Source organism: Pholcus phalangioides, unplaced genomic scaffold (genome assembly GCF_987345545.1).
Source record: "Pholcus phalangioides strain wild (caught in Gottingen) unplaced genomic scaffold, Ppha-v1.0 ptg000031l_1, whole genome shotgun sequence".
In the NCBI taxonomy this organism is placed as follows: domain Eukaryota; kingdom Metazoa; phylum Arthropoda; class Arachnida; order Araneae; family Pholcidae; genus Pholcus; species Pholcus phalangioides.
Genome location: NW_028301621.1, coordinates 2,291,916 through 2,760,940, shown reverse-complemented (window position 1 = coordinate 2,760,940; position 469,025 = coordinate 2,291,916). Strand labels below are relative to the sequence as shown.

The window sequence follows — 469,025 nt, the reverse complement described above, 5'->3', positions numbered from 1 at the left end:
CCTTCTTTTTGGATCCACACCTGTCTCAGGGAGTTCTAGCGGCCAACATTTTTTTAATATATATTTGTGCAATAAATTTCGCTTGGACTAAATTCAATTTAGTAAGGAGCAAGGGTTTCTCTTGGATGAGGGTAGAAGGTCCTGATGGGGGGGGGGCAGCACGAGAAGAAAATATGGTGCAAAGGGCCCCAAAGTAGTCGCCTGACGTCAAATATGATGTGAAAATTTGGTAATTTTCTCTGAATGACGTCAGTCAAAAAAATAATCACGTCATTTCAAAGTCATTTAATGACCATGAACAATAAAGGTCAGGAAATGACGTGATATTAAATATCGTAAATGATTTTGCGTCATAAAAATCACGAATTTCAAAAACAAAAATTCTGTTGAACAGAATTTTTGTTTTCTATTTTCATCCGGATCCGGATGAAAATAGCAAAATTATCCGAAATGTTTGTCAAGGAACCTTCAGAGGATGTTTCAAAATTAGCCTAGGCCTATTCGTTACTGGTTGTCACAAGATAAATGAAGTACTTTTAATTGTGATTTTGTTTGAATGGAAATGTAAAACTTTTCAATGAGAAATAGTTCATATAAATTTATCAACACGTTAAATTATAATTGTATCCATATCATGTTTTTTACGGAAGATCAAAGAATCTGAAAACTGTCAACAATTGGAAAAGATGCAACGAATTCTTTGACGAGTGCATTGAACTAAAAAAATTAATTTAAAAAAAAAATTCGATAACTGTAAATAACGCAAATAATTATGTTTATAATTTTATTACTATATTTTTCAAGGATAAAAATATAAAAGAAAACGAAAAAATAACTGCCATCGGCTAAACTCAGCAAGAGATTACTTAACGGAAATTGTAACATAACGAATCAATACTTTTAAAGTCTTCATAAAATAACGCCCGGCCGATGCTCCTACGATAGCGCGAGCGGTAGAGGCATGGCGTGAGATGCATAAGGACAAACCTCGAACGGACTGGGTTCGAACCAACCTGCACCAGATGGTCATACGTTTTTCCGTCTCTTCGAATAGCACCATCTATCTTCTGACAGTCGAACTATTTGCAAATGGTCATTTTTTTGACGTTTCCAAAATGAACATAATGACCATTTTATCACGTCATGTTTGAGACATTTTAGGACTTCCAAAAAACGTTTTTATTGACGTCGGGCGACAACTTAATCCATTGGCTAACATAAAATTTGACAACCACTGGACCATATATGATATTTTCTTTTAATTAATTTTTTTTTTTAAATTTATTCAATCATGATATAACGCTGTATAATTATACTAAGAACATCCATCAATGGATCATTAGTGGATTCGTTCTGATGAACACAAGGAACCGTGGTAACGAAAAAATTCATAAAAACTTCTTCGTTTATAATTTTTCCCGATCAGTTATTAGAAGATGATTTTCTCCAGATGGTGCGATGAAACGAAGGGAACGCAATGTTCTTCTTACGAAATTATTCAAATGCTTCTTACTAAATCCGTTTGCAGACACAGATTTATGGCTTTGTCACGTGCTGGCTATTCGAATTGCTCTGTCTTTTTTCACGATATAATTTATAGTTCCTTACCACGAATTACTAAAATTTGTGCCCCCTCCGAACTTGCTATCCCAGCCCGCTTAACACACCCTGTAGATACGGCACCAGGGCCGCAACTAAGGAGAAGCAGGCGGGACTGATGCTAGGGCTGTCTTAAGACTATCATGGGCCCACGGGCCAAGTGATTTTCCGGAGGCCGAACCTGGTAAATCCTAGAAAATTTCAACCGGATCTCATTTTTGGGAGGCCTCACTTCTCTTGAGGCCCCGGGCAGTGCCGTTTTAAGGCATGGGCCCACCCGGGCACGGCCCGGGGGGCCTCAAGCGAAGAAGGGCCTCACAAAAATGAGATCTAGTTGAAATTTTCGAGAAGTTGTTTGGTAGGGCCTCAGAAAAATCAATTGGTCCGGGGGTCCGTGATACTCTTAAGACGGCCCTGGCCCCGGGTAATCCCATGCGTTAAGACGGCACTGACTGATGCCCCGAACTCCAAGCCAGAGAGGTGCACAAATGTTATCCTTTCATCTCTCCTTCAATATTAAAAAGGAGTGCCAAAATGCGTGCTTGCTCCGGCTGACCACGCATGTCGTTGTGGCCCTGTACATCAGTATGCATGTTGCTAGGTTTAAGGTACATACAGGGCCGCAGCTGGATACTTTCTAACTGGAGCTAGCAAGCTTTTGGCATCCCCGTGTAAGGAAAGGTTAGAAGGAATGGTTAAAAGAGTAATTCGGCGCCCCCCCCCCCTAGTTCAGCACCCGGTACAATGAACCTGTTTTCCCTAGTTGCGGCTTTGCGTGTGTGTATATAAATCAAAAGCTGCTGGAAAAAAACGATATGTGCGAAAATTGTCTTAGAGCACTCTGATATTACCCGCATACAATGTTTTGTCTGGAATTTCTTCTTTCATTGCAAAAACAACAGATAGACGGGCACATACGATCCAAAAATAAATACCAAAAAGGTAGAATAATGAAAGCAAAACACAAACAATGCAGCTCTTAGGGACGTATTTCCTCCCCGGTACATACCTATGCTTTTAATAAATGTTTCAAAAGTTTGATATGAAATTTGCAAATATTAAAACTTCTTCCTTCAGATATCTAATTATTTTTACTTCTGATGATTTCTATGAATTTTTTAGAAATGGTTGGGCCTCCTGGCAATTTGTACTTTTTTGGATGAGTTACTAATTGGTTTTTTTGCTAAAACGTTATAATCGGGATCCAATGATGCATTTCATTCAAGTGTTTTAAAATATATATCTCGGTTTTAGCGTAATCACGTTACTTTATGAATGCATTATAACCGAGTTTTAATGTATGCTCTTGTAAGAAAGTTGTTTCATTTGGTCAGAAAAATTTAATTTTTTCTTCATCGGTTTTTTTCTATTGTTATCAGTGCAAGAGTGCCAAACAGAATTAGTTTCTGTCGAATGGAACTTCACCATTCAGTTCCTCGAATTTGTCTTTTCCCCTCATTTTTATGGCAACCTGAGAAGAAGAGCAATTCCTTTGTCCAGTGCATCCAAAATCTAATCACCCTCCTTGTCAAACCACTTAATAGACAATGGAAGACAGCGACCGCGAGTCCAGCCGAACCTTAATCAGGGTGTTCAAACCTTTTCAATAGATGATGGCAGCTTTCCGGTTACCCCAACCGTCCAAAAATTGTGGATTTTCTCGGATGAAAAAACCACCGTCAGTGGTTGCGGTTGTATCTGTGCGTTGACAGAATAAAACTATAGATGATGCCTTCCTCCCAACCTCAACCGGCTGCAATCGCGCCGCAGTCGGACCCGGCCAAAGGGAAAAAATCTTTCATGGTTCCACGTGGGAAGCCTCAAACACACACTTACACACCTCAAGGTGCCGTGAGATCGCACAATGGTGCTATAATAACAATTGAGAATAAACTTATGTTGAAAGCAGTTTTGAATCTTGTACGTGGGACCATGCCCCCTCCATAAAGGGGGGCTGACAGGGCTCTAGGTCTGGGGTCCGGTTCAGTTCTCATCATTCTTTGCTTTTTCACGCTATAAATTATCTACAGAACGGGCCCGTGAAAAGTCTGATCAGGAGACCCCCAAATGATCCCAGCCTAAAGGCCCCGCTCCAGGATGGGGGTCCATGCTTGGGACCTCAGGTGAAAACAAAAATTATGGAGCTCTCCATGCGCGGCGCCATTTTGACGTATGGGTAGGGTGACCATACATCCCGTATTTGCTGAGAGAGTCCCGGTTTTTTCTGTTTTTCTGGCTATCCCGACTTTTTTTGCAAATATGTCCCGGTTTTTCACGTATTTCCAACGAGGCCAACTTCACTTTTATTCTTCAAATCAACGAATAAAATCATCTTCCAAACTCAGAAATTACACTACGGTAGTTACTAGTATAGTAGTAATTTGTATACAAACAAGAATATTTATTTTATATATTTGTCATATTCTTTTTGATTCACTGCAATTTGTAGTGGCGCTTCATTTTTATCGATTGGCAACTTTTCTGTGATTTTCCTTAATTTAGCATCATTTTTGGGGATTATTGACAATGGCCCGGATTTTCCCGTATTTCGAAGCATAATTTCACATATTTTTCTGGAGCAAATATGGTCACACTACGTATGGGGCTTGTCTATCGAAGAGAAATATAAGATTTATCTATATTTCCCCTCTCTAAGGGCGGCAGCCTCAAGTGCAGAAGGGCGGGGGTGGGGCATCTAAGCGATTGAAGTATTCAACCTTCAAAACCTTTACGGCTCTTGTGGATCATACGCGGGATATGTAAGATGCAGGGCCACAGCTAGAAACGAAAAATTAATCTGTCGCCAGGAGGCAATATCAAATTCGGCACCCCCACCCCACAGTAACTTTGAACGGGAAAAGTATAAATTACATGTTCTTCCTCTGGTCCACCCAAGTTGTCACCTGACGTCAATAAAAACGTTTTTTGGAAGTCATAAAATGACTCAAACATGACGTGATAAAATGGTCATTATGTTCATTTTGGAAACGTAAAAAAAATGACCATTTGCTAATATTTCAACTTTCAAAAGATAGATGGCGCTATTCGGAAAGACGGAGGGCAAAAATTGTACAACGTAGTGGCATGGATTGGATCCGAGACCGTTCCTATGTATTTCACGCCATGCCTCTACCGATTGCGCTATCGTAGCGGTAACCAACCAGTGTTATTTAATGAAGACTTTAAAAGTATTGATTCGTTATGTTACAATTATCATTAAGTAATCTCTTGCTGAGTTTAGCCGATGGCAGTTATTTTTTCGTTTTCTTGAACAGAACAACACAAAACAATCATCCCAGACACCGTGGGGTGCGGACGCAGGACTTTTTGCTCCTAAGATGCTAGCCTAACCTTTAGCTCAACGGCCCGTACCCAGTCGGAGCCAAGACTCTAAATGTAACTTAAACTTAACTTTAACTTAATTCGTCAACTTTCAATTTAAAATAATATCTTAAGATGTCTAAGAAATTAAATCTACGCTGTTTTCTCCACGATATTGTACAGGACCCTCACAACTGGAGATGGAATGAAATCGTCCAGCTAAACAAGGACGCTACAGCAAACGTTTCACTGAAAGCTGATGCTGCCAGGAAATTTCTCAAATTTTCAGAAAAGCACTTGCACTCTTTCGTAAAGGTAAAGAAAAGTGCCAACCTCCACAAAATCTGCAGAGGTGAAGCTATCCTGCGCAAGATCTATGAATTCAGCCAAAGAAAGATCATAAGTTCAACTTCGCATTCAACACCCGATGACTTCAATGAACTTCAATGGGCCACTTTCCTGGAACTCCTTGAGGTTGACAGATGCGGATTAATTTTCGTAAAGTCTCAGATTCCCGAGGCTGATGCTCTAGCCTTTCAAGAGCTCCTGAATCTTCAAGCGAGAACTCCAGGAAAGAAAACACAGGAAAAACCGGACAAGGGAAAGCCAAGAGAAGTGCCAACATCTTCTCAAGAGAGCATTGCACTTCCCAAAGCAGTGCACCCAAGCGACCAATCGCAAAGCGTCGTCTCAAATAAGGCTCCTCCCACTCTGGCAGTCCGAGATGAGCACAGACCGGCGGTGGCTGGACGGGCAGGGGACGGCGACGAACGTCGGAGGCTACGGCGCGAGAACGGGGAAACCCAGATTGACTCCGCCCACACACTCCAGATGCTTCAAACCGACCACTCGCGACCGGCGTGCCCCGAGCTGGACTCGACCCGGGCTCCGGAGACCAGCGATGAGGGAGCAAAACGCTTCCCCGTCGAAATACGTAAAGATGGCGGCTGGTTTAACCTGGCACCCTCCATTGAACAAGTTTGCAAACGGGACTTCGAAGTCAAACATCTTTTGAACAGTTATAGAATTTTGTTGCAAAGTTCAAGTGATCACGACGCAGTCCTAAGCTTGTGCCGTAGGGAAAACATCGAGGTACTAAATTTTGCTAAAGATACCAAAAGTACAGCCAACTTTGTACTAAAGGGACTTGATGCCACCACAAGTGCAAAAGACATTCAGAACGAACTCGCTAAACTGGGTTTCGACATCTTGAACATAGTTCAAATAACGTCCAGACGACGTGGACTGTCTGACAAACGTCTAGCGCTGTGGAAAATCACGATTCCCAAAGATACAAAAAACAGCAAAATTGATGAAATTAGGCATCTACGCCATGTCATCATCAGTATCACGCCCTACAAAAAAAGGCCTAACAACGCTGAGCCAAAAAGGTGTACGCGGTGCCAAAGATGGTCACACAAGGTAACCGACTGCAATTTTCCCCCAAGGTGCATTAAATGCGTGAATTCACATCCCAACGCCCCGTGCGGGAATGTCACAGGAAAAGACCCCCCAGTGTGCGTGAACTGCGGGAAAAATCATCCGGCCTCTTATAGGAACTGTGACGCGTTCAAGGAAGCGGTGAAAACCTTAAGAGCTGGAAAAATTCACCCGGCCCCGAAGCGCAGACAAACAGCGCCTGAAGTTAATGTCCAAAGTTTAACTGTGACGAGATCGTCCAAAGAATACAGGACCACTACTTTCTTGCCTCGTGCAGTGGGGAAAAATTCAAGACGACCAAGAATTCAACATGTGCCAATGAAAAGAGCAAGTCCGGAAGCTCGAGTCCAACAAAAAAGACTGCTGAACGCACCATCGCCAAGAAAAACTCTCTGGTGAAAAGCCGCGAAAAAATCAAAGTCCAACTCTACGGACCTCAGCGACGAGCAGTCTACCGACTCTTGACCTTGACCTTGAAACAGTTAAATAGAGCGCCAGACCCATTTTTAATAATGGCCTACATCTCTTTCATCATTGTGACTACTAATGGCGTGGCCGGTTAAAGGACTTTGGGTAACATTTTTTTTTTTTTTTTTTTTGCATTTATAATTACTGCCGATTGCAGTTCCCCAGGAAACGCTTCATTTACTTTATCACTAATTCATACGCACTCAGCACTCAGTCATTGCCCGTAGGATCCATGTTAATCAACTCTTCGTTTTGTCTATCTTTATTTTAATTTCCAACTTTGGGTTTTCTTCCCAGATTTATCCGTGTATCATGGTTTATTTTCAAAATATTTCTGCTATTTTGTTCATATATCATTTACCTTCAAATTTTTTTCTCTCTCTTCTCTCTTTTTTTTTTTTTTTTTTTTTTAAATTGAAATACAAACATCTGCGACTATCTTCCAAATTACAAAAAATATATATTCTCACTTTAAATACTGATTATGCGATTATAATTATATATGTCAGTAATAATGATCTAATTTTTCTTTGTTAGATCTATTTAACCCTTTACCTGATAAATCTCTTAAGAGGTATCTTGACTATTTACAAAATGAATATAAAGTAATGACATTGGATTTTTTTTTTTTTTCATTTTTTCATTAATTCTAAACTTGTAATACATACATCTGCAATTATCTTCAAAATTACAAAAACTTAATATATATATTCTCACTATAATACTGATTATGCGACTATATGCGATTATAATTATATATGTCAATAATAATGATCTAATTTTTCTTTGTTAGATCTATTTAACCCTTTACCTGATAAATCTCTTAAGAGGTATCTTGACTATTTACAAAATGAATATAAAGTAATGACATTGGATTTTTTTTTTTTTTTCATTTTTTCATTAATTCTAAACTTGTAATACATACATCTGCAATTATCTTCAAAATTACAAAAACTTAATATATATATTCTCACTATAATACTGATTATGCGACTATATGCGATTATAATTATATATGTCAATAATAATGATCTAATTTTTCTTTGTTAGATCTATTTAACCCTTTACCTGATAAATCTCTTAAGAGGTATCTTGACTATTTACAAAATGAATATAAAGTAATGACACTGGATTTTTTTTTTTTTTTTCATCAACAATATAATACTATCATTACTTACCTATTTACCTGTATATGTCTCTATTAGACTTCCCTCTTCTTGTACATGTTTTCAAAACTCCTTTTTGTACTGAGTCCTCAGTACATTTTTTGGTCTTAAATGTCTCATTCTTTCTTCATTGTTGTATGTCACTAGTTCTTGGAAATGATTAATGTTTGAGTTTTCCAGCTTATTGAAGAAATTTTTTGCTGTTCTTTTCACATATTTGTACATTGATTCCACATTCAATTCTTTATGTAGATCTATTACCTTGAAATATTTCGGTGCTCCTGTGAACCTTCTCAGAACTTTATTCTGAAATACTTGTAGTACATAGATATTTCCCTTCGAGGCATAAGCCCATGCCGGAGCAGCATACAATAACGATGGTCTGATTACTTGTGTGTACATTAGTATTTTGTTCTTCATGCTTAAATTTGTTCTGGGGTTGCAGAATCTTAGAATTTGATCAATGTTTATCGTGGCATGTTTAATTCTGTTTGCCACATGCTTTTTGAAATTCAATCTATTGTCCATGTATACTCCTAGATATTTTATTCCTTCTGAAGGGAATATCATATGACCCATGATATTAACGAAAGTATTCATTGGTAGAACTCTAGAAGAAAACCATGCCATTTCACATTTTTCTGGGTTTAACTTCGCCTTGTTGAAATAATTCCATTGTTCTATTTTATATATTTCATCTTGAACTTGTTTTAATGCCTTTTGTGGTTCTTCGTCTGACGTCATTAGTATTACGTCATCTGCATACATTGCCAAAAGTCCATTGGTCATGATTGGGTAATCATCCATAAATATGTTATGAATATATGGACCCAAGTTGGACCCCTGATTAATTCCTGCTGTAATCTTTCCTACTTCTGACTTTTCTTCTCCAATTTGCACTTGAAAAATAGGATGATAAGAATTTGATAATAATTGGTGGATAACCTCTAGTTATCATTTTATGAAGTAGTCCTGCTTGCCATATACAATCAAAAGCCTTGCTATAGTCCAAAGCCACTGCTACTGTATACTCTTTCCTTATTTTAGCTCTTTGAACATATTCTATTACCCTTAGTAATTGATGACATGTTCCATGCATGGTCTTAAATCCAAATTGCTCCAGCCGTCCAAGTTTGAGTCGATTTGTTGTTTCCACAATTCTTGTAGTTATTGATTTTTCCAATAGCTTGGACAGATGAGGCAACAAAGCTATTGGCCTGTATGAACTTGCTTCTTCTTTGGGTTTTCCTGCTTTGTGTATTACTTTTATTATTGCTTTTTTCCACATGCCTGGAAAATGTGCTGTTTCCATGATTAAATTAAATGTATTTACTATTGATATAATTACATTCGGTGTTACTAATTTTATTGCTTTTGATGTAATGTTATCGTATCCAGGTGACTTCCTTGGCTTGATACTTGCCATATTTTCTTCTATTTCTTCTATTGTAATGGGTCTGAATACTGTATGGTCTATTGGGATATCATTTTCCAGAAATTCATTTATCTCTGATTCAATATTTCGAACGAAATTTTGATTTATAGTTCTATTTGGCGAAAACTGTTTTTCATAGATCTTAACAAATTCCTTTATTTTCTCTGCGTTACTATATACTAACACTCCTTCTGAATTTTTAATTGGTGGTAATTTATCTCTTTTATTTTTCATTCTATGATATACCTGGTATAATGTACCATCTTGTGGTGAAGCCTCTTCCAACCATTGTGAAAATCTCATGTTTGTATGTTCATCTATGTCTTTTTTAACTTGTTTTGCCTTTCTGTTGTATTGCCTTTTATATTCCCAATTCCATGTTCTCTGCCACATTTTACGTAATCTGTTTTTCTCCCTGATTTTTTCCTTTATCCACATTGGTAGCCCCAGAGGATTTGGATGTGCAATTTTTTCTTTAGTTGCATATTTTACTGAATCTAAAATTTGATTTGTTATTATCTCAATCATTTCCTCCGCTTCTTCTTTTGTATTTTGATTTGTTGTAAGGATTGGTGCCTGTTGGAGTTTTTCTTGAAATTTTTTCCAGTTAGTGATCCTATTTACTACTTTTTTGTGCATTATTGAAAAATCCATGATTATTTCAACTGGTAAATGGTCAGAATCCAGTTCATTTAACACTTTAGGTTCTACATAAATATTAAGTCTTTTTGATAGCATTATGTCAAGTATATCTGGCTGGTTTGCCATAATTCTTGGGTAATATGTTGGTTCTTCAGTTGTATGCACTCTTATTCTTTCTGTCTCACAAAACCTTTTGAGTTTTTTTCCTTGGCGATTGAAATTTTTACAACCAAAAGAAATCTCTTTACAGTTAAAATCACCCATTATTACACTTGTATGTCCATAATTTCTTTTAACAGCCCTAGATCTATCAAATTACCCGGTGGTTTGTAGATGGCAGTAACTCTTATCAGTTTTTTATCCTTATACTCGATATCCGCTGTTACTGTCTCTGTTGTTGAAGAAGCTGTAGTATTTATTTTTCCAAAATTAAAATTATTTTTGATATATATTGCCACACCTCCTTTACTTCCATCCACTCTGTCTTTCCTTACACAATTGTAATTTTGGATATTTGCCTGCCATCCTGGTTTTAAGTGTGTTTCGCTTATACAGCAAATATCCGTTTTCCTGTCTATGAGTAATTCTTTCAATTCTGCTATTTTATTAATTAGTCCATCTGCATTCCAGTGAATCACCTCCAAGGGTCTGTTCTCGTTGTTCATTGCAAAAGTGCTGTTGTGATCTGCTTAAATACCTCTGTTAGTATTTCTTTTTTTTCTGTTTTACTTTGTGCAGCCAGAAATTTCCATATATATTTCATGGTTATTTTAGTTATTTTTTCTATGATAGAGTTCAAATTACTTGAATTTTCCTCTTCGTCGTTTCTTTCATCCTCCCATTCTCGTCTATCTTTCCTTTTGACAAATGTTCTTGTTTCTGATGATTTTGTTTCCCTTTTTGCCATTTTATCTGTGTCTTGTTTTTCTTTCCTGTGTTCCCAAAAATTTTCTTCCCTATCTGTTGTTTTTTCAGCATTCTTTTCATTTTCTTGCTTTTTTTCCTGTCTTGTCCAAGGATTTTTTTCTTTTGCCAGTTTGGATTTATCCATACTTTATAATTTTTTGCATTTGCTATTTCCTTTCGATTCTTTTCACCTTGATTAAATTGTCTTTGTGCTTGAGGAATATTTATTTTTGGAACTGTCCATCCTGAAGCTTGATTAGTTCTTATTGGTATTTTTGTTACATTCTTTGGGAAACCTTTCTTATCATTTGTTGCATTGTTTTTTTCCCCTTGATCATTCCTTTATTTCTTGGATTCATTTTGCATCCTGACCAAGCACTGATCATTTAATTTGCCTCTCAGATTTATCCAATTTTCCAATTGGGTTAGATAAATATCTGGAGGCTTGTATTTCTTCTTTTCTGCTTTTTTTGTCCCTTTGTTAAGTATTGTTTGAAATCCAAGTTGTTCTTCATCACTCTCTGTATTTGGGTCACTTTCATCACTTAGTGATGATTCCCCTCCTTCTAACTTCTTGAATGAGAAACCAAATTTGGCACTATTTCTCGATTTTTTTACTATTTGACTATCATTTTCTTGAATTTCCTCATTACTGTGATTTTTTGCAACTTCGTTACTGTTTTCTTCAAAGTTATTCGCCCCAAATCCAGAGTCATATGATTGTACCTCTGTACTCCTCTCCTTTTGCTCTGTTGAAGTTTCCTTTACCTCTTTATTTGTCTTAGCTATCTCCAAACCGTTTTCATCGGCATATGCCGTGCAGCTTCCTATGTCGTGTATATTTTCCACTATTTTTTTCCCTTTTTCACTATTTGTGATACTTTCCCTGTTTCCATTACACTGGATATCAGTTACATTCTGATTTTTTTCTTCCGGGAGACACTCTTTGACTTTTTCATTGTTATTTTTTTGCACAATATTGTAAGAAAAACCCTTGGGGCTAAATATACCCTTTAACTTACCTGATTCTCCCTTCAACTTACCTGATTCTCCCTTCAACTTACCTGATTCTCCCTCAGAAAAATATTCTGAGCTCGAATAATTCACCTCTGAATAAACACTATCATCTTTGACTGCTTTAGATTTTTTTCTATCTTTCTTACCTGGGTTTTTGTGATCACAGTCATTTCGAAAAAAAGTTACTACTTTTTTAACCAGATCCCTTTGTTTTTTCAACATCCCTTTGCTGCTTTTAGATTCCATACACTTATAATAACAGTCTATCAACTTTCTGATCCTCTCGGGATCACTACATATAGAACTACCTATTGGCAGTTGTTCATCATACTGCCTGTTTAATTCTACTATCAGTGTCTGAAAACAGTCAAATACAATCTCGTGAAAATTATCAGCATCTTGATTTGCATACCTGGTTACAGTTATTAGTTTTGCCCAAGCTGCTTTGACATTTACCGACGGCGTATGACCGAGTGCGCATATGTACTCCCTTTCCATTTTTAAACAATTTCCCGCCAAAATAATATTGATCGTCGGGCGCTCTGAATAAATGCACACTTACCCTTTCGATGCTTGACACCCGTCAGCTCTTTTGATGACTCCCTATTTATATCTCCACTTTCGGACGACACTATATATTCCTTTCCCGGCGACGGCTTCCTTCTTTCCACGCCTCGTCCTATTACACTCACTTTAGCCTGCACGTCTCTAACTAAAGAGCCCGGCCTTCCGCCTGAGCTCTTTGACGATGGATCCGAGGATTTCTCACTTGGACTTAAATCAGCTTGAACTCAAGTAGGAGTAAAATTTTTTGCGACTTCTCAAGTCAACAAACTCGATGGGAATGACTACCGACTCTGAGCAACACTTAGAAAATTCAACGCCACAAGTTTCCCCGGGAAATTCAAAGTCCAACCCTACGGACTTCGGCGAACTGCCTACTGAGTTGCGCAAAAACTTTGAAAAATCCCAGGTGAAAGTGCCACGAAAAATTTCCAAGTCCAGCTCTACGGACTTGGGGGAAAACTTCAGGATTTCTTCGAAGCTGACGACCGCCAACAGCCTGACCAACGACGAGGCTGCAGAAGCATCTGCCGAGACCCCGACGGCAGCACCGGCAGACGACCTGACGGGAACTTCCGACTCTGACTCGGCGGTCAGTCACAACTCGACTTTTGAGATGTACGAGTTCGCTAAGTCATGCTTTGAGGACATCATGAAGATGAACTCTGGAAGGGACAGGAGAGCGATCATAGACAGATTTCTCGTAGAAGCCGGGAATATCTTAGTGAAAGATTGATCATGGCGAGCTCTCACTGATTCCCTCTTATTTTCTTTTTATTTCAGGATATTCGGAACTCTAAACTTTTCTTCAATTTCTTTTCACCCATCTTTTTCTATAAAAAATCGAAAAAACCACTCTTAAAAAAAACTTAAAAATTGTGTAAAAAAAAAAGTGTATTTTAATTTTTCTTTGACTTCTTTTTTTTTTCTGAACTTTAAAAAATAACATACTAATTTTATCTCTAAATTTTCTCTTCTTGTTACTAATCTACATCGATTACAGGTCCAGCCAACCAGGGATCGAGATCGTGCGAGCAGATAGCGCAGATACCTTGTCGCATCACCGTCTTCTTCACAGCAAAACATAATCGTAATAGAACTAACACAAGAAGGTTGCTGCCGGCATTTTGCCTGCAAAAATGTGTTTAAACTTAAATTTAATTTAAATTTAAACTGGATCATGATCATTTTATTCCCAACTTTGACAACTTTCTTCTTACACATGCACTTGAAACATACACATCCTCTCTTATCTTTCTCTTCATACGTGGCCCCCGGAGCCACAGTTTGTAAGCCCGCAGATGGTCCGTAAGGGCCAGGCCCGGGAAGATAAAATTTAATTCTGATCTGATTTCGTTTTCTTTTCTTTTTTTATCGTTGAAAAATATAGTAATATAATTATAAATATAATTATTTGCCTTATTTATAATTATCGAAAAAAAAAAGATTTTAAAAAATTAATTTTTTTAGTTCAATGCACACGTCAAAGAATTCATTGCATCTTTTTCAATTGTTGACAGATTTCACAGATCCTCTGATCTTCCGTAAAAAACATGATATGGATGCAATTATAATTTATATAACGTGTTGATAAATTAATATGAACAATTACCCAATTAAAAGTTTTACATATAATAGCAAATATGGAAGGATAGGGGAAAAAAATTTCCGATGGATTGCGAGGGAAAATCGAACACAATCTTCATCACCTTCGTTCGTGCTCTAAAGGCGGTAACAAGAGGAGGCAGGGGAGCAACTGCCCCAGGGCGGAAGTTTTAGGTGAGATCAAAGAACACTGTTATAGAATTATCGAATTTTAGAGTTATGGGGCGGCAAAAATCCTAATTAGGGCCATAGGCGTAAACTTATTGAAAATGTTGGGGGGGCTCCGGCTCTAATGAAACCTCGTTTATACGACGCGTCGTATAAATGCGAAAGCAGTACTGAAAAACGAACTTTTTCCGAAAATTACCCCCCCCCCCACCTTTTTTTTACAGACGTTTCCGAAAAAAAATTTTGTGGAAAATCTGTCGTTTTGATTCAAAATCTTATGCTTGAGAAGAAATATACTTATAATACTATCATAACATTACTGTTGCTAAAGTCTCACGCAATTTTACGGTATTCATTTCAAGATTTAACAAAAAAAAGTGTTATTTAAACGTTATGTAAAACGTCCTTTACTTGACAGAGAACACCGTTACAAAATTATCGAATGTGGGGGCGACAAAAATCCCAGTTACAGCCCTGGCTATCAGCATACCGTAGCCCGTTCAATAATTATTTCAGTACCTGTCAAAAGCCATTGAACACAGGGCCACAACTAGGGAGGAGCAGGCGGGTCTCGTGCCCCGGGCGCTAGACCGGATGGGGTGCAAATTTCATTCTAAAACCTCTCCTTCAACATTACAAGGGGGGCGTCAAAATGCGCGCTTGCCCCGGGTAACCAAGCATCTAGTTGCAGCCCTGATTGAACCAGTCAATCATCTTAAATTTTATTACTTTTTCAGTAAAAAATATGCATGAGAAACTACAGTCGATCCCGCTTAGTTTTTCCGCTTACAACGTTTCTTCATGATGGGTTTTTGAAAACCGTAAAACACTGTATTTCAGTGACACGTTTTCACCAATTGAAAAATTATGTGATTCGATTGATAGAAAAGGTGTTTTCCAAAGACTTGGGAGTTCGAATCGAAATGAAAACGTCGATTAATTGAAGTGTATACAGGCAGGGCCCTGGGTAAAGCAGGAATTAGGAGGCTCTTGCGACAAGAGTCAAAGATGTTAATTGGTCAGTGAATGTATGTTGTTTGAATTTCGGGGGCTTCATTTGCCCATGAAGAAATTAGGCCCTGTATACAGGGATAATGTATAGAAATGTATAGCAACTGAAGCAAAACCTCGTACAAATAAGTAAGGTCAGAAACGTAATAGGGAGATATGTACAAAGGGTTCCATTACAAATACAAATACAAAATACAAATACAAATACAACGCCACAACAGGCAAAATGCCCAACGAGGTGGCTGATAAAAAGATGCCCATAAAAATATGGTTGTCATATGTTTCAAAAATACAGCAACCCAATTAAAAATGCAATTATCACAAATTACAAACAATATATACACATGATAAAATATTATACAATGCCCATAAAGAATACTTATGGTTGTCTTATTCTAAGAATGGATAGCTTCTCGATTTACCACAACATGTTTATCGTATTTCTTTTTAAACGTGTCAATTGTGTTACAATTTACTACCTCCGGGGGTAAGCTATTCCATTTATTAACAACCCTATTGGAGAAAAATTCCCTGCGACACCATAACCTTGCATTGTCCCTCACCAATCGATACTAATGCCCCCTTGTAAAAGCAGTCGATTGGCGGTGTACTAAAAGTTCATGGTCCATCCTATCCATCCCATTGAAAATTTTGAACACTTCGATCATATCTCCTCGACACCTGCGTTCATCCAATGTAAACATATTCAAAAAATGAAGTCTTTCTTCATAACTCAAGCCATGTGTGCCAATAAGGACACGCGTAGCTCTTCTCTGCACCCCTTCAACCAAGTCTATGTCCCTCTGTAGGTATGGTCTCCAAAACCTTACAGCATACTCCAGTCCAGGACGAACTAAGCCTCGAAAAAGCGGAAGAATGACTTTAGGAGAACGCGAAGAGACCTTTTTGAAAATGAGACCAAGCATTCTATTCGCTTTTTTGACAACCGCTGAACAATGTTCAGAAAACTTAAGTCGCTCGTCAATGAGAATTCCCAAATCGGTGACTCTAGTTGCATCCGGGATAGTGACACCATTCAACTCGTAAGTTGAATGGTGTCACTATCCCGGATCTATCTGTATTTTCCTAAATACAGTAAAATCTCCACAAATGATCACCTGTACTCAAACACAAATATGCATCAGTGGTCGCCTCTATTCGGCGTAAAATTTCTATGGTGGAGCCCCGTACGCTCTCCTTATATTCATTTATCGAATTTACTGATTTATTTTCTTCGAGTGGGTGCGGAGCCCCCGGGAAGTGTACACGGAGCACCGGTTGAGAACCGCTGCTTCAGTGAAAAGTTTCCCAAACTTTTTGTGTTCCATAGCTCTTCTTTAAAAAAAATTTCTTTCTCATTTCTCCCAACTCAAGCCCACCCATAGGATCCTATACTAAACCCATAGCTTCTATCGACCCTTTGGACAACTGCATCGACCCCTTCCCCCAGGGGTCGATATTTCACACTTTGGAAAGCACAGCTTCAGTGGCCATTCTTGGTTATTATACAACTTAATTTAATGAAAGGTCACGGGAAATTGACCTTTTTATTTTTGATTGATTCATTTTTTTTTTTGCACTATTTATAAATTTGTTATGATTAGTCCTGTTTGTTGCATTTATATAAATTAACCTCTTTTTTAGCATTAATGTGTGTATAAATGTATGTAATTGAAGAATTTTCAGAATAAGTGCAAATTTTCAAGTTGTGCGGAAGATTAATTAAATTTTTGTAATTTTTCAAATTAATATTGCTCATAAATACAATAAAAGTTCGTTATAACAACAGCTCACAACCACAAGAAAAGTTTTCGCTGTAACGTAGTTCTCATTATAAACGAATTTTCACGTTTCGCTCTGTAAGAACATAAAATTATTGAAAATTGCTGCTTTATCTGCATTGGGACGTCTTTGAGATCATTTCGTTCTAATATTAACGATTGAACGGAACTCTAGTCATGTGAAATTGATTTTTGATCTCAAATCAGTTGATTCTCTAAGAGTATAAGACGTTTTCCATAGAATTTCGTATCATCAAAGCGGTTTAGATGACCAACTGAACAATTAAAAGTCTGAACTTATTACATTCATGCTCACTTCCATGGATTTATGGATCAGGAAAATCGTCTATCGAATCGGAAATTCGACATTTTCAAATAGTTTGGTTGCTCAACTCCAAGGACCTTCTAGCTACAATGGACCATACCCGAAGCCCGGGTGCTTTATTTGCTTGTCATTTCTTTTTTTTCAAGTAAAAAGAAGTAAAATCTCAGGAGAAAAATCCGCCTATTTTTGACATTATTCATGTTTTGTTACTTGTGTGCACGTGTAGTTTGCTTCTTTTTCGAGCAACTTTTTCTTTCTATTAGTGAGCAGCTACGGTACTAATAACTAGAAATTCCTAAATAAAATACATGTAGAAATCATTTGCATGAGAATGTTTTTGCAAATGAATATGCACCGAGATAAATAGAAAAGATGCATTTAAAAACGCATTTGCGTTTTTTGCTTGGTTATTTGTTCTTTAGCACATATTTTCTCAGTTTTAGTTCATATTTAGCCATTTTTTTTAAGTGGAAAATTCGGGCTCTAATTACAGGCGAATCCCGTTTCAACGAATACCGTTACAGCGAAAATATCGTTTTAACGAATGGTTTTCTAATCCCTCTAATAAGTATACATAGGAACAATGCAAACAATCTGAAATTTCTTTATAACGAAGTGTTTTCTCCGGTTTCTTGGACTTCGTTATAACAGGATATTCGACTGTATAACAATCATTTAATGTATTGTTACCAAAGTGAATGGGACAAGGGCGTAGCCAGAAATTTCGTTCGGCAGGGGGGACCAAAGTGACAGAACAATAGATTTGGTCATCTTTTTCCCTTTTTTCGGTCATTTTCTCACATTTCGGACGAGGGGACCAGACCGCCAAGTCTTCCTCTTCGCTACGCCCTTGGAATGGGACTACCCCTGAGCATGAGCGTACCCAAGAAAACCAATCTATTGGGGGGGGGGGGACGCGGAATTTCTTCCAGAGAATTTTTGAGTTGGTGCCAATTTTCCAAAAGCATTTAATTAACAAAAATTTATTTGATTGTTGGGGGCGTAGCCTTTGCCCTTGAGCCCCATTCTAGTTTGATCACGGTCCAAGTAAAAATATACTTTCATTCTCTCTCTCTCTCATTGAAACGAGCACAACTCCGGTCTATCGCCATAGGCAATTTATTCAGATCTAGTCATGCCGTAAATCTGAGTATATCCTGCCAGGATCCCCCAGATCTCATGAATCCCGAAATCCCCTGGGCGGGGTCATGAAAATGACTATATACAAAAAATATATTCAGAACAGTATATGCATCTTTATTTATTCCAGGGTTGGACAAACCCCAAGTGCCAGGTCACCATGGTGACTGGAAAATCTGTATTCGCGCCTAAAATTTTTTATATGTGATTGCTAAATCAGAATCTAGTGATGGCTCAAAATTTTCCGATTTCATAATTGTCTTCCAACATGGAAAGGAGCAGAGCCACAACTAGAGAAAGCAGGTAGGTCTGGTGCTCCGGACGCTGGACCAGAATGTGAGTCGAATTCACCCTTTAACTGCTTCTTCTACATGCAAGGGGTGCCAAAATTCCGAATTGCCCCAGATGACAAAGTATCTAGTTGCGGCCCTGGGAAGGGGTCATCAATTCCCAGAAAGGTTGAAAAAAGATTATTTAAGATACTTCTCTCGTGAAAAAACCATGCTTGGCTCTTACAAAATTTGGCTGGTGCCTAAATTTTTTAATGATTTTTGTCGAGCCCTGTATTTATTTATATTTTATGATACAGTGTATATTTCCCCCAAAATCAAATTACATGTCACTTATTTAAGATTTATTTTACTCTCATATATTGAGTCATATATCAGGTTTTAAATTAGAAAAATAATAATTTTTTTAGTTGCATAAATTTCTTATTAAAAACTCGATTCAAATATTGTCACTTTTACAAGTATGCAAGCCAAATGGAGTTTAAATTTTTCTTAAATAAATTTTAAATATGATTGAAAAAAATAAAACATGGTAAGTTTTATTAATTTATTGATATGTCTAACAGAAAAAAAAGTATTTTATACTACGCTTTATTGATTATAAGTATTAGAGGGCTGCAAAATCTAGATTGTTTTTGAAGATTTTGAATAAATTATCATTAAAGAAAATGTTTAAAATGCATGAATTTATCAAAAATGTGTAGCTATATTTAATATTGCTTACTTTTTCTGTCAGGAAACTGTGCGGAATCACGAGGAACTTTTCCGTTTTCTTGTAATACATGTTTTACTAACAGAAGGTTATACTGTACGTGCACAACCGAATGTGGTCCACACAAACCATAAAATACTGTGGAACTGTCTATCTCAACATTTGTGGGGGTTTTTTTTCAGGGGAAAAACAAGGAGTTTACTTCAAGTGGCTCCAAACACAGCTATTCTTATTTTGCGGAATCACAAACCTCGTCTAGATTTTTCTTCACCACCGTAATTTCTTTATATTCCAATTAGGATCATCTATGTCGGCGTCCTTCACGGATGGCCATCCATTAAGCACAAAAGCTTTTAAAGCCTTGACCGGCGGCGTCAAGAAGAATGTAGTTTTCAGGATCAGAAGGGGGGTCCCCATATGGACGGATGCCTCCAGGTGACATATTCCCCACATAAGCGACACGCTATACACTCCCTGTCCTTCTAATTAGGAAATGGTGATTGTATTCAGTAAACCTGCATTGAAGCAGCCGAAACTGAACCCTATTGAAATGCTCTTTGTCAGCTGCAGAAGGTGCGGCCCCTTGATCATGAAAAAAAAAAATACATGGAATAAAAAGCCTGCCAAAGATCCCAGGCTAGAAGCCCTTCTCCAGTATGTGGGAGTCCATGGCCGTGCTTATAGCTCGCTGAGTGCCCCCCCCCCCGGGAAACACGCCACTAGATGCCACGGACGGGCTGTAACTAGGAGTGAAGATCATTTTATTGTCGGGAAGGGGGGGGGGAAGCATCGAAATGCCTCCTTGAGATCGACTGTGATGCCGCAAGATATTTAAAATTTCTAACAGTGCTGCGAACGTAAACAGGGTATGTAAAACTCCCTCTTTGCGGTCACCGCCTGGACAAATAGAAATTCGTCCGTAAAAAAGAATTGATCGGGAAAGGAGGAACCCTATTAAAACCTTGAGAATAATTCTTCATTTTGAAATAAACACAATTTTTTGAATAACATAAGTAAGAAATACTACATCCTTTTTAGAAAAATTCCCCAATTTAATTTGCAATGGAACATAGAAAAAATTACAGTATTTTCCGATAAATAGAGGTCGCATCCTGTAAAATGGCCGGAATTTGTGGAAAAATCGCCACTTTTTTTTTTACATGTCTCAGCTTCGTGTAAGGCCGAAACTCACTGTACTGACGTGACGTGATTATTCCGAGTCTAGGTGTGGAAAACGTATCCATGCGATTTTTTTTTGGGGGAGAGGGGAAGATTGAGCCAGCTCTCCGAAATTAATAAGGGGGGGGGGGGAGTCTCGATCCCATTGGCTTAAAACAAGTTACGACAGGTAATACAAGTTACGACTTAATGCACTTAACATACGACTTAATACAAGTTACGCTTACGACAGGTCCAAGCACTTCCCTGTGAAAAATCGGGGTCCTCGCGAAAGATCTGTCCAAAAGCCCGGTCCAACGGAGACAGGATCATTTTAGTCGTGGAGGGAGGGAAGAGTATGTAATTTTTTCACCCTCTCCCCGAATCCTCCTCCGATCGAAATGATATTTTTCGTCTTCCACCCCCCCCCCCCACCCAGAATTAGCAGTCCCCACAAGAATTCCGCCTGTGAAAACTGCCTTCTTCCCTAGTTCCGGCCCTGGCTACCTAAGTGTTGGAGTACTGGAAACAGGGCTGGGGGGAGCGGTCAAATGTCTAGGGTGCCGGACCAGAGGGGGGGGGGACGCAAATTTCACCTTTTAACCTCTCTTCAACATTTATTGAAATACCGTATTTAAAATTTCTATATAAGAGTGCTGCTAACGTAGATAGTATGAGAATCCCTGATTTATAAGGAGGAAATTTCATATTCCTAGTATTAGAATGCAATAGTACCCGGCTCAGGGGGCTTTGAAATTTTCCATTCATTTCTTATTTTCTTTTTTTTTGTGTGTTAATTTTATTTTACTATTATTTATTTGATTCCCCTCAAAGGCACCGGAACCTAGGAGTGGAGGATATTTGAGCCCAAAAAATTTTGTAAGGTGGTTGAGCCCCCCCCCCCCCAATAGTTTTTAGAAGAACAATGCAGTGCGTCTCTCCCCACCCAATGTTAATTTCTTCATGTCAGCGCCTCTGTTGTGAAGAACTTGTTAATAAGCTTAATCATTGTTCACTTTACTTCCTCCCACTTTTTTTCTTTTTTGTGTTGCATCATGTCCCCATCCCCAAGGGTCACACTCAACAAAAGAAGGAAGAGATGCTCTTGAGTTTACCGACAGTGCAAGCAAGAGAAAGGTTCCCCCGCCCCCAAGTTATCTACACTGGTGCCTTCAGGCACCACTCTGGGAGGACGCAATTTAGGATGAATGGATGCTGGATTGATTCGGAGATAAGACTACTATTGTCACAGAACAAGTGCGTTGAGATTCTGAAGAAAAGTAAAAAAATAAAATTTCGAGCAGATGGATTTCTACTATTTAAAGAAATTTTTTGTCAAAAAGTTTTTTCTGAGCCAAGTGTGGGAAACATATCCACTCGAATTTTTGGGGGGGGGGGGGGCCGAGCCGGCTCTTCTAAAATGTTGGGGGGGGGGGAGCTCGGGCCCATGGGCCGGATACAAGTTTACGCCTATGTTCTACCCCCACCCCCAGTCAAATTTTGTTGTAAAGGGGCTTGAAAAATGTTTCGGCATCGGTCCTCAAGATCTGTTATGAATGGGCATTTAGAATGTGCTTTTTTCCCCAATATTTTTCAAAAAAACATTGAGGGGGGGGGGCCTAAAAGTTATTGGTCCTCCGCATATACGAGACTCAAGCGTGTACGAAGGGGAGGGAGAATGCATTGCACAATGGTTTTTTTCAGTAATTACTGGGAGGCTCAGTCCCCTTACAAAATTTATTGCGAGGGGGGAGGGCTCAAATGGCCTCAGCCTCTAGGTTCTGGCACCTATTCTTTATAGAGTGTAATTTATTTCGGTTTCAATATCATTGCTTCCCAATTTTCAACCTCCCCCCACCATGCATCTTTGGGCTTATTTTCATGTCGGCGCCATGGCCGTCCTCCGGTCGCAGTGAACAAAAGAAGAGACACTCCATCGAGAGACACTCAGTTTTTGCCACAGGCAAAGAAGAAAGAGCCCCCTCAACACCTCAAAGAATCTTCTTCTCAGCCGTGCCTTCTGGCAGTAAGGATTGGAACCGATGGAGGGTGCAATTGGGGATTGAACGGCAGGGAAGAAATGAGATAAACGTATTGTCATGGAACAAGAAAGCCAAAGACCATCCAGATTTTTTAAAAGAACTAAAATTTTGTGCAGATTGTTTCCATTAACTAATTCATAATTAGGACAACTTTTGGTTAAAAAAAAATTTTTCATCATTGCAAAATGAATAAGCATAATGAATAACCATATTCATACGAATTTTTGGGGGGGCTGAGCCGCGTCTTCAAAAATGTTGGGGGGGCTCAGGCCCATGGGCCCTATAGAAGTTTACGCTTATGATTGGGGTACGTGGAATGAAGACGTCTTCTCCTCCAGCACATCCAGTTAGAATCGTTGCTTCAATGATGTCATTGTGCAATTTCTTCACGCAGAGTCTGTTGCCATTGCAGAGTATCGGTATCTCCAAATTTGTTAAAATCATTATAGGTGCTCCGACTTTGAGGGTCAAATTGTGTGGTGGCACACCCGGAATATCCAAAGAGTTCAGAAATTCTACAGGATACAGAACTGTCTGCGATATGTGTCTGTGACAGTGTCAACCGATTTATAAGATGTGGAGTCTCCCGGAATAAGTTTTAGGATTTTTTTCGTTGATCTTGTTCACACTGTCATTTTTCGGTGCCATAATCGCTTTCTCACAAAGCCACTCGTGGTTTTGGTGATTTTGTTGAATGTTTGGGAAGACTTTGTCTGCAAGTTCTTGAACTGAGTTTATATATATAAAATAACTGGCAAAATCCATTTGGGAACGTTATCAATCCAGTGCTTGGGTCTACAGGAATTCTTCCATTGCCAAGTTTGATCAACTGATGTGAAAATGATAGCAGTGCTGAGTCATTTTGCAGTTGAACTCGCATGTTGGTGGATAATGATAATTTTTTAGCTTCGTGCCAGAGTGTTGATATCCTAACAAACTCGAGACGACCACCGATAGACAGCACCTTCACTTCCAACCCATCTCACTAATGGCAGTAAATTGCAATGCAGCGATATGGCCAGAGTTGGTGTTTGGTGAAGTAGAGTGCTGATGATTTGAGGCAAGCATTGAGTTCATCAGCTGGCGTTGAACAGTATTGTTCCCAGTTTTATCGCCGTAGTTGTTATTATCTGCTGTTAGTGACGCCATATGTCCAGCTTCTGCAGCGAATATTATTCAAACTCCTTTTAAGCACTTTTTAAATTGAAACTATACCTCAACGATGGGTGCTTGATGAGATAAAGGCCACATTAACACTTACAGGACACCCTGTATACATGTAAGGAAAAATATCTGGCGCTTCCCGGGTTTTTTTTAATTACTGGGAGGATTGGAAAAGTGACAAACCATTATAAAGGAATAAACTGTTATGATGGCAGCGTTAAAGATGTGACAAACTATTGTAAAGGCATATACATGTCTGAAATGCATTGTTGGGAACCACGGTAACCAAAGTAAACGTTCCGAAAGCGATTGTTGAGGCTCCAAAACCATTGTTGCCACACAGTTTTTCGCCCATTTCGGGCATTTGCCCAGCTCTGACGAAGTTTTAAAGTAGTCTACGGTTCAATCCCGGTCCTGTTTGGTATATATGCAAAATCTGGCGACGATCGGCCTAAAACTGTAGATTTGTATAAAGAGCATACATACATACATACTTTCACATCTTATATATAAATGTGAAAGTATGTATGTATGTATGTATGTATGTATGTATGTATGCTCTTTATACAAATCTACAGTTTTAGACCGATCGTCGCCAGATTTTGCATATATACCAAACAGGTCCGGGATTGAACCGTAGGCTACTTTAAAAGTTCGTCAGAGCTGGGCAAATGCCCGAAATGGGCAAAAAACTGTCGGGCAACAATGGTTTTGGGGGCCTCAACAATCACTTTCGGAACGTTTACTTTGGTTACCGTGGTTTCCAACAATGCGTTTCAGACGTGTATATATGCCTTTAGAATGGTTTGTCACGCCTTTAACGCTGCCATCATTACAGTTTATTCCTCTATAATGGTTTGGCTCTTTTCCAATACTCCCAGTAATTGAAGAAAACCCTGGAAGCGCCAGATATTTTTGCTTGCATGCATACAGGGTGTCCTGTATGCATATGTGGCCTTTATCTCATCAACCACCCATCGTTGAGATATAGTTTCAATTTAAAAAGTGCTTAAAAGGAGTTTGAACAATATTCGCTGCAGAAGCTGGACATCTGACGTCACTAACAACGGAGAACAACAACTACGACGATAAAACAGGGAATAAAAATGTTCAACGCCAGCTGATGAACTCAATGCTTGCCTCAAATCATCAGCACTCTACTTCACCAAACACCAACTCTGGCCATATTGCTACATTGCAATTTACTGCCATTAGTGAGATGGGTTGGAAGTGAAGGTTCTGTCTATCGGTGGTCGCCTCGAGTTTGTTAGGACATCAACACTCTGGCACGAAGCTAAAAAATTATTATTATCCACCAACATGCGAGTTCAACTGCAAAATGACTCAGCACTGCTATCGTTTTCACATCAGTTGATCAAACTTGGCAATGGAAGAATTCCCGTAGACCCAAGCACTGGACTGATAACGTTCCCAAATGGATTTTGCCAGTTCTTATATATATAAACTCAGTTCAAGAACTTGCAGACAAAGTCTTCCCAAACATTCAACAAAATCACCGAAACCATGAGTGGCTTTGTGAGAGTGCGATTCTGGCACCGAAAAATGAGTGTGAACAAGATCAACGGAAAAATCCTAAAAATTATTCCGGGAGACTCCACATCTTACAAATCGGTTAACACTGTCACAGACACAGCGCAGACAGTTCTGTATCCTGCAGAATTTTTGAACTCCTTTGGATATTCCGGGTGTGCCACCACACAATTTGACCCTCAAAGTCGGAGCACCTGTAATGCTTTTAAGAAATTTGGAGACACCGATACTCTGCAATGACAACAGACTCTGCGTGAAGAAATTGCACAATTACATCATTGAAGCAACGATTCTAACTGGATGTTACAAAGAAAAAGAAGTCTTCATTCCACGTATCCCACTCATCACCGAAGAAATGCCATTCACTTTCAAGCGGTTACAGTTCCCGATTCGTTTAGCTTTTGCCATGACAATAAACAAAGTGCAAGGCCAGTTGTTAGCAGTGGCAGGTATCAAGCTACTTGAGCCCTCGGACACCTTTTCGTCACCTGTTCGTGTGTTGGTAATAGCAAAAATTTGTACATCTACACACCAGATGGAAAAAGAAAAAATATTGTGTATCCACAAGCGATTGCCTGAAGATTTTAATTAAAATATTTAAAAATGAAAGTAATTTTTTCTTACTTGATGCAGAAATTTTTTTGATTAAGAAGTAATTAATAAGCTATACATATATAAATTTTTTACGGGGCGGGCAACGTCGCCGGGTATCAGCTAGTCTTATATATAAATGTGAAAGTATGTATGTATGTATGTATGTATGCTCTTTATACAAATCTACAGTTTTAGACCGATCGTCGCCAGATTTTGCATATATACCAAACAGGACCGGGATTGAACCGTAGGCTACTTTAAAACTTCGTCAGAGCTGGGCAAATGCCCGAAATGGGCAAAAAACTGTCGGGCAACAATGGTATTGGGGCCTCAACAATTACTTTCGGAACGTTTACTTTGGTTACCGTGGTTTCCAACAATGCGTTTCAGACTTGAATATATGCTTTTACAATGGTTTGTCACACCTTTAATTCTGTTATTTTAACAGTTTATTCCTTTATAACGGTTTGTCACTTTTCCAATCCTACCAGTAATTGAAAAAAACCCGGGAAGCGCCGGGTATTTCTGCTAGCCTATATACAGGGTGTCCTGTAAGTGATAATGTGGCCTTTACCTCATCAACCGCCCATCGTATAGGTATAGTTTCAATTTAAAAAATGCGTAAAAGGCGTTTGAATAATATTCGCAGCACAAGCTGGACGTATGACGTCGCTAACAACAGAGAACAACAACTACGCTGACAAAACTGGGAATAAAAATGTTCAACGCCAACTGATGAACTCAATGCTTGCCTCAAATCATCAACACTCTGGCACGAAGTTAAAAAATTATCATTATCCACCAACATGCGAGTTCAACTGCAAAATGATTCAGCACTGCTATCATTTTCACATCAGTTGAACAACCAGTAGACCCAAGCACTGGACCGATTACGTTCCCAAATGGATTTTGCAGTTGTTAAACTCAGTTCAAGAATTTGCAGACAAAGTCTTCCCAAACATTCAACAAAATGACCAAAACCACAAGTGGCTTTCTGAGAGCGATTCTGGCACCGAAAAACGACAGTGTGAACAAGATCAACGAAAAAATCCTAAAAATTATTCCAGGAGACTCCACATCTTACAAATCGGTTGACACTGTCACAGACACGGCAGAGACATTTAGCTCTGTATCCTGTAGAATTTCTGAACTCTGGTATCTTCTCTGAAGTCTTCATTCCACGTATCCCAATTATCACCGAAGAAATGCCATTCACTTTCAAGCGATTACAGTTCCCGATTCGTTTAGCTTTTGCCATGACAATCAACAAAGCTCAAGGCCAGTCGTTAGCAGTGGCAGGTATCAACTTACTTGAGCCCTGTTTTTCACACGGACACCTTTTCGTCACCTGTTCGCGTGTTGGTAATAGCAAAAATTTGTACATCTACACAACAGATGGAAAAAGAAAAAATATTGTGTACCCACAAGCGATTTCCTGAAGATTTTAATTAAAATATTTAAAAATGAAAGTAATTTTTTCTTACTTGATGCAGAAATTTTTTTGATTAAGAAATAATTAATAAGCTATACATATATAAATTTTTTACGGGGCGGGCAACGTCGCCGGGTATCAGCTAGTTTATATATAAGATTCATTCTAAATTTTGAATTTTCGTGAATTTTATATATTTTCATTAATTTTCATTAAAATTTTTATCCCTCCTAAATTTAACTTAATTTTTATCCATTTTCAATTTCGATTAATTAATGTAAGGTTTTCATTAATTTATGTACCTTTAGTTTTTTTAAGGAAAATTTCATCAGAAACATCTGAATTTTCAATAGTTTAATTATTCTCTAATTTTGAATTGTCATCAATCCTATTTTTTAATTATTTCTTTGTGTTCACGTTTTTATATACGGTATTTTAATGTATATTTCTCAGCGCATTCCCGTATTTTCTTTTTAATTAATGTTGTCTTCATTAATGTCAACTTTAATTACCAACAATCCAGGCTCCGGGAGCCTCCCAAATGACAAAGTTCCAGTCCTCCGAAATTGTTTCCTTTATAAAACGCTCGTGCACTGGGAACGCGTTCCAATATGCGCATCCCCTCGCTATGCGTGGGGCGTGTTGACATCATCGCACTCAGGTCCCGCCCACCCGCGAACGCGACTCAATTTGCGCTTAGCCTTAAATATTGAAGGTAAGCGCTCTCAAGCGCCAGGGGCATGAGACGGATGGAGAAATTGTCAAAATCAAGAAATTCACAACCTCACCAAGATGCTTCCGATGTCAATCGATGGAACATCACTCCGGAAAGTGCAGCAGTGTTGACCCCAGATGCGCGAGATGTGCGGAGAGGCATAGCACGGCCAGTTGCGAGAACGAGGTACGAAAATGCATCAATTGCCTCCTCAGCAACCAGATGAAAGGCACGAGGTATGATGTTGGACACAGCGCTTCGGCTCTCATCTGTCCAGTTTACAAAGCAGCAGCAACAGGGCCAAAAAAGGCGTCATGGAAGAGCAAGACTGGAGACAGAGGGACCTGGAAGGACCACAGGAGGAATAGACAACAGACATTCTACTCAAGGCAACAACAGGAAAGAGATGGACCTATTCACCCCAAATGGAAATGGAGGGACGAGAGGACGATCAACAAGGAGAGGGAATGGTACGGAACCACAGGACAGGGAGAAGACTTTGGATCCAGAGACCAACACCAACATGAGGGTTGCCCCAATGGATCAACAAGAAAGGTGACATGGAGGGGAGGTATCAAGGATGGAACACCAACAGTCACAGTGACTCGGGTTGAGGGCAGTGAAGAAAGGATAAGCAAACACCTAAGGAGCCCAATCCGCACAGTCACCTACAGGAATAGCTATCGGAGGTAGTGACTCCAGACACAGAAAGGAAAGGCGCTAAAATCTTATCGCAAACTCACAGCAAAGATGGAAACAACTGGCACTAAACAAGTGCCACAAAAATCTACAAAAAACATAGCAGGAAAAGTAGAAGGCAGATCCAATCAATCGGGGGAAAAAGCCACAAGAATCCTTCAATTCAATAGCAATAGATGCAAGGAGACAACATATATGATGATAAAATATATAGAGGAACAAAAAATTGACCTTATACTACTACAAGAGCCATGGGAATACAAAAAAGAACTGAAGGGAATCCCAAACAAATGGGCACAATGGAGCTCACTCAACAAGAAGGCGGCAATTATCATAATTAATGAACAGATACAGGGTGCTACCTTCTCGATCCAAGAGAATAGCGTGACTGTAAAAATCGGCCTCCACAATGGCGAGTTCCTTCTAACGTCGGCATATTCTTCTCCGTATGACAGGTTAAAAAATACAACGAAGGAACTACAAACCATTATCAAAAGAGCGGAGAGAACACCCTTGATCATTGGGGCAGATCTCAACGGATCGCACACATTGAGGGGTTACAAGGTAACCAGACCAAGAGGCAGAAAGCTCCTAGATTTTATCAGGTCTCAGAACCTTTCCTTGCTTAACAACGGGGAGACAACATACCATCATGATGGCAAGGAAGGAAGCCCTGATATAACTCTAATAAGCGAGTATACCCCAGCAGAACTAATAGAATGGCAAATAGATCAGGAAGAACAGCTCAGCGTCCACAAATGTCTTTTAATTACAATCTTGGATAGCCCAAAAGCGGAATCAGTCATAAAATATTCAAATTCAAGAAGACGGGTCGATAACTTCCTCAACCTGATAAAACGAGATGTTCCACACCTCACTGAGAGGTTTAATAAAGCATGCACAGAGGAAGAACTGGAGCAAGCAGTAAAAAAGACATTTGATATACTCCAAGCTGCGGGAAACAGGACACTAAGGACAAAAAAGCGAATGAACCCAGACCTCACACCATGGTGGAATCAAGAACTAGATATGATGAGGAAGAAATTTCGAGCGAAACGAAGGAGATACATGAAGGCAATCGAGGAAGAAAAGCTTCAAGCAAAAATGGCATTTAGAGAATATAGAAAGCTCTATTACAAGGCCATTAGTAAAACAAAACAAGATAGCTGGAGGAAGTTCTGTACGGAGGCAACGGACCCGTTCGGAGCAACGTACAGAGCGACGGTAAAAAGGAGGAAAAGAACCCCACAGCTCATGATGGAGGAGGGGGAAAATCTAAATGTCCTGGAAGCAGCGCAACGACAATTAGAAAGGCTCTTTCCAGTAGAGGAGGTCATTGGAAGCCAGGAGGAAGATATAACATCAGAAGATACACAAAGGGATCCAGAACGGGAAGAACCCCCTATAACGAATTCTGAGATTTCAAGAATTGTCAAGAACCTCAATGATAAAAAGGCGCCGGGGCATGATGGAATCAACAACCAGCTGCTCAAAGCTATACACAGAGCCTATCCCCACTTTTTGAGAACCATATACAATAAGTGCCTCCAACTCGGGATCTTCCCGCAGCACTTTAAGATAGGAAAAATTTTCCTCATCTTGAAGCCAAATAAAAACCCAGAGAACATTGAATCATACAGAGCTATCCATCTGCTTCCCACCATGGGAAAAGTCCTGGAGAAAATTATTGTGCAGAGGATAACGTATCATACAGAGACAAGCGGATGGTGGAACAACAACCAATATGGGTTCCGACAGGGACGATCAACTGAGCAGGCGCTGTTAATAATAAAAGAGGAGATCAACAGAGGAATACAGGCAAAGAATGACACGCTGTTGATATCGCTGGACATCAAGGGAGCGTTTGACGCAATCAAACACCATATTATAAAGGACCGGCTCAAGAATATGCCACTATCAGCCCAGCTATACAAAATAGCGTGTCACTCTCTTAAGGGAAGAAAGGCGGCCATGCAAACGACGAACGGATTGGCAAGACACGATCTGACAAGAGGATGTCCGCAGGGATCCTGCTCCGGTCCGATTTTTTGGAACGCGGTAGTAGATGATCTGCTGAAGATAAGGTGGTCAGGTGGAAGAGATGAAAGAATTAGAGTGCAAGCGTTTGCAGATGACATAGCCGTCTTGGTTACTTGCCAAACCGAAATAAGAGCAGAAGCACTGGCAAACGAGACTCTTATCAAGATACACGACTGGATGGAGGCACACGGCTTGAAGGTGGCGGCTGATAAGACAAGATATATGTGGTTCTCACCAAAGACACCTCCAAGGCTCTACATTGATGGTTCACCAATAGAGCGGACTCAACTACTGAAGTACTTGGGGATATATTTTGACCCAAAGCTAACCTTTCTTGAGCATGTCAAACATCAGGCAGATAAGGCCAACATGATGCTTCCTCAGATGCTTAGATGTGCGGGAGGAGGATGGGGGATCAACAGCAACATGCGCCGAACTCTGTATATCTCGGTGATCCAAAGGATGATTGCCTATGCTGCACCAGTGTGGGGATCGAAACTCACCATGGCCGTTAAGAAAAGACTCGACTCGGTCCAGAGAGGCTTCCTCCTATACATCACCAAGGCGTACTGCACAGCGCCGACAAACGCCCTTCAGGTGATTACGGGGCTAGTCCCCTTAGGGCTCTGGATCGAGTACGAAGCAAAAGTGGCATTGCTAACAAGGCTCAATAGATATGTGTATATCAACAATAGAGTCATTGGGCCGGAAAAAATTCAACAGAGGGAAATTGGGTGGACCACACATCCTGCCACAGAGGTGAAGGAAGGACAAATATGTCTATCTGAAGATCGCAACGCAACACCCACAACAATCTTCACGGATCGATCTAGGATGAAAGAGGGAACAGCGGCAGCATATGTTATAGCAGAGGGAGGAAACATCATCGAAAGATGGGCAAAGAAGCTGAACAGAGAGACATCGGTGTTCCAGGCGGAAACACAAGCCCTGATGGAGGCTACAAAGAGAGCGGAACAAATGGGCCTTCCCATCAAGATCTATACTGATTCTCTCTCGTCACTACATTCAGTGGCCAACCCGCTTTCCAAGACAGGAGCCTCAAGAGTCATAAGAAACGTCCTCCTCAAGAATCCGACCATCTCCATATCATGGGTCAAGGCTCATGAGGGGACATGGGGTAACGAGGAGGCGGACGCCCTTGCAAAAACTACGGCAAAGAAGACGAGGATCGACCAAAGAATTCCTTTCCCGAGATCATGGGTGAAGACCAAAGCCAAAAAAGATCTGGTGAAGCAGTGGCAACGCCAATGGGACAAGGACATCAAGACTGGAAGGAAGGTGCATCAGATACTGCCGAGAGTTCAACTCCAAGACCAGAAGTGGACGAGAGGGATGGTCCTCTTCTTCACGGAGCACGGACCATTCCCGTCGTACCTCAAGAGGTTCCATCTGAGGAGGACAGACGAATGCAGATGTGGTCAAGTGGGCAACCCACAGCACTATGCTACAGAATGTCAGCTGACCAAACATCTGCATTTCGGGACACCATCTGAAGAAAACCTGGCGCTTTGGAGAAAAGAACTGTTGAAAAGAAAAGACCGTAGGGAAAGGATTGGAAAATTAATGGCCCTCATCATGAAGGATGAAGATATGTTCACTCCAAAGAGAGCGCCGCCACGATCGAAACGGAGGAGACACTGCAGAGCATTATCAACAGAGGAGGAGTCCTCAGACCCCGAGGACTAGAAGGGTTTTCGGGGATGAGGACAAAAATCTCCTCAAGATACGGCCAGAATCCACTCTCACAACAACCGCGCCCAAGGTGCCAAATGTCGTGAATGCGGTTGTGGGAAAGGAATTAAATGTATATAATTGTATAAATTTTCTTTGAAACAAATAAACAGTTCTGGGGGATTCTTGGGGCCGGGTCTGGGGGGGGGGGGTTGGGTGGGGGCGCCCCGGGCCGCTGCTTGGGTCTGTGGGGTCCTCCCGGTGGTGGGGGGTTGCCTGGGTGGGGAGATGCTGTCGCAGGTAGAAGAACACCCTGAAGACCAAGCCTTGCGCTTGCAGCAAGGGTATTAGATAGAGGGTTGGGGGCGCCGGGGGGGGGACGCCTTTTGGATATTCTCTGGAGGGCGTCTTGGCCCGGTGCCCCTGACTCTCCCCAGCGCGACCCAACCCGCAAGGGTAAAAGGCTTATATCCCGGGAGGGACAGAGCCCGGGTCGTGACTGGTCTGTCAGGGGCATGAGACCCGCCTGCTCCCCCTAGTTGCGGCCCTGGCTAGAAATGTAGGGTTTGTAGGCCTTGGCTAAGAGATTATGTCTGTCCCGGCCACTAGATGGCAACAGCATACTATGAGTGAGTGGCCGTCGCAGCATGTTCACCAGACAAAATGTTCGAAAACCCGCATTCTGTTCCCTGATTGGGTGAATTTGTAGAGGTGGTCAGGCCTGGCTATTTATTGTTGGCGACAAAATAATATCGTTAGCAACACAACAAAAGAGAGGATTTTGAGACGAACGGTCGCACTTTTCGGAGCTCTTCGACGTCAGTATTATAACGTTCAACGAGGATCTACGGTGTTCTGGGTGTCCTGCTTGAATCTCATATAGACGATGTATCAGTTTGCTGTCAACGAAGATTTCTTTTGATGGCGATGCTTTCTCAACGGGAAACAGTGTGTACAAGTGTCAGTGCTACAGTACAGCCGTTTTGTGTTTTCCCTGTGATTCCCCCAGTGTTTACGTCTGCCCCTTTTCCCTTGTGTTATTTTTTTTCAGGTTTTCTTGTTGGATCCATCCAGGTGAGTTCTATTCTTGTAGTAAGTGCTCAATGGGTCTGATTTGTCCATTTGCAAATGTAGGGAACATTCATGTTGTCAGGGAATTGTGTTCTCTGGCAGAGGATTATCATGATTCCCCAGATAAGAAAGAGGAATTTGAAAAACTTGTATTTAATTGGTTGAAAATCAGTTACGAAGAGGGTAACTCCCTGAGTATCAATGATGAATGTGTTATAGCACGAAAGCTTGAGGATGTATTTTCTGTATATGTTGTCTTGTTGGAATCCTCTCCTGATGAGGAGGAAATTTTGCATGAAAAAGTATTAAAAATATCTCAGATTTTCTTTGAAGAGGTCAATGCAAGTACATGCATTCATAGTAGCAAGCTTAGATTTAAGTCGGTAATTCCTAAAGTTAGTGCAACCCCCACCCCCCCCCCCTCTTGTGAAATGAGGGCAAGGCGTAAGAAAGATAGGGGTAAAAAGAAAAATGGAAAAAAGAGGGATACTGAGGACAAAGTTTCCAAAAAGGGAGACAGTTCTGATATTTGTCATGATAAGGGGGATGCTCAACATTCTAAGATTAGCCCCTCCAAGAGGGCAGGTAAGAGCAAGAATAAGGTTTTACACAATAAAATAGAGTACGACTCTGTTACTTCGTCGTGCTCTAGCAATGATACATGTGATACCTGCTCATCTGGTTCTACGGACAGTAGTTCATCCACTGTATCATCAGATACACCCTCGCCTGAAAACACAAGCTTGCTCATGGGATCAATTGACCCTAGTGAGTATACGCTTCCCATTTTAGATATACAGAACAGTACATTAAATTTCTCGATGAATGACACAATAGCTATGTCAATTGATAACATGTCTGGTAATAATTCGGCTTTGTCTCCTTCTAAACTGTTGTTGGAGAATACTTCAGATGTTTCGGAGTCAAATGAAGTCTGTCAAGTGTTAGCTGAGCAATCGGACAGTGGTAATGACTCACACAGCACTCCAGTACAAACAAACTCAGATGTGATAATATGTAACACAGAAATGACAGATGTGATGAAATTGCTGACAGCAATGATGGTTTTTCGGTTGTTATTGGTAAAAAAAAGAAAAAATCAATAGATACCACACTGCACAATCCACAACACTTACAGAACTCTCAGGTTAGGGCTCCCATTCCAAATTCAGACTCTGATGGCTGTAATGATGATAATGAAAATTCATTACGGTAACAAAAAACAGGAAAAAGAGTAACATTCCCCCAATAATACTTTCTGATTGGGGAAACAATTGGTTACAGGATCTTAGTGAAATTAAAGCAAAATGTGAATTTCCCCCTCAACAGAAGCGCCCAGGTGACAACATGACCTTTCAGGTCTTTTCTGAGAAAGATCACAGAACAGTCACTAAAATTTTTGACGAAAAAAAATATAAATATCATACCTATCAAACTAAAGGTAATCGAACCATCAAATTTGTGATAAGAGGTCTGCCAGCGAATATTAAACCTCAGGATATATCTGATGACGTTTCTAAACAGGGGTATTCCACTGTGAAGGTAGTAAATATGAAGAATTATTCTTCTGGTCGAATACTACCGTTATTCTTAGTAGAAGTGACAATTGAAAATAAGAAGTTTGCAAATGTGAAAAACATAGGTGATATTCCGATCAGTATTGAACGTTATAGGGGTAACCAGGTGCCTCTCCAATGTAGGAACTGTATGCTGATGGGGCATAGTTCATATTTTTGCAAAAATCTTCCTGTATGTTCGTTCTGTTCAGGTAATCATGAGACTAGAAGTTGCGTTGTTAAAGGTGATAAGAAATATCTGAAATGCTTTTTCTGTGGAGGTAGCCATACGGCTAGATTTTCAGGTTGCAGTGCCAGACCTGGAGTTGCAAATAAAAACACACGTACTTTTTTGCCCCTAATACCAGCTGGTATTAAAACACCTATTCTTGATGATTTCCCAACGTTAGTTGGACAAGATGAAGACAATTTCAATATAGGGACTAATTCGCTTTTTGTAAGATCTAAACAAGGACTGGACACAAAACAACTTAGTATTCCCCTGTCCACACAAGTGAGTACAGAAGAGGAAAAACTGGAATTACATAGCGTTTTACATGAGGGCCCACACCCTCTGGGTATTGGGAAAATACCCAGATCTACTGACGAATGGAAGGAGGAGTTACAAAAAATCTTATATCGTGATGTAATGCATGATATCATCACTCACACTGAGGAACTTGACATGAGTGGTGTCGAAGTGGCAGAGGAAGAATGTATGCACAGTTCTGAGGAGAGTGTGAAAGTGCAGAATGAAAACAAACAAAAAACTGTTAACTATGGTGCTCAGGCATTAGAAGACAAGACTCAAAACACTGGTAACTCAGGTATCATGATCATAGATAAATTTGTGAATATACTTGAGTCAGCTAAAATCGACTCTGGGAAGGCTAAACTGATAATCACAATTCTGATTCAAATTCTCGAACAGCCTAACAATAGCTCAACTAATTAATGCCCCCCCCCCAGGCCATTAACTCTAATGGCCTGGAATGCAAATAGCTTAAGAGGAAGTACAAAAGAAATTTTCAAGCAAACTCTTTTCGATCATCAAATTGATATTGCATTGATAAATGAGACTTGGTTATTACCTAGTAATAAATACGAAATTAATGGATATCAATGCATAAGAAGGGATAGACTTCATAATAGGGGGGGAGGAGTCGCTTTGTTTGTGAGGAACAATATCCCTTTTCAGCAACATGTACTCTCTGACTCTTCCAATATTGAAGCAGTAGCTGCCACCATATATGTTAACAGAGTGGCGATGAGATTTTGTGCAATTTACAAGCCCCCGAATAACAACTTAGATATGGATCTCTTAAAAGAGATTTTTAACACTACTTTACCTGTCTTGGCCATTGGAGATTGGAACTGTAAATCCTCTCTTTTCCACTCCAGAACAACAAACAGACAGGGTAGATTATTGAGGAAATTCTGCTTGGATAATTTTTTGGAGGTAATATCATCACCGGAGCCTACACATCACCCCCCCCCCCCCAAAACATTGGGATTCCGGATGTCATAGATTTTGGAATTGCTAAGAACTTTTTACACAATATTCATATGCATGTCAAACCTTTGCTTTCATCACCACATAATCCACTCTTCCTCACAATTGATTTTTTGATTCCAAGGAAAAAGTTGATCAGGAATCAAATTGACTGGGCTCAGTACACCAATAAATTAGAGGAATTACCAGTCATTGAACTTAATGAACCAAGTGCTTTGGATATTGACCAAGCAGTTGATCATGTTACTACTGTAATTAACAATACAATAAAAGAAGTAACAACAGTTAAGCGGAATTCCAAAAACAATTTTGGATTACCAAAAGAAATTCTTGAAAAAATCCGACACAAAAATAGAGTTAGAAAGAAATGGCAAACATACAGGGGCAATTTGGATAAAATTATCCTAAATAGATTGCAGAAAGAAATCAAAAAAGAGGTTGCAAATTATGTCAATGAAAGGTTTTCGGACTTCATTGGCAATGCAACAGCAGAGAATGGAGGTCTCTGGAAGGCTTGGAGAATCTGTAAGCCTAAAAACACAAGACTCAATAAAATTCAGACTACGGCTGGGAACCTGGTTTTTACTGATCAAGAGATAGCAGACACTTTTGCAGAAGTGTATGAAAATCAGTTTTCCAGGAATTCCAATCAACCAGTAAACACTTACCAAAGACTGAGACACAAGGTGGCCTCTTATTTGTATAACGCTGCGAATTCACCGCAAAGGCACATGGAACTAACCACAATTAATGAAATCCGTGACATTATCAACCATCTGGATATTAAAAAAGCAGCTGGTATTGATGGAATTAGCAATAAAGCTTTAAAGTGCTTACCAGACAATACTGTAGAATCGATCAGGAATATATTTAATTCTGCTTAACAAAACAATTATTTTCCTTCCCCCTGGAAGAAATCAGTAATCAGGGCAATACATAAACCTAGTACAGATCCTATATTTGCAGGGAATTATAGACCAATTAGTCTTCTTAGTAATCTTGGCAAAGTATTCGAAAGAATTGTGGCCCCCAGGCTAATTCAGTATATTGACACAAACAACGTCATAAGACCTGAGCAGCATGGGTTCAGGTCCCAACATTCATGTGTTACTCAGCTTCTAAGAGTGTCGGAATTCATCACAGATGCCTTTAATAATTTTGACCATGTTGCATCGGCTTTCCTTGACATCTCAAAAGCCTTCGATCGTTGTGATCATGTCACACTACTTGCCAAGCTAATTGATCTTAACTTTCCATCATATTTTATCTATTTTTATATATCTTAATTTTTTTCTATAATTACCTTTTGGGTAGGACATTTCAGGTTAAGATACAAGATACTTTATCAGCTGTTAAAACCATTCGGGCTTCTGTACCACAGGGTAGTGTGTTGGGCCCGCAATTGTTCCTCTGAAACATCAATGATATACCAGCTCCACAGAATGGTTATAGGGGTTATTCGCGGATGATTGTGCGGTGTTGTGCAGTAGCAGAAGTGCATCACAAGCTGTGGAGAACTTACAGGATACTCTGGATCGCATCGAATACTGGTGTGATAAATCTGCTATTAAATTGAATTCTGCCAAGTGCAAATTCATGTGGTTTACTCGACGACGTAAACTTCCCAGACAACTAATCCAAATTAGTGACCAGATTTTAAGACCAGTGAACCAAGTGAAATATCTGGGCTGTACACTAAATAAAAATCTTTCATTCTCTGCACATATCGAATTTGTCAAAAATAAGACCAACAGAGTAATGGGCATGTTGAACAAAATCACGTTTCCACAGGCCAAATTGACATTGCATAACAAAATCATCCTCTTTAAATCAATACTCAGACCTACCCTACTTTATGCGTCCCCTGCTTGGGCCCATGCTTGCAAGATGAATGTTAAAAACTTACAAACTGCCCAAAATAAAATTCTTAGAAGATTCACCAATGCCCCATGGGTCATCAGAGGTGTGAATATTAGAAAAGACTTGGGTATTCCTCACATATTTGATTATATACAAACTTTAAACAAAGATCAGTTTGACAGAATGAGAGAGTCCACGTACCAACACCTTGCAGACATAGTGGACTATGATGTACAAGAAATAAGGAAATATAGGAGACCGCAGCAGATATTCCATTTGAGTTGGAATAATCTCTAGCTGCTTACTTGTATATATGAAAATGTTTGCACTTTATGTTGTATATAGCGGTAGTTGGGAGTTTTTTCTTGTGTTCATTAGAGGTATCAAATTTTTGTGATTTGTATATAATCTTTAATTTTTTGAGCACTTACTGAATAGAACTCTTAATGTATATATATATCTTACTGTATTTCTTTTTGAACTTGAACATTTTGAATATGAGTGGCATCTCTTGTAACGTGCCCATCTGGCTTTATGATCAGTATAATCTTTATTGAGTTCCAACTGATGATGGTGAAATACAAACTTACTGACAGTTTATCAATAGGGCTGTCATTAGCTGAAAGCCACCCTAATCTGCTTGTTTATTGATAATTACATCTTCAAATATGTATGTGAGGTTTTTGCGCTGCGACCCCCCATGCAGTGTTTTTTCCCCTCTTTTCCCCCTGTATAGAATGGATGGTTACGAATGGAGTTCTCTGATGGTGTTCTTGGTGATCTTTGCATAAGGACTGTTGGTTGTGGTGGCTTATAGAGAGAGAGAGAGAGAAAAAAAAATCTCTGGCTTAAATTTGTCTAGCCTGACCATTGATGACCAGCTGGCTGTTAAACATTCTTTTCCCTCTTCATAGGCCTTCCTGGCCATTTTGTATGCCGACAGTCGTCCATATAGGATGGGAATCGGCTAAAAATTCTATTCTGGTCTGGTTTTATATCGTTAGCAAACATCCTAGCGAAAATGCTGTTCTCTTCTTGAGATTATTTGAAGCGGAAAAAAAAATTGAAAAGAAAATACCCCATTTTTTTCCCTCTTCATTGGATTTTCAGTGATTTGAATATTAATTTCAAGAAATAATCAATCACTGGAGAGGAATTTTTTGTCAATTTTTTTTCATTTCACCATTTTTTTTATTGTAAAAAATGGCAAAAATACGTGGATACGCAGACGACTGAAAAGATGATGCAATACGGTTGAAAAATGCAAACGCGTAGCGTAATAAACGTTTCTGCCGACTGAAAATGGTCCTATTCGGTTCACACGGCGCAGAAAAACCTGCTCCTAGGAAAACCCGGCTTAAAAAATAAATGTTTACAAGATTCCTGTGATGGCTTTAGCAATTCGCTGCATATAATCAATTAAAAACATGAATTTATTCGTGTACATTATAGTTAAAAAATGAAAATTTCCGCAAAAAAATGCAGGATTCCCCCCCCCCTCCAAGTCGAGGGCGTCTATTAAATGTCTCCTTTGCCGGGGCCCTTTCTATTGTAAAGGTCAGACCCTGAGATCCTATATATATATGCGAATTGGTATCATCATCCCCACCAAGTCCTATGAGGGTGACCCATACAGGGCCGCAACTAGGGAGGAGCAGGCGGGTCTCGTGCCCCGGGCGCTAGACCCGAAGGGGCGCCAATTTTTTTCTGAAATCTCTCCTTCAACATTGCAAGGGGACGTCAAAATGTGCGCTTGCCCCGGTTGACCAAGCATCTAGTTGCGGCCCCGAACCCATGTATCTACCCACAAAGAGGAGTCTGACAGTCTACAGCTCAGGGGACGATTCTTTAACCTTGTTTTTTTTTTCAACAGTACAAATTTACTGTGAAGGAGTGGGGGGGGGGCCAAAGAGTCCAGTTGCAAGATGTGGGGTAACCTATAAATTTTTTGTGTCATACCGCAAATGATACCTTGAGTCATACCTTGAGTGATGTAGAACCGCACTGGGGGCCGCACTATGTCACATGTCACTCAAGGATCTCTAAATGTGTCACGGATCGCTTAAGTGTTCTGGGAATGCACCACGGGAGACTTAAACGATCTGTAAATGTGGCACTTAGTTCATTTTTACAAAGTTAGGTTTGAGGAGGGCAGGCCGCATCAGATAGCCCCCAGGCATAGGCATACGCAGAATTTTCTCAGAGGGGAAGGTTAAATTTTTTCCCCAACAACATTTCAACATTTGGCGCGGTGCAATCACACCGGGCGCCAAATGAGAAGGGCAAAAAATGGGAAAATGATTTCTACCCGCTCTAGGAGGAGCACCAAATCCAAGTTAAAAGGGCAGAAAAAAATTCGACATGATATGCTATGGCATAAAATATCGCTGTTCCTTTGAACGCATCAAAACGGAAAAGACTGAAACAAACGTTTTTTTAATTAGGGAAGTCATGGACGTAAAAATAGGTCCCGCTCGGGTAGAGATTTTGTCTCGAGCCGCCCCTAAGTACAACGTGTGTGTGTGCGTGGACTTGAAAATTGTAACAAACCGTACATACACAACTGAACATATTTTCGGAGTTTCATGGATCTTGTTTCAGATAGGGACTTTATACAAATACAACGCCACAACAGGCAAATTGCCCAACGAGGTGGCTGACTCAAGAACATCATGGATCCCCGAGCTATTTTTTGGAGGCCCTACCTACTACTGCTACACCACACATACACCCCCCCCCCCCGCGAAACCCCCAACGAATCGGTATATGCGGGAATGTGCGTGTACGTGTAGTGAAACCTGACGTGAAGTTTTTTTGTTTGTCTGTAATGCTTGTTATGTGTAGTGCTGCCATCTGCCACCAGTTTTTCTAACTATGAGTGAAGTGTTATGATTGAATGATTTATCGTTGTAGGACTGTTGCTCTCTGTGGCGAGACTTTTTAACGGGGAGATCGGCTCGCATTTGCGCCTTGAAGCTGGAAACCACAGAAAACCAACTTCAGCCGACCACCACTGTGGGGTTCGAACCCGGATCCTCGCATCGCGAGTCCGTCACTATAACCACTCGACCACCACAGCGGCAAAAAGGACATCTTTTTGCTTTCAAGAAACTAACGGGGAACGTATGTTGGAAGTTCAATTTGATTTTTTTAAACAGCTTTGTAAACCAGATTTCACAATCATGGACCCCCCACCCCCAATTCTGATTTTTAAACTAAAAAAAAGTGAGGTGCAAAATATATATTGCTTCATTCCATTGGGATCGTTGTCCCTAAAATATGTTTCACGGCATTGTTTTACACCTTGGTAAGGTACTAGGTGGAAGAGCAATGATATGTCTCACCAAATGGATTTATTAATTAGTGTGCCAGTTTATTTAAACATGCGATTTTTCCACTATGTTATATATTATTTGGGAATACGAATCATTGTGTGAACTTAATCAATCTAGCTGCCTGTAACTATAAGGTAAGCTATAATAAAATATAATATTATGATTTGAGGTACAGTGGGATTTTGAGGCACACGAGATTGGAAACATATTGGAAAACATTTGGATTGGCACCGCGAAACAAGAAAAAAAGAAGTTCAGGAACTAGAGTAATTTTCATGACCATGTTTTAGGAAATGGAAAGATAAAATCTGAATGAGAGAAATGCGCGAGATTTTCCAGGAGCAGATTGAGTGGTCTTTTGTTGTCATTAAAAGGAGATGTAGAAAGAACAGTTGGAAGTTACGATTAGCTGAGCAAATTCGAAATAATAGAACCATAGATTGAACTCCTTTTTCAGAACAGTTTGCTCTGCATAAGTGGAGAAGTCGACAGTAATAGTTTTCTTTCTTTCAAAAGTGGAGGAGGTTGATAAGCATCGATTTAGAACCAATACTATAGGAAGCTGGACACAGCTATGCGTGTCGAGTCAGAAGATAGGAATGTAAAACGATTATTTTCCCGTTTTTTATGACTTTTCATGCGGGGTCGGACCATTGATTGCTGTTCAAATCTAAAAAAACAATAGTGTATATACGTATCGCGAGAGACTGTTGACACTTCAAAATCTTGAGTCGGGGATGGGGGGGATAGCATTTTCAAGGGGATATTTTGGTGACAGCCCTGCTTTGGAGTGGTTGGTCAACCAATGAAGGATGCAGGAAGGTCGTAATCACAAATCAATGTCGAGATTGCTCGACAAGATATGCCAACCGACTTTCAAGGGCCAGAAAGCTCAATATAAATTCGATCGAAATGAAAACCTGGTGATCTTAGTAAAATTTTCGATTCTAATTTTTGTTATATTAGTTTTCTATAAGTTGCAAGACTTTTAATCATCTTAAAGAAAGTCGTTTTGAAGGTAAGTCATTTCTTTGTTTTCCCCCAGTCCTTGACGTTCATCTTAAATAAGAATTAAACAAAACCTATCGAATTTTGCTGCTTATAATCCGCAGATGCAAACTTCGCTAATGTGAGGGAAAAAAGGCACCATATATAACCCACATGAGAAAATTTCATTTATCAATATAAAATCGCTCTCAAGTAGGAGGGAAGTTGTTTAACACGGTTTTGTACAGAAAATGTCAATTTTGGTACTGGCATCTACCCATCTATAAATATTTAAAAAATATGTTTTTTTAAATAAATTTTTAACGTAATTATAACTAATGAAACCTTTCTCAGAAAAAAAAGTTGTAAATAAGATGTGCAGTGGTTTATCCACACTCCCTCTCTCTCTCTAAAGCCGCTTCAAAGTTAAAACTCTTCATGCAGCTTTGATCCACACTAAGAAATTTATTTTCGATGTTTTGTTTTTATTTCAACATAATTTTTTTTTAAACGTATAATCCACGGAGTATAAGCAGCAGAATAGGGTATGTTAATTGGGACTTCCACGGAAATCTTATATATAAATGTGAAAGTATGTATGTATGTATGTATGCTCTTTATACAAATCTACAGTTTTAGACCGATCGTCGCCAGATTTTGCACATATACCAAACAGGTCCGGGATTGAACCGTAGGCTACTTTAAAACTTCGTCAGAGCTGGGCAAATGCCCGAAATGGGCGAAAAACTGTCGGGCAACAATGGTTTTGGGGCCTCAACAATTACTTTCGGAACGTTTACTTTGGTTACCGTGGTTTCCAACAATGCGTTTCAGACGTGTATATGCCTTTACAATAGTTTGTCACATCTTTAACGCTGCCATCATAACAGTTTATTCCTTTATAATGGTTTGTCACTTTTCCAATCCTCCCAGTAATTAAAAAAAACCCGGGAAGCGCCAGATATTTTTCCTTACATGTATACAGGGTGTCCTGTAAGTGTTAATGTGGCCTTTATCTCATCAAGCACCCATCGTTGAGGTATAGTTTCAATTTAAAAAGTGCTTAAAAGGAGTTTGAATAATATTCGCTGCAGAAGCTGGACATATGGCGTCACTAACAGCAGATAATAACAACTACGGCGATAAAACTGGGAACAATACTGTTCAACGCCAGCTGATGAACTCAATGCTTGCCTCAAATCATCAGCACTCTACTTCACCAAACACCAACTCTGGCCATATCGCTACATTGCAATTTACTGCCATTAGTGAGATGGGTTGGAAGTGAAGGTGCTGTCTATCGGTGGTTGCCTCGAGTTTGTTAGGACATCAACACTCTGGCACGAAGCTAAAAAATTAATTAATATCCACCAACATGCGAGTTCAACTGCAAAATGACTCAGCACTGCTATCATTTTCACATCAAAAGTTGATCAAACTTGGCAATGGAAGAATTCCCGTAGACCCAAGCACTGGACTGATAACGTTCCCAAATGGATTTTGCCAGTTATTATATATATAAACTCAGTTCAAGAACTTGCAGACGACGTCTTCCCAAACATTCAACAAAATCACCGAAACGATGAGTGGCTTTGTGAGAGTGCGATTCTGGCACCGAAAAATGACAGTGTGAACAAGATCAACGGAAAAATCCTAAAAATTATTCCGCGAGACTCTACATCTTACAAATCGGTTGACACTGTTACAGACACAGCGCAGACAGTTCTGTATCCTGCAGAATTTCTGAACTCATTGGATATTCCGGGTGTGCCACCACATAACTTGACCCTCAAAGTCGGAGCAGACACCTTTTCGTCACCTGTTCGCGTGTTAGTAATCCTAAAAATTTTTACGTCTACACACCAGATGGACAAACAAAAATATTGTGTATCCACAAGCGATTGCCTGAAGTTTTTAATTAAAATATTTAAAAATTAAAGTAATTTTTTTTACTTAATGCAGAAATATTTGATTAAGAAATAATTAATAAGCTACATATATGTAAATTTTTTACAGGGCGGGCAACGTCGCCGGGTATCAGCTAGTCTATATATATAAAATTGATTTGTGTGTGTGTCTGTGTGTGTATGTTCTCTATACAAATTTACAATTTTAGATCGATCGTCGCCAAATTTTGCATATATACCAAATGGAACCCGACTTGAACGATAGGCTACTTTAAAATTTCGTCAGACTAGGGCAAATGCTCCAAATGGGCAAAAAACTGTCCGGCAACAATGGTTTTTGGGCCTCAACAATCACTTTCCGAACGTTTACTTTGGTTACCGTGGTTCCCTAGCGATGAGTTTCAGACGTGTTTATGTCTTTACAATGGTTTGTCACTTCTTTAATGCTGCCAGTTATGTATAATAGTTTATGCCTTTATAATGGTTTGCCACATTTTCAATACTCTCAGTAATGAGGCTTTTTGAATAGACGCTATAATCATCACCATCATCGCTTTGATGGTCAGGAAAAGGGTGATCCTCATAGAAATCAGTATTAAAATTGCCGATTTAACTGCATAAATACGGAAATTTATTGTGGGGGGGGGGAGTTTCTGCCACATCAATAATTTTAAAAATTAAATTGAATTCTCGATTTTTGAAATATTGAATTCGCTTGGAGATACGAAGCCCAGAAAATTAAGTATGAAGTAATTAGCCGGATCTACTTTTGAGTTGGATATCCATGCAATAACATTGATTTCAACTTTTTATTTCTTTCTTCTCAAGCATGAAAATTAATGTCTCCGTATTATCTTTTAATATTCAACTGCATAAATTCATACAGTTTAGGATGTTTTAAAATTAATTATGGGCCCGTAAAGTGCATCGAAAAAATTCCACAGCTTTAATTAAGCATTTTTGGAAGCTGAAACAGGCAGAAATAGATAACTTGAAGTTCAGGGGGAGGGAATCGAAATACCTAACACCCATAAAAAAAAGGTGGGGGGAGGGGGGACTATTCATTTCTACGTTTCTTTAAATTTAGATTTGTTTATTTCATGAGTCGCGCAGGACGTCGCCATATTGGTCAACTTAGACACGGTTTGCATGTCCCTCAAAGAAAGAGGGAGATATCGCATGATCCAAAAAGCCTCATTGAAGAAAACCCGGGCAGCGCCGGGTATTGTAGCTAATCTACATATATAAAATTGATTTTCTATCTGTCTGTGTGTATGTTCTCTATACAAATCTACAATTTTAGATCGATCGTCGCCAAATTTTGCATATATACCAAATGGAACCCGACTTGAACGATAGGCTACTTTAAAATTTCGTCAGCCCAGGGCAAACGCCCCAAACGGGCAAAAAACTGTCCGGCAACAATGATTTTTGGGCCTCAACAATCACTTTCCGAACGTTTACTTTGGTTACCGAGGTTCCCTAGCAATGCGTTTCAGACGTGTATATGCCTTTACAACGGTTTGTCACTTCTTTAATCCTGTTAGTATATGTATAATAGTTTATGCCTTTATAATGGTTTGCCACATTTTCAATATACTCTCAGTAATGAGGCTTTTTGAATAGACGTCATAATCATCATCAGCAACGCTTCGAGAGTCAGGAAAAGGGTGATCCTCATAGAAATCAGTGCTAAAATTGTCGATTTTACTGTAGAAATGCGGAAATTTGCCTGGGTTTTCCGCCCCATCAATAATTTTAAAAATTGTATTGAATTGTCGATTTTTGAAATATTCAGTTCGCTTAGAGATATACGAAGCCCAGGAGATTAAATATGAAGTAATCAGCCAAACCTATACTTTTGAGTTGGATATTCGAGCAATATCATTGATTTCATTTATATCTTCTCAAGTATGAAAATTAATGTCTCCATATTGTCTCTTTTGATATTTATTTGCATAAATTCATGTGGGTTAGGATATTTTAAAATTAGTTATGAGCCCGTGAAAAGTGCATCGAAAAAATTCCACAGCTTTAACTAAGGATTTTTGGAAGCTGGAACAGACAGATGGATAACTTGAAGTTCGGGGGGGGGGGGGTCAAAATACGTAGCGCCTCTTAAAACAGGAAAAAATATATATTCATTTCTACGTTTCTGTGTAAATCTAGATTTGTTTATTTCATGAATCGCGCAGGTCGCCATATTGGTTAACTTGGACACGGTTTGTATGTCCCTTAAGAAAAAGAGAGGGAGATAACACGTGATCCAAAAAAGCCTCATTGAAGAAAACCGGGCCGGGCCGGTTATTATAGCTAGTATAGAACTAAAGTAGTATCTCACATATATCTAAAATAAAGACGGAGGCAGCGGCAAATCCATTTCGAATAATTCGGATTATGTATTTATGTATATTTGATTTGAGGTTTTTTGAAGCTGATGAAATATAAGAGAAATGTTACGGTAAATGAGTTGAATCGGTAAAGCATATCAGTAATGCATAGTCACCAATCGTCTCGGTAAGTTTGATAAATTTCGCAAGATTTATCACTTTTACCGGCGATTATGCATAATCCTTTTAAACCCTGTATGCACAAACGTGCGGGTTGCTACTTTTGACTTTAGATTTCTTTTAACCTCAGGGATGTTCAGCCCAAACTTCAAGGATTGCGCGTTATCGTTGAGATTAAAGCCGAAGTCCCTGAGGTTAAAAAAAAATCTAGAGAGAAAAATAACCCCTTCTCAGTGCCGTTTTAACGCATGGGCTCACCCGGGATCCTCAAAACTAGAGGGGCCTCACGAAAATGAGATCAAGTCAAAATTTTTTAGAATTTATTAGGCAGGGCCTCAGAAAAACCACTTGGCCAGGGGGCCCATGATGCTCTTAAGATGGCCCTGCCCCTTCCCCAGGTCTGTAGCGTGCTTTCTCGGGGTCAGACTTTTCTTGAAATGGTTATGCTCAGAGATAGAGGACTAGGGAACATGTGAATATGTATCCCAATTTTTGGCAGTACCTACTCGTTTGCGAGCATTAGCTGCCCTCTAAACAGGCCCGCGGGGGGCCAGTGTGAAGGAAAAGGGCAAGGGAGCGAATGTATGTGTTTTGTGTAGTGCGTGTAAGTTGGTCAGAGTCCGGGGATTTAGTCAACGTTAATTAAATTTAATTAATTAACCAGGAAAAATTCAACATGTCTTTCCGAACTTGTTAGTCATATTACTTATTAATATTTTCGGCAGGAAAAGTGAACTGCTTCTGCGTCGCCATCTTGGATTCGTCGTGCCTCAACCTCATTGGACGGTTGAGTAGCTTGTCAGGGATTGGCTAAAAAAGAGAGAAATACACAAAAATGCAATTTATTAATTCAAAATTAGTTAGAAGGTGAAGAAAAAGAGGAATAGAATTAGTAATATTAAAAAAGATCGTAGTGGACAGGTGAAGAAGATATTTATGAATTTTTTCAGTTATTTCCAATATTTCTATTAGAAATCACATTTTATATTTTTTAGAAAATATTTTCGAGAAAGATGGGTAAAGGAAGGGAAGAAAAAGATAGATTTTGCAAACTCTTAAGTTTGCTCAGTTAATTTGGAGCTGTTCGCTGCTCCTAGGCCTTCATAGTCTATTTAGCGATTATATTGCCAGCTTCCTTCACAAATCGCTGAAGAATCGCTCTTTTGTCTTTTTTGGAGCTGCGCTGAACAATATCTTGCATGCATGCCCTTGCGAATTTGAACAAGTCCTGAGCTGAGGTAAGGCTAGCCGAAGATTCCGAGTCAGTGCAAGTCGACGAAGATGCCGACGACGACGTTTCTTCTTGCGTCATGTAACTGGACTCATGGTGTTCACTGCTTCCCTCATCCTCAGTGGCAGTGGCATTTGCGACGCCGGCACCTCCATCGGTTGGCTTCGGGGAGCAACTTTGCCTTGGTCCCTCGTTTCCGGGTCGGGACTGGGTCAGCTGTTTCTTGCGTTGACCTACCAAGTTGTCTGATCGCTTGGTTTGTTTACCTAAGTCCGTAGATTTGGACTTGTCTTTTTTTGGCTGGCGTTGCTCTTCTACCATGTCCGTAGACGGGCCTGCCTCGACACCTTCTGATACTTTCGACGTGCTCGAGGTCGGGTTGATCGCAATTTCTTGGTTTTTAAGTGTCTGGTAGTCCTGGAACTGCTTCCAGACTTTTTCCGGGATGTGTTTGGCAAAATTAAAGTTTTTCCCCGATTTCTTAAAAGTTGCGGGTGTTATGTTCAGAAAAAGGACGTAGCCGGTCAATTCGTCGCACTCAACTTGTCGCGCTCAACTCGTCGCGGTGTCAATTCGTCGCGACACAAGTTTGCCGCCGCGTCAATTCATCGTGACGTCAATTTATATATTACAGCACAGAATCAATTCGTCAAAGCGTCGATTCTTCACTGTACATGTTCCACGCGAGCTTGTATGTAGGTTTTTGTCTTACACGTGAAATAAAAACATGAGCAAAAGTGTACACGCAGTTAACTGAAAATAATTATTTTTTGTCAATGCGGAAAGGCTATGGAAATTAAAATATCAATTACATTTAAAAATTCAACTGCATATAAAAGTTTAATTATATTTGAAAATTCAGTTATAAAAATTTGAAATGTTAAATAATTGATTTTTGCTGATAAAAAAATCATGTGGAAAAATTTCGGTTTGTATGATATTCCCCAAATTACAGTGAGCCTATCTTTAACGGTAAATTTCTATCTGCCCCATGGGCTCGAGAGTTTCTCCCCCCCCCCCGAGAGTCACCAACATTTACCATTACAGTACTTCCATAAGAACCTGTAATATTTAATTAATTAATAATTCAATTAAATTAATATTTAATTTTCACCGTATAAGCCGCACTTCCCGCTTTTGTTGGGATTTCTATTTCTCACAGCGGAGGCAGTGGAGCCTGCGCTCCACTGCCTTCGCTGGCGATCAAGGGTAGAAATGTAGTGTGCTCATGAATGACGATTCGATGAAGTTTTCATATTGCCCATAGGATGAGCACCGACAAAGACTATGTAATCACCAATAAGAATAATATAATCACAAATTGAGACTATGGGTCAGTCGCATAGATATAATATAACCATTAATCTTATGTTTATAATCAGTCGCATATCTTTGGCTGGACTGTTTGAATATTTTCAAATAATTTTTATTAGCTTTTGGTACAAGGTTGGTGTACTTGGTCTACATATTTCTGTTGGCAAAAACATGGAATATTGCAAAACCGAACGTGGAAATGATACAGGGTGATCAGCGAATAAGCCCTTATTTCAAAATTAAATATCTCTACAACAAAGATCAATAGAATTATGCGGTAAACGGTACGTTTATTACCAAAACTGTAAGAATGTTGTACAGAAATTTCGAAAATTTGGTTTTTTTTTTTAATTTTTTAAATTTAAAAAAAAAAAAAAAAACTGGAGATTTTGGGGTTCCGAAAATCCTCATTTGTGTGATGAGAAACCACTGCATTCACCTAAAGTTACTGCATGGGCTGCGGTATGCGCCATGTGTGCTGACAAATTGTTCCAAAATTGTAACGTAACGTTCAGTAGTAATCGTTTCTCGCACGAAGGGGCCGATAATGCCTCTGGCGCATACCGCAGCCCATGCAGTAACTTTAGACAAATGCAGTGGTTTCTCTTCACACAAATGAGGATTTTCGGAACCCCAAAATCTCGTGGTTTTTTTTTTTAATTTTTAAAAATTAAAAAAAAAACTAAATTTTCGAAATTTCTGTACAACATTCTTACAGTTTTGCTAATAAACGTACCGTTTACCGCATAATTCTATTGATCTTTGTTGTAGAGATATTTAATTTTGAAATAAGGGCTTATTCGCTGATCACCCTGTATGTTGGTTTACGTGTGTGTTCAAAAGTTTTTCCCCCATAATTCATGTTCCGAAATTAGAAAAACTTTTAATGCGATTGAATGAATTAGCCTATTATTAATTTTCTTTATTTGAGTTTTTTGTTGTATCATAAAATAGATACAGATTATACGGATGACAAAAATTAATGTAGTACTTTTTAAATTGAATTGTTGAATTCAATTTAAATTGCAATAAATTGAAATCTTCTCCTACGTATCGTTAAAAAAAAAGAAAAAAATTATGATAGTTTAAAATAGCAATCACTAGTTATTCTATTAATCAGGCTTTTTATTGCGATATTCACGTTAGATAAGTGTTTAAATAAAACGTTACTCAAAAGCACTGAAAATAAAGGTTTAGATATTATGGAGTGTTTATGTGTACGATACGAATTGTTTTTAAAATTAAAATTATCATAATAAATGTAGGCTATAATCAGAGGCGGATTTATAGTTTTCCCACCTGTGGCTATTCAAACCTTGCCTCCCTTCTTCCTTTCTAATTCATGTTCTTGATCACCAATTACTTAATTTTGGTTACGTCCTTTCACTTGAACTTGTCATCGTGGGATAAAGCCCGCATACTCCTCCCCACCCAGGAAATATACCACTGAATATAATCTTACATTGTCTGTTAATGTTAATTCACTTGTATTGTAAGACGAAATTTGTACTTATTGTTGATTGGAGCCGTATGAGTGCCATGTACATGAAGTTACATACAATGGGCTAATTAAAAGTATGATTTCATTCTTTTTACTCGAGAGTTGTTACTTTAGAATTAAAAAATCAAAAATTGATTGGCATTTGCAGTGGTGACAGAGATGCTGTTGGTGCCCAGGGTACTTTATGGAATGGGTATGAGCACCCAGAGAAATGATTCAGAAATCAAAATTTCCTACTTCAAGATCAAGACAAGAACCCACAAGTTCCAAAACTTCCGGCATCCTTGGCCAGTCAAAGGTGCCGACATGAAGGAAACATTGAGGAGGGGGGCTGAAAATAGCCATTTATTCTGTTTATAAGGGACTCGAACCTGTACTCAGAAGGCGAAATGGTGCATTACATTGTATATTCATGAGTTATTGGAGTTGGGGGTGGGCTCAAATGGCATCAGCCCCCAGTTTCTGGCTCCTATGGTCGGAGTGTTTGAATATTATTTCGGTATGATAATACAAAGTGATTTGAAATGTACATTGCATTGCAAAAAAATAATTTTAAAATAAGACTTTTCGCAGCTGTTACACATAAAACTTACATACATTGTCATAAAAAAACTCCTTAAAGATATATTCTCCGCATGGATACATTTAATAGTGAATTACGGAAATAGTGCTGGGAGGGCCACATTGATCGCAATTTATTATCTTGATCTGCACCCCCAACGCCCCTCGCTGCAAGAAATGGAAATCCCTACAGAAAGCTTGAAGCGCGACCTATACGATTGAAATTAAATTTTAAAAATTTATTGGATCCCAATTTCAGGGGTGCAAGTGCCCCTCATCCATTTTGGAGCAGCAAATTTCATTTTTGGAGCAGAAATTTTGAAAATGGAGCAGAACTAAACACGAACTATATCTGCGATATAAGGAGTAATTTTTCTGTGAAATGCCCATAGTTTTGCCAAAAATGGTTGGAACAAATAATTCTAAATAAATTTCATTCACAAATTAAAATTCATTAAAATTTTTTCTGAATTATCTTATCTGTCACTAATAAAACCTACATTAGTGAAATGATGAATAAAAATTATTAGACTCAAATTAAGCAACATGCATACTGAAAACCTAGACAGCAAGAATTTCTGCAGCTTGAACACTAAAATCTTATTCATCCTGATATAGCAAAAAAAGTGTGTGCAGAATATAATAAGAGTTTCCGTGGAAAATTGGCTTCTCACAGAATTTAAAGGAATTATTAAATTTAAAAGCAAAATGCAGAAAACGAGAAAAATATACATACCTTATTTACCTAAACAATTTCTCAACCTAAAATAGCATGTAATAGATTACGAATCACGAGTCGCTTTCAGAAGTACAGTATCTCAATGACAATTTTTTATGCCCTTGAACATAAGATTGTGTATGTCTTATTCCATTAAAGCATTGGATGGACAGATTTTTCAATGTTTAAACAGACTTTCTTTATTTGTTAACAATGAACTCTTTTTCACTGTCTGTGTTACCATGTGCTGAAGATAAAAAAGTCTTCACCAAAACTGGCAAAATTTTGAACTTTGGGCTGCTTTCAAAGTTACAAAGTTTGAATATGTCTACCCAATATCTATCTTGTAGTGCAACCCATTCATCACACATAATCAATAGTTCTGTTGGTGATACAATGTTAAACAACATTCCAGCAATACATGAGGGAGTAATGTACCATCCCAGCAATGCACGAGAGGGAGTGCAAAAAACAAGAAAGGGTGCAAACATTTCATACTCTTCAACAACATGTTTTGGAAAGGTAGGACATTAATATATAATAGGTATCTCACAGAAGTTATGTAAAATGAGCATGCTCCTAATACAAACTCCTTCCTCTGACTATTGTTAAGAGCATGCCCCTCCCCCACCAATGCAGTGGCGGACCGTGCGGCCATATTGGGCGCCGCTCAAGGAAGGGTGCCCAATGGAGTTGAAAGGGTGGAAAAAGGTTTGTCGACCAAAAGAACGGGGTCAGTAGCGCCAAAAAAAAAGGTTCTGCATGGGTAGAAAAATTTTTCCCTCGAGCCGGCCCTGTTCACCAAATCCGGTTTTTCGCGATGTGAAATTGTTACGATCGGCAACCGCCGACGATAACCACACGACCTCATAGTGGCTAGATGACAAAACTATGAATATATTAGCTGGAGTTTTTACACATCCTATTTTTTCCCAAAGATCTCCGAAAAATTTCGGTAATTTAAACGAGTAAACCAATCCCCTTTTCGATGTATGCCGTCTTTAAACACCGGTTGGCAGCCGCGAAATTACTGTTATTTTCAGTATATAACCTATAACCAGCAGGAGAAAAAACGGTCTCCGAAATCGGAGAATTTGGCATATTCATTAAAGGACTTTGATAGCCCGCCGGTTATACCAATAACAGTACAGGACTTAATACTTCAAGGTAGTATAACTACTTTCCAAGGTCACGAGATAACGCGATTGTGGTAGATGGTGGGAAGTGAAAAAAAAGAAGTTTCTCCCGCCCCGTATCTTTTTCCGTGTCTCGGAAAGAACGCGTCCCGTGATCAAAATTTTCATGTTTCTTTTTCCTAAATTAAGGGTATTTGACGTACAACAGTGCATTAGCGGTACCTCCGCGAACCACAAACAAGAATTGGCGCAAATGCGCAGGGATTCGGCGCCATGGCGCACCGTGTAGCAAGAGAACCGTTTCGGCGCAGTTTGGCGCAGCTCTTGCATCCCTGCAATTTATTATCTTGGTGTACGTTCCAATGTCCCTCGATGACTTCAATGAATACTTTCCTTCATTTGTTAAAAATTAAAACAGAGATGGGAAGGGGGAACATTTCCAATAAATGAGAAAAAAAAATTAACATCCAACCAAGCGGTGTGCGGGGGGAGACGATCACCACACCAAGAGTCTGATAATATGGTAGAATGAATGACTAGCAAAAAATGCCTCCTCTGACACATCAATCATCTGGATTCACACCTGGCGGTGGGGGGGGGGGCGCCACCAGGTCTAAGACCGACCCTGTCCTACAGTATCACCAATGTCATAGTAAACTTTCCCCCGTCTTCTTATCGGTCATAGGTCCTCGACTATATTTTAGATTTAACTGCCAGGAACAATGCTAAATTTTATAACTTCCGATGCCGAGTTGGAAGAGTATGGAACAAATTACCACCAGATCTCGTATGTTCATCCACATATCACAGATTCTGTCACTCTCTCAACGCTTCTGATCTTTCAACATTTTTAATGTGCTATGCATTTTAGTTCATGTCGGGTTTTATTGGTGCATATATGCTTGTTTTATTTATATAACTTTTTTTTTTTCATCAGTTCTATTGATTATTTCAATTTTGAATTACATGTGATGATTTTTTATTTGTTTGTTTATTTTTTTTTTGTGTTTTTTTAAATATATATATATATACATGTATTTTATTCTGATTTATATATTGAATTTTATTGTGTAAACATGTTTATTTTATTGTTGTTTTGTGTTCGGGGATTTTTTTTTTTTTTTTTTTTTTATTGGCGTCATCTTTTATGCATTTTTCTCTTTGTATATATTCGTGTGTATGAATGTGTACTGATGTTCCCTGCCGTCTCTTTCCAATTTTATTGATTGTTTGAATAGTGCACCTGTGGAGTTAGAGCCTACTGGCCTTGCACAGGTTTGTATATAATAAATAAATAAAATAAATAAATAAATATTCGAAATAACTGGGTTCTAAACTCCCAAAAGAAGAAACAACACTTTATTTCCATTTATTATCCAACATCCCCAACGAAACCGCCATGTCTCTTTGGTACAAAATTTCACACTACTCCCACTTTTTCCAATGTCTCAATTCGTTCTCTTTTCTTTCTCTCGCGATTTCTGTTTCTCCCAGGCCTTGTTCCAACTCCTTTTCTCCTGAACCTTATAGTCATTGCCCGAAAAAATGGGAAAATTAGAATGTGCATTGACCCTAACAGTTTGAATAAGAATCTCAAAAGGGGACACCATCCCTTGAACACACTAGAGGAAATTGCTGTGAATATTAAACATTCCAAAAAGTTTTTATTGCTCAATTGTAATAAAGGGTTTTTGCATCTTAAAGTGACAGAACGCACAAGTAAATATCTAACCGTGCCAAAGCCTCGGGGTAGGTATTCCTACTTGCGGATGCCAATGGGACTGTCTTCTGCGCCGGAAGTATTTCACCAAATCATAGAGAAGCTTCTGGGACGTATGAAAGGGGTCGAGCGTGCCATGGATGACATCTTCATCCTTGCTGAAAGCAAATCAAAATTGGAAGAGTTAACAAACAAAGTAGTGGGGATATTGAGAGATGCTGGAATGATGCTGAACGAGAGCAAATGTCATTATAGTAAACAAGAAGTGAAGTTTTTAGGGAATGCTGTAACAGCAGTAGGACTGAAACCTAATCCTGCAAAATCAAAGCCATTCAAGCACTCAAGGTGCCTGAAGATGTTCGAGAGTTACTCAGATTCCTTGGAATGGTCACTTGCTTGGCAAAGTTCATACCCAACCTCTCTCAAAGTATCCCATCCTTTACCTGAGCTGTGTAAGAAAGACTCAGAATGGGTTTAGGACAGTCATCATCAACAGGCATTCGAGAAACTAAAGAACAAATTGTCATCATTGCCAACATTCCAGCACTTTGATGTAAATTCTCCTGTGACATTGTCTGTAGATGCTACTAAGCATACAGTAGGAGCAGTGCTGATAAAAGATGGTCGACCCTTGGCATATGCAACAAAAGCTCTAGACCAAGCACAACAGAATTACTCCCAAATGCAAAAGGAGGCTTTTGCTATCACAAGTTTGATTGCCTGAAATTCCACCAGTATGTCTGGGGATGCAAACACTTGACAGTCGAAACAGATCACAAAGTGTTCGTATCGAAAGAAAAGAAATCATTACAATGCACCTCCTAGACTTCAGAGGCTGATGTTAGATATCCTGGCATACCGACCAGAAATGGTCTTCAAGAAAGGAACTCAAATGTTCATGTTTGACACGCTAAGTAGAGACTGTGATACCAAAATCTGTGATGAATCATCACCGGACATGCACCTTGAGGTACACATCCTACTTCTGTTTACTACGTCCAGACTGACAGAGCTCATCGAGGCTGTGAAGCAAGATGAAAAGCTGATTAAGTTGGTCGAAATGGTTCAATAGATAAAGTACCACCTTGCCTTCGGAAGTATTAGACATTTCGGGATGAATTTGCATATTATAAAAATATCTTGTTCCAGGCAGAGTTATACCTCTGGCGTTTGAGTTATACTCAAATGCATTCATATGGGACAGTTAGGTATTCCACGCGCCCTGAGCAGAACCAGAGAGTCAACTGATATGGTATGGCTTAAGATATCCCAAAGTACGTCTAAAAGTGCAAAGGCTGTCAATACCACCAACGAGATAAGGTAGAAGTACCCATCATACTCAATGAGATACCTACAAGACCGTGGCAAGCGCTTTCACAATGGATATCTTCCATTTAAATGAATCCAATTTGGTGATTACCGACAGCTACTCAGGAATCTTCCATTTCAGTCTTCTTGGAAATTTGTCATCCTTCTCAGTCATCGAAGCCCTAAAGAAATGGTTCGCAGTTCATGGGATTCCTGGCAACATAAGATGTGATGAAGGAAGCCAGATGAGATTTCAAGAGAAACAAAATTTTGCTACAGAATGAAATTTTGTTATAGAAACATCTAGCCTCCATTACAAACATTTTAGTGGGTTAGCTAAGTTAGTTTTTTAGTTCAAGAAACAAAGAACTTGATAGTAAAGTATATTGTTGACAAGGCAGACATTTATTTAGCATTATTGAACAGAAGAAACTCTTGGTTTTGGCGCCCAAACACCACAGCGTGCGTAGAAAATGTACCAGCAGAGGAAGAAGTTGTTCCAGAATCTAATAATGATGATTCGGGTTTGGAAGATTTGACAGAGTCCACTGGTGAAAGAGCTAACCCTAGGGATGCAATCCTGCAAGAGTCCCCCAATCGGCCATACAAAACTCGTTATGGAAGAACAGTGAAAAAACTAGAAAAACTGGATTTGTGATGCGTCTTCTTGTAATTGCATATACAGGGTGTTCTGTTAATGGACAGACAAACTCAGAGGGTTGTTAGTAAACATCAAGAGGAACAAAAATTGCAATGAAACATGGTGTCGCAAATTACGTTGAGAGGGTGAAAATCACGAAAAACACATGCAGGTTTCAACGTCACGCTGGAAAGACAAAAAGTACAATAATAACTACAAAAACATTTATATATTAATTGTTACAAGTGTTGTTGGAAGTGGCGGCCGCTGACGTCATTGCAGTCTACAGCAACGTAAAAACAATTCCCGGACGTGCTTGAAGATACCAGGTATGCTTTAGATGTCTGCCACAGCGACGACAATCCGCGCAATGAGATCCTCCGGTGTATTCACAGGCGTGCACAAACGGCCATTGCCATCTGCGCGACCGTAAATCAGATGCATATCAGCGTATTCCCCGTTCATGTAGTCAGCCATCACGATTCTCATTGAAACAGACAATTAACTGCTACATGTGCTTATTAACCGCAATAGCGCTAATTTACGTTTTCTGCAGCGCGTGATCCTACCCCAGCGCATGCGTTTTGCGACGCTGCTTACGTTAGATATGGTGAGCAAACCCACGAACGCATTCAGCGATCAACTGACATCCACTTGTCGTCTCTTCTGGACTCAGATCCTGCATGCATTTTTCGCGATTTTCACCCTCTCAACGTGGTTTGCAACACAATGTTCACATTGCAACTTTTGTTCCTCTTGATGTCTACTAACAATCCTCTGAGTTTGTCGGTCCATTAACAGAACACCCTGTATAAGATCTGCGAAATAAATCCATATATGAACATTTTAATATACAGCGGAAATTTCATTTGAACAAGAATTAAAAAAAAAACACATAGAAATAAAAATGCACACATAAAATAAGTTTTGTTCTCTTTTCATTTATATAAATTTTACATCCTCAGATTGAGCCTAACTGCAAAAGTTTGTAAATACTGTATGTGCATTAGTTGAATGTTCTTTCTGGATGGACTTATTTTTGAGTAAAATCCCTTTGAATGCACAGCCTTTATTTTCACACAAGTATGCGTTGTTTACAATGCCCAGCATACAGCAATATCGAATACTAATTTAGGGATTTTGGCTTATTTCTTAGTCATCTTCACATATACAACTATTGACTATCTCTCTCAAGTTGGGATTTTCCATAGCTGCAGCAATACGTTCTTTGTCATTCAACTGCTTCGTCACTAAGCATAGAGAAAAATATAAACCTAATTTTTAATGAAAAAGTAATCAATGGTTGAAATACTAAACATTACCCTGATATGAAATGATAGGCTATTTTATATTTTAACATTCTATCAAAGCTTTATAAATTTCCAAATTTATCTAAAACGAATTCAATCATCACAAACAGAGATGTTTTTCTCCTTCAGAGCCTCACAACACATCAAAGAAAGTCACTTTCTGGCTAAGGCAAACTTTGGAAAGACTTCCCAGTGGAGGCCAACAAATGCTTCTTTCCGAAGTTTGCCACAAGCCACAACATATAATATCCAGAAAGGTTCTTTTCTTCTTTGAAGTGTTTTTCCATCGTTTCTCCATAGGAATAAATATGAATAATGATGAAAAGAAATTACAGTAAAACTTCGAGTAGCCGTCAGTTTCTGTTATCCGTCATCGTCTTAAAAGAAAAACATGGAAAAAAATAGCCCCAGGTTTTAAGGTAAAAAAAGGTAGCATTATAGGATCACTACCATTGTCTGTTGAATTGCCACAGGCAATCATATAATCATACCCCCTGCTTGTAATTGGTAAACCCAAAAAACCATGTGCTTTCAAAAGTTCAAATATAAACACATTGCCTGTGAATAAATATTGAACACATTATGCCCCCAAAAAAAGTGCTTGGACAGACCAAACAACCTGGGCTGCCCTTATATTGATCATTTACAAGAAGAAATAGTCTAAAAGGCTATAAAATGCATGAAAAAAGGGAAATGCAAAGAAGATTTTAATAGACATTGTTAAAGAAGCAAAAGAATTCGCCAGTGTGTTAGCTACTTTGTTCATAAATTGTCTCACAAAATCGGATGTGCCTGAAGATTGGAATAACACAATGATGGTTCTTCTTTACAAAAAGGGTGAAAAGGAGCATATCAAGAATTATCTACCATTTAGTCTTTTATCAGTAATTTTTAAAATCTTCACCAAAGTGCTGACATATAGGCTTGAATCCACATTGGATGAAGTCCAACCAAAAGAACAAGCAGAATTTTGAAGTGGATTTAGTATGATGGATTACGATGGATCACATCTCCAAATAATCAAGGAACTCATAGAGAGACACAAGAAATACGAATTATCATTGTGTGTGACCTTCATTGATTTTGAGAAAGTGTTTGACTCTGTCTTTAAACTGCTGTTGTTAAGGCTCTAGAAGTAACCGGGACAGAGAAAAGACATACATCAATATCATCAAGAAAATATATGACAAAGCAACTACAATCATTCGTTTGGATAAAGGAAAAGAAAAGATTAAACTTGGGAAAGGTGTCAGACAGGGTGATACTATCTCACCAAAACTCTTTATTGCTGTTTTAGAAGAAGTGTTTAGAAAACTGAGGAGTCGGACAAGAAAGGAATTAAAATAAATGGAGAATTATCACAAAAATTAGAAACTTTGCCTGGTTTTAATTTATACGAAAATTGCCACGTTTTCAAGACAAATAAATTCAATTGGTCGAATGGTTGACGCGTTTCGGCTCTTCAATGAACATTCAATAACGTTCACATTATTTTGATTTTGATAAAGCGTTTGTTTTTAAAAAAGCAACACACAATTCTGAATTGAATTTTCTCGAGGGATACTTCATCAGAACATGCCAGAATTTCCTCGTTAATGATGGAAGAAACACACCACCTATTTCGTCAGCTTGGACAGGCTTTATTAACCTCAGTCGTGGCAAAACTTTCAACAGTTTGTAACAGATGGCTCCCCAATTCGCATCCAAAGACCACTCAGACACAGCAAATACAAAGGCGAACTCTTCGGATGACCAGACATAAACATCACCCCTCCACGACTGATTCGTGTGAATTCTGACCACGAGGTCCTGATGACGGCTTTCCATTGAAGAGCCTAAACGCGTCGACCATTCGACCAATTGAATTTATTTGTCTTGAAAACGTGGCAATTTTTGTATAAAATAAGAAATGGAGAATTTCTCGCCCATTTGCGTTTTGCAGATGACATTATTATTAACAGCAGTAATCCAGATGAACTAGAATAAATGATACAAGAACTGGTGAAGGCAGGTATTGAGGCGGGTATTCAGTATATGCTCCTTTGCGTTGTAGAAGACGATCTTGCTCAACACCAGAGAGACAGAAGTAGAAAGCTATGTATACCTCAGACAAGAAATTACCATGGACAACAGAATCATTAATGAAATAAACAGAAGGATCAGGATTGGATGAAGCCCTTTTGGCAAAAACTAATTCTGAAGAGCCACATGTCATTATGCCTGAAGAGAAAAGTGTGCTCCCAGCACTGACTTATGGAGTTGAAACATGGACACTTACAAGCAAGATGATACAAAGGCTACAGACAACACAAAGGAGAATGGAAAGATGTATGTTAGGCATCACAAGAAGAGACAGAAAACAAATCACTTGGATAAGGAGCCACACAAAGGTGTATATCATATCATGGAAAGAATTAAACGTTTAAAATGAAAATTGGCTGGACATATTGCAAGAAGACAGGACAACAGATGGATCACAAGTAATCTAGGTTGGTACCCCTGTGGTGTTGAACGTCCGAGAAGGCATATCCACACAAGATGGATCAATGAGATCAGAAAAGTAGCTGGAGTCAACTGGATGGCTAAAGCATCAGACAGAATAACATGGAAAAATTTAGAAGAGACCTTCATCTATTAGTGCAGCGGTTCTCAGCCTTTTTTGACTCGCGCAGCCCTTTTCAATATATAATTTCTATGGCGGAGCACTGTTTGACTCGAAGGGCCCTTTTTTTGTATATAATTTTTATGGCGGACCCCCAGCAGACATCTTTTTTTTATTTATCTATCAAATTTACTGATTTATTTTATTTTCCTTGAGTCGGAGCCCTTCGTGGAGCACCGGTTGAGAACCGCTGTATATGTGGATTGAAAATGGTTGTTGTTGATGATAATGATCATTTTGTAAAATTAAATACAATATGTATGTATTATTCACATTTAAAGGATTTTATTTTCATTTTCATCCCAAGCCTGCAGTGAAATCATGTCACTGTACATATGTATTATAAGATTTCTGTTATCTGTCACAGCCTTGGTCTGGTTGGTGACAATTAATCAAAGTTTTACTGTACTCAAAAAATAAAGTAACTTACCTTCCACTACTGATGTGTGAGACCCTGCTTTGAGGCTGATATCCAACTGCAAGATGTACAGATAGAATTAATAAAGCGCCAAACATAGAAATCACCGAACAAAAGAGATGTGGTACAGTCAGTGGAGTAGCCATGGGCCCCCAATAAAAATTTTGGTCATTTCTAGGTCAATTCATCGCGCTCAACTTGTCGCAGGACAATTCGTTGCATTAAATTTGTCGCAACGGCAATTCGTCGTGCTACAAACTTGTTGAGGTACAAATTTATCGCATGCTCATTTCATTGCTGTACAAAGTTGTAACGAAGTCATTTTGTTGCGATGTCAATTTGTCGTGACAAATTTAAATTGCTTTAAAATTCATATGTTTGTTGTTATGTAGGGTAGTTGCTTTATGTGTGAAAAATGGAATTAATTTTTTTTTCTCATTTATTGGAAATGTTCCTCCTTCCCATCTCTGTTTTAATTTTTAACATTCATTGAAGTCATCGAGGGACATTAGAACGTACACCAAGATAATAAATTGGGATCCAATAAATTTTTTAAAATTTAATTTTCACCATATATTCTGACGGGATTTCCATTTCTTGCAGGAAGGGGTGTTGGGGAGCTCGCCATGAATAAATTGGGATCCAATAAATTTTTGAAATTTAATTTTCACCGTATAAGCTGCATTTCTGTCGGGATTTCCATTTCTCACAGTGAGGGAGGGGCGGTGGGAGCTCACCCAAATAATAAATTGAGATCAAATAAATTTTTAAAATTTAATTTCCACTGTTTAAGCCGCATTTCCCACTTTTTGTAGGGATTTCCATTTCTCTCAATGAGGGACGTTAGGGAGAAAGCACACCAAGATAATAAATTAGGATCAAATAAATTTTGAAAATTTAGTTTCCATCGTATAGGCAGCACTTCCCGCTTTCTGTAGGGATTTCCATTTCTTGCAGCGAGGGGCGTTGGGGGCGCACAGAGATAATAAATTGCGATCAATGTGACCCCCCCCCCCTCAGCACCATTTCCGTAACTCACTATTAAATGTATCCATACAGAGAATACATCTTTAAGGAATTTTTTATCGACAATGTATCTAAGTTTTATGTGTAACAGCTGCGAAAAGTCTTATTTTAAAATTGTTTTTTTGCAATGCAATGTACATTCAAATAACTTTGTATTATCACATCGAAATAATATTCAAACACTCCGACCATAGGCGCCAGAAACTGGGGGCTGATGACATTTGAGCCCCTCCTCACTCCAATAACTCATGAATATACAACGCAATGTACCATTTCGCCTTCTGAGTACGGGTCAGAGTCCCTTATATATGGAATGAATGGTGATTTTCAGCCCCCCCCTCCTCAATGTTTCCTTCATGTCGGCACTTTTGACTGGCCAAGGGTGCCGGAAGTGTTTGGAACTTGTGTGTTCTTGTCTTGATCTTGAAGTAGGAAATTTTGATTTCTGAATCATTTCTCTGGGTGCTCATACCCATTCCATAAAGTACCCTGGGCACCCACAGCATCCGTGTCTGTGACACCACTGCAAATGTCAATCAATCTTTTATTCAACTCTAAAATAACTACTCTCAAGTAAAAAGAATGAAATCAGAATTTTAATTAGACCATTGTATGTAACTTCATGTACATGCCACTCATACGACTCCAGTCAACGATTAGTAAAAATTTCTTCTTACAACACAAGCGAATTAACATTAACAGACAATATAGGATTATATTCAGAGGTATATTTCCCGGGTGGGGAGGGGGTATGCAGGCTTTATCCCAAGATGACAAGTTCAAGTGAAAGGGTGTAACCAAAACTGAGTAAGGGGCCATTCAAGTATTACGTAAGCAGATTTTCAGCCATTTTTGAACCCCCCCCCCCCCCCCGTCAGCAAAATTTCGTCAGCAGCTTAGAATATTTCATATCTTCAAAAAGGGGTGGTTGATGACGTAAGCAACCTTCAAACCCCCCTCCCCCCCCTTGTCATCAAATCCGAAACCCGATCCCCCCCCGATGCTGACGTAATACTTGAATGACCCCTAATTGGTTATCAAGAATATGAATTAGAAAAGGAGAAGGGAAGCAAGGTTTTTCAAGGTTAGGTCCCAACTTTGCAGATTTTCAATATATTCAAATGAAATTTCCACTAAAATGCTCACAAAAAAATGCAGATTATGAATAGACAAAATGTAAACCTTAGAGGAAAAAGTCATTTAAATTTAATTTTTTAATTTTTTTTATTTTTAACACAATTTTTTAAACACTTTTTTTTGGATGCACAGCATGAATTTTCAATTTTTTTTTTAATTTAATCCTATTAATATATTAAGAAGACTGTAGAAAAGTAAACATTATTTTGACAGTTAATACATTTGAGTAACAAAACACAATGTACTTATATGCCTACATTAATTATATTTGTACATTTTGACTTAATATGATTCATGCTTAGTAAAAAGAAATTTATATTTTATTTTTCATGTACGCTTATACATTTATTACAGTATTCACTAAATTAAGTTTCATGAGTAGTTAATGCAATAATTCAAAACAATTAATAAATTTTAAAATTCTAGGATTAAATGAATTCATGAAATAATTAGAAATGTTAATGTAATGTGTCAAATGAGAGTTGGTGAAAAAAAAAGGTTTTGGGTGAATAAAATAATTTTTCAATTTAAACCTTCATGTTCAGATTCTTAGAAGTGTTCAAATTCCAAATAATTAATTTCACTTTTAATTGATGTATAAATATTTCTTATGATGCAACAAAGATGAACTTTTGCAATCTGATATATTTTTGCATAAAGAATTATTTTGTATTTGATAAACCCAGATAATATTAATCATATATATAGATGTATTTTTGAAGTTTTTCAACATGCTTAATTATAAAGTTATTTTACCACAACAGTGTTAAATTTTTTTTAATTACTTTGATTTTTACAGCATATATTTTAATAAACATATATTTAATGTATATGATAAATATGAAATGGTTATACTTGTGTGAAAAAAAATCTACATTATAATATTTAACACAAGTCTATATATATTTTTCCCAAGAAATAATTTAAAATTGCTGATAAAAAGCCAGAATATGAGGCATTAAATCACAAAGAATGAAATAATTATCAGCTACAACCTAATTGCTGTAGCTGAGGCAGATGGAAGAGAGTAGAATTGAAAACCTAATGTATGTAATGCCTGGTGGTGATGTATAAGATGTGATGTTTCTTGTTGTGATGACGATTGTAAAAAATAATAGCTTCTGTGAAGATATAAACTATGGCACAATGGTTTTTGTCCTTCAGAGGGCAGCTGGTGTCTTATTTAATTATAAGACTTTTATCATCCCAGCAGGTGATAGAGTAATTGCTGCTGCTTCATTGGGAAGACTAAAACAAAAGTGTTAGAACTAAACTGCCTGCCCCCCCCCCTGGATCAAATGATGCAAGTTTCAATTATGATCTTGCTGAAGACAGAAAATGTGCTCCATAAAGTAGCCTACTCCAGGGTTAGCAAATTTTTCTTATAACACAATTTCCATTTGAGCTAAATATTTTATATGATCATTTTGGAATTCAAAGTAAAATGTCAGAAAAGACACTGAAATTTATAGTGTTGGGAAAAAAACTGGATCTGACTGTCATAAAAAGTGTTATGCAAAAGTGTAAAATCTGTTACCCATTACATCATTGGACCCATCAGACATCAATATTGAGGAGTGGAGCAAGTTCTGAACATTTATCTACTGTGTGTCATAGAGCTTTTTTCTCAAAGTATGAAATGTATCCGAAAGCATGCTTTAATCCTTTAAAATGTCATAAGAAAAAATAAAAAAAGGTTTAAGGATAGTAAACTTGTATTTTTCATGTATAAATGAAATAAATGGTTGTACAAAATCAATTCCAGGACTAAAAATATGCCATGCCTGTAGGAACAGTGAATATAAACAACAATAAATTAGGTGAAGAAACTGAATACTGTGAAGAGATGAACAGTGATAGTAATGTAGAGAAGTAACTTGAAAAAAGGTCAATTATTAAACAAGAAGCACTTGAAGAAATAAATTCATCTCTACAGAACATAGAAGAGTCACCAATTAAACTTCATAGAGTAGCTCCACAGTGCCAGTCAAACAATGCCAAAAGAAAAGTTGAATCTGCTTGCAACACATTAAAATCAAATGTTTGTAAAGTTTTAGAAGAATTACCAGAAAATGAATCTCAAAGCACACTTAATGAAGATATTAAACAGAAAGCAAATGATATGATTATTTTTATAAAGTTAATTAGAAATAGGACTCAATTTAACCATCACAACAAGGGGAAAACTGCAATTTTTAACTCTGGCCCTTGCTTTAAGAAAGGGGAACAAGGAAAAAAAATCTGAAGAGTTCAATGCCACTGAATATGCTGTGCAGGAGAGCTTTTGTAAATGAAAAAGCAAAGGGGAGCCATTGTGTTTTTATTATAAAAAGAATCAAAAATTAAATTTCACCGATTTTTTTGCAATCTAATTTTTTAATGCAAAGGTTAAAATTTTCTTTCCTAGTCATAATCTGCATTTTTTTGTGAGCATTTTAGTGGAAATTTCATTTGAAAATATTGAAAATCTGCAAAGCTATGATATATTTTCACAAATAATATTGCTTGAATGGGGTTAGCCTAAGAGACGTCATTCGTGAGGTTAGAAAACATTTTTTTTTCTCAAAAAGTTATTGAGATATGTACATGAAACTTTGCATGGTCAACAAGCATGGTAGAAGCAATTAATAAAAAATAATAATTGGAATCCGGGATGATGGGTTGCATTTCAGTATCTAGTTGAATGATTTGAAATCGGAACGATCCAGTCTTATTTCGATGAATTTTGCGTTGCGAGCCAGAATAAACATATTAACGGTCAAAAAACCATTATTTTTTTTCTCCAGTATTTTACTTCATATATTTAGGAGAAATTTAAAATAAAAGTTGTTTTGGTAACTGCTGTGCCTCTGGTCTAAAAATACGCTTGAAAAATTGTATTTTTTCTAACGAAAAATTCCACAAAAACAAAGTTTACATAATTTTTTTGCATGTAAATTTCAAATGTAAGTGTATGAATTATTTTTATTCGTATTCTGTATGCTTTTGTAAACACTTTAGTGAAAATTTCACATGAATATATTGAAAATTGAAAAAGTTATGATTTATTTTCTCAAACAATGCCGCTTAAAAATTGAGCCTCGGAAAAGTCATCTGCATCAGTTTTTGATAAATTTCAACATTTTTTTTCTCAAAAAAGTTTTAGAGATATGCAAATAATATTTCACACAGTTAATAAGGATGGTAAATTCAACAAATAAAAAAAAATCATTGAAATCTGAGACTATGGGTGTCATTTTGGCATTTTGCCGGGTGATTTGAAATGGAATGACCCCCCAGTCACCCTTTGCACATGTAATATATTATTACAGACAGACAAATGACCAATGACTGCCCATAGGAGACCATCTTGAGATGGTTTGCGCTGTTTCCCAAAGGGATGGACTGTCTCGGAGAGCATATGTTATTACAGGTCTTCCCTTCCTGATGAGAGCCAAGATACTAGCTTTGATAATTTTCAAATTTCACATTTTCTACAAAAAATTCATTGCTTCAATAATTTGCATTCAAATTCTATTTCTTGTCATCAATTTTGCTATCAGTTTTTTGCTTTTTCATTTTTTGCCATTTTTAATTTTAATTTGATATACATTAATTACACACACACAACACACATTTTTTACAATATTTATTTAATACACGACATATTTCAGCTGCCTATGGTGCTGGTATTGATGTGTGTTTCAACATTACTTAATTTTGCAACTACAACCTTTTGCTACATTTCACTCGCATATATATGTAATATAATATATATAATTGATTTTCTGTGTGTGTTTTCTCTATACAAATTTACAATTTTAAATCTATCGTACTTAAATTCTGCTTATATACTGAATGGGAATCGAATGATAGGATAATTCAAAAGTTCGTCAAAGCTAGGGCAAAAAACTTCTCGGGCAACAATGGTTCCTGGATCTCAACAATGACTTTATGGAATGTTTACTTTGGTTCCCTAACAGTGCATTTCAAACTGTGATATGATATATATATATCACAATGGTTTGTCACTTATCCTGCCAATATTATGCCTTCATAATGGTTTCTCACTCTTTTCAATCCTCCCAGTATTCGAAGAAAACCCAGGCAGCGCTGATTATTATAGCTAGTATATGTATATTTGCTGTACTCATCAAGCTGTAGTGAGGGAGAAAAAAAATGATGCTAAGGTAAAATAAAAGGGGAAAATTTTTTTTTTATTAAAAAGGATTACCAATGAAGAGTTTGGAAAAAAGGAAGAGAGAGCGCAAACATATTTCTTCCATTAATAAAGATGCAAGATATCTCATCATTGTACATTAAGGGGGTTAAATTGATATTACACTGGTGTATGAATCTTTTAGTTTTTTATAGGGTGAGAGTTTAATACTGAGCTTGGGTTTAATCGGCATTTAGGGAAACACCGAAGATTTTTATATTCAATTAGAGAGTGCACCACTTCAGACTTAGGAAAAACGTGACGGTCAAAAAAATTTCAAACCATTCTAAATGAAATTGTGGAAAGCTTAAAAAAAATTATCTTTGATTAACAAATCAAGTAAGCCTAATGAAGGAACCAACAGCGACCAACAGCTTTATTTAACATACTAAATTTGTAAAACATTTTTAATTAACAAACACCACCTACTTTGAATTTTCTATTCCATGAACGTTCTAGTTTTGTCCTGACACACAATCCTATAAACATTTAAAATTATTCATATCCACACACATTCACCAATACCATCATGAATGAAACAAAAATATAGCCAAACCTCTCTATCTCGAAACTGACGGGAACGAGAAAAATTTCGAGGTAGAGAGTTTTCAAGAAAGTTTTTTCATAAGAAAGAAAAATAACAAATTTTACTACATGCTGATGGAATCATTAGTTAAGTTACACAGTTCAGTTAGACTATATGCAAATATACAAAAATACATTCAATTCAATTTTTTTTGTTCCAATTCTAATTTTATTTACATACCATACCTTATTTAAAATAATAATTTGTAAGCTTAGGTTGATGCATATTTTTTGCTCTTTGAGCCTTCACAATGCCATCTATAATAGAAGAGCTGCAAATATTTTACACCCTATCTCCACTGTTTGCTTCAGAAAATGATGCAGTGTTTTTACAGAATGTTCGCTATTTTCACTGTTAATTTTCTTAGTTTCTGTGATTAATTTTCTCTTGTGTTTTCATTACCAGATTTAATAATTTAATAATTTAATAGATAATAATTTCGGTATCAGTCGAGGAGCCGCAAGTTTGTAGTGAACTACTCATTTCTACTAAACTGGAATTGAAATTTCTAGATTCAAGTTTTTCTTACTGATTTTCCAATGCTTTGGAATTTCATCTTTAGCATCATTCTGAGAATCGTCAAAATTCGAGTGAACCATCACTCATGGCTGATTTTTTGCCATGCTGAATAAGCTATCACATGGTATTCATCCCCCACCCCATCAATCATAGTATACACCTATGATTGAGAAGATACATCAACACAATGGCTTATAATCTAACCTTCTTACCACAGGGTGTATACCAAATACCAAAAGCAAAATTTGGTGACTTTTTGGTGACTTGAGCGGAGTTTTTTTTCTCTTTCGCCAAAGAAAATTCCATTGTTTTATACAATGGACCCATGAAAATTTTCAAGCCATTCTGACCAGCAGTTTTCATTCGTGTTTCAGAATCAGAACTTTCGAATTATAGTCACCCAGTATATAGCTGATTATTTGTCATAAATCACTTACCATTGGACATCCTAACCAAATGGTGACACAGTACATATTCCAAGGAATTTCTAACTGGAAATTATTTGGACAGGAATAACCAGCCACTTCACCAACTGACCAATTTTGGTCTTTTACTACTTTCTACAGTAGAAACTTGATTAATTGAGGGTAGTGTTGAAAATATGTAAAGAATAATAATTTAATATTAAGCCAATTTAATATTGGTGGCAATATACAGTATGCAATGTGCTGCTTCCTATGGAGAGAAAATGAAAATGTCTGTGAGGTAAATATAACTACTAGTACCCCGCTCTTTTTTGGATTATAAGACCACCTGCCCTTATAGCATGACAGTGAAGTCACCACTGTTGCTGCTTCTTTGTGAAGGGGGAAAAACCTGTGAGACACTACTACCACCAATGTGTGATGCAATCCTCATTCATGAATTTGCTTAAGATAGAGCATCAGAATGTAGTGGAAAGTTAGAAAATGCAGTAAGAGTGAGAAATTTTGATACTGTATATAATTTTCAGCAACTAAGATAGTTAAAATGAAAGAAAATTTGTAGTCAGGCCACTTTTATGAGATTTTTGAAAAAAAAAACCATATCATCTTACACCATTTAAAGATATACCATCAGAATGTATCCCAAGAATAGAAAATGTGGTAAGACTTAAACATTTTTGCTAATAATGAACCAGACTGATTTTTTTTTAAAAACCACTTGATTAAAACCAACATGGTTTAAACCAAACAACCCTGGTAGTAACCAACAAAATTTTGCACTATGGTCTCGCGTCCTGTAGTCTGTTTCGTCGTCAGGCCGGTCATGTCCACCGGAATTGTCTCTTAAACAACAGGCACACGGAAACGAGTCTGGGGATACATTAGGGGGAGATGAATGTCCTCTGGCCGTAAACCCTCTTGTCAAAAGCTTTCAAGAACTGTGGTTAAGGTGAATCAAACCTTTGTTCAAGCGAGCATTGACACTGGTGTGCAGATAGTTTTGTAATTAGTCTAGAACTAGCATGTAAAATCTGTCAGAATGAAAATGAAATAAAATCTTACTACGGAAAAGATTCTCAACTGCCTCCGGTGAGTTCTGCCAACCCGCAGGAGTCATCAAGGCTCCGGTCAAGACACTCAATAGTGTGGTTGATGTAGAGTAAGTAGATAGTGCTCACTGGAGCCCCATTTGATTTTACTGATAGGTAAGGATATTTTAGCTTCTGCTGAAATAATTTTAGATTTTAAACATAGTGAATTGAAAGGCAGTCTTCAATGATATTGTGGTAAAGTTTAAAGGGAAAAAATTGAAACATTAGTTGAAAATTCAGAATTTTCTTTTGAAAAAAAAAAAAAGAAAAAAAGAATTCAACAAATTGTTTCCAAAATTTGAGAACTTGCTTTGTGATAGGCCTGGTAAAATGCAGGTCATTGAATATAAAATTTGTACACAAGGTAATCCTGTATTTTTACCTCCATTTCCACCACCCCCCCCTCCCAGTGGAAGAAGCAGTTGGTGGAGGACCAGGTTAAACAGATGTTAGAGGATGACATTATAGAACCGGCCTCCACTGACTGGAGTCTGTTTTCTTATCAAGAAGAAAATGGGGGACTGGAGGTTTGAGGTTTACAAGAAAGTAAATAAGATTCCCACTCCGGATCAGTATCCGTTGCTTTGTATTGAACAAATTTTACAAAGAATTGCAGATTCTGCTTACATCTTCACTTTTGATCTTGTCTCTGGCTATTGGCAGGTGCCAGTCAAGCTCAAAGACCATGACAAGACTTCGTTCGTTGCGAGCTCAGGCATGTATAGGTTTAAAGTCATGCCTCTGAATAATACTCCTGCAATGTTTCAATGTATGATGACAATCATTCTTGGACAACTGGTAGGGAAATGTGCAGAGTTCTATCTTGATGATATAGTTGTTCATAATCCCATGTTTCATGATCATCTCAAAAATCTCAAATAAGTATTTACATGTTTAACCAAAGCAGGTTTGACATTGAAACCTGAGAAATGTAGTTTGTATAAAAAAAATTGGAATATTTAAGTTTGAATTTGTCAAAAAATGGTTGGCATGAGAAACCTTGTCAAACTGAGGTTGTGCTGTGATTTGCAAGGCCTTGTAATGTTGAACAATTACAAAGATTTCTTGGTTTGTGTAGCTGGTACAGACAATTTGTGCTCCATTTCAAGGCCATTGCACACCCGCTTTATCAGCTTACTAGGAAAAAATGTAAATATAATTTGGGCAGTGAACACCAAGATGCCTTTAAAAGATTAAAGGAAGCCTTAAATGGTCCACCAGTACTTACCACAAGAAAATCTAATTGTAACTTGAAAATATATACTGATGCACCTGACATAGGCTTGGGAGCTGTCCTCCAACAAGCGGAGCCAGACGGTGAGAAACCTTTGGCCTTTGCGAGCTGCTCCTTAAATTCTGCTGAAAAAAATTACTCTGCCTCAGAACAGGAGGATCTTGCAGATGTTTGGGCCTTTTCCAAATTTTGTGGCTTGTTTTCCGGGGATCCAGTAACTATGGTCACAGACCATGAGCCACACGGTTTTTTAATGTAAAACAGCTGAAGAGAAGCCTGCAAAAGAACTATTAGTCTTAGCCATCCGCTGTTCTACTTGGTGTTGATCGTCACCTCGGCTCTCACAGTTGGGCCTACAAATTTTTCTGCACCTACCTGCCACATGATGTATTGTGTCAGATCGTGACCGCGCTCGTTCCTTTCAAGGTCAACGATGTTACCGCCTGTATAGCTTGAGAATCCTTGCCAAGCTTTAAATACCTAATCATATTGTGATATTTCATCAGACTTGCATGGGGACTGGTATGAATTTTGAGAAGTTTTTTAATGCTAACTCGTTATTCCTAATCTAAATAACTCCCGTTGAAATTGTTATTAAATTTACTTTTGTTAAAATTCAAAACCTCTTTCCAATTGCTTGTCTCTCTCTTTCTGTGTGTACCACTTGCACCAATTCTCCGGACCAAAACCTGGGTCGAATGCAGGGATATTGCAAACCGTTTCAGCACAATTTGGCGTAGCTCTTGAATCCCTGAATTATAGAATTTTAAATTGGTGGAGTAGCAAAAATCCTAGTTACGGCTCTAAGTGGGGGTATGTATATCCTCTGAATAAACTACAGATGATATGTGTTTAGAGTGCATGTGCAGTTTAGTAGTCATCAACACCAGAGGAGTATACACCAGATTTTCTCAGGGTGGGGTGCAGTTCTTTCTTTTTAGAGGGGCAGGGCCGTATTTATGCTTTTTCCGCCTGTGAGCTATACAAATTTTGCCACCCCTCTCCCATTCCAGTCTAAACTTTTAACCCTCCCCTTTCCACCCCTCATATGCCATTACTAATAAATCATAAACAAACAAAAGACAAAAAAGTGGTATTGTATATAATTGCGTCTAAATTTTACTTTTCTGTCCTGTATTTGTATCCTATTCCAATCCATACTGATTGCCCTAAAACCGGTGGGGTGCTCAACCTTCGGCCCATAGACGTCTACACATCGATGAAAAACACTGTTAAATTTAATTCCACAATATATGGTGCATACTTGGTTATAGTCTAGCAACAAAATCAATAATGCATTACATAATATCTATACATATTATCTTTAACCACATGTCCTAAAGTGTATATTGAAATAATGAAACACTTGTTCGAAATTGTTTCATGGACTGATTAAAATTCTAGATGGGGCCCGCCAGTGGTTTGTGTCTTTTGTTTCACTTCGTAATTTTCTATTTGCATTCATATATATTTCATTGCGTAAATTTTCTATTGCGGTACATACAGTTTAATATAGTACTGTATTTCTTGCAATAATCATTACATGAACGTATGTGTCGCTGTTTCGGAAAAAAAACCCCATCACAATATATGACATTTTGTTTATAAACTTAACATAAGGCTCGCATCCACTGCACATTTCTGACATAAAATTTATTAAATGCTTACTTTTAATTTTGGAAATATTTGTTAAATGCTCATTAGTGTTTATCAAATGCTTGCCAATTCTAAAAATGCTACTAGGTTAATTAAGAGTTAAATATCATATGATGCAGTAGGCATGGCCCCCCCACATCCTGGAGCAGAGCCCCTAGGCTGCGACATTTTGCGGGCCCCTAGATCACACTTTCACAGGCCCCTTTATGATGAATTTATAACGTGAAGAAACAAAAATTGATGAAAATCGTCCTGGAGCCCTGTCAGACCCACCCTTGTGGGGAGCCATGGCAATAGGCCAATCTCTTGGAAATTGTGACTTTTTCCTAAAACGAAAATGAACATACGGGTCACACCACTCTCTAAAATCATGTTTTTAAAATGTAGACAACGCGATGCTTGTTCCATGAAATAAATAGATTAATATAACATAACAATCAAAATACTATGTATATGTAAAAGACACTATGTTAATTTTCGTCAATATTGAGATAATGCTATTAATTTGATGCATTTTCGTTACACTGTACACATAGGTATAAAACATCAAGTCCTATTTCAATAAATAACATAGATATTCACTTTGAAAACACTTTAAATGGCTCTGTTGTAAAATTTCCCTTTTGGCATATGGTGCCAATTATCTCCAAAATACAGAAATAGTTCAAACTGGAAATGTTGTTCACCTATCATGTTTGTTACTCATATGAAAAGACAGGACAATATAAAGATTGCAGAGAAAACAATTTAATTGTTGTCCCTGGTATTAAGACTAAAACGTGAGCCGAATTCATATGGTTTTATATCCAAAATGAAACTAAAATACAATAAACATTTTGCGCATGGTTTTATCCCCGATATATAAAAATATTTCAAACTGCAAATGTAAACTGTTCACCTGTCGTGTTTGTTACACATCTGAAAAGCAAGTAAGACAGGACAATATAAAGATTGCAGAGAAAACATGATTTAACTCTATTAAGACCAGGATGCGAGTCAATTTCATGAGGCTTTGCAAGCAAAATGAAACTGAAATACAATAAATATTCCTTTATACTTTAATTTCTTAAACGAGCATTAGCTCAAACTTTTTCAATTTATCGATGTATTGTATAAAAAATATGAGCCTTACACCTTATTGAATACAAGTATTACAGAGGACTCCAAATTACCTAAGACTGAATTGTGGTGATTATTAATAAATTATCATTAAAGAAAACTAACAAAATACAAAATGTATGAACATATCAGAAATGAGTATCTATATATTTTATATTAGCTTAGTTTGTTTTCATCAGGAAAGTGTAAAACATAGTTTTTCCAAACTTTCATCAGCCCCTCCGTCAGAAATTTTTTCTCTTATCGCCGCCAACTAAAGTGAACCCATAGGATCCTATGTTAAACAAGTAGCATTCATCGCCTCTCTGGACCATTCCATTGCCCACCAGGGGGCGATATTGCCTACTTTAGGAAACACTGGTGAAAAATGAAGAGGAACTTTTTTCCATTTTTTTGGTAATCCCACGTTTATAACCACGAATGTAATACTGTATAAAATATGGGCTCTGCTAAGCATTTGTTCCTTTTTTTGTTTTCAGGAACTCGTCACATGAGTAGAGCTGTCCTTATAGGACCAGTAAACGGAATCATATTTTTCCTAATGAACTTGAGGCAACCACCGATAGACGGTGCCCTCATTTCCAACCCATCTCATTAATGGCAGTAAATTGCAATATAGCGATATAGCCAGAGTTGGTGTTTGGTGAAGTAGTAAACAGAATCGTGTGACCCCGCCTACCATTATGTTCCATGATTTCTTTATATTCCAATTAGTGACTGCAACGGATGTTGTTCTAGAGATTGACCAGCTTCATCTCATTTCGGTTCCCAAACAAGTTTAAAAAAATTGTATTGTAATCGAATTCAACCATTTGATTTGTATCCACTTAACACTGTTTCTACACCCCCGATGGTCAACCATAGACTCTCACCAAAGCCCCGACCGGCGCCAATAAAAGCATCTTTGTTGCAGACGATTCTTTCTCATATGGCAGGCCGTCGTTAAAATTAGAGGAAATTTTTCCCCTTGTATTCAGAAAACCTGCCTGTAGAATGTTCTGTCTTTTTACTTTCAAAGAGAGCCGAAATTGAGCTATTGAAATGTTCTAAGCCGAAGTAGGAAGGCTAGACAATCATATATGTTTTTACTTCAACGGCAGTCTGTGTGAAACAAAACAAAAAATAAATAAAAATAAACAATATGGTTTAATAATTATATATTATTTAAGATAGAAATGACACATGGCACTTCCACAAGTTTACGAAATGTGAATTAAAAAAAAAGAAGTTTTTCTCTCCCCTCTTTCTATACTCCAAAATTTGCTCCCTTCCAAATTTGCCGCCCTGGCAGCAAGTCCACTTAGCCCCCCCCCCTGTAAATACACTACTGTGAAGGGTGTTTAGTTTTTCATCTAGGTTCATTTGCAAGCAAAAAACGGACAAGAAGTACCATTAACCCAGGTTTGGCAAAAACCAGGGGTTTTCCAGAAAAAAATCATCCTACTGAGTTTTTTGGGATTTCTTTAGGGGTTTTTCAAGACCAGGGCTGTGCATGGTTGGAAAAGTAAAGGTCAATTGTTTGACACTTTTGAATCAATACTTTTAGACACTCACAGCTACCTCTACTCGATGGGGTTAAGTTACATAGACATTAACCATCACTTTAGATATTTAATTTTTACCTTTAAAATGAACAATTTGAGTTTAAAATACAGTTTTCCCAATGATAGAAATTTTGTGACATGTCTATATAAATTTTTTTCCTCACATAGTTCTATTTAGTTTTTTTTTCTGAAATTTTGGAAAATGCATTGAGAGCTCCTGAAGATATTTTAGGTACAGGGTCCAAAACAATAAACAGTAAATGGCATACAAAAACAGCAAATCAGCACAGCTGGAAACAACCTTGACTAAAGTGTGGATCCGGGGTAGGGAGCGATCGCCCCTCCCAATAGCTGAATAATGTGGGAGAAACTCGTCTGTCCTGTGAAATACGGGATGATTCAATGCATCTACACAATAAGTCACTTCTATTACACATCACCCCAGATACCCCCCATTCGCAGCTGAACATATCTGCATCAGCTTCATTTGCAGCTGCAGATATCTGCTTCAGGTTCATTAGCACCTGAAGAGGTCTGCTACTGCTCTATACGCAGTTGAAAATGCCTGTCTCGGCTCATTCGCAGCTAAAGATGCCTGCCTTGGTGCATTCGTAGCTGAAGATGCATGCCCTTGATCCATTTGCAGCTGAAGATATATACCTCAGCTTCATTCACAGCTGAAGATGCTTGCCTTTGCTCAGGCACAGATTCAGAGAGGGGGACAATAGGAACAATCACCCCTCCCAAGAGCCAAATAATATGGGAAACTTTGTCCCAAGGAACTTGCAAAATTCGCCCCTACCCACACATTGTTCTAGATATGCACCTGCCTCGACTTGACATTTTGTTTAAAAAATTGCTGATCTGTTACCTTTATCCTAAAAAATAAAAATAAAAAATACCTGATTTAGAATTAATGACAGTTTTGTATAAAATTTTAGTTTTCTTAAAAGTATATTTAACTTATCTGATTTTTGGCATATATATAAATATATATATACTGTATATAAGCTTTACCAATACTTTATAATAGCTATTTCATTCTAATAAAGATACCTATGATTGCTGCTAATGAGCACTGAGGAACTGTTGGAGTAAGTTCAATGTGAATCACCATATGATGTTTGTTTTCATTTATAGAAATATCGCTTTCTTGAACCACCTCAAGTTCTTCTAATGTCTGCGGCTTTTCTGGATCTTTTATATTTTTGATGATATCTAAATTCAATAAAGAAAACAAAACCTGAATAAATTCATTAATACGTCTAAAATTATGAATTTGTACACTAAATTACATAAAAGTTTAAAACAAATTTGCATAGGCAATACAAGTAACCAGAGGTGCCAACATGAAGAAAACATTGGGGGCAATGAAGGGTTGTCAGAGGTCCCTTACATATGGGATTCAAGGGCATACACAGGGAGGAATGAAATTTGCAGTAGATTTTATTGAGTACAGGCAGCACAATCAATGAACAGTTCGGAGAAATTGCTATTTTTATCTCAATATAAAAGATATGGATTTTTTTAAATAAAGTTTTCATGTTCATCTCATGTTTGTTAGCAAGTTGTTCTTTTCAGATAAGAATTGTAATGCAACAGATGAATGCTGATTAATGTTCCATCAGGAACATGTGACCATTTTTAATCGAGTTTTTCCAGAATTATACATGAAGCACCATAGCTTATTCAGTTTTTAGTGTTTCAATTCTCTCAGTGATATATAATACTAAAACAAGTTCTAACATTTTCATTTATTTCTAATTTTATAACTCAAGGCCATAATGTGTAATCTGAGAGATGTAATGTGTCAATCTGAGAGATTATTTGCATCTAATAGCGAGGCAGCTTAAGCGAGGGCGCAAAGGGTGCAGTGAGTGGCAGGTTGTAAGGGGCAACATCCAAGGCTTTTGTTTAGATTTGTAAATGTTGCAATAATAAAAATTAATGAGACACCACACTGTCACTCTTTTGAGACATATTTGCGATAAGAAAACATGAGGGAACAGACAAGGCCTCGGACAGCAATACCAGAGAAAAAATAATAATAATAGACACATGGGGCAAGTGTGCAATTTGGTGCCCACACCCAGTAATTTTTAAGGAGTGGTCAAAAAAAGAGAATTTGGGTTCTCATTTATAAAGGGCCTGCTGCACCAGAACCTCCCTCTCGCTCCCTTAGTTTCTGCCCTGGGTGTAGCGATGTTGTTAAATTAGCTACATTCCCGTGATTCAAAGATCCAACAATTCAACAGGCAATAAATGAACTAGGCAAGTTCCAGATCATTTATTGTTACAAGTACTTAGAATAAGTTATACGTTAGCGTTCAAATGATTACATGTTAATTCTGAAATTGACAACGATACACAAAACGACAAGATTAGGTCTCACCCAAATACAACTGTGGATCAGCTCCTATTAACAGCCTGACATTGTTGATCAACTCGTATGTCCAACATCGAGATGAAGTGTCCTTTTTTTCAGGTGAGGCGGACAACGTTGACCTCTCGAGATAGTTCACCTCAGGAACCTATAGGGATCGGAGCAACACTTATAGACCTTGCTGAATCACAGCAGTCGGCGAAACATGCTATCGACTGCCGGCACCATGTTGAAGACTTATTTGTACATAAGTGTAGGTTGCTGAATCATTGTAGGGTTCACCCAGCTCTTTCTAGGAATCACATTCCATCTGACTAGAACGCACAGTAACTGTCTATTAATGACTAGAAGATTACGTTTGAACCAACTACCCGGACCAGCCGGAGTAGCCTAGCTTAGTAAATCATGTTTTTACGACATTAGTATTAACACAACAACATCTAATTGTTAGTAAAGATTACTAAGCCATCATCCCCACTGGGAGGAGTGAGAAGATCGTACTGCTCAGAGGTTAGGAGGTTGAATGCCAAGTTTCAGGTTTATCCAGCCTATTTATAATAGCCAAAAACAGGTTTGTTCTCGGTACACTGAGTGAACGAGTCTCTTCCACCGCATCAGGAAAACTATGACGTCATTCCTGTTGATCTGCATATCGTTCGATGCAGTAGTATATAGTTCGATAACTGTGAACGCAGCCGGCCGGACTTTACCCACGATATCAGAAAGGCTATTGAGGGTGAGACCAAGACAATGGATTGTACCAAATCAGCGGAAGTCTGCGGCCCTCCGCTAACTAAACAAGGTAATTGATAACAATATTTCTTTACAAAGAATAACAACTTATATTAAACATAATTATCAAAGGTCGTTGACACAACCAGATCCTCGACTGGGGGAAGACTTAGTGTTAACTAGTTAGCTAGGGGGAGGATTATCGGGACATCGATAACGCAACCCGTAACGGGAGACCCAAAAGGGCGACAAGTTACATGGGAACTTTGGAGCAGGTTTTTTGTCGTTAGCAAGGTTCATCTCTATGCTGGAGATTTGAGATTAATTATAAAATTCAACCTTAAAAGGAAGGAAGGAAAATATGATGGCTCATCAAACAAGAACGGTTAAGTGGAAAACTTATCTGGAATGATAAAAAACAGTTAATGAGGTGCAGTGATACTCTAGCTAACAAATGCCTCATACTTTAGTTTAGTTTTCTATAAAGTAAAACATACAACTTATTTAGACTTCTATGAAGGTACATATATTCGAGCCTTCAAAAATATATTGGTAAACGAAAATAAATCAACACCCCCGATCGTAACACCATGGCTAAAGTTCATTACGAGCAGGAATTTTAAGAAAATTCAAATAGACTAATCAGATAGCTCCATTTCACAAGCAGCCAATCAGGATGGTAGAGAAGACCTACACGCAGGCACTCAGATTCATTTTGATCACAACGTTTGACGTGACCAGATTATGTTTTTCGTTCCACTGAGCAACAGAGAGTTAAGGTTTGGTATTCAATCCAAGCGGGATCCTCGGTCATCGAGAGAGGTTATCCTCTGAAGAGCGACACCCATAGCGTGTCGAAATGCATAAGGAGTTTTCGTAATTTCCTTTATTTGCCTTTTTTGTTAGTGAATTTTCTGAGTGTTATTAGGCAAAGTTTATCTATTCTTCCAAATAGAAATTGTGCATCACATAAATGAAATATTCTAATGTTGAAAGGCATAGGGATGAATCGTGACCAAAGCCAAACGTCTCATAAATGTCAAAGACATGTATCATCATTTTCATCATTCTTTGGTGTCCCACGTGGGAAACACTTAGGCAGATTTTGCCCATTACTGTAACACTAAGTAGTGTAACATGAGTTGTGGGCCATGTGATTGAAAAGAAATGTAGTTCTGTGAATTTCAAGAAGTTTATAAATTGCATTGGGGTGAAAAGTACGGTGTCTGTTATCATTATATTGAACCCCTTAAGTGGGATACTACAGTAAAACTGCAGACCGGTATGGGCCATATCAAATAAATGAGGAAAAAGCTGTTTCTATCTGTGATACCCTTTTAAAGAAAAGGAGCAGAAGAGATCTCCTAGGGATATAGCCAGCAACTCAACATGAAGTTATTGAGAAATAACTCATGAGAGTTTGAATCAGAGTAAAGAATTGATACTCACCATGAGTTCAGAAGTTTAGTATAATTCAGAAAATTTACCAAGTTGTAAATGCTAGTTTCATTTACTACCACCTCAGTGTCACCTGATGGTCACCAAAGTGGTTCCTTCTCGGGATAGAGAAGGCAGGGCAAGGGCATGTAACTGAGACTCTTATAAATGGGGTCTTACTGAGGTGCAGATCTCCTTGCACACACACAGAATTTCATTTCAAAGGTGTTTTTGGTGCTTTGGAGACGCGATAATCCAAATTTTTCCTTTGCCTTTCTCATTTGACTGTTCTGGAAAAAGTACTAGGCGAGGGAACCAAAATGCATGCTTGCTTCTTGTGATAGAGCACTCTTCGATCATGTGACCCATAGCCACCCAGAGCACTGCTCAAGAGGAATGCTAAGTCTGAAGTGAATGGATGAAAAAATTTCAGTGAGTTGAAAAAAATCAAAGAATGATTTTTATTTGCTCTGGAGGGGTGCCGAATCCGAGATGAAAGGACGAAAAAAATTGAAAAAGTTTTTGTTAGGAATTGTTGAGACAAGTTGCGAGGGAGTGGCATGGCCTCCCCAAGGGTGGGGCTGAGGGCTTCAGCCCAGGATTATCCTTATAATTCTCCCCCCCACTATAAATTAATTGCAGAAGAGGCCACAAAATAGATATGTATATATGGCTTAGAAGCCCGCTAATGATTGCAGCCTAGGAGCATTGATGTAGGATGTGGGGGGACTATGGAAGGAATAGGCAAGAAGTGCAAAAAATAAGTGCAGCACAGGTAAAGATTCTGTCTTGAGCAGGGTTGGCAAAAATTATAGACTGGACGAATATTCAGCATTCAGCCCTTTTGCTGAATATTTGGTTTGGCTGAATAATGCTTAGGTATTTGGCTGAATATCTGCAAATCCAAACACAAATTAATTTTCAAAAATCATATTAATTAGAATTCTTTTCCCTATAAATTAAAAATTTATATATATTTATTATATTTTATTGATAGATGTACATGAAAGAGGTTATGTCAGGTGAGATAATTTCTAGGACAAGGAAAATATCAAACTGAAAGTGGGGCATATGCCTAAATGCCCCTATAACTTTGAGGACCCGAAATTGAAACAACATATTCACTGACCAATTAAACATACGCGGGTGAAATAAATTAAGAGAATTTGCATATTTTATCGAATTTCATGAAAATAACTGAACTAAATGTAAAACCACTGTTTCTAGACAAAAATGCAAATCTTGTACGTCAAATACATAAGCTTACACATGTATGTAGGCGGAGCCAGTAGAGAAACAGGCTTTATAAGCGCGCGTAAGTTAAGACTCATTTCGTTCGCTAGCACATCTTGGTGTTATTCTGCAGCAATCGGTTAATTTCAAATTGTAACAGTAAAAATGAGTAACCACCAACGTTTAGATGATGGAATGAGGTGGCGAATTGTGGGGGAGGCTAGAAGCAGGCCAATCTCAAGATTTGTAGAGAGTTCAATTTAACGTTCAGCATCGTGTGTAACTTATGGAAACAGTTCCAGGATACCGGATCCATCGAGAGAAAGTCTGGGCAAGGTCGCCCAAGAGCCCCGATGGCCAGAGAAGATTGCCATTTGTCGATTATAGTAAGGCGTAACAGGAGTGCTACAGCTTCTCAGCTCTCTCGTGACTTGTATGCAGCCACAGGAACCTGTGTATCAAGGGTGACTGTTTCCAAAAGACTTCATGAGAGAGGGTTGTTTGCAAGAAGACCTGCTGTTTACGTTCCGCTCACTTCTACGGATAGGAGAATCCGCTTATCATGGTGCAGAGACCATAGAGATTGGAGAATGGATCAATGGGCGACCGTTCTCTTCACTGATGAGTCCCGGTTCAGCCTAAGCGCAGATTCTCGCTGTACGTTCATATGGAGAGAACCAGGGACCCGCTACCTACCCTCCAATGTCCGCGAAATCGACCATTATGGCGGAGGAGGTTTAATGGTCTGGGCAGGCATCATATTGGATGGCTGCACACCTCTCCATGTCTTTGAAAGAGGCACTGTGACTCGTGTGAGGTATAGGGATGAGGTCTTGGAGCCCTATGTTTGTCTTTTCAGGGGTGCAGTTGGCCCTGAGTTCATTGCCATTTGATGGATGATAACTCGCGGCCACATAGAGCTCTTCTGCTCGACGATTTTCTAGAGAGTGAGGATACTCGCCGGATAGATTTGCCAGCCAGATCTCCAGACCTTAACTCTATAGAGCATGTCTGGGACGCTCTGAGGAGGGCAATTGCAACTCACAACCCCCCTCCGGGAACCATCCAGGGAATGAAAACAGCGTTGCTGAACGAGTGGGGCCAATTGCAGCAGGAAATGATAAACTGCCTTATTTCAAGTATGAAATCATGCTGCGAGACCATTGTATATCTGTAAGAGGGGACCATACCCCCTATTAACCCATTTTTTTGTTTATTCTGCAACCGCTGTTTCATACCTTCCGACTCTATTGAGTGTTACGCACGATCATGCGTATGTATTACAATTATTGAATGGTTATTTGTTTTGTATTGTATCAATGTATGTACATATCAAATTTCATTAAAATCGGTACAGTAGTTTTAGAGATAATCGGCCAAGTCTGCAAATTCTCTTAATTTCTTACACCAGTGTATATGACCCTTGTTGCAAGGCCTCCCGATTCCTGCTTTACCCAGGGACCCTTCATATTGGGGACAGACCATACCTGTATATACACTTCAATTATTTGACGTTTTCACTTCTACTTGAACTCTCAATCGATAAAATCCACGTGGTTTTTTAGTTGGTGAAAACATGGCAATGAAATAATTTCTCATGTATATTGCCACTGAAAAACCCATAAAATTTAAGATGCTTGACTGATTCAGGGGTGCAGTTGGCCCTGAGTTCATTTTAATGGATGATAACGCGAGGCCACATAGAGCTCTTCTGCTCTACGATTTTCTAGAGAGTGAGGATACTCGCCGGATGGATTGGCCAGCCAGATCTCCAGACCTTAACCCTATAGAGCATGTCTGGGACGCTCTGGGGAGGGCAATTGCTTGACTGATTCAATGGTTTCTGACTGAAACAATTATTCAGCCGGCTATGGTTGTTTTAGAGTGGGCATTTATGTGACACTTTAACTTTGCATTTATAGGGTGTTTCTGAGAAGTCACTAGGTGTAAAAAGCCGACACGATCTATAGCAGAAGGCCTCTGTGCAAAGCTTGTGATGAAACTGAAGAAATCCATTTCACCTTTAGCCATTGAATATAGCAGGCTGACGCATGTGATAGCTTTATTATTTTTTTTTGAAGTAGGCCTATATCTAATGACTAAAGGCCCGTTTACACGAGGCAAGCGCTTTAGTTAGTAACTTAATTTTTAGTTGCCAAGTACGATACAATGTATGCAGACGATAAGGGCCGTTTACACGGCTTAAGTTGACAAGTGCGCAAGTGCAGAAGTGATTTAGTTGGTAAGTCAGATAAGAACGGTTCTATTTTTTCGGGTTAAGTAGACGTATGCGCATGCGCCAGTGGGCGTGACCTGCCGCGCTGGAGGGGTCATTTTGCTCTCTCACAGAGGGGGTTTATTTTGATCTCAAGCGTGAACCTGTTCATACTCCGTCGTCTCCTGAAGTTTCGCTAGAATTCCGCGGAAATATTGGATGGTGAGGTGGCCAGAGGACACAAGTTTCAAGTTTGTTGAAAAATATCTTCGCCATGAATGTTTGTTGAACTATTGAAATGAAAATTACCTTAACAAACAAGCTAAAAATTATTCGATGATGGAAAAAGCTATGGAATATTCTGTTGACGTGATGTCAGGAGTGGAAAAAAATTGAAGATTCAAAAATATATATCGGGTGGGGAGGATTTATATATTAAAAACTGGAGGGGGGTTTCGAATATTTCTCTCGTCCAGAACGAATTTGCTGCCATCTGTTGTAAAAATACATGATCAAATATTTAACATAAAGATATCATCTCTATAGATCAAATTAAAAAATAATAATGATTTCGAAAATTTGGAAATAATTTTTGTTTAATGAATTTTTATTATTTAATTTTTAAACCTTAGAATTTCCTACGAATGCCAAGAATCTTCTCCCGTATTTTCGACTTCCATAATTCATAATTTATCTCCTCTTCAACTTCGATTAAAATATCATATAACCGATATTTACAACTTGGACGAGAAATAGAGAAATCTTATATTTCTTCTCGATGACTTACATAAGTTTATAATATGTTGTGTATTCTTTTTTCCCCTGTGGCGTCATCTCTCGCCCCCCTTACGTGGGTGCAGAGGCGAAAAAAGGGGACAAGCAAACTGTATCCCTTGCGTGACCTACTTCTTGCTCAGTGTGTTGCTCTCGTGCAAGTGAGAAAAAAGTTTCCCCTTTTTTATTCAATAAATTTATTTAAGTGAATAAATTTATATTCTTTAAAAAAAATATCATATAATGTGGCTCTGATCACAGTATTCTTAAGTTCTACCTGATCATCTTCATCCATCGTTACGAAAGCTATGAGCTTTAAAAAAAGCACCTCTCTGAATGCCAGATAAATAAAAAATTATTACTATTATACTCCCGGGCGTTGTGCGTCTGTCTCTCTCCGTGGATTTAAGTAGACTGAAGCGCGCATGCGCTAATTGCGCTCACCTCCGTAAAAATTATCCAATGAGCGCCTACTTGCCATTCATCGTGTGGACAGTTTCAAGAAGAATCGGTAAGTTAAAATTAAGTTGCCCACTAAAGCGCTTGCCTCGTGTAAACGGGCCTTAAGGTGAAATGAACTTCAGTAACGTCATGAGCTTTGAGGGGAGGCCTTCTGCTACAGATGGTGTTGGACAAACCCTAAAGAAAGAGATTAGAATTTTTAAAAATGCTGACATGTCATTTAATTTTTCCCAATGTGTCGACAATGTTATTCGTGAAAGGTAGGAAAGCGTATTGAAAGAAATTGAGGATATAGACGTAGGATCAACCAATTAATTGGAGGAGACAAAAAGTGCCTGGGGGAGCACAAAAAACTTTTCCCGAGAAATTTTGAGTTACCACCCTTCAACAAGCATTTAAATTAACAGAAATTGATTAATATAACATATCAAGTGTGTTTTCTTTTAATATTTCAATTTTTTCACTGAAATATTAAATTTTTTCCCTAAGTTTTGGTCAGCTTGGGAGGGGCTCACAGAGCCCCTGAGCACCCCCATGCCCCAAAGCAGAATGTTTTGCATTGTTCTGCAATGAGCCCTCGACTGACTGGAAATGTTCGGCAGTTCCCATAATAGTGTTTTCTACATTTTTCTTAAAATTCTTCCAGATTGTTCTGCAATAGCACTGATTGTTCTGCGACGTACGTCGCAGACTTCGGCATATTCTTTCTGCTTTGGGGCTCCCATTTATGCTCCTATTTCTTGGGTAGAGGTATGCTAATAGAAAACATGTACACACTATCAGTTCTTTAAGAAATTTTCAAGAAATGAATTTAATGCATTATCTACATTTTCCTTAGAAACCAAACAGCAAAGCAAACAAGGATAAGACATTTTAGAGGTTCAAATAACACTTTTTTTCTCTTTTGAGAGAAATAATGTATGAGGGCTTGAAACTTTAGCAATGATGATTTTACGACAATGTCAGTATGTCAGTATATACTATACGTTGAGTAATTTATAATATAATTTCAAATGATTAAATTTTTCTGACAATATTAATTTCTTTGAAGTGTGATTTTGAATCCAAACCACAATGAATTTTCGCAAAATTTTATTTGAAAAACATATATAAAAAGGAAGGTGGGGAGTGCCGTTTTCAAAAAAGTTTCAATTAAAAATTTAGTAAAAAGGTTCTATTGTATAAATGCGGCCTATACACATTTAGGCCTATACAATGTTTTCACTTGTTTTGAGCATCACAAAAACCCTGTTTATACAATGCGTCGTATAAATTGGGTTTTATATTGTACTAAAGTTTTAACCCCCCCCCCCCACCATTTCCAATAAGTTTACACCTATGGTAGGAAGTGAGCATTTATAAAACTTCAAATTATCTGGCTTTTCCGTTACCCGGCGAGCACTTCCGCCACATTAGGCTGGATAGTCCAGGAGTCTACAGTATATCATTTGTTAATACAGTGACACCTGTCTAAGACAGACACTGTATAAGATGGAAACTTGTCTGAAACTGAATAAAAATATAGTCTTGTTTTGGTCCTTTGGATGGGAGGAAAGTTGTCATTCTAATCCCCCCTTTTGTTGGACAAACTCTCACTTCTTGGAAAAACGATGAACACTTATTATCTATCTAAACTGGTTCTCTTTATAGGGGTCAGGCTTGAGAGGAAACAGATTTACTATTCAAAATTTAGTAAAAGCTTGTTTAGTATTTCATTTATGATGGAAATGGTGTGACTTCTGTTAGTAAACACTGTTTCTTGGAAAAAGTTTGATAATTTCAGGAAAGTATTACGTGAGGGAGACTGAATTATTGCTCACAATTTAGAGATACTGTGTTTTGGCTACTGAAAAGATTTTCATTTGGTGTAGAGATGGCCACCAGCAACACGAAATGGTTATTGAATTTGAACACAAAAATGTTACAGAAATATAGAATCTTTCTTTCACAACTTTATTGGTTGTTGATCTTATTGTCACTATTTTTATAAAGGTAAGCAGTTTCTCAATTTTTATTTTGAATACAGTGAAATCTGAAGCTTGTATATCCTGATTTACAAACATATTCATGTCTATTTCATTTTTTTTAAGTAAGAGCAATAAAAAGAAAATACACTAGCTACTAAGAATCACGTTTGGTTTACTTAATTTTAATTCTCATACAGTCGAAGATTTTTCTCTCACTCCTATGACAGGCCATTATTTATACAAGGCCATGTGAGTGATCAATCACATCATTCACTTAATTCATCATTTAACTAAATACAGTCAACGCTCGTTATAACGACCCTCATCGAAACGGACGGTATACTGAGCGGTCGTTATATCGAAAAGAAAAAATAAATACAGTTGGCCCCCCGTATTCGCGGGGGTTACGTTCCGGGAGTGACTGCGAATAACAGAAACCATAGGTTTTTTATTGTATATCTCGTTTATTGAATATCATGAAAAAGAGCAGGGTGACGCAGAGGTAGAAGGGAATGTAAAAGAGGATGCAGCGATTGTTGGTGATGTTTTCTGAAAGAATGTTGTTGTTGTTGTCATTTTTCTGTTTGCCGTGTCTTCTTCATATCATTAAGTATGTCGGAGTATATTGGCAAGGCTTCCTCTACTAATTTTTCTACATGTGAAGAACGTAAAATAGAGGGATTTATGTTATGAAAATAATCTATTGCTGATTTCAGCTTGCGAATCCCTTTCGCTATGTTACTTGTGGTGATCTTGTCTTTTACTTCTTTATCTGGTAATGCTTCAGTTTCAGTAACAGTTAGCTGCATTAACTCCTCCTCGGTCAACCCAATATCAAAAGAACTTTGAATAGCATGTATTCACTAACAAGATACCTCCTGACTTCCGAAACGAAAAACAGTTTAAACTAATCCAGGAAAAGTGTTTTCATAGTCCAAGCCTTTTTATTGTTCGTCCAAATACTGGGAGCTTTGGCTTATCCTTCCCTTCAACGCTCGCGAATTCGCAGATTTGGAAATGATGGTGGACTTTATCATGTACTCATATGCATTTGCGCAAAACAACATAGTAAGTCTATCTCTACTTGCCTTAAAACCACGAGCTCGCTTTCTTCCTGTTGCTTATCTTCTTCCAAAATAGTGTAGTTTCGTCAGCGTTAAACACCCGGTGAGGTGCATAACCCTTCTCTTTAATAGCTTTCTACAAATTTTTCGAAATTTTCTAGCCGACTCCTGGTCGGCAGAGGCTTGATCACCAGTGCTTTTTACATTGCACAATCCGAATCGTTTCTTAAACCTATGAAACAACCTTTACTTGCATAAGATTCTGATGAAATAGACGTTTCACCAGCCTTTTCCTTATGGAATAGTCAAATTTTTCGCATTTTCTGTTATAATATTACAATCAATTCAAATACTTTGTGTCAGTCTTGTACCCACAAAACACAGCATTTTCTGTGCGTGAAACCCCCCCCCCCCTCCCCACTAAAAAAATGAGCCATCCTAAACAAGCACAACTCAAATTTTGTAAATAAACACGTGAACGACGATTGCTGAGTATTTTAGGGAAAAATTCCAATAAAGGAAAAAACCGCGAATACGGGGGGCCGACTGTAGTTATTTTAGGGAAACATTTGAGAGTTATCCTACCTGTCGTTATAACGAGCGTCGACTGTATTAAGCTCTGTGGGCCAAAACTCCACTGCTTAATGAACGATCACGATATACCAGAACCGGATTACCATATATTTCGCCGATGACTTCACACATCACGATGCACCTGTAATTACTCTAATTAGTTTGTCAGATCAGCCTTCAAAGGATTGGAGGGTTTCAATCAACTCAGCTGTTAAGTAAATATGCACCTTATATGTATATATTTTCATCTCACAAGAACATTCAACACAAATGTCTAGAATATATTCTAGAATGCATTCAACACATCAGAATGCGCATGCGTGTAGATATCAAAACAGGTTGCTACATAAAATGACCATACATCCTGTATTTCCCGGGACAGTCCTGATTTTTCTGTTTTTTCGCTGTGCAAAAATGTCCCGGTTTTCATGTATTTCCAACGAAGCCAACTTAACTTCAAATTAAGGATTAAAATTATCGTTCCAAGTCAGAAATTCCATTACAACAATTACGACTACAAACAGGAATATTATCTCACACATTTGTCATGTTTTCTTTAATTCACTGCAAACTAGAGAGGACTTTGGATCTTAGAGGAGAAATAATTTTTATTTATTTTATTTCTCCTCGATGCTTTGGATTCAGGTGACTGCTTTCAAGGCGAACAGACGTGTTGAAAACACTGAGCTATAAGTAAACTTTACTTATAGCTCAGTGGTCCCCCCCCCCCAAAAAAAATGGAAATATCACGTGATCCAAAAAGGCTCTTGAATTTCAAGGAGGAAAGAATAACAAGAGTTGACATCGGGAACGAAAATTGACGTGTGTCTACAGCCTGCGGTAGACCTAAGACGCCTTCATATACGCGTGTATTAAGGAGTTCTAGGTAGACCTAAGACGCCTTCATATACGCGTGTATTAAGGAGTTCTAGGTAGACCTAAGACGTCTTCATATACGCGTGTATTAAGGAGTTCTAGGTAGACCTAAGACGCCTTCATATACGCGTGTATTAAGGAGTTCTAGGTAGACCTAAGACGTCTTCATATACGCGTGTATTAAGGAGTTCTAGGTCTACCTAGAACTCCTTAATGAAGGCGTCCTCCTTCAATCTTCAAATACTCCAATATTCATATTTACGGATTCCTAATCAGTCATCATGGCTCTTGATAATTTTTCTATTCATTCGTCTACGGTGACTCATCTCTTGTATGCTCAACTGGTTCATACTAGTTCATTGGTTAACAGCATATCACTGATTTGGGTTCCAAGTCATTCGGGCATTGCCATTAATGAGACAATTGACAATCATGTTCGAACTGTAGCTTCTTCCACTGTTGATCTTCTACCTTCTAGCATTTATGTGGAGGACATTCGTTCTCTTTACTCTCGCCATTTCAAGGAAAATATCCGTAATGCTCTTTTCTTATCTATTTCTGAGTTTAGCTCCTTCTATAACTGCTGCCAGAACTTCTCCCCCTTTTTTTTCGAATAGAATGTTGGAATGCTTGTTTCACAAACTCATTTGCAATAGAGCTCCCTTGAATGATTACCTCCATCGTATTAGGAAAATGACTAACCCTCTCTGTCTACGATTCAAGATTCCTGAAACTTCCTCTCACTTTTTGTTTTCTTGTATTAGGTTCTCCCAGGTTCGTTCCTCAACTTTTAGTTCTCTTTCTCCACCAGTTAGTTGTTGGTCTGAATTTTGTTCAGGCAGGCCTGAGAGCATTATCTGTAGCTTTGAGAGGTTTGTTACCCTCAGTCAACGCTTCTCGTGAGTTTTTTTTTTCCTCTTTCTTTCTCTCGTTTGATTTTTGTGTCTTTTTCTGCCTTGGTTGTTTGGTTTCATTTTTGTTACCACACGCTCATCCAGGGACACCATGTCATCATATAATTTTAAAGCGGCTTAGCCTCGTTATTTAAGCCTGAAGACTTCTTCTCCATCTCATGTGACATCATCTGCGTTTGTTTCGTCTGGTTAGTGTTTTTCTATTTGTTTTTTTTCTTTTCACCATACCCTTCTGAAGAAGAGGGAAGAATAGAAATTGTTGGAATTCCTATGTGTTCTGTGTTTGATGGTAACTCTTTCGTTAGTATAATCTTTATGACATGTTCTATGCTCTTGTGTAGGGTGACCATACGTCCCGTATTTCCCGGGACAGTCCCGGTATTTTCTCCTTTTTTGGCCGTCCCGACTTTTTGGCAAAAGTGTCCCGGTTTTTCCCGTATTTCACACGAAGCCTACTTGAATTTTTATTCTTTATTAAAGTCGAAGATTGAAATTATTTTTCAACTCAAATTATTTTATGATAGTTACAACTATATATGGGATATTAATCTCCCACATTTGCCTTGGTAAACGTTTTTTTTCTTGGAATACATTTTAATCCACTGCAATTTGCAGTAATGCATCATTTCCCGCCATTGTGATTTTTCCTTAATTTCAACAATATTTGGCAACTTTGTTTGGTTTTGGCGTCGCTTTTGGCGATAATTGGCGAAGTCCCGTATTTTCCCGTATTTGGAATCCCGATGTCCCGTATTTATTTCGAGGAAATATGGTCAGCCTACTCTTGTGGAATATTTTTCTCTAACGGGGGATGGTCCGAAGGCATAAAGCCCTGTATAATTGAAGAAGAAGCGCTTTGGTTTGCACGTGGTTCATGGTTGTTTATAGTTTTGGTAAATTTGTATTTCGATGGGGAAAACAAGGAGAGGGAATCGTTTAAGAAGCGAAGATGTGAGGTAGGCATGAGGTGGCCGCCTAGGGCGGCATATTTTATGGCATTTATTATCATGGTGTTTTCACTCGCGCGCAAATTTTTTTTTTCCCGGCGCCAAATATGTCCGACGGCCCGAGAAAAAGCCGCCAGACACTACGTGCGCCAGAAGAAAAAATCGCCAGCATAGAAAACAGTAAAAACAAATGGTATAAACAGAAATAAGCTCTGGATTGTTTAAAAAATAAAACTGGATAAAAATAAATGAATCGGGATTTAAATAAAACCCGGACCGTTGTGAATAATAAATCAATCAGGGTTTAAATAAAAGGGTTATTAATAAGCTGTTCCCCAGGTTCTTATAAATAAACAACGGTCCTGCATGTTGTATAAATAAATATGTTCTATGTATTATATAAATTAAAACCCGGAATCTGGGTTCTTATAAATAATCAACGGTATGAAATAAATAAATGAAATAAAAAGGATGCAGGGACATCCTGCATGTAGAAAAGAATAAAAGATAATTAATCCGACACACACACACTACATCATATATACGTAAGGAAGAGAAAATGCTTTGATCCCAATGGTTTTTCAAAAACGGTGCGGCTATAAGGTGACGTCATTTAGAAGAAAAAAAGAGAGAATAGAATGGAAAAAGAGAAAACCAGTTTGAAAATGGCAGTAAGACTCGTTTGAAAGACGTGCTAGGACGCTAAGAACACGGAAAAACGATAGCAACTTATTGCCGGAAAAAAATCGCCAATTTGGCGTGTCTCTTATACCAAAGCTGTTCCCTGATTCCTGACCACCACGTTTGACGTGAACTTTGTCCGCTGAGCAACCTAGAGTTAAGATTTGGTATTCACCCCAAGTGGGATCCTCGGTCAGCGTGATTAGTGGCTAAACATTTATTCCTCTGAAAACGACACCCACTGTGTCGAAATGCATTAGAAGTTTTTGTATTTTTCTGGTATTTGCCTTATTCGTTGGCGACTTCTTAATACCTTGATCTTAGCCAATAGGCCGAAGAGTGGGAGCCTGTCGGCTCCTACCCCCCACCTCAGAGTAAAAAACAATTTTGTACATAGGTTGCATTCGTCTGAAACAAAACATTCATGTCTGACGTCATTTGGCCAAAGCAAAGTTAGTGTGTGGCAATACCAAGTTTTCTATCTCAAACACTTGCACATGTTTAGTGTTAATAGTTAAGCGAAAGAGAGTTTGAAATTTTTTTGAAAAGAGCAATATCAATCGTGACAATTTCACATCGCGAAAACCCGGATTTGGTGAACAGGGCCGGCTCGAGGAAAAAAAATCTCTACCCATGCAGAACCTATTTTTTGTGCCACTGACCACGTTTTTTTTCAGTCAACAAAGCTTTTTTCACCCTTTCAACTCCATTTGGCACCCCTCCTTGAGCGGTGCCCAATATGGCCGCACGGTCCGCCCCTGCATTGGTGGGTGAGGGGCATGCTCTTAACAATAGTCAAAGGAAGGAATTTTTATACTAGGAGCATGCTCATTTTATACATAACTTCTGTGAGATACCTATTATATATAGGTACCTGTCCTACCTTTCCAAAACATGTTGGAGAGAATGAAATGTTTGCACTCTCTCGTTTTTCGCACTCCCTCTCATGTATTGCTGGGATGGTACAGTACTCCTATATTGCTGGGATGGTACAGTACTCCTATATTGCTGGGATGTTGCTTAACATTGTACCACCAACAGAACTATCAATTATGAGTGATGAATGGGTTGCACTACAATGCAAAGAATTACAAGAAGAGAAATCGGTTCAGAGAATAGATACATATTGGGCAGGCATATTCAAACTTTGTAGCCTTAAAAGCAGTCCAAAGTTCAAAATTTTTCCAGTTTTGGTGAAGGCTTTTTTTTTTATCTTTAGCATATGGTAATGCAGACAGTGACAGAGAGTTCAATGTTGACAAAAGTATGTTTGAACAGTGAAAAATCTGTCCATTCAATGCTTTTGGCAAAACTTTTGGCATTTCACAGAAAAATTACTTCTTATATTGCAGATATAGTTAGTTTTTAATTCTGCTCCATTTTCAAAATTTCTGCTCCAAAAATGAAAGCTTGCTGTTCCAAAATGGATGAGGGGCGCTTGCACCCCTGCTTTGGTGATAATGGCCAGGAAAATGCAGCGCATATATGTGCTGATGATGCAAATGGGTAATGCAAATTTTTTAATGTGTATTTTGGCAGTGAAATCATGGAAATGAAATTTTTCAGTTTTTTGAAGAGGTTTTACTGCATTTCCTTTTTGCAATCATGGAGAAAAAAGTAAATCAGCAAGGTAAACGTGTAAGGCAGCTTATATAGCAGGGCCGGATTAACCCATATTAAGGCCCTTAATCACTAAAGTGATTTTCATGCACCCCATTTTTGACTTCAACGCATGCTTCTCCCCGTGATAATTAGATTTGTTTACAATTTTCTAGTATATATAAGTATACAAATTTTGATAAGCAGATAGTTTATGGGGGTTCAAAATAATCATTTTGCCCAGAGCCTATGATGCCACTGCTGATGAGGAGCCTCTAGTGTCAGGAAGACCTTGTGACAATTTGATCTGGTTAAACTTTTGAAGAGAGTAAGTATGCAAATTGTGTGGTAGTGTAGTTGCATACAGGGTGTCCTTTAAGAGTTAGTACGGCCTTTGTCTCCTCAACCATCCATTGTCGAGATGATTTCAGTTTGAAAAATTCTCACAAAGGGCGTTCAAAAATTACCCTGTACCAGTTTTGAGAGTGAAAACACATTGTGCAACAAAATAAAAAAATTAAATTTTTAATGGCCTCCAGTCCTCTAACTTCTAATTATAAAGTGGCTGCACTGTATCTCCTGAGGCTAACAAAAAAATTCCAAGTTGACAAGTACAATGTTCACTGAGATATTTGAATTCAAAATTCGAAGGAAAGTTGGAAAGGACAGCATAAATGAGGGGAAGGAGCATTGTCGATTTTTTTGCTGTCCTTTCATAACTTTTTTTCTGTTGGCATCACAGGAGAGACAATGCAACAACTTTCTAATTGGAAGTTGGAGGACGGGAAATCGAAGAAAAATTTGGATTTCTTATTTTGTGACACGCTGTATTTTCCAAGGATGATATCACTTTCAGCTATCTATACGAAGGTTGCAATGGTTGGCTGATGCGAGATGAATTTAGGAAAGAAAAATTCAACTGCTCTTGCCAGGAATCGAACCCACGTTCTCGATCTTTCTGGGTGAGCGCACTAGACTACAAAGGCAACGAATATCTCAATTTTTCCTTGGAACTTGTGTGCGATGAACGGTGGACCTAACTCAGGCCAAAGTCTGGTGCCAGTTACACTGCCACCAGTCCATCTATGGTCCTGTTCAGCGCATACAAGCTCTAAGGAAAGATTGAGATATTCGTTGCCATTGCAGTCTAAGGTGCTAACTCGGCAAGTGAGAGGACGTGGGTTCGATTCCCCGCAAAGACAGTTGAATGTTCTTTCTTAAATTCATCTTCGCATCAGCTAATCGTTGAAAAAAACACTATTTCCACTCTCAAAATTGGTACATGGTAATCTTTGAATAATAGAAACTATACCTCTCAGACGGACGGCTGATAAGAAAAGGCAGCACTAGCACTGCCTTTAGCTAGATATAAAGCCTGCATAGTAGATAGGGGCCTCAGAAAAATTTGTTTTACCTGGGGGGATGATGCTGTTGAGGTAGCTCTGGGCTTACTTTATGGAAATATAGCAAAATCTCTCAATCCAAAAACAAAACTGAGTATTAACGTGAGTTCTTGTTCGAAAGTAACTTTCAGTTTCTCTGCTTTGTGTCAACCATAGGGCCGCAATTAGAAACAAAAATTTACTGTGGCATGTAGGTCTGTACTTGTATTATTATTTTATTGTATTTATGAGTATTTTGGTACCCCTCCACGTAATTTTTAACGAAAAAATAATAAGCTCCACTCCCTTACTGGTCCATCCCCCGGGAAACAGACCCTCCCCTGCCCTCTTTTAATTGTGGCCCTGGTCAACTTTTCGATAAAGATCTTCAACTGTGTAATCAAGTGCTCTTAAAATTTTAGAATTTCTTACCGGATGGTTGATGCTGAGAAAAACAATTGTGCATTTAAAAAAAATGTATCAACTCTATTTAGATGTTTTTTTTCCGAGTTCATCAACAGTTCTATTGCTTGGAAAATCGAAAGTAACTGGGGTTTCGTCCATATAACCGATTTGTGACAGTTCAAATCAGTCTTTTTCGCAGTTCAATTATGAACTTCTGGAAAGATTAAATTTTTTGCTTTCCAATTCTTCTGGGAGTTTTTGTGCGATATTTTTTCGCTGGCGTAAGCACAGGTCGAAACGGTTCATGAAACGAGTACACCAACCTGAGGATGCATAGAACTTTTCTGGCTTTGTGTCTTTGAATTTAACACTCTGAAATAATTTCGATGCTTTCAGACGAATGGCTGTCCTTGTCACGATTGTCCCTTTCAGTCTGAGGTGTAGCACCCATTCATTCAATTCCTTCTCAAGTTCAGGGAACACTGATACTTTTCCTCTAAGAGCCTTTTGTCTTTCGCACGGCTAAAATTTTCTCCTTCATTTTCATCAGCTATTCTCTCACTTGTTTCTTATTGACATATGTCCGAGCTGCAGCGCAGTTTGTTTTCTTCGACGAATTTGATAACTTTCAGTTTGAAAGATGCAGCATACGCAAATCCTTTTGCTTTCTCCATTTTTGATCGTTGATACTTACTGGTACAACACTAGATCAATGATTTTTCTGTGGGTGATCACGACTTGTACTGCCCGGGAAAAAAATTACCATGTGGATTTAACCTGAAAAGTACTAACACTACTAACACAACTGTCATCTATAGCTACAAAAATGACTATTGATTGCGGGGGTTGATATTTTCTCGTCAAAAACTGACCTGAGGATAAGCCGCCCCTCCACTTGAGGGACGAATTTTCCCAGAAAAAAACTCGGCTTATGCACGAGTATGTACGGTACTTACTAATCTTTTATCACATATTTTTCAATACAATGAAATAATATTCACAAATAAATATATATTCTCACAAATCTGATGACTCAACTGGGTCTTCTCCAGAGGAATAATTTACTGCTAGAGGTTTAGTAGTGACTTAAATATGATGATTAATGGAACAAAAGGGCGATATATGTTACATAACCGACCATGTATGTTATACCGCCAAATCAGTTTGTTTTGTTGCGAATCGATGTTTATACTCGTAGTAAGTGTGGATAAGGATGGTAAATGTTATGTAATGTTTACGTTTCTTTTTCATTTTAATTCATAATAGTTATTATGTTGATCGTACTGTACTCCAAACTCTGCTACACGTTGCGTTTGTACCCATAAGGATTTGTTCCCAATGACCTTTCATGTTACATAAACAGAATTTTGTTATTTTTTGCTTGTAGTTCCTTTGTTTATTGTTTAGTTTGTAGTTTATTCATTATTGCTGAATTAAATTTGAGAGATTATGAGAAAAAAGCAGGTGATATGAAAATATGCATTCTTAATGATTAACAAGATTTGTTTTAATTAATAAACAGTCAGTTAATTTTAATAAAAAACTGATGTTTCGAATTTTATCAAAAACACCTTGTTTTTTTGCATACCCTGATATGAAACGCTAATATGAAAAAAAAACTGACTTCAATCTTTGATCATTTTTGCCCAGATTTGGATATTTTCATCCTGTACTGATCTTTATCTGTCTACGATTGCTTAAGAAAACAAAGCATTGCATATCAAGGCTATGCAATATATAGTCCCTTGTTGAATATCCTCTTTTACTGTTTTTTTTATCACTACAGGGCTGTACTATCTACTCATGCTTATTTGGAATCCGATCCTTACCCACGCAGATTATGACAATATAAGTGCAATAGTATAAAACTTTCCCTTTTATAATCATTCAAGCATTCCCAGATTCCATTTTTATCTTTAAAGTCATCAAAGGAACTGATACAGTCATATTTCAAACTAAGGCATTTATTCAAATTCTCAAAAATAAACACAATTACAAAATTTTAGTAAAAAACATCTTGCTAACGTTATTGAATTTTTTTTATAATATTAAAAGACTAATATATCACAGAAAAGTTTCACATTTTGCTATTGCGCTTATCTGATAATAGGTCCAGAATTTCTGCATGTGACTAAAAGATTTCCACTGTCCGTGTGATTTCCAATATCCAAATGTTTGCCGATGGATGTCTTTGGAGTGGTCGAATCGACAGAGAGATTAGTTGGTAATATTCCCGCCGCTGTGGTGGTCATAGTGACGGACTCGCATCGCGAGGATCCGGGTTCAAACCCCACCACCGCCGCAGTGGTGATCGGCTGAAGTTGGTTTTCTGCAGTTCCCAACTTCAAGGTGCAAATTAGAGCTGATCTCCAGTTAAAGTCTCGCTGCAGAGAGCAACAGGCCTACAATGTTATAATTATTCATTCATTACACTTCACGCTCTATGAGTTGGACGAGGTGCATGTCTGGTTTAGTAGTAGTTTGTAGTATTCCCGATGTGGGTGTAGCTCACTGGATGTTGTATTACCACACACCAAAATTCTATATGGAATTAGCACAGCATCGGAGCCTGTAGAAATTCAATTAATGAATCCATTCGGGCAAGTGACGCAAGACCATCGGAGGCATCAACTCTTTCTGTTTTCCATCTTTCCCATTAAAAAAGGGGGAATAAAATATCTAGCCAATATATAGCCCCGCTAACCCCTTCAATTTTAATGTTACAGAATGTGAAAAAAAAACAAAAACAAATGTTCTCTGCACGTGCATAAAAAATAAATTTGCGTTGCCACCATTACTGAACAAAAGAATCCAGTAAATGTATAGTAGTAGTTGTATATCCCAAGCTTAATTTTAATTACTCAGTGGTCAATCGGCCAAAGGGAAAAATCACTTTTCCCTGTGTGGAAAGCAATTTCTTTTGGTTTTTCCTCTTTCGTGTCACGTGGATCTTAAGGAGTGAGCCTATGAATAATTCCTTAGTATCATTTTTTGGATTATTTTTAGTCATGCTTATAAACCTATGCTTATAATTTGGATGGGATGAGAATAAGCATGAGCAGATAGTACAACCCCTGGAGTCATATGTGCTTTCTATGAGAGCAAAAGACCTACAGAACTCTTTATACTTGAAATGCAGTGTTTCTTTTCAGATTTTCTCTTGTGTTTTATCTGTCAGGTTTTCACTTTCCTTAACATAGTCACTAAAATTAGTCCTATGAAAAAGGAAAGAGTGACTTATTTTTTTTACTTCAAGCTCATTGTATTGTTTTTCATTACAGTATTAGGATATGTAATTGGCGGGTTGACTTGTACAGTTTAGAATTTGAAACTGAAGGTTGTCTTTTCCTTTCTCCACTACATGTTAAAGGGGTTAACAGGGATATGTCCAGATGCTTTTTACAGTGTCCTGTTTTTGTAAAAAATTTCCCTTATTTTTGTAAAAATTTCCCTTATTTTTGTGAAAAGGATCATTAATTTTGTGAAAAATAAGTCATTTTGTTTTGAGCGAAGTAATCTAGTTAATCTGTCACAAAATAAATGAAATTACAAATTTATGGTTTCATCAATTTTTATTTTGGGAATAGTTTTTTATCTAAAATTTTGTGAAGGGTCCAGAACACTGACCAAATTTTGGATGGACAGCCCCTGGGTAAATTTTCAACAAATATTTATCATGTAATTGTAAAAAAAATTGTTTTAGTAATTGTATAGTAATAATAATAATAATAAAAAAATTGTATACATTGTATTACTGTGTGTGTCTCAACAGTAATTTTTCCCATTTTTTGAGAACTTTTCTTGGTATTTGAGGAACTGTAAATCACAAACATCCTTGTAACTCCTCTGTAAACATCCTCTGTAACTAGGAAACCCTGGTTACAGCTATTGTGAATACCAGTTAATACTGTACAAGTTAATAATCAGGCTTAAATTTTCCCTACTTGTATTAACCAAGTTTGACTGTAACTGTATGAATCATTATTTGTTTAATCAAATTAAAAAAGAATCATTATTTGATTTACATGTGGATACTCATTATTACTTATACATTATTATTTGTATATTTTCAGTGATAAGCACAATGTGCGGGAAATGAGTGGTGAAATTTTAAAAAACTTAAGGTGAGTTATCAGGAATACATTCAAAGGGGAAGACCATCAAATAAATTATGTCCTGCTTCCTCAATCAGCTGTAATTTCTGTTGAATTATGTTTTTAAATCTGGAGGGAATGAAATAAATTTCATTCAGAGACTGTCTTTGTCATTTACTCTTAAATATAGATAGTGTCAAAACTTTTTAGTTGGTTTTGGCTTCTTTAATTTTAATTCTTTCATTAACCCTTTAAGGGACCATTAGAAATAACTACATCCCTTATCAAATGCCATATCTTTTTTATAGACATAGGCTTTTTTCAGATGTTCAACAGGTGCAAACTAAGGGTATAGGGAAAAGTTTTTCTAAAGTTTTACAAAATATCAGCTTGTCGGCGTTAAAATAAGACTCTTATGTAAACAAGATATCTCGTCAATGTCGCTTAAAGGGTTAAGAGATTTGGGAAAATCTGTTTTTATGAAGACAAAAAAAATTACTTGCGTTTTTCTAATGTTATGTAAGTCATCCTTCTGATTTATAGCCTGATTAACTATTTCAATCTTTAACAAACATTTCAGAGAAATGTCCAAGGGTTCAAATGTTGTCATTGGTTTCAATGCAGTGCTTCGGTATCTTCAACAAAATCAGCTTGGTCTTGTCACTGTATCAGAGGGTATTAGCAGTACATTGTTTCAAGCTGTCAACTTGCTTTGTTCCCGCTTCAGAGTGCCACTGTTTTCATTCAGTACAGAGCAGCTTCAAACATTGGAATCCAAGGCTTCCAGAATCAGTGTAGTTGGGGTGAAGGTAAATTCAATCTTTTTTTAATTGCACAATAGGGTGAGTTTTGAAAAAAATAAATTTTATTTTTAAATTGCTATAGTGCGGAAAAGTTGCCTCCTTTAATAAGAAGAAAAATGACGTAAAAAATTAAAAAATCGTTTGATATCTTCCGTTTGCACATCTTACTTAAAGTTTAGAGAAATTGACAAAATTGAACATTTTTCTTAAATTTTTTATTATTACAGTGATCGACATGCTATAGTTTGTTATGCTTAATTTATAGTTCAATAACCTAAAAAAATTGAAACATTAATATTTAAATGTTCACTGGTCATGCAATGCGTTGCAAAAATTTGGTCAATTCCCATTTTTTCAAAGTTTCATTGCACAGTTTGCTCGGCAGTTCCTAGATTACCTCGTTCCTGCAATTTCCTGTCATGATGCAGCAGCGGTCAGTCAGGCACTGGCTCTGGTGCTGTATTGTTTACGGCACATGCATTTACTATTTTTGTATTGGTTACTGTGTGCACTTAATAAATTTGTTGTTGTTTAAAAAAATCTGACTTACCAAGAATAGTGTTCACTGTGTAATGTTTATCACTCACAACCTCATGTAATGATGGATGTGTCAAAGAAGAACTACTAGACAGGCATTTGGATGCCTCATATTTGGTCACCCGAGAGATTTTCTTCAGAGCAAACTACCAACGCATGAGTGTGTTTCTCCGATGCTGTTTTGAAGAGATTTTCAAGTTATCTATTGAGACAAATAACAAGAACGTAAGTTTTTATAAAATAGCCACAACAGTAGCAGAAAAAAATTAAACGTTTGTACAACAAAGCATCTATCCCTACGGTGTCCGAATACAGAACAGCAACTTAATGCTTACCGTGATTCCTATTATAAGATCAGAAAGTCATACAATCGTGATAAAAAGAAAACTCCATTTTAGCATAAGATTGAAGAGTTTAAACTGAGAGCTGCTTCACTTTTTGATGTCGCTACTTGTAAATGTGCTATTGCTGTAGACTGCACATGCAAAAAACCACTAGTTGCTTGTGAATGTGTGATTTCAATCAACTGCTCATGCGAAAAAGCAACAAAGATTCCTTTCCTTGAGTTGAGATTTATTTTTCTTCAAAGGAAATAGTTTGGGAAAAATTGGATCTTTGGACTTGAAAACGACAAACAAGTTATATGAAACTGTCAAGCAAAAGACTTGTGAGCTTCAGCGAGCACAGTGTAAACCCAAATTTTCTATCATTGTGGCTGAGGAATATATAAAACCTGAAGAGCACTATCCTTCTGATGTTTCGGATGATGAGGGTGGTGATTTAAACCAACTATACGTAAAAAAACCCATTGGCAGATGAGCGTTAAACTCTGATCGCGCGATTTGGAGTGTCTGATCGCACAACTGCTGCCAAAGCTTCAAGTGTACTGCAAGACATCAGAATGATAACGACACAGATTTTACCAATGTAGTTGATAAATGTTAAATCAGAAAAGTTATCAGGACTGATTTGAAGTTTACATCCACACCTAATGAACTTTCTGGCCTTTTCATAGATGGCAGAAAAGATGATACTTTATTTGTCGAAAAAGTAAATGCCAAGCATTTTTGCAGGAACGGAAAAGACCATTATTCTCTGCTTCAAGAATCTGAATCAACTTACATTGGACATGTTTCTCCTTCCTTGAGTACTTCAACCTACATAACTCAAAGCATTAGTTCTCATCTGTCTGAATATCACTTGAAAAGCTACAAGTGATTTGTGTGACTGTACCGTTACTAACACCGGCTGGAAAAATGGGGTTATCTGTCAGCTAGAACTGCACATTGGAAGACCACTGCAGTGGAGTGTGTCTACTTCACATCAACCAACTCCCTTTCCCTCATATTTTTCAGCATATAGATGGTGCAACCATAGGGCCAAAATCCTTTTTGGGCCTATTGGACAGAAGAAGCTTATTGAGTATGAAAAGCTACCTGTGGTGGAGTACGAATCTGTAGATTGTTTGATTCTAGAAGTAGCCGCTATGGTAGTCGAGTGGTCGTAGTGACGGACTCACATTGCGAGTACTCGGGTTCGAACCCCACAGTCGCCATGGTGGTCGGCTGAAGTTGGTTTTCTGTGGTTCCCAACTTCAAGGCGCGAATGCGAGCCGATCTCCCCTTTAAAAAGTCTTGCCACAGAGAGCAACAGACCTACAAACAGTACAAATGTAATTCAATCATAAAACATTACTCATTTCCCTTCTGAGATATAGATGGCAGCACTGAAAAATCAAATACAACACTACCAGGTTTACAAGTATGAAATGCGGATTTTTTTTTTTAAAAAAACACGTTAAATTCGGAAGAATGATAAAAAGTGCTTTATTCAAAGTATGCCCCATTTCCTGTTATACATTTCCCCCATCTTTCCCGAAATTTGTGAATATCACGCCAGTAAAAATCTTCCCCTTTTGCTGCGAACTATTCATCGAGCTATTTTTTCACACCTTCGTACGAACCAGAGTGCTGCTCAGAAAGTGCGTGACCCATCAATGCAAACAAGAGGTGATCGGAAGGAGCCAAGTCTGGTGAGTAAGCCGCATAGGGTAGAACTTCCAGCTGAGTGCTTCCAACGTGCCGCGAACCGCTTTTGCTGTATGTGATGGAGCATTGCACATTGACCATTGAACATTGTCAAGAAGCATTTCACATTGTCATGGGGCATTGCGATTGGAAACAGCTTGTTCACTAACGCCCAATTGCTCTGCGAGTTGTTTTTGTGTCTGTGTAGTATCATCTTCGTCCAACAACGCTCTTCCAATTCCGCATTTTTTTTTTTGGCGGTTTTCCATGTTCCTTGTCTGCAACATCGAAGTCGCCACTTTTGAAACACCGAAACCATCATTCACACGTATCTTGCGATGGAGCATGTTCACCACGAGCTTCTCGAAGTAATCGGTATGATTCAGTAGCAGTTTTCTTCAAATGAAAACAAAAAAATTAATTATCACAAAAATGAGAAACTTTGCCTGGTTTTAATTTATACAAAAATTGCCACGTTTTCAAAAAGCAACACACAATTCTGAATTGAATTTTCTCGAGGGATACTTCATCAGAACATACCAGAATTTCCTCATTAATGATGGAAGAAACACGCCACCTATTTCGTCAGCTTGGACAGGCTTTATTAACCTCAGTCGTGAAAAAACTTTCAACACTTTGCAACAGATGGCTCCCCAATTCGCATCCAAAGACCACTCGGACGCAGCAAATACAAAGGCGAACTCTTCGGACGACCAGACGTAAGCATCACCCCTCTACGACTCATTCGTGTGAATTCTGACCACAAGGTCCTGATGACGGGCGTCGACCATTCAACCAATTGAATTTATTTGCCTGAAAACGTGGCAATTTTTGTATAAAATAAAAAAAAAATTAATGCTGTCAGTGAATGCTCTTTGTTCAGTATAACTTTCGTCATATTGAACACAACAGTACAATACTATGCACACACTTTTCCAATTTATCACTCATGCGCATCTGACACTTGTTGATGACACAACAAAATGGCGCAGTGTCAAATCTTTATAGCACAAACTGCATTGGTGCACCATCTGTTTTCTGAAATCCGCATTTCATACTTGCACACCTGGTACATATGCACTCAGACTGTTAGGTACACACTGTTACATTTCTGGCACAACTCACTAGGTAGTAAATCACTCATAGATGGTGATAGACCCGAGTTGTGCTCAGTTTGAGAGAAAGAAATATTGTAGACGTAGACAGAGATGCTGAGCACACAAAGACCAGCAGTATTTGTTAGACATATCGAAAGCAATAAAGTCGTGGCATTGTCCAGAAGATTTGTTAATCCAAGATCCTGGTCCTCTATCACGTTCTAGATGGCTAATTGCAGTAAATAGTGCTTAGGTTGTACATAAGGTTCGTACGGTGCTTAAAAAGTTCTTAAAAAGTCATTAATTTTCATTTCCATTTTAAGGCCCCTTAAAAACTCCTTAAAATACTTCCAGCTGTTTCTAAAAAAAAGTAGACTTTTTCCCGCTCTCGATTTTGTCTCTGAAAATCGGATTGTGGTAACTGCAGCTCCTTATTCAAATTATCAGCCCCTCGTCAGGCTTTTCATTGTGAAACCCCGATCATATCCTTGATCGTACAGCTGAATATTGTTTACTCTAGTCCAGTGTTTCTCAACAACCTACTGCGGTTTCCGTTTTCAAAAAAAGAAAAAAGAGTCGCCACTGCAAGCAGCAGAAATTACTATGGTCAATCGTCATTGCATCAAATCCCGATGTTTCGTGGGGAAAAAAATTCATTTCATGAATAAGCTAGTCCGCCGAATTATGAGAGTTAATTTATAAATTTCGCCAAATAACGAGTGTTAAATCACCAATGTCACCAAGTAACATGCTAAATCTCCAAACATCGTGTTGAATGTCCTGAAATTTGCTCTCATTTTGCAACAATTTCTTTTTGAGTATAACTGAAAAACAAGAAGGAAAATTGAAAAACTTAATTTTAAAGAATTTGTGTGTGTTGATCCACTTTGAGCGAGAGGTGAATAAAGAGTTGCTGCAAATATATAATTTTGTAAGAAAAATCTTGGCAGCTGTGGATTTTTATTTTGAATAATTGGAGGAGGGGGACTGAATATCACTTTTAGAATTTTTATAATTTATGTGATGCTGTTATGAGTTATATTTTCGACCGAAACTTGAAAGTTTTAGAATACTTTGGTGGCAAGTGACGATACTTGTATGTATGTAGATTGATTATTTTATGAATTGATATGATGCTGGGTAACAAATCAAAAGTTGTAATTTCTGAACCACTTTTACATCTATATTTTTGAGAAGAGGGAAAATTTGTTTGGCCAATTAAAAATAAATTTGCATATGTGCCCTCCTCCTTGTTTTTGCTGTAAAACTTATAAGTTATGAAGTTTGCCACGACTCCTTAAAAACTGCTTGAAACTCCTTAAAAATTCCTTAATTTTTATTTAGGAAATTCTCTATGAACCCTGTATAAGTTTGCCCAATCCTTCTGAGAACTTGAAACAAATAGTTACTTTCATCTTGAAATTGTAAATGCCTGTGTGGTTCAACATAAAAAAAAGTTATTTTACTGACGGCCCTAAACATGTTTTTCAAGCAATTCCAACATAGCAGTATTTATCTGACAAACTACTTCAAGTTGTTAATACAGTAATTGAACGCAGTTTGTTCTTTGCACACCCTGAAAATATACTGTTGGCTATGATCGTTGATGACAGACAACACATTCGAGAGCTTGGATATAGGAGAATTTTGAAAGCAAGACAATCCGCCTCTAAAGGAAAATCTATCAGGTACTTCGTGACACTTAAGATAAATTTTGAAGCTTCTGGTTATACTGAAATACTTGCCAGCAGTATCTTCCCCCAATATTATGAGAAGTATGTGATGATATTGTAGCATCCCAGCAGAGAAGCCATTTTTTGTTTTAATATAGTTATATTTATTGAATATTTACTTTTTGCTCTTTGTGATGGGTCTTGATGATTGTGTTTTGGCAATCACACCGATTCTCATGCTGTTGCCAGATTCGAGTTGAGATTATTTACTCAAGCATAAAATTACATGTACATTTGAAGGAGTTATGAGCCTTTCCTGGCTCCTTGGGTATACTGGATATTTAATACAAAGACAAATTGACTAACGTAAAGTATAAATGATACACAATAGAATAATTATAGGAAATTAAGAGGGCAAAATAATTTTAAGAAAAAAAGGGGGGTTATGCATATAACTCAGAATATATATATATCATTAATCAGTGACAACCATGGTGGCGGTGCTTTGAGTAGTTAACATGGAGGGAAAAATTACAAGGTAAAAAAAAAGTGCTGAGGACATGTAAGCTCTAGGTGGAGAGAGAAAATATGTATACACATAAATAAATTCAGAGGAAAAAAAAACCCCAAAATAAATATATATACATCATTATTAAAAAAAAGTTCAAAAGTGTTTTTCTATGTTAGTCTCAGATAAGAGAGGATTTAATTAATTTTTTGCAGGTACACACACATTTGTATCGAAATTTAAAGGAAATGAATTATAAAACTTTAGAATAATATATGTTAAGTGTTTTCTAGCTATTGTTTTGTGAATTAGTAGTAGAGTGTGAGTACTATTTTTGAGGACGAGCAAGTGGTATTGAAGTTGAAGGAAAACTGATGTTAGTGAATAAGCAATAGTGATTTGTAAAAAATAAAGATTTCGAAGAGGTAATATTTGTAAGCGGTTATAAAAGGAAAATGTAGGCGAGTGATAATCATTAGTAATAAACCGTAAAATTCTATTTTGAATAGAAATGATTGGTTGAAGATTAGTAAGGCAGCTGCTGCCCCAAGCAAGAAGACAGTACATTAGATGGGAATGGAAAACAGCATAGTAAGGTGTTAATAGAAAGGTGTTAGTTGAACATTGTTTTAGGTAATAGAATTTGTAAAGCATAAATCTTAAGTTTATTTAATAAATATTTGACATGTGATTTCCATTTCACATCTTGGTCAATATGTGAACCTGAATATTTTATTTTGCTGACTTGCTCTAGATCTTGACAAGTGCAAGAAAAATCATTGTTGCAGTTGATGTCATGGAAAATAATGCTTATGCTAGATTGGTTAGTTAGATTTAAAGACAAATTTAAAAACTCTCTTGGTTTTAGTAACATTAATTTGGAGATCATTAGCACGGAACCAATTTTTTACTTTTGTTGTTGTTAGGAACTATCGAGTCGATTTCGACTCTTGGTGACTCTATAGATCATAGTTTTCCAACCTTTTCTGTCCCATCGCCCCCTTATTCACAAATTTGTTTCTCCCATTGCCCCCCCCCCAACGCAATGTAACCCATAGGATCCTATGTTATACCTGTAGCTTCTACCGCCCCCTGGGGGGCGTTAACGCCCACATTGGGAATCACTGCTATAGATCATGGCTCTCCAAGCTGGTCTGTCATTCACAGCAAGTCTCAGTTGTGCTAGCTTCAATCCAGTGCTTTGCAACACACCTTTTATCCATCTGGTGCTTGGTCTGCCTTTCCTTCTTGTTCCCTCCATTCTTCCAATCATTAACCTTTTTTCTAGTGAGCCTTCTGTGCTCACTAGAAAAAACTAGCATTACATGGTCAAAGTAAGGGAGTTTCTGTTTAATGACTTGCTTCTAGAGAATAGTCCACCTTGATGACTTCGATAACCGATTTGTTAGTCCTAACCGATTAGCTGTCCATGGAATTCTCAGCATCCTCCTCCAGCACCAAAGTTCGAAGGAATCAATTATTTTCTTATCTGCTTTCCGTAGTGTCCAGCTCTCACATCCATACATAAAAACAGGAAAGACCAACGCATTTCTAATTCTAATTTTTGTTTTCATTGATACATCTTCATTATTATATTAAATTTTTTTGTGGCTGTTTTACCTAGAACTACTAGTCTTTTTATTTGTTCTGTGCAAAGTCCTTCTTTTACAATTCTTGATCCTAGGAAATCAAATCTGTCCACAATCTCAAAACTTTCGCCATCTAGTTGAAAACTGTGAATATCTGCTGCAGTCATTATCTTTGTTTTTTTCGTATTTAGTCAGAGTCCAAGATTCTCACTTTCTGTTTTTACTCTTGATATAATGTTCTTCAGATTCTGCCATCAGAGTTGTGTCATCAGCATATCTAAGGTTGTTGATCACTCGTCCTCCAATTTTAACACCTGCCTCTAATTCTTCTAAATCAGATGCTCTCATTATATTCTCCATGAAGAGTAAATAAGTTTGGGGAAAGGATGCATCCTTGTCGAACCCCTTTTTCAATTTCAAACCATTCAGTTAAGGCATAGTTTGTTCTTACACTTGCCTCTTAGTTAATATATAAATTTCTGATCAAGCAGACGAGGTGATTAGGTTCTCCCATTGTTCCAAGAATATCTCAAAGCTTATCATGATCAACACAGTCAAAGGCCTTTGTATAATCGATGAAACAAAAATATAACTTCCTTTGACGTTATTTTGCTGCCTCCATTATCCATCTTATATTGGCAATTTGGTCTCTAGTTCCCTATTTCTTCTGAAATCTGCTTGCTCCTCTGCTAATTCCCTTTCTATAATGGTTTCGAGTCATTTCTGAATAATTTTTAGTATAATCTTGCTAGCATGTGGTATTAGGGAGATTGTTATGTAATAGGAGCATTCTCTAAGAGCACCTTTTTTTGTGAATGGGTGTGAATATAGATCTTTTCCAGTCTGTGGGCCACTCTATTTTCTCCCAGATTTGTTGGCAGAGTGATGTTAGTGCATCAATAATATTTTCCCCTGCTTTTTTCAGAAGCTTTGCTGGAATATTGTCAATACCTGGAGCTTTGAAATTCTTTAATTGATTTGTTGCCTATCTGACTTCGTCCTTTGTAACTGGTGGTTCATGATTTATTTCTATATTGCTATTTATTATCTTTCGATCTGATTTCTTATAAAGATTTTCTGTGTATTCTTTCCATCTGTTTACAATGTCTTTTTCAGAGTTCAAGACATTTCCATTTTTGTCTTTTATGATACCGAAACGTGGATTAAAATTGCCAGTGATTTCATTAATCCTCCTGTAGAGGTCTTTTGTTCACCCTAGTCTGTTGGCTCCTTCAATTTGTCTGCATTTTGAATTAAGGAAAGTCTCTTTATCTTTCCTTGCCTGTTTTTGAAATTGTGCATTAAATTTCTTGGTTTCATTTACTTTTCCAGCAGCCGTAGCTATTCTTTTTTTGGCAATTTCAAGAGCTTCTTATTTTTAGGAGACCATTATTAACAATATTTTGGAGAGATTGGTAATCAGAAGCAGAAAAGAGAACCGTGTCATCTGCTAATGCAATTATTTCACCTTCAATATCAAGTTTACAAAAATCATTAATGAAATTAGTAAAAAGTAGTGGGCCGAGTACTGAGCCCTGAGGAATACCCTTTATTACCTGTATGTTTATGGGTTCACTAATGCTTGTAATATATTTAACAGATTGTGTTCTATTGTGCAAATAAAGTTTAAAAAGATTACGGTAAAGTGCATTATTTCTCATACAGAGTTTTCCAAGTTTGTGAAGGATTTCATGATTTACGCTATCAAATGCTTTTCTCATATCTAGAAAAACTGCAAGAGTCTTTCTTGATGCATCAAGGTTATGCACAACATAGGAAGCTAATTTAAGGATGGCAGATTCAGTGTTTTTATTTGGGAGGAAACCATACTGATTTTTTCAGAGTATAAATTATGATTAGATAAAGAATGGACTCTAGTTTTTAATACAGTTTCAAAAATCTTGGAGATAGAAGACAGAATAGAGATTGGTCTAAAATTATTAATCATTTTTATCACCTGATTTAAATATTCACCTGATTAAATATATAAAACAGCAGATTTAAATGAATCTGGGGAAACACCATTTACAGTGCAATTGTTAATCAAGTCAGCCAGGAGCACAATAGTGTCACCCGGTAGACATCTTAGAATTTTAGAATTAATTAGGTCAGTACTCGAAACTTTGTTAGATAAATCATTTATGATCTTTACTACTTCATCAGGTGTAGTTGGGTAAAGAAAGATAGAATTGCTGTTATTAGAAGTATAGTTTTTGAAATCAACAGATGGTAGGCGAGATAGAGGAGAAATATTTATAAAATGTGCATTGAATTCATTTGATATTCGAATCATATTAGTACCTGGAGGCAATGGCACAAGGTTTTCATTTGTTCCTAATAGTTTATTAACAAATTTCCAATGTTTGGAAGGTGAATTGCAATTTAAGAACTGATTTTGAAAATAAGTACATTTGGCTAGTTTTATTTTTGATTTGACAAATGATGTAATACTACCGTAAGCTGTTTGTATCAGAATATCAAATTGTTATTTTTAGATTTTAAGTAAAGTTTTTCTTTGGTCTTAATATAGAACTTAAGTTCTGGTGAAATCCAAGGTTTAAAAGCAGCTTTCTGTTGTTTAGGCTTAGTTGTAATATATTTTGTGATGTTGTTGATTATATTCTCGAGATAATAAATTCATCAAACCGAGAATGTGCAAGATTATGATGAAGGGTAAATTTATAATTTTCTAAATAAGATGAAATGCCACTATAATAAAAAAAAAAGTTTTGCATTTTTTGTTAGAAAGATTGAGGGATGGTTTATTAGAATTATTTACAGTGTAAGAAAGTTTATATAAAATAGGATAATGATCAGTAATATCAGTTAAAAAAAACAGATGAATGAATAGGCGGTTAGAGTTGCTTAGAAAAATGCGATCGATAGAAGTATTAGATGGTGTTATATGAGAGATTGAAGATAAAAATCCATAATTTCTTAAAGTGCCAATATATTCGCAATTAGTATTATGTGTTGGAGCTAATAAGTCAATATTAATATCCCCAATGAGTAAGGTATATTTATATATAAATTTATGTAAAAATTGATTTAATTCATTGACAAAATAGTTGACTGTGAATGAATGAGATCTGTAGAGACAAATTATATTTAAATTTAATGAAAGATGATGAAAAACACAATTATCTTTCCTGACAGGGAGGATCCATAATTTAGTCTTAAAAATGAATGTGATTTATGAGAGTATATACCACACACCACCAGAGTTATTATATTCTCTACAACATGTGTAAATAAATCAAACTGAAAATCCAAATTTCAGACAGCACAAGTACATCTATAGATGATAAATTTTCATGTAAATGTTATTAATAAATCTGATACTTCTAGTATTAAAATGTACAACATTAATATCTGTGCTAGGTTGAGAATCGCTGTTCTGAGAATGGTTTAAGAAGCTACTGAACTCCTCCAGGGTACTAAGATGAAGTTTATTTTAATCTTCAATATGAGATAATTCATAATAGAAAAATGTAATAGAATAAGTATCCCGGACAGAAGCCCAGCAGTAGGCAATGGATGCTCAATAGCACTACAAATCTGATAATGAATAACGATTAAAAATATGGATACAGGTTTTCTGTTTATTTCAATTTCACGATTTAGGAAAAAATTTAAATTATCAAGAATTAAGTCATTACCACCATTTATAGTACTAAGAGTAGTTTGGTAGTTCATTCTCGAATAACAACAATAACCATTCTTGCATTCAGCAGGAAGGGGGGGGGGAAGAGGCCCCTTATAACCCCCAAATTTTGCTTTTGGTGAAAATCCGGCTTTTGAGGGCTGTTAAAAAGGGCTCAGACTCACGGAGCCCTTTTTAACTGACTGACAGTCCTGCACATATATGTATGTGTGAAGTTGATGACTTCGGTTGATGAAACGGTCGAACATCAAAGTTGATGAAATGGTCTAGGCCGTATTTTTACGTGTGAACTTTTCGACTTCCAAATGGTCTAGGCCGTATTTTTACGTGTGAACTTTTCGACTTCCAAATGGTCCTGGGCGTAAATATACTGCCTTGCTTTCCCCCCATAAAGAATCACTAAGCTGGCGTAGGATACACCCCCCTCTCCTTTCTCCACAAAATGACCATTGTATTCGCAACAGCGCTGGGCGTTGAAAAGGACAAAATGGCTTCTGCCTCTTCGGCGGGAGGGGACTGTTTTCAATTAACTTAGCAGATACAGACGTTTGACAAGCAGCTCTTGAATAGTCAGTTCAAAGAAGCCTTAATCATTTTGTAAACGAAGAGGAATTTTCAGAAAGTATAAAGAAGGCTGCTCTTCAGCAACAAATGTCCCACCTGAAAGGCACGTTTTTAGCTTATTATAGAACTTCTTATCGCTCGATTGTAGGATATGTACTGGCATTCACTTTTATTTTGGCATGAAAATTACATATTACATCTCATTGACTGCGAAACACTGAATGCAAGATAGAGATAAACAGGATCAACCCCCTCCTCCCCCCCCCCCCCGAATTGTGACATCCTTACTTTCCAGTGATTTTAATTTTTTACAGTATAGGCGAAATTTTTTAATTTTATTTTTACAAATACAAATACAACGCCACAACAGGCAAAATGCCCAACGAGGTGGCTGATTTGTTTATATTTACCTCTTTATCACTATTCAAGTACGATACGGCAGAACCTCAATTATCCGATGTGATTGGAAAGCCCTACATCAGAAAATCAAATACAGTATCATGTTTATTTACGCAGAGCATAACTGATACCAGTGTTTCTTAACTCCTTTACCTTCCCCCCCACTGTAACCCTCTTTGGACCATGTTTTCTTCTCACTTCTTTCTTGGCCCTGCCTTTGCCTGGCACCCCCAACCTCACCCAGCAGAGGAAACCATTTCTAAGTATACAAACTATTTTCTTTTTGAAAAAATTTATAGTGAAAGCGAAAGTTTTATAAACAAAGACTGCCATAGTGTCTGTCATGTCTAGAGTCCAGCGAGCTTCCCTCTTGTGAAGGTTATACGCTGGGCAGTGATTCCAAGATCATGCCAATCCACCCCCTCCCACGTGCAAAGTGATATTCGGGGGAGGGGGGGGCAGTATTTGGATGGAAGTAACAGCTTACATATTTACATACTTTCGAAAATTATAGTGTGCCAGAATTTTATCATGTAGGCCCCATGAAGACATTATACTCATTTGATCAGCCCATACTTGTGAACCAGAGTTGGGTGAACATACACAGAGTAAGCATATGGGAACGTATTCGCATCACATTTGTGGTACATAACATGTATGAAATTCTATTAGCTTTGCAAACTATGCGATGATAATGTTCAGTGAAATCGAGAATGCGGCTCATGCAATACCTAAATCCACGGATGTATTCAATCTCTGCAACATCTTGCTTCGCTGAGCAATGCTCTAAAAAATAAGGCAAGGGCACTTGTGTGACTTTTTTTAAAATTTAATTGGTTATAATAAGAATTTTAAAAAAAGTAGTTGGAAGTGGGAATAAATATAAGCATGTTATCACATTGTTGACCGGTCATGAGTAAATTCGTACTTTCAAGCAGGATAAACCTGTAACCCAGCGATTCTCAACCAGTGCTCCACGGATCCCTTGGAGCTCTGTGTACACTTCCCAGGGGCTCCACGGTGACTCGAAGGAAATAAAACAAATCAATAACTTTGATAGATAAATAAAAAGTAAGAGAACTACAAGGTTCTACCATAAAAATTGAATGAAAAAAGTGCTCCTCGAGTGAAACAGGGCTCCGCCATAGAAATTATATACTGAAAAGGGTGGACTTATATACTGCAATAGGACTCGCTCTGTGACTCCAAATTGCTGTAGCTGTTCAACAATGCTTTTATAAGTTGAAAAACCGCAGAAAACGAACTACAGTAGACCACCACTCTGCAACCAATGTGGTACAAACCTGGATGCTCGTGATGAGATCCCAGAATGATGTCCACACGACCACACAGTAGCTCTAGAATATACTAAGGGGCCACGGGTGAAAATCCAGTAAAAAAGTATTGTGCTGTAAAAGCTGAGCCACGGCTTATGATTAAGCATTCCGTACAAAAAAAAAATGTGCAGCTCATCTATCAATTCAAAAAGCTGGTGCCCCTCATGTTTTATGACATGCCGGCCAATGCGTGGAAATACGGTAAGTTTATTAAAGTTTTTAAGTAAAATAATTTGATAGTTGTTCAAATCAGCGCTCATGTAATCAGTTTCATTTTGCCGAGATCTTCACTTGAAAAGTAAAAAATACGTTGGCAGAGGAATGGGAAAAAAAGACGAGCCCACAAATAGCCAAGTATTGTACTTAGTTTGAATCCTTTTACGAGAGAGCACGTCTTTTCTTTTTCTCTCTTACAAAGAAGCATTCAGCAGTGGGCGGAGCAAAAATTTTAAACCACACAGCACTAAATCCGATATCCCGCTGTTTGTATGGGGGGAAGGAAAAATGGTTGGATTTTTTTCGAAGTAGTTTTGTGACAATTACCTGAACCTTTTTCAAGTCGATTTTCTCAAGACCCTCAAACCATGAGTGGGTTAATAAAAAATTTCTATAGCGGAGCCGCATGGGTATATTTATTTTTTTATTCGTCAAAGATAGATTTCTTTTTATGATTTAAAAATATTCATAATTTGTTTTTTAAATTTACTGGTTTTTTTATTTTCCTCGAGCGGCCACAGATCCCCTGGAGAGTGCACGTGGAGCCCCGGTTGAGAACTGCTGATCTACAGTATCTGTACAATTATTTGTGATTGAGGAGTGAGACATCTTGGTCCCTATGTAAGTTACATGCAGCACATTTCCATGAATTGGCTCGGGCTTTTGAGAATTTCGAAATGTCTTGTCAGTGAAGCCCACACAATAAAAGTGAAAAGGTGACTTACATTGCATACAAATTATTTTATCTTTCATCAACATGAAATGCTCCCCACATGGCAAAAAGCATTCTACAGCATCATCCATTGCACCATCCATTCTTATAGGACACCTCGAATTGATTAGATGAAAAAATAAAATACTCAAGATTGATAAAGTATTAAAAAAAAACTGCACAATTCAGAACAAGCATAGCAGAAAACGGTGGTTTAACTTTGTTTAACTGTTGTGTTATGCGAATTCAGGTGTTATTTCTTGAATCTGATCGAATCTGGTGACCCTGCAGGGTCGGGAAAATTTCCTTCAAATACTGGTTGCATGTTATCCTCTCGCTCTCACTCCTTGCTTTTTTTTGCAGCATGAATTAACTCAAAATAAAGGCACCTTGTGCATCTCCGCATTGATCGTGATGTCTTGAAGGACGAACAGCTGATGTTGTGACCTCTTTTCGGCCACTGCCTTTCACGGTGGAAGGTGAATTGTCCCCCCCCCCCCCCGGCTCTGTGGATATGATCATACCAGTGCCATATTTCATCGCCATTATTCCGATTTCTCAAGGGAAAGATCCTCATGCCTATTATGAGATGTGACGACTGGTTGAATCCGTGCTTGTGATAATCGGGTTTCCGTAACGTAGTCCTGTGTGAACTCTAGGTGTCGAGAATGGTGACGACTTTGTGTGCTTCAGTGTAGCCGTTACTGTATTTATAGTCATGCGGATATTTTTCCCTATTATCGTATTGGTGAGACAGATTTCAGTACTGACTGTGATATTTTGACTTTAAATCTTATTAATGTAAACATGTAATTTCCGCATCTTGATTATCATTTCTGAGAATTATCGATCAATTGTTGCTGTAATTGATAAAAAATTAATGTAATAAATGTTCATATAGAAATAATTAATGTCATTCCTTATTGTCACCTGCCAAATATTTATCTGGGAAAACAAAACACATGCTGTGTATGCAATGAAGAAACGTTGCAATATTACATCATTTATCAATTCCGACACTAACCTCATCAGAGACATGAAAAAGTATCCATGTCACACGCAGTTGAGAGATGTGTCAAACTTGTTACAGAGGCCTCAACTAAAGTATGTGGACATGAAGCTAGAGATGGCTACACCAGATCTATGCTGCTATCTAGATCAGTTGTCTGATTTCTCACTAAAGTCAGAATATAAGTGTATGCACTTAAAAAAGAATCACAAATGCGTAACAATAAACCACTGAATCCTAGAAATAAATTACCTTTTTTGGGTTAGATAATACAATTAAACGACCGATGTAATTGAACCCAAAATTGCAAAAGAACCACTGCTATACACGTTTCGGAACTATATGAGTTCCTTCATCAGTAGCAGAAACAAAGAAAAATATGAGAAAAAATATTAAAAATACTCCTTATAGCGGGAGTTACTCGCTATTACAGATAAAAGAGTCTTATTTAAAATGAACTGTCAACAAAAGAGCAGAGGAAGAGGACGGAAGAGAAAAATGGCAGAGGCAATCGAGAATTTGATAGTGATGCTGATGGAGAAGACATTTTTTCTTTTTCCGTCATCCTCTGCTCTTTTATTGACAGTTCATTTTGAATTCGACTTTTGTTTACAATAGCCGCTATAAGTAACTCCCGTTATAAGGAGTATTTTTAATATTTTTTTTCTGATATTTTTCTTTGTTTCCGCTACCGATGAAGGAACTTTATATAGTTCTGAAACGTGTATAGCCTTGTTTCTTTTGTAATTTTCGGTTCAACTACGCCGATCGTTCAATTGTATTATCACTGAATCCTAGTCAATTTTGGTAACTGGTTTTAAAATTTAATGTAAATTACACACGCACACCCCCTACTTTGGATTTTTGATTGGATGGGGTGTGGGGGGTGGAACTCGACGTGCACTACTTCCATGCACTCAGCACTCCTCATGGTGAGCTTTGATTTGTTTTGTTCTGACAAAATGAGCGAAGAGCTGCACAATGAAACTTGCAAAAATTTGATCAATTCCCATTTTTTAAACACATTGCGCAATCGGTGAACATTGAAATATTAACAATGTTTTTATTTATTTTATGTTATTGAACCATAAATTAAGCATAACAAACTATAGCATGTTGATCATGGATTTTTAAGTAATATTAAAAAATGTAAGAAAAATGTTCAATTTTGTCAATTTCTTATAAACTTCAAGTACGATGTGCGAATGGAAGATATCAAAACCGATTTTAAAATTTGTCGTTTTTCTTCTTATTAAAGGAGGCAACTTTTTCGCACTATATAATTTGAAAATAAATTTATTTTTTCAACCCACCCTATTGTACAACTTTCACCAGCTTTGATTTGAGTTTTTTTTATTTAACATGAACAAGGAATTTGTGTTGGTAGTGGAATTGGGTGTTGAAATTCTCTGAAATTTGATATGGCATATTTAAAATTGGTTTGCAGTTAATGTTATTTATTGCAGCAATGGAAAAGTTGACAAAGTTGTTTGGCTGCATACAAGGCTGTTGCAACAGGCATGGCCCCTACGAGGATGGGGAGGGCTGACGGCTCCAGCTCGGGAGGCCCGTGGGGCGGCCTTTCAATTTTTTTTCATTTTCAGATATGTCCCATAGGAAACCAGATGAGTCTTTAATCCATTAACGCCAGTTGGCAAGAGAGTTTACCAAAATGAGTATCGTGATGGCTGACTACACGAATGAAGAATATGCTGATATGCATCTGATTTAGTCGAGCAAATGGCAATGGGTGCTTAGCACAGCAGATGTACTCAACAGCAATATTTGATGAGGAGGCGTTTGCAGCCATAATCCTTTGCCATGATCGATCGAGTACTATTGGAGACGGGGGACCTTCCACCCATCCCGGCGTGATGCAGGGAGACTTCTCAATGTACGCACTTCTCAAATGGAAGAAGACATGCTGCAACGGTTTGCTGATTCCCCTCGATAGGCGGTTGCAGCTGGACTCAGAGCCTGCATGAATTTTTTTAGATGTTCACCCTTTCAACGTGGTTTGCGACATGTTCCATTGCAATTTTTGTTCCTCTTGATGTCTACTAACAACCCTCTGAGTTTGTCAGTCCATTAACAGAACACCCTGTAATGTATACATAGGTATAGAACATGAAATCCTTTTTCAATAAATAACAGTGATATCCACTTTGAAAACACTTCAAACGGCTCTCAGAAAATTTCTCTTTTGGCACATGGTTTTATCTCCGATATACAGAAATATTTCAAACTGCAAATGTAAAATGCAAACTGTTCACCTGTCGTGTTTGTTACACATCTGAAAAGCAAGTAAGATAGCAATATAAAGATTGCAGAGAAAACATGATTTAACTCTATTAAGACCAGGATGCTAGTCAATTTCATGAGGCATTGCAAGCAAAATGAAACTGAAATACAAGAAATATTCCTCTTTTACTTTGATCTAGTACTCTTTTAAGAAATTAAACTTTTTTCAATTATCGATGTATTGTATGAAAACACGTGTGTCTTACACCTTATTGAATACAAGCATTACAGAGGAATCCAAATTATTTAAGATTGAATTGTGGTGGTGGTGGTTCTTAAATTATCATTAAAGAAAACTCTCACAAAATGCATGAACCATGAACTTATCAGAAATGAGTAGCTATATTTGCTATTTGCTTACTTTGTGTTCGTCAGAAAAGTGTATAATGATGATGAGCTTTTACTGTTATTCTTGTTGGTAATCCTGAGTTTATAACCGAATGTAGTTTTGTAATGCTGTATACAATTCATAAAAATGTTGGTTCTGACAAGTTCCACATTTGTTCCCCCCTTTTTTGTTTTCAGGAAAACTTCACATGAGCAGAGCTGCCCCTTATCCTTATACGACCAGTAAACGGAATAACGTGACCCCGCCTACCATTCTATACCATGATTTCTTTATATTTCAATTAGAGACTGCAAACGGATGTTCTGAATTGACCAGCTTCTTCCTATTTCGGTTCCCAAACAAGTTAAAAAAAATTGTATTGTAATTGAATTCATCCATTCCATTTATAGCCACTTAACACTGTTTTATTGGTGCTTACCCCAGTCTGATTTCCCAGATGGTTAAAATCCAGATTATTATCTAGGTTTTTATCCCAACCCTTTCACCAAAGCCCCAACTGCCACCAATAAAAGAATCTTTGTTGCAGAAGATTTTTATTAAGATTGAGTAGAAAGGAAGAATCTTAATAATCATTCTACAGGACATTTTTTAGGACCAAAAATAAGATATTTTTTCCCTCGTATCCAGAAATCCTAAGGGGTGTTGAAAAAGTCCCCTTTTCTTTTTTCTTTCCACCACTGTATCAACACCCTCTAAAGAAGATACCTTCTCCTCCCTTCTTAGAGGATGTCGGCTGAACTATGTCTTTTTTCCAATACCTTCAGTAGGCTAATCTGATAACAGTGCTGTTTGCTTCACTGGATGCCTACTCACCCTCTCAGCACTACTTGTGACAATACTATTTGGAAAGTTGCATAGTTTGGGAAGTTACCTAATTTTTTTTGCAAAAAGAATCTCGTATTAAAGTGCAAAAAATCATGCTGTGTCGCAATAGCTGTGTTAAAAAAAAGCGGACTATTTATTTGACTTGTAGTCCACAGGTTGAATTTTCAGGTTCCAAACAGTGGGAATTTATCTGAGGTGTGAAGAATATCAGTGCAAACAGGGACATCAGAAGTGTTTCACACCTGTGGATGGTCATCTTGAGCTGTACGTAGGAAAATTTAATTTTTGAATAAAATGTGTGGTGGCTCGGACCCTTGCCATAATGCCGTGGGTGCTCAAGCACACTCTCGGCTCTGACACCACCACACGTAAAAACAATGAAACAAGGAAATGTTGAAATGTGAGTGAGTAATGTTTTGAAACTTTGTGGATGTGGCCAAAGCACAGATAATTTGAAAAATTAATGGTGATAACACAGCACAAATTTCAGTTGACTTAAACAAGGTTTAGACATCTTGGAGGTTTCTCCTATTGAATTTAGTATTATGTCAAACATGAGAATAATATTTGCCAAGTTATCAGGGTAGTCACTTATCGAGGTTCTGCTGCATTTATTTATTTTTAAACACAATATAATAAAAGGGCTAGGATTTCTAAAAATATTTTTGGAAAATGTAACAAGGAAATTGTTAGGTCTTTTTATTGTGCGTAGGTTTTTTAGGCCATAAATGCATTTGTTTTAGCAATTCCCAGGTCATAAAAACCCTTTTATAATGACCATAATATAATGATCTGACGCTTTTTTTTTTCACAACAAATTAATCACAAGCTCTCCCGATATAAACAGAACCTAATTCATTTATTAAATCATTAAAGCAAATCACATTTTTATGTTTTTAAGAAAAGTTCATAACGCTGCATACCCGGCTGGAAGCACGTGCTTTAGGCCCCTCTCCCTACAGGCTAGAATTTTTCATGGGCACCCATCAAAAGCAAATCCCACTTCATTAAGCCAAAAAATAAAAAATTCATATGTAAACAATGAAAAATAGCTACACTGCGATTGTTTATTATATGAAAAAAAATGCTACATACCTGACAAATTTACTTCTTTGCCTATTTCACTACAGGCTTTCTCAACAACATCCTTCCTTGAGTAACTGGGCCTTGTGTAATCATATAATTCTGGATGCCCCTCAACCAAACCGACGAATTTCAGATTGAAGACCTCCATTTTTTCCTGACGATTTGGGTGATTCAATTAGGATCGCATTTTTCACATCGCTTGAAACACCAATCACTCGCTCTGCAATCAAGATGCTTAAAATTGCCAAGCAATCACGCTGTTGGCAGTCGTCAACTCACTCCATGTAGGCTCTTACTCCGGGTAATCAAGGTTTGACTAATTTGTATTCAATTGACCAATTGGGACAAAGCTAGATATGAAAACGAATAAATACAGGCTTTATCCTCAACATTGCCCTACACCCAAAAATGGCCATTAACCTCTCCACCACTCCCAGGCAAGGGGTGTATCTATGGGGGGGGGGGGAAGTGAAATGTGATAATTAAATTTTCAGAACTTTTCTATATGATAATAAACTGAATAGCCATAAAAACTGGTACAGGCATGCATATGCAAATAAAGAAATGTGGAATCAATCAGAGTACGGCGCTGCGGTCGGCAACGCTTATATAACACAAGTGTCTGGCATAGTTGTTAGATCGGTTACTGCTGCTACAATGGCAGGTTATCGAGATTTAAGTGAGTTTGAACGTGGTGTTATAGTCGGCGCATGAGAGATGGGACAAAGCATCTCCGAGGTAGCGATGAAATTTGGATTTTCACATACGACCATTTCAGGAGTGTACCGTGAATATCGGGAATCCGGTAAAAAGTTAAATCTACGACATCGCTGCGGCCGGAGAAAGATCATGCAAGAACGGGACCAACGACGACTGACGAGAAACGTGACAGACGTGCAACCCTTCCGCAAATTGCTGCAGATTTCAATGCTGGGCCATTAACAAGTGTCAGCGTGCGAACCATTCAACGAAACATTATCGATATGGGCTTTCAGAGCCGAAGGCCCACTCGTGTACCCTTGATGACTGAACGACACAAAGCTTTATGCCTTGCCTGGGCGTGACAACACTGACATTGGACTGTTGAGGACTGGAAACACGTTGCCTGGTCTGACGAGTCTCGGTTCCAATTGCTTCGAGCTGATGGACGTGTACGGTCATGGAGACAACCTCATGAATCCAGGGACCCTACATGTCAACAGGGGACTGTTCAAGCTGGCGGAGGCTCTGTGATGGTATGGGGCGTGTGCAGTTGGCGTGATATGGGACCTCTGATACGTCTAGATACGACTCTGACAGTTACAGGTATGTAAGCATCCTGTCTGATCACCTGCACCCATTCATGTCCGTTGTTCATTCCGATGGACTTGGACAATTTCAGCAGGACAATGCGACACCCCACACATCCAGAATTGCTACAAAGTGGCTCCAGGAACACTCTTCTGATTTTAGACACTTCCGCTGGCCACCAAAATCCTCAGACATGCACATTATTGAACATATCTGGGATGCCTTGCAACGTGCTGTTCAGAAAAGATCTCCACCCCCTCTTACTCCTACGGATTTATGGACAGCCCTGCAGGATTCAAGGTGTCAATTACCTCCAGCACTACTTCAGACATTAGTCGAGTCCATGCCACGTTGTGTTGTGGCACTTCTGCGGGCTCACGGGGGGCCCTACACGATATTAGGCAGGTGTACCAGTTTTTTTTTGGCTCTTCAGTGTATATTGCAACAACAAATTCTAGAAAACTAAAAGACTGAAAAACGTGTAAAACTGGGACATTGTACAAAAAGGTCAAGATGGAGGGGAAAAAAACTGGACTATTGCATGGAAAATGCAGGACATATGGTCAATATGTTGAGACTGATTTCTTAGCGGTATGTAAAATCACCCATTCCAACCACACCCCAGTTTCCAGATCCGTCCCTGCTCCCAGGCCATACACAGCAGACATCCTTATAAGTCCTATAGAGATCTAATTTTAGTAGTAATGCCTGAGTGTTTAAATCCAATTAATCTGTGGTATGCAACTCAAATAACAGTCCTGGTTGAGTCGAGAGGTCAGTAATGATCTTGATTCTACCAAACCTGTGAAATTAAGCCTGGGAGTCAAGGGATTAATCAGAAGATCAGACCAAGTTAAAAAACTCTATTATGATGGTCAAATGGTGCAAAAATATTGTATTGTTCTTTACTTATAGCAGAAGTGAAAACCATGTATGCCTAAAAATATATCTTCTTTTGTAGAGAACGGTCATTGATGGTCATGAGTTGGAATGTGTATTGGGAGGTCTCAAAAAAAGAGTTCATTCATCTCTGAATGTGAATGTAATTGGAAGCAAGGGAGACAGCATTTTATATGAGGCAGAGGAGAAGAACTCAGTTGTTCTTGAAAGCTCAGTGAATAGTGATGTTGCCATATGCAAGCCATTTTTTATTGAAGAATTTCCTTACGTCAAGAAAAAATTGGTAATGGATTCAAATAAGAAGAAAAGTAACATGTTTATCCCATTCAGTATGACATCCCATCATAATGGTTTTCCAAGTTACAACATATTTTTATTAGATGAAATTCTGATAAATATTAAGAATTCTGTAGATTTGATTGATTTGGCAGAAATAGTAGAGTTCTGAAACTGTAATTTTAAAAATGTGACAATTATACAAAGTACCATGTTCATAATTTATTGTGTGTATTGCAACCAGACTCTGCCACAAAGCTGGGCTGGAAGAGATCTTGGCAACGGGATAAGTCCAGAGGCAAAGTTCTTGCGTTCATTGTGTATATTACAAACTTTATGCCACTTTAAAAAAAAAAATAGTAAAGGAGGTGTGATAGTGTTTCTATGAGCTGCTGGGTATATCACGCCATATGTCAGTAAGTTCTTTAAGGATCTGCTATAAATTTGCTGGGGGATTCAAAAAGGAATTCTAGCTCTTACCCCCACTCCCACCATGGCACAAACGTTGTCAATAGGCGAAGGTCTGGCCAAGTTATGTTTACATTATGGATCTGTATACACTGCAAAGGCACTCTTACAACTTTAAATATATAAGCATAATAAAAGGTTTTTTTCCTTCCTCTCATTCTAATTTCAGGTAAATCAACATTTGAAAATGCAGATAAAAAAATGAATCTCTGAAGAATTTTTGTTCTTTAAATAGTAATTTCTAATAAGCATTCAACAAATAAATTGTGATTATGATATCCCTCTATGGACATATGTTTGAAATAAAATGTTTTTGTATGACAAATCATGTGTGCGGACGGAAGTAATCGAGTATCCATATTTAAAGAATCACGACCATATTTCTATGGGCAGATACAGTAAATCCTTGGTAAGTCGTCGCCCTAATAAGTCGTCACTCCGGTTAAGTTGTCATTTTAGTTCGGTCTCGTCTGGTTTCCACAGATAAAAATGTTATTAAATCCTCGGTTACTCGCCACTAATTTCGGTCAACTCGTCATTATGGAAAAGTTTGAGAGAGAGGAATGGATGATTTCTATGGTTTCTTTTGAAGAAAAAAGTTTAATACAACACTATTATATGTTCGAAAGTGACCATAAAAGCCTTATATACCGAAATGGAACAGCTCCAACAAAAAAACCGAGGAAGTTTCATTTCCCAACTGAAAGGACAGAAGTTCTTGAAACGTTTGGGGGAACTATTCGAGCTAAACATAATTCTTGCGTGGGCCTCCATTAAAATGTAGGGCTTCAATTTAAACAAAATATCTTTGTTGATAAACCAGATATTTTTTTTCCAGTTGAGAAAGCTCTCTAATATGATTGCCCTGCCCAGGGACCCCTCAAGTCAAAATTTGGCCCTGTGTTCGAAATTATTTCATATTTGTACCATGAAAAACTACTTATAAAAAATTAAAATCACTGAAATTAAATGTATCATGCATATATAAAATCAATGTGCATTAAGCTGTGGTGTAGAGAAATGATAATTTTGCTCTGATTAGCGTAAATCAGGGCTCCCACTCGTCCTACTTTTCCTACTTTTTGGTAAAATGTCCTACTTTTGTCCTACTTTCTTGTTTTCGTCCTACTTTTCCTACTTTTTTTACCAAATCCTATCGACAAAATTTGTGTAATTGATTTTAATTGAGCAGGAAATTATTGATGTATCGCCAAATATTACAAATGTTGGAGAATGCAATTAATGATTCTGCCAAACCAGAAATTGTATCATTTTTAAGGTTATTTGAGGCAGGGAGGGGGGGGGGGGTGGATGTGGACCATTTCGTTTATTAATTTTTCATTTGCTTAGTTTGAAGATTCAACAAAGTAGAGTAGTCATTAAAAACTTCTGTCTGGATGGAAAAATAATTTTGCATTTATTACTTCATGCTCTTGGACTAACATTCATCATTCAAAATTATGGTGCAAATAAGTGAAACAACAGTTTGCATTTCAAAGCAATTGGATACATAGGCCTATTCTAGGTTTGGGTGATTCTGATGCTACCCAATAGCATTCAGTTGTCTTCTGAATTTTTAAGGCATGAAGAGGCATAAACAATACTTACTCAGCAAAGAGCTAGAAATGAAAGTGCTTCATTTGTCAAAAATGATTACACTTGCATTGAACAGTAAAATATGAACAAATCCCTTTAAAAATGATGGACAATGCAGTAAAACTATCTGGTTCACCTTGCCTTATCTACATTGGATCTTGTAATCTACACATTTTGCACTGTGCTTTTGGAAGTGATCTCGAAGGAGTGTCATTCTTAAAAAACATACGTCTTCAAAATTTGCTGTGCATTGTCGAAGAAAGTTGACAAGCTCTGCACTTTGGAAGACTCCAAAAAGAATGTAATATATGTAGGCCAATATGAGGAGAGACAGCAAAGAATTATCTGTGGTTGCTAGTGCACTGTTTTGGCCAAAAATTTGTTTTGTAAACAAGTCATTTGTCATTTTGCTTTAGCTTGAGTCAATCTTATAAGAAACTGAAATAGTGCTATGAAAAAAAAAAAGTTTATTCAAAATTAAAATTTTTTTTTAATTATTTGAATTTTGCAAAAAAAAAAATTTGTTTAGTGATTTTTTTTCATTATGCTATGAATATGTTGTCTAAGGGGGTTACCCTCCCCCATCCTACTTTTTAGTCCTGCGTTTTCCTACTTTTTCTCATTTTTTGAGTGGGAGCCCTGGTGTAAATATAAAAAAAATACTGGTATAAATCGTAAAAATTTACCTGTGTATTTAACTATTTTTCTGAATGCGGCGGGCTGCCAGTTCACTGATGTGCCGTTCAGAGCCGGTCAGCATTGCGATTCATGAATTTTCAAGGTGTGCGAAGTAAGTGTTTCGTTGAGAAAATTACGGGATATATTTTGCCTTTCTAGTTCTGCGGGCAAATACCTAGTTGCAGCGATGAGTTTGAATAGATGCTGTGTTCCATCTTTACAAGGATGAATTTTGATAGCAAACCAAGTTGGAGCGTAAAACTTGACGATATAAGTTGCTAGAATTATTAAATTTTTGAGAACGAGATTCTCTCCATCGAAACGTACAAACTTTGAATTCGATTAGCTCGAGTTAGCCATCGGGCATAAGACATTTTGTTTGGCGATATGTTTGCTAAATCCTTAGAAAACATGCCTGTTGAAACTGCTGAGACTATTCTGTATAAATATATTTGGTCTGTGCTAACACCTTGATAAAAGTCTTGGGTAACTCTTTTGAAATAACTTAAAACAAAAACAGCGGGGTTTTTTTTCCCACATATTTCTATATCTTTGCTGATTCTCCTCGATGTGCTGCCGTCAATATGTAAAAAAAAGTGTTGGAAGGGTAATTGTTCATATGCAGTAGACAGATCGGCTTATCTAACCTTTTTTTTCAAGCAGAAGTATGACACCTCCATATTTACCAACGTTCACATTAGTTCCACGTCACACTCAACTGCCACTAAAGACTCCATAGATATTTCTGATTCCAGGAAGAAATCGAAGATTGTGCTTGTTCCAAGCCTTTTTTTATATGTTAACTGGTGGGAATTTCGCTTCAGTAGCCCTTTTATTCAGTAACCTTCATTGCCCCACCAGTGAAGGTTAAAAATGACCACTGGTGGGGCAAAGCCTTTCTCTTGTTTTCCTGAAACAGCTTCAAACTCTACTAATATGAAGGGAGTCAAAGAAAAAAATTCACACAAAAAGATTAAAGATTTCGCCATTTGCGAGGCCGATTTTTTGACTGATCTTTTTTTTTTTTTCAAGAAGAAAAAGGAAAGTTCAACTGAAAGATAACTTTTGCGGGGACCGACTTCTCTGGAATAGGTCTTTTGCTCTCATGAAAAGTCAGACAAGAAACAGGTGGAGGATGGCCGAGGCGAAGGATATGACCTTTGACTGATTTTTTTTGATGCTCATTAAAGTGAAAACGATTTAGTTATATAACCCTGGCAGTAGAAGGGTCTAAAGTTGCTGGGTTGCCATCAGATGCTGGGGTCGGGTTAAAACATTCTATTTTAGAGCAATATAGATGGATCTACGACAAAACATCGCCGTCAAAATATCGCTGTGACAAAAACATCGCGGTCAAAAACATCGCCAAATACGTCAAAACATCGCCTGAACATGGCCCTGGAAAAAAGATCTCCTCATGAAAAATTTTTAAATTAAAAATTTAATGGATTAAAAATTGTAATGGAAATCACCTCATCCCTTTTTTTTGTTCAACTGGTAACCAAAGCTGCATTAAAAGTGCATTAAACTTTCAAGCGGCTTTGGTTGTGACAAAGCCAAACTGTCATGTGTTCGACTGTTTCCACACCTATCAGTTTTCTCTCAATCCTTCGAATTTGGCCTTTTTTTGAGTAATGGACAATGAACATGAACGCCCTAGACCAGCGGTTCTCAACTTTTTTTTGCTCGTGGCCCCCTTTCAACCATTTCTCATTCCTGTGGCCCCCTTGCGACCATGATCAATTTCCTAACCCCCCCCCCCCCACCCCCGTTTTCCCGTTAAATGACAATTGTTCATTGCAAACAATATTGTTTGCAGTATAAATATGTGTTTGAATTTAATTTATTTTTAATTTATGAAAATTGAAAAACACAGTAAAAAAAATATATAAGTTATTTTCAATCAATGTAAACATTGCGCTTGAAGACGGCATAATGTCATCAAGTTACTGTTCAGGATGAAGTTTGAATTATTTACAAATTAGTTTTTCTTGGGTAAATTTGAATTTCGGTGAATCAGAATTTCAAACAAATCGGGAAGTATAAATAATCAGATTTCAAAAAAGAAAATTATCGGTTTATTGATTATATAATAATTGAATATATAATTTCGATACGGTGAGATTTACATTCGTCGTGAAAATCTGATGTCTCGCTGAATGATAAGCTATCTCCAAGTGACTTTTTGGTTCATAATGTGACCTCTCTCCCACAGGCAAACGAAGCAACGTGTGAGTCTGTTATATGAAATAACACAATATTTCACATAACAGACACTACTGTATGTAATGTACAGAGAGCATAGGTAACAAGACGTATGGTATTTTGCTTTACTGGCAAACCGCGTTCACCCTACAGGAATACTTTCAATTAGGAAAAATATCCAAATAACGTGTAGTACTCAGATATGCCATTTATGTTGCAAGGGGGGGGGGGGGTGTATAGTTATTAAAATAAAAATGTTAACTTTTTATACGGACACGTGTGCTCAAAAACCCAATTACAATGTTGTTACCCCCGTCTCTTTTGACGCCAACAAAACCGTTTTATCCGCATTTAACGTTGTTTTTTGGTTGGTTGTCTTCAAATAAATGTTACTGTCAATCACTGTCAGTAAAGTGACACACTATGCATATATATGTACATTGATCTCGAAACCTTATAATTATTGATAACACAAGCTTATGATAAGGGCTTTGATTTTTATGACCTAAAGAAGAAACGTAGTAGCTAATAATTTATCAGCAACGACGTTTCATCTTTAGGTAAAAATCCGAGCCCTACTTATGAGAAATTGGTGACACACACAAAAAAACTCAACTTTGCAAGAAACGCAAAGTGAATTCCTGATATTCGAATTAACCAAGTTCGAACTAGCCAAGTTCACCTGTACCTTTATTATTTCTGTAATAAAATCTCAGAAAAATATGCGATAGTGTATAATCTTAAGGAATAAAGCAATAATAAAATAATGAAGCGCAATTAAAAATATCCGATGTCTTTTTGAAACTCAAAGCCGCTGATTATATGCAGGTATATAATATTACATATTATAATAGGTACATATATATTAATTTTCGGCGATGTTTTTGTCACGGCGATGATTTGACGCGATACCATGTACACTCATGTCCGTAAATTAAGGATAATGCCAGCTCCGGTAAATGAAGGTTCAGAAACAAAACAAACGTTACTTATTCATAAAGCCCATTTATTAAACAAGAGATAAAGAACAAAAACGATGGTGTATGTATGATACCATTCATAAAAACTACGATTTTTGCTCCCTGGAGCAATTGTAAAAAATATCTCCTTTACAAAAACTTACAATGTATTAACCATCATACAAACCATGTAATAGTATGTCTCCCATGTGATGAAATACAGCCCGTACAACGCCTAGGCATGCTGAGTATCAAATTATCGATCTGATCTTGGGAAAGATCACTCCACTCAGCAAGCAATGCTCTCCGAAGTTCCGGTACACATGTAGGAGGTGGTTGACGGCTGTAACTCGTCGGCCAAGCATGTCCCACACATGCTCTATCGGATTCAAATCAGGTGAGAATGCTCGCCATTCCATACGGATTATATCCTCAGATTCAAGGCATTCGTTTACGATGTTTGCTCGGTGAGGACGGGCGTTGTCATCCATAAACACAAATTCTGCGCCCATGGCACCCCTAAACAAACGTACATGTTGTTCCAGAATGATGTCCCGATAAATTTGGGCTTTCATGGTTCCGGTTTGAACATGCAGATCTGTTCTGGAACCCAGTATAATTCCACCCCAAACGAGCAATGCTGCACCACCGTAACGGTGTCGTTCAATGATGTTGTCTTGGTGGTAACGGGTATAGTCCACCGATCACGAGAAGAACACTGGCTACGTCACGTCAGACGATTCTATTATTTACTTTTAGGTAAAGCAACTGCCCATCGAGAATAGCGCATTAGCAACGGCGCTTTCCCGTTTGGCGTCTTTTGCGCTATTTTGGCCTCCTAGAAATTTCACTAAAAGCGCCACGGCAGTGCTCTCGATAACATCGTCATCGCAGTGTTTTTGTTGCGTAAACACCGGCTGTTCGACAATATCGTCTTGAGGCATTGTCGCATTAGATTCACAAAAATAAGATCTGGTTGAAATTTTCCAGAATTTACGTGGTAGGGCCTCAGAAAAATCACTTGGCCCGGGAAAGCCCGTGATGCTCTCAGGGGCGTAGCCAGAAATTTCGTTCGGGGCGGGGGACCAAAGTGACAGAACAATGGATTTGGCCATCTTTCCCCCTTTTTTCGGTCATTTTCTCACATTTCGGGGGGGGGGACCAGACCCCCAAGTCCCCCCCCCCCTGGCTACGCCGTTGGATGCTCTTAAGACGGCCCGGCTGCTCCAGCACTCACGGCGCATTATTTTAATACAAAAAATTTATTTTTTATTCCGCAGAAGGGATCGAAAACTCCAGCCTTTTTTTAATAATCAGCTCCATGCATAAAGCTGAAGCTGAACACTGTTCGTATAAAACATTTTCGACCATGGTCCCCAGATGGATGGGCTACTCCACCGCACACCAACTCCGGTCATATATCGCCATACGGCAATTTCCAACCAGTGGAGTTGAGTGGGAAATGAAGGCTCCGTTTATCGGTGGTCGACCTAGGCTCCGTAGGTAAAGAACTTGCTTCGCATGTCCTATGCCCGGATTCGAACCCATGGACCTTGATGGTAACCTTCATAGTGGCAGACGAGCTGAAGACGAAGGATGGGCTGACAAAATCCAGCCTATAGGAGAATTCGTATAGTGTTTTTTTTCCCACACTGTAAATTCAGAATAGACGGCCGGTGAGAGATCCCAGCCAGGATCCCTGCTGCAGCGAGGACCATTCTTCCGATGCCCTTAAGCATAGTTGCCACATCTTGCAGCCCGGCTCTCAGATTGGGATCTTCGACGGGTCACTCTAAAATGAATTTATAGTTGCAAAAAATGATTAGAATCATCCAGGGCTGGATCCCTGTCAGCCCTGCCCTTGGGGGAACATGCCCTTAAGGTGGCTACAGACGTAACTGCAAACTTGACAAGGGGGCATGCTCAATCTTTTTATTTGTCACTACTGCATTTGTCACCTGTTTAAAAAGCCCATATGAGTAGCTTCTGTGGAGAAAGTAAAAAACGAAAAAATACAAATACAACGCCGCAACAGGCAAATTGCCCAACGAGGTGGCTGACTTAAGAACATCATGGATCCCCGAGCCCCTACCTACTACTGCTACACCACACATGCACCCCCCCCCCCCCCGCGGAACCCCCCAACGAATCGGTACATGCGGGAATGTGCGTGTGCGTGTAGTGCAACCTGACGTAAAGTTTGTTTCTGTGTAATGCTTGTTATGTGTAGTGCTGTCATCTGCCCCCAGTTTTACAAACTATGAGTGAAGTGTTATGGTTGAATGATTTACCGTTGTAGGACTGTTGCTCTCTGTGGCGAGACTTTTTAACGGGGAGATCGGCTCGCATTTGCGCCTTGAAGTTGGGAACCACAGAAAACCAACTTCAGCCGACCACCACTGTGGGGTTCGAACCCGGATCCTCGCATCACGAGTCCGGCACTATAACCACTCGACCACCACAGCGGCGATGATATGGCTATAAAAGAAGGTAAATAGAAGAAGAATGGCTAATTGCTAGCAGGTGGCATTCTCTCGTTGCGGTATAGAAATTAAACCGAAGAAAATGCCATATAATTTACAGTAGTAATAAATTATTATTATTATATTAATAATACCCTCCTTTTGTATTAAATTATTAATTTTACTCCCTTCATTACTAAATGATCACTACTCCCTTCGAATTTTTTCTGTATCAAATATTTTAGTTAAAAATATTAAATTTAATAAAAATTCAAATTTTTTTAATTAAAAAATTTAATTTACTTCCAAAATTTATAACAATTTTCGAGAACATCTTTTAACAAACGCCAACACAAAAAGCTCAGCTCACTCAAGCGTGAAGACTGACGGAGTTCTCTGAAGCGTGAAGAATACACGCATAACACAGAGAGAACCGATTTGCGCCAAGACGGTCTTTACTGGCAACCCGGGAAAATTTTTATCCTTTCCCCGCGCCGAAATGGACCCTCTCCAGAGAGGGGGGGTTCGCGTAACTCTTCTCGTGATCTGAGAACTATACCTGGCGTTCCCCATATGAAAGTCCGACGTGAATCAGACTGCAAGCTAAACCCGGACTCGTCGGAAAACATCACACAAGCCCACTGTGACGATGTCCACATTGCATGTTCTCTACTCCAGGCTAATCGCTGCCGACAGTGAGTTGCCGTGAGCGGAACACATCTGACAGGCCTGCGAGCATATAGACCAATATCTCCCAAACCTCTGTACACGGTTTGCCTTGAAACTGTGGTACCCGTGGCTGCAGATAGCTGACGAGACAGGTCGGATGCTGTGCTCCGTCTGCTTCTTTTGGCAGTTACTGCCAAATACCGGTCTTCATTCGGCGTTGTAACTCGAGGGCGACCTGTACTGTAACGTCTACTGACATTTCCGTTATCTTGGAATCGTTGCCAAAGCCTAGAGATGACACTTTGAGCAATTCCAAGTTCGTCGGATACTTCCATCTGAGTACGCCCACATTCAAGGCGGCCGATAATTCTACCACGTAAAAAATCATCCGCATGCGTCCACTGTGTCATAACTATTCGCTTATGGCACTGAGCGCCTTAAGGGTCCTACACACGCTCAGTTATACCTGCACAGTTATGCCTGTACAGGCCAACTGCGCAGGTATAACTGACCGTGTGTATGGGCCATCAGGTATAACTGCGCAGTTATTTTTTCCCGCTTTCTTATATTCGCCCTTCTTTCTTCCCTCTTCTTTTTCACTGATAATGTAATAGAACAATAATAGCTGAATAACTTGTTTAGGAGAGGGATTGCATTTAATTAGAAGAAATTTTTCTAGTGGCGTAATTTTCACGATATTTTCTTACAATTTCATATCGAATAAAAAATCCGAAATAAAATTTTAGAAATATTTCGATCATCGTTAAAATTCGCAATTTTGTTTCTGAAAGCAGTCTTTTCAATAAATTTGCCCGAAATTATGCACCGAAACACACAAACTCTATATTCAAATAATGTGCTATGACTATTAATTGTTTATTGATTATTTAGAGAAGAGGAGGTTGACCAGGGTTCTTGGAGATTTTAGGGGCCCCGTGAGATCAGATTATTTTAGTATTCTTTCACATGTACTTCCTTTAGAAATCAAGATTCCTAGAAATCAAGCAGGTTTTTATACGAGTTAGTTAATGTTTGCAATTTCAAACGCAGGATTCCCACTCTTTTCTTGACCGAAAACCAGCAAGCATCAATAGGACAAAAATCACTAATTTATTATTTTCTTTTACATTTCATGAATCTCATTGAATTTGTTTTTTGGACACATCTCGTCAGATTGCAACGAATTTCAACTTTCAGCTCAAACATTGAAACAAAAAAAAATTCAGATGAAATTACGCTAGTTAAACGTAAGAAAACAATCGAAAAATTCTTTGAGAGAGATATACGATTGATAATATAATTATATCATTGAGTAATACTATTAATATACATACTATGCTTAATAATAAGTCAATTTCTAATTGAGTGGAATTAATCGTAAGAATTCTGGGTTGAAAATGCAGTTTTCTTTCAAGGAAAAAAACGACGTAAGTTACCGTAAAAATTTTCAAGTCAAAAAAATTATTTTTTTTAAATTGACGCTATCGCGAGAAAAAAATGCTATCATACGATGCTGAAGGAGCATGTATCCCCTATCTGTATATTCAGAGGAGAAACGATGCTTGTTTTCGAAGATACAGTCGACGCTCGTTATGACAACTTCATGTTATAGCGATCATTCACGTTATAGCGACAAAGACTGGTAGGGTAAGTCTCAAATGTTTTATGTTTTACTTATATAACGACCGTCCCAATCAGGCCCGACTAAAACCCCAAGTCTCCCCCTCGCTACGACCTTGCTCCAAATATAACGTCCATTCTCGATGGGACGAAGGGGTCGTTATATCGGGCGTCGATTGTAATACCAAAATTTCTCTTTTATTGCCTATACGTATTGTCATAATCACTGTAGATATGGATAGCATTCTTGATAAGCATGAGTAGGCAGTAGTGCCTTTTACTTAAGTCATTAAAATCGGTCATTATGAGAGGTTTTAGTAACATCAAAATACATTATTGTACTTATGGTGTAGATTCAACAAACATCTTCCGTTACAGCAGTCTTCCTCAAAGTGTGCGTCGCGGCTCTTGGGCGTCACCCCCCCCTGCCCCTCCCCACCAACATCCTGCCGCAGGGCACAGAGGTTATTCTCTTTGCCGAGCCGCAACTACAGTGAATTTTTTAACGTGGGAAAAAAGAATGATTGGAATCATCTCGGGCTCTGAAACCAGAATCCTGATCCCAATCCCATCTTTGTGGGGGTTTGGGTGAAATGGCTCGAATAATGACAATATTCATTAGTAAAACCAGCCCTCGGGGATGCAGGACCCCAGATGGTGTGGAGATCCGTGACAGTAGGCTTTACCGATCAATTTGCAGTTACAATACATCTGGAATGTACAGCGCACATTCAAAGGGAGAAAAAAAACACTTTAGCTCTGATGAAACAAGTACGAATTTCTGTGTGCAATATTAGTTTTTTTTCTCTTTCTTTTTTGTCTAAGGCCCATATTTACAAAGGCTTCCTTGGTAAAATCGTCTGAGTTTTCCTCTCGTCCCCCCATCACCCCCTTGTGTCCATTCATAGCCTGGATAGTCCTACTTTGGGAAACACCGATTTCGACATTCCACCAGAGTTTAGTTCAGAGTTCAGTTTAGTTTTCACGACTCGAGGTTTACAATGACGAGTGATCTTCGAAACGGGCAGCGCGAATGTTTGGAAGAATTCATTGAAATGTATAGGAATAAGAAATGCTTGTGGCAGGTGAAGATTATCATAACAAAATTAAGAAAGATGATAGTTATGAGAGATTGGTGTGGAAAATGAGAGAAATAGATCCTCTAGCGCAGTGGTTCTCAACCTTTTTTTGTCCATGGCCCCCTTTCATTTCTTATTCCTATGGCCCCCCTCTTGCGAACACGAATAATTTTCTATTCCCCCCCCCCCGTTTTTCCATTAGAAGATAGTTATTCAAAAATTGTCTGAAATATATAAATATGTTTGAATTTAATTTGATTAATTTTTAATTTATGAAAATAACCAAAGAGCAAAATAAACGTAATAGAATACAGTAAAAAAAAACAGAATAAATTATTTTCAATCAATGTAAATTCTGGCGCTTGAAGACGACACAATGTCATCAAGTTACTGTAAACACAACGCCACAACAAACGAAATGCCCAACGACGTGGCTGAGAAAAAGATGCCCATAAAAATATGGATGTCATATATTTCAAAAATACAGCAACCCAATTACAAATGCAATTAACAAAAATTATAAACAATATATACCCGTGATAAATATCATACAATGCCCATAAAGAATACTTATGGTTGTCTTATTCTAAGAATGGATAGCTTCTCGATTTACCCCAACATGTTTATCGTATTTTTTTTTAAACGTGTCAATTGTGTTACAATTTACTACCTCCGGGGGTAAGCTATTCCATTTATTAACAACCCTATTGGAGAAAAATTCCCTGCGACACCATAACCTTGCATTGTCCCTCACCAATCGATACTGGTGTCCCCTTGCAAAAGCAGTCGATTGGCGATGTACTAAAAGTTCATGGGCCATCCTATCCATCCCATTGAAAATTATGAATACTTCGATCATATCTCCTCGACACCTGCGTTCATCCAATGTAAACATATTCAAAAAATGAAGTCTCTCTTCATAACTCAAGCCCCGTGTCCCAATAAGGACACGCGTAGCTCTTCTCTGCACCCCTTCAACCAATCTATGTCCCTCTGTAGGTATGGTCCCCAAAACCTTACAGCATACTCCAGTCCAGGACGAACTAAGCCTCGGAAAAGCGGAAAAATGACTTTAGGAGAACGCGAAGAGACCTTTTTGAAAATGAAACCGAGCATTCTATTCCATTTTTTGACCACCGCTGAACAATGTTCAGAAAACCTAAGCCGCTCGTCAATGAGAATTCCCAAATCGGTGACCCTAGTTGCATCCGGGAACAGTGGGTTATTTGAACCAAAATGAGCGACCATGCACTTATCAACGCTAAACGTCATGCTCCATTCATTTGCCCATTCTGCAACCCTGTTTACGTTGATCTGGAGCAACTTCCTATCGCATTGATTTCCGATTACCCCCATTCCCCATTAGCTTTACAGCATCTGCGAATTTGCTAGTAATCTTATCGATAAAAATTGAAAAAGTATGGGGCTGTAATCTTATCGATAAAAATTGAAAAAAGTATAGGGCCAAGGACACTTCTTTGAGGAACTCCACTTGTGACGCCTGTCCAACCAGAGAATTCCCCGTTCACCATAACTCGTTGCGACCTATCTCTTAACCACGATTCTTCTATCCAATTCAGCGAGTTGCCCCCAATTCCAATCTCGTGTAAACACTTCAAGAGTTTACCATGTTGGACCCAATCGAATGCCTTTTGGAAATCAAGGTAAACAACATCTACATTTTTGCCCTTACATAAAGCTTTCGTCACGTGATCATAGAAGCAAAGGAGGTTAGTCACACCTGACTTCCCCTTCCTGAACCCATGCTGATTATCCGACAATACATTATTCTCGTCTATCCACTTCACAAACTGCCTTTTGATGATAATTTCCAAAATTTTCGAGATGGAGCTCGTCAAACTCACTGGACGATAATTGAACACCGCTTCTCTATTATCCTTCTTAAATATCGGAACAACGTTAGCAAGTTTCCAATCCCTTGGGACGATACCCTCAGCAACACTGCTCCTATATATCTGTGCGACTGGCCCCAACAATTTATTAGCACATTCCCTGAGGACCCTGGGATAGATATTTTCTGGTGCTTTGCTTGCACATACATTTCTTAGAAGATTTAGGACCTCCACGTCTTCTACTTGAATATCGTTGAGGGTTTTATTACCCCATGCAACACCCGTATATCGAATATCATTATCTCCATTAAAAACCGACGCGAAAAAGTCATTGAAAGCACTACACATGCCTACATTGCTCTCTAACCTAGAGCCTCCTATCGAGAGGGGGCCAACCGTCCCCTTACATCCATTATTGACGTATCGAAAAAATGATTTTGGGTCAAAGATAATGTTATCTGCCAACCTAGATTCAACTTCCTTTTTACTATCCCTTATCACTCTTCTTTTATCAGTAAACAATGATAGGTCACGTCATCCACTTTTATAAACTCTGAATGCTCTTTTCTTTTCAAGATAAAGGTTACGCTCGCTATCCGTGAACCATAGAGGGTGCGATGTACAAATACGCTTTTTTCGAACAAAGGGTATGACATCGTGCACAACAGAGGACAGCTTCGTACTAAATTCTTCCCATTGACTTACCACCCCTACTGATTCCAACCGGTCTTTGAAAACTTCCGCTAACCTTCTTCTCAAAACATCAAAGTTAGTTCTTCGGAAACAAGGAACCAGTCTTTTATTATCAACCTTACCTGAGGGTAAGGTTACAGTGAAGTTTGACGATACGATGATCATTGGAAGAAAACTCTTCCCCCACCGAAATATGTTCAACAAGATCCTCAGAACTAGTAAGAACTAAATCCAAAATAGAGCTTTACCCCTAGTGGCTTCTGATACATGGTGATACAAAAAAGTTTCGAGCACCAACTTAAGAAAGTCTCTTTCATACTGATCTCTAGATGAAAGGTTCACGCAATCAATACCTGGGTAATTGAAATCCCCTAGTATGTGAACCCTCTTACGCTTACACGTGTAGGAAAATTCATCATGGATGAAATTTGTATTATTTCAAATTAGTTTATTTTTGTGTAAATGATTATGGTTTCGTTGAGAAAATGTCAGTTGTAGCTTCCAAAATACGCATTCTTGTAGTGATAAAAATCACAAAAAGTGATATCAAGCAGTTTTATTAATTTTATTCTCTTCGTGCGGATAAAAGTAGTAATGAGAGAGTAGCCACACAAATGAATCACAATTGAAAAGTTCAACCTTTCACATCGTTTTCAACAATAATATATGTGTCAAGGATAAAGGTTCATGTTGTAGCCCTACTATAAAGTTAAAAAAATGAAGTAAAATACGTGTGAAAAAATATTTAAATATTTGTTTGAAACATTCATTCCAGAGAATTCATGTACGCAGTCACAGGGCCGGATTAACCATTAAGCAAAATGAGCACGTGCTTAGGGCATCAGTACTAAAGGGGCACCACCAAAAAGATATCATATGGTATTTTTTTAATGCGTGATTTTTTTTTCAACATCGATCATCCGATAGAAGATCCTAAAATTTTAAGAATACTTGATTGTATGGTTGAAGATCATTATCACAAGGGATGGCACAAAAGATGAGAAACTAATAAAACTAGACCACATTATGTTGCTGAGTTTTTTTATTAGGTTTTCACAGTTTTCATAAAGTACGCCCAGGGCTGTCTCTTAGCATTATCACACGCCCACATACAAAGCGATTTTTCTGAGAGAGGCACTACAACCTAGCTAAAAATTCCTACCTACCTATTTGCATATTTACTCTAGAAAATCGGAACCAGATCTAATTGTCACTTGGTTGTCAGAAGTGCTCAGGTGGGCCCATGCGGTAAACCAAGTTCTACACAATGAGGGCATGATTTTTGTGGGTCATTAGTGGATCAACTGTGTAGTTTGATCTATAGAAGTAAAAGAAATGCTACCAGGTGTAAATTACGAACTTGAGAATGTATCTAAAAATAAAAAATACCCAATATATAACGGTGATTCGTCAGAAATAAGATACAGACTGGCAGGGCCACAACTGGATACTTGGTTAGCCGGGGCAACCACTCATTTAGGCAACCACCTCCCGTAATGCTGAAGGATAGGTTGAATGGTTAAATCTGCGCCCCCTTTTTAATGCGCCCGGGGCACCAGACTCGCCTACTCCCCCTCCCCAACTACTTGCGGCCCTGCCTATTAGTAATATTATGGCATCCCTATCTTGGGACAAAGTGGGAGCCATGTTCTGGTTTGGTGGTGGTAATATTATGGCCATTCTAAGATTCAATGGTTTCTCCTTGGAGTGTTGTTACAGCCTTTATCTCATCAACCGTTCGTCGTAGTGGTATGGCTCTAATTTTAAAAATGCTCAAAATGTGACCAGAAGTTACCCTGTACGAGTTTTGAGGATGAAAATACAGTGCACACAAAATAAAAATGAAATTTTTAAATGATCCCCCCCCCCCGTCCTCTAACTTCCAATTAGACAGTTGTTGCTCTTTCTCTCCTGAGCCCAACAAACAAATTACATGTTTTTAACTGCATTATTCCCTGAAATATGCAAATTCAAAAATTGGAGACAGGTCCGGGCTTAGGAGAATTTTGCAGTCCAACGAAAAAACAATTTTCGGGGCTCCCTATGAAACTTTTTTATGTAGTTGCTCCCCGACTTACAAACTTTTCGAGTTACGGAAGTAAATCTTGAAGGGAAATTCTTTTTTTTCTATTACTCTCATTTTTTCATTATTTCAGGAACGCGTTGATAGTCTGGATCGTAATCAAACACGATATCCATTGAGAGGGAATGACATTTAAATTAATTTTGTAAAATTCATAGATTATTAATAATAATTAGCGCGTGGTCCACTTGCTGACACTTCATCGTGGCTCGAACCATATTGAACAGACATAAATTTTTGTCATCATCTCTTTATCAAATATACGTTGCAATTCGATAACTTTGATTATTTTTCGAATCTTTTATAGCTGATTTTGTTTAATTATTGTAAATTAATAGAAGTAAAGGAACCAAGTACTGGAATTCCATGACACCCCCCCCCCCCACAAGAGTGGGGCTGACAGGCAGGATCGTCGTAATAGCATCATAGGCCCCCGAGCCAAAGGATTTTTTTGGAGGCCCTACCTGAAAAATTCTCGAAAAATTCGTAAATTGAATCTGGTAACCCTATCTGAAGACCACATAATCCATGTTTTCGCTTATTTGTTCGATCATCCGTATTGTCCGAATGTTTTTGTGGAAAGAAATAATTATTTTTTCTACATAAAATCGATTATTGAAAATGCACGAATTTTGTTACCGAATTGATTTGTTATCGTCTCATAAAAAAATTTTATGCCAAAAAATAACAAAGACCTGACCTGACCTGCTATTTCTCTTTCATAATCTCATGAGTTGCGTGAAATTTCGAGATTAAATGGCAGCACCAACAGTATATAAATCTAGCCTCCGGAGAGAGTATGACGTCAGCGGTCTCCGCCTTAGCAGTGCTGAGAACTGTCCCCCCCCCAACATCTTTCGTCGGAACATCACGTGACTCGGCGAAAACAAACACGACCCCCCCCCCCGTTATTTTCTTATGGCATAAATAGGAGTTTAAAACAATAAATGAAAAAATAATTTCAGCTTGGACGAGATAATTCCAAAATTAATGAAAGTTATAATTTCAGCATTAAAGAAAGATAATGTCAGCATTAATGGAAGAAAATATACTAGAATTAATGTGAGAGATAATTACAGCATTGATAAAAGTGATAATTCCAAAATTAGTGAAAGAATTAATCAAAGATATAATAATGAAATTAATGAAAGATAATTTCAGAATGAAGGAAAGAGATAATTCCAAAATTAATGAAAGAGATAATTCCAAAATTAATGAAAGAGATAATTCCAAAATTAATGAAAGAGACAATTCCAGAATTAATGATATAATTTCAGAATCAATGACAGAAATAATTCCAGCAATAATAAAAGAAATAATTTCAGCATTAATGAAAGAAATAATTTCAGCATTAATGAAAGAAACAAATCCAGAATTGATGAAAGCTATTATTTCAGAAGTAATAAAAGAAATAAAATTAATAAAGGAAATAATTCCAGAATTAATGAAAGAAAATAATTCCAGAATTAATGAAAGAAAATAATTCCAGAATTAATGAAAGAAAATAATTCCAGAATTAATGAAAGAAAATAATTCCACAATTAATGAAAGAAAATTCAAGAAATAATGAAGGAAAATTCAAGAAATAATGAAGGAAAATTCAAGAAATAATGAAGGAAAATTCAAGAAATAATGAAAGAAATGATTCTCCAGTATTAATGAAATAAATAATTTAATCTTTTTTCACCTTTAGATGAGTTCTTCTCTCTATCCTTTTTTTAAATCTTAATCTTTTTTAAAAACCCAATATTTAGAGCCCGAACTGTAGATTTCTATGGAAAAATTGCCAGGCGGGAAGTTTGTTTTGACCGAGTGACGTGATGCATTTGATGTCGCTGCAGTCGCAGTGGCTGAAAGCTCCCTCCTGTAATATATAATCTCTGTCGTCTGCTTCTCTCCAGGTTACTTGTTTTGGGCGTCTCCTTGTGTCCTGAAAAAATAACTGAACTGGCAGCTCTAACTTCCAGTTCTGTTTGTGAGCTTAGCTTGTAGGGAACCGAACAAACCGACTTCTTCTCTGTCGTCTGCTCATTAAGAGGCTCTTTGTTTTGGACGCCTCCTTATGCTCAAATGAAATAGCCGAACTTTCAGTTTAAATTTCCAGTTCAGTTTAAGAGCTTTGTTTATAAGGAACTGAGCGGAATAAAGAATATAGTTTTTTTACTTTAAACTTCATCATCACCACATGAGTCGCTTTTAAATTTGACATTAGATGGCAGCACATTACTATAAAGTGGAGCGTGGAAAAAAATTCACTTTTTACGTGCAATATTCACCAAGATATTCGAAGAAAGTTGGGAAAAAAACATCATTAAATGAGAGGAAGCCATTTCACCCGCATTTAATGCTGTTTTTTTTCCCAAATTTCCTCATTTTTTCGAATTCGCATGTCTCGGTGAATATTGCTCTTAGAAACGTGAAATTATTTTATCATCGGAATTGACATCGGAATTATTTTTGTCATCGGAAAAGACAGAGCAACAACTTATTAATTGGGTTCTTTGGCAGACGGTATGGTATAAAAAGTTGTTTTTTAATTTTATAACTAGACAACCCCTTACAACATGAATGACATATCTGAGATGGACACGTGATTTGGATACTTTTTCTAGTTGGGTATGTCTCTAAGACTAACGGCTCGCCAGTAAAGTACCATACGCCCTGTTACCCATGCAGTCTGCATATGCACGTAAAAAAATAGTTTGAGACGAAATACAGTCGACTCCCGTTTTAACGAATACCGTTATAACGGAAAAAAATATTATACAAAGATAGGCATTGAGCCGGTTATGGACATTTCAAAGTGAAGACTTACGTGAGAATTTATAACACGTTTCTGAGAAATCAGCAGATGCAGTGAGTCTCAAATAAACGGATTTAAATTGCTTTAAATGTGGTCATACGCCATTTTAGATTTTTTTTTTCTAATGTCCACAACATTGTTCTTGCAGGATAGGAAAATTGCACTGAAATTATTTGAGATGTTGCAGGCCAGTTTTTCCTGTAGGCCCGCAGCAGGCTTACATAGTAGGACAGTTAATAGGAAGCATTACAGCATAGATTAAAAAAAAAGATGTGGTGTCAATCTTTAAAGATGAAGTCCCAATACATTATCTGCTTGGATTGCATATAGAAACCAATCAGCACAAACCAAATGACGTTAAGATCGTCTTAAATATGTTTAAAATCACGTTTTTCCTGTTAACTTGAAAAGAATGACATATAAACACTTGCGATTGAGCCACAACAGCAAATTTATGCAATTACAGTTTCTTAAGTTATACAGCAATGTAGTTTTAAAAAATTTAATTCCGCGGGTATTTTTCCTCATGTGTGATTTGGTCTCTTGGATGGAGTTCGTTATAACTGAATTCGACTTTATTTCTTTTCAGTGGAGGCAATGGGTGTTGGCACACCCCCTCCCCGAAAATTCATAAAAAAATACCCCAGAATAATCATTCTTTATTCGATTTTCATAAATATATTCCCCATCAGACCACTTATGTTTAGAGGTGCCGCGAGTTCGATACCCGGTTCGTCAGAAAACTTTCCTGACATAGGGGTACAATAAAAAAATGGCCACAGCGAAAAATTGCTACCGCAGGGAGTCCCCCATTGAGGGGGGTTAGCGCACCAACCTCTCGATGAGCATAAGAAACAAGCCTGCCGTTCGGAATCGGCAATAAATTGTAGGTCACGGCCTAATTAGCCCTCGTGTGCAGAGTGACTAAAAAAATTTAATTCCACAAACTTCTTCGTGGCCTCCGTATCAGTAGCCGTGGCTCCCCTTTTGCCAGATTTTCATCCGTGGCCCTCCTGGAATATCCTAGGGCCCCCCTGAGGCCATATGGCCCCCGGTTGAGAACCACTGCTCTAGCGAACAGAGACAGTGTTGTTAAAAAAATAAACAGTTTGCGAAGCAATTTCCGAAAGGAATTGAAAAAAAAAAAGCTTTGAGTAGGTATCTTGATCCATTCTGAGAAAATTATGCCGATCTTTTGGTGCAAATCTCAATTCCTGTAATAATTGAACGTGCGAATATTGTTGCCCTTTTTTTTTAAACCAATCTCTGCACCACGTTACCCGTTTTTTTTTTGAGTTGATAACTTTCAGTGTCATAACCCATCCAACTACACACAAAGCATCATCTGTGGAAATCATACTTGAAAATTCCGAACTTAATAGACTATGAAAAAATCCGAACTGATCAAAAGACCGCGAAGACAGAGATCGAAGAATGAAAATATCCCCACAGATTGCCTAGAACCGGTTCCAGAAGCTTCGCCTGCACAGGTATAACTGAATGGTGTGGATGCATCGAACCGTTCAGTTATGCCTGTACAGGTATAACTGTGCAGTAAATGAGTTCATAATTCTCCTTAACCTTCTTTTCGGCAGGAGCGCTTTTAGACGCTCAAATGTTCCATGTCATTTCTGGGCAGGAGCGTTTTAAGACGTCGAAATTTTCCATGTCAATTCTGGGCGAGAGCGCCTTTAGACGCTCGTGAAAGCTAGTTCCTTCCCCCAAAACCCTTTGTGTCGTGATTGACAAGCTGTAACTCCCCTTCTCATTCAGGTGTCCCTTTGGGGCTACTTCACAAAAGCAGAAAATTATACTCGAGGAAAGAGTGCGTATTTTATTGTTTTATTGTGTCCTTTCAACAAGACCGCCGTGCTTATGTTCAAGTACCGCAGACGACAGGCTATAGACATTCCCAAGCCATAAATACAATAAAATGGCTTCGGTAAAAAGAATATAATGGCTTCGGTAGACTGCTGCATACTTCGGCATCGTTCACGAGATGCCCAGTTTTGTTAATTGAGAACTACAATTGTAAGTTGTTTATTCATTCTAAAAATGGCGGGAAAAGGGTTTTGTACTTGTCTGTTTAGAGTTCATTTTTTTCCACACGCATAGGAACTAGCTATTTCCAAGAAATACAAGGGTGAAGCACAAATTACACACACACAATTCCCTACAAGGGGAAATGATTATTTAGAGCAGCTGAAGCCTCCCACATGCCGGGCTTCATTTTTTCTAGTTTTTCTTTTTCTCACTCAGATATTATCGACGAAATCGTTTTTTACTGTCATGATCCTACGACAATAATATATGTTTAAGACAACTAAATTATGGAGGAGGGGGGGGGGCAGAAATACAAATTCGGCCAATAATACGATCATTGTAGTGCTCTTAATTTTTTTTTTTATCCGACACCAGAGTCAAGACTATTTATGCATTGTAACATTTTAAATTTGGTACAACATATTATATTCACACCAAGACCAATATAAGAAAGTCCGAAAGTATGAAAAATATGTACAAAGGAACAGGAGGAACTATAGATGGCATACAGCACAAAAAAAGTACAATGGTGCCCCGAGTTGGGACTTTACATATAGTTTCATTGATTTCCCCCTCCCCTCAACGGTCCCCCTGACCCCCCCCCCCCAAATGACGAACCCCGATTTCCAGCCTAATTTACGTGGCAGCAAATGCGACCATTTTCATCAACCAAAAACCAAAGCTACGAATCACGAACGAAAAGCAAACGTAATGCAAGTACAACCGGTAAGGACTCATTTCTACAAACCAATGTCAATTTTAAAATAAATAATAATTAATTTTTTATGAGTATTTTCTGATTACTTATTCTCATTTACTACTTTTGTTTTAAATTGCCCACATGGCAGGGCCCCCAGGCTGGGATCTTTTACGGGCCCCCCGACCAGACTTTCACGGGGATTCCTTTATGATGAATTTATAACATGAAAAAAAAAAAAAAGATTAAAATCACCCCGGGCCCCAGGGCTGGAGCCTTGTCAGCCCACCCCTTGTGGGGGCCATACCCATACGTTAATGAGATTGAAGTCCAGGAAAATTTCTGGAATCGGATCACTTTGATTCTATATTTTTTGGGATTGGGAGAAAAACCCAGGAAACGAGAACCTTAGTTATGAAAGACCTGGATCTCGAAAAATTAAAAAAAAAAAAATCTCATTAAATCGTTATCGTTTTATTTTTACTATTTAAAAATATTTATAATTATTTATTTTTTTTATTTTCCTCGAGCGGCCGCGGAGCCCCTGAAGAGTGCACAAGGAGCACCGGTTGAGAACCGCTTACCTAGAGAGTGTCTGAGCATGGCAGTGATTGAAAAAGTGAGGGAGCTGGTCAGTGAGTTACCAAAACGGGGACCTAAAGAGTGAGGAACGATGTTGCGGAGCAACCGAAATTGCTTGCCATTGCTTCTATCAATTGGTACCGCCTATACTTCATAATGGCTTCCTAGTTGAAAACAAATTGAGAAAAAAATTAGTTTTGCTTTTCTGCCTCCATATACAATGTCGACTTGACGAAGGATGAAGGAAATTCTACTATTTTCATGTAGTTTCTTGTGTCGGTACTACAGTGATTCTTATCAGTTTTCAGAATCCATATAAAAGCTTCCTCACGAGCATATATATATATATATATATATATATATATTCTCATTCTCTCACTTCAGAAAGAAATACCCGGCACGCACCTGTTTTGATGGGTGCAGCTCTGTCTAGGTCCTAGTGAACAAATTGAGGCGTAGGATCTCTATTGTGGAATGGCCATTGAGCAAAGGGGAAAAAAACTACTTCTGATGTTCCGTCAGTCTTTGTTGTTGAAAATGAAGTAAAGAATGTCAACAGTTTATAAACGGCTTCTTTGGATATTTTCCCGCGCACACTTTTCCCTTATTCTGTTAATGGAACAAAACAATTGAAATTCTTTCAATAAACTGGCCAGTTTTGGCCAATCGTCGTGTAAAGCAATGGTTCTCACGGCCTGGTGGCACTGGGATACTTCAAGGGGGGCCACGGAAGAAAATTTAGAAGGGGGCCATGACAGGTGGTTTGGAGGGCTGCAGAGAGCTGAGAAGAAAAATTAAGGTGTAAAGAAATAAAGCTTTTATATTTAGTGACTATATACACTCACAGTCTCATGTCCATAAGTGAATCCCTTATGATATTTTGTATAGTACAATAAATTTTGTAAATAAGTAGGAAATATGTAGGCTCTTTATTTCCGGCTAAGTATAGGACTACCATAGCATCACTTTGCCTAGGGGGCACATGATGTTCAGACAGTCCTGAATAGAAGTCGGATTAGCAGGGAGCTCAATAAATTCTAGGCCAGTGGTCTGGAAGCCAATTTTATTTGCAAAATTTTCGTTCAGTATAAATTCACTGAAAAAATCAATTCAATACGTATAAAGAACCTTGCTTCTAGATGAGGATCGAAGACTCTGGGTAAGACAGAGGAGCCACAGGCAAAGAAAGGTTAAAAAACGCTGGTGTAAAAGAATGAATGCGTGAAAAATGATCAAATGACACCATCAAAGAACGGGAAGATGGGAAATAATTGTTTCTCGTATTCAGTGGCACTTATAAGCCAAAATAGATAGATGGAACAAATGGAAAAAAACGACCTCTTTCTCTTTTTACGGGCAGTTGAAATGACCGATTGAACAGAGGAAAAAAGGTGAACCATAGTTTGATTTTGCCATGCTACTCAGGAAAAAAGAGAGACGCAAGGCCATAAAATATAATACTCAAGACAGATGCGGACCCAGGACGATGTGACGGGAGGGGCGAATTGTGTAAGTTTGTTTCACCGTCCCATATTGATATGTTATGGGACAGACAAATATTCACGTTTTATTTGGCTCTTGGTAGGGGGGTGGTTGTTCCCATCGCCTCCTCGATCCCCGCCTGAGTGAAGACAGGCATCTTCAGCGGCTAATAAAGTCGAGGCAAATATCTTCAGCTTCGAATGGAATGGAGTCGGATGTCTTCAGCAACGGATGAAGCCGATGCAGATACAGTACAGCATCTCGATAATGGTCACCCATGGGACCAAAAATTTTGTCCGCTAACGAGACGCAGAGCAGCAGCAGGGACAAGCAATCATTTTGGCTCCCCCTTTTAATGTTGAAAGAGAGGTAAAAGTGTGAAATTTACGCCCCTTCTGGTCCAGCGCCCGGGGCAGCAGACTCACCTGCTCCCCCCTAGTTGCGGCCCTGACGGGAAGTGTTCGATTTATGGGAGGTACGATAAAAACAGTGGAATCTCATTTATACAACTTTCACATTTATTCGACGTTTAACTTCGGTCGCAATTGGTTTCTATACTAAATTTTAATGTTAAAAGGCCCTATAAATATTATAAATTAATTTCTAACCGTTTTATACAGTAAAAGTGAACACCTGTCAGTGGTTCCGACATATTTTAGAATAAAAATTTAATCAAGTTAACGTAAGCGTGAAGACGATAAAAACATCTATAAAACCTTTATCAGTCTTGTAGTGTTGGCTTTTTTCACGCCTATCAACATGTGCAAACAAAATCAACGTTGCTATTCGGAATCATCATCCTGGACCAGAGTTATGTTCAGTTAATCAAATAATTAATTGAAAGATTATCATACTTCCCAAAATATGAACTTGGATTCATACATAATCATTGTGAGTATTATAAATTGAGGCATCTTTTACACCGATGTACGCGTTATTTTGCAAACGACTATCAAGCTTTGACTCTTCGAGTTTCTTGATCAAATATACATTTTAATTTAATGCTCCCCATATACGTACAGTTTGCCATTATTTGGTCCTTTTCTTTTGATTTTATCATGTTCTTTTCGTTTTTTCCTGCTTTGTCTCCGCAATGTAAATGCAACTAGCCTTTTGTGGATGTAAATGAATAAATAAATCTGCAACTGTGAATTCGGGTCCAGTACGTATCCGGCTTTTTTGTGTAGGTGCATCGGATAATCCCGTATTTTACGGGACAGACAAATTTTCCCAATATTATTTGTCTCCCCTTCTGGACCCACGCTTGCCCTGGGAAGGGATTGCAGAGCTCACAGTTTACGTAATAATTGAGTGACCGCGTTGTTTATGAGAGAAACGGCATTTTTATTTCCCCTCACTATTATCAAAATTTAAAAATGGAAAATGTTTATTTTACCCAACGGTTTTTTACAGAACATGTTACATGTTGCAGATGTACGAGCGGTAGCGTGAGCAAGATTATTTAGGGGAGGGGGGGGACTTTTCTTCCCTCAAAGCGAGGGTTCGTTTTTACTGAAAAAATATATATATATATAAACTGGAGTGCGTCCGAAACTCCAAGAATTTTTATTATGAAATTTTTATCTGAAAGAAATGAAAAGTCAATAAATGAACAGAGAGAGAGAGAGAGAATTCTGAGTGCAAGTTCTTTTCAACCAGTGTTTGGAGTCAATGAGGAGACTTTCGTTTTTACCGCCTTTGAATGTGCCGTATTGCAAATACCGTAGGGGAAAGAAAATGTTTCGTACCGAAGAGGAAAAAAGTGTTACTGACTGGGCGGTACCGAAATGTCAATCTTTATTATCACCACACTGTCCGGGGTATTATATACCGTTTTTCGCAAGGGGGGTAGGCATCATGTTTTACTAGAAAAGCCTGCCCATTTTGGAACGATTTTGTGTTTTTGACGTGCCGTTTTCAGAACGATTCGACAAAAAACTCATGATCTTGGTTATTTGGCACGATTGTTAATTGACGCCAACATACTTGGCGACGTTTAATGATAGATATGCTTAATTTTACAGGTGTTTTATAACCGCAATTAGTACAGTGGTTAGAGCGTAAGGCCGGCGTTACCCTATAAAAGTTTGATAAATTTTCTTTTATAAAACTTGGCAGAGATCTTTTATAAATTTTGTATTCAATTTTTTTTTAAATTTATTTTATAAAGGAAATGGACCACATTACACTATATAAAAGATTTATATGAAATTGTTTTTGCAAAAGTTTTCGTCCGTTTGTCAGTCTTCGTTAGGCAAAATTCAGGCAATTAAAATTGGTAAAAATTCTTTCATAAAACTTGAAAAATGTAACCAATAAACACATCTGTTACATTCGAGCGAACTTAACTGATCCGCCTATTGGTTGCATTTTTGAAGTTTTATAAACGAACTTTTATCAAACTGTTATAGTGTAATCCCGGCCTTAGTCTTGTGCTGTTGCTGGTAGTAGTTATGGATAAAGAAATTTTTTTACCATTTGCTATAGGAAATTTATCATTTGCAACCTCTGTAATGGCCTCGGTTTTAAAAAACATGAAACTTATGTGTATGATTGTATTGGGTGGAGTAATTTGCGGAAGAAGCTAATTATTTTGATGCATTACATCTTTAGCTAGGAGCGCAACTTAATGAATAATGAATATGTCAGTTTATGAAGAAGTTGAGGAATACAACGCTCAGAGTAAAGGTTTAGCGACTAAATTGCCCGTGTTTCATCATATTAATATTGCGTCTTATATGTAACGGTAAAATCCCAAAGACTCGGGTTTTACCAAAGCAAGTTGGTGAAAGTCCAAAAAACGCTTGTAAACGTTTTCATTTCGGATTTTTACCAAGTCAAAGTCCGTCTTAAATGAATCAGTTGATCATCACGAACTTATTAGTTCCTGATGATGATTAGTTTATGAATGATAATTTATTAATTATGAACAAATAATGAATTAACAAACGAAATAACCACCATCATGAGTTTTGGATGCTATTTAAGTAATTGATGCTCATAATTAATTTACTCCTACCAGTTAAAGCCCGTTTTAATTAATTTAACATCATTAACTCAATCGTTCCCCCAACCATCTTGATTAATTAGTAATTGTTTAATAATTATAATTACTAGTGTGAATGATACTTATTGATGAATTAATAGTAATAAGTATTTAAATAAAACTTATTTCTTCATGAGATGGCACGCGGGGGTGCCGAGCATGGGCGGAGATACGGGGGGGGGGCATGGGGGGCCCCCAGCATCAAAGATGAAGTCGACTGATCTAATCCATATATGTATAGATGAATTGACACATCATCATCATCGTGCCCCCAGACTTCCAAGTCTATCTCCGCCTATGATGCAGAGTGCGCTTTGCCCACTGATCCGCCTCTCCACGCATTGAGCGCATGATGATCCCGCACCCCTCTGGAAATGTCGGGACCCTAACTAATGGCCTTGAATACAAGTGAACCTAAACCTGGATGAAATGAGTAATTTTGTGGGAAGCGAAATAATCTAGTTGATCTATAGCAAAAGAAATGAAATTTCAAATTTATGAATTCATTATTTTTTATTTCGTGAAGGGTTCGTTTTTAGGGTCCGGAAAGCGGACCCAAATTTTGGATGAACAGACCCCTAGTAAGTGTAAATTTTTGTGCGCCACATTCGGCTCGGAGCCCTGGGACAGTGCCCCGATTGCCTCAGCCTAGTTATAGATTCTTGCGGTTTCTTTTCAACAATAAATACGATAGAAAATCAAGTTTTTTTTTGTAATCCAAGAAATACACACGGAAAAGAATCTTTTTTTCTCCCCAGAGAAGGGAGTGGCAAGTGAGAGGAGAAGGTAACGTAGCAACAGGGCCGCAAATAGGGGGAGTAGGCGGGTCTGGTGCCCCGGGCGCTGAACCAGAAGGGGGTGCCGAATTCACCCTTTAACTGCTTCTACATTACAAGGGACGCCAAAATGCCGACTTGCCCCGGGTGACAAAATATCTAGTTGCGGCCCTGCGTAGAAATAACAGGTTTTTGAAGAGTTAATACGTCACAGTGCAGGATAGGAAGTGCATCAGCATAACTCTTTTATCAAACAGTGATGAGGAGGCAATATTTGATAAAAGATTTCCCACCTGATATTGGTTCACTGTCAACTATCTCAGATGATAATGAAATAAATGTATCATCTATATGAACCAACAAATCCAGTGATGTGTCAGTCGAGCCCGGATATCGAAGTGGTACGTGAAAAAAATTCGACAGATCCGATATTCGTGAATACCGATACAACGTAAATATTCGAGTTTAATGAAAACTGAGTCCTCCACCTATTCGCGATAATGGAAGAGGTGGTCCTCGAACAGACTTAAAAATTTTAAAAAAATTAAAATTAAAATTATTTACTTATGTATCACAAACATTAAAGATGTTCACGTAGCTTTTGAATAAAATATTAATACCCGTGTACTGCAAGTCAGTTGTTCTCAAAGTGTGAGTCGCAGCTTCTATGGGTGAGTCACCAGCCTTTATCAGAGCCAAGCTATCTATATTGATGAGTAACTGTTCAGTGATTTGAAGTAGTACTTCAAGTATTGAGAGAGCCGTGGGGGAACCGTTGACTGAGACAAGGGAGCCACGGAATCATGGCTGTAAGTGATCCATTGAATTGTTATCAATATTTCAATGGTTCTAACGTTTACAAAGACTTTCTTTCAAACCTAGTGAAACTCCGGTCTATCGTCATGGGCAAGTTACTACCGAATGAGTTGTGCCGGAAATGTGGGAGTGTACCTAACAGTCTGAGTGCCTATCTAGTGTTGTCTGATTTTCCAGTGCTGCCATCGATGTTTTAAATTGTGAGTGAAGCGTAATGATTGAATATTTGTACTGTTGTAGGACTGTTGCTCTCAGTGGCGCGATTTTTTAATGTGAGATCGACTAGCCTTCAGGGCTCAAAGTTGAAAATCAACCAACGCTGTGGCACATTGGCTTACTAAGAGTGGGGAACTCTGACACAAATCTGTAGTTACGTCGATCCTTCTTTGAGTGGTTATATGGGAATGAACAGAATCAGAGCGTTATCTAAAGCTAGAGATCGCCATCTAGCTATCGCGTTGACAAAACACACCCGACGTCGATTCTCGCAATAGTACGGTAGTGCTTCAGAGAGATATTCGGGCTTTTTTCTTGAAATACAACTTTCGATTTTATGGAACTTAATCCATTGAAAAAAAATCGATCCACCGGTGTGGCTCCCCAAAGTAAAACAACCCCGCCCCCTAAAATTTGCGGACTCGTAGATTGTCACCCACGACATGTAACCTTCATTGACCCATCCAACCCCAATCTTGCTATAACCCATGTCTGTAAAACTTAAGAGCATCATAAGGCCCCGGGCATGGCCCCCACATCCTGAAGCAGGGCCCCTAGGCTGGGATCCTTCACGTTCCCCTTTATGATGAATTTATAGTTGAAAAAACAAAAAAATGACGAAAATCCTCCCAGACCCCAGGGCTGGAGCTTTGTCAGCCCAGACCGAGTGATGTTATAAGGCTCCCACTACCTGATTGCAAGTACCAGAAGTATAGGGCCTAATTTACATAAATACTTTACTTTCGGAAATAATATACCATTTCATATTTTCTTACCCCTCTATTTCTCAAACAATCATTACTCGAACTCCTTCCCCCCCCCCCTTGTCATTAAAGTCAGGAAACGCGAACCCCCCCCCCCCCCCCTTCACCACCACCACCACGAGTGGTGACGTATTACTTGAAAATATGAGACCCCCTTGTATCCCTTAAATATAAATATGACCATCCGTTATAACGATATATTCAACATTATTTTAGTATTGCATTGCAGGTTCACTAGGACGGAATTGAATTCGTTATAACCGATAAGCATCCAACTGTTTGTTTCTGTTTTTGTAGGCTGATGTTCACATATACGGCATTAAGATATTTGTAGCTCCCACTGACTACCTTACAACTCATTTTCTAATTTCTTTATGAAATCATAAAGTATAGCCTATACGTAAACTTCAGCAATTGAAACTGCAGTGTAGAAAGCATCAGCATTAATCTTTTTTCAAATATAGGACGAGGAGGCTAACTTTGATAAAATAAAACTTGATAAAGAGCGACTTTTATCGAAGTTGCCCATTACACCATGAAATTTTTTGTCAAACGTATTTTATAAATGATCTTTGACAAAGAACTTTCATAGTGTAATACCGGTCTAAGACACGCATTGCGAAGGCTGTGGGTTCGAATCCCACTAACTCGACTGAGGTTTTTTGTTTTTCTCATTATTATCTTCGTTTTTTTAATGTATGATTAAATGTGATTCATTCATATCACCAGTATCCAATCGAAATAAGCATGCTTTTATAAATAAATGTTCTATTTATATTATGTCTGACATGATAGAATCAAAACAGGATGAATCTTACTTGTTCTTTTAAAAATCATATTAAGTTATTGTCAATAATGTACACAGCCCAAGAAATTTTAAGAATCAAACCCCTGTTAAAGCAGAAAAAATACAAATAGAAAAACATAAAACTTAATTCTTTCAATATTTAAATTGCAAAGGTGATTAATAAACTAAAAAAGTACGGGTTTTAACGCAGATTTCGCATGAATAGCTAATATGAAATGACTTATAAAATTTATTTTTTTGTTCCATAGATTTTTTTTTTAATTATAAGAAAATCCATGTTTATAATTTTTTTGAAGGAAAACTCATTTGTTCTTGATGATTATATCCTCGTAACAGAAATTTTATGTTAAGGTTACGTAACAGAATGCACTTCTTTCAAATGTTCTCTGTAATCACAAAATGTTCTAAACTTTGCACACAGAATAGTTCTCTTCAAAGCAAGAAATGGAACCTTCACATAAAATTTTGTGGACAATTCTCACGTGTTTCTTTAATAAGGGGTGGGGGGATTTACTTTTGAAATCCTTTTTTACAGACGCCACAAATTTCTCTCGCCAAAATGACATACAAGTCCTTTATATATTGAAGGATATATCTAGGACCTTTATCTAGGTGGTCGTGGGAAGGGAGGGGAATCCCCCTTTTTGGTGACGTCAAAATAATGCTTTTTGATTGGTTGCTGGTTTTGGGTCTACCGCAGGCTGCAGACGCACGTTCCTAGACTCTCCCCCACTCTACCCACCTAGAACTCCTTAATACCTTAATATGAAGGCGTCTTATACCCACCCATCTATCCCTCATCACACCTACAACGCGACGAATTATCTGTTTCTAGAAAGTAATGTCGAAACCCTAACTAAAACGTTTTGACCTGAAAAAAAAAATATCGATATCAATCCGGAGGCAGTTATACTTGTCAGAATAATAAAAGAAAATAACACGGGTTATTTTGAGACCATCTAGTTCAGTGCTAGTAGCCCTTCTTCAGTGGAAAAGGTCTCTTATCGATGAGCATTGGCTTCTATTAACGGCATGTTTTTGTTCAAGTGAGTGATCATGAGCTATAACAGACCTTTCTCACTGAAGAAGAGGCTATATCAGCGTCGAATGTTTCGACGTCTTTATTTTCATATTTTGAGATGCAATGATGCGTGTTTAAAAATCCACTCAGATAATCACAGAAAATAATAAGGCACTGTACAAGTTCTAAAACACTGAAGTTAACTGTACAGCGTGGGGAAAATGAAATGAATAAAGAGGAGTTTTTTTTTATCAAAGCTGACTTTTGACTAATCACATTCAGGACATCGTTTCCACTTTCCCAAAAGCCTGAAAATTGCAGTAAACACCAACGATACATCGGGGTTGGGGGAAGGTACAAAAAAATTTAAGAAAATGGCCAATGTAATGAAAAAAATCTGAAGCAGAATTTGGGTAAAGAAAAAAAATGGGTGTTAAGATTAGAGAGCTGTACTGTATAATATTATAACACGGTACAATTGAAATAATCTTTTTTTTTTTTAAATTGTTGCACTCTTTCAAGTAGGGAAAACATAATGCACATGAATATAGCTGTGCTTCTTGATGGCCAGGTCCTTGCATCAGTTAAACTGGGCCGTGAGTAATCCACCATGTCCTTTTAACCCCATTAATTTCTCATCAGCTATTTGCATAGCTAAGCCTTCCACTCACGAAAAGAAATCAACTGGGCTGCAGGCGTCTGAAGGTTGAGAACCATTGAAATACAGGTTTCAAATGTCTACTTTCTTGAGTTGGAGGCAGTATCATCGTATTGTAGAGTTTCAACTTGATTGCTCTAAATAGAAAGAATAAGTATTGTTAAAATAACAGTTTTGATTTTATAAAATATAATTGTAATTATCTGTCTATCTATCTATCTATATATACGGGGTGATTATAAAAAAACTATCCCGACATATGGGCTCCTAACTATCATACCATTCGCAGAAACTGAATGAAATTTTGGCATAAGGTATTTTGAGGTATGCGCTCAAGAATGATATGGAAAACAACAGTGTCACTCTAACAGTTACGGTTACAGTGAGAAAATTTCGAAAATATCAAATGGCAACACCAAGTTTTTTGTATTGGAATGTGATCTCCATTGTGGAAAACCCTAAATAGCGTTCGAACGGCAACTGTAGCATGAAAATCCCCGGAGCTAGGCAAGGAAAAAGTAAAAAGGACTTTGCCGTGCACCAGAGCATTAATGTTCGTTTTATTCGTCACACCGTTTGAGATCCCAGCCTGATTAGTCCTCCACAAGGTCATGTGAAAAATTTGTGAAACACAATAAAATGCTTTATTTTATGCTGCTTCTCTGTCCTTATTGGTTGTCCTCACTCTTAGCCTATCTACCGCCGGTGATTTTCATGCTACAGTTGCCGTTCGAACGCTATTTAGGGTTTTTCACAATGGAGATCACATTCCAATACAAAAAACTTGGTGTTGCCATTTGATATTTTCGAAATTTTCTCACTGTAACCGTAACTGTTAGAGTGACACTGTTGTTTTCCATATCATTCTTGAGCGCATACATCAAAATACCTTATGCCAAAATTTCATTCAGTTTCTGTGAATGGTATGATAGTTAGGGGCCCATATGTCGGGATAGTTTTTTTATAATCACCCTGTATATATATATATATATATACTTTACAGGAGACACAATTAAAAAAAGTTATTGTTGAAGAAGGAATTTTTTTTTGCCAGAGAGTAACATATACCGTTTTTCTGTCTGCGAAGGTAACTGAGATGCAATGGCAACATAGACTGTTGTTCCAGAGCTGATGATTGCAGTTGTTTAAAATGGTATTGCAACGAAATTTTATGGAACATTATTCAGTAAAAAAAACTGATATCGCAAAAATGTAACATAGACCATTATTCGTCTGAACCCTTCATATATACACTATATTGCCAAGAGTCTGTGTCCTTTTTGGAGTTGGGACATTTTCTTAAATCTCTAGAAAAATACTGAACACTGAAAAAATACTGTCACGAGTGCATTTAGGGCACCGACAAGAAACTAAATCAGAAAAAAGATTTTTGATCTACCCTGTATGATAAAAAACTGCAAATGATTTGTAACTTTCACAAAACATTGCACTAACTTTGTGTGATACTTGTGTGCATATTCTTGAGAATAGGCACGTATATTCCAATTTTCATCGTACCGTTTGCTTGCCATTATTGCTTGTATATTAGAGTTTTCAACAAATTTATATGAAATTGGAGAAAAATTGGCACTGCACATGATATACCCTGTGTAGGAATTTAGAATGTGACAATTCATTATTTGGTGAATTATTTAATGTAAATGATTTTTAATCGCGCATGCGCAATAAATACTTACTTTATTTTTTCATAATTAGATATGTTTTGCAACTTATAAAAGAATTCTAGTTATATGTCGGAAAAATTCAGAACGATATATGCAATATTGTAAGCTGTAATTTAAGTTACTAGCTGAGAGTACCTGCGTGTGTGTGTGGATAATAAGGGATTTTCCACAAATTCGTATTTCAATTATGTTTTTATGTTATTTGATTAATTTGATATTTTCGAAGCCAACTGCTATGTGTGAATGAGTGAAGACATGCGTGTGTCTGTGCTATATAAGAGAAATGCTTGAACACATAACACGTGTATGATGTCAAGATCAAATACAAATACGACGCCACAACAGGCAAATTGCCCAACGAGGTGGCTGACTTAAGAACATCATGGATCCCCGAGCCATTTTTTGGAGGCCCTACCTACTACTGCTACACCACACATGCACCCCGCCCACACCCCCTCCCCGCGGAACCCCCAACGAATCGGTACATGCGGGAATGTGCGTGTGCGTGTAGTGCAACCTGACGTAAAGTTTGTTTCTGTGTAATGCTTGTTATGTGTAGTGCTGTCATCTGCCCCCAGTTTTACAAACTATGAGTGAAGTGTTATGGTTGAATGATTTACCGTTGTAGGACTGTTGCTCTCTGTGGCGAGACTTTTTAACGGGGAGATCGGCTCGCATTTGCGCCTTGAAGTTGGGAACCACAGAAAACCAACTTCAGCCGACCACCACTGTGGGGTTCGAACCCGGATCCTCGCATCACGAGTCCGTCACTATAACCACTCGACCACCACAGCGGCACCACAAATGAAGAAGCTCAGCGAAAAAAATCAAATGATTAAATAATCGAAATACCAATTTGTGGGGGGAAAAATCCCTTATTATCCAGGTTAACCATCATAAATTAAAAAAATAATTTCTGAAAAACAATGCAATGCACCTTCTCTTTCCTGCGTACGCACTTGAGTCCCGTATATACGGGACAACCAGCAACTTTCAGCACTCCAATGTTTTCTTCAAGTCGGAACTCTAATTGGCCACCAATTAGAGTTGGCCTAAAGATATTGCCACCAATTCTTCATGCATTACGGTCTTTCTAATGACCAACATAAGAATCTCAAGTGTTCACTAATACTGATTGCGACTGTACTTGCATTGCATAATTTTATTACAGTTCTTCATTGATGAATGTTGTTAGCAATCTTAATCTAGTTAATTGTCACACTTCGGCAGAGTGTTTTTCATGTTATTAATGAGTTCAAAAAAAATAGCACGATAAATTCTAGGGTCCTTTTCGGTTAGAAGATATTTCTATTCAAGATTATTATCCATAGGGTGTGTTCAAAATAAAACACGTGCTGATTTCATTCACACCACCAAAAACAATATCACGTCTTTCCATAATTCATGGAATTTTAATTCAAATGCGGAAGCATCACAATTTCATTAAAATAAATTTCAAAAAAGCTGACACACTGAAATAAAAAAAAACGGCTTATTTGTCAGAATCTGACAACAATTTTGTGACGGATGTTGCCCATAAGGGACGGTAGATGGCGCTTGCGTATTATGATGACGTCATCTCGCGAAGAGGGATCTTTCTTAAATTACAGTTTGTAATTTTTTTAGGAATCTTTCCCAAATTATCGTTTGTTTTCTAACTCGAGGGATCTTTCTTAAATTATCGTTATAAGCAAATACGATACCATGATGGGGGAGGAAACTTTCCTAAATTAAACCTTTTTTATGTCATCTTTTGTAAGGTTATCTATACCCGTGACGTCACCCTTTCCCTAAGGAAGGTATCTCAAATTATCGTTTTTTCAAACTTTTTTTTCGAAGAGGTTTGATGAGGGCTTAAATTATTTTAAAATAAAAATTATCGTTTTTTTAGGCACTACGATGCAAGTCGTTCTAAATTAAATTTTTTTTATGTCTCATTCACATTAAATTATTGTTTTGGAAAATTTTTTTTTATCCCACGTGATGAAATTTTTTTCAGAGGGGGACCTTTCCTAAGTTATCATTTGGAATTTGCTTTTCTATCCCAAGTGATGAGATTTTTTTTCAAACAGGGGTCATTCCGAAATTATCGTTTGGAATTTTTTTTTATCCCCATGTTTAAATCTGACTTTTCACCCAAGTGATGCGATTTTCCACAAGAGTGGACTCGTTCATAAATCGGTTGATAAAAATGCATGTAAATCTTACTTTAAATATTACGCAACAAAAAATATTTGAATAGTAATATACAATTACTATACAATACGACCCCTGTGTAATACAATACACTTATATAATCACCACTTTATTTTCGTGTACGTCCTTCCAAAATTATCGTTTTCACTAATACCATGGCCCCCACATCCTGAAGCAGGGGCCCCTAGGCCAACACCCTATCTATAGGGAGGGGGGGGGGTATTGCTTAGGCTGGGATCTTTTACGGGTTCCCCGACCACGGAGGGCCCCTTTATGACGAATTTACAGCGTGAAAAAACAAAAAATGATTAAAATCCTCCCGGGCCCCAGGGCTAGAGCCTTGTCAGCCCACCCCTTGGGGGGGCCATGGTCACAACACTCCGTGATGGGATTTTTTTCAAAGAGGGGGTTGTATCGTTCGGGAAAACTTTTTTGTGAAATTTATCACAATTCTGACGTCACATCCTTCCCTAACGGGGCTAAGGCGACTAGATAAGGTTATTATTCTATAAATAATATATTATTCTATAATTATAGTGGCTATTTCTCGTTATCATGAAATAAAAAAAAAAAAAAAGGTAGAACCTTAGGGAGGCGGGGCTAACGAGACAGAGCTTTTCGTTAGCTCCGCCTCCCTATGGTTCTACCTTTTTTTTTTATTTCTTGCCCATGACGTCAAGTCGTTATTCTAAAAGATTTTTTTATTTTTTTCTCACAGGGGTCGTTTTTGAATTATCGTTTACATGTCATTAAATTACCGTTTGAAAAACTTTACATGCTGACATGTTTTTAAAATCCTGTATAACGTTTCTTGAAGTATGTTTTTCTACTTAACTAAGAGAATTTTCCGAGCTTTAAAATGAAAGAGCTACTGCAAATGAATTACAATTTTCCGCAACGTTACGATTTCCCACTAGAATTTTAGCGACGTCTTGAAAGTCAACGTCAAGGCATGATCGTAATATTTGTAATATGTTATCGCGCAACTTTAGGCATTCGTGCCTAGCTGATAGCCCATAGCGCATCCATGACAACTAAACATATTTTTTTCCCTACGAAATAACTTTTTTTAACTTCCGACTATAGTAATGTAGACTTTGTGTTCATCATATATCAGCTTGTTTTTTTTTTTTTAATTTTTTTTTCCCAATGTCGTCCTCTCTAATGTTCTGGTTACAGTACCATAAAGTTAGCTTTTGTTGGTAAAATTATAAATTGTGAGAGAAAAAGGAAAAGCTTCAATGCAATTCTTCTATTTACTCTAAACCGAGATATCACACTAAGAAAGATGGAAATAAACTTCGGTTTCATAGGTGAGTACACGTGGTTTTATATTAAAAGATGCATTCATTTTTATACTATAATTGTAAAATTAAACGCACTTAGTTCTCATTTCACGTTCAATTTCTGTTTAATGAGCATAACTCGAAATAACAAATTAATATCGCATGAATTTTAAACTTCAAAAATATTTTTTGAAATCGTGTAGAAATTGCTTATTACTGTTGGGGTTAGAATTTTTATTACAGGAATACTGACGAAATATGCTTCATATGCATTTATGTCCGAAAAAACTGATAATGCCTTAAAGAACTAAAATTATCCCGTGTAAATATCAAAGAAACAAATGACCTAAACTTTTCTATTTCTGGTAAAAATAATTTTGGAAAAATAATGTCTTTCCTGTCTTTATGTATGGATGTGAGAGCTGGACACTAGGGAAAGCAGATAAGAAAACAATTGATTCCTTCGAATTTTGGTGCTGGAGGAGGATGCTGAGAATTCCATGGACAGCTAAAGGGACTAACAAATCTGTTATCGAAGAAGTCAAGCTTGGCTGTTCTCTAGAAGCAACAGTCATTAAACAAAAACTCTCTTACTTTGGCCATGTAATGCGCACAGAAGGCTCACTAGAAAAAATGGTAATGCTTGGAAGAATGGAGGGAACGAGAGGGAGAGGCAGACCAAGCACCAGATGGATAGGAGAGGTGATGCAAAGCACTAGAATGAAGCTAGCACAACTGAGGCATGCTGTGAATGACTGAGGCTCTTGGAGAGCCATGTACAGTACATGGGCCTACTGTAGTAAGTTAATACGATATTTGTCTGAAATTCTGTACGAAATTACATTTTATGGGGTCTATAATCATATAATATTAGAATGTCCATAACAACTCACACTGGTTTATGGTTTATCCATTGTTGTCTCGTATAATAATGGAAAGGTATGCAAGGTAAGGACACACAACAATGTTTTAACACAGCAGACGCATTAAATTCTGGAGAACCTAAATGGGAGATGGTGACACCCGGATGCAAGCTTGTTCGAATAAAGTGTTTAGATAAAAAGGTTCCGATGGTTTTCCTAGGAGAAAGAATTCTTTTTTTATCGGCCGGCAAAAGGGTCTTTACGAAAGGGGTAAGAATAGTAGGTTCTTTCGATTGTTAAAAAATGTAGAGTGTCGGGTATATATCACTTTGAATAGGTTTATTGAAGCAGCTTTATTGGATCCCATGACCACCTGTAAACTATTACCAAGTTTGATAACATTTTGTCCAGTTTTCCTTTTATGCTATTTCAAAGCGGAACTTTAATTATAAAGACCCTGTATATTATATAAACTAAAGACGACGAAATGCTTGTTACTCTTTGTAAGACTGTACTAGTACTGCATAATTTTATTACAGTTCTTCGTTCATGAATGTTATTAGCAACAAAGCATAAATGTAGTTAATTGTCACACTTCGGCTGTGTTTGTCATTCTAGGACAGATTCTAGGTTCTTCCTATATCGGGTGTCTTTTTGAATAGAAGGTATTTCCATTATATATTTTTTACAAGAAAAATGTCCAGATTTTAATCCATAGGATGTTCAAGACAGGTTTCACAATAGAATATAATAGTACTGCTGATACTGTAGCACAGGAAAAATATCGTGTCTCTTCCATAATACACGGAATTTTAATTCAAATCTACCGAAGTACACATTTTCATTGAAATAAATTTCAAGAAAGCTGACTCACTAGAGACAAAAAGGAAACATTTTCGAAAAAAAAAGATAATTCGGTTTATGTATATATCTGTTGGAATCTGACAAAAATTTTGTGAAATTTTAACTTAACGAAAATCTAATATTTTTTTTCGCCCTCAACAGAGCCAAAGGGAAACGTTTGGGGGAAAAAAAAATGCCGAAAATTCTGTGAAATTTTAATTTGACGAAATTGTAATATTTTTACCGCCCCTCAACAGATTCTTTTTCACGAGAGCGAAAAGGAAATTTTTCTGGAGAAAAAAAAGTGTCATTCATCAGAAATCTATTAAAATTTATAATTCAACAAAAATCTCTTATTTTATTTGGTGCATTTGGCTTCCTGCGGCTTATATGATGAAAATTTTGTCAATGTTTGTTTTATAGATGAAGAATTTCATACTTTGCCTGATTGTGTCTAGGCAGCGGTTCTCAACCGGTGCACCGCGGAGCCATCCCTTGGAGCTTGTGCACTCTCCAGGGGCTCCGCGGCCGCTCGAGGAAAATAAAAAAAAAACAGTACAGTTTAAAAATAATTATAATTATAAATATTTTTAAATAGTAAAAATAAATCAGTAACTTTAATGGATAATTAAAAATGGGCCTCCGCCATAGAATTTCTTTTACTAAAGCGAGTCAAAAAAAGGTCAAAAGAATTCAAAAAAGTCAAAAAAGAATTTCTTTTACCAAAGCTCCGCGAGTCAAAAAAGGTTGAGAACCGCTGTTTCTAGGCATTCTATAGAATCACTAGCCATTCTATAGAATGCCTAGGCGAAGTATAGAAATAAAACCGGTATTTCATACTTTGCCTAAACCGGGCATTCTATAGAATGCCGGATTGCATACTTTGTTGGTAACATATATATATAAATGAAATATAAGGGAAGATGAGACGGATTCATTAAAGGAGCTTGCATTATGCCGTGTGGGCACGCCTTGACAGGCAGACCTTCAACTCGACACGTACATGCCGGGCCGTAACAAGGGAAACAGGATTTTTATGTTCCCATCCCGGTAAAATTTGCTTTTTTAACGGTCGTTCCCTAAAATTAGCTGCCTAAGGCAGTTGCCCCCTTCGCCCCCTCTCTAGTTCCAGCCCAGCTTACATGACATAAAATTGTTATTTGCCATTTTCACATCAAAATACGGAATACAGACAGCAGCACCAGTACAACACGAAATGGGAATACTCATTCAAATTAAGTATTCTAGGGCCGTATATTGAATATGTTGATTTCAATCCATGAACTGCTTAATTGAACTGTAGTTTGGTTCTTCGCATTGATATAAAATATTTATCTAGAGACTCTAAGTAATGGCAAAAAGGAACAGGGTTTGATTCCCAGTAGATGCAACTTTTTTTTCCAAGTTCGTTTCAGTATAACATGCACTATATATATACATAAGTCTAAATAAATAAGTCTTTCCTAAATACTTATTCTCTATTCACGTCATTGTACGATCTGTGAGGTGTATGATTTTTAGATTTCCTTTATCGTACTCAAAGTTTGTGTATTAAAAAAAAATAAAAAGTTGTGAAAAATCATTTTGTTTATCAAGAGGATTTTAAAAAATGAAAAATTTTTAGTAGCATATAAACATCTGTATTGAGGTGCATTCCTCTTTAAAACAAGATCTTACCATCGCTGTGGCGTTGTTAATATTCACTGCTGTTGCATTGTTAATGCAAAACAGACCAGCGTAGTCTGGAAATGGCATTGTCTGACTTGGTTGCACTGCATATGGATGGTGGGCAAAATGATCCAACGAATTATTACTATCACCATTGTCCCTCATTACATCAATCTGGAACACACACAAAAAAGATTTATTAATGAATTTGATGAATGTAAAGTTAATCTTCAATACAATTCTCAGGGCAAAGGGCCATTGTCAGTAAGACTTCAATTTTTCTGAATATTGGTAGTTGGCATAATCAGGAAGTGTCTGAGTTGCATTACTCTGTATCGGTACACAGAAAAAAAGGTGAGAGGAAATGAAATAATGTGTGCTAGAATTTTAGTATGTGCAAGAAAGGAATCTAGTATGTTTTGCATAACATAACACTGTACGATATATATATATATATTTATTTATTTCAACTTATTTTATTTTAACCCTTTTCTTAAAGTTTTATCCTACCATACGTAAAGACAAAACTAAACCCATCATAATACAGTTTAACAAAAAAAAAAAAAAAAAAAAAAAAAAAATTCGTGATGCTTTCCTGAAAACAGTGAAGAAAAGCGAGTTAGATTCTACGACCATTGATTCCCGAGTAAGGCTTAACTCGGCTTACTTCAATGAACATTTCTCGCCGTATGTTAAACAGGTACTTTTTGCAAGCAAACAGTTTAAATCAGATAATTATTATTAATTTTGCTGGACTCGTGATGTTGATGATCTTAATCAACTTATTATTGATATGATTGTGTAACTGTGCGTCTAAATATATTCTCTCTAAACTTGAGCCCGCAAATAAAATTTTCACCTGTCTTGATGCTTTGCAATGTACTTTTTTTTATATTTACTTCACAAATACAAACATTTAATACACAAATTTAGACATACACAATTAATTAGTGTTAATATTAATTAGTGTCGCACGAATAAAACATATAATAGACAAAAATACATACACGCACATATTACAAACAGTCACTTTGTAGCCTCAAGGGACTGAAAAATCCTTCCAGTCGGCCTAAAGGAATGAGCTATCGATATTTTTCTTTCTTTTGTAACAGCATTATTATATTTTTTAGGTATGTGTTCAAATGTATTTTCGTTTATGTATATATCTGAATAAATTTCAGTCAAATATTGTTGCTTTATACTCTTTCAATACATTCATCTAAATCATCCAGTCAGTCTCCCAAACTTTTTGTTCCCATCGCCCCCTTCTTCAAAATTTTTTTTCTCTCATCGCCCCGCAACTCAAATAAACCCATAGCATCCTATGTTAAATCAGCTGGTTCTATCGCCCCCTTGGACCATTCCATCGCCCACCGGGGCCAATATCGCCCACTTTGGGAAACACTGATCTAAAGGTTTCGTAATCTATGCGTTTGACGAAGTCAAAAATCACATGATTTATGTTTTTCTTATTATTAAATTGATTTTCAGTGTGAAAAATGTTTAATATCTTAGGGGCAATGAAGGAAAAGCACTTTTTATATAATTTTTTATTTGGTTTTGGCACTTGATAAACTCGATTATATCTATTTGTAGTTCTATTTTGATTTTTCGTTAAGTAATTTTCATTTAATTGTGAAAATTTGATAACTCTGTACAAAAAGTTGTCAAAATTAGAGTATAGCATTGCATTTTGGAACTATCGATTAATATTTGGGATCTTATTCTGTTATATATATTATCTAATTTCCGAATATGTTCTTGTAATATGCTCCTCTCCTTTCACTGATTGCATAATTGACAATTGCATATATTCCATGCATAGAATAAATCTTTTAAAAAATGTTCACCGATCAAGTTTTTCATTTTGTAAATAATCACTGCATATTTTCTAATCTTTTTCATTAAAATATCATACAGTGCGTGTTCCACATTTAAGATCATTCTGTATTGTGATACCCAAATAATTGTACTGCCGAACAATATCTATTTCTTGGCAATGACATTGATTGTTCTCCAGGCACTGACAATGATTATGTATTCTTAGATGTATGTTTGTGTTATAATTTATGCTTCTTGTCTTCATATAAATAAATTTTGTTTTTTGAGTGTTAAGTTTTAGTTTATGTTTAATTAACCAGATATTAATATTTGTTAGATCATATGCTTTTTTAATTAAATTTGCTGTATCAGTATCTTCTACATAAAGCACTGTATCATCGGCAAAGGTTATAATTTTTCCATTTAATCTCAAGTTACATAAATCATTTATACATATTAAAAATAATATAGGATCCAGAACAGAACCCTGAGGTGCCCTTTTTTCACTTCTTGAAAAGTACTAACATCTTTTTGAATAACAACTGCTTGTTTCCTGTTGCAATAGTATGATTTAAATCATTCAAGTATGTTTCCTCTCACTCCTATTTCAAATAGTATATTTGTTAAAATGTCCAAATCCACAAAATCGAACGCTTTTTCAAATCTAAGAACACAGTTATGGAACATTTATTATTGTTGAATTGTTTAAATAGTTACACCTAGTATCGCCATTTCTGTATTTTCATTTTTTTTGAAATCGATATTGGTTGGTTGAGAATTTTTTTTATCTATTTAGGAAATCAAGAAGCTGGTTTTTTATACATTTTACAATTATTTTTGAGAAGTTTGTCGGGTTCGACTCCCGACGGTAGATGGTAGCATTCTTGCCCGGTATGCAAGAGGGCCTGGGTTCGAGTCCCGGCGGAGACGTGATGACTTTTTTTCCGAGTTCGCCTCAGCATGATATCCAGAAAATAACCGTTCCTTGATATCTTGGGTTGAGAGAAAGCCATCTATCTCACTCTAAACCGTCCCACCCTGGGGCCATTTCCTGAAGTTAAGAGAGGCCTCTACTTCAGCGCTTCACGCCACAGTGCGTGAAATAAGGAAGGCAGGGTCATGTCTCCAGTGATGTAGATGGTAGCATTCTTGCCCGGTATGCAAGAGGGTCTGGGTTCGAGTCCCGGCGGAGACGTGATGACTTTTCTTTCCGAGTTCACTGGAAAATAACTGTTTCCTTGATATTTAAAACGTTTGACGGGAAATAAACTTTAACATCAACGATTCTGGTGACATTCTTGACTACACTACCGCTTTTTAACAGCGGAAACTATCCCTTCGACGAACATCTTGAAGCTACACACAAGCGAGCAGAGCTGCGAAAACAAAATATCTTGAATGCGCTGCTATTATCGCTTGTGGCGGAATTCCCGCTCTGCTGCGCCGCTGTACGCAGTCGCATTGGAATCAGCGTGTTTGATTTCGCTGCTCTGATCTCTTCTCTCATCGTTGCTTTACTTTCCGTCCCACTATGTGTTCAGCCTAAGGGCCCTTTCACACGGAGCGGATGCGGATGCGGGTCCGGAAGAAGTTTTAACAATTGGAATATACTGCGCCTTTCAGACGAGCCGAAAAATCTCCGCACCTAGGAAATGTTCATGCGGGTCCGGACGTCGTCCGCATGTGTCAAAACCTAAGTGCGGGCTCCGCATCCGCACATAGAAGTTTTGACAATAGGTTTATTCGGAGCTATTCACACGATGCGGATGCGGAGCGAATTCGTCCGCATCTTTGGCTACTTTTTGAAGGTGATTTTTCACGGAATTTTTTTTAATTATTTGCCATAATGATAAAATGACCATCATAAAACACCATATGATGGTCCCTGCTCATTAATATAATGTACCTACATACGTCTATCCCTTTGTTTCGTTCTGAGATTGAGATATAGCAACTTTAACTGCCTTTTGTCCATACTTTACAATTTTATACAATAAAACCTGCCAACAACGGCCACTGACGGAACAAAAATGATAAGCCGTTCTGTGCATTACGAATATTTAATTGACTAAATACTTTAATAACTTTTAAATTTAATTTAAAAATTTTAATTTTTTTCTTTTTAAATTTTTTAAATTATTTAAAAATATTAATATCTGAAATATTATTTTAAATATTTGTTATTTTTTTAAATTTTTAATCTGTTAATTTTTTTAAACTTTAAAAAAAATACTTTTATTAAACAACGTTATCCACGTACGGTGTTCACTCAGGGCCGGATTAAGACGTTTGAAGACCCTAGCACTTGAATATTTTTGGTGGTTCCCCCGATACCTACAAGTTTATTTTACACGATATTCAGTCTATAAACTTGAAAAAATGAAATTTTATATTTCAGAAATGACTAATCTAAGGATGGGATTTCACTATAAAAGGTTTATGAAAGTTATTTTATAAAACTTGAAAAAAGCAACTAATAAATTTATCGGTTGCATTTGCTCTAATGCAACCGATAAATTTATTAGTTGCTTTTTTTTAAATAATTGTTATAAAATTTTTATAGTGTAATCCGGCCGGGATTATACTATAAAGTTTTATAAAAGAACTTTTATGAAAGTTGAAAAATTCAACCAATAGGCGCATCGGTTGCATTCCAGAAAATGCAACCGGTGCATACACACACACACACGCACACACATTTTGCATTCAAAAAATTCAACCAATAAGATAATATTGGTTGAATTTTTCACGTTTTATCAAAGAGCTTTTACAAAACTTTTATAGTGTAATCCCGGCCTAAGGCTGGTATTACACTATAAAACTTGAAAAATGTAACCAATAAACACATCTGTTACATTCGAGCGAACTTAACTGATCGGCCTATCGGTTGCATTTTTCAAGTTTTATAAACTAACTTTTATAAAACTTTTATACTGTAATCCCGGCCTAAGACAGAATTGTGATGTGAATATTTCTAAGCACAGACATTTTGAACGTCCCCACCCCTCCCCTTTTTTTCTACTTGCAAATTCTTTGATATCTCCTGAATTTTTTTTTTAGGAACATATTAGTTTCGGATGTTTTTGGATTGGATTTTTCGAACATTGGATGTTTTTGGAATTTTTCTTTCATATTTTTCCGGAAAGACGGATTTTTTTTTTCAAAATGTTTTGAAAATATTTGAAGACATTTTCTCCCATCGACTACTTGTGAGGATCGGAATGAAGACATCTTTATTCCCATATTCTATGTGGCTCTAGACTAAACCACCAAAGAATACCTCTAGGCTGCATATGGGCACTGAATCAGGGGTGAAGGAGAAAAACAGTTACGAAAATTGCGAAAAAATAGTTTTTATGCACGAATTTCAACCTAAAGATGCGGGCGAAACACCCGCATCTTCAGTGCTCGTGTGAAAGGGTATGCGGACCCGCTTCCGCATCCGCATCCGCGTCCGCATCCGCATCCGCTCCGTGTGAAAGGGGCCTAAGGCGGAATCTATCGATTCCGTTTATGGAGTTACAACGTGCATGCAGCATATATTTTTGATGTAAATGAAACTGTAGTTACCATTCAGATATTCTTCCGGGAGGAAATATAAATCAAGATTTTTATACAAAGGGTGGAAATCCGAGTTATGTATTCGGTTAAGATAGATATTCACAAAATGATTCCCAGCATCGACGAGGATTCTGGAATTATTGACGGAGCAGAAGGAATTAAAGGTTAGTGATTGGGGAATTATTTCCGGTAATTTTTTTTCAAAAAAGTCGAAAAAACGACCTCCCCAGCCTATTTTTGAGTCACGCACGTTTTTAACAATCTTGTTTCGGACAACCCAAGAACTCTATCTAACCATTTTAATGTTCATTTTAGGATAGTAAAATGAAGGGGCAGGCGGCCAAATTCAAAGTAAATAATGTACAAAGGGACAGAACGAGGTAGCGAATAACATTTTTCGATGAATCTAAGAAACAATAAATCAAGACTGACACCCTCAAAATTCCATACTTCACATGCGAACAAGGCCGAAGAAAGTACACCAGCTTCCAAAAATTTGAGTTTATCTTTAACTCGTGAGGTGCCCGAAAGATTGTGAGCTACACAGTCTATTCGAACACGGGCACAGTTTATTGTTTTTTCGATGTGTTGAACGAAAAGACCGTTATAGAAGAATCTTATGCCTAGATAAACATATTAATTAACGATGTCAATCTCTCTGTTACAAAAAAAACCATTTATATATTTTTTGAGAGTTTAAAATCATTACGGAAAACAACAATTTTTGACTTAGAGAGATTAACAGACATTTTGTTAATCCCTACAAAGTTTTCCGATAATTTAATTTGTCTCTGCAAGCCAATCATTGAGTCAGAAAGCAAGACTATATCGTCTGAGTAAGACAAAATTTTGATCTCTTTATCAAGAATTTTAATCCCGGAAATTTCCGAGTTAGCTATATTGTGAATAAAATTATTAATAAAAATACTAAAAAGCATTGGGCTAATTATGCATCCTTGTTTTACGCCAGTATCTATGTGAAATGGCCCAGATAGACCTCTATCAGTGATAACTTTACCAAAGACTCCATCATATAGAGCGTATATTGCACTAACAACTTTTTATCTTACTCCAATTGAAAACAATTGATCTCTACTCACGGTATCAAAGGCCGATTTGAAATCGACAAAAAAGTGAATACCTTTCGGTGTTTTCTACTGAAAACTTTTTGGATCACGGTAGGATCACCTTAGGTGAGAAAGACTCACCCTGAAGTCTCTGGTTTCCGCTGGCTTTCCACCTCGGACTTTGATGAACCGGTCTTGTGTTCCTCGTGCTGTCACTAGGGATAGGTGTCTTCAGAGTCCTCTTTATATCATCGAACCTATCTAGTTTCTCTGATAGCTTACTTGGAGACACCATATCGCACCATTCGTCCAGATAGTGTTCTTTAAAATCTGCTGGGACGCGTTTTTTCATTTGATCGGTGATGATTAAATTTCTTAGTTGCTCAAACGTCGTGATCCTCAAAGCCGCCGTCCATCCATCAAAATAGGTACACAGTTCATGGTAGTAGTCTCTCCAGGTGCCCTTTTGATTTTTGTGGCGCGAAGAAAACATCTGCCGGAACTTCTATGGGGTGAGTTTGAATCTCCTCAATAATAATTCCTTAACTTTGTTATAGTCCTGTACTTGTTCTTCCGGCTCGCGTGCAATTAACCGGTTCATTTCGTAGGGAAGAAGTCCCAAGAGCTCAGTTAACCAATCTTCCCGAGCCAGGCCCACGCGACGAGCTTGCCGCTCGAACAGCACTAAGTACAGACTTGTCTTCTTCCATCCTGCATTTTTGCATCATGTTCTGAAAATCCCGGCTGGGGGTTCTGCCGCGCCCAGCCTGATTATCCTCCTCTCTTCTGGCTCCTGTCTCGATCCTCAATCTTTCGAGTTCATGTTCCATCTCCTTTTCTCTACGCCGCTCCCCCATCTCCATCTCTTCTCTCTCTTTCCTGTTGCCTATGATCGTTTTCAGCATCTCTCTGCATGTCGCTCCGTTGTACACTTCACTTTCCTGTATGGCACTCACTAATTGCATCAAGTTGAACTCTGGGTCGAACTTCCATCCCGAAGTTGGTGGCCATGGTCTCCAGATCTTCCTTGTTCCCTTTTGCCAAATACGCCATTTTTTTATCGTCTCGATACCGCCGCACAATACTTGCTTCTCTTCCCTAGGCAGGAATGCCCCTTTCAACACCGTAGTCGGATTGACTTCACGAAAAAAAACTGCGTGGGAGCTCGACGCTGCTGCTATCCTTCTATACGAACCGGGTGATTCCACCGTGGCTAGGACACTTCTTCTAATTCAGCTCACACTCTTGCGTCGTTGAAGCCGCGATCCTATCCTACAACGACTGTGCCAGTAAACTTTCCCCCGTCTTCTTCTTAATTGGTCGTAGTTCCTCGTCTGTACTTGTACTACGATTTCAGGACGAAATAACTGGGTTATAGACTCCCGAAAGAAGAAAACAACACTTCATTCCATTTATTATCCAACATCCCCAACCAACCGTCATGTCTCTTCGGTACAAACTTTTACCCCACTCCCTCTTTTTCGAATGTCTGACTCCTGTTTCTCCCAGGCCTTCTTTCCACTCTTTTCTCCTGAACCATGTAATACCATGTAAATACACCATGTAAATCGTGAATTTTTTCGAAAAACCATTCCATAACTCTCCGCGGAATATGTTATCACGTGTTTGAGCCTATCCCATCCAGCAACTTCGCTGTCAACATTGGGGAGAAGCAGATTTAAGTCTACCAATGTCTCTTTCTCTCCCCCCCCTCTCTCAGCCGCCTCTTCATTCCACAAATAACGCGGCCTCCGAGAAAATCTAGATCACCCCCTCCTTGTTCTCTGGAATAACTCTATAATAGTAATGGAAAATGATCAGATTCCAATAAATCGAGAACTCTAAAAGATTTTACCATGTGTTTGTTTTTCACATGAGCAATACCAAACTCAATAACAGAGGCCCCGTTGTTGCCGACATATGTAAAGTTGCCTCTCACATCACCGATCTCACGGTCAATCAGGATAACAAGGTTATTCGAGCAACAAAAATTTTTAAATTTCAGTCCCCGACCATTCATCACAGTATCCCGAGAGTTCCTGTTTGCCCATATTGTATCCAGATTTCTCAATTCTGACTCTTCCCCACAAATATTAATATTACCAATTCTTGAATTAGAATCCGTCAGAATAAAAAACTCCTATTTGAATCTTCAATAAACCTTGAGATACTCTCAAGAACTAGATCGAAATGGTCCGGGCTAAAATAAGAAAATAATACATTAAATTTAATTGCACTATGTTGGATTTCAACAGCAGTAAAAAATTTAAAACGGCACAAAATTTTATATGAACGATTGTTCCTTAAGAGTAAGAGCCAGCCACATCTATATCTGCCTCTTTTTGCAGTTTTAAAACTGGGTTCTAACTCTATATTTAAACCCTCAAACAGCTCATAAAAATCATCTTGTAATGCTGGTACCCAAGTTTCACATAAAAAAACAATATCATATAACATTAGATTACTCCAAATCTCGTGGAGCTTAAATTAAATAATCCAGAAACATTCCAAAATACACTGCTGGCCACCCAAATTGCAACACCAAGAAAGACAAGAGATATCGCAACAATATTTATTTTGTAGATAACATGTTGACCAAGCATCAAATGATTAAATTTATAGACTTCTGTGAAGTGTGGTTCCTGCCAAAATCAGTAGCCAGAGTAGCCGCCATTGTTGGAGATCACCGCTGCCACACGCCTCGGCATTGATTCAAAGAGACTTTGGATGTGTTCTTGGGGTACAGCAGACCAAGCAGCTTCCACGCGTTGCCAAAGTTGATCTGGTGTGGCAGCTGGGGATGCAATCTGGGTCAATCGTTGAGCAACCATGGACCACATGTTTTCTATCGGCGAAAGATCCGGAGAGCGAACTGGCCAGGGAAGCAATTCAATCTGGCGATTGACGAAGAACCTTTGGACAATGCGTGCCACGTGTGGTCACGCATTATCCTGTTGAAATATGGCTGTGGGCAAGCCCTGAAGGTAAGGAAGGACAACTGGCTCCAACACCTCGGAGCCTTTTTAAAGTACCGGCAATGCGTACTAGAGGAGTGCGAGAGTGATATCCAATACCGCCCCATACCATAATACCCGGTGCAGGACCAGTGTGGCGGTGCATAACGCAGCTGTTCAGCATCCTCTCTCCACGGTGTCTCCAGACTCGAATCCGACCATCGTGGTGTTGCAGACAGAAGCGTGACTCGTCGGTAAAGACAATTTCATTCCATTGTGCCGTCCACATCCTTCTTTCATCGCACCATTGGTGGCGGAGACGTCTGTGGTTCTGCGTCAAGGGTAGACGAAGCAATGGACGTCTTACGGACAGACCACTCTGCTGTAAACGGCGTCGAATGGTACGCGCAGACACTGGATGATGCGGTACAGACTGAATGTGCTGTGCTATGGTTCGTGATGTGGCTGAGCGATCCGTCACTGCCATACGCACAATACGCCTGTCATCACGTGAAGTGGTGCACTGAGGTGGATGCGATCGAACACGTCGGTCCGTCGTACCCTCCTGCATCCAACGATCACATATCCGCATTACAGTTGTTTGATTTCGTCCAACACGACTACCGATTTCCCTGAAAGATAATCCACAATCTCGGTAGGCCACTATCCTTCCTATGTCGAACTCGGATACTTGATCAAAAGATGATCGCTGTTTTCTACGAGGCATAATTGATCGTTTTTTTGAAAAAACCACAAGAAAAACACAATTGCCGTACTTCAAATCGTCGAAATCTCCAAGCCTTAAATAGCGCTTTGAAGTGGCGCCACAGGTGCGCGTGATGTGCGTCTGCACTGAAATTCTAATCATTTGCATATCTCACCTCCGCTAATGCATGTTGTAAATTTCATATTATTTGCATGCTTCCTTCAGGGTGTTGCATTTACGGTGGCCAGCAGTGTAGTAACTGAACCGGGCTCCGGTTTTTATGTTAAAAGTTCTCAACTTCCACAACTTTGTTAACGGAATGATCAAATACAAAACATTTGTTATTTACAAACAGTTTATCGAAATTAGTTTGTGTGAACCGAATTGCTCCATCTTGAGAACTATTTTTTCCGTACTCAATCAATTTCTTCGTAGCCTGTCGGACACGATAGGAATAATCGGCAGAGATAAAAAAGCTCGTACCCTTTAGTTTTGCAGAATACCGCCAGTCTCTTTGAGCATCCTTAAAGTTCAAAAATTTACAAATAATCGGTCTAGTCTTACCAGCACTCTTCCGCCCAGCACGATGGCACCACTCGATCACAAGGTCAGTCAAAGCAAGGTTATCGGCGCAGAACTTCAGCACCAGATCCTCAGTCTCCGACCAGTCATCTCTAGCAAGTTCTGTTATACCACTGAAAACCAGATTATTTCTCCGCATTCTATTCCCGAGATCCTCCGATTTATTAACCTGATTCGGTAAGTCCTGCCCTCAAGCTGCAGACACCTTTGCGGTAATGATGGAAACACCTCGTCTGTCACTGGGTTATTACATATTTCTGATGATGATTCGACCACCGTTAGACGGTCTTCGATGTTAGACACAGCTTCCTCGATATTTTTTATTCTCCAGACCAACCATGCCCCCCCCCCCCTGTCCTCCTAGGGGATATAAGCTGGTTCGTCTCAAGGGACGTGGTCCATGGTGGAAAATCCGACATCCAAGACCGGGCAAACCACCCGCAGCAGGCCGGACAGCTCCAAGCCAACCAACATCCTTCCACAATTCCCCCATTCACTGTACATAAAATGACATTAAATACATTTTCATTTTCATTTCATTCCGTGCACCGCCCAGGCTCTATCGACCATTGTCAATTTTAGCCATTGCCCGGATGAGGGGCTGGGCGCTGTCGGGTGCTTTATTATGCATATAAAATATAAAATACATGAACATTGAATATAAAAACACATTATTAAAAAAAAAAAAAGTATATACAGATTTAAATATTTCTATTATACAATATACAATTTATTTCGATGAGCTCTTCTGATGTCCTTTCCAGCTTTATTGAGCCCGAGCCCCCTGTTCCTCTCTGTGGCCAAGCGCCAGGTCCTGACATTAAATACAAAGATATGGGGGAACATGGGCAGGCACTCATCAGTAGTGTTAAGCCTTTGACATATATCTAACAGTTGTAACGTACGGGATAATGGCGCACTTTAGTAATACTGAGTTCACGCCTTTTATTCATGTGACGCAGATTTGCATACGGTTTCTTCTTATTCACGCTACATTTGCAATATGCATGATGTTAATTTTCTCCCGATAAATTTCAACAGAAATGCCGTCTTAATGTTTGCGGAGCGGCCGTTTCGAAACGCGCAAGCGTGTTTGCGTTTCATGTTTGACCATGCATTTTTTTAATGATAATTTTTTGTATTGGTGTGTACCATCACCTCTTAAACTTTTTCCCATCTTTTCTGAATCACCCTGTATAATCACGTTCACTTACACCATAATGTATTTTTTGACATACGAGCTAATCAATTCATTTTCAATCCTCCAGGGTTTATTAAACGGGATATTTTTTTTATAATATGCTTAAAAATTGCGAAATAAAACATTTCACACACACTTCATACTCCTAGAGGATTTTGAAACGTTTTTATATTTATCTATGGTTACCGATCATAAATCGATCCTATCAAAACTACTTTTTAATACATCAATGTAAGATAAAATTGTAATTTACTTTCCTAGATTCAATAATTAACGACATTGATGCCCTTGTTTTGTCTGAAGTATGGGCTTATAGGAAGTTTATCTTTACAAAATTTCAGGTTTTAACTTAATTTCTTGTTGCAGTGAATATATCTGGAGGTATTTTTATGCATACAAATGAATCCCACTCATTTTTTATTCACGATTCATTAACCATGCTGACTGTCGAAATGATTGTCTTTTCTTTAAGTTGAGGAATTAGATGCCATACAGTAGAACCTCTCGATAGCGGACACCCATGAGACAAAAACTTTTGTCCGCTAACGGGGGGTATGCGCTATTGCGGAGGTACAATATGCAGTGGAAACTCGGTTATACGACTTTCATATTTATACGACGTTTGGTTTCGGTCGCAATTGGTTCCTAAATGTTACTGAGTGTAAAAGTGTTACACTGATGGTTATGCATAATCATCAACCGTCTCGATAAAGAAAATTTGATTAAATTTCACTACATGATCACTTTCACCGGCGATAATTCATAATTCCCAAATAAAGTTGAAAAGTGTGATAAATATAGAAAAATTTATAACCGTCTTCTAAATCTCTTCATCAAACCAATTAATTATTTTTACCCGTACATGATACATGCACTACACATATTTTGCAATAAAAATAAAATAAAATAAGTGTGAAGAAAATAAACGTTCATAACAACATTATCGATCTTGTAATGTTGGCTTTCTTCACACGCACCAACATGTGCAAATGTGCATCCTGACCATAGTTATGTTCAATTAATCAAGTAATTAATTGACGGATTATCATATTTACCGATACGAGCTTAAATTTTCGATTTATGAACACAATTATTCACAAATTAGAATTTGAAAAAAAAAATCGAGTTCGCCTGATTTTACTGTCCGCTATTGAGAGTCTCCACTACGGGGAGTGAAATACAAAAAGTCCTATTCCACGGGACCGGGGATCAGAAAAGTGTCCCTTAACGAGAGGTGTCTTCTAACGGGGAGTGTCCGTTGAGGGAGGTTTCTCTGTATTAAGAAATGTTAAACTCAAAAAAGTTATTTTTCTTGGTGACTAACGTTGATTCATTTTGCTCAGATTATAGTGATATTCCATATTAAATTGATATGCAAGGTGATATTAAAGGTGATGATCAAGGTCTATCACCTTTAATTAATGTTGCAACCAGACCAATATCTCAATCCTGTTTGAATCACATTTTTATTCGTAACCCAGTTACGAAATGGAAATTGATTAATAAATTATCAGGTACTAAACAATTGAAATTGCCTTCTGAACCAAACCTCTCTCTACTAGCTAATAATTTTAATTCACATTTTATAAATATATCTCGCTCTAATTGTGTTACCCTTATGATTTCAAATTCTTTCTTTCACATAACCCAAACTCTATTTTTTTTTCTCTGTAACTAATCCTCGTGAAATCCTTCGAATTATTCGAAAATTACCTACTACTTCCTCTGTTATTCTAAACTCCTATACTTTAAAAATTCTTCCTTATTGTACAGTCTCCACAATGTCTAATCTTATCGATTCTTGCATTTCGGAAGGTGTTTTTCCGGATAGTTTGAAAACTGCATTAGTTATTCCAATTTATAAATCCGGTGATTCTATCGACCTCAATAATTACAGAGCTATTTCTATCCTTAATTCTGTTTCCAAGCTATTTGAAATGGCTTCTCTTCTTCTCTTCTCTTTTAGACATAAATCTAACTTTTTCTTCCCCAAACAACGGGGGGGGGGGGGGTACCAGCTACGTAACAAAAACACAGAATTTGTTCTTCTAGATTATACTTCTACTGTCTGTACTGATAAATCTTACAAAACAGTTGCTAGTTTCCTAGATATTACAAAAGATTACAAAAGCTTTCAATAGCGTCTCTCATGAAATCTTGATTGATAAACTTAGTTTCTGTGATATAAAAGGCATTCCTCTTAAACTTTTACTATCTTACCTTCATAATAGAAACCAATTTGATAAATGTGGTGATAAATATAGTAATATTATATGAAAATTATTATTAATGGTGTCCCCCAAGGCTCTGTTCTTGGCCCCTTATTATTTCTCATTTTCATCAACGACTTTTGCAACTTTAACGTTTAATGTTAACGTTTAAAGTGAAACTTTAACGTTACTGATGATACAATCATAATTTATAGCGCTAAAGATTACCAAACTTTGACTATTAGTCAAAACTGAACCAAGATTAACCAAGACAAATTAAAGTACCTAACTGGTTTTCAGCTTATAAATAAATATAAATTTACTATTAATGCACCCAAAACTAAATTTATCTATTTTTCGTAACTCCTCTACATAATATATTAATATTGTTTCCCATAATTATAACTGCTCCCTTAACAATTGTCTTTGGAATCCTCTTGAAAAAGTAAATTCTATCAAATTTCTAGGAGTTAATGTTGACTCTATCCTCAAATGGAGAATTCTCATATCACAATACTTCACAGCAAGCGAACTCCGTTATTTGTTGTAAAATTTTTTTTACCTCAAATTTTATGTCAATTCTCCTTTCCTTTTAGTTTTGTACTGCTCATTTTTGTCACTCTCAACTGCTCTATGGTTTAACCGCTTGGGGTAGTGACTACATTACTAACTCATATCCTTTGCATAAAAGAATAGTTAGACTGATAACTATCGATTATAGTACTTTCTCTCACTAGAATTTTTCCATTCTCTAAATATTTTACCACTTCGGCATCTCTGTTTCTTTAAATCAATAGTTATTTTATTTATAAAACAGCATTCTTTACCTCTGAACACCTTCCGTTCTTCTGCAAGAATCAATTTCTCCTATTTACTCCCTAGAATCTATAAAACGATTGGTAATAAAAACTTTTCATATCTTGTCCCAAAATTCTATAACTCTCTACCTAATCAGCTCCTTAACAATAATACTTAATTACTAGCCTTAAAAAAATTAAAATGCTACTCTTTTTCAATAAAAAAACTCTTGAACCTAAAGTAAATTTTCCCTCCTATGACTTCCTTTTTCTCCCTTACACATAGATCTACTTGACATTAAACATAAGTTTCCCCCTTTTTTTACGATCGGAATATCATCACCACATGCCTGCGGCCACCATGACATATTAACTCCTACTGTGCTTAGTTTTGTTTTTTTCTTTTCTGTATATACATGTTGTATTAATTTATTCACATCTTTTTATTTATTTATTTATTTGCTCACATGATTTGTACTACATTTTAATTTGTGATTGCCAGTGAAGGCCATTTGGCTTCTTGGTAATTTTTTCCCCCTTTCTTTGTTTTCCACATTTCTTACTAATAAAGTGTTGTATCTAAGTAATTATAAATACTATTGGAAGGATAATGTTGATAATCGATGCACAACATCAAATGTTTGCATTGATATTGTTACGAACTACAGGTGATAGATGGCGCAATTCTTTATCACAATCTTCTGTTGGTAACGAGACTTGATTTGATACCGGTTTCGGTTTATCGGAAAAAGATGCGATTGGTGGGAACATTGTAGAAGGTCCCGCCACTCAAAAGTAGTCCCGCACCTCCGAACAGTGGCGTCGCCAACTTGGAAACTATAAAGTAGAAGTTTGTAGAATGTTCCTTTTCTCGAAGTTTCGACAGACCTATAAATAGTAGGGAGTTGTGAGATTTGACGCCAGATGCCAGATTCCAAAAGAGAGATTCGATGAAAAGTCAGTTGTGATTGAACTTTGCGAGATAGTTGTTAGTTCTCTGATTAGCTTGTAAATACGTGTAAATTGCTGTTCTGTAAATAAATCTGTGTTTGTCCGTCGAACCACTTCTTGTTTTGCAATCTCGAAGTCTTGTGGAAAATTGTCCGGAACAATTTGGTGTCAGAAGTGGGATAATTCAAGACTTGAATGAAGACGAGAAGAATGGACATGGATGAAATGCGAGAACAGCTGAACCAACTGATGTCTGTGATGAGCCAGATAAAATTGGGCATTGTGGAAGAGATAAACAAATCTGCGGCCGCCGTCAACACCTCCATCGCCGCCGTAAATGACAGGATAGAGGCCACGAGCGCAGCAGTCAAGGAAGATGTCACCACCTCCATTGCCGCTGTCAATGCCTCCATCGCTGACGTAAAAGAGGATGTCACCGCCGTGAAGCAAGACATTTCCATCGCCATCACCAGTGTACAGAACGACATCGCCGCAGTTAAAAGTAGGATGAACGCTGTGAAAGGAGCTGTTACCGCAGTCGAGGAAAAGCTCTCAAAAAGAATACCGGAGATCGAGAAGAAAATCCAAGAGCCAACGTCTTCCGCGGATGTTCACTTGGTCTTGCCAGCCATGGCTGACGTCAGCCGGCCGAACATCAAGCCCTCGACGTATGACGGAGGGGCATCGTGGTCGATCTTCAGGACCCAGTTCAGAATTCATCTCCAGGACCCCCCGCAGCGAACGGATGGGACTGTGTATTCAAGGCCTTCCACCTCCGAGGTGAGGCCACCGAAGTTCTTCAGACGCTCGCCACCGATCCAGCTATGCAGCCCTGACGAATGCGCTTGAGCTAAGGTTTGGAGAAAACTACCTCAAGGACTTTCATCGGCTGCAACTGAAGACCAGGCAGCAGAGGGATGGAGAAACATTGCAAGAACTGGCCATGGAAATCGAGAGGCTCTCGAAGTTGGCATACCCCGATTGTCCACCGGACATCAGGGATGGACTGACCCCGCAGTGCTTCGTCGACTCTGTCAAGTACTCCGATATCCAGCAGACACTGCGTCTGGGCGAATACAAGGACGTGAGAAGTGCTCTTGTCTACGCCATAAAGTACGAGGCAGCCCGTCAAGGCTCTGTTGCGGAGGACGCTAGAGCGGAATTCATCAGAGAGCTGAAAGATCTCCAGAAGAGTGCCAAGAACGATCGTGGGACCCAGAGAGACAAGTCGTTGGGAAGCTGTAAACACCACGAAAAAGGCCACCCGCGGAGTTCATGCTCAGTCACAGCTACCGGTACGGAAGATGCACCATGCCGAGTGTACCACGTCTCACAGCTGCACGGAGGAGACCACGGACTCCACGTAAGAGGCGAGATTGATGGACTGCAGTGTAGGATGGTCATCGACACCGGAGCTAACGTGAGCATCGTCAAGACGGACCTGGCTCGAAAATTCCAGCAACGACTTCTCTACGTACCACCATCGCTGACGCTGCAGACAGTCACGGGAGAAAAAATGACTGTGCGCGGAAAGTGGGAAGTCTCAGTGAAGTTCACCATGGTCACCTATCAACAAGCCAACTTCGTGGCAGACATAAGGGATCCGTACATCATCGGAGTGGACTTCTTGAGGAAACACGGATTTTCCTTAGACATGAGGAATGACCAGTTGCATACTCCGAAGGAACGTATCGCCCTACTTGGATGTGGTCGTAACGAAGTACCTCCAAGGAATGTGATGGACATTCCAGAAGCAGAAAGGGAGTGCATCGCCGATGCAGAGAAGACCAATAGTAGGAACGGAACTGTTCTCTCACGAGAGTCAGATGGCATGAAGTGGACGATCCAGCCTCGTAAACAAAAATCTCGTGGAAATGCCAACGCCCTGACGAGAGAACCAGGTTCACGGAGCTGTCACCATTGCCTCAAGGCAGGAGAGAAGTGCGGACGGGTAAACCCTATAGTGAGACGGGCAACATCTCAAGTGTCAAGTGACTATCCTTGGAGAACACCTGGAAAGCCCAGCTAGAAGATCCCGACATACGACTGATCATGGACTTGAAGGAATCCACCGGGAGTAAACCAACATGGCAGGACATCGCCTCTTCCAGTCCGACGACCAATAGATACCGACTCCTCTAGGTTAGAGAGCAATGTAGGCATGTGTAGTGCTTTCAATGACTTTTTCGCGTCGGTTTTTAATGGAGATAATGATATTCGATATACGGGTCTTGCATGGGGTAATAAAACCCTCAACGATATTCAAGTAGAAGACGTGGAGGTCCTAAATCTTCTAAGAAATGTATGTGCAAGCAAAGCATCAGGACCAGGTGATATCTATCCCAGGGTCCTCAGGGAATGTGCTAATGAATTGTTGGGGCCAGTCGCACAGATATACAGGAGTAATGTTGCTGAGGGTATCGTCCCAAGGGATTGGAAACTTGCTAATGTTGTTCCGATATTTAAGAAGGGTAGTAGAGAAGCGGTGTCCAATTATCGTCCAGTGAGTTTGATGAGTTCTCTCTCGAAAATTTTGGAAATTATCATCAAAAGGCAGTTTGTGAAGTGGATAGACGAGAATAATGTATTGTCGGATAATCAGCATGGGTTCAGGTAGGGGAAGTCATGTGTAACTAATCTCCTTTGCTTCTATGATCACGTGACTAAGGCTTTGGGTAAGAGAAACAAAATGTAGACGTTGTTTACCTTGATTTCCAGTAGGCATTCGATCGTGTCCAACATGCTAAACTCTTGAAGCGTTTACACGAGATTGGAATTAGGGGCAACTTGCTGAATTGGATAGAATCGTGGTTAAAGATAGGTCGCAACGAGTTATGGTGAACGGGGAATTCTCTCGTTGGACAGACGTCACAAGTGGAGTTCCTCAAGGAAGTGTCCTTGGCCCCATACTTTTTTCACTTTTTATCGATAAACTCGATCAGGGTATCGATGGGATTACTAGCAAATTCACAGATGATGTGAAGCTAATGGGGGTAGTCGGGAATCAAAACGATTGGGAGGTGCTCCAGACCAACTTAAACAGGATTGCGGCATGGGCAAATGAATGGAGCATGACGTTTAGCGTTGATAAGTGCATGGTCTCTCATTTTGGTTCGAAAAACCCACTGTTCTCCTACGAGTTGAATGGTGTCACTATCCCGGATGCAACTAGGGTCACTGATTTGGGAATTCTCATTGACGAGCGGCTTAGCTTTTCTGAACATTGTTCAGCGGTGGTCAAAAAAGCGAATAGAATGCTTGGTCTCATGTTCAAAAAGGTCTCTTCGCGTTTTTTGGAGACCATACCTAAAAAGGGACATAGACTTGGTTGAAGGGGTGCAGAGAAGAGCTACGCGTGTGCACACGGGGCTTGAGTTATGAAGAGAGACTTCATTTTTTTGAATATTTTTACATTGGATGAACGCAGGTGTCGAGAAGATATGATCGAAGTGTTCAAAATTTTCAATGGGATGGATAGGATGGACCATGAACTTTTAGTACACCGCCAATCGACTGCTTTTGCAAGGGGACACCAGTATCGATTGGTGAGGGACAATGCAAGGCTATGGTGTCGCAGGGAATTTTTCTCTAATAGGGTTGTTAATAAGTGGAATAGCTTACCCCCGGAGGTAGTAAATTGTAACACAATTGACACGTTTAAAAAGAAATACGATAAACATGTTGGGGTAAATCGAGAAGCTATCCATACTTGGAATAAGACAACCATAAGTATTATTTATGGGCATTGTATAGTATTTTATCATGTGTATATATTGATTATAATTTTTGTTAATTGCATTTTTAATTGAGTTGCTATATTTTTGAAATATATGACATCCGTATTTTTATGGGCATCTTTTTCTCAGCCACCTCGTTGGGCATTTTGCCTGTTGTGGTGTTTTATTTGTGCCGGAATTGTAAGTGTGTGTACCTAACAGTCTGAATGCGTATCTAGTGTTGTGTACGATTTTTCAGTGCTGCCGTCTATATCTCAGAAGCGAAGTGAGTGATCTGTAGTGATTGAATATTTGTACTGTTTGTAGGCCTGTTGCTCTCTGTGGCGAGACTTTTTAACGGGGAGATCGGTTCGCATTTACGCCTTGACCTGGTGGTCGGCTCGAACCCGGGACCCCGCGATGCGAGTCCGTCACTATGACCACTCGACTATTTGTATTTATCACAAAGTTCATAAATACTTCATATGAACTTGCTGAGTGACTGAAACGGGCTGCTATTACTAATGTTTTCAAAGCTGGCGATAAAAATTATCTGTTGGATTATGGGCCAGTTATATTGTACCAGTTTTTTTTTCCACTCGTGTGCAAAATTAAAAGAATTAGCACATTATGTAAAATTTTTGAAAAACTAATGTTCAGATTTTAATGAAATTCGGTACGAATACACAGTTATAACAGAGAAAGAGAAGTACCATACAAAAGTCATAGTACGCACGCATGATTGTCAGTAAAGCTCATCATTGCAGGAATGTCCAAAATCCACGTTGCGAAATCGAACCGAAAATGAGTCTAATATGGGGTATGGTCTCTCACAGTCAGGCAGGTCACACAGCGCGACGGCATACTGGACACGAGGCAGTTGAGGAGTCCCTGTAGTCTGTCCCACTCCTGCAAAAACGCAGTTTTCAGTTCCGGGATGGTTCTCGGAGGGGGATGGCGAGATGCAATTGCCCTCCCAAGAGCGTCCCAGACACGTTCTATAAGGTTTAGGTCAGGAGGTTTGGCTGGCCAATCCATAAGCAGAATATCCTCACTTTCCAGATAATCGTTGACGAGATGAGCACGATGTGGACGAGCGTTGTCGTCCATGAACAGGAACCGAGGGCCAACTGCGCTCCTGAAAAGTCGAACATAGGGCTTTAAGATCTCCTCCCTATACCTCCTAGCAGTCATGGACCCTCTGCCAAACACATGGAGGGGTGTGCGGCCGTCCAACATGATGCCTGCCCAGACCATGACACCTCCACCACCATAGTGACCCATTTCCCTGATGTGGGAGGGATGGTATCGGGTACCAGGCTCTCTCCAGATGAGTGTACGTCGAGAATCAGTGTCCAGGCTGAATCTCGACTCATCTGTGAAGAGCACGGTGCTCCACTGAAGTCTGGTCCAAGGCTGATGTTGTCTGCACCATGCTAAACGCGCTCTCTTGTGTGCTGCAGTTAGCAGGACGCAAACAGCGGGTCTGCTGGCATAAAGCCCTCTCTCATGAAGCCTTCGGGCAACAGTAAACCGTGAAACTCGAGTTCCAGTGGCAGCATGCAGCTCGCATGAGATCTGTGATGCTGTAGCAGTCCTGTGGCGCCGCGCTGAAAGCGCCAAATAACGGTCTTCATTGGTAGTTGTGGCCCTTCGACGACCTTGTCCAGGTCTTCTCGATGTGGATCCCGTGTCCTGAAACTGTTTCCACAAATAGCGGGTGACACATCGAGCTCTGTAGCCACAGCCACCCGCACTTGTGATTGCCCTGCCTCCAATCTACCGACGATTCTCCATCTCATTCCGTCATCCATACGTTTGTGGCTTCTCATTTTACCTGATAGCTCTTATAAAATTTACCAAACACTTGGGAGAAACACAGTGAATGTCGCCAAGGAGTACAAGCACACGAATCGTGGAAAACGTCTCGTGCCCTTATCATACCTCCGTGGTCACAGTTCCACCCACACGCACGTGTACGCTTACGTATTCGACACTGAATATTTGCATACTTCTTCGGTGGCATTATTAGTACCTTTGGTTCAGTACTTTTTTGCGAAAATAGACATAATGTGCAAATTCTCTTAATTTTGCACGCGAGTGTCTAAACTTATTGAAAAGATTCTTTCAATTTTAGTCATGTCGTGGCGGGTTGGTAAATCATGAATCTCATGAAGTCAGAGATGGAAAGTGTTCAGGGGGGCCTAGGTTCAAATCCACTTGACAAGTTTAAAAAGAAATACGATAAGCATGTTGGATTTAAATAAGACAGCTATAAATATTTTTATGGGCATTGCATAATATTTTATCATGTATATATAGTTTTTAAAATTGCATTTTTAAAAGTTTGCTGTATTTTAGAAATATATGACATCCATATTTCTTACGGGCATCTTTTTCTCTCAGCCACCTCGTTGGACATTTTCCCTGTTGTGGCCTTGTATTATGTATTAGAATACATAATTTATTTGACATGAATGTCGCTCTCCACTTGTTAATACAAGATATACGGAAGACTGGATGTTGTGAAGATATTTATTATTTCAGATGTTTATTTTTTAAGGAAGGAAAATAATTTATTGTATTCTTCAAATTTTTTTTCGGAATACTAATTTGATTTTATAAAAGCAAGAAGTGCTGAAAATGCTCTTTTGGCCTTTTTGAAATTCATTTATAATGACAATGACAAGAGAAAACTAACTATTGCAATATTTTAAGATATTTCAAATGCTTTTGACAATGTAAACTTATTGTATTCTTATTCAAAAACTTGAGTGAGCTGGTATTCGAGATCACATTAAATTGGGTTCACTTCATATTTATCAAATTGAGAACAGAGAATCAAAATGCAGGATAATATGAGTAATTATATCCAAATTATAGAGGAGTCACACAAGGATGTATATTGGTCCTTTGATTTTTCTGATATTCATTAATGATCTATTTATTTTTAAATTTTACGGCTCCACCATCAATTATGCTGATGATTCTGCATTAATGTATTCATGTGATGATCTTGACAGTCTTAAAAATCGTATTAACCACGATTTGATAGTAACTCAAAAATGGTTCTATTTAAAATTGAATTTTTACAAAGAACAAAATAGGTTAATTTTAATATTACATGAACTGATTTACATCTTAATCTTAAATTTCACACCATCGCTTGGGATTTGCAACCTCATTATAATTGCGATTCGATTCGAGAAGTAAATAATATTTATTACTTGGGGTTAAATGTCGACAGCAATTTAAAATGGAAATCCCATGTTCATGAATTACTTAAAAAACTTTGTTTTGTTTTCTATAATTTTTATTATATAAGTAAGAAAGTTTCTGCTAATTTTTTAAAAGACCTATACTATGCATGGTTTTACTCACTTATTTATTTCACTAATTTATTGAATTTATTTTCAATCCAATAAAAAGTTTTCAAAATTTTTAGTCGTTGTCAGTCTCATTCTTTTGAAATTTTCAGAAAGCCTAATCCACTTTATTTGTGTACCATGATGTTCTTTTTCCTTAATATTCTTTTCTTAAACCGTAATAAAGGTTTATGCAATTTAAAAGATAATGTATTCGAGCGAAGACACCTTATATAATTTACTGTATTCCTACTTTTAGGAAAGAAAATTTTTGTAAACATTTTTACTATTTTAGCTCTGAAATTATATAATTCACTAGCTAGCTATAATACCCAGCGCTGCCCGGGTTTTCTTCGATGAGGCTTTTTGAATCACGTGATATCTCCTGCTTTCTTTGAAGAACATACAAACCGTGTCTAAGATAACCAATATGACGACTACCTGCATGACTCATGAAAGAAACAAATTTCGATTTAAAGAAACGTAGGAATGAATATTTTTTCTCCTTTTTTAAGGGGCGCTAAGTATCATTTCGATCTCCCCCTTGAACCCCAAGTTATCCATCTGCCTGTTTTAGCTTCCAAAAATGCTTAGTTAAAGCTGTGGAATTTTTTCGATGTATTTTTTACGGATCCATAATTAATTTCAAAATATCCTAACCCACATGAATTTATACAGTTGAATATTAAAAGACAATGCAGAGGCATTAATTTTCATGCTTGAGAAGATATAAATAAAATGTTGAAATAAATATTATTGCATGGATATCCAACTGAAAAGTAGGTCCGGCTAATTACTTCATATTTATTCTCCTGGGCTTCGTCTAAGCGAACTCAATATATTTGAAAAATCGAGAATTCAATACAATTTTTAAAGTTATTGATGTGAGAGAAAACCGCACCAAATTTCCGCATTTCTACATTAAAATCGGCAATTTTAACACTGATTTCTATGAGGATCATCCTTTTCCTGACCCTCAAAGCGATGCTGATGATGATTATGACGTCTATTCAAAAAGCCTCGTTACTGCGAGTATTGAAAATGTGGCAAACCCTTGTTGCCCTACAGTTTTTTGCCCATCTGGGGCATTTTCCCTGCTCTGACGAACTTTCAAAGTAGCCTTTCGTTCAAGTCGGGTCCCATTTGGTATATATGCAAAATTTGGTGACGATCGATCAAAAATTGTAGATTTGTATAGAGAACACACACACACAGACACACAGAAAATCTATTTTATATATATAGATTACCATTAAAAATAAAGAATATACTCACACATGTGGCATTTAAAAAAATCGTTATTCAAATTATTATTTTCAATAGATGATATAGAATCTTATTTCGACCTTTAGGAGGAGTAATAATATTTATCCACTATATCTTTGCTACTTTGATTATGAATATTTTTTAATTTAAAAAAATTTGCTCTTGTTGGTGTTGTCTATGTATGCGTGAGTTCCATTTTTCCCCCCATATGCTTTAAATTTGTAATGTTCATTTCACATTTCTCGTCATACATTAAGAATTTTGTTTTGTTTTGTGTGTTTATGTTTTTCGTTGTTGATTTTTATCATTGCGTTTTTTATTTGACAGTCGTAATTTTGTCTTGTTTATGTTGTGCATGTCTTTTTTTAATGTTTCTGTTCGTGTCGTATTTTTTATTTTATTGCTTAATTATCGTGTAAGTTTTCAATCATCCGTACAAGAATCATAGCCTCTAGATTAGTGATTCCCAACGTGGGCGTTAACGCCCCTTGGGGACGATAGAATGTTCCAGGGGGGCGGTAGAAACTACGAGTGTAACATAGGATTCTATAGGCTAGATTGCGTTGGGGGGGGGCGATGGGACAAAATAATTTCTGAAGAAGGGGGCAATGGGACAAAAAAGGTTGGGAAACTATACTCTAGATGGTAAATATGTTTTAAAAAATTATAATTTTAAATCTTTCGATAATTGTGAAAAAAATTAAATTTGATTTGTTTTGCAACGAATCCTCGGCTAATTGGAAGTGTTTTGGGGTAAAAATTCCCATAATAGTGTTTTCTACACTTTTCTTAAAATTCAGCCGGAGTGATGCATGTCGCAGATTTCGGCATATGATGTACTTAGTGTTTCTGTGCGCCGAAACATTTCAAGTGTGAGCAGCCATTTATGCATGGCTTGAAAAAAAGCAGTGCTACTTGATAAATCTTACCTGTGTTGTCCTCACATGAAATGGAAAATTCTTGTTTGCTGTGGCCGGTCTTGTTAGAATCTAAAAAAAATGTGTATAATTTATGAAAGAAAAATTGTTTCCCCTTTCAAAAGCATTTATTTATCTATACTGTATTTATATAGCAGCAAACACTATGAATTTAGTCAACTGAAAGAAACTGACCAAGTACTGAAAATACTTTTTAACAATTTTTACCTTTCATTTGCAATTGCCGACTTGGTGGAGGGGCCCTTCGACAAAGCATGAATTAGCATCTCCCCTCTCCCTGCGCACAGTGATCCATAGAGCGAATTTAGGAGGAAGAAAAATGTTTTCTCGAAAACTAAAGGCCCGTTTACACGAGGCAAGTGTTTAGTTGGCAACTTAATTTTAACTTACCGATTCTTCTTGAAAGTGTCCACAGCCGCTGTGGTGGTCGAGTGGTTATAGTGACGGACTCGCGATGCGAGGATCCGGGTTCGAACCCCACAGTGGTGGTCGGCTGAAGTTGGTTTTCTGTGGTTCCCAACTTCAAGGCGCAAATGCGAGCCGATCTCCCCGTTAAAAAGTCTCGCCACAGAGAGCAACAGTCCTAAAACGATAAATCATTCAATCATAACACTTCACTCATAGTTAGAAAAACTAGTGGCAGATGGCAGCACTACACATAACAAGCATTACAGAGAAACAACATTACTTCACGTCAGGTTTCACTACACGTACACGCACATTCCCGCATGTACCGATTCGTTGGGGGGTTCCGGGGGGGTGCATGTGTGGTGTAGCAGTAGTGGGTAGGGCTCGGGGATCCATGATGTTCTTAAGTCGGCCGCCTCGTTGGGCGGTTTGCCTGTTGTGGCATGGTATTTGTATTTGTATAAGTTGTAAGTAGACGCTCATTGGATAATTTTTACGGAGGTGAGCGCCGTTAGCGCATGCGCGCTTCAGTCTACTCAAATCCACGGAGAGAGAGAGAGAGACGCACAACGCGCGGGAGTATAATAGTAATAATTTTTTATTTATCTGGCATTCAGAGAGATGCTTTTTTTAAAGCTCATAGCTTTCGTAACGATGGATGAAAATGATCAGGTAGAACTTAAGAATACTGTGATCAGAGCCACATTATATGATATTTTTTTTTAAGAATATAAATGTATTCACTTTCACTTATCCAAGAGGGGTATAGTTATGTGGTACACATTGAGGACGATGTATATTCTGACTCCAATTGAAGAAGCGGTTGATAATATTTAAGTTCATTTAATTTTAAAAAACTATTTACATAGGTTAGCAATATTAATTCCACATAATAAAAAAGGAGAAACTTTTTTCTCACTTGCGCAAGAGCAACACACTGAGCAAGAAGCGTGTCCGGAAAATTCACCGCCAGCAATTCACCGACAACAATTCACCGCCGGAAAATTCACCGCTAGGAAAATTCACCGCCATGCAATTCACCACTAGGAAAATTCACCGACAACAGTTTTAGTGCGAGTCAGTTAGCTAGGGACTGAGCGATTGAGTTGCCGAGTGACTGAGTGACCCAGTCACAGTGAGTGACTGAGTGACCGAGTGAGTAAGTGATTGAGCGAGTGACCGAGTGAGTAAGTGATTGAGCGAGTGACCGAGTGAGTAAGTGATTGAGCGAGTGACCGAGTGAGTAAGTGATTGAGCGAGTGACCGAGTCAGTGATTAAGTGACCGAGTGAGTAAGTGATTGAGCGAGTGACGGAGTCAGTGATTGAGTGAGTCAGTGATTAAGTGACCGAGTGAGTAAGTGATTGATTGACCGAGTGAGTAAGTGATTGAGTGAGTAAGTGATTGAGTGACCGAGTGAGTAAGTGATTGAGTGACCGAGTGAGTAAGTGATTGAGTGAGTAAGTGATTGAGTGAGTGATTGAGCGAGTCAGTGATTGAGCGAGCGAGTAAATTGGTCAGTGAGTGAGGGAGTGAGTGAATTGGTAGTGAGGGAGTGAGAGAATGGTCAGTAAGTGAGTGAGGGAGTGAGTGAATGGTCAGTAAGTGAGTGAGGGAGTGAGTGAATAGTCAGTAAGTGAGTGAGGGAGTGAGTGAATTGGTTAGTTAGTTAATTTTTTTAACCTAGTAGTGTCGCAAATGATTAAAAAATCCGATTGTTCCGAAAACGTATTTATGATGAAGTGTAAAGATTATAAGGTAAAAAAGAATGTGTTATTGGCACAAGTGGAGGGTGTGGAGGTGGATATTTACCCCCCCCCCCTTTTCTCTTCACAACATATCTTGTTTATTTCGTCCCACTTCATCAGCGTGCTATGGAAAGGGACACGTGAAAGCACCAGCTTACTGAAGAAGCGAATTTTATAATAAGAAAACAACAAAAAACAAAGGGTCACTTGACGTCGGTATAGGGTCACTTGACAGCGATAATGTCACTTTCCGCCGCTAGATGGCGCCACCGGAAATGTTTTAAATTTTTTCGCGCGTTTTTGACCGACCTCCTTTTTTAGCCGGATTTCGCACCTTTCGAACCAGATTACCTGTCCGAAATATTTTCAGGATCTCGCACCTCTCGAACCAGACTACCTGTCGACCGTATTTATTTTCAAAATGGCAGTTGGTCTTATTTATTTGGAAAAAAAAACTATTTGAGTACCCTATCGGGATTCGATACGAACCCACGACAACTGATAAAGTCTTTTGTTCTCCAGGCTAATGTGCTAACCACTGAACCAAATAGACTTGCTAAACAAATGCCTTATGAAATAAGTATATAAAAATAATAAAACGTAGAACGTTTAAGGAAGTGTATCAAAAAACGTCGCTCCTAATTTTGATGTACCTATGATCGACGATTGTCCACGGAGTTATTGGTGAAAAGGGCGAATATTGTTTGATCATTTTTGTCGCACCACGGTCATTTTCTGCACACGAGGGCTAATTAGACCGGGACCTACAATTTATTGCCGATTCCGAACGGCAGGCTTGTTTTTTATACTCGTCGAGAGGTTGGTGCGCTAACCCCTCGATGGGGGACTCCCTGCGGTAGCAATTTTTTGCTGCGGTCAAGTCGCCGTTTTTTTGTTGTACCCCTGTGTCAGGAAAGTTTTCTGACAAGGACGAACCGGGTATCGAACTCGCGACACCTCTAAACATCCTTTGGTACCTTAGGCGAGTATGTTATCGACCTGGGCTACCGCGCCCGCGAATATTGTGAACCACATCTACTGTTTTTCAATTATTTTCCACAAACCTTTTTTTTAAATAAATTTTTAAACATTTTCTCAAGATGGTCGATCACGTGACCCACGTTGATGACGATACTAGATGGCAGCACTACCGATATTTAACTTCCGTGAAAATTACTCACTATGTCGTTATATAAAAATTTTTATCAAATGTCGTCTCGATTTTCTCTTTGGACATGAAGCTGTATTAGAAATGAATTTAAAAGAGAAAAAATTAAGTCACCAAATTACGGCGAAAATGTCAATTTTGGCACTAAACTAACCAAGATTTTTCTCTAGCTGTTTTCAATCCTCAAGTTTGAAAAGATATAGTTCGCTTGTGGTTGATGATGATGATGCTAATTAACCACTAGTGTTCAAATTATGCTCCTTCGAAAAGAACCTTTTTATAAAAAAAAAAATATCCAAATTAATCAAACATGATCCAAAAAAAAAAAACACGCTCACTTTCCAAGCGTTGTTATTTTTACCCATCGTCTTTGGATCTTTAAGAGATTAGATACCAAAAATATGTACAAAAAAACACACACAAGTATTCATTGTCAACATTTCTATATTCCCTTCCATAACGAAACGAGATTTGTAACTAAACCCTTAAAAAGCTTATTCTTTAGACATCACTTCTTATACCACATAAATAAGAAATATTTTATTTGCATCATATATGTAATCATTCGATTTTTATTTACTTAAAATTGTTTATTTTGTCGTTTGAAGATTTTACATTTCTTAAATAATATATATATTTTTTTAAATTAAAATGTCATGTGAATAAATTTCACGCGTAGTTCAAAAAGTGAGACAGACGACAAAAACGATATATAGATGAATAGTAATGATAAAAACATAAAGAAAATAAAATGTTGACACAAAGATAATAAAAATCAAATATAAGTATAGATAAACGATGAAACATTAAAAAATAAAATTTTGAATGATTGAAAAATAAACGAAATGAAAATAATATGATGACACTAAGATAATAAAAATCAAATAGATAAAATAAAGAAAAATTAAAATTTTTGAATAAAAGTTTGAATAATCAATAAAAGTGAAATATAGAATAAGTTGGAAAGGCTTGAATTAAAAAAAAATAATATCAATGAAAATAAAGTGAACTAAAACAAGTGAAATAAATAATTTTTAAGTGTTTGAAGTGAATAAAAAATAAAATTGTTAAAATAAAAGCATGAATAAAGTGTTATAATGAAAAACTAATAAATAAAGTGCGGGAAGACACAATATCTTTCTTATTTATGTGGTATAAGAAGTGATGTCTAAAGAATAAGCTTTTTAAGGGTTTAGTTACAAATCTCGTTTCGTTATGGAAGGGAATATAGAAATGTTGACAATGAAAACTTGTGTGTGTTTTTTTGTACATATTTTTGGTATCTAATCTCTTAAAGATCCAAAGACGATGGGTAAAAATAACAACGCTTGGAAAGTGAGCGTGTTTTTTTTTTGGATCATGTTTGATTAACTAGGATATTTTTTTTTTTTATAAAAAGGTTCTTTTCGAAGGAGCATAATTTGAACACTAGTGGTTAATTAGCATCATCATCATCAACCACAAGCGAACTATATCTTTTCAAACTTGAGGATTGAAAACAGCTAGAGAAAAATCTTGGTTAGTTTAGTGCCAAAATTGACATTTTCGCCGTAATTTGGTGACTTAATTTTTTCTCTTTTAAATTCATTTCTAATACAGCTTCATGTCCAAAGAGAAAATCGAGACGACATTTGATAAAAATTTTTATATAACGACATAGTGAGTAATTTTCACGGAAGTTAAATATCGGTAGTGCTGCCATCTAGTATCGTCATCAACGTGGGTCACGTGATCGACCATCTTGAGAAAATGTTTAAAAATTTATTTAAAAATGGTTTGTGGAAAATAATTGAAAAACAGTAGATATGGTTCACAATATTCGCCCTTTTCACCAATAACTCCGTGGACAATCGTCGATCATAGGTACATCAAAATTAGGAGCGACGTTTTTTGATACACTTCCTTAAACGTTCTACGTTTTATTATTTTTATATACTTATTTCATAAGGCATTTGTTTAGCAAGTCTATTTGGTTCAGTGGTTAGCACATTAGCCTGGAGAACAAAAGACTTTATCAGTTGTCGTGGGTTCGTATCGAATCCCGATAGGGTACTCAAATAGTTTTTTTTCCAAATAAATAAGACCAACTGCCATTTTGAAAATAAATACGGTCGACAGGTAGTCTGGTTCGAGAGGTGCGAGATCCTGAAAATATATCGGACAGGTAATCTGGTTCGAAAGGTGCGAAATCCGGCTAAAAAAGGAAGTCGGTCAAAAACGCGCGAAAAATCTAAAACATTTCCGATGGCACCATCTAGCGGCGTAAAGTGGCATTGTCGTGGTCAAGTGAACCCTATACTACTAAAGTGATTCATGAAGTAACCCCAGAAAACTTCCCCATGGGGGTCTCCAAACTCCAATTCGTTGAATTTTAGTGGGGCCCTGACTGGATTTATCTCGGGCTACCGATGTGCTGCAAATTTTACAATGTTAAACAACAAAAATCAATGAGATTCATCCAGGGACACCCGAAATGAAACCTGTCAACTTTTCCATGGGGCTCCGACCTGAAGGCTTGTCGGACATACCCCCTGTGAATGGCTACGAAAGTTTTTAATTTTTATCAATTTTAAAACGAATAAAATCCAGGGCGCACATCCAGTAACGGGGACCCAATACGCAGATTTTTAGTGGGGCACCCAGACACTGGATTTATCTCGGGCTTCTGCTGTTGACAATGCTAAACAACAGAAAAGAATGAGATTCATCCAGTGCCCCCCAAAATGAAACGGGACCCCTGACTCGGAAGCTAATCGGGCATGCCCCTGTGAGGGCCACTGCAAATATTCGTTTTACCAACGAATAAAATCCAGCCCCCTCTCACGCAATTACCCGTGACCGAATTCGCAAATTTTATGGGGCCTCAGACTGGATATACCTTGGGCTTCCGCTTTAACAAATTTGTCAATGTTAAACCAGCAAGAAAACAATGAGTTCCATCAAGGACCCCTGGAAATGAAACCTTTTAACTTCCCCCATGAAGGTATATGTGCAATCTCCCGGGTACCTCGACCCTGTATGTTGGGAGCACTGGTGATATATGTATATTTTACGTATACATACCTCTCGGCATGACTCCCACGAGGGCAGGGCTGACAGGGGCAGGAACGCTTCTTATCCTTTTTGATATTTTCACACTATAAATTAAGCACAGAGGGGCCCGTGAAAAAGCTGGTTTGGGGGGCCCGCCATCTATTTCAGCTTAGGGGACCTGCTGTAGGATGTGGGAACCTCTGGGTACATGCACATAACTTGGTCCCGATGGGTCAAATGGGTCCCGATATATGCAAGAGTTAAATGAAAACTTGACCCCAAAATCGTAACCGACTTCCGTAACACAAAAACGTAACAGATTTCCCTCACTCAAAAAATCGTCACCGACTCCCGTGATAAAAAAATCGTCCTAATTTCCGTTGCATAGGAAGTATATATATACGTATATAGTAAATATAGAGTACATATAGATACGCACTAAGGCGGGATTTTTGAAAGTTTATCACGTGAAATCGCGGGTAGCAGCTAGTTCAGCATAAAAAAAAGTCCATTGGTTACTGATGATCAGCGATGTTTTTTATAACATCAAAGTGATAACAGGAGATGATTTTAAGCATTTTTAGGGGGGTTGATTAATCGCGTATCCACTTACTTCATTATCTTTTAATTCTGTTATTACCCCTTTTAACATTTCATTAGAAGTTTCTGAGTAAAACCGAGTTAATGGAATTTTGTTGAATATACTATCTTGTATTGGGCAACAGCGATTTGTAATTTATACAAATACAAGGCCACAACAGGCAAAATGCCCAACGAGGTGGCTGAGAAAAAGATGCCCACAATAAATATGGATGTCATATATTTCAAAAATACAGCAACCCAAATCCGTATCATCTGAATTTCTTCTCATAAAGTCATTATTTAAACTTTTCCTTTAGGATATGGCACTTACTCACTCACTAGATCGCTCACTCATTTAGTAGCTCACTCACTCACTTACGGACTGACTTACTCGCTTATTGAATCAGTAACCCACTCGCTCACTGACCCACTGAATCACTTACTCACTGGGTCACTCACTCAGTAACTCAATCGCTCATTCCCTCGCTAACTGACTCGCATAGAACTGTCGTCGGTGAATTGCATGGCGGTGAATTGTTGGTCGGTGAATTTTCCTAGCGGTGAATTGCATGGCGGTGAATTGTTGTCGGTGAATTTTCCGTAAACCTGCAAGAAGTAGGTCACGCAAGGGAAATAGTTCGCGTGTCCTCTTTTTTCGCCTCTGCCACCCACGCATCAGGAGGCGCACGTAAGGGGGCGAGAGACGACGCCACAAGGGACAAAAGAATACACAACATATTATAAACTTATGTAAAGGCCCCTTTACACGTACGCTTTTGCGCACGCGATAGCTGTAAACAACTTCAGAACCGCCTTCAAGAGTGTGCGTGTAAAGGCGAAAAAAGTGTGCGGTTAGGAGTACGCGCAGGAACTGGTCATTCCAGTGTTCAATCGCGAACTCAAAATCGTACGTCTAAACGCAAACCCACCCTACGGGCAAAAACGGGGCGAATCCCTCCTTCATTATCGTTCTAAAAAAAGAGATGTATACAATGTAAATAATTTTTTTCAGCGATAATATTTATTGCAATTTTTTTTCCAGAGTCAATTTGACGATTTTTCTTCCTTTTTCCAACGAATTGTTTTTTTAAAGAAATGATAAATTAGTTTTTCAAATGCAGTAATTACATTTATTAGGTTATTGCAATAATTTTCGAACTTTGATTTGGTTCCATTATCTACAAACATTATTATATCAGATTTATAGATATGTTAAATTACTATTATTATTTTGATAACTTCACAAGCTTTCATTTACCCTCAGGGTGTGGGAAAAATTTAAAATAGTTTAACTACGGGTTCTTAACCCATAAGTTATATTTTTTCTTTTTAAAGAAAATAATTGCTTTTTTTAATAGAAAATAAATATTTTAAGGAAGATCAGTTTCAAAATTTGAAATTAACGATAGAAGTATGTACATAAATCCATAATTAATGCAAAATAATGCGAGAATTGATGAAAGAAATTATTCCAAAATTAATAAAAATCCAGAAGTGAAAAAAGAAATAATTTCAGAGTAGATGAAAGCCTTTCAATAATTTGGGGCCCCGTTTTGATTTGGCATTCTCGTTCCATTTCCGTTCACTCACCCGTTAAGACGCCTACCACTGGCTACAGAAATTTCGAAAAAAAAAACCCCATTTTATTATTTAGAAATTTATTCAATAAGCATATTTTTAAAATTGGAAATAGATCTGGGGAACACATAGTTGATGTTTTTAAGTCGCTGCTAAAAAAGTTAATAACATCTGATTTAAATTTGACAGTATAAATTTGACTTCAACACATTAGAAAAAAACTTTAAAAGGGATATAGGGTTGTGGAAAAAACTTTCATTATCTGAATGTCTGAAGGTTAACAATGATACTGTTTAAAAAGAAGCACCCTATTCACTAGATCCAGACAACCCTGCATTCATAGCAGGTGTTCAGTGGACAATGTGCTGTATTTTTTCATGATAAGATCACAAAAGATGTCCAAGGTCAAGTGATGTTCAAAATACCAAGTAAAAGGGATGTTTCATGTTATAAGATTATCGCCGATTTCATTTAAAACGAAAAACCATTAAATATCATGAATAATATCCAACTAAAAAAACGTATTGCTATTCACACTTTTAATTTTATTGGTCATAACATGACACACAACAGAATGTTTGACACGGGTAAGAATACGTGTATTTAAAGTTTTAAAAATTTGAAAAAAAAAATTATGCTTCAATTTATTTGTTATTTTTTGTATTGTTATTATGCTCGACAACATTAAACTGAAATGATTTTTTGAGGATATGAATACAACCGAGAGAAATTTATCAAGAATTTCTTAAAAATATCTGAAATAAAGCCCTACAAAATAACACCATAATTTCAAAAAAAGTGCAGTGAAACCTCGATATAACGATACTCAGCGGACCAAGAAAAAAATATTGTTGTAGAGGGATTATCGTTATATCGGGAGGCAGCAGTTTAACATTAGAATATAGACATTTCCAAAAAATTTTTAAGATATATCGTTGTAGAAGGACTTATCGTTATATCGAGAATCGTTGTAGGAGGATTTATCGTTATATCGAGAATCGTTGTAGGAGGATTTATCGTTATATCGAGAATCATTGTAGGAGGATTTATCGTTATATCGAGAATCGTTGTAGCGAAGTTTCAATGTAATAATTTTGTAATGCTTTTCATCTATTTTTCTGGCTGGTAGTATTAAAAAAAACATCGGCTGCACACCGAGTCAATAATTGTGTGTGTGAGATGGAAGAAAAAAAGCTGATTTTTTTCTCTTATTTCGGTAAAATTATAATATTAAGTACGTAAACAATTAAATTCAGAAAATGTAGTTAAGAGATAATTACAGCAATTAAAATCAAACGACAAATGAAAGTCGAATCGAATAAAAATTCGAAATTAACGATCACAGAAATTTTATTTCTGAATTTCTTATCAATTGCATAAAAAATTACCATAAATTTGTAACAGTAATTTCAATAAATAATTATTGAAATTATTTTTAAAAACGAATAATCCACGTAGTAACATATAATAAGCTTTTGAAATCTATTTTTTCCGCGCAAACGTCAGCCGATTTTGATCTGCCAACAGGGAAAAAACTTTGGCCAGGAACGTGGAGTTTTGTGCCTCCCCGAAAGTCCACAAGCCACGCAAAAGCGTATGAATTTCGCCACACGCTTCCCTTTACACACACAATTCTGAACGGGGCCGTCTTTCGTGCAGGAGAGAGCGCGCAAGAATGTGTCTCTTTTTAACAACGCGCTCTTGAACGCCGCGTTCCTAACCGCCCTCCAATCCTTCGCGCAAGAACGTCCCGCTCCGGGCGTGCGGGGAAGATTGTACGTGTAAAGGGGCCTTAAGTCATCGAGAAGAAATATAATATTTCTCTATTTCTCCTCTAAGTTGTAAATATCGATTATATGATATTTTAATCGAAGTTAAAGAGGAGATAAATTATATGAATTATGTAAGCCGAAAATACGGGAGAAGATTCTTGGCATTCGTAGAAAATTGTAAGGGTTAGAAATTAAATAATAAATATTCATTAAACGTAAAAATTATTTCCAAATTTTCGAAATTATTATTATATTTTAATTTAATCTAGAGAGATGCTATCTTTTTATGTTAAATATTTGATCGTGTATTTTTACAACAGATGGCAGCAAATTCGTTATGGACGAGAGAAATATTCGAACCCCCCCCCCCCCCTCATCGTCTGCATACATTGTATCGTACTTGGCAACTAAAAATTAAGTTACCAACTAAAGCACTTGCCTCGTGTAAACGGGCCTTTATGAATATTTTTGAAAAATTCTTTTTGCTTCAGATCAAAAATAGGCATCCACACAGGCTGAGAAGCATAATTGAATAATAATAACTTTTGGTAATTTTAAAACTACTTTGGCATGATTGCTACGTTTTCTACATTTTTGCAATTCTTTCCATTTCAATGAAATAGTTACTTATTTCCAATTAATCTTTCCAGCTTTTACTGATGTTTCTTACTTTTCTGATTGACTGTCTCTAAAATAATAATGCATCACTCGTATTTAGTACGAATAATACTTAAAAAATTATATTAAATACCAAATACCAATTATTATAACCAATTATAATACCAAGTATAATGTAATACCAAAGCATATTCTAAACAAAATATTTCTGTGAAAACTTGGGGGAACATTTAATTGAAGTTTAATGTGTAAAAAAATCAAGATTTTCACTCAAAAATAATAAATTATTCTCTTGTAACACAAAACATTAAAATAAACAGTGCAAATAAACAAAATCTATTATTTGTGGGCTTGATTACCGGTTGAACATTTAAAATCGCCTTGCTGAATTTTTGTAGAGGAAACGTGACAGGTTTTGTTACTTTATCTCCAATTTTTTGATAAGAAACTGATGAAACATTCAATTTTCAGACGAAACTTACTACTCTTGACTTCGACGCTATGTTCAAATTTTGACTTTTCATCAATATATTGGATTAACAGGTCTGCTGACTTTTTAAAAGGCAAGCTCAACCCACCATTAGCGCGAATAACGCCAAACAACTCTAGACGAGTCAGACATAAGGCCATTTCAAAAATTTCTTACGTAAAAAGGGGCGGCTAAGCATAATTCAAAACGTTCACCAACAATGTGTGGAACATCCGAAAAAACATTTCACGATTGGAACAAAGTTAAACTTTTTTATAACTCACTTTTTGTACTCAAAACTACTCAAAAATAAGCCAAACTTTAAGGACGAATTACGAAAATTATTTCCTCTACTCGGAGCTTGAAAAATAACGAACAGAAAAGGACAAAGAACTAAAAATGAATAGCAAAAAGAATTTCGCGGTTCCATTCAAACGCAACCGAGTAGCAACCTAAGAAAGTTAAGCTTTTTAAGCTTTTCATCACATTTCGGCGAGAACCCCGTCTGAGTGAGTCATTACCCTCCTTTGACCCCCGGGAACCCCCTCCCTCCCGATATAAACAAATATCACCCCAAGATGTGTGTGTGTGTGTGTGTACCAGACATTTCTCTATACACCCATATGGTTTTTTCTCCGAAGCAAGAAATTTTTTATTTTTTTCCCAGCTAATTTCCCGATTTGGACCATTGTGCTGCAATCCGAATGAAAGTTGTTTTGTTTAGACAGTGAATATATACAGGTACAATGGATCCCGCTTGAAACGATTTTCAAAAAACGTCATGAAAAAATGTTGTAAGGAGGAAATCACTTTAACAACTGTCCAATTAATTTATCCTTTTCCCTTTTTAGAAGTTTGAAGCTAATAAAATATATTTTTTGATTAAAATTGTTTTGTCAATACATTGAAACTGAGTTCATGATGTTCATAGCTGTGTTCCGGATAATGTCTCACAAGTCCTTGAAATGAGCAGAGGAGAGGATGAAATAATTTTCAGTACGTCACAGATTTATTCACTCGGAACAACTACAGGGTGGTCCGTAGAAACTTTAAAAAATAATAAAAACCGGAAAAATAAACAAAATAAAAATGGTTTCCAGGGTTAGCATCGCTAGGTCACGGGAATTTTTTGAAGACAGGGAAAAAAACTCAAAACAGCCGATAGGTGACGTTGACGTACATAAGTCAAAGAAAATATACGCAAACAACGAACAGAATGCCTCCCAAATCGTTTATTACAGCAGTATGTGTTCCACATGACCACCACCACAGGGGATAACACATTGCAGGCGAGTCACAAATCCAGCAACATCAGAGTGCAGCAGGTTCACGTACACGGTTTATAACGGCGAACTGGTTGTGGATTAAGAGCGCGCAAGTTCTTATAACCGTCTCATTTGCATATTTCCACCGAAGTCGCTCAAACCAGTGCCACCTGTCGGCTGTTTTTTGAGGTTTCCCCCGTCTTAAAAAAGTTCCTGTGACCTAGCGATGCTAACCCTGCAAACAGTTTTTTATTTCGTTTAATTTTCCGGTTTTTATTTATTTTTAAAGTTCCTGCAGACTCTTTTTTGCCCACCCTACTTTACATGTACACTCATTGCCATAAAAATTTGCGCACCCAGAAGAAGTCGTCAAAATGAAACGAAATTTTACACATGTAAGTACTACGTTGATATAAGTAAGTGATTAGAAAACCCAAGAAAAAGGATCATTTATTGCAGAAAAAAGTACAGATGAACAGAAGTTTTAGTACTCTGTTGGACCCCCCTCTAGCGCGAATGCACGATGCGATACGAGCGAGCATTGAGGCATACAAGTTCCGTATGATGTCCTGAGACATCTCGTTCCACAGTTGCTGTAAATGCGCCTCTAGTTCGACCAACCTCGTAGGGTGTCCAACTTGCCGTCCCAAATGATCCCAGATATGCTCGATTGGTGACAAATCTGGGGATAGAGCAGGCCAGGGAATGGTGGTAATGTGGTGGAGGCAGTCTTGTGACATCCTTGCTGTGTGTGGCCTAGCATTGTCTTGTTGAAAAATGGCTCCTGGGAACCCTGCCATGAGTGGCAACACATGTGGCTGAAGGATGTTATGGACGTACCGCTGGGCTGTCATTGTGCCATGGATCAATATTAGGGGTGACCGTGTATCGTAAGCAATGGCACCCCATACCATGACACCAGCTGTGGGAGCGGTGTATCGCTGTAAAGCGAAGGCAGGATTGAAGCGTTCACCACGGGGCCTCCACACACGAACACGATTGTCATCACTGCTCAAGTTGAATCTCGATTCGTCGCTGAAGATGACCTGGTTCCATTCCGTTGCAGTCCAATCACGTCGTGCTCGACACCACTCCAAACGGAGGTGTTGGTGGGTGGGTGCCATTGGCAGCACACGCAATGGGTGCCGCGATACCAGATGTCCTTCAGCCAGGCACCTTGCGATGGTTCGGGAAGACACAGGGGCCCGTAGTGAAGCTGCTGTCTGTGTCTGGATAGCGGCCAATGAGGCGGTTGGCTCTACGCGTGCGTTTCGGATGATGTGACGGTCTTCTCGACGACTGGTCTGTCGAGGGCGTCCTGAACCTGGTCGCCGTGTAAATGACGTCTCTTCTGTCCACTGGTCCCAACACCTCCTCACAGTAAAATCAGAACGGCCTAGGTGACGAGCTACTCGCCGAGCTGACCACCCAGCTTCCATCATCCCGATGATTCTTCCCCTATCGAACTCTGACAACTGCTCATATGGTCTTCGACGGCGGCGTAACGGCATGTCTACCTCATCATTTCCTTTGCAAACGATTAAATACACTCCAGCAAGCTCTGCTTACCTGTTTTATACTCCAAGGAGAACGAAGTTCAACGCCCTCTAGTGGCATTACGCAATGCGCAATCACGCTGCATTTCTAATCATTTGTATATCTGCCCGACATGTACCTTCAGGCCAACTTTCGTTTCGATCCCACAATTATTTCTTGGTGCGCAAATTTTTATGGCAATGAGTGTATTTACAGACGGCGATTTCACGAAATACGCTAACCAGAGAGTTAACTACAAATAGATTTCTCGTACAGAGTTCCAACCACTCGGACGACCGCTCTGTTATCCGTGGCATCGTAACGGCTGTCACGACCCCTGAAGTCGAATTTTAAAAAATGACTTCAAAAAATATTTCATTCAATAATAAATACTGTAAAATGCAAAAACTTTCATATCAGTCGGTTCATTTATTTTTTCATAATAAAAGAAAGAAATAATGAATTACAGTGTAAATATATGTTGCATATTTGTGTTTATAAACCTTAGGTGGCGCCACTGGAATTTTTGTATGTATATGTACAGTATATCCTGTGCAACCGTGTTGGGGCTCTTGCTTGTTTTTCAGTATGTCTTCCACGGTGACACTCGTGTGTGTTCGCGTGCCTGTACGTTTTAACTGCATTGTGATTAGTTTCTCATGTATTGATCGAGTGCTCCTTACCACCCAGTCACTACACTGGCGACGAGGATTATTTCAGTCGACGACAGTAAATTATGAAGTAAGATTTTCAATTCGTTATTTTTGTGAACATGACATTGGGAAGAGTTCAAGCTATTTGTCATGCATGTTCAAAAATCAGACATCTTGCCCGAATATGCCATTCGTCACAAAAATCAAATGCCAAGTCGAGAGTTGAGGGTTTGATCCGAAAAATAAAAATGATTCGGTGTTGCTAGTTTTTCAAATCAAACATATAGTTTATTCAAACTCTCAAACTTTAACGCTGCTGATTTGCGATTACCACAAGCTCCGCCCCAGCGCGTGTGATTCTTCGAGTTGAACAATGCGACCTTGTGAAATGGAAGTTGATACGGGAGCACCTTATGCTCTCTCATTTCACAATCTACCTTTGGGCGTTTCAAAACAATGCTCCCTCGTTTGTAAGATACAAACGTGGTTTTGAGATCATATACTACGCATGAAATTTCAGACGTGAATGTTACGTTTGGAAATATTTCGGCGAAACTTCCACTGTTAGTTTCGAGAAATGAAAATGTCAACTTGGCCGGTCGTAATTGGATTTATGCTCTTACTTTGCAATCAATATTGCGGAAATTTTACCATATGTTTTCTCCTGGCGTCGGTGCTATGCGGAATGTGAAAGTGAACTTGGTTTTGAAACCGAATGCAGTTCCTAAATTTTTCAAACCTCGTGTGGTGCTGATAGCGATCCGTGCTAATGTTGATGATGAATTAGATAGACTGTTACGCGTGAGGGCATTATTGAGCCTATTAAAATTTCTGAATGGGCTACGCCGGTGGTTCCAGTCCTTAAAACTAATGGTGCTGTACGACTTTGCGGCGATTTCAAGCTTAGTTAATTCTGCCACGGAGTTAGAACAGTACCCACTTCCGAATATTGAAAATATATTTTCTCAGTTGGCGGGAGGTCAAAAGTTTTCCAAGTTGGATCTAAAGGATGCATTGTGGTATGTTTTCATACAAAAGAATGCCATTCGGTATTGCATCTGCTCCAGCTATTTGTCAACGGGAAATGGACAAATTAATCCAAGGCTTGCATGGTGTTGCAGTCTATTTAGACGATTTAATTGTGACAAGTAGAAATGACATTGAACATTTGACCAATTTGGCCAAGGCTTTGTCTAGAGTGGATAGTGCTGGTCACTATTGCACAAAGCAAAATGTGAATTTTTCAAAGACTGTGGTGTATTTGAGTCATCATATTGACAAATTTGGTTTACACCCGGTGAGTAATAAATTGGATGCGATCGAAAAAGCTCCTCCTCCGTCTAATGTTGCGGAACTACGTTCTTTCTTAGGACTTATAACATATTACGTAAAGTTTCTCCCTCATATGGCAACTCTGTTAGCTCCTCTGTATGTTTTTTTACAGAAAAATCAAAAATGTAACTGGTCCGCTGTGCAGGAAATTGCATTTTTCAAAGCTAAAACTGTTTTGAAAACGTCTTCTTTGCTAGTGCAATTCGATAATAACAAAGAGGTTATTTTGTCGTGCGATGCTAGTCCGGTTGGATTGGGTGCGGTCCTTTCTCATCCAACGAATCTAGAAGATCGTCCCATTGCTTTTGCTTCGAGGTCACTCACTAAGGCTGAGAAAAATTATAGCTACTTAGAAAAAGAGGCCTTAGCGTTACTATTTGATTACAAGATTTAGAAATTATCTCTTGGGCAAAGAGTTTACTTTGGTAACGGACAGTCACCCCTTGTTGACATTATTGTCGGAAAAGAAGACAATTTCCACTGTAGCTGCTGCTAGAATTCAAAGGCGGGCTTTGACATTGTCTGCTCATGCATACAGGATTAAATTCAAGCCGGGAAAGTCAAATGCAAATGCAGACGTGTTGAGTAGGTTACCATTACCTAACTCTTGTTCTGATCCTCCTCAATTGGCAGAACTTAGAAGACCTAGATGACAGCCCGATTTCATTTCATACATTGAAGCAGTACTTAAGTGCTGACTCTACCTTGTATACAGTGAGGAAGTATATTCAAGAAGGTTGGCCTACAGAAGTAGCAGATGATATACGACCGTTTTGGTTACACCGAGATGAGCTTTCAGTTGAACAAGGTGTTATTTTGCGAGGTGTTAGAGTGTACATTCCTGAGAAATTTCGAGAATATGTCTTATCAGAGTTACATGATTGTTATCAGGGAATCACAGCCATGAAAGCCTTGGCAAGAGGTATAGTTTGGTGGCCTGGTATTGACGCAGATATCACACGTATAGTAAAATCCTGTTTTCCTTATCAAGAAAATGCATCACATTCTCCTTCAAATAGAGTATTTTGGCCAGAGTATTTCGACTTTGTCTTTTCCTAAGCGTTTACAGCAGTTCCTGATTACTCATACTGTGCTTAGCTTTGTTTTTTTCTTTTCTGTATATACATGTTGTATTAATTTATTCATCTTTTTATTTATTTATTTGCTTACACGATTTGTACCAAATTTCAATTTGTGATTGCCAATGAAAGGCCATTTGGCTTCTTGGTAATTTTTCCTCCTTTCTCTGTTTTCCTCATTTCTTACTAATAAAGTGTTGTATCTAAGTAATTATACATACTATTGGAAGGATAATGTTGATAATCGATGAGTAGGCTTAGTACGTGTCTCTACCTAGTGCTCTTTCTCTATTTGCATCTGAATGAAATATTTTTTGAAGTCATTTTTGAAAATTCGACTTCAGGGGTCGTGACAACACTTAAATTAAGTACACAGCGAATTTTCGAGAAATAGAAAGTTCCACTAAATTCCATTTCATAGTTCATAGTACTGAATTGATGGCGCCACTTTATTGGAAAAGAAGCGCAACAGAACATTCTAGACCAATCGCATGATCTCTTCTTTTTCCTCATGGCTTTGTGAACTTAAGGGGTTTTCAACAAATTGCGCTGAACATAATTTTCGTAACAGCTGTTTTTAAGATCATCAACGAAAGAAAGTGAAATAATTGAAGTAATTAATACTGTTGAGAAAGTTCGCTTATAACATAACCATAACATTCCTTTGGTGATTCGGGAAGTGTAGTTTTATAAGCAAGGTTTTAAAATGAGCTTATATAGCAGTCATATACATGCAGAAATTATATTATTGAGATTGCCGTAGACAAAATAAGCTTACGCGCACGTAATTAAATTTAATATAAATGAACATAAATTTTGGTTGATAGCTCCTGAGGAATTTTAAAAATTTATGTGGGTTTTTTGGTTATAAATTTCTTTTCTAGTCGGTAGATGGTGCTGCGGATCGCAGAAACATAAATGGAATTATGAATATGAAGGCATTAGTTTTGGCAACAGTGAGTTTTCGAGAGAAGTTGGCGGGAAAGGCCACGTTTTTTTATGCCTGTGATCGTTTTGTATTTTTATGTGCATTATAAATGTTTAGAGAATTGTTGCTGTTTTCTTTCTGTGAAGAGCCCACAGAGAAAATTGGGGTTCATTCGGGATGGACTTAAATTCGTGAGATTTGGACGTCATGATGAATCATCTGGTTTCGTCTTTATGTGAGCCACACAGGCTCGGAGGTTCGACGATTGCAGGAAGGTTTCATGTGAACCACCCATGCTCGGAGGTTCCAGGAGGTTGTAAAAATGTTTCGTCTTCGTGGGAGTCAGCCCGACTCTAGATCAGTTTCGTCTTCGTGGGAGTCAGCCCGACTCTAGATCGGTTTCGTCTTCACCGTGGGTCGTCCAGATTCGAAAAAGTGTTAGTCCGTGGTAAATGTGAATCGCGATTTCACGCCCGTGAGAAGAAAGAAAAAAAATTATTTCTGACCTAAAGTACATTGCAGTGTCATTTACGTGTAATTGACCCGAGTTTCGCTTATGGTGATGTTCCCAATTGCATTTTGATTATATACATATATTACTGCCTTTATTCATTTCGTAATTCATCCGCATATAGGCTACATCTTATTTGTCACGATACCACAGAGGACTTGAAGGCGCTTGCATGTGAATTAGGATTAGACAAGAAGAAATTTTATTTAGAAGGCCATTCTTGAAAGCAAAGAATATGATGAGGAGTTTGGCAAAGAGTTTCTGAAAACTATCATAGGCGATAAAAAGGAAGAGCAGAAGAGAAAAGCTGAGATCGAGAGGAGCAGCGGAGGAAAGATGAAATCATGGAGCAACGGAGGAAAGACGCGATGGAAGAGGAACGTATGAGACTGGAAGTAGAGAAAATGAAAATTGAGGTAGAATCCCGATCAAATGGAAGGACTCAATTTGAAAACGTTAAAACTCCAAGCAGAGAGATATAGATGGCTTTTTTCTCAGCCAGAGATATCAAGGAAACAGTTATTTTCCGGATATTATGCTGAGGTGAGCTCGGAAAGAAAAGTCATCACGTCTCCGCCGGGACTCGAACCCAGGCCCTCTTGCATACCGGGCAAGCATGCTACCATCTACACCACTGGAGACACATGAATCAGTCCCGGCGGAGACGTGATGACTTTTCTTTCCGAGCTCACCTCAGCATAATATCCGGAAAATAACTGTTTCCAAGCAGAGAGTTTCAAAATCTGATGCAACGGTTCCATATGAGTCTCTACCTAGTGCTCTTTAAGCGACAAGCTCTCCGGATATCGCTATAAAAGGAGGAATGGGCCACTCATCTTCTAGGTCTACTACTTTATGAGATAAATCAAGTGATTGCGCGAGAACCAAAGAGAATGTGGAGAACTATGACCTTGTTAGATAACTGTCGATGAAAAGATTTAAATTGACTTCGGGAAAAGTTTCGTCAGCTGTTTGTCTCACATCAGAAGTAGACCAGTACTTGGCGAGACTTTCATCATGAATTATGCGCATATTTTGATGGCTGGACATCAGCTTTAAAAATAACAACATTCGATCAGTTAAGGGATTAATCATCAAATTAAGCGAAGCCCAGTGGATTTCCGAGATTATCATTTAGACGAATGGAGTAATTTTGTCTCTCCTATCGAACTGTCGAAAAAGCTTGATAATTACGAAAGTTTTAAGAGACCTGTCAAGACATCACATGCTGGTGAGTGGGAACGACAAAATTTCCAGGACAAGTTCGACAGAAACAAAGAAGTGGAAGATGAAGATGTCGAAAGATGGACGTCTGGAAGCAGACGAACTGCAGAAAATGAGAGACAAAGTGAAGTACGATGTTATCGATGTGGTAATGTGGGCCACTTGAAGTTCCGATGTCCCGAATTACTCAGGAACGACTATTGCTCAACATCGTTCAACAAGAACAGCTAGAGAGAGGAAATGCCAGACACTCACTTTATAGGAATATCAATATGTGACAGTACCGAGGGAGGAAAGGTTCTTATTAAACAGATGAAATTCGAAAATTAAACAGGAAGTTGAACTGTACGGAAATAGTTTCACCCTTACGTAGCATGGCTGTACCCACAACACAACTGAACTTTGAAGCAGTTATTAGAATTGTAATCCGAAAACAGGCTTCATTACGTTTCGACGAAAAGGGAATCACTTTTCGCAAGAACGAGAAAAAAGTGTTGCTCGCGCAGAGTTGCACGCAGAGTTGAGATAAGAATACCAACCTGGCGTTGATCCCATTCCTAATGAAGAAATTAACGAGAAATTATGGGAAACAGTCTTGACACATAAGCCAGAAAACACATGTTTCGGGGAAAATCATTCTCAATGTCGAAAAGCCTATCTACTGGAGATTTCGACACCCATCTTCCCCTGAGAGACACGAATTTGTTTATCAGGATGCCAAAAGGCAGAGGAAAACGTTCATACACAAAACTCAGACTGATAATAGGCAGACTTATAGCAGGAAGAGTAAAAAATCACCCAATTATCAAATTGGTGATCTACGAGCTACACAAAGAATTGAGTTCGTTTCTGGACTGAAATTGTTCGGTCCGTATGAGGTAATGAAAATGAATCCTAAAGACAGACCCGAGTACAAAATGTCGGTAAACATTTGGGGTCTTATCACCATTACTGCCTCAACTGTTGTCATAAAGTATGTTTATAATGTCTCAATTGATAGAGTTATATTGTGTTTATTTGTTTTCATGCTTAATACGAATATTGTGTTTTGAATTTTTCCATGCTTATACAAATCTTGTGTTTCGAATTTTTCATGCTTGTACGAATATTGTGTTAATTTAAAGGTCACTGAATGAATGAATGAACTTTGCGACCGGAGAACTTGCCACGCCAGAACTTTGCCACTGGAGATTTAAAGGTCACTGAGGTTGGTCGCAGGATGGCCGAGCTGTGGGTTTTTTGGTTGTAACTTTCTTTTCTAATCGGCAGATGGCACTGCGGTGCTCAGAAAAATAAATAGGTTATGAAGATGAAGAGATTAAGATTGGCAACAGTGAGTTGTCGAGAGAGGTCGGCGGAAAAGGCCACGTTTTTTTCATATCTGTGATGGTCTTGTATTTTTTGTGCGTGTAATAAATGTTTAGAAAATTGTTGCTGTGTGCTTTTTATCTGTGAAGAGCCCATATTACAGTATATAATACACACATAATTAGATGTATAAATTTTATGCTTAATTTGATGTATTTCACTGACATTATTTATGTTTTTGCTAATAGTTTTACTTCAAAGTGGTCTCATCACACTTTGATCAATTTATAAAGAAGCAACTAATGTTCATAAATTTTGTTATCGATCAATTTTTGCGTTTCTTTTCATCAGATTTGATGCTTTTAAAACAGTGCAATTTCTGCTTTACATGATCACAACAATTGTTCTTTTATCACTGTCATCTACCAGTTAATCCAAAAGTATTTGAAAAGCAAACATTCGATGATTTGAAAAGCATCGACGATGTACATTTCTTTCAGAAATAGAGGAAAGGGTTCTTGTTAAATAACACTAGTAATTTCCCGGAGAATATAATGCGTACTAAGAGCCATGTTACCCCAGGCGCAGATTCAGAGTATTATGTTGGTGGGGGTGGGGGATTTAGTGGAAGCAGGGCGCACGGTAAATATGCGTCCCATATTTTATGATTGAAAACATTATTTTCAATTGCATTTCTGGCTCTTAGAAGCTATCTATTCTGGATCCAGAGATGATCACCCACCCGATTGATTAGTCATCTATCAGTAGCAAATATAATTATTTCGACTAAATTTTTCGTTATTAAAGAAATTTCCATGACTTTCTGTGAAAAATACTTCAAGATATCACCCGAATACAATGAATTAAATTAAATTTATTTATTTATTTATCTTTTTTGTATAAATAACGAAGAAAAACACACACACAACCACGGAGGTCTAAGATCCCATACTGGTTGTTACAAAAAAGTTGCAGAGTACAAAAAATTTTACAAAGTAATGTAAAATAAGACTATAAGAAAATTATGTATATAATAATATAATATATATATAACACTTGTTACAAGTAAATTAAATGTAAATGCGAAAAAAAATCCAATTAAATTGATAAGTAAACACACAAAGAAAAATAAACAAAATAAAAAGGGAAGAAAAAATAAAACAGTTAAAAAAATATACATATATGTAAAGAAAAGGTTATACAGTGCAATTGTGGAGGAAGGGGAATGCTCACAGAGAATGTTGCACAAACAAGCAAGGCCGTAGCGGGTGGGGGGAAATGTGAGAAAATGACCGAAAAAAAGGGAAAAAGATGGCCAAATCTATTGTTCTATCACTTTGGTCCTTCCCGAACGAAATTTCTGGAAACGGGCCTGCAAATAAGTCGCTTTTTGGCTTCATTTTTCTAGGTTTTTCTTTGCAATATGTTATATCCGAATAATTTTCTAGGTTAACAGACTGTTTCTGGTATGTTATATCCACAGTGTATGTTTTAAGCGGGGTATGTAATAACAGATAAATGCATGGAAATGGGCCAAAAATCGAGAGGATTTCAAAATGGTATATTATATATACACAGTCTATGTTATATCCAGGGTATGTAATAAGTGTCACCATCAACCATTTTCAATCTACTGCTGGATGAAGGTTTCTAATTTTTTTATTTTACTCTGTCTGACACTTTAGGCTTCCAGTTGACTCCACTTTTCTGATCTCGTTGATTAATCTTACGTGGGGACGCCTTCTCTGACGTTCAAAATCACGGGGGGTACCAATATGGAATAAAGTGATCCATCTATTGTTCTGTCTTCTTGCAATATGCCCAGCCATTTCCATTTTAAACGTTTAATTCTTTTCATGATATCCTATACCTTTGTGTGGCTTCTTATCCAAGTGATTCGTTTTCTGTCTCTCCTTGTGATGCCTACATCTTTCCATGCTCCTTTGGGATGTCTGTAGCCTTTGTATCGTCTTGCTTTGTATGAGTCTCTTGGTAGCACACACTGATTAAACCATTTTCTTTTTAGGCATAATGGCATGTGGCTCTTCAAAATTACACAGTTTTTGCCATAAGCGCTCCATCCACTCCTGATATTCTTCTGTTTTATTTCAGCAATGATTCCGTTGTCCCTTTTATATAATTTCTTGTCCCAGGTGTACATAGCTTTCTACTTCCATTCCTGTATTATTGAGCAGTATCCTCTTCTTCAAAGCAAAGGAGTTGAACATAACTTTAGTCTTTTGCAGATTAATTTTCATACCCATCTGACTATTTGCCTTCTCCAGTTCTTGCAGCATTTCTTCTAGTTCACCCGGATTACTGATGATAAATGTCGTCAGCAAAACGCCAATGGTAGAGAAATTATTCATTTATTTTAATTATTTTCTTCCCCCAATCCAGTTTTCTGAATACTTCTTCTAAAGCGGCGGTAAAGAGTTTTGATGACATAGTATGACCCTGTCGGACTCTTTTTCCAAGTTTAATCTTAACTTTTCTTTTATCCAAACGAATGGTTGTAGTTTCTTTATCATATAAATTTTCTTGATGATTTGAGAGAGATAGATGTAAGTCTTCTCTACCCCAATTACATCCAGAGCTTTAACAACAGCAGATGTGAAGACAGAGTCAAACGCTTTCTCAAAATAAATGAAGGTCATACGCAGTGGTAATTCTTATTCCTTACTAAATGTAATGGTGTATTAAATCCACTTCGAACACCTGTTTGTCCTTTTGGTTGGGCGTCGTCCAATGTGAATACAAGCCTATATGTCAGCACTTTGGTGAAGATTTTAAAAGTTACTGATAAGAGACTGATTGGTCGATAATTCTTTATATCCTCATTTCGCCATTTTTGTAAAGAAAACCCATCATCGCTTTATTTCAATCTTCTGGCACATCTGATTTTGTGAAACAATTTGTAAACAAAATAGCTCGAGCACTGGCGAATTCTCCTCCTGCTTCTTTAACAATGTCTATTGAAATCCCATCTTCACTTGGGCATTTCCCTTTTTCATACATCTTATAGCCTGGTAGACTTCTTTCATCACAGGTGCTACTTGTACAAATTCTGTCCCATTTTCTTTTCTTCCTGCTCCCTTTCCTCTTTTACTATCCCTTTCTTCATGCTGGTACAGTGTATAGTTCTCAGATGACGAGAAGAGTTACGCGAACCCCCCTCTCTGGACAGGGTCCATTTCGGCGCGGGGAAGGGATAAAAATTTTCCCGGGTTACCAGTAAAGGCCGTCTTGGCGCAAATCGTTTCTTTCTGTGTTATGCGGGGTATTCTTCACACTTCAGTGAGCTCAGCTTTTTGTGTTGGCGTTTGTTAAAAGATGTTCTCGAAAATTGTTATAAATTTTGGAAGTAAATTAAATTTTTTAATTAAAAAAATTTGAATTTTTATTAAATTTAATATTTTTAACTAAAATATTTGATACAGAAAAAATTCGAAGGGAGTAGTGATCATTTAGTAATGAAGGGAGTAAAATTAATAATTTAATACAAAAGGAGGGTATTATTAATATAATAATAATAATTTATTACTACTGTAAATTATATGGCATTTTCTTCGGTTTAATTTCTATACCGCAACGAGAGAATGCCACCTGCTAGCAATTAGCCATTCTTCTTCTGTTTACCTTCTCTTATAGCCATATCATCGTCTTTTTTCCTTTTTTACTTTCTCCACAGAAGCTACTCATATGGGCTTTTTAAATAGGTGACAAATGCAGTAGTGACAAATAAAAAGATTGATCATGCCTGCTTGTCAAGTTTGCAGTTACGTCTGTAGCCACCTTAAGGGCATGTTCCCCCAAGGTCAGGGCTGACAGGGATCCAGCCCTGGATGATTCTAATCATTTTTTGCAACTATAAATTCATTTTAGAGTGACCCGTCGAAGATCCCAATCTGAGAGCCCGGCTGCAACATGTGGCAACTATGCTTAAGGGCATCGGAAGAATGGTCCTCTCATGCTGCAGCAGGGATCCTGGCTGGGATCTCTCACCGGCCGTCTATTCTGAATTTACAGTGTGGGAAAAAAACACTATAAGAATTCTCCTATAGGCTGGATTTTGTCAGCCCATCCTTCGTCTTCAGCTCGTCTGCCACTATGAAGGTTACCATCAATGTCCATGGGGTCGAATCCGGGCATAGGACATTCGAAGCAAGTTCTTTACCTACGGAGCCTAGGGCGACCACCGATGGATGGAGCCTTCATTTCCCACTCAACTCCACTGGTTGGAAATTGCCGTATGGCGATATATGACCGGAGTTGGTGTGCGGTGTAGTGGCCCATCCATCTGGGGGCCATGGTCGAAAATGTTTTATACGAGCAGTGTTCAGCTTCAGCTTTATGCATAGAGCTGATTATTAAAAAAAGGCTGGAGTTTTCGATCCCTTCTGCGGAATAAAAAATAGATTTTTTGTATTAAAATAATGCGCCGTAAGTGCTCGAGCAGCCGGGCCGTCTTAAGAGCATCACAGGCTTTCCCGGGCCAAGTGATTTTTCTGAGGCCCTACCACGTAAATTCTGGAAAATTTCAACCAGATCTTATTTTTGTGAATCTAATGCGACAATGCCTCAAGACGATATTGTCGAACAGCCGGTGTTTACGCAACAAAAACACTGCGATGACGATGTTATCGAGAGCACTGCCGTGGCGCTTTTAGTGAAATTTCTAGGAGGCCAAAATAGCGCAAAAGACGCCAAACGGGAAATCGCCGTTGCTAATGCGCTATTCTCGATAGGCAGTTGCTTTACCTAAAAGTAAATAATAGAATCGTCCGACGTGACGTAGCCAGTGTTCTTCTCGTGATGGGTGGACTATAGTGTACGTATAAAGTACTCAACAATATTAATAATTTCTTTTCCATCTTTCCTTTTTAATGCAAACATTTCCTTTCTTCCAACACATAGTTTTCGTTTTGCTGATTTTAAGCTGTAATCCGCTTTCTTACGGTCTTATAAAGTTCTGCGATAAATATACTCGACTGTAATTAATTTTCCAAATTATGCAGAAAATCGGCATGTCGTCTTATTCCAGCGTAGTCACATGACTAGTTAAACGGGAAATCTCAATGAGTATTTGGAATTATTGAAAAACCATGAAAATAGGTCTTACTAAGTGGGGAAAACATTCCAAGTGGGAGCGTTATAAGCAGGATTCACTACTACTACTAAACCAGACATGCACCTCGTCCATATTCCTCTGCGGAACTTCTAACGAATTGGTACATGTTGGAATGCGTGTGTATGTATAGTGACCTTCCGTGAAGTTTGTTTCTGTGTAATGCTTGTTATGTGTAGTGCTGCCATCTGCAATAATTTTTTAAACTATGAGTTTGAAAAAACTCATAGTTGAGAAAAACTCACTTCACTCACTCGCGAGTGAAGTGTAATGAATGAATAATTGTGACGTTGCAGGCGCGTTGCTCTCTGCGACGAGACTTTTTTAACGGGGAGATGGGCTCGCATTCGCGCCTCGAAGTTGGGAACCGCAGAAAACCAACTTCAGTTGACCACCGCTGCAGAGACGGTGGAGTTTGAACCTATGACCTCGCGATGCGAGTCCGTCACTATGACCACTCGACCACCACCAGCAGGATCCAATACATAATGTTTAAATTTTTCCTCACATACCCATGTGGAAATCGGACCATGTTTTTATGGCATAAAAAGTTTATTGCGAACATAACACCACGCATCATAGCAGCCACTATTCCTATGATAACGGAACCTTGAGCGGAGTACAGAACGTTTTTTCAACAGATATACTTCTGGTTAATAGAGATGAATTTTAGGGGGGAAAAAAGTGTCCAATGCAACTTTCTGGTTTTTTGAAATGTTAAAAAAGGGGTAAATTCTGATAACTTGTAAACAAAATTTTTCCCATGTTGTGATTGGTATATGCACCTCTGATTCTTCACAAAAGTAATAATAATATTGCAAATTAATAACAAATCTGCGATTCATTGTTATACTTCAAAATTAAGTCTTATTTGTGGTGATCTTTAACCCGAATTGTCTCATACATTTTCCTCAAGACATTGCAAAGATTGCACTGAACAAAAAATATAAAAACTCGTCCCAAAAAAGAATAGACAATTTTAAACATGTGAAATATGAGATTAAAATACTGGGTAGTTATAAATTAGCTGGCCCTATTCAGACCCCTATAGAACCTGCTCTTCTCATCAGATTTTGACGGAGCTTGGGATATGTTACATGGATCATAATGAGTGATTTTCAATCTTAAAAAAAAGTTAATTTAGCTGTAATTTACCCTTAACTGGCATCGCGAAAATAATTCTGTGCGTAACTGCCATTTTGACTTTAGAAAGTATTAATGCACTGAAAACATCAACAAAAAGAGTTTATATAAAAGCAGTGGGTTTTTTGCAGGATTCCATCTATCCATTAAGTCACTAAATAATTTTTCAAACTACTTCAGTTGTTTTCACAAAATTATCTTTTACTAGACACACATTCGAAAGAAATGGAAGAATACATGACTTTTGAAAGTTTTTTTGAACTATGTATTAAATGTTTTGAACAGAATTTTCACGATTAAAAATTAACAGATATGATTAAAATATACTTTACAAAAATAAAATTTAATAATTTAAATAATATTTGGCATATTTCACAAGCACCAAAGTTAATCTTATCAGAAACACAGTACTTACAAACAACAACATGGCATGTTGATCACACAGATCTTATGCATGATTTCTAATTGCACTATCCTCATGCTCAATCTCGGTTATCCGATGTTATCGAGAAAACTGACGCTTTTCCCAGACACCATTTCGATCTGAACACTCCCGCCATCAGACAAAAACCTTACGCAAGTGGTGCGCTATAAATTTTTCAAACACAAGTAAACTAGCTTTATAGGTACTGTAAACAGGACGGTCCAGATGCATTTCTTTCTCAAGGTGTGGCAAGATGAGTAATGCGAGGGGTCTAGATGACCCCACCACACCAGTTAAGGGTTGAAATTTGAACTGGGTACTACAGAAAAAAAGATAAAATATCTGTCTGAATAATTAAACTTTATTCAATCACGGAATGTGTTTGTTCATCATGTGTTCTATTAATATCAACTTATCGAAAGTGCATTGTAGTGTGCTTAATGGTAGCAGGGAAAACAATTTTGAAGGATTTCAGCAACATGGTGTTTGATGCTGGTCCCTAACTATGACCCTGAATTGTAGGAAATCACAATTCCTTGTCTAAACACACGATCTAAAATGTCGGAACCACAAATGCAGTGCTATGCAGCTTCTACGCTGCACAAAATCTGGTTTTGGGGTGTGACTCTCCACGCAAGCTATTTTAATGGTTGATTTTGTGTAGCCGCCCCTATAAAACCGGTTTTGTGCAGCTCGGTATCATGTAACGCAGCAGAGGTGGGTCCAGCCTTGGGAATTCCACAACCACAAAATTATAGGAATTCATATCCCGTGAACGAAGAAGCCAGTTATCCAGAAAAGCTGCAGATATCGCACGATCCTCCTTAACCCCTTATATCTGACATTATGAAAAGTAAAATAAGAAAATTATAAAGAATTAAAAGTATAAATGTAATGAGAGAGAGACAATAATAAATAGCAGTAAATTATTTGGTAGGTTATTTTAGTTGTAATTAAAAAAAAAAAAAACCAAGGAAAAAAACAACCCAAAACAATCAAACAAAAACAAACCAATGTTCTCGAAACAATTAGTTCAAAACAATAGCTAATAGATAAATTATCTAGCCCGGTACTTCAAAGTACCGTCAGGATATAAAGGGTTATAGTGAGCACCAGGCAGTTGTTTGACTATTCGTTTAATGGGGGGGGGGGGACAAGTACTCACTAGTGTCCAAGCACAAGTTGTGCACGTTGTGCAAAGGGAAATGCCAAGTTTTGCAGTTGTCCAAGATGATCATGGTAAGATGATCGTCTACCACCATGAAGGTTTTCATCTAGTCTGCTTGGTCGATCCTCGGGAAACAACATGCATAACAAGTTTCCCCCCGACGAACCTGAGGTGACACCACTGTTAAACCACACATGCACCTCGTCCAAATTCCTCTGTGGAACTTCTAACGAATTGGTACAAGTTGTGAATCTAACATGCCTCTTGTTTCTATGTAATACTTGTTACAGTGCTGCCATCTGTCATCTGTTTTTCAAACTCCTGAAGTGGCACCGATAGATTGCGCCTTCATTTGGACCTAATTCTATTGGTAGTAAATTGCTGTATGGCGATATGACTTTAGTTGGTGTGCGGTAAAATAGTATAGTACTGGACATTTACGTCATAGCACCTTTTAGCGATCATTTCCAGTGAAAAATGGGTTCTAGAGCGGGCTCTGAACAAGATCAGTTTATTTATAACTACCCTTCTTATATATTTAAAAAAAACCTAAAAATGTAAAGTACAAATCTTACAAAGAATATGAAATGGGCTTTCAAAGAAATGAACAGCTCAACTCCATTCAACAATTTCTCACGCATCCATTTTGGCACAATGAAAGTTGAAATAAGGATAACAACTGGTGCTGAAAGAAACCTGACAACAAAAAATAAAGATTGCAATGTAAAATAAAATTTGGACTTGCATTTAAAACTAATAATCATCAATGCCATTGTGATAATACAATACGTTTTGTGATTTCTCATGGACCAAGAACTCAGGTCTATGGTATCTCATCTCGGATGTATATCATAGACAGTCTTGCAATTTGTTCCGACTGTCTGTAGACAGAATCTGTGATTTGTCTATCACCAGTCGCATGATTTTTAAAAAAAGTGCGTGACCTAGCTTTAGGTAAGGTGACTTATAACCGGACAGTCCCATCGTCTTCCATCTTTGAGTGGCAAAACCAGTCTTTTGTTCAAAGTGATGTCTAATCATTGAAAGAAAGCACGAGATAGGGTATAGTGATAGCCTATAGTGATAAAATACTGACGTCACACTTCACTCAGAGATGGCGGAAAAGTCAGCCTGTGGTGTGTCAAGGAGCCCTAGTTTTACGATATGCCCATGCACACACTTACAGACAAAATCATGCAATACATTATCTATAAACAGTCAAAGCCCTCTTAATAGCACTCGCCTCTGTTTACAATGTGGGTTTTACCAAAGCCTCCTAGAAGTACAAGCCGTAATGTATCACTCTGCCGAGGTTGCGACGTCACAATCCGGGTCCTTAGCGTGGCTATTTTGTATGTTTTTAAGGAAGCACGCCACGTGCATTTATCGTCATATTTAATTTAAATTCAAGTTTTTAATATTTATTTTACTATTTACTTATTGTTATTGCTTTTTTATTTGTTGTAACACATTAGCGGGAGAAATTTCGTTTAAATAATTGTAAAAAGGAGCCGAGAACTTCGATAATCATCTGACGACGGGCAAAAAAAAGGTATGTAGCTATTTGTACACAATTCAGTCAATACATCTGAAATATTTATTTTTTCTGACTTTGCGTAATTAATTTGAAAGTAGATATGTTCGCTGCTGTTTTGTGTTGAAATTTTATTTCCTCCTGCATTGAGAGCAGTTTTTATCCACTTGTTTAATCATTGGAGCACATTTTTCAGATCTAATATATATAAACTTTTTTTTTATATTGAGTAAATCCCATTTCTTAGGTCTGTAATTAAAAATACAAATATTAATGTGCTGAGTGATGTGAAATTTAATGAAGGAATAGGCTACTTTTTAAATAAATAATATAGTTTGCAAATTCAACTTGCATTTTAAACCATTAAATTTAAATGTGAGTCATTTCCCTGTGTAAGCATTCTTGCACTATTCAGAATATTTTATAATTCAATAATTTTGTTGCCTATATGCTGAATATTATAAATACTACACCTATGACATTTAAAATTTTCTTTTAGGTGTCTCGGTGCGGCTGTGTTTGCAGCGGTAGGTCAAACTGCAAGGCGAAGCGAAAAACTGAATGGAACCCTCGTCGTACTTAGAAAGGAACGACAAAGTTACCAATTAAAAGAAAGTCACCAGAGGAAAAATAATGAAATCAATGAAAAGCAATTCAAAGAGTGTCACTGCCTCGCTCGATAATCATCTTGTAGCTGAGTCTTCTTATGAGTGGTTCCTAGGAAAAAACTCAGAGTACTTCATGGTAAAATAAGTGAATTTATCCTTTCTGCATGAATAGTTGGAACTGAGTTTTATGAAAGCTGCCCGCTATTACTCAGAAATGATATTATGCACATCAATATTTTATTTCACCAATCTAGCTTCATATTGCTTTGTGAGGAATTCAAATAAACTGATACTACCTCATGCATATTACTTCAAGTATTGCTACAAAAAGTAGGTGTCCTAGCGTATGGCACAGAATTCAAACGTGAAACATCTAAACACGAAAAGTGCTGAAGTTGTGAACTTCTTGAAATTGAGAAGTTAGTTGGTTTGATAATGGCCAAAATTTGTGTAATTATTATTTTAAGCTTGGAACATTTTATAAGAAAGCTTCAATTAAAAGTTTCACATCAGTATAATATTCAAAGGTAAAATATTCAAGGTAAGTCTCTAATGATTGTATCAAAATAATATCTAAAGTATTCCTGAATAATTACATAAAAACTAAAAATGATAACTTTAACACCAAATCTTCAATTAAGGGGTCTCGTACCTTTTTTAATATTGTGGAAAACTATGCTCTAATAGAAATATCATTAAAAATACTATTTAACCATCGATTTATTCCAAATATTTTACACATGTTTTTGATTGTATGTGCTATCCTATGCTGGTATAAAATTTTACATATCTTGGATATTTAGTTTTTTGTGAATTTAAAAAAAAAAAGCATTAAAACAGCTTTCATGCGTGATAAAATACCATGCCATCAATGCAATTGATTAAAAATAAAGGAAACTGTTCAATTCATGAAATAAAGCAAAATGTTGAGATTTTATTGACTCAATCTTATTTAAAATTAAATTTTAACTAAAAATTTTTGGAATTTGAAATTTAAGTTTTAAAATTTAATTTTAAATAAGATTGAGTCCATGAAATCTCAACATTTTGCTTTATTTCATGAATCGAACAGTTTCCTTTATTAACGTTTCCTTATTTTTAATAAATTTTAATTCAATTGCATTGTTATATTTTATCATGCGCGCAAGCTGTTTTTAATGAATTTTTTTTTTTTTGAAAATTTACAAAAAATTAAGTATCTAAGATACGTAAAACTTTATACCAGCATAGGATAGCACATATAATCAAGAACGTGTGTAAAAAAATTAGAATAAATCAATGGTTAAATAGTATTTTTAATATTTCTACTAGAGTATAGTTTTCGCCATGGTTAAAGTAATGAAACCTCATAAAAGAACTCTTCGATTAAAAGAAACTTGCTTCTATAAAACAATTGTAATATTGCATTGAATAATTTATTTTTAAAATTTGGAGTATTTTCAAAAAAAAGTGTCTGTGCATTTTGAGTAGACAGGAAAAAAATGTTTTGCATTTTTCAGGAGATATCTTTTTAATTTTGAAACTTAACATTTAAGAAAAACATTGTCCCATGTTAACATTTTATTTTCGGAATTTTAGTTGAATATTTATTTCTAAGTGTTCACAATTCACCATTTAAAATTAGAAACTAAAATTTATTTTATGGAAATTTTATAAATGAGTGCGCGCACACACACAACAAGAGACTTTTCATAATGTGAAATCCCATCAGGGTTTTGAAATGTGTTTTCGAAGTTCCCCTCATAGATTAATAAATTTGAACATTTACAAAAATTTTATGTTTAGAGCAACAATTAATTTCCCTTTGAATTAGAATTGATAATATGAATGTAGCTCAGTGAATAAAAAATATTTTAATGACATTGTTGTTTTTATTTTTGTACATTACCTGTGTATCCTTTTATTTTAAATACAAATTCTAATGTCATATAAATAAAAAAAATGGAAAGTCAAATATATATTGCCTGATTTTTCAAAAATATTTGCTTGGGAGCAAAACAAAAAACAAAAACACCTAGAAATACGTGTTGGCAGAGAATTTGTGAAACCCCTATTTTTTTAATAATTGTTAAATTACCTCTTTTTATAATTTTATTATTCATTAATTTAACATGCAGTGTTTTCCGTATACCATACTAGGTAATAATTGCAATAAAAAAATCGTCAATTTTTCTTTCTAATTGCCAAAAAATACATGTTGGTAGCGTGTTTTAAATGCGAAGCGTGTACGCGGTAGGACCCGGGTTGTGACGTCACAAAAACATGTTTCAGGCTTGTAGTATCAGGCTTTGGTTTTACTCGGGGCCACTATTCTGATAAAAGCAACAATAGTTCTTAAACCAAGGACCATGTGTTTGGTTACAAGGCTAAGGTAGTTCAAAAAACCTTTTGGCTTATTCCATAACAAATCGACTAAAAAATAGAGGGTTTAGTTGCATGAGCGAGAAAATGGTTTTGCCCTTTTTCCTAACTATTTACAATGTACAATTATTAATACAATTCTAACAGAATAAAATGTAGGATACATATCAATATATTGGGAGAGCGTGAAAACCCATGCATCATATCCATGGAGTCTATTACTCCCAGGCAAGTATTGCGAATTTAGAAGGGGTAAAAAAAAGACTATATTGCAAAATTTACTCTCTGGTTACGAGTTGACACCATGTTTAAAGTTTTTTAGATGCTCTTGTGTTGCATATGATTGAAACACCCATGATTTGGTGCTGAAGAGAAGCAATTCTGTAGTAACACTTATGCAAGATCAACACCGTGTCATGTATAGAATACTCTTGTGTTGCACATAATTCAAACCCCCATGAACACACTGCATTCTTACCAGAAATAATTGCTTGATCTGAATAATTTTAATTTTTTTTCCAGATGAATTGCTGTTGGGGCATACAGTTTGGAGCAAAGAACTACATATCATTTATATTTGTGTCAGTAACTTGTCTGCAATAAAATTCCAAATTTCCTGATCTGTTATTAAAGATTTTTCTGTAATTCAAAATTTACTGGCTAAATCCTCTAAAGTAGGGTGGTATTTCATTATATGGTGTAGAAACGTGTGTGGTGTTACGAATATGATATTTGTAAAGTTTTGCTTTCATAAGTGATGTACATTAATTATGTGTGTGCATATTTTTTTTATTGAATAAATTTATTCACTCATTGAGCTCATCAATTGAAATTATTGAACCTGTGTCTGCTATTTAGCATGTGTGTGTAAGGGTGTTTACTGCATTATACTTCTGTGTACTGCACGGAAAGTAGCGATACAATTATTTCAACATTATCAGTGATAAAATAACGTATTACAAAATATCGATGTTATTAAACGAATTAATAAAAAAAATCTGGGGACGAGAGTTTTTAAAAATATGTTGACTTCGATTTTGAACGAGATATAAAAAAAATATTGTAGCGAATTTCAAAATGTCTTGAAAACATATCGCGAGATAGAGAGGTTTTCCAGTTAAATAATATTCTTATATTGAGATGAGTTTAACTTAAGAATAAAGGCATTCCCATGCAAGATTTGAAAAAAAAAATCGCTGTACATAGATTTATCTTAGTACCGAGTATATCATAATTTATTACGATTTATTACTATAAATAATTTTTCCAATCAGTATACGTAATTAGATAACATTTTAAACGATAATGCTGTCCCTGAATCATGTTACTAAATTAAGTAACGTAATTCAGAGCATTATTATTGATTATAATGAACTTCATAAATTAATAATAAATGAATAATTTTCAATTCTCTAATTTGTCTCCGTTGCTCTCGCCTTCATCGAAAAATGTACGCGCGAGCGGCCATGCTTAGTTCCGTAACGCGAGCTTAACGAGTGCTTTCCAGTCGCGTTATCTACCGCTTCGCATAGCGATGACAGTAGGGGCAAAAGGGGCCCCTACTGTCATCTTCTGCCCCACCGCAGCCGCAACCATCCCCCAAAGAGCAGCTGGAGCATCCGCAGCCGAGCAAACCTAGCGTATTGTCAGCCCGACCTTTGTGGGGCTATATTAAGATGACACACTTTTTGCTCGCTCGGGACATTATTTTCTCTCTAGAACAGCAGCAGTTTAAATGGGCTGAAAATTTTTTTTCTTCTTTAAATTAGTAATTTATTCAATGAAAAAAATCTTGAATTTTTATATTTTTATACTTTTGTGCACAGTAGTAGTTGGTGCCACCCATTTTCAAAATCGTGATGCGTGGATATTTTGAACTGAGTTTATATTTGTGTTATAGTTGATCAAAAAAAAAAAAAAGTTGCCATGGCAAAGGAATAGTGGACTGGAAAATGCGTAGGTGTCAAGCCGCACCTTAAAAAGTAATGGGGTCTATTCAGCACCAGGCCTCCGCAGTCTGCTTGTGACGTCAGTAAGTAGTACATTTTCCCTATGAATATTCAGGGGAAAAAAATCCCTGCTCGTGCCAGTATCATCGTTGTGAGGAAAAGAAATGATCGGGCTCGGAATTGGCGATTTCTATGCCCCACATCCAATCACTATGCGGTATCTGTGAGCCAATCAGGAAGATTCTATGCCAAAATAAGAAGAAACGAAATAGGATGCCGTGTTTCAAAATGTACCAAATTTGCTAGGTAGTCTGAATTACGTTTATGGCAAACAGCGCAGAGGCTTTCTGTCTATTACGCTGATATCGTTAAGCCCGCGTTTTAAACGTGTTTGGGGTCTGCGGTGCATTGTGGGATAGATTTACGTCACTATCGCTAAAGGTTGATTTTTCTCACAGCGTTACTAGCAATTTTCGTTATTGTGACCAGTAGGGGCAAAAGGGAGCTTCTGCCCCACCGCAGCCATCCCCCAAAGAGCAGCCGTAGCATCCGCAGCCGAGCAACCCTAGCGTAGTTGTAATTATTATTTATTTTATTATTTATTATTTATATTGTTAATTGTTTTATATTGTTTTCCTGTTAATTTTGACTTTCTTTCTAACAATATTGAATTAGTCTTTAATTACAAAAAGTTCCGTCCTCTCTTGTCTTGAAAATTTAGAAGAGTATAAAAAAAAGAATTATCGGTGGTGTCGGTTTTATCGGGTTGTTTAACCTGCATTTTACATATGCGTGAAAAATGATGTACACCCATCAAGCGGTTAAAATTATCCAACAGAGTTAGGATCGTTTTCGATTTTAAAGGTAAAAATAAGGAGTGTGTGATGTGCATCTCTCATTTATTAGCGATCTATATAACGTTATGAAAGTTTCTCGATGTGAACTTAAGGTTGTAGACTATCTTCAAATGACGAATTTTATGGAAATTTTTAGTCGTGGTTTTCAGGTGATACTAACTGCAATGAACTGTATATAAGTTTTAACAAGTTTTGTATAGACTGCTCTATTTTTAAAAGTGTCTCGAACGTAGTCAGTTGTAATAAACATAATATTCCTGACACATAATTCTTCAATTATTTGGTGAAATACGAAAATTTATACGAAAAATAAAATCGATGCTAAAAAATATTGTTTTCCTATTAGTATCAACATTTTAAACATACTATCGAAGTGCGACACGTCTTTTGATCGGCATGATTTATTCAATTTCACCGTCATAGTTTCACAAACTGTTTTGTGATCATAGGGGGGACAAAAAAAATAAATAAAACAAAACAAAAGTTCTTTTCTTCGGTTGTCTATATAAAGAATCCTCATCACTAAAATTGAAATTTTTTGTAGGAAAACTCAAAAATAGCAACCATCTCAAGTTCACCATCAAAGGCGACAACCCCGATATTATCAGATTCACAGCTGTATCCAGAACGTCTTACAAATGAGAATGGACACTTGTGGGCAAATCCAAATGGAGATCCACTAATGAATAATGGTGATGATAATGCTAAGTTGGGTGGAAGATGATATGATTCAAAGAAATTATCCAAAATAATCAATAAAAAATAAATATATGTTAAAAGTATTTCTCAAAGCATCTTGGTATTACTATCTTTTTGATTTTACTGTTTCTATAGCATCTTCTTCTTCGCTGTTATTTTTTCCCCGATGATGACAAATGCGTAAGTTTGCATGTAAAAGATTGAAGTTAGTACTAAACGATGTAAGCTAACTCTTTTGTATGCTCTCAATAAACGATGAATGAGTATCCACCTTGGTAAGTGATTCTCGACTCTTCGTTGAAAGATGACCTTTAATTTTTTTGTTACTTCAGGAAATCATATAAATTCGGATAAAATATTTTGTCTTATCACACTGTTTGACTATGAAATCATTAAAACGTCGTGGGGGTTTCTTCAAGATTAACAAATGCATGCGAAAAAAAACTATAGCGATCAAGAGTTTTTACGCTAGTTCGATTTCTCTTTGACCTCTTCTCGTACTAAGTGTGATATCTCGGTTTAGAGTAGATGGAACAATTGCACTGGAGCTTTCCCTCTTTCTTTCGCAATTTATAGTTTTTCCAACAAAAACTAACTTTATGTTGCTGTAACCAGAACATTAGAGAGGATGTCATTGGAAAAAGTAATAGAAGTTAGCGTAAAAGAAAAAGAAAATCAAGCTAAAGTGATCAACACAGGTTCTACATTACCGATGCTATAGTCGGAATTTAAAAAGAAGTTATGATTTTTTCGTAGGGGAAAAAAACATTTAGTTGTCGTGGATGCGCTATGGGCTATCAGCTGGGCACGAATGCCTACAGTTGCGTGATAACTTAGCATTATTACAAATATTACGATCATGCCTTGACATTTGATTGATTTTCATGACATCGCTGAAATTCTAGTGGAAAATCATAACGTCACGGAGAAATATTTGATTAACTATGAACATTTTAAATGTATGATAGAAGAAAATTATTTAAAATATTGAATAAATGAAAACTTGTGATTTGTAGAAAAGACTTTGTAATTCATTTGTAGTAACGCTTTCATTTTACAGCTCGGAAAATTCTCTCAGTTAGATAAACGACCTCGTATTTCAAGAGAAGTTACAGGATGGTAAAAACATGTCAGCATGAAAAGTTTTCCAAACGATAATTCAAGAACGACCCCTGTGAAAAAAAAAAAAAAAAAAACTTTCAGAATAACGATCTGACATCATGGGCATGAAATTAAAAAAAGAAAAAAGGTAGAAACTTAGGGAGGGATGTGAGGTCAGAGTTGTGACAAATTTCACAAAAAAAATTTCCGAACGATACAACCCCTCTTTGAAAGAAAAATCCCATCACGGAGTGTTGTGACGTCGTGGTATTGGTGAAAACGGTAATTTGGAAGGACGTATACAAAAATAAAGTGGTGATTATTACTATTCAAATATTTTTTTGCGTAAAGTCTTGTTACATGCATTTTTACTAGCTGGTTTATGAACGAGTCCCCTCTTGTGGAAAAATCGCATTACTTGGTTGAAAGTCAGATTTGAACATGGGGATAAAAAAAATTTCCAAATTTCCAAACGATAATTTAGGAATGGCACCCTCTTTGAAAAAAAATCTCATCACTTGAGATAGAAAAAAGAAATTCCAAAACGATAATTTAATGAGGAACCCTTTTAGAATAACAACTTGCAACCTTAGAAAATGTGACATAAAAAATTTAATTTAGGAACGACTTGCATCGTAGTGGCTAAAAAAACCGATAATTTTTTATTTCAAAATAATTTAAGCCCTCATCAAACCTCTTTGAAAAAAAGTTAGTTAAAAAAAACGTTAATTCAAAAGAAAGATCTTTCTAAATCCTATCACGGAGTGTTATGAAATCATCGCTGAGACTTGGGGAAAACGTTTTAGGGTGACATGAAAAAGTTTAATTCAAGATCGACACCACACGACTTGCAGTGGCTAAAAATAAAAACGATAATTTTGGGAAATTTTTATTTCAAAATAATTAAGCCCTCTTAGAATAACGACGGAAAAAAATGAAGTTAAGAAACGATAATTTGTGAAAAATCCCTAACGAGATGGTTGAAATAAAGTGGAAACGATAATTTAAGAACAACCCTCCTAGTAGAAATTTAAATATCTAGTTTGATAACCCCTTGAGGGTGACGTCATAGACTGAAAAAATCTCTTATCATTACAACTACGCTAGGGTTGCTCGGCTGCGGATGCTCCGGCTGCTCTTTGGGGGATGGCTGCGGTGGGGCAGAAGCCCCCTTTTGCCCCTACTGGTCACAATAACGAAAATTGCTAGTAACGCTGTGAGAAAAATCAACCTTTCGCGATAGTGACGTAAATCCATCCCACAATGCACCGCAGACCCCAAACACGTTTTTAGCCATTACGCGGGCTTAACGATATCAGCGTAATAGACAGAAAGCCTCTGCACTGTTTGCCATAAACGTAATTCAGACTACCTAGCAAATTTGGTACATTTTGAAACACGGCATCTTATTTCGTTTCTTCTTATTTTGGCATAGAATCTTCCTGATTGGCTCACAGATGCCGCATAGTGATTGGATGTGGGGCATAGAAATCGCCAATTCCGAGCCCGATCATTTCTTTTCCTCACAACGATGATACTCGCCCGAGCAGGGATTTTTTTCCCCTGAATATTCATAGGGAAAATGTACTACTTACTGACGTCACAAGCAGCGTGCGGAGTCCTGGTGCTGAATAGACCCCATTACTTTTTAAGGTGCGGCTTGACACCTACGCATTTTCCAATTATAGAAAATTTTCAGCCCATTTAAACTGCTGCTGTTCTAGAGAGAAAATAATGTCCCGAGCGAGCAAAAAGTGTGTCATCTTAATATGGCCCCACAAAGGTCGGGCTGACAATACCTGGAACAATTACCAGTATTTTTTGTTTTATCAGGCTAAATTCACTACGGAAGAGCCCCGCTCCAGGATGTGGGGTCATGCATCTTAAATAGACTGGTGTGAAAAATTCGTCTAAAAATACTGGCTGCTTTTTTTAATTTTTATTTTTCATTTTTGTTATCGATCCCAAATATTGTTGCTTAAATTCATTGTTTTGTTTCTTGTAACATTAATTTTGTTGCTCGAATTTACACATCCTTGCTCTATAACTTAATTTTGCTGCTTCAAATCCTATATTTTGCTGCTTCAAATCCTATATTTTGCTGCTTCAAATCCTATATTTTGCTGCTGCAAAATGGACTTCACCCCTTCCTACCCCTGTAATAGCTAATACAAACATAGCCGAAGAATTTTTAGAAACGTTTCTCTATTCACAAAACCACAACAAGAGAAGATATTATCCGTCTTCATTGCAAGCTGTATAAAATTATGCATTTAGGAAAAATATCAACTTCCTATGAACAAACTTGTAGCAGTGAGAAAGGTTTATGCGTTAGCAATGGCTGACAAGAATATAATTTTGCTTCAAGACTTACAGCGAAATTTTTAAACTGCAATCTTTCCATTGCATAATTTATCAGCAGGATCTTCCATGGAAAGAGGTTTGAAATAAGTGGCATTCTAAAGCCTTTGACGATCACTTTAAACTTCATCCGCTCCAGAGACCTTAAAGTTGCTAATGTGATCCGATTTCCCCGTTAAAAAGTCTCGCCACAGAGAGCAACAGGCCTACAACGATAAAACTATTCAGTCATTACACTTCAGTCATAGTGAGAAAAATTGGTGGCAGATGGGAGCACTACACATAGGTTCCGCAGAGGAATATGGACGAGGTGCATGTGTGGTTTAGTAGTAGTAGTAGCACTACACATAACAAGCATTACACAGAAACAAATTCTTATTGGTGATTACATTGCCTTTGTCGGTGTTTATCCTTTATCTGAAACCGACTATAGCTCAGGCCTACCACAATGAAGTGATTTTCTGCCCTTTACCCAATTGGGTGAGCTATAGCGGCGGTGTTTATCCTGTGGGCATTATGAAAACTTCATCAAATCGTCATTCATAATGGGCTGTACATTTCCATCCTTGAACTGCGCCCAACTCCCTTCGTTGTGAGAAATATAAATCCCAACAAAAGCGGGAAGTGCGGCTTATACGGTGAAAATTAAATATTAATTTAATTGAATTATTAATTAATTAAATATTTCAGGTTCTTATGGAGATACTGTAATGGTAAATGTTGGTGATTCTTGAAGGGGGGGGGGAAGGCGAGAGAAACTCGCGAGCCCATGGGGCAGATAGAAATTTACCGTTAAAGATAGGTTCACTGTAATTTGGGGAATATCATACAAACCGAATTTTTCCACATGATATTGAAATTTTATCACAGAAAAAATCAATTATTTAACATTTCAAATTTTTATAACCGAATTTTCAAATATAATTAAACTTTTATATGCAGTTAAATTTTTAAATGTAATTGATATTGTAATTTTAATTTCGATGACCTTTCTGCATTGACAAAAATTAATTATTTTCAGTTAACTGCGTGTACACTTTTGTTCATGTTTTTATTTCACGTGTAAGACAAAAACCTACATACAAGCTCGCGTGGAACATGTACAGTGAAGAATCGACGGTTCGACGAATTGATTCTGCGCTGTAATATATAAATTGACGTCAAGACGAATAGACACGGCGGCAAACTTGTACAGCTACGAATCGGAGCTGCGAAAAATTTGTACCGCGACGAATTGAAGTTGCGACGAATTGAAGTTGCGACAAATTTGTACCGCGACGAATTGATACTGCGACAAATTTGTTTTACGACGAATTGGCACTGCGACGAATTTGTACCGCGACAAATTGAGGCGCGACGAGTTGAGCGCGACAAGTTGAGTGCGACAAATTGACCGGCTACGCTCATTCACCAATGTTGAAGGTTCACGCTTTGCTTCTTTCCCAATTGAATCGTCGAACTTTATCTCATCTAGACGAATCTCTTGTCCTTCAAGTCCTCGTCCCTTACACGTGGTAGAACCCACATTGACGAACTTGTTCCCGCGAGACTGACTCATCACGCAGTTTATCTTTCAACATAACACTTGAAATGGTATCATCCTCACAGGATACTTCAATGTCTCTCGATCCCATGACGACCTCACTTACACAGCAATCAGTTGAAGGTCTCACTTCTTCATCTACTGCATAGTTTCCCAACCTTTTTTGTCCCATCACCCCGCAACGTAATTTAACCCATAGGATCCTATGTTATACCCGTAGCTTCTACCGTCTCCCTGGAACTTTCCATCGCCACCAAGGGGGTGTTAACGCCCAAGTTGGGAATCACTGATCTACTGGAACACCTAAATTCTAACGTAGCTCACCACGCACTAAAGAGTTTCTGACTTTGGGAGTTTCCTGCAGCTTCACCCGATTCTTCTAATTTTCTCATGCTCAGTTTATCCACAACGCTTGACGCACTGTCCTTCATCAAACGATGCGGGATCGACATTTTGTTAAAAGCAATGTTATATTCAAGTCTCTACAGATTTTCTTGGTGATAAACCTGCGGGAGCCATCGACTCTTCTCTACTGTTCACTTATCGGAGGAAAAAATACTCGTCTTGCCGTTGCTGGGGTTTTCTTCCCCATCCCCCTCCCGATACAAGCTTCGAATGACGTCACCTTTCGAGTTGGAATATAGCCACCAAACCACCCCTCTTCAAATCTCCTCTCTCATCTCCTGGTGCCACCTGGATTTCGCTATGGAAGTGAACGTTTCACCGCTTGTATATAATCATCGCCATACATGGACTATCACGATGCGGGATCACTTTGTTAAAAAAAATGTTATATTCAAGTATATTTCTACAGGTTAGTTCCTTTCATATTTTTATACTAAATTGCTATTTAATATTTTTTGTGTCGATCCCGCATCCGGCGTTTGAAATGTTTATGTACAGTGTGTAACTATTTTTTGCTCCACCATCAATTTTTTATTCAATATATATATAAGTATATGTTTCAAAGAAAAATCCTTTTAGCTCCAATACATGTAACCGCCATTCGAGTTTTTTCCATTCAGCACCTTTTTCTTTTACCCACTTGTCCCCTCTTGTCCTTTTTACCCACTTGGCTTGCTTGCTATTACTGGAGGGAGATATCGAATCCAACCCTGGTCCCAGAATCAACTCGCTCTCAAAATAGATCAAATCTTTCGTCTGAAACTCCCACTCCTTTTCGGATAATTCATCCATTCTCCGTAATATTCAAGACACCCAAGTAGCCATTCTTGACAAACTTACCCTCCTCACCCAGAAACAAGACTCATTCAGCTAAGTGGTCTATCCCAGCGTCTTAGTGCAGTTGAGGAGAAACTTTCTCCCGTTGAGAAACTTCAAAACCAAGTCTATGACCTCTCCTCAAATCTCTCTGAACTCCAATCTTCCCTCACCAATAAAGTTATCGATTTAGAGGACGGTTCCCGCCGGGACAACTTGATTTTCCGAAACATCCCTGAAGAATCTCACTTTGAGTCCCCCTCCATTCTCGAATCCAAAATCATTCAATGCTGTTCCGATCACATAGACATGAATATTTTACCTATCGAGATTGACAACTGTCACCGAATAGGTTCTAAAAGGACCCACTGATGCAGACTTTCCATAATGAAATTCAATAAATTTAAACTCAACAGCAACATTTTAAAAAATGCCTCCAAACTCAAAAACAGCAGCATATCTATCTCAGAAGATTTCCTTCGGCACACGCAAACTTCGTGGTCAAATCTGGAGGGCCAGTTAAAAATTCAGAGACGAAAGAATTAACGTAAAACTTATTCACAATTTTACACTCGTCAATTACACTAAATATGTCTGGGATCCCAATATTAACGACATTATCCCCATCTTCCCCGCTCACGCTTCTCCGAACCCTTCCTTGTCCTCCCTCTCCTCCCATATCCTTTCGGTGCCCCCTTTTAGCTACTCCCCCGAGCAACCCCTCCGTCCACACAACCTCCAAATTAAAAAATAATACCTTCCAATCGGGAACTATTAACACTCGCAGCCTAAAAAAATGAAAAAATGTAAAAATGAACTAAGCGGCACATTTACAGATCGCTTAAATGACCCGTGTCACAATTCCAGAGCATTTAAGTGGCCCGTGCCACATTTTCAGATCACTGAACTAGGCCCGTGGCACATTCAAAGATCACTTAAGTAACCCGCGACACCGTTCCAGAACATTTAAACGATCCGTGGCACATTTAGAGATCCCTTGAGTGACATGTGGCACAATTTTAGAGCACTTAAGCGGCCCCCGATGGGGTTCTACATCACTCAAGTTACCCGCGGAACATTTCATTTCTAGATTACTTAAGTGATCCGTGGCATAATTACGGATTACTTGAATGATGCGTAGCGCAGTTCCACAACACTTAAGCGGCCCGGACACATTTCGTGAGTACTTGGAGGATCCGTGAAACATTTAGAGACCGCTGAAGTGGCTCTGTAAGGAATTTATCATTAGGGAAAATGTTAGTTCAGGTGCCCACAAACTAGCTAAAGATCTTTCTCGTTTTTGGCGCACCGAGTAAGATGCCATGAAGAATATTTCATATATTCATGAAGGGTTGTTGATGACGTAAGCATCATCCAACCCCCCTTGTCATCAAAAGTCAGCAAATCGGAAACCCCTCCCCCATCGATGATGACGTAATATTTTAATGACCCCTTAGTTTAAATTTCTTATGACAATGAAGTGGTGCTGCAAAATTTTTTCTGCATCATTAATTAAATAAATATTAATTAACTTACCACAATGAATATAATAGAAACAGCCTGGTGTAAAAATTCGATTTTTCCGGATAATGGATGAGGGTGAAAATGGTGGCATATACAAACCAACTCCAACCTATTATTCGTAAACCAATCAACCCATAACCAGCAGGACTTTCATACAAGTATAACACTTTTCCTGGGTCAAAGAACTGGAAAAATATTGAGCATCACACATTATAATATGAACTTAATAAGAACTAAAAGAATCAGTGCTTTATTCAACTTCTATATCAAATTTAAATTTAACCTAATTTTCTTCAATCTTTATTATCCAATGTACGTAGTTTTCAAAATGATAAAACTGAAGGCATCAAATGAATTCAAACTACCACATGGAAGTAATAAAACTATACTATGTATGTTTGGTATACTGCTTGGTATTTTGCAATAAAACACTGGTGTGTTTTCGTAAACAATATTTATATTTATATATGGTTGAATATGTATATTCAAAAATATATATTCATTTTCGATTGTAAATTTCCTTCAACAGTCAGACCTCTCTTTCTCGAAACTCTATACCTCAAAGAATGTAAAAAAAATCCTTGCATTTAATGTACTAAATTCAGTGTATTTTTACCACAGACGGAGACGGACTCGAAAGTCTTGGGGGGAGGCAGGATGATATCAATTCATATATATGGATACACGCATTAGATCAGTCTTCCATTGTCCACCCTACTCCGTATCTCCACCCATCATTTTCACCTTTCTGTCTTGAAGTATTTTTTCACAAAACTCTCTCTCTATCTTTAAGGCCGAGCCATATAATTAGATAGTAAAAAGAAAACACTGAAATTCCTTTTCTTTCACAAAAATGTTTTGTTTTTTTTCCGGAACTGATAAGAAAGGATATTAGTGATATATTGTGTGGTTGGAGCTTGGAAGAGGCGAGGCAAAATGCCATAAATGCCTTTTTTTGCCTATTTTCAAACTTTTTTGAGATTTTTCTGCCATAAATGCCTGTTTCGACTTTGTTTTGTGTTTACAGGTATTCATAAATTTTAAAGGTCATTTTTTTTTCCCCGTAGAATTAGAAAATTTTGGCATTGAGAACTTAAAAAAAATTTCTCTTTCTATAACCTTCAACCCTTAGTATTGATTTTCATCAGAAAGTGGAAATGGTTTTTTTTTAATTGACTTTTTATCTGTGTAAATATAACTCGTTCTTTCATATGATCATTTGATTAAATATTAAATGCTATTGAAATTTAACTGATTCTTTCTTTTCATGAGTCATCGTTTAATTCTAAATGTATATTGGACCACTAGGAGCCTGGGTTAATCTAGATAATTACATATATATATTCTTCCAGTGGTTCGATATAACACGATGTAAATGGTGCTTGTGCTATAATACTGTTTAGGTAAAAGTTGTTCTCCCATGGCTTATGGGGTTGCAGGAAGAAATTTTAACGAATAAAAACAGTGCATGAAAAGGAAATCAAATCAGTGATACGAGTGGCGAATGTTTGATATTTTTTCTGTTTCGAAATGAGTGAAAAATTCCTCAAAAGGAAACAGAAAGAGAGAGTTTTCAATTGAAGAACATGCAGACGAAGCCGGAATCTTTTTCCAACTGTTGCTTAACAAAACTTTGACATTTAAAAAAGGCAAGTGCATCGGTAGCAAAAACTTCCAAGTAACGCTTGACTGCTTTGTTTTGCTGCAATATGAACAGAACCGAAAAAAGAAAAGTTTTAGTGATTGGCAAATCTGCAATAATGCCCAAAGAACGTGAAATCACTGCTTCGTGATTACAAATGAAGTCGAAGGGCGTGGATGACTAAAGGAATTTTTAATGAGTGGCTAGTTAAGTTTGATGGAGAAATGAAACGAAAAAAGGGAAAGATCCTGCTCCTTATTGACAATTGCATTGTACACAATGAACCTCCAAAGTTAGAGAGCATTTGCATCGAATTCATGCCTCCTAACTGCACGTCTGTTTGGCAACCACTTGACCAATGCGTAATAAGTAAGGCCATAAGGGAAATGGCCATAAAGTAGGGGTCTTCAACCCGTGGCCCACCAAAACATTTCTATCGATTGACGCAATATCATTCAAAAATAGACTTATAACTAGGCTGACCATATTTCCTCGAGAGAAATACGGGACATTGGGATTCCAAATACGGGGAAATACGGGACATCGCCAATTATCGCCAAAAACGACGCCAAAACCACACAAAGTTGCCAAATATTGTTGAAATTACGAATAAATCACAATGGTGGGAAATGATGCATTACTGCAAATTGCAGTGGATTAAAATGTATTCCACGAAAAAAAAAACGTTCACCAAGGCAAATGTGGGAGATTAGTATTCTCATATATAGATGTAATTATCATAAAATAATTTATGAGTTGAAAAATAATGTCAATCTTTGACTTCAATAAAGAATAAAAATTCAACTAGGCTTCGTGTAAAATACGGGAAAAACCGGGACACTTTTGCCGAAAAGTCGGGACGGCCAAAAAAACAGAAAATACCGGGACTGTCCCGGGAAATACGGGACGTATGGTCACCCTACTTATAACAAGTACAGACTGATCAGTGTACAATATTTAACTTCTTAACAAGGGCTTTAACGCAAAAGAAACCACACCATACAAATCTTCACCATAAATAACTTCGAGTACATCCCATTCTCGAGTGGGAGAAAGCAGAAATGAAAGGAATTTCCATGGTATCGTATTTCTCGGGTGCATGGTTGGGAAAGTAGCACGTGGATGTATGCATCTTGATTGATTGGAAGAAGGATTTCTACAATATTGGTACAGTTAGTTTACTTGTGTTTTTCGTCTTTCAAGCCTTTGATCAGAAGCCTTTCAGTCTTTAAATGAGTGCATGGGGGCGAACCGTGATAGTAAAAAAAAAGAAAGGTTGAATAAAAAGTGATACTTCCAGAAAAGTGGTTATCCCTTTATTTTTTCGTCGAACACAAGGGTAAAGCAGTTTTTTTCATTTGCAATGAGAGCGTAGCCATTATGAAAGAATACAATATTAAGAAACATTACGATACAAAGCATATCGCGAAATATTCTGGATTGCAGGGACATTTTCGAAGTGAAAAAGTCAATGAACTGAAATCGACGCTGAACTGCCAACAGTCATTATTCTTCGCAAGAAATGAACAGTCTGAAAATTGTGTTCGTGTTGGTTATATAATAGAAGAAAAAATTGCGAAACGTGGGAAGCCCTTCGTTGATGAAGAATTCGTTAAAGAATGCCCTCAGTCTGCAGTTGATGTGCTTTGCCCATCACAGGCTCAAGCTGTTTCGAACATTCAATTGTCTGGTATGACAGTAACAAGAAGTGTGGAGGATCTGTCAGAAGATGTATTCAAAACCTTCAGATCCAAATGTGAGGAATTTTTGTTTCACTCAGTAGCTATGGATGAATCGACGGATGCAACACAAGCAGCCTTTTTCATTTGTGGTATTGACAAAAACTTCAAAATTATTGAGGAGTTATCTAGTGTCGTTGCACTTACGGATACCGCACGGAGTTCGACTTATATTCAAGTTTGGCAGAAACATTGACCAAATGTGAGTTGGACTTGGGCAACATATCTGCCATAACTACAGATGGTGCTCCCTGTATGACCAAATACAAATACAAATACACATACAAATACAACGCCACAACAGGCAAATTGCCCAACGAGGTGGCTGACTTAAGAACATCATGGATCCCCGAGCCATTTTTTGGAGGCCCTACCTACTACTACTACTACACCCCCCCCCCGGAACCCCCCAACGAATCGGTACATGCGGGAATGTGCGTGTACGTGTAGTGAAACCTGACGTGAAGTTTTGTTGTTTCTCTGTAATGCTTGTTATGTGTAGTGCTGCCATCTGCAGTCAGAAGACAGGGGTAATCATTGACATTGATAAAGTCAGATGCCGAAAAATGCGGAAATACGAGGATGATGGCTTTCAATGATTTCTCTTTCAATTTTTTTAAAAGAATTTTTATCAAAGTTTTATAATAATTCTTTTAAAAAAAGCAACTAATAAATTTAAATAATAAGTTAAATAGAATGCCACCGATAAATTTATTAGTTGCTTTTTTCAAGTTTTATAAAATAACTTTCATAAACCATTTTTATAGTGAAATCCCATCCTTAGATTAGTCACTTCTGAAATATTAAATTCCATTTTTTTCAGTTTATAGACTAAATATCGAGTAAAATATACTTGTAGGTATCGAGGGAACCACCAAAAATATTCAAGCGCTAGGGTCTTCAAACGTCTTAATCCGGCCCTGAGTGAACACCGTACGTGGATAACATTGTTTAATAAAAATATTTTTTTTTAAGTTTAAAAAAATTAAAAGATTAAAAATTAAAGAAAATAATAAATATTTAAAATAATATTTCAAATATTTATAGTTTTTAAATAATTTTAAAAATTTAAAAAGAAAAAAATTAAAATTTTTAAATTAAATTTAAAAGTTATTAAAGTATTTAGTCAATTAAATATTCGCAATGAACAGAACGGCTTATAATTTTGGTCCCGTCAGTGGCCGTTGTTGGCAGGTTTTATTGTATAAAATTGTGAAATATGGACAAAAGGCTGTTAAAGTTGCTATATCTCCATCTCAGAAGGAAATCGGAGGGATAGACATATGTAGGTACATTATATTAATGAACAGGGACCTTCATATGGTGTTTTTAAGGGTATTTATGGCAAATAATTAAAAAAATTCCGTGCAAAATCCCCTTCAAAAAATAGCCAAAGATGCGGACGAATTCGCTCCGCATCCGCATCGCGTGAATAGCTCCGAATAACCCAATTGTCAAAACTTGTATGTGCGGATGCGGAGCCCGCACTTAGGTTTAGACACATGCGGACGACGTCCGGACCCGCATGAACATTTCCTATAGTCCGTTTCAGGTTAACTTTGCAGTGAAGAGGAAGCTACGAGGGAACCGCATCACTCGTTGCTATGACAACGAAAGCCTCTTAACCTGTGTATCGATGCGCGGCCTCGGTAAGGTATGGCTGATTCTCGCCAATCTCGCAGAAAAAAAAAAAAATTTTCGTATAACGTAATGCTTGTAGAAAAAATTGCAGTCAGTAACAATTAGCTAATGAAAAAAAAAAAACCATCCTCGATACTTTCAGAAATTAAAGTGCGGTTTTCGAAATTTTTTTTTTTTTTTATTGAAAAGTATCTTAGTAACTTCTATTAACCCGGTTTTCATGTTTGAATTTGGGAATAGTCCCAAATAATAATAATAAAAATGATAAGGCAAAATTTAGAATTCTTTTACTCACTTTTCTTGCCGAAATTTCCGTCGCTCACCCACCCGAACGCATATACGTCGATGCCACTTGTTATCACTACAGTTTTAGTCATTTTTTACGGATTCCCATTCTATGGAATCCTGACTTGAAGTTGTAGAACTATTGGATTCTCTATTACTTATTAATTGTTGTTGCTCCAACATGTGTTCCATCAGGCCATCTGCAATCCAAAATTCCTCTTCCTTTCAATAACGTGCTTTATGCATTATTGCCAAAAAGAACGGAGAACGTTTTAGCGTGTCTATCTCTGGTGAAAAGATACAACTGTCACAGAAGGAAAAAATACACTGCAAGCCTAAACCATTGTGGGTCTCTCTCTCTCTCTCTCTTGCTTATTTATATTTATCTGGAGAGACAGCCTCTGTGTGTGCTGTGGGGGAGAAGTTGGTGTGTACGCAAAAGAGACATTACTTATGTCAACACACTCCGCTATCGGCTATTGGAATCCAGAAACCACCCCTATCCTACGAACACGGCAAGAAATAGATAATTAAAAAAAAAGGGGGGGGGGGCGCCGTAATAAAGAGTGGAACCGTAACCTACACCCATAAAGAGAGCCTCTCACAACGGTATCGGCGCTGTCGTGAAAGAGGGACACTTCCTGTAATCTATGAGTGAATATCTGAATTCGTTGGAGGCTATTTTCGGGAGAAAAAAAAAACTGATTGAATATTCGTCTGGGTGTGTAGGCCTATAACTACATGCAAAACTGAATGAAAAATTCAACAAAATGACGATATAATATATATATATATAATTGTGCAACCAAAAAAAAAGCACGACAGTGATATTGGCGGGGAAAATTTCTTGGAAATCGCGCCAAAATGTTCTTGAGCTCGCCATGGATTTTTGATAATGGTAACCAATATTTTTTCTAATTTAAAAATTTTAAACAAATATACATTGGTTCAAAACGGTATTTTTCAGTATTTTTTTCGAAATCATAAAAAAAATTGAAATATTCTATATAAATGATCATCAGAAACCTCCGATGTATGGGAACTATATTTTGCGGCGAAGGAATACACTCTCTACCTTTCTCTTCACTGCAAAGTTAACCTGAAACAAACTATAGGTGCGGAGATATTTCGGCTCGTCTGAAAGGCTCAGTATATTCCAATTGTTAAAACTTCTTCCGGACCCGCATCCGCTCCATGTGAAAGGCCTCTAAAGGGAAAGTACCGTACGCAATTGCTGAGACCTATTCATCAGCACTCACCGACAACTGATTCACCAGCTTGATAATAAAGAAATCATGGAGAAGCCCGATGTCAAGCAAGCTATGGATTTGATAGCTGGAGCCTGGAAAGATATCACTCACAAACTTATTTGTAATGGGTGGAAGTAAACAAATTTAATAACAGCAGAGTTCTGTGAAACACTGATGAAAGTACACCCATCGATTTGCAGGCTTTGTGGGAACACATCGCAAAAGAAACATCCATTCCGAATTGAGTGACGCTGAACGATTTTTTTTTTTCCTCCGACGATGACGTCTTCACTTCGGAACCGTTAACGTTCGTATGATACAAGCAAACAGCAGTGATGAAGAAGAGTTTTCACAAAAATATGTGTTTCGGTACCTACAGCATCTGAAGCCTTAGCTAGTTTGGAAGCTCTAAAACGATATTTATCAGCTGAAGAGAATCTTCCAGACCATTTGCTTGAGCACGCGTATACTTTAGAGCAGCGGTTATCAACCCTTTTTGTCTCGAGGAGCCCTTTTTAGTAAAAAAATTCTATGGCGGAGCCCCGTAGGTCCATTTTTAATTATTCATAAAAGTTACTGATTTATTTTTACTATTTAAAAATATTTATTAAATTAAATATTTTTTTTAAATTTTAATGTTTTTTTATTTTTATTTTCCTGGAGAGTGCACCGGTTAAGAACCGCTGCTTTAGAGGAATTCGTTGTTTCCTCGGCTTCTGCAATATTTGTGCAAAAGAAAAATTACGGATTATTTGCCTCTAACATTTTAAGCTAAACTTACGGAAAAACTTCGATGTCTGATTGATTCAAGTTGCCTTGAGTTATTTTTAAAATTCAACTTCATTCTTTTTATTATCTACGAACTCAAATAAGTAATTTTTTTTCTTAGAACCAAATTCCGCTATAAAATTTTTTTTACTCATGTTGAAAACGGAAATTCCGTTATAACGAAATTTCGTTATAGCGAAGTGATTACTCCGGTCTCTTAGAGTTCGTTTTAACGGGATTCCACTATTCTTTTTCTGTGTTTTTTTGTGATATTTTGTTGAATTTCTTTGTCATTTTGTGTATCGCTTAAAGCTTCTACGGTATATCACGTAACTGGTACTGACAGTCTCACTCACCTTTTGGTCACTCACTTATCATCTCCTAGACCTTTATGTTTTATATATGGTGTATATAATCAAGATATTGCTGTATGCTTGTACGCGTTATTGATTTGTATCTAGTTTTTCTTTCCAGTGAATATATGTTTGTGCATACTGCTCCTTGTTGAAGGTGACGTGTCCATTTTAAGTTTATTTTCATATGAAAAGTAGTTCTAGTATGAATGTCACATTGTGGAGTTTATTTCTTTTAGGTTGGAAGTTTAGATTCTTGCTGCCAGATGTTGAAGTGTTGTTATCATGGTTTCAATTTTGTTTTTCAAGTTGTTGCTATATAGTTGAATGACGTTGAATTGTGGTGACTCACTCTTTCGTGCAAACAATGTGTAACGGTTTTTTTTTGTTTTGGAGCAGAGAATATGTATACATAGATGGACATTCCTAATATTGATTTATATCTTCATTGGAAACTACGGGGTACAAAGTTTGTCTTAAATTTTTTTTATATATATTTTATTTGGTATAACACTATGTTTATTATGTACAACACATACTAAACAAAACCACCATTTTTACGTAGCACTGTCATTTGATTCATATAGTACCACACTTGACACATAATTCTCTTTTTTTTTTACACAACTTATGATACTGTTGCAATATACTACTTTTGTTTTTCTCCCCGATACCTATAGTTATGCTCAGCTGTTTCACAAAGCCACGTTGTTTTGTAACGTGCATACATACATACACCATGTCAAATTTTCTTTGAAATTGAACTTTGTTGTTGGTATAACGCCGTGCACAATTTATATGAATCTTTGCACTTTTTGTTCATAAAAATATGCATAGCACTACATTTTTGTTTGTTTTGTTGTGCACCACATTATGCTTACCCGTGTTTACAATATTGTTATCATTTATGTTGATTCATATTATGAATCATCATTATCTATCATGCCATATGTAATTGGTCATTGGTCACTCACCATCTCATCTCTTATTCTCCCCCTTCCCGTCAGTAATATGTCATAATCGCACTCTCCCCCCCCCCCCATAGCGAAACCATACGCTTACACTCATCAGGAAAGCAATACGTTTGAGTTTTCTTCTCTCGCAGGAATTCTACGACGCATTTTTCTTGTATTGAAATACGCACAAGATTGCGCAACATGATCACATCACCTGAGACAGACAATAGGCAAAGTCACGTTTTTAAAAACGTGCCTCTGAGTCAATCAGCGCCCTTCTGGGTTGTCAGGCGATGATACTCAACCAATCAAGAGAGTTTTAAATCGATATAGAGTACTGACCACGTTTTCTGGCAGAGAGTGATGAGGGTTTCATGGGGTAAGTCGCGTGTTAAAATGAGAACACACTCTCTCTGGAATTTGTCTTGTCTTGTCTTACTTCACTTCACTTTATTTTATTCACGTCTCAACAGGCAAGGATTGCCCAATTACAGAGATGGACAAGAGAAGAAAAATACAAAAACGCAAATACAACATACTACAAAAAAACAAAAAACGAGTGGAACAATAGAAATACATACGGAAAAGCATAATAACATGTATATTCAATACTCACATATAACTTTTAAGAAATTCTCTTATAGTTGAATTGAACATATCGGGTTTCACATCGCACTGGTTATATGTATTGCACATCTCAAAAATAGGGGACCGTCGTAAAATATTTGTTCGGGGTTTAGGGAGGCGAAGAGTTCACCGAACAGGCCTATTTCCAATTGGCACAGAAAAATCAACAAGTTGAAGAAGGTAGTAGTCATCAATTATATTATTGACAATTTTATAAAAAAGCGAAGGTAACTTCTTCTTCTTCGGCATTCCAATGATTGGAAATGGAAAAAACGTCGCAGTTCGGTTGTACTTACGTCATTTATGTAGACGTGAAATTGCCTGTAAAACATGTAACGTAGAAATCTGTTCTGGACTCTTTCTAGTATCAATGAGTCTAGATTGTTGTGAGGACTCCATATAATAGTGCAGTACTATAGTTTCGGAGCACATAAGTATTGAAAAGTGTCGCGATTGTTGCGATTGATTTGAAATTATTGCTGCTCCTCACAACAAATCCTAGCAGTTTTAAGCATTTATTGGTAAGATCATGTATGTATATGATCGGTAAATGCAAGCTTGGAGTCAAAGAAAACCCCAAAGTCTTTGATTACGGAAACACGACTGATAGAGGCAGCATCAATGGTGTAGTCGAATTCGGCCGATGACAATTTTCTTGTATAGCTGATAACGTGGCATTTTCGAACATTGAGCTGGAAGAAATTAGCCCCACACCAATCATGGAGAGACTGTAGGTCTCTTTGTAGAGCCATGCAATCTTCCAGGCTCTCAACTTCGCGATACATTTTCACGTCATCAGCATACATTTTGATGCACTGAAGCACCGAGGAAGGTCATTCACGAATATTAAGAAAAGCAATGGTCCAAGATTTGAACCCTGGGGAACACCTGATCCACTGACATACTTTGTTGAAATTGCGTTATGAAATAAAACTTGGGATGTTCTCAAATTTAAGTAGCTGGTGAACCACATGATAGAGTTTTCGGACACTTTGAAAGATCGGAGTTTGTAAAGTAGTGTCTGGTGATTTATTTTGTCGAAAGCCTTAGCGAAATCCGTGTAAATGACATCTGTTTGCTTGCTGGCGTCGATTGACTTAGCAAGATCGTGAATGAGATGAAGAAGATTTGTTTCAGTAGAGCGATTCGGCAAAAACCCATGTTGAGATGGAGATAATTCTAGACGGATATGGTTGTGCAATTTCCTATATACGATGTGCTCGAAGAGTTTAGACACTGCGGATAAAATAGAAATGGGTCTATAGTTGGTGACTTCGGATACTAGACCGCTTTTTAAAACCGGAATGACATTTGCGAGCTTCCAAGAAGATGGGAAAACATTTTTACGCAAGGAGAGATTAAAGAGAATTACAAGAGGTTCTGAAAAAATATCTCCACATGCTTTGATTATGTAGGCTGGAATACCATCTGGGCCTATGGATTTGACAGATTTCATACGCCGTATAGCGCCGATAACATCACTTTCAGTTATTTCACTAATGTCAAAAATATCAAGTCTATTAGCTATCTGATGTTCACTACTGTAGTCTTCCCAAGATGTACTTTCAACCTGAGAAGAGAATACAGACTGGAAGTACTCGGCGAATTTGTTTGCAATTTCCTCATCCTCCGAAAAACTCATTCCTTCATAATTGAAGCTTCTCGGGGTAAGTTTTCGTCGTTGAGATTTCATAAAGTTCCAAAATGTAGAAGGGTCCGTATGAATATCATCTTCAATGCGACGATAATACGCGTCCCGTGAACTTCGGATCAAGGATTTAACGAGTCTACGTTGGTCACGAAAATTTTTAAGATTCAATTGACCATTACTAGATAGAAGTTTACTTCTAATTGAATTTTTCTTGCGTATTGCCTTGATTATATTAGTGTCGAACCAACGAGGATAAGATTTTTTGGAGTCACTTTTTCGAGGGACATCAGAGTCAAATGCAGCGAAGATTAAACTATAGAAGCAAGTAAGAGCATCGTCTACTTCATAGTGAGCTCGAAGTCTAGACCAGTCTGTTTGATCCCGAAGATTATATAATAAGAAGAAGTCCGCCTTACGAAAGTTGTATTCACTGCTGACGTACTTTGTAGCCACACCCCGAGAACTATTTTTCACACAAAAAATTTTAATCTCGAAACTGGGGTGATGTAGCTCTTCTCTAATTAATGGATCATCACATGTGGTCACTACAACATTGACACGAAGAAGCTTCGCAAGGCAAAGATCCAAGTAATGTCCATTAGAATTCGGCGAAGATATCAGTTGCTGAAAATCATGATAATTAAAAAATGATAAAAATTCAAGCTCAAGGTCTCGCAGACAGTTGTGTTGAGGTACGCCGCTGACCCAATTTAAAGACGGAAGATTAAAATCACCAACTATTATGCAGTCAGATTCAGAGAATTCGCGATTGTGGGCAATGAAAGAGAAACATGTCCGATACAATTCCACGGACGAGCCGGGAGGAATGTATACTACGCCGATGATAACACGGGAACTGACATTTTTAATTTCGACAAACACACACTCTTCAGGTGCCGCATCATGAATTATCCTTTTCGCAAATAGAGAATTTTTGACTGCAATAAGAGATCCTCCTCCTGTTCGTTTGTTTGTGAGCACAAGGTTTCTATCTTGCTTAAACACAATGTATCGATTGTCAAAAAGTTCCGAGTCAGAAATGTCGTCTTGAAGCCATGCAGATTATATCATAATTATTTGCTGCGGAATTAACCCATAAATCGCGAGATTTTGTTCGCAAACCACGTACGTTTTGATAGTAAACTGTATACAATGCCGTAGCTCCATATTTCAGTCATTGTGGACAGTGCTCACCTGGAGTCTCTTCAGATCCGCTCGTTGCTTCCGAATTGACAGCAGCTTCGTCATTCGGATTTTCCGTAGGATGTCTCACTTTATCTTTGACCCCCGTCGTATGCTGGGCCCCATTCATCTCTAGCGGGTAGCCAATAGCTACGCCAGTGGTAACGAGTGAAGGAAGATCACTCACCTTTGAAATTCTTGTCGAGGATTCTTTTCTATTGAAAATTGTGAATCTTGGTCTTGATTCGAAGAATCGACGGACCACAATTCCCTTTGGCCAGAATGCTGGGCTGGACAGCAGCTGTGCAGCCTTGTCAGCTGGGACAGTGATTCTGAAAGACGAGTATACGGCGGTTTCGGTGCTCAAACGTTTGCAGTCGGAGACGAAAATGTTTTCTGACAGCATGAAACTAACCACCGTCTCTTCAGTGGTGTTTTTATCGCATCGCCCTACGTAAATCACAGAGTCTTTAGGGATTACGGGACCCGCAGAAAGAGCACAGCCGTCTTCTCTAGAACCTTTTATCATGTGTCTCCTGCGGCGTTTTTTCACCACCTCTTTGAATGGAGCGTCATTATTGTCGTCCTGTAGCTCTCCATTGTGTTGAAGCTCTCCATTTCGAATAGCCGGGGGGCAGTCCACGACCAGTTCTGATGACGATGACGTCACTGCAAGAGGAGGAATTCTTGTACAGCGGTTCGGCAAATTGGCTGGCTGGTTTTCCGGAACATTCACTATTGGTGACAAAACGGCAGCTGAATAAGTTAACGAATTCATCTGCGGAGACAAAGAACTCGATGTGACGCTTGGCATTATATCGGTGATTATAAACTCCAACAGCTGCAGTGAACCTATCATTTCACTGGTGGCAGCCTTGGCATCATCACGGATGACTTTGTCCATATTATGCTTCGAACTAAGAGCACTGAGCACCAACTCTAACTTATTTTTGAACAGCGTTACGACGCACGGGTCCTTCTTGTTAGTAGCCATCTTGGCAATTTGTCCTTCCTGTCCATCCTGACGATGTCTTCCAGGGTTACCTTAGGGTACGGGCAGATCGCCAGTAAAAGGAGGTGATGGTGAGTTTACCAAAATTTCGTTATTGATTATTATGAGTGACCTTTTTCTGTATAAATTCCGTGTACCGCGAGATTGCCCTTATTCGTTTATATTCTACTAGCTACAATACCCGGCGCTGCCCGGGTTTTCTTCAATGAGGCTTTTTGGATCATGCGATATCTCCCTCTTTCTTTGAGGGACATGCAAACCGTGTCTAAGTTAACCAATATGGCGACGTCCTGCGCGACTCATGAAAGAAATAAATCTAAATTTAAAGAAACGTAGAAATGAATAGTCCCCCCCCCTTTTTTTGTATGGGTGTTAGGTATTTCGATTCCCTCCCCCTGAACTTCAAGTTATCTATTTCTGCCTGTTTCAGCTTCCAAAAATGCTTAATTAAAGCTGTGGAATTTTTTCGATGCACTTTACGGGGCCCATAACTAATTTTAAAAACATCCTAAACTATATGAATTTATGCAAATAAATATCAAAAGACAATACGGAGACATTAATTTTTCATGCTTGAGAAGATATAAATAAAAAGTTGAAATCAATGTTATTACATGGATATCAAACTCAAAAGTAGATCCGGCAAATTATTCATATTTTTAATTTTCTGGGCTTCGTATCTCCAAGTGAATTCCATATTTCAAAAATCGAGAATTCAATTTAATTTTTAAAATTATTGATGTGGCAGGGAATCCTCCCCCCCCACCCCACTAAATTTCCGTATTTATGCAGTTAAATCGGCAATTTTAATAGTGATTTCTATGAGGATCACCCTTTTCCTGACCCTCAAAGCGATGATGGTGATGATTATGACGTCTATTCAAAAAGCCTCATTACTGAGAGTATATTGAAAATGTGGCAAACCATTATAAAGGCATAAACTATTATACATAACTGGCAGCATTAAAGAAGTGACAAACCATTGTAAAGACATAAACACGTCTGAAACTCATCGCTAGGGAACCACGGTAACCAAAGTAAACGTTCGGAAAGTGATTGTTGAGGCCCAAAAACCATTGTTGCCGGACAGTTTTTTACCCATTTGGGGCATTTGCCCTGGTCTGACGAAATTTTAAAGTAGCCTATCGTTCAAGTCGGGTCCCATTTGGTATATATGCAAAATTTGGCGACGATCGATCTAAAATTGTAGATTTGTATAGAGAACATACACACACACACACACAGAAAATCAATTTTATATATATAGATAGATATTGAATGTTGTGTAATGCAACTACGATTAGGGATAACCATGAATAAAATTAACTTGTAATTTACTCCTCGTTGTGTCGCTGCACAAAACAGTGCATTTGTTTTCGACGCTCGCTCGTACCTCTCTCGCTCACATCTCCAGTATGTGTTCGGCCTGAGTGACAGTGAAGTATCATTATTTTCGCAATGTCCCTTCAATATTTCAGTGTTATATATGACGCGTGTAATTCTACGATAAAGCCATGCAAGTTCGTAACGTAGAGTACTGATATTTCATTATTATTAATATATGTCTTGATAAGCGCGCGACAAAATTTTTGCAGTTCAGCAGTAAAATCGGCTATGTATGGGAATAGGTATAGTATTTATCTTTTAATTTTTGTGCATTTAAAGCACGATAATCCCATACAGGTCTCCATTCTAAAGTACCTTTTTTGGAACCATATGAAGTGGTGATGTGTAATTACTACTCGAAGGTCTCAAATTCCCCAGTTGCATCATGTTATGATATTCAGATTTTACAATTTTCAATCTGTCCGGAGCTAACCTACGAGGTTTTGCCACTACAGGTGGTCACTGAATGTATATCCGTGGTTTTTACTTGGCCTATGGCCTGTAACTTGGTTTTCCAGGAACTGAGACATTTATGCTTCAGATCGGGTACCAATTTAAAATAATGGAGAAAATCTGCTCCAAGAATTGGTGTACTGACATTGGCAATTAGGAAGGTCCCAGTAAATTGTCTTATGTGGAAATCAAGAGAAAGGGTTCTGGCCGATCGGGAATCGTTTTATTTTGTTTTCTTCCTTTTTATCGATTATTCTCATTGTTATTGTTTGTAAGATGGCAATAGACAATTATTCTTATTATTACTGTTTGTAAGATGGCAACAGTGAGTTAAGTTCTAAACATCGTGGTAACAAGTCGCACATGTATGTAGTTCGCATGTTTTGTATTTGAAGGAATTAAATCTAGTTCTAAAATGCCGTCTCATAATTCCGAACAAGCGACCGCGAAGCAAGCCCCAAAGAAATCAGCAGGTGCATATTGTGAAGCACCAGGTTCTTTAATCATAAACATTGATGGTAGAAGAATTCACGGCAAAAAGCGTTTGCTGTGGAAAATTCCGTTTTTGAAAATTGTCAGCTGAAAGTAGAGACACGTCAGAGCCAGTATCGACCAGAAATGATGTTAGTTTTCCGATCTCTTATGAAAAGGCGACACGAAACTTGAGGCAAAGAATAAGTCGCCTCTATTCTCTGTTGCTCTCGTTTCCCTGCCAAGAGCATGGTTTACACATTTTTGTTCTCGACACTTGTTGCCGAAGCGTCGATGGTACTAGCAAATTTTTGTGAGTTTCTACAATTACTTCTATTTCATAGTGGCTTCAGTTTCTCCGAAAAGGTGATCGGCTACGTGAGAAAGAGAGTTCGTCGATTCTTTTATGCAGTTTCTCCATTTCCCGGAGAATTTTCTCGTCGCTAGATTGACTGGAAACAGCGAATTTCTCAATGGGAGTGGGTGAGACCTCAAGAATCCAATCCGAAATTTTTTTCCAGCTTTTTCCAACGTTAACGCGGACACTGCGGCCAAAATGGACTGAACAGACGCTGGTAGGCGCTGTAAAAACTGTTCCATCATCAGCTTTTCCGACACGTTTAATGACTCTGCACGGCGTTTCTTGCATCTCAATAATTCGGAGGGTTTGCGGGTCCTTAATTTTTTCCCCGATATCAGAAATTGGATCTCTGATTGGGATGATTCGCCCGAACGATTGATAAGCTTCGTTTTGAGCTTCCCGTACGGATCACTGGCGTCCGGTTTCATCAGCACATCCCTAACCACAGGTGCAATTTCAGGGGGTAGATGGAAGACTACACAGTTGTACTTGGTGAGGGGTTCAGTGATGGTTTTGGAGTTGCGAAAGCGAATATACTCTCGCACATTATGAATCATAGCGCTGGATCTGACCTGTTGTACGCAGGAATTTGGACCGCACTGACCTCTGACATGGTGCAAAATTCCAAAAAAAGTAATAAATAAGTAAAATTTGAGTGCTTATGAAAATTAAATTAAGAAATTAGATATTTACGAGTTATTTTATTAAATTCAGAATAAATTATTATTTTGATTAAACGCAAAATATACGCATTAAACATTTCACTTTTACTTTTTACGGTAATTAAAAAAAGTTTGGAAGCGGAAAAAAAAGGATCAATGAGAGTACTTATCTCTTTGTTGCTATTATGTCCTCCATCTATAGAAGTCAGAGATGTCCCCCTTGGCAACAGCTGAATTCTTTCTTCATCGTCATGTAGCTCTTTCTTGAAGGAAGGTTCATTTTTCGTGTTCCTTTTTTTTTTCGTTTCAGTCACCATCACCATTGAGGTCATATAGAGCCCCTTGTTGTTATTAACTTCTCAATCGAACACACATCGTTTGAATGCTAACCAATCACTTTTATTCAGTATAATTAAGTCAGTGTTGGGGTAGTTAATTGACAAGTACATATATATTCGTAAAAGACATCTTTACAGGTTTCTAGTGAGCGCGCGGTAGCTCAGGTCGATAAGATACTCGCCTAAAGTACCAAAGGATGTTTACAGGTGTCGTAAGTTCGATACTCGGTTCTCCCTTGTCAGAAAAATTTCCTGACACAGAGGTACAAAAAAATGGTGACATCACCGCAGGAAACAATTGCTACCGCAGGGAGTCCCCTCCCCCCCCCCCCCATCAAGAGGTTAGCGCACCAACCCCCTCGATGAGTTTAAAAGAAAACAAAAACAAGCCTGCCGTGTTCGGAATAGGCAATAAATTGTAGGTCCCGGTCAAATTAACCCTCGTGTGCGGATAAACCGTGGTGCGACTCAAATGATTAACATGTTTCTAAAGGGTTATTCACCTCGCTCTGATGCCTACCCACGCAAAGGGAAAAGATTCTCCCGTTCTCTCCAGGGTTGCCAAAGCAACTTTCTGTCGAGATTGCCATGGTGGTGAGTCTTCTGTGGCGATTCACCACAGGATGAAGAAAGACCTTAGCTAACATGGATGAGGTGCAAACAAAAACGATGTAGGCGCTGTCTGGCGTCACAAGAGATGAATTTTAAAAATGTTTTCAACAATGGAAGAAAAGACAAGTGTGGTGGCTTTATAAGAGAGTACTTCCAAGGGAACTGACGAATTTTTGTAAAAATATTAGTTGAGATGCAATTAACACAATCTTATTTGCATTTGGAAACCAATTCAATTGCACAATAATGCTTCACAAGTAGAAAAGGGGGTAAAAATTAATTTTTTCCTAATTCACAAAAACTGTCGAGCTATTTTTTCCGGGAGAGTTTTTAACCATGGTTTTTTCCACCTATGGTATAAACTCGCTCATCTACTCTATTATTTTAACAAAGGTTTTTGTTAAAAACTATAACTTTTGAGCCCTACATTTAATTAAACAAAAACGAAAAGCAAACTTACACCAAAATACAATAATCAATAAAACAAACTAAATTCAATATTTAGATCTCCCAAGGAATCCATATCCATCCAGGGCAGATCCATGAAAATTACTTTTTAGAATGCTATATATACTGCAATATACTCTATTATAACTTTGTTAATGGCAAAAACTGTACCTGCTGCTCATACAGGAAGAGGGACACATAAACAATGATATACACGCATAGGAAACATGCAATCTTTAGGACTGTCACTCTTTGTAAACGTGCTCTTGTGACAGTGTACCCCTTTGCTATTAATATCAGAAGTGCCAACAGAAGAAGGGTACTTATGGCTTCAAATCCTTTTCCTAAAAAAAAAAATTATAATATGTAGCATAAAATAGCATCCAACTGCATAACTATACTACATACATACATACTTTATTGATTTAGCTATAAGCCAATTTCAAAGTGGGTAGCAACATAAAACAATTTTTATATTTTTATACTTACAATAACAAAATTAACAGAAACAAACCTGAAAGAATTAGCAAGTATCTCAACATGGAAACAACTAATATCGTGGAACAAAATAGGGGAAAAAAATAAACAGATAAACAAGAAATACATATATTCAGGGGCTGTACTATCTACTCATGCTTATCAGGAATCCGCGCCGATTATGACAATATAAGAAGCATGGAAGGGAAATTTCCGTACTAGCGGCATTCTCCCTCCGAAAACAAGCATCGTATTTCTCCGAATATTCGGATGACGATAAGGATAGGGGAGACCCACTCCTTGAGCATCGGATCGTCGTATTTTCAACTCGCGATCGACGGTTTAGTTAAAAAAATTTATTTCTTGGACTTGGAAATTTATTACGATGAAGTGGTGTTTTTCCTTGAAAGAAAACTATGCAATTTCGTCGGCTTTTTACAATTGATTGGATTTAATTATAAATCTACTTTCTGAAATTGACGAAGTGTAGTATATACAGTAAAACCTCGCTACAACGGTACCCGATATAACTATAATTCTCTCTACAGCTATATATTTTTTCGAGTCTTGTTTGAAAATGCTGATACTCTAACTGTTGCCTCTCGATATAACAATAATCTCTCTAAAACAATATTTTTTTTTTCCTTGGTCTGCAGAGATTGTATCGAGATTATTTTTTTCACTGTATACCTCGATGATTTATATTATCCTAAAAGTATATATATATATATGTTACCGGCAAAGTATGAAATACCGGTTTTATTCTATACTTTGACTAGTCATTCTATAGAATGCCTAAAGACAATCCAGGCAAAGTATGAAATATCTTCTTCCACAACATCCACTAACAAAATTTTAATTATATAAGCCGCAGGATGCCAAATGCGCCTAACAAAATAAGAGATTCTTGTTGAACTATAAATTTTAATAGATTTCTGATGAATGACACGTTTTTTTTCCTCCATAAAAATTTCGTTTTCGTGAGAAAGGATCTCTTTAGGAGCGGTGTAAAATATTACAATTCCATCAAATTAAAATTTCACAGAATTTTCGCTATTTTTTCCCGGAAACGTTTCCCTTTCGCTCTCGTGAAAAGGTTGAGGGGCGGTATAAAATATTACAATTTCGTCAAATTAAAATTTCACAGAATTTCCGTCCGGAAACGAATTTTTTTCCGGAAACGTTTCCCTTTGGCTTTCGTGAAAAGGGATCTGTTGAGGGGTAAATATAATATTTACTGTAATAAAATATTACAATTTCACCAAATTACAATTTCATCATATTAAAATTTCACAGAATTTCAGTCATTTTTTCCCGGAAACGTTTCCCTTTCGCTGTCGTGAAAATGGATCTGTTGAGGGGCGGTATAAAATATTACAATTTCGTCAAATTAAAATTTCACAGAATTTTCATTTTTTCCTGGAAACGTTTCCCTTTAGCTTTCGTGAAAGAAACTGTTGAGAAGCGATATAAAATATTAAAATTTCACAGAATTTTCGCTATTTTTTCCCGGAAACGTTTCCCTTTCGCTCTCGTGAAAAGGTATCTGTTGAGGGGCGGTATAAAATATTACAATTTCGTCAAATTAAAATTTCACAGAATTTTCATTTTTTCCTGGAAACGTTTCCTTTTAGCTTTCGTGAAAGAAACTGTTGAGAAGCGATATAAAATATTAAAATTTCACAGAATTTTCGCTATTTTTTCCCGGAAACGTTTCCCTTTCGCTCTCGTGAAAAGGTATCTGTTGAGGGGCGGTATAAAATATTACAATTTCGTCAAATTAAAATTTCACAGAATTTTCATTTTTTCCTGGAAACGTTTCCTTTTAGCTTTCGTGAAAGAAACTGTTGAGAAGCGATATAAAATATTAAAATTTCACAGAATTTTCGCTATTTTTTCCCGGAAACGTTTCCCTTTCGCTCTCGTGAAAAGGTATCTGTTGAGGGGCGGTATAAAATATTACAATTTCGTCAAATTAAAATTTCACAGAATTTTCATTTTTTCCTGGAAACGTTTCCCTTTAGCTTTCGTGAAAGAAACTGTTGAGAAGCGATATAAAATATTAAAATTTCACAGAATTTTCGCTATTTTTTCCCGGAAACGTTTCCCTTTCGCTCTCGTGAAAAGGTATCTGTTGAGGGGCGGTATAAAATATTACAATTTCGTCAAATTAAAATTTCACAGAATTTTCATTTTTTCCTGGAAACGTTTCCCTTTAGCTTTCGTGAAAGAAACTGTTGAGAAGCGATATAAAATATTAAAATTTCACAGAATTTTCGCTATTTTTTCCCGGAAACGTTTCCCTTTCGCTCTCGTGAAAAGGTATCTGTTGAGGGGCGGTATAAAATATTACAATTTCGTCAAATTAAAATTTCACAGAATTTTCATTTTTTCCTGGAAACGTTTCCCTTTAGCTTTCGTGAAAGAAACTGTTGAGAAGCGATATAAAATATTAAAATTTCACAGAATTTTCGCTATTTTTTCCCGGAAACGTTTCCCTTTCGCTCTCGTGAAAAGGTATCTGTTGAGGGGAGGTATAAAATATTACAATTTCGTCAAATTAAAATTTCACAGAATTTTCATTTTTTCCTGGAAACGTTTCCTTTTAGCTTTCGTGAAAGAAACTGTTGAGAAGCGATATAAAATATTAAAATTTCACAGAATTTTCGCTATTTTTTCCCGGAAACGTTTCCCTTTCGCTCTCGTGAAAAGGTATCTGTTGAGGGGCGGTATAAAATATTACAATTTCGTCAAATTAAAATTTCACAGAATTTTCATTTTTTCCTGGAAACGTTTCCTTTTAGCTTTCGTGAAAGAAACTGTTGAGAAGCGATATAAAATATTAAAATTTCACAGAATTTTCGCTATTTTTTCCCGGAAACGTTTCCCTTTCGCTCTCGTGAAAAGGTATCTGTTGAGGGGAGGTATAAAATATTACAATTTCGTCAAATTAAAATTTCACAGAATTTTCATTTTTTCCTGGAAACGTTTCCCTTTAGCTTTCGTGAAAGAAACTGTTGAGAAGCGGTATAAAATATTAAAATTTCACAGAATTTTCGCTATTTTTCCCCGGAAACGTTTCCCTTTCGCTCTCGTGAAAAGGTATCTGTTGAGGGGCGGTATATAAAACATTACAATTTCATCGAATTAAAATTTCACAGAATTTTCATTTTTTCCTGGAAACGTTTCCCTTTTGCTTTCGTGAAAGGGGATCTGTTGAGGGGCGGTATAAAATATTACAATTTCGTCAAATTAGAATTTCACAGAATTTTCGTCATTTTTTCCCGGAAACGTTTCCCTTTGGCTTTCGTGAAAAGGGATCTGTTGAGGGGTAAATATAATATTTACTGTAATAAAATATTACAATTTCACCAAATTACAATTTCACAGAATTTCAGTCATTTTTTCCCGGAAACGTTTCCCTTTCGCTCTCGTGAAAAAGGATCTGTTGAGGGGGGAATAAAATATTACAACTTCGCCAATTTCGGAAATTAAAATTTCACAAAATTTCCGTCATTTTTTACCGGAAACGTTTCCGTTTCGCTCTCGTAAAAAAGTATCTGTTGAGGGGCGGTATAAAATATTACAATTTCATCGAATTAAAATTTCACAGAATTTTCGCCATTTCTTTCCGGAAACGTTTCGCTTTCGTGAAAAGGGGATCTGTTGAGGGGCGGTATAAAATATTAAAATTTCGTCAAATTAGAAATTCACAGAATTTTCGTAATTTTTTTCCGAAAACATGCATTGGCCAGCGAAGACTTCCAATCTTAGTGGTGTATAATCGCACCATTTGATCCACGATGTCGACTCCATATTTAATTTCGTTATTGTAGGCAACTGTTTCTGGGGTCTTTTTCACGTTTTCGTTGATAGTTACATCTGCATGAAGTGAACTCAGAACTAGAACATTTTTAATCTTTTTTCTCTGATAAGATGTCAGCGTGATATCAGTTCCAGTTTTGAATACTATCGACGAGTATAGATCCTGTGTTCCTGTTTTTGCAGTTGGAGGTACCTCACGACGGTCTTTTTGAAGGGTCCCAACCATAGACTTAAGATATAAATAGACCGCGCACGCTATTCATAAAACTTGTCGAACGTGAAGAAAAGATGAGCAGTATTGTCGGGGAAAGAACAGGTTCTGCGCTATTACATTTGGCGCGTTTTCGCAGAAGCTAGGATGTTGCTGTAACAAAATTTGACTCAATTCGATCAAGTTGATGAAAACTTTCCTTCATTTTTTCAATGAATTTCACTCATTTCTATGTGAAATATTTAGGGAGTATCAGATTTGAAAAAATAAATTCTATAAAATAAACAAATATTGGAAAACGGAACAACGTATATGTTGTAAATTCATTTATATTTTTAAATATTCTCTTCATTCACTTTGTCGCTTTTAATTTCGAAAATTTATTTATACTAGGGGTTATTAAAACAAAAATATATCTTTCCAGAACATTACAATTACTCTATATACTCATAATTAATGTATAATTAATTATAATGCATCATATTATGTTATGTAATGTAACACATTCACACTCATACCATATTCAGTCATGAAATAATATTCAAACAATAAGAAAAAGTTTCATTTCTAACATTCCTGAAAAACCTTTTATAACCTCATCACACAAAACTGTAAACACTTACATAATATTTCAGGATTAAAATAGATTTTACTCAAGAAAATTACAGAATCTCATCATCAATTTCTCTAAATTATAAGAATTAAAATTCCATGTAGAGTATATATGTAATAATTTAAAGTGTGTATATATATATATATAATATTTTAGGATATAATATTTCATATATATAATATAATATTTACACATGTCACATATATATATACATATGTGACATATGTAATCTCTTCGCTCCAAAAGTATGCATATGTTAATCTTAATTTAAGGTATTAAATCGTTTTTAGAATGATTCTTTTTCAAGATAACATCTGAGGTACACAATATACGACTTCAGGTCTTAGTACAGATATTGACTCAAAAAATCAATTGATTAATTAATTTTCTTGTTTGAAGCGGCAATTTCACATATAACAAACATAAATTAATGAATAAAAAAATTTCTTTTCTGTAATAGTTTTATCTCAGGTGTGAAGAGGGGTAAAAATACTATTATTTTTAGGTTGTTATGCATTTTTATGCAAAACTGCAATTGTCTAGAGGGGGGGGGGAAGTTTTCCTCACATTCTATTTAAATAGAATATTTTTCATAAATTTCTCCTTCTGAAAAGCATATTTTCTTCCAAGTTGAGCAAAACTCGAATGAACTCACTAGCTCGCCAAATCTCGCCAAATCTTGCGGAGACGTATATTTCAGTTAAAACTTCATAAAACTCACAATTTCAATCATTTATTGCCAAAAATTCTATTAAAACATTTAATAATGATTCATGACATTTGAATTTTACCAAAACTTGGGACTTTAATTGAATTAAATCCAAAATGGAGTCGTTAAAAACTGAGATTACGTCAGAAATCCATTGCATCGTCAATTTAATATTCCAATTTTTAATTTATAAGAAGAGGAATAAGCAAAAAAGTATTCCCTTGTGAAAGGATACTGGTCCCCCTTTCCTAAACCGCTCAGAACATCCGAAAGCTGCGCAAGTGTTGGCCATTCTAATCAAAAATAAGACAGCGCGTGTAGATCGTCATACGAGTAGCCATAAGGAAAGCATTGCCAGCGAGATTCCCTGACCAGCCTTTCGACCGGAGTCACGTGACTCCGGATCTTTGCTTCACATTGTAACCCCTCGCGCGCACTCTATAGTATTATTACTCTGTGGTCCCAACCAAGCTTGTCGACTTCAAAAATGCACATAATCTCAGTGATGTAAAATAATCATCTGTTGTTTTGTTTCGACGTTCTCCTAGATAAGGTTCGACTAATCGAATTACATGTTCATAGACAAGTTGATTTGCTGGTCTGGTGTTATCTGCCCCAGTGTAATCGAAACTGATTTTCTGTCCATTCAGATTATATTTGAAATCAACGCAGGCAAAAAGCCAGAATTTTATCCCAAATTTATCTGGCTTACTTGGGATATACTGTGTAAATAGGCATCTTGCTTTTCAGGATAGAAGTTGTTCGTCCACAGTTAGATTGAACCCTGGTTTGTAGCAAGTCGCACTGTATTCTATGAATGAAATCCATAGTGAACATGCAAGAGAAAATTGGTCAGTTTTTAATATTTCAGACCTTTCAGATTTCAGATCGAATCGCATGAATTTCAAAATTTTTTTTGAAACGATCTCTTGTCATTGTTTGGGGAAAAAATAGGGGACCCCCAAATCGACAACCACAATGAATTCAGTATGAAGTTTTTTGCACCTCTTGCATACATAATGGATATCGTTGCATCCAGTTCAAGCAAAGAAACTGACCAAGAAGTTTCATTCAGACGACGATGTGCTTCAGCTTCTGTATATGTCGAATCATTTTGTCGCAGAAAATAAGGCGTCACGAACTCAGAACACTTTCATTTATGTTTTTTGGACGCATAAAATGTGGGGCCTTGAGTTTCTCTCAATATATTTTGCGATCCTCGACATCCTAAAGCTGAGGAAGGTTATATGATTTTCCATATGCTCCCATCTGCTGCAGTTTCCTAGAGCATTTCTGTGGCTTCAACGAGTTATGACGAGTAACTTTTCTCACGATTTTACGTTTCTTGCTTCTCAATGGCGTTCTATTTTTCACCAACTGAGGCACCGTTGGAGAAATAATTTTGATCATTTTTGTCTTACCACGGTGATTTTCTGCACACGAGGGCTAATTAGATCTGGACCTACAATTTATTGCCGATTCCGAACGGCAAGCTTGTTTTTAGACCCATCGAGAGGTTGGTGCGCTAACCCCTCGATGGGGAATTTCCTGCGGTAGCAATTTTTTCTCCGGTCATGTTGCCGTGTCTGTTGTACCCCTGTGTCAGGAAAGTTTTCTGACAAGGACGAACCGGCTATCGAACTCGCGACACCTCTGAACATCCTTTGGTACTTTAGGCGAGTATCTTATCGACCTGGGCTACCGCGCCCGAGAAATAATTTTATGTTGATTTAAATCTTTATCATCAGAACCACTACTCTCTTCTCCACAGTTCGACGTAAAGTAGATCTATGATCTTCTGCACTTTCATCATCACTGCTTCCAGAGTTTCTCTCATCGAATCTCTGCATCTACTGGCGTATTTCTTCCTCAGTAAATATACGTTTTCTCGTCATTCTAAACTAATTGTTTGAAAAGATCACATGCACTCAAATTTTCAACGTCCCAGAATAAAATCTGTTTCAATATTAAGTGTCACAATACAAGATCTAATTGTTTATTTGCCATCAAATCATATAATACTAATATTGGTAATATAACAGATATAACAATACATTGGTAATATAACAGATATAACAATACATTGGTAATATAACAGATATAACAATACATTGGTAATATAACAGATATAACAATACATTGGTAATATAACAGATATAACAATACATTGGTAATAACAGATTTTCCGAATTTTATAATGCGCTTCCTCAACATCTGGATATTTTTCTGGATATTGTCTGTTACCGACTTTAGAAGATTTTTGCTATATGTTTCCGGGAAAAAATTACGAAAATTTTGTGAAATTTTAATTTGCGAAATTGGAAAAATTGTAATATTTTATACCGCCCCTCAACACATCCCTCTTCACGAGAGCCAAAAGGAAACGTTTCCGGGAAAAAATGACGAAAATTCTGTGAAATTTTAATTTTATGTAATATTTTATACCTCCCCTAAAGAGGTTTGTTGGAAGAAGATGTTTCATACTTTGCCTGGATTGTGTTTAGGCATTCTATAGAATGCCTAGGCAAAGTATAGAATAAAACCGGTATTTCATACTTTGCCGGTAACATATATATAAAATAAATGAAGTAAAGTAATAATCTCACCAACGTCCATCAAAATAGGCAATAAAGGACAACAATACATTTTTATTCCAATGTGATTTTGGTAGTTCATTAGGAAGTACGGCCTAGAAATAACTTCAATAAATTAATTAGAATGCTGAAATGCCCTTTGAATAATATTTACACGCTGAAAAGTATATTTTAATTATAGAAATAACCCTTCATGTACTTCTTTTGTTTTCCATACTTCCCGTTAAAAAAAATAAAAAAATCTAGCCGGTAGTCCCGCTAACACCTTAAATTTTAAACGTTAAAGAATGTGAAAAAAACAACAACAACAAATGTTCTGCACGTGCATTAAAAATGAATTGCGTTGCCCCCGTCGCTGAACAAAAAATTCAGTAAATGTATAGTAGTAGTTGTATACCCCAAGCTTAATTTTGATTGGCCAGTGGTCGATCGGCCAAAGGGAAAAAATCACTTTTCCCTGTGTAGAAAGCGATTTCTTTTGATTTTCCCTCTTTCGCGTCAAGTGACGTTAAGGAATGAGCCTAAGAATTTTTTCTTGGTATCATTTTTCGGATTATTCTTAAGGTCATGCTTATGAACCGATGCTTCTAATTCGGATTGGATGAGAATAAGCATGAGCAGATAGTACAGCCCCAGGGTGATTCAGAAAAGATGAGAAAAACTTTAAGAAGTGATAGTAAATACCAATATAAACAATTTTCATCAAAGAATGCACGGTCTAACATGAAACGCAAACGCTCTAGTGCGTTTCGAAACGGCCGACCCGCACACGTTAAAACGGCATTTTTTTTAATATATCGGGAGGAAAAGAACACTATATATGCATGCAAATGTAACCTGGGAAGAAGAAGAAGAAACTGTATGCAAATCTGCGTCACAGTGAATAAAAGGCGCGGATGCCATCCCGTACGTTACAACTGTTAGAACGGTTTTGTACGCTGGAATAATTTCACGGCTGGCGTCAGCGTCTTTTATTCACTGTGAATTGCATGCGGCTTCTTCTTCCCCAGGTTACATTTGCATGCATGGGGTTCTTTTTTTCCCGATAAATTTCAACACGAATGCGGAGCGGCCGTTTCGAAACGTATTAGCGCGTTTGCGTTTCATGTCAGACCGTGCATTTTTTTATGACAATTTTTTGTATTGGTGTAAATCACCTGTTAAAGTTTTACCAATCTTTTCTGAATCACCTTGTATATACAGAATCACTATATCCAATACTACACTTACAATTTCAAATCAATCGGGAAAAAAAGCTTATTTGTTGTATAATGCTGGCTACGTTAGTAAGGAAATCATATACATATTGAACATCGACGTTTCTCAATGTTAGTATTTGTTCGGGGGAAAGGGAGTAATATATATCTCTAAAATGTTTCCGTCTACAGACAAAAATCTCAAAAGTAGGGCAAAAAAACACATGATTTCACGTTTCCAGCTGATTTAAATTACAGTATGTATAATATAATTGCTATTGGAATTTATGATTAAAAAATTGTTATTTATCCTTATAGAATTGCTACTAAAACGTAATTGCATTAGTATTCTTTTGAATAAAATCTTCAATGTACTCAAGAGGTAGCCCTCCGTTCCATAAACATTTTTAATGGTGCGGTAAAAAGCAGAGCCATAGCATGTATGTAGGAATCGCATATCTAATTGAATAGCCTGTGTTATTAGCGTGACTTCTGAAAGAGACAGGAAACGTATTAGTGGTGGGCAAAGAACAAGCACCAAGAGAAAGCAAGTATTTGATAATTCTTTAACTCAAAATATTTCCAGCGAACCGGATGGAACCACAAATCTTTTAAACAACAAAAAGCCGTTGGAGAAGAAAATACGGCGAAACTCTAATAACAGACACATGAAAAGAAAAATACTTCCTGTGGATGCACTCAAAACGTCCAAAATGAGTGATGTTATCAAAGATCTGCAACAAACAGATCACCATCATACTTTGGTTTCACTTCAGCCTCTCCCTAAACCACAAAGAGTTCCCAAGAAGAAAGAGTTTAAAGCTACCACACGCGAAAAATCTTGCAAGAAAGGGGAAGCACTCCGAGGATTCCCTTAATAGGGAACTGTTTAATCAAAACCTCTCCTCTTGCACCACCCAAGAAATACACCGTGAATCAATGGCAAGTTGTGATGGAATAACTTCGGAAAACAATACAGAACGTTTTTCAAACACCCAAGAACTTCGGAACAACGTAGCTCAGAACACTACTAAGTTTTCTGCCACAGATCATTCTTCTACCAATCAAATTTCTGAAGATAATTTAGAACAAGATCTAGATCTATCAGAGATCGAAGATGACAGCTTCCAAGAGTTCCTAGATCACATCTATAAAATGAATCCAGCCCGTGTAGAATTAAGAACTCCCAATCTTAGATCCAATCATCGACTTTCAACTATCCAACAAATGCTGGACGGTATTCTAAATATAGTTAATTCAACTACAGGTTCAGATCCTCGCACTCAAAAATTTGAAATTCCAAGCGCCCCTCGAAGAGGAGCCAATACGTTACTTTTTGTAATCAAGGAATGGTTGGATAGCAGTGATACTGCAATGATGGATGCATATTCACAAACTACGCTGGAAGATAATTCTACCCGCCTCGATGTCAACAACCCCCGTGCGGTAACAATACCTCATACGTCTAGAAATTTAACATCAGAAAATTCAACCAATCATGATTGCACTACAAATACAGAGGAAATATATCCAAACGAAGTGAACAATTCGAACAAAAATATACAAAATGAAGACCAGTTTACGTTGGTTTCACGAAAAAAGAGAAGGAAAACCAGTAATAAATCTAATGTCAATACATGTAATGAAAATGCGACTGATCAGTCCTTTGATAATTCTACACTGTTTTAATTCTAAATGTACGGAGTACAATGTACTAATTCTACAATGTACGGAGTAAGACTTCAGCGGCTCTAGATAGAGATGATCAAAGACTGGGATTTTTATATAATTTCCAATCACAAATATATTTGATACGGAATATTCATAGGGGCATTGCTATCGATTGTATTGACACGAAAGCTAGACAAGACATTTTCAATTTCATGGTGCAGAATCAACTTGCTGGACAACAATTTTATGTCATCCGACCCACCAGAAGGAAATGGAATGGTCGAACTGTACAAGAACAGACTGTTCCTCCACATCGAACTGAAAAATCGGTTTTCCCAACGCAAATAAATGCCATACCGCAGAACTTGACAAGAAATTTTAATATATCATCGAACTATTCAAGAAATCATCTTGTAGATGCTCCACATGGATACTCAAGTTCAGGGAATAAGATCTTATTGCCCACACACACCGTACTATCATTCATATTTCAATCGAACACCTCCAACTAGAGTAAGAACGAGAGATTCGGGGAATCGAAGTGTCTCACATAGACAAGCAGAAGAGATCCGGCAGAATAATTCAACTATGCATAATCGTCGATCATATATCGATCGTCCGAAATGGAATCTCAAAGATCCCCGTTCTCCTACATATTCCAGCTACCGACTGAGATCTTCTAATGCATACGATGGGGATCTTACTCAACGAGATAACTCTTGGCAGACCAATATCCCTTTGAAATATAACGATCAAATACCCTTCTCTCAATCTGGAAGATCATCTGTGAAACTTTCGTCTAGTATTGACCAGCCAACTTGGACCCGCTCTGTAACTGTAACCAAAAAAAATAGAAATACTTTGGACACATTGGAATCAAGTCGCACGAACAACATTAGAGCACTTTTTGTCAGCAATCAAGAACCGAAATTCACCGTGGAAAATCTGGTACAACAACTTGAATGTGCCAGATTGACGAGCTTCATCGAACAAATTTTTAGAGATAATCTCGGAATCTCGATCATCTGTAATTCTACATCTGGACACCAATTTTTGACCAAAGAAATTTCCAGAAATTTTAAACTCAACCTTCATCTCTCTATCGTTGATTATCAATAACCACATAAAGATCATTTCAATCCCGCTCATCGACTTGGTATAATGTCAAATGTTTATGCAATGAATATAGAAAGTCAAAACAAATCTCACAATTCACGAAGAACTCCTGTCATCGTATCATCTTTCTCGACAAAGACAACCTGTGTCAATTCTGTAAATGAACACAGGACTCAAAACCAATTCGTCAGGTTGCTACAGTTCAACGCAGACAGTACCAGAGCGGCCATGACGCAACTGAAAGAATACGTTTTTGAGAACAAAACAGATATAATACTCTTGCAAGAACCGTATCTGAAAAGCACCACAACGAACGGACAATCGTCAAAAGAAATCGGAAGTGTCCCGCAACAATGGCTGAAATGGGAATCTAGGAATAAAAAAGCTGTTATTCTCGTACCAAATAGAAATCTGTCCCCTATGACATTTTTCATCGGTGAAAATCTGGTTGCAGTAAAAATCTCATTGCGAGAGGAAGACCTTGTCCTAACAAGTGCATATGCCTCCCCTAAGTCTAACATCAACTTACTGCTGACAGAGACTGACGCGTTGTGCAACAGCATCACCCGATCTAGTATGATTTTTGGAGGTGATCTCAACGGAAGCGTAAAAATATGGGGTTATCCAAACGACGACAGAAGAGGAGGGAAAATTCTCGAGTTCATCAATAATCACGATCTCCACCTCCTGAACCACAAGAACTCCATTCCGACATTCCAGACCATGCACGGGAAAGGTTGGCCGGATCTTACGATCACGAACTCCAACAGAACTGCCACTGAATCGGAATGAAAAGTGATAGACTCACCCTGAGTGGGCACCGATACATTCACATCGATATAAAAGGATCTATGAACACTCATCACAGATTGAGATATATCATCATACAACTACTCGAAAATAGCGAATCTTCTCCCGTAGAATACGCACAGTACTTGCATCTGCGACGACGGGTCTCAAAATCACAAAGAACTTCGAAGATTTTGAGCAAAAGGTGAATAACGTTATGACAGACATCGAAAACCATTGCAAAACGACATTCAAACAACATCAACCGCCCAATAGCCAAGCGAACCCGTGGTGGACGGACGTCTTATCAGCAGCTAGAAAAAAACTAAGGGCAATACAACGCACTCTCAACAATAGCAAGAGAAAAGAGGATATAGCACAATTGAAAACAGCATATAACAAACAGAAAGCAAACTACATTAGAGCCATCAACGATGCCAGAAAATCATCCTGGAAAGAAGTTTGTGAACAAGCAAAAGAGCCCTTTAGTAAGCCTTTCAAAGTTATCACGAACAAGAACCGCATTCAACCTCAAATCCTCGGAAACGGCAACCTGGGGGATATCACCATGCTTGAAGCAACACAGGCCCAACTAGATGCCATCTTTCCCCGAGACTCCGAATCCCACAGTCGATATGCTGATTTTCCAAGACTGAATGAAACATCCTCACGGCATCAGGATGAACCACCGTTCACTGCAAAAGAGATAAAGAGGGCGCTTCATTCGCTAAACAACAGCAAAGCACCTGGCCCCGATGGTATAAACAATCCTATACTGAAAACAATATACGAGACATCACAAGAATTCCTTCGAACTCTCTTCAACCTTTGCCTTCAGTTTCGCAGAATACCTTCGACTCTGAAGAATGGGCAGGTAATACTTCTACTAAAACCAGGAGGGGACCCTATGCGGACCAATTCGTACCGACCAGTAACTTTGCTGAACACAACCGGAAAGCTTTTAGATAAACTCATTACACAACGTGCCACATTCCATCGGGAGAGCACCAACTACATGAATCCCAACCAACACGGATTCCGGAAGGGCTATTCAGTTGACACAGCACTTTTGCAGGTCACCGACAATATAAAGAACAAAAGGAAATCAGAGCATAACATCGTACTTATATCGTTGGACATACGAGGGGCATTCAACAACATCAGGCACTCATCGAAACTCTACGAAAGGAAGCCCTCAGTAAAACCCCAACTCCATTGAACCTCCAACACCTCATATTCGACAATATTACCAACCGGCGGATCGCCCTGCACACGAACAACGGTGAAGTTTCAACGGTGCAAACAATGGGGTGCCCCCAAGGGTCATGCAGTGTCACCTTGCTGTGGAATCTCATTGCTAACGATCTGCTGAATCAGAGCTGGAATGAAAACATGGAATGCCAGGCATATGCTGACGACTTTCTCTTGATAATCAGCGGCATCACAATCACTGAAGTGACGAAACGATCACCTGCAGCAGCAGCGATCGTTGAAAAATGGCTTGATCACCACCATCTCTCAATAGAATTGGATAAAACAAAATACCTGTGGTTCTCAAAACACAAAAGTCGGCCATCCATAAGGATAAACAACAAGCCTATCAAACGGGTAAACCACTTGAAGTATCTAGGTGTCACCTTCGACAGCGAACTCAACTGGGCAGAGCACATTAGACTGATGAAAACAAAGGCAGACGCAAAATTGCTCAACCTAAAACGCATCGCAGGTAATAATTGGGGGTATTCCCAAAAATTCAGGAACATGCTCTACAAAGCGGTCGTTCTCAGATCTATAGCCCACGGCGCAGTTGCATGGTTTGACACACCAACAGTTCGGATGAAGAAGAAACTTGAGTCCATCCAGCGAAGATTTTTGCTATATGTAACAGGAGCCTACAATACCACAGCAAACAGTGCTCTTCATGTCATAACGGGTAATGCGCCCATTGACTTGCAACTCAAATATGAATTACAGTGCGTCAAGCTCAGGCGCAACAAGTTAGTAACCATAGGAGAGACCACGCTTAGCCCCAACATAGTTGAAAATAAAGCAATAGGGTGGACTCTTCATCCGGCTATCAATATTCTAGACAAACAGACCATCTTTAGGGAGACGAACAACTCGGGGACGTATACCATATTCACGGATAGTTCCAAAACGAATAAAGGGGTAGGTTCAGCTCTTGAGGTTTATAAAAATAACGAAGAAATGGAAACATGGAACAGCAAACTGCGGGACACAAATTCAGTCTTTCAGGCTGAGCTGAGAGCAGTTTGCAAGGCCATAGAAATCGCTCAATCACTAAAGTGCACGATAGTAATCAAGTCAGATAGCTTATCTTCCATCAAAGCAATCAACAATCCTCTTTCACCGCACCCAATGGCCAGAGAATCGAGACAGCAACTTCTTACGAACAGCCACATCAGTATAGAGTGGGTCAAGGCTCATAATAATAACGTCGGCAATGAAAGGGCCGACCGGCTTGCGAAGGAGGCCGCACGACTGCAACATGAGGATAGCTCCATTTTGCCGCCCAGGTCATGGGCCAAACGAATCCTCCAGCAAGACCTGCTCTCGACATGGCAGGAGAGATGGACACGTGCAATTACTGGAAGGTCCACCTTCGCTGTACGACAAAGGGTAAATCTCAAAAACCATCCGTGGAGACGAAGCAACACTTAGTTCGTAACTGAACATGGGCCTTTCAGGCGTACCTACACCGATTCCGCATTGTTCCCACTATAACGTGTGTATGTGGAAAAAAGGGGGATCTCAGATACTACATGACGGAGTGCGTGACTTCATCGTCCTATCACGTCAAAGTATGAACTGAAGATCGCTCAGGAAGTTGGAAGAAAGTACTTCTCAATAATCCCATTGAGTGCAACAAAATACATGATATGACTTTTTTAGAACAACACGACGACCTCCTCATCAGAAGGCAGAGGGACTCCCTTGAGGATTCCGAAGACCAGCCCTACGACGCCGAACCACGTCAAGCGAGATATTATACACGACTGCAACGAAGAAAGGAAGTGAAAATATTTCAAGCACCCGTGGTGGACAGTGATCTGTGCGGTGAATTTTCGCGCGCGTGTATATGTTGGTATACTGTGATGTAGCGCGCTGCTCTGGTGAATGCTGGCTGGATTCTGGTTCTGATTCAACTGAGTCTGACAATTTTTTTTTTCTCTTTTTTCCCCCAATCTCATTTTGCTTTGTGCATATGTTTTAATGTGTGCAATATCATAATATGTGTTTTGTGGCAATCGAAATTGTTTGCAAAAGGTACAGGTAATATACGCATACAATGTACATAAATTGGAATATAAGAATAGTAATATGTATTTATATCAACGTGTCAATATTTGAGAGTGTGTCGAGGTATGACGGGCTGGACTGATTTGCGCCAGTATTTTTCAGCCAGTGAATGTAATGCTGAAAAGTTGTGCAACATGTAGTTTTGTTGTTATTATTATTATTTTTCTTCATATGCAAGAATGTAAACCTCAAGGGCACTAAATGTCTGCTCGCGAAATGTTTTTTCCTCCTCCTCCTCTTCCACAATCGAGTCTGATATCAGGCTCTCCGAGACCATCCATCCCTTTGGGAAAGAGCGCAAACCATCCCAAGATGGTCTGTCTGTGTTATTAGCGTGTCAATTATAAATGGGAGATGTTGTTTGAGAACAATGGGATTTTCAACCATTTTGAGGTAGCTGAAGCCAGTATCATCAAAAATGTTATAGATAGAATTTAACCAGTTATTTTTAGAGTTTTTGAGTGAACTTAGAATGTAGTTCAAAAGTTTTGAGAAACATACCTCGGAAATCTTGAGCTATTCATAGATAAGATTCGTCCTTAAAAATTAATTAAAAGTTTTTTAGTTTAATTGCCACTGTGGTTGACCCAATTCAATAAGAATCATGTATCCGGGTGTATTTGGTGGTATTTGCAATATTTTTTTCACGAAAAAAGAAAAAATATGTTCCAGTTCATCAATATGGCTTGTCGACCAAACCGGTGCCCCGTATGTCAGCACGGACAGTGTTATTGAACAGAAAAGTTTGATAGCGACGTTTTATGGATGAAATCTTTACTTTTAAAAAATTGGACAAAGTTTTCAGATAGCCAATTTTATCTTTGGCACAAATCTAGTTTTTGCTAGGCTGAATGTGCCGGATGGAAAACGGGACACCCAAGTATGTATGATTATTTACTATTTCAAATGGGGAATTCCGTAAGCTCCACTACTCGGCATTTCCCAATTTACCACCGCGTCTGAATACTATGATTTTGCTTTTACCAACATTTATTTTTAACCGAAATTCTTCACGAAAGCTATCAAGTATATTTATTTTTCTTTGAAAATTTATTGGAGTCTCCCAAAATCACTAAATCATCAGCGAAATATAGAGAATGAATTGAAGTAGCTGAAATACACTGCTGGCCACCCAAATTGCAACACCAAGAAAGACAAGAGATATCGCAACAATATTTATTTTGTAGATAACATGTTGACCAAGCATCAAATGATTAAATTTATAGACTTCTGTGAAGTGTGGTTCCTGCCAAAATCAGTAGCCAGAGTAGCCGCCACACGCCTCGGCATTGATTCAAAGAGACTTTGGATGTGTTCTTGGGGTACAGCAGACCAAGCAGCTTCCACGCGTTGCCAAAGTTGATCTGGTGTGGCAGCTGGGGATGTAATCTGGGTCAATCGTTGAGCAACCATGGACCACATGTTTTCTATCGGCGAAAGATCCGGAGAGCGAGCTGGCCAGGGAAGCAATTCAATCTGGCGATTGACGAAGAACCTTTGGACAATGCGTGCCACGTGTGGTCGCGCATTATCCTGTTGAAATATGGCTGTGGGCAAGCCCTGAAAGTAAGGAAGGACAACTGGCTCCAACACCTCGGAGATGTAGCGCTGGCTTTTTAAAGTACCGGCAATGTGTACTAGAGGAGTGCGAGAGTGATATCCAATACCGCCCCATACCATAATACGCGGTGCAGGACCAGTGTGGCGGTGCATAACGCAGCTGTTCAGCATCCTCTCTCCACGGTGTCTCCAGACTCGAATCCGACCATCGTGGTGTTGCAGACAGAAGCGTGACTCGTCAGTAAAGACAATTTCATTCCATTGTGCCGTCCACATCCTTCTTTCATCGCACCATTGGCGGCGGAGACGTCTGTGGTTCTGCGTCAAGGGTAGACGAAGCAATGGACGTCTTGCGGGCGGACAGACCACTCTGCTGTAAACGGCGTCGAATGGTACGCGCAGACACTGGATGATGCGGTACAGACTGAATGTGCTGTGCTATGGTTCGTGATGTGGCTGAGCGATCCGTCACTGCCATACGCACAATACGCCTGTCATCACGTGAAGTGGTGCACTGAGGTGGATGCGATCGAACACGTCGGTCCGTCGTACCCTCCTGCATCCAACGATCACATATCCGCATTACAGTTGTTTGGTTTCGTCCAACACGACTACCGATTTCCCTGAAAGATAATCCACAATCTCGGTAGGCCACTATCCTTCCTCTGTCGAACTCGGATACTTGATCAAAAGATGATCGCTGTTTTCTACGAGGCATAATTGATCGTTTTTTGAAAAAACCACAAGAAAAACACAATTGCCGTACTTCAAATCGTCCAAATCTCCAAGCCTTAAATAGCGCTTTGAAGTGGCGCCACAGGCGCGCGTGATGTGCGTCTGCGCTGAAATTCTAATCATTGCATATCTCACCTCCGCTAATGCATGTTGTAAATTTCATATTATTTGCATGCTTCCTTCAGGGTGTTGCATTTACGGTGGCCAGCAGTGTAAGTTGAATAGGAGCAATATCAGAGTTATTTAGACGGTTCATAAGTTCAACAATGTACAAGGAAAATAAGGTTGGGCTCAAAATGTCTCCTCGCAAAAGGGGCCATATTACGTAAGCATATTTTCAGCCATTTTTGACCCCCCCCCCCGTTTTCAGCAAAAGTCAGCAAAACACTGACCCCCCCCCCCCCCCGTCAGCAAAATTTTGTCCAGCAGCTTAGAATATTTCATATTTTCAAAAAAAGATGGTTGATGACGTAAGAAACCTTCAAACCCCCCCCCCCTTGTCATCAAAAATCAGCAAATCTGAACCCCCCCCCCCCCCGATGCTGACGTAATACTTGAATGACCCCAAAGTCTTTTTTGAATAGAAATTTTATCGGTAGAGCCAAAGTCAGTGAAGAGAGGGGATGTACCACCTTCTGATTCTTAATAAGAATCCGCTTCTTAACTATGGATTTGATCTTTTTTGATCTTTAGTTAAGAATTAAGAGGGAATTTTGCTACCACATTCTTAACTAAGAATCGTTTTTGTTCCATAGTTAAGAATCGAGTTAAGAACCAAGGCTACCCACTTCTTAGCTTGATTCTTAGTAAACATTTTTTTTCTTCTATGCGAGATAGCTTAAATTCTTTCTTTAATAGAAGCTTTTTTATGATTCATATTTCAAAAAATGGAAAAAAAAAATTATCACTGCATTTTTATTTCCAAATAAGGAATTCGTCAGACTTTTTAAGTTATCTGAAGGTTGTGTGGGAGAGTTGAAAACAGTGTTAGAGTCTATATACAGCACATATATGTTGATAATAGTGATATAAAATATCGGATTATTTCAATAAAGTTTGATAAATTTTGCTACATTTATCACATTTACCAGTGATTATGCATATTTCTCAAATTTTCAATCCATAAATACCATGATCGATGAGTCGTAAATACAATTTTTTTTATATTATGGGAACTTGTAGATTTGAAATTTTTTATTAGTTTAAAACTTGAGAAAATTGAATTTCTCCCACAAAATATGTGAGATAAAGCTCTAATTGGCCGAAATATAATTGTACATAAATTAGAAATCATTATTAACCTGCTGCTGCGTTTGTTTTTTTCACATGCTTCGGTGTACGTGAAAAAGCAAACATTACAGAAGCGATGACCATTTTTAATATTGATGTATTATCTGATCACTATATTATTGTTATCTGACCACGAAGCAGCTATACAATACATGTACATTACCACGTTCAATTCACCATGACAATTAATTTAAAGATGAAGCATATTATAAAAATTATTGTTAGTCTTGTAATGTTAGCTTCAATTACATACATAATGTAAACACAACGATGACTCATTTATCGCATTAACCATGGTTTGACAATTATGCATAATTACCTACAAATGCGATAGATTCACGGCATATCAGCAAAGTTTATCAAACTTACAGAAATGGCCGGTGATTATTCATATAATAACAGCTCTTTATCACTTTCACCATAACATATATAGATAGCATAGCCCCTCTTCATGGAGGGTGGCAGGGATACATCCCAGTGAACGTGGGATGAATCTTTGATTCGAATCATATCGGATTATTAAGTATGGATATGTTTGTTTTTTACTGCAACATGTTAAAAATATTATGTATTATGTATTTATAATTTCTTCAAAACCATATTCACATTTGCTGAAATAATCTCCGCCATTTTTTCAGGCTAGCGTTGCTCTAAAATTTATTTCCCTCTCCATCTTGTCAACAACAAGTTGTTAATTTTTAGCTGGGCGCTGATTGGCCAATGGCGAAATTCAACAAAAAGAGAAATTTATCGGCCTGTCCATCGTCACGTGACCTTAAGAATAACTTTTAATTTTTGTATATTCAATTAATTGGTTTATGTATAAACTTTTAAAAAATCACACCGTGGTTGCATTCGGAGCTCGATTCTTAACGTGATTCTTACGAACCGATTCTTACGTATGGATGATTGGTTATTAAGAATCAGAAGGTGGTACACCCCCAGGTCTAGTCTTTATCCGTAAAAAGTTGTGATATCTGATGTAGAGACAAGTCAAATGCTGTTATTAACTGCGACACTTTGATTCACTAATCACTCCAAATTTTGATAGTGATTTCGCAACGTATATAATTAATAATGATTGTAACATGCATATGACAACCCGGCACGCAAATGCCACGGCCCTTAAGAAGACCTGTTTTGAGAGGTAAACTCACTACTTGATTTCGTTCGCCCCCCCCCCCCCCAAATGCTACGATGAGACTAAGTGGTCACGGTAACCACTCAATACAAAAATAAGATGTCAAGCGGCGGCAGGTTCAACACTGCCTTCGCGGATCGATGGAGAAATATCTGTTCGTAATGCTTGCAAAGCCCTCAAGGGGGCGTTAACTTCCTTAAAGGGAAGTACAGTATTTATATATGAAACAATCTGCACAAAATGTCATGGCTACACGCTGCATTCGCTACGCAGATGGCGAGGCTTGATGAAGGGGGTATGAACCGCTATTGCAGCGGGCTACGGGACCCCAAACTAATAGTTATGTTGTTGTTGTTGATATCTACTGTTTTTCAATTATTTTCACACTAATTTTCCACAAACCTTTTTTAAATAAATTTTTAAACATTTTCTCAAGATGGTCGATCACGTGACCCACGTTGATGACGATACTAGATGGCAGCACTACCGATATTTAACTTCCGTGAAAATTATTGACTATGTCGTTATATAAAAAATTTTATCAAATGTCGTCTCGATTTTCTCTTTGGACATGAAGCTGTATTAGAAATGAATTTAAAAGAGAAAAAATTAAGTCACCAAATTACGGCGAAAATGTCAATTTTGGCACTAAACTAACCAAGATTTTTCTCTAGCTGTTTTCAATCCTCAAGTTTGAAAAGATATAGTTCGTTTGTGGTTGATGATGATGATGCTAATTAACCACTAGTGTTCAAATTATGCTCCTTCGAAAAGAACCTTTTTATAAAAAAAAAAAATATCCAAGTTAATCAAACATGATCCAAAAAAAAAACGCTCACTTTCCAAGCGTTGTTATTTTTACCCATCGTCTTTGGATCTTTAAGAGATTAGATACCAAAAATATGTACAAAAAAACACACACAAGTTTTCATTGTCAACATTTCTATATTCCCTTCCATAACAAAACGAGATTTGTAACTAAACCCTTAAAAAGCTTATTCTTTAGACATCACTTCTTATACCACATAAATAAGAAAGATATTGTGTCTTCCCGCACTTTATTATTATATTTCTATATTCCATTCAGCCACTTAAAAATTATTTATTTCACTTGTTTTGTTTTCATTGATATTATTTTTTAAATTTAAATCTATTTTTAGTTTTCATCACGTCACTTTATTCATGGGTTTTATTTTATTTTATCACTTTTATTTATTTTTTTTTTATTCACTTCAAACACTTAAAAATTTATTTATTTCCCTTTATCCAACTTATTCTATATGTTTTACTTTTACTTACCTGAATCGCGGTAGCCGATTCACGTTCGGGTGATCGTCTGCCAGTACTGTGAGATGACCTTCGAGAACGAATTCGTCTTACAGAAGCACGTAGAGTTCCACAAGACGAAAGAAAAGGACGAAAACTGTAGACGCTCATCTTCAAAACTCTAAAAGTTTGAGATGTCTCAGAGATGTAGGCATGCTGTGGCCAAGACATCCCAACCTCAAGTACCGCCTAGAGTTTATCATGTCAGCACTTCGACCTTGCGACAACATTGCAGAAAAACCGATGATGCATATGCGTCGGAGAGGACATCCTCCGAAAAAGTTGCAGATTGATCTACCCACAAGTCATCGTAGTCGAGAGGAATGAATTTTTTTGTCTCATTTTATTGCCTTCCATTATTGAAATGTGTTCGTCAGATATTTGATTATTGTTTATATGCAACGTATTTTCATGATTGCATCACGAACCGCTTTGTTTATGTTTGAAGATTGTTCTTGGTTTCATACCGAGACGGTATATGAAACTAGAGGGGGATTCTATAACGGTTAGGGCCGACCACCCCCGTAAATGTAGGTGGTGCGCCTGAGATCCGCTCTCGTGGCAGTAATGTCCGAGAGTTGTTCGAACGAGGAAGTTGTTGTCATGGCGTCCAGGTCGTGCTGTTGTATTGTAGGCGCTGTTATCTTTCCAATGTAATTTGTGTTTTGCTTAAATAAATTACGTTCCAAACAGCGTGTGGCTACAACCTATAATTTTCGTTGTTCCCTTTCCTTTTTCCATTTGTGTTGTGTTTTTTTCAACGATACTTATTTGAATTTTTAATAATTTCTTAAGCCGTATTACTCACATAGCGTTTACATAATATAAATTATATTATGATAATTATGGCAAAAGTTATAAATATTCATTTCACCTATTTTTCAGGTTTAAAGTTTTTCTGAAATTTTAATTACGATCGATGATTGCTCCTACTTTTGACAATTTTTCTATGACTATTGGCGATGTCCTGTATTTTACGAATTATTATTTAAGATCCCAGCCTACTGTATTTTTCTTAATGATATACGGTCACCAGATTGTTTGAATTTTTTTTTTTCGTAAAATACTGTAATATTTATTAACGGCGATTTATAGCAGCTCTTCATTTCCGCACCCTTCAGCAATTTTAGCATTAATTAGGAAATTACATTTAAAGCAATAAATTGCAGTTTTTAGCAGAATTTAGTGATATCCTGTATCTAGATCGCAATTTACTGCATTCTCCTCGATGTATGATGAACTTAAGTATTAAGGTTTAATTTTATTTGAACCCATATATAAATATTACTATTATCATTTACAACGGGTAAGTCTGTCCAAGTCTGTCTGCGGACCACAGGTTGAGAAATGCTGTTCTAGTCATTAACGATATTCACCCAACACTTACCTTCCTGGAGTTTTTCTACAGAGTATATGTTATGTTTTTTATTTAGCTAGAATCCTTTCACAATATGCGATTCCCCATTTAAAAGGTTCACAGTAAGCATATTTTTTAACATATCGCCACAGAGAAGGACAGGACCAAGTAGTCTTTTCACGTTAACCAGAGTTTCATATTGAGCCGGCTCACATTAACGAGATTCGACTGTATATATGGTTTCGGTAAATACACATAACTTCGTCCCAATGAGTCAAATGGTTCCTGATATATTCAAGAGTAAATTAAAACTTGATAAACAAAATCGTAACCAATTTCTGTCTCACAAAAACATGACACTAAAAAACATGGCACTTTTCAAGTTTTTGATTTTATATTGCAGAGAAAGTAGAAAATAATTACAAAAACAAACGTATAGAGGTAAAAAATGCATGAAGAATTTATTTTTTAAATATTTACCAACTAGTTTTATTCTTGCAGGAACATGTCCTTCTTGGGAATAGATCGAATAATTAGCGCACAACACAGCCAACCCGATGCTTTCGAAGGTTACAGAAGTTATGTATAAGACGTATGTACGGTGTAGAAGATGCCTAGCTTTAAGGGCCACTGAAATAAAAAATATTAAGTCATCTCACTTGATATACAGGGTGTCCACTAATATAGTTGTCCAATGGCTATTTTCTTAACCGTTGGTTTTAGAGACAACTTTCAATTACAAAAAGTGTTTGAAATGGCCCATCATCTTAAATGCCGTTAAATTTTTATATGGTCCCCTTGTGCTCTTACTTCCAGTTAAAAAGTTGTTGCCCTGTCTTTCCTGAGACCAACAAAAACATTTCCATGTTTCCAAGTGCAACATTCGCTGAGATAAGTGCATTTGAAAAATAGAGGGAAAAAGGGAAAGAAAAGTGTGAATGAGGAAAAGAAGCTTTGTCCATCAGTTTATGCCATTGTTTCTTCTTTTTTATGATTTTTGAATTCAAATATTTCAGTGAATATACACGTGTGAATATACTTCAGTGAATAGCACTTAGAAACATGTAAATTTTTTGTTGGCCCCGGAAGAGGAAAAACAAACACCTTTTTAATTCGAAGTAGAGAAGGGGGGGAGGGCATACAAAAAATTTGAATTTTTAAGCTTTTATTAATGATTTGAACAGTATTTAAGAGATGATGGGCGACATCATTTAAAACATTTTTTCTGAGTGTGTGTGTGTGTGTAGTACGCTCTTTCTCTCTCGAGTACAGTAGAACCTCGTTTATCCGAACATTAATTTTCCGAACAACTCGGTCAACCGAACACCTTTTCAACCTAACTCATCTTCAGTTTTCTATAGCCAATGATGCTAAACAGTTGGTATTTTCTTGGAACTTGAATCCTCTTGTCTCCCAACTCGATAGCTTCGTTCCATTGTACAATAATCCACTTCCAAACAATTGTACATACCGTACCTGTGAGGTACATATGTAAGTAGGGGTGAATCCGGGTACAGTTTATGTAGTTATGAACGATTGACAAGCAAACAGACGTGTGAATAGGAGAGCAGCTTTATTGCCATCTTTTTTTTTGTCTGACGAATTCCTCTTAATGCTATGGGTATGCCTTGATGAGAGGGAGGAGTGCGTCTTCTTCACAACAAAACAGTTCTTATCACGGTTTTTGTCGGGGGGACAAAATTTGTTGATAAATTTCAATATAATCCTTTGCGTTTTCAAATTAGTTCCGAAATCGATTTTCCGAACTTTTCACTTTTCCGAACACCCTTCGCTCCCAATGTATTCGGATAATCGAGGTACTACTGTACTTACTTAAGAGAACTGTTAGAGCGGGAGGTAGGGCGATTTCCAACCGCTAATGTGAACAATACTTCTGTTTATTTATATATACATTAGTTTTATATAGTTGGTTGGGGTAAATCGAGAAGCTATCCATTCTTAGAATAAGACAACCATAAGTATTCTTTATGGGCATTGTATAATATTTTATCATGTGTATATATTGTTTGTAATTTGTGTTAATTGCATTTTTAATTGGGTTGCTGTATTTTTGAAACGTATGACAACCATATTTTTATGGGCATCTTTTTATCAGCCACCTCGTTGGGCATTTTGCCTGTTGTGGTGTTGTATTTGTATTTGTATTTGTATTTGTATTTATTAGTTGGTTTTTCTTTTCTTTTTTTTTCTCTAGCGCACGTTGGATTGCGAGATAAGTGGTTTTTTTTTATTATATTGCTCTCTTTTTTTTTTTAAATTTTCGTTGTGTATTTTCGATCGACTTAAATTTATTTTTCTCGTTCGCATTTCATTTTCATTGTTTTTTCGCCAGGTTTGTGTTTTCTCGCTTCTTTGATATAAATTCGTAGGTTTTTGGACGTTAGTGTTAGCAAACAGTGTATACTTTTTCCCGGGTACTCTCAATAACTTTGTTTTTCCTTCCACTTGGGCCTATTGTTGTAGTGTTAGTGGTTTGAGATAGTTAGCTAATTCTAATAAGTGTAAATTGTACTTTGTAGCTTAATACTTTTTTAGAGAGGGTGTTGTATTCTTTATAAACATATATATTTCCTTTTTCGTGATTTAGTGTTGAGCATTCTATTTTACGTAATTTTTCATACAATCTTCGTTTTTTCTCATTTTCCTATTTTTAATTATTATTATCATCTAGCTTTAGCAATAGTGTTAGTATGATGCCTCGACCTCGACTAGTGTTGTGTAGAGCTTGCGACGGGAGGTTTCCCTGGTCTAGGGGTATAGTAGCTGATAGTTTCAATTGTAAAGGATGCTTGGATAGGACAAGGCTGGAACTCGAGGTCAAAGCTTTACGGGAAAAAGTTAAGGTGCGAGAGTGCCCGGTTATAACGGAGCCTCTGTTCGTCGAGCCACCTGTTGAAGAAGAAGCAATCTCCACGAACAACGACCGTTTAGAGGGCGAATGGGTGGTCGTGGATGAGGTAGAGGGGGATAGTGATAGGGGTTTAATCATCGGCGATTCTATGGTTATGGAACTTGGGAACCGAATGTGTAGGGATTTTCGGGGTTTCGAGCGCTGTTGTCTTCCTAGGGGAAAGATTGGCAACGTTCGAGACGTTATTCATCGCCGAAAGTTGTCCTTGCGAGTGATTCTGTGGGTGGGAACGAATCCGTTTGGAGCGAATATTAGTGAGTCTCTGTCAGAATACCGGGATTCACTATTATCCGCTAGGGAGGGGGTTTAAGATGTGGCAAGGATTCCAGTGCTGCCAAGGGGTAGTAGGGGGTATAGGAGTAGGATCTACCAATTCAATACAGGCCTGAAGGACATTTGCTCCTCACTTGGGGTCACGTTCTTGGAGCTTCACGCATTTACCGATAGGTGGCTTCGTTCGGATGGGATCCATCTAAATCAGGAGGGCCACCAGCTAGTGCCGATGAGAGCTAGTGATGAGAGCTCAGGCACTGGTTTTGGTAATTTTCAAATTTAATATTCTGCTAAAAATTCATTGCTTCAGTAATTTCTATTTAATTCTATTTCTGTATATATATGTTACGGTAAAAGCCAGAAGAGTGGTAAAGCCTAGGTTTTACCAAGTCGAGTTGGTAAAAGCCCGAAATACGCTTGAAAACGTATACATTTCGGGCTTTTACTTTGGTACTGGCACTTTGGTAAAAGCTGACATTTAGTAACTTTCATGAAAATTACTAAAATTGCGAATTTTCTCATTTTCATAAATTTGAAAGCTTGTCATTTATCAATCACAACGATCCTGATGCTAATTAGTGTCAGCCCGCCTGGTCGGACGTTTGGTAATTGTAACTAAGTATTTAATCAATTATTAATTATCAAGATTCGATAAACATGTTTACATACATTGCGTTGTGTTAGATCTTTAAAAACAAAATTTTCGTAACCCAGGGATAAAACGCACGGAGGCAAGTTAAAGTATAAAAAAATTTCTTTAATTTATAAATATCAATTACAATCATTAATACGAATGATGTATCCTATATCAATTTACGAATAATATATATACCACTCCCGACAGGTGAGTCAAGGTATTACCTTATGCATCTGAGAACATGTAACATTCTAATTATTTACTGGACATTCAGGTCACAGGAAAAGTAGATAAGCGTAAGCACCCCGGTCATCGTTGGTGATTTCCTTAACATCCTAAGTTCTATATACCCTCTCATCATCGGGCCTCCTAATTTTACATCCTCTTCGGCTCCTCCCTAGAAACCAGGATTCGCTCCGTCTTGAAATTTTTCTTTTCGTGCTACATTTTAATTTGAGGCCTCCAGCAAAGGCAATTCGATTGGACTTTCACGTGACCATTCCGGAGAAGATCTCTGCTATTCATCCCTAATAAATTTCGCCCCTTCCTAAATACTTAGAACGCCTACGTGCACCGGTCACCTTCATATCAATACCTAAGGTGACCCCCACGTTACAATCAGAGCACAGGTCCTCTAATGGGCAATGCCGCTTTGTATATATATTCCCTCTCTTACATCCATTTCTAAGCGAGCAATATCCTAATTATTCATTAATTTTAACATTTCATTATTCTCGCTCTCCATAACGTCTCCACACCTACGAATCGAATCTCATTCAGTGACAGCTCCTATTCATGTATTTTAGAAAAACACCTTTCTCCTGTCACCAAGCCTTGAGCATGCCAGGTGACGGTTATACACCCGTGTGAAAGTCGCACCGACAGTTTGCTTAAGGGTAACCTATGCATGACGATTCGATCTCTTTCTAATATTCTCACTCTTCAATATCCTCTTTCTTTTCATGTTGCGTTCAAATTGCATCTTCTTTTCAGTGAAGGTCCCGAATCTATTGACATCCACTATTCAGGTATTTTCCATCTTACATTCTTATTTCGTAGCTTCATACCTTGCCAGATGAATTGTGCTTCATCGGCAGTTGGCCTAAAGCACGTTCTTTCTTTCTTACATAATCTTTTATCACTCGTGGCCGCACTGCACGTGTTCTTTACAAACTACCCAAAGTCAAGCCTCAATTAATACCACACCTGTTATCTAGTCACCTTTCAAATAATCTTTAAATCAAAATAATCCTTAAACAATAAATAAATTAACAATTTTTACAATTTTCACTAATTACCTTTTCATTCAAATAATTATGAGCGGAACAGACCCGCTCATATTAGCATCCGAATTAACTAATTAGACATTCAAATTCATGAAAATTACTAAAAATGCTAATTTTCTAATTTTCATAAATTTCAAAGCTTTCCATTTATTAATCACATCGATCATGATGCTAATTAAGATAATTAACTAATTAGTCATTCAAATTTGCGAAAATTACTAAAAATGCCAATTATGTACACTGCTGGCCACCGTAAATGCAACACCCTGAAGGAAGCATGCAAATAATATGAAATTTACAACATGCATTAGCGGAGGTGAGATATACAAATGATTAGAATTTCAGCGCAGGCGCACATCACGCGCGCCTGTGGCGCCACTTCAAAGCGCTATATAAGGCTTGGAGATTTCGACGATTTGAAGTACGGCAATTGTGTTTTTCTTGTGGTTTTTTCAAAAAAACGATCAATTATGCCTCGTAGAAAACAGCGATCATCTTTTGATCAAGTATCCGAGTTCGACAGAGGAAGGATAGTGGCCTACCGAGATTGTGGAGTATCTTTCAGGGAAATCGGTAGTCGTGTTGGACGAAACCAAACAACTGTAATGCGGATATGTGATCGTTGGATGCAGGAGGGTACGACGGACCGACGTGTTGGATCGCATCCACCTCAGTGCACCACTTCACGTGATGACAGGCGTATTGTGCGTATGGCAGTGACGGATCGCTCAGCCACATCACGAACCATAGCACAGCACATTCAGTCTGTACCTCATCATCCAGTGTCTGCGCGTACCATTCGACGCCGTTTACAGCAGAGTGGTCTGTCCGCAAGACGTCCATTGCTTCGTCTACCCTTGACGCAGAACCACAGACGTCTCCGCCGCAAATGGTGTGATGAAAGAAGGATGTGGACGGCACAATGGAATGAAATTGTCTTTACTGACGAGTCACGCTTCTGTCTGCAACACCACGATTGTCGAATTCGAGTCTGGAGACACCGTGGAGAGAGGATGCTGAACAGCTGCGTTATGCACCGCCACACTGGTCCTGCACCGGGTATTATGGTATGGGGCGGTATTGGATATCATTCTCGCATTCCTCTAGTACGCATTGCCGGTACTTTAAAAAGCCAGCGCTACATCTCCGAGGTGTTGGAGCCAGTTGTCCTTCCTTACCTTCAGGGCTTGCCCACAGCCATATTTCAACAGGATAATGCGCGACCACACGTGGCACGCATTGTCCAAAGGTTCTTCGTCAATCGCCAGATTGAATTGCTTCCCTGGCCAGCTCGCTCTCCGGATCTTTCGCCGATAGAAAACATGTGGTCGGTCCATGGTTGCTCAACGACTGACCCAGATTACATCCCCAGCTGCCACACCAGATCAACTTTGGCAACGCGTGGAAGCTGCTTGGTCTGCTGTACCCCAAGAACACATCCAAAGTCTCTTTGAATCAATGCTGAGGCGTGTGGCAGCGGTGATCTCCAACAATGGCGGCTACTCTGGCTACTGATTTTGGAAGGAACCACACTTCACAGAAGTCTATAAATTTAATCATTTGATGCTTGGTCAACATGTTATCTACAAAATAAATATTGTTGCGATATCTCTTGTCTTTCTTGGTGTTGCAATTTGGGTGGCCAGCAGTGTAATTTTCAAAAATTTGAAAGCATGTCATTTATCAATCACAACGATCTTGATGCTAATTAATATCATAATTAACTAATTAGTCATTCAAATTAATGAAAATCGGTAAAAATGCGAATTTTATAATTTTCAAAAATTTGAAAGCTTGTCATTTATCAATCACAAAGATCCTGATGCATTCTTTGGTGGTTTAATCTAGAGTTCCATAGAATATGGGTATAAAGATGCTTTCATTTTGATTCTCACAAGTAGTCGATGGGAGAAAAAATCTTAAAATATTTTCAAAAAATTTTGAAAAAAAAATCTGTCATGTCGGAAAAATATGAAAGAAAAATTCCAAAAACATATCCAATGTTCGAAAAATCCAATCCAGAGACATAAGAATATAAATAAAAAAAACCCATTCCAAAAGAAAAATATTCAGGAGATATCAAAGAATTTGCAAGTAGAAAAAAAGGGGAGGGGGGGGGGGGGTGGAGACTTTCAAAATGCCTGTGCTTAGAAATATTCCCATCACAATTCTGTATTAGGCCGGGATTACACTATAAAATATTGATAAAAGTTCGTTTATAAAACTTGAAAAATGCAACCAATAGGCGGATCAGTTAAGTTCGCTCGAATGTAGCATGTGTTTATTGATTACATTTTTCAAGTTTTATGAAAGAATTTTTAACCAAAGTTTTATAGGGTAATACCAGCCTTAGGCAGGGATTACACTATAAAAGTTTTATAAAAGCTCTTTGATAAAACGTGAAAAATTCAACCCATAAGATCACCGGTTGCATTTGCTTGAATGTAACCGATGCGCCTATTGGTTGATTTCTTAAACTTTTATAAAAGATCTTTTATAAAACTTTATAGTGTGATTCCGGCCTTAAGCCCAGATTACACTACAAAAATTTTATAATAATTCTTTTAAAAATGCAACCAATAAGCTAATCAGTTGCATTTGCTCGAATGCAATCGATAAATTTATTGGTTGCTCTTTTCAAGTTTTATAAAATAACTTTCATAAACCTTTTAGAGTGAAATCCCATCCTTAGATTAGTCACTTCTGAAATATAAAATTCCATTTTTTTCAGTTTATAGACTAAATATCGAGTAAAATATACTTGTAGGTATCGGGGGAACCACCAAAAATATTCAAGTGCTTAGGGCCTTCAAACAGTGATAACATTGTTTAATAAAAGTATTTTTTTTTAAGTTTAAAAAAATTAAAAAATTTAATATTTAAAAAAATAATAAATATTTAAAATAATTTTAAATATTTATATTTTCTAAACAATTTCAAATATTTAAAAAGAAAAAAAGTAAAATTTTTAAATTAAATTTAAAAGCTATTATAATTAAAAGTAGTAAATGTAAGTATGTAGTCAATTAAATATTCGTAATGAACAGAACGGCTTATAATTTTGGTACCGTCAGTGGCCGTTGTTGGCAGGTTTTATTGTATAAAATTGTAAAGTATGGAAAAAAGGCAGTTAAAGTTGCTATATCTCAATCTATGAACAGGGACCCTCATATGGTGTTTTTAAGGGTATTTATGGCAAAAATAATTAGAAAAAATTCCGTTAAAAACTAGCCAAAGATGCGGATGAATTCGCTCCGCATCCGCATCGTGTGAATAACTCCGAATAAACTTAATGTCAAAACTTCTATGTGCGGATGCGGAGCCCGTACTTGCGGTTTGACATATGCGGAGGACGTCCGGACCCGCATGAACGTGCAGAGATATTTCGGCTCGTCTGAAAGGCTCAGTATATTCCAATTGTTAACACTTCTTCCGGACCCGCGTCCGCATCCGCTCCGTGTGAAAGGCCTCTTATATTTAGCTAATATTCATAGTAGAAATGCATCACCAACAACTGAAAAGTCTGTCGTCATATATTTTTTACTAACTTTTGTGTATCCTTATTTATAAACTTATCACTTACTTGCTTCAAAAATTGATGCGGCTAATAGAAGGACATAAAGTATGAGAAATGCCACATCTGTCTGAAGAATATCTGTAAAAATACATAAAATTATATCGGAATGAATATTCAAAATTATGAAGTTTCACATTAATTTTTCGTCGTTCGTTTAAGTTTATACACAAACTTGAATTAGCCTGTCCTTAAGGGCATGCGGGAATCATCTATGTGAAATGGGATTCCAGTAAATAAATTTGGGAAGTGTATACATGAAAACAATAATAAAGGTGTGCAGGCATCCCCGTATGGGGCGTGGGGGACGCAAAACACTATGTTTCAAATACTGTATTAGAAAAACACCGTAGAAATAAAAATTGATAGTAAAATCTCATATACAAATACAAATACAAATACAACGCCACAACAGGCAAAATGCCCAACGAGGTGGCTGATAAAAAGATGCCCATAAAAATATGGTTGTCATATGTTTCAAAAATACAGCAACCCAATTAAAAATGCAATTAACACAAATTACAAACAATATATACACATGATAAAATATTATACAATGCCCATAAAGAATACTTATGGTTGTCTTATTCTAAGAATGGATAGCTTCTCGATTTACCCCAACATGTTTATCGTATTTCTTTTTAAACGTGTCAATTGTGTTACAATTTACTACCTCCGGGAGGTACCTCCGAAAGGAATAAGAAAATTCAACAAATAACAACAATGTCCAACAATGATTTTGGCGAGTGATAATTCATGCTGTTTATTGTGTGCTTTTATATGTGCTGATTAAAAAATTTAATCAGATTTTTTCGATCCCTCAAAATTTTTTTTTGTGATACAAAATCACTTTTCTTCAATTTGTTGACGAATCTGGAGGAAAACTTCTACGCCAAATCATACATTCCTGTAGGCGAAAATAATTTTTTTGAAAACTGCATGCTATGAAGAAAGTTAAAATTTTCAGAATTTTGCAGTTAAATTTTCAGACTACTGAGTGTGGCGTATCTCCTTGATGGATGCAAAGACTCAGGTTCGAACCCCGCTGGCAACATAGTAGTAGGCAGCTGGAGTTGGTTTTTTGTAGTTTTTTCAACTTCTTGGTGCGCATGTGCGTGAAAAGTCTCCATTTAAAAAATCTTTAAAAAGGGCTACAAGTTGAGACATAATTAACATTAGAATTAATGTGCTGCATCGGCAGCTCATCACTTAAGAAACACGTTGGCGAAGAAAAATTGTGTGTACATTTCAAAGGAACATGTGAGGAAATACCGTATATACTTGTATATAAGCCGACCCCCTCACTTCAGGACCACCAAAACCGCAAAAAAAACTTATAATTGCATGCAAAATGAATAGCTTACGGAAATGATGAAAATAGCAAACGATTCAAACTTTTTAAACCGTTTCTTGAGTCTCCAAGCTCATCGTAATCCATCAGATCATCATAGAGGGTACGGCATCGCCCCTATGATGGGTACGCTGTCATCGCCATTGTCACTATCAAAGAGGATATCATCTTCAGTTCCATCCATCGCATTGCTGATGCAACACTTTTTGAAGGATCGGATGATAATTTCGGTGGAGACAGAATTCCATGCCTCATGTACCCATTGGCACACTAGGCCAATGTCAGGTTTCTTCAAGGCACCACCTTTTGTGGTTTCTTTATCATCGGAACTCATCCATTCGATCCACAAATTCTTCAAACAGTCTTTGAAAGGCTTGTTGATGCTTTCATAAGGCTTTACAATCGACGTTAGCCCACCTGGTATCAAAGTGAATGATGTTTTCGATTTCTTTGCCTCGTCTTTGACATTTTCGGGGGTTTGAACATATCCCATACCAATAATGACGGTTTCTCGAACACTGCTACAAAAATGACTACTGATTGTGCGGGGTCGATATTTTCTCATCAAAAACTGACCCGAGTATAAGCCGACCCCCCCCCCCCCCTTGAGGAACGAATTTTTCCACAAAAAAACTTGGCTTACACACGAGTATATACGGTATTAAAATTTGAATGAGTACTAGAATTTGAATGACTTACATTGTCTTCACGTAGCAAGAACGAATTCTCAGTGCTTGAATCGGATCGGGAAGTCGTACATGCACAATTTAGTCAATTATTAATTGGTTGAGAAGAAATAGAATCAACACTAAAAAAAAGCTTCATCAACTCGTTCGCTCGCAATTTAAAAGGGATGTTTCACGTACAATGTGTCCCCTTTCAATTTCACCTTCTTTGATGAGGCGATTGATGATTGGGATTAGATTTGACCCTTTTTTACGCGAAATTGAATTGACCCCTCTGCACACACATTGGGAATGTAGAGGATTTATCAAACTACTTTTCTGTTTTATACAAAGTAGCAACAAACAAAAGCAGCTTCATATTTTAGTGGGGGGGGGGGTGGAAAGCAGACGGTACGAAATATCGGTGTACCCAAATCCCCTTAATAATAATAAAAAAACTAAAGTAGTATTGCCAATATAATAACTTACACATCTCATCTGCTGAAAAATGCATGAACCATACATTGTTCTCGTGGTTAGTCATCGTGATGCGATAGCTAAGGTACAGTCCCTGAAAAACAAATAAGTTCCATGTAAAAAAAAAATTCTAATTCAGATCTTAGAAATACAGTAAAACCTAACTTTAACGCAGCGGTTCTCAACCGGCAGCTCGAGGAAAGTAAAAAAGAAACAGTAAATTTGAAAAAAAAAATAGTTATAAGTATTTTAAATAACACAGTAACTTTGATGAATAAATGAAATATAGGCCTACAGGGCTCCGCCATAGAAATTATATACCAGAATGGACTCCACGAGTCAAAAAAGGTTGAGAACCGCTGCTTTAACAGAACCTGTAGTAAGCGGAAACCTGTTTTCAACGGAAAAAAAAATCGCGGTTTCGCCATTTCAATGCCAAAATAAACGTTTAAAAACCTGGGCTAAACGGAACCTGTCTAACGCGGAAACGGAAAGGAAAATTGCACCCTTTAAAGGGAAATTTCACACAAACACAGTGTTTGGCGACCAAAGTACATACAAAATGTTAAAGTGCTCCACCGAAATTTTTTTCGCAGTCTATGCTTGTAAATGTGAGTTCGTTTCTGTCCTTGATACTATGGTTGGGATAAGTCATATGTAGTAAAGCAGTTTCTTTCGAAAATTGTAAAAGTTTTTTTCGGAAAAGCAGGTTTTTCCACGGGAGAAATCAGTGTAAGGATTGAATTTCCAAATGATATATATAGCAAGACTAAAGACAAAATTGTACGCAACCTGTGCACATTCCGTGATCGTAAGGCTGAGCAGGGTTGGAATTAATTAGACAGGCAAAGAGCCACTGTCCCATGCCCGTCATTTGGGGGAAGGAGGGTCGGGGGCCATTGTGCCCTTCCCCCGGCTTTAGAAAATACACTAGAAATGGTGTGTATATATACACACACATACAAATTGAGTACATATTCTTTGCCTCCCCCCAGGAAAGTTGAAATGACGCCCTTGAACTGCCCTGCCGGCAAATTCAGGGGTGGAAAATTTTAGGTGGTGACAAAAACACTTATAAAATCATCGAATTTTGCAGTGGTAGAGGCGGCAAAAAAAAAAATGTTGCTCTCCCTTCTCACAAAATTCTTAGTTACGGCCCTGATGCTGAGGATTATATACACTGGTGTAAGAAATTAAGAGAATTTGCAGACCTGGTCGATTATCTCTAGAACTACTGTACCGATTTTGATGAAATTTGATATGTACATACATTGATACAATACAAAACAAATAATCATTCAATAATTGTAATACACACGCAGGATCGTGCGTAACACTCGTTGGAGTCGGAAGGTATGATACAGCGGTTGCAGAATAAACAAAAAGATGGGTTAATAGGGGGGTATGGTCCCCTCTTACAGATATACAGGTTTCGCAGTGTGATTTCATACTTGAAATAAGGCAGTATATCATTTCCTGTGGCAATTGGTCCCACTCGTTCAGCAACGCTGTTTTCATTCCCTGGATGGTTCCCGGAGGGGGGGTTTGCGAGTTGCAATTGCCCTCCCCAGAGCGTCCCAGACATGCTCTATAGGGTTAAGGTCTGGAGATCTGGCTAGCCAATCCATCCGGCGAATATCCTCACTCTCTAGAAAATCGTCGAGCAGAAGAGCTCTATGTGGCCTCGCGTTATCGTCCATTAAAATGAACTCAGGGCCAACTGCACCCCTGAAAAGGCGAACATAGGGCTCCAAGACCTCATCCCTATACCTCACACCAGTTACAGTGCCTCTTTCAAAGACATGGAGAGGTGTGCGGCCATCCAACGCGATGCCTGCCCAGACCATTAAACCTCCTCCGCCATAATGGTCGATTTCGCGGACATTGGAGGGTAGGTAGCGGGTCCCTGGTTCTCTCCATATGAACGTACGGCGAGAATCGGTGCTTAGGCTGAACCGGGACTCATCAGTGAAGAGAATGGTCGCCCATTGATCCATACTCCAATCTCTATGCACCATGATAAACGGATTCTCCTGTCCGTAGAAGTGAGCGGGACGCAAACGGCAGGTCTTCTTGCAAACAGCCCTCTCCCATGAAGTCTTTTGGAAACAGTCACCCTTGATACACGGGTTCCTATGGCTGCATACAAGTCACGAGAGAGCTGAGAAGCTGTAGCACTCCTGTTACGCCTCGCTATAATCGACAAATGGCGATCTTCTCTGGCCGTCGTGGCTCTTGGACGACCTTGCCCAGGCTTTCTCTCGGTGGATCCGGTATCCTGGAACTGTTTCCATAAGTTACACACGACGCTGGGCGTTAAATTGAACTCCCTACAAATCTGGACTTGAGATTGGCCTGCTTCTAGCCTCCCCACAATTCGCCACCTCATTCCATCATCTAAACGTTGGTGGTTACTCATTTTTACTGTTGCAATTTGAAATTAACCGATTGCTGCAAAATAACACCAAGAAATTCGCCGAGGTGTGCTAGCGAACGAAATGCGTCTTAACTTACGCGCGCTTATAAAGCCTGTTTTTCTACTGGCTCCGCCTACACACACGTGTACGCTTACGTATTTGACGTACAAGATTTGCACTTTTGTCTAGAAGCAGTGGTTTTACATTCAGTTCAGTTCTTTTCCTGAAATTCGATAAAATATGCAAATTCTCTTAATTTATTTCACTAGCGTACAAACCGAACCTTACACTGCAGATATTGGCACCCTAATTGAAAATTTTTGGGGAAGTTATAAAAAAAAATGTAATGACATTTTAGAAGAAAAGCAGCGAAGGTCGGAATTTTATGCAGATGCTGCCAAATCTAAATACAGTACTTAGTAATTATAAAACACTTTGCGACTAATAGTTTATTTAAATTATTTACTTCTATCTTTTCGATTAATTTACTTTTTATTTTATTTCAATCACACACGACATCGTTACAAAATTTCACTCGTTATATCAATTGAACCTTTATTAATTAAGCGGAAACTTATGTTCAACGGAAAAAAATCTCGGGCCCCTTGTGATTCTGTTACGGGTTTTACTGTAATATGTTCCGTAGTGGCTTAAAAACTGTTATCGCCTGCTCACTGGCTTTTTTTGTTATCGAGACCGATTCTTTCAAAATCGATATTTTTCTTCCTATATGCAGTTCCGGCCTTATAAGTGTGGTTTGTCATGGCATCCCAGGCCCCGGAGTGGCAGCGTTACCATGAGACACTGGTGTGGGGAGGGGGGACATTGATATTCTCTTGAGTGAAGATTTTAGTGGGGGTTTTTTCAGCAAAAAAATACTCCCCCTTTTCCCGGAATAAACTTCCCTTTGCACCGCATAGGCTCAAATCGTCTTAACATATTTTCAAGATACTATATTGCAGTGTTTGACAACCTGTGGTCTACCCTCGATACGCGAGTACTGCCAACCAAGGAGGTTGGAAATTCGAACCTCCTACTACCAACACTCCCAATAGACATCTCATCTATAGGAGTTGCTGGTACTGCACTTTAATTAGGTTTCCCAGGAACTAGAATTGAACAAGTTGAACTTTTATTGTTATTCACACTTGAGATAATTCTGCAATGCACAGTATTTCTGGAACGTCAAAACTTACGGTTAAAGTGAAATTCAACAGGAATACAGGTTTTTTTTACAGACGAATTTTTTTTGTCCCTCCTGTGTGCGCAATATTTACTGCGCTATATTTTTGTCATTTTTATGCATTACTGTTTTTGTAATTTTTCTGTGCAAATTTACAGGGCACATCACTTAAGAATTCTACTGCCTATTACGTATATTGGGCTACATACAAGTACAGGGTGATTATAAAAAAACTATCCCGACATATGGGCCCCTAACTATCATACCATTCACAGAAACTGAATGAAATTTTGGCATAAGGTATTTTGATGTATGCGCTCAAGAATGATATGGAAAACAACAGTGTCACTCTAACAGTTACGGTTACAGTGAGAAAATTTCGAAAATATCAAATGGCAACACCAAGTTTTTTGTATTGGAATGTGATCTCCATTGTGAAAACCCCTAAATAGCGTTCGAACGGCAACTGTAGCATGAAAATCACCGGCGGTAGATAGGCTAAGAGTGAGGACAACCAATAAGGACAGAGAAGCAGCATAAAATAAAGCATTTTATTGTGTTTCCACATGACCTTGTGGAGGACTAATCAGGCTGGGATCTCAGCCGAAGAAACGGTGTGACGAATGAAACGAACATTAATGCTCTGGTGCACGGCAAAGTCCTTTTTCCTTGCCTAGCTCCGGGGATTTTCGTGCTACAGGTGCCATTCCAACGCTATTTAGTGTTTTTCAGTATGGAGATCGCATTCCAATACAAAAACTTGGTGTTGCCATTTGATATTTTCGAAATTTTCTCACTGTAACCGTAACTGTTAGAGTGACTGTTGTTTTCCATATCATTCTTGAGCGCATACCTCAAAATACCTTATGCCAAAATTTCATTCAGTTTCTGCGAATGGTATGATAGTTAGGGGCCCATATGTCGGGATAGTTTTTTTATAATCACCCCGTATATACACAACTTAAAAGAAATTATATCTTACATTTGCAGATTTACAATTGCTAATCGCTATGAACCACCATCTTTCTCTTGCAGAACGAAAATGTCTCTTGTGATCACATTGTAGAACTGTCTCATTACTGGAACCGAAGCAGCCGGAACCAAAAGAGGTCTGATTCAAGAAAATTACTTGACCTTTTTCGATAGATAGAACCGCCTCCTTCTGCTCGCAGGTCTAAAAAAATATTACAGGAAAGTTTAAATATTTAACTTACGTAAAAAATTAATAATTTTTGATGGTGCGCCATATGTAGAGCTAAATGATTATGGTAATCGTCCACTGGTGAATCCAGTGCGCCCGCAATCTAGATACACGAATCTACCGAGGCCAACAAAGAAAAAGTAAAAACGAATTTGGCAACACACACACACACACACCATAGACCAGTGGTTACCTTTTTTTGCCCATGGCCCCTTTCAACCATTTTTGATTTCTGTGGCCCCCGTTGAGACCATGATTAATTTCCTACCCTCCCTATTTTTCCGTTAGAAGATAATTATTCAAACATTGTTTGAAGCATAAATATGCGTATGAATTTAATTTTTATTTATGAAAATGATAAAAAAGGCAAACACAATAATATGTATACAACACAGTAAAAAATACAATAAATTATCTTCAATTAATATAAACTTCGTGCTTGAAGACTGCACAATGCCATCAAGTTACAACATCAAGAACTACCATATACACTCGTGTATAAGCCGAGTTTTTTTGTAGAGAAATTCGTTCCTCAAGTGGAGGGGGGGGGATCGGCTTATACTCGTGTCAGTTTTTGATGAGAAAATATCGACCCCCGCAATCAGTAGTCATTTTTGTAGCAGTGTTCGAGAAACCGGCATTATTGGTATGGGATATGTTCAAACCCCCACAGAACCGATAATGTCAAAGCTGAGGCAAAGAAATCTAAAACATCATTGGCTTTGATACCATGTGGTCTAACGTCGATTGTAGATTGCTAAGCCTTTAGATGTGAGCATCGATAAGCCTCTCAAAGACTATTTGAGGGATTTGTGGATCGAATGGATGAGTTCCGATGATAAAGTGGTGACTTGAAGAAAACTGACATTGGCCTGGTGTGCCAATGGGTACATGAGGCGTGGAATTCTGTTTCCGCTGATCCTTCAAAAAGTGTTGCATCAGCAATGCGATGGACGGAACTGAAGATGATATCTATCCTGTTTGAAAGTGACAATGGCGATGAGACAGCCCAGATGAGGATAAAAACGAAGATGCCGCACCTTATGATGATCTGATGGATTACGATGAGCTTGGAGACTCAGAAGAGAAATGGTTTAAAAAGTTTGAATCATTTTCTATTGTAAATTTCCATAAGCTATTAATTTTGCATTAAAATATAAGAATTTTTTTCTCTGAAATGAACGGATTTTTTGGGGGGTCGGCTTATACACGGGTTTTCAATTTATTGCGGTTTTGGTGGTCCTGAAGTGAGGGGGTCGGCTTATACTCGAGTATATACGGTACATGAAATATGCAATATTTACAAATCAGTTTCTCTTGGGTAAATGCTTATATTTTCATTCAGAAATATCTGTTGCAGCTTCCAAAATACGCTATGATAAAAATCGCAAAAAGTGGTAGCAAGCAGTTTTATTACTTTTCGGAGTAACTGTTTTCATTAAAAACATTTATTTGGTACGACGACACATATCGGGATTAATATAACTAGAAAGCAAACATAGAAATTGTTTGTCCGCAATCATTATATCGAGGTTTCATTGCATTTAATTTAGCTATTGTTGATTTGTCTCAGTGTTACTAGTCATGCAGTATTTTGACAAAAATGTCTCGGCCCGGGCTCCCGAACTCGATAAGTGAAATATGGCTCTCGAAGTGTACTTGTTTCGGTTTCAATCATTTTATTAGCCTATTTTTTAACCTTTCATTCCTCCTGCATCGTCTGGAAGCCTCCTTTCCCAAATGTTACGTTGAAACAAAAGAGGAAGAGATGTTTCTGAATTTTCCGACAGCGGGAACAAGAAAGGGCCCAAAGCACCACCCTAATCGTCTCCAGATGCCATCCAGACAGGCATGTCTTCGGGCAGCTACGATTGGAACCAAGGGAATGATAATTGGAGTTCGAGTGTCGTTGTTGACCGTGAGAAAAATACTACAAATTGTTACAAAAAAGAAAATAACAAGTCGATTGCGATTTAAAAAAAAAGTATTAAAATAAAAAAAATTTTGGGGCAATTTTTTTAATCAAAAAATATGGGAAACGTGTCCACACGAATTTTTGGGGGGACTGAGCCTGTCTTTCAAAATTATTTGGGGGGGAGGGCTTGGGCCCGTGGGCCGGATACAAGTTTACGCATCTAGCCTACTAAAACGTTCCTCAAACTTCTGAAAGTTTCAATAATCTCTAAAATATTAGATGTTTCATGAATACTAGACGGTGGCACAGTGATCACAATCTCCGACGAAGAACGTTCATTTCCTACGATATGGGCTTCATTTCATTCCTCAGCACGAAAAACCACTCTCTCGGCTGCCTCTGTCATTTTCCTGTCGCAGACTCTTGTGAACAGGAAGCTCATTTCATCCAAATGCTTGTAGAACTCACCACCTTGCTTCCAGAAGGAGACAAAGGGCATTCGTCCGTCATCTCGATCTTAACTCAAACTGCTCCAGTATATGTGTATCAAAAACCACTTTAAGCTGCAATTGCAAGCTAGGCTTAGCTAAAAAGCAGAACAATTTACTCACAGTATCATATGTTCGTGAAATAAAAAAGACAATATTAGTTCGAAGTACAGTAAAACTTCGATTAACTGTCACTCGTTTAACCGTCAGTTTCTGCTATCTGTTTTCCATCTAGATTTCTGATATCCATCTATTCGATTATCCGTCACAATCCTGTTCCGAACGATGACGGTTAATCAAAGTTTTACTGTACATCATAATTTACTTCCCTACTCAAAAAATGAACGTGAAAGAACAAAAACAAAGGCAAAAGGTATATAAATTAATTAAAATTATAGCACTCAAGAACAAAAATAACACACGACTTGGCCTGACTAATAATTAACATAATAATCTCGATGCATATGCATTTTTATATAATGAATTAAAAACGGTCATTAGATATGAATTCTGTATTTGGTGGCGCTGTGCCAATTCATTATGTTATCAGTCTGGTCCGCGCTAAAGAAAATCACACTTATTTTCTTGCAATAGATACTTTTTACATTCTTTATACGCACCAAGTTTTTTCCATAAACTGCAGGCCACTGTTCTCTTTCATCATAATATAAGAGGATATTCTGAGTTTGGAAAACCTTGCACAAAAGTTTAAAAAAATTATATATTAGCGAACGCACACATAGTATTTTTTTTATTAACTAATTAGTAATTACTATTAGCTAAACAAACTACTTAAATGCAAAATTTTCGGCACTCTTGGCATTCCATGCGGTGATATTCACTTGGAAAAATTAAAACGCATGCTCATACACAGAAAGAAAAACACACACGGAAAGTAATACACTGAAATTATTTAGAATAAAACTCACTTTGGGATAGTGTATATCGTATTCAAACTTTCCAACTTCAGAGAGAAAACAAAATCGTGTTAGAAAGATCCAGTTCTGAAATAGAGTGATAAAACTGAAATAATTTTTGAAATCAATTATTTTTTTCTCACATTATAATATCAACTTACAGGCAGGCGTGAAAAATGAGCAAGTACAGTGGAACCTCGTTTATATGTCGCTGAGTTATACGATTTTCATATTTATGTGACGTTTGACTTCGGTCTGTAAAAATATATAGGCATTTTAATATGAAATACATTCATTCGACATAAAGCCTCAATTATTCGACGTTTTCACTCGAACTCTGAATCTTTTAGTAAAATAATTTTTTGTCATTTATATCCAAATGTGTGCAATATCTGTAGACAGTGAAAACGCGTTGCTGAAACAGTTCTTGAATATTATCACTACTAGGGTTTCTGGGCAGGAATTCGCATTTTCGGGAATTTTTTACTATTTTCCATCCCCGAAATACCGAGAAAAATTCCCGAGAATTCGAGACAAAAACTGTTGCAACACAGTAATACTTGCAATAGAGTATAAAACAATTTCAAAGAAATCAATGAGAAATATTCGTTGAAAAATTAATTTTCTCTAGCATTGCTTGGAAAAAAAATGAAGGAAAGAAAGGTATCGTTCTCTTTCTTATGGGGGGGGGGGGGGATTCCAGTTTCCAATTCTAAAAACCATACAAGTAACCTTGTGCCTACTATAAAATCCTAATACTGAGAGAACTATATGCAAAGAGCCTGAAGCGAAAAAAAGTCCCTTGTGTATACCAGAACTGTCCCTCGGTGAAACTGCGATTCGGCTGCGAGATCGTGATCTGGAACGGCGACGAAAGTTCTGTCGGTGAGGCTGGGTCTGAACTTCTAAGCCATAGTTTCCCAACCTTTTTTGTCCCATCGCCTCCTTCTTCAGAAATATTTTCTCCCATCGCCCCCCAACGCAATCTAACCCATAGGATCCTATGTTAAACCCGTAGCTTCTACCACCCCCCTGTTACATCCCATCGCCCCCCAAGGGGCGTTAACGCCCACGTTGGGAATCACTGTTCTAAGCGGTGCAAACGCGACGTGATTTGGTGCAGCATCTCCTTTAGCTGATAGTCAGACTTCTTGGACGGTAATGTAGTTGTCGGACGCCGCGACAATTCCATCGACCATGTCTGCTAGTTTGTCCAGCGTGTCGTCAATATCGCCAATATTTGCTGGACATGGGTTGGCAAGCGTTGCAGGAACAAAGTTTTTAGGAGGTCGTCTCCGATGTGAGCAGACGCTTTGCTCCGCATTTCGAGAAGTAACCAAGAAGGAATCAAGTCCTTGAGACGCTGAGCTTCGGTATCCGCGTACTGGGCCACGTCCGGGTCACCATTTATAGGTGGTGGATGGCAGGAAGGAGTGAATTGCGACTCGAGTTGCAGGAACCACACAGATGGATTTGAACGCCAGAACTGCGGGGGTTTGACAGCTACTCGATTGACATTACTCGGTTCCTGATCCATAGTGAGATTTGCGTAGAAAAAATATCAAATATATATATCGGTAGCGCAGTATAAAAAATATTTGAGACGCACGACTAGATCACGTCCGCTATAACCATTTATAGGTGGTGGATGGCAGGAAGAGTGACGACATCTTTTTATAAAAATATATTTTATTTAAAATATATATGGCAGGACTACATAGTAAATAAATATAAAAAAACTTTCCTCTCTCAACAACAAGCGCGGCCATTCCTCAGCGCGTTCGAAAACCAATTAACTCAGTCTCCTTGACGACCTTCCTCCTGTGGTCGGCTTTGAGCGATTCCCCACACCCTCTTCCATTTTATGGCCCTGTTTGGGGAACACCACATGAACACGAAGATAAGATCTGAAATGAAACATTGCGTTTTAAATAGAAAGAGTTAGGTAGATATTCTCCTAGAGAGCACATAGCAGGTTACGAATACTGCCTTTTGTGATTGCTTCCATTAATTTTACTTTTCCGTCTGCATAAATGACAGGCTATTTCGCAATTGTAAGTAGAGAGGCCAAAAATGTGAAGAAAAAAAAGGAGGATTCCCAGGGATATACATTATATAGCACTGATATAACACTGTTTTTTAGCAATCCTCAAGGTAGATAAAGATCAGTACGGGATGAAAATGTGCACAGCTGGACAATACACAACTGGACAAGGGTACGAAGCAACATCCCCACTTTAGGGAAGAGATAGTTATTCTGGTATTTTTCATTTACCTTTTTTTTAAAGTAGGGTGACACTAGTCGGCTTTTTAAATGCTGAAAACACCATTTAAGAATAATTAAGGAAGAATAATTTGTTCACAGTTGTATTACAACTCTCAAACGTTTGTAAAGTAAAGAGAAGATGGGAGGGAGGAAAAGGGTGCTGCCTGTCTTTGAGTGGATATTTTTGAGAGCGATAAATTTAAGGTTAGTCAATGTTCTTGAATGGTCACAAATCAACACCATCAATGTTTTTTATCACTACTTGTGATTGCATGGAAAAACAAGTCAACGCCTTTGAGGAGGAACCTAAATTGTCCAGGGGTAAATTTGATGCAAGGTGAAAACTGGGGACTTGAAGATTCAAAAACGAAATCTGCAGAAATTCTCTAATTGTTATTTTGTGCAAAAAACTTGTAAATAATTGTTTTTATCAAAGGGATGTGTAAAAATTTGATCAGCGTAGTTATGAAAATGTTGTAGAGGCAAGTATATGTGGAACTAAAGCTATAGGAAAGGTAAGATATACGTGTATCTTTTTCTCTTCTTTACTCAGTCTGAATTTCTGTATGCTAGAGTACCAGAGATAAAAGCACTATGTCACAAAAGGGAATTTACAGGAGAGCCTTCTAAAGATTATTTTTTTAATACAGTACGTTTCTCAATGGAGTTCGTTTGTTTTAATATAACGTTATTTATTAAAAAAGGATTTAGTGTCCCCATATCTATTGTTCCGGATAATTTCTCACAAGTCCTTGAAATGATTAGCAGAGGATGGAAACCCTTTGCAGAACGTTACAAATTTAGGAACAGGTGCAGTATAATCCAGACCGTCAAGGTGCCATAAGTCGCCAACGCCGTCGTAATGGCGTTGCCGTTTCTTCTCACTTTCTAGAAGCTTCCATTACCAATCTATATTATAGATGGCACTTGAAGCGCGGGCGATTCAAACGGATAACGGCGTTTTTTTCCATTTGTTCAGTAGTGTCGGTGTCTTGGATTATTCCCGATTAGGCCCCTTTCACACGGAGCGGATGCGGACACGGGTCCGCATACCCTTTCTCACGAGCACTAAAGATGCGGACGAAACACCCGCATCTTTAGTTTGAAATTCGTGCATAAAAACTATTTTTTCGCAATATTTTTGTAATTATTTTTCTCCTTCAACCTCGATTGAGTGCCCATAGGCAGCCTAGAGCCATTCTTCGGCGATTTAATCTAAAGCCCCATAGAATATGGGTATAAAGATAAAAGATGCCTTCATTCCGATCCTCACAAGTAGTCGATGGGAGAAAATATCTTAAAAACTTTTCAAAAGATTTTGAAAAAAAAATGTCTTTTCGGAAAAATATGAAAGAAAAATTCCAAAAACATCCAATGTTCGAAAAATCCAATCCAAAAGCATCGATGTTCCAAAAAAAAAAAAAAAAAAATAGGAAAAAAGGGGAGGGGTGGGGACTTTTTTTCAAAATGTCTGTGCTTAGAAATATTCACATCGCATCTCTGTCTTAGACCGGGTTTATACTATAAAAGTTTGGTAAAAGCTCTTTGATAAAACGTGAAAAATTCAACCAATAAGATCACCGGTTGCATTTGCTTGAATGCAACCGATGCTCCTATTGGTTGAATTTTTTAACTTTTACAAAAGATCTTTTATAAAAATTTACACTATAAAAATTTTATAATAATTCTTTTAAAAATGCAACTAATAACCAGATCGGCTGCATTTGCTCGAATGCAACCGATAAATTTATTAGTTGCTTTTTTCAAGTTTTATAAAATAACTTTCATAAACCATTTTTATAGTGAAATCCCATCCTTAGATTAGTCACTTCTGAAATATTAAATTCCATTTTTTTCAGTTTATAGACTGAATATCGAGTAAAATATACTTGTAGGTATCGGTGGGGGGAGAGAACCACCTAAACTATTCAAGTGCTTAAGGCCTTCAAACGTCTTAATCAGGCCCTGAATGAACACCGTACGTGGATAACGTTGTTTAATAAAAGTATTTTTTTTAAGTTGAAAAAAATTAAAAGATTGAAAATTTAAAAAAATATATATTTAAAATTTTAAATATTATTTTTAAATAATTTTAAATATTTAAAAAGAAAAAAATTAAAAATTTTTAATTAAATTTAAAAGTTATTAAAGTATTTAGTCAATTAATATTCGTAATGAATTACAGAACGGCTTATAATTTTGGTCTCGCCAGTGGCCTTTGTTGTTAGGTTTTACTGTCTAAAATTGTAAATTATGGACAAAAGGCAGTTAAAGTTGCTATATCTCCATCTCAAGGAAACGGAGGGATAGACACGTATGTGGGCACATCCTATTAATGAACAGGGACCTTCATATGGTGTTTTTAAGGGTATTTATATCAAATAATTAAAAAAATTCCGTGCAAAGTCTTTAAAAAGTAGCCAAAGATGCGGACGAATTCGCTCTGCATCGTGTGAATAGTTCCAAATAACCCAATTGTCAAAACTTCTATGTGCGGACGACGTCCGGACCCACATGAACATTTCGTACTAGGAACACTAGGTACGGGGAAATTTCGGCTCGTCTGAAAGGCTCAGTATATTCCAATTGTTAAAACTTCTTCCGGACACGCATCCGCTCCCCCTTTCACACGAATTTCAAGTGCTCGTTTGAAAGGGTATGCGGACCCGCGTCCGCTCCGTATGAACGGGGCCTTACCTTCCGCTAGTTGTTTTTAGAGGGTCTTTTCAAACGTTTCAACAGCCATTAAGTTTTTTCGTTCCGAGCGTTAGGATTACAGGAACCGGATTACATTTTCGTCGACCGTATCCTTTTTATTTGTTTTTCTTAATATCTGTTATTTTATTTAATTTCCGTTATTTATTTAAAAGAATCTGGGTACCCAGAAAAAGTCCGGGTTTTGATTTTTTTATACGTAGAATATGGTGCCACAGGAATTGCTCAAGCTAGGTTTCATGGAAAGTCCCCGATGTGCATTTTCTGCAACAAAGATAGTGGCACCACCCAACATCTTATATATCAATGCGAATATTGGGAAAGCCTTCACAAGCACTAACATTCCAATTACGGCACTGATTAAAAACCAAAAAACAAGAACCCTTCTTTCTGGTATAATGGACTTGGCAGTGCTAAGGTACTTAGGAACGGAGTGAAATGTTCCTAAGAGAAACAAATAGATTGAAAAGTGGTAATCGGGTCATCAAATTCCTGCTCGCGGGTTGTTAATGGTGTTGCCCGAGTTTTGTAAGGTGAATTGTTAACCTCGGACCAATGGTGCTCCGGGGACATAGAATGTATATATTTTTAACTTTTTTTTTTAATTGAGAAAATAGATGCTCCCTCCGGGAAACCGTAAGGCGAATGTTCGTCATACGGTAAAATAAGTGAATTTATCATTTGTGTGCATGAGTAGTTGGAACTGAGTTTTATCAAAGCTGCTCGCTAATCTCCGGAAATGATATTATGGACATCAGTATTTTATTTCACCAATTCAGCGTCATATCGCTTTGTGAGGAATTCAAATAAACTGATACTACCCCATGCATATTACTTCAAGTATTGCTGCAAAAAGTAGGTGTCCTAGCGTATCCTACAGAATTCAAACGTAAAACATCTAAACACGAAAAGTGCTGAAGTTGTGAACTTCTTGAAATTGAGAAGTTAGTTGGTTTGATAATGGCCAAAATTTATGTAATCATTATTTTAAGCTTGGAACATTTTATAAGAAAGCTTCAATTAAAAGTTTGACATTAATACATTCAAAGGTAAAATATTCAAGGTAAGTCTCTGTCATGACTATCAAAATAATATCTGGCGTATTCCTGAATAATTACATAAAAACTAAAAATGATAACTTTAACGCCAAATATTCAATTAAGGAAATCTCGTACCTTTCAACATGGCGAAAACTATGCTCTAATAGAAATATTATTTAAAATACTATTTAACCATCGATTTATTCCAAACAATTTACACGTGTTCTTGATTGTATGTGCTATCCTATGCTGGTATAAAATTTTACATATCTTGGATACTTAATTTTTTGTAAATTTTCAAAAAAAAAAAATTGCATTAAAGCAGCTTGCATGCATGATGAATTACCATGACATCAATGTAATTGAATAGAAATTGATTAAAAATTCCTTTATTTATATTAAAATTTTATTTAAAAAAAACTTTATTAAATTTAATTTTAAATAAGATTGCATCAATGAAATCTCAACTTTTCGCTTCATTTCATGAATTGAACAGTTTCCTTTATTTATATTCAATTACATTGATGTCATGGTAATTTATCATGCACGCAAGCTGTTTTAATGCATTTTTGTAATTCTGAAAATTCACAAAACATTAAGTATCTAAGATATGTAAAATTTTATACCAGCATAGGATAGCACATACAATCAAAAACATGTGTAGAAAAATTTAAATAAATCGATGGTTAAATAGTACTTTTGATGATATTTCTATTAGAGTATAGTTTTTCGCCATGTGAAAAGAACTCTTCATTTAAAAGAAACTTGTTTTATAGAAGCAATCTTAATTGCATCGAATAGTTTATTTTTTAAATTCGCAGTATTTTCAAAAAAGTAATAAAAGTGTGTGTGTGTGTGTCAAGGCGCAAATGCGAGCCGATCTCCCCGTTAAAAAGTCTCGCTACAGAGAGCAACAGTCCTACAACGATAAATCATTCAATCATAACACTTCACTCATAGTTAGAGAAACTAGTGGCAGATGGCAGCACTACACATAACAAGCATTACAGAGAAACAACAAAACTTCACGTCGGGTTTCACTGCACGTACACGCACATTCCCGCATGTACCGATTCGTTGGGGGGTTCCGCGGGGGCGGGGGGGGGGGGTGTGGTGTAGTAGTAGTAGTAGGTGGGGCCTCCAAAAAAAAATGGCTCGGGGATCCATGATGTTCTTAAGTCAGCCACCTCGTTGGGCAATTTGCCTGTTGTGGCGTTGTATTTGTATTTGTATTTGTGTGTGTGTGCGCGCGCATTTTGATTAGATATGCATGAAAAATTAGACGTATGAAAAAATGTTTGCATTTTTCAGGAGGTGTCTTTTTAATTTTGAAACTTAATATGGGATCAATTATTTTTTTTAAATATTAACATTTTATTTTCAGAATTTTAATTGAAAATATTTATTTCTAAGTGTTCATAATTGACCATTTAAAATTAAAAACTAAAATTTATTTTATAAATGAAATGAGTGCAACAAGAGTAAGACTTTTCATAATGTGAAATAAAATCAGAATTTTGAAATGTTGCGTTTTCGAAGTTCCTCTCATAGGTTAATAAATTTGAACATTTACAAAAATTTTATGTTTAGAGCAACTAATTTCCTCTTTAATTAGAATTGATAATATGAATGTAGTTCAGTGAATAAAAAATATTGTAATGGCATTGTTCTTTTTATTTTTGATACAAATTCTAATAAGTCATATATAAATAAAAAAATTAAAAGTCGCTGAACAGTCGAATATATTGCCTGATTTTTCAAAAATATTTGCTTGGGAACAAAAAGCATCTAGAAATACGTGTTGGCAGAGAATCTGTGAAACATCTTTTTTTATAATTATTAAATTACCTCTTTTTTATTATTCATGAATTTAACATTGTGTTCTCCGTATACCATACTAGGTAATAATTGTAATAAAAAAAATTTAAATTCGTCAATTTTTCCTTCCAATTATCAAAAAATACATGTTGGTTGCGAGTTTTAAATGCGAAGCGTATACGCGGTAGGACACGGGTTGTGACGTCACGAAAACATGTTTCAGACTTGTAGTATCTAGGAGGCTTTGTCTCTTGTCGGAAGGAATATTTCCCGCCATACCGCTGCCGGTCTTCTTTCCTTCCCCCGGTACAAACATAGTTTGCCGTAACCGTATCTGCTGGACCCAAGCCAGCAAACCTCCTCGTTTTCGAAGTGGGTCTTTCCCAAGGTTTCTAGATAGAAAGCCATCTTATTTGCAACTGAAACAAAAACAGTAGTATTTGCGACCGAAGCCACGGGGCGGCAAAGGGAGGGTAAGTTGAATTGTGATTTACAGCGCTTAACGTGTCAGAAGTATCTCAGGGAAAGGATTGCTCACTGAGTTTAACGGACTAGCAGCATATGAAGTACGAAAGCCTAGATAACCAAGCCGAGATCGAGATGTATATATATATATAGTTCGGAAAGAAAATTCATATTCTTCTGTGTGGAATCGAACCACCAATCTCTCACTCTCCGGGCGAGTGTTCTAACCATTGAACTACAGAGGACAGACATTTCCATTTCTTAGAGCATATGTATGAATGCTGAACGGGACTGCGCATGGACAGTCTAGCTCAGCTAATAGCTCTTACGACGTTAGCCCCCAGATGGCGACATATAGAGAGAAACGATGTCAAGATATAGATATCATATAGAGAGATGTCATCATATCATAAAGATATCATACAGAGAGAAACGACATATAGTTCGCATTTTCTAACTTATCTCAAAACAGCTTGTCATTGGACAGAAAAAATTTACGAGGGGGGGGGGCAGGTATCACCAGGGGCTGTACTACCTCCTCATGCTTATTCTCATCCGATCCGAATTATAAGCATCGGTTCATAAGCATGACGTGAAGAATAATCCGAAAAACGATACCAAGGAATTATTCGTAGGCTCACTCCTTAACGTCACGTGACGTGAAAGAGGGAAAATCAAAGAAATCGCTTTCTACATAGGGAAAAGCGATTTTTCCCTTTGGCCTATCGACCACTGGCCAATCAAAATTAAGCTTGGGGGTATACAACTACTACTCACTGAGCTATAAGTAAACTGGAGTGAAGACTTCCTATACAATAACACAGCCGTGCGCGAGCTGACGCGGAGGAATACAAAAGTGGGCGTGACGGAGCGAGACGGGCAAAACATTGCTATTTCAGCATGTAAACAATAGGGGAAGCTTCCATCTCGAGTATTTTTTTCAGTTGTTTTCATATTATTTCATTAATATAGTTGTCCATCTGCACATACACAAATGGTGATATTGTGTTCTGCCTATAATTGCTCCAACCGATGATGAAATTGAAGGAAGATGGAAATAAACTTGAGTTTTTCATAAGTAAGTGCACGTGGTTTTGTGTTAGAAGATGCATTCATTTTTATACTATAATTGTAAAATTAAACGCACGTAGTTCTCATTTCACGTTCAATTTCTGTTTAATGAGCATAACTCGAAATAACAAATTAATATCGCATGAATTTTAAACTTCAAAAATATTTTTTGAAATCGTGTAGAAATTGCTTATTACTGTTGGGGTTAGAATTTTTATTGCAGAAATACTGACGAAATATGCTTCATATGCATTTATGTCCGAAAAAACTGATAATGCCTTAAAGAACTAAAATTATCCCGTGTAAATATCAAAGAAACAAATGACCTAAACTTTTCTATTTCTGGTAAAAATAATTTTGGGGAAATAATGTGAGAATGAGGAGTAGTAAAATGCAATTAACACATTGCATTTTACTACTAATCACATCTAAGTATATTATTAGATTAATATAATTAGTTCACAATTATATTAATCTAATATTAACTAATAAAATAACAATTAACTTATATAATTAGTTCACATCTAATTATATTATTAACGTATTATAATTATCAAACAATTATCATTGTTAAGCTACTATTATGAACAATGATTGATTGATTCTATTGCTTTCTTGAAGCCTGGTAATGAATATACTTTTTTTTTAAATAAAGGGTCCCTCTTCGAAACCCAGAAGTTCTTAAACAATGGGTGGAAGCTGTGAAAGGAAGTTCTTGACGTCCTGCTAAAACATTTGTTCTTAGAATTTCGCAGCTGACAGCTATAAGTCCTCTTCTCAACGCTATTTGAAAGAACATGCTGTTTCTACTATATTCAATTTTCCACATCGCCCTCAACCTTTGCAGAAGCGACGCTGATGCCTTATTAAACGCCTTCCACTGGTAAGATATTAAGTTATTTTTCCTTGTTTAAGTGATTTCAAACTTTAAGTACAAGCGGCCCCACTTAAAGGGTTATCAACAGTTCTGGCACATAATATTGGATTAACCAGTGTATTCAATTATGTGGCGAACAATCAAATTGCCATTGTGCACCATAGTACACAGCTTTTATACTGCAATATGTATATATATATTATTATATATAGTTATAAATATATATCTATTTATATAATTTTCAAAATCTTTGGCAACTTCTGTTTTTCGCGTAAAAATTAGAAACAACTTTATTTGCAAACTCTATAATGGAAAATTACAGTAAAACCTCCTAACAGCGGCCACTAACAGGACCATCCAAAATAAATTAAGCCTTCTTTCCAGGGCATTTTTATATTCAGTCCGATAGCTGAAGACGTTCTTGTGAAAAGAAGATTGACAAGTCCCTCCCAAAAAATTTATGCCCTGGATATTTCTATTCATTTGCTATTTGCAAGGTCCATTTTTTGGATTGAACCATGCCTTGAAGTAGGGAATGCCACATAAACAAAGCGTTTCTAATAATTGGACAGCTTGTGTATTAGTGTTGACAGCATGTTTTCTGTTGTCCCCCTCTAATCTGTAAGATTTTTTTTCCCCTCTTCAACACCTATCTAACATTTATACCCAGAAATAGAAAGCATACACACACAGTCGTTCTTTTCATAGAATTTGGTGAAGTGGGGGGACTGCCTTGAAAATCAACTTGAATTTTGTTCAAACCTCGTTGGGCAATTTGCCTGTTGTGGCGTTGTATTTGTATTTTTAATTTTTCTCATTGTGCTAATTATATTTTTTCAACTCTGTGTCAAGTGTTCGTTCGGAAATAGTTGATCGGAGGTTACTTGTAATGTTAAGTCTGAGACAGAATAATTTGGTTTCAACAAAATATGGCAGTAGTTCGGAGGTGGCCATTAGAAGAGGTTTACTGTATATGAAATTAATATTTTAATTAGGTTTTTTTTTTTTGCAGGTTTTTAAAAGGCTGAAAACTGTTGTTCACAATCATGACAACGTGGCGAACACTGATGAATCAGATGTTCAAAATGAATTTGAAGCAGCTGCTACAGCATTATCCTTTGTCAACAGTCTACTGGCTACAGTCACTTTGTCAAGGGATGATTTCCCTAATTTTCCAGATCAGTTCTGAAGTGCCGAAGTCAGATATTCCCACCAAAGCTGAACTGAGGCGCAAAATAAAACTGCTCTATGTAAAGATTGAAATGAAGGGACAAAAAAATATCAGATCTTACGTCAATGTTAACAACGGTGCAATGTGGAATGCCCATGCAAACTGTTACCTTGTTAAAAGAAACTTTTGGAGTTGTCCCACTTGAACTCCTAGTATATCAGCTGAGAAATAAAAATGTGAAACCGAGTAGGAGACGATACACATCGTGTATGAAAGAATTTGTACTTACTTTATATTTTTATTCTCCTTGTTCATATAATTACTTATAAATTTGTGAAAAAAGTTCACCCTTCCCCACCCAGCGATGCTGAGATCATGGGTGAGCTCTACCGAATGTTACCCAGGTTTCATGAGCGAAACTTTCTCATATGTTGAAAATGTTACAGCACAAGGAAGCACTCTCCTGGATTATGCTCTAATAATTGACTGTCTATTAGGATAGGTCCTGTAAGATTTGATGTGTGACTTACATGTTCTTCCATGTCAACTCTCCAATTAATGAATACACAATGCCCTGCTTTCTTCATGTTGGCACCTCTGGTCCCTCCTTGAGCTTCGATTGCATAATTGTGAAAATGCCAATTTAATGCAGTTTTTTTGGATAGTTTCAAGTTCATTTAAATTCTAATGTATCGCCTGTGAAATATCTTTTATTGCAATTTTGGGCCACCACCTGGTCATCTTCCTTAATGTGTTGATTACTGCTGAGCTATGTAAGCAATAATTATTGCAAAGTCTTAATTAGAGGAAAAAGTGTTAGTTTCTGGTACCCTTGCAATGTGAGAAAACATGGCAGTTGTAGTCATGATGAAAATAAATCTAATGAAAATGTTAAATAATGTCGTCTTATATATGCTATGAATAATTGCATATGTTGGAGGGGGAAAAATCCCTTCAAATTTAGAGTTTGTCGGTGTAAAATACTAGACAAAGGTTTGCATTGTAACTAAGTAATTGTTTGATAGCAAACATACGAGTGCTCTTGTGAATTGTGATTTTAATATTCCAAATTATTCTCTGTGGACCTGTTTGTAAATTGTTTATTGGAAAAAACTTGTATGTGCACATTGTTGTATATATAATGTTTGAAAAAAAATATTAAACACTTTTTTTTCTCTCTAATTTTTATTTCATTTCTTGCATTGAAAGTTCTTTTTTCAGCAGTTAATTCGCGGAAATATTCACTGATACGAATTTTCGAAGTGGAAGTCTTCACCGAAATGAAAAACACATTATTAGAAATGTATGTTGTTTTTTTTATAAAAAAACAATTTTATACATTTTTTTGAAGATAAAGAATACATAATTATTGGCCGAGAAGTGAAAAAAAACGGAATGTCCCTGTCTCGTATTTGGAATTGCCCCATTGCATTAACATGGTCAGGAAATGTTTTGCCCGGTTCGCTCCAAAAGGGTGATGCGGTCGTGTAGGACGACGGCTCGCGCAGTTCTCACTCCACTTTACTTATAGCTCAGTGCTACTACTATAAATTTACTGAATTTTTTGTTCAACGACGGTGGCAACGCGATTCAGTTTTACTAATTCTTTCCGCCATGTAATGCACGTGCAGAACATTTGTTGTTGTTTTTTTCACATTCTTTAACGTTAAAAACGGAAGGTGTTAGCGGGGCTATCAGCTAGATACTTTTTTTTATTTTTTTTAAATGAGGAGGATGGAAAATAAGAGTATATGAAGAGTTATTTCTATAATTAAAATATATTTTTTAGCGTGTAAATATTATTCAGAAAGATATTTCAGCATTCTAATTAATTTATTGAAGTTCTTTTTAAGCCGTACTTCATAAGGAACTACCGAAATCACATTGGGATAATAATGTATTGTCCTCCATTGCCTATTTTGATGGACGTGGGTGATTATTACACTTTGCTTCATTTATTTTATATATATATGTGTATAATTTTAGGATAATATAATTATATCATCGAGAAATATACCGTGAAAAAAAATCTCGAAAAAATATAGCTGTAGAGGGAATTATAGTTATATCGAGCATCGTTGTAGCGAGGTTCCACTGTATACTACACTTCTAATTGATTTCTAATTGAATCCATCCAATCAATTGCAAAAAGCCGACGAAATTGCATAGTTTTCTTTCGAGGAAAAAAACCACTTAAGTCATCGTAATAAATTTCGAAGTCCAAGAAATAAATTTTAAATTTTTCGTATTTTCTACTCGCGATGGCGAGTAGAAAATACGATCATCCGATGCTTAAGAAGTGGGTCTCCTCTATCCTTATCGTCATCCGAATATTCGGAGAAATACGATGCTTGTTTTCGGAGGGAGAATGGCGCTAGTACGGAAATTTCCCTTTCATGCTTATATTGTCATAATCGGCGGGGATACGGATCGGATTCCCGATAAGCATGAAGAGATAGTACAGCCTCTGGAAGCCTAAAAATTTATGGAACACGTAGGAACATGGATATTTTTTTTTTGTTCTTTTTTCCGCCTATGGTTACCACCGAATTCAGAGGCTAGTGGAATAAAAAGGTTTGTGGAAAACTAGCTTGGAGCGAAGTCTATCCAGTCTTTCTTTTCAATTGTTTAGTTTTGGAGAAGTCTTTTGCGGCGACATTTCTCGGGTTCTCAATGACGGATGAGTAGTAAAAGAAAAGGCATATGTGTGTGTTCCCAGAGTACAACAATTTCGTTTCCCCCCCCCCATGGCCCCACATCCTGGAGCAGGGCCCCTAGGCTGAGATCTTTTGCGAGGCCCCCGACAAGACTTTCACGGGGCCTTTTATGATGAATTTATAGCGTGAAAAAGCAAAAAAAAAAAAGTGAAAATTGTCCCGGGCCCCGGGGCTGGCGCCTTGTCAGCCCATCCCTTGTGGGGGCCCATGTTCCCCCCCCCCCCATTATATTTTTTACGAAGAGAGTTGGCACCTCTTCCCCATAATCTGGGGTCCTTTCGTGGACGGTGCTCCGCGGAGCCCCAGGGGTTCAGCGGCGACTCGAGGAAAATAGTATAAATCAGTAAATTTGATAGATAAATATATAAAAGAGGCCTACAGGTTCTCTCTGGCATAAAAATTACGTACAAAGAAGGGCTCCTCGAGTCAAACAGGGCTCCGCCATAAAAATTATATACTGGATAGGTCTCCGCGAGTCAAAAAAGGTTGAGAACCGCTGCTGTGGGTTGAAATGCTGGTGAAAGTGGTGCCCGAAAAGAAAGTGGTCCCCCCCCCCCCGAACGAAATTTCTGGCTACGCCCCTGCTGTCATCCCTGCTCAAAAAACCCGTTGGGGATAAAGAGGGAGATAAATAGGCATTGGTCGTTTTGAATAGGAATGGTGGGCAAGATCTGCATTGAGAAACTTGTCTTTTTGCGGGCCAGTATACCAGCCAAAAGTAGCGGGTTTTTTCTACTTTTGTTAGTATATTTTTAGGGACAAAATTAATGTCAATTAAATTAGGATCTATATTTACAATTTAAAAAAAAATTTAATCATATTTGGAAGGGCACTTTAAAGTAGAAATTATCTATTGGCTAAATTTGAATGGTGTTGCTCGCGCAACACGAACAAATATCTTCCGGAGTCCCTGCGCTCCATTAGCTATATTAGTAAACTGAACAACAAATCGTGATGTTTCTCGCGAATCAATGAAAACAAACATAACTCATTATAGTTAAGGTTTTTTTTTTTTTGCGTACTCACTTCACTTGTCCTTATTTCTCCTTGAATGATTTTGCCTCTTGAGGCGATAACCTGTTCCGAAGCAATTAAAAGCGCAACATAGAGCATCTGCGATAACGACCAGCGGCTACTGATCGGGTCGGAAACCATCGCGAAACTGAGGGTCTCTGTTTTCTTTTGCCCCGTTACCATGGATTTGGCAACTGAGGCAATCGATATCTATGTGTTTCAGACACAACCTTTTAACGAAACTCGATTTTCCCTCTGTTTTACGAATGTTTAGTTTTTAGATTTTGACCAGAAAAAAATGTATGAACTGCCAAGTGACGCGTGTGTGTGTATAAAGCAGTGGTTCCCGCACCCACTTGGATAATATGTTTTTAAATTCTACATTACGTTTAGAAAATTCTGGTTTTTCTTCTGTAATTGATTCTGTTGACCAATAATTAATTTCTATGAATTCTTTTAATTATTTTTAATGTCTCTTCTGCTATGACTAATATTTGATTTTGGCTTCATTTTTTTTTTTTTTTTGAAAATTAATTCAAAAGCGAAACTAAGAAATCTTACTATTTTTCAACATCTTTTTGAGATTTGAAAAAAAAAGATTCATTGAAAAAAATAGTTCACTTATTAATTCCAGCCACATCAACTATAAATTAATGCTTCTTTGGTACTTGACTGAATGTTTTGGCGTTTTCCGGAGTCGTGTGATCATGACAGTGTTAAATCTAAGCACAACAAGCTGAACGAGGTTCCAACGTAAACAAACCACGAAATAGTGTGGGGAATGATCACTATAGAACACACTAATGGCCGTATTCACGGAGCGACTGTTAAACGGCCGGTCGAATAACATGTGGATGAATGCTATCGCGTATGTTAGAAAAAATCGGTATTCTCGTCTAACCAGTGAACAGTTGTGACAAGACCACGGCGTTTAACAAGTGATGATGATGATCTTGATGCTGATTCGTCAATAAAGATCACGTGTTTATTCTTTTTTCCTCTGCTGCTGCATGTGTTTTTGAAAACAAGATGAAGGACGATTGCGATGGCTATCGCCGCAAGATGTTATTTATTTTTGTTATTGGTAGTTTAATTTTATTGAATAAAGTAAGGAATTAGAGAAATTTCAAGAAATAGATGTTTAGGACGTTGGTACGTTTCGACCTCGTCACAAGAAACATGCTCGATCGCATTTCTGGGAGATGGAGGAATCTGATTATGATTCTCAAGCAGTTGATGAGGTATGTGTAAAACTTTATTTAACAGTTATTTATATTTCCTTTTATAAAATTATTATATAAACAAATTGAAGTATCCAAAGTGTGATATATAATGTTGCTGAGTGGTCCCTGATTATCCCTCAACCAAGGTCCCCACATCCTGAAGCCGGGCCCCATGCCAGGATTTCCTGTGGGCCCTTTGATGTAAATTTAGAATGTAAAAACAAAAAATTACGATCAACCCATCCCAGGGCTGAAGCTCTGTCAACATCTCCACCTCATTTTCCCATGTGACGACTAGTGCTTAAAATATCACAAATGCTGAAAAAATATTAATGTCCGATTTCACGAAAAAAAAAGAGTAGATTTCTATTTTTTCCATATAAAATTACAAATACTTTTCTATTCAAAAGCAGAGGTTTATGTATGTGTATTCGATTGAGCCATCAAAGAAATGCCAGTTTGTAAACAATAGTCTGCATTGTTTGTAAACAGTGCCAATGGGGATGGGAAGAGAATATGCTATTTAATTGTGAAACATCATTTGCAAGTGTATAATTACTATCAAAAATGTAGAAAAAATTACATTCCGAGAAAAATTTGTGCAACTTATTGATGACATGGTTAATTTAAAGCAATTGAAATCATTTGATAAATTCTACCCTTTATTTTATGACCCCGTGTCGAGCATACAAATACTGTAGTTTAATTTTCGTGAATGATTTTTGTTTCAATTTATGATTTTTATATGGGACTGAATTCCACAACTTTTAAAGAAAAGTGAGTGATACAGAATATTTAAGTGTATGTGCATTGAAGAAAACAGTTCTGTATCTTAGAATGAAGGTTATTATATAAGAATAGCTTCCTTTATCAATCAACTTTGGTTTAATTTCTTTTGTTGTGAACTTATTTCTGAAAATTTACCTAATTTTAAAATAATTGTTTATGTCAGGTTTTAATCTAAAGGTTTCTGAAATCTGTATAACCAAACTTTTAAAACCTCTCATCATGACCAGGGTTAATAGGGGGGTGATTATACCAAAAATTGTTTTGTTGTGATGTTTCAGGCAACTTATATTTCACAATATACACGAAATTAGTAAAAAAATGTAAATTATTTCAAAGAAAAATGAATATTCTCACCTCACATCTCTAATAAAATTATATGGAATAAAAAAATACGTTTAGAAAGAGTTTAACGTAAATAAGTGTTGTGCAAACCGAAAAAATAGGTTAAGAGTTTATGAGTATTAGATTATTTCTTATTTGTAGTTATTTTCATTGGTTTTGAGTTTTAAATAAGCTATAAAAATTGTATTCTACATTATTGTTTCACTGTCATTGTTCCATGTGTAAAGTAAAATTTCTGAAGTAGTATGAAATATAGTTGGTACTTCAAAAGTTGATACACATTAATTTCTGGCTACTGTACTTTATTACAGAATTCGATCAAATCAAGTAAACCTCTCAACTCCTAAGCAAGCAGTCTACAGGCAACAACACTCTTGGGGGTTCTGCACTTCTTTTCACAAAAGATAATTCGACAATTTGTCTGAGATGATCATACAACAAGACGGGCTCATGCAATTTTTTTTTCTGCCTTTTAATTATTGTATCAATACATTTATGAGTACAATAAATAGCAATTATAGTTTTGAAAGTTTGATTGACTTTTTTTCCGAAATTGTAAATTTTTTTTTTCAATTGATTTTTAAATATTATTTCAGAGTACAGTGTCTTTACAAAAACATGTTTTATATGTTCACCATTTTGCAGGAAAAATTTAAACGTCTCTATGTTCAAGGTATTCGAAAACATGCCGCCTCGTATGAGATTTGTGTGCTGAAAAAATCTTGGAAATCACAAAATATGGAAATACATTTTCTCATCTGTGCATTAGATTACTAATAACATTGGACTACGAACAGATTGTATCAAGAAGCACCATTTATCTTTGCATTGAGAAGCTGAGTTTGACAAAAAAAAAATTATATCAAGAGTTATGCTCAAAAAATGCTATATGAATGCACACTCATATTGAGCATCCAGAAGTACATAATTTATATAGTTACCCACATTTTGCAGTTATGCAAAATATATACTGCGCTGTGTAATATTCAAATACATAATGAAATTGCACAGTATAACTACAGTACACTGCTCCATCATGACATTATCAACAGAACAAAAAATTTGAAAAACACATGAGAAGTTATGTGCCATATGAAATTTATAATGTGGCTCTGAAAAAACAACTAGAAATTTTAATCAGTGTATGAACTTCGAATCATCAAAAATACAGGAAAAAAATTAGTGATCAATTCTTTTTCTTTCAATAGTTTAAAGCAGCGGTTCTCAACCGGTGCTCCGCGGAGCCCTTGTGCACTCCCTAGGGCTCCGCGGCTCGAGGAAAATAATAAAAAACAGTAAAATTTAAAAAAATGATTATAAATATTTTTAAATAGTAAAAATAAATTAGTTACTTTGATCAGTAATTACATTTTTCCACAGGGCTCCGCGAGTCAGAAAAGGGGGTTGAGAACCGATGGTTTAAAGTATATTTTTTTAAATTACCAAATGAACAGAAAAAATTGAATGCAGAGACAATGAAATAGAATTCGTTTCTAATATATATGTATGTACGAATATAGATGAGTCCAGAAAATGAAATTTAAATGTCTTCATTATTATTAATATTACATATACAGCCGATACGCTTATAACATCCCCACAATGTTTTCTCGATTATTAAGACTAATTATTTTCATGTCCCCACATCCTGCAGCAGGGCCCCTAGGCTGGGATCTGGCTGGTCCTTCTATAGTGCATTTATAGCGTGAAAAAATTATAGTAATTGTCCCGGGACAGGAGCCTTGTCAGCCCAGTCCTTGTGGAAACATGGGCGAGGAGGCATTCCTCTCCCCCCCCCCCAACGTCAAAGGTCTATATGAATTAACATCATCGTGTCGTCGTCCCCCCAGACTTCCAAGTCTATCTCCGCCTATGTGTGGGGGCCACGGTCCCAGTCATTCTCAACAATAAGATTTTCCGTTTAAAGCGTTTTCCCATGATGGTTTATGAAAAATGTTATATAGGCGGATCCAACTGTATAAATATATTTGGTAATTCAAACGTCCGTGAAATTTAACTTCGAATTGCCCAAAAGCGATATGCATTTCAGAGTTCATGAAACTATGAAGTACCCAAGAAAGAAACCGAGAAAAAGGAATTTGAATTCCGCAAAAGAAATTACCAAATAAAAAATTCAAGTCTGAAATTGTACAGTCGAATTCCGTTATAACGAACTCCAAGATACCGGAGAAATCACTTCGTTATAACGAAATTTCGTTATGAAGTTATTGCAGGTTTTAGCATTGCTCCTACGTAAACTTAGCTGGGGGATGAGAAAAGTGTTCATTAAAACGAGATTTTCGCTATAACGGTATTCGTTAAAACGGGATTCGACTGCATTAGAATTGTCAAAAATATTGGGAAAAAAAATTTTTTTTAGTCCGCAAAACCGACTTTGAATTACCAGGAGAAAGAAAGAAAAAACGAAACTTCAGAGCGCGAATAAAATTCGAATTTTCGAAAAATTCCCCAAAAAAATCGAAGTCCACGAAATAAACATTAAAGAAAAGTGGTGAAGTCCGAAAACACACTAATCGCGCATGCGTTAACATGCCTGTCATTTTTTAACAGCCCAAATAGCAGTGGCTACATTTTCACGAAAAAACCGACTGCTAACCGGTCTGTGAAGCGCGGAGAATACCGTTTTCCAAATAGCCATCGTTTTAGCAGGCGCTTGCATGTTAACAGCCGTCGGTGAATACGGCCATTAAATAGCCAGAAATTTTTTCTGCGGAAGAGAGAAATCTGCCCCCTTTCGACCCCCCCCCCCCCATTGACCTTGCTTTGACTACACCCAGCATAATGTTAATTCTTGAAATGGTTTCCAATTGGGTTGTTGAACAGCACTCTTGGATGCTAGCAAGCAACAGGCGAGATGAGTTTTAAATCATTAATCTATAGGGAAATTCAAAGGCATCTCGTTACAGCCTTCGCTCCTCTTGGACCATTTCATCACCCACTCAGAAGTTATTGGTTCACAAGGAGGAAAAAATTTGAAGTTTGGGGAAACTGGGCTGATCACTTCTCCATGGTGTCAGAAGTGTTTCAATCATGTGGGTGATTGTCTTGAGCTTCACATAGGAAATTTTTTATTTCTGAATCGATTCTGGAATTATTTATTCTAATAATTCAGGATTCTCATCAATTTCGGAATTATCTAGAATTATTTCTTTCATTTATTTTAGAATTATTTCTTTTATAAATTCCGAAATTACAGTATTTATTTCTTCTTGCATAAATTCTGAAATGACTTTTTTCGTTGATTTCGAAATTATTTCTACAATTAATTCTCTGGAATAAATCGTTTTTCAATGTTTTCAACTATTTTCAGAAAATGATCAGCGGGCCACACGTTGAAGACTCCTGGTATAACGGAAAGGCTATACAGTACTTACCATAGTGGTTTCATTGTTTGTCACATCTTTTACTCTAAAAACAACGGTTTTTCTCTCCTCGGCATTTCTGATCAATTTATAACAGTAATTACTAGGAAGATCCTCCATTGCGATCAATGTGATTTGGTCCTGAGAAGCGACTTTTGTTAAATTAATAAAATTAAACGTAAGATTAAAAATTTAAAAGATAAAAATCGAAAAGGGGAAAAATAAAGGGAGAAAATTTGCCGAGAGAAATATATAAAGAACGTGATGGTAACCTCTCCCAGCAAAATTTCCCTTTTGACTAAATTTTTTTCACGAACTCCAAAAAATGTGCTGCCATCTACCGGTGAAAATTAGTCAAGTATTTTACAATAGAAAAGTATTGCATTGCATTAATATTTTTTATTTTTTTCAAAAAATTATTTTCCTTGATGAACTCTCAAAATTCCCCACTTGGCCAAATTCTGGCCAATTTTCTACACGAATATGGGAAATTTCCCACGAGTTACCATCACTGATAAAGAATGACACGACATGGAAAGCGAAACTAGCCAAGCAAAGGGAAAGTAGCCAAACGGGCAGCGCTCCGGCAACCTTCGTTTCGCCCAATCAGGGAGCTGAATCTGGACTTTCGAACATTTTGTCTGTAGATATGGTGAACTTGCGTGGACCACCTATGTGTTGTTGTGGGAAATAAAGAAACAAATAACGCCCGGAATTCTGCTTTTAAAAGCGACGAGTATATATACTGCATTTATATTATTTTATTTCGGAAATATTCAACGGATTCTCAAAGTGTGAGCGCTCGTGACTCGTCACCACCCTTTTTTGATGGACGTCTCAACGCGTTGGTGTATTGATGCGTGCTCATTCAGTTCTTTGTAGTGGGTGTTTTTTTACATTAGGCTAGAGGATTCTCAAACTGTGCACCGCGACACCCTGGTGCTCCTTCAATCTTCGTCAAACGGTGACCCTGACAAAGGTGAAAAAACACTGGATTAATTGAAGGGGGTGTGTCATGAGTTAACAAACACACCGGGCCCCCCCCCCCATAACCTTTTCCGGGGAATAATTTCTCCGATCCGGCACACTGCTGTATATACATAATGGTAAAGCAGTGATTTATAGAAAAGAGGAAACTACACCATATGAAAAGACAATGTTTCTGAAAAAGTCTTATTACAACATAAAATTATGCATTATCATCGTATAATATAGTGCGATATATTATCGTACAAATAGAGAAGACTAATTTCCTCTCCCATTATCTACATATCAGAGCGCTATTGACCCAAGATTATAGATTTTTTATTTAGCCACCTTTAAAAAAACTTTTCCAGAACCCCCCCCCCCCCCTCCTTGTGCCCCAAAATCTTGGGTTTTTTAGGGCTCAAAAGCTCATGGCTGTCTTCCACCTTTCCCTAGAGGGTCATTCAAGTATTACGTCAGCATCGGGGGGGGGGGGGTTCGGATTTGCTGACTTTTGATGACAAGGGAGGGAGGGGGGTTTGAAGGTTGCTTACGTCATCAACCACTCCTTTTTGAAGATATATTCTAAGCTGCGCTGACGGGGTGAGAGGGGGTCAAAAATCTCTGAAAATCTGCTTACGTAATACTTGAATGGCCCCAGTCTTTGACACTGCCCTATACACAAGCTAGTAGCTCTTGCCAAGGCACCTGCAGATAACGTGGTATTTCACGGCACTATGAATATAGCTAGGTCCCCCATACATAAAGTGGTATTTCTAGGAGCTCAAGCTCTACCTAAGGCGCCCAAAGAAAAGGCGATACTTCTTGGAGCTTGAATCTTAGTCATTACTTCATAGGTTGTGGTCTGTCCACAATAGGTTCCCATGCCTAATTTCTTCAAAAGGCGCCTTAGTCAGTGCTCTTGGTGACCCTTCAGAACAGAATCAGTTTTCGTGAATACGAATACCTCATACCTAAGGTATTTCAAGGAGCTCGAGCTCCTCGAAATAGATTATGCTAAATAGATAGATGCTATTGATCGCGAGAAGGACCAATAGCAAAAGAAAAAGTTACAGCTAGAAGCGGGCAAGATTCTGCCATTTAATAAAGGTGGGGCAACAGAGGTTGATCTGAACATGCTTCCAGATGAAGAGTTTGACAGAAATTGTCAAAAATGGTAATGAAAACCTCCACTTTCTTTTTTTTCCTTCTTTTCTTAAGGATTAGTATAAACCCAATCACTGTGAAATTGCAAGAGGCGCAAATATAAATGTAGATTTTTTTCCCCTTACTCATCATTTTAGTCAGTGAAGGTAGAAAATGAAAAAGTCAGATCAAAAGTCATTTAGAAAAATAAGCGCCAATGTAGGCAAAATTTTTATTGGGGGAGCAATCGCTCCCTCTGCTCCCACCCTGGCTACGCCACTGATGGCAGCACTACACATAACAATCATTACACAGAAACAGACTTCACGTTAGGTCTGCAAAACGTACATGCACAGCTTCCAGCACGGCCCAGTTGTTCGCCCACCTGCTGAAATCTCTTCATAGAGACAGAGCGGCGGTCCATGATCTGTGGTTAGGAGGAGGAGGTATTTTCGTTACTGGACAGCTACAACAAACTGGAAATCGAGAATGCCAGAATAAAAAAAGGTAAAAGGTATTTGTAAAAGGTATTTGCATATGCAGTGTATACATACGTGGAGATTTTTTTTCTTCTGTGAATGGATGCATATGCACTAAGAAAAAGAAAAGATGCATTTTAAAATTACACCTGCTTTTTTTATGCATGGTGCCTATTTTCTCATTTCTTGTGCATATTTTGGAATTTTTAACATTTTTAGTACACATTCTGGATGTGGGGGGGGGGGGGTCATCGCATATTTTGGCACTTTTTAGTGCATATAATCCGGGCTCAAGTGATAATTCATGAGAATTGGTGAAAGAAATAATTTAGTAATTATATAGTGAAAATTTATGAAAAAATGATTGATAATGAAAAAATAATTCCAGAATTATCGGGAGGATTAATAAGAAATAAAAAAAATCTGAATCGGTGAAAGAAGTTATTTAATAAAATTTAATAAAAAGTAAATAGCAGTATTCAATAATTATACAGGGTGCGTAGGTAACAAAGCATATGGTATTTTATTAGCAAACCGTTGATCCTCGGGGCATACTTCCAATTAGAAAAAAATATCCAAACGAAAGTGTAGCACTCGGGTACGCCATTCATGTTGCAAGGGGTTGTATGGTTATTAAAATGAAAAAATATACTTTTTATACCCGCCCAGTGTACCCAAAAACCTAATTACAAAGTTGCTACCGTCTTCCCAGAGGCCAACAAAAAACATTCCACATTTCTAAGTGCAACACTCACCGAGATATTCGAATTCATTAAATGCGGGTAAAATGGTTTATCCTTACTTAACTGTTTTTCCCCAACTTTCCTTTGTTTTTCAAATATCTCAGCCAATATTGCACTTAGTTGTGGAATTTAGTTTTGTTGGCATCAGAAAAGACAGGGCAACAACTTTCTAATTGTATTATTGAGGTGTCTGTATAAAAAATTAACCTATTTATTTTAATAACCATACAACCCCTTGCAACATGAATGATATATCTGAGTTCTACGTCATTTGGATATTTTTTCTAATGGGAGAACATGCCTCTAGGATCAACTGTTTGCCGGCAAAATACCATATGCCCTGTTTGATAACTGGGAATACCAAGAATTGACTTGGTGGCCTGTGCGAGCTTCATGGAAAGTTTTAATTTGGCCTGCAATGGCTGAAAGGTTGGAGACCCCTGCTCAAAAGAATTGAATTGATTCATGCTGTAACTGCAGTCAATGCTCGTTAAGACGGCCATCTATTCTATCAAAAAAGAAAAACACGTGAAGGAATTAGTTGTAATACGTAAACATTTGAGACCTATTTGGCACCAGTTGCTATAACTCCTGATCTTTATACTGATCATCGACTGTATCTGTAGATACCAGGGTTGGATTTTTGACATGAAAAGCATCAAAAACTGGTTTAAACCATCAAAACCTAAATGAATGCCTTTTGATAATGTTTTGAACACAATAGGTATACAACATGATGAAAAACCTTTTTTGCATATTACAATGTTTTATTTTTAAACATTAATTTATTACAATAGCTAAAACAAAATATTAATTATAATTTGCAATTTTGAATTCTTAAACATAAGAGCCTAGAACATGTAAAATATAATTTTATGGTTTATTTATCTAAACTACTCATTACCTGTGTTCAATTTGCTAAGTGGAATAGAGCTGCTTAGTTTTTGACAGAGCAAGCAACTAGGATGTCCAATGTCGTACACTGAAAATGGCTCCCACATGCTACTCAATTCGCAACTGCACTCCATGCAAACAAGTGAGTTTGTTAGTTATCTTGAGGTATATCAAAAAACTAAATTTTTTGAGATAAGAATCCAGAGGACCTGTATTTATTAAGTCCATACTTAATGGGACATCTGACCCAAACACAGAGAAGGCGTTTATGTTATAAATAAATAATGATATTTAATCAATTGCTACGATCCAAAGAAAATCCTAGAAAATTATTTTCTAGTAATTCAATTCCAACCTGTTTATTTGGCACCCTGTGCAATTGCACAGGTCGCACCGCCCTAAGACCGCTACTGGACTGAATAAAGGCACTTGGAAACTAGGGCTGGCATACGGCAAAGTTGTCACGTTCAAATGATGAGCAGGGTAAGGGAGCAGCAGGGGTAAAAGTTTGAGAATCACTGATGTAAACTTATATCACCGTATATGTTTCACTGCATCAATCAACTTTTTATTTGCGACTCTGTGTACATGTGAGTAAGTAAAATATACAATTCATTCACCAATGTACCAAAAAGCAATCAAATAATCAAACACATCATATGTAAGAGGAAAAAGAAGTTTAATCAGAATTAATTCCCTCTCGAAATGATAGACAAAACAGAATACAATCATTGTATTAAACAGAACTCAATTCTCCCCCCCCCCACTTGACAAATTTTTGTTCCATTCCACATTATGACATCATATGCGAAAATTGCTGGTTGAAAAAAAAAAAGAAGATTTGATTCAATCTTTTCTTCCCTCTTCGATAAAAAATATGTGTCCATATCCATATTTACATATAATCTGTTAGGCTAGAACCAAAGAGTTTTCATATGTCGCACCACAAAATTTTAATTTCAAGTAGCTGAAAACTTTTTCAGTGATAGAAAATTGTCTTAAATTAATCCTAATTTTGAAGGGCAGAATTCACAACAGAACTTGAACAATAAAATAAATACAATGGAATCTCCCATAAGACACTTTTTGTGATTTACGTCAATAGGCTGCTTCAATGTAATTAACTGGCCATTAACAGACACTTCCTAATAGTGTACAAAATTTTATTTCAAAGGTGTCCTCCGTTATTGAGACGTTCCACTGCACATCAGGGTTTAAGCTAGTCGCATTTTTTGCAAAATGCGAAAGAAAATCTTAGAATGCAAAAGAAGTGGTAGCCACTTTTGCAAAAATGCGTACAGGAGGCCCCAAAGCAGAATGTTTTTTGATGTTCTGCAACGAGCCCTCAGCTGACTAAAATGTTCTGCGGTAAAAATTCACATATATATAATAGCGTTTTTCTACACTTTTCTTAAAATTCTTCCAGATTGTTCTGCAACAGCACTGGTTGTTCTGTGACATACATCGCACATTTCGGCATATTCTGCTTTGAGGACAGGAGGTATGGGGCCATTCAAGTATTACGTAAGATTTTCAGCCATTTGTGATCCCCCCCCCCACTCCGTCAGCAAAATTTCGTCAGCAGCTTAGAATATTTCATATCTTCAAAAAGGGTGGTTGACGTAAGCAACCTGCAAACCCCACCCTGGTCATCAAAAGTCAGCAAATCCGAAACCCCCCCCCCCCTGATGCTGACCTAATACTTGAATGACCCCTATGGAACGAGTAGAAATCCAACCATCAATCATTACATTAGCATTGTAACATTTTGCTAAAGCTTTTCTCCCCATTTTTGCGAAAGGAATTTTTTATTTAGCTTAAAACCTGCTGTACATACAATCAAGAAGCCAATAGAGACTCCTTGTATGGGGAGGGGGGAAAGAATCACTGAGAGTGAGCAACCAAACCTCAGATAAAGATGACGGGGCACCAAAAATATTTCATATCAACTGACTAGTTGATAGTCATCTGATGTGTTCATATTAAAATGAAGATATTACTAATATTCTTTCCAATATCATTTGAAAGAGCAGGTACAACGAAATCGATAAAATAGGCCAGAATTCTTTTGTCTTAGACAAGTTTGTTTTTCAAAGGTGATTATAAAATGAGCGTTACTTTCTATTGTTACGCATTTCCCAAATTTCAAGAATATGTCTTCGTACTTGTTGCAAAACCAAACATACATATTTGAAATTTTCCTGTTTTGTAATTAAAAATCAGTCCCACATATTGGCGAATTTTGAGACCTGGCATCAATGAGCTGTTTCCATAATGAACTCTGCAATTCGTTTGTTTCTGTTCAGTTTCATGATCTCAAATGAAATTGAACTTATCTAAATAGATGGATAAAACTGCTCGCAACACTGTAATGATGCAAATATTTTTCCCACTTGCACTTGTTAATTTTTGCTCAGTCATTATTAGAGCCCGGAAGTTTAGGCACTAAAAATGGCCAAAATAGGCAAAAAAGCACTAAAAATGCCTGAAATAGGCACTATAAAAATTTATAATTAATGGAAAAAAGGAAAAATAACTAAAAGATACGATACAAAGAGTTCGAATATTGGCTAAAAAAATTGGCTGCACTCATTGAATCTATTGTTTTAATAATAGATTATAATAACAACTGCATTATTAGCTGAGTTGTTGATTTAATAATCAACAGCTCAGCTAATAAAAAAGCCTAAAAAAGTGTCTGTGATCCTTCAAGATTAGGCCAGAGTTTGATTTAATCGAACACTTAATATGTGATTTTCTGACACGGAAAACAGCACTAGCTGTACTTGAACAATTATATCAAAACCATTTATAACATTTTCACACTGAATTATTTAAAAAGCATTTTCATAATATCGACATATTTTCTCAAAATTTTTACATACAGAGCTTTATATTTGATGGGTTTACATCAATTTTTAAAAAAAGATATCTCAAATTTTGGAGACCATTTTTGCATGTCTAAAATAACTTGTCATGGTTGTTTGCAGTGCATTTATGGTTCAGAAATATATAAAATCAAAACATATGGATCCTGTTAGCTCCTTACCTAGTCTGTGTGAGCCATGACCAATGAGACAGTCATTGGTTACATTATTTATCTATAATACTGTGCTGTGAGTGAGCAAGATATGTTATATGTGAATCATGTGGAGAAACAAACTTTTTTTAATTTAACCTCTACTTATCTTATACATGGGCTGCTTTCGTCCAGAACTCACAATCTTGATGCAAATTTGACGTTACGGTGATTGCTACTCAGGGCCGGTTCTGGATATTTTTCAAGTTTAAGTGAATAATATTTCGGTGATTAAAAAATCACTCCTTCAGTTGTCGTTCTAAAAAAAAAATCACACCCCCCCCCCCAATAAAGTGACTACACCTGATCAGATGTAATGGAATAGCAATGCATAAAATAATAATTGAAAGGGAAATTAAAATTTACGTACAGCTCTTTAATTCTCAGCCACCTCGTTGGGCATTTTGCCTGTTATGGCCTTGTATTTGTATAAAAAATGTCAGTCAATGAAATTTTACTAACATTTAATAAATTTGGGCAGTATACAAATTTAAATTTTTTACTGTAGGTCTCTCCGTTTGCAAGTCATTTAAGGCCGAAGGAATTTTCTATGCATATCCTGCACCATATGATTATTGAAAATCACATGACAATTTAAAAATATTCAAGATCAAGAAAGAGGTGCCCGGAACCTGTTTTCGCAACTTATTAAGAGGAAAGAAAAGGTTGAATTCGTAATGACATCGATAAACCTGCTACAATATAACTTTTGTTTGTTGTTCATTCAAGTGGAGCTAGAGCGAGAACTACTACTGCTTGAAGAGGATCTCTGTTTTTTCTTCCCGCTCTTTTTCTTGGACTGCTTATCACCAGATGAAGAACTTGATGACCGAGAGCTGCTTGCACTGCTGCTTGAGCGATTCTGCCGTCTCTTTCTCCTATGATCCATTTCTGACCTAGACCGCGATCTTGACCTTGAAGACCTACGGTTAGGCCTGATCCTCTCACTATCTCTCCCATATGGTCGACCATATTGACGATTGGGACTCTTATTACGTAAGCGAGGGTATCGAGAGAATCTTGACCTACCATCGTAAGAACGAGACCAAGAACGGCGATGATATCTCCTATCGGGAGAACGACTGTACCTTCTATAAACAGGAGACCTGCTTCTGGATCGGGATCTTCTACCGCTAACAGATCGAGACGAAGACCTTGATCTACGCCTAGGCGATTTGCTCTTCAAAATGGGTGACCTGGATTTTCGGTAGTCACGTCGAGGTGGTGATGGAGAGGGTGATCTTCTCCTGCCAATTGGGGATCGTCTTGACCGAACCGGTGATCTAGACTTGAGATCAATTGAACGGGACCTTCTGTCCGAAGGGGGTGAATCAGAAGGATGTCTCCGGGCAGACTTGTGTGATGAAGATGGAGAAGGTCTTCTGTAACGAGATGTAGAGGGCTTTTGTTCAACAGACAGAGTTTTGCTTGTTACATTCTTTACTTTGTGCTCTGCAGAACTCTGTGAACTACTTCTCATTGACGTCATTTTATCTGACTTTGACAATGGCTCTCCAACTGAAGAAAAATTAGTTCCCCTGAATTTAGAGTCCACATGTTCATCAGCATCAGTACTTTTTTCAGCACGTTTCAGCCTATCCTCGAATCCTGAAGACTTCTGACTGTTTTTTTCAAAATGTGACAGACTCAAAATTGAAGGAATCGTAACTGTATCCTCCTGCTGTTGCAAAATTTCTTTCTCTTCATCACTAAATGCTTTTAAGGCCCGAACCCTGATGGAGGAGACTTTTTTTTCCTTTGCTTGTGACCAACCTTCGTCATTTTTACGGAAGTCTTTACCAACTATAAACTCTTCTACCAGCAATGACGTTGTCTCTGCAGATGACGACAAACTACTTGAACGTGAGCTATTCTCAATGTTCTTAGGTGAAGTAATATCTCTCTTCCTAATGTATCCAGAAGACATCACCTTCACTATGGATTCTCTCGTTTCCATGCTAGAGAAGAGAAAATGATACAATATTAACAAGTCTTGTAAGAAAGAATTTTTCACTTATAAGTAGAGCCTGGATTACATATGCACTTGAATATTTCAGCTCCACCAGCATACAAATGCATAACATCAAAGAATTTTTCTAATTAGTGTATATTTTATCGCTGAATGTTAAATATTCTCAGCCACCTCGTTAGGCATTTTGCCTGTTGTGGCGTTATATTTGTATAGTTAAAGATCATGGCTGCATCATCTTCTGCACGCCAGAAGCATGAATGTGCAAATCTTCACTTCCTTTTTATCAGCTGGTTTGGATGCCAATTTTGCTACCAAAGTTTTGCCTGAAACACAAATTTGTATCTTTATCGTTACAAGCGCTACAAAAAAGTTTAGTACAATAACTTGGATAGAGTACATAAAGTAACATTGGGGGGGGGGGGGGGGGTAGAGTTAACATGTTATTTCCCACATTATTTTTCCTCCCAAGGAAATTGCACATTTGTGCTTCTGGCATGAGGGGAACGGTATCATATTTTATTCCAGTGAGGCAGTGATTCCCCAAGTTTTTGGACCCGCACGACCCTCTTTTGACAAGAATTGTATTGGCACCCCCTTCTCCCTACATAAAGTGACCATATGTCCTGATTTCCAAGACACTTGATTTTTTGTTAATGAATGTGCTTTAAATTCAATAATCAATGATGAATATGAAATCAAATAATTTTTTTAATATTTAGTTGACAAAAGTGTTTTATTATGAGATTTCACACTGCCCACATGTTTTTTACCTACGAACCCTGCGAGTTTTGCAAGTAAGGACAGAATCTGTTTCTTAAGCATCATAATAGTGCAGAGTGGATAACTTGCTAACTAAATGCAGGATCACTATCAGCAAATGTAGAGCCCAATGCAAAAATACTTTCTGGTTCCTTCGTAGGAAGACTAAATTGATTTTGTTATACTATTTTTAATATTCATAACATTTTCATGGTTGTGGCACAGCAACCTTTGTCCATTATACACAGTTATTTTTCAATTACAGTAGTATTTTCTATTATAGAGAGTACCCGGTGTAGTCCTTGCAATATATTTAACTGCCAACCCCCCTTCTTCCTGATATTTTAAGTACTCCCAATGTCTACAATAACTTCACTTCATCAAAAGAGCTTCATAAATTACACACTGGCATTATTAATTGCTCATAATCTAAAATGTAGACATTTCCCCTATTCATTCCCATATTACATCATACTGTTTTTTTAATTTTTAAAACAAAAATATTTCAAAATCAGATGATTTTTTCTGAATCCCTCTGAACTAACAAGGGGGATCACTTGATTATTGTACAGTGGAACTTTGGTTAATGAATGATTCAGTTAACGAGCAATTCTTACATAACAAGCAAAAATTTTACGCATTGTTTATTTAGTTTTATGTTATCATAACCGAGTTGATGGTTTTAGCTGACACGTGCTGTGGAATTGTGGGTAATATTCTCTTCTAGTCCCCTGTCAGTGTGCCTCACTTGAAAACGTGTGAGAGTGACTATGATACGAAATTAGATGTAGCATTTTACCCTAGCATATGTGTGCTTGAAGATTTTTTTAAAATTCTGTTTGGAGAAAACTGGGGGCTGATTGTATTATTGAATATGACTTTGAGATACAGTTGCATCATTTTAACCGGTTCCACCCACTTCAAGTAGTCAAAACTCAAACTTCAAAATTTTTTTCACTAATTCTTAAAAAGTACTTACATGATACTGCCTTAATAACTGAACTAAATTAATAACCAAAAAAATGAAATATGAATATTTGAATGAGTTAATTATATTTGAGTAAAGATTTAATGTCAAATTGAATTCAAGCCATAGAAAAAACATCCAAAATCAGGGTCGGTAAGATTTTGGTCATTATAGTAAAAACCAGAGTATACATATACAGGGCATCTCTGAACACATGGGCCAAACTTTAAGGGAATGTAAAATACATGTAAGGAAGCATTTTTTGTATTGCAATGTGGAGTCGGAAATGAAAAGTGTTGGTGGAAAAACACAAAATGCTGAGTAAATGAAAAAGCTTTTTATTTACATTATTAATTACAGTAAGTGCTCAAATGTGCCACCACTAACATCGATGCAGGCCTGGCAGACTCTAGCAAGTGATTAGTGTACCCTTTCAAAGATGCAAGGTGTTCCACAAAGAGTTGCAGCAGTGACTGAAGTTTTGCAATGAAGTATTCATTAAATGGAGTCACATGCTGTTGAAGCAAGAAGCTTGCAAATTTTTTCTTCCACGTTCTATATCGATGCGTCAAAGAGAATCTTTGATTGTCTGCACATTTCACTTAGCTCGACATTACTTGAAGGTTTTCTAGGAGGAATTGGCACTCATCATATGGTTATTTCACTGCAAGAAAATTGCATACTCTGAAGAAACGAACTGACCTCCATTATCAGAGACAATGACATCTGGAATACCTTGGGTTGCAAAGATCTCTTGAACATCAGTGGTTGCACCAGCCGATGTGGAATGCTTGTGATGCAATTCCACCCACTTTGAAAATGCACGACTATGATGAAGAACTGCTGTCCTTGGAATGGACCTGCAAAGTCCACATGCATACGAGACCCTGGTTTGCTTGGAATCTCCCATGGTTAAACAAGAGCTTTGGGAGGGGAATGATGAGTCTGTTGACAGATACTGCACGTTTTACGAAACAGTGTATGTCGTTATTGATTCCTTGCCACCATACATAGTAACGAGTGAGAGCTTTCATCCTCTCTATTCTTGGATGACAGAGATACAAGGTGTACAACACACTGGATCTCCCGGAGACTGATATGACTGATATGACAACGTGGTTGTCCCACAAAAGACAATTTCTATGGACAGATTCTTTTCGAAAAAAAATTCTGAAATTTAGAATCTGGTTTTTCATTCAGCGAACCCCTTAAGACCCAATTAAGTACTCTTGATAACACTGGATCACATAATGTCATTTCAAAAATTTCTTTAGCATGTAAAGGAGGGTCTTCTAATTTCTCAGTAAAAAGGACTTCTAATGGAGGAGGAACACTGAGATTTCAAATTTCTCTGGGTAATCTACTAAGGGAATCTGCATTTTGAATTTTTTTTCCTGGCCTATGAATAAGAGAAAAATTATATGCATTCAATAAAATACACCACCTTAGCATGCAAGGTAATATAATAACACTCTGGTAGATTTATTCTTTATGAAAATCCCTAATAGAGGTTGTTGATCGGTAATTATGAAACACTGCCGTCCATATAAAAAAATGATGAAATTTTTCAACTCCAAAAACTATTCCAAAAATGCTTTCCTATCAATCTCTGGCATAATTTTTCTCTGCAAGGTGAGAGTATTCTTGAAGCAAAGGCAATGGGAGCTTTATGACCATCAGGAAAAGCATGATTCAGTACAGCTCCGAAACCAAATGGAGAGGCATAGCTGCCAACTTTTGAAAACTAAAATTAGGGAGATTTTCTCGCAGACCCGTATTTTATGCTGAAACCACTCCCTAATAAATACAAAAGGGGTTTTTCGACACATAAAAGTTAAAGCACAGGGAATAAAATCCCTCTCAAAAAATTGAAGTTAAATAAAACAGGGATTTTACACACATGTGCAAGTTAAACCCAAGGGAATAAAATCCCTATGCAAAAAAACAAGTGAAATTGGAGGCCAAAACTTCAACAGTGATTTAAAAAAATATATTGTGTTCAATCAGAAACGATGTGAACATACATACTGAGCGAATGACCCCAAAATCATTGGAAAATAAAGGAAAAAAACGTCAATTTTTAAGATCACTGACTTTTTGTGACACTTGCTTGATGTTTTTTTCATTTCACATGGGTGATTATGTCAGTCTTTCCACCATGATAGATGTTTAATGGCTGTAACACAACTTGTACAAAAAGAAAAAGTCTGCCCTTTTCTGGGACATTTGATGGAAGGAAATTCATAGGGGAATAAGTATTTTAAAATTGATTAAATATTTTATTACTTATCAGTATTCATGTTTTGTTATCACGCGTACGTAACTTCAACAAAAGAGGAAGTTTTGACCACATGTGCATCGCTATAATCTTCAATTATTATCCAGGCTGCTAAGCTATTTCCTTGCACGATAAGAAACTTTTTGTTACCATCAGAGGGTTTGTAAAACTTCCTTAAAAAAGGAATTTCCCACTCTTCCCCCATTTACAACATGTGACGTCATTTCGAAAAGGGGGAAAAAAACATAGGCAAAAGACTTTTTGCGCCACAAGAAATTCCTTAGGGATTGTTTTCAGAAGCGGGGATTCTTTTCAAATGAAGTAGGGAATTTTTAGGGACAATTAGAGGGGTTTTTTTTTATGATTTTCATAAAAATTTAGGAGATTTAAGAACTTTTCGGGAGGTCGAGAGATGAAGCTAAAATTTGGGAGACTCCCGGAAAATTCGGGAGATTTGGCACTCATTATTTAGCGAAGATTGGCAATTCAAAACTCGTTATTTGGCCATATTAGCGACTTAACACGCTATTTGGCAACATTGGCAATTTAACACTTGTTATTCGGCAACATTGGTAATTTAACACTTATTATTCGGCTAAGTTGCTAAAGCAGCATTCGTAATTCTGCGGGCATGCTCTTTTACTCAGAATGAAAAATGTTTTCACAAAAACATATGGATTTGATGCAATGACGATCGACAACAGTAATTTCTGCTGCTTGCAGTGACAACTTTTTCTTTTTTTGAAAACAGAAACTGACTTGCATTTGCGCTTTAAAGCTGAAAGACCATTGCACACCATCTTCAGTTGCACGACCATAGATATTATTGGGGTTTCGCGTTGGAAACCAGATGAAGGACCAATAGTTTAAATAAAGGGCCGCAGTTATCCCAATCCAATTTTCGGGAACAAAGTCAAGCACAGATGCCAGGAAAATTCAAAAATTGATTCGGAAAAAAAAAATCCACATCCACTACCTTCTCTCTAATTTCGCACACTTTTCTGGACTTCCAGCAACTCTTACAATGAGAGAGACCAGATGTATTATCGGTTTGACATGCAGTAAAGTTGTGAAGGGTAAATAAAAATCAAATATTTTTTGATTGAAAATTTTTGTTCAAATGTAAAAAATATTTCTGTAGTGCTTACAAAGTGTGAAAAGCACACATGTTTAGCCCACAAATTTTCTTCCTAACACTGCACTCTACAGTGTAATCAAACTACTTTCCAATAGAGACCTCTACTTTTTCAAGGTCACCCGATAGCATGACTGAATGAATGAATACCAGAACTTTACCACTGGACTTATCCTGTTGCCGAGATCTCTTCCAGCCCAGCTTCGTGACAGAGTCTGGAGATAGCATGACTACAGAAGATGGGAGGAGGTGGTGGTGAAAAGTACAGAGGAATAAAACACGCTCTTCTTGGAAAGAAATTGTTTTGTGGCAAGCAGGAACGAAAAGTTTCTGCTGTCCTTTCTGAAATTCCGGGTATACTAAGGCAAAATTTGCCATTTTGGCTATTTGACACAGAAAAATAAGAGAATACACTATTGAAGCAGGATGGTGCAGTGCAGCACAAAGTTCCCACCCCTGCATTTATGTTTCGACAGGTCCTGAATTTGTTTCATGATGAGTTAAAACTAATCTTCTATTTTGAGCTCTGGCATAGCTTTTCCAAAAGATTAGTATTTGATGACAGAAGGACTCTAATTCTTACGGTGCTACTCGGACTGATATCCTTTACTATGCCACTTGGTCGAACTGAACCTGACAACCGTGCTTTATTGGGGGTTTTGACACTATCCCACCTTGCAAATAGCATCCGTTGGTGTGCTGGGAAACATCCTGTGGTCGGCGTCTTGTCTGTACTGTACTCCTATGTCACGATCCAGACTAAGGTCATCAGCTGGACTTCTACAAATTCTGATGCTATCCTTCCTCCAGATAGTCTCTCTTGATGTTTGGATATATGTTCAATGATCTACGCCCACATTGGTATTCCTACATCACAAAGTCAGGCCGAACCGGACAAATCTTGCCTTCTGAACTTCATTGTCTTGGTCACTCCTCTCTCAGAAGACATCAGGGCTTGAACATTGAAAATCATGGACCGTAGAAGAACTCGTCTAGATGTGTGCTGATACTCCAGACCCTCTAACAGATAAGTTCAATAGTTAACATGTGAATTTGTTCACTGTGATATATTTTATTTCAATATTCTAGTAAAATTTTCGTTAACGTTAGTAAAGTGTTATACTTAAAGATTTTGTAACAGTGGAATTGAGTATTGAATAAATGCCTTATTTTGAAACATTGACTGCGGGTCAGTTATTTTTGTTATTAAATAGGAGTGTATTGAATAATTGCACAGGCAGTTTTTTGTCAAAAGGAGCATGCACATTCTCTGATGTCACTTTATTTTTGGGTACTGGAAACACATGAATGGCTTCAACCTTAGATTTTTATGGATGGATAACATTTCCACCAATGCAATAACCAAGAAATTCAACCTCTCTAACACCAAAAAGACAATTGTTTTCATTAGCCCTCAATCCAGATTACCTCAACAGATCGAAAAATTGCTCTAATCTTTCTGCCAATTGCTTCTCCAAGCATGCTCTAACATTGAATCAAACATCATTGAAATAAGGGGTGACCCCCACCTCTAAATTTGAAAACAAATTTTCAATCAAATTTTTAAAAATTCCGGGGGCTACATTGATTCCAAATTGGAGACGCTTCACCTTGAACGCACCCTTATGTGCAATGATCGTTTGTGCCTCGGCTGACGCCTCATCCACAGGAAGCTGCAAATAAGCCTGGGCTAAGTCAATATTCAAATAATAACCCCCCTTTCAGATTTGAAAGCATCAGGAACTGGATAAGGGTGGGCGTTCATGGCTTTATTTAAGGTGACCTTGTAGCAGAAAAAATTATTTTCATAACAGCAAAAAAATTTTTCTAGTAGCATTTATCAGTTTTTTAACACATCAAAAGTTTGGCAGTAAATAAAATACACAGTTTTTATATACATATATGCAGTATAACATACACAGGATTTAAAAAAAAAAAAGTGTTATAAATCCTTGAGAGACTTTTTGATACTTATATATATATTTTTACATTTTCTGCAATATCAACAAATGAGAGGCTAACATATGGTATTTCAGATTTTAAAAATAATTTGGAACACCACTCAGGCAGTATACAATAAATATGTGTAAGTTTATGAGATGAGTGAATATAAAGCCCAGGATAAGAGCTTTTAATGACTGAACTGCCTATGTCACACTACACTCTAACTATATTACTCATGACATATACAAATCTACGAGTTTCCCCTCAGATAATTTTACTCATGCAGCTTATATGCCAGAGGGGCACCAAAATGACGCCTTGCACAGGTGAGCATTTTGTCTCAAGCCCTCCCTGCTTTTAATTCACATGATTACACACAGGGGCTATTATATATATATTTAATAAAGAGACTTGCAAAAAATTGTGACCTGTGTCCATAGAAAATAACGACCTAGGTAACCCCCATTCCCAAATGTGGAAGTCCCTAGCTGTCTGTATAACTGCTCTATCTCAAAGCACTATAGCCTGCGTGGGATGGCCATTAAAAAAAGGACAGGTCCAGGGCAATTTATTTCATAGGTTTGTTAGATCTTGTATTTTATGCACACACAGAGAACGAGAGAGAGAGAGAGAGAGAGACAGACTAATGTTTCTCATATTCAGATTTAAGAAGGGGCGATCACTGTCCTCTGCAACTGTATCTGTTTTGGAATCAACTATAAATTGTAGATCCCAATACAATTAGCCCTAGTATGCAGAATATGATAATGTGATAAAAATGGTCACTGTAGCTGCGAGGGATGCTAGCTTGTTACCATATTATTTTCCATTATCATAGTGTCTGCCACTCTGATAATGGAAAATAATATTTCCATCCAAAGAAAAGCTTTGTGAATTTTTGTTGACCTCTGCTTGTCTGCTTAAATAAGTTTTGCTGGCATCTTACAGCAAATACCTGTTGGGTATCACTTCTAGCAGTGGTGCCCATTGCACTAATGTGTTCCGAGACGACAAAGAAATTGCTATGTATCAATGGTCACAACTAGGTCACAGTTAATGAAGAACTAGCAACAAAATTTGGACATTTGCAGTCACCATCCTCATAAAAAAAATATACATACATTTCTAGGCACATAGAGTCGGGACCAGTCATAGAATATGACAAAGAAAATTTTTCTTTTAAATTTATCCAGCACCAGTCATTTTATTCCCAAAATGCACCAAACCAGAATTTACTGTTTATAGGTAAAAATGTGTAAATTACAAGATATCATGTAAATAAGTCAAGGTGAACAGGATGGTTTTATTGTGCTGTTCATCCCTGTTTTAAAGGGATTTGTTTACATTTCACTGTCCAATACAGGTGTGAATCGTTTTTGACAAATGAAGCCCTTTCATTTCCAGTTCTTTGATGAGCATTGTACATTAGGGTGGAACAAAAAAAAAAAATTTTCGAAATTGCCATTGTATAATAGAATTTAAAATAAGCCTTTATGTGAAGAAATGCCATCCCTAATTTTTTCCCCCAAAATTCAAACTTCTTGAGGTTCCTCATCGCCCCTAAAGTTTTAAGCATGTATGGAATTCTGTAACATGATACCGCAGAGGAGGCTTTTCTATTCCCCTGAACACGTGATTCGTTAAGTGACCTCGATATTATTCCCTTGTTTTCAGTACTATTCATTTGCAATCTTACCCCTTAACTGAGAGGGTGTATAGCAGTCAAAATGATGACCAGAAGCTTTTATCGTTCTGACATTTTAGGAAATACTAAAGAGTTGGATTCTCGGGTCTTGCCACCTATGGCGATGTTATGCTTTGTTATTTGCTGACTCAACGCAATATGAAGACACAACAATCAAGAAAAGATCCAGCTATTGCAGAAATTCTTGAAATTATCATGCCAAAGATAGAAAATATTTGGATAACTGCTTCAATTCCTACGGTTTCTCACCAACGGATATGCAAAATTTTCAAAGACTTTTACTGTAAATACAAGAATCTTCAGAAAAATATGAAAGCAAAGAAAGATTCTCAAACTTTCAAGTTGAACTTGAAATCTTTTCAGTGCAAAGCATGGAAATTGTTCGACATTACAGCATGCAAGTGTGATTTTGAAGACTAAGTGTGACAAGTTGAGAAAGGTCCCAAATTTAGAGCGAGATTTCTTGCAAGATCAAAGAAGTACACGCAAGATGGCCATTGGTCGAGTAGATGTTCTAACAACAAATAAATTGAAAAACAATGAACAAATGAAAATAAAAATGGTATACCGTTTGAAGTCATCTCAAGAAGAAATGGCAGAAACTGTGCATCAACCACTGAAAACAATCTATATCCAATAATTCTGAGGAAAGTGATCTATCTGAGCCAAAACACAGTTTGCCGTTGAAGTTAGCATTACCATGTACCAGTACCTGAAGCTGGTCTATCAATAAGTGCCGAAGCAAGGACTTCATTTGCTTTTGAAGTTCTACCATCATCCTCACAGATGAGAACTAAATTACCAAATGTTGCTCTTGCTTGTGATAGAACTGGTGTGTCTGATCGATTAGCTGCAACAATTGCGAATGCTGTGCTGGAAGATGTTGGGTTATTGACGAAAGAGAAGCCAAATATGACAATAGACCAGATGAAAATAAGGCGTGAAAGTGCATCACAGAGAGTTCTTTTGCAAGATAGAATTCCTAGAACAAAATGTGCGAGGAATATATTTCGATGGTCGAAAAGACAAAACCTTAGCTAATGTTAAAGAAGGTTATTCTTTCCATAGAAGAACCATATCTGAATAACGCATAATCATATTGCAAGAACCCGGGTCAATTTATCTCGGTCACACAACTCCAAGAGGCAGTAGAGCAAGGAATATAAAATCATCAATCCTAGACTTTTTGAAGTAAGATTTTCATACGAAAGAATTGATGGCGATCGAATGCGAAGGAACTGTTACCAATACTGGTTATAAAAATTGTGTTATCAGATTAACAGAGAAAGAAATAGGCCATTCCTTGCAATGGCTTATTTGTCTTTTTTACCTCAATGAGTTACCTCTAAGGCATCTTGTGAAGCATCTTGATGGATGTTCCATTAGTCCACACAGGCTTCAACGTGATACTGGACAAAGATTGGAAAATTGTGAAAGATTACTTATTGTAAAATTTAAACCAATCTCTAATAACCTTCCGATAATGGACAGTGACAACAGTGATTTAAGTGCAAATCAGATATATCTTATGGAAATAATACAGGCAGAGAACTGGGAATCAAGGGAATTCTGAAAATTAGAAATGAGGGATTATAAGAAGCAGAAATCCGTATATATTCCATGTCCCAAAAATAAACTTTTCTGCTAAGCACTATTCGGAACTAATTGCATGTGATCAAGTGCGAGTGACTGAACCACCTATTGTAAAAAATCAGGAACTAGACCCACAAAAATTATCTGAACCTGCTTTTCCATCTATATGAAATTTTCTGTGTCACACACACAAGCAGTTGAACGGTGAGTACGACTTGTAACTGAAGCATCTCTTGCTGTATCAACAACCGAGAGTCGTGAAGACTTCATTCAAGCCAGAATAAAATCAAGGAGAGCTCTTCCATCATTGGAAAAAAAGTTGACTATTTTGCAAAAAAGTGAAATGTAATAACAATGTTATAACAGAGGAAGCAATAGAGGCTTTCTCCTGACACCTATATCGTCAAACTGGTTTTTTTTTTTTTTTTTTTTTTTTATAATTTGGAACATGGTTATAGTTTTTCGAAAATTGTAGCAGAATGTAACAGACGTCGGAAATTGTAGCAGTTTGTAGCAATTGCAGCAGATTTTCAACCCCTGTTGTAATATGCCATCCAATGATTTCATTGCGGGCATAACAGGAGTCAACCATTTAGGATTTGAAATTTCCTTGACATCCCTATCTTTTAAGAGCTTATTTAGAGCATTTTCAATTTTGGCTTGTATTGCTAAAGGCACATTACGAGGTTTAAAGCGAATGGGTGGAAAATTTGGATTGAGAGGTAAAGAAACTGTAGGACCTATGTAGGTGCCTAGGTCTTCCTCAAGAACATCTTTGTACTTGAAAAGTACTTGATCAATTATTCTTCCTTTTATCTCATTAATGCCAGTGAAACAAATGCCCAACAAGTTAAACCACGAAAATCCCAAAATATTAGTGCAATGAAATTTTTAAACCAGCAATTCAAGTTTCACCCAGCAAAAACTATACTCAACTTCAACTTCACATTTTCCAATGAGGGAAATCCCTTTTTTTTTTTTTCAAAATCTCTCAACCTAATGGCTTTATCCTGACGCTGAATATAGTCAGAATCAGGGTTGGTAAAAAAAACGTTTTTTTTTAAAAAAACCAGGTTTTTTTGGTTTAAACCGGTTTTTTGTTTTAAATAGTATTAACATTAAAAACAATAAAATATCTGAAAAATCATTCAAACTTCCAATAATTAACTAAAATAAAATGTTTATTAATGTAATTAACACTATTCCCCTGCTAATTAATCAATAAATATTTATTACATTTTAACAAAAACCAACTTTTGCAATTTAATTATTTTTTGCTTAACTCAATGGATTACTTTGTGTGTTTTTGAAAATTCTTTTAATGTTATTATTAATCATATAATATATAAAGGTTTTTCTCCAGTTACTTTCAGTATACTTAATTAGGAAGCTATTTTGCAAAAAGTAATAAAAATTAGGTGAATATAATGTATTTAATGAAGCATAAATAATGATTAATTAGCAATGATTTACGATATACAGGGTGATTATAACTAAGGTTCTGATTGCAAAACACTGTAAAAAAAGAATGATTGTCAGAATGACTTGAAAATTGATATGAATATTCCTGAAAAAATGCAATTTTATTTGATAAAGGGGAAAAAATACTTAAAAATGTAAAATTAATGACATCATCCAACATGTGGGAAATTTGCTCGCAGAATGGAAACGATAGACAGTCATGGCAGAATGACACCTTAATTATAACATTTCACGATTTCATAATTCATGGAAACATCACAAAAAACGAAGTAATTGAACAAATAACTACAACTTACTTAAGAAATGTTAAATATGTTGTCCACCGCGTGTTCTGGCTATGAGGTTGAAAGCACAAAAATTCTTGTTCAACAACAGAATCGGAGTATGCCATGGTCATAATGTGGATGTGCTTGCAATTCAGCTTTATTAAACCACTTAATCTGACCACTGTTTATAACATTTTGAGGTACCCCCACAGCCAGAAGTTGCAAGGGTTAAGGTGCATTCTGTCAAAATGGGTCTTCAGCAGCTGGTATTGCAATGTGCATCTTGATAGAAGTTCTATCCACACACTGATGCTGTGGAAGTGCCGAAATGATGTGGTTGCACAAAATAGATTATACTGCTGGCCAAGTACAGCATCGTCTACTTGCATATTTTACACTTTTTTCTTTTGCGAAAGAAACTTCCATTGCTTCAGGAGTATCCATGCAAATTTGCAAGTCATTCTGACCAGTACTTATTGTATAGTTTTGGAATCAAAACTTAAATTATAATCACCCTGTATATAGCTGATTATTTTTCATAAATCTGTTACTACTATACAGTAGAACCTTGATTAACTGGGCTTAACAGTGTGTGTATGAAAGTATAAAAAAAACAACTATTGAATATTAAGACTGGGAGATATACAGTAGGAGATGTGTTACTTCTTATGGGAAAGAAAATGAAAATGCATGTGAAGGTAATGTAACAACTAGTACACTAGTCTTTGCCCTTTAAGGACAGCTGGTGTCTTTATTGGATTATAGGACCACCTGCCCCTAGCATGATGGTGTCACTACTGTAGCTGCTTCTTTGTGAAGGAAAAAAGAAACCCTGTGAGATAATACACCACTACATTTAGATGTGTGATGCAATCCTTATTCATGAATTTGCTAAAGATAGAGCATCAGAATTTAGCCAAAGGTTAGAAAATGTTGTAAGAATGAGAAATTTTGGCTTTTGTGTATAACTTTAAATAACTAAGATACTTCATATGAAAAATATATATATATTCTGGCCACTTTTATGAGACTTTTTGAAAAAAACCGCTTATAAAATCTTATGTCATTTAAAGATATACCATCAGAATGTACACCAAGGATATAAAATGTGGTAAAAATGAAACATTTTGGCTAATAATGAACCAATATGATATTTTCAAGGAAAAAAATTATATTTAGCAACTTTTATTTGATTTTTTGAAAATAACCACTAATGAATATATTTTGCTTGAAAGAAGAATCAGTTTTTTAATGAATTCACATACTCTCCCTGAATTTTTACTTCATTAGCATGAGGCAATCCCCTATTCCCATTTTCTCGGCATACTTTTTTTGTGTGACCTTTAATGCCATAGGAATGACATACCACTGTTCAGAATTTAAAATCCAATCGATTATGATTACCACCACAACCGAAACAAACCAATTTTGTTTTTTCAAACTTCTGGTCCTATTCTCGGATGAATTTTTTTAGCAACTATTTTTTCTTTGCAATTGCGTCTCACATGATCGACACACTCTGCAGCCTCGGATGAATTCTGAAAGTGAATATGCCTAAACTGAAAAGCAGAGGTTTCAGCTGCAACTGCGATAGAAGCGACAGTTTCTAGAGTCAATTTAGACTCTACTAAAAGTTTCTTTTGAACATCTCTGTCTTTCATGCCACAGACAAATTGGTCCCTCAAGTGTTTGGACAATGTGTTCCCAAAATTACACTCCTAAGCGAGTTTATGCAGTTCAGTAACATAGGCATTAACACTTTCATATTTACTCTGAACTCATTTATGAAAGTTAAAATGTCGTAAAATCTCAGATGATTCAGACAAAAATAATTGTGGAGCAAGCTTAAAATTTCATTGAAAGAGACATGGTATCCAAAAAATCCCAGGGAAGCACAGCAAAACGCATCGAAATTGTCAGTTCATCACCATCGAAACTTCGATGATCATCACAAACTAAATTACGAACTCCATGCACTTGAATGATCGCAGATCAACAAATCGCATTTGGATGACCTTGAGGAGACATTGATAACCATGAGCATTAGCAAGAACTTGAGTGAAAATCAGCATTTTCAACTGATGGTGCGAACAAAGATTTTCCTATGTTGTAGAAATTCCGTCGGTTTGATCACATTTTCTTCACCACAAATGTAGTGGGGGGAAAGATCGAAACACACCAAGACCATGCTGGCAACTGACTAGAATTTATTACATGATTAACATTAGATGAGAATGATAACAAATATATAGGTAGGCTACATAGTTTGATCATTTTTGTCGCACCACGGTCATTTTCTGCACACGAGGGCTAATTAGACCGGGACCTACAATTTATTGCCATTTCCGAACGGCAGGCTTGTTTTTCATACTCATCAAGAGGTTGGTGCGCTAACTCCTCGATGGGGGACTCCTTGCGGTAGCAATTTTTGCTGCGGTCATAGGCTACATAGTTAAGCAGAAGTAATAGTAGTAGTAATCACATTTGACTTGTGATAATATATATGCTTCAAGGTGGGCATGATACTAGCCGTGCAAGCTCGTTGTTGATATGCAAATTAGTTGGGAGTGTTGCCCGATCACAACATTTTCTAACTCCCCTAAAACTTTGCACGTTAAGTTTGGAATCACCCTGAATATAACAAACTCTTCTCTGCCTTAAATTGCAAAATTATCTAATTGACAGATTGGAGAGTAGTGAAGTCAGTGGTTAGTAGTATGCAGTAGCCCCCCGTTAAAACTGCTGTTAAACATTTAACATTAGAATCTAGTGGAAGTCTCAGTTTATATCATGCTTTTTCATTTCGATATCCACAATATAACAAAGGGCCATTTTGAATGAATTGCAGTAAGAAGTGTGAAATTCCTGAAATAATAAATGAAATAATAAACAATGTCATACCTTGGTATAAAGAGACCCCTTGTTTCTGAACCCATCTGTAAGAGAATTCAGAATGAAATATGACAACCAAGAAATTATAAAACGCAAGAGAAATCATTAAAAAAATCTGATGGATGGAAAAAAAGTTATAAATGCAATTCTTCTGAAATTTTGAAACTGGGCAATCCATCTAGATTTTGAAAATTTTTGAGAATAAATTCTTACTCTAGAACATTCAAGGAGCCTTAATTTTATGGGTAGGACTTTAATTTCTGTCTTCGCATATTTTTTATATCTTTTAGCATATTTCATATTTTCAAAATTTTGAAGCATATTTCGCATATTTCATAATTTTCAATTAAAAAGTAAATTTTTCCGTTATTCAAATTCTGTTTGACTGGTTTTTTCAGTTTTCGCTTCTGACCAGAGCTCTTAGGGCTAGGATTTTTATGCACTAAAAATTCATGTTTTTCTACCAATCAGCAATGGCATTAAATTTTTAGAGCATAAAAAGACTGGCTCTTCAACGCCACTAGTGTGTGGCTGCAAATAGATTAATCATCTGAATCTGTGATAGTAACTTGTAAGAAATGAATATGAAGCACTTTCATTTCTAGCTCTTTGCTGAGCATTGTAAATATTGTTTATACCTCTGCATGCCCTAAAAATACAGAAGACAACTGAACGCTATTGGATATCATTACAGAGTCACAAAACCTAGAATAGGCCTATGTACCCAACTGCTTTGTTATGCAAACTGCTGTTTCACCTATACACAAAATATGCACCATAATTTTGAATGATGAATGTCAGTTACTGTCCAAAACCAAAAAGTAGTAAATACAAAATTTTTTTTCAACCACAAAGGCAGAAATTTTTAATGACTACTCTATTTGTTTATACCCTTAAACTAAGCAAATGAAAATTAATAAACCAAATGGTTCACATACACCCCGAAATAACCTTAAAAAATATACAATTTTTGCTTTGGCAGAACCATTAATTGAGATCTACATTTGTATTATTTGGCATTATATTGATGATTCCCTCCTCAATTAAAATGAATTGTAGAAATTTTGTTGATAGGATTTGGTAGGAAAAGTAGGACAAAAACTAGAAAATAGAGCAAAACCAAGAAAGTAAAACCAAAGTAGAAAAAGTAGGAAGAGTGGGAGCCCTGGTTAACTGAAATTAGTGACAACTAAACAAGGGTTTAATAACATTGCTATCTGCGAAAGGTCAGTACTGAAGAAAAATGACGACTCAACCAGAGTGCTGCATTAACAAGGTTTTACTGAACATCTGTCAGCCAAACTAAAAAAAGATATTTTTTGCACATTCACGATTAAAAACCATTTACTAAAAATGCTCATATCTCATGAAATAATGAATTGCCACATTCTAAATTCTACACAGGGTGTCTCACGTGTAGTGCCAATTTATGTATACAAAATTGATTTTCCGTCTATGTGTGTATGTTCTCTATACAAATCTACAATTTTAGATCGATCGTCTCCAAATTTCGTATACATACGAAACAGGGCGCGACTTGAACGATAGGCTACTTTAAAAGTCTGTCAGATCTGGGCGAATACCCGAAATCGGCAAAAAACTGCCGGGCAATGATGGTTTTTGAGCCTCAACAATCACTTTCAGAATGTTTGCTTTGGTTGCCATGGTTCGCTAGCAATGCGTTTCCGACGTGCATATGCCTTTACAATGTGTGTGGTTTGTCACTTCTCTAATCCTCTTAGTATATGTATAATATTTTATGGCTTTGTAATGGTTTGTCACTTTTCAATCCTCCCAGTAATGAGGCTTTTTGAATAGATGCCATAATCATCGTCTGCATCACTTTGAGAGTCAGGCAAAGGATGATCCTATAGAAATCAGTGTTAAATTGCTGATTTTATTGTAGAAATGTGGAAATTTAGTAGAATTTTCTACCACATCAATAATTTTGAAAATTGAATTGAATTCTCGATTTTTGAAATACTGAGTTCGTAGAGATACGAAGCCCAGGAAATTAAATATAAAATAATTAGCCGACCTACTTTTGAGTTGGATATTCATGCAATAACATTGATTTTACAAGATCTACGGAAGACTGGATGTTGTGAAGATATTTATTATTTGAGATGTTAATTTTTTTTTAAGGAAGGAAAAACTCATCTCTGCCTCTACCGGGAGTCGAACCCAGGTCCCTCGATTGCCGGACGAGTGCTCTGACCACAAGCTACAGAGGGGAGATAAAGATTTTTTTCTTTCATATATATAGCCATCTGGTGGCTCGTCGTCCATGAGCTATTGGCTGATCGGTTCACCGTCCATTGCACGGTTCCATTCGGCACATATATTTACGCTCTAGCGAAGGAAAATCTCTATCTCCTCTATAGCTTAGTGGTCAGAGCACTCGTCCGGCAATCGAGGGACCCGGGTTCGACTCCCGGTAGAGGCAGAGATGAGTTTTTCCTTCCTTAAAAAAAATTATCATCTCAAATAATAAATAGCTTCACAACATCCAGTCTTCCGTATATCTTGTATTAACAAGTGAAGAGCAACATTCATGTCAACATTGATTTTAACCGTTTATTTACATCTTCTCAAGCATGAAAATTGATGTCTCAGTATTGTCTTTTAATATTCAACTGCATAAATTCATATAGTTTAGGATGTTTTAAAATTAGTTATGGGCCCGCAAAAAACATAGAAGAAATTCCACAGCTTTAATTAAGCATTTTTTGAAGCAGAAACAGGCAGATGGATAACTTGAAGTTGAAAAAAAATCTTAATACCTAGCCCCATCAAAAAGAAAAACCTATTAATTTCTATGTTTTTTTAATCTAGATTTGTTTATTTCATGAGTCATGCAGGAAGTCACAATATTGGTTAACTTGGATACTGTTTGTATGTTCCTCAAAGAAAGAGGGAGATATCACGTGATTCAAAAAGCCTCATTGAAGAAAATCCAGGCAATGCCAGGTATTATATCTAGTTTTTCTATAAATTTCATACAAATTGGTTGAAAACTTTGCATATTATAAGCAAAAAATGTGATAAAAATTGGAATTATTATAGAAAACATTCATATCTTCGTGAATATACAGTATACATGTTCTCACGAAAATGTACACAAATATTGAAGGAAGTTAGTGAAATGTTTTATTAAAGTTACAAATCATTTGTCGTTTTTTGTTATACAGGTTGATCAAAAACCTTTTTTTCTTATTTAATTTTTCAACAGTCCCCTATATAAATGCACTCATGACTAAATTCTCACTCAAAATGGTGAGTACCAACATGGGATATATATGGAATTTCAGAGCGATTCATTCAGTATTTTTCTAGAAATCTGAGAAAATGTCTAAACTCCAAAAAGGACAGACTTTTGGAAACATAGTGTATATTTTGCATCCTTAAAACCCTTTTCTTTTGACAATGTCCAACACTGGTATTGTTAATACAAGATTCATTGAGAAACTGGTTATTTGTGGAGATGAAGATTGGTCTCTCGCTTGTCGGGCGAGACGGCAAGCGAGAGACGGGGTTCGAGTCCCCGTGGGGGGCAGTGAAGAATTTTCTTCTTTGTAATCTTCATCTCCCCAAATAACCAGTTTCTCAATGAATCTTGTATTGACAAGTGGATAGGACATTTCTATATGCACTGGTATTGTTGTTTCCTTCTCGTGATATAACATGTTTTCTATTTCCCCACCAACCTGTCAGATGAATTGCGGGTGGGCAGAGTTAGCCTTTGTTCAAAGTTTGCTAACAGAAGGAGAGAGAGACAGTGTTTCTTCTTTCCCTTCAGGATAGTACAGAAATATGGGGGAGAAATAATAGGAAAAACATTAACAGAAAAGTATAGAGTATTTTCGTCTTTGTTATTATTATTATTGGTGTTGGGGTAGGGGAATACTTATCAGCCAGAGAATCAGAAAAAAATATTTTTCCAGCAAAAAAAAGGTGGCATTTTACAGAGACCATTTATTTCCACTAAGGCAATTTTAATGCAGTTCAAGGAAATTTTAAAAACTGTTTAAAGAGTTCAGAAATATTGAACCCGCCATAGCACACACACAAGAATAATGGAACTTTTGGTGAGACAGAAGTTATTTTGAAAAAGAACCTCAGAAACTACATTTTTAAGATTCTTAATTATTTTAATAAATTTTTATTTGAGGAATACTCATTATAATATTTGCCATGTCTGCATCATCACAGCGAGCAACATATACAGTCAAACCTCGTTAGTGCGTCACCCGGTTAACACGTCACTCCGCTTACAGGGTCACTTTTTGGAAGTTCGAATTGTCCTCGGGCAGGAATTGGCACAGCTATGTTTTACTCCGCTTAACGAGTCACTCCGCTTGCTAAGTCATATTTTTGCGCTCCCAAGAGTGACTCATTAACGAGGTTTGACTGTACATGGATATAGGAAAATAATTAATGAAATGCAAAAACAAGAGAAATTCACCAGCTACCTGTTCTGTGTCTGCTTGACTGGAAACAAATGGCACGGTTTCTTCAGGAAGTGGAATAACATCAAGTGGAATACAGGTGTAATCAACCTCTTTAGCCTTTTCCCCAATACACCCTGTCTCTTTGATGATGAGCTTGTCATTTTCAACAGAGCTAGTGACAAGGGCTTCATTTTCTTCAATAGGTGCTGATGACGACTCTGGAACTGCCAAAATTTCATCCGGCACAGAAATACGGTCAATTTCCATTGGTTGCACACAGATTCTTTCAGAACTGTCATGATCCACGTTTTGTATGATGTCTGAACTTCCAGGCAATTCTTCCACATTTGTTGTTGGTGATCCAAGAAACTTTGATTGAGATTCTGTACAATCAGCTTGGCTTTCTACCGCATCATCTCTTGAAGATTGTGCACAGATCTTCTCAGTTTCATTTACTGTCCCAAAAGCAGGATCTATTAACCTCTTATCACATTGAGTGTCCAAATTATCATTTTCAATTAGTGATGATGGCCTTTGGGTTATGCTGGCATCAAGAGACTCGGGTGAAGAATATTTTTCTGGTATTTCAGATTTTATTTCATCACTGGGAGTAGCAGAATTCTGAGTGCAGGAAATCTTTTTTTCAATATACTTTTGCTCGGACGAAGTCACTAATTCACTACTATTCCCAAACATCAATTTTTTATTGACAATTTCAGCATTCCTTTCATTGTTATCGTTTTCCGATTCGCTGGAAACTGATACGTCTCCAGCATATACAGCAAGTGTTTTCTTCAAAGAATTATTTATGCTTGTTTCACTTTCGCTGTTCTTTCTTATTTTGCTTTGCCCATCAGATTCATCATATTTGGGAACTGCTTCACATTCATTTTCACATCTAGGTGATTCTGCAGCGTTTTTCGAAGAGTCCTGGGATGGCTTATCACCTGAATATTGCTGAGAATTATGAGAATGTAGATGAGATCTATTGGAATCTCTTCCAGAAATGGTCATTTCTTTTCTTCTTCTTCTTTTTCTATCTACATCAGAGTCACTTGATAATGAGGATTTATGTTTTGAGGGGGGACTTCTTCTAGAAGAAGAGTGTTCATTTTTCCTCGGTGAACGTCTACTATTAGACTCTCTGTGTGAACGTCTGTCTTCTTTCTCACTCTCATGTTTGAATTTAACAGCACTGCTTTTGGTGGTAATTTCTTTTTGAAATCTCTCTTTTCTGCTGTTTCTTTCCAAATTTTGATTCCTTGATGTACGAATGTTGGCTAATTCATCCGAACGATTCTGCCAATGATCTGGACTCCGCTGTCTCTCTTTTCGAACCGGCGGAGATCGTCTTGACCTTCTATCTCTATCTCTTTCATCATTATGTGCACGTTTCTCTGTATCAGCTTTTACTACCATACTTCGAAATGAATGATGCTTAGATTTGCTTTCAGTACTAGTATCAGAGTCCTCTTCGTTGACAGAACGTCTGTCTCTCCTATAATCGGAAGAATGGTCATTTCTCCCTCGTGGGCTTTCCCACCTTTGCCTGTGAGTATAAACTTAATTTTAGTGATATATAAAATTATACATTCAAGTGCTTATGATCACGAAAGAAAAAAAATCAATAATAATAAATTTTGATCCTCGAATGTTTTCATTGGGATTTTTAGCTCTAAGTCGATGGTGGGGGAAAAGGCTATCAACCCTTTTTGAATTTTCAGTACCATTTGTGTCCATCATCAAATGAAGAGCACCTGTATAGCACTGCCTAGATCAGTGGTTCTTAACCAGGGATACTTGAGCTTGGATGAAAAAACAATTAAATTATTGTTTTTATATCATTATTTGCTAAATATTATTCTGCAATGGGGTCCCTGGCCTTCATCTTACTAGCAAAGAGTGGGTGGATTGAACTATCCGAGCAGAATGGAATGTCCCACCTTTTCTGTCATACAATCCTTGATTGATCAAACTTCTGAATGCACCTTTTGCGATATGATTTTATGCAACTTTCTATAATTGTTTATTATAGGTGCCCGTTGCACTTTGACTTTTACTTGATTCACAATTTTAATTATGATGCACTATATGTAGTCTTCAATGTATTAATAAATTGTGGTTGTGTTGGAGATGCCCAGGTTTCCCTCCCCCCAGGGCTGAAGTGCTTCTTGCAACAGAGCCTGGGTGACTCATGGTGTCTCCAGCAAAAAGGGGGAATCTCTGGCCTTAGTCTGATTGGTACAAAGGGTCAAAAATCCCTATCCAAGATGTACTCAAATAACATAGGGTGCTATATGAGCAATGAACTTTTAGAAAAGAAAAAAAATCCCTCAAAGCAAACCTTTCATTTCTGCCTCTTTGAACATTACTTGAGACACTTCTGAGACCATATTCATCTTCATCTGTTCTGCCATCACTGATTCGCCGTCTATCAATAAAATGCATCATGAAAATTTATATTTTAATACATATATATAAACTTATTATATCTTAAAATATATGTATATATATTTCTGAGTTTTTATTCTCAGTTTTTTTACAATAAGATAACTTTAATGTATTTATTCTCCAAAATTCACACAAATAACCATCAAGAGTTCTTAAAGATGAATGCTATTATCCCATGCAAGTGGTTAAAATTTATAAATGATAAATGTTATAATGACATGATAATGACATGTTATTTAAGGTGATATGGTAGTGAGTGATGAAGCTCACTAGATGTAAAACAAAGAAAAATATAATAAGAACAAATACAAACAAGGGCCACAACAGGCAAAATGCTCAACAAGGTGGCTGAAAAAAAAAGATGCTCATAAAAAATATGGATGTCAAATCAAACCAAAATACAGCAATCCAATATAAAAGCATATACCAAATAAGAAAAAACGAATAATTAGTACTAGGTAATACACTATATTATAGCCCATAAAAGAGATTATGGTTATCTTAATCTAAGTATAGATAGCTTCTTGATTTATCCCACTATGTTTATCATACTTCTTTTTGAATGTGTTAATTGCATAAGAATTCATGACCCCTGGAGGCAAGATTAGAATTCTCCCTTACTAAATGATACTGGTGTCTCCTTGTTGAAGCAGCTGATTGACGGTGTATTAATAATTCATGATCTATCCTGTTGAAAATTTTAAACACTTCAATTATATTTCCGCAACACCTGCATCCCTCCAATATAAACATATTCAAGAAATCCAGTCTTTCTTTGTAACTTAAGCCTTGTGTGCCCACAAGAGCACATGTGGCTCTTCTCTGAACCCCCTCAACCAATTCTATGTCCCTCTGTAGGTATGGTCTTCAAAACTTTACAGCATACTCCGGTCCAGGACAAACTAAGCCTCTGAAAAGTAGAAAAATGAGTTAAGGAGAATGAGAAGAAACCTTTTTGAAAATTAAACCGAATAATGTATTCGCTTTTTTTTTACCATCGCTGAACAATGTCCAGAAAACATAAGCCGCTCGTCAATGAGAATTCCTAAATCGGTGACCCTAGTTGCATCCGGGAAAATAAAACTATTCAACTCATAAGTGAAACATGGGTTGTTCGAACCAATATGTTGAACCAATATCAACACTAAAGGTCATGCTTCATTCATTAGCCCATGCAGCAATCATATTCAAGTTCGTCTGGAGCATCTGCCTATCGGTTGGATTATCCACTACCCCCACATTAGCTTTACGTCATCCGTGAATCTGCTAACAATTCAGGGTCAAGTTTTCGAAGTGACAAGGATCAAGGTTTCTGAACCATCAGAAACTGGTTTGAACTGTCAAAACTAGTTTAAACCATCAAAAACCTAAATGAATGTTTCTGGATGATGTTTTAATAGAATAGGTAGGCTATATTTTTTATAACATAATGATGAAAAACTTATTTTTTCGCATATTACAATGCTTTATTTTTAAACACTGATTTAAAACAATAATTAAAATCAAATATTAATTATAATTTGCAACTTTGCAAAAGGAAAGACAGAAAATTTATTGTTCATTTAACTTATAGTAAACTTAAATGTATCTATACTGTAATGTAGGGTGTTATACCCCCACATTACAATATAGATACACTTAAGTTTACTATTGTCGACTGTAGTTACTTAGTGCTGTCAACATTGTAAACTCTGACTTTCAAATTTTGGAATTGGACTGCTAAAGAGTCTTAAAAGAGTAATGACAGTTTCTATAGTGTATTAGTAGCCCTATAACACTATTAAAAAAAAGTGTTCTCGAGGATGTTTCAACTGTTTTAGGGAAAAATTTATGCTGCTGGATTTCAAAACTGGAGTTACTTTTGCAAGATTGTGGCTCTAGTTTTGGAAATAATGCATATTCTCCCTATTTCAATGTAGTCTGAAGCCACTAATTTTTACTTTTAATTTTCTATTTATATTCCTATTCGTCAGGGTTGTACAAAACCCAGGTTTTTTTAATAAAAAACCCAGCCCTTGTTGGGTTTTTTACGCAAAATGGGAAAAATTGAATTTCCTTTTTCCACATAACCTCAAAATATCTAATTTAAACATGTATGTACAAATTTATGTGTAAATCTTACATTATGTCTAAATATACATTTTTGGTGCATGTTAAACTATGTATTTGATCAATAAAATTGACCATACTATAAGTAAGGGAATAATTGTTCACACACAAACACACCAACTTCTGTGTAATTGTACCTGAACTTTGAGTTATATGCAGAATTGTAGCAAGAAGATTGTTTGTGGTAAAATAAATGAAAATTCTGAGAAATCAAAATGGTGCCTGAATTTTTTTTTCTCCAAATTTTTCAAACCCCGCAGAAAATGTATCCAAAAGTGTCCTGATACGTCAAAAATAAAACCTTTTAGCTATGTAACCCGAACCATAGTTTTTTTTTTAAATAGAACCCAAACTTTCAGGAGATAAAGTCTCATGCTTCTCTTTTTCTTAAATTCCTCACTGTTAAAGAATATCCCTACTTCATTAAATTAAATTCTGAAATATTTTTAAAGGAACAGTGATAATTAAAAATTGATCTGGCTAAGAGGAGGAGATAAGTCATTCTAAGGATTCATTACGCTGGAGGTGTTTTCCACTTGTCCAAATTAGCCATTTTTGGGAACTTAAAACTACAGAATAACTTGAATAATCATTAAATAATATTGAATAATATTCAACTTATCATTAAACATAAATGTCAATAACATTATATATTAATATCACTTTATGCAAGAAACCCGTCATGTATAACAACTGACCTACAGAATGCCTTCATCTGGCTGACGATTCTAACAGGCAAATTTTCTGAGTCTGGCTTATATTATGAGCATCTTGAAAAATCAAGCTAAGGCTTATTTTCTGCTTAGGTGTTATTTTCATAAGAAAAACTATGCTTTTTGTTCTGTTTCTCTTGAAGGTGTTCGTTATCAGTGTTCAATTCAAGAATCCCACAATTATTTTCTTTTCGTTATGAGATAATGTTATTTTTGTCTATGGATATTTCAATTATGAAAGTCTCATGCATCCGTATAAAATTTATAAGAAAGCAATGCAAACATGTAAATATTTTTTGAATGAAAAATCAGTTTACTTCTTCACAAAGGCTTCAATTTATTTATACAAGGGTTGGTGTGTGTGTGTGTGAAAAATACCCCACATTATACCAAGTAAGCAATAATTTCTCTGCATATGTTTATCACATAATACATATCTAAGTTCATGTGTGTGGTTATACAATTTCGTGTAACAGTTTAATATATGAATCTTGCAACTAAATGCTTACATAAAAAAGGTAGAAGAATTATAAAAATGTTTGTGATTACAAGAAATTATTTATCACATTTTTGCTCCCAAGAATTTTTTTAAAAATACTTCAAAATATACACCTAACATTGCTGCACTATGCAGTAATTTTTGGAATACATAAATTAATTTTCTTCGAAAACAAACAATTCCCTCCCCCAAAAAAAACCCAGCTTGTGGGGGGAGGGGAATGGATATCTATCCAGGGAGCAAATTTGACAACCATGATTCTACTCAATTTATTATTCCATTTGTATCATCAGACATCACTGGTTTATATATATTGATATTGAGTTTGTTATTGATTTACATTTTGCCCGGTTCGAATGTGATTTTTGTGCTGCTTATGTATTTTTTTTATCATTGAAATTTGATTTTCATTGCATATCACATGAGGCTTTGCAACGTACCTTTTGCATTTCCAGGTTCAGTTGTTATTTTTAAATCCAGTATTAATCATTGAACAGCTGACAACAATGAAACAAATCCGATCGTTCCTTATAAAATAAACCTTTGTTTTGTTAAGTATTAAAATTTGTAATCTCAGTATAGCATTTTTTTAACATTTAGTTATCACTAAAGCCCGGATCATATGCAAATGCATATTTTGATCTTTTTTTAGCATTAATGCATTTAAATGCATAAAATCAAAGAATTTTCAGAATAAATGCATATTTTTGAAGGTTTATTTCTCAATCTGTTTTTTCAAATAAATATCATATACTATTTCCATAATATCAGGGTTTTTCCTCCGCTGGTGGGATTTAGTGAATTCATAGAGATGTTTCCACTACAAACTTTGTAGCACTGCATTATTCAAATATCAATCGTTTTGTTGTAAGACTACTTCTAGAGATAGGTCAAAACTCTTAAAATTTTCAGAAATTGCATCGAAATTCTTCTATTACTGGCCAGGATTACACTAAAGTTTTGAAAAAAACAAACAATAATCCTATTGATAGCATTCGTTCAAATGTAACCCATGGGCTAATTGGTTGAATTTTGCAAATTTTATAACAGAACTTTAATAAAACTTTTATAGTCAGATCCCGGCCTAAATAGAACATATAGCATGCATATGTAGTAATATATAAAAATAACTTATATGTATGTATAAGTTATCTATATATGCATTATGCATATGTGGGAATATTTTTTGTGAATGAATGTGCACTAAGAAATAGAAATTATACATTTTAGAAACATATCTGCTTTTTTGCATGGTGATTTTTTTAATGCATATATCCCATTTTCGGTACATATTTTTGCATTTTTCAAATTTTCAGGATTTTTAGTGTATATTTTGAGAGTTTTATGTATATTTTGACATTTTTAGTACATATTTTATCAGTTTTAAGTGCATATTTTATCAGTTTTAAGTGCATATTTGCATGTTTTTAGAGCATATTTTGCCATTTTTTTTAGTGAATATAATCCGGGCTCTAGTTATCAGTTTTTTTCCTCAACATAACATTTAACTAGATCGATAATCGGCACAATCTCACCATTTGTTGAGATGACCAGGAATACACTATTTCGATCATGTCATTCGCATCACTAGACCAATATCAGCTAGAACTCAGTCAATTTGGAGGTAGTCCAGACTTTCTTATCAGTCGATTGGTTAGTCCTTTGCGTGTCTAACCATTGGAGAGATGCAGAACCAGGATAGTGTTGATTCACACCAAAAGGTATCCGGTCAAGCTACTGGTCAACCATAGAATAGAAAACAAAATCAGGATGACATCAAGGGAAGTCGAGAAGCAGCCAGTCAGGCTACCGGTCAATCCATGGAGTAACCACAGGTCAAACCTTAGAACGGATGACGAGACCTAAGCAGTGCAGAGGCACACCTTTCCACTTTCAGTATATCGCTATGATTGAGAGATCACCTGGAGCACGCCTCAATAGGGCAAAATGCCTTTATGATAAGACAACTGTTTCATAGGAGCTGGAATCAGTGATGCATCTCACTGTGTATCCGGTATTTATCTGAGCGCACTTCCATCATGCATCATGACAGGAACCAATCACCAAGATGAACCTGCAGCACTGAACTCAGCATCTAATTTACATATTATGGAAACAAAATAATAGTGCACAAAATAATATATCACAGAATCTGGAAACAACACAAATACTAAGAATTGGTGACCTGGCCAGGGGCCAAAATTTTAGGCCTATTGCCTTATGAGGAATTTCATGGAATTATTTTACTGCAAAATGGTTTGCGACCCACCAACGGCATGAAAGTAAATTATTGCACTTTTATGTATAACACTTTTGCAAGACACTATTATTTTATATTGCACAAATACATAACATTTTGCGAAACACTAATATTGTATATTGCACATATAATTCATTTCTCAATACAAATAATTCTGAGTTTGACGATGATCCCAGCGGAGCCTTGTTGGGCCTCCTCACGTTACAGCTTTAGTTATGAAAAAAGACTTCACTTTTTAAATATGTGCACATTGGGAGAATGCAGGTGTCAGGGATATGATCAAAGTGTTCAAAATTTTCAACGGGATGGATAGGATGGGCCATAAATCATTAATACACTGCCAATCGACTACTTTGACAAGAGGACACCAGCATCGATTGGTAATGGGCAATTCTAGCTTGTGTGGTGTCGCCAGAAATTTTCTCTAATAGGGTTGTTAATAAATGAAATAGCTTAACCCCTGGGGATAGTAATATCTAACATAGTTAGATATAGTTGACACATTTAAAAAGCAATAGGATAAACATGTTGGGATAAATCTAGAAGATATCCATATTCAGAATAAGACAATCATACACAGTGTTTATGGGCATTGTATGATATTTTATCATGTATATATAGTCTTCAGTTTTTATAATTGCATTTTCAATTGGATCACTGTATTTTAGAAATATATGTCATCCATATTTGTTAAGGGAATCTTTTTCTCAACTACCTCGTTGTCGTTGGGTATTTTACCTGTTGCGGCTTTGTATTGTATTAAAACTGGAGCCAATGTGATAAAACCAATTTCAAATTCAGATTCTGAAACACTGAAACATCTTTGGGAACAAAATCAGTGTTGAGCAGTGCAATCAAAGGAATGCATTTGTTTTCATGTCATATTTTGGTAAAATACAGGTTTTAGATAAGTTAGGGGCAGTTTTTTATGTTTTTACTGTTTTATTTTTTTTTCAACAAATTTGGATTTTGATAATTTAAGTACAGTTTTGTACAGTAAAATCCGTGTGTTCTGTTCAAAACCTGAACCAATACATATTGTAGAAAATTTTGTAGAGAAAAAAAAATTATTTTATAATCATATTAAATATTTATTCTTTATGTGTCATAGTCACTTTAAATATTACATGCAATCACACACAATGTGCGTATTTTCTATAGAAATTATTATATTGAAAAACAATATTTAAGGTTTTCAACATGACAGTCAGTGACGTAACTGATGGTGGTTTTTGACCCCTCCAACAATGTGACAAAAACCTGCCAACCCTATAACAATCCCACTGATACTATGATAGAGTTTATCGATAAAAGGTGAACAGAGAATAGGCTCTACAACACTTCCTTGAGGGACTCCACTCTTCACAACTGTCCTTGGAAAATTTCCCATTTACCATAACTCGTTGTGACCTATCTCTAAACCACAATTCTACCCAATTCAACAAGTTGTCCTCAATCCCAACCTCATGTGAACTTGATTAACTTTCAAGAGTCAATTATTTATGCCAGTGTTATACATTGGGTTTTGGACAGTTTTGTACAGTAAAACCCATATCTTAATCCAACACTTGAAAAAATTCACTCACAATCCTGCTATCATAGGTGCCAATTCATAAATTTGAAAAATCTGTAGTTTATCCCATGATGACACATTCCGCATCAAAGAAAACATGTCAAACAAATAAAAGAGAAAATTTGGACACTTTTTGAAATTTCAATGTGTGACCTTATATGTGTGTGACTAACATGTGTACTTATATATAAGTCCTGTTTTTCCAGGATGTATTTTTCCCTTTCCTGATTTTTTTTAGCAATAATTATCCAATTTGCTTACTTTAACCATCATATTTGGTAACAATTACAGATTTTTCTTATTTGGAATCCTGATTCCCCATATTTTTCCTGAGAAAACGGGGTCAGCCTGAAATTGCAAGGACTGAAAGAGTATTTTCTTTAGGGATTTTCCATTCAAACAAAGCTCAATTTGATGACTTTTAGGGATTTTTGTATGAAGATACGAAAAATCGGAAGAATTCGATTTCCGACAGGAAGATTTTAATAAGGCTGAAAAATTGGAAGCATTGGCTGTTATAAATGCACTAGTTACATCACTGGTCATTCATATTTAAAACAAAATATTTCATTAATAAAGAATATTTAATACAAATTTTTGAATTCATTTGATCATTTTTGTCGCACCATAGTCATTTTCTACACACCAGGACCTACAATTTATTGTTGATTCTGAACGGCAGCCTTTTTTTTATACTCACCAAAACGTTGGTGCGCTAACACCTCGATGTGAGCCTCCCCGTGGTAGCAATCTTTTTGTTGTGGGAATTTTTGAATTCAAAATAGTGCATGGGTTACGAAGTTGGTTTTGTTTTTGGTTTTTAGGTTGTGGCTAAAAAGGCTAAGAACTTATTTACATACTATTTTAAGGTAAACACTCTTCCACTTACCCAAGTCTTTGTCTTAATGGTATGCCATCTGCTTTTTGAGAAACTTCTTGTTCAAAATCATCTTGTGCTGAAGGAGTTACAGACCTGATAAAAAAAAAAATTATATGTATTAGGTTTATATATATAGGTATTTGAAATCATGATTTTGCATTAAAAAATGCATACACAGTTCCTAACTGAAAATTAAAATGATGCAGGAAAATATAATTATAATCTTGAAAATGAGGTGTATTTGTGCTACCTAGATCTATCTATCTGGCTAACTTTTTTGATGACTTTGTCAAGTGGCACCACTCTTGCCTGAGCCTGTCGCCAATGCGGTGGTGTCTCGCTACCAGAACGACTGCCAGAAGGAGATGGTGTTCTATATCGCTGTGAAAATTAAAAATTTCATAAGCATTTCAATACATGATTTTTATTTGTCACTATGAATACTTAAATCCAAAATCAAAGTTTTGAAGGGGGCACTTTTATATGGAAACTTTTGGAAGTTCACCAACAATTTTAAAAATTAGTGAGAGTAAATTCAAAATATAGATGCTATTTTTTTAAATTTTTTCAACCACCTACAGCAGCATTACTATCTTAATCAGAATCGACAAAATATAAGATTAGGTAACATACAATCAAAAGGACTTACCATTAGAAAAACTACTGATACTACTTTGATTAGTCTATAATTTTTTTTCTGAAGTAAATAAAATGAAATTAAGTTACAGTCCATCTCAAAAGTTTAGGCACTATAGATTTTTAACTGTACAGGATACAATTTCAAACTTTCGATTTAATTTTTTTTTACCTGTGATCAGAATGCAAAAACCTACTTTAAACTTCGGTCATTGTTGAGGGGAAAAGGTTTTGAATTTTTTTAAACTCAAAACTTTGAAAAATAGCTGCCTCAAAAGTTCAGAAAAACTTGTGATTATATGCAAATTTTGAAGATTGCATCTATATGACATGTCAGAGACATGATAGTATAAAAGTGAAAAGCTATCGGTTTGGTTTTTGTTTAAAAAAAAATTGCAGAAGTCGTCGCATATTGTGTACAATAAAATCCTTCGAGTACTTCATTTGAAAGCAAAACGAAAGGCTGTAAAAGGCATTGCTATTTCTTTGAGCAGGTCGAAATGAAGTGTCTATGTGTATTGATCCTATGTGCACCCCAAAAGCCAAAACCTGGTTGTGATAGGCAGCGCAGTAAAAGTTTATACGAAAACAAAACTGTTGGAAGATTGGCTTCAATATAACAAAATCACCCTGCATGAAATTATGAAAGATCTTGGAGTAAAAAGTTCTACAGATACTGTTCATAGACAGATCAAAGAAGCTTGAATTTGATTCATACAAGTAGTTAGGAAATCGCCTGTCACAAGGAGACATCTATGGTGAATTCTTTTTAAAGTTATTTAATAGAAGAAATAGAAGAGAGAGATTTTTAGTACATGCTTTTGGTTGACAGTTGGAGCCAAACTGAACTCCAATACAAGAAACTAGATAATGCCTAGCTAGTGAGTGGCATAAAAAACAATAAAAATTCCACAAAACAAGCAGCGCCGCAATACACCCCCCCCCCCCCCCACAGAGTCTGAAAGACAACATATGGCACAATGCGGAAAAATATGACAATATAGTTACAACGATATGACGATACTGTTACGGAAACTAATATAGTACTGACATGAAAAAAAAAAAAAATTCTTGAAAATTGCTAAAAATATGCTATACAAAAATTTTTTCAAAGGTAATGATCGAGCAAAAAATAAATTGCAAATGGCAAAAAAATTCATAAATGTAAGTATATGCAAAAATGATCATGTAGAATATATAATAGGCATAATATATACATATAAGAAAATTGAAGAATGAAAATTTTGCAAAACATAATATTAATCTTCAAAAAAGGTTGCAAAAAACAATATTATTAATTTCAAAAACTGCATGAATAAGAATAATATCAAGAAATTCTTATATGAACCGTACATCCTGATTGAGTTACATAAGGCTGTTTCAGTTCAGTGAACGGCGACTGCTCATTGAAAATGCAATCAAGCAAAAATGCTGTCAATCTGTCTATTGAAAACCTTGTTAGTTTACCTTTAATGTTCACTATATACACTTTCAGAGATGGTTCAATAACTTCATATGGACTCGAATATGGTTGTTGAAGAAACTTCCATACGGTGTCCAGCTGCACGAACACACGAAACAGTTTTTTAAGAACGAAAGCATTATGAGTCCCCTGCCTTGATGTTTGTATTGGACATAAATTGTTTATTTACGTGTCATAATTAAGTTTTCTGCAATTTCCACATAAACAACATTCTCCATTACGTTTAGAAACAATGTGTATCGAGCTTGCCCATAGACTTTTTGAAGGTCCCAGTATGCCCTGATCCATTAGTGTTTGAACTTCGTGTTTTGCAATGGCAAATTTTGAAGCCTGCCATTTTTTAGCAAAAATGGAAGCCTGCAGGCTTTGATAAAGACAGGAGAACCTTTAGTAGCAATTCAATGTGTAACAGTAGGTTTTAGAAATAACTCCAAGCATAGAAGGATTCCTAAGATTAGGAAATTTTCAAGTAGGGGGAATCTCCACAAATCGTCTTTAAGCCTAATGTAGTGCAACTGGTATTGCTACATTTGATTGAAAGTGAAGTCAAACTAGAATTTTTACGTCTACTAATAGACCATAATGTTATAAAAAATCAGCACCTAATATCAGGCGATTAACATCAGCTACAACAAAGGACCATCTAAACAGTCTGCATAATCCTAAATCCACTGTTAAAGATTTGCAACCATACGTAGAAATTTTAGTATTGTTAGCTGCGTATAGTGAAAAGTTTGTATCTGCTGCTTTATGTACCTGTGTATCTCGTGAGAAAACAATGCTAGCGCCTGTGTCCACTAAAAAAACCAGTACCAGATTTTTGATCATGAACAAAAAAGCGAACTAAATGCCGGCCATCACCTGCCGTCGCCACAACAGATGGGCCAGTTAGTTTTCCAACCAATCATAGGTTTAATGCATATTGATGCTTTTCTAACAAATTTGAAATTGTACCAACAAAAAGGTTTATGTTTGGATGTACCATCACTAGATGGCTCAACTCTCTCCAGACCGAGAATTTGGGCAAGCTCTTCCCTTCTTGCTAAATTTTTTTCTCTATAGCAGGAAAAGTGGTCAACAGCAGTAGTCGAAGTCAAAATTGGACTTTGAAGTGATTGCAAGCTGATGGGTTCGTTATGACTGACCTCAGAAATAGTCTGTGTGTGCCCAGTGACTTCTGTAATTTTATCTGTCATTTCTGCTAAATCTGGCAATGTATCCTTACTAACAAAAAGTACCTGCTGTGTATGGATGGACAATGCTGTAACCAAAGGGTTTTAAGCACTTCATCTGAAATTTTCTTGCTAGCTAATGTATGCATCTCATGCAACAACTGAGAGGGTCGCTTATCCCCAAGAGTTAGCTCTTGAAGTAGAACTTGTAAGCGGGAAGTTTCTGATAGTGAAAACTGTTGACAAAAAAATACATTTTAACTGGTTATAAGAATCATCTGTAACAGGATCTCTGATCAAATCACTAACATATGACAACGCTTCGACATCGAGAGCTGCCACAACACAGTGAAATTGCTATTTAGGATCAGCCATTCTGGCTATTTTAAAGTTTGATTCGATCTGAAGGAACCAAAGATCTACATCAGATTTCCAAATAAAAGGCGTGCGAAAGGAAACATGTGAAAGTTCTAATTCAGAAGACATACCTGTTTCAGCAGTGTTTAGCATATCCAAAAAAAGTTGAGCACAATCCATGAAGAGAATTGAGGAAATACCCCTCAGTCAGTCAGCAAAAGCACCACAGGCACAAAGAAAAAAAAGGAAGTCAGCAAGCGACAGTTCACATTATGAAGCGAGGAAGGGTAGTTGTTTATGTCTTTGAGCTCATGGCTCTCAAACATCTGCTAAATAAGGGTCACCAGTTCTATGGTGATGTGAGTGCTGGTGGATGTCTCATTATTTTGGAAACATACTGAGTGATGACTCCTTTTCTTTTTTTAAGTTATTTAATAGAAGAAATAGAAGAGAGATTTTTAGTACATGTTCGGTCGACAGTTAGAGCCAGACTGAACTCCAATACAAGAAGACACTGGATCAGTGTTTCCCAAAGTGAGCAATGGAATGGTCTGGGGGGGGGGGGGCGATAGAAGCTACGAGTATAACATAGGATCCTACGGGTTTGCTTAAGTTGGTGGTGATGAAAGGGAAAGAATTCTGAGAAAGGGGGTGATGGAACAAAAAGTTTGGGAAACTATGCACTAGATAATGCCTAGCTAGTGGGTGGCATAAAAAATATAATAAAAATGTAAAAACTGCAGATTACAAGTAACGGAACACACTAAAGAGAAGTGGAGAACCCAAAGCCAGGCTCTATCGGCTTCAGCCAATTTCAGTCATTGCCCATGTGAAGAGGCAGGATCGTGTCAGAAAGAGGAGAGACTGAAATGGGCACAAAATCATGTTTTATGGCGACAAATAGCTCGGTAGCATATTTAGTGGTGCAAACAAATCAAATTTGAATGTTCCAGATGAATGTTTTCAGTAGACAGTAAGGTGAAGCTTCGATAATGGTCAAGCTTCCTTAACTTTTGCAATTGGTCGTCCAAACACTGATTCTTAAAACGTTCACTGCAGGTGCCACCATGTGGGGGGGGGGGGGCATTACCATTGTCTTGCACCAGCTGGTAGGTGAGGCCAACGTGGTGACACAGTGAATGTGTTTTGCTATGTTACTAAAATGCTACTTCTAGCGATATAGCCTTGACATTGCAACCGCTGTGAACATTCATTCAGAAAAATTCTGAAAACAAATTAAGCCTTGCAGCAAAAGTGTTAAAAGAGATCTAAACAAAATAAAGTAAAACCTCGATAAGTCGTCACCTCAAATCATCGAAAAATTATGACGGCTTAAGCGGAGTGCCATCAGTTTCAATGTGCAATGTTGTGAAAATCGTATAAATTTAAAGTAATGTGAAATTTATTAAAGTATGAATCAAAATAACAATTTTAATAAAATTTATAGATTGCGAAAGAAAAAATAATAGCAATTTTTTATGTCTTATTACTTAAATTATTGTGGTGAAATGTACTGTACACTTTGATTTATACCAGTAATTTTTAATTTAGACTAACAGAGCAACTGTTTGAATAAGTAGCTCTTCTTCATAATAGAACTCTCTATTACACATTAATTTTACATAGACATCAAATTTAATTTTAGTATTTTAATTCTTCATCAGTAGTTCATGATACAACTACAAAGTAATCTCGAACACTTTTGACTTGGTGGAGGGGCCCTGGGCAGGGAAAAGTAGACATAAGACCTCAACTTGGGAAAGAATGTCTAATTTTTTTCAACAAAGATATTTTGTTTAAATTTCAAGCCCTAAATTAGTAGAGTCCATGCTTTCTATGATAATTAATTATCCGTAGCCACATTCGACTTTAACTTGATTAATTTGATTCTTTGATTTACATAATTTTTGATTTCCTTGCACTAAGTGTAATCTTTGACGGATCAATAAATTTTTGTTTTTCCGGAGATGCCCTGGAGGGCTGAAATGCTTACGTTGCTTCTTGCGACAGAGCCTGGGTGTCTTGCGGTTTCTCCATTAGCGCCCATACAGAAATGAGATCTAGCTTGAACAGTCCTCAACGTTCCAAAAAACCTTAGTTGACGAATGAACTTCCCCAGCGTAACTTTTGTTACTTAAACTGTTCCGTTTGGGTATATAGGATTTTATGGTGACTTTTAAGCATACGGCAATGCTGTTAACAAGCTCTTTTTTTAATGGGAGCCATAAAAATAGTGTGTTCCACTTTCTCAAATTTTTTCATAGTGACGAGTTAACCGAAATCAGCAACGAGTAAACGAGGGTTTAATAACATTGTTGTCTATGGAAGCTGGAAAAGCCTGAAGAAAAATTACGACTTAACCGGAGTGACAACTTATTAGGGTGACTGATGACTTAAGAGATTTTACTATATATATTATGCGACTTTATAAAATATTTAACCAATTAGTACATTAACAAGGCAGTTGCATAATCCAATTAAATTTATATTGACCCACTGGAAGGATTTGTATCTATTAGCTATTAAAAGCCTGTAATTTTCGTTAATTTGAATCTCCTCTAATCTTTTGAGATAGCCATTTTTTGTAGTTTCGATACTATAAATATTCTAAATGTTCTTTCATAGAATTAATAATTGCTTCTATAAATAGAAATGCCTTTATTATCTATTAAAAGATGCTAATTTTACTTGCCATATTTTTCTTGTTATTTTAAGAAAAGTGCATCTAAGCGTCTAAACTTTTGAGAAGGACTGTACTACAAGTTGAGTGTACATGGTTCGTACTCTTCTAATGAAAAAAAATTCAAGGACTATTCAAACACTTTTTAAGGTAAAACTTAAAAATTCAAGGACTTTTTTTACAAATGCATATTTTTCACCTGATAAAAGGCGCATATTTAATTTTTACTGAAACTTTCAGAAATTACATTTCTACATACTTTATTTCACATCATCTGTAATGTATATCATACAGTGAATTCATTGCATACTTATGCATCTTCAAATTTTCACATCAACATTGAAATATTAAAAAAAAAAATTTCAAACAAATAACGTGCATGTTTTTATCATAGGAAAAACCCACTGTGTGAATCATTAAAAAATCACTGAGCTTTATGACAAATTTCTTCCATGGAAAATGTTACAAATTACTCTAATTTCTTGCTGATAATTCAAAAATTATAAACTAAAAACACAATGAGTATTTATAATAATTCATGCTCTAATACATTTCTCAGAATGATTTATAGGCCACTGCATATTATCTACAGCTCCCCCCCCCCCAGGTTGTTTATATTGATTTGCAGGAATGATGGGTTTTTTATACATTGCAGTGTCCATATAATTTTTGCATTCACACCTTCATTTGTCAATAACTGACCCCCAATGAAATGTTTATTTTGTTTTCAACAATGTCACTTTCAGGCTTGATGGAATCATTCACAGCAGGAAGTTTCTTGAGCAATAAATTCGAAGATGAAGCCAGATTTTCACCAAATCGCAATGCTTTTCACTTTTCATACAGGATTTCAGCATCAAGCTTTTATTACTGGAGGGAGCATGGAGCTGCAGTGATGGCAGCAACAACGAATGCAAGGAAAACATATGACACATTGAATAACACAGTTCGTGCCTGTCAATTTCTTCATTGAAACGTAGTTTAGTCTCTAAATATTGCAATTAATTTTCTTTTAGATTAAAATAAAAGAACTCTTCTAAAGATAGAAAAAGATTAAATTATTTCTTTCATTAATTCTGAATTTATTTCATTAATGCTGAAAAAATTTATTTTTTTAATGTTAGAATAATGTGTTGCATTAAATCTGGAATTTTTTCATCAATTCTGGAATTATTTCTTTCATTACTTCTGGAATTATTTCTTTCATTACTTCTGGAATAACCTTCATTAATTTTGAATTATTGCTTCATTAATTTTGAATTATTGCTTCATTAATTTTGGAATTCTCTTTCATCAATGGTGAAAATGTCTTTTATTAATTCTTTAATTTTTTCTTTCATTAATTCTGTAATTTTTTCTTTCATTAATTCTGGAATTTTTTCTTTCATTAATTCTGGAATTATCTTTTTCATTAATGTTGGAATCATATCATCGATACTGAAATTATTTCTTTCATTTATTGTTTTAAACTCCTTTAAATGACTATGGATGCCATTAGAAAATAGCGGAGATTGCGCCGACATTCAACACATCACGTGATCTTCCAAGGAATTATAGCCACTATATAAGGGCTATAATTCCTTATACAGTCCCCTTAGAAGGAATGATGTAGACCACTGACGTCATACCAGTGCCGGAACTAGAGGGCGGAGGGCAACTTCCCCGGGTGGCAATTATTGAATTCCGAATTGGTGGGGGCATCAAAACAATACAAAAATCGCAGTTATGGCCCTGCGTCATACTTCCTCCAGTAATATAAGCTCAATGGATTTCAGCGGCGATTCACCCATTCAAGCGATATTGAAGCACAGCTTGCATTTGGGGGCATTTTTGTCTGGCACACTCGGAAACCAATCTTGATAGCAGGGATTTTTCAGCCACAAGTTATTAATAAAAAGTACATATATACACTTGCCACTCACTTTTTGTTTTCTTCCTTTAAAGAACCTTGTACAAGCGCTTCACATCATTCCTTAATTTTAAAAAATCATTACTTTCTTGACACTAATTAGAGGTAACTTCACTCACTTACGGACCAAAAGGCTGAAATTTCGGCAAAAATTTACGAAATTTTTCTTTTAAGATATTGATTTCTCAAGTCCTCCAGAAAAAATACCTAGTACAAAAGTTTAATGACTTGCAACAACTCCAAATACGTCTACATACGATCACAGGATACATGCTACCATAAAGCCGGGTTTTTCTAGAAGTGGGTTGTTGGGGGCCAGAGCGTGCCGACTGAGTTGAAGAAAAAAACAACCATAGGAAGTTCATTTTGAACTGTAGCGTTTATTCCATAAAAGTGGCAAGGAAAAGAAACAAGATCATTTATGATCATAAAAAAAAATAAATAAATAAAACGGCCAACAAATAACAACCAGCAATCTCTGGGAGAAAAAAACAATCCGACATACACGTGGAAAAAATCAGCCTACAATATAAAGCTGAGCTTGTGTGAGGGTGAGAGCACGCCGCCAGTGATTTAAATATTGTGTTGGGCCGAGCGGTTCCACGCACAGAGAATAAAAAGGCAAAAAGCATTTCAACATAGGTTTTTGGCACAGCATGAACCGAACTGGATTATTTAACGTCGACAGAAACGTGCTACATAACCACACTATACGTTTGTGTTTTCCTATCGTGGCGCATCAGCTCACGGCCCTGGCATCAGCTACTCTGTCGTCTGCATGGTCCAGTTTGAAGGGAAGCATCGAGCTCGATGAAGGGAAGTGAAAGAAAACAAAAATGAAGAGAAGATCAGTGAAACGCGTGGAGCACGACGCATTTGACTCCACTAGAAGCAGTCGGCCAATCACGCTCGACGTAAAACACTGCCGTGAGGCTTGTTGCGTTCTCTACACAAACAGTTGAACCTGTTTTTTTTTTTTTTCATAAGTGGACATCATGTCACGCTGGGTGATTCACTTTGCGAGCGGCACAGAAAACCTGCTCCTACGGAAACCCAGCTTAAGAATAATGGGAAAAAAATGTGCTTTAAATCCAATTATCCAGAGTTATTGGCTGCTAAGGCTTATTCCCTGTGCTTTGCACTTTTTATAAGGAGGTCACTTACTGAGTAAAAAAAAAGTGGAGAAACTATTTCAGAAAACACTGTTTTTTTTTCCAAGGACTTGTGGATTTTCAAGGACCGTACGAACCATGAGTGAGGAGTATAGCATAAGTATCAGCTTTCTAGAACTGATTTAACAGCAAAATAAAACAAAAAATAAGCAGCAAATACGGAGGGGGGGGGAGCTGAAATGAAATACCAATCAACTCTAAACTATGAACCAGACTAAAATTAACTAGTATACAGTTCGTTGATTTAGAATTAAAGATCATACATACCCAAGCACGAATTTGTACTTAGATCTGCATAGCTAGATGCACTGGCCATACATTCCCAGGTAGCAAAATTTGCTTTTAGTGCACACTTGAGATTAACTAGCGATATTTGTCTGTGAGTTTGTCTCACATACACCACATTTTAAATTGCCTTGAAACCCTGATTCATATTAGTTAAACACTTTTTCAATCAACCAAAGTTTCTAAGGCAATGTAATAATGTTTTTGCTTTAACAAGGTTTGTCTATGCTTACTTTAAAGCTAGAGATTTCATTACATTCTAGAGCATTTTAAACATTGTATGGTGATGCTAGTGCTGGTGGATGTGTCTGGTTGTTATTTCGGAAAACATACAGTCATGACTCCTTTCTTTTTTTAGTTATTTAATAGAAGAGAGAGAGACTTTTAGGACATGTTCGGTCGACAGTTGGAGCCAGACTGAACTCCAATACAAGAACACACTAGATAATGCCTAGCTAGTAAGTGGCATAAAAAATATAATAAAAATATAAAAATTGTAAAAGACAAGTAGCGCCACAATTGACTGTGTGCTTGTAAGCATCAAAATTATCAAATACACTGTACCTAATAAAAGTTATCATTGGACTGTGAGAAAATTTCTATAGGATCGGTCACACAAAAATAGAATCAGGAACCAAATAGTCACAAAAACTGCTGGACTAGATTGAGGCAGGGGAAATATGGTAGTAGTCAAGGATACTATACTCAGTTGCAACAATAAATTTACTTGTTATTTCCAGGTGGGGGAGGAGTAGGCCAAATAAAATTGATTCAGGAGAATGGGTATCATAAATGACACGAAAAGAGTCTTGCAGTGTGCCATCAATCTCATTTTATTTAAGAGCATGAGCAATTGCAGAGAAAATTGGAATACTGAATATTCTACTTTTTAATTTCAGAGGCTGGCAACAGTCAACAAAGTATAGAGCTTTGTATTTGCTTCTTAACAAACGAAAAAGAAGAGTATGGGTTAGGTATTGATAGTTGTTTTACTGATATAAAAGCACCAAATTAAACAAAGAAAAAAGATTTCCATTTTGATGCATTTGTTGTAAAAAAAAAATGTATTCCACAGTTACGAGGTAAACACAATAATTAATGAATTGAACAAATAGAAAGACTAGACTGTATCAACAAGAACAAAAAAAAGATCATGTGTGGGAAGACCAATTGATAGATTAATTAAAATGTTTTATAATTATTAAATGTTACAATAATAATTCACATTGATATATTATTCATATGTAATTTTTATAGCACCTCCACCCTGTTGCGTGTGAGAATATCCTTTATTATTTATATTACAATTTTAAACATATTTTATTTATTTTTTGTTAATTATACTATTTTTATTTGCAGCTTTCTTTTCTGTATTTTTTTCCCACCATATATCTGCAAATAATGTCACTGTACTGTATTTTATAAACCTATTCATTGTAACAACCAGTATGGGACATTTGTCTCCTTGATTGCCAATAATATTATATAACATGTACTCACACAAATTGTAAAATAAATTTGAAATTGAATTGAAAAAAAATTCAACATTTTAATTAAAATGTTAAAATAGAGATAAAATTTGGAAAAAAATAAAGCAAGGTTATTATGCTTCAGAAACACTGATAGTTAAAAACTAAAAAAAATTTAAATAAATTAAATTAAAATTTTAAAAATTCAAAAAATTCAATTTTTTTTAAACTGAAGAATTTTCACTTACCATTAGCCCACGTCCTTTAATTTTTCTACCAGAACGTGATAATGCTGGCTTCCGAGCAAAAACAAACCCACTTTGTCTGCCAGATGGCCTACTGAAATCACAAGACAATTTGAATGTCAGGATGATGGTTAAATAATTATAGAACAATAACTTCTTTGATTTTCAGCCATAGAATAACATGATTTTAAAAACATTATCCGGCAATAAATAGATAAAGTTCTCTTGCATAAAAAAATATTTACATAAATAAATACATTTCATAAACACACTGGCAGCTGTTATATGGTTAATTTGAATGGAGAAAAAATCTGGAACAGAGAGCTTGCTTGATAATGAAAGAAAAAAAAATAAACATATAAACTATTGAGAAAAATATATATACAGGGTGGTGCAAAATGAACGTTATGGTTTAAATGCTTTATAACTTTTTTTTTCTTGAATAAATTGTTAACATTATTTTGTCAAAATACAGCATATGAATGGAGAATATTGTTAACTTAAACGTGAAAAGGTATGTCTCACAGGTGTCGCCCATTTTTCGCTTCACAAAGTCGTGCTCTTTCCCAAACATGTTGCATGACTTTTCGCAAAATTTCAGGGGTTATGGCACAGATTTCATTGCGAATATTGTTTTTTCAGTTCAGGTATGGTCTGTGGCTTATTGATGTATAATCTCTCTTTCAAATAGCCCCAAAGAAAAAAGTCTGGAGCAGTCAAATCCGGCGAACACGGCGGCCAATTGAAATCACTCCTACATGAAATGTGTTCGCCGAAGATCTCCTGTAACAGAAATATTGTGTCCCTTGCAGTATGGGGCGATTTATTGTTGGCACTGAGGGTCCAGTCTGCACATGAAAATATCGACGAAATGCACTCTGCATCAGAATAACTGAGTTTCCGTTTGAAAAACTAAATTAAATGATTTTTGTTCGTTGTTCTATTGTGTACTGTTCCATTTCAAATTCCCCAAGCCTTCTTTACACAATTCTGAAGCAAAAGAAAAAAATGCAATATCAAATAAAAAAAGTTATAAAGCATATAAACCATAATGTTCATTTTGCACCACCCTGTATAAACTACACTGAGATAAAACTTTGCAATGGTACATCAAAATAAGAAGGCAAATTTCCATCAAAATCTATTGACGTTTAACTACCATAATTTACTGTATTTATTTCTACCCAGTGCTAAATCACTAACTTTTCTTTTGGTTGTTATTGTGAAATTATAATAGTTGCATCGTAATGTGGAAGAGGAATAGAGGAAGGGAGAAAGACCTGCAGATTTTCTTCATTCTTTATCAAGCTGACAGTATTTTGCTTATACAAATCTACTGTGCGTTGTCACACTGAATGAGATAACTGATTTGGAGGAGTAACTCACACCCCAGAGCACACTAATAAGCCTATTTCTTTCATTTATTGCCAATCGGTGGATCCAATTTGTCTTAACACCATACACAATGTGTTATAGAGAGAAACGATCACTCTCTGCTGTTCATACGAAGTACGAAAGCCTGAATCACCAAGCGGAGATCGAGATGTTGTTCAGAAAAAGAATTCACATTCCTCTGTGGGGAATCGAACCACCAATCTCTGTCCGGGCGAGTGTTCTAACCATTGAACTACAGAGGACAGACAGGCAGACATGACCGCTGACCACCCAGAGAGACCATCTTGGGATGGTTTGTGCTCTTACCCAAAGGAATACTACAGAGGACAGATATTTTCATTCCTTACAGCATATCTATGAATGCTGAATGGGACTGCGCATGGACAGCCTCCTAGCTCAGCTAATAGCTCTTACACAATGCGTATGTTGCAGTTTTCTGTCCTAATTTCCAAAATTATGATCAGCCTCTACTCCAAACTGGTTTTTGTCTAGTTCTAATTAGAGATGGGATGAATATTCGGCTGCTACTCAGTATTCTGCTCTTTTGCCAAATATTCGGTTCTGCCAAATAATACTGAAGTATTCGTCCAAATATGAGTAAATCTAAACAACAAACTAATTTAAGGAAATTATATTAATTGGAATTTTTTGCATAAATTAAAAATTTACTGATCATATATTTTATTTTGGTATATATACAGTGGATCCCGCTTATAATGTTTTCCCACTTAATGTGACTTATTTTCGTGGTCTCAACTCTAATACTGATAAAGATTTCCCGTTTCAAGCGTTTTCCTGTGTACAACGCTTTTCATGACGGTTTTTTGAAAAACTTTATAAGCGGGAGATCCACTGTATATCCCTTTCTGTGAAAGAATTTATGTCGGGTGAATTTCTAGGATAAGTAAAACATGAATCCGAAAATAGAATTCTACTGCAATGATGTGGAAATAAGCATGAATTAAACAAGTTCACTAATTGAAGGATGTACCTAGTCAAGATACGCAATGAGCTACTGAAAGAGGCAAAAAGGGCAAAGAACATGTAAGGAGGAAAAACAAGAAAACGAGTCTTAAATTTTATGATGCATCTAGTTGAGTAAATAATGGTTGTCATTTTCTTGATTAGATATAAAATTGTAACAAGCGTTGAAAAAGAAATTGATTCTGTAAGTAATTTTTAAATATCATCGTTAAATTTGATTGTCTCAGCATCATTTTAATAAAAATCTTTCAACCACCCGTTTTTTTTAAATAGTTATTTAAATAATATAAATTAAATAATTGAAATTCAATATCAATCATTTGAAATGATTAAAAATTTTATTTTCCCAATTAGAAACAATTTTACTTATAATTGATGAATTTTAGGAAAATTGGTATAAGGCCAAAACATTAGCCAAATACTCGGATATTCAGCCAAATCACTATTTGTCCCATCCCTAGTTCCAATCTATAAAGTCTATAGATTTGGCTTCAGAATGCAAAATTTACTTTCGATTTTCATCCCGAACTGGAGATCTCCTCATCAGGAAATTATTGGCAGGTACTTCAGGAATTTCATCAGGATCAACTGAGCAATCAAATGATTCTTCATATTTTAAAACTGAATCAACCCTAGAAAATTACACACATTTGTTAAAAAATATAAATAAATGAACAAAAATTACAAAATATCAAATGGGGAAGAAAAAAAAACTCACTAGTTTTAGATGAAGATTTTTTTATTTAATATATGTAAATTTTCATTATGAAATTTCAAAAATATTTTATTTACATTGCAAATTAAAACTCATTTATTCAAGAAACAACACTTTATGGAGGAAAAAACCCCACAGAAGTTCATTGATAAATCACTGCATACTGATTTATATGGAAATTACAATTACAGAAGCTGGCAAACCAAAAAAACAAGGGTCCAGATATTTCTCTAAATGTTGTTTCCAAGAATAGACTGATGTTTTGTGTAAAGTGCATCTCATAAAGGTTTTATAAGTAGTGTGACTAACTTTTTTCTACTTTGCTCTACTTGTTATCATGGAGACACAGTGTTACAGTTCCTTACTACAATCATAAAGGAAGTGACAGCATCTGCAGCTTAAATCCTTAGAGCTAAGAAAAAACCTTTTCCATGAGCTGGAATTCTGCTATTCACAAAAATGAGATCGGGAGTCATAATTTTCATTTACCGTACATACGCAAATATAAGCAGAGTATTTTTTTTTTAATTTGTTACTTATTTGAGGGCATCAGCTTATACACAGGTCAGTTTTTGAGGAGAAAACATCGACCATCCCCCTACCCACACTTTACCAAACCATATAGCTACATGGCCCCCATACAGCTAGATTGAAGATCTACAACATTATTGTACTACTTTAGATGGAGTCAATAACACTAGTCTGCATGATATCAGATGATTGAAAACTAATTACTGTCCTTAGCTCACTTTTTTATGCTGATTGCAGAACTGTTCTTAGTTTTCTTCTATCACGTACAGTTCGTTCTCAATTCGACCCGAGTCAATTTTGATGACTGTTACTTCTGCTTAATTAATGTACAGGGGTGCAATGTAAAAAATAAGAACAAAATTGTGTATCTAAGCATTCCTTCAACCATTAGGCCAGTTCCACATGGACAAGAATTGCCTGCCCTGTTCCTCCAGCTGCTTTACAGAACGTGGCAGACAATGTTGAATGTGAACATGCTGCAATCTCCAAAGATGATAGTGATGATGTCTATGAGCCTAAAGATGACATAATTCACAACGGTTCTACCAGAGGTGAACTTAATTACCTAGTACGTGATCTGAACTTGGCTAAGGAATCTGCAGAACTACTTGGCTCCCGGCTTAAAAGTAAGAATCTTCTGGCACCAGGAACATTTTTCTTGGTACAAACACATAGAAAAAGAACTACTGCCTTTATTCTCAAAGAAAGATTCATTGATTTACTGCAATAACTCTAACAAGTTGATGCACTTCTATGGTATTGAACATGATCCTACTGAGTGGTGACTTTTTATTGACTCCTCCGAGAGGAGTCTCAAATGTGTGTTACTGCATAATGGGAATGTGTATAGGTCCATTCCTGTGGCCCATTCAGTTCAAATGAAAGAGACATTCGAAAACATGAAGGAACTATTAAGAAATATTCAGTATGCATTGCACAAATGGCTCATCTGTGATGACTTCAAAGTTATAGGAATACTATTAGGACAACAAGCTGGGTACACAAAAATGCCTTGTTTTCTATGTGAGTGGGACAGTCGGGCAAAGCAAAAGCATTGGATTGTGGGAGTTTGGCGAGAGTGGAGAAATTTTTGTTCCTGGGATTGAAAATATTCTGCCCGAACCGCTCGTAGATCCCCAAAAAATCTCACTTATTGTTGGATGTTGAAGAGGTACAGAATTGATGACGGCGGATCTGCAAGAAAGTTAGCAATTAAAGAATAGTCATGAAATTATTAGGACAGTTCTTTACAGTATTTTTAAAGTGTGTAACCAAATACTTTGTATGAAAGTGTGATTGATTTTTGATTACATTAATTAAAATATTGAAAACATGACTTATTTTTTGTAAAAACCTGACGTGATAGACAAAAATGGAAGTCATTTCTGGAATCAGCATCAAAAATTTATTCAGGAACACTGACGTTTAAGACATCATCTGACAAAAATGCAGACTAGTGTAATCAGTAAAGTGATATTTGTAGTTATAGATGCCTACTAATCACTAGTGATTAGCAACACAATTTTTGTAGTTATGTTCAAACAGGACTGTCTCAAGAGCATTCTGAGCACAGGGCAAAGCCTAAAAAATATATTTTTAGGCCCTCTGCCTGGTGAGACTTTTATGTTCGCAATTTTTGACCAGATCTAATTTTCATGAGGCCCCCCCCCCCCCAAGCCATGAATGATTGGGCCCCCGCATTATGACGGCACTGTGTTCAAACCCCACAGAACAATGATGTTAAAGCCAAAGCATACAGAAATAAAAAACGTTGTCTTTAATACCAAGTGGATTAATGTAGATTTTGCAACCTTTTGCAATGTGAGAATCGAGCCATTTCAAGATTATTCAAGGAATTTATTGACCCAATTGATGAGTTCCAAAGATAAAGGAACAACAAAAAAGCAGTGCCTTAAAGAAACCCGATATTGGGCTAGTACGCCAGTGCATTCACAAGGCATGGAATTCTGTTTCCACCATCATCAAATTCTTTTGAAATGTAGTCAGGCCTAGAAGTGAACATTTGGGGAAAAAAGCAGGAAAAATAGGAACATCATTGACAAAAAAAGATAAAAAAAAATAAGAGGAAAAAAAATAGAATTCCCAAATTATCATAGTATTTAAAAAAATTTTGTTGTTCAGAATCATACCTTGAGTATTTTAATTGTAGTACTAAATGCTGTTTGTCAAAGAATGCTAAAAAAATGACAGAAACACAAATTTCCCATGTTTTGAACAGGAAGAAAATAGACATTGAAAAAAATTTCAGATTCTATCAATTAAAACGATGCAGACACAGCACAGAATTTCCTAAATTTCTTCATTCTTATAAAAAGGGAAAAAAAGAGCAAACTGAAGTTACAGCAAAATTTGAAAGCAAACTTATTGTAGGCTTGCATTTAATATGTCATACACCTTATCATTATTTTCTTTACTCATCTCTCTCAGATCTTTAAAATACCTGGGGCATGGCTTTTCTCTCTTTTCTTTTTTGCTCTTTTTCTCAAGCTTTCTGCTGTTCCTTTTCTTCTTCTTTGACCTAGATCTTTCATTCTCAGGGCTACTTGAACTTGACTCAGACTCACTTCTGACTTTCTTGGCTATATAAATAAACTTTATTATTATTATCATCACAATAAATTACATAAACAATAGAAAATATAAGTTTATATAAATAAGCTTTTTCAAATAATTCAAATTTCTAAATGTTACACTCACAATCACTGTTTTTCCTCAAATTCCCAGTTCCACATGACTCTCTGTGACCTATCCCCACAACCATAAAAATTCATCAATTCAACAAGCTCCCTCTCATCTCGATTTTATGTGAATGCTTCCCAAATGGCCATGATAAACCTGATTGGATATTTTTGGAAATCCAGCTAGACAACATACATTTTTGCTCTTACCTCAATCTTCAGTCACATGATTGTAGAAGGAAAGGTGCGTGGTTAAACCTGACTTTTCTTTCCTAAACCCATGCTTGTTATATAACAATATACCATTGTCCCCAACAACTCCACCATTTTCTCCTAAGGGGACAAAGGACTGTTGAATGATCAAAAAATCAATTTTTTTCTTCAAAAATTACAGATCTTCCTGAACATTTTGATACCTCACTTTTTGTTCCATGAGCAGTAGAAATCGAAATAGAATGAGCAGTAGAAATCGAAATAGAATGAGCAGTAGAAATCGAAATAGAATGAGCAGTAGAAATCGAAATAGAATGAGCAGTAGAAATTGAAATAGAATGAGCAGTAGAAATCGATCGGGAATATGTGTGATGAAAAATTCAAATAAAGAGTTTAAAAAATAGTTTAAAGAGACTTTGAACCATGTGGTCGTATGTTTTGCATCCACGTTCATTTGGCATTTCCCTTTCTCTTCATTGAGTTGAAGGAAAAAAACTGTTACATTTTTTTTTTTTACATATGAATTTTGTGCACGTGCATCAGCGAGTATATCATGTTATTTTGTGTTACATTACAACTTAGTTTATAATTATATCACAATTATTTTTTCATGAGTGGTTATTTGTTAGTGCAGTTTATTGTTCAGTGAAATCACTCTTTAATCATACTAAAACATGTATAAGTTACATGAACTTAGATTGTGTGGTGTGTTGTTGTATAGGAAAAATATGGAAGATGTGAAGGTATTGAACATACTAAAGCACTTCAAGTTATGTACTTGCAACAGTTCATATCTTCAGTGAATATTATCAGTGTGATTGCAATCTCAACAATGAATATAAAACCATTTTCATGAAATGGGGAAAATTCTATTTAAATATCACTGAAAACAACAGAGGAATAACGCAAAATTCATATTTACGTGTAGTGTTGGTGTGTGTGATTTTGTGACAGGGTTTAAGCTAGATAAAAAATTTCTTTAGCAAAACAGCAAAAATGGGGGAAAAGCTTTAGCAAAATGCTACAATGCTAATGGTTTATGATTGGATGTCTTTTTGTTTCGTACCTCCTGTACGCATTTTTGCAAAACTGGCTACTACTACTTTTGCATTCTCAGATTTTCTTTCGCATTTTGCGAAAAATTCGACCGCAGCTTAAACCCTGTTTTGTGGTGTTGGTTATCAGAAATAAGTTTACACCTAGTGAATGAGAAAAACTTGATTTTCAAGATTTTTCTTCCAATCATAATGTGCTATGCACTTGCATGTCTATGCAATGGGATTTGTTGCTGATGATTGTCGAAAACTTTTTGCTCTACTCAAACTTTTGCATATTTTGGACACTAGTGCTTATTTTCTAAAACAAAATTGCAATCATGTTTTTTGTATCACACTTACCACAAACTCTGCTAACTTCACTATATAGTTATACATAAAAAAAAAAAGAGACATTTTTTTTTTACCACGAAGTCAAAAATCAATGAGACCTCGACTATTATGTGAACTCATTTTTTTTTTGCCAGTTTTTTTTGGGTTAGTTGCTAATTCGTCTCAAATATTATTTGCAGCACAAATTAAATGTATAATACAGACTAAAATAAATTCAAGTGAATTTTTGCCTCATTTGTTCTCCAATCTGTGGCTTTTTTCAACTTGCTGTGTGTCGAGTGTTTGAAGCCGCAAGCATCTCAAGGCATTAAAATGGCAAATTAAAGTATGAAAGCAAGATGGCAATGTTAAAAAATGATTATATTATTGAACATTGAGGCTATTCTTATGAATCTATGGTATTGGGTTTCAGAAAAAAATACTTTCATAAAAATTTATACTTTGCAATCTTTACACACGTTTTTCTTAAAACATCAATTTTTGTTGTTGCACGCATGATATCTCATGAACTGTTTCCCATTTCCATGAAATTTGTCTGATATGTGTCCCTTGCCTAGGTGCATAAAATGAATTAGAATGGTAGACATCCATTGAAATTTAAAATTTTTCTTAAAATTTAAATTTTGAAAAATTTTATAAAATTTGAAATTTTAAAGTTTCTGAATTTTTAAAAATGCTTCCACTTTACATATCTTACAGAGGCTAGTTCATTGCATTAAACGAACATTTTAGGGCACGTGTATGATCATTTTAAAATTTTTTCAACTTTTGCTTGTAAACAAAAACAAACAAAAAATGTTTTGTAGACTTTCACGGGTCCTGTGCATCCCCTTAATAATTTCTGGAATTTCCAAGGGTGAGCTCATTAAATTGACTAGACAGTTCCAGATGGTCTCTCTGCTACACTTTTCGAAAACAAGGACCATGTTAGTAAGTTTCTGATCCCACAGGGTGATACTCTTAGCAGCTACTCCTGTAGTAGTTTGTAAAACTTCTGCAGAAATCATTTGTGAGATGATTGGAGTTTTTCTGGTATAATACTTTACTCTTTTTGATATAAAGTCTAAGACAGTGCACAGTGCGCATGCACAGATTTTGGGTACTTTTTAAATATTTACCCTATAGGAATCGATTGAATCAGCTTATTTGAACCCTATCTGTTCTTTACATTTCAGTCCTTTATTTTGCTACTGTAAATCTTCATTAACTAAAACTATCAGATATAGCTACATATATTCTTTCACATAGATTAGATGAGTTAAATAGAAAAATAAGTAAGTCGCAAAGTATTTTTGTATTCCTTGATCACCTGTGTAAGATTGGAAAATAAAAAATTAAAGAATTTCATAACAAAATGTAATGTCTGGATACAATAGTGATGCATATTTCTTTAATGTCAACATGCAAAAAGCAAAGTATCTGATATCTATATTTTGTACATGTATTAGGTTGACGATAGTTCGATTAAAGAAATAACTAAATGATCTATTTACTATAGTTAACAAATTCCTAGGCAAAACATATTCTCTAAAGTGAAAAACTATCATTTTCTTATTTATTCAGCACATGAAATAAATTGGTACCAGTTTTTTAAATGATGACATTTGAACACAATACACACATTACTTAAAGGTTCGGAATAATTAATTCTGACAGTATGGCAGTAAATTGCCCTCAGTGACGATAGAAACTGGGTTGTGTATGTTGAGTGCATTTTTTAAATATATTTTGTGATCCTTATTAAGCCTTGACTTTTCTCTGCATGCCAGGAAAAGACCATGCTCCAATGTTCACAAAAGCTGCTGCTCCCCCCCACCCCAAATTTTATGGCAAGAACGATAATGAAGGGTAATATGATATATTCATGCTATGTTAAATTTAATAATGATGCATACCTTCATTTTGACAGTGACAATCTCAATAATTTATTTTTGCATATATACAAGTGTTCATAAGTTTATTTCAAGCTTTTGCTTATAACAAACATCTCTGGAATCTCCTAAGGGATACGTTGTAAGCAAACTTTGCTGTATATGAAGAGAAAAATAAATATAAAGCTGTGGTCACCTTTCTGTTTCACTTTCAACACCAATTCTCCACAGTTTGCTATGACAACCTCTTTTAAAGGGCGTGAGTTGGTGGTTTTCTGATTTTCAATCTCCATAACTACCTGTTGGCCCGATATTACATGCCCAAACACTGTGTGCTTTCTGAAATTCATAAGCAAAAAAAAAAAAAAAAAATTAATATATAATACCAAAATTCAGCAACATTCAAAATTTACATTTCCAGCTAGAAATAAAGGCATAAAAAATTTAAACTGTCCTAAATAAAATTATTCAAACTGATAATAAAGCACTATAAACAAAAGTTGTTCTACAAGTTGAACTACAAAAAACTAAAGCTAAGAATCAGAACGGTCATACAAAATAATAAATGCAGTTTTTTATACCCAACATTGAGAAAAAAAAATCAATTTAAGTGTTTTCAAAAATTATAATTCTGCAAAACTAAATAATAGTAAAGAATACTAAGAAATAAAAATTTTGATCAGAAAATTTTACAATATTTATCACAAGACCAGAACTAAAGGAAGGCAAATATATAAGAAAACAAAGAAAATTTCACACTAGAGAAACTTAACAAAAGTTTCAGCACTTTTCACGATACTCTTAAAATGAACTGAAACAACAAATGGCTGACACTTACCCATCCAGATGTGGAGCAGGCTGTGTAGTTCTGCAAATTTAATTTAAAAAGTAAAAATCAGTCCCCAATACCATTTACCATAATTAGAGACAAAATTCATAATCTTTGAGTTAAAGTAATAAATAAAATGGCAAAAATATCATTGTCTTCCTGAAGGAAAAATCAAACTATCAACTAACTATCTCTCTCAAAACAAGGATAACACACTCAATGCTACATAGATTCTGTTTATTACAATATTTATATGAAGGATTGAATATGAATTGAATCCTGTATTGATCTAATGTAAACACAAATTCAATGAATCCAGGTGCAAGCAATCGGATCTCACTGAGCTGGCTGGATCTAATCCAATTTCGGCACCATGCAAAATGTTTGATACAATTGTTTTATTATTTATTATACATAATTATTCTATAAAAGACTTTTATTAATCAGACTCAAAATAGTTGGTTAACTATCAACACTAGCTAAATGAATATTGCAAATGCGATTCTCGAGGGCTCGCATCAGCTAAATTAATAATGAAGTTTCGTTCACAGGGACAGACACTTTTACTTTTAAACCGCGCACCACCCAACCCAGACTCTGTAGACATTCGTCAATTTCAGCCCTTGTTCCGGTTAAGGGGCTGGATAGTGTCAGGGAACTTTATTTTCAATGTAAATAGAATACATAGAAAATGTTAACAAAAGGAAAAAAAAGAACAGATAAAAGAAAATCCTAGATTAATTACAATATATACAAATTACGATGACAGATAAATAAAAGAAAAAGGTGGGGGGAGCCAGCTGTACAGTGAACGTTCACCGAGGGTCTTCAGCACAGGACTTGCTTGGGTCCAGCTTGATCAGGGGTCAGACCTAGTCTGTCTTCAACATATCGCTGATGTCTTCCTGCCTTGGGACAGACACTGCCTTGAACATGCTAACTTTATTCAACCAGAGCAATCATTATTTCTTTGAGCCTTCCTTTTTCTTTTAAAGGATTTCTAGAATCTCACTCAGAGCTTGCGTCAAGGAATATGACAGGGTAAAAACAGTCGTTTTTATCATCAGTTCAAATTTCACAGATTAAGATGTCAGAGTTTATTTGGCATCTCTGTACATGAAAATCCATCTTCCAAGAGTGGTGCATGCTTTGTGAATCCTTGAATTATTTATATGGAGGTGGAATGACATTTTTACAATAACATCTAATATTTCACACCAGTATTCATTTTCATACACCTTAACCTAGATTTTAATAGCACTTCAGTTACAATGTCTTAATTAAACTGCTTCTTGCATGTTGCCATAACTGGGTCTGTGATTACATACATAAAAAGTATTAAACTCCCATGCAGAAAAGCAAAAAAAAAATTTTATATGTAAAGAAATGAATTTTTTAATATATAATAAAAAAATAGGGTAAAAAAAATTCTATTGTACTCACATAAAAAATTGTGATCCATTTGTATCCTTCCCTTTATTAGCCATTGATAATAAGAATGGTTTGTCATGTTTGACTTCAAAATTTTCATCTGAAAACGAGCACTTAAACGATTAATGAACATATTTTCAGCTTAAGGAATTTCAAGCTGTTACATAAGATAAAAATATCTCAACATCTTTGAGAAATATCCAATACCATATATCTACGTCGTAGGTGCCAATTCATGGACTTGAAAAATCGATAGTTTATCACGTGATGACACATTCTGCATTAAAGAAAACATGTCAAACCAATAAAAGAAAATTTGGACACTTTTTGAAATTTAAAACGGGTGACCATGAGCAACAAATTGCCAACGGTGTAAATCCTGTTTTACTTGGACACATTTTTCGCTGCCCTCATTTTTTTAGCTATAATTAGCCACTTCGCTTGCTTTTGGTATCATATTTGCTGATCATATATACACTGCCTGGAACATGCTAACTTTATTCAACCAGAGCAATCATTATTTCTTTGAGCCTTCCTTTTTCTTTTAAAGGATTTCTAGAATCTCACTCAGAGCTTGCGTCAAGGAATGCTGATCATATTTGCTTATCATATTTACAGATTCTCGTACTTGAAACCCTGATTCCCCATATTTTCCCTGAGAAAACGGGGTTGAACTGAAAGAGTATTTTTTTAGGGATTTTCCATTCAAATAAAGCTCAATTTGATGACTTTAAGAGATTTTTCTACGAAGATACAAAAAATCGGAAGAATTAGATATTTGACCGGAAAATTTTAGGAAGCATTGGCACTTATGATCTACGTACACTCACTAGACCCCACTACAATAAATCGAATGCATTTCTAAAAAAGTTTTTTTTTTTTTGATTGAGCAATGTAAAAAACTTTGATTCAAAAAATACCTCTTGAGGATAAAAGTCATGTATGAAAATTGATACCTCCCAACTTTTAGTTAAACTATAGTAAAAAAAATCTTATAAAAAAAGGATAATTTGATATTTTAACTAGTTAAGACAGATTAGGTAAGATCTCTGACATCAGTCATGACTTGCCAATAATAAAAAGGTATCAATGCAAATATCTATATTTGCATGACATTGAAATGGAATGTACACAATAATCCAAGTATTTTACTTCCCAAGTTTATGAGAAGCAAAATATATTTTCCTTCAAGAGTATGGAGAAAAAAATATTTTTAGGGAAAAAAAATTCTAGAGATTCTAGTTTTTGCAACTTTTTACTGGGGATGGCTGAAAATTCAAATACATTCAGTCAAAAAAAAAATGTGCTTGAAGTTTATTCAAGTATTAAATCAGCACTTTGATGCATTAATTCTCCTACATGGAAGATGAAGGAACAATGAATCTCAATTCTCTAACTTTGTAATATACTTACTATTAAATTTAAACTGTCCTAAATAAAATTATTCAAACTGATAATAAAGCACTATAAACAAAAGTTGTTCTACAAGTTGAACTACAAAAAACTAAAGCTAAGAATCAGAACGGTCATACAAAATAATAAATGCAGTTTTTTATACCCAACATTGAGAAAAAAAAATCAATTTAAGTGTTTTCAAAAATTATAATTCTGCAAAACTAAATAATAGTAAAGAATACTAAGAAATAAAAATTTTGATCAGAAAATTTTACAATATTTATCACAAGACCAGAACTAAAGGAAGGCAAATATATAAGAAAACAAAGAAAATTTCCTGTCCTGTTCCTAAAAAAAATATTTTTAGGAAAAAAAATTCCAGAGATTCTAGTTTTTGCAACTTTTTACTGGGGATGGCTGAAAATTCAAATACATTCAGTCAAAAAAAAAATGTGCTTGAAGTTTATTCAAGTATTAAATCAGCACTTTGATGCATTAATTCTCCTACATGGAAGATGAAGGCACAATGAATCTCAATTCTCTAACTTTGTAATATACTTACTATAAAAACACTAATTGAGCAATTTTTTTCCACTAATGCAACATTCCGAAGGGATATAAAATTTACCTTTGAATGTACCACCATAAATTGACTCTCCTCCTGTTCCATTTCCTAAAAATGAAATTCATCATTTATTAAACATATTTTAAAGAATATAAATTTAATATCAAAAGATGAGGTTTCAAAGAGATACAGAATTGGGAGCTAATTAATCTTTCAAATTAAAGCTCTGCAATCGATTGAATGTCTCACCACCCATTATGTTAACCCTTGATTACTTTTTACAGAGTATCAAAGTAACACTGTACTGGAGCATTAAAATGGGATAACCCTTCACAATATGTTGTTAGAAAAACTGAATTTTTTTAATGCATCTACTCCATGAAGAACAAATCCACAATGAGTTTATGTTACCTGCAATCTGAAATAATTTGATAGACAGAAAAGTTCACCGCTTGCCTCCTCTGTAGTTTGTTTGTGGCGGTGCTGCTGTAGCAGCGAGAGAAAGGAGTCACAATGTTTTCCCGCCAATATAGAGAGTAGCTTGTGAGTTGCTGTAGCGTAATGGTAATGTTTTCCATGTCATCATGTTAATCTCTGTTTTATAATAAATTATTTCGTTAATTAATTGATGAGTATTTCATGCTTTAAAACGACATCTCTGCTAAATCTCCAACAATCTGGTTATAGGCCCAGGCAATGTAACCTGCTGCGCATCATTTTCAAAGTTGCCCGCATGTTCGCTGCTTAGTTTTCGCCTTTGTATCGTAGCAAGTCATGTACTGAGAGAGATGTAAGAGCTCATTAGCACAGAAGCTGAGTAAAGACAATTACGAGACATGGAAGCTACAAATTAAAGCGGTGCTTACCAAAAATTACCATTGGGACTTGGCAAATGAAAAGGAAACAAAGCCTTCAGAAGGTGTAATGGAAGCTGATGAAGAGAAGTTAAAGAAATAGATCCAGGCAGAGCAAACATAATTTTGTCCGTAAGCCCAAGTGAACTATGTCACGTGAAATACTGCAACTCAAGGATATATACAAGTCCAAGGGGCCGGTGAAAAAAGCAATTCTGTTGAAACAGCTGCTGTTTCGAAAGATGAAAAGACTCTGAAGGTATATCTGATCATCTGAATATTTTTTTCGATATCGTCTACAAGCTCCGTAAAATGAACATTATTATAGCTGACGACCTAATGTTGATTTTGTTGCTGTATAGTATCACCTCAAGTTTCAAAAACTTCTGATGTGCTATCGAGCCTCAACTCTGAATATTAATTTTTAAAAAATGAATACCACCACAATACAATATACATAGCTATCAACTTTTGAAATTGAAAATTAGGGACATTTTTGCACAGACCCGTATTTTATGCTAAAACCACTCCCTAATAAATACAAAAGGGACTTTTCCAAATGAAATAGGGATTTTTCCAAATGAAATAGGGACTTTCCACACATAAAAGTAGAAGCATAGAGAACAAAATCCCTACTCAAAAATTTAAGTCAAATAAAATAGGTATTTTACACACATGGAAGTTAAACCCTAGGGAATTAAATACCTATGCAAAAAACAAGTGAAATTGGAGTCCAAAACTTCAATGTTGATCTAAAAAAAATATTGTGTTCAATCTGAAACGATGTGAACAAGCATTCTACGCGAATGACCCCAAAATCATCGGAAGATGAAGGGAAAAAACCATCAATTTTTGAAGAACACTGACTTTTTATGATACTTGCTTGATGTTTTTTGATTTCACATGAGTGGTGATGTCAGTCTTTCCATCATGACCGATGTTTACGTCCTTAACACAACTTGTACAAAAATAAAAAGTCAGCCTTTTTCTGGAACGTTTGATGAAAAGAAATTCATTGGAATAAGTATCTTTATGCTTATCAGTATTCATGTTTTGTTATAGCACTTATGTAACTTCATCAAAAGAGAATGTTTTGACCACATGCGTGTCACTATAATCTTCAATTATTATCCAGGGCTATTGGCTGCTAAGCTACTTCCCTGCACGATAAGACAAACAACTTTTCTTGTTACCATGAAAAGGTTTATAAAACTTAAAAGGAATTTCCCACTATTCTCCCATTTACTACGTGTGACGTCATTTCGAAAGGGAGAAAAAGCAGAGGCAAAAGACATTTTGCCCCACAAGAAATTCCTTAGGAATTGTTTTCAGAAGAGGGGATTCTTTTTAAATGAAGTAAAAATTTTTAGGGACAATTAGGGATTTTTTGTGATTTTCGTAAAAATTTGGGAGATTGAGAGATAAAGTTAAAATTCGGGAGACTCCCGGAAAATTTGAGAGACTTGGCAGCTATGCAATGTATATTGCAAATATATATTTTCACGCATATAATGTAATATATACGCAAAAAAAAAAATTTCCGACTACTTTATTTGTAACTACACTTGTAGGCTGGACGTCGCTTTGCTCCTCCAGCCGTTAAAGGGGGCTCCTGCCCAGGACTGAAAATATCAACTCTGTTTTCACCACAACCAGAAACAGCAATATTATTTCACTAAGCGGGATTAAAGCCCTGGCAGACAGAGAAGGCAGTATAATCCAGTTGAAGCAGGCAAGCACAGGGTAAATAAAGCACTAGTTGGTAAAATTTAAAGAACTATAAAATAAACTGCAATTGGTGACTTTTAAATAGGTCTAAACTGCATGCTATCCGTGGCCGTCGGAGAATCTGCCGAAGTGACGGGAAAAGGAACCATACGCATCAAGGTGCCAGATGGATGCGGGACCAGAACAATTCATCTAAAAATGTTTTGCGTGTTCCGAACTGAAAAGCAATTTGCTGTCGACGTCCAAAGCACCTGCGAAAAACCAGTCCATAATCTTCATCGAGCGAGAGGCAAGAGCCATCCAGCCAGATGGATCTGTACTCATACGAGCGCAACGCCATGGAGACCTATACTATGTGCAATCAAACATCAGAATCACTGCAGTTGTCACCGATCTTCAGAAGTGGCATCAAAGACATTGTCATCTGAATGAGAGGGACCTCAAGAAGTTGAAAGCCAAACGAATGGTACAAGGTATGTCCTTCGGAAATTTCTATTCTTTGAGGGATGGCAAGATATACATCCAGTGCAAGCAAAAGGCTACACCATTCCCAAAAGAGTCGCGATATTGAAGCAAGAATTTGCTGGACGTTAAGATGTGTCTGGTGCCATGAAAGTCCCCTCATTAAGTTGTTCGAGATATTTCCTAACATTGATTGATAACAAATCTCATTATGTTCAAATATATTTTCTTAAAACAAAAGAAGTAGTGAAAGGTGCATTTGTGAAATTCAAGGACAAAATGGAAAATCAAATGGGGCAAAAAATTAAAACACTTCGCATTGACAATGGGCTGAAATATTATGGGTCTCAATCCACCCAATATTTGCAACAGCAAGAGATTCAGAGAGAAAACCCCGCTGCGTACACTCCTCAACAAAAGTGTCGCTGAGCATATGAATCACACAACTGTGAAAATGGCAAGATGTCTATTGATCCAGTCAAAGCTACCCGCAAGCTTCTGGGTGGAATCTGTAAATTGTGCCATGTACCTCCAAAATCGAGCACCTACGAGAGCTGTTGAAGAGATGACAACTCCATACAAAGTGTTTTTTGGCAACAAGCCAAGTATATCCTACTTCAAGGTTTTCAGACAAAAAGCGTACGTGTTGAACAAGCGATTAAAAGACAAATTTGAGCAAGATCGCACAAGCATATTTTTTTGGATATGTGTCTGAATTGAAAGCAATTGTGGGACAAGCAATCAAGAAAGGTGATTGCAAGCCATGACATAAAATTCATCGACGAGTTTGAAAATAATCTTCCTCCCGATGGTAAAGTCGAATGTATATTTCCAACCTAAACTCGCGAAAGCAATTGTGATAATAAAGGGGAAATCACGTTTCCTGTACATAGTCATGAAAACAAAAACACAGAAAGAGGCAACAATGATGTAAATCTGTCATAATAATCTGATTCTAGTGAGAACAAAATTTCTTCTTGTGAGGGGGACGGAGCTGAATCAGACAGCGACGAATCTCCTGCCCCCCCCCTCCATTTAAGCGCGAGCACCTGGTCATCCGAAGCTCATGAACATGGGGGAAAGAGGAAGACCCTGAAAAAAGTATCAAATGAAAATCATTCAAGATAATGAGGCCATGCAGCTGGTCAATGACACCGATAATAATCTTACTGTTTCTGAAACTTTACGTGGGCCACATCGAGCGCAATGGAAACAAGCCATGAGAGATGAATATGATGTCTTAACCCAAGAAAAAGATCTGGAAATCGTCAATAGACCAAGAAACAAAAAGGTGATTGGCTGCAAGTGGGTACTAAAATTGAAGTACAAGCCCCATGGAAGTGTGGAAAAATACAAAGCAAGGCTCGTCGCTAAAGGTTGCTCTCAAGTGTCCAGAGTGGACTTTGCAGAAAATTATTCTCCTGTGGCAAGATTGAGTTCAATCAGAACTGTAATTGCCTATGCAGTTGAGAATAATCTCACGGGTTATTAACTGGACTTTGTGATGGCATATGTGAATGGTGATTTAGATGAAAACTCTACATGGAGAGAAATCCCAGATGAATTCCAGGATGAATTGTATGCTGATAAAGTGTGTGTCTGTTAAAGAAATCACTGCATGGACTGAAACAATCTGGAAGACAGTGGTACAAGAAATTGGATGAAAAATTGAAATCTCTGAATTTCCATCCTCTAAATTCTGAGTGTGTGTACGTCAAGAAAACGTCTACCACAGAAACAATCATCATTGCATATGTTGATGATCTAATTGTGTTTACAAATTCCAAAGAGAACCACAAAATCATCAGGGATAATCTCGTAAATTCTTTCAAGATGAAGGATATTGGAAAGCTGCATTATTGTCTGGACATTGAGTTTGAACAAACCATGGACTATCAAAATGTGTCAAAAGAAGTACACTGAGGATATCCTGGAGAAGTTCAAGATACAAGACGCTAGGCCTGTATCAACACTGATGGAGAGTGGCATTAAGCTGACCAAATACATGTGTCCCAGAAATGATGTGAAAAAATCTGAAATGAAAGATGTTCCGTACCGATGTCTGATTGGTTCGCTGGCTGATGTATCTATCTAGATACAGCAACTAGACCTGACATCACACATGCTGAGAATTTTCTCAGCCAATTCAACAACAACCCCAGAAAATGTCACTGGGTTGCAGTGAAGAGAATCCTGAGGTACCTCAAGGGCACTATGGATCAAGGTCTTACATTCAAGCATTCGAGAAAGCCATTGACTGCATAAGTGGATGCAGACTGGGCTTCAGACATCAATGACAGAAGATCATACTCTGATTACGCGTTCACCTTCACTGGAGAAGCCGTGACCTGGGAATCCAGAAAATAACAAAGTGTTGCGTTATCATCGACTGAAGCGGAATACATGGCATTATCCGAAGCTGCGAAAGAGACTATATTTGAAGAATTTCATCTGTGAACTGTCTCCACGTTTATTAACTGCACAGGTGACTGTTTTGTGATAATCAATCAGCGGCAAAGCTTGTGCAAAATCCTGTGTTTCATGCTAGAAGCAAGCATACCATTTTGTTCGCGAAATTTATGAAAATGGTGTTATCGATGTAAAATATTTAGCTTCTTTGGATATGCCAGCTGACATGCTCACCAAAAGAGAGAGTAAGCATCAAAATTGCTGTAAGCTGCTGACATTGTATTCAGCATAATGCATATTATTTTATTCAAAATTTTATATTGCATTTCATGTCCATTGTAGTTGCATTATGTCACGAAAATTACATTGATCATTACATGTTTAAGAGGGGGTTTTGTATATGAATATATATATTGAATTTTGTGTGAAATTTGTTTTGCATATGCTGTAAAAAAAAAAACTACATTCAGAGGGGGATTAGTGACAAATATTTACTGTAATGTTTTCTTCACCCCTTACCTCTCTGAACTTTGTTTGTGGCGATGCTGCTGTAGCAGCAAGAGAAAACGGTCACGATGTTTTCCCGCCAATATAGAGAGTAGCTTGTGAGTTGCTGTAGCATGATGGTGGTGTTTTCTGTGTGATTAAGTTAATCTTTGTTTTATAATAAATTAGTTATTTCATTATTTAATTGATGAGCAGTTAATGCTTTAAAAAGGCATCTCTGCTAAATCCCTAACATTTATTTATAATAAGACATTCTAGATATCAACAGATATTATCTCATCAAAGAATTCTTATTTCATCATTAAAATATGGGGATAGAATGAACTGCAAGGCTCAATCAAACCTGTCATAAATGTTAAACATAAAATAAATAAGTGAGAGAAATTCACAGAGTTTTACAAAGCATTTCTTTATCCATGTAACACCCAAACATTAATTTTTTGGAATTTTTAAATTGTTTTTGCATTTTTCATACTCAAAAAAAGCATTAAAAACATAAATGTCAACAAATCTTTATTTTTTTCAAATATATTTTTAATGTTTTATTTATTTATTCATTTGTGAAAAAATGATTCACTTCATTCAAATTTTTTCAGCCCAGATGATGCAGAGTATATTGATCTTCACATACAATTTTTTTCCAGAATTTCATTGCTAAATCTTATGTAATAAATCACATTTTTTGGAGGCACTTTCTCCTGGAAGCCATCTTAAAACCCCCTGAAAGTTCAACTTCAAGTGCTGCCCTTTTGAGAAAGAATTATGGCGAATATGAACTTTGGAGGCTAACTCGAAACTTACACAATTCTTTGTGTAAGTCAGGGCTTAACTCCCTGAGGTCTAAAGAAAAAAATTCTACAGTGAAAAAAATCATGGCACCAGGGTCTGAAAGCGATATGCTGTTCTCAACAACCTGGCATTACAATCGCAAGTATAAAAATCACAATTGATAAAAGAATTCTATCAAAATCAAGCAACATGCATATTCCAAAAACTTCATAATGCAAATAATGATTTACAGATCAATAAATTTATTCTACAGTAAATCTCTCACCCGAAGTGAAATCCCCACTTTGAATTATAAAATTCTTCACAATTCTATGAAATGGAACACCCTTATAGTGCAAGGGTTTGTTAGTTGTCTTTCCAAGTCCTTTTTCACCTGTCATAGTAAAACAAAATATTCATTTGCTTCAAGATTGCACAGCTTAGGGTCATACAAAAATAATGCATACCTAAAAATAAAACACAAATATACCAAAATATAATTACCAGTGCACAGAGCTCGGAAGTTATCGCATGTTAAAGGACATATGTCAGCAAACAACTCAATTATAATACGTCCAGCTATAAAAATAAGAGAAAAAATTACTATTGGTAAAATTATGTCACAAATATAGTCTTGGCTAAAAATTATATTACTTCAATTACAAAAAATCCTTGATAGGGTATGTAAGATTTTTAAAAGAAAGTAAGTAGCCTATACCAGAAGTGCATGAAGAGATTTGATTCAAATTCAAATTTATTGCTCTAATCATAAAACCAATTGTAAAGGTGACAACACAATAAGGTACAATTAATAACAAATAAATATAAAATGATAACAAAATGGAAGACAGGTATGACGTAAAGGTAAGGTCATTATATGCCTGTTTTAAGACTAAATTTACATGTCGATTTGCAATATCACAGAGAGGGGCACAATTACGAAAACTAAAGGTGCACAACACTGTACAAAGGTAAATACAATAACACAACTTTATAAAGCGGCCGTAACGTTACAATGCAAACGTTTCCCGAAACATCGAGATGTCAGAAAGAAACCAGAATATTTTGTATATAAGACTGTCAGCATTTTTTATAAAATATGTGAAGGATTGGTTTATTGTATGGGCTTCTAAGTATTTTATTCTATTGTAACCTTTGCATCTCAGGATCACATGCTGCCATCTCTGGTTCCCTTTCATTACAATGGGTTCATACAAAATTTTCAAAATGAAAAGTAAGGAGTTTTTAAGGAGTCATGCCCATCATGGAAATTAAAAAAAAAAAAAAAACTGGAGATTTTGGGGTTCCGAAAATCCTCATTTGTGTGAAGAGAAACCACTGCATTCACCTAAAGTTACTGCATGGGCTGCGGCATGTACCATGTGTGCTGACAAATTGTTCCAAAATTGTAACGTAACGTTCGTAGTAATCGTTTCTTGCACGAAGAAGGGGCCGATAATGCCTCTAGCGCATACCGCAGCCCATGCAGTAACTTTAGGTGAATGCAGGGGTTTCTCTTCACACAAATGAGGATTTTCGGAACCCCAAAATCTCCAGTTTTGTTTTTTTTTTTTAATTTTAAAAAATTAAAAAAAAAACTAAATTTTCGAAATTTCTGTACAACATTCTTACAGTTTTGCTAATAAACGTACCGTTTACCGCATAATTCTATTGATCTTGGTTATAGAGATATTTAATTTTGAAATAAGGGCTTATTCGCTGATCACCCAGTATATATAAACCATTTTTAGTGTATTTTCAAAAGCCGGGGGGGGGGGGCTGCACCGCCTAAATGACAGGCCTGTCACATGATCTGCATTTGTGAGTCAGTCAAAAAAATTTTTTATCAAAAATTAAATATCAGGGAAAAGCTTATGAACATAGCCATACTGGGGGAGGGGGAAGCCTTCCTGCACCCTTCGGTGGCAACACCCTTTTTCTCTTCACGTCATATCTTGCTTATTTCGTTCCACTTTGTCAGAGTGATATGAGAATTGGCATGTGAAAGCACCAGCTTACTCAGGAATTTTACAATCCTAAAGCCACAAAAAAACCAATGAGATTCATCAAGCACTCTTACAAAATGTGCCAACTTCCCCCATGACGGTCCCCAGCCTGGAGTCCATGTTGTACCCCCCCCCCCCTGATGAGGACCACAAAAATTTTTTAATTCATATTCATTTTACCAACGACTAAAATTCAAGGGCTCCCAACCAAGGAGCGGGAAGCCAATATGCAGATTTTTTATGGGCCCAATATATGGATTTATAGCAAACTTTTACCGTTAATGCTACAAAAACAATGAGATTCATCCAGGGCCTCCGAAATGAAACCTGTCAACATCCCTATCAGCAAACCTGACCTGGAGCCATATCAACTCCCCCCCCCCCCCCCCCCCCGCCTTGTGAGGGTCACAAAAATTTCCCAACAAATGGATTCCAGAGCCACCTGACTGGATTTATCTCGGGCTTCCGTTGTTGCAAATTAAAAAAAAACTATGCGATTCATCCAGCCCCCCCCCCCACCCCCGGAAATGATTGGATTGTTAACGACCCTCCCACACACAAAACTAGGCCCGCCAACTTCTGAAAAAAAAAATCACACTCTATTCCTAAAAAGCGTAACACAGCCCGTTTTCAAATTCATATATAAAAAAGAGGTGGGTTGGGGGACCCCATACTAAAAATTGATTAGAACCAATTGTAAAGGTGATGAAATAATGATAATTATGAAATAATTACAAATAATTATAAGTTAAATAGGCCTGATTACAATTAGAAAAAGTAATTGCTGCATGAGAAAAGAAGGTATGGTTTAATTTTTTTTTTTTTTAAAAACGGAAAAATCGTTTGCTTGTGTCTATCTATCTTTTGTTCTACCATAATGTTTTATCTAAAATGAAATATAATTTCGCTCACTAGGACACAGTCCCCCGATCACATGAAAACATAAAAATTCTAATTCCAAAATTAGATGGATGCCAAAGGGTTGAAAATCAACTGATATTCATAACTCAAAATTAGACATTCTAGTCACCTGAGAATCTATATACACTGCTCAAAACAATTAGGGGAGCACATGGTTTTAACAAAATTACGCAAAGATGTATACCGATAAATAACATAAAATGAATCATCCATAATTTAAAGCCTAGCAGGAAACGGAAGAAGAAAACTTCATATGCAAATCAAAGTTCATGACATCAAAAACCAGAAAAAGGAGATAAGGGCAGAAATCGGGATGTTGCAGAAAAGTCTGTTTTACTGCCGTAACTGTGAAATTCGATTGCGCAGTATTTTTTTTTTGAGACAAGGTGACTTGAGGATGTCTCAACAACGTGATTTACCGAATCCATGGCATGGCGTGTTATACGCAGACTGGAATCCGGGCAAACACAACACAGTGTCGCGGACGCTGTTGGAGTCGCCAGAAGTGTTGTTGCAAGGCTGTGGAATCGATTCCAAGAAACAGGAAATGTTAGACATCGACCAGGGCAAGGTCGGCCACGCGCCACTACAGCAACTGATGACCGGTATATACGGTTAACAGCCCGTCGAAACAGAACATAGAATGCTACGCAGCTGCAAAGACTGTAACACGTTCCCACTGGCATGCGGTGGGCTACACTCGACTGTCCCATTGGGTGGGGTGGATCACACTTGACTGTTTGACCAGATGCTGCGTACCATCAAAAATATAGTTCGTTTAATAACTAAAAAGAATTGCTATATACTTGAAAATGTTAATAATGTAAATTTAATGTATTTTAATTGAAAAAAGTAGGATTTATTTTATTTAATCTCAATGTGATAAACATAACTTATAAAACAAAGATTCAGTAGTAAAAGCATAACAATTCAATATTATAAACTCAACACACACTATGTTACTGGATGAACAGTTGCACATGCAATGACTGAATATGCAATAATACTGCGCCGCCAGATGAAGTGAAGCATGAATTTGAGCACCGTCTCACAGCAAAAAACATGAAAATCGGCGCCAGCGTGAACATGTTAATGACTAAACTGCCTATGTTATCTCTCACCATATCACTCATGACATATACAAAAATCTGTGAGTTTCCCCAAGATAATTTTACTCATGCAGCTTATACGCCAGAGAGGCACCAAAATGATGGTTTGCAAAGATTTGCATCCAGTTGCATCTAAGATGGGCGATTGAAAAAGCTCCATCTCCTAAAGATGTAAATGAGCTTACATCCTTCCTTGGATTGACTAGGTTAGCACTGCTTTATAAGCTCTTACAGTGACAGCACTCGTGGAAGTCGACAAGCTTGGAGAAGACGACTTTCCAAAGTGTTAAAGGTATGTTACAATGTTCATCAGTTCTTGTGTGTTTCAATGAGAATAAGCCAGTTATCTTAGCATGCGATGCTAGCTCTTATGGACTGGGTGCTGTGTTGTCTCACCAGACAAAAGAAGGAGAAATGTCTGTTGCTTTTGCTTCTAGATCCTTGTTTAAGGCTAAAAAGAACTAGTCAAATTGAGAGAGAAACCTTGGCTTTAGTCTTTGGAGTGATGCGCTTCAGAAAGTATTTGTTGGGTTGGCAATTCACACTTGTGACAGATTATCGACCCTTGCTCAGTTTGTTGTCAGAAGCAAAGCCAGTTCCTGCTGTTGCAGCTGCACATATCCAATGTTGGGCACTCATTTTGTCGCTGTACTCATGTAAAATACAGTACAGGAAAGGTTCACAACTTGGTCATGCCAATACATTAAGCCGTCTACCTATGGATATCAGGGGTAATGAAGAACCTGTGTCAATGGATGTGGTATTGCTATTGAGACAGTTTGATGACAGTCCGTTAACTTCTCACCAAATTGCTGCTACTAGCGATGAACATCCTATTCCGGTGGAAGTCAAGAAATACATCCAGCATGGCTGGCCAAAGGCTGTCACAGAAGAGTTACACCCGTTTTGGCTCAGCAGACGAACTCTTCATAGACTGGGGTGATATTACATAGAAGTAGAGTTTTTATACCTCTGCAATTCAGGAGATTAATCTTGGATGAACTTCATGGTAGCCACAAAGCGGGCAAAGCTATGACACGTTCAAGTGTGTGGCCGAGAATTGATAAAAACATAGTCTCTTGTTGGCTCGTGTGTGTCATGTCAAGAAAATGCATCCATGTCTCCTGCCAAGCATGTTCCTTGGCTAGTGACCACAGTTCCTCGGGACAGAATACATACTAATCATGCTGGTCCCGTAGAAGGCCATACACTTCTTATTGTCATAGATGCAACTTCGAAGAGTATAGAAGCGATTACTGTGCCCTCAACTTCTTCAGCTGCTACTGTGTCTGTATTGCATAACTTGTTTTCTCGTTTTGGGCTTCCAAAAAGCATAGTGACTGACAATGGACCGTCATTCACTAGTGAAGAATTTTCTTCATTTTTACATATAGTCGTAGTATTGTACATATTCAAACCAGGGTTGTCAAATTTGCTCCTTGGGTAGATACCCCCCCCCCCCCCGGGCTGGGTCTTTTAGGGAAAAATGTGGTTTTTTTAGGGAATATTGTTTGTTTCCGAAGAAAATGTGTTGCTTTCAGGTGAAAATTTTAGTTTGAGCTTAGTTTATGTATTCCAAAAATTGCTGCATAGTGCAGTGTTTAGGATATGTATATTTTGAAATATTTTTAAATGATTGTTTCGGTACAAAAAAGTGATAATAAATAATTTCTTGGAATCACAAACACCCTTTTTTATAATTCTTCTACCTTTTTTATGTCAGCATTTAGGTATGAGATTCACACATTAAAATATGTTACAAGAAATCGCAAACAGAAAATTGTAACCCTTTTACAATTTTCTGTTTTGAGATTTCTGGAATGGACCTTAGTTTAACAAATACACTATCTACCAATAAGTATTTGGACACCTATGCAAATGACGATATCTGCGGTCCTGAGATACGTCACGCCCTCCGCCGGTATATATCGTGTAGGAAACAACATCGGCATTAGTCGCATGCAAGATGCCGCGCAGTTCGGAGCTCTCTGATTTTGAGAAAGGTATAATTATCGGGTATCACAAAAATGACCGATCTTTAAGGGACATATCTAGTGAGCTGAAGTACCCAAAATCGACAGTGGCCTATGTGGTTAAGAAGTGGAAGGTGAGCTGTGATTGTCGGAATTTGCCCCGAGTCGGCAGACCAAAGAAACTGGGAGATAGAGACCGACGGGTGCTGTCCAGAGAAATTCGGAAGAACCGCACCCAACCGATGGCCCTCATCCGCAAGGAGTTCCAACAGGCATCCGGGAGTATTGTTTCAATGAATACCATCCGTAAGGAAGCACATCTGATTGGTTTTCATGGTCATGCTGTTGCCCATAAGCCTTTGATCACAAAGTCCAACCGCGTTGCTCGGTTAATGTGGTGCCAAGCACATCGAAATTGGACTGTATATCAGTGGAAACGGGTTCTTTGGAGCGACGAATCAAGGTTCACCCTCTACCGTTCGGATGGCAGGGTCTGGCGTCTGCCTGGAGAACGTCTCCTGCCAGAATGCATTGTGCCAACAGTCAAGTTCGGCGGAGGTGGAATTATGGTCTGGGGGTGTTTCTCCTGGTATGGACTGGGACCCTTGGTCCCCATTCATGGTAAGCTCAACGCCGATGCCTACTGCACTATTTTGGATGACAATGTGCTTCCTACGTTGTGGCAGTTTTACGGGGTGGACCCCTGTTACTTCCAGGACGACAATGCCAGCTGTCATACTGCGAGGTATCTAACGGTCGGTCTCTAACCAAGGCTTGGTATGGTGCCAATGGGGTTCATCGAATGGACTGACCTGCCCAGAGCCCAGACCTGAACCCTATCGAGAACCTCTGGGACGAGTTGGATCGCCGAATTAAGGGGTGCCCTACCCGTCCAAAATCGGTGAAGGAACTGACATGTCTTCTCCTAGCCGAGTGGAGGAAAATACCACTAGCCGTCACACACAAGGACTTGTGGAAAGTATGCCCCGGAGGGTTCACGCTGTAATTGCCTCTCGTGGAGGCTCTACCAACTATTGATTTTGAATAAAGTTAGTTTTTCTTTTCTATCACAGGTGTCCAAATACTTATTGGTAGATAGTGTATACCTGATATATGTGATAAGCATACCTACAGAAATTTATTTATAATACACAGTAATTTTTCACACATACACACACACACACACAAATCCTTGTATATAAATAAATTGAAGCATCTGTGAAGAAGTAAACCAATGTATGTAAACTGAATTTTCATTCAAACAATATTTACATGTTTGCATTACTTTTTTATAAGTTTTATACAGGTACATCAGACTTTCATAACTGAAATATCAAGAGACAAAAATAACATTATCTCATAATGAAAAGAAAATAACTGTGGGATTCTTGAATTTAACATTGGCAACGAACATCTTCAATTGAAACAGAACAAAAACTATAGTTTTTCTTATGAAAACAACACCTAAGCAGAAAATAAGCCTTAGCTTGATTTTTCAAAATGCTCATAATATAAGCCCAACCCAGAAAATTCGCCTGTTAAAATCGTCAGCCAGATGAAGGCATTCTGTAGGTCTGTTGCTATACATGACAGGTTTCTTGTCAATTAGATATTTTGTGGTTGTGGAAAAAGAAAATTCAATTTTCCCCATTTTGCCCAAAAAAACATGGGTTTTCTACCCAAAAAACATGAGTTTTTTAGAAAAACCCGCCCGGGCTGGGTTTTTTTTTAAAACCCGGGTTTTTTACAACCCTGATTTAAACAGCCCCCTACTATCTAAACTCAAATGGATTGACCAAACAAGCAGTGAGACCTGTCAAGGCTGTATTAGCAAAGAATAAGTTTGGTTCTTTCAAAGAGAGGTTAGAAAGAGTACTCTTCGACTTACGCAGAACAACTCTTGCTTCTTCAGGTGTTGCTCCAGTGATGACCATGTATGGAAGGCAGTTGAGATCTCGTTTAGACTTGACTAGGAAAACTATATTCCAGTTCCAGATTATCCTAATCCTGTAACAAGTTTATCCCTCATCTTGGAGATGTAGTGTGAGCCAGGAGCTTCGGCAGAAGACCACGCTGGATTAAAGGAACTGTTGTTGGTACTATGGGTAGATTTATTGTGTGTCTTGAAACACCTTCGGGTTCTTTCTTCAGGCACATGAATCAGTTACACTGGGGAGAAGCCATGCCATCACCAGAAGTCACAAAACAAGGAGGTACTAAAGAAGACAATAAGACTTTTGTCGGCATATCTTCAGCTGCTGAGCATGCAGACGCAGAGAGTGGATTGAAGAAAAATGAACACAACCAGTGTGAAAAGGTAAAACAGTCGGCACCAGTTCGAAGATCTTCAAGAGTCAGACATCCTCCAAAGCGGTTAATCAACTGACTTTCCTTTAGGGAGGAAGGAATGTTGTAAATACGACAAACTCAAAAAGGGACAGACAGATGGCAGCACGAGCTTGATCACGAAGAATGTTGTGTTGCACAAGATAGCGATGTCAGTAGGGTTACCATATCCGAAGACTGAGAAAGGAGGACATCTGCGCACGCATCCTTAGTGACATCATTTATCCCAATATTTTCCTGATAGATGGCATCACTATTCTCACAAATGAAACCGGCCACAACAATAATTTTTCCTAACTCTAAAACAGAACTGCTAAAAAAAAAGCAGAAACAGAAAAAATTCTGGGAATTTCAATGGCTATTGGTGAATGCATGTGGGAAAAAAACACAAAAACATGGAAGCTCACAATGGCGGCAAAACAATGTAACAAATTCTTTTTGGCTTCCTGGAAGGACTTAGTGTCCCTTTCCCTTGGGGCCACATAGTGTATCCCTTGTTGTTTGTTAGTGTCCAGTATTTGTGTAATGTGTATGCATTTGTTTACAATAAAAATATATGTTTCAAAGTGGAGAAACCCCCCCCCCCCAAAAAAGAAAATTTTGGAAACCTGAAAAAGAGGACAAAAAGACAAATTTTCCAAAATGTAAGAGGATGCTTGAAATGACACCAAAAAAAGAGGTCGGTTGGTAACCCCTATTTAATATTACATGAATAAAATGCTCAAAAAAGCATATCACTGCTTTAAATAATGGAAACTTCGAAAATAAACAAAAAGGTGATCTGGAAGATTCCTTAATCCGGAATCGTCTAGGTCCCGATGAGTCCGGATTTGAGAGGTCCTTCTGTTCCATTTATGTATCTCAGCAAGTGGCTCACAAGTTCAAGCACGTGAACTGATACGATTAGGATAATAGAAGAAAAAATTATGAAAGAAAGAGAAGATATCCTACAATCAAGAGTTTGTTCAAACTCTCACTCTTCCCCATTCAAGTAATTGAGAACCAAACTCATTGGGGGGGGGGGGGCGGACTGCTCAGAGAGAAGCTCTGTTACCAAATCTGATCTGTTACCAAAATTTTGAAAAATAATTTTCAGAAATAAAAGGCAACTCACTATTTTGTCCATCGATCTCAATATCCAAGAAGCAACGTGGTCTAATTTTTTCTATGGTCATCCTGAATAAACAAAAAGAAAAGTATTTCATACACAGCTTATAAATTACAGAAAGTAACAAAATACGTAAAGTAGAAAAATAATAAAAAATAATTCTAAATTCCGACAGAGATGCCGCCCCACTCTAACTTACCTGCCCCCCCCCCCCCAGAGTATTGGCAAAAAATCTGGCTTCTTTTTGGAGTGAAAATGGGCCACTCTCGAAAAAAATTAAAGTTGCCCCCCCCCCCCTTCAAATGATTTACAAGGGACTGCTTACCTCTTGAATAGGTTAAAATTGTGAATCAAACAATTCCTTTCCAAAAACATGCTCAATCCAAACATTTACTAACAAAAAACTTACTAGTGTAATTAGGTTTTACATTCAATACTAAGTATTCTACTGGAAGAGAGAGAAAAGTTGCAAAGAAACCTATCAATACTGAAAAATTATAATACATGTATAACAAATTTAATTAAGTTAGGCACATTATACATAGAGATGTAAAATTTTCAAGAATATTCTCATCAAGGAGAATATTGGAGAATATTTTCTGGATGGACTATTATAAATAACTTGAGAATATTTTTATTATATAATAAGAATATATATTCTTGCAAAAAACACTCTTACGTGAATGGGGATTTTTACCGCTGAACATTTCCAGTCAACCGAGGGCTCATCGCAGAACAGTGCTAAACATTCTGCTTTGGGGTTGATGAGAATATAATAAGAATATTTATACAGGGAATATTTATACATGTTGTGTGTAGTGCTGCCATCTAGCTATGAGTAAAGTGCAATGATTGAATAATGGTATCATTGTAGGCCTGTTGCTCTCTGTGACGAGACTTTTTAATGGGAGATCGGCTCGTATTTGAGACTCAAAGTTGGGAACCACAGGAAACCAACTTCAGCTGACCACCACTGTGGCAATCGTTGAGTTCAAAACCCGGATCCTCCCGATGCAAGTCTGTCACTATGCCTGTCGCCACTCGACCACTACATCACCGTTTATGTTTGTATTGTTATATTTTTCTTCGTTTCGTGATATTTTTCACATAGTAATGGGTTATTATTGCTTTCTATGCTGATGCCTTTTTTTTCGGCACCCGTAATGTCTGATGGCCTTGACGACTTTTTGTCTGGATGCTGGGCATGTTTGGCACCGAAAATCGTCAAGTAGCCCCCTATACCAAAGCTGTTCCCCCTTTTCTTCAAGGCAGAGCATGCAGACCACAGAATGTCTGATGTGCCACTCCAAGAAAACAAAAATGTAGCATGATAAACTTACACGTTTCTGCAGACACAAAAAAGTTCTATTTGGTTCACGTTACACAAAAAAAACCTGGCTGAAGGAATCAATATTAAGTGTTTTCTGCACCCTATTTTATTCCGGAATGGAAGTAAAATCCCCCCCCCCCCCTTCACACACAGCATTAGCTGTTTCTCAGCAAAGAATGACAATCAAAACGAATGCTGTGGTTTCCTTCTTTCAGAGCTGTTTTTTTCCCATAATATCTTGTACCAAGCTGGGCCATGGTTAGATTAGCATCTGCCCCGAAAGCAGAATATGCCGAAATGTGCGACGTACGTAGCAGAACAACCAGTGCTGTTGCAGAACAATCTGGAAGAATTTTAAGAAAAGTGTAGAAAAGCGCTATTATGTATACGTGAATTTTTACTGCAGAACATTTTCAGTCAGCTGAGGGCTCGTTGCAGAACATCACAAAACATTCTGCTTTGGGAGCATCTGCCTTGCTTCAAGGTTCTTGTATTCTGGGAATTTCGACTGTGATTGATTAAAGCGTGTGAAGTGCAGATAAAAGAAAACCATAAAACACTCATTTCGTTGACGAGACCTTAAAGCTGTGTTTTCCTAGAAGCAGGTTCCTCTGTCCCATGTGAACCAAATAGGACCATTTCACATTGGCAGAAACATGTAACTTTATCATGCTACGAATTTGTATTTTTCTAGTGTGACACATCATCTGTTCTGTTGTCTGCACATCCATGTATTTTTGACATTTTACATAATAAGAAAAATAGACCGAAAGGAAAAGAAAACACAACAACAATGAACAGAAGATTGTCAAAATGCGTGGCCATCAGCACATTTCACTCCCCCAGAAGCAGTTGGCCAATTGTCTTTTGATGCAGCATACACCCCATAAATCACTCAGTGTGATATATCATTCACTTACCAATACAAAAAGAAGCCGATAGTTTTCCTACAAAGTATGCATAATACCACACGGCAGCACTTTACATAAGGCATGATTGGCCGCATGCTTCTGGAGAAGTCAAATGCAAATGCACGTTTCACCAATCTTCTCTGAATTTTTACTTTGTTCTCACAGAAATCAAATGCTTGAATGGAGATATGCAGACGACAGAACTGCTAATGCATCAGATTAGGAAAACACGAATGCATAACATGATGAATTTACACGTGTCTGCTGATGCAAAATTTGGTTCACACGATGCAATAAACTTGCCATTAGAACACACATTCCGCCATGTGCCGATTCATTAGAAACTCCATGGAGGAATGTGTACGAGGCACATGTACGGTTGGGTAGTTGTGTTTTTTCAGTGGGTATAATAATATTACGCAAAAGGCAATTTTTGATACAAATTCACGTTGGCATCTCAGCAACCTCAAGATGGACAAAGGGTATCATTTGTTCCACAAACTTCGATGCCATCTATTATTCAAGAAGGATGGAAAGAAGAGAAAAATTCACAAACACGCTGTCATGTATCCATTTCACATGATGAAGGGGAATTGCTTCGCTTATCCATAGGTGATAATAAGCACCATTTTTTAGTCTTTTCTTTTTAAATTTATTTGTCACCTGCGAACTTAAATGAAACCTGATCTGCGATCACAAAACTGACGAAAAAAATCTAACAAGCGTGGAAAATACACGAGGGTAGCAATACCGACTCACTCGCACCAGTCATAACACTGAATACATTACTGTGTAGCGAAATACGCTGGATCCGTATACTTATGCGACAACGAATCGTACTCACCTTAATTTTCTCTTTCAATTACACAGATCGAATAAAATTTGCACTTCAATTTAGAATCTCGGACATCTTTCATAGATGACCTTCGTTTATTGATGCATGAAATTTAATCTCATATCATAACGAAGCGGATTTTCACTGATCCTCCATTTGGCGGAAAAGAGTAAACTATAAGCCTTTGAAACGGCTGCAAATTAAGAGGCTCTTCAAGGCCCGGAGGCTAATTTCACAAATACACCGCTATTCCGCGATTTCAACCAATCACGTCTCTTTTTGGTTAACGATAATTCCCCTTAGGCCGGTATTACACTATAAAAGTTTGATAAAATCCCTTTTATAAAACTGAAAAAATTCAACCAATAAAGCTCATAGGTTACATTCTAGAAAATACAACCGGTGACCTTATTGGCTGCATTTTTCAAGTTTTATAAAGGGACTTTTACCAAACTTTTATAGTGTAATACCGGTTTTAGACCGGGATTACACTATATACATATTTGTAAAAACTCTTTGATAAAACACGAGAAATTCAATCAATAAAAGCCATCGATGCGCTTATTGGTTGAATTTTTTCAGTTTTATAAAAGATCTTTTATCAAAATTTTACAGTGTAATCCCGGCCTTAGAGGTGAAATAAAGTTTTATATTTATATTATATTTATTATTGTATTTCTTCTCGATGTAATTCCCACTACCTTAATATCGTACGATCTGTTGTGCTTTCAGTCAAGGTGGCTTCGTTATGTAATTACTGGAATGTATTCTGAAAGATTAATACACTCTGCACCAAGACTGTTTCTTCATTGTACTTCTTTGTTCCACACAGTTCTGTTGTTCCTGATCATCTTCGCAACTGTTTTTGTACAAGATTGCACTCTGACGTTATGAACTAAAGCTGTCCTAGAGCCCTAGACAGGCATAAATAGACTGACCATATTTCCTCGAGAGAAATACGGGACATTGGGATTCCAAATACGGGAAAATACGGGACATTGCCAATTATCGCCAAAAACGACGCCAAAACCACACTAAGTTGCCAAATATTGTTGAAATTACGGATAAATCACAATGGCGGGAAATGATGCATTACTGCAAATTGCAGTGGATTAAAATGTATTCCACGAAAAAAAAAAGTTCACCAAGGCAAATGTGGGAGATTAGTATTCTCATATATAGATGTAATTATCATAAAATAATTTATGAGTTGAAAGATAACGTCAATCTTTGACTTCAATAAAGAATAAAAATTCAACTAGGCTTCGTGTAAAATACGGGAAAAACCGGGACACTTTTGCCGAAAAGTCGGGACGGCCAAAAAAACAGAAAATACCGGGACTGTCCCGGGAAATACGGGACGTATGGTCACCCTAGGCATAAAGGACGTTAATGTATCTGTAGTAAAACTCTGTATGCTATGCCAAACAAAATGGTTCATTTTAATTCGCGTAAGGGAAGGATTAAAATTCCGTGGTTAATAGTAGCGAGTGATGGTGGTAATAAATTTCGAAAAAAAGTTTCCACTAAAAGAATATGCTTTTGGTGATAAAGAGTTTTAGGACCCCTTCCATCTGCTGATATTATATATATTTTTAACACAATAATTTTTCTGTTTTAGTCGCTTTGCTATCGAAAAATGCATTGATAAATTGAATCGAAATATTTTACTAAAATTTGAAAAGATTCGTGATCATAAAGCCAGCCATCGCTCTATTAAAGGGACCAAGTAAGTCCAAACAAACCGCGGCTTCCCATGCTTTCCTATGAGAAACGTCCGTTTTTAAAAATCATTTAAAAATTTACTATTCACTTTAGGAACTCGATTTTTTTCCCTCAAATTCTTTGGATATATTTATACAATTGAACGAGAGCTTTTACAATTTTAGTTGTTATTTGTTTTCGAATATTAACTTCAACAACATGGAACCTTTACAAAAATAACCAAAATTTACCCTATGGCTGTTTGAATATTTCTTTTTGTACCGAATAATGTATTTATATTTTGCCGAATCTTAAAACTTTAATAAATGAAGTAAATATAACGAAAAACATGTAGAAAAAATTACCTAGACCAATAATAATGCTATAGAAAACGTAACTCCTTTTACCATATCTTTACTCTTCTGAAGTTCTGATATTTAAATAGATGTTTAAATATTTCATAATAGTTTGCGATTATTAACATGTACGATATATTTTTTCATACTATATTTATCGGTTTATTTTTAGTCGATTTTCTATCGAAAAATGAATTGATAAATTGGAGAAATTTCTTAATAAAATTTACAAGGATTTTCTATCACATTTTCAGAAATTTGAAGTCGTTATCCTCCTTAAACAGTTTGAATATTTGTTTGCTTTCAATGCATAAATTTGTTGGTTAAAATAATAAAATAGTTTTTATAACATTGAAAATAGCGCGATTGCATATTTGAAATGCCTTGCGGAACATCCATGGAGGAAAAAATAACAGGAGGTGACGCGACTACAGCGCCTCCGTTGAGAAAGCATGGGGAATCTGGGTTGCCAGATAAAGCCAGCCATCGCTCTATTAAAGGGACCAAGTAAGTCCAAACAAACCGCGGCTTCCCATGCTTTCCTATGAGAAACATCCGTTTTTAAAAATCATTTAAAAATTTACTATTCACTTTAGGAACTCGATTTTTTTCCCTCAAATTCTTTGGATATATTTATACAATTGAACGAGAGCTTTTACAATTTTAGTTGTTATTTGTTTTCGAATATTAACTTCAACAACATGGAACCTTTACAAAAATAACCAAAATTTACCCTATGGCTGTTTGAATATTTCTTTTTGTACCGAATAATGTATTTATATTTTGCCGAATCTTAAAACTTTAATAAATGAAGTAAATATAACGAAAAACATGTAGAAAAAATTACCTAGACCAATAATAATGCTATAGAAAACGTAACTCCTTTTAGCATATCTTTACTCTTCTGAAGTTCTGATATTTAAATAGATGTTTAAATATTTCATAATAGTTTGCGATTATTAACATGTACGATATATTTTTTCATACTATATTTATCGGTTTATTTTTAGTCGATTTTCTATCGAAAAATGAATTGATAAATTGGAGAAATTTCTTAATAAAATTTACAAGGATTTTCTATCACATTTTCAGAAATTTGAAGTCGTTATCCTCCTTAAACAGTTTGAATATTTGTTTGCTTTCAATGCATAAATTTGTTGGTTAAAATAATAAAATAGTTTTTATAACATTGAAAATAGCGCGATTGCATATTTGAAATGCCTTGCGGAACATCCATGGAGGAAAAAATAACAGGAGGTGACGCGACTACAGCGCCTCCGTTGAGAAAGCATGGGGAATCTGGGTTGCCAGATAAAGCCAGCCATCGCTCTATTAAAGGGACCAAGTAAGTCCAAACAAACCGCGGCTTCCCATGCTTTCCTATGAGAAACATCCGTTTTTAAAAATCATTTAAAAATTTACTATTCACTTTAGGAACTCGATTTTTTTCCCTCAAATTCTTTGGATATATTTATACAATTGAACGAGAGCTTTTACAATTTTAGTTGTTATTTGTTTTCGAATATTAACTTCAACAACATGGAACCTTTACAAAAATAACCAAAATTTACCCTATGGCTGTTTGAATATTTCTTTTTGTACCGAATAATGTATTTATATTTTGCCGAATCTTAAAACTTTAATAAATGAAGTAAATATAACGAAAAACATGTAGAAAAAATTACCTAGACCAATAATAATGCTATAGAAAACGTAACTCCTTTTACCATATCTTTACTCTTCTGAAGTTCTGATATTTAAATAGATGTTTAAATATTTCATAATAGTTTGCGATTATTAACATGTACGATATATTTTTTCATACTATATTTATCGGTTTATTTTTAGTCGATTTTCTATCGAAAAATGAATTGATAAATTGGAGAAATTTCTTAATAAAATTTACAAGGATTTTCTATCACATTTTCAGAAATTTGAAGTCGTTATCCTCCTTAAACAGTTTGAATATTTGTTTGCTTTCAATGCATAAATTTGTTGGTTAAAATAATAAAATAGTTTTTATAACATTGAAAATAGCGCGATTGCATATTTGAAATGCCTTGCGGAACATCCATGGAGGAAAAAATAACAGGAGGTGACGCGACTACAGCGCCTCCGTTGAGAAAGCATGGGGAATCTGGGTTGCCAGATAAAGCCAGCCATCGCTCTATTAAAGGGACCAAGTAAGTCCAAACAAACCGCGGCTTCCCATGCTTTCCTATGAGAAACATCCGTTTTTAAAAATCATTTAAAAATTTACTATTCACTTTAGGAACTCGATTTTTTTCCCTCAAATTCTTTGGATATATTTATACAATTGAACGAGAGCTTTTACAATTTTAGTTGTTATTTGTTTTCGAATATTAACTTCAACAACATGGAACCTTTACAAAAATAACCAAAATTTACCCATATCTTGTGCCACAAAATTTCTTCTCGGCATTTTAATTTAAAAAAAGTTATGCCAAAGTATGTAACATCTCAGTGCTGAGAGAAAGACAATGTTTAAAGACACTTGAACAAGCGGTGTTTGAAAGAATCTGACTTTTTTTGCGAAAAACATTATGTATGCAAAACATTAGCATATATAATGCCTTTCAGCTGTTTATATTAAAATATTGTAGATATATTTCCATTCCAGGCAAAAACTCGAGCACAGACACAATTTTAGATTTCAAATTCAATTCGAAACTTTTTTGTCAAATTTTCGTACACATACCACTTTAAAAGCAAAGTAATTGAAGAGAAAAAAAACAGCCTAGATTATTTTTCTAAATACTATAGGCCAGAGAGATAACTTATCGCGGCTCGTAAAAAAAGTTTTTTGTTTTTTAATATTTTTTTCTCAATACATCTACGTAGCGGAAAGTTCGGATGGGCGCCATAAATTTCCAGCAATACGTATTCAAGAATATGAGAGTGGAACGGAAGAAGGGTGGCGAAATTTGTACAGCCTACAGGCAGCAAAACCACAAATACACAGTGGTGGACGACGTTCGAGCACTTCCAGTACTTTGAGGCACGGGGGCGGCAAAATGCTGTTTGCCCCGGGTGGCAAAAATCGTAGCTTCGGCCCTGTCAGAAAGTGCTCGAGCATCTTGGGAATGAGTTGAACAGCAAAGTAAAGCCGGGATTTTTCCCATCCTAGGAGTGGAATTTCTGCGCCGTATGCAGCATGAAGGAGGGGATTGCTGGTTAAAAAACTTTTTTAAGCTAGGTTTTCTTAGAAGCAGGTTTCTACAGTGCGTGCAGCGTGAAAACTCTGATTGGATAAAACACCTGAATTTCAAGTATTTAACCAATCAAAGTTTCCACGCTGCACACGGCGCAGAAATTCCACTCCTAGGAACACCCGGCTTAAAGGTGCAGATAACCTGCTCCTAGGAAAACCCGGCTGCTTATAAACAATCCCCTACATTTCTAGCTACATTGTAGAAATGTAGCGCATCGTGATTGGCCGGAATGAGTGATGAATCATTACGTCACTCAGGATGAAATTTTTGCTGGCGACGTTTATATATATAACACACACACAATAGATACTTTAACGGCTGTATTCACCGTCCAGGTTCTAAACCGCGTTTCACCTCAAAATTAGTATTCACCGCCCCTGAACACGACCTCCTATATAACCTATAGTTATCTTCTGAAAAGAAGTCATGAATATCTCTCTTGAATTGCAGGAATAGTCACTTGTATACAACTTCGAATTTTCTTAGCATGAATCTTAATTTCTTTTTAGAAAAAGAAAAAAATTCCCTAACCAGGACCATCTTAAGAGCATGATGGGCACCCCCCCCCCATCCGAGACGAGAAATTTTTCTGTGGCGCTACCTGGTAAATTCTAGAAAATTTTAACCAGATCTCATTTTTGTGGGGCCCCCCCTTTTCTCTTGAGGAGCCTCCTACATTTAAGAACTCAAAAAATGTACTGGGCAAAAGCGATCATTACAGTAATACATTTTAATTCCTAAACAATACAATATTCACCAACACTCTAAAATATAGATTTGTGTATGAAATGTTTCATCTCTAATATGAAAATATTTATATTAATGCCGAGCAAAATATATTACCTTTTTTTATCTTTTACCTCTTGGCAGGAATATATTTATTACATGATATTTTGCTGCTGTGTGTAAACATGACATTTTCTTTCTATATTCAGTCTATCTCGCTTATAACATTCCCCTGTATAATATTTTCCTGCTTAGTACTCAAACTAATTTTTATTAAGATTTCCTGTTTAAAGCATTTTCCCCGCTTACATTTTTCATTTTAATTTTTTGAAAAAAAAAAAACAAACTCTACAAGCAGAATCTACAGTATTTGCGCAAATGAAAACATGCACAACAAAAAATATTTTCTGTGGTGCATTCTTATTATCCAAAATCATATAATTATCAGCTCATTTCATTCTATTTGTGCATCAATATTTTGCATATAATTATTGCAGTTCATTGGTTTATTATTTACAGTTAAACCTCACTACAATGATACTTGATATAACAATAAATCCCTCTACATCGATATTTTGAAAGTCTTGTTTGGAAATTCCTATAGTATAATGTTAAACTGCTGCCAATCGATTAGAGATGAGAATATTAACTTGAGAATAATTATTATTTTTGATAAGAATAATCCCCAGTAATTTATAAAAGCAGTCTTTCCAGAAAATATTCTCTAAGATATTATATACAATTATATTATAAATAACTAGAGAATATTCTCATTAAGAATAATAAGAATATTCTCAAGTTATTTAAAATAGTAGTCCTTCCAGAGAATATTCTCCCTCGTGACAATATTCTTAAGAATTTTACATCTCTACTCTTAATACAACAGCAATTCCTCTACAATGATATTTTTTCTTGATTTGCAGAATATCATTTTATCGAGATTTTAGTGTGTGATCATACCTTTCGTGCTCAAAACACCAATTCAAAAAATTCATGAAATTACTTTTTGGAGCCTTATGTATGTGCAGTTCATGCCAGCATTGGGCAATGATTGAGTGAAATTTATAATATTTAAGTAATCTATCATTACATAACTCGTACCACGTGATTGCTGATTACATGGGCTTTATTCGTATTATACAGTATGATTCCACTATATTTGAAATCACAACACATGAGTATAATTTGCTTCATTCTTTAGGGAATTTTTTTTTCATGAAACCTATGTTTAATTTTTCAGATGAAACAAGTATTTGGGAGCAAAAGTAGGGTGAAAACACATATCTATGATAAAATGTGGCCACTGAAGACGAACTGACTCTATCACGGAAGAAAATCTCAATATTTAGTTACTATATGTGTGTGTTATACGTACCATTATTTTTTTAGCAATCTCAAATACTTCCATATAAATATGAATAAATTATTTTTGATAATTGATTTGAGGTTAAAATGTTATCCTTTTTTTACGTAGTTTGAATTTGTGCCTTAATTATGTTCAAGTTACAGTGTAAATTTTGAAAGTAAGGAATTACTAGATTGTGATTATCATGTAAATATAGTATATATTTAAAAAAAAAAATCCAGATTTAACTACCAATCCTGCTAGTAAAAAGAGGGATGAATAATGATTTTGAATCTATCAATATGCTTTTTTTTTTTTTTTTTTTTAAATTTTTAGTCTTGGCTATTAGTTTACCCTTTATAAGTTGAACATGATTCAAAGGCAATGCATTTTACACATAAAAAAATTGTCCATACACTAATGCTTGTATTGACTGTCAGATTTGAAACTTTGTTTACAGATTTTTTATTTTTAAGAATCTCTTTCAGCTTCAAGGAAGTCCTTTCAACTTATATCTAATAATATAATGAACTGTTTTCAATTGAATTTAACTTTTTATGTAAGCTAATCAAAAAAACTAGTACATATGTTGGAACAGTTTTTTGTTGAAAAGAAAAATGTTGGGTTTAGCATTTTATACATTGGGAGGGTGTACATCTTGTGTGTAGGAAGGATTGCATAAAAAATAACATCTTAAGAAGTGCATGCAACTAGCATACAAGTTTCAACAAATATAATTACAAAAAGTGTCAGATATTAACTTATTTGGCTAATAGGAAATATAGCTATTAATGTTCAGTAATTTAATATTCAATGTACATCACAAGAATTACTATTAGCACTAAAAAATTTTTTTTGGAAATCAAATTTAAAATTAAAAAGTACAAAATTCAGTAATGTGTTTATCTTATTTGTGATTTCAGGTACAAAACAATCGTAATTCAAAAAATATTCAGATAAAAATTATTTTTGAAAAATTTCCAAATGTATTAGTATTTTTTAATATATAAATTTTACACAATTGCGACCGTCCTTTTTTTCTTAATTTCATTCACGATTAATAAAATTTGTATGTGCTGATACATTTTTTTTTCTTCAAAGCAATGAAAATCGCATAGGCTGATTATACGTGGGAAAATACCATACATACGATATAAATTATTTGCTAATAATGTATATAAAATTTATCTAATCTGAAAATATTAGCAATTTCGTAGCGAAATGAAAAACCATCATTATAATATATCGGAAGTGGGAAAGAAAAACGTTGCTCGAATGAAATGGAATTTTCATTAAAAAGGAGATAAAACCATATTTTGCTTATCGAAAAAAAAAAATTGTTGAAAAACGTAAACACAAGAATCCTACCGTTGAGTTTTCTACTTCATTAGATGATCAAAAACCCTTCATCCAATCAGCATCGGATCTTCTCTCGCCAAGCTAATATACGCCAAATACTCACCAACTGAACCGAGTTTCACTGGTGAATACCAAATTCATTCTGAAACTGAAACGGGTTTCAACTGATCCACGTTTCAGGACCGTGAGTGGTGAATACGGCCGTAATTGTACTTAAGTCGGGTTTTCCTAGGAGTAGAATTTCTGTGCCGTGTGCAGCGTGAAAACGCTGATTGATTAAAAACTTGAAATTCAGGTTTTTTTTATCAATCAGTTTTCACGCTGCATGTGGTGTAGAAACCCGCTTCTAGAGGAAAACCTGGCTTTAAATCGGACATCCACCGTTGGAGTAATGGCAATAGTAGGAGACTTATGAACGGAAAGTTGTGTGTTCGATCTCGTCTGAAACCCATCCTTCCAAAGCGGCTTGAGATTTTTATACAGCTTTGCGTCCTTCCATCTTTGCTGTGATTTACTAAAAAATGTTTAAATTTTTTGTTTCTGATTTAATCAAATGCGGTTCACGTGCATCGAGAAGACAATAACGCCTCGCGTAGTGAGCGCCCAGCTATCATTTACTGATTCAATAAAAAGTGCTTTCATTATTCGTTAATGAACTTCGAAATTCAGTGTCGCCCAAAGCTATGCATCTTGTGACATCTTGCTAGCAGTAACCAATCACTGTCGTGCTAATGCTTCCTGTGTTACTAAGAAAGTAGGGATTGTAATTACGCAAACCCGACTTAAGGGGGTCATTCAAGTTACTTCAGCATCGGGGGGGATGAAGGATGCTTACGCCATCGCCACACTTTATGATTAAACATGAAATATATATTAATATATATTTCATATTTAAATTAAAGAAAATATTAAAAAAAGATGGAAAAAATAAAGATGCCATTAAGAATTCTTAATGGCATCTTTCTTAGGAATACCAAAACGAGAAAAAACCTTTCCCTAGTTTGTGAACACCTGAACTATAGCCACTAGAATAAAAAATATCCAAATAACATGAAGAACTCGGACTTGTCATTCATATTGCAAGGTGTTGTATAGTTACTAAATTTTTTATTTTAATAGCTACTAGCCATAATACCCAGGTTTTCTTCAATTGCTGGGAGAATTGAAAAGTGACAAATCATTTTAACAAATAATGAGCTATTAGTTTATTGCTGCCGCCGTCCATGTACGGAGCCTTTTAATATATATATTTGCTCTAAAGGAGAAATATTCTGTTTCCATAACTTAGTTGGCAGAGCACTAGACCAGGATTTGAGTCCCCGTGGGGGCAGAGATGAATTTTCTTCCTTGTAATCATCATCTCCAAAAATAACCAGTCTTTCTAGAAATCTTGTATTAACAAGTGGGGAGGACATTTTTATATACATATTTAGATGAGACCTCACAAATGTGTGTAGACCTATTGTTTATATATTTCCTTAATATTCTATATTTCCTTCAGCTAATGCTGACTGCAGTTATTTTCACCTTTTTATTTTATTTTTGTAACCTTCTAAGAATTATGAATAGCGCAAATAATTGTTTGTTTCCCGTATAATATGCAGAAAAAATTGGTTTAAATAAATCATTTTTTTTATTTAAACACATTTTAAAGAATCTCTAGCAATTTTTTTCAATCATTGACTCATCAATCTCTGGCATTTCTATACATTCAGCCAGTCACTGTATAGCTGTGCAATTATGTTGATGACTCACCATTGTCATAAAACTATGATTCATCCCTTCGGCCATGAGTGTAACATAACTAATTTCATATGTTAAACTTCAGGTTCAAATGCTAACTGGCCTCCATGATGAAGTCTTGCCACAGAGACATTCACCAGAAGAGCTAATCAAATAGATATTAAGTAACTTTACTGAACAGCAATGAGAGGAAATTTCTTTTTAATTTAAACTCAGTATAAAATAAATTATTACTATAATTTTCTTATTCAAGTGCGAAATTCACCCTGAACGAACAATAGTCTCTTGCTGTTCAAATTTTGGATAGCAACACTTGGCACCATCCCATGTTATCTTGTTTGCAGCTAGATCTCTGACAAGTCCAGCTATTTGGTCAAGCTGAAATAAAAAATATAATGAATAATTAAATTTAATCTTACACAAAAAATGTTTCTTTGCAGCTCTATATAAATGATATGTACATTAAAATGCATAAACTATTATAATACTGCTAGAGACAAGAAAAACTAATCAAGTATTGCTATGCAATCTGCTATTTCAATCATGACATTTTCAGCAAACAATAGTCATGAAATTCATTATTAACAAATCAACTTTTTACAGATATCTAATTAAACTATTGAGAAAATGTTTTTATAAATGCTATTGTTTAGACTGTAAAAAAAACAAACAGTTCTTCTCCTGATCTGTTTTACACCACGGCCAAAATTAAAATATAACAGGATGTTTATTCTGCAACTGAAGCAGTCATAATAAACAGAAAATGATCTAATCACAAATCTAAGGAGAACTGCTCCATATTAACATGCAGCAGATCAAGATCAAAATGTCAGATTTTGTTGAATAATGATAATCTTTTTAAAAAATGACCTTTTTTTAAATCAACAAGTTAGAAAAATTTTCATTTGAATACAATGGTGACTTTGTAACTAGAGTTTAAGAAAAACTCACAGGAACTCTAATTTGGTCCATAGTATCCCTTTCTCTCAAGGTCACCGAGTGTGGTTCTCTTAATGAATCAAAATCAATTGTGATGCCAAATGGAACAGCTATTTCATCAGTTCGAGTGTAACGACGCCCAATTGAACCGCTGCTATCATCAATCTTATGAGAAACACCATTTGATGTGAGATCTTGAGCTTAATGACAAAAACAGTAGTAATGAATACAGCGAAAATCTTGCCACAACAGTACTTAAATATAATGATAGCATTTTATTAAATATAATGATATAATTCCCTCTACAACAATAGTTTTTCAAATCTTGTTTAGAATTCCCTTTAGTCTAATGTTAAACTTCTCTTGATACAACCTACTCTTGATTACAACAACAAACAATACCATTACTATAATAAATCCCTCTATAATGATATTTTCTGAGATTTAGAATCTACTACAACAGTACTTTTTACATTTCGCTCGAAATCACCTTCAGTTTATTTTTAAATTCCTCACCAGTTTTAGTTCTTTTGAGGGTGTTTAATAACATCAGTATTTTACGTTATCTACCTTTCTGAAAGAGTTAATGCAGTTGCAGTGAAGCTACTTACTGTGTCATATGGTAAACTAATTTACATATTGTTACACCTGAATTTTATTCCTCAACTAATCAATTAGATTTTTTTGTTGCTAATAAATACAGTAAAACCTCGATAAGTCGTCACCTCAAGTTATCAAAAAATTATGACGGCTTAAGTGGAGTTTCGTCAGTTTTAATGTGCAATGTTATGAAAATCGTATAAATTTAAAGTAATATGACATTTATTAAAGTATGAATCAAAATAACAATATATTAATAAAATTTATAGATTGCGAAAAAAAAGATAAAAAATTTCTATTATTTTTTCTATCTCTTATTACTTAAATTATTATGGTGAAATGTACTGTACACTTTCATTTATACAAGTCATTTTTAATTTAGACTAACAGAGCAACTGTTTGAATAAGTAGCTTTTCTTCATAACAGAACTCTCTATTGCACATTAATTTTACATAAACATCAAATTTAATTTTAGTGTTTGAATTCTTCATCAGTAGTTAATGATGCAACTACAAAGTAATCTCGAACACTTTTGACTTGGTGGAGGGGCCCTGGGCAGGGAAAAGTAAACAGAAGACCTCAACTTGAAAAAAATTAGACATTCTTTCCCAACTAAGATATTTTGTTTAAATTTCAAGCCCTAAATTAGTAGAGCCCATCCTTTCTATGATTATTTATTATCCGTGCCCATTGCACTTTGACTTTAACTTGATTAATTTGATTCTTTGATTTATGTAATCTTTGACATTTCAATAAATTTTGGTTTTGCTGGAAATGCCCTGGGGGGGGGGGGCAAAGTGCTTACATTGCTTCTTGCGACAGAGCTTGGATGTCTCGCGTTTTGTCCAGTTTCTCCAATGGAGCCTAGGCAGAAATGAGATCTAGCTTGAACAGTCCCCAACGTTCCAAAAACATTGTAAGGCAAATGAACTTCCCCAGCGTAACTTTCGTTACTTGAACTGCTCCGTTTGGGTATATAGGATTTTATGGTGACTTTTAAGCATATGGCAATGCTGTTAACAGGCTCTTTTTTTAATGGGAGGCATAAAAATAGTCTGTTCCTCTTTCTCAAACTTTTTCATAGTGACGACTTAACCGAAATTAGCGACGAGTAAACGAGGAATTAATAACATTGTGGTCTATGAGAGCTGGAAGGGTCTAAAGAAAAATGACGACTTATCAGGGTGACGACTTAACAAGGTTTTACTGTACTTAAAATTCATGTTATGGGGACGGGGGTATCAACAACAGCAATTTGGGAGAGATGCCAACAACAGCATAAATTTGGTGGCGCCTGATGATAATGCTTCCTCTTGATGTAATGATAACTCTTCTACAACAATATTATTACTTGGTCAGCAGAGTATCATTATATTGAGGTTTCACCGTAGTTCACGTGAAAGAATTTTATTCAGAAAAATATTGCATTATGACTATGTGGGAATAAGTGTTTTTTTTAACAAAATTAATAATTTTTTCAACAATTATTTTAATAAGCTACTTACACATAACGAAATACATCTCATTTCAATACCAAATAATTTTATAATAGATAAACTAAATTACAATGTAAAAATATATAACTAAGAACAGGTGATACACGTTAAAATGTGAATTTAACAATCTAGTAATAATTACAAGTTCTTTGCAAAAGGTTATCTGCAGTTATTATGAACTGAATTATATGATTAAACTTATTCTTTATTCCCAACAAAAATCCAGCCAACAGATTTTAATTGTTATGCAGTCACATAGGCATTTTACAGGACCCTTTATTTCAATCTCTCACAGGTGATACAGTGGGATGGTGGCTGAAGTTAATTTACTTTATGCACAGATACTTATTAGTACCTGGCAGATTTTTCTTATATACCTAGAGAGTCGTAAAAAAGGAAGGAGGAGGGAGGGGGGGGGGGACTCCAGATGCACACATCAAGAAACCGCAATTTTTTCCCATTTAACCACTTATGGACCTGATAAGTTCCACCACTTCCCACAAGCTAATGTTTAAATACTTGCATCAACCAGGGGCATTGACCTTTGGAGAAGCACAAAAGCAGGGGTGGGGTAAAAGGAATTCCTTTCAGAGAAATTTTGAGTTACCAACCTTCAAAAAATATTTAAATTGACAGAAATTGATAAAAATAGCATATAAATGATATTTTATTTCGATATTTTAATTTTATTAAACACGAAAATATGTACAAGATATACGGAAGACTGGATGTTGTGAAGATATTTATTATTTGAGATGTTAATTTTTTAAGGAAGGAAAAAACTCATCTCTGCCTCTACCGGGAGTCGAACCCGGGTCCCTCGATTGCCGGACGAGTGCTCAGTCTTCCGTATATCTTGTATTAACAAGTGAAGAGCGACATTCATGTCATATATATAGCCCTCTGGTGGCTCGTCGTCCATGAGCTATTAGCTGATCGGTTTCACCGTCCATTGCACGGTTCCGTTCGGCATATATACGCTCTAGCGAAGGAAAATCTCTATCTCCTCTGTAGCTTAGTGGTCAGAGCACTCGTCCGGCAATCGAGGGACCCGGGTTCGACTCCCGGTAGAGGCAGAGATGAGTTTTTTCCTTCCTTAAAAAATTAACATCTCAAATAATAAATATCTTCACAACATCCAGTCTTCCGTATATCTTGTATTAACAAGTGGAGAGCGACATTCATGTCATGAAAATATGTGTAATAAAACATGTATTATTATGTAAATGTTATTAAAATTCATTCAAATATTAAAAAATATATACTGGGGGGAGGGCACAAGACATCTATGCCCCTCTCCCACATATGTGTCTGGCATCAACATTGGCTCACTTCAGTTTTTTTCAGAATATAAAGATACATGTAATTAACTGAAGTTATTCATAAAAAACAATAGAAACTAACTTGACCTTTTCTGAATAACCCATGATATGCATAAGATAACTGAAACAATAATTTCAAAATTTAATAAGACAAAGTCTTAAGGAAGACTTACAAAGTTGTTTTACAAATGGAATAAAATCTTGATGTCCACTCAAAGGTAAAACACAACACTTCAACGGAGCTACAACTGGTGGCAGAGAAAAATACTAGGAGAAAAGATTGAAAATTATGTTAAAGTAATATAATTGAAAATAATATGCAAATGTGTTAGCCTTTTTTTTTTTTTGCAAATAAATATGCCAGCTGGTTACTCATTTAGGGTACAGTTGACAAGATTTTTAATAGAAAACTACTTAGTTTTAAATTTATAATCTTTATACACTAATTTATTCTTTAGGGATGTCAATAACACACCAAATATTTCATAAAGATTATAGAAGTAGAAAAACAATGAAGATTCTACAGTCTGTGCTAGAGTTAAATAAAATATGAAAACTATCAGTAAAAAAATAATGCAGTAATGATGTAACAATAATGAAAGAAATGTAAAAATCTGAATTTTTATACAACTTGCCAATCAAAGAAAAGTCAAAAGTAAAATCTTCTCTCTCTTTTTTCAAAAGAAATTCATCCAAATAACATTTGAAGAAAAATCAGTCTACATATCGCTAATTGAAATTCTTAATTTTTGCTACTTTGCATGAGATTGCTCATATTCTTTTTCACATCAAGTTTTATATATATATATAGGATTAGGACCTCTACAAATCTAAATTCAAGTTTCAAATGCGTGATATTTGATAAAAGATTTTCAATATATCAGTCACTAGCAAAAATCTAAGGATGACGTCACTCTCCGCTATCCATATGAAAATTTACAACAGCTGGTTGATGCGAAGATGAATTTGTGAAATAAAGAAAATTCAACTGCCCTTGCAGGGGAATCGAACCCGCACCCTCTCACTTGCTGGGTGAGTGCCCGTACACTACAATCTCAGTCTTTTCTTAATCTCAATCTTTTCTTAGAGCTCGTGTGCGCTGAATAGGACCGTACATGGATGATTGGACCTAACTCAGGCCAAAGCTCAGAATTGCTGACACTGCCACCAGGTGGTAACTTATATCTGAATTCATCTTTGCATCAGCCAGCTGTTTTGCAGCCAACCTTTGACAAGCAAAAATACTTGGAGCTGCCTAGATGCTCTCTATATACTGGGAGCATTAAGTGATAACCATTGTAAAGGGATAAGCATGTCTGAAACGCATTGTTTTTTTTTTTTGTTTTTTTTGGAACCACTGTAAACCAAAGTAAACATTTTAAATTATTGTCAAGGCCCATGAATTATTGCTGCCCAGTTGTGATGAACTTTTGAAGCAGCCTATCATTAAAGTCAAGTCCTGTTCTGCACATTTACAAAATTTGGTGTAGATTGGTTGAAAATTGTAGATTTGTATAGAGAACACACATACATACAAAATCAATTTAATTTACATAGATAACTACATAAATAATTACACATACTGTTCTCATTTCATCATCTGGCCTCATGCGGAAACTGTGCTCCCATACAGCATACATTATTCTTCCTATTCCAAATGAAGGCTCTATCACCCCAGGAACAATATCTTCCACTGAAAATAACAGTAATAAAATAGCCATACTAAACAGAGATGCTGCTATACTGTGTAATTTGAGACCCAGATTATTGGCAAAATCTGGGTCCTTTTTGTGAGTGAAAGTGGGCCCCCTCTCCAAAAAATTAAAAAAAAAGTATGGTATCCCTATGAATCAAATAAACAATCCTGTTCTATAAACATGTTCAATCTAAAGGTTCATTAAAGAAAGGTTAATTTGCCAGCTTATGGCTAGGTTCTTTTACTTTCATTATCTACTAGTAGAGAAAGCTTGCAAAGAAACCCAGTAACACTGAGAATTTAGCATATTATGGTGTTAAATTCCATAATATTACTGGGTTTCAATTTAACACATATAATAAATCAAATACAAACATTATTAAATTAGGCACATTTATAAATATTTACTGATAAATAAATCTATAAATTCTCTTCTGATTTATTTTGAAAACCATAGCTCATTCATATCTTCTAGTTAAATTTCACACTCAATCACACTGTTAAGTTTCACGAACACATGTCTGACATAGCTTCCATTTTCAGGTTATTAAATGGTGGTAGACCACCGAATGGTGAACCATGAAGTGGGGAAAAGAAAATCATTTCACCTGGAAATTGTTTCGCTAGGATTTATACGAATCAGAAGATAAGCGTCAAAATCATTTGCTTGCACTAACATTCAAAAAGAACTTTAAATTAACTGATAGTATAAGAATGTATTTTTGATTTTTGATCTTGGGGTGGGGCCCCATGCCCTACTATGATTTCACCTGTGGCAAAAATCCAGTTTCGGAATCCGAGATTGCGCAGTGGTAATTGGCTAAATATGATTTTCCAAGTTTTCCACCATTGGGTAGGCTGTCCCTTTGAAAAAAAACTGTTTTGCCACGATGATCACACATATATATAAATTAAATATTTCAAATTCTTACATTAGCAATTTGTAGGATAGATGGCACTACCTACACTAATACAAAACACCCCAAATACTGGCTGGACACACACTCAATCACACTGTTAAGTTTCACAAACACATGTCTGACATAGCTTCCATTTTCAGGTTATTAAATGGTGGTAGACCACCGAATGGTGAACCATCAGGGTGGGAAAAGAAAATCATTTCACCTGGAAATTGTTTCGCTAGGATTTATATGAATCAGAAGATAAGCGTCAAAATCATTTGCTTGCTAAAGTTCTTTTTGAATGTTAGTGCCCCAAAATTTCTGTAGAAGAAATTCATGTGCCCCTCCAAAGGCTGATTCTGCATACACAGTCCCGATTTTCATGCTGCGAAACAGTAATGACTGCACATAGGCTAGAGGAAAAAATTGTGGATATTCAAGGTGGCTCCCCCCCCCTCACTAAATGAAAACGATCTCGAAAAAGTTTTTACAATTTGAATGGATTTTCCACACAATCACATACATTTACAATTTTTCAAAAAATATGTAATCACAATTTTTTGAAATGAAGCAAACTTAAGCTGTATGGATGCTGTTTTCGAATACCTGTATATAGCCATGGAAGTACTGTAATAATTTCTGATATGTAATCCGCAGGAGGGGGGAACTCTCCGAAATTGAAAAATTTGGTATACAGCCTCTCATTCAGGGATGCAACCAAATATCTCATCTTATTCTTCAACAACTGGGTTATATCAATACAATGCAGAATGGTAAAATGCTTCATTTGTATTTTATTCAAGGCAGCACAATCATGATAGATGGTGTAAAGAGAAAAAAAAGAAAGGAAAAAGTTGGGAAAAGGTTTTATCTCTGTACCCTTTCTTTCTTGGAACTGGATAGGAAGCGTCAATCCAATTTTTATGCATATTTTTCTGAAATCCCAGGTATTTGATGCACCATAGCATGTCAGCGCCATCCCTGCTAAACAATGCTGCCAATAAAAGGAAATATTTCCATTGGGGTACCCGAAAAATTGGAGTAGATTATGCCCCCCATCAGGAAGAACAAATTTTCAGGTTTTTTAACACGAAGAAAGAGGATACAAAGGGCAAAGTTCATGCTAAAGAGAGCTGGAAAAAAGTACTTTCACTCTCTTCTCAGATTATCCAGAGCTCAGTTCAGGCATACATGATTTGCATTCTGGTCAGTAACAGAAATTAGGTTCTGGTCTGACAGAAATTCTGGTCAGTGTCTGGCTCAGACACAAATTTTATACTATTTAAGTTGTCTTCCCCCCACTGTTTTTTTGCATACCCAATTTGGGGAGAAACGAGTGAATTTCTAGTGATTCCCCTTGTTTCCACAGATGATAGTACTATATGTTAGGTGCTTTTTTGTGTTGAAGTTCAGTTCACTACCTAGATTTCAAAATAATATACAGTGAAATCTTGATATAACAATACTCTGTGGACCAAGAAAAAAAATTGTTGCAGAGGAATTATTGTTACATCGACAGGCAGCAGCTTAAAATTAAAGAATTAACATTTTTAAACAAGACTTGAAAAAATATTTCTGTACAGGGATTTACCATTATATCGAGTATTGTTGTAGCAGAATTTCACTGTATATATTATATCATCGTTCAAACATAGGAAACTATGTGCATATCATGCGGATGACTGCATAATATCTGTTTGCAGTTTTCCTGTGATAGATAATCAGTAAAGAATCCAGAATAAAGAAAAGAACCAAGAGAACTCTTTTTTGGTACAACATTTTCTGTGATAGATTTACCAATAAACCTCAATTTTGGCTTTAAAGAATATAGATTGTGTTTTACTAGTTTCTTTAAACGAAAAGAAGAAAACAAAAACTCTGCAACTATTCAATTCTAATACCCACCATGGACTTTTTTCTCGCATCGTTCAATGGTAATCATATTTTTGGTTATGCTAAATTCCTTATCTTCAATGCATAATCTATAAACTCTGAAAAATAAAATGAAGCAGGCAGTTTTATACCATAACATCATAATAATTAGAATTATTGGATTGTTCTTGAAAACTTATAAATTATTTCAACTCATTTCAAATTCGGAAAATTTCAAGCCTGTAATTTTCCAAACCTCACCACAATCCAGAAAAATCTGTTTTGAATTATACAAGATTGCAACCAACGTTTTAGAAATTATTAACAAAAAGCAATTAGTGAAGTGAATAGACATTGCCGGATAATCAGCATGGGTTCAGGAAGGGAAATTCATGACTCCTTTGCTTCTATGATCACGTGACTAAGGCTTTGGGTAAGGGCAAAAATGTAGATGTTGTTTACCTTGATTTCCCGATGGTATTCGATCGGGTCCAAACACTGTAAACTCTTGAAGCATTTACACAAGATTGGGATTGGGGGTGACTTTCTAAATTGGATAGAATCATGGTTAAGAGATAGGCCACAACAGGTTATGGTGAATGGGGAATTCTTTGATTGGCAGGCGTCACAAGTGGAGTTCCTCAAAGAAGTATCCTTGGTCCCATACTTTTTATTTTGTATCGATGGGATTGTTAGAGAATTTGCAGATGACATGAAGCTAATAGGGGTAGTCAGGAATCAAAGCGATAAGGAGTTGCTCCAGACCAACTTAAACAGGATTGGAGCATGACGTTTAGTATTGACAAGTGCACGGTCACTCATTTTGGTTCAAACAACCCATGTTTATCTAATGAGTTGAATGGTGTCACTATCCAGGATGCAACTAGGGTTACTGATTTGGGAAGAATTCTCATTGACAAGTAGCTTAGGTTTTCGGATCATTCTTCAGCGTTGGTTAAAAAAGCAAATAGAATGCTCGGTTTCATTTTCGAAAAGGTCTCTGCATTCTCCTACTTTTCTAAGGCTTAGTTCATTTGTCCTAGACTAAAGATGCTGTAAGGTTTTGGAGACCATATCTACAGAAAGACATAAACTTGGTTAAGGGGTGCAGAGAAGAGCTATGCCTGTCTTTGTTGGCACACAGGGCTTGAGTTATGAAGAGAGACTTCATTTTTTGAATATGTTTACATTGGATGAACGCAAGTGTCGGGGGGGGGGGGTATGATCGAAATATTCAAAAATTTTAGCGGGATGGATAGGATGGACCATGAATTATTAATACACCATCAATCGACTGATTTGACAAGGGGACCACCTGTATCGATTGGTAAGGGGGCAATTCTAGGTTATGGTGCTGCAGGGAATTTCTCTCTAATGGGGTTGTTAATAAATGAAATAGCCTACCCCCAGGGGTCTAATACAATTGACACGTTTGAAAAGAAATACGATAAACATATTAGTATAAATCAAGAAGCTATCCGTAATTAGAATAAGACAATCAAATATTTTTTATGGGCACTGTATTATATTTTATCACATATATATAGTGTTTGGTTTTATAATTGCATTTTCAATTGAATTTTACCGTATTTTAGAAATATATGTCATCCATACTGTTATGGGGATCTTTTTCTCAACCACCTCATTGGGCATATTGCCTGTTGTTGCCACATATTTGTATTCGTAACTGATTAAACATTTATCTATTTGCATAAAATTACTAAACTTTGTCCGCCCCACACCCCTTTCGTTTGTAAAGTAGTTGTCAGTAAAAAAGAATTTCTCTCAATTTAGAATTGTCAAAATACAACACTTCTCTGAATTTTTTTTTTAAATGAAGAAAAAAGAATTCAACACTGACTCCCACAAATGTTTTCACTTGATTTGAGAAAGGAATCGAAAGTTTTCAGCAGGCAAGAGGGATGAAATTCCATGTCTGTTTCAATTTCAATAGTGTGTCTGATATAGTGGTTTTTTTGCACACACAGAAAAAGAATTATCCTCTGTATTCGTGCAAAATGTCATGTGTCGAAACTCTCAATTTTTTCATGATGTTAAAATATTCTCCCAATGCGTTTCCATGTTTAGTAAAAGTGACACATGTTTCTGACCAATAGAATGCCAGCTATTTATGTTTCAATTTTGAGTTAGATAGTATGTTCACACTAAGTCTTGTTCAGTTTTTTTGTCTTGAAAAATGCAGATTTAAGTGTAACATTTGCACTTAACACTGATGATATACATCAGTTGTATATAGACAAGAGTGGTAATATGAAAGGGACAATAACACTGAATACAGCAAGGTCAATGAAATTGTTGATTTTCAAAACTAATTTAAAACCCATGAACAACGCAAGAGTGCTAGACATATTTACTAAAGTAGCAAACAACTTTGGGAAGTGAATGAACTTGAAGAATGATTTATGGTTGCTTAAAACCAACCTTATTTTGCAACTTAATTTTGAATTGTAGGACTGAATAGAAAAAGATTTCCAATAATCTGATCTATCATTCTGGAGAAATACTTTTCACCAATTTTCAATAATTTTTAATTTACAAACTTATCTGAAGTATTTGTAACTTTGATATGTTTGAAAGATCTATAAACAGGTTGCATTTTCAACCACAAAGCTACATTGATAGTACCAAGACAAAAGAGGTGCATCTGTAAATATCAACACTATAGATATAATTCTCATAAATATGCAAATTATTTATTTTCTTTGCACGGCCACATCTATAAAAGAGCTTCACAACAAACTATGAATGAATTGGTACACATCACAAGCATCATTAAATACTACATCTTATATGATTCACCATCTCCATACCGAACTATCTTTTGCAGAAGAGTACATGCATACAGCAAAATATTTTATGTTATTAGAGAGCTATTTCGAACTTAGCACCTGATATACTGGAATTGTATTATTACATTTTTTCTAATTCCATGTTTCCTTTTTTTAAATTTGCTTACTTAGAAATTTCACAAAGATCCCATATTCTTGTTATTATATATATATATAGTTATCATGATTCAAGCCCCACCCTCTTCTCTACTTTTTGTTTTTTAACTAACAATGGTTTGTTACATTTCTTATCTCTAACTTTTTCCAGGTATACAGAACACCTTGGCACAGGGTCAGGTTTTTATGCTTAGTTCATCTTTTATAAAACTTAAACCTCAAAAAGTATATTTCTTATAATTCAATAATAATTGATATAGGTACCCTTTTTCAGACAGCTCCTTCTCTAGCACAACTATTTCATTTTCATCAAACTCTTGAAGAACTTTGATGACATCTTTTGAGTCTTTCTTGAAAGCTTGTCCAATTGGAGCTTTTTGTGGTCGACATTCAACCACCTGGACAGTTTTCTGTGTACATTTTAAACTCAGGAAAAACCCTTAAATTTTTTTTGCCATTATATATATATAAATATCTAATGAATTTATGAAGAAAATTCTTAGTTTTGCTAAAATGAATGAATTCAAACGAATCATTTTGTGGAAAAAAGTATGCATTTCATAAAAGTTAAGTATAAGATAAAGTGTAGTTAGTATACCTGATAACATTCTGAATTCTACACAACTCTCACATAAAAATGATATAGATAATAATACAAAGAATTTTAATTCAAATAAATAATGAATTTAAAATCAAATTCTAATAAAGTGTGATACTTCAAAATATATACATTTAGACTATTGATTTTGAAAAACTTTTCACTAACATTCCACGTAATGAAATTATAAACATCTGCGAACATCTATACAATAACTGAGCAATGCATAAAAATGGAAAAACGAATGGATGAATCTTGCGAAATTCCGCATTTTTGAGAGATATTTATTTGATGGTATTAGTTTATATAAACAAGCAACAGGAATTGCTTTGCAAACATTTTATTACAGTACTTTGAAAACAAAAAAATTAATTTCTCACAATATTACAGGTTTCAGATATATATTGATGACTTAATAATCTTCAACTACAACAACTTTCCTGAATTCAGTCAACAAGTTTATCCTAACACATTAAATCTTAAAAAAACTAATCATGATTGTAATCATGCTGATTTTCTCGACCTAAAAATAAACATGTGAACAATATGGTCTTAACCAGTATCCACGACAAAAGAAAAGACTAATTTCAAAGTCAATTTTTTAATTAATTACTATTCTAATATGATATCAAATATCAGCAAAAAGGTTTTCAGGAATATATTTTTTTCAACTATCTCGCATTAAACATGTATGTAATAATGATGACAATTTTCAAAATGCATAAATTAATCTAAAAAAAATCTTAATAGGCACCAATTTTCCCCCATACATCTTTGACTTATTTCCTCCTCACACTAATAACTGTTAACTTCAAATCCACTGTCAACTCGAGTACTTGTCACATGGTATGAACTTTCACCTTCTGAATCTAATATTATTTTTTTAAAACCGAGCACAACTAGGGTTTATCGCCATCTATGAGCAATTTACTACCTAGTGAGTTGTGCCGGAAGTGTAAATGTGTGTCAGTCTGAGTGTGTATCTAGTGTTATGTGTAATATTTCAGTGCTGCTATCTATAATTCAGAAGTGAAGTGTAATGACAGAATACTTGTACTGTTTGTAGGCCTGTTGCTCTCTGTGGCGAGACTTTTTCACGAGGAGATCAGCTCGCATTTGCATCTCGAAGTGGGAGAGAACCACAGAAAACCAACTTCAGCTGAACACCACTGTGGCAACGGTGGGGTTCGAACCCGAGTCCCTGCGATGCAAGTCTGTCACTATGGCCACTCGATCCCCACATATCTTTTATTTGTATTATTATTTAATTGACTGCAATCCTTGTTTTAATATTTTTCTGGACAACATTTCATTTCGCTTTAAAATTTTTGTTTTCTATAACTATTGATTTCATTGGTACAATAGCAGAATGTTGGGGATCAAGCTTCTATTTAGGCTTAGGCTAAGGGATGCTCTCAGAAACGTTCTGTGTTTAGCCAGCCAATGCCAGGGTGCCCCCTCCCCGATGAAAGTCCTAGACATTGGCTGCAATTGCAGTGAAACCAGTCTAAGACGGACAATGTATGAGACGGAAACAGAAACCTGTCTTGAACAGAACAAAGTTCAGTGGATAATGAATGCTTTTTTCCATTATGGGAAACCTCTTTAAGATGGAAATTAATTATTAACGCGCAAACGGAAGGCATATTTATTCTATTTTCAGATAGAAAACCAGCTGAAACTGAAAGAATTTTTGGCTAAGTGCAAGTTTTTTTCTCTTTGAATGGGAAAAAATTAAGTCGCACTGATTAGGGAACTCTTTTACTTCTAGGAAAAACGACGAACACTTACTATTTTTTCTGAGGCAGATATATTGAAAGTCCGTTTAGAGCATTTCGTTTATAATGAAGATGACTTTTGTTGAAAGGTACTCCTGTTTCTTTGAAAAAAGTTATTTTCCATTTTAAACTAGTTCGGGTGAGGTATAAGGGGACGGAGAATGAATTATTATTCACAATTTTAGGGATACCTTGTTTTTTTAGCAATTCATTCAGGGTAGAGATGGCCGCCAGCCACACAAGCAACACGTCTTGGATTTAAACACAAAACTGCAGGTGATAAGACGCTAAAGAAAAGTAAAGAAAAGTGAAATTTAAGTGTTACAGAGATGTAAATCTATCTCTCACAAAGAATATTGCTTGTTGATCTCATTGTGACAATTTTAAAAAAGGTATGCAATTTCGTAACTTTTATTTCAAATATTAAAAATTTTTTTACTTTTGACAAAAGTTCATTCTATTGCTATTCAGGAGGAAGTTTTATATTCAATTTTAACGATTACCGAATTAAATATGCAATTTCAAATGCATATTAACTTGAAACAAAAAAATTCAAAATACCTGTCTCTAGGAAACAGTTATTTTCTGGATATTTTGCTGAGGTGAACTCGGAAAGAAAAGTCATCGGCGGAGACGTGATGACTTTTCTTTCCGAGTTCACCTCAGCAAAATATCCGAAAAATAACTGTTTCCTCGATATCTCGGACTGAGAAAAAAGCCATCTATCTCCCTCTATACCTGTCTCTGTTTAATACTCAGGCCAGATTACACAATAAAATTTTGACAAAAGATATTTTAAAAAACTTGAAAGGTAATCAACAGGCTTATTGGTTGTTTTAACCAATAAGCCTGTTGATTCCATTCACTTGAATGTAACTGTAGCGACCTCTACTTGAACTTTTACTGATTGCGGAAAAATGATGACGTTGTGCTTTGCAATTTTCCGGCGCGAATGATTGTTACCTAGCAACGCAAGTTGCGATAAAAAATCAAATGTTTTTCTCGTAGTCGGCAAGCAACCATTATTATGTAATGTCCTTCATTTCTATGTGTCCGCATCAAATAAATCGTATGTATTATTTAAAAACCTTCTGATTGTTATTATCTTTAATAATGAAACTCAATAACCGGTCCCACAGATAGACGCCTACACACCGGTGCCCTAGACTGGTGCACCACACAGGTGCACTAAATAACCAATATGCTAATTGACTGCATTTTTCAAGTTTTGAAAAAGATATTTTATCAAACATTTATAGTGTAATCACAGTTTTAGGGTGATATTATCAAAATTTAAGTTTCGCAAAGTGACAGAAATAAATCACTGCATACAGGGCGATTCAGAAAAGATGGGAAAAACTTTAAGAGGTGAGAGTACACACCAATAAAAACCATTGTCATCAAAGAATGCATGGTCTAACATGAAACGAAAACACGCCAACGAATTTCGAAATGGCCGCTCTGCAAACGTAAAAATGGCATTTTTCTGGAAATTTATCGGGAGAAAAAAGAACACCATGCATGCAAATGTAGCCTGGGGAAGAAGAAGAACCACATGCAAATCTGCATCACAGTGAATAAAAGGCACTTTAGTAATACTGAAAAAGCAGGCATTCACTGTGATGCAGATTTGCATACAGTCTCTTCTTCTTCCCCAGGTTACACTTGCATGCATATGGTATTCTTTTTCTCCCGATAAATTTCAACTGGAATGCCGTTTTAATGCTTGCGGAGCGGTCATTTAGAAACATGCTAGCATGTTTTCATTTCATGTTAGACCACACATTCTTTGATGCAATTGTTTGTATTGGTGTGTATTCTCACCTCTTTTCTTAATTTTCCCCATCTTTTCTGAATCACCCTGTATATGTATTTTTAGGTGCACCTTTATAAAACCTGCCTAAAACGGAAAATATTTGCAGTCCCTTGATGTTCCGTCTTATACAGGTTTCACTGTAATTTCATTTTTGAATTCTTTGATTTATTTCATTTTTGAATTCTTTGATTTATTTCATTTTTGAATTCTTTGATTTATTTCATTTTTGAATTCTTTGATTTATTTCATTTTTGAATTCTTTGATTTATTTCATTTTTGAATTCTTTGATTTATTTCATTTTTGAATTCTTTGATTTATTTCATTTTTGAATTCTTTGATTTATTTCATTTTTGAATTCTTTGATTTATTTCATTTTTGAATTCTTTGATTTATTTCATTTTTGAATTCTTTGATTTATTTCATTTTTGAATTCTTTGATTTATTTCATTTTTGAATTCTTTGATTTATTTCATTTTTGAATTCTTTGATTTATTTCATTTTTGAATTTTTCCAAGTTCATATACTGCTTTCAATTTTCATATATTGCTTTCAAATTCCAATTCTTCTCATCAATTTTGTTTTCGGTTTTTCATACATAAACAATGAATTTTTACAATACACTGCGTATTGCAGCTGCCTTTAATACTGTTATTGGTGAGTTTCAACAAAGATTAATTAAATTTGCAACATAATATATATATATAAAAGCACTCTCTTCTTAAAAAAGTCACATCAAAGTTAAAAGAAGGTAAACTGAAGAAAAAGATACAGGTTCATCCAATGGTCTCTCAGCATTAAGTTTAACGCCAGTAGTTTTGGTATGCTGACTCAAATCATAACAAGATCTGTCTGCACATCCAACACATTCTATCCAACCCTATTAAAAGAATGGAAGATTACAGGGTTATCAAAATTAAACTTTTCCAACTCAGATGATCATGGAGGGTGTCTTATCAGTATGAATGATAACAAATTTGAACAACAAACACTTTAGGTGATGCACTTGATATTCATCAAATTTTTACAAAATGGTACAAACATTTGTTGGAAAATATTTCCACCACTTGCCAAATCAATGCACTTATATTCAATATGTCCTTCCCCCTCAACTTTTCCACAATGTTTCCTATTCACATGTTCACCAAGAACAACCTGTAATCCTGTCACATCTGAAAGACAGCAATCTCTGTATGTTCTGGCGATCAGGGTTGGTAAAAAACCAAAAAACCGGGTTTTTTGGTTTAAACCGGTTTTTTGTTTTAAATAGCATTAACATTAAAAACAATAAAATTTCTGAAAAATCAAACTTCTAATAATTAATTAAAATAAAATGTTTATTAATGTAATTTACACTATTCCCATGCTAATTAATCAATAAATATTTGTTACATTTTAACAAAAACCAACTTTTGCAATTTAATTATTTTTTGCAACTAAATGGATCACTGTGTGTATGAAAATTCTTTTAATGTTATTATTAATCATATAATATATAAAGGTTTTTTTCCCCAGTTATTTTCAGTATGCTTAATTAGGAAGCTATTTTGCAAAAACTATAATAAAAATTAGGTGAATATAATGTATTTAATGAAGCATAAATAAAGCAGATTAATTAGCAATGATTTACGATATACAGGGTGATTATAACTAAAGGTTTGATTTCAAAACACTGTAAAAAAAGAACGATTGTGAGAATGACTTGAAAATTGACATGAATATTCCTGAAGAAATGGAATTTTATTTGGTAAAGGAAAAAAAATACTTAAAAATGTAAAATTAATGACATCCAACACGTGGGAAATTTGCTTGCAGAACGGAAACGATAGCCAGTCATGGCAAAATGACAATTATAGCATTTCATGATTTCATAATTAATGGAAACATCACAAAAGAAAACCAAAATAACCAAACAACTACAACTTACTCAAGAAATGTTAAATATGTTATCCACCATGTTCTGGATATGAGGTGAAAGCACAAAAGTTCTTGTTCAACAACAGAGTATGCCATGGTCATGATGTGGCTGCGCTTGCAATTCACCTTTATTGAACCAACCTTTCTCCTTTGCAATCTGACCACTGCTCATAACATTTTGTGGCACCCCCCCACCAGAAGTTGCATCCTGTTATTGTCAAAATGGGTCTTCACTAGCTGCTTTGCTGGTATTGCAATGTGCAAGAAGTTGTTCTATCCACACACTGATGCTGTGGAAGTGCCGAAATGATGTGGTTGCGCAAAATAGATTATACTGCTGGCCAAGTGTACAGCATCATCTACTTGCACATTTTGCACTTTTTCTTTTTGTGAAAGAAACTTCCATTGCTCCAGGAGTATCCATGCAAATTTTCAAGTCATTCTGACCAGTACTTATTGTATAGTTTTGGAATCAAAACTTAAATTATAATCACCCTGTATATAGCTGATTATTTTTCATAAATCTGTTACTACTATACAGTAGAACCTTGATTAACTGGGCTTAACCATGAAAGTATAAAAAAAACTATTGAATATTAAGAATAGGAGATATACAATAGATGTGCTACTTCTTATTGGAAAGAAAATGAAAATGTATGTGAAGGTAATGTAACTACTAGTACACTAGTCTTTGTCCTTTAAGGACAGCTGGTGTCTTTATTGGATTATAAGACCATCTGCCCCTTGCATGATGGTGTCACTACTGTTGCTGCTTCTTTGTGAAGGGAAAAAGAAACCTGTGAGAAATACACCACTACATTTAGATGTGTGATGCAATCCTTATTCATGAATTTGTTGAAGATAGAAAATGTAGCCATAGGTTAGAAAATGTGGCAAGAATGAGAAATTTTGGCTTTAAATAATTAAGATATTTCATATGAAAAAAAAAATATATATTCTGGCCACTTTTATGGAACTTTTTGAAAAAAAGTCCAACTTATAAAATCTCATGTCATTTAAAGATATACCATCAGAATGTACCCCAAGGATATAAAGTGTGGTAAAAATGAAACATTTTGGCTAATAATGAACCAATATGATATTTTTCAAGGGAAAAAAAATGATATTTAGGCCACTTTTATTTGATTTTTTGAAAAAAACCACTGCTGGTTGCAATCCAAACAACCCTGCTGGCGATTAATGCAGAATTACTGTGTTTAGTTCTAGAAAACATGATTTTGTGAATGGAAAGCATAACTGTTAATTATGGGGCATATGAACATCTGTAGACTGATTCGTTAAGTGGTGGGGCTACCTTCTCTAGCTATACTCTACCTTCAAGAGCACTTCCTATGTATTGATTTTGTAAGTTAACCACTTATAGCAAACTATGAATACTTGGATATTTTAACAAGTAGTTAATTTACGAAATAAAATCATTTCAATTAACCATTTAACAATTTTAAAAAGTATTCTTTGAAACAAAAAATCTTCCATAATTGATTTAATTTTTTAACAAAAATAAAAATGACAATGAATTGATTTCAGATGAAGGACCAGAATTGATTTATTTTAACAAACAACTGAATGAATAAGGAAGAACCTGATGTTAACAAGAGGTTGCAGATTGTCACACACAGATACCACTATTCAAATAATTTAACAACCTATTCACAGCAAATTCAGTTCTCACATTGATTGTATTTGCAAAAACATTGGGCAAACTCTCCAGTCAATACCCACCTCAGAGAAAACCCTCACTACAAAGTGTCATTTTAACAACCGTTTTGACAAATTCAATAAAAAATTAGGTATTGATTCTACGAAACTGATGTGAATCAGCTGGATCCCAAGACTTATATCACACCTTAACGGGTACCTGACTATTTTCAAATGCTACAATGACTGAATAACAATCAGATGGCTCTTTCATGAGAGATTTGTGATTATGGCATTTTTACTAACTCTTCCAAAATTTGCAAAACATACAAATACAATGCCACAACAGGCAAAATGCCCAACGAGGTGGCTGAGAAAAAGATGCCCATAAAATTATGGATGTCATATACAGTAAAACCTCGTTAAGTCGTCACTCTGGTTAAGTCGTCATTTTCCTTCAGATCTTTCCAGCTCTCATAGACCACAATGTTATTAAACCCTCGTTTACTCGTCACTAATTTCGGTTAAGTCGTCACTATGAAAAAGTTTGAGAAAGAGGAACAGACTATTTTTATGGCTCCCATTAAAAAAAGAGCTTGTTAACAGCATTGCCATATGCTTAAGTCACCATAAAATCCTATAAACCCAAACGGAACAGTTTAAGTAGCAAAAGTTACGCTTGGGCAGTTCATTTGCGACTAAGGTTTTTGGAACGTTCAAGCTAGATCTCATTTCAGCATGGGCTCCATTGGAGAAACTGGAGAAACCGTGAGACACCCAAGCTCTGTCGCAAGAAGCAACGCAAGCACTTCGTTTCCTCCCCCCCCCCAAGGGGCGGACCAGGGCATCTCTTGCAAAACCAAAATTTATTGATATGTCAAAGATTACATAGTGCGAGGAAATCAAAAATTATGTAAATCGAAGAATCAAATTAATAAAGTTAAAGTCAAAGTGCAACGGGCACAGATAATAAATAATCATAGAAAGCATGGGCTCTACTAATTTAGGGCTTGAAATTTAAACAAAATATCTTTGTTGAAAAAATTAGATATTCTTTCCCAAGTTGAGGTCTTCTGTTTACTTTTCCCTGCCCAGGGCCCCCTCCACAAAGTCAAAAGTGTTCGAGATTACTTTGTAGTTGCATCATGAACTACTGGTGAAGAATTCAAACACTAAAATTAAATTTGATGTTTATGTAAAATTAATGTGCAATAGAGAGTTCTGTTATGAAGAAGAGCTACTTATTCAAACAGTTGCTCTGTTAGTCTAAATTAAAAATTACTAGTATAAATCAAAGTGTACCAGTACATTTTACCTGAATAAGCAATAAGAGATCAAAAAAAGGTAAAAAGTGCTATTATTTTTTCTTTTGCAATCTATAAATTTTATTAATATTGTTATTTTGATTCATACTTTAATAAATGTCATATTACTTTAAATTTATACGATTTTCATAACATCGCACATTAAAACTGACGAAACTCGGGTTAAGCCGTCATAATTTTTCGGTAAGTTGAGGTGACGACTTATCAAGGTTTTACTGTATTTCAAAAATATAGCAACCCAATTAAAAATGAACAAAAATTATAATCAATATATACACATGATAAAATACTATACAATGCCCATAAAGAATACTTATGATTGTCTTATACTAAGTATGGATAGCTTCTCGATTTACCCCTACATGTTTATCGTATTTCTTTTTTAACTTGTCCATTGTATTACAATTTATTACCACCGGGGGTAAGCTGTTCCATTTATTAACAACCCAGTTAGAGAAAAATTCCCTGCGACACCATAACCTCGCATTGTCCCTCACCAATCGATACTGGCGTCCCCTTGTAAAAGCAGTCGATTGGCGGTGTACTAAAAGTTCATGGTCCCTCCTATCCATCCCATTGAAAATTTTGAACACTTCCATCATGTCTCCTCGACACCTGCATTCATCCAATGTAAACATATTCAAAAAATGAAGTCTCTCTTCATAACTCAAGCCCTGTGTGCCAATAAGGACACACATAGCTCTTCTCTGCACCCCTTCAACCAAGTCTATGTCTCTCTGTAGGTATGGTCTCCAAAACCTTACAGTATACTCCAGTGCCGGACGAACTAAGCCTCGAAAAAGCGGAAGAATGACATTAGGGGAACGCGAAGAGACCTTTTTGAAAATGAGACCAAGTATTATTCTATTCGCTTTTTTGACCACCGCTGAACAATGTTCAGAAAACCTAAGCCGCTCGTCAATGAGAATTCCCAAATCGGTGACCCTAGTAGCATCCGGGATAGTGACACCATTCAACGAGAACCGTGAGTTGTTCGAAACAAAATGAGCGACCATGCACTTATCAACGATAAATGTCATGCTCCATTCATTTGCCCATGCTGCAATCCTGTTTAAGTTGGTCTGGAGCAATTCCCTATCATTTTGATTCCCAATCACCCCCATTAGCTTCACATCATCTGCGAATTTGCTAGTAATCCCATCGATACTCTGATCCAGTTTATCAATAAAAAGTGAAAAAAGTATGGGGCCAAGGACACTTCTTTGAGGAACTCCACTTGTGACGTCCGTCCAATCAGACAGACGTCACAAGTGGAGTTACTCAAGGAAGTGTCCTTGGCCCCCCAACAAGGTAATGTGTCTTGTGGTACAGTTCTGTTAATAAAAAATCTGTTTAAAAACTGGGGGTTTTTTTTCAATAAACATATTGATGCAAAACTCTCAGCCCACCCTTACACAGGAAAATTAATAAATCAGAAACCACAAACCCTGCCAGTACTAAATGGCTAGGCAAGATAGACCCAAAGGCCTCAAATCGATAACCATTGGGACCCAGTTTGAGAGAGGTGCCACTCTCTTAATTTCCATCAGTCTGTTTGTGTTGATAATACAAATTATACCCCAGGGGTCTAGTATTTATTTTTTTATAAGATGAAAGTGCATTCTAGTACGTCTACAGGGCTCCCACTCAAAAAATGAGAAAAAGTAGGAACACGCAGGACTAAAAAGTAGGATGGGGGAGGGTAACCCCCTTAGACAACATAATCATAGTATAATGGAAAAAAATCCCTAAAAAAACTAAAACCTAATTAACTTTTTTTTCATAGCACTATTTCAGTTTCCTATAAGATTGACTTAAGCCAAAGCAAAATGATAAATTACTTGGTTACAAAATCAATTTTTGGCCAAAACAGTATACTCGCAACCACAGATAATTCTTTACTGTCTCTCCTCATATGTATTACATTCTTTTTTTGGAGTCTTCCAAAGTGCAGAGCTTGTCAACTCTCTTCGACAAGGCTCAGCAAATTTTGAAGACATACGTTTTTTAAGAATGACGCTCCTTCGAGACCACTTTCAAAAGCACAGTGCAAAATGTGTAGATTACAAGATCCGATGTAAATAAGGCAAGGTGAACCTGTTTTACTGCATTGTCCATCATTTTTTAAAGGGATTTGTTCACATTTTACTATTCAAAATGCTAATGTAATCATTTTTGACAAATGAAGCACTTCCATTTCTAGCTCTTTGCTGAGCATTGTAAATATTGTTTATGCCTCTTCATGCCTTAAAAATACAGAAGACAACTGAATGCTATTGGGTAGCATCAGAATCACCAAACCTAGAATAGGCCTATGTATCCAACTGCTTTGAAATGCAAACTGTTGCTTCACCTATTTGCACCATAATTTTGAATGATGAATGTCAGTTACTGTCCAAGACCAAGAAGTAATAAATACAAAATTATTTTTCCATCCAGACAGAAGTTTTTTTATGACTACTATACTTGTTGAACCCTCAAACTAAGCAAATGAAAAATTAATCAACCAAATGGTCAACATACACCCCCCCCCCCCCAAAAATGATAAAATTTCTGCTTTGGCAGAATCATTAATTGCATTCTTCAACATTTGTAATATTTGGCAATATATCAATGATTTCCTGCTCAATTAAAATAAATTACACAAATTTTGTTGATAGGATTTGGTGGAAAAGTAGGACAAAAACTAGAAAGTAGGACAAAAGTAGGACATTTTACCAAAAAGTAGGAAAAGTAGGACGAGTGGGAGCCCTGCGTTGATGCATATCTTATTTTCCCTCACTTATTCCACTTACATTTGATATAATCGAGATACCACTGTATATTAGAAAAAGGATGATGTGTTAGGTACATTTTCTTCACAACAGATGCAGACTTTCAATTACCACAAATGAAGTTTTACTTTTTATCAGCAAAATTTATTGATAAAAGTACTGAAAAAAAAAAAATCAGTTTTCAGGCTTTTATGGTTTTAAAGTCAAGAAAAGATTTCTCACTCATATACATGAGCAAATAAATCTATCTATAAATTTTTTGTGTGTGTGTGTTTTCTTTATACAAATCTATAAATTTAGACTGATCGTCGCCAAATTTTGTATATATACCAAACAGGACCAGACTAACGGTTTGTCACTTTTCAAGCCTTCCAGTAATTAAAGCAAACCTGGGCAGTGCCGAGTATTATAACTAGTGAAAAAAATGAGTTTCGTACAGAATCTTGAGTATTGAAATATAAAAAAAAATCATTGTTTTTAGCATCAGTAAATTATACTCACATAAGATGTTTTAACTTCAGCATCCCAACAATCAGTTGCATAATGAGCCATTTCATTACTCATGTGCTGTCTGAATCTCAACCTGGCATGATCAACACCAACCTTTGTCAGAAACAAATATATTCTGGCCATAAAATAACCTAATGTTTCATTTGCAACAATTTTCTATGAACAGAGAAGAAAAAGAAAAAAAATCCAATCAAATTTATTTAACTTCTGAAAATAAAAAATTTAACACAGACATCCGTATGAAAAAAGAGTTAGATAAATGATACATACAAAAATTCAAATAACAATGACAAGACATAATATAATGGGACTCCATACATTATAATGTGCACAAGCTACGAGTGATTTGCGACAGTCTTAAAGAGGTTTCACTGTGGCTGAACATGTATATGACACATAATTTCACTGCTTGGCATACAAAAGGGGACATTTGGCACCCTATTTTAAAATCAAAGTAGAAAATAATTCACAATAAAAAACCTTAACACCATAATAAAATTAAGGAAATACATTGCTTTCACTAGAAGTTAAAAATAAACACCATGCAACTTTTTATAATTTTAATTAAGCCCACTTTGTTTTAGAACTAGTGAATACTTCACAAAAATCACCAACAAAAAAAGACAAATACACAGAAAAGCAAACAAAAATACAAAATTCGTAATGCGTTTTCGCATATTGTACATGCTGTCTTCAGAGAATAAATATAACCATATAACCACTATACTACTCTCTCTCTCTCTCTCTGATTATGGATCCCACTTCCACGGATCCCCGCTGACCATGGATAGTTGATTACTCCCAGCTGCACAGTGGAAAAAATATATATACATTAGAGTCAAACCTTGTGATAAAAATGCACCTGCATAGAAGTCTACTGTAACGTTCTGATTGGCTACTTGCAAAATGGAGCTATTTGATTGGTCTATTTGAATTTTTTTACAATTCCTGCTCATAGGCGGAGATAGACTTGGAAGTCTGGGGGGGGGGCAAGATGATGATGTCGATTCATCTATACATATATGCATTAGATCTGTCGACTTCACCTTTGATGCTGGGGGGCATTGCCCCCCACCCCATATCTCCGCCCATGTTCCTGCTTGTAATGAACCTTGAACCTAAGCTATGCCGCTGTGATTAGTGGTGTTGATTTATTTATTGTTTACTAATGTATTTTTGAAGATAGGAATACATGTACTTTCATAAAAGTTTCAATTAGTCATGGACTTCACTATCTGAAAAATATAGTTCTTTAATATAGTCAATGCCTTCAAAATAATTTCACTGCCAAACAAAAAAAATTTAATTCATGTTCTGAGAAAATTTTTATGGTTTTAGGGGTATATTGGGGTTGCTGATTACGAATTTGGCATTGGTGTTGTCAGATTGGTTCTAGTTTTTTACATAAAGTGAAAATGAAATTCTAATGGTAATACCTTAGTAACATACAAATTACACACTAAAACTGTTCATTATAAATAAATTTTCTTTCTTTCTTTCAAACTGAGCACAAGTCCGGTCTATCACCATGAGCAATTTACTACAGATTGAGCTGTGCTGAAAGTATGTGTGTGTGAAATTTTAGTGATAAATAAATATACAGTAAATCATTGGCAAAGATATTTCAGTGATTTTAGGATGATTTTGGGATGCTGATTCTGAATTGGCATTGGTTTTGTCAGATTGGCTCTAGTTTTTGAGATGAAGTGGAAATTAAATTTCAATGATTTTCAATTTAGCAAATATAAGCACCATACAAATACAAATACAAATACAACGCCACAACAGGCAAAATGCCCAACGAGGTGGCTGATAAAAAGATGCCCATAAAAATATGGTTGTCATATGTTTCAAAAATACAGCAACCCAATTAAAAATACAAATCACATTGTTAAAAGTATGCATTATCTATAAAACTAAAGCGAATTCGACAAAACCAATGCTAGATTCGGAATTAGCACCTCGAAATCATCCTAAAATCGCTGAAATATCTTCGGCAATATTATTTACTATATTTATTTATAACGTACAGTTTCAATGTGATTTGCATGCTGATTATGGTATTACTTTTGAAATTTTATTTTCACTGTATCTCAAAAACTAGAGCCAATCTGGAGCCAATCATCTGGAGATGTCTCAATCTAGAGCCAAAATCATCCTAAAATCACTGAAATATCTTTGAGAACAAAATCAGTGTTGAGAAGTGTTATAAATAAAAGTTAATTTAAATGTATTAGAAATTTTGTATTTTTCAAATGCATTTGCCTTTTTCGTTGGTGATTTCTGAGCATTATTGAGAAAAGTTTCTTTATTCTTCCATAATTTAATACTTAATTGCGAGCAATTTTTCTTTTAAGCTGCCCATAAAGACATGCGTTAGAGAACACACAAACACTGTGCATATAATGGCATTTCACTACGTTGTTACTTAGCTTAGAGTAATAGATCAGCAGATGTAAGATTGATAATCATGTAGGACAATATTTGCAATATATGTAAATATATAAAAAAGTTAGTTTTAAACTCTAAAAACAAAATTAATACCTTATTAACAGCATTGCCAATGCTTGTTAGTTCTGCTGGTTTACCATCCATTTGATTGCATGCAGAATAAAGTGAAACTTCCAAGTTCTGAATATCAGAAAATTTTGGATGGTCTTTAAATCGAGGATCCACAAAATGTTCAATTTCAGCCATAGTAAATTCCCTAAAAAATAATAAATAAAAAAACAATACTCAGAAGAAATATTCTTTACCGCTTTGGAAGAAAAAAGGGAAGGGGAAAATTAACTTTTGGAAAAAAGAGGTCGAATTATGTTTATATCAGTAAAAAACATAAATTATGAGAAAGGGAAAAGAGCTTAGATTCAGGAAAAAAGATGGGAAATACAGTAAAAAATAGCACAATAAAAATGATAAAATATGTATGCGTAATTATAGCAGGACTCCTATACAATGATAAGCATCAAAAAACAGTATCAATCTCTAGTCTCAGATCCCTTCCCATATTGTTAGTATACTCTACACACATCTATAATGATACTTTTATTCTAGTTTCTTGTGCACTATTACATGCATAGCAAATACAGTCAGCCCCCCATATTTGTGGGGGGTTATGTTCCAGGGGTGACTACAAATATAGAAAATCTGCGAATAACTGAAACCATGGGTTTTTTTGTATGTATATATGTCGTTTATTGAACAGCACGAGAAGAGCAGGGTGACACAGAGATAGAAGGGAATGTAAAAGAGGGTACAGCAATTGTTGGCAATGTTTTCTGAAAGAACATTGTGATTTCTGTTTGCAGTTTTTTCTTCTTCATATCATCAAGTATGCTGGAGTAATGTTGGCAAGGCTTCTTCTACCAATTTTTTTGCATGTGAAGAACGTACCATATAGAGGGATCTGTGTCATGAAAATAATCTATTGTTGATTTGAACTTGCGAAGCCCTTTCGCTATGTTACACATGGTGAACTTGTCATCCACTTCTTTATCTTGATGTTCTTCATCTGGTACCGCTTAGGAGCAGTCAACTGCATTGATTCCTCCTCGATCAATGCTGAATTGCTCGTTCTTTGAATTGCTATTAATTAGCTGTTTGACTTCTATATCCATATCATTGAACTCTTCTCCACCCACCTGTTCCGCTAACGTGACAATGCATTTTATTTCAGTTGGCTTTGCAGAAATAGTTGTGTCCTGGAGCGCACATTGTGGCAAAAGGTTAATTCAACCCGAGGTCACTGTTTCTATCTCAGGAGCTGCCATGGCTCTATGCAACGTGTTTAGTGCACTCCCAGATTCTATTTTTAACTTCAAGTTTTTTGACAGCAAAAGGAAATAAGTCAATACCAGAATTCAAGTCAAGACATTTATTCAATCACAAGAAAAGCAAACAAACATTGTTACAAAATTGACCCAAGAACTTGCTAACGACATTAAAAATTTAATATAACGTTAAATAAAGAATATTTAAATATATCACAGACTTTTTTCACATATTGCATTTATCTGAATGTGGTTCGGAACTTCGGCATACCAGTAGAGGAAAATCGCTGTTTCCACACGACTTCGAAAGTCCAGTTTTGAGGTGGGCATCCGGTGAGCAGTAGACCAACGGAAGCCAATTCACAATGGTCCCGAAGTGGACGAGGTGTGCTAGGGGCTGTTTAACTACACTTTGAGACACATCATCTAGAACTAGCACAACATCGGATCCAAGAGAACCCGGTGAGGCTGGTGATGCAAGTCCGTAGGTGAAACGAATGTCGGACGCCAGCCCAGAGAGTGCCAAGGGCCTAGGATTGCAGAAGGTTGGAAATCAGGCTGCGATGAGGCAGATGTTGAGAACAGTCATAGTCACCCCATCCATCGCACGTGGTTGGCGATACCAACTAGACCGGGAGCTCCAGGTGTAGAGGCGTTCCCATCGTCACCTAGCTAACGTTAGGAGAGCTAAGTCACCGCTCATATATGAAGCTACTATTTAAAAGAAGTTCGGACCTGCTGAGACACAAATGAAGTTGGAAACGTATCCTCTGATGTTTTTCTAAGTCTAAGTCTAGAAGAAGTTATGTTACATTTAAACTGATTAGTAAAAAACTAGCACCATTGTGCTACAACATCGAAGAATTCCACTCATAAAACGAGTGAGGTGAAATGGAATGAAATGCAATGCGAACGTTCCACAAACACAATCCGTATTTATACGAATCATGAAACAAATATTCTTGGTCCACTTGGACCACCGAAATACTCCGTCAGAGTAAGAAAACTATGACGTCACAACAAGAAAACGATGACGTCATAACATGAAAACTATTACGTCATAACATGAAAACTATTACGTCACAACGTACATTTCAACATAATTTACATATAATCTCAGTATATTAGTATAAACAATAAAATGATGTTCGGCAACATGCAAGGTGAACTGACCAGGTTCACCCAACATGACCAACAACAATTGGAAAAGTTTACCAACATAGGTCCGCAGCCATCCGCCGGCAAACGAAATACTTAAGCTAAATATCTTCAGCTGATTGATCGCAAAGTTCATGTTGATTACCTTCATCAATAGTTGGTTCTTTTTCCTCTTTCTTTCTCAAATGATCTGCATGAACACGTTAATCATCTGCAGTTACATAAGACAAAGTTCCTGTTCGATGACTGTGGATTTAGAGGACTTATTCCTTGGTGTAACCATACTTTGTCACTAACATTGAATTCTCTGTACTGTGATCTTTTATCATGATAGAGTTTGGACTTGACACATCGTTTATATAATCTGGTTTCAGCCTGTTGAATAAAGTACACAGTTTACTGTTGAGGAATAGCTTAGCAGGAGTATCATTTGTGGCACGGTGTACAGTTGCATGATAATTGAATGAGAAGACTTGTAGTTCGTATTCTTGGTCTTCAAACTGGTTAGATGCTTTTCTGAATTTTGTCTTGAAAGTGTGAATTACTTGCTCTGCCAATGGTATGTTCTGAGTTTTTCTGACATGTTTGACTCCATTTCTGTTACAAAACTCCTTGAATTCAGATGATGTGAATTGTGGTGCATTGTCAGAAACAATTATGCGACAAATTCCATACGAAGCAAACAGCTTTCAAAAATGTTTAATCACATGAGCTGATGTAGCTTGTTTTAGTATTCAAGCTAATGATGAAAAGCCAATTATTTCCATTCACCTGTATTAAGTCTACGTTTACTCAATCCCAAGGTTTGCTTGTGTTATTCCATAACAATAGAGATGATTCACAAATTTTTGGATTGTTTATGTTACAGCCCAAGCATGTTTTCGCCACATGTTATATGTCACGGTAAATGCATGGCCACCATACTGACATTCAGAATACTGATTTTATGGAAACAATGGCAGCGTAACCTTTACAAATTTTCTCCATTACACAGTTATCCAACTTGTTTGGTATTATAATGCAATTATTCAGCATTAAAATCCCTTGTTCATAAGACAGTTCATGTCATTTCTCATAACATAGATACAGGTTCTCATCCAATGTGTTCTTCTGTGGCAATCCATGTTCTGTATGTAAAATAACTTTGCTTAGAAAAGGATCTTTTTCTGTTTGACATTTGAGCATTCTTTGTGTTAGAAAGAGCTTGTTTATTTTTAGGTTCACAACTCTGTAGACAGCTGCACTGCTCTCAAAATCACTGATGCTTTTTTTCAGGCAAAGATAGTCAAGATAATGCATCAGGAACACATATTTATTACTAGGTAGATGTTCGATTTCTTAATCAAAAGCATTCAGAGTGATAGCCCATATAGTTAATCTTGAAGCAGCTAAATGAGGTACTTCCTTATCAGTACCAAGAATGAGTTCGAATGGTTTGTGGTCACTTTGTATAGTGAAGTGATTGGCTATCAGGTACGCTCCATTTGTAACTTTTGTTCTTTTGCAGAAGTTTGTGTAGGAGTGCCCAAAGCATTTGCAAGTTCTTGAAGAATCTACTGTAGTATTTCACTGAACCTAAAAAGGATTTTAGCTCTGGGACATTTGTTGGTGCACTGAGAGCTCTTATTCTGTTGCTATCAGGCAGAATACCGTTTTTGTTGATTCTGTGTCCCAAGAATTTTATTTTCGATTTGAACAGCTACAATCTTGACTATTGTGCCTTCAAGCTTACCTTTCAAAAACTATCAAACAATTAGAGAACACTTGATGAGTGTTCTGTTGAATAAACTAACTACTACTACTAAACCACACATACACCTCGTTCATATTTCTCTGCGGAGCTTCTAACGAATTGGTACATATTTGAATGTGCATGTCCGTGTTGTGTACCTAATGTGAGGCTTGTTGTAGTGCTGCCATCTGCTGCCTATTTTTTTAACTATGAGTGAAGTGTAATGATTGAAGATTTTACTGTTGTAGGCTTGTTGCTCTCTGTGGTGAGACTTTTTAATGGGGAGATTGGCTTGCATTTGCACCTCGAAGTTGGGAACCACAGAAAACCAACTTCAGCCGACCACCACTGTGGAGACGTTGGGGTTTGAACCCGGGAAATAAACCAACTGCAATATTATCCTGGAACCAGATTAATCTCCCCATTCCAACAAGGAACTGATCCATCAGTTTCTGGAAATTAATTGGAGTACATGCTATTCCAAATGGCATGCTGGTACAATGTGTGTCGGAAGTGAAATGAAGTGATGTATAATAATCGGATCGGGTGAAAAGGCCATGGAGCCGAAGAGATAGAAGGTTGTTGACTGTCAGAGATGAGAGATGTCGGACGCTCTGTAAATACACGTCTATGTAAATAAATATGATTATGAGCTATTCTCGTTGGCTCTGGTGTATACTTAAATAGTGATATGTCTAGAAGGCCAAGCGAAGCACAATGTAATAACCCCTATGTGTCAAATTAACCAGATACTTCTGAACATTTGTTGGCTTTTACTTGAAAAAATGTGTCCTTCAGATCGATGACACTAAACTCAACACAGCCATTCAAATTTGCAACAACATCCTCAAATGTAGGATATGGATATGACTCAGTTATTATGTAAGGATATATTGTGGATTTGAAATCCCCACATAGACGAATTTGTCTGTTTTTCTTTGTGACGTAAATGACAGGAGAAGCCCATTCATTAATTTCATTGTTTACATTCACTTGTTCAAGTGTTCCATTTTGTATGAGTCTATCAATCATTGTCTACAGTAACACACAAGGCATAAGGAATGGGTTGCGCTTTCATAATTTTAGGAACTCCATTCTTACTAAGCTTGATGTTGACTTCAAAGCTATTGACTGTTCCCATATATGACTGATATCAGGATATTCCTTGAGGATTTGTGACATCATTTCTGTTGGATCTGAAACTACAACGTATACAGAATACGTCGGTTCAGCAAACACCATCATGAGATCTTTTCCCAGTATAGGAATACTCTTTCCAGGCACCACTGTGATGCAACACGCTTTGGTCGTTCTACCAATTGTAATGTTCACTTTCACATCACCTAGTGTAGCAATAGGTTGGTCACGGTATGACAACAGTTGTTTTGACTTAGACAACATTGGTTTCCTGATTTTGTTATAAAAATAAATTCTGGGATGAGGGATTTACCTAATCCAGTGTCATGCACTCATGACCATGCACAGGGCATTTTTGGCTTTACATTTCTCCCCTTCCTGTGTTTTGCTCTTCCACAATGGATGCATACCTTTTGCTTGTTGATACAAAAAGCTTTGTCTTCTTTCCCTTATGATTGGGCACCATCGCGATCTGCTTTGGCCTTTTTACCTGTCAATTTTTGGCTATGCGATTGCGGGTGGTTGTGTAGTAACAAGCACCTGTTTGGGCTTAATTGCAGATTCAATAGAGTGGAATATAGTTCAGTAGAGTGGATTCATAGTTGACAGCTGATTTCTCAACTTCATTGAGTGTCACAGCTTTGTCAGCATGTTTGCAAAGTAACAATTCCCGAATTTGCGAATCACTGATTCCCAGAATGAGTTGATCCTGTAGACACTCATCCAGATTAGTTTTGAACTTGCTATTCACTGCTAATGTTTGCAGAGTCAATACATATTCCTTGACTGTTTCTCCACTGTGGGGATATCGTTGTCTGAATTTAGTTTGCTCCGCATGTATGTTCATAGCTGACTTGTAGTAAGAGAGCAAAACATTCCTTGATCTCGGCATAAATTTTTTCATCTGGCAAGACAGGATCTAAATTGTAGTTCACTAGTTTGAAAAGATGATGCAGAGGAATATGGACAAGGTGCATGCGTGATTTAGTAGTTTGAAAAGATGTAGTCCTATGCATTGGAGAATAAGATCACATATATTAGCATTGTCCGTGTTAAGAAAACCTGTAATTCCAATTCAAAACGTCAAATGTAATAGCGTATATCATCTTTTCTGACAACAAGCTCATCAAAATGAAATTTGGTCAGATTGAGTGGAGTTGCTGTTTTGTTCTGATCTGTTTGCAGCAGTACATGTTGTTCTGTCATCATCTTGTTTGGTCTTCACCTCGTCATAAAATTTGTTTTATTATGCTAAAGTTACATAATTAATTCAAGGCTAAATAAAAAATAGAAATGTTTCATTCTTGGAAAATGGAACAGCATGTTTGTTCTCCTTATTGTTTTGCTATGTTCTTCCTGGATGTTACCATCGTCTGTCTAGTAACACTGTTTTTTTCCGGTGTTGCCAGATACCCTACACCCAAAATGTGAGGGGAACAGAGGAGTGATTCGTTCATGTGTGTCAGTATGTTGGAGTTATCAACTGCACCCATTTGAAAAAAATTAAGTTAACAAAAAAAGAAATCTCTACAAAATGTTTATGAAATTTACACAAAAAATTTTTTTAAAGTAATTTAACTTATTTTTAAGGAATTCATATTGTTTTAGAGCACATGACTACCATAACTCATATCGAAAGACACACACGCACACTTATCTGATTTAAAAAGAAAAAAAACAAGCATTTAAATAAATTACCTAACTCGAATGAGACCAGATCTGGGAGATATTTCATTCCTGAATGCATTGCCAATTTGTGCAGCAGCAAAAGGAAGTCTACCTTGATTAAAGCCTAATAAACGTTTGAAATTTACAAATATTCCTTGGGCTGTTTCCGGACGAAGATAACTATTGAAAAATAATTTAATAGAAAAAAAATTCATTAAATATACAGGGTGAGTATACATAAATACACTCATAGTAATACATAAAATTTAGGAATAAGAGAAGGAGAATGAAAAAACAATGCACAAAATCATTTCAAGAAGGAGGCAACTTTTATTATTTCAAGCGGAAAATTCCAAATTTCTCTTTTTTTCATGTTTCATCTTTTCGAAGGACAATGTACATGTTACAATTAAAGTGATATTCCAGTGATTATGTATAATTTCCTGTTATTATGAATAATCAAAGCCCATTTCTGTAGGTTTAATAAAATTTGTTCATATAATGAGAATTTATCCCATTTATCACTGACATATTTAGTAAGCATTTTGTTCATTATATAGGGTGATTCAAAGATTCAAAAAATATGGGAAAACTTTAAAAGGTGATAGTACACACCAGTGCAAACAATTGTCATCAAAGAATGTATGGTCTAACATGAAACGCAAACACACTAGCGCAATTTTAAACAGCTGCTCTGCAAACATTAAAATGGCATTCCTGTTGAAATTTACTGGGAGAAAAAGAATACCATGCATGCAAATGTAACCTGGGGAAGAAATCGTATGCAAATCTGCATCACAGTGAATAAAAGGTGCAGATTCAGCATCACTAAAGTGTGGCATCATCCCATACACTACAAATGTTAGAATGGTAACACGTTGGAATAACTTCACAGGGCTAGCATCTGCGCCTTTTATTCACTGTGATGCAAATTTGCGTATGGTTTCTTCTTCTTCCCCAGGTTACATTTGCATGCATGGTGTTCTTTTTCTCCCAGTAAATTTCAACAGGAATGCCGCTGGCTTGTTTCATGTTATACCATGCATTCTTTGATGACAATTGTTTGTATTGGTGTGTGTACTATAACATGAATAATGTGATCTTCACGTATTCTCAAGGGATCATCATGATCCATCCAGGGAATTTGTTAGTGTTAGGTTAGTAGACATCCATGCCCGAACCAGGATTCGAACGCAGACCTGCACAGTGAGAAGCCAGTTCCCTAACCACTCGACTGCCAGGCATCATCATCATCTCTTAACGTTTTTCCCATCCTTTCTGAATCACCCCGTATAGTTTCCTCATAACCTATAAATCCTTAAGTGCATTTTTGGTGCTGGATTCTGAGAGACACAATTTTCTCTATTTCGATAAAATACATTTTATATATCACGAATAGAAAATTCAAACATCATCTTGTTTCCATGCGATCTTTTTGTTTTCTGATTAATATCATTATTTGAAATGGATTACATTACTTTTAATTTCAAAAACAAAAGTAATATAAGATGATTTAGTAACTTTTCAACCTTTCTTTTCGAAAATTTATACATACCCTTTTAACATCCCAGTTGGTCCAATTGAAATATTGAACATTAAGTTGAACTCCACAGCATCAGATAAATCATTCCCAGTATTTGGTGATTTAATGTCAAATCTTCTTAATATCTCATTCATTTGTTCCTTAGAACAGCCATCTAACTGCAATTGAAATAAAATTTTACAATACATTAAATTTTCCACTGAGAAAAATACTATTCCATTTTTCCTATCAGTGTCAAATGAAAATGCATTTTTTTCCTACCCTAACACTTGATTTTATCATATCAAAAAATAAAAATGAATATAACTGATTTTCAAATTCATTTCTAAAAATTCTGATGTTAATGTTCTAAAATATCCTTTGGAAAAAGCTGTAAAAGCTCAATGTATTTGAGCTATACTAATTCACCAGCTGTAAGGCGAGTAAAGTGGCTGGGGCATAAGCAGGTTTCATTTAACCCAGTGAGTTTCAATTACATACAAATACAATGCCACAACAGGCAAAATGCCCAATGAAGTGACTGAGAAAAAGTAATGTCATATTTCTCTCTTTTATTGTGAACCAAAGAGAGTAGCAAGATAAGTAGCTCCTCCCTTCAACTTCACTCACTAAGACAACAGCAAGTAAACCAGACAACTTTATTCACAGAGCAACTCAAATAGCAGCACGTACAACCTCAAGCGAGTAACTGATAAACTCACCAACTATAATTTAGCCTTAACAACTCTCATTCATAAATGCATACAATAAAGTTTTTTTTGGTTTATATATTTTTTTTTTCTACCATGCTTTCAGAATCAATTCATGCAAATGATAACAAAGTAGAACCTCAATCATCTAACCCAGCGATGGGCAAATTACTAAAATTTAATTTTTCTCAATGTTTTCCAGTTGGCATCAGGAATGGTATAATTTAAGCAACTTAGACACTAATGTCACCTATCGGTCATTAAAGAAACATCGAAAGCCTTTTGCTCTGAAAACTTCTTTTCCAATTAACAACAGTGACAAAAAATGTATCAATTACTTATGGTATATGGCTATCATATTATGCATTCAATTATAACTATTACAGATGATATTCAATCTTTAAAATTGATTTACATTTGTTTATCTGGGTAATTTCTATTCACTGATGTAGGTTTGTTCTAATTACAGCAGATATAGAGGTTATGCAGTACTTCATTCACAAACCTGGCCATTTTTGTTGACCACTATATTCTTTAAAACCAATATTCTGAAAATGAGTGACCAACTTGATTCAGCACACTGCTTTAGTACTAACTTTTGAAAAAGTTCATATAATTCCTCTTCTTTTTGCACTGTGGTACAAGATATTATCAGTTTTGTTTTTAGTTTAGCCTAGGGATTTTCAAAACTTTCTAAACTCAGTTGTGTGTATACACATCAGACAATGCAAGCAGTAATTAAATACAAGGCCACAACAGGCAAAATGCCCAACATGGTGGCTGAGAAAAAGATGTTAATAGTAAGCGCATGTAACATAAGTTTAAAAAGACACAATTCTTCAACATTTAACAAATATTAATTTAATATATTGATGTCTTCAATTTTTGCTACCTTCACAATGATGTCCTCATATTCTGCCTTTTTCTCTTGTGTAGTAGTTTTATCAGCCATCAATTTTTCTAAATGTGCTGCAAATTATACAGAAAGTGTCTGATGAATTTTTATGTAAAAATATATTTAAATACTCAACATTTTAATTTTTATACAATATTCAAAAGAGTCAAAAAGATATAAAAGCACAACTTCATATACCAGAACTAAAGGCCCTTTTGCTGGTCTTAAAATTATATCTTAATAAGAACATAGGAAAAAAAATTCACACCAGAAATCATTAATAAAAATACATTAAAATTAAGGAAAAGGGAGCAATACCAGTAAACACATATATATAATATTGAAATTCCCCATGTATTTCTATCCTTAATTTTCACTAGTGATATCAATAAAAAATGTTTTATCTCAAGTGAAAAAAATTGCTTTTGCACAAATTCTAACAATAAGTATCTTAATTTACCTAGATATAATATTGAACTAGAAAGAAAAATTGTATTTGTTATGTACCTTTAATTAGATGATCAAGTCGAAAACATTCACCATTCTTCAAGTCTTTAACCATCAAATCTGCAAAGCGATCCACATGTCCAGAAGCTCTGAAGTAAGACAAAAAACATAAATGACTGGTTACCAAAGGAAGATGAACACTAGAAAGAAAATTCACGTGACTCTGTGGAGAATCCCACCCCTACCCTCTTTTTGATATTTTTTGAAGAGAAATCCTGAGGCATTCTACACTGAGTGCATAATTAACCGGTTTACCTTAAAAAATAACAGGAAAAAATAATTTGCTATAACACAAAGCAAGATGAAACAGTAACCTAAATACTTCTAAAATAACTTGATACATTACTTCAAAACAGCTTCTGGAGTGAGGATAGAGCAGTCAATTTCCAGCATCTGTTCTTCAAGAATAAAATGTGAGCGCCACAAGTTCAAAATGTTTGTTTTCATGGCACAACCCATAGGCCCAAAGTCATACTGTCCAGCAACTCCTACAATTTTTAAGCATTATCATTAGAAAAAAAAAAAAAAAAATCAACAAAAGAATTAATTTTCTTGAGTAAAATTAAATTAAAAAGATAATTTTAGCATTAAATGTTTAAACTGAATTATTACCAGAAAATAAAAAACAGAATGAGGAAATATAGCAAATAAAAACAAACAATCAGTTTTTTAATTTGCTTAAAATTAGTGACTTATATCAACATCATGAAGCAGTCTATAAAAATTTTGAAGGAAAAATATATACAATATGTTGAAAACTTATGCAATGTAGACAAGTCTAGCAACTTGTGTGCCAGAAATATATATATATATATATATATATATATATATAGGGGACTTGTGTCGCCCCCCCCCCAAATGATCAAAAATTAAAAAAAAGTAGTACACGTACAGTAGAACCTCTTGATAACGGGGTAACGGGGACCAAAATGTTTGTCCACTAATGGGGAGGTGCGACATATAGCGAATTCTTGTTTATAAAACTTTCATATTTATACGATGTTTGGCTTCAATAGTAATTGGTTCGTATCATTTGGCACACAGGGATTGAGTTATGAAAAGAGACTTTTTGAATATGTTTACATTGGATGAATGCAGGTGTCGAGGAGATATGATCGAAGTGTTCAAAATTTTCAATGGGATGGATAGGATGGACCATGAACATTTAGTACACCGTCAATCAACTGCTTTTACAAGGGGACACAAGTATCGATTGGTACGGGACAATGCGAGGTTATGGTGTCACAGGGAACTTTTGTCTAAAAGGGTTGTCAATAAATGGAATAGCTTACCCCCGGAGGTAGTAAATTGTAACACAATTGACACGTTTAAAAAGAAATACGATAAACATGTTGGGGTAAATCAAGAAGCTATCTATACTTAGAATAAGACAACCATAATATTCTTTATGGGCACTGTATAATATTTTATCATGTGTATCTATTGTTTATAATTTTTGATTGTGTTTTTAATTGGGTTGCTGTGTTTTTGAGAAATATATGACATCCATATTTGTTATGGGCATCTTTTTCTCAGCCACCTCATTGGACATTTTGCTTGTTGCAGCATTGTATTTGTATCATCATCATCAACCATTTTCAATCCACTGCTGGATGAAGGTCTCCTCTAAATTTTCCCATTCTGCTCTGTCTGATGCTTTAGCCATCCAGTTGATTCCTGCCACTTTCCTGATGTCGTCGATCCATTTTGCATGGGGACGCCTTCTCAGACATTTAACACCACAGGGTACCAATCTAGAATACTTGTGGTCTATCTGTTGTTCTGTCTTCTTACAATATGTCCAGCCCATTTCCATTTAAAACGTTTAATTCTTTCCATGATATCATACACCTTTGTATGGTTCCTTATCCAAGTGATTCGTTTTCTATCACTCCTTGTGATGCTTAGCATACATCTTTCCATGTTCCTTTGTGTTGTCTGTAGCCTTTGTATCGTCTTGCTTGTGAGTATCCATGTTTCAGCTCCATAAGTCAGTGCTGGTAGCGAACACTGGTTAAAAACTTCTCTTTTCAGGCATAATAGCATGCGACTCTTCAGAATTACACAGTTTTTGCCAAAAGTGCTCCATCCAATTCTGATCCTTCGGTTTATTTCATTAATGATTCCGTTGTCCATAGTAATTTTTTGTCCCAGGTATACATAACTTACTTCTTTTATCCCTCTGGTGTTGAACAAGATTGTCTTCAACGCAAAGGGATTGAACATAACTTTAGTCTTTTGCAGATTTATTTTCAAGCCCACCTGAATACTTGCCTTTGCAGTTCTTGCATCATTTCTTCTAGTTCATCTGAATTACTGCTGATAACAACAATATCATCTGCAAAATGCAAATGGTTTAGAAATTCTCCATTTATTTTGGTTCCTTTTTTATCCCAATCCAGTTTTCTGAATACTTCTTCTAAAACAGCGGTAAAGAGTTTTGTTGAGATAAGTATCACCCTGTCTGACTCCTTTTCCAAGTTTAATCTTTGCTTTTCCTTTATTCAAACGAATCGTTGCAGTTGCTTTGTCATATATTTTCTTGATGATATTGATATAAATCTTCTCTACCCCAATTACATCTAGAGCTTGGTTGGTTCATATATGTTAGAGTAAAAGTGATTGACTACTCTCTTTACTACTAAATCACACATGAACCTCGTCTACATTCCTCTGCGGCACTTTTAACAGATTGGTACATTTTGGAATGTGTGTTTGTGTTGTGAACCTAACGTGAAGTTTGTTTCAGTGTAAAGATTTTTATAGTGCTGTCACCTGCCACCTATTTTTCGAACTATGAGTGAAGTGTAATATTGACTATTTTACTGCTGTAGGGCACCAGTTAAAAGTGATTGACTGGTGGCACAATCACCAATTGTCTCGATAAGAATGAAATTTCACAATTTTTATCACTTTTACCAGCGATTATGCATAATTCTGAAATAAAGTTGGAAAGACTGATAAATATGAAAAAAAATTACACCTTTCTTCTCTTCATTAAACCAATTAATTATTTTTACCCGTACATGAAACATGCACTACACATATTTTGCGATAAAAATTAAATTAAGCGTGAAAATATATTAAGCGTCAATATATACTACACTATCAATATGCCCTGGACGGATTATGTAATCCCTTGGGCTAATATATAAATGGTAATATATATGTTTTTTTTGTTTGTTTTTTTTTGTATATTGCGTCTGTATTATATGTTGTAATATGTGTGTGTGTAATAAATTTCAATTTCAATTTCAAATAAAAACATTCATTACATTATCAGTCTTGTAATGTTGGCTTTCTTTACACTTATCAACAAACAGAACCAACATTACCATTTGAATTCACCATCCTGGACCATAGTCCTGAAAGCAGAATATTTTGTATTGTTCTGCAATGAACCCCTGGCTAAGTGAAAATGTTCTGCTGTAAAAATTCCCCCAACAGCATTTTCTACATTTTTCTTAAAATTTTTCCACATTGTTCTGCGACGTATGTCACAGATTTTGGCATACTCTGCTTTGGGGGAAATGGTTATGTTCAGTTAATTAAGTAATTAATTGATGATTTATCATGTTCACCAATACAAGCTTGGGATCAAATGTAATCTTAATTGAATATGATAAATACTCAGTTTATGACCAAAAATTAATAAATTAGAGTTCACCTGATTTTACTGTCTACAATCCAGAGCCTCTGTTAACGGGGACTGAAATGCATTAAAGACTTATTCCACGGGACCAGGAATCAGTAAAGTGTCCATTAGGGAAGGTTCCACTGAATTTTTGTAAAAAAATATATACTGGAATAAAATACTTGTAAATACAGTTTATAAACCAATTTCTCTTAATTTGAATGTTTTTGTTTTTTTTCAAGTTGGTAACTCAAACTTTCCCTGGAAGGGATTCCTTGTGCTCCTTTTCCCCAAACCTTTTGTGCCCTCTCCAAAGATTGACTGTGTATATATATTGACTCTCTGAGAACAAGCAATTACTCGTACTTAGAAAAAAAAGAGAGGGTTCTAAAATAATTTAAATTTAAAAACAACTTGCCAAAGAGAAAAAGTTCACTAAACACAAGAAAAAAAAGACTTAAAAAGATGTGAAATGAGAACATTTTCATAACCTCCATAGATTGAAAATGATTGGTCAAAGAAAAAACGTCTTTTTAACAAATCTTCCATCCGAGCTCTATCAAAACCTGCATCAGGTGGGCACAACTTGAGCTCCTAAAATATTTACAATAAACAACAAAAACTGACTTAATTTCACTAATGCAACACTCCAAACATATATTATCTTGCGTAAAAATATGAAGAAGTCTCGCTCATGAGCCAAAAATAAAAAAAACCTCATCTTCAAGAATTTTCTTCCTGGCTTTCAACTCATTCACCGCTTTTTTCACATCCAATTCGGGTGCTCCATTGCTCTTCAGAGACCGTATGATATCACCCTAAACATGAATTTGATCAATTAACAAAAAAATATTGCGTTTGCAAAAGAAATGATATACTACGTGAAAAAGGGCTCAAAAAATACCACCAACAATGTGACAATAACCATTACTTCATGAAACATTAAAATACGAGTACCTACATACTACAGTAAAACAAAACATGATCAGGTCACAATGGTGATTAAAACATTGGTATTGCAACCTAAAATCTTCTACATGTGATTAACTTAATGTCTGGATCTGGAATAACACTTTTTTTTTTAATTTATGGTAGTATCCACCAATGTTATAAGGCAACAATAAGTCAGAGGTGGACGAATGAAACAAAAAGTTTAGGCACCAGATAAATTTCTTAGGAGCCTAGCACATTTTTCCTCAGAAAGTGGTAGACTCGATGACATAATTTATAGGAATTTTGTGTTGTTGCCAGACTCCAATTTTAGGCAGCAACACAAATTCTTTAGTTGCCATGGAGACCTGAAGCTTGATTTTTTTTGGAAACACTGCAATAAGTAGAAACAATATACAAGATATACAGAAGACTGGATGTTGTGAAGATATTTATTATTTGAGATGTTAATTTTTTAAGGAAGGAAAAAACTCATCTCTGCCTCTACCGGGAGAGATGAGTTTTTTCCTTCCTTAAAAAATTAACATCTCAAATAATAAATATCTTCACAACATCCAGTCTTCTGTATATCTTGTATTAACAAGTGGAGAGCGACATTCACGTCAGAAACAATATAATTCTTGAACTAGGAGGAAAAATTCTTATCCTTTAACACAGTGGTTCTAAACTACTGATTTACAGAAAAAAATACTGAATTTTTTTTTTAGAAAAAAATTCTATGGCAGAGCTCTGCAGGCCTTTTTAATTATTCATCAAATTAATAAAATCATTAATGATAAATGTCTAATAATTTTTTTATGTAGTTTTTTATTTTATTTTCCTCGAGCAGTCGCGGAACACCGGTTGAGAAACGCTGCTTTAACAAATTGAATTCACACCTCCATTTTTTTTTTCAATCAGTCAAGTCCTGCAATAAAATACCCTTGTTCTTATTATAAAGGGGACAGGATGTGTTTCCAATAAGAACAAAAAAAAATTTTGGACGCGAGTAAATACCTCCACAGTGCCCAAAGGCATTAAAGTGTAAAAAAGGTTAAAATATCAATGGCCCTATGCAGGGATTGACAAATTGAAAAGAATTTAAGAGGCAAAAATTTTTTATAGGTACCAAGAAACTTTTTCCCAGTCCAAAATATTAAATTTTTCTACTTGTCCAGGTCTTAGGCCCCTTTCACATGGAGCGGATGCGGGTCCGCATACCCTTTCACGCGAGCACTAAAGATGCAGACGAATCGCCCGCATCTTTAATTTGAAATTCGTGCATAAAAACTATTTTTCAGCGATTTTTCTAATTATTTTTCTCCTTCACCCCTGATTCAGTGCCCATAGGCAGCCTAGAGCCATTCTTTGGCGGTTTAATCTAGAGCCACATAGAATATGGGAATAAAGATGTCTTCATTCCGATCCTCACAAGTAGTCGATGGGAGAAAATGTCTTAAAAGATTTTGAAAAAAAAAATCTGTCTTTTCGGAAAAATATGAAAGAAAAATTCCAAAAACATCCAATGTTCGAAAAATCCAATCCAAAACATTTGATGAGGTGAAATATATATGAGGTTTGCTGAGGAAAAATATTCATCTTTCTCTTTTTTTTTTTGAACCAAAGAGAGTAGCCAGTAGAGTTTCGTAATGAAATTTTTTTAGTTGGCATGGCGACCTGGTGCCTGGGACTTGGCCCTGGCCTAGTGTGAAAACCATATAAATCAGTTTGGTTAAATTTTTCAGGAGAGGTAAAAAACATGTACACCACTGGTATCAGCTAGGAGGGTTTTTTCAATTTCAATGATAAATTGCACAATGTACATTAGTGATGATATGCTTTGCCTGATTGATGAGATACACCCAGTGCCGTCTTAACGCATGGGCCCATCAGGGCATGGCCCGGGGGCCTCAAGGGAAGAGGGGCCTCAGAGAAATTAGAACCGGTTGTGAAATTTTCGAAAATTTGTCAGGTAGGGCCTCAGAAAAATCACTTGGCCCGGGGCCCACGATGCTCTTAAAACAGCCCTGAATACACCCCAAAGCAGAATGTTTTGCACTGTTCTGCAACAAGTTCTTGGCTGAGTAGAAATGTTCTGCAGTATCCCCAGTAAAAATCCCCATTAAAAAAAAAGTGTTTTTTGCACTTTTCTTAAAACCCTTCCAGATTGTTCTGCAACTCATCTGAAAATGGAGGGCCCGGGATCAATTCCTGGTAGAGATCGAGCTGAATTTTTGTCGAAGTGGTGTGGTGGTAGATGCTCATCTATCACTATTAAGGTTGCCTACTAAACCATGAATGCACCTCATCCATATTCCTCAGTGGAATTTCTAACAAATTGATACATGTTGGAATGTATGTGTACGTGTAGTGAACCTAATGTGAAGTTTTTGTTTCTGTGTAATGCTTATGTATAGTGCTGCCATCTGCCACTATTAAGGTTGCCATCAGGTCCCAGGTTCAAACTGAGGGAAGCATATAGATAACAAGATATTTTTTTCTAATGAGCTTGAGGCAACCACCGATAGATGGCACCTTCATTTCTAACTAAACTCGTTAATGAGAGTAAATTGCAATATATTGATATGGCCAGAGTTAGTGTTTGGTAAAGTAGCAGGATGTTCTGCGGTAGCACCGATTGTTCCGCAATGTACGTAGCAGATTTTGGCACATTCTGCTTTGGAAGAAGATATGAGGACTCTACTTTTTTCCGTACATACAAAAATCTTATTTCTGGAAAAAAATTGAGATACAAGGTTTCATCATTTGGCTAATGAATATGAGAGTTCAAAGGTAATATTCAAAAGGCCAAACACTGTTGAAGTTTTAAACTAAACAATTTTATAAATTATAAAATTAGCTCACACAAATCATTTGTCCGAGAATGATGTCACTCTGCACTATTCAATCCTAATCCTGTTTAGTGCACACGAGCTCTAAGGAAAGATTGAGATATTCGTTGCTTTTGTAGTCTAGTGCAGTGTTTCTCAACTGCTGGGGCGCGGCCTGGTACCAGGCCCTGATATCATTCATACCAGGCCATGAGTGATTAGCTGTTTAATTTTCCATTGGTCGTGTGTTTGACCGGGCCTTTGACTCACAAAAATGAATGAAACCGGGCTGCATGCTTGAAAAGGTTGAGAACCACTGGCCTAGTGCATTTGCCAGAAAAGTGAAAGGGCATGGGTTTGATTCCCCACAAAGGCAGTTGAATATTCTCTCTTTCCTAAATATATCTTCGCATTAGCCAGCTGTTAAAAAACCTTCGTATAAAATCACTTGCACTACAATGGATGCCTCTTCCACTTGGAGCATTTTCTCCTTCAGCAAGACTTATTTTTGTCGCCCAAACTCTTAATACCCATCAAGATTTCCCATTTAAAGCATTTTCTCACGAACAATGTTTTTTTGTGACAGTTTTTGAAAACGGGATCCACTGTATTTCTTAGGTCATTGACCTTATGACCCTCTAAGCACGAATTCGTCACGATTGAATGAATATGCCACAATAATAATAAAAAGAAAAGAAATTTGGTTGTTTGGGATGCGAGAGGTTTTACTTCATTATAAAAGGCACATAAAAAATGAAAAGGATGAGAATTTCAAACCAATAATGAATAGATGATGATCATTTTTTCAGACACATTTATAAAAAGAGAAAAAACTAATCGCAAATAACACTTTTGTTCGCATGTTTCATAGCTTTGGGAGAAGAGCAAAGTGTTTATACACATGAAAAACAGCGCCTCTCTCCACATCACCACATTTCACTGGTTGGTGATGTGGAGCGCACGCGATTTTTATTTAATGAGAATGAAAAGTGTTGACCTGCTCCTTGACGGCGAGTCGCAGCGGTGCGAGTTTCTTTTGGACGTCCGGATCATCCATCGTCCTGACAAATTTGAGCTTGTAACCAGTGAGTCGATCTCTGGCCCAATTCTTCGGCAGTTTTGCGGACGCGTAGCCTTTGCTGTGGTCGATGACAAACGGCTGAACAAACGACGACCGGTGATGCACCTGCTTGCGATCTCTTAAATTGGTCCTCCTTCGACACGACACAGATGAGCTGTTCCGATGAGTGGCTGTGACGAAATTATGCTTCAACGTTAGTAATAATCCTCGACTACTACTGGTTATTAGAAGCACACGCGTGCACATCTGACAGTCACCATCAGCAAGTAAACAAACGGGTTTCGCCAAAAGACCTCGTTTTTCCTTATATTCAGTGATGGTAACCTCGTCAAGCAAAATTTCCCTCAAAAATTTCCCTTTTGACTAAATTTTTCCCACACATTCCGAAGTTTTTGCTGCCATCTATCGGTGGAAATATGTAATCAATTATTTTACACTAGAAAAGCATTGTTTGGCATTTATGTTTTTTTTTCAACAGAAATTCTTTTGTTTGACCAAATTTCAAAATTTCCCACAAACGCCAAGAAATTTCCCATATGGACCAATTTTGGCCAATTTTTCCCACGAATATGGGAAATTTCCCACGAGTTACCATCACTGCTTATATTTCTTCTCAATGCGTTTTTCCCGATATGATTTCTCGCAACGTAAAAAACATCGATGTTATGAAATTCAGCTGTTATAAAGGCAACCTCTAAAACAGACACCACTGAGCCAACACCTTCTAGGCTCTGCTTTTTCAGACCACCAGACCAGAATGAAATTTATTTTCCCGGGCCATCTGCGGGCTTACAAATTGTAGCCTCGGGGACTACGTGTGAAGAGAAAGACAAGGGAGTATGTTTAAGGTGTGTTTTGTGCATGTGTAGAGGAAAGTTTGTCAAATTCAGGATGGTCAGTTAACTTTAATGACTGGCCTGGTAACACGATTGCAGGTAAATTGCGCCACAACCTTCTGCTAGTAGCAGGGCCGGGCTTAGGAATTTCGCGGCCCCTCCAAAAAAATTTTATGAAGTCTCTCTGATCGATCTGTAGGGCTCCTTCGAGTTGTGAATAATTCTCTTTTATCTGATGTATTATTTGGAATAATTACTATTGTTTCTGTAGTTGAAACATAACTACCTCGTTGTATTATAGTGAAAAAAACTTTTTTTATATTCCCACATATGCGGGGCTCCTCCAAGTGCGGAGCCCTGTGTCGCCGCAACTGTCACACACCCTAGACGGGAGGATGACTGGTTGATTTAATGGAATACTAAAAAATATGTATGTAAAATAAATAGTTTTTTGCAGTGCATTTGTGGTGTGAAAACAAAATCAAAACAACATTTGGGTCCACGGAGCTGTCTTCTTCTTTATCCGCCTTGGATGAGTCACGACGTTAACTGTTGACCTCTGGGAGTAGTCATCGGTCAGCTATACATATACAATATAGTCCAATGCCTGAGCGAGTCATATGATGTGAAGCATGTAGAGAAGCAAAAAAAATTCTGATTTTCCTCTGCTTTTCTAGCATGGGCTACATCCATCTGAAACACCACGACTAACAACCATGGACCACACACGGGTGGGACTGACAGGACTTCAGCCAGGGGGGACCCGATAACTATTTTTTTTCTTCTATGGGACCCGTGAAACATGTGACAAGGAGGCCTGCCAAAGATCCCAGCCCGGGTAAAACTTATGCAAAAAACTTCAATGCTTAATTGATTTGAGTTGCTTTGTATTATTTTTCAAATTCAACTTCATTCTTTTTATTATATCTAGAACGTAAATATGTATTTTTCTCCCTAGACTCAAATTCCGCTACAACGATTTTTTTTTTTGCGCATGTTAAAAATTGGAAATTCCTTTATAACGAAATTTCGTTATAACGAAGTGATTTCTTTGGTCTACTGGAGTTCGTTATAATGGGATTCGACTGTATAACTTATTTAATAGTAGGCAAACATTGTCTTATCAGAGAATGAACTATCGGGGCTGCAGGAAGAAGGAAAAATATCAGGGAGGCCCCGAAGCAAGCAACGTAGCCTACATCCTAAATTTTCTGACCTTTGTGCTCTTTAGTTTCTATGCATGAACTCTCTATTCATGAAACAAAATATCTCATGTTGGTACTGTACTAGGTGATAATCAAATTGAGAAAAAAAATCAGAGAGAGAAACGTCTTAGCTTTTTTTCGGAAGAGAGTTCAGTAGTAAAAATTGTCAAAATTTATAATTTACACATTATATATCCGTCTTCCGGAATATATGAGAGAATGATTCAGATGGTATATGAGAGAATGATTCAGATGGTATATGAGAGAATGATTCAGATGGTATATGAGAGAATGATTCAGATGGTATATGAGAGAATGATTCAGATGGTATATGAGAGAATGATTCAGATGGTATATGAGAGAATGATTCAGATGGTATATGAGAGAATGATTCAGATGGTATATGAGAGAATGATTCAGATGGTATATGAGAGAATGATTCAGACTGAAACTAAGAAGTTCTCAAGCCTCCCTAGAGAAACATCATGACTCTTCAGAGGTTCCCAAGAAAGCACGCAATTAACACTCTGGAGGACAGTCGCAGTTGCCTCGCTCCGGGGCAGTCATCATCTAGAGATCTCCATGCTACAGACCAGATAGTAACTCTACGAGAGGGGAGGTTTTCAAGGAGAAAAAGTTACTAGATTTCTTTTGTGGTGCTCATTTTCACTTGCTGCCCTAAGCATTTTTTTTTCTTGGTTAATTCTGATATTCTTTAATGGCAGAAAGAAAGGGCAGACTTTTCTTCAGGGGTAAAGAATGCGACCACCTGCATACACTCTTTTTCTCTTTGAAATAAGCCAAATAATAAGCCATGCCTGATAACACTAAAAATGATGTTACTGTATAGGGGCTTTAAACTTATAGCCTTCTTTCACACAATCAATATGGAAAAAAATTCGAATGGGAAAAAAATTAAATTTTAATCAAAAATTTCCAAAACATCTGCTGAAAAAGGAAAGGGTTTTGTTTGGAAAAATTGCGGCCCGGTGCGACCGCACCTTTCGCACCCTCCCTAAGTCCGGCCCTGGCTAGTAGTTTTGAAAGTTGAAGAAGACAGAGAAAATAAGCGGTGAAGAAGAATTTCGTTTTTGTTTTGCATTTTCCACCGTGCAATGCGGCAAGTTTTGTGATATTTGGGAAAGAGAGGGGGGGGGAAGAAAGTGGGGGGGGATAGAAGAAAAGAGGTTAGTATTGTTAGGGGGGGGGGAGAAGGTGATAAAGGAAAGGAGGGGCGAGGAGACATGACATTTCACAGTAATAACAACACAAGTGATATTCTCTTGCTCTGATTGCCGGTACAAAAATTTATGATCAGGGTTAAATTTGAAAATTTGCCATGAAAAGAAAATGGTTTCCGCCCAGAGGGAAAATTTGAGAAAACACTATACAAGAATTTTTCTGTGGTACATTTCGACTTTGCGTTAAATAATATGGGAATAAATATTACGATTCTCCTTGGTTATGATATATAGGGCCTATACTGGGTTAAGATATTTTATATTCACAAAACAATACTGTTAAGAAGGTTTCCTAAGGGCCCATTCCGCCCTTAGGAAATCAGGGGGCTCCACTCCTTTGAACGAGTCGTGAGCTGGTCGTTTCCCCGAGCCGCAAGAGGCGAGTGGTCCCACGCGAGATAGGGAAATTCTGCAGGGAGGCCGACTTTACACGCTAAGCCTTTTTTGGTGTAAGTGAGGGAAGCCCTTCCCAACTATAATAGTAATAAAAAACTTTCTCTTTTTTTTTCCCCCCCCGCAGCGCCCTCTGCGGAGGAAGAGAAGGAGTGGGAGAAGCAGCTGTTGGCAGCGAGCCCTTCTAGGAAAACCTGTTAAATCTGGCTTTATAGAAGGTATTGACTGAGCTATGAGGCTTTTTGGATCACGTGATATTTCCATCGAGAAGAAATATAAGTATATATGTTACCGGCAAAGTATGAAATCCAGGCGCATTCTATACAATGCCTGGTCGTTTCAGGCAAAGTATGAAATACCGGTTTTATTCTATACTTTGCCTAGGCATTCTATAGAGCAGTGGTTCTCAACCGGGAGCCATATGGCCTCAGGGGGGCCCTAGGATATTCCAGGGGGGCCACGGATGAAAATCTGGCAAAAGGGCAGCCACGGCTACTGATACGGGGGCCACGAAGAAGTTTGTGGAATTAAATTTTTTTAGTCACTCTGACTAAAAAAAATTTAATTTCAAACAAAAAATGCATAGAATATATTTTTCGCCATTTTTCCGCTATTCAAGTAACATTAACATGAGGAAGGAAATAAAAAAAAGCGCGTTGCATGTAATCTCGGTGGGTTTACGACTTGGGGGTGACAGTAGACCCTGACACAAACTATAGAAGAGGTTTAAAGGAAAATGGAGTAACTGTAAAGACAGAAAATTGTGTGTGTTCAGACTTTTCATTCAAAGAGGGCTGCCATAAAGAAAGCAGATAAAGATTTGTTGACCATTCATTGACATTCTTTTGAGTGTGCTGGTAGTAAATGTAATCCAAGAAGTAGATGGGAGAAAAATGAAAGCTTGTAAAAAGTCCCCATCGTTTTCATGCAATTACAAACGGATAGCCATCTAGTTTATCACAAAGCTATCTTCAATCGGCACTGAGTACTCTGATCATTGATCATTTTTGGCGCACGACGAGGGCTAATTAGACCCCGGGACCTACAATTTATTGACGATTCCGAACGGCAGGCTTGTTTCTTTTACTCATCGAGAGGTTGGTGCGCTAACCCCTCGATGGGAGACTCAGCAATTTTGTGCTGCGCTAAAGTTGCCATTTTTTGTTGTACCCCTATGTCAGGAAAGTTTTCTGACAAGGACGAACCGGGTATCGAACTCGCGACGCCTCTAAACCTGAGTGGTCTGATGGGGAATATATTTATAAAAATCGAATAAGGAATGATTGCTCTGGGGTATTTTTTATGAATTTTTGGGGAGGGGGGTGTGCCAACCCATTGCCTCCACTGAAAAGAAATAAAGTCGAATTCAGTTATAACGAACTCCATCCAAGAGACCAAATCATACATGAGGAAAAATACCCACGAAATTACATTTTTTACTACATTGCTGTATAACTTAAGAAACTGTAATTGCATAAATTTGCTTTTGTGTCTCAATCGCAAGTGTTCTTATGTCATTCCTTTCAATTTAACAGGAAAAACGTGATTTTAAACATATTTAAGACGGTCTTAACGTTATTTGGTTTGCTAATTGGTTTATATGCAATCCAAGCAGATAATGTATTGGGACTTAGTAGGACTAAGATTCACACCACATCTTTAAAGTTTTTTTAATCTATACTGTAATGCTTCCTATTAACTGCCCTACTACGTAAGCCTGCTGCTGGCCTGCAACATCGCAAATAATTTCAATGCAATTTTCCTATACTGCAAGAACAATGTTGTGGACATTAGAAAAGAAAATTCTAAAATGGCGTATGACCACATTTAAAGCAATTGAAATCCGTTTATTTGAGAGTCAGGGCATCTGCTGATTTTTCAGAAACGTGTAATAAATTCTCACGTAAGTCTTCACTTTGAAATGTCCATAACCGACCGGCTCAATGTGTATCTTTGTATCAGTCAACCTAAAATTTGTGGTTTTTAGTGTTCATAATATGCATGCAATACCAATTCAGCGACGCGTTTTCACCATCTGCAAAAACTGCTTGGATTTGATAGTTGGAAATGATGTCTAAATGCCAAAGATTTGGAGTTCGAGTCAAAATGAAAATGTCAAATAATTGAAATTGTGCTTCGTATAAATGAAATATTTTAATATTGAAAGCTATATATAGACATTAATCGTGACCGTAGTCAAACGTCTCATAAATGCGAAATTTTGTCATAAAACTGAGAGTGAGGCCCGAATCCCCTTGCGCACAAGTGGAATTTCATGGCATTTACGCACAACCGAGCCCCTCTTGGGCATTTTTCTTTTTTTCGTTTTCAGATCAAATTGCAAAAGTTCAATTACTTTAGTGGAAAAATATCAGATTTTTTTTTCGGTGGGAATATAGACAAACCCCATTATAATGAACTCCAAGAGACCGGAGTAATAAAGAAATTTCGTTACAAAAAAATTTCAGATTTTTATATTGTTCCTATGTAAACTTATCCGGGGCATTAGAAAAGTTTTCGTTAAAACGATATTTTTTTTCCGCTATAACGGTATTCGTTAAAACGAGAGTCGACTGTATTTCGTCTCAAACTATTTTTTTACGTGCGTATGCAGACTGCATGGGTAACAGGGCGTATGGTACTTTACTGGCGAGCCGTTAGTCCTTTAGAGACATACCCAATTAGAAAAAGTATCCAAATCACGTGTCCAACTCAGATATGCCATTCATGATGTAAGGGGTTGTCTAGTTATAAAATAAAAAAAACAACTTTTTATACCATCCCCGTGTGCCAAAGAACCCAATTAAGACGTTGTTGCTTTGTCTTTCCCGATGGCAACTAAAATAATTTCACGTTTCTAAGTGCAATATTCACCGAGATAAGCGAATTCGAAAAATTGAGGAAATTCCGGAAAAAAAACAGCATTAAATGCGGGTAGAATGGTTTCCTCACATTTAATGATGTTTTTTTCCAACGTTCTTCGAATATCTCGTGAATATTGCGCTTAGAAACGATGGATTTTTTTGTTGAAGACCGGGAAACAACTTTCCTATTGGGTTTTGGGGCACAGGGTGTCCACATAAAAAGTTAATATTTTTATTTTAATAACTATATAACCCCTGGCAACATGAATCAAATATCTGAGTACTACACATTATTAGGGTACTTTTTCCAATTGGAAGTATGCCTCTAGGACCAATGGTTCGCCAGTAAAGTGCCATATGTCCCGTTACCTATGCGCCTTGTATATTAAATATAGTACAGACTATTATGTGAAATATTGTGTCGTGTTTAAGCCAACTCGCACGTTGCTTCGTTCGCCTGCGAGAGAGCGGCCATATTACGAACTAAAAAGCCACTTGAAGGTAATTTGTCATCCAACGAAATACCAGATTTTCACCGTATCGAAATTAAAGTCAACAAACTGATAACAGGGGGTTTCGGATTTGCTGACTTTTGATGACAGGGGTGGGGGGGGGGGTTGAAGGTGGCTTACGTCATCAACCACCCCTTTTTGAAGATATGAAATATTCTAAGCTGCTGACGGGGGGGGGGGGGTCAAAAATGGCTGAAAATCTGCTTACGTAATACTTGAATGGCCCCTTATTTATATTTTCCGATGGATTTGAAATCCTGATAATCAATCATTATTATGTTCACATGAACAGTTTTGTCACTGCGTTACGCAATGACAAAACCCGTATGTACCGGGTGACTCGAAATGTTAAGTCGTCCGCCAAAGCAGTTTTTTTTCCCCCTTGTAGCATTTGCCGCGAATTCACAATGGCACTAACAATTTTAAAAGGGAATTAATATTAATTTAATACTCTAGAATACTTTAAGAAATTCATTTTTAAAAATATTGTTGGTGCTGCTACCTACTTTCAAAATTAGAAGTGCCTTATGTGGTGATGACGAGAAGCTCAGGCATAAAAAATTAAATTCTTCATTCAGCTACGCTCCTTATAAACAAAGCTTATAAACTGACCTGAAAGATCAAAATTCCAGTTCAATAATTTCTTCAAGACCCAAAGAGACATCCAAAATAAACGTCCTCCACGTCCGACGACAGGTAAGATCGTAAAAAGTAGGCTGACCATATTTCCTCGAGAGAAATACGGGACATTGGGATTCCAAATACGGGACATCGCCAATTATCGCCAAACACGACGCCAAAATCAAACAAAGTTGCCAAATATTGCAAAAATTACGGGAAATTACAATGGCGGGAAATGATGCATTACTGCAAATAGCAGTGGATCAAAATGTATTCCACGAAAAAAAAAACTTTCACCAAGGCAAATGTGGGAGATTAATATTCTCATATATAGTTGTAATTATCATAAAATAATTTATGAGTTGAAAAATAATGTCAATCTTTGACTTCAATAAAGAATAAGAATTCAAGTAGGCTTCGTGTAAAATACGGGAAAAACCGGGACACTTTTGCCAAAAAGTCGGGACGGCCAAAAAAACAGGAAATACCGGGACTGTCCCGGGAAATACGGGACGTATGATCACCCTAGTAAAAAGTGAATTTTTCCACACTGCACTTTATAGTAATGTGCTGCCATCTAATGTCAAATTTAAAAGTGACTCATGTGGTGATGATGAAGTTCAAAGGAAAAAAAAAACTGTATTCTTTATTCCGCTCAGTTCGTTATAAACAGAGCTCGTGAACTGAACTGGAAATTTAAACTATAAGTTCGGTTATTTTATTTGAGCATAAGGAGACGTCCAAAACAAAGAGTCTCTTAATGAGCAGACGACAGACAAGAAGTCGGTTCCCTACGAGTTAAGCCCACAAACAGAACTGGAAGTTTGAACGACCAGTTCAGTAATTTTATCAGGACCCAAGGAGACGCCCAAAGCAAGTAACCTGGAGAGAAGCAGACGACAGAGATTATATATTACAGGAGGGAGCATCCAGCCACCGCGACTGCAGCGACATCAAATGCAAGGAAATTACGTGACTCGGTCAAAACAAACTTCTCGCCTGGCAATTTTTCCATAGAAATGTGCAGTTCGGTCTCTAAATATTGGGTTTTAAAGATTTAAAAAAAGGATAAAGAACTCATCTAAAGAGAGAGGTTAAATTATTTTTATTCAATACCGGAATCATTTCTTTCGTCATTTCTTGAATTTTCCTTCATCAATAATGGAATTTTCCACCATTATTTCTTGAATATTCTTTCATTATTTCTTGAATATTCTTTCATTATTTCTTGAATATTCTTTCATTATTTCTTAAATATTCTTTCATTATTTCTTGAATATTCTTTCATTAATTCTGGAATTATTTCCTTTATTAATTATTTTATTTCTTTCATTATATCTGAAATAATTGCTTTCATCAATTCTGGATTTGTTTCTTCCATTAATGCTGAAATTATTTCTTTCATTAATGCTGAAATTATTTCTTTTATTATTGCTGAAATTATTTCTGTCATTCATTCTGAAATTATATCTCATTAATTCATTAATTCTGGAATTATCTCTTTCATTAATTCTGCAATTATCTCTTTCATTAATTCTGGAATTATCTCTTTCATTAATTCTGGAATTATCTCCTTCATTAATTCTGGAATTATCTCTTTCATTAATTCTGGAATTATCTCTTTCATTAATTTTGGAATTATCTCTTTTTCATTAATTTTGGAATTATCTCTTTCCTTCATTCTGGAATTACCTTTCATTAATTTTATTATTATCTCTTTCATTAATTTTATTATTATCTCTTTCATTAATTTTATTATTATCTCTTTCATTAATTTTATTATTATCTCTTTCATTAATTTTATTATTATCTCTTTCATTAATTCTTTCACTAATTTTGGAATTATCACTTTTATCAATGCTGTAATTATCTCTTACATTAATTCTAGAATATTTTCTTCCATTAATGATGAAATTATCTTTCTTTAATGATGAAATTATCTTTCTTTAATGATGAAATTATCTTTCTTTAATGATGAAATTATCTTTCTTTAATGATGAAATTATCTTTCTTTAATGCTGAAATTATGACTTTCATTAATTTTGGAATTATCTCGTCCATGCTGAAATTATTTTTTAATTTATTGCTTCAAACTCCTATTTATGCCATAAGAAAATAACGGGGGATGGTGTTTGTTTTCGCCGTGTCACGTGATGTTCCGACGAAAAATGTTGGGGGGGGGGGGCAGTTCTCAGCACTGCCAAGGCGGAGACCGCTGACGTCATACTCTCTCCAGAGGCTCGATTTATATATATACTGTTTGTGCTGTCATTTAATCTCGAAATTTCAGGCAACTCATGCGATGATGAAAGAGAAATAGAGAGTTCTCTTTGTCATTTTTTAGCATGAAATTTTTTTATGAGACGAAAATTTTGGTAACAAAATTCGTACATTTGCAATAATCGATTTTATGTAGAAAAAATAATTATTTCTTTCCACAAAAACATTCGGACAATATGGATGATCGTACAAATAAGTGAAAATACGGATTATGTGGTCTTCAGATAGGGTTACCAGATTCAATTTACGAATTTTTCGGGAATTTTTCAGATAGGGCCTCCAAAAAATCCTTTGGCTCGGGGGCCTATGATGCTATTACGACGACCCTGCCTGTCAGCCCCACTTTTTGTGGGGGTCATGGAATTCTAGTACCTGATTCCTTTACTTCTATTAATTTACATTAATTAAACAAAAACATCAATAAAAAATTCGAAAAATGACCAAAGTTATCGAATTGCAACGTACATTTGATAAAGAGATGATGATGAAGCGCTTTAAAAGCATAAAAAAAATTTATGTCTGTTCAATATGGTTCGAGCTACGATGAAGTGTCAGCAGGTGGACCACGCGCCAATTATTGTTAATAATTTATGAATTTTGTAAAATTAATTCAAATGCCGTTCCCTCTCAATGGATCGTGTTTGATTACGATCCAGACTATCAACGCGTTCCTGAAATAATGAAAAAAAATGAGTGTGATAGAATTCGTTCTTTTCATGAAAACAAAATTTCAAGATTTATGATCGTAACTCGAAAAGTTTGTAAGTCGGGGAGCAACTACATAAAAAAATTTTAGAGAGAGCCGCAATTTTTTTTGTTTTTTTGCATTGGGCCGTGAAATTCTCCTAAGCCCGGACTGGTCTCCGATTTTTTAATTTGAATATCTCAGGGAATAATGCAGTTAAAAACATGTAATTTGTTTGTTGGGCTCAGAAGAGAAAGAGCAACAACTGTCTAATTGGAAGTTAGAGGACGGGGGGGGGGGGATCATTTAAAAATTTCATTTTTATTTTGTGTGCACTGTATTTTCATCCTCAAAACTCGTACAGGGTAATTTCTGGTCACATTTTGAGAATTTTGAAAATTAGAACCATACCACTACGACGGACGGTTGATGAGATAAAGGCTGTAACAACACTCCAAGGAGAAACCATTGAATCTTAGAATGGCCATAATATTACCAATAGGCAGGGCCGCAAGTAGTTGGGGGGAGGGGGAGCAGGCGAGTCTGGTGCCTCGGTCGCATTAAAAAGGGGGCGCAGATTTAATCATTTAACCTATCCTTCAGCATTACGTGGGGGGGGGGTGCCTAAATGAGCGGTTGCCCCGGCTAACTAAGTATCCAGTTGCGGCCCTGCAGTAGGTATATTATTTCTGACGATTCACCGTTATATATATTGGGTATTTTTTATTTTTAGATACATTCTCACGTTCGTAATTTACACATGGTAGCATTTCTTTTACTTCTATAGATCAAACTACACAGTTGATCCACTAATGACCCACAAAAATCATGCCCTCATTGTGTAGAACTTGGTTTACCGCATGGGCCCACCTGAGCACTTCTGGCAACCAAGTGACAATTAGATCTGGTCCCGGTTTTCAAGAGTAAATATGCAAATAGGTAGGTAGGAATTTTTAGCTAGGTAGTAGTGCCTCTCTCAGAAAAATCGCTTTGTATGCGGGCGTGTGATAATGTTAAGAGACAGCCCTGAGCGTACTTTATGAAAATTGTGAAAAGCTAATCAAAAAACTCAGCAAAATAATGTGGTCTAGTTTGCAATATTATTAGTTTCTCATCTTTTGTGCCATCCTTGTGATAATGATCTTCAACTATACAATCAAGTGTTCTTAAAATTTCAAGCCGGGTTTTCCTAGGAATAGGTTTGTTGCGCAGCGTGAAACCGAATTAGACTATTTCGCGCCGAAAGAAACGTGTTACATAATCACGCCACGCGTTTGTGTTTTCCTAGCGAGACGCATCAGATCAGGGCGGCTATATAAAGTATATGGCTTTGGCATCAGCTACTCTGTCGTCTGCATGCTCCGGTTTGAAGGGAAGGGAAAGAAAACGCAGAAGAGTGAAGAGAATATCGGCAAAACCGCGGCGCACGACGCATTTGACTCCTCCAGAAGCAGTGGGCCAATCACGCCGGACGTAAAGCGCTGTCGTCAGGCGTATTGCGCTCTGTAGGAAAACAGTCATGCTGCTTTTCTTACTGGTGAGTGGACGGCGTGTCGCGCTGGGTGAATCACGTTGTGCGTGGCACAGGAAACCTGCTCCTAGGAAAACCCGGCTTTAGGATCTTCTATCGGATGATCGATGTTGAAAAAAAAATCGCGCATTTAAAAAAATACCATATGATATCTTTTTGGTGGTGCCCGTTTTGTACTGATGCCCTAAACACGTGCTTATTTTGCTTAATGGTTAATCCGGCCCTGTGACTGCGCACATGATTTCTCTGGAATGAATGCTTCAAACAAATATTTAAAAAATTTTCACACGTATTTTAGTTCATTTTTTTAAGTTTATAGTTACAACATGAATCCTTGACACATGTATTATTGTTGAAAACGATGTGAAAGGTTAAACTTTTCAATTGTGATTAATTTGTGTGGCTACTCTCTCATTACTACTTTTATCCGCATGAAGAGAATAAAATTAATAAAACTGCTTGATATCACTTTTTGTGATTTTTATCACTGCAAGAATGCGTATTTTGGAAGCTACAACTGACATTTTCTCAACGAAACCATAATCATTTACAAAAAAATAAACTAATTTGAAATAATATAAATTTCATCCATGGTGAATTTTCCTACATGTGTAAGCGTAAGAGGGTTCTCATACTAGGGGATTTCAATTACCCAGGTATTGACTGGGTGAACCTTTCATCTAGAAATCAGTATGAAAGAGACTTTCTTAAGTTGGTGCTCGAAAATTTTTGGTATCAGTATGTATCAGAAGCCGCTAGGGGTACTGCTATTTTGGATTTAGTTCTTACTA

The 469,025-nt window shown here is 36.7% G+C and overlaps 5 protein-coding genes, 1 long non-coding RNA gene and 2 other non-coding genes across 12 annotated transcripts; 3 read left to right on the top strand and 5 right to left on the bottom strand.

Moving 5' to 3' along the window:
- Positions 1 to 58,466: 58,466 nt before the first annotated feature.
- On the bottom strand, positions 58,467 to 89,558 carry LOC149067003 (cytosolic iron-sulfur assembly component 2A-like). Its single transcript, XM_089252848.1, has 5 exons — positions 89,415 to 89,558; positions 77,527 to 77,688; positions 68,726 to 68,775; positions 61,948 to 61,993; positions 58,467 to 58,795 (listed from the first exon to the last, which is right to left on the bottom strand). The coding sequence occupies exons 1-5, from the start codon at positions 89,440 to 89,442 to the stop codon at positions 58,698 to 58,700; spliced, it is 384 nt and encodes a 127-aa protein (XP_089108974.1). The 5' UTR covers positions 89,443 to 89,558; the 3' UTR covers positions 58,467 to 58,697.
- A 2,378-nt stretch (positions 89,559 to 91,936) lies between these two features.
- LOC149067002 (uncharacterized) lies at positions 91,937 to 124,155 on the top strand. Of its 3 annotated transcripts, none has more exons than XM_089252986.1 (4): positions 91,937 to 92,056; positions 100,188 to 100,238; positions 100,789 to 101,017; positions 123,156 to 124,155. In XM_089252986.1, exons 1-4 carry the CDS (start codon positions 92,010 to 92,012, stop codon positions 123,540 to 123,542), a joined length of 714 nt encoding a protein of 237 aa, XP_089109112.1. In that variant the 5' UTR covers positions 91,937 to 92,009; the 3' UTR covers positions 123,543 to 124,155. The 3 variants fall into 3 exon arrangements, with proteins under 3 accessions (XP_089109112.1, XP_089109113.1, XP_089109111.1); XM_089252985.1 differs by lacking the exon at positions 91,937 to 92,056 and adding an exon at positions 92,140 to 92,240 and having other exon boundaries at positions 123,156 to 124,109; XM_089252987.1 differs by lacking the exon at positions 100,188 to 100,238 and having other exon boundaries at positions 91,948 to 92,056; positions 123,156 to 124,109.
- Positions 124,156 to 154,092: 29,937 nt separating this feature from the next.
- Positions 154,093 to 310,315, bottom strand: LOC149067000 (transmembrane protein 145-like). Of its 2 annotated transcripts, XM_089252990.1 has the most exons (13): positions 310,205 to 310,315; positions 295,051 to 295,125; positions 294,742 to 294,816; positions 291,500 to 291,691; positions 286,930 to 287,011; positions 284,434 to 284,505; positions 276,203 to 276,352; positions 251,963 to 252,135; positions 233,968 to 234,140; positions 218,773 to 218,893; positions 189,115 to 189,174; positions 163,998 to 164,162; positions 154,093 to 155,584 (listed from the first exon to the last, which is right to left on the bottom strand). In XM_089252990.1, the coding sequence occupies exons 1-13, from the start codon at positions 310,289 to 310,291 to the stop codon at positions 155,528 to 155,530; spliced, it is 1,482 nt and encodes a 493-aa protein (XP_089109116.1). In that variant the 5' UTR covers positions 310,292 to 310,315; the 3' UTR covers positions 154,093 to 155,527. The 2 variants fall into 2 exon arrangements, with proteins under 2 accessions (XP_089109116.1, XP_089109117.1); XM_089252991.1 differs by lacking the exons at positions 218,773 to 218,893; positions 233,968 to 234,140.
- Positions 208,371 to 208,444, bottom strand: TRNAT-GGU (transfer RNA threonine (anticodon GGU)). Its single transcript has one exon. It is a non-coding gene; the product is annotated as a tRNA-Thr (tRNA).
- A 697-nt stretch (positions 310,316 to 311,012) lies between the features above and the next one.
- LOC149066999 (uncharacterized) lies at positions 311,013 to 313,075 on the top strand. Its single transcript, XR_016195398.1, has 2 exons — positions 311,013 to 311,433; positions 312,858 to 313,075. It is a non-coding gene; the product is annotated as an uncharacterized LOC149066999 (long non-coding RNA).
- A 7,742-nt stretch (positions 313,076 to 320,817) lies between these two features.
- Positions 320,818 to 400,034, bottom strand: LOC149066997 (uncharacterized). Of its 2 annotated transcripts, XM_089253051.1 has the most exons (17): positions 399,866 to 400,034; positions 396,787 to 396,848; positions 387,822 to 387,896; positions 387,604 to 387,711; positions 380,653 to 380,697; positions 378,642 to 378,729; positions 377,208 to 377,237; positions 376,566 to 376,708; positions 372,660 to 372,798; positions 369,462 to 369,584; positions 366,577 to 366,667; positions 355,416 to 355,546; positions 355,175 to 355,258; positions 347,025 to 347,111; positions 344,702 to 346,229; positions 340,239 to 340,273; positions 320,818 to 325,194 (listed from the first exon to the last, which is right to left on the bottom strand). In XM_089253051.1, exons 2-17 carry the CDS (start codon positions 396,845 to 396,847, stop codon positions 323,961 to 323,963), a joined length of 4,002 nt encoding a protein of 1,333 aa, XP_089109177.1. In that variant the 5' UTR covers position 396,848; positions 399,866 to 400,034; the 3' UTR covers positions 320,818 to 323,960. The 2 variants fall into 2 exon arrangements, with proteins under 2 accessions (XP_089109177.1, XP_089109176.1); XM_089253050.1 differs by lacking the exon at positions 399,866 to 400,034 and having other exon boundaries at positions 396,787 to 396,945.
- On the top strand, positions 342,604 to 342,675 carry TRNAA-GGC (transfer RNA alanine (anticodon GGC)). The gene has a single exon. It is a non-coding gene; the product is annotated as a tRNA-Ala (tRNA).
- A 10,472-nt stretch (positions 400,035 to 410,506) lies between the features above and the next one.
- GlyRS (glycine--tRNA ligase) lies at positions 410,507 to 456,394 on the bottom strand. The gene is made up of 17 exons (XM_089253027.1): positions 455,983 to 456,394; positions 451,941 to 452,042; positions 451,716 to 451,818; positions 447,937 to 448,078; positions 447,591 to 447,679; positions 447,081 to 447,157; positions 445,512 to 445,657; positions 443,987 to 444,136; positions 437,036 to 437,198; positions 434,483 to 434,647; positions 427,079 to 427,186; positions 422,381 to 422,526; positions 419,184 to 419,269; positions 416,264 to 416,373; positions 414,854 to 414,947; positions 411,274 to 411,461; positions 410,507 to 410,700 (listed from the first exon to the last, which is right to left on the bottom strand). The coding sequence occupies exons 1-17, from the start codon at positions 456,310 to 456,312 to the stop codon at positions 410,584 to 410,586; spliced, it is 2,316 nt and encodes a 771-aa protein (XP_089109153.1). The 5' UTR covers positions 456,313 to 456,394; the 3' UTR covers positions 410,507 to 410,583.
- Between the last annotated feature and the right edge of the window lie 12,631 nt (positions 456,395 to 469,025).

Excerpts from the sequence above, each read along its gene's own strand:
- LOC149067003 (XM_089252848.1), bottom strand. The coding sequence starts at position 89,442 with ATGTGTGAAGTCATCGGCGAAATATATG. Across the intron at positions 68,776-77,526 it reads CTCATTAGCAGCAATCATAG|GATTGTGTGTCAGGACAAAA; the intron begins GTATCTTTATTA and ends AAATGTTTATAG. Across the intron at positions 61,994-68,725 it reads CATGGAATAGAAAATTCAAA|TTGGATATCAGCCTCAAAGC; the intron begins GTAGGTGGTGTT and ends TACATCTTGCAG.
- LOC149067002 (XM_089252985.1), top strand. The coding sequence starts at position 92,155 with ATGTCCGACGGCCCGAGAAAAAGCCGCCAGACACTACGTGCGCCAGAA. Across the intron at positions 92,241-100,187 it reads GAAAACAGTAAAAACAAATG|TGATAAGCACAATGTGCGGG; the intron begins GTATAAACAGAA and ends GTATATTTTCAG. Across the intron at positions 101,018-123,155 it reads TCAGTGTAGTTGGGGTGAAG|AGAACGGTCATTGATGGTCA; the intron begins GTAAATTCAATC and ends CTTCTTTTGTAG.
- LOC149067000 (XM_089252990.1), bottom strand. The coding sequence starts at position 310,291 with ATGCTCTATGTTGCGCTTTTAATTGCTTCGGAACAGGTTATCGCCTCA. Across the intron at positions 284,506-286,929 it reads TTTTTCAGCAGATGAGATGT|ATATTCTTCAGACAGATGTG; the intron begins GTAAGTTATTAT and ends GTATTTTTACAG. Across the intron at positions 276,353-284,433 it reads CGCATCAATTTTTGAAGCAA|TGGCCCTTAAAGCTAGGCAT; the intron begins GTAAGTGATAAG and ends TTTTTATTTCAG.
- LOC149066997 (XM_089253050.1), bottom strand. The coding sequence starts at position 396,877 with ATGAAATACTTTTCTTTTTGTTTATTCAGGATGACCATAGAAAAAATT. Across the intron at positions 387,897-396,786 it reads TGAGATCGATGGACAAAATA|CTGGACGTATTATAATTGAG; the intron begins GTGAGTTGCCTT and ends TTATTTTTATAG. Across the intron at positions 376,709-377,207 it reads CCTGCTCCACATCTGGATGG|AAAGCACACAGTGTTTGGGC; the intron begins GTAAGTGTCAGC and ends TATGAATTTCAG.
- GlyRS (XM_089253027.1), bottom strand. The coding sequence starts at position 456,312 with ATGTGCACGCGTGTGCTTCTAATAACCAGTAGTAGTCGAGGATTATTA. Across the intron at positions 434,648-437,035 it reads TTGGCAATGCTGTTAATAAG|AAAATTGTTGCAAATGAAAC; the intron begins GTATTAATTTTG and ends CTCTGTTCATAG. Across the intron at positions 410,701-411,273 it reads TGGACCAAATTAGAGTTCCT|CTTGACCAAATAGCTGGACT; the intron begins GTGAGTTTTTCT and ends TTTTTATTTCAG.